Source organism: Tachyglossus aculeatus, chromosome 6 (assembly GCF_015852505.1).
Source record: "Tachyglossus aculeatus isolate mTacAcu1 chromosome 6, mTacAcu1.pri, whole genome shotgun sequence".
Lineage (NCBI taxonomy): Eukaryota > Metazoa > Chordata > Mammalia > Monotremata > Tachyglossidae > Tachyglossus > Tachyglossus aculeatus.
In genome coordinates this window covers 41,074,269-41,650,984 of record NC_052071.1, presented here as the reverse complement: position 1 = coordinate 41,650,984, position 576,716 = coordinate 41,074,269, and the positions used below count along the sequence as shown (strand labels likewise).

General features: G+C 45.3%; 4 protein-coding genes and 2 non-coding genes across 7 annotated transcripts; 3 read left to right on the top strand and 3 right to left on the bottom strand.

The window, feature by feature from the left end:
- The first annotated feature begins 133,381 nt into the window (after positions 1-133,381).
- Positions 133,382-143,837, top strand: LOC119929882 (serine/threonine-protein kinase Nek6-like). Of its 2 annotated transcripts, none has more exons than XM_038748224.1 (4): positions 133,382-133,583; positions 137,340-138,507; positions 139,557-139,751; positions 142,989-143,837. In XM_038748224.1, exons 2-4 carry the CDS (start codon positions 137,361-137,363, stop codon positions 143,099-143,101), a joined length of 1,455 nt encoding a protein of 484 aa, XP_038604152.1. In that variant the 5' UTR covers positions 133,382-133,583; positions 137,340-137,360; the 3' UTR covers positions 143,102-143,837. The 2 variants fall into 2 exon arrangements, with proteins under 2 accessions (XP_038604152.1, XP_038604151.1); XM_038748223.1 differs by having other exon boundaries at positions 139,554-139,751.
- A 13,218-nt stretch (positions 143,838-157,055) lies between these two features.
- On the bottom strand, positions 157,056-405,245 carry MID2 (midline 2). The gene is made up of 10 exons (XM_038748157.1): positions 405,205-405,245; positions 312,871-313,586; positions 228,302-228,397; positions 212,152-212,259; positions 189,969-190,117; positions 176,904-177,031; positions 176,058-176,201; positions 169,050-169,211; positions 164,983-165,190; positions 157,056-160,203 (listed from the first exon to the last, which is right to left on the bottom strand). The coding sequence occupies exons 2-10, from the start codon at positions 313,528-313,530 to the stop codon at positions 159,801-159,803; spliced, it is 2,058 nt and encodes a 685-aa protein (XP_038604085.1). The 5' UTR covers positions 313,531-313,586; positions 405,205-405,245; the 3' UTR covers positions 157,056-159,800.
- On the top strand, positions 395,468-395,604 carry LOC119930289. The gene has a single exon (XR_005451770.1). It is a non-coding gene; the product is annotated as a small nucleolar RNA SNORA7 (small nucleolar RNA).
- Positions 405,246-412,826: 7,581 nt separating the features above from the next.
- On the bottom strand, positions 412,827-412,964 carry LOC119930335. Its single transcript, XR_005451812.1, has one exon. It is a non-coding gene; the product is annotated as a small nucleolar RNA SNORA7 (small nucleolar RNA).
- A 42,551-nt stretch (positions 412,965-455,515) lies between these two features.
- On the bottom strand, positions 455,516-456,818 carry LOC119929595 (proline-rich protein HaeIII subfamily 1-like). Its single transcript, XM_038747767.1, has 2 exons — positions 456,486-456,818; positions 455,516-456,235 (listed from the first exon to the last, which is right to left on the bottom strand). Exons 1-2 carry the CDS (start codon positions 456,816-456,818, stop codon positions 455,516-455,518), a joined length of 1,053 nt encoding a protein of 350 aa, XP_038603695.1.
- On the top strand, positions 456,773-508,124 carry OCRL (OCRL inositol polyphosphate-5-phosphatase). The gene is made up of 24 exons (XM_038747601.1): positions 456,773-456,849; positions 457,027-457,106; positions 462,026-462,105; positions 464,904-464,942; positions 465,827-465,937; positions 467,403-467,501; positions 468,014-468,134; positions 468,221-468,382; positions 470,684-470,785; positions 472,336-472,450; positions 474,226-474,342; positions 474,439-474,626; positions 475,705-475,816; positions 478,987-479,096; positions 479,333-479,468; positions 481,113-481,223; positions 487,081-487,246; positions 487,579-487,814; positions 500,703-500,726; positions 504,166-504,285; positions 504,660-504,744; positions 505,312-505,439; positions 506,289-506,400; positions 506,576-508,124. The coding sequence occupies exons 1-24, from the start codon at positions 456,817-456,819 to the stop codon at positions 506,698-506,700; spliced, it is 2,712 nt and encodes a 903-aa protein (XP_038603529.1). The 5' UTR covers positions 456,773-456,816; the 3' UTR covers positions 506,701-508,124.
- The last annotated feature ends 68,592 nt before the right edge of the window (positions 508,125-576,716 follow it).

The following is a 576,716-nucleotide window of genomic DNA, read 5'->3' as shown; positions in this document are numbered from 1 at the left end:
TCTCTCTAATTGAAATGTTAGGGAAGATGCAGCCAGATGCAGCCTCAGGGGAAATGGCCTTCTGGTGAGGCAGAGTGAGTTGTCTCCTCTAATTCTTTGTAGTGAAAAGGAGCGGTAGCAGCTGAATTTCTCCAGCTGTCAACAGACATCTGTGGGGCTGTTTCATTAAGGGAATTTCACTGGAGCTGAATTTCGCTCATCAGGGAAAATATGACTAGTCCAACCTTCCCCAAGCATTTTTTTAGACACCAGACCTATTGAAGGGGAAGTATGGATCTACGGCTGCGTCCGATGGATGAACGCTAAATTCTACCCACACTGCCTCTCCTCTAGTCTCTGTTGCCTTTCCTTGCTGTGTTGTAAAGGTATGGCAGTGTGAAAATTGGACTTACTCCCTAAAGACCATACCTGCTTCTGCTGTTTATTTTCTACTTTCTACTCACCGAAGAATGCCCACAGAAATAAAAACCCAAGGCTTGAATTTTTCAATCCCTCCCTCTTGGGTAATAATAATAATTATGATTATCATGGTAATAATAATAATTCTTATTATGGTATTTGTTAAGTACTTACTATGTGCCAGGCACTGTACTAGGCACTGGGGTGGATACAAGCAAATTGGGTTGGACACAGTCCCTGTCCCACAAGGGGCTCACAGTCTCCATCTCCATTTTACAGATGAGGTAACTGAGGCCCAGAGAAGTGAAGTGACTTCCCAAGGTCACAAAGCAGACAAGTGGGGGAGCCGGGATTATAATCCATGACCTTCTGACTCCCAGGCCCATGCTCTGGATCTCAGTCACCTCTTTGTTACCGGTCTCCCAAACTCCAGATTCTCTTTGCAACACTCCAAGAATTGCCGCTAAAATCACCTTCCACAATCACCCCTTCGGAGTCTCTCTCCAGGTCAAATATTATTACTATTACTTATCAATTACTGTGGTGATTAAACATAGCCCAGTCCACATATAATTCTTTCCCAATAAAGGGCTCATAATGCAGAGGGGAGGGGAGGTCAACAGAACAATAGGAATTTAGCTGAACAGGTAATGATAAAAATGCCACACGCTTCTTGGCATCTTTTTTTTGTGCGTGTGTGCGGGTATTTGTTAAGCACTTACTATGTGCCAGGCACTGTTCTAAACTTGGGGGGAGATACAAGGTAATCATATTGGACACAATCCATGTCTCATATGGGGCTCACAGTCTTAATCCTCATTTTACAGATGAGGTAACTGAGCACAGAGAAGTGAATCACCCAGGGTCACACAGCAGAAAAGTGGCGGAGCAGGATTAGAACCCACATCCTTCCAACTCTCAGGCCCATGCTATACCTACTAGGCCTCACTGTTTCTCCGATTTCAGGGCTCAAACTCTCCACAGGGAAAAGCTACCTCAACCATCCCAACATTCAAAATGGGCTTTTGTCAATCAATCAATCACATTTATTGATTACTTTGTGATAAACAATGTATTAAGCACTTGGAAGAGTACAATACAACAGAATTAGCAGACATGTCCCCTGCCCATAAGGAACTTAGAGCCTAGAGGGGGAGACACACTGTAATATGATTAAATCATTTATACTATATAATTTAAAGATATATACCTATGTGCTGTGGGGTTGGGAAAAATATCAAGTGTCCAAAGGTCACAGATGTCCTCCGTCCACTCGGGCTGGGCAAATGTAGCTCTGGCAGACCTTTGGTACTGAAGGTAAATTGGCTTGTGACCACCACTAATCACCACTCCTCCCACCTGCCTCCTCTCATTTGTTTTTTTAATGATATCTGTTAAATGTCAGACAGTTGATTCACCTGTGCTGGGCAGCAGCACTTGGGAAAAAGTCAAAGGATCAAGTGATCGAAATGCTGATCAAAGACAATGGCAGAGATTTAAGTTTTTATTGCGTGGAAGAAGACAGTGGTAAACTACTTCCATAATTATTTGACCAAGAAAACTCTTTGGATAAATCCATAAAGTCATTATGAATTGGAAATGACTCAATGATATTTGATGATGATGATTTGTTAAACACCTCCTAGATAATAATATGATGGTATTTGTTAAGTGCTTACTATGTGCAAAGCACTGTTCTAAACACTGGGGGGATACTAGGTGATCAGGTTGTCTCACATGGGGCTCACAGTCTTAATCCCCATTTTACAGATGAGGGAACTGAGGCCCAGAGAAGTGAAGTGACTTGCCCGGAGTCACATAACTGACAAGTGACGGAGCTGGAATTAGAACCCACGACCTCTGACTCCCAAGCCTGGGCTCTTTCCACTGAGCCACGTAGATGCCGGACACTGTAGGAAGCAAGGGGGGACATACAAGATAATCAGGTTGGACACAGCCCCTTGTCCCATATAGGGCTCAAGTCTTAATCCCCATTTTACAGATGAGGTCACTGAGGCCCAGAGAAGTGAAGTGACTTGCCCAAGGTCATACAGCAGACAAGTGGCAGAGCCGGGAGTAAAACACAGGTTCTTCTGACTCTCAGGCCCATGCTGTTTCTCATCTCTGGCAACACCCTAGTTTGCACTCTTTTTCCAGTCAGGTTTGCCTTCTTACAGATCCTCTAACCTATCCTCCCTCCCTCTTCTTAATTCAATCAATCAATCGATTAATAGCATTAAATGAGCGCTTGGGAGAACACAATACAACAAAGTTGGTAGACATGTTCCCTGCCCACATGAAGCTTATAGTCTAGAAGGGGAGATTGAACCAAAAATAAATTACCGATATGGGATTTCTTAGTATATTACAAAGTTTCCCCCAACTAGATTGTAAATTCCTCGAGGGTAGGGATCATGTTAATCAGTGGTATTTATTGAGTGCTTACTGGGGACAGAACACTATACCAAGCGCTCGGGGAGACTACAATGGAATACTCAATAGAGAAAAAGCACGGCCAACTGCATAGAGCACAGGCCTGGGAGTCTGAGGATGTGGGTTCTAAACCCAGCTCCATCACTTGTCTGCTGTGTGACCTCGGGCAAGTTACTTAACTTTTCTGTGCCCCAGTTACCTCATTTGTAAAATAGGGATTAAGACTGTGAGCCCTATGTGGGACATGTACTGTGTCTGACCTTATTAGCTTGTGTTCCTACTCCAAAGCTTAAAACAGTGCTTGGCATGTAGTAAGCACTTGAATACCACAAATATTATTATTGTTAATTCTCTAGTCTGTAAGTTCACTGTAGGCAGGGAAAGTGACTACCAACTCTGTTACACTGTACTCTTCCAAATGTTTAGTCCAGTGCTCTGTACACAGTAAGGGTTCAATAAATCCGACTGGCTGATTGACAATCCAGGCTCCATTATTAAATTCATTTTTGCTGTGATTGCATGTTGTGTAAGCAAGACACTGGAATTTATCACATGATGAGTCAGTCTAACGGCACACCCAGCCCAGTGCTCTTCTCTGACAGTGATCCTGGAGAAAATTTGCAGGAATAATGGGATGCATCTTTAGGGCAGGGGGAACACATTTTCTAATATTTCCTTTTAACAGTCTATCATGCACCTATCAACCACAAATCTATTCTAGCCCTTAGACAAATTTTGAACTCTTTTCCTCCATTAACTACCACCAGTACTAGTAATATTAATAATAAGTATGGTATTCATTAATCATCAACTACATGCCAATCAGGGTACTAAACTCTGGGGTAGAAACAAGATAATCAAGTCAAACAGAGCCCCCGACCTACTTGGAGCTCCCCAACTAAGCAGGAGGTTGAAGAGAAAAATCCTCATTTTACAAACGAGGGAACTGAGGTGCAGAGAAACGAAGTGACTTTCCTAAGATCACCTAGCAGGCAGGTGGCAGAGCGAGAATTAGAATACAGTCCCTCTGAGAAGCAGCGTGGCTCAGTGGAAAGAGCACGGACTTGGGAGTCAGAGGTCATGGGTTCTAATCCCAGCTCCTCCATTTGTCAGCTGTGTAACTTTGGGCAAATCACTTCACTTCTCTGGGCCTCAGTTACCTCATCTGTAAAATGGGGATTAAAACTGTGAGCCCCATGTGGGACAACCTGATAACCTTGTATCCCCTCAGCACTTAGAACAGTGCTTGGCACATGGTAAGTGCTTAACAAATGTCATTATTATTATTATTACCACTAGGCAATTCTACTTCTCTTTGTTAATAAATTGGTATTTGTTAAGTGTGCACTATGTGCCAAGTACTTTACTATGCTCTGGGGGTAGAAACATGCTAATCAGGTTGGACATAGTCCATGTCCCCCGTAGGTCTCAAAATCCAAACCCCCACTTTACAGATGAGATAACTGAGACCCAAAGAAGTTAAGTGACTTGCCCAACGTCACACAGCTGACAAGTAGTCAAGCCAGGATTTAGAACCCAGATCCTTCAGACTCCCAGGCTGGTGCTCTATCCACATTGCTTCTCATTATGGACTTGTGTCCTGAACTCCAATTCTTCTGCAGATAGGTCATCCTTACTTTGCACTAGACATTAGGAGTCTCAAGGGGGAATCACTCAGAAGAATTACATGAAAGAAGCAGAATTTCCTAGTGGTTAGAGCCCAGGCTTGGGAGTCAGAAGGACCTGGGTTCTATTCCCCGTTTCACCACTTATCTGCTGTGTAACCATGGGCAAATCACTTAATTTCTCTGGGTCTCAGTTACCTGATCTGTAAAATGGGGATTAAGACTGTGAGCCCCACGTGGGACCACCTGATTACCTTGTATCTACTCCAGCACTTAGAACAGTGCTTGGCATATAGTAAGTGTTTAACAAATACCATCATCATCATTATTATTATTATTAAACATGGGCAAGCCACTTAATTTCTCTGGGATTTGGTTACCTCATCTGGTAAATGGAGATTAAAACTGGGAGCTCCCAATGGGACATAGACTGTGTCCAACCTAACTTGTATCAATCCTGATGCTTAGTACAGTGCCTATTGTAAGTGCTTAACAAATACCATTTAAAAAAAGGTGGGGGGGCAAGTTCTATGTGGACATGCCTAAGTCGCACCTTCTTCAAGCATGTCTTCTCTGGCCCCAATTCCCAGGCTGGGGTCTTCCACATTCTGGTTCTAGGCAGCTCTTTGCCTGCAGGGTTACTTGGCCTGTGAGAGGGTGGAGTTAGCCCAGGGAGTAGACACAGAATGTTGATTCCCCCTGCTAAAGCAACAAGACATTATCTACTACAAACAGCTCAAAAAACGGGCAATACTGTATCAGGTCCAAGAGTTTAGTACAGTAGGTACTCAATAAAGGCTTGTCGAATGACTGATAAGCAAAGCAGTGTGTGAATAAGCATAAGCTAAAAAATCCCCACTTCCATTGACTTCCACCTAAATATCGTACACTCCCAGCAGCCCTCCAGGCATCAAAGAACCTCAGGCAGGGATGGGGTGTAAGCCCGTTGTTGAGTAGGGATTGTCTCTATTTGTTGCTAAATTGTACTTTCCAAGTGCTTAGTACAGTGCTCTGTACACAGTAAACGCTCAATAAATACAATTGAATGAAAGGAGGGAGAAGAACATCCAGGGTCACGAGCTGCTCTGAGCGGTGAAGAGCACATGAGAGGCCCAGGAGTCAGTTGGTGGCAGAAGAAATATCTCCCAGAGCTGGTAAAGAGTTGAACTCAGGAGGTCCACAGTATTCAAAAAGACCCTTGGGAGGGTTCTCCACCATCCTCTTCAGATGGATCATTTTTTTAAAATGGTATTTGTTAAGTGATTACTATGTACCAGGCACTGTACTAAACACTGGGATAGATACAAGTTAATCAGGTTGGACACAGTCCATGCCCCACATGGGGCTCACAGTCTCAATCCCCAATTTACAAATGAGGACACTGAGGAATAGAGAAGTGAAGTGACTTGCCAGAGGTCACACAGCAGGCATGTGGCAGAGCAGGGATTAGAACCCAGGTCCTTCTGACTCCAGGCCTGGCCCCTATCCATTAGTCCACAAGCCTTCCCGGGCTTCACTAAGGAGGGGAATTGTTTAGTTCCCTGATCCATACTGTAATCTGCCTGGGTCTGTTATCACCTCTATACTGATGTTTGTACTCTCCCAAGCACTTAGTATAGTGCCCTGCACACAATAAGTGCTCAATAAATACGACTGATTGATTGTCTGTGCCAAAAGCAGTTTCTATTCATTGAAAATGGAAGTCACCATGTTTCAATTCCCTCATCTTCCCCATGCCGAGGGTGGTTAATGGAAGAGAACCGAGCTGCTCTGTTGATAATGATGATGACAACAATACTATTTATAACAATCTCTTTTTCTTCAATTGTATTTGTGAATCACTTACTATGTGTCAGGCACTGCTCTAAGCACTGGGGTAGATCCAAGCTAATCAGGTTGGACACGGTCCCTGTCCCACATGGGGCTCACGGTCTTAATCCCGGTTTTACAGATGAGGTAACCGAGGCTCAGAGAAGTTAAGTGACGTGCCCAAGGTCACATAGCATACAAGTGGCAGAGCTGGGAATAGAATTTACTAAGAGTTAAGCACTGTGCTAAGCACTGGGGTAGATAGAAGTTACTCAGTTTGGACACAGTCCCTGTCCCATAGGGAGTTCACAGCAGGTGCCAGCCCATCTCAAATTCCTGTTCCTTTTGTCAGCTTCCTTGAAATTCCCCTTCCCAGAGCAGATGGTGGGCAGGGCACCCTCCTGACTCCCACAAGAAGCGGGAAGGGTCGGCTGAGATAGGACCTCTAGCAAAGAGGATGCCAATCAACCACCTCAAAGTTGGCACAAAGGAAGCCTAAGACGGCCAACTTTTCCACAAGGTCTCCCTCAAGAAGATCAGATTGGCAAGGGAGGAACACTATTCAGTTCAAAGAGTGTAACTGTAACATTATAGTAACACTAATAATAATAATAATAAATTATTATTATTAGAATCAGCATGGCTCAGTGGAAAGAGTCCAGGCTTTGGAGTCAGCGGTCATGGGTTCAAATCCCAGATCCACCATTTGTCAGCTGTGTGACTTTGGGCAAGTCACATCACTTCTCTGGGCCTCAGTTCCCTCAGCTGTAAAATGGGGATGAAGACTGTGAGCCCCCCGTGGGACACCCTGATAACCTTGTAATAATAATAATAATAATGGCATTTATTAAGCACTTACTATGTACAAAGAACTGTTCTGTATCCTCCCCAGCACTTAGAACAGTGCTTTGCACATGGTAAGTGCTTAATAAATGCCATTATTATTATTATTATTATTAATAATAATTGTGGTATTTGTTAAGCGCTTACCATGTGCCAGCCACTGTACTAAGTGCTGGGGTAGATACAAGGCAATTGGTTGGACTCAGTCCCTGTCCCACCTAAGTCTCTCAGTCTTCATTCCCATTTAAAAGGTGAGGTCACTGAGGCCCAGAGAAGTGAAGTGAGTTGCCCAAGGTCACACTGGAGACTAGTGGCAGAGCTGGAATTAGAACCCAGGTCTTTCTGACTCCCGGGCCTGAGCTCTATCTACTAGGCCATGCTGCTTCTTTTAATGATTATGCTGGAACTTACATAGTGTTTACCATGTGTCAAGCACTAGGCTAAGCACTGGGGTAGATACAAGATAACCAGATGACAGTCTTTCGACTGTGAGCCTCGTGTGGGGCAGGGACAGTATCTGACTTGTTTTAATTTTATCTAGGCTAATGTTTAGCATAGTGCTTGGCACATTGTAAGCACTGAACAAATATCACAATTATTAATTTTAGATCCCGGGACAAATTTTGGGGAGCTTTGGGCTCACTTCTTTGGCTCTGAAGAACATCCAATCAATGAATGAATGGTATTGATTGAGTACTTACTACGTGCAGAGCACTCTATTAGCGCTCGGGAGAGCACAGTACAATAGAATTAGCAGACACTAGTTCCGTGACCAAAAACGAGTACGCTCAACACCAATGTTTCAGCCGAATCACTGTAAGAACTGACAGGTCTTGACTCCCCTTTCAGGTGGAAGACAGGAGTCGGGAGGGGGAGATCAACCCTCTAACTCACCCGCTATTTGACTTGTTTGAGTTGAAGACAGCAACAGTGGCCTTGTTTGGGAACTGGTTGAATTACTGTCCACAGCCTCCTTGCTGGTTGAGAAGCAGCAGGGCTCAGTGGATAGAGCATGGGCCTGGGACTCAGAAGGTCATGGGTTCTAATCCCAGCTCTACCACTTGTCTGCTGTGTGACCTTGAGCCAGTCACTTCACTTCTCTGTGCCTCAGTTCCCTCATCTGTAAAATGGGAATTGAGAACGTGAGCCCTGAGTGGGACAGGGACTGTATCCAACCCTATTTGCTTGTTTCCACCCCAGTGTTTAGTACAGTGCCTGGCAACATAATATGTGCTTAACAAATACCATCGTTATTATTGTTATTACTTCAAATGTCTCCTCTCTCCTCTTAATTTTCCATTTAACTGCTTGTATCTTCCTAAAACACCATTTGGAACACATCACTTCTTTCTCTTTCTGCCTGCTAATTCTTTTCTATTGTACTCTCCCAAGCACTTAGTACAGTGCTCTGAACATAGTAATTGCTCAATAAATATAATTGATTGATTAATTCTCATAAACCTTCAGTAAATATCATTATTGTCAATGATAATTATTGAGCGCTTACTGTATGCAGGGCACTGCACTGTATAATACCACAGAGTTGATAAACATATTCCCTGTCCACAAATGAGCTTACAGTTTAGGGGGGGAGACAGACATTCATATAAATAATTTATAACACATAGTTTACAGATATGTGCATTCATTTCTTCTTATACCCAGCATTTAGACACCCAAACATTTAATTGTTCAGAGTTTTTTCCATTTTTGTTGCTTGGTTTTGTTTCGTTGTGTTGCCATGGACTGTGGAGATTTCAGCACAGGCGGGTGAATGAGAGCTTAGTAAAAAATCCCTGCTCCCTCTGATCCTGTCCACTATCAGATCTCCTGCTTCTTCAGGGACTTTCCGAGCAAACATCAGGGAATCTAAGGCCGAAAGATTGCCAGACGTCACCTGGATGGTATCTCTGCACTGGGCTAGGGGAATGACTAAACATCCTAGGTCACTAGACTGCTCCACTCATAATAATAATAATAGTAATAATAATAATAATATTTGTGGAATTTGTTAAGCACTTACTATGTGCCAAGCATTGTACTTAGCACTGAGATAATACTGACAATGATGATAATAATGATACTTGATCAGTGCTTACTATGTGCCAAGCACTGTACTGAACAAGGTGGTAGAGACAAGATAATCATGTCCTACATGGGGCATAGAGTCCAAGTAGGATCCTTAATCAATCAATGTTATTTATTGAGCATTTACTAAGAGCAGAACAGTGTACTAAGCACTTGGGAGAGTAAAATACAACAGAATTAGCAAACACATTCCCTGCCCAATATGAGCTTACCCCAAGATAAAATATGATACAATCAGATAGATACAATACCATCATAGTGGACACGGCCCCTGTCCCACATGGGGCTCACGGTCTAAGTAAGATAGAGAGGAGAAACTGAGGCTCAAAGAAGTTAAGTGACTTGCCCAAGGTCACCCAGTAGGACAGGGGCAGAGCTGGTATTAGAACCCAGGTGTCCTGGCTCCCGGGCCTTGGAGCTTTCCACTAGGCAACACTGCTCTCATTCTTCTTTTAAAGATGCCCAAGAATAGGGCTCCGTGAGACAAACCCATGACAGGTTACATGGAAATGTTTTAGACTGGAAGGAGCAAAACAAGATCAGGTGAAAAGGATGGCCTGAGTTGAGTCATGCGGCATTTCTGATTCATGATGTCCAGACAGGGTTGGATTCAGAATCGCCGATGATCTAGGCAGCCACATTCCTTCAATGAGAGGAGCATCATGGTCTAGTGGGTAGAGAATGGGCCTGGGAGTCAGAAGGTCATGTCTCTAATCCTGGCTCTACCACTTGTCCGCTGTGTGACCGTGGACAAGTCACTTCACTTCTCTGGACCTCAGTTTCCTCATCCGTAAAATGGGGATTGAGACTGTGACCCCAGTATGGGACAGACCTGTGTCCAACCTGATTTTCTTGTATCCACACCAGCACTTTGAACAGTGCCTGGCACATAGTAAGCACTAAAATATTATTATTATTCAATACAGAAGGCTCAGCCTGTCCCATCACCCCCTCCTTGCCTTGGGTAACTCCTTGACTAATACTGACCATGAAACGCCAGGCTCCACAGTTCTTTGGTTCAGTAGGGCATGTGGATAAATGGGATTACAGAATTTCCTAGGGGCAGAAAGTTCTCCACACCTGGGTGGCAAATAAAGAAGGCTTTTATAGCTGATTTGAGTGTTCAAGATGGGGTGCTGGGGTTGCTAATTCATGACATGGAAGTCAGTCAGTCGATCAATTGTATTTATTGAGCACTTACCAAGTGCAGAGCACTGTACTAAGCATGTGGGAAAGTACAATATAACAATAAACAGACATATTCCCTGCCCACAGCAAGTTTACAGTCTAGAAGGCCATCCCCACGGGCTCTATCTGTGAAGCCCAGCTTTGGCTCACATCTTCAGAAGAGACTGAAGACTGCAATAATAATAATAATAGTATTTGTTAAGCACATACTATGTGTCAAACACTGTTCCAAGCACTGGGGTGGATTCAAGCTAATCATGTTGGACACAATCCCTGTCCCAAATGGGGCTCACAGTCTTAATCCCCATTTTACAGATGAGGGAACTGAGGCACAGAGAAGTGAAAGGACTTGCCCAAGGTTACACAGCAGGCAAGTGGTGGAGTCAGGATTAGAAGCCAGGCCCTTCTGACTTCCAGGCCGGTGATCTAACCATTAGGCCACACTGCTTCTCTAGACCTCTGTAGACTCTAGACTGTAAGCTTGTTGTGGGCAGGGAATGTGTCTGCTAATTCTGTTATACTGTGCTCACGTTTGTACTCGTGTTTAGTACAGTGCTCTGAAAATAGTAAGAGCTCAATATTGATTGATTGATTTTCTGTGACTTTTTTTAAATGGTATTTGTTAAGTGCTTACTATGTGCCAGGCACTGTATGAAACACTGGTGTGGATACAAGCAAATCAGGTTGGACACAGTCCATGTCCCACATGGGGCTCACAGCCTTAATCACCGTTTTACAGATGAGGTAACTGAAGCACAGAGAAGTTAAGTGACTTTCCCTAAGTCACACAGCAGACATGGGGTAGAACCAGGATTAGAACCCAGGTCTCCTGACTCCTAGGCCCGTGTTCTTTCCAGTAAGCCATGCTGTTTCTCTTCCATCTTGAGCCTCAGTCATAAACTGGAAATTGAAAAAAAAAAAAACCAACTAGCCATCACTGCAGCTGGAGATTACTTGTAAACAGGTTTCTTCTTCTCAGCTGGCCCACGGCACAACAGAATAAATCAGTGGCATTTACTGAGCACTTCTTCTGTGCAGAGCACGGTGCTAAGCACTTGAGAGAGTCCAGTAGAGTAGGTAGTTGCAATCTCTGCCCACAAGGGAATGATGATGGTGATGATGATGATGGTATTTGTTAAGTGCTTAATAATTATGGTATTTGTTAAGCACTTACTGTGTGCTGAGCACTGTTCTAAGTGCTGGGGTAGATACAAGGTAATCAGATTGTCCCACATGGGGCTCACAGTCTTAATCCCCAGTTTACAGATGAGGTAACTGAGGCACAGAGAAGTTAAGTGACTTGCCCAAACTCAGACAGCTGATAAGTGGTGGAGCCAGGATTAGAACTCATGACCTCTGACTCCTAAACCCGGGGCTTTTCCCCAGTAAGCTACACTGCTTCTCCCAGGGACCTATCTGGTATTCTGCAACACATTCCTGTGTGAGAACTTTAAAAAGAGCAAACCAGTCTATTAGCCCTTTGATGTCAGCGCTGGTCGTTAGTTCCCCGAGGGCAGGGACCATGTTTACCAACTACAATTTAACTCTCTCAAGCGCTTAGTACAGTCCTCTGTCCACAGTGAGTGCTAATAAAGTGCCACCAATCGATTGAGTGCTTTTGTTTTAGAATAATGTGTTCCAGTCCTGTCTCTTCGTACACTATGGGAGATTTCTTCCTGTCCCTAGTTATTAATCATCTTGTGCTTTAAAGCCACACTCTCTTTGCTAATGAGCAAAGGCAGCGCTTATCGAGAGAAATAGAAAATTTCTTTCTAGGAGATGATCCAAAAGGAAACAGGTCGAAGGGTGAAAATGCCCAGAGGTTTTTGGATGAGCAAATCATTCTTCCAGAATGTGAACCAGTGAGGCAGAAACACATTTCTCCGGCTTGTTCCTCCAAGGAACCTGGCTCAGGCCCAAAGTGAGGGTCTGGTTGAAGTTTGAAGAGTGATGTTGAGCCAACCTAAATCACACAAGAGCTGGGTAACGTGACTCAATGTGGACGCAGGGTGGCAAGCCAAAAAAAAAAAAATACAGCAATTATTTACCCGCTGCCGTTTCCTCCTACAGGCAAAACAGAATGTTCGGCATTTCTAGGGAGGAGTCCGCTAAAGTTCTAAGGGCAGAACTGCCCCGTTTACACCGAGGGGACTTTATGAGAGGATCTCTGGAAGGTCAGGTGCTACAACTCCTCAGAAGCCCAGGAGAAAGCAAACCAGGAGTCCCCAGGAGAGTCATTTTCTAAGAAAATCCACTTCTGCATGTCTAAGAGGAACGGTGGCTGAATTCCTCAAATGCTGGATTTTTTTTATGGTGTTTGTTAAGCACTTACTCTGTGCCAGGCACTGTTCTAAACCCTGGGGTAGATACAATCCATGTCCCACATGAGGCTCACAGTTCTCATTCCCATCTTACACACATTCTCTGCCCGCAATGAGCTTACAATCTAGAGGGAGTTTACAAGTGTCTGAAAGACCAACAGTATTCCATCCATCTCCCTTCCTCCCTGAGTATAGCACTTTTGGGGGAAGACTTTCTTCCTGATCACTTGCCCCATAAAGTTGCGGCCTTGCAGTTGAGTATCTAAGCTCTGTGTGGCCAGGGAATGAGTTAATTGTTTCTCATGACATCTTATGCTTCTGTTGTACTCCCCAAGCACTTATTACACTGTATTGCCTTCAGCAGGTGCTCCATAAATATCACTCTTACCACTATCGCTGCTGCTGCAGATCACTATCACTGCAGTGATTCCACAATCAGGAGTTCCCAACTGCTAGCTCCACCCAAGGTTGATGAGCTTGATTTTTCCACTTAGGGGAGGAGGCTGAGGGAGATTAAAGGACTCCCTCCCTCCTCATATCTGACAGGCAGTGGCTCTCCCCCTCTTCAGAGGGGAAGAGTCATCCTCATGCTGAGAAGCAGCATGGCGTAGTGGCAAAAACCCAGTCTTGGGAGTCAGAGGACATGGGTTCCTAATTCAGGCTCTGCCACTTGTCTGCCATGTGACTTTGGGCAAATCATTTAACTTCTCTGGGCCTCAGTTACCTCATCTGTAAAATGGGGATTAAGACTGTGAGCCCCACATAGGACAACCTGATTACCTTATATCTATTCCAGTGCTTAGAATAGTGCTTGACACATAGTAAGCACTTAACAAATACAATAACAATAATTCAAAGACTTATTGAAGATACATCACCTCCAAGAGGCTTTCCCTAAGCCCTCCTTTCCTCTTCTCCCACTCCCTTCTGTGTTGTCCTGACTTGCTCCCTTTACACAGCAGACAAGTGGCAGAGGTGGGATTAGACCCCAGGTTTCCTGACTCTCAGGACCACGTTCTTTCCACTTAGGATACGCTGCTTCTTCCAGACCTCCATTTTGGGCCCAACTGAACCCAGGGCAGCGGGTTTCTCACTGCCTGCAATGAGAAGAGAGTGGCTTCAGGAGTACCCAAACAATCTTAATATGGTTTCCAGGAGAACTTCACATTTGACAGAAGGCCAGAGAAGACTCTGATAATCCCCTCTGGAAGTGCCTCCTGCTGTCATCTAATTTGGAAAATCTGGGACTGTGGTGGTGGGACAATGGACTCAAGGTCATATTCTGGACTTCCCTGAGGTTCCCCTTTGGCCCCCGACTAGACATCTAGTGGAAATATGACAGTCTTCCCTCACCGGCAATTCTGGACAGGTAGGTAGCCACCCTGAATGAGGAGCAGAGAAGCCTAATGGATAGAGTCCGGGCCTGGGAATCAGAAGGACCTGAGTTCTAATCCCAGCTCCACTACTTGTCTGCTAGGTGACCTTCGGCAAGTCACTTAATGTTTCTGTGCCTCAATTACCTCATCTGTAGAATGGGGATTAAGACTTTGAGTTCCATGTGGGAAAGGGACAGTGTCCAACAGCACTTAGTAGAGTGCCTGACAATCGTACTCTCCCAACAGTTTGAATGAATGCCACAATAAATACAACTGAATGAATGAAATAGTACAATTATTAAAATTATTATTAGAAGGGCCTGGGCAATGTCAGTGTCCGGGTAACAAGTTCCGCCCCCTCTAGACTGGAAGCTCGTTGTGGGCAGAGAATGTGTCCATTTATTTTTATTGTGTACTCTCCAGAGCGTTTAGTATAGTAGTCTGCATACAGTAAGCACTCAAAAAATACGATTGAATAATCTGCAGATAACTGCTCCTTGGAAGCCAAATGCAAGGTTGTTAAGGACTTTTGGCAACTCCTCCTCTTGGCAATAATTAACCAGCCCCATCTCTGGGGAAAAGATGCAATCAGTTTATTACATTCCTAAATTAAAATGGAAGGAAATAGAGGGGTTGGATTTTTCCATCATAATTCATGAGTATCTCAGGGTGTCCAGGATATTTTAGCTTCTGCTGTTTCTGCTGCAGGCCACTTCCTGTTCTCATTTCTTATCGCACTTCTCTGAGGATTTAAAAGTTCCACCTTGTTTAGTGATCATCCTTGCAGGATGGTCATGTACCCTTTGAAATCTGGGTGAGCAGCATGGCCTAGGAGAAAGAGCACAGAACTGGGAGTCAGGGGATCTAGATTCGAATCCTAACAGCCTGTTGTGTGATCTGAGTCACTTAACTTCCCTGGGCCTCAGTTTCCTTACTTGAAAAATAGGCATTCAATGCCTCATTCATTCAATCATATTTATTGAGTGCTTACTGTATGCAGAGCACTGTAGAAAGCACTTGGGAGGGTACAATACAAAAATTGAACAGACACATTCCCTGCCAACAATGACTTTACATCTATCTTCCTCCCCTTTAGGCTATGAGCCCCATGTGGGACAGGAGGGACAGGAGGGAGAGAGGGGGAGAAGGGAGAGAAGGGGAAAAGGATCTGATCATATTGCATCTACCCTAGCATTTGGCCCATTGTAAACACTTACATACCACAATGATTATTATTAAAGCAGGTTTAGAAAATGCTGTCAATGCAAGGATTATGTGTCTGCAGCTCAAGAATTTTCAAGAGGGGATTTCTGAGTGTGTGAGCGGGGTTGATTGGATTTGTTTGTCTGGTAGTGACAGGCCCCGGGGTAAACTCAGCCCGGGGCACACAACTGCAGGCACGTGATTCAGCTCAGCCCACAAACATTCTCGTGTCTGCGGTCGGTCAGTCCTGTCCATCAATGAGAGTGGAGCCACCAGGAACCCCCAAGAGGCTCTTGGGACTGACGCCTGGGCTCAGGGCATTGCCTCGGCCTTGTGGGTGGGCTGGGGCTCTACTATGACCCATCCAAGGGATGAGGCGGAGGGACTTTCTGAAGTTCCAAATGTCTCCTGTGCTTCCAAGGAAGGGCTGCTTGGTGGGTGGGATAACACAATTGTTCAAGCCAACTTCCTGCAGCTCTGGCACTCACATGAGGAATCGGGCTCCGGATCATTCACAGGTTGGAGGATGAAGTATCCTGGGATTCGATGAATCAGGAACTGAAAAAACACACCCAATGCTAAAAGGGGGCACTTGAGCCTTTTAGGCTCAGAAAAGTAGCATGGTCTAATGAAAAGAGCATGGGCGCCTGGGAATCAGAGGACCTGATTTCTAATCCTGGTTCTGCCACCTGCCTGTTGTATGACCTTGGGCAAGTCACTTCACTGGGCCTTAGTTACCTCATCTGTAAAATGGGGATTCAATACCTGTTCACCTTCCTACTTAGATTGTGAGCCCTGTGTGGGAAAGGGACTGTGTCTGGCCTGATTATGTTCTATCTTCCGCACATGAGAAGCAGCTTTGCTCAGTGGAAAGAGCAGGGGCTTTGGAGTCAGAGGTCATGGGTTCAAATCCCGACTTTGCCAGTTGTCAGCTTTGTGACTCTGAGGCACAGAGAAATTAAGTAACTTGCCCAGTTACCTCAGCTGTAAAATGGGGATTAAGACTTGTCCTGTGGGACAATCTGATCACCTTGTAACCTCCCCAGTGCTTAGAACAGTGCTTTGCACATAGTAGGTGCTTAATAAATGTCATCATTATTATTATCAGTGCTTTGAACAGTGCTTTCCATATAGTAAGTGCTCAACAAATGCCATTATTATTATTAAGAACAGCTCTTGACACATAGTAAGCGCTTAACAAATACCATTATTATTATGACTATTATTAAGGCTGCTTGTGCTGACAATTAAGGCTGAAATGGCTTTGAAACCAAGATGAGATTCTGGCCCCTTTGTACCAATAGCAAGTGAGCCAATTAGGTTCCAAGCAATTGCACCAACTCTTGGAGGCAGAAGGCACTCCTCTCCTTCTTTCCCCACTTACCCTCCCTTTTTCTCTCTCTGCCCCTCATTTTCCCTACAGGGCTTCTGTAACTTGCAGCTTGGTACCTCCCCTAGAGGGATTTCCAAAAGCCAAGGAGGGAACCAGAAACCATCTCCCCATTCTGTGGTACCCCATGAAAGTAGAAGTGCCAGAGAGGAGAGGAGTGCAAACAGCATAAGTCTGGGAATCAGAGGCCTTCTAATCTCAGCTCTGTCACTTGATGCCATGTGACATTGAATGAGTTACTTCAATTCCCTGGGCCTCGATTTCCTAATCTGTAAAATCAGGATTCAATGTGGAACAGGATCTGTGTCCAACCTGAGTTTAGTACGTAGTAAGCTTTGAACAAATGCCACAGTGATAATTACTTTTAATAGAGGTGGGGTGGTCTCCAGATCCTGCAGATGATCAGAGACCACCTCCCCATTTTGTGGTACCCTGAGAAAGGGGAATGCAGCTAGGGGAAGGGAGGGATCGTAGTCCAAAACCAGAAGAGCCCAGTGGGTGGGGGTGGAGGAAAATTCTCTTCCTCCTTTTTCTGCTGCTCTACTTCGTCTCCTTCTACCTGCCACCCACTCTTGTACATAACAGCTGGAAACAGGTTCAGGGGAGGGCGAAACCTGGGGAACAGTCTTAGAAACCACATCTGTGGGATCACAGGGTACCTGGAAGTGACCTCCATATAATAATAATTATGGTATTTGTTTAAGCGCTTACTATGTGCCAGGCACTGTTCTAAGCACTGGGGTACATACAAGATAATTGGGCTGGACACTGTCCCACATAGGACTCACAGTATTAGTTCCCATTTCGCAGGTGAGGAAACTGAGGCACAGAGAAGTGAAGAGACTTTCCCAAGGTCAGAGCAGACAAGCGGTGGAGCCGCGATTAGAACGCAGATCCTTCTGACTCCAGGCCCGTGCTCTATCCCATAGACAGACTGTCTTGGAATTGACTATACTGGATCTACTCCACTGCTTGGCACATAGAAAGCGCTTAATAAATATCAGAATGATCATTACCATCATCACTATTAATACTAATGATAATTATGACATGAGTGATTAAGGAGTAGATTATCCACCAAATAGTTCCCTCCACTGGCAGTGGTAATTGAGTTTTTGGGGTTTTTTATGGTATTTGTTAAGCGCTTACTAAGTCCAGGCACTGTACTAAGTGCTGGGGTAGATACAAACTAATCAGGTTGGACACAGACTGTGTGCCACGTGGGGTTCACGGTCTTGATCCCCACTTTACAGATGAAGTAACGGAGGTACAGAGAAGTGAATTGCCCAAGGTCACACAGCAGACAAGTGACCGAGCTAGGATTAGAACATGGGTCTTCTGACTCCCAGGCCTGTGCTGAGGGTTTACAGCGTGACCAGTTTTCTGCAGTGTTTAAGCTACTTTTCAAGTTACAATACAGTGTGCATGACTAGAATCATTCATCCAATCAAAATAGGTAGAAAGTCTAATAACAAATATAATAATAGTTTTTTAGAGAAGCGACATGGTGTAGTGGATAGAGCATGGGCCTGTGAGCCCCTGAGAAAAGCCAATCAGGATTATGCAGAAAAACAGCATTTTCGTGGACTTGATATTTGCAAGGTAAATCTAACAAGACAAGGGAAATGGAAAACGTTTGTTTCATGGAGTTTCCTTTTCAGAGATAAGGAATGTGTACTTGGGAGTACTTACAATGTTGAGCACTGACAATGTTCATTCAATCGTATTATCAATATAATAGAGTTGTTGGACTTGTTTCCTATTCACAAGGAGCCCAAAGTCACAGAGCAGACAATTGGCGGAGCTGGGATTCAAACGCAGGTCCTTCTGATTCCCAGTCCCTTGCTCTATCCATTCATTCAATCATATTTATCAAGTGCTTATTGCACGACTCAGTGGAAAGAACACAGGCTTGGGAGCCAGAGGTCATGGGTTCTAATCCCAGCTCTGCCACATGTCTGCTATGTGACCTTGGGCAAGTCATTTACATCTATAAAATGGGGATTAAGACTGTGAGCCCCACATGGGACAACCTGATCACCTTGTAAACTCCCCAGCGCTTAGAACAGTGCTTTGCACATAGTAAGCGCTTAATAAATGCCATTATTATTATTATTACTACTTAACTTCTCTGAGCCTCAGTTACCTCATCTGTAAAATGGGGATTAAGACTGAGTCCCACGTGGGACAATCTGATCACCTTCTATCCCCCCCAGCGCTTAGAACAGTGCACTGCATATAGTAAGCACTTAACAAATGCCATTATTATTATTATTATTATTCTGCAGGTGTTGAGGCCACGGTGCTTCTCTTTCATGCCAAATGTCTGAGGTTCATCACCCTCTAATCCATGAAGAGTTAAACTACCTAAATTTCTGGCATGGAAAGGGGTTAATTTTATTCTTGTTGCTCATGGATCCTTTGAAGACAGAAAAAACCAAGAATGCATTGTTTAACAAGCCCTAATTAACCAGCATACCCAACATTTCATTCCCCTCTGGGGTTAATTTCCCTCCTTGGTTTCTTTTTAAGGAGGAGGTTCTGAGACTCAGGCAAGGACCATTTAAGAAGATACAAAAAAAACAAAGAAGAAAAAGCAGAAGGCTCTGATTGGTTTTCTTGTGAGTGGTGTGTCTTTAGGCAGCTAATGGTATTGGAGTGGGAAATCCCAGGCCCCGCCCTCCCGCTGCACATGTCCTCACATGAGGTTACAGCCTGCTCGGTCTCTTGAGCTTAGTAAGCACTGGGCGTTGTGCCCAGCTCTGCAAATTCACCATTGCTCTGAGGGCAAGAAGGCAAGTGGCAAAGTATTTAGCTCCTATCTAGCTCAAAAGGGTCATGTTATCTAACTAAAAGGTCAGGAGCTGGCTTCTCTGTAATGTTCAGTTGCGTATTCTCTCTGTGAAAGTTAATTATTATGAATAATATCTTATTATTCATAATAATAGTATTTGTTAAGCGCTTACTATGTGCCAAGCAGTGTTCTAAGCCCTGGGCTAGATTCAAGATAAATCAGGAGGGACACAGTCCCTCTCCCACAAGGGGCTCACAGTCTAAAGGGGAGAGAGAACAGGAATTGAATCACCATTTTATGGAGGACAAAACTGAGGCACAGAGAAATTAAGTGACTTAATAATAGTAATAATCATAATTGTGGTATTTGTTGAGTACTTACTATATGCCAGGCACTGTTCTAAGTACTGGAGTATACAAGTAAATTGGGTTGGACAAAGTCCCTGTCCCACATGGGGCTCACAGTTTTAATCTCCATTTTACACATAAGGGAACTAAGGCCCAGAGAAATGAAGTGACTTGCCCAAAGTCACAGAGCAGACAATTGACGGAGCTGGGATTCAAACACAGGTCCTTCTGACTCCCAGGCCTGTGCTCTATCCACTAGGCCACGCAGCTTCTCGCTGCTAGGTCACTTGGCTTGCCCACGGTCAAACAGCAGCAGGAAAGCAACAGAGCAGAGAGTTAAGATTGACCTATTCTGACGATTTTGACACCTGTCTACACATTTTGTTTTGTTGTCTGTCTCCCCCTTCTAGACTGTGAGTCCATTGTTGAGTCTCTATATGTTGCCGACTTGTACTTCCCAAGCGGTTAGTACAGTGCTCTGCACACAGTAAGCGCTCAACAAATATGATTGAATAAATGATCGATCTGATGAGGGATGAGAATTTCCCCGAAAGCTTCTGCCAGAGGGTGGGGATGAGGAAGGAAGGAGGAAATACGTCTCCCCTGCCAATTTTATACTTTACCTTCTTCCCTTCCTTCCAACCACAGCCTGACTCAGAAACATATGGCTACTTCGGTGGAGGGAGGTTTTGAGCATTTAATATTAACAATAATGGATATAAAAGCATTTGGTGACATATGTCCACCACACAGACACCAGGCTCATTGGACATACAGACTGCTTGATAACAGAATGGACCACTGACCAGCCATCCTAGTCACTAGAGAAGCCAGATGGTTTAGCGGGAAGAGTTCAGGTCTGGGAGTCTATTTTGAGATCTTGGGCAAGTCACTTCTCTTCTGTTCTCACTCCCTTTTTAAAAAAAATGATATTTGTTAAGAGTTTATATGCCTGGCATTGTTATAAGCACTGGGATTGAAACAAGGTAATCAGGCTGGACACAGTCCATGTCCCACCTAGGGCTCACAGTCTCAATCCCCATTTTCCACATGAGGGAACTAGGGCACAGAGAATTGAAGCAACTTGCCCAAGGTCACACGGCAGACAAGTGGAAGAGCCAGGATTAATAACAATAATTGAGGTATTTGTTAAACACTTACTATAATCCAGGCACTGTACTAAGCGCTGGGGTAGATAGAAGATAATTGGGTTGGATGCAATCCCTGTCCCAAAAAGCTCTCACAGGCTCAGTGAAAAGAGCATGGGCTTGGGAGTCAGAGGTCATGGGTTCTAATCCTGCCTCCACCACTTGTCAGCTGTGTTTGGGCAAGTCACAACATCTCTGGGCCTCAGTTACCTTATCTTTAAAATGGGGATTAAGACTGTGAGCCCCACATGGGGCAACCTGATTACCTTATATCCCCCCAGTGCTTAGAACAGTGCTTGGCACTTAGTAAGCACTTAACAAATACCATTATTAATACCCATTTTATAGACGAGGGAACTGAGTCCCAGAGAAGTAAAATGACTTGCCCAAGATCACACAGAAGGCAAGTGACGGAGGTAGGATCAGAAGCCAGGTCCTCCGACTCCTGAGCTTATGCTCTTTCCACTAGGCCACGCTGTTTTCTCTCATCTGAGTAGTGGGAATTAAATCCCCATTCTCTCTCCCTCTGTGAGCCCCAGGGGAACAGGGACTGTGTCTGATCTTATTGCAGCGTACATACCCAGGCATTTGGTCCAGTTTTTGGCATATAGTAAACTCCTAATTATTATTAGGACAAAGGAAATCTTCATAGTCCATTTAGCAGGGAGGCTGGATATGGCATATAGCTGCAAACTTCCTCTGAGTCACCGGCCATTGAAAACTCTTATTGCCTCTGCACGTCTCTTTAGCCTAGACAGTTATTTAAGCACCTGTATTTCCAAGCTGTCTGTCCCCATGGCATCTTGGCTCTTAGCCAGTGCTGCACACCAATTCATCTTTGACTGAATTCACACCTTCATGAGAAGCAGCGTGGCTCAGTGGAAAGAGCCTGGGCTTGGGAGTCAGAGGACGTGGGTTCTAATCCCTGTTCCGCCACTCATCAGTTGTGTGACCTTGGTCAAGCCACTTAATATCTCTGTGCCTCAGTTACCTCATCTGTAAAATGGGGATATTACTGTGAGCCCCACGTGGGACAACCTGGTTACCTTGTATCTACCCCAGCTCTTAGAACAGTTTTTGGCACATAGTAAGCACTTAACAAATATTATTATATTATTATTATTATTAATAACTGAATCCCACATGAAAAATCAATGGGAAAATGCTGGGTGGATAAATGGAACACAGGCTTGGGAGTCAGAGGACATGGATTCTAATCCCAGTTCTGCCAATTGTCAGCTATGTGACCTTGGGCAAGTCACTTAATTTCTCTATGCCTCAGCTACCTCATCTGTAAAATGGTGATTAAGACTGTGAGCCCCACTTGGGACAACCTGATTACCTTGTAACTACCCCAGCGCTTAGAACAGTGTTTGGCACATAGTAAGCACTGAACAAGTACCCTAATTATTATTATCATTACCATCCCTGAGCCCAGTTCTCTTAAATTCAGGAGGACAGGAGTCAGGCACTCTTCCACAGAGGGGGTGGACCAAAGCCAGAGTGTCAATCACCGGGATTTATTGAGCACTTACTGTGTGCAGAGCACTCCGTGTACAGAGTTTCAAACAGAAACTCCTCACTGTTGGCTTCACTATTGGGAAAGCACAATATTACAGACTGAAGGAGAGAATGGAGCAGAGGACTGCAGAGGCTCTTTTTCCTGCTTCCCAGAGAAATAGCATTGCTTGCCCTACAGGGAGAATCAAGATCATTACAGTGCATTGCTATGGAGTCACTGAAATAGAGGTCCCATCTCACTCCTGGAGTGACTGCCTGAAGTATTCCTTGGATACAGCCAAACACTCCTTTGGGATAAAAGGGAGAACCAACATACTGTTGCTGTTTTTATTTTTTCCACTATATAGTTTCATGCAACTGTATGTAGCCCTCAGCAAAGTCTACGTGTCAGTTAATCACATTACATATATGGCTATTATCTGGGTGGGTCTCTGCAACTGACCTCGACAGAGATATTTGGAATTCCCTTCCAGAGTCTGCAGTGAGGCCAGGGAGTTTGGGGATTTTCTCCGGGTCCTGATCAACCTCTCCCAGGACTCCAGGATAGGTAGCTGGGACCTAGGTTCTAATCCCAGCTCCACCACTTGTCTGTTGTGTGACCTTGGGCAAGTCAATTCATCTTCTCTGTGTGGAAAGAGCACTGGCTTGGGAGTCAGAGGTCATGGGTTTTAATCCTAGCTCTGCCACTTATCAGCTATGTGACTTTGGGCAAGTCACACCTTCTCTGTGCCTCAGTTACCTCATCTGTAAAATGGGGATTAAAATTGTGAGCCCCGCATGGGACAACCTGATTACCCTGTATCTACCCCAGTGCCTGTTACCTCATCTGTAAAATGGGGATTAAAATTGTGAGCCCCACGTGGGACAACCTGATTACCCTGTCTCTACCCCAGCACTTAGAGCAGTGTTTGGTACATAGTAAGTGCTTTACAAATACCATTATTATTATTATTACCACATCTGTAAAATGGGGATTAAGTCTGTAAGCCCATGTGGGGCAGGGACTGTGTCCAACCTGATTTGCTTAGCATGCATTGCTTAGTATAGCACATGGTAAGCACTTAAATACCACAATTATTATTAGCTGCATCTGTCCCCCCTCTAGTTGGTAAACTCACTGTGGGAAGGCAATGGATCTACCAACTCTGTTATACTGTTCTAGCATACTCTCCCAAGTGCTTAGTACAATGCTCTGCCCACAGTAAGCACTCAATTACAATTGATTGACTATCCAGTTTTGAATGCACCTGATAATCTCTCAGACTGTGAACTGATGAGTTGCCCCCCACTTCTGCTATACAGTAAGTCCTTAAAGACCAAAATCCTCACATAGTAAGCACTTAAATGCCATAATTATTATTATTACAGACCAGAAATAATAATAATAATAATAATAATAACAATAATAATAATAGTATTTGTTAAGTGCTTACTATATGCCAAGTACTGTTCTAAGCTCTGGGGCAGATACAAGGTTATCAGGTTGTCCCACATGGGGCTCACAGTGTTAATCCCCATTTTACAGATGATATAACCGAGGCACAGAGAAGTTGAGTGCAATATGTGACATTGTAGTCCAGAGATACCTCATAGCCTTGCTGCTATGCCCCAACATAGTTAAGAATAAACTGATTGTGGTACTATGATAAGGGCTAGGTTAGATAGTGATGATCAGCTCAGACAGTCTCTGTCCCACTTTGGAATCACAGTCTAAAGGAGAATAATAATAATAATAATGGTGGTATTTGTTAAGCGCTTATTATGTGTCAGGCACTGTTCTAAGCGCTGGAGTTGATACAAGGTTATCAGGTTGTCCCACACGGAGTTTACAGTCTTAATCCCCATTTTACAGATAAGGTAACTGAGGTGCAGAGAAGTTAAGTGACTTGCCCAAAGCCACCCAGCTGATAAGTGGCAGAGCAGAGAAGGGGGACAGCAATTGAATCCCCATTTGACAGATGTAGAAACTGAGGAAAAGAAAAGTTAAATGACTTGCCCAAGGTCACACAGCAGTTCCACAGTGGTGGAACTGGGATTAGAAACCAGGTCCTCTGATTTCCAGAACCGTGTTCGTTCCACTAGATCACACTGCCTACTAACAAGGATGCTTTTTAACAAATTTCTGCAGCAGCACTCAATGGCAGAAGTGGGACTAGAATCCAATGTTCTTAACTCCCAACATTGTGTTACTGCTACTTGGATAACTTCAGTTAATTATAAAGCTTGGGCCTAGGCTGCTTTCCTCCTCTGAAAAGCAAACACTAACTGGACTCAGACCCAGTCCTCTGTAGAGCAGCAGTGAGATGATAAACCATCTGTGGGCAGGGGTCATGTCTACTCACTCTCCCAAGTCCTTAGGACAGTGCTCTGCACAGAGTAAGCACTCAATAAACACTATTGATTGACAGCAATAAGGCTCAGCTGGGAAGACCAGTGTATATGAACATAGGTGTTGTGGGGTGGGGGGAGAAGGGAAATGAATGCATTATATGAGTGGGGTTCCACATAAGTACTGTAAAATCCTCTTCAAGGACAAGGACCCTGCCTTTAATAGTAATAATAACAATGGGGTTTGTTAAGTGCTTACTTTGTGCCAAACATTATACTAAGTACTGGGGTGGATACAAGCAAATCGGGTTGGACAGTCCCTGTCCCACATGGCGCTCAACATTCTCAATCCCCATTTTAGAGAGGAGGGAACTGAAGCCCAGAGAAGTGAAGTGATTTGCCCAAGGTCACACAGCAGACAAGTATTTTACCCCAAGCACTGAGTGCAGTGTTCTGCACCCAATCTATGTTCAATAAGTACTCATACTAATGAACTAATAATGGAAGCCAGCATCCACATGTATGAGGGAAACTTGAAATATGGGGGGAAAAAAGGAGATGGAATAATACATACCTTCTCTTTGAGACACGCTGCATCACCCTTCTGCTAAGGCTCCTTCTGACTTTTTGCTGGATCTACAGTGAAATCCTTCTGGCTCCTGGAGACATTCGTTTGGCTCTGAGGTCTACTTCTTTACAGAAAGGTTTAAATGTGCTCTAAGCACACCACCAAATTGGGATAAGACAATTAGGGTTACTGTAGGGCTTGAAAATCACACTATCCAGATGACTTTGATGAGCACCTGTGCTATTTCCCAGCTTTTCCCAAATCTGAAGGCAATGAGGAAGCATTAACCCTTCACATTTCAGAGAAGCACTTTGGTCTTGTGGAAAGAGCATGGGCCTTGGAGTTAGAGGACCCTTGTTTTTAATAATAATAATAATGATGGTATTTGTTAAGCACTTACTATGTGTCAAGCACTGTTCTAAGTGCTGAACAATAATTAATAATTAAGGTATTTGTTAAGTGTTTACGGTGTATCAGGCACTGTACTAAGCGCTGGGGTGGATACAAGCAAATCAGGTTGGACATGGTCCCTGTCCCACGTGGGGCTCACAGTCTCAATCCCCAATTTACAGATGAGGTAACTGAGGCCCAGAGAAGTGAAGTGCCTTGCCCAAGGTCACACAGCAGACAAGTGGCAGAGCTGGGATTAGAACCCAGGATCTTCTGACTCCCAGGCCCAGGCTGTATCCACTATGCCATGCTGCTTCCAATCCCAGCTCTGATGCTTGTCTTTTGTGACAGACTGTAAGCTTGTTGTGGGCAGGGAATGTGTCTGTTTATTCTTATGTTGTAATAATAATAATAATGATAATGGTATTTATTAAGCGCTTACTATGCAGAGCACTGTTCTAAGCGCTGGAGAGGTTACAAGGTGATCAGATTGTCCCACGGGGGCCTCACAGTTTTAATCCCCATTTTACAGATGAGGTAACTGAGGCATAGAGAAGTTAAGTGACCTGCCCAAAGTCACAGAGCTGACAATTGGCAGAGCTGGGACCCATGACCCATGACCTCTGACTCCAAAGCCCATGCTTTTCCACTGAGCCACGCCCCAGTGCTTAGTACAGTGCTCTGCACACAGTAAGTGCTTGATAAATATGATTGACTGACTGCCATGTGTGCCTTTAGGCAAGCGACTTTAATTTCTCCATGCTTCAGTTCCCTGCTCTCTAAAATGAGGATTCAATATCTGTTCTCCTTCCTACTTGGACTGCGAACCCCATTTGATATGCAATTTTCTTGCTTCTACCCCATTCATTTATTCATTCAATCGTATTTATTGAGCGCTTACTGTGTGCAGAGCACTGTACTAAGCACTTGGAAAGTACCCCAGCGCTTAGTACAGTGTTTGGCATATAGTAAGTGCTTAACAATTATTATTATTAAAATTATCATTGCGACAAGAATTCCCTGAGAAAAGAGAAGAAATCTGGGTCCGCTATGTCATTAAAGGGAAAATAGCTCAGCCAGATCAGTAGATGCTTGAAACATCTGTTATTTAGTATCAAGGTCCTTAAAGCAGGCTGATGTAGCTTTTTTTTAATTTCTCCACTGGCCTTGCTGCCTCCACCCCCGCCCTGTCAGAAGAACACAATGTTCCGTCTTTTGCGGTTATATTATTATTTTATTTTTATTTTTTTGGCTTCGCTTGGAACAGAGCTTTGGCGTCTGGATCTTAACCAAACCCTGCTTTTCTGAGATGCTGTCACGCAAAGAGGAGCTCTCCAGGAAACCTCGCTGGGCTCCTTCTTCCCCGCCCCTGATTACATTGGGAGCCGCTCTGATTGGCTCTCAGGAGGCGCTAATTAGTATCACGGTCATCTGACCGTCCAGACCCCACCCCCTTTTCACCCCCGCACGTGTCTTAGCACGCTGCCGCGGCTTGGGGGAACGGACCGAGATTCGCGCTGTAACCAAACGGCCGTGCGCAGACGGAGAGATGTCTCTCCCTTGCTCTCTTCCCGGTGGGGGACAGATGGTTAGGGGAGCAGACGAAGCTGATGAGTCATTCCTGGTGGGAGGTGGGATCGTAGGAAGGGAGAAGACAAGTTATTTATGGAAACAGCTTTCCTCTCCGGCTTTTTGCACCCAGGGGATGCGGTGGGTCACAACCCTTGCTTGGTGAAGTTGCTCTCTGACGTGGGCTGCTATCTTCTGCAAGGGCTATGGTCAGGGAGAGCACCCCCCCACCCCCGGTCCCTGCCCCAAATCTGGTATAAAGAGGAAAGGGGAGGACTCCAGAATGTGCTCTTTTTCCCCCTTTTTTTTTATTGGTATTTGTTGAGAGTTTGCTGTGAGGAAAGGGAAGGACTCCAGAATGTGTTCTTTTTTCCCCTTTTTTTATTGGTATTTGTTGAATGCTTGCTGTTTGGAAGAGAACCTACCAATTTGCAGCTGGCAGGGCCCTGGAGGGAGCTGAGATGGCAGTCTGATCCTCAGAAGCCACACAATCACAAGCAGAAGCAGCTTCAAGCCTCTGTACTAAACACTGGAGTAGTTACAAGCTTATCAGGTTGGACACAGTTCCTGTCCCACATGGGGCTGACAATTTTAGTCCCCATTCTCCAGATGAGGTGACTGAGGCACAGAGAAGTGAAGTGACTTGCCTAAGGTCACACAACAGACAAGTGGCGGAGACAGAATTAGAATTCAGGTCCTTCTGACTCGTAGGTCTGTGCTCTATCCACTAGGCCATACTGCTTGTCAGAGAATAAAGGCCCCTGGGGTCATGCGTAAGCACTCTCTGTGGATGCCTTTTTAGGTGTAAAGTGACTCAGGACACTGGGAACAGGTATTTAATCCCCATTTGACAGATGAGGAGACTGAGGTGCCGAGAATAATAATAATAATTAATAATAAATTGTGGCATTTGTTAAGCACTTACTATATGCCAGGCACTCTACTAAGCACTGGGGTGGATACAAGCTAATTGGGTTGGACACAGTCCCTGTCCCACGTGGGGCTCACAGTCTCCATCCCCATTTTACAGATGAGGTTACTTGAGGCCCAGAGAAGTGAAGTGACTTGCCCAAGGTCATACAGCAGACAAGTGGCAGAGCCGGGATTAGGAAAGTGCCCAAGGTCATAGAGCAGCCCAATGGTGGAGCTGTGATTAGGATTCAGATCTCCTGATTCCCAGTTCTGTGCTCTTTCCCCTGAGCCACGCTGCTTTTCAACTTCTATGGGATATGTTTGGCTATTTGAACAAAAACACCCAAATCAGAAACTAATTTTTTGGAATCTGATGGCTGATGTCATTTTCCCTGGTTATGTAATGTGTGTAGCAGATTCCAGCAGTCCTGAATGCCTCAACCCTAACAGAGTGTGTTTACCACTTTGGCCTAGTAGATAGAGCAAGGCCCTGGGAGTCAGAAGGTCAGGGGTTCTAATCCCAGCTCTGCTACTCATCTGTTCTGGGACCTTGTCCAAGTCACTTTGCTTCTCTGGGCTTCAGTTCTCTCATCTGGAAAATGGAGATTAAGAGTGTGAGCCCCAAGCGGGACAGGGATTGGGTCCAACCTGATTTGCTTTTATCTAACCCAGTGCTTAGAACAGTGCTTGGCACATAGTAAGTGCTTAACAAGTACCATTATTATTATTATTACCTCGGTCACACAACTTGCAGGCTGAAGCATTCCACACCATAAGCCTAAGTAATAGTTTCATGAAGTCAGAAAAAAGTTTCAACTCCAGGCTCCTTTTGTCCATTACTCTGCTGAGCGTCTGCAGCAGTGAAAACCTGACCTAATAGGAGTTTACCCAAGACCTGCTTCTTGCCCAAGTTGTTTCAGCTAAGGATGGATGGATGCTTTGAGACTGTGAAGGACTTGACTTCACTGCCAGCTTCTGGACTAGAATACTTTCACTATTCATTCATTCAATCATATTTATTGAGTGCTTACTGTGTGCAGAGCACTACTAAGCGCTTGTTGTGTGGCCTAGTGGAAAGATCACAGGCCTGGGAGAAAGAAGTCCTAGGTTGTAATCCCAGTTCTGCCACATGCCTGCTGTGTGACCTTGGACAAGTCACTTATGTTCCCCAAGCCTCAGCTTCATCATCTGTAAAATGGGGAGTCAATATCTGTTCTCTCTCCTACTCATTCATCCATTCATTCTATCGTATTCATTCAATCGTATGAGGCTCAGATGATAAGCCTCATGTGGGACAGGGACTGTGCTTGACCTAATTAACCGGTATCTACTCCATTGCTTAGAACGGTGCTTGATGCATTGAAAGTGCTTAATAATTGTTACTATTATCATTATGAAGGTATTATTGCTATGCCAGACCACCATTCTCTTCTGCTTCAAAGCATTATTAAGGTCACATCTCCTCCAAGAGGCCTTCCCCAAGCTCTTTTTCCCAGCTTTCTCTCCCTTCTGTGTCATCTGTGTACTCAGATCTGTAACCTTTGGACATATGATATTTGCCCCTAACCCCACATAACTTCCATACATATCTTTAAATTATATATTATAAACTACTTATTCATATTAATGTCTGCTTCCCCCTCTAGAGTGTAACCTGCTGGGGGCAGAAAATGTTTCTGTTATATTCTATTTTACTCTCCCAAGCACTTAGTACGGTGCTTTGCACACAGTTAAGCGCTCCAAATATGATTGACTCACTGACTGTGCCCAGGGCTTAGTGGGAAAAGGCAAGATACCGGATTCCCCTCTTCCAGGCTGAGGAGGCTTCAAATCCCTACCTTCCTCTCCTGGCTCTTATTTCACAGGGGCTCTTGATCAAACTGAAAAAAGAGAAGCACATCTGAAATCTTGTAATCCTGTGAGCCTCTGGCCAACTGAAGGCTTAGGTTTGCAGAACAAAGCGGGGATGGGTCTTGTGGATAGCCGGGAGGATTTCCTGGGAGGTGACAACAATAAAAACGGTCTAGAGAGGGAGACGGACATTAACATAAATAAATGTTACAGATATGTAGCTAAGTGCTATGGGGTTGAGGTTGGGGGAGAATAAAGACGACAAATCCAAATGAAAGGGCAACACAGAGGGAATGGGAGAAGAGGAGAAATGAGGGCTTAGTCAAGGAAGGCTTCTTGGAGGGGATGTAATAATAACAATAATAATAATAACTGTGGTATTTGTTAAACACTTTGTGCTGGGCACTGTACTAAGCACTGGAGTGGATACAAACAGATTGGGTTGGATACAGTCCCTGTTCCACATGGGGCTCACAGCTTTAATCCCCATTTTACAGATGAGGTAACAAGCACAGAGAAGTTATGTGACTTGCCCAAGGTCACACAGCAGACAGGTGGCGGAGCCAGGATTAGAACCCCCGACCTTCTGACTCCCAGGCCCGTGCTCTATCTGCTACACCATGCTTCTCTTATTAAAAGATGTGCTTTTAATAAGGCTTTGAAGGTGGGGAGGGTGATGCATGCCAGAGGGCAGACATGCCGGGATGCCCCAGTGGCCCCTGGATATGTCGTTGGCATTGGCATGGCCCCCTTGGCTCCACCTCCTGGGGCTTCCTCTTTCTGGCTCCACCCTGCCAGTTCGGGTCAGCCCCACTTGCTGCCCCTTTTCACCAGTTTCCCACGGCCCACTGAATCTACCTCTTTTGCAGCTGGCAGGGCCCCAGAGGGAGCTGAGACGGCAGTCTCAACCTCAGAAGCCGCACGATCCAGAAGCAGTATCAAGCCTCCGGCTCTCCCCCGGCCAGAACCCAGCACGTACCACCTTCCTCCCACTACAGACACCTGTGCCTGGCTTGGCCTCGTAGCAAAAAATCGCCCAATAGTGGATCTGAAGCTTCAAACCTGAACCCCTATTTAATCAATTGATTGTATTTATCACACGCTTACTATGCGCAGAGCACTCTACTAAGTGCTTGGGAGAGTACGGTACAACTGATTTAGCAGACACATTCCCTGCCCATAACGAGCTCACAATTTAGAAGGGGAGACAGGCGTTGATATGGATAACTAATTTATATGTGATTGAAAGATATGTATATAAGTGCTGTGGGGGTGGGGTGACTATCAACTGTCCAAGGGTCACAAATCCAAGTACATAGAAGCAGAAGGGAGAGCAAGCTGGGGAAAAGCCGGCTTAATCGGGAAGTAGAGTGGGTGGGTGGGTTCTGGTGGGTTGGAGTTGATGATAGAAAGGGATATTATCGTTTCTCCTGCTAGACTGCTCTCTCGGGGTCGCACCTGGAGAGTTTCCAGTACTCTACCAGTCTTGACTACAGGAAGGAGAGTCAAGTAGAGGCCTACCCATTCCATACCTAGCTTGGCCAGTGGCTAGCGAGTAGAAGGCAATCTGCTACCAGTCAAAACTCACCTGTGCCGAGCAGCAGTGGCACAGGAGAGAGTCGAGGATGGAGATTCAAGTTTACTGCGCAGAAGGAGGCCATGGTAAACCACCTCCTTATTTTTACCAAGAAAACTCAATGGATCTGAATGATTGCAGATGGAGGTGGGGCATTCTGGGAGAGATGCATCCATGACGTTGCTATGGGTCGGAGACAACTCGAGCGTAAAACAAGACAAGACCCATTAGACTATCTACTCCTTGAGGGTAGGAGGGAGCCTGCCTACCTACTCTACTCAACCAAGTGCTCAGTACAGTGTTCTGCACACAGTTAGCACTCAATAAATACCATTTATTGCCTGGCCTAGGGAAGCAGCATGACCTGGTAAATAGAGCACGGGCCTGGGAGTCCGAAGATCATGGGTTCTAATCACAGGTCTGCCACTGGTCTGCTGTGGGACCTTGGGCAAATCACTTCACTTCTCTGTGCCTCAGAGATGGGGATTAAAACTGTAAAGCAACATGTGGGACAGGAACTGTGTTCAACCTGATAAGCTTGTATCTACCCCAGTGCTTACAATAGTGCCTGGCATGTAGTAAGTGCTTAACAAATACCATAATTATGAATTACTGTTATTATTGGTTGATTGATTGGAGAGCGAGGTTAACTCCAAGCTGCTCTGGCAAAGGTAATGTAAAACTGGGCGGCGGGGGGTGGGGGGGGTGGGGGGCACCACCCTTGCCCCAGCTCTTTTCTAAAATGCTCTTTTCTAAAACTCTAAATGCACATCACCACAGCAAGGTTGTGGTGGGATGGGTCAAGAATATATACAAATTTTATCCTCTAGACTGCAAGCTCATTTTTGTTTGTTTGTATTTATGGTATTTATTCAGGGCTTACTATTCATTCATTCAATTGTATTTATTGAGCGCTTTCTGTGTGCAGAGCACTGTACTAAGCGCTTGGGAAGTACAAGTTGTCAACATATAGAGACGATCCCTACTCAACAACAGGCTCACAGTCTAGAAGTAGGGGAATGTGCCAAGCACTGTTCGAAACCCTGGGATAGATACAAGTTATTCAGTTTGGACACAGTCTCTGTCCCATGTGGGTCTCACAGTCTTAATCCCCATTTTCCAGACATGGTAACTGAAGCACAGAGAAGTTAAGGGACTTGCCCGAGGTCACACAGCAAATGGTGGAGCTGGGTTTAGAACGTAGGTCCTTGTGACTCCCAGGCCCATGCTCTATCTACTAGGCCACACTACTTATTGCAGGCAGGGAAAGTGTCTACCAACTCTGTTGTATTGTACTCTCCTAAGGGCTTAGTACAGTGCTCCGTAAGCACTCGCTCAATACCACTGACTGATTGATTGTTACTACCTGGGCCCGCTCTGCCAGGTAACCATTTTCATCTTAGAAATTTAACCCATAATTCCTGGACACGGCAGAGGGGCTGGTGTAATGGAAAAAGAAGGACCTAGGTTCCTATTTGTTGTCCAGTCAGAAGCCCCAACCATTGCTCGCCCTCTAAGCGGAGTTAAGTGTACCCACTCCATGCCCAAGTGATTAATCCCCCCATCATTTCCTGTGCTTCCTGTGGGATTGGCTTTTGGAGGGCGGCCAGCTCTGAATTCATCTCTTTCCCTTCTCAAGCCGGGCCGGGCTTTATTATTGTCGACGAATTTATTTTTAACGGCGCTATTTCCCAGGCTCCCGAGTGACGTGGTCCCCTCGGCCTGGTTGCTAGGAGCGACTCAGAAACAATGTATAGTGGAAAAGCAGGGGGGCCTCCCCTACAAAGCTGGGGTGAGGGCCCCTTCACCCGGGTACATTGTGTGCCCTCGCTCCCCCCAGATCGCGGTTTGTGGTCGGTCCCCGGTGGTGTGAAGCAGGCTTTGCCACCCCTCCTCCCCCATCACAGTCACAAGCACCCGAGCCCGGAGGAATTGAAACACTCTGGGTTACTGGTTCGGTGGCCCGCCGGGTGCATTTGGAGAGATTTGTTCTCTGATTGGGGACAAACAAGGAAAACAACAGCAAGGCTTTTGTTGTGTGGTTGCTGTTTATTCACCAGTCACTTCTTTTTTAAAAAAAAGGTATTTGTTAAGCGTTTCCTACGTGCCAGGCACTGTACTGAGGGCTGGGGTGGCTATGACTTAGGTTGGACACGGTCCCGGTCCTACATGGGGCACACAGTCTTAATCCCCATTTTACGGATCAGGGAACTGAAGCCCAGAGAAGTGACGTGACTTGGTCAAGGTCACCCAGCAGACAAGTGGTGCAGCTGGGAATGGAAACCAGGTCCTTCTGACTCTCAGGCCCACGTTCTATCCTTTAGGCCACGTAGCTTCTCTTTCTCCCTACTCAAACAATGATATTCATTAAGAGCTTATTACGTCCAGAGCATTGTTCTAAGCGCTTGGGAGAGTACAGTACAAGAGAATAAGTAGACTTGTTCCCTAACAATGTTCTCTTTACTTTGACTCTTTCTCCCTACACACCTTCACCATAGTTAGCAAGCATTTCTTTTTTGTGGTGGTGTCATTTATTCACAAGACACCTTAACCCTCTCTCCCTACACATGTTCACTGTAATCCGATTATGTTTATCTACATATCTTTAAAATCTGATGCCTCCCTTTACCTGCAATTTATTTTTGTATCTGCCTCCCCCTAGAGATTGCATGCTCCCTGAGGATAGGGACTGTGTAGCACTTAGAACAGTGCTCTGCACAGAGCATGTTCTCCAAAAGCACAAATAATTCCATCCTTCATTCATAAGATCAAGAGGCTGCATATTATTTTAAAGTAGTTTTTCCTCTTTATTAGCTGTAGAGCATTAGAGATGACTTGACAGAGGCTGCACCAGCCAACTGTTAGTGATGGAAAATTTTTTTATTTTGTTTATTTCTTCACTTCCTGTTCCCTCCTAGAGAGAGCCAAAGGGCTCCCCTTTCCACCCTTTACCCCCCCCCCCCACAATCACTTCCACCCTCACAACGCTCTTGTACATGTCTTTATATGTATTTTGATTTACAGACATTTATTTACATTAATGTCTGTCTCCGCCTCTAGACTGTGAGCTTGTTATGGGAAGGGAATGTGTCAGTTTATTGTTATATCGTACTCTCCCAAGTGCTTAATACCATGTTGTGCACACAGTAAGTGTTCAGTAAAATCGATCGATTGCCTGATTGACTTCATACTTAGTGGCTTCCCTTACTTGTCATTTATTTTAATGTTCACCTTCCCAACTCAATTGTAAGCTCCTTCAGGACAGTGATTGTGCCTACTGGCCAGTGAATAGAGCACGGGCCATAAGCCTGAGGAACTGGGTTCTAATCCTACTAGTTGTCTGACCTTAGGCAAGTCACTTCACTTCTCTGTGCCCCTGTTCCTTCATCTGCAAAATATGGATTCAGTACTTGTTTTCCCTCCTAGTTAAATTTGAGAGCTCCATGTGGGCCTTTATCATCTTGTATGTATCCCAGTGTTTAGTACAGTACCTAGCACATAGTAAGCACTTAACAAATGCCACAGTTATTATTACTATTATTTTCCCCTCTCTTGTACTCTTGCAAGTGGCTAGTACAGTGTTCTGCACAGAGTAAGATCTCAATAAATACTGCTGATATATTGAGTAGCCATTAAATTTCCCAGTTGCTTTCAGTAAAGGATCTAATCTGCGCTACTTCTGAGCCTACCTTAGAGGTGGTATTGTCTTTTCCTCTTCCCCTGCTTGCCCCCAAGGGGACTTGCTCTCTTAATCTAAAATATCTTCATCTTCCTTTTCCCTGCTTCACCAACCTTATTTACTCCAGAGCTGGAATCACTAATAATAACTGTGGTATTTGTTAAGCGCTTACTATGAGGGCTTAAACAGGGAAAGCCCTCTTGGAGGAGATGTACCTTCAATAAGGCTTTGAAGGTGGGTAGAGTAATTGTTGGATACAGAAAGGGAGGGATTTCCAGGCCACAATTCCTCACTTGTATTTTACAAATACCTGTTAAATGTACATTCTCCCCCCTTAGACTTTGAGCCCCATGTGAAACAGGGGCTTTTTCTTACCTGATAGTATTGCATCTACCCCATTGCTTAGCACAGTGTTTGGCACGTAGTAAATGCTTACAAAATACCCCAAATATGATTACGATGATTAGGACTGGGGAAAGCACTAGGTAGGGTTGGCTCCCATTCCAAACAGCCTCACCCTGCTCTGCCTTAGAGGAGGGATTCCCCAGCCCTCCCCTGTGACTCAGCAAAATGGCCTCAGGGCCCACCCTGAATGACTTCTGTTACATTTTTTACGTCAAGATTTTTTTTGGCTTGGGATCCAGGCTGCCTTGGGGCCTTCTCAGATCCCAGAGCCCTCCAGCACCCTCTTCAGACAACTTGAATTCACCACGATATGATTTATGTACCTTTATTAATAATAATAATAATGATAACAGTGGTATTTTTAAGCACTTACCATGTACTCAGCACTGTACTAAGAGCTGGGGTGGATGTACACATATCAGGTTGGACACAGTATCTTTGTCTTTCGTATTAAGAGACCTATTTCTAAGGTCTGTGAGCCCCACGCGGAACTGGGATTTTGTCCAACCTGACTTGTACCAACCCCAGCTCTTAGAATGGTGTTTGACACATAGTAAGCACCTTAACAAGTACCCCAAAATAAAATGACATTCTGAATTTGCAGGGACCCCCTGAAATTCCAGTCCTTTGTCCCACCCACTGAAAAGATCTGCGTTTTAGTCGGCTAAACTACTAAGCCTCGGACTTATCTCATCTATTCTCGCCCCAGATTCCTTTCTCACATTCTCTCTTTAGCCTGGAAATCCCTCCCCGCTCCATATACGCCAGACCACCACTCTTCCCATCTTATTCATTCGTATTCATGTCTGACACCCCTTCTCATTGTGTTTCTCGTTGTAAGCTCACTGTGGGCAGGGAATGTGTCCTCTAAAATTCTGTTGAATTGTGCTCTCCCAACTGCTTGGTACAGGGCTCTGCACACAATAAGTGCTCAATAAATACAATCGATTGATTGACTGATTGATAATTAAGATCACATCTCCTCCAAGAGGCCTTTCCCGGTGAAGGCTCCTTCTCCCTTCTGCATCTATGAAGTTGGTTCCGTGAGTTTGGGACATTTGATACTTGCTTCACCCTCAGCCCCACAGCAATTTTTGTAGGTATCAATAAGTTATATATTATAAATTACTTATTTACATTAATGTCTGTCTCCCCCTCTCGTTGTGGGCAGGGAAGGTGTCTACAGACTCTGTGGTATTGTACTCTCCCAGTGCTCTGCATACAATAAATGCTTAATAAATATGATCAATTGATTGATTGATCGATTGACTTATTGGATTCGGGACTCTTGCTTGCACCCCCAACGGAAGGTTGAGACTGTTCCAAACCCACCAAGGGAATCCCTTGGCTTCCCCATGTTCTCCTCGTGATGTCTGAGCACCAACCCAGCAAGAGAGTCCCACTTTGAGGCTTCGGTGGGGCCTGTGATTGGGGGTGGCATTTTTCAGTTCTATTCCCGGCTCTGCTGCTGTGTGATCTTGGGTAAGTCACTTGAGTATTCTGGGCTTCAGCCCTCATCTGGAAAATGGGGATTGAGACTGTGAGCCCCATGTAGGGCAGGGACTGTATCCAACCCTATTTGCTTGTATCCACCCCAGCACTTAGTACAGTGCCTGGCACGTAGTAAGCGCTTGACAAATGCCATTATCATTATTATTATTACCTCCGCTCAGTCTCTCTTCTCCCCCCACCGACCCCAGTGAATTGGTGTTCAGCAGCTGAGCCATTTTGGCTGAACTAAATGGCCTGATGAAGGGGTTTGGCCCAGGGACTGTAATTCACACATCCCTACATTCCCACATTGCCACTAGGGGAGGATGATACCAGCTCTCTAATATGGGATTAGCAGTGTGGCCAAATGGATAAAGCATGGGCCTGGGAGTCCGAAGGAACTGGATTCTAATCCCGGGTCCACCGCTTGTCTGCTGTGTAACCTTGGACAAGTCACTTCACTTCTCTAAGCCTCAGTTCCCTCATCTGTAAAATGGGAATTAAGATTGTGAGCCCCATGTGGAACAGGGACTGTGTCCAACCTGTTTAGCATGCATCGACCCCAGAACTTGGAACAGCGCCGGCACATAGTAAACGCGCAACAAATGCCACTATTATTATTGTTATTATATGCTCAGCTCTGGGTGCCGAGAGGGCTACAGGTCTGAACCTTGCTAGGGGATAATGACCAAGGCGGCTTTGATTCCATAGCTGTAATTCAGATGGGAGCTCTTGAGCTCTGAAGCCTTCATAGAAAACCACAAGGACAAACAAGGCACCAGAGGGAGGAGGGAGAGAGGGGAGTGTGGGGAAGCTAATGTGGAAAGCTGAATGCGATAAGGAATCCCCCTAAATTACCTCCTCCCCCACAATTGGATTTTCCTGCCATTAGTAGCCATTCTAGTAGTTTGAGGTTTAAATGAGAGGGTAGAAGAAAAGCCCAATAACACCACTGGAAGGAATGAGAAGCAGTGTGCCTTAGTGGGAAGAGCATGGGCCTAGGAGTCAGAGGACCTGCGTTCTAATCCCAGCTCTGCCACTTGCCTGCTATGTGACCTCGGGAATGTCATTCCACTTCTCTGTGCCCCTGTTTCCTCAACTGCAAAATGGGGATTCAATACCTGTTCTCCCTCCTAATAATAATCATAATGATGGCATTTGTTAAGTGCTTACTATGTGCGAAGCACTGTTCTAAGCCTGTGGTCCCCATGTGGGGTGAGGACTGTATTTAGCTTGGTTAACTTGTAGCTACTCCAGGGCTTAGAACAGTGCTTGACACATAGTAAGCACTAAGCAAATACTATAAAAAAGGTGGGCCTAGAGGAAAATGGGAGAAATTCCCCACTAGAATTCCATGCCTGATCCAAGGCCCAAATCCTCTAGCCAAAAATTGAGCAGTGATGGTGGCACTGGACAGCTATTCATAATAATAATAATAATAATAATAACAATAACAATAATAATAATAGCATTTGTTAAGCACTTACTATGTTCCAAGCAGAGTTCTAAGTGCTGGGGGGGATACAAGGTGATCAGGTGGTCCCAAGTGGGGCTCACAGTCTTAATCCCCACTTTACAGATGAGGTAACTGAGGCACAGAGAAGTGAAGTGACCTGCCCAAAGTCACATAGCTGACAAGTGGTGGAGCCGGGATTAGAACCCATGACCTCTGACTCCCAAACCCAGGCTCTTTCCACTGAGCCATGCTGCTTCTCTAATAATAATTATTTATTATTTGTTATAAATTCTTATTCATTATAAATATTATTTATTTATTATTTATATTATTATTGTCTAATTATAATAATAATGGCATTTATTAAGCGCTTACTATGTGCAAAGCACTGTTCTAAGTGCTGGGGGGGTTACAAGTTGATCAGGTTGTCCCATGTGGGGCTCACAGTTCTAACCCCCATTTTACAGATGAGGGAACTGAGGCCCAGAGAAGTGAAGTGACTTGCCCAAAGTCACACAGCTGACAATTGGTGGAGCTGGGATTTGAACCCATGAACTCTGACTCCAAAGCCCGGGCTCTTTCCACTGAGCCACGCTGCTTCTCATAGTAATAGTAGTATTTGTCAAGTGCTGGGGTAGATACAAGGTGATCAGATTGGACTCAATCCTTGTCCCACAAGGGGCTCACAGTCTTAATTCCCATTTTACAGATGAGGTAACTGAGCCCCAAGATGTTAAGTGATTTGCCCAGAGTCACACAGCAGACAAGTGAAAGAACCGGGATTAGAAACCAGGTTCTTCTGACTCCCAGGCTCATGTTCTATCCACTAGGCCATGCTGCTCCCTTGGAGCTAGGAGAGCCTTGGTGGGTCAAGGGGAGGGAGTAGAGAGGCACTGGAACAAGAAGAGGCTTCTGGTACATCAGCTGCAGATAGAGTTTGGTGGATAGCAAAGCCTGGGGTCGTCTTTCCCCATTGGTTTTTTGCAACAGTGTCAGAAGGAAGTAGGGTGGGGGACTCCATATGCGATTTTGGCCTCAACCACCGCAGCCATTTCTTAGGGGCCCAGCTCAAGGTTTGTCCCATGCGGAACTGTGGCCAGAATAATTTATCTACCAAAAAATCAATTAAGCAAAATTCCATTGTCCCAAAGCAGACCCCCTTGCTATGAGGAAGCAGCATGGTGTTTTGGATAGAGCACAGGCCTGGGAGTCTCAAGGTTGTGGGTTCTGATTCCATCTCTGCTACTTGTCTGCTGTGTGACCTTGGGCAAATCACTTAACTTCTCTATGCCAGTTACCTCATCTGTAAAATGGGGATTGAGACTGTAAGCTTCACGTGGGACAGGGTCTGTATCCAATCCAATTTGGTTGTATTCACCCCAGTGCTTAGCACGATGCCTGGTACAAAAGTAAGTGCTTAACGAATACCACAATTATTATTATTATTATTTTCAGGCTGGTGGGTGGAGCTGAGAGGCTTCAGGGTTACATATCTATGCACTGTTCCTAGAACCACCACTGATCATGAAAACAAAACAAAAACTTGATGTGGTTGATCTGTGAAGAATCAGAAAAAAATATCCATAATGCACTATAGGCCGTATAGTGAATATTGGCATTAAATGGTATAGCTAGAAGCAGCAAGGCCTAGTGGATAGAGCACATGCCTGGGAACCAGAAGATTATGAATTCTAATCCCGGCTCCACCACTTACCTGCTGTGTGACCTTGGGCAAGTCACTTTACTTCTCTGTGCCTCAGTTATCTCATCAGTAAAATGGGGATTAAGACTGTGAGCCCCACATGGGACAGGGACTGCATCCAACCCGATTTGCTTGTATCCACTCCAGTGCCTGGCACATAGTAAGCACTTAACAAATACCACAATTATTATAAAAAATTGCTGAGCAATTATTTCAAACTCAGAGTCTTATGATTGCCTTGGTGAATCTCCAACACGGCAGTCACCCATCTGCCTCAGAGTACATCCAAGTATCTTCAAAATCACCTACCTTCTCTTCTCATGATGCTGATTAGTTTTACTCTGGAAAATGGACTGCCTGCTTTAACCTACCAATTGCTCATTCCCAGAAAGATGGAACTCAAATAGTTGTTCCTGGATTCCCCTACAGAGATGAACACAAAAGTAACATAGCATACCCCCAGCTCAAAATCCTTAATAAAGAGCTATCAGTCCGCCCAAGATTTTCCTAGCCTATTACATGAAATTAACTTGTTTTGACACAGGTGCGTGGCAACCTCTTTCTCTGCTCATGATTAGATTTTGATCCCAGGGCACATTAACATTATTGATACACTCAGTCCCTGACCTGCTTGCATATGACTTTTGTCTGGTATATGACAGAGGAAAAGGGTCCACAAGGAATAAGAAGTCCTGAAAGAGAGATGGTGTACAGTAAAATCAAGAATATGGATCAGCTTGGCCTATTGGATAGGAGCAACGGCCTGGGAGTCAGAAAGAGCTGGGTTCTAATCCCAGCTCCACCACTCGACTGCTGGGTGACCTTGGGCAAGTCACTTCAGCCACGTGGCTTAGCGGAAAGAGCATGGGCTTGGGATCCAGAGGTCGTGGGTTCTAATCCTGGCTCCGCCATTTGTCAGCTTTGTGACTTTGGGCAAGTCTCTTCACTTCTTTGTGCCTCAGTGACCTCATCTATAAAATGGGGATTAAAACTGTGAGCCCCACATGGGACAACCTGATTACCTTGTCTCCCCACCCCACCCCCAGCACTTATAACAGTGCTTGGCACGTAATAAGTACTTAACAGATATTATTATTATTATTATTATTATTATTATTATTATTATTATTATTATTATTATCTCTTCCTCGGTTACCTCATCTGTAAAGTGGAGATTAAAACTGAGCACCCCATGTGGGACATGGACTATGTCCAACCTGATTAGCTGATATCTACCCCAGCGCTTAGTAGAGTTCCTGGAACATAGTAAGTGCTTAACATATGCCATAAAACATGGAGATCCATTCTCAGACACCTACAACTGCAACTCTTTCACCACAGGGAAAACCAGAACCAGAGCAACTAATGAGCGGCTCAGTGGAAAGAGCACGGGCTTAGGAGTCCAAGGTCAGGGGTTCAAATCCTGGCTCTACCATTTGCCAGCTATGTGACTTTGGGCAAGTCACTTCACTTCTCTGGGCCTCAGTTCCCTCATCTGTAAAATGGGGATGAAGACTGTGAGCCCCCCGTGGGACAACCTGATCACCTTGTAACCTCCCCAGTGCTTAGAACAGTGCTTTGCACACAGTAAGTGCTTAATAAATGTTATTATTATTATTATTATTATTAATGCTTTGATTGCCTTGAAAGGTGGAGTGGTTTGGTTCAAGAGTAGAAGGTAGGTCTCACCTAAACCAGTAAGGAATCAGTTGTTTTGTTTGTCTTTTTATGGTATTTGTTAAGTGCTTACTAGGTTACAGGCACTTGGGATAGATACAAGCTAATCAGTTGGATACAATCCCCGTCCCACATAGGGCTCACAGTCTTAACTCCTATTTTTCAGATGAGGGAACCGAGGAGGAAAGAAGCAAAGTGACTCGTCCAAAGTCACACAGCAGACAAGTAGAAGAGCCAGGATTCGAACCCAGGTCCTCTGACTCCCAGGCCCGTGCTCTTTCCACTAGGCCACACGGCTTCCCATGAAGCATTTACACATGGAACAGCCCACCCTTAAATACTGCTTTGACCCATAGTTAGAACAGGTGCCTGGCAAATCGGAATTATCCTACAGCTCTAAATAGAATCTTGCTCATGTTTTAGGTGATCCAAGTGTGTTCCTTGAAGCTGGCTGAACAAATAAACAGACCTTTTCCTTCTTTGGTGAGCACAGCTATTTCCTGCTGGGTTACTAAACTGTCTGAGATCTTGCTTCCTATAATCAGTAGTTGTGGGGGTAGGTATCATCTTGCTCAAGACAACTAGCCGCTGGCTCAGCCAAGGGGAGCAAAAACAGCCGGTTGATTTCAGGGTATGCTCAGATGAAAGAATCTCTCTCCACAGGCTGGCATGCACCCCCTGCCCCGGATAGGGTGGCAGTGACGCCATTAGCGGGTAATGAACACTCATTCAGCCTTGACATTAGATTCATTACCTGGCACATAGTGTAATGGAATGATACATTAACACAACACTTTGGGGGGAAGTCTGCCTGAACGTAGAATGTTTCTCGGGAGGCCTCCAGTTCCCCTCCTTGCCCCAGAGCCATTGATCCCCCCCACACACGCACACCCACCCAAAGTCCCTGGGAACATTGGCTGTTTCTGGGCTGTGGTGCTTGAGACAAGAGCTGAGATGGGGGAGCTGGAGGAGCCGCTTAAAACAAAAACAACAGGCATAGAAGCGTCCAACGCTGAATCCGTTGCAAATCAGGAACAGACCAGCTGAAAACGTGGACAACGAAAGTCCCTGCAGAGCTTGAGATGAATCAGGAGCTGCTGGGATTCTGATTCCAATTATAATAATAATAATAATTGTGGTACTTGTTAAGCACTTACTGCATGCCAGACACTGTACTAAACGTTGAGGTGGATGCAAGCTAATCAGGTTTGGACGTAGTCTCTGTCCCACGTGGAGCTCACTGTCTCGATCCTCATTTTAGAGATTAGGGAGCTGAGGCACAGAGAAGTGAAGTGACTTGCCCAAAGTCACACAATAGACAAGAGGCAGAGCAGGAATTAGAACCCAGGTCTTCTGACTCCCAGGTCCGTATTCTATCCATTAGGCCATGCTGTTTCTCTGATGATGTTCCAACTCTCTCCTGCTGCTTATATGCCAGAGCACCACTCTCTCCATATTCAAAGCATTAAGGTCCCATCTCCTCCAAGAGGCCTTCCCCCATTAAGCCCTCTTTTCACCTGCATCTTCAATGCATCTCAATCTGTGACCTCAGGAGATTTGATATTCACTCCAACCTCATAACACTTACTAACATATCTTTAAATTATGTATTATAAATTCTATTAATGTCTTTCTCCCTGTCTAGACTGTAAACTCAGTAGGTCCATCTGTATTTATTGAGCCACTTACTGTGTGCAGAGCACTGTATTAAGCACTTTGGGAGAGTACAATATAATAATAAACAGACACGTTCCCTGCCTACAATGAGCTTACAATCATTAGCCATCAATCAGTGGTACTTTTTGAGCACTTACCGTGTAACCCCTCTGTACTAAACACTTGGGAGAATACCATGCAACAGAGTTGGTAGAAATATTCCCGTCCACAAAGAGTTTACAGTCTAGAGGGGTTACAGTCTGGAGGGGGTTACACTACCCCTGCCAGCCCTGGGGAGAAAGTCTATTGGGAGAGAGGATGTTATGAATGGCTGCTTACTATTAGCCATAATCTCTCCCTTTGTTTGCAAATATTCTTCCCACAGTCAGAGACAAGCAATACGGGCTGACTCAGGGGAGACTATCTCCCAGGTGAATGGCTGACAGTGACCCAATTTCAGAAGCCTCAACATGTCCCGAACTGGGAGGGAATCCCTGTTTGCACCCAGCCTTGGATTCATTTGCTGACTCTCTGTGTCTCTGTCTCTAGCAGAGTGGGCCTGAAGGGCAGAGGAAGGGAGAAAGATTACAGGGCGTAGGGACAGGCAGTTCCTTACTCATCCGTGACGTCCATTTGCTACCCTACAGCTACAAACATGCTCACAGACACACACAAATCTAAGCTGTGGGGTTATGCAAGTCAAACCAGTATACACCCTAGTAGCTAGGTCTCTTTGTCTCTCATCTCAAATGATTGTTTACCCACTTAGGGCAAACACGCATTGAGTGAGCCAGGGTGGATACATACACCCTGGCAGAAAAACTCACGAAATGTTGTGTTTACCAGGCTTTTATTTTTCTATGGCAGTTTCCACACGTTCCAAAGCTTTGCCTTGAGGAAGGAACGTTTGGCTCTCCCAACCCCGAAGCCCATGAGAGGAACAATCAGTTCATCAGTGATATTATTGCATGCTTACGATGTGCAGAACACTGTACTAAGCATTTGGGAAAGCCCAAAACAACAGATTCGGTAGACATGTACCCTGCCCTCAAGGAGCAGTCCAATCACATGGTTGCTATGTATTTAGGTCCTCTGGCTCTGGGGGTGGGATGGAGATGAGGTCGTCTGGATGGAGAAGCAGTGGAGCCTAAAGGAATTAGAACAGGAACGAGAACCAGAGGACCTGGGTTCGCTTAGTACAGTGCTTTGCACACAGGAAGTGTTCAGTAAATACGATTGAAGGAAGGAAGAAGGAAGGAAGCACCTGCCTGCTATATGACTTCTCTGGCCTCGGTTCCCTCAGCTGTAAAATGGGAATTCAGTATCTGTTCTTCTGACTGAGGGTGTGAGCCCCATGTGGGACAAGGGACTGTGTCAGACCTGATTATCTTATATCTACCTCAGTACAGTGCTTGGCGCATCATAAGCACTTAACAAATACCACAACTATTATTGTTATTATAATTATTGTAATTGCTATAATAATAATAATAATAATAATGGTATTTGTTAAGCACTTACTATGTGCAAAACACTGTTCTAAGTGCTGGGGAGGTTACAAGGTGATCAAGTTGTCCCGTGGGTGTGCTCACAGTTTTTAATCCCCATTTTACAGATGAGGCAACCGAGGCACAGAGAAGTTAAGTGACTTGCCCAAAGTCACACAGCTGACAGTTGGCAGAGCCGGGATTTGAACCCATGACCTCTGACTCCAAAGCCCATGCTCTTTCCACTGAGCCATGCTGCTTTTCATTGTTATTATTGTTGCTGCTATTGTTATTATTCCACTGCACATTTTACAAATGAGGTAACTGAGGCATAGAGAAGTGACTTTCCCATGGTCATACAGCAGGTGAGAAAGTGGAGTTGAGATTAGTATCCACATATCCTGAATCCCAATTTCCAATAGGCCACACTTTCAAAACAGGGGAGTCACGTTCAGGCCAGGCCTTTGGTCCCTGGCTCCTGGCTTCTATGAGTTACATGGAAGGTGTTCTCTCTGGCCACTCTCTTTTCAAAGATTTTCACCCAGTGGGGCTAGTCACCCCTGCTCCCAGCAATCCCTCTACCTCTGGCCCTTCTCCTCCCAAACCACTGCTCTTGGAAGCTTCCTCGCTTGGCTCCCAGTGACCTTATCCGTTCGTTCATTCATTCATTCAATCGTATTTATTGAGCACTTACTGTGTGCAGAGCACTGTACTAAGCGCTTGGGAAGTACAAGTTGGCAACATATAGAGACGGTCCCTACCCAACAATGGGCTCACAGTCTAGAATTGTACCCCTGTGATTGGGTGTCCAGACTGAAGTGCCCAGGAGCTGTGAAGCCCCTACCTGGGGTAGAAACCCCGGATCCTCATCCGGATGGTTTAGGGATGAATGACGTGCAAGATTGTCCTTGGTGTCTAAACTCCAGGGTTCCTGGGGGCCCCTTGGTAAGTATCAGAGGTTGTGGGAATTCCACACTGTGATGAGGCCCAGCCTGTTGGCAGGTGTGTCCCTTTATGCTGCAGGTCTGGACCTGATAATCCTAGCAACCCTTGGTCATTCCCAGAAACAGAGAACAGAGTCCAGGTGGTCGAGGTAAGCAGGCCAACACCTCAACTTGCATCTGCCCCTCCAGATTAATGCCCCAGTGGCCTCTGCCTGCGTTGTGTCTGCAATCCCCGGGGCCTAGTCCGACATTCTCAGACTTACCCGCAGCCCTTGCTGGGGGCTGAGCCAGTGTTAGCTGGTAGGGTAACGTGGCGTAATGGATAGAGCACCATTAGGACCTGGACACATGTCTGCTGTGTGACCTTGGGCAAGTCACTTCACTTCTCTGGTCTCAACTACCTCATCTGCAAAATGGGGATTCAGAGTGTGAGCTCCACGTGGGACAGGGACTGTGTCCAGCCTGATTAACTTGTATCTACTCCAGCTTTTAGAACAGTGCTTGGCACATAGTAAGGGTGTACCAAGTACCACAATTATTATTATTATTATAGGAGGATGGGTGGGTGGCATCAACTAAGTTGTAGCATTTTGTGGAGAAGCAGAGGTAGAATTCCTTGGTTTTGTAAAACGATCCACTTCCTACTCATTCATTCCACTTATTCAGTCATATTTACTGCATGCTTACTGTATGCAAAACACTGTACTAAGCCCTTGGGAGAGTACAGTCTAACAATAAACAGACACATTTCCTGACCACAGTGACCTTACAGTCTAGAGGGGGAGACAGACCATTAACTTAAATGAATAAATTATTCTTTCATTCAATCATATTAGTGAGCACATACTGTGGGCAGAGCACCGTACAAAGTGCTTGGGGGAGAACAATATGACAATAAACAGACACATTCCCTGCCCACAACTTGCAGATATGTACATAAGTGCTGTGGGGTTGGGAGGGGGTTTGAATGAAGGAAGCCAGTTGGGGTGATGCGGAAGGGAGTGGGCGAAAAGGAAAGGAGGGCTTAGGGAGGAGATGGACCTTCAATAAGGTTTTGAAGGAAGGGAAGAGAGTAATTGTCTGACAGAGTTTGATTTCTGGAGGAAAACCCACTCCCTCCTCAGAAAAAGTGGCAAAGATGTTTAGGAGGAAAAAGATAAACTCAATCCCTAAGTCTTGAGCTCTGCTAGGCATAATAAAATAATTATGGTGTTTGTTAATTTGGTATTGTTTCTTCTCTTCTCTCTTAGAGAAGCAGTGTGGCTCAGTGGAAAGAGCAAGGGCTTGGAATTCAGAGGTCATGTGTTCTAAAAATGGCTCCACCACCTGCCAGCTGTGTGACTTTGGGCAAGTCATTTCACTTCTCTGTGCCTCAGTGACCTCATCTGTAAAATGGGGATTAAGACTGTGAGCCGCACGGGGGACAACCTGATTACCTTGTATCCCCCCCTGCTCCCCAGCACTTAGAACAGTGCTTTGCACATAGTAAGCACTTAACAAATACCATCATTATTATTATTGTTAGGGAAAAGACAATCATTCCAGCAGCTTGTCTCTGGCCACCTGGGTAGGGTCAGCAAGGGCTTGTTTATGAGGAAGCGGCATTCCCTTCTTGTAGGGCCAGGAATTGGCACGGGACAATTTTCTTCCCCTGGAATAGGAAGCACACAGTGTTCCCTGCTTGGAAACAGGAAACTCGGTTTGGAGCGGATCAGCTTCTTCTTACGCCACTGGGAACCGGTGATGGAAGTTCTGGCCGAGATATCCAGAGAGGTAGTACCAGAAACCGGTGGTGGCAGTGGGAGGGATTGCTGAGAGGGGGCAGGGTAGCCAACAGAGGTTGATATCTCTGAGCTGGGACCATGGGATTTCCTGGGCCTTTAAGCATCCTGCAGAGGAAGCCAACACTGCTGCTCCAGTTGCTGGACTCCATGACTCTGTGATTGCTGGCAGAAAACAACGGACACACCAGCCTCCAGGAATGGGGTGGTCCTTTTAATGTAAAGGCTTCTGGGAATCAGGGCAGCAGGGGCATAATCAAAAATAGTGTCAGTATCTGCAAATAGAAATGCAACGGCACATCTGAGATCCCTCTTTACTTGTGTAACTGGTGGAAGGGACTGTTTGGATATTGGTGGGGTTTTTTGCCCTACCCACTGAAATTTCACCATCAATAACATTATCTTTAAACACGGAAGTCAGTGCTCACTCACTGTCTCTTTCTTTCTGTCTGACTCTCGCTTTCCTCCCCACTCTCTCCTCACTCTCTTTCTCTTTCCCTAAAAAGTCGGATAGAGATGGAGCTTCCTTGATGTGAAGGAAGCTCTTTAGCCCAAGTCACTAGGACGCCGGGTTGCCTCCCCTGTTTTTATTTGGATTAGAAAGATCCTTGAAGCCAAGGAGCCACTATCTTGGAGTATTGGTATGGAAATTAACAGTATTGATTGAGTGGCTACTGTGTGCTGAGCACCATATTTAAAGGACTTGGGAAACACACAGAAGATCATGATCCCACTCCTGCCCTTGGGGAATTTACAGCCTCATGGGGGAGATCCTAGGCAGATAATAATAATAATTGTGGTTTTTATTAAGCGCTTACTATGTGCCAGGCACTGTACTAAGCGCTGAGAGTGGATACAAGTAAATAGTGTTGGACACAGTCCCTGTCCCACGTGAGGCTCAAAGTCTCAATTCCTATTGTACAGATGAGGGAACTGAGGCACAGAGAAGTGATTTCCCTAGGCATTCTTCAATAACCCTCCCAAAGAGGGAAGGAAGGGAGAAGGTGACTTTTTCCCACTGTCCTGAACTTTGACTTCTCTGATTTGAAACTCCAACCTAAGCCAGTGGAACTGTGCCTTTGGACTGCTCCATTAGACCGAATCGTGCAGTTCATTCCAGATAGGTCACCTGGGTCCAACATTTGAGCTCAGCAGCCTCGGAGATTTCAAGGTCAGAGTGCACTACTTGTCCAGAGGCCGAAGGTGAGAGTGAACAACTGACCTAGGGACCCTACCCATTCTCAAGGCCTATTACCTGCCCTCTCTGCTTCCCAGAATCTGAGTGTATCATCTTGCAGAAGGAGCTTGGTGTCTTTCATTGTCTTCTGTCATCAGGGCCTGTGGCAGAATAGAGGAGGACTTTGGCTGGTGTGGCAGAACCTGCTGAAATCTCTCTGGGGAAGATGCTGGGAACAGAGACCCCTCTTGGCCCTTGGACAGACCTCATATGTGGAATTTTTAAAATTAGGATTTTGTGTGGAATAATGCTCAAGAGGGTCAGCAGGTTTGACCCTAGAGCACAGGGCTGGGAATCAGAAGGTCATGGGTTCTAACCCCAGATCGGCCATATGTCTGTGTGACTTTGGGCAAGTGAGTTCACTTCTCTGTGCCTCAGTTCCCTCATCTATAAAATGGGGATTGAGACTGTGAGCCCCATAAGGGACAGGGACTGTGTCCAACCTGATTTGCTTGTATCAACCCCAGCTCTAAGTACAGTGGCTAGCAGATAGTAAGTGCTTACCAAATACCACAATTATTATTATTATTATTCTTATGCTGCTGCCCAGGTTACACAATTTCAACAAATACTGAGGTCTCCTTCTCCTAGGTTTCAGCAATCCGGGGGCAGTGTTTTCCACCCTGGCATACCAGGCATTCGGTATTCACCTCATCCTCAGCCTCTCAGCACTTACATTCACAGTTGCCACTTGCATTCTCATAGTACTTATATTCTCACAATTTATTTTAAAGTCTGTCTCCCCCCCAGCCTGTAAGTTCCTTGAGGGCCTGGAACATGTTTACTGACTCTGCAGCACTGTACTTTCCCAAGTATTTAGTACAGTGCTGTCACATATGAAGCACTCAATAAATACCATTGATTGACTAAGGCACGGATAGACTCTAAACAGAGAAGCAGTGTGGTCAAGTGGGTAGAACACAGGCAAGGGAGTCAGAAGGACCTGGGTTCTGATCCCAGCTCCAACACCTGTCTGCTATATCACTTTGGGCAAGTCACTTCAATTCTGGGCCTCAGTTACCTCATCTGTAAAATGGGAATTAAGACTGTGAACCTTATGTGGGACAGGGACTGTGTCCAACTCAATTACCTTGTATCTACTATCTACCCAGTGCTAAGTACAGTGCTTGGCACATAGTAAGTGCTCAACAAATACTATCATCATCATCATCATTATTCTATGGTAATTCTTAATGCCTTGAAGAAGATCTCCTGCCTATCTTATGATTGTTTCTCTGACTCAAGGGAGAGGGAAAACTATTGGAAGCAAGTAGAGGATCATGAGGACTTTGATCCCATGCTCCATAATGATGACAGTTATGGTATTTGTTAAGTGCTTACTATGTGCCAGGCACTAAACACAGGGGTGGATACAAGCAAACTGAGTTGGCACAGCCCCTGTCCAGCATGGGCTCACAGTATTAATCCCTATTTTACAGATGGGATAACTGAGGCCCAGAGAAGTGAAGTGACTTTCCCAAGGCCACACAACAGAAATGTGGCAAATCCGGGATTAGAACCCATGACTTTCTGACTCCCAGGTCCTTGCTCTATCCATTATGCTATCAGGTTTGATTAAGCTCCTCTCATGCAATGGTCATTACAGGTCAGGAGCCTTCAGCAGAGAGGGGCAGAAATTGTGAATGACAGGAAGCTGCCGCTCCTGAGATAAATCCTATTTGTTCTCATTCAGATACAAGCAGCCACAGGTTAGGCTGCTTATGTAACAGAGTATGAAAGTCTCTCTTTTCCTTATGTAACAAGAGTGTGAGAGTCTCTCTCTCCGGTCCAGACTGCCCTGTTTTCAGCCTTCCCAGTTGTCGTTTTTCAAACCGGGGCCCCGAGAAGCCAATTATTCCCCTGACTCATTCATTCATTCAATCGTATTTATTGAATGCTTACTATATACCTGTATATATGTATATACCGTATATAAGTATATATGTTTTTACGTATTTATTACTCTTTTTATTTTATTTGTACATATTTATTCTATTTATTTTATTTTGTTAATATGTTTTGTTTTGTTCTCTGTCTCCCCCTTCTAGACTGTGAGCCCACTGTTGGGTAGGGACCGTCTCTATGTGTTGCCAACTTGTACTTCCCAAGCACTTAGTACAGTGCTCTGCACAGAGTAAGCGCTCAATAAATATGATTGAATGAATGAATGAATGAGTGTGCAGAGCACTGTACTAAGCGCTTGGGAAGTACAAGTCGGCAGCATATAGAGACAGTCCCTACCCAACAATGGGCTCACAGTCTAGAAGGGGGAGACAGACAACAAAACAAAACATGTAGACAGGTGTCAAAACCGTCAGAATAAATAGAATTATAGCTATATGCACATCGTTAACAAAATAAATAGAATAGTAAATATGTACAGGTAAAATAAATAGAGTAATAAATCTGTACAAATATATACAAGTGCTCTGGGGAGGGGAAGGCTGTAGGGTGTGGGGGTGTGTGTGTGGGGAGGAGACTCCCAGAGAGTCTTCCCCAGCTGCTGAAGGCTATGCTCAGAAGACCCATGCTCACTCCCTACCCACTCCCCAAACAAGTGCCAGGGTCAAGATGTCTCCTCCCAACACCCCGATCCCTTGGCAAGTAACATCTTAACCATCTGCTACAGGTTGCGTCTTTGGTCTTTCTATGTAGATTCCATTGCCTAGGATAGTCTACAGTCCAGCCACATCATATTGAAGTCATAACAATAATAATAATAATAATAATGATGATGGTATTTGTTAAGTGCTTACTATGTGCCAGGCCCTGTATTAAGCACTGGGGTGGATACAAGCAAATAAAGGTGGACATAGTCCCTGTCCCCACATGAGGCTCACAGTCTCAATCCCCATTTTACAGATGAGGTAACCGAGGCCCAGAGAAGTGTGGTGACTTGCCCAAGGTCATACAGAAGACAAATGGCAGAGCCAGGATTAGAACCTTTGACCTTCTGACTCCAGGCCACTGCTCTATCCACTAAGCCATGTTTTGTTCCTCTTGCATGGGGGAAAGACCAGGGGGTTGGTGAGAGAGGCTATCCTCCCTCCGTGTCTACACCTTCCCACCACCCTTCTGCAAGTTCTAAGGGTAGAAATGAGCTGAGTGTGCTCAATTTATTTAATAGTACTTGTTAATGGTAATTATAGCTATAATTTATGTATATAGCTGTAATTTGTTTATTTATATTAATGTCTGCCTCCTCCTCTAGACTGTAAGCTCCTTGTGGACTGGGAACATGTCTACAACTGTGTTATACTGTCCTCTCCCAAGCACTTAGTATAGTGCTCTGCACACAGTAAATGCTCAATAAATATGAATGATTAATTGATTGATTTGTTAAGTGCCTGCTATCTGCCAGGCACTATACTAAGCGCCGTAGTAGACACAAAATCACTGAGTTGGATGCATGCCCCAAATAAGGCTGCCTCTAGATTCTAAGCTCATTGCGGGCAGGGAACATGCCTGCTAATTCTGCTTTATAGTACTCTCCCAAGTGTTTAGTACAGCACTCTGTACATAATAATCCCTCAATAAACACCACTGAATGATTGATAGGGCTCACAATCTTAATCCCCATTTTCAAATGAGGTAACTGAGGTGCAGAGAAGTGTAGTGACTGCCCGAGGTCCCACAGCAAAAAAGTGGCAAAGCCGGGATTAAAACTCAGGTCCTCTGGCTCTCAGGCCCATGTTCTTGCCACTAGACCATCCTGCTCAGATCCTGTCCCAAATCTCCCAGGTTTCTCCCCCGATGGCCAGGCCTAGCTTTGTTGTGAAGTCCTGGGTTCAATCCACTAACCATGCCGATTTCCACTTTCCTCATCCAGGATACGGGAAGACTGATCCACAATAGGACTTATTAGTAAAAGCAAATTAGCGAAACGCTTTGCACAAATCTGAGACCATTGTGGACCAGTGGATAGCACATGGGCCTGAGAGTCAGAAGGACTTGAATTCTAATCCCCGTTTCGCCACTTGTCTGCTGTGTGACCTTGGACAATTCAATTTCTCTGTGCCTCAGTCACCTCATCTGTAAGATGGGGGAAAAGATTGTAAACCCTACATGGGACAGGGATCGTGTCCAACCTGATTACCTTGTACCTACCCCAGTGCTTAGAACAGAGCCTGGCACATAGTGAGTGCTTAACAAATACCATTTTTTAAAAAAAGAAAAATCCTTCCCAAGCACTTAGTACAGTGCTCTGCACACAGTAAGCGCTCAATAAATATGATTGAATGAATGAATGAAAAGAAAAAATAAATTTCATTACTGTTGCTAATGCAGAAGTTCAGGTCAGAGACCTTTCTTGCCTTTCTCTCCAATTCACCCAGAACTCAGGTGTGAGTTCTGTGAGGAACAGGGAACTGTATCAAACCTGATTAGCTTCCATCTACCCCAACACTTAGTAATAATAACAATAATAATTATGGTATTTGTTATGCATTTACTATGTGCCGGGCACTGCACTAAGCATTGGGGTGGATACAAGCAACTTGTGTTGGACATAGTCCCTGTCCCATACGGGGCTCAGAGTCTCAATACCCATTTTACAGATGAGGTAACTGAGGCACAGAGAAATGAAGTGATTTGTCCAAGATCACACAGCAGACCAGTGGCAGAGCTGGGATTAGAACCCATGACCTTCTGAATTCCAAGCGCATGCTCTATCCACTACACCATGCCTCTTCTCGCACCATGTTGCTCCTTAGCATGTGCACATAGTAAGCGTTTAGCAAATACCATTAAAAAAGAAATTTCTGGTTGCTCTCCTTCCATAATTTCACAGCATCCTTCGACTATGGGCACCAAGCTGCCCCTACCCATCCCCAAACAGGGCATCCATCCATTCTCTCTGTCCTGGAATCTCCCACACTCACCCCTGCACAGTCCAGGTCCTGAGCTATTTAACCCAGTAAGGCTTGAACTGTTTTTCAAGGGTGTGGTTTTGATGTCAGAAAAAAAAGATAAGGTTGGGAGTTTTGGATAATGCTGACAGGCTTGCTGAGATTTAAGAACACAATATGTGATTAGTTGGCATACTAGCACTGCCTTGGGCCCAGAGCAAGTATACATAAGGAATGCACGTGATAATGAAATCAACTGATGTTTTCATTCATTCATTCAATCGAATTTACGGAGCACTTACTGTGTACACAGCACTGTACTAAGTGCTTGGGAAGTACAAGCTGGCAACATATAAAGACAGTCCCTACCCAACAATGGGCTCACAGTCTAGAAGGGGGAGACAGACAATAAAACAAAACATGTAGACAGGTGTCATCAGAATAAATAAAAATAAAGCTAGATGCACATTTTACTTGCACGTATTTACTATTCTATTAATTTTGTTAGTGATGAGCATCTAGCTTTACTTCTACACTGGGGAGGTTACAAGGTGATCAGGTTGTCCCCCATGGGGCTCACAGTCTTAATCCCCATTTTACAGATGAGGTAACTGAGGCCCAGAGAAGTTAAGTGACTCACCCAAAGTCACACAGCTGACAACTGGCGGAGCCGGGGTTTGCACCTATGACCTCTGACTCCAAAGCCCGGGCTCTTTCCATTGAGCCACACTGCTTCTCTGATCTCTTATTCATCCCCACTCCCAACCCCACAGCCCCCATGTACAGATCTGTCATTTATTCATTTCTATTAATGTCTGTCTCCTCCTCTAGATCATAAGCTTGATGCGGGCAGGGAATGTGTCTGTTTATCATTATATAGTAATCTCCCAAGTGTTTAGTACAGTTCTCTGCAGATAGTAAGCATTCAATCAATCTGACTGACTGACTGACTGGCAGAGTTGGTAGACATGTTCCTAGACTCTTACTGGGAATGGACAATGGATGCTTACTATATACCAACCATTGTTGGTAAGTGCAAGGGTAAATTCAATACAGTCAGACCAGACATAGATCCATTCCAACGTGAGGCTCAAAGTCCCAGAAAGAGGGTGAACAAGTATTTAATCCTTATTTTGCAGAGAAGGAAACTGAGGATCAGAGAAGTTAAGTGACTTGTCCAAGGTCACGCAGCAGGAGACTGGTGAATCGTGGATTAGAACTCAAGTCTCCTGTCCCCCAGACTCATGCTCTTTGGTTTTCTTCCTCCCCTGGCCTGTTTTTGCCATTTCTCTTGTTATTAGCACTTTCACTGGAGATTGGGCCAGGAATGGGAGAGGAGTAAAAATAATTTCTGTCAAATATTGTAAATTGTTCTCGCCTCCGGGAAATACTTGCTGGAGGAGGAAGTTGAAGCCATTGGTTAAGATGAGGAGTGTGGTTTGGGGATGTTTATTTTCTGTCTCGAGGTCTGGTTCTTGTAAGATTTTCCATGGTGGAGGACTGCTCAAGGTTTTCATTTTCCCCACTTCTTGGGCTGTCATGGCCAATCAGTCAATCAATGGTATTTTCATTCAATCATTCAGTGGTATTTATTGAGCACTTACTGTATTAAGCTCTTGGGAAAGTACAGTAGAGTGGGTGGATACTAGCCCTGCCCAGAAGGAGATTCCGATCTACAGGGGCAGACAGACATTAAAATACACTGCAGATAGGGGAAACTGTAGAATATAAGAATATTTGCGTAAGTATTGTGGGACTGGGTTGAGTATCATAGGACTTCATCATCATTACAGAGAAGTTGCATGGCCTAGTGGATACAGCAAGGGCCTGGGAGTCAGAAGGACCTGGGCTCTAATCGAGGCTCTGCTAGTTGTCTGCTGTGTGACCTTGGACAAGTCACTTAACTTCTCTACGCCTCAGTTATCTCAGTTGTAAAATGGGGATTAAGACTGTGAACCCCATGTCGGGGGCAGGGACTGTGTCCACCCCAATTTGCTTGTATCCACCTCAGCACTAAGTACAGTGTCTGGCACATAGTAAGCATTTAACAAATGCCACAGTTATTATTATTATTATTATTATTATTATTATCACCACCATTATAATAACAATGGTATTTGTTAAATGCATACTAGGCACTAAGCCCTGGGTTAATAATAATAATAATAATAATAATAATAATAATGGTTTTTGTTCATCATCATCATCATCAATCATATTTATTGAGCGCTTACTATGTGCAGAGCACTGTACTAAGTGCTTGGGAAGTACAAATTGGCAACAAATAGAGACAGTCCCTACTCGACAGTGGGCTCACAGTCTAAAAGGGGGAGACAGAGAACAAAACCAAACATACTAACAAAATAAAATAAATAGAATAGATATGTACAAATAAAATAAATAAATAAATAGAGTAAAAAATATGTACAAACATATATACATATATACAGGTGCTATGGGGAAGGGAAGGAGGTAAGATGGGGGGGATGGAGAGGGGGATGAGGGGGAGAGGAAGGAAGGGGCTCAGTCTGGGAAGGCCTCCTGGAGGAGGTGAGCTCTCAGTAGGGCCTTGAAGGGAGGAAGAGAGCTAGTTTGGCGGATGGGCAGAGGGAGGGCATTCCAGGCCCAGGGGATGACGTGGGCCGGGAGTCGATGGCGGGACAGGCGAGAACGAGGTACGGTGAGGAGATTAGCGGCAGAGGAGCGGAGGGTGTGGGGTGGGCTGGAGAAGGAGAGAAGAGAGGTGAGGTAGGAGGGGGCTAGGTGATGGAGAGCCTTGAAGCCCAGGGTGAGGAGTTTCTGCCTGATGCGCAGATTGATTGATTGATTGACAAGTAGTGGAGCGGGGATTTGAACCCACGACCTCTGACTCCAAAGCCTGGGCTCTTTCTACTGAGCCATGCTGTTTCTTTATTAGTTTCCATACCATGGTCTAGTGGGTAGAGCATGGGCCTGGGAATCAGAAGGCCCTGGGTTCTAATTCCTGCTCTGCCACTTGTCTGCAGTGTGACTTGGACAAGTCACTTCACTGTGCCTCACTTCCCTCATCTGTAAAATGGGGTTTAAGACCGTGGGCCCCATGTGAGACATGGACTTTGTCCACCCTGATTAGCTTGTATCTATTCCAGTGCCTGGCAATGTCTGGCACACAGTATAGGCGCTTAAGTGCTATTAAAAAAAATTCTTATTTGAGACACCGCCATTCATTCATTCAGTGGTATTTACTGAGCGCTTACAGCCTGCAAAACTCTGTACTAAGCACTTGGGAGAGTACGAAACAACTACAAACAGACACATTCCCAGCTGAACTGGGATCCAAGTGTCACTTCTGGCTGTAAAGCAAAATATCCCTGTGTGTCCTTTAAAGCAGCAAACACGAATGTGCCCTCAATGTGATTTATACACTGCAGTTGAATGAGATACTCATGGAAGTTCACACTATCAAGCCCTGACTTCTTTCTAGAAAGTCAGGTGATCGGCACTCGCAAATGTTCACAATACCCAAGTGTTGCCGTCTTTCTGGGAAGTCAGGCGGTTGGAACTCAGAAGGAAGTGACCACTGTAGGCCGTGAAAGAGTGCAGAAGAAGAAGATAAATCCTAGCTCAAAGTCAAAACAAACCTTGTTCCTTTTGAATCCAAAACTTTCCTCCCTTCAGCTCCGTCCCTCTGTCAACCCCACAGTCTCTTCTCTGGTGTGAACACAACCACAAACCTGCATTTCTCATTTCCTTCACCAGCACGATAGAGGCAAGGGAAAAGAGGTATCTAAATCATAATAATAATTGTGTATTTAAGTGCTTATGATGTGCCAGGCACTGTACTAAGCGCTGGGGTAGATACAAGATAACTGGGTTGGACCCTGTCCCTGTCCTTTGGGGCGTTCACAGTCTCAATCCCCCTTTTACAAATGAGGGAACTGAGGCTTAGGGAAGTGAAGTGACTTGCCCAAAGTCACACAGCAGACAGGTGGTAGAGATAGGATTAGAACCCATGACCTTCTGACTCCCAGGCCCGTGCTCTATCCACTAGGCCATGTTACTTCTCCTGGCTCTAAACCTTGAGCTGGACTCTGTTCCAGGCAGTAGAGGGGCAGAAAGGTAAATTATCTCTCTCTTTTTGGTCAGTAATTCTTCAACTGCCACCTTTTTCTTATATGTTTTTAATTGGGTGTACGAGGTCTGTACTCAACTCTGGGGTAGAAACAAGCTAATCAGTTTGGACACAGTCCATGTCACTCATGGGGCTCACAGTCTTAATCCCCATTTTACAGATGAGGCACAGAAAGGTGACAGGTCCTCTTTCCATGAACCTGGTCCAAAAAATGAGCCCTTCTGAGGAAAAAGAGACATTAATCGATAGGTCCAAGAGTGCATGGAGCAAAGGATTCATAAACCTATCAAACTGCTTTTATGCACCAGTTTATAACAGGTCTGCCCCACCCACTCTTACTCAGAGTTCTACATGTTCCTTTCCCACTCTTTGAGTCTAATAGCCTAAAAGTATTCAGCAGCGTATCAAGCTGAACCTTGGCCATTAAATTGTTTTTGATACTGCTGACGTTTGGGGTGTGGCATTGGCCTGATCGGTTGGTCTCAGCCTTTATTTTTTCTAGGCAGATGACTGATGTGTATTAGAGGTGAGAAGTTTTGCCTAATTTTGATGTTTGCTTGTCAATGTACGTTCTTGGGTTAACAATTTGGCAACAGACTTTGGAAGCATTTGAAAATGTAAATAAATATGTTGACGAAGGCATACAAGTTGGTGAGCCAGCTCTCTCTGAAGTTTGCATTAACGGTCGGTCTCTCTTTACTGAATTTCACACTGTCACCCCTAAAGTAGATTATTGGAGTCAGTCACTAGGAGCCCCATTTCCTCCAGGGGACTGGATTGATTATTCAAGTGAGATGGAAGATGTATCAGTCTCAGTCCAGAGACTAAGGGTCACCCTCATATTTGGCTGCTTACTCACCCGAGCTTAGTCAATTGACAGTATTTAATCAGTCAATCGATGGCATTTATGGAGTGCTTACTGTGTGCAGAGCACTGTACTAAGTGCATGGGAGAGCACAATCTGAAAGAGTTGTCAGACACATTCTCTGCTCACAATGAGCTTACAGTCTATACAGATGTCCAAGAATTTCTGCACTGCCTCTCTGCCCCAGAGAGAAAGAGGGACCTCTCTCATAACACTGGAATGGATAATTATTGGAAAAAAATGACATTAAGGGCCCACATTGGGAGAAATAAAGTCAAGAACATACTAATATTAAAGTAATAGAAGGAAAAAGAGAAGGAGGAGGATGAGGAGGGAAAGGATTTATTGATTACCCACTTTTTATGGCATTTGTTAAGGCAGTGTCAAACACCATTCTAAGAGCTGGGGCAGGTACAAGTTAATTAGATCAGACACAGCCCCTGTTCTGCACTGGGCTCACCAAGTAGGAGGGAGAACAGATATTTAATCCTCATTTTACAGTTTAGGAAACTGAGGCACAGAGAAGTGAAGTGACTTGCACAAGGTGAAACAAACAGCAATTGGCAGAGCTAGGATTAGAACTCGGGTCCTCTGACTCCCAGACCTGTGCTCTTTCCACTAGGCCATGCTACTTTCTGCGGTGCACTGTAATAGGCACTTGGGAAGCAGCATGGTCTAGTGGATAAAGCCTGGGAGTCAGAAGGACGAGAGTTCTAATCCTGGCTCTGCCACCTGCCTGCTTGTGACCCTGGGCAAATCACTTCACTTCTCTGTGCCTCGGTGACCTCATCTGTAAAATGGGGATTAAGACTGTGGGCCCCATGTGGGACAAGGACTGTGCCCAACCAGATTATCATATATCTGCCTCAGCACTTAGTACAGTACCAGATACATTGGAGAAGCAGCGTGGCTCAGTGGAAAGAGCCCGGGCTTTGGAGTCAGAGCTCATGGGTTCAAATCCCGGCTCCACCACTTGTCAGCTGTGTGACTTTGGGCAAGTCACGTCACTTCTCTGGGCCTCAGTTACCTCATCTGTAAAATGGGGATGAAGACTGAGCCCCCCCATGGGACAACCTGATCAATTTATAACCTCCCTAGCGCTTAGAACAGTGCTTTGCACATAGTACGTGCTTAATAAATGCTATCATTATTATTACTATTATTATTATAGCAAGCAGTTAAAAAAAACATAAAATGAACAAACAAGCACAAAATAACCAAGTGACACCTTTCCTGCCCACAAGGAGCATGAGTCTAATAGGGGAGGTGAACATAAAAATCTTTACAACCAATGCGATCAAAATAAATCAGGTGAATGGGCATGTATTCTGGAGTGCCACGGAGGGTATAAATCCGCTCAGGAGGGCTTATTCAATCACTCAATCAATGCTCTTCATGGAATTCAAATTGCAGTGGTCAAAGAAAGCTGAATGAAACGAGCACTCTGCAAAATAAGGAACAAGACAGGACTTGGGAAGAATCCAGGAAAGAAAATAATGGGATATCAGTTTGGGAGTCAGATGAAAAATGGAAAGAAAGAAAACTAGCCCCATTGAATTGTGCAACCATACTTTGGGGGCTTGTTCAAACTGGCCTTCAAATGATGTCTATTTTTTTCCTCAAAGTGCTCTTTTCTGTTAGATTTTTTATGTTGACTCTTCCTTTGCCAAGGACGGCTTTATGAAGACCCGTTATATCAATCGGTGAATATTTGAGGGGAGAGGCAAAGCATGGTTCCCCTGGGCTGGGGGGAATATCTTATCAGTTTGCTCTGACCTCTCCTGCATTGGCAGCACAAGACAATCGTCTGTCCCTATTTGTTTTCCCAACCTAATCGATACATCTATCAAGATAGAAATGGTGACAATTCCCTTGGAGCACGTAGACCTGATTTTATTTATTTTTCTTTAACTTCCCCTTGGCAATGGTTCACATTCATCTGGGCAGCAAACGTGCTTAATTATGCATATCAAAGTCTGTTCTGAGTATTTAGCCCAGCTCAGTCCAGACACCAGCCAAATAAGGAATGGAAAACTGATCGGGTGAGATGGGGCAGAGCCCAGAGGAGAGTCTGCCTGTCTCAGGAAAACACAAGTGACCTTTCCCCTCTCGCCGAATGCCCAGCCCAGTTCCAGAGAAATGAGACATTTGGAACGAGACTCTGAAAGAAAGATGAATGACCTCTATCCTGGAGTCTGAATGTAGGATGTGACAGTCTTCCATTAATGAAAATACTGAATTGACCCCTGTCAAATCATTTGCATATTGTCTGATGATTTGCATAGTGGGTGGGCAGGCGGTTCCTTAGCCAGTCAGTCAATCCTATTTATTGAGCACTTACTGGGTGCAGAGGTCTGAACTAGGCATTTGGGAGAGTGTGATACAACAATAAACAGAAACCTTCCCTGCCCACAGTGAGTTTGCAGTCTAGAGTCTTTCCATGAGGACCAACTGCCCACCCCCTACACCATTTGCAGGATCAGAGAGACCCAGAAGGTACAGAGTAGCAGTAGCGCTAAGCCTCCCGACCCTTCAATCCACAGAGCACCACCATTGGGCACCGCCACCCACTTCCCACCATGCTTTGCTCCCGACCTGCCCCACACCAGGAACCTGGGAAAAACTCCAGTAGAGAATTCTGGGGACTTGGGAGTCAGAAGGACCTGGGTTCTAGTCCCAGCTTTGCCACTTGTCTGTTGGGTGACCTTGAGCAAGTCACTTCACTTGTCTGGGCTTTAGTTACCTGATCTCTAAAATGGGGATTAAGACTGTGAGCCCCACGTGGGACGGGGACTGCATCCGACTTTATTACCTTATATCTAGCCCAGCACTTAGTGCCTGGCACATAGTCAAAGCTTAACAAATACCATTTTTTAAAAAATGGTGTTTCATTGCTGTGACCGCAGTTGTGACAGCTCAACTCTGAACCTGGAGGAGTGAGAAACGTTTCTCCTCTCGCCACGATTCCCTGCTGCTCTTTTTGCCCCTATCAGTGTCCTTGTTTTTTCTATTGGCTTTCATGTTTTCACCATTTAATCTTTCCTTATATGTCCATGCCAGCACCCTACCTCCTCCATTTTCTTAGATCGTGAAGTCCCGGGGGGAGGAAGGGACAATGTCTAATTTTCACCTGGGTGTTCTTGCCTAGTGCTTAGTACAGTGCTTTGCATGTAGTAAATTCTTATTAAATACTGCTCTTAAAATATTGGTACTGGTGTTAATAATAATAATGGTATTTGTTAAGCACTTACTATGTGTCAAACACTGTTGTAAGCACAGGGATAAATAAATATAAGGTTATCAGGTTAGATGCAATCCCTGTCCCCATGGGGCTCATAATCTTAATCCCCACATGACTGATGAGGTAACTGAGGTCCAGAGAAGTTGAGTGACTTGCCCAAGTTCACACAGCACGCAAGTGACAGAGCTGGGATTTAGAACCCAGGTCCTGCCAGGCCCGTGCTCTTTCCACCAGGCCATGTTGCTTCCCAACATTAAAATAAATGATTTGCTAGATAAACTAGGAGGCAGATTCCCTGGTTAGCACACTTTGGACCATCCACGGTGGAACAGAGTTTTTCAGAGCAGGTTAGTTCACTTCCTTTCAAGGAGAGAGTTCCTATTAGACTGTTAAACTGTGGAGCTGACATTCTCCTGGTCTGTTTTTAGACCAGGAGAAGCAGCATGGTCCGAAGGATAGAACACAAGCCGGGGAGTCGGAAGGTCATGGGTTCTAATCCAAACTCCTCCACTTGTCTGATGTGTGACCTTGGGCAAGTGACTTCACTTCTCTGGGCCTCAGTTACTTAATCTGGAAAATAAGTTAAGACCATGAGCCCCATGTGGGACAGGGACTGTGTCAAACCATATTTGCCTGTATCTACCCCAGCACTTAGACAATGTCTGGCACATAGTAATAATGATAATAATAATAATTGTGGTAAATGTTAAGTGCTTACTATGCACCAAGCACTGTACTAAATGTTGGGGTGGATGCAAGCAAATCAGGATGGACATGGTCCCTGTCCCAATGGGGCTCAGAGTCTCAATCCCCATTTTACAAATGAGGTAACTGGGGCCCAGAGAAGTGAAGTCACTTGCCCAAGGTCAGTTAGCTGAGGCATAGTCAGCACTGAAGAAATACCATAATTACTATTATTATTATTACTTTTAGAACAACAATGGGAAGGACCCTTCTAGAAGCTCTGCTGGCTTCAGGGGAAAATCCAATAGAAGGCAAAGCGGGTGTTTCTCCTCTCAAGCCCAGAAAACACCCATTTCCTGCAGTGAGTGGAACACAGAGGCAACATACCTTCCCTTCATTTTCAAAAAAGATGTAACCGATGGTGTAATTCATCTATGGAGGTATGAACTGAAAAGGTCAAAATGTGACCGTGGTCCCAACCACACTTGGTTCACACCAAGATTGTCCCTTGTTGTGCTGATAACTTTGTTGACACCTCGTCCTGTTTTTTTTTTCTTTTGCCTCGTCTCACGATCCTCGGGACATTTCTCCCCGGAAGAGATTCTCCTTTCTTAGTTGTAGTGCACCACGCTGGTCCATCTGTGACTCTTGGCTCCTAGTTTTCAGCTGAGATGCAGCACTGTTGGACATTGTATTTTATCGTATCATTAGAATGCGTCCTCTGTATAATAGTGATGGTATTTTTAAGCACTTACTATATGCCAAACACTGTTCCTAGCACTGTTGTAGATACAAGGTAATCAGGTTGTCCCACGTGGAGCTCACAATCTTAATCCCCATTTTACAGATGAGGTAACAGGCACAGAGAAGTTAAGTGACTTGCCCAAAGTCACACAGCTGACAAGTGGCAGATCTGGGACTGAACCCACAACCTCTGACTCCTACACCCCAGCTCTTTCCACTAAGCACTCTGGATGCTCTCCTTCTCTTTCTCTCTCCTTCACCCACCTTTTTTTAAAAAAATTTGAAATGGTATATGTTAAGCACTTACTATACTAAGGCCAGGGTAGATACAACCTAATCAGGATGGACACAGTCCATTTCAATCAATCAATCAATGGTACTTATTGAGCATTTACTATGTGCAGAGCATTGCACTAAGTGCTTGGGAAAGTACAGTACAACAGAGTTGGCAGATATGTTCTCTGCCTACTTCGAGCTTACAGTTTAGAGGGAGAGACAGACACTAATATAATTAATAATACATCATTGATAGATACATAAGTGGTGTGGTGCTGAGGGTGGAGCAAATAGCAAATGCTAGAGGTCTCAAATCCGATGTGGGGCTCACAGTCTTAATCCCATTTTACTGATGAGGTAAGTGTGGCACAGAGAAGTGAAATGATTTGCCCAAGGTCACACAACAGCCATGTGGCAGAGTTGGGATTAGAACCCAGGCCCTCTGACTCCCAGACTAAGGCACACTGCTTCTCTCCTCAGTCTAATCCTTCACCTCACCCTCCAGGTTGGTTTGTTAACGAACCCCCTTTGGGCAGGAGAGTATTATTCAGGGTTATTCTCACCCATTTCCCCTTGGGCAGGTATGGACTGTCCATGTTCTCTCACACACAAAAGCTGCTTCCCCTCTCCCTGACAAGATACTCCATAAAGAACTCCCTCTCTGGAGGGCAGAGCATCCTACCAGGGGCAGATAATTCAGTAATAATAATAATAATTGTGGTATTTGTTAAGTACTTATTATGTGCCAAGCACTGTAATAATAATAATGATCCATTTGTTAAGCGCTTACTATGTGCAAAGCACTGTTCTAAGCACTGGGGAGGTTACAAGGTGATCAGGTTGTCCCACGAGTGCTCACAGTCTTATAATAATGGCATTTGTTAAGCACTTACTATGTGCTGAGCACTGTTCTAAGCACTGGGGTAGATATAAGGGAATAAGGTTGTCCCACATGGGGCTCAGTCTTTATCCCCATTTTACAGATGAGGGAACTGAGGCCCAGAGAAGTTAAGTGACTTGCCCAAGGTCACACAGCAAACAAGTGGCAGAGCAGAGATTAGAACCATGACCTCTGACTCCCGAGCCCAGGCTCTTTCCACTGAGCCACGCTGCTTCACTGTATTAAGAGCTGGGGTAGATAGAAGATATTCAGGTCCCACATGGGGTTCAGAGTCTAAATAGGAGGGGGAGCAGTTATTGAATCCCCATTTTGCAGATGAGGGAAAGTTCAGTGACTTGTCCAAGGTCACACAGCAGACGAGTGGCAGAATTGGGATTAGAACCCAGGTCCTCTGATTCTCTAAATTGGCACCTCCCTTGGATCTACTAAACGACAAGGCAAGGGAGAGAATGTAGACTCAGGAAAGGGAGATCTGTGAACTTTTTTTAAGCTGTTGCCGGCTAAAAGCTAGGAGTGAGTTCAGAATCCACCAATTTTGTGAACAGACACACCCAAGGGCATAAATCATGCCCCAGCCAGGGGTTGTAGAGCTGCCCAGGGAAAATCACCTACCTTTTCTACCTTGTCAATAGCAATTCTAAGAACAGAAAGTCACCATCTTTGTTCTAAAAGCACCATTTCTCCACTCACAAATAGACCCTTCCCAAGAAGGGCCAGTTCCCTGACAGGACTAACTTGGAAGCACACACTTTTACACCACTCCCCAATCCCTGGACCAGGGAGTTCCCGTTCCCTAGCTTCTCCCTCCAGACTTTCCCCATTATTAGTAGCTCCACAGGCTGTCAGTCGAGTAAGGGTGGCTAGTTGGAGATTGAACTAGACGTGATGGAGACAACCAGACTCCACTGCCTAATGGATAGAGCACGGGCCTGGAAGTCAAAAGCACCTGGCTTCCAAGTCACTTAACTTCTATGTGCCTCAGTTATGACATTTGTAAAATGGGGTAAGAGTTATCCCCATGTGGGACAGGGACTGTGTCTAATCTGATTCATTTGTATTTACCCCAGCACTTAGAACAGTGCTTAGCACATAGTAATCACTTAAGACTATTATTATTATTATTTTCATTATTGTTGCTTTTAAACGCATGGACCCTACCATGGGCAATTTAAGACAATTAATCTGTAAATCTATATTTCCTGACTGAATGGAGAAAAATAGGTTACCTCAAATTGTCCGGTGGTATGGTGTCATTTGGTAAGTGCTTACTATGTGCCAGGCACTGTACTAAGTGCTGAGGTGGATGCAAGCAAATCAGGTTGGACACAGTCCCTGTCCCACATGGGGCCCACAGCCTCAATCCCCATTTTCCAGAAGAGGTAACAGGCACAGAAAAGTGAAGTGATTTGCCCAAGGTCACACAGCAGACAAGTGGCAGAACCATAATTGGAACCCAGGCCCTTCTGATTCCCAGGCCCCTGTACCACCTGTTAGGTTACACTGGTCCCTATAGCCTGCTCAATTGGGTAGCGTAAAGTAAATTCACAACACCAGAACTTTCCAGAGAGCTAAGCAAGACTGATCACACCCACAGTACATTGACTAGAGAGAGATTCTGAAAGGAAACCAGGTGAAGAAGTACTTGCGGACATGATAATTAGACTGGGTTCTAAGCCCAACTCTGCCACTTACTGCTGAGTGACCTTGTGAAAGTTTCTTCATTTCTCTGTGCCTCAGTTCTCTCATCTGCAAAATGAGGATTCAATACCTAGTCTCCCCTCTAGATTGTGAACCTTTGTGGGACCTGACTACCTAGTATCCACCCCAGCACTTAGTACACAATAAGTGCTTAATGAATACCACTATCACAATTGAAGCAGCGTGACTTGGTAGCAAAAGCATGGACTTGGGATTCAGAGGTAGTGGGTTCTAATCCTGGCACCAATGCTTCTCAACTGTGTGACTTTGGGCAAGTCACTTAACTTCTCTGGGCCTCAGTTACCTCATCTGTAAAATGGGGATTAAGACTGTGAGCGCCACGTGGGGCAACCTGATTACCTTATATCTACCCCAGGGCTTAGAACAGTGCATGGCATGTAATGAGCACTTAAAAAAATACCATTATTATTTTAACTGTGAGCCTGTTGTTGGGTAGGGATTGCCTCTGTTGCTGAATTATTCTTTCCAAGCGCTTAGTACAGTGTTCTGCACACAGTAAGCATTCAGTAAATATGATTGAATGAGTGAATAAAATAAACTGGCTGGGGTTACCAGGTCAGTATCTGACAGGAGCTCCTGGGATTTAAAACTTGACTATAATTTTCCACAGTGCATCTTTTGCTGCATGATGCCAAGTCAGTAGATCTTTAATGTGAAATGAAATGAAATAGTGAAATGGCCTTACAGTGTTATTCTTACTCCTTGTGGGCAGGGAATGTGTCTTTTCATTTTTATAGTGTACTCTCCCAAGCACTTAGTGCAGTGTTTTACACACAGTAAGGACTCAATAAATACGATTGAATGAATCCCAGGAACTTTATTCAGTCACCTCTCAGGGGTTGTTTCATCAGAGCTATTCGGTCAGTCAGTCAATTGCATTTATTGGGTGCTTACTGTGCGCAGAGCACTGTACTGAGTGCTTGGGAGAGCACAATATAACAATAAACAGAGACATTCCCTGCTTAGTACAGTGCTCTGCAGACAGTAAGTGCTCAAGAAATACAACCATTCGGTATTTTTAAGCACTAATTACATACTAAGTAATGTATTAACTGCTGAGGTAGGTAGAGTAATGCTAGATGCAGTGGATAGGAAACTGCAAGCTCATTGTGGGCAGGGAATGTGTCTGTTCATTGTTGTAGTGTACTCTCCCAAGCACTTAGTTCAGTGCTCTGCACATGGAAAGGGCTCAATAAATACGATTGAATTAATACAGTAGAAACTGGTTGGACACATTCCCTCCATCCATGTGGGGCTCCTATATGGACTAGGATGTGGGGGTCCATAGACCTGGGAACCCCGGTTCCATCAAAAAGATTTTTCCCCCCCTTTGCTCTTGACTGGATGCAAAATTTTATAGGAAATCATGTGGAATTTTTTATTTTTAATGGCATTAGTTAAGTATTTACTATGTGCCGGACACTGTACTAAGCATAGGGGTAGACACAAGCTAATCAGGTTGGACACAGTCCATGTCCCTCATGGGGCTCACAGTCTTAATCCCCATTTTCCAGATGAGAAATAGAGAAGCTAAGTGACTCACCCAAAGTCACACAACCGACAAGTGGCGGAGTCAGAATTAGAACCCGGGTCCTTCAGACTCCTAGGCCTATACTCTACCCACTGGGCCACGCTCTTCCCCAGATTCTCGCAAGGGGCAAGAACTGTAGTTTTTTGCTCACTACGTGCCGCTAAACCAACAAAGGAAAACATTCCTCACCCACCCTTGTTTTTCCAAATAAGAGTCATTCACATTGGGTGAACTTTCCCAACTAAACACCGGAACTGCCTAAAGCCAGCGTGCAGGTTTGGCTGCTGAATTTGGCAAGATGCGGCCGATCCAGCAGGAACACAGAGTTCTGCCGTAACATGTGTCTCCACTCTGTGCTTGGCTAGATTGTGGTTAGGGAATTAGGGAGTGTGCTCCGCCAGTGACTTGTGAGTTTGGAAGCAGCCCTACGTGGGGTCAGAAGACAAGTCTGGGTGAACGAGCTTGGGTTCAGACATCGGTTGGGTACTGCGGCACATGTTTTCCTCAATGCAGGATTTTGCAGGAAATGCAACCCTGGCTGTGGTACACAGTCTGTCAGCCGCGAGAGATTTGGGGTATAACTCCCAGCACCTGTGGGTCAGTCCTTCCTGAGTGACGCTTTTCACCACTTCTGTTTTGGGTGTTGGTCATTGCACATCACTGCCTGTCTGGGAACCCGAAGTTCAAGTTCCACCATGGGGATGATTGTCTTCTCCAGTGGCGCCTGCTGGGAGACTCCCCTAGAGGAGGGGAATCACCTCCTGCCAGGGAGGGCAAGGTGAGGGAGAAAGTGCCTCTTGGAAGTTCGCTTTCCCAAGGGAGGGTTTTAGTCACCGTGAGGCAGAGCTGGGTCAGTGGTGATTTCCTTAGACCTCACCTTACCAATATTTTGGACCAGGAATCATCATGGTTTCCCCTAGCCACAGCATGCACAACAGCAGGACTCACATCTACAATGCCCACAACTACCCAGACCTGACATTTATACAAAACAACAATCACCAAAATCACTCCAAGATGTCTTCCCTGGCTAAATTTTCATTTCCCCAACCCTCCCTCCCACCTCACATCTGTTCCTGGGTGTCTACCCCTTAAACACTTTGTTACTCATCCCTCCCCCAGCCCTACAACACCTATGTACATATTCTTATATTCTTCCACTTCCCCAATCTGTAATTTAACAACTATCTCCCTCCCTAGATGTAAGTTCCTTGAGGGCAGGAATCATGTCTACCAACTCTACTGTACTGTATTTTCCCAAGCACTTAGCACAGTACTCCACACAGTAAAGCATTTAACTTCTCTGTGCCTCAGTTACCTCATCTATAAAAATGGGGATTAAGACTGGAGCCCTATGTGGGACATGGACTGTGTCAACCTGATTAGGTTGTATTTACCCCAGTACTTAGTACAACACCTGGCAAGTAGTAAGTGCTTAACATAAATACCATCGATTGAAGTAACATAACTGTGTACCCTATTTGATTTATTTGTACTGATGTCTGTCTCCTCCCCTCTAGACTGTGAGCTCGTTGTGGGCAAGGAATGCTACTATTTATTGTTGTATTGCACTTTCTCTAGCACTTAGTACAGTGCTCTGCACATGGCAAGTACTTAATAAATACAATTAAATAAATGAAGCTATTTGTCTGAACATCTGAGCTAATTGCAGTAAACTCACTCACATGCGTAAGCTGCTTATCCTTAGGGAATTTTTTTTCCTTAATGGAATTTGTCAAGCACTTACTATGTGCTAGGCACTGTACTAAGCACTGGGGTAAACACAACCTAATCAGGTTGGATACAATCCATGTCCCACATGGGGCTTCAGTCATAATCCTCATTTTAACAGAGCAGGAACTGAGGTACAGAGAGGTTAAGTGACTTGATCAAGGTCACACAGCAGACAAGCACCTGGTCCTCTGACTCTCAGGCTTGTGCTTTTCCCACTAGGCCATGCTGCTTCAAAACATTACTGAAGATTACAAAGCATTACTAAGGTCACATCTCCTCCAAGAGGCCTTTCCTGATTAAGCCTTTTCCCCAGCTCGCTCTCCCTTCTGCGTCTTCTATGCACCTCAATCTGTGACCTTTGGACATTTGATAATCTCCCCACTCCCAGCCCCACAACACTTATGTACTTATCTTTAAATTATATGTTATAAATTACTTATTTATTCATATTAATGTCTGTCTCCCCCTCTAGACTGCAAGCTTGTTATGGGCAGGGAGCGTGTCTGTTAATTCCATTGTATTGTACTCAAGTGCTTAGTACAGTGCTCTGCACATAGTAAGCACTCAAATATGATTGATTGCTTCCCAATTTCACTAAATTTCCCTAGGGGAGTCACAGACAAGGAAAGAGTGTCATGCTCAATAATCGGTCTTTTAAAGAGATTTTCACCCAAAAGAGCTTGATTATTTTTTCCAAATCTTGCAGCGCTGTTAAACAAGGGTGTAGATATTCTACCTATCCCCTCTCCATTGAAGGCAGCAGGGGACGATCTCCTCCATGTGCACAAGGTAGCATCATCTTTTAAAAAGGGAAGTGAAAAATCATATCTTTAATTGAAACTGTTGGGGGAATGTTACAAATTTGGGGAAGCAGAATGCCATTTGGAGAGCTGGAATTCAACTAGAAGAAAAACTCTAGGCTTGCAAAATGGGTCATGGGATGCTTCATGCCTTTCCGTCATCCAGCGCTTGATTTAGCTGGGGTTGCTTTTTGCCTGTCTGCAGATTGTCGCCTAACTCATGAGCATGGGGTCTTAAGCAATGAGTGTGGGATTCAGTTCTGCCCTGATCCATGGGAAAGCCCCACCTAAACCAGCGGTATAACTGTGAGCTCACTGTGGGCAGGGAATGTGTCTGTTTGTTATATTGTACATGCTTACTACAGCGCTCTGCACACAGTAAGTGCTCAATAGAGACCGCTGACAATGACGGATATGAATCCTGCTTCCATTTTCAGAAATGTCCAAATGCTCCAGGCTGCAGGGAATGGGAGTTTTGCACCCAAGTTGCTTTGACTCAGGGCTAACCTAAGACAGTAGATGGAATCTACATGCATCCCTACTGAGAGCTCACCTCCTCCAAGAAGCCTTCCCAGACTGAGCCCCTTTTTTCCTCTCCTCCTCCCCATCACCCCCCCACCCTACCTCCTTCCCCTCCCCAGAGCACCTGTATATGTTTGTACAGATTTATCACTCTATTTTACTTGTACATATTTACTATTCTATTTATTTTGTTAATGATATGCATCTAGCTCTAATTCTATTTGTTCTGATGACTTGACACCTGTCCACATGTTTTGTTTTGTTGTCTGTCTCCCCCTTATAGATTGTGAGCCCGTTGTTGGGTAGGGACCGTCTCTATATGTTGCCAACTTGTACTTCCCAAGCACTTAGTACAGTGCTCTGCACACAGTATGCGCTCAATAAATATGGTTGAATGAATGAATGAATCTCCATGATCAGCCAGCACATTTCCCAGCCACAGTTCAACCCAGTTTAAACACTTGAGAGTGTTCGCTGGAATGAGGGCAGAATGGGGGTTTGAGGCAGAGATGAAATCTTTGTTCGTGCCTCCTTATTGGCCTGATTGAGAGCTGCTGTTTGGAGACTGGTGCCATGCCCACCTCACTGCCAGCCTGTGTGGGCCCTGGAGGTTGCCCCGAGTTGGGGAGATTCAGGGCCTGGGAGTTGGAAAAGATGAAATGCAATAATAACATCAGATTCCTGGCTGGAATTAATGGAATCCTGAGCCTATCTGTAAGATCTGAAGAGAAGCAGTATGATCTAGTGGATAAAGCATGGGCCTGGGAGTTACAGGGACTTGGGTTCTAAACCCGGCCCCTCCACTTATCTCCCGTATGACCATAGGCAAGTCACTTCACTTCTCTGGGCCTCAGTTCCCTCACCTGTAAAATGGGGATTAAGACTGTGAGCCCCATGTGGGACTTGGACTGCATTCAACCCAGTTGGCTTGTATCTACCCCTGCAGTTAGTACAGTGCCTAGCACATAGTAAGTGCTTAACTAATACCATTTAAAAAAAGACCTAATCATAAAAATTATAGCATCTGTGAAGCACTGACTACCAGTCAAGCACTGTAGTAGATACAAGATAATCAGGTCAGACCCAGGTCTTGTCTCATGTGCGGCCCACAGTCAAAGTAGGAGGGAGGACAGGTATGAAATCTCCATTCTACAGATGAGGAAACAAGGAAGTTAAATGACTTGCCTTAGGTCATACATCAGGTTAGTGGTAGAGCCGGGAGTAGAACCCAGCCCTCTCTGAGTCCTGGGCCCATGCTCTTTCCAGGGAGGAGAACACAGTCTCCACATTCCCTGAGAATTCTCTTTCAGGATTTGCTGGTTACTTGTGAGAATCAGCACACGAGGCACTGTGTTGGCTACTTCAGAGTGGCCCTACTCAGGGAAAGCCCTCTTCTGGACCTTACATTAGTCTTCTTCCTTCCTGGAATGGGGTTGTCAAAGGCTGGGAGAGAAAGAGGCCTAAGCATGAGGACAGTTGGGGCAGCCTGAGAAACAGATCTCAAGGTGCTTGAGAGAGACCCATTTAGAATAGCTGAGCATGAGCTACCCTGTGAAAAGGACTTTGGGATAAATACACAATAAGTTCTCAGTAAATACTATTGAATGAATGAACGAATAAATAACATCCCTCTTGGAGCAAGTACTTGATAGACAACGGATTTTCGATTGACCCTGTTAAGCAATTACAGAGAAAATATTCAAAATTAACTTGCCAGGTCAAATAGTGACCCAAGGCCCAGTTTGACGTACATTCTGTCCACGTTTGCAAAGATCTGGCAGCGGGAAAGTTCTCTTTGTGCTCCTTGACAGCTTTAAGAGGGAGGGGGTGTGAGGTACGGCACCTATAAACCAATAAAGTAAGGAGTTGCTGGGCAACTCTCCAAATTTATAGTTCATTACCTTGGTGTCTGAGTCCCATTAGACACTGAGACACAAATACCAATGAACTTTTAGTTTAGGGAGAGAGAAATACCAGAGTCTTATGGCTCTGACAGAAGAAGCAGTGTGGCTTAGTGGATAGAACACAGGCCTGGGAGTCAGAAGGATCTGGATTCTAATTCCAGTTCTGCTACTTGTGTGACCTTCTCTCTGCCTCATTTCCCTCATCTGCAAAATGGGGATTAAGACTGTGAGAGCTCCATATGGTACATGGATATGTGTCCAACCTGATTACTTTGTATCTATTCCAGTGCTTAGAACAGTGCCTGGCACGTAGTAAGGACTTACCAAATACTTAACAAATACATAAAATAAAAAGAGAGCAGAGGAGAAAGAGAGAAGCACACAGACTTCTTTGAAGGGAAAAAAGACTTGAAAATCATAGACTATATGATTAGAGGGGATGGAAAAATCCATCTCCCAATTTGTCCTGGTAACTGCTTGGGAGAAGAGGAGAGTTGCATAGATGTCTGGATCTGGCTAGAGATTCCACCCCGCAGAGTTTTAGTAATGAGTAGGGATACACAACTCATAGTGGGTAGGAAATTTCTATTTATTGTTGTACTGTACTCTCCTAAAAGAGCTTAGTACAGTGTTCTGCACACAGTAAGCACTCAATAAATACAATTGAATGAATACAATGGACAGAAGGCAGCAGGGTGGAAGGGGAAGGAGTATATGGTGGGGGGTGGGGGGGCCCGGCCATTTTTCCATTAAAACAGAGTAAAATACGACTACAACGTGGGTTCAGTATATTCTGTACAGACATGCAGAAGAATGTAACAAGTAATGTGGAAGTGAATATCAGAGTATACCCTAAATAATGATATTTCAATTAATCATACTTATAGAGTGCTTACTGTGTGCAGAGCACTATACTAAGCGCTTGGGAGAGGACCATAGGACAATAAACAGACAAGTTCCCTGTCCACAACAAGATTATATTCTAGAGGGTACAGTGAGATTAAGATGCAGGAAGAACGGAGAGATTGGAGGCTGAGAAGCCTGGGATGGATTGAGACCCTCATCTGGAGACAAGGCTCAGGGAGCAGGGGGACGAGAGCTGGGAAAGGGGGAAGCAGAAGAGAGGGAGAGGGCAGAATGGGAGGGAAAGCATCCTCTCCCAGGAGGTCACAGGTGAAGCCGCAGAATGCACTGTGGCTCAAGGGACCGGACAGGCTTGGACTCCCCCCCAATTTCCGGGGCCATTTCAGATGTGAGGAGGGGACTACATGGCAAATCCCTGAAAGGGAAGGTCTCGGGTCCATCCCCCTGCCCTGGGCCTGGGAGGACAAAATGCCAAACCACTGAGATGTACTGGGCTAAATGCAAGATAATCCGACTCATCACCGACCCTGTCCCACACAAGGCTCTACTTCTAGAACTCAGCCTGAGCAAGTGACCAATGAATGGTTCAGATTTTTGGTGATGTTTGGCAGGTGAGATCAGAGGAAGCAGGGCCTGGTTGTAACAGCAAGGCCTAGTGAAAACTACTTAGGCCTGGGTGTCAGGAGATGGTCACTGGTCTTCTGTGCGACCTGGGGGAAGTCACTTAATCCCTCTGGGCCTCATTTTCCACATCTGTCAAACAGGGATTAGTTCCCTGTCTTTCCTACCTCTTAGACTGTGGGATGCAGGTAGGATAGGAGCTTTAAGGGATCTGATTACCTGTGTCTACCCCAGTGCTTGGCACTTAATAAATACCATCATCATTATAATGGTTAAGTGCTGGCTAATATTAAGCAGCTGCTGAATGGTAATCTGAACTGGGCAATACAAAAGAAACATAATTGATATAATAGAATTCCCCAACTCTCTGGTGTTATACCATTAGGAGACAATTGCTACAGCTACCTTAGATTAGCCCCTGTCAGGGTCACACCTGGAGAATTTCCAGTACTCCACCAGTCTCAGTTATGGGAGGGAGTGTCAAGCAGAGGCCTACCCATTCCATTCTTAGCTTGGGCAGTGGCTAGCGAGTGAAGGCAGTCTGCTACAAGTCAAAACTCACATATGCTGGCAGCAGTGGCATAGGAGAGAGTCGAGGGTGGAGACTCGAGTTTACTGTGCAGAAGGTGCCAATGGTAAACCACTTCTGCATTTTTACCAGAAAAACTCTATGGATACACTACCAGAACAATTGCAGATGGAGAATGGGGCGTTCTGGGACAGATGTGTCTGTGGTCTCGCTATGGGTCAGAAATGACAATGGCATGAGAAGAGTTTAGACTAGCATATTTCAATAAAGACAGAGACCAGGCCTCAGGCAACTTAAAGAAGGCATTTCTGACTTCCAAATCTGTGGGTTGAAACTGCACTTTTTTCCCCCCCTTACCCTCCAACTGCTGCCCCCTGCACCCACCCACCAAAGACTTATCTCAAGCTTCTATTTCATTTTTCATTCCATCAAACAATAGAATTTACTGAGCACCTATTAAGGTTGGGGTTCTGTAATCGGGCTTGGGAGAGCACAACATTTTTGAGATCTCAGACAAGCCGGTTTAGTAGCCCTAAATTCATCTTTGCGGGGAGGAGGTAAAAAGGTCACAATGGTGCTTCTGTATCCAGCTAAATAAATTAATCAAGCATATTATGAGTTCTTTGTAGTCAGCAGGCCTGTATGTCCCTGGGGAATCCCATAATGGAATAATCTTCTATTGCAGCCTGGTGGGCCCTTCCTGCAGGGGAATGCAATCTATTCTTTGTGTACCATCCTAGGCCCCAGGAGTCTTGGCTCTTCGATAGATGTTGCCAAGGTGTTTTAGACATGGCTCATGGGCAAGGGATCACTGAAAGCCTCCCTGCTCAGAGACACACAATCACCAGAAATGTTCTTGCTGTTTCAGCTCACCAGGTGGTCATGTCCGGAAGCTGCAAACATCCCAGGGACTGGGATAGGTTTGGCAGCTTCACGGGGTTGATGGTTCTCTTGAAGGTGCTGTAACTTGGCCTAATGGAAAGAGGAAAAGGCCTAGTGGGAAGAGGAATCAGAGGGCCTGGGTTCTAATCCCAGCTCCACCACTGTTTATTGACTTGTCAGAACGTATACTGTCAGTGGGGTGGAGTGGGCCTGTCTGGCCATTTCCTCTTCAACATCAGAATAAAATAAGGCTACCAAGTAGGTCCATCATACCCTATATAGCATGGTTTAGGCTTAGCACAGGCCTAGGAGTCAGAAGGTGGGGGATTCTAATCCCAGCTCTGCCACTTGTCTGCTGTGTGGCCTTGGGCAAGTCACTTCACTGGGCCTCAGTTACCTCATTTGTAAAATAGGGATTGAAACTGAGAGCCCAAAGTGGGACAGGGACTATGTCCAACCTGATTTTCTTGTATCCAACCCAGCACTTAGTACAGTGCCTGGCATACAGTAAGAGCTTAACAAATGCCAATTATTATTCCCCTCCTACATTCATTCAATGTCAGCCACTGCACCCATGCCATGGACCTCAGTGGCAGAAATCACTGCAGTTGGATTGAATCAAAGAGTGATATTTATTGAATGCTTACTGAGTGCAGAGCACTTCAATAGAGAAGCAGGGCAGCCTAGTGGATTGAGCATGGGCCTGGAATTCAGAAGGGCCTGGGTTCTAATCCTGCCTCCTCCACTTATTTGCTGTGTGACCTTGGGCAAGTCACAACCTCTGTGCCTCAGTTGTCTCATCTGTAAAATGGGGATTAAGACTGTAAGCCCCATGTGGGAAAATGGACTATGCTCTAACGGATTGGTTTGTTTCTACCCAGGGCTTAGTACAATGCCTGGCACATTGTAAGTGCTTAAAAATTACCATAAAAAACTGCACTGATCACTTAGGAGAGTACAATATAACAGAGTTGGTAGATTGAGGTTTTAGTGGTGGCTCTAGGGGTTTCTTCAAACCATATTCACAGCTTCTCATCAGATGCAAGGGAGGAAGACATTCACGTTCATCCTGTCGTTTCCGACTACGTCACCATTTAGGTGACATTTTCTCAAACTTGTTTATCCTAGAGCATACTGGGTTTCATTTTCAGTGTCACTTCCCCCTTCCTCTTTGAGGCCACCACCGGTCCACCCTCTTATGATTTCTTCATCGTGGCAGTTGGGGTTTCTGTGTGGATGTCAGTCAGCCTAGAACTAAAACTCGTTTCTTCAGAAATTACACTCAAAAAGCATCCTTAGTTGACTGATTTTTCTTCCTCTCCAGCCATTGGTGATCTATATTTGTCACCCCCCTCCAGCTTCCTGTCTGTTCCACTCACTCCTTCCAGACAATTTCCACTTGTGGATGACTTCAATATTTCCATTCTAAGCCCAGACGCCTCATCATATCTGTCGTCATTACCCTCCTTAGGAAGTCTGCTACAGTCTTGAGAAACAGCATGGTGCTGTGGATAGAGAATGGGCTTGGCAGTCATGGGTTCTAATCCCTCTCTGACACTCATCTGCTATGTGACCTTGGGCAAGTCATTTCACTTCTCTGGGCTTCAGTTACCTCATCCGTAAAAAGTGGGTTGAGACTGTGAACCCCATGTCCAACTCAATTTGCTTGTATCCACCCCAACGCTTAGTACAGTGCCTGACACATAGTAAGTGCTAAACAAATACCATTATTATTATTCAGCATTTATGATGTTAGCAACTGGCAGGAGTAATTATCCTTTGGTTAAAAATGCTCCTGCCAAGGATGAGATTCCATCTATAAGTGTGGGGGCCTTTCACTTTATCCTGAAAATAACACTCCTCCTCTGTCGCCATGCCATTCAGGTGAGCAAGCGTTATGATAATATGATGACTATAAGCTTGTTGTGGGTAGGAAATGCTTTACCTACTCTACTGTCATGTACTCTTCCTAGTGCTTAAATACAGGGCTCTGCACAAATTGCTCAATAAATACCATCATTTGGTGATAATAATAAAGTCATTTCAGTTCTTAACTCTAAGATAATCAGATCAGACCATCTCCATGTCTAAGTTTCCTTACCTTTACAATGGGTATTTAATACCTGTTGTCTCTCCCTTTTAGTCTGTGAGCCTCTTGTGGGACAGGGATTGTTTCCGAACTGCAAGAGGCCTTCCCTGACTATGCCCTCATCTCCTCTTCATCATCATAATCAATGGTTTTTATTGAACACTTACTGGGTTCAGAACACTGTACTAAGCATTTGGGAGGGTATACTATAACAGAGTTAGTAGATATGCTCCCTGTTCACAACGAGCTTACAGACTAGTGGCGGAGACATACATTGATATAGATAAATAATTTATATTATATAATGTATAGATATGTACGTAAGTGCTGTGGGGCTGAGGGTGGGGTGAATATCAAATGCCCTAAGGTCACAGATCTGAGTGCATAGACGACAAGGAAGGGAGAGGGAGCCAGGGAAAAGAGGGCCAAAGATAACTCTGTGATAGTATACTCTCCCAAGTGCTTAGTACAGTGCTCAGCATAAAGTAAGTGCTCAATAAATATGATTGATCTTGTGCTAGGCACATCATAAGCATTTAAACAATCAATCGTTATTTGAGTGCTTAACATATGCAGAGTGTCCTAATCAGGACAGTACATAAAAATGAAGTTGGTAGACATGATTCCTGCCCTTAAGGAGCTTACAGTCTAATCATACCAACTCTGTGAATAAACAGGACACCTGTAACTCTCCGTTAAGACCCTCCAATCCCTCTCTACTTTACAAAGGACAAAATAAAAGCGGGTATACATCCTCCTTCCTTTCTAGACCAGTGAGATCTCCTACTGTTGCCTATTTTATTTTTAATTCTCTGAATAAAGATTTTGGTGCCACAAAAATCACTCTGTTCTCCTCCCCCACAATTTTTCAGTCTGTTCCAACCAGCAGCTGCAAAGAGAACTCCTGAATGAAGTAATTATGTCAATCACAGAGGAATGCTGGGAATTCCAATGGGGTATAACTCACACTTGCCTTTATTATGTAAACATGCATCTGAAATGTTGCAAAGGCCATATTATGGTGTTCAAACTGAAGTTCCTGCAGCTGTTTCTTTTTCATAAATTGCTCTTGTCTTTTGGAGACGAAGAAGTCACCGTCACTTTGGACTCTATCTTTCAGTTTCAGAGCTGAGATAAATCTCCCTTATCCCCAACTACAGTGAGCCAGAGTACTCATTCCGAACAAGAGATGCCAATGTTACAGACCATTCCAAATTTGAAGAATTCTGGAATAATTTGTTTCCCATCATGATTATTCCAGTGATGCAAATATCCTCCCTTCATCAGCCTTACTTCATTGCTGGATTTTAAAAAATGACAGTTGTTAGTTAAACTGTGTGATGTTTAGAATACAGGTAGATGTGGAACTATGCAAACCAGAATGAATCCTATTACCCTTTCAGCTGTTCAGCGAAAATGGCATTTCAGTCCAATCAATAAATTGCATTTATTGAGCGCTTACTGTATTCAGAGCACTGTACTAAGCACTTGGGAGAGAAAAAGCAACACTATAAAAGACATATTCCCGGCCCACAACAAGCTTACAGTTTAGGGAGGAGCCAAATGCTAAGATCCTTTTGGGCGGGGATCATGTCCAAATTCTATTGTATTCTCCCAAGTGTTCTGCGCAGTTATCGTTCAATAAGTTCCATTGATTAACTGATTTTAACGCCTTCCCAGAAGACTTGCTCACAGCTGATTCTTCAGGGAGGAGTAGAGATTCAGATACTGAATTAGATCCATCCTGATCCAGGACTGGAAATCATTTTGTGAGGTTATAATGGCAGGGCTACTGGGCAATTTAATTCAATAATTTTTAGCCCATGAGCACACACACACAAAATCACAAAATCCTGCTTTGTAAGTGATTATTAATAATCATCTACATGCTTGTATTTACCATTTGTTCTGAAATACTTTGAATCCGAACAGAAGAGACCTCCGCCCAACATCTGATGTTTCAGAATGTAAAAATGATTCTGGCCATTTTTCCTCTTTCCCTGCACCTCTAAAGCATCTTTACTTTCCTCCTGTCTTTCTAAATTCTCCATTATTTGCCCACTTGTTACATTTCCCCACTTTTCTTCTGCTTGCCACCTGCTTACAAGAGTCAGGGAAAGAGACCAATGAAGATCTGTCTCTATCCCAGAAGCTCAGCTCCTCAGAGAAAACAGGATAAAGAAAGAACAGAAGACAGAGATAAAAGAAAGGCCAAAAGAGACCTAGAACTCTGTTTGGCTCTTTCCCCCTCATTTTTTCTGCCCTGGTCCCAAACAACTCTTTAACTACTTTTGAAGAGGGAAGAGAAGAAGGAGAAAGAAAGAGGAGGAAAGAGGAAAAAGAGCTCAGTTACCAGAATTTTGGAATGCAACTGCCTTGATGGCAATTTTAGCCAGAACCCTTATTGTTCTCCACTAAAAATAGCCCAATCTTATTGTTGTTTCTGAAGCAATATGGTATGAAATTAATGATTCTTCTAGCTGAAAGCCCTTATACTCATGCTTTCTTCCAAGAAGTTCTAAGGGGAAAGTTTTGGACCCAACTATCCAAGCTCTTGTTCTCCATTTCTCCACATCGAGGCCAGGTGATAGCATTTGGATAACAGAGAGAATGGTAGCCTCTCCTGTGGGAGTGCATGTTTTTAAATGGTATTTGTTAAGCACTTAGTATGTGTCAGGTACTGTACTAAGAGCTGGGGTAGGGGACTCACAGTCTTAATCCTCATTTTACAGATGAGGCATATGAGACCCAGAGAGTGTAGCAACTTGCCTAAGGTCACACCGCAGAAATTTGATAGAGTTGGAATTAGAACCCAGGTCCTTCTGATTCCCAGGCCCATACTCTATCCACTAAGACACACTGGTCTACCCAAGCCCAGCCCCATTCCCCTGGGAGAAGCCCAATCCCCAGCCCACCCCCTCCACCAGGACATGACTTCCAGAAACAGACCACCAGGGGACTTCAGACCTCAGCTGGCCTCGCCAGGGTCTGTCTAATAATAATAATAATAATAATAATAATAATAATAATGGTATTTGTTACTAAGCACTGGGGTAGATACAAGCAAATCGAGTTGGACACAGTCCCTGTCCCGTGTGGGGCTCACAGTCTCAATCCCCATTTTACAGATGAGATAACTGAGGCCCAGAAAAGTGAAGTGACTTGCCAAAGGCCACACAGCAGACAAGGGCAGGGCCGGGATTAGAACCCATTACCTTCTGACTCCCAAGTCCATCCTCTTGCCACTAGGCCACGCTGTCTCTAACAAATATGGCACTGCCTCCCCGACTCAATTTGCCACACCAGGTGCCCCTAAAAGGATTTCCAAATTCAGCAATGGGCCTGCTGATTCTCTTGTCGAGCCCCTAGCAGGGGCCTTCTGACCCAGATGGTCCAGGGCCCAACCTCCCCAGAAAACCATTCAGCCTCTGGAGCATTCAATCATTCATTTATTCATTCATTCAATTGCATTTATTGAACATTTACTGTATGCAGAGCACTGTATTAAGCACTTGGAAAGTACAAGTTGGCAACATATAGAGACGGTCCCTACCCAACAGCAGACTCACAGTCTACAACTCCACTCCTGGCTGGAGTGACAGCTAGAAAAGTCTCCAAGTCTGCTCAGACGCACCATATAGAGATGCCAGTTTAGGAGTACCCAGAAAGCCTTACAGAATAATTACCAGATCCAAACCCCCTGTCCCCCGAGTCCACCCTTCTTTGCCACCTTGGGGCTGCCTGGCTCAAATTACTTGGCAGAGAAGCCCAGCAGAAAAAAACATTGCGCTCTTCAAATCGTTCCTTTGTCGTACCGTGCTGTTTGTAGGAGAATGGGGACTCAGTTTCAGTTTACTGACAGGTATCCACTATGCTACCTAGAGCATGGTCCTGGGAGTCAGAAGGACCTGGGTTCTAATCACAGATCCTCCACTTGTCTGCTGTTTGACCTTGGGCAAGTTGCCTCACTTCCCTGGGCCTCAGTTACCTCATCTGTAAAATGGTGATTAAGATTGTGAGTTCCACTTGGGACTGTGTCCAACCTGATTAGATTGTATCTACCCCAGATCTTACAGCAGTGCTTGACATATAAGAATTGCTTAACAAAAACCATCATTATCATTATTCCAAGTCACTGAACACAATCCTAGGAAATCCAATGAATATCCTTCTTCCCCTAACAAGGACCCTGCTGAAGTGCAAAATTTAGGATTTAGACCTCCTGTACAAATAAATGTCTTCCTCCGCAAACTCACCAATATGATCACTTCCTTCCACTGCAGAAATCCTTCTGTTTTCCTAAGAGCCATAATAAACATGTAACACTCACTCAGATCCCTCTAGACTGTAAGCCTGTTGTGGGCAAGGATTGTCTCTATTGCTGTATTGTACTTTCCAAGGGCGTAGTACAGTGCTCTGCACACAGTAAGCGCTCAATAAATACGATTGAATGAATGCCCTGTTCATTTAGGATCAAGGTCGTCATTATCATAACCAGCCAAGATTTACTGTTTCACAATCAAATCGATGACATTTATTGAGCGCCGATTGCATGCAGAGCAATGTTCTTGGGAGAATACACCTGAAACAAAAAAAAAAAAGACAGCCCCTGCTCTCATGGGGCTTACCCTGGAATCAAACCAAAGGTATTTATTGAGCACTTACTGTGTGCAAGAGCACTGTAGTAACGACTTGGAAGAGCACAATATAACAGAGTTGGCAGACATTTTCCTGCCTACAATGAGCTTACAATCATGAGGGGGAGACAGACATTATTATAACATATGGATAAGGACATAAGTGCTATGGGGCTGAGGATGGGGTCAATACCAAGTGCCCAAAGGGTACAGATCCAGTAGAGTCCATTTTCCCTCTGATGACTCATGTAGCCACAATGTTCTAAACTTAATAATAATTAATAATAACTGTGATATTGTCAAGTGTTTGCAATGTGCCAGACCTTGTATTAAGCACTGGAAGGACACTATTAAGCAAATAGGGTTAGACACTGTCCCTGTCCCACATGAAGCTCTCAGTCTCAATCCCCATTTTACAGGTGAGGTAACGGAAGCCCAGAGAACTAAAGTGACTTGCTCAAGGTCATATAGCAGACAACTGGTGGAGACAGGATTAGAACCCATGACATTCTGTCTCCCAGGCCCGTGCCATGCTTTGTCCCCCAACCACCCACCTATTTAATTAGTGGTGCTCCTCCTGCATGAAGTAAATTATTCCCTATTTTAGGCTTATATTGCTGCTCAACAATGTTGAAACTCCAAAGGGTCATCCGAGTTGGCTATGCAGAAACCTGACTCCAGACAGATTTTGAACTCACGTCCCTTCTGAGAGACAGAAGGGACTTAGAGAAGCAGCATGGCTCAGTAGAAAGAGCCCGGGCTTTGGAGTCAGAGGTCATGGGTTCGAATCCCAGCTTTGCCAATTGTCAGCTGTGTGACTTTGGGCAAGTCACTTAACTTCTCTGTGCCTCAGCTACCTCATCTGTAAAATGAGGATTAAGACTGTGAGCCCCCTGTGGGATAACCTGATCACCTTGTAACCTCCCCAGTGCTTAGAACAGTGCTTTGCACATAGTAAGCACTTAATAAATGCCATTATTATTATTATTCTGAGGTTAACTGTCAATATCATTTGATGACCCTGTGGACTGCAAAGGATCATGCCTACGTACTCATTCCTTCAATCAATCATACTTATTGAGCACTTACTGTGTGCACTGTACTAGGTGCTTGGAAGAGTACAATACAATGATATACAGACACATTGCCCACCTACAATGAGCTTATTGTCTACAGTCTAAACTCTATTGCATTGTAATAATAATGATGATGATGATTATATTTTTTAAGCACTTACTATGTGCCAGACACTGTTTTAAGCACTGGAGTGGGTACAAGCAAATCAGGTTGGACACAGTCCTTTGTCCCACATGGGGCTTGCCCAAGGTCACACAGCAGACAAGTGACAGAGCCAGCATTTAGAACACATGACCTTCTGATTTCTAGGCCCAGGCTCTAGCCAGAATGTCATTGTCCCAAGCACTATTGACACTTGTCTACTTGTTTTGTTGTCTGTCTCCCCCTTCTAGACTGTGACCCCATTGTTGGGTAGGGACTGTCTCTATCTGTTACCAGATTGTACTTTCCAAGCGCTTAGTACAGTGCTCTACACACAGTAAGCACTCAATAAATATGATTGAATGAATGAATGTGTTCAGTGCTCTGAACACAGTAAGTGCTCAATAAATACCATCAATTGACCAGTAAGCTCTCTGATCTCCCTACATTGCATTTATCCAGCCTGCACAAAACCTAGGATCACTGCACCCAACCCCTCTGGGGTTGCGGGGGGGCAGGGTTGTAGATCAGGAACCCCAACTGATTCTTCTAAGTCAAACACCAGAAAAGGCCTATGAAGTATAGCTGCATATTCCAAAGTGTTTTGAAATAATTCAGGTCTCCCTCGCTAGACTGTAAGCTTCTCATGAGCAGGAACACATCTGTAAACTCTGTTGCATCATACTCTCCCAAGCGCTCTGTACAGTGTTTTGCACACAGTGAGCGCTCAATCAATAGCACCAAGTGATTGATGTGCTTTGGGGAAATTCCCTGACATACTAAAAGCAAACGGATGGGCAGATGGAATAAAAAGTTTTCTGTTGATGTCTGGGTCCTCAAGCCCTCCAGCTCCAACTAGCCAGACATAGGGAGGAATCCCATCTACGAGCTCGATAGCACTGTAATAATAATAATAATGGCATTTATTAAGTGCCTACTATGTTAAAAGCACTGTTCTAAGCTCTGGGGAGGTTACAGGGTGATCAGGTTGTCCCATGGGGGCTCACAGTCTTAATACCCACTTTAGAGATGAGGTAACTGAGGCACAGAGAAGTTAAGTGACTTGCCCACAGTCACACAGCTGACAGAGATGGGATTTGAACCCATGACCTCTGACTCCAAAGTCTGTTCTCTTTCCACTGAGGCACGCTGCGTACTCTCCCAAGCGCTTAGTACAGTGCTCTAAACGTAGTGCTCAATAAATACCTTCGATGGGGCAGATGAATTCTGAGACAGCCCCACCTTTGCAACCCAAGGGTTCTGAGCAAAGCTAGGATCCATCCCTACTTGGCATTTGTTCAATTCCAGTTAAATCCCTCTTGCATTGTTTTATCTTCCCAAAGGGACAAGGGTTGTTGGAGATAAGATGGGTGGAAATCTGACCAAATCTGACTCACCTGGCAGTCAGTCTGAAGACTGTAAGTAAAGCTCCTGGTAAAGCCCCACCCGTGGGCACAAGTTACAGTTTTATCCCCCTCTCCTAAACTTTATTTGATGTAGTTTAGACACAGTGCAAGTAGGGAGAGCAGGTTCTGCTCATTTCTTTGCTGCCAAAGGAGGCACAGGGGAAAAGAATGGAGCAGAAGAAGTAAGGTCAGCAAAAGCAGCTGTGATGTTTTGCACTGTTTCTGTTGCTAATAATAATCATGGTATTTGTTAAGATTTTACTATGTACCAAGCACTGTTCTAAGTGCTGGGGTACAGACAAGGTAATCAGATTGGACACAGTACCTGTCCCATCTAGGGCTCACAGTCTCAATCCCCATTTTACAGATAAGAGAGGTACAGAGAAGTGAAGTGACTTGCCCAAGGTGACTTTTCCGTAGACAAGTGGCGGAGCCAGGATTATAATCCACGACCTCTGACTCCCCAATCCAGGCTGCTTTGCCTATGACAGGGCTGGGTCCTGCCACCTTTGCCACTTGATCAGAGCCAGTTGATAAGGGTGAGGACCAAGAGGCAGGCCAGGACAGGAGCCCCAAGGGAACTCAAGAATTGGGGTGAGGATAATTACTCTCTCCCCCTTCAAAGCCTTATTGAAAGTACATAATAATAAATATAATTTAATGAATGAATAGTAATAATTATGGTACTTGTTAAGCTCTTACTATGTGCCAAGCACTGTTCTAAGCACTGGGGTAGGTACAATTCATTCAAGTTGGACACAGTTCCTGTCCCACATGGGGCTCACGGTCAATCTCCATTTTACAGATGAGGTAACTGAGGCCCAGAGAAGTGAAGTGATTTGCCCAAGATCACACAACAGACATGGGGTGGAGCCGGGATTAGAACCCAGGTCCGTCTTAATCCCAGGCCCTTGCTCTATCCACTAAGCCACGCTGCCTCCAAGAGGCCTTCCTTAAGTCCTACTTTGCTTTTCTCCCACACCCTTCTGCGTCGCTCTGACTTCTTCCCTACATTCATCCATCCCACCCAGAGCCACAGCACTTATGGCTGTAATTTATTTATTTACATTCATGTCTGTCTCCCCGTCTAGACTGTAAGCTCGCTGTGGGCAGGAAATGTGTCTGTTTATTGCTATATGGTACTCTCCCAAGCTCTTAGTACAGTGCTCTGTAAGCTCTCAATAAATACGACAATGAATGAGTGAATGAATGACAGTAGTAGAAGCTGTGGAAGTTGGAGGCCAGGCCACGACAGCTGAGCTGGGCTCAGAGCCTGGAGTAATGATGGCATTTGTTAAGCGCTTACTATGTGCAAAGCACTGTTCTAAGCGCTGGAGTGCCAAGCAGACTGGGATAGAAAGTGAATAATAATAATAGTATTTGTTAAGCACTATTCTAAGCGCTGGGGTAGAAACAAGCTAATCAGATTGTACACAGCCCCTGACCCACGTGGGGTTCACACTCTGAATCCCCATTTTACAAATGAAGTAACTGAGAAGTGAAGTGACTTTCCCAAGGTCACACAGCAGACAAGTGGCAGAGCCGGGATTAGAACCCAGGTTCTTCTGACTCTCAGGCCTGGGCTTTATCTACTAGACCATGTTGCTTGGCAACAGACCCACAATGAGATGGCATGGCTAAGGCAAAGGCAGGTAAGAGCCCACTCCAAGATATGCCCCATCTTACTACAGATATTCCTCTCCTCCTCCCCATCCCCCCCGCCCTACCTCCTTCCCCTCCCCACAGCACTTGCATATGTTTGTACAGATTTATTACTCTATTTTACTTGTACACATTTACTATTCTATTTATTTTGTTAATGATGTGCATATATCTATAATTCTATTTGTTCTGATGATTTTGACACCTGTCTACATGTTTTGTTTTGTTGTCCACCTCCCCCTTCTAGACTGTGAGCCCATTGTTGGGTAGGGACCGTCTCTATATGTTGCCGACTTGTACTTCCCAAGCACTTAGTACAGTGCTCTGCACACAGTAAGTGCTCAATAACTTGTACTTCCCAAGCACTTAGTACAGTGCTCTGCACACAGTAAGCACTCAATAAATATGATTGAATGAATAAATATGATTGATTGAATGAATGAATGAATTCACCAGCAAAGCATTGCCCCTTTATTCTTCCCTTGGAGCCTGCAGGGCACAAGCCAGCCCACCTCCCCCTCCACCCCCCGAATCCCAAGATCTCACAGCAGGCAGATGGCTAAAACTGGAATAAGAACCCAGTTCCTCTGATGCCCAGTTCTGTCCTCCTTACTAGGCCACTCTCTCTCATGGCGGGAATTCCAAGAACATACTCTCCTGTATAAAAAAAAAATAGCAAAGGGATTATTAACCCAGACCCTGAATTGTCCCTCTTGCCTCTCTTCTGGTTCCTACTTCTCCTCATAAAAAATGCAAAGGCTTTCATTCGATCAGGCTCTCCCACTAATACCTGTTAAAGATGATACAGTACAAGGCACAACTGCATCTTTGAGCACTGAAGCTACAGCTCAGCCTTTGAGTCAGGCAACAGCCAGCCGGCACCAAACTAGGAGCCTGAACAATGGGCATTTCCCACAGGCCTTGGCAGGAAACACTGGGACACACACTCCCCAACTGACCCCAGTTAGCAGTGACTGCATGATGGAAAGACTGGTGAAAAGACAGGCAAGAAAGGAAAGGATTTAGCACATTGAATTAATGGGCATGGATTAGCGCAAAGCAGTTTCCTAAGCTCAGCATGTACCATCAGCTCTCATTTTACGGCTGCATTAGTTCACTTATAATCATACATTTTTGAAAGGTGTGGGCAGCAGGGGGACAATGGGAGTGATACATAATCCTGCTGTAATTCAAGGGGAGCTCAGCATTCCCAGAGGTGAAAGCATTAGAACTGAGATTTTACCTAAAGGAAGGGCAAAACATGGAACAGCAAAGGTTGGGTATTTTTTTTCCCCCCAAAGCTGAACTATGGGTTTTTTTGGCAGAAAACAGAAAGTATTGAAGTGTTTGTTTATTGTTATATTGTACTCTCCCAAGTGCTTAGTACAGTGCTCTGCACACAGTAAAAGGTCAATAAATACAATTGAATTGAAAGTCAGGGGAAAGAGCAAGAAATTAATTCCTTTCTATTATGTTATTTAACAAGCAAGAGGACTGGGTGAAAGTTTCTAGGAAGTGTGTTTAGAGAAGTGGTTGAACCATTAGATACTGGGAAGCAGTGTGGCCTAGTGGAAAGAGCCCGGGCTTGGGAGTCAGAGGATCTGGGTTCTCGTCCCAACTCCACCACTTGTCTGCTGAGTGACTTTGGGCAAGTCACTTAACTTCTCTGTGCCTTAGTTCTCTCATCTGCAAAATGAGGACTCAAATACCTGAGTTCTCCCTCCTATTTAGACTGTGAGAACCACATGGGACCTGATTATCTTGTATCTAGCTCTGTGCTTAGTACAGAGCTTGGCATATAGTAAGCACTTACATACCATAATTATTAAAGTCACTCTCCTTTAACTTCCTCATTTGTAAATTGGGGATCTTCCCTTTTTATTTCAGGTGATGTGAGAATAAATGATTTATAAATTCATATAAGCCTGCTTTATTCACTTTTATTTATTCATTTATTCATTCCACATGTTACTTTACTGTGAGAAGACCATGATAATGGTGAAACGAGGTTATTGTTTGTCTCCCTCTTGAGACTGTAAACTCCTTGTGGGCAGGGAACATATCTACCAACTCTGTTATGCTTACTCTACCAAGCCCTTGGTATAGTGCTCTGAACACAGCACTCAAAAAATACCATTCATGGGTTGATTTTGCCTGGCAACTTGTGACACTCTCAAAACTTCTAGTCCCCTCCACCCCCAAAAGGAATTGCTTTGTGTGCTGTTGTATGAAAAGTGTACTCTTTCTCATTTTGAGAAGAGCTGTAAGAATCATTTTGTCCTGGACCAGAGAATATAATAGGATCTTAAACTCTTCTCCTATTTAAAACTCTTATCTTATAACTAATGGTCTCTCCTGCTCTGAGTAAGGTATATTTTTGGACAGAATTTTCCTGTGGAAAATTTTTTTTGAGCCTGACTTTACACATTAACAAGAATAGCCCTGGTGCTGACAAAACTCAGGTTCATGGAGACACACAGCAAATACTTCCTCCACTCCAGTACCCCAACTTCTATATGAGGGACGAAGGACATCTTGGCCTTTATCTGTTCACCCCTGACCTGAACCCCACTGACTCTCTCTGGAGGAGCTCCAGGTATCCCCATAGTCCAGGTAGACTGACCTCAGAGTGAAGAAGTTATGTGAGGTTGCAGGCGTATGTATATAAAGACTCCACTTTTTCCACCTGGACCACATGAAGTACCTTCTTCCCGAGTTGCTTCAGTCGATATTTAGTCTCAGTTTCTCTCGGCAACTTAAAGTTGACGCTCTGGGCAGTGCCGAAATTGACCAATGAAATGCCAAGCAGTTCAGGGAGGGTTATCTTGACCGAGCACATCCCTAAAACATGAAGTCTCTACATCTACTACTGACCACAAAAACCCAAAAACCATTTTAAACAGCATAAATGTGTGGGAGTGTCTCACTGACTTCCCTGCACCCAACCTGTCCCCTCTTCAGTCTAAACTGTCTTTTCTAAAACATAGTTTGACATCTCAACAGCTTCCAGTGGGTACCCATTTCAAATCAATTTGAGCACTTACTGTACACAGAGCAGTGTACCAAGGCCTTGGGAAAGTCTAATACTGTAGACTTGGTAGACACTATTTCTCTCCTCACCAAGCTGAAAATTCAGACCATTGTGCAGAGCTTGGCATATAGTAAGCACTTACATATAATTATTAAAGTCACTGTCCTTTAGCTTCCTCATTTGTAAATTTGGGATGTTCCCTATTTATCTCAGGTGCTGTGAGAATAAATGATTTATAATTCATATAAGCCTGATTTATTCACTTTTATTTATTCATTCTACATGTTACTTTACTGTGAGAAGACCATCACTGCCACCACCACAACCCAGATAATTCATGCTCTTTGCTTTAAGATAACCTTCTTACTGTGCCCCATGCTCAGCTCTCCCACTTCTGATCCTTTGCTAATGCCCTTCACATTGGTTGGAAGTTCTTCCCCCTTCAAAAAGCCTCTCCTGAAATCCCCTCTCTTTCACAAGATTCAGATTAACTTCTACTTCATGGGCTGGGAACAGGTCTACCTACTGATACACTGTATTCTCCCAGGCAATTGCACAGTGCTCTGCACACAGTAAGCACTCCATGGATATGACTGATTTGACAGGTTAAGATTTATTATGATTTTTATTAGGATTTATATGTATATTGACGACTTGCTTTTCCGCATATATATCTATTCCTCTCTTCATACTTTCATCATCACTGGCAGCTTTGTGTAAGTATCTATGTGCTTAGGTGATGCTGAGGTGGAAATTTGATGGGGATGTTGAGTGGGGAGATGAGAAGTTAATCAGAGTGGGCTTCCTGGGGGAAATGTGATTTTAGTAGGGCTTGGAAGAAGGGGAGCACAGTAGTCTGCCAAGGTGAAGGGGGATGGACTCCCAAGCAGGAGAGAGTGGGTGAACAAGAGCGCAGTGTTGGAATAGCAGAGAAGCAGCATTACTCACTCAATAGAGCCTGGGAGTCAGAAGGACATCGGTCTCCTGCCTCCTCCACTTTTCTGCTGTGTGACCTAGGGAAAGTCGTGTCACTTCTCTCAGTTACCTCATCTGTAAAATGGGCATTGAGACTGTGAGCCCCACATGGGACAAGGACTGCATCCAACTTGATTTGCTTGTATCCATCCTGGGGCTTAGTACAGTGCCTGACACATAGGAAGTGCTTAATACCATCATTATTATTCTAATCCCAGCTCTGCCACTTGTCTGCTGTGTGACTCTGGGCAAATCATTTAATTTCTCTGTGTCAGTTCCCTTATCTGTAAAATGGGGATTAAGACTGTGAGCCCTATGTGAGACATGGACTGTGTCCTGCCTGATTAGCTCAAACCTATGTCAGTACTTATAACAGTGCCTGGCACAGAGTAAGCACTTAAATACTATTTTTAAAAAAAGGGAGAGAATGAAGCAGAGTGAGTGGTATGGAGTGACAGGAACCAAGAGTGCAATCAGGGGTGTAGTTGGAGGGGAATGAGCAGAATAAATGCTTTAAAGCCACTGGTCAGAAGTTTCTGCTTAATGAGGAGAGGGATGAGCAGCCATTGGGGGATTTTGAGGGGTGAGAAAATGTGCTTCCACAAACCACCACAACTTCTATCTGGCCCTGTGCAGCCTCTGGATGTTAGCCACCTCCTCAGTTCTACAACACAATCTGTTTATCAAAGACTTTGTTGTTGAACCCCAAAAGGATTTCATTTGTTTCAACAGAAAATAAGTCTTGAGAGTGAAACAATAGCCGGGGAAAACAGTCTGGCAGGATTTGAAGACTCGGAGAGGTTCCTCCAGGGGTGACGGGGTTGGGGGAGGAGTAGGAAAACAGCTCCGCTTTAGAAGAACTTTTAGCTTGATTTACAGTTTGCTTTTCTTACTGGAAAATTCTTGCCCTACTTTTCACTAACATCCTGTGGGAAAAAATGTTCAGAGAGAACTGAGAATGGCAGAATTCTTACCCTCCACAAATATCCTAGGCTCCACCTGCAGGTCTTCCTTCTCCTGGTAAGTCCACCAGTCTCCCTTCCCTTTCCTCCTGTGCTCAGCCTCACTGAAATTGGGATGAGAAAAAACCCCTTCCTTGCATTTCCTCAGAACCCTGTTATAGGTTAAAACTTGAAAAGTTCAAGAAAACACAGCTCCCTCACTATCTTGCCATTAAAACCCCTTTTTCTTTCCTCACAGCTCACAAAACAAATCTGGGCCCACTGGATTGGAACCCTGGATCAGAGATCCTATGAAACTTTGCTTGGTTTCAGCCCTGTTACCTCAGTCAGAAGGTAACAATAATGATAATAATAGCATTTCTTAAGCACTTACTATATGCCAAGTACTGTAAGTTCTGGGGTATGTACAAGATAATCAGGTCCCACAGGGAGCTCATACTCTAAGTAGAAGGCAGGTCAGATTTTGAATCGCCATTTTGCAGGTGAAGGAAATGAGGCACATGAGAACTTAAATGACTTGCTCAGGGTCACACAACAGGTAAGGCGGAGTCAGGGTTAGAACCTCTGACTTCTAAGCCTTCACTGTTTCCAGTTAACCAGCACTGAAACAATCAGGAGTCAGTGCAATACAAAAAGCCCCCTACTTTACCTCAAAGGGAAATTTTACCTCAAAAAAGGCCTTTTAGGTGTCAGGCATGTCACAGATTTTTATAGCTTAAAGAACAGGCACCAGGACTGCAAGAGATGGTATTTATTAAGCACTTATGCACCAAGAATTGCTCTGAGCACAGGGTAAATAACACAATAATTAAATTGGACAGAGTCCCTGTCCCAAATGGAGTTCACAGACTAAGAACATGTATTTTATGTCCATCTTACAGATAAAGTAGCTAAGGCCCAGAGAAATTGTGACTTGCCCAAGGTCAGAATTTGAACTCAAGTCTCCTAACTTCCAGTTTGCACTCTTCCTATGAGACTAGGGAACTTCTCAGGAGGCTGTTTCATTTGACTATTTTAAAAGTTGGGTTCAGACTGCCAAGGAATTATGGTATTTACCAGTTGGCCTGTGCTCTGCACACAGTAAGCGCTCGATAAATACATTTGATGATGGGACAGTTCCTCAGTGGTAACCCCAATTGTCTTGCAGTCAGGGTTCAAGCCAGCAGATAATCCTCTTTGACAAAGACCAAATGTTAAGTGTATTGACCAGACCTTAGCAATGCCCTAGTATCCATTGCCCCTTAATTGGTGGCTTAAGTAGTTAGAGGATCTGGACTGAGCAATTTTAAATTTTTCACTGCTCTAAACAAGAAGGGTGTCCTTCAAAAGTCTAAATGGACAAATGTTTTGCTCCCTGAATTCAGCCTAGAGTTGACCCTAACTCCTCTGGCTCATAAAGAACCAGGATTCAAAGCCAAGTGGCTCTGAACCACTGAATCATACTGTTGGGGTGAGGTGGGTGTCAGGACTCTGGCTCTGTTTGGGGTGGACTCTCTCCCTCCCCCTCCTTGCACAAAGTAGAAATCACAAGCTGGGAATGCTGGAAAATTATTTCACTGAGCTCAGACTTACCCTCTATTAAAGGAGCTCCCATTCCAGTGACTTTCCCTGCCTATTCAGGCCAGGCTGGCTTTTACTGTGGCCAAACAAGAGGCTGGAGGTGTCTGATGATCAAACACACTCATGTCACACCTGACAACCTCTAATAAGTGTTTCATCAGGAACACCTGAGAAAGGTTTGAATGGCTAATTTATTTAGTGGGACTTGCAGGATGAAGCCTAATTTCATGAACAACAGCTCACCATCTGCTGCTCTATAAAATAAAGAAGGAGACAAAGTTAGCTGCTGACTAATTGACAAAGTAATGTCATTCTCTGGGAGTCCATGATGATGATGGTATCTGTTAAGCACTTACTATGTGCCAGACACTGTACTAAGCACTGATAGGGCATTGGGCATCGTGAAGCAGCGCGGCTTAGTGGAAAGAGCACAGGCTTGGGAGTCAGAGGTCGTGGGTTCTAATCCTGACTCTGCCACTTAGCTGTGTGACTTTGGGCAAGTCACTTAACTTCTCTGTGCCTCAGTTACCTCATCTGTAAAATGGGGATTAAGACTGTGAGCCCCACATGGGACAACTTGAGTACTTTGTATCAATCCCAGAGTTTTGAACAGTCCTTGGCACATAGTAAGTGCTTAACAAAAACCATCATTATTATTACTGGGAGGGAAAAATTGGAAATATTGTGAGAGCTATCCCTAGCCATGAGGATGAATTGTAACAATTGTCCAAGACTGAACTCCTTATCTTCCCTCCCAAACCCTGCCCCCTCCCTGACTTTCCCATCACTGTTGACTGCACTACCACCCTACCCATCTCACAAGCCCACAACCTTGGTGTCATCCTCGACTCCGCTCTCTAGTTCAACCCCTCACATCCAATCCATCACCAAAAACTGCCGGTCTCACCTCCGCAACATCGCCAAGATCCACCCTTTCGTCTCCATCCAAACCGCTACCCTGCTGGTTCAATCTCTCATCCTATCCCAACTGGATTATTGCATCCCCACCTCCTCTCCGATCTCCCATCCTCCTGTCTCTCCCCACTTCAATCTATACTTCATGCTGCTGCCCAGATCGTCATTGTGCAGAAACGCTCTGGGCATGTTACTCCCCTCCTCAAAAATCTCCAGTGGCTACAAGTCAACCTACGCATCAAGCAAAAACTCCTCACTCTCGGCTTCAAGGCTTTCCATCACCTCACCACCTCCTACCTCACCTCCCTTCTTTCCTTCTACAGCCCAGCCCGCACCCTCCGCTCCTCTGTGCTAACCTCCTCACTGTGCCTCGTTCTTGCCTGTCCCGCCATCGACCCCCAGCCCACGTCCTCCCCCTGGCCTGGAATGCCCTCCCTCCACACATCCGCCAAACTAGCTCTCTTCCTCCCTTCAAAGCCCTACTGAGAGCTCACCTCCTGCAGTAGGCCTTCCAAGGCTGAGCCCCCTCCTTCCTCCCCCACTCCCCATCCCCCCGCCCTACCTCCTTCCCCTCCCCACAGCACCTGTATATATGTTTGTACAGATTTATTACTCTATTTATTTTACTTGTACATATTTCCATATTCTATTTATTTTATTTTGCATATATTTTTTGTTTTGTTATCTGTCTCCCCCTTCTAGACTGTGAGGTGTGAGCCCAATGTTGGGTAGGGACTATCTCTATATGTTGCCAACTTGTACTTCCCAAGCACTTAGTACAGTGCTCCGCACACAGTAAGCGCTCAATAAATGCAATTGAATGAATGAATGAATGAACAATTATGGTATTTCTTAAGCACTTTCATTACACTGACACTTAAGTAGATATAATACAATCAGATCTGACCCAGTCCCTGTCCCACATGAGGCTCCCAATCTAAGGAGGATAGATTATCTAATCCTCATTTTGTAGATGAGGAAACTCGTGCCCTGATACGTTAAGTGACCTGCTGAAAATCACCCAGCAGGCAAGTGGCAGAGCTGGGATAAGAACCCAGATCCCAGTTCCATGCCCTTTCCAATAGATCACACTGCTTCTCTATTGCTGTTGCCCTGTTTCTCCAAACATCCTTTGGTGTCACTGCTGAGAACAGAACACTGGGCCAGATGGATTAATCTTTGACACAGGATATTATTTTTTACATTCTTAATTTAGAGGCTGTATAAAGAGCAGTGGTTTAGCTACCTGGAAAATTTAAACACAATTGCTCCCTTGGCTTCTAAGCCCCTTACACTAAGGACAATACCCAGGTGAAAAATACTTTAATACCATGGCCTTAAGAATTCAAAGACATAGGCTAATAGCATCTATTTGCTTTTGGTGCTTTCACAAGTTGCCTAGAGTGCTTCAGAGATTTAAAACTCTACTGCTTTGTTCTCCCCACCACCAATTGTATCTTTTTTTCCACTCTGGTTTTCATTCCAGGTCTACTATCCATCTAGAGAAGGTTCATGGCCTAGCTGATAGAGCACGGGCCTGGGAGTCAGAAGGAACTGTGTTCTAATCCTGACTTTGCTACTTGTCTGCTGTGTGACCTTGGGCAAGTCACTTAACTTCTCTGTGCCTCAGTTGCCTTGTCTGTAAAATGAGGATTTAGACTGTGAACCCCATGTGGTTCAGGGGGCTGTGTCCAACCTGATGATTTTGCATTTACCCCAGTGCTTAAAACAATGTTTGACACACAGTAAGCATTTAACAAATGCCATCATTATAATTAATAAATACCATCATTATCATGATCATCATCATGATGTATGCCTGCCTTCTAAACAATCAATCATATTTCCCACTAATTGTAAACTCTTCAAGAGAAGAGAAGCAGCGTGGCTCAGTGGAAAGAGCACAGGCTTTGGAGTCAGTAGTCGTGGGTTCAAATCCCGGCTCCACCAATTGTCAGCTATGTGACCTTGGGCAAGTCACTTAATTTATCTGGGCCTCAGTTACCTCATCTGTAAAATAGGGGTTGACTGTGAGCCCCCTGTGGGACAACCTGATCACCTTGTATCCCCCCAGCGCTTAGAACAGTGCTTTGCACATAGTAAGTGCTTAATAAATGCCATTATTATTATTATTATTATTATTATTCAAGGGCAGAAACCCTCCCTACTACTTTTATTATACACTCTCTCAAGTCCCTAGACTAGTGCTGTGTTCCCAGAAGGTGCTCAAGAAATCTTGATGTTGATGAGGATGACTGAGCCAAGCCCTTATCATTTCTCATCTTAACTGGATCAATTTCCTCACTGTCTCTCCAATCCATACTTTACTCTTCTGCCCAGAACATTTTTCTGAAAAACCATTCAGTCTATACCTCCCCACTTCTCAAAAACCTCCAGTAGTTGCCCATCCACCTCCACATCAAACAGAAACTCCTTTCCATTGACTTTAAGCCACTCAAATGACTCTCTTCCTCCTATCTTACTTTGCTGATCTCCTGCAACAAGGCAGCACAAACACATCACTCGTCCAGTGCCAACCTCCCCTCTGTACCTCGATCTTGCCTACCTCACCACTGACACCTTGCCCAAGTCTTCTCTTGAGCCTAAAACTCCACCTTTGTATCCAACAGCCCACCACTCTCCCCAACTTCAAAATCTTCTTAAAATCAATCTCCTCCCTAAAGCTTAATTTCCCCTACTCACTCTCCCCACCTTCAAAACCTTCTTAAAATCAATCTCCTCCCTAAAACTTAATTTCCCCTACTCACTCTTCCCACCTTCGAAACCTTCTTAAAATCAATCTCCTCCCTAAAACTTAATTTCCCCTACTCGCTCTTCCCACCTTCAAAACCTTCTTAAAATCAATCTACTCCCTTAAACTTAATTTCCCCTAATTGCTCTCCCCTCTGCATCTCCTATACACCTGCCTGTATACCCCTCAAGCACTTTGATCTCACCCCAGCCCCACAGCCTTTATGTACATATCTTTATTCTTCACTTCTCCTTCTTTCTATTCTTTTTCTTTTAATTGCAAGCCTCCTCACTAAAGTGAAAGCATATTGTGAGCAGGAATCAAACCTACTGACTCTTTTGCGAGAAGCAGCATGGCTCAGCGGAAAGAGCATGGGATTTGGAGTCAGAGGTCATGGGTTTGAATCCTGGCTCTGCCAATTGTCAGCTGTGTGACTTTGGGTGAGTCACTTCACTTCTCTGTGCCTCAGTTCCCTCATCTGTAAAATGGGGATTAAGACTGTGAGCCCCCCATGGGACAACCTGATCACCTTATAACCTCCCCAGCGCTTAGAACAGTGCTTTGCACATAGTAAGCACTTAATAAATGCCATTATTACTATTATTGTGGTGTACTTTCCCAAGTGTTTAGTACAGTACTACTCACACAGTAAGCACTCAATAAATACCTTTGATTGATGATGGTGATAATGATGATAATAATAATAGTACTTGTTAAGCACTTACTATACGCCAAGCATTGTACAAGTGCTGGGGTAATAATGATAATTGTGGTTTTTATTAAGTGCTTTACTATGTGCCAAGCACCATACTAAGCACTGGGGTAGATAGGTCAGACAAAGTCCCTTGTCCCACATGGAAAAGCAGCATGGCTCAGTGGAAAGAGCCCAGGCTTGGGAGTCAGAGGTCACGGGTTCTACTCCACCACTTGGCAGCTGTGTGACTCTGGACAAGTCACTTCACTTCTCTGTGCCTCAGTTACCCTACCTGTAAAATGGGGATTAAGACCGTGAGCCTCATGTGAGACAACCTGATTACCTCGTATATCCCCACCCCAGTGTTTAGAACAGTGCATGGCACATAGTAAGTGCTTAACAAATAGCATCATCATTATTATTATTATTATGGAGCTCACAGTCTAAGGATGACAGAATTAGAGAGGAAACGGGACTGAAGCTTGCACAACATGAAAATTGTGGGCAGAGCACACACAAAATTTTCTACCAAACCCATAACATCAGGACAAGGGTGCGCTACCAGAAGCTTGAAAGTGATAGGTCAAAAAAAAAACAGAAGTCAACCCTTCTTCTCTCAAAAGCATATAAGCATATGGACTTTGTTCCCCTAAGAGCTGGGCTGGCTGAAAACATTAAAAGGTTCAGCAGGAGATTGGCCAAATTATGGATTCATTCAATCATATTTACTGAGTGCATACTGTTTACAGAGCATTATACTAAGAACTTGGGAGAGTACAAAAAAGAACATAACAGAAACATTTCCTGCCCACAACAAGCTCACAGTCTAGAAGGGGAGACAGACATTAATATAAATAAATGCATTACAGATATGTATATAAGTACTTTGGGGCTCGGGGGGGTGGGGGGGAATGAATAAAGGGAGCAAGTCAGGGCAACGTAGAAGGGTGTGGGAGAAAAGGAAAGGGGGGACTTAGTCTGGGAAGACCTCTTGGAGGAGATGTGCCTCCAGTAAGGCTTTGAAAGCGGAGAGTAATTGTCTGTTGGATTTGAGGAGGGAGGACATACCAGGCCAGAGGCAGGGTGTGGTAGAGGGTTTGGTGGTGTGGTACATGAGATTGAGGTACAGTGAAAAGGTTAGCATGAGAGGAGCAACGTCTGTGGTCTGGGTTTTAGTAGGAGAGTAGTGAGGTGGGTTCGAAGGGAGCAAGATGATTGAATGGTTTAAAGCTATTGGTGAGGAGTTTTTTCAGATAGGGAGGTGAATGGGCAACCATTGGAGTCTCTCAATAAAGTAGGTAGACAGGTCACTGGGAGCAAGGGATAGGGGATGTGGGGGGACAGGGGGTTTGAGGAGAGAGTTAAGTGTCCGGAACAACTGGTGAGGGTGGTGGGCATGAGTGTCAATAAGGGTGGAGAAATAATTTTGCCAAACAGAGGAGAGGGCAGTGTTTAAGCACACAAGGATTAACCTGAAGTGGACAAAGTCTGCCTGATATCTAGATTTCCACCAGCTGCGAACTGTGGCTTATGCTCCAGAGCAAAGGAGGCAGACTGTGGAGGTGATCCAGGGCTGTGGGTTAGTGATACTACCACTCAGTAACGGATTTCCAGGTGAAAAGTTACGAACGATCATATCAAGACTACCAGAAAGGGATGGGCTGAAACTTTAAAGAATAGTGAAGAGGACAATCTTATGGAATTTAGGGAATCCCTTGCCTTGCTTAATCAGAAACCCAACATATCTTCGACCAGTGACACATCCTCACTATAAATGATTCTGTGGAAGTCCAAATAAAATTTACATAGCCTCTTCAGAAAGCAAACCTTTTAAAGTCCCTCTTCTGGCATCTGCCTCAACATCGTTCCCTCAACTTGCTTAGTGAAGCTGCGTGGCTCAGTGGAAAGAGCACGGGCTTTGGAGTCAGTGGTCATGGGTTCAAATCCTGGCTCCGCCAATTGTCAGCTGTGTGACTTTGGGCAAGTTACTTAACTTCTCTGTGCCTCATTTACCTCATCTGTAAAATGAGGATTGACTGTGAGCACCCCCATGGGACAACCTGATCACCTTGTAACCTCCCCAGCACTTAGAACAGAGCTTTGCACATAGTAAGCACTTAATAAATGCCATCATCATCATTATTATTATTTAATTTTATACATCAGGCTCAGCCTTTTCCAGTCCCACCACTAGAGTCTCTCCCATCCTTCATAGCCTTCATGTGTTCTCCTGATCATTGTCTTCATTTTTCCCATTTACTCAGAAGCTCCGCCCCGTGACCCGGCATCAGAAAAATGCACTCAGTTCCTCCAAGAGGAATATTTGATCCTGACACTTGGACTACATGCAGGCAGTCGTATGTAATGGTGAATAACTTTGTGTTCTTGGGGAGGGATGGGGTTGGGCAGCTGGTATGCAATCCCTGGGAGATTCTGCTGCCTGTTCATGGAAAGGCCCACTGGGGGGAGAGAACATTCCAGTCCCTAAAACCATCCAAGTGAGTTCCCTCCCCGCCGGGCTCCCCCTTTGGGCCACATGCCTGTGGGGTATTTTAGCCTGAAAGAGGTGAATCGGCATTACTTCAATGAGCACCTTTAGTAGGAGTATGTTGGGCTTGATTGTGATAACAGTTATCCCCGTGTCTTTTACTTCAAGCGATTTTATTCTGTAAGGCTTTTCTGAGGGAAGAGGACTGGAATGTTTCTGCTAATTCTGCCATATCGTACTCTCCCAAGTGTCTCGTGTAGGGCTATGAACACCGTAAGTGCTCAACAGATACCACTGATTGATTGATTGATAGAGAGTCAACACCATGTGTACAACCTGCTCAAGGTGCTTTACTGTAGTTTCACCTCTATGTCCCGAAGACCACGGCAAAAGGGTTTACCTACAATGTGCACAAGGACACTACAGAAAGACAGGTATCTCCTGGGGTGGGTTCTAATCCCGGCTTCACCGCTTATCAGCTGTGTGATTTTGGGCAATTCACTTAACTTTTCTGTGCCTCAGTGACCTCATCTGTAAAATGGGGTTGAAAACTGTGAGCCCCACATGGGACAACCTGATCACCTGGTATCCTCTCCAGTGCTTAGAACAGTGCTTTGCAGATAGTAAGCGCTTAACAAATGCCATCATCATCATTATTATTATTATTATAGAGATGTAAATAAATAAGAGATTTGATGCTAGGAAAGCTTCAAACAATTGCAGAGCAGTGAAGGTTGGTGTGGGGAGGAGTGGTTGACTAGAGGTATGTGTAGTTCTGAGACCTCTAAGCCCCATCTTTGAGAAAAAAACATTTTGTGGTGAGCAAATGAACAAAGAGAAATTCATTCTTGTTCCCAGAGTAAGTGCTTTCCATTATTACCCACACAAGGCAAGAGAGAAAAAGGGAATTTGGGTTTCTAAGGAAGGAAGCTGTAGGGGATACTGAGAAAGGCCTCTCTAGTGAAATTGTCTTCATCTACAGGTGCCTTGCTAGTATAATGGGGCCTGGAGTCTCCTCAGCAACACAGTTAGATTTGGTCCAGTTTTCCAGGAACCTGTTCCCTCTGGCTGCCTTTCTAGTCTGAAGGATAGTATTGCCAAAAGTTGACGTTACTTGGTTGTCCAACCTCGAGTGGAAGATGAATAGGTTCACACTGGCAAGCAGCACAGCATAGCCAGGGTCTGGAAATCAGAGGATCTAGGTTCTAATCCTGGTTCCACCACTTGCCTGGAGCTTGGCCTTGAGTAAGTCACTTAACTACTCTGTGACTCATATGTAAAATGGGGATTCATTTCCTTTTCTTCTTCCTTCTTAGACTGTGAGCACCATGTGGGACAGGGACTGTGTCCAACCAGACTCTTTTGTATCTACCCCAGTGCTTAAGGTGTGATTGACATGTAGTAAGCACTTAACAAATAATAATAATGATGATGATGATAAGTCCCTGGCAAAGAACATTTTCACTACAACAGAAGAACTGTGGGAGAATTTCCTCAGGTCCCACTCTGGGTCTGACTTGGATAAGAGCAATTTCCCCATCATTCTTATTAGTGTTAATAGGTCTTCTTTGCTGCATCCATTCTGCTTCTGTTCCTTCCAACCTTTCCCCAAGTAACTGGTTGTTGTTGCATAAAATCTGGGCAGCTGGTCCCCATTGTGGGTGTGAGGGAATGTGTTGTATTCCTCTGCCTTGCTCGCTTAGGTCAAAGAGTGCAAAATGAATCTCACTCCAGCTTTTAAAGTCCTTTTTTTTAAAAAAAATGGTATTTGTTGAGTACTTACTATGTGCTGGGCACTTTACCAACCACTGGGGTAGATACAAGCTAATCAAGTTGGACACAGTTCATGTCCCACATGGGGCTTGCAGTTTTATTCCCTGTTTTACAGATGAGGTAACTGAGGGAATGAGAAGTTAAGTGACTTGCCCATGATCACACAGCAAAGTGGCAGAGCTGGGACTAGAACCGAGGTCCTTCTGACTCCCAGGCCTGTGCTGCATTCATTCATACTTATTGAGTGCTTACTCAATAAGCGTTTGTGCTCTATCCACTAGGCCACTTTGACATCTGTCCTGGCAAAAGGTGGGTCATGGAAAAGGGTAATAATAATAATAATAATAATAATAATAATAATAATAATAATGGTGTTTGTTAAGCACCTACTATGTGCAAAGCATATTCTAAGTGCTGGGGGTGGGGGAAGAAGATGATCAGGTCGTCCCACGTGGGGCTCACAGTCTTAATCCCCATTTTACAGATGAGGTAACTGAGGCACAGAAATGTGAAGTGACGTACCCAAAGTCACACAGCCGACAAGTGGCAGAGCCGGGATTAGAACCCATGACCTCTGACTCTCAAGCCCATGCTCTATGATCTTCAATCATATCTGATGAGGTAATAGTAATAATACTAATGGTGCTTGTTAAATGCTTACTGTATGACAAGAACTGTACTAAGCCCTGAAGTAGATACAAGGAAATCAAATGGGACACAGAACCCTATCCCTCTTTGGACTCAATCTAAATGGGAGGGAGAACAGATATCGAATCCTCAGTTTGCAGTTGAGGAAACTGTAGTACAGAGAATTGACGTTACTTGCCCAAAGTCACATAGGAAGCAAGTGGTAGAGCTGAGATTAGAACCCAGGTCTTTTGAGTCCCAAGCCCACGCTCTTTCCACTGGACCACACTGTTTCTTCCAGAATCCAAAGGAAGTTTCCCATTCCCTGAGAATCCACCCTGCAGAACTGCTCTTCACATTTACACCTCAATCTGGAGACGATGTAAGTCCCAGTCAAGCTTCTACCTACAGATTATTTGTCCAAAAGAAACAATTTAACATCTGGCCCTGATGCAATTTTTCCATGACAAAAACTGCAGCAACAGCAAGATCTAAAAAGGGAAAGAAAGCAGATCACTAGGGGAATTTTGAGCCCACCATAGGTGGTGATTTTCCCACCCTTAAGGACCCTTTTCCATTAGTATTGTTTTTCTGAGTCCCTGCTTGTCCTTGCAGAACACACTCTTCTCTCTTCCTCCCCAAATGCTTCCCTAATTCTGACACATATAGGCACCAGGCTGACCAGAAAAGCAACATATGGAGGTAATCAAGGCTACTAACCACTAGGGAAGGGAGAGAACACTTATTTATAGATCAAAGTTTCAGAGATAAACATTGCAAAAAAACAAGAGGCAGAAAAAAAAGAACAAAGTTGTAGATTATTTTTTCCTTAACTTGTTTTCAATCATCTACAGTCTTTGAGTTGTTCTGTGTTCTTCCCATTTTCCATTGGATGGGCTCCCAGATCCACATGTCATGGAGAGTTGCACATTCTTAGTTTGTTGGCTGAGGGTTCCACAAAACATATCTGATGGCAGAGAGGTTTGTGTTAGGTCTAGTTTTGACTAGCAACAGACCTGTAGGCTAACAAAGCCAGGATGGCATAGGTGAAGCAGTGGGGGAATTGGCCAAGAAGAGAGATGAGTTTGGAAAACAAAGAGACCAATTTCCCCATTCAAGATTATGGGGAAGAAAACGGAGGAAAATCTATAGGACAGTATGATCTAGTGGAAAGAGCATGGGCCTGGGAGCCTGGAGACCTGGGTTCTAATCCCAGCTCTGCCACTTACCTGCTGTGGACCTTGTGCAAGTCACCATGAGGGACAGGGACTGTTTCTGACCTGATTATTTTGGCTCTATCCCAGCACTTAGTACCCTTCACGGTACATGGAAACCACTTAAGAAATATTACAATCCTGGTAAACAAGATCTTAAGAATGCAAATATTTGACGATGTTCAGTTCCTAGAGAAATGGGATTCTGGTACGGGATTCAGACCCTCTTTCGAGTCCTCAATCCCCTTCCTGCTGGCCCCTAATGGGCAATCAATAATGCTTTTATGACACTAAACTTCCCCAGGGGTTCATTTGAGAAGAGTCCAGAAGGCAAGGCAGTGGCAGAGGGAGACAGAGGGAGCCCAAGGTGACCCCGAAAGAGGAACATTCTGAGCCTTCTGAGCTCTATCAGACTCCCCCCTTCAAAGCCTTATTGAAGGCATACCTCCTCCAAGAGGCCTTCCCTGACTAAGCATACCCTTTCTGCAATCCCACTCCTTTCTGCATTGCCCTGACTTGCTCTCTTTCCTCATTCCCCCTCCCAGCACTTATCAATCAATCAATCAATCATATTTATTGAGCACTTACTGTGTGCAGAGCACTGTACTAAGCACTTGGGAAGTACAAGTTGGCAACATATAGAGACAGTCCCTACCCAACAGTGGGCTCACAGTCTAGAAGGGGGAGACAGAGAACAAAACCAAACATATTAACAAAATAAAATAAATAGAATAGATATGTGCAAGTAAAATAAATAAATAGAGTAGTAAATATGTACAAACATATATACATATATACAGGTGCTGTGGGGGAAGGGAAGGAGGTAAGACGGGGGATGGGGGGCGAGGGGGATGGAGGGGGGGCGAGGGGGAGGGGGAGTGAGAGGGATGGAGGGGGGGGCGACACATCTGTAATTTATTTATTTGTATTAATGTCTGTCTCCTCTCCTCTAGACTGTAAACTTGTTGTGGGCAGGGAATGTGTCTGTTCATTGTTGTACTGTACTCTCCCAAGTGCTTAGTAGAGTGCTCTGCATACAATAAGTGCTCAATAAATACAATTGGATGAATTAATGAATGAATGAATCTGGTCTGCCCCCTGAATCTCCTGCCCAGGCCCAGCCCGAGCTTAACTATTGCTGAAATTATTCTTGCCGAAATTTCAGGACGCAGCCTAGGTGAACCTTGATATTTGGAGAGTTGGCCTGTGTAAGAGCCAAGCTGCAGAAGCCTGGTGGAGTCCGGAGAAGCAGCATGGTGTAGTGGATAGAGCATGGGCCTGGGAATCAGAAGATCATGGGTTCTAATCCCAGTTCTGCCACATGTCTGCTGTGTGACCTTGAGCAAGTCATTTCACTTTTCTATGCCTCAGTTACTTCATCTGTAAAATGGAGATTGAGACTGTGAGCCCCACGTGGGACAGGTAAGGTGCCTAACCCGACTTCCTGGTATTCACCCCAGTGCCTAGTACAGTGCTTGGCACATAGTAAGTGCTTAGCAAATACCACAATTATTATTATTAAATCCTGCTCTAGGGCAGTCCACAGGGTCAACACCTACCTCTGCAGCAGAAGGTAAATCATCTAACTTTCTTCTTCATCCTGGCTTAATCAGGTGAAAAGCAAACAGAGATGGAAAGTAAAGTGTATGGGTTAGGCTTTCTACTTTCTCCAACCTGCTTGTCAAATAACGGGCTGACAACTGAAATGTGCTGGAACCTTGTCTAATTCTCACCTCTGTTTTCTTTCCCAGCCTTTAGCACAGTGCTTAATAAATACTATTACCACTGTTACTGCTCCTGGGTGGCCACCTGCTTCACTTCCTGTTTCTCTCAGGCCTCACCCAGGAACAGCGGCTATGAAAGAGTTTTTGACCTTTGTCTTACATTAATGACAATTCTCATGAACCATTATGCCTCTTTTATGGTATTTGTTAAACGAATACTATGAGCCAGGCACTGTACTAACCACCCGGGGAAGATAAAAGCTATTCAAGTTGGGCACATTCCATGTCTCACATGGGGCTCAAAGTCTTCATTCCCATTTTCAGATCATAATAATAATAATAATAATGACATTTATTAAGCACTTACTATGTGCAAAGCACTGTTCTAAGTGCTGGGGAGGATACAAGGTGATCAGGTTGTCCCACAGGGGGCTCACAGTCTTAATTCCCATTTTACAGATGAGATAACTGAAGCACAGAGAAGTTAAGTGACTTGCCCAAAGTCACACAGCTGACAATTGGCAGAGCCAGTATTTGAACCCATGACCTCTGACACCAAAGCCTGTGCTCTTTCCACTGAGCCACGCTGCTTCTCAGATGAGGTGCAGAGAAGTGAAGTGACTTGCCCAAGGTCACACAGCAGACATATAGTGGAGAAGGGATTAGAACCCAGGTCCTTCTGACACCCAGGCCCATGCTCTATCCTCCAGGCCACACTGCTTCTCGCCCCCTTTCCAGAGTCCTAGGAAACATTGGTGTTATGATTATGATTAGATTGTAAAGTGTTAGATTGTAAAGTGTGCCCAAGGTCAGCCGGAAGACAGGTGGCAGAGCCAGGAACATGTGACTGGATTCTCCTGCACTCTGCCAAGCTCCTAGAATAGTGCTTTGCCCTCAGAAAGCACTCAGTAAATCATTCAATAAATACCACTGATTTATTGGTTTGAATAAACCAAGTGCTGAAATGCACGCATGAAGTAAGAGGTGAATGCCTAAAGGCGTGCAGAATGAACACTCCATGGGTCTGCAGACCAACCTTTACCAATGCAGACAAGTTGACAGTAACTTTGTGTTTGTTTTTCTCTCCGGAATGGAAGTAGCATGTCTGGGAAAAAGCTGAGGCCAGCAAAAAGGCAAGAAATGGATTCCAGTACATTCCAGGACAAATATACTGTCTTCCTGTGGGCCTCCACCCTTCCCTTCTGCTCAGGTTCTAACACTTTTCCTTTTTGTCCACGTTGCTTTCTCTTAAAATTCACTTTCGAAGTAACAACCCCAAAAGCATCAGAGGACTTCCTCTTCCCAGAATTGATTGCCATTGGCAAAAGATTTTGGCTTGTCTGCGTCAGCTGGTGCCGGAGACCATCCTTGTCATTCAAGGGAAGCTCTCCGTGGGAAATTAATTAATCAATCAATCATATTTAGTGAGCATTTAGAATATACAGAGCACTGCAGTAAGCCCTTGGGAAAGTACATACAATAGAATTAGTAGACATGCTCCCTGCCCATAATGAGGCTACAGTCTAGGGGGGAGACACACATTAATACAAATAAATAATTTATAATATAAAATTTAAAGATATGTACATAAGTGTTGTGGAGTTGGGGGTGGGGCTAATAGGAAGCAGCATGGTCTGGTGGATAGAGCGCAAGCCTGGGAGTCAGCAGGACCTGGGTTCGAATACCGCCTCCGCCATCTATCTGCTGTGTGACCTTGGGCAAGCCACTCCACTTCTATGGGCCTCAGTTACTTCATCTTTAAAATGGGAATTAGGACTATGAGACCTGTATAGGACATGGACTGTGTTACTTTGTATCTACCCCAGTGCTTAGAACAATGCCCAGCACCTAGTAAGCACTTAACAAATAGCATTAAAAAAAATGTCCAAAAGTCAGAGATCCAAATGTGTGGATGACACAGAAGGGAAAGCAAGCGAAATGACTGTCCTCACAAAGCTGAAATTTTCCTACTGTCAGGGCAAGTGAGGAGCCCTGCTTTTTGGAAGAGACATTTTCATTCATTCATTCAATCGTATTTATTGAGCGCTTACTGTGTGCAGAGCACCGTATTAAGCGCTTGGGAAGTACAAGTTGGCAACATATAGAGACGGTCCCTACCCACCAGTGGGCTCACAGTCTAGAAGGGGGAGACAGAGAACAAAGCAAAACATAATAACAAAATAAAATAAATAGAATAAATATGTACAAATAAAATAAATAAATAAATAGAGTAATAAATACATACAAACATATGTACATATATACAGGTGCTGTGGGGAGGAGACATCAGGGAAACCTTTGTCCTGAAGAAGAAGCTTTGCCATTTTAGTCCTCCAAATAAATAATCTGCATCCAGATTCCCCTGTTGACCCCCAGTGAATCAATTATACTTACTGAGTGCTTACTGTGTGCAGAGCACATATTAAGAGGTTGGGAGAGTACGACACAATATGAGAGGCATATTCCCTGTTCCCTGCCCACAACAAGATTATAGTCCAGAGGGGGAGAGAGGCATTAATATAAGTAAATAAATTACAGCTATGTCAATAAGAGCTGTGGGGCTGGGGACCACAAGAGTCTTTTGTAGAAGTAAAAATAGGTTTTATTAAGCACTTACTGAGTGCAAAACACTATACTAAGCACTGGAGGAGAACACACAAGTGGGAATTATACATGGTCCCTGGGGGGGGCTCACAATCTAAGAGTTTAAGGCAGATGGGAGTCAGAAGGACCTGGATTCTAAACCCAGCCCTGCCAATTGTCGGCTGTGACTTTGGACAAGTCACTTCACTTCTCTGTACCTCAGTAACCTCATCTGTAAAATGGGGATTGAGATGGTGAGCCCCATGTGGGGCATGGACTGTGTACAACCTTATTAGCTGATTAGATACAAGCTAAGTGCTTGTAAGAGTACAATACAACAATAAACAAACACATTCCCTGCTCACAATCAGTTTACAGTCTAGAGGTGGAGGAGACAGACATCAGTACAAATAATAAATTACAGATATGTACATAGTGCTGTGGGGCTGGGAAGGGAAAAGAACAAAGGGACACAGAAGGGATTGGGAGAAGAGGAAAGAAGAGCTTTGTCTGGGAAGGCCTCCTGGAGGAGATGTCCCTTCAATAAGGCTTTGAAGGGAGGGACAGTAATTGTCTGTTGTATTTGAGGAGGGAGGGCATTCTAGGCCAGAGACAGGATGTGGGCTAGGGGTCAGCCTGCGTTCAGTGCAGTGCATGGCACAATAGTAAGCACTTAGCAAATACCATAAAAAATATATGGGGAGAAGAAATAGACACATATGGAATATGATGAAACATTAGAACCCAACAAATACACAAAATAAAATCAAAATGAGTAGGGTGCTGTGGCTTGAAGAACAGAATTTCAGGTTCCTCAGGGTTCGAAGTTCAGGGCACACCCATAGCCACAGTCACAGTAGGAGGGAGAATAGTAGGGGAAGATAAGATATTAATCAGGGAAGGTCACCTGGAGGAGATGTAATTTTACAGGGCTTTGAAGAGCATGGTTTGGCCAGATGTGAAGAGGAGGGAGTACCAAGCAGAAGGGAAGGAAAAAGAGGCCTTGAAAAGCAGTGTGGCTCAATAGAAAGAGCACAGGCTTTGGAGTCAGAGGTCATGGGTTCAAATCCCTGCTCCGTCAATTGTCAGCTGTGTGACCTTGGGCAAGTCAATTAGCTTCTCTGTGCCTCACTTACCTCATCTGTAAAATGGGGATTAAGACTGTGAGCCCCACGTGGGACAAATCTGATCACCTTGTATCCTCCCCAGCACTTAGAACAGTGCATTGCACATAGTAAGCGCCTAACAAACAGTGCTTTGCACATAGTAAGTGCTTAATAAATACCATTAAAAATGCCATTATTACTATTATCATTATTATTATTAAGAGGCCGGCAGACATAATATCATAGGGCTTATTTCCCAGGGTATGTGGTCTGGGTTCCAGGTACTAGGTAGAAGCGAGGGCCTGGGAATCAGAAGGTCATGGATTCTAATCCTGCCTCCACCACTTGTCTGCTGTGTGACCTTGGGCAAGTCTCTTCACTTCTCTGGGCCTCAGTTACCTCATCTGCAAAATGGAGATTGAGAAACTAAGCCCCGTGTAGGATAGGGACTATGTCCAACCTGATTTGCTTGTATGCACCTCAGCACTTAATAAAGTGCCTGGCACATAGTAAGTGCTTAAAAAATACCATTATTATTAGGTACTTGGCAGCTCTGCCATTTCAGCAAATAGGAGCGGAACAACATTTAAAACTCAGAATAATTCAAGATCCTCCAGTGAGCCAAGATTTGGCTGTGAAATGGCATGGCACAAAATACTTGTTTCTCAATGTAGTAGTAGTAGTAGTAGTAGTAGTAGTAGTAGTAGTAGTAGTAGTACAAGTAGTAGAAGTAGTTGTAGTACTAGTTTTTTTTATGATATTTGTTAAGCACTTACTCATTGCCAGACACCATTCTAATCGCTGGGGTAGATACAAGGTAATCAGCTTGAACACAATCCATGTCCTACATGGGGCTTCCAGTCTTAAGCCCCATTTTACAGATGAGGTAATTGAGGCACATAGAAGTTAAATTACTTGCCGGAGGTCACACAACAGACAAGTAGTGGAGCTGGAATTAGAAGCCAGGTCCTTCTGACTCCAAAGCCTGTGCTCTTTACACTGAGTTATCTGCCAGACCATAACTCTTCCCCTTCTTACCACCATCCTAAAATCCCACCTCCTCCAGGAAGACTATTAAACAAAACCCAATACCCCGGTCACATTAACCCAGTATCCTCTCTGCATTTTCTTCCTATCTTCCAGCACTCACAGATGTACCTATATTTGATTTTTATATGTATGCATTTCAATCAATCTATCAATCAATGATACTTATTGAGCATTTACTATATGCAGAGCACTGTACTAAGTGCTTGAAAAAGTACAATACAAGAGAGACAATCTCTGCCCACAAGGAGCTTTCAGACTACAAGGAGAGGCAGACATTAAAGTAGATTAGAGATAGGGGAAATACTCGAGTTTAAGAATATTTGTACTTTGTTTATAGGAATGTCTGTCTCCCCCACTTCACTGTAAACTCATTGTGGGAAGGAAACCTGACTACCAACTCTTTTATATTATCTTCTTCCAAGCGCTTAGTACAGTGCTCTGCACAAAGTAAGCACTCAATAAATACCACTGATGGTAATGTGTTCACTTATCTCATCCTGATATATTTGTCTTGCCTCCTTCGATATCCATATTCCTTCTTCTGCTTCACTCTTTTAAATTATTTGTGTCTCTCTCCCCCATTAATTTGTAATTTCCTGCAAAATATATCCCCTTAAGCCCTTACTATGGTGCTTGGTGCTTAGTAGTCCTTCAATAATTGATTAATGTTTTGATTAATTATTGGGAAGGAGAGAATGCTATGTTTAAAAGTGCATCCTATCCCCTAACAGGCATTTAACCCTGCTCATCTCCAGAGTGGATTTGAAAGATGTGTGAAATCTGGGCTTAATTTACAGCTGGAATAGCTATACATAGAAATCTAAGCTACAAAGAACAGAGCTTAGAAAAGCAGAGACTTGTCTCACTATTTCAGTTCCTTTTGGACAACATTTTTAGTCATTGTTAGTTTCTATGCTGCCTTCTCTTATCTAACTATTTTTCTCCTGCCTCAGGTCAGGACTTAAAGACCAACTCATTCAATCAATCATACTGTGTACAGAGCACTGCACTAAGTGCTTTGGAGAGTACTATATAGCAATAAGCAGACACACGGAAAGAGCACGGGGCTGGGAGTCAAGACACGCAGGTTCTAATTCTGGCTGTGTGACTTTGAGCAAGTCATTTAACACCTCTTTGACTCTGTTTCCTCATCTGTAAAATGGGAACTTAATCCATGTTCTTCCCTTCCCTTTAGGATGTCAGTTCCATGTGGGACAGAGATTGTGTTGGATCTGATTATCAATCAATCAATTAATGGAATTTATTGAGCAATTTGTGAAGAGCACTGCACTTACACTTGGGAGAGTACAATATCTTTTCTCTACCTCAGTGCTTGGCACCTAATAAACTGGGAAGCAGTGTGGCCTTGGATAGAGATTGGCCTGGAAGTTAGAGGATCTCATTCCTAATCCTAGCTCTATCACTTGTCTGCTGCGTGACCTCGGACAAGTATTCTTTGTGCCTCAGTTCCCTCATCTGTAAAATGGAGATGAAGACAGGGAGCTTCATGTGGGACAGGGATTGTGTCCAATTTGATTTCCTTGTATCTACTCCAGCAATTAGTACAGTACCTGGCACATAGTAAGAGCTTAATAATAATAATAATAATGGTATTTATTAAGCGCTTACTATGTGCAAAGCACTGTTCTAAGTGCTGGGGAGGTTATAAGGTGATCAGGTTGTCCCACAGGGGGCTCACAGTCTTAATCCCCATTTTACAGATGAGGTAACTGAGGCACAGAGAAGTTAAGTGACTTGCCCAAAGTCACCCAGCTGACAATTGGCAGAGCTGGAATTTGAACCCATGACCTTTGACTCCAAAGCCCGTGCTCTTTCCACTGAGCCACGCTGTTTCTCTACCCCAACTTGCATTCTTTGTGACTCAAACTCACGTACTCACTGGACTTCTTTATTGTCTCTCCCTTTGCTGACCTCTTGTTCACAGTCTCCATCCTGCTTGTAATTCCCGTCCTCTCCAAATTCACAGGATGACAACTCTCCCCATCTTCAAAGTCCTTTTGAAATTACATTTCCTCCAGGAGGCCTTCCCTGATTATTTTTTCTTTCCCTTGGGTTATTTCCCCTCAACTCCCACCTCAGCACTTTGGTGCCAAACAATGCATTTATGCATTCTGACCCACCTGTTACCCTTCGGTATCTATTGATTTATCCTGCCAAGGAAGCACTTAGTCATCTCCATATCCTTTTCTCCTCTCCCTTCTTCTATCTGTGAATTATTTTGCATCCTGTCTCTTCCACTAAAACGTAAGCTTCTTGAGGGCAGGGATCGTGTCTTCTAGTTGTTTTGTAATGTTCCAAGCACAGGACCTGGGTTCTAATCCCAGCTCTGCCTCGTGTCCGCTGTGTGACCTTGGGCAAGTCACTTAACTTCTCTGGGCCTCAGTTACCTCATCTGTAAAATGGGTATTAATGACAATGATGATGATGATGGTATTTGTTAAGTGCTTATTATGTACCAAGCACTGTTTTTTTTTAAGTGCTTAACAAAAATCACAATTATTAATTCCTTTCACCCTGAGAATATGTTCATTTCTGGAGATAAGCTAGTTTTCCTTATCAGAGGATCTTCTTACAGTTTACAGGCAAAATTAGAAAAGCAGGAGAATGGTTTTAGAGCCCTGAGTGGAAAACACCAGTGTGTTTCTGGTTATTTTGCACTATATATATATATGGTTCCACTGAATTTTCACCACTTTTGCTCAGAGATGAGAGACCAGTTTGCCAAGATGGGACAATAACAATAATAATAATGGCATTTATTAAGCACTTATTATGTGCAAAGCACTGTTCTAAGCACTGGGGAGGTTACAAGGTGATCAGGGTGTCCTATCGGGGGCTCACAGTCTGAATCCCCATTTTACAGATGAGGTAACTGAGGCAAAGAGAAGTTAAGTGACTTGCCCAAAGTCACATAACTGACAATTGGTGGAGCCAGGATTTGAACCCATGACCTCTGACTCCATAGACCGGGCTCTTTCCACTGAGCCATGCTGCTTCTCATCAACATAGGGACAATCAGCCCTTAAAGACTAAATGAAGAAGGCAGCCCACAGACTGCTGCTGCTGCTGAGACCTGTGACAAGCTTAAACCACAGTAACAGTGTGACATAGTGGATAGTGCATGGGCCTAGCAGTCAGAAGGTAGTGGGTTCTAATCCTGGCTCCTCCACTTTTCTGCTATGTGACCTTTGTCAAGTCACTTCACTTCTCTGTACCTCAGTTACCTCATCTGTAAATTGGGGATTAAGATTGTGAGCCCCTTGCAGGACAGGGATTGTATCCAACCTGACAAACTTGTATCTACCCCAGTGCTTAGTACAGTTCCTGGCACATAGTAAGCATGCAACAAAAACAACAATTTTTATTGTTAATATTAATCCAGCCAGCAGAAAGAGAAGCCTTCCTCAAACCCTCCGGCTTTACCAGCTCTACAAGTTGGCACAGGCCTCTCTGAAACATGTGTCTTCTTCTTGGTAAAGCTTATCTCCCTCTCTGCCCTCCTGCCCCTGGAAAGTGGCTCTGTGGAAAGGGGATGGAGCTGGGAGTCGAGTAACCCCAGTTCTAATCCTGCCTCCCGTTGTTGGGTAGGGACCGTCTCTATATGTTGCCAACTTGTACTTCCCAAGTGCTTAGTATAGTGCTCTGCACACAGTAAGCACTCAATAAATATGATTGGATGAATTAATGAATGAATATGCTTGCTGTGAGACCTCAGATAAGTCACTTCACTTAATAATAATAATGGTATTTGTTAAACGCTTACTATGTACCAAACGCTGCACTAAGTGCTCGAGTAGATACAAGATAAGTAGGTCCCACTTGAGACTCTCAATCTAAGTAGGAGGGAGAACAGGTATTGAATCCCTGTTTTGCAGATGAGGGAACTGAGGCACAGAGAAGTTAGTGACTTGACCATGCTCGTGCCTCTGGTAAGTGGTGGAGCCAGGATTAGAACCCAGGTCCTCTGGTTCCCAAGCCTGTGTTCTTTCCATTACACCACACTGCTTCTCTATTTCTCAGGACCTCAGTTTCCTCAACTGTAAAATGGAGATTAAATAACTACTCTTCCCCACCAAAGTTAGATCATGTTAGATCATGATGCCCATGTGGAGCAGGGACTGTGTCCGATCTGATTGTTCTGAATCAACCCCATTGCTTAGTACATAATAAGCATTTACAAACACTACAATAATAATAATTATTATTATTATGACCCAGGCAACTGGGCTCATACCTTATGAATCCTCCTCCAGACCCCAGGGGGCAATCAGCCCTTGCCTCTTCATCTCCTCTGGTACAAATGCTAGTGACCGCAAAATATGAAGCAAGATTGCTTGAGGGTACTTCTCATGAAAGTCGCTAAGAACTAATTGCCTCGAGATCAGAACAATCAGCATCCTCTCCCTCCCACCTACTCAAAGACACTATTTTTCCTGGCCTTAGACCCATGCTCCTGGAGGGAAAAAGTGGTCCTGACTTTGCACTCTCCCATCAGCACCTTGGATTGCCCCAACATCAGGATTCCCTCATAAGACAACCTAAGGCACCATCTTAGCCAATGCCCTTCTGTCATAATAATAATAATGATGGCATTTGTTGAGCGCTTACTATGTGCAAAGCACTGTTCTATGCTGATCAGGTGATCAGGTTGTCCCACGGGGGCCTCACAGTCAATCCCCATTTTACAGAGGAAGTAACTGAGGCACAGAGAAGTTAAGTGATGCCCAAAATCACACAGCTGACAAGTGGCAGAGCCAGGATTTGAACCCATGACCACTGACTCCAAAGCCCAGGCTCTTTCCACTGAGCCACACTGCTTCTATAAGCAAGTTGAGGGAACGATGTTGAGGCAGATGCCAGAAGACACAGTTCCTGTTCCACATGGGGCTCACAGTCTTCATCCCCATTTTACAGATGAGGTAACTGAGGCCCAGAGAAGTTAAGTGACTTGCCTAAAGTCACGCAGTTGACAATTGGTGGAGCCTAGATAATAATAATAATAATAATGGCATTTGTTAAGCACTTACTATGGGCAAAGCACTGTTCTAAGCACTGGGGAGGATACAAGGTGATCAGGTTGTCCCGCAGGGGGCTCACAGTCTTAATCCCCATTTTACAAATGAAGGAACTGAGGCACAGAGAAGTGAAGTGACTTGCCCAAGGTCACACAGCTGACAATTGGCGGAGCCGGGATTTGAACCCATGACCTCTGACTCCAAAGCCTGTGCTCTTTCTACTGAGCCATGCTGCTCTCATGCCCTTCTCTATGCCTTCCTTGGCTCCTGTTGACTTCCAGTGGCTATTAGTCAAATCATCAAGGTGGAGTCTCAGCTCTGGGGATGGCCCATTCGAGACTCTGAGGAGAGAGGGACACATCCTTTGTTCCTCTCTCAGTGCCTCAGCCTGGAACCCACCATGTTCCACTGGGAATGGAGCTGAGGAAAAATCCTCCCCGACCTTGAGAAAGTTGGGGGTAGAAGACATTACCAAGTTTGATCGGTTCATGGAGAAGCTCAGTGATTTCAAAGAAGCGGTACTGCCTACTGCCCTTGATAATTATAGCTCTTCTGCTTATATACTCTCCTCCTGGCCTAGAACAGGAAGGAAACCCACAGGAACTGCGTTGCACCAATCTCCCCACCCCTTCTTCCGGCTGTCCGCTCCACCCCCGAGCTTCAGCCCGTCAGAGTGGCCTGTGAAAAAGGACCTAAATTGGTTTCTCACAGTTTTCCCTTTCAGAATCACTCTTACCCAAGGGTCTCATGGGTAGGGGAGGGTTGAACCACATCTAGAGGGTGGAAGCCCTGGGTTCTCCGCCTTCAGCAGCTGAGTACACCCAATGCGTGGCTTTATTATGATTCATGAGGGGACCAAGGACTTTTCCACTCAGCCCCCATGCTGGGGCTGACAAATTTATTTTTTTTAAAGTTGTTTGTTAAGTGCTTACTATGTGCCAGGCACCATTCTGAGAATCAGGGTAGAAACAAGCTGGTTAATTTGGACATAGTCCACGTCCCACATGGGGTTCATAGTCTTAAATCAGGTAACTGAGGCACAGAGAAATTAGGTGACTTGCCTGAGACCATGCAGCAGACAAGTGTCACAGCCAGAATTAGAACTCAGGTCCCTCTGACCCCCTCGTTCTCTATCATGTTGCTTCTCAAGGATTTCTAGGGGCCACTGAGCTCCTAAGTTATTTGTCAACCTGTGTAGCTTTATTTATTCCTATTTTTATTTACATTAATATCTGTCTCCCCCCTAGACTGTAAGCTCCTTGTGGGCAGGGAGTGTGTCTACCAACTTTTTTTAATGGAATTTTTTTAATGTTCCAGGCACTGCACTAAGATATAAGATAACCAGGTTGGACACAATCCCTGTCCCACTTAGGGCTCACAGTCTTTATCCTCATTTTACTGATGAGGTAAATTGAGGTACAGAGAAGTGAAGTGATTTGCCCAAGGTGGCACAGTAGATAATTGGTGAAGCCAAGATTAGAACCCAGGTCCTTCTGAGTCTCAAGCCTGTGCTTTATCTGCTAGGTCACAACTCTTCTCTGTTGTATTATATTCTCCCAAGTGCTCTGTACACAGAAAGTGCTCAATAAATACCACTGATTAATGGATTGATTGATTGTGAAGGGATTGCTTCGGAAGTCCTCTGTGGATTTAAGTGGGGGCTAGGCAGCCAGGCTGTCTGGAGCTGCTGGGAGGTTCTGACCAATTTTTTGCCAATTTAATCTGTCTATACTTCTCCACCCCTTTCTTAAACTGCCTTTAAAACCTACTCTAAAAATTCACCTGCTTCAAGGAGTCTTCTCTAGTTCCATCATGCCTTAAAAACTGCTTCTCTAGAAATTCACCTGTTGCAAGAAGTCTTCTCTAGTTCCAGTATCCTCCAGTCACTTAATCAATCAATGGTATTTATTGAGCACCTACTCTGTGCAGAGCACCATACTCAGCACTTGGGAGCAACAGTAGAGTTAGTAGACACCATCCCTGCCCTCCAGGAATTTACAGTCCAGTAACCCTACTTGGGATTTATGCAGTTCTTTATCATTTCTTCCTTTGGGCCCTTCTGTACTTTTGCCCTTTTACTTCTTCAACAAATTGCTGACAATCGAATGAGGTTAAAGATGGGTACATTTAGTCATCAATAGCCCAAAACCAATAAAGCCGGTCATTAGCAGGAGGAAATCGGTGGCAATCTGAGGGTGAGGACAGCCTCTAAAGCCTGGGAATTTCAGAGGCTGGAACTTCCTGTGAATGCCTTAATAATGTATTAAGTAGCAATAGCATTTATTAGCACTTACTAGGTGCAGAGCACTATACTAAGTGCTGAGAAAGAATCACTGGTGGGAATTGGACGTGGTCTCTGTCCCTCAAGGGGCTGGCTCCTCCACATGTCTGCTGTGTGACCTTGGGCAAGTCTTCTCCCTTTTCTGTACCTCAGTTACATCATCTGTAAATTGGGGATTGAGACTGAGCCCCACATGGGACAGGGACTGGGTTCAACCAGATTACCTTGTACAGTGCTTGGCACATAATGCTTAATACATACCACAACTATTATTATTAAAAATACAAGTGGAAGAGTGTCTAGCAACAGACAGACACTGACCACCTGAGGGTTCCAGAGCTTGCAGTACTAGAAATCAGGAGACCTGGGTTCTAATCCCATCTCCCCCACTTGTCTGCTGTGGGACCTTGGGCTTGATTTCTCTATGCCTCAGTTTTCTCTCCTGTAAAAAGGGGGTTAAATACCTGTTTCCCCTCCTCATTAAACTGTGAGCCCCAAATGGAAGACAGACTACATCTGATCAAGTTGTATTGCATCTTTCCCAACACTTAGCACAGCGCTTAGCATATAGCATATAGAGAAGCAGCATGGCTCAGTGGGAAGACATGGGTTTGGGAGTCATAGATCATGGGTTCTAATTCTGATTTAGCTACTTGTCAGCTGTGTGGCTTTGGGCAAGTCACTGAACTTCTCTGTGCCTCAGTTCCCTCATCTGTAAAATGGGGATTAAGATGGTGAGCCCCCCATGGGACAACCTGATCACCTTGTAAGCCCCCAGTGCTTGACACATAGTAAGTGCTTGAAAAATACCAACATTATAAAATAGTTAAGTCCTTCACAAAAACCACAATTATTATTATAACTTCCACAGCATTGATCTCCAAGATTAATCTGACCAACGTTCCCTTCTCTCTTGTATCATGGGTGTCAGGCTTGGTCTGTAACAATATTTTGAATGATTTTAGTGAAAAATTGCATGTAGGTGTTATGCTTCAGAGCTTCGAAACAACCAATCACTTATGGGTCTGGGAGATTTGTTTGACTTTACTGCCTACTGCTGGCACCAACCCTTGGAATATCAATAAAGCTTAATCTGCTACCTGGGGGAATCAACCTTTACAAGAGAACTACCCAGCTATCAGGAGTGTAAGAGTACCCCAATGCCATGTAGAGCTGTTGGCTATCCATCTGGGAATGTCCAGAGGAAGCCAGATGTACCTCTCTGATGCCAAGCGGAAGAGATGCCAGGCTAACTCAGGATGGGTGGGTTATCCCAGGCTCTGAGCTACTTTCAGCTGCATTCTTTTCTTCTTCTTCTTCTTTTCCTTTTTTTAGTTTAGGGTATTTGTTAAACAATTACTGTGTGCTAGACACTGTACTAAGCACTGGGGTAGATGCAAGCTAATTAGGTTGTCCCACATGAGGCTCACAGTCTTAATCCTCATTTTAGAGATGAGGTGACTGAGGCACAGAGAAATGAACTGAATTGCCCAACTTCTCCCACCAGACTTTTCTGCGCCTTAGTTTTACCAACTCTAAAATGTGGATAACTGTTCTCTCCCCTATTTAGACTATGAGCCCCATGCGGGACAGGGACTACTTCCGTTCTAATTAACTTGTGTCTGCCCCAGTGCTTAGAACAACGTTTGACACATAGTAAGTGCTTAACAATTGCCATCATTATTATTATTATTAGGGCCACTGAATTAATCAATGATATTTTTTGAGTGCTCATTGTGTGTAGAGCAGTCATTCATTCAATTGTATTTACTGAGCACTTACTATGTGCAGAGCACTGCACTAAGCACTTGAGAAAGTACAATGCAAGGGAGTTGGTAGACATGATCCCTGCCCACAGGAAGCTGACAATCCAATTTTTACACTCTCTCTGGGAAGCACTGGGGTAGATACAAGTTAAGCAGGTAGGACACAGTCCCTGTCCCACAAGGGACACCAGTCTAAGTAGGAGGGAGGACAGGCATTGAATTCCCAGTTTACAGATAAGGAAACTGAGGCCCAGAGAAGTGAAGTGACTTTCCCAAACAGGTGGCAATTGGCAGAGCCAGGATTAGAACCCAGGTCCTCTGACTCCCGGGCCTGTACTCTATCCATTAGGCCACACTACTTCTCTACCCAACGAGAGAGGGGGCAGACTTCTTCCCCAAACCTTATTGTCTCTTTTCCAGCTGCCTCCTGACACTTGACCTCCCTTTACTGCTCAACATGCCCAAGGAGCAAGGACTGCTGGGAAGCAGGATAATGAACCTGGGCTCTAGAGCAGCCAAAGCCCCTCTGAAGGCTGCCTCAGTTGAGGATAGAGAAACAGCATGGCACAGTGGAAAGAGCCCAGGCTTTGGAGTCAGAGGTCATGGGTTCAAAGCCTAGCTCTGCCAATTGCCAGCTGTGTGACTTTGGGCAAGTCACTTCACTTCTCTGTGCTTCAGTTCCTTCATCCGTAAAATAGGGATTAAGACTGTGAGCCCCCTGTGGGACAACCTGATCACCTTGAAACCTCCCCAGTGCTTAGAACAGTGCTTTGCACATAGTAAGTGCTTAACAAATGCTATTATTATTATTATTATTATTATTCAGGCTGGTAAACTAGCCAAAAGATCAAGCAGAAGTGAGATGGGGTTCCAAAGGAGAGAAGGAGAAATCAAAATGATCCTGTTTGAGAGGCCTTGCTCTAGAGGGTTAGGAGATTGATAATGGGAGGGATAGGAGATTAAGATCATTGGTGGGGAGGAACATTTTATGGCGGGTTTCTAGCACCCAATATTTTTGTTTTTGATCTAGATATTTGTCTCTGAGGGATCCTGCAAGATTCTGTCAGCCTCTCCTGGATTGCTGCTTGGTGTTTGCTGTGGGTACAGCTGGGCACTTGTTGCTGAGGAAGAGGAGTGTGGTTGATGACTTTGTTTTGCTCCGTTACTAGATAATTCTGAAAGCAGAAGCTGGAGGCGCTGGAACCATCTGAACAGTTTGTTCTCTCTAACTTCCGGGTTTCAAGTTGTGTTCAACCACAAAACTTGCTCTTGGTGCTGGGCATGGTCTGTTCATTTTTTCCCACCAGAAGAGATAACATGCCTACCATGCCTCGAGTCCACAGCTCTTCCTCTTTTCCTCCTCAAAATCTGACGCTAGACAAAACAGCCTGACACATAGTAAGTGCGTAACAAATACCCTTTAAAAACAAACAAACAAAAAAGAAACAGAACCCCACAGCAGTGTGGCTGAGATAGCCTTTAGTGTTGCAACAATTTGCAGGCTTGATAATAAATGTACAGTTCCCAATGCTTTTACTCACAATTCTTTCCAGTGGAAAATGCATTCCAGTTCCATGCTGAAAAAAGTCTCCAGATCTTTATTTTTTAAAACTAGCAGATCAGATCATGGCCCAGTGGAAAGACCAAAGGCCTGGGAGTGAGGGGACCTAGTTTCTAATCCCAGTTCTGCCACTGACCTGCTGTGTGAGCTTGGGCCAGTCACTTCATTTCTCTGGGTCCCAGTTCACACATCTGGAAAATGGAGATTAAATACACATTCAGCCTCCTGATTAGATTATGAGCATCATGTTGGATAGGGACTTTGTATGATCTGATTGCATCTACCCCATTGCCTAGTACAGTGCCTGGCACATAGTGTGGCTCAGTGGAAAGAGCATAGGCTTGGGAGTCAGGGGTCATGGGTTCAAATCCCGGCTCCACCAGTTGTCAACTGTGTGACTCTGGGCAAGTCAGTTAACTTCTCTGTGCCTCAGTTACCTCATCTGTAAAATGGAGATTCATTCATTCATTCATTCATCCAATCATATTTATTGAGCGCTTACTGTGTGCAGAGCACTGTACTAAGCGCTTGGGAAGTACAAGTTGGCAACATATACAGACGGTCCCTACCCAACAGCGGGCTCACAGTCTAGAAGGGGGAGACAGACAACAAAACAAAACATAACAAAACATAACAAAACATAGCAGATGTCCTAAATCCCTTGATGGGGTCCAACCTTCCTTGGATTAAGACTGTGAGCCCCCCATGGGACAACCTGATCACTTTGTATCCTCCCAGTGCTTAGAACAGTACTTTGCACATAGGAAGCATTTAACAAATGCCATCATTATTACAGTAAGCATTAAACAAATACCACTGTTACTAGGGAAGCAGCATGACCTAGTGGAAAGAGCCCGGGCCTGGAAGTCAGAGGACCTGCATTCTAATATCAGCTCCACCAACCTACCTGCTATGTGACTTTAAGCAAGTCACTTTACTTCTCTGTGCCTCAGTTCCCTCATCTGCAAAATGGGGATTCAATACCCGATCTCCCTCCTGCTTAGACTGTGAGCCCCATGTGGGACCTGATTGTCCTGTATCTACCCCAGCGCTTCTTACAATGATTGGCACATAATCAGCACTTAACAAATACCACTATTATTATTATCATTGCTATTCTATGTGGTATATCACCCGATTGAAAATTTCATTTCCCAACTTGACCAACAAGTATTTCTTAAAGCCTTCTCTTTTTCCATCTCCCTCCTGCCCAGAAGCAGAGTTAGAAAAGAGGAACACTGGAGAGAGAGCTGATTCTCACCTGCTTGATTTCTGAAAGCACTCGAGCCTAATTGATGGTCTCCCACCTGGGCAAACTGGTCATAGTGGTGTCAGTGGTGAGGAAACACTGCCACCTAATGACCAGAGGGATGGAGCATGCTCCTGGCATTGAGTGGTACTAAACGTTTATTCCCCAGGCAGGTATCTGCATACGGTGCCCATCTCTACTCTCCCTCCCCCAAGAAAGAGGATTGGGCTGGGCAGAAAGGGGATATAGCATCATGATTCTCCCACTCTTGTTGCTGCCATTCTAACATGATAAAGAAAAACTTTCCAACCTAAGGATCCACTGACTGCGGGGAAGAGACTCCTCAATCAGGCGATCAATCAGCCCTATTTACTTCTTGGACCCTCACTGTGTGTGGAGCACTGAACTAGTGCTCTGCACGAGTTGAGAAGTTGAGAAGTAGCCTTGCATAGTGGATAGAGCATTGGCCTGAGAGTCAGAAGGTCATGGGTTCTCAACCCAGCTTTGCCACTTGTCTACTGTGTGACCTTGGGCAAGTCATTTTACTTCTCTGTGCCTTAGTTACCTCACCTGTAAAATGGGAATTGAGACTGTGAGCCCCTTGTGGGACAGGGACTGTGTCCAACCTGATTTGCTTGTATCCACCCCAGCACTTAATACAGTGCCTGGCATATAGTAAGCACTTAACAAATACCACATTTATAATTATTATTATTATTATTATTATTAAGTGCTTGGTAGAGTGCAATATAACACTGTAACAGACACATTCCCTGCCCACAACAAGCTTACATTGTAGAGGGATTTATTAAGTGCTTACTGTGTGCAGAGCACTGTACTAAGCGTTAGGGAGAACACAATATAACAATATAACAGACACATTCCCTGACCGCAATGAGATCACAATATGTCCTAAGTGCTTGGGAGAGTACAACAGAGTTAGTAAACTTGATCCCTGCTCTCTCAGGGCTACTGAAGCCTTCCTTTTGGTCCAGTGGCAAGTGCACTGCTCTGGGAATCAGGAGACCTGGGTTCTACTTTTGGTTATCATGGGTGAAGGCTGTCCATGCACTTTGTAATATGCTGCACCCCTGCCCACTCCAAGCTTGTTGCACTCCAGTTCCCAACGGGAACGTGCCTGGCAGGGAGGAGAAAATGCTGGATATGGGGAGATCACTGTGTAAGCCATTGGTCCTATAATCAGACCCTTCACACACGTTCCTGGTCATGAAGTCTCAGGATGAGATCTGTCCAGTGTTCTTGGCTGGAGAGTCCACTGGCTCCACAGAGCCTCTGAGGAACTAATTTAGGAGAACAGACAGCCACAGCAGAGCATGATGGAAAAGACACGCTTGCCTTCCCAGAGTGAGTTGGCAGTGTACACAAAACTTAATTCCCTTCATTAGAACCATTAGATCTCCTGAGCCCCTAGTACTTTGTTTGAGCACATCTGAGTGTTCTGATATTTACATGTCAGTTGCCACAGGTCTTCCCTGTTAGGGATTTAGGGAGTATTTTTCAACTGAGAAACAGCTTGGCCTAGTGGATACAGCATGGGCCTGGAAGTCAGAAAGACTTGGATTCTAATTCCGGCTCCAACTCTGGCCTGCTGGGTGACCTTGGGCAAGTCACATCACTTCTTTGTGCCTCATCTGCCTCATCTGTAAAGTGAGGATTAAGATTGTGATCCCCCCATGTGGGACTAACATGATTAGTTTGAATTTACCTTAATGCTTAGAACACTGCCTGGAAGGGCTTAACAAATACCATTAAAAAAACCCTGACATGACAGGATGGCACCTCCCCTGCCCTCCTCTTTCCCTCCTTTTCTCCTCTCCTCCAAGGAGGGACACTACAGACTCCAAAGGAAGAGGGGAGATAGGGTTTGCCCAACATCATCCCAGCTAGCCCAGTTTCCCCAATCTCAGGGCAGTCATGCAGTAACCAGGATGCCCAAGACTGACAGGCCATTCTTCCCTCCTTCATTCATTCATTCTTTCATTCATTCAATTGTATTTATTGAGTGCTTACTGTATGGTGAGCACTGTCCTAAGCACTTGGGAGAGTACAATACAACAATAAACTGACTAATTTCCTGCCCTTAATGAGCTTACTGTGTGGAAGGCCATAGTTCCTTCCACTCCCTCTCCTAACCCTGGAGGACCCTAAACTAATAATAATAATAATAATGGCATTTGTTAGGTGTTTCTATGTGCCAGGCACTGTACTAAATGCTGAGGTGGATACAAGCAAACTGAGTTATCCCAACATGGGGCTCACGGTCTCATTCCCCATTTTACAGATGAGGGAACTGAGGCACCAAGTGAAGTGACTTGCTTAAGGTCACACAGCAAAGTGGCAGAGCCAGGATTAGAACCCATATCCTTCTTACTCCCAGGCCCGTGCTCTATCCACTAGGCCATGCTGCTTCTCAGTGTTGGATTGTCACCTGTTTGGTGTAGAGAATTGTGTAGAGAACTTAAGTGGAATGCCCCAAGAGGAAAATTTGGCTCCCGTCCTCAAGGAGTTTACATTTTAATAGGGGAATCAAGACAAGCATAGATACCTAGACCTAAAGAAAGGTGCATAAATATTTATCTGTCCCTGGCCAAGAAATCCTCATATTACTTTCCTAATTTTTGAGGCTCTCTTTCCCCACCCACTTGGACTTTGTTTATTGTTCCAGCTCTACTCTTTGCTATCCACTCTGTACTCCTTCTGTCTGCTTGCTTTTTTTTCTTCTCCACTGTTGTTTCCCTCTACCTTTGTCTCTGTTTTTACCTCTCTGTCCCTGTCAAGCCCCTCTTCCTTGTTCTCCCCCATTCCACCCTCCAATGATGCTCCTAGCCTTCCCAATCCTTGTCCTTTGGACCACCCCCAACTCCCAACCTTGGATCTCTTACCTCTCCTGCCAGCCGGGAGCTTCAGTGACGCATGGCCTGAAGGGGAACTGACCCCTGTTTCTTTGGATCTTGGCAGGTCCTGCCAGCCCCAGGCCAAATCAGCTGCCCCACCCCCACCCCACCCCACCCCACCCCCACACACACTTCTGGCAGGTCACTTTGCCATTTGTAGACCATTCCCAGGCCTCAGTTTCCACGTGGGCCCAGCATCTTGCTTCATTTTAGGGAGAAGCAGCATGGTTTAGTGGAAAGAGCATGGGCTTGGGAGTCAGAGGTCATGGGTTCTAATCCTGCCTCTGCCACTTGTCTGCTGTGTGACCTTGGGCAAGTCACTTAATTTCTCTGTGCCTCAGTTACCTCATCTGTACAATGGGGACTAAAAATGTGAGCCCCACAAGGGACAACCTGATTACCCTGTATGTACCCAATGCTTAGAACAGTGCATGGCACATAGTAAGCACCTAACAAATACCACAATTATTATTATTATTCTTTTGCCACCTCAAGCAGCCAATCCCCAGGCTGGAATGTTTGGCTAGTCAGTCGATCATATTTACTGAGCGCTCACTGTGTTCAGAGCACTGTACTAAGTACTTGGGAGAGAATGATACAGCAATATAATAAGCACATTCTCTGCCCACAGTGAGCTTACATTCTAGAGAGGGAGACAGACATGTAAATAAATAAATAAATTCCAGATAAAATACAGAAGTGCTGTGGGGCTCCTCAGCTGAAGAGTTGCTTAGTTATCCTCTTTCCAGCTTCCTGATGAATTCCAGAGGACACAATTTAAGGGCTGGCCAGTTAACCACACTCCAAGATTTGTCTGTGTTCTAGAGTTCATGCTACTCTTAGATTAAGGTTCTGGTGGTCCTGATTAAGGGACACTGACCCCCATTTCACACTTGCCCCCGATACAGGGTCTCCTTGGGTGCACACTCACCTCCATTCTGTCCTCCCTTCCTACACTGAAGCTGTTTTTAGCCCCTCAAGATCATTGAGGGAGGCAACGGGGAGAAGAAGCGTGCTCTCCCTTCAATGTGATGGATGCTTCAAACTGCAGAGGTAGGTAATCTCCTGAGCCTAACAGGAACCTGGTTTGGAATGTCTCCAACATCATCTACCTCCCAGATGGACCGCCCGGCCTGTGCCAGCTACTGTGAAAGGTGGCAGGGTTGGAGCGATGGTCTGCCCGCTCCGCTCACTGGCAGCTGTTCCATCCAGACTCCCTCGGGGGCCCCAGTTTTCTGGCCCGAAACCAGGTCACTCAGACTTCAGAGGTGAGCTCACAGGGTCTTCCCAAACCTCTTGCCAAATGGCTTTCTAATTTCAGAGATGGCAGACTTTCCTTCAAAAGTGCAGAGCTGTCCAAAACGTTGGTATGCTTCAAAACACGTTCAAACATTTTGCTTAATCCAGCACTTTGGATGGACAGACTGTTCTTTGGTTCTAAAAAAAAAACAAAAAACCAACAAAAAACCCCAGTGTAAACATCTGTGAACTCTGCCTTTGCTGGACTCAGGGTTTCTCCTATTCTGCAAGAAAAGCCTGACCCCTGGTGGAAGATTGACTACAATACTAGGTGCTCATTTTTTAAAAATATTGTTATTATCGTTATTACAATAATGATAATAATAAGTGGTTACTACATGTCACTATTGTTCTAAGCCCTGGGGTAGATACAAGTTAATCAGGTTGGACTCAATCCCTGCCCCACTTGGGGCACACAGTCTAAGTAGGAAGGAGTAGAATTTAACCTCCATTTTACAGATAAGGAAACTGAGGCACAGAGAAGTTAAATGACTTGCCCCACGTCACCCAGCAAGCAATTGGCAGAGCTGGGATTAGAAACCAGGTCCTCTGACCCCCAGGCCCAAGCTCTTTCCACTAGCCACACTGCTTCTTCAGAAAACAAGACTAGCACAGATTGAAAGCTCAAAAGCCAAAGCTCTTTCCTGTGCTCTTTAATGCCCAGTCAGGCTGGGAACTAACCATTCAGTCAAGAATATTTATTGAGTTGTTGCTGTGTGCAGAACACTGTATAAAGTGCTTGGGACTGTAAGTGTGTTGTAGGAACGGAACATGTCTGCTAATTCTGTTGTACTCTCCCAAGCACTTAGTAAAGTGCTCTGCAAATAGTAAATCCTCAATAAATACCACTGATTGACTGATTGATTAATTGATTGAAAATTACACTACAACCAAAATTAGGCAACAAGTTATTCTGGTGGGAGACAGTCCCTGTCCACGTAGGGCTCATAGTCTAAGTAGAAAGGAGAACAGATATTGAATCCCCATTTTGCAGTTGAGGAAATTGAGGCACAGAGAAGTAAAGTGACTTGTCCAAGGTCACAGGGCATTAAAAAGCTTTGGCCCTGACCAAAGAACCCTGGAAACTCCCTGTCTGGAAGTAATTCTAAGAGTGGGAGAGGCTACTCTCTTTCTGAAAAGGTCTGAGGGAGTGTTGGGAGGTGCAGGGGGGTGTCCTTCTATGATGTCCCACATTTCATTCTGGTGCAAATCAAAGGACAGTAATTCAGTTCCCCTCTGCAAAAACTAAGCAGAACTCATCTAGTCCCACCCAGCCCAGAAGGGCCTCTTCCATCTGCTGGTCTTTAGTAAACTGACATTCTGCAGCCAGGATGAAAGGGAGGTGTTTACCAAGAGCTAAATTCTGCTTATTCAGCTGTTCCATTCTTTAAATCATTCCCTGCCTGGATTCAGCCCAAGAGGTGTTGGTTGATTTTGAGTCCCTTACTGCCCTTAGGGAGGGAGGGTCCATTCTTTAAACCATTCCTTGCCTGGATTCAGCCCAAGAGGTGTTGGTTGATTTTAAGTCCCTTACTGCCCTGAGGGAGGAAGGGAGGGAGGACCAGAGTGGTTTAGGGAACAGAACTCTTGCCAGGGGCATCGAGTTCTGCTTTTTCAACCTCTTTTTAAATCCAGGGCTTGAAAAAGAAAAGGCTGGCATGCCGTGAGTAGCCAGAAACCAGGACTAAGGCTGCAGGAAAGGGGAGGCCCCTTCAACCATGGCCTGGAGTACTATCCAGCTTGTCTTGCAGTAAAACCGGCTCTACCCCCACTGTCAGCTTCCCCCAGTCATTTCAAGAGTTGCAAGGAAGCTCTATTGCCTGAGGTGAGAGAAGACCCAGAATAATAATAATAATTGTGATATTCATTCATTCATTCATTCATTCAACTGTATTTATTCATTCAGTCAGTCAATCAGTTGTATTTATTGAGCACTTACTGTGTGCAGAACACTGTCTAAGTGCTTGGAAAGTACAATTCAGCAGCAAATACAGACAATCCCTGCCTACAATGGGCTCACAGTCTAGAAGGTGGGGGGAGACAGACATCAAAACAAGTAAACAGGCATCAGTAGCATCATTATAAATAAATAGAATTATATATATATAAATATCATTAATAGAAGTAAATAGAATTATAATTGTAAATGTGTACATGTATATACAAGTGCGGTGTGGTGGGGAGAGCAAAGGGAGCAAGTCGAGGTGATGGGGAAGGGAGAGGGAGGAGAGGAGTGTGCAGAGCACTCTACTAAGTGCTTGGGAAAGTACCATACAACAATAAACAGTGAATTCCCTGCCCACAGTGAGCTTACAGTCTAGATCTGGGGAGACTTGGCATTAGTTCAGTACTTTCTATTTGCGAACCACTGTACTAAGTGTTGGGGTTGATACATTCAGTCATTTGTATTGATCGAGTGCTTTCTATTTGCAGAGCCCTGTACTAACTGCTTAGGAGAGCAGGATAAAATAGAATTAGCAGACATGTTCCCTGCCATAGAGTTTACAGTTTAGAGGGAGAGACAGATAACAATATGTATAAATAAGCAATTTACAATACAATAGAATTAGCAGACACGTTTCCTGCCAATAATGATTTAAGCAGATTGGACTCAATCCCTTTTCCACATGGAATTCCCAGTCTATGATGGAGGGACGATGGTTATTTTACAGATGAGAAAACTGTGGATGTGTCTGTTTATTGTTGTACTGTACTCTCCCAAGCACTTAGTACAGGGCTCTGCACAGAGTAAGGTCTCAATAAATATAATTGAAGGAATGAAGCATGGATAAGTCAAACTCCTCCTCTAGGCTGTAAGCTTGTTGTGGTCAGGGACCGTGTCTGTTAACTCTGTTATATTGTACGTTCCCAAGTGCATAGTACAGTGCTCTGCACACAGTAAGCTCTCGTTAAATACCATTGAATGATTGATTTGTCCAGCATCCCACAGCAGACAAGTAGCAAAGCCAGGATTAGAACCCAGGATCTCTAGCTCCCAGGCCCCTGCCCAATCCATTAGGCCAGGCTGCTTCTCCAGAAGAAAAATATCTTTTCCACTTGGTAAGGGGATAATTGAACCGCATATTTTTGGATGCAAAAAAGGAGTCCTGAAGGCAAGGGTCAGAAGTGGGGCGAGGAGGAGAAGCCCAGGAAAGTGGGTCAACTCTCTGCCACAGCCCCAGAAGCAGCGAGGTGCAGTCAGTTTTCTGAGGTGGAAAGGGAGGGGCAGGATGGAGCTTTGGCAGAGATGGGCGGTGGCTTTCACCTCGCCCCTCTGGCAGCCATCCCATCCCCGTGGAGGAGGCAGCATGACCTGCTGGAAAGAGCTCAGGCCTGGGAGTCAGAAGGACCTAGGTTATAATCTGACCTTCACCACCAGCTTGTTGTGTGACCTCGGGCAAGTCACTGAACTTCTCAGTGCCTCAGTTACCTCATATGCAAAATGGGGATTAAGACTGGGAGCCCCATGTGGGGATATGGACTGCGTCCATCCTGATTACTCTTATCTACCCCATCACTTCATACTGTGCCAGGCACATAGTAAGTGCTTAATAATAACAATAATGATGGTATTTGTTAAGCACTTACTATGTGCAAAGCACTGTTCTAAGCACTGGGAGGATACAAGGTGATCAGGTTGTCCCACGTGGGGCTCACAGTCTTAATCCCTATTTTACAGATGAGGGAATTGAGGCACAGAGAGGTTAAATGACTTACCCAAAGTCACACAGTTGACAATTGGTGGAGCTGGGATTTGAACCCATTACCTCTGACTCCAAAGCCCGGGCTCTTTCCACTGAGCCACGCACGCTGCTTAACAAATACCAATTAAAGAGCACTGGTGTGACGTATAGCACTTCAGCTGGATCACACTCAACTCAGATACTGTGTAGAAAAGCATTGTGGCCTAGTAGGTTAGCGCACAGGCCTGGAAGTCAGAATGACTTGGGTTCTAATTCCGACTCCACCTCTTGTCTGCTTGGTGCCTCAGTTATCTCATCTGTAAAATGGGGATTAAGATTGTGAGTTCCATGTGGGTCATGGACTGTGTCCATCCTGATTAGCATGTATTTACCCCAACACTTAGTATATTGTCTGGCACATAGTAATTGCTTAACAAATACCATAAAAAAAATTTATGTGATGTTTAGTACCTTAGTCAGCTCAGTTATTCCTTGACTAGAGCCAGAACAGACTCCTGCAAAGGTGCATGATATGTCATTCATTCATTCATTCAATCGTATTTATTGAGCATTTACTGTTTGCAGAGCACTATACTTATCGCTTGGGGTAGTACAATACAATGATAAACAGACATATTTCCTGCTCACAGAGAGCTTAAAGTGTAGAAGCAGGGGGACAGACATTTATACAAATAAATAAATTACAGATATGTACGTAAGTGCTGTGGGGTTGGGAGGGGGAAAGAACAAAGGGAGCAAATCAGGGTGATGAAGAAGGAAGTGGGAGTAGAGGAAAGGGGGGTCTTAGGGAAGAGGCCTTCTTGGAGGAGATGTGCCTTCAATAAGGCTTTGAAGAGGGGTAATAATAATGGCATTAATGAAGCGCTTACTATGTGCAAAGCACTGTTCTAAGCACTGGGGAGGAGACAAGGTTATCAGGTTGTCTCATGGGGGCTCACAGTCTTAACCCCCATTTTACAGATGAGGTAACTGAGGCCCAGAGAAGTGAAGTGACTTGCCCAAAGTCACACAGCTGACAATTGGCAGAGCTGGGATTTGAACCCGTGACCTCTGACTCCAAAGCCCGGGCTCTTTCCATTAAGCCACACTGCTTCTAAAGTAAAGTAAAGTAATTGTCTGTCAAATTTGAGGAGGGAGGGTGTTCCAAGCCAGAGGTAGGACATGGGCAGGGGGTTGGAGGTGAGATAGGTGACATCGAGGCACAGTGAGAAGGTTAGCATTAAAGAAGAGAAGTGCACGGGCCAGGTTTTAGTAGGAGAGTAGTGAGGTGACGTAGGAGAGGACAAGGTGATTGAGAGCTTTAAAGCCCATGGTGAAGAATTATTGTTCGATATGGAGGCAGATGGGTAAGCACTGGAGTTTTTTGAGGAATGGGGTGACATGTCCTGGTCGTTTTTATAAAAAAATGATCCAGGCAGCAGAATGAAGTATGGACTGGAGTGGGGAGAGAAAGGAGGCTGGGAGATCAGCAACAAGGCTGATGCTGTAATTCAGGCGGGATAGGATGAGTTACTGTATTAACGTGGTAGCGGTTTGGATGGAGAGGAAAGGGTGGATTTTAGCCATGTTGTGAAGGTGGGACTGACAGGATTTAGTGATGGATTGAATATGCGGGTTTAATGAGAGAGAGGAGGCAAGGATAATGTCACATGTCCACATGCTAGGTAAAGGGTTGCCATGTCCCCATCCACAAGTATACTACTGCTGGGCCTGGGGCTTTCCCTATGGAGGTGGGGGCAGAGCCAATGGCAGGAGGGAACAGCAGTCCCTGTGGTATGGCCTTTCCTCTGCTAATAGCCTGCATTGAGCCTCATCCTAGTTGGGTTGGAAGACTAGGTGGGTATTGGAGAAGCAGCATTACTTAGTGGATAGAGCACAGAGCTGGGAGTTAGATGACCATGAATTCTAATCCTGGCTCCACCACATGTCTGCTCTGTGACCTTCACTTCTCTAGGCCTGTTACCTTATCTGCAAAAAATGAAGATTAAGAGTATGAGCTCCATGTGGGACAGGAATTGTGTCCAACCTGATTAGCTTGTATCCACCTCAGTGATTAAAACAGTGCTCAGCACATAGTAAGCACTTAAGTACCATAGTAATTATTATTGTTACTGGGGGAGGAGACTAAGTGGGTATTGGAGAAGCAGCATGGCTTAGTGGATAGAGCATGGAGCTGGGAGTTAGAGGGCCATGAGTTCTAATCCTGCCTCCCCACATGTCTGTTTTGTGACCTTGGGTAAGTCACTTTACTTCTCTGGGCCTGTTACATCATCTGTAAAAAAAATGGGGATTAAGAGTGTGAGCCCCATGTGGGACAGGGACTTTGTCCAACCTGATTAGTTTACATCCTCCCCATTCTAGACTGTGAGCCCGCTGTTGGGTAGGGACTGTCTCTATATGTTGCCAACTTGTACTTCCCAAGCGCTTAGTACAGTGCTTTGCACACAGTAAGCGTTCAATAAATACGATTGAATGAATGAATGAATGAATGAGCAAGTGCCATAATTTTTACAATTATATGGCTAGGGCTGTCTCTTGCCCCGTTTTCAGCTGGCCTGACCTCTGTCTGGTTTTGAAGCAGCACTGATTGCCTCTAAATCTGATATTTTTATTTTACTCTCTCTAGATTATAAACTCCTTGTGGGCAGGCCTAGTGGATACAGCATAGTCCTGGGGATAAGAAGGACCTGGGTTCTAGTCCTGGACCCACCACTTGTCTGCTGTGTGACCTTGGGCAAGTCACTTCACTTCTCGGTGCCTCAGTTACCTCATTTGTAAAATGGGGATTGAGACTGTGAGCCCCACGTGGGACAGGGACTGTGTCCAAACCGATTAGCTCGTATCCACCCCAAGGCTTAGTACAGTGCCTGGCACATAGTAAGTGCTTAGCACATACCATTGGAAAAAAATAATCCTGAGCGAGGCTGGAATCCAATGGATCATAAAGTTTTCTTCCCTTCTGAGCAGAAGGCTGTTGGGAAGCCAGCCCCCTGGCTCCAGGAGTAGGTTAGTGAGCCCGTGGGGGAAAGCCCGGTTACCATGGAGACTAGTCAAGCAACTGCCGAACTGCTGTTGTGCAGCGCTAGGCGGCTTTGCTCCTGGGAAAGAGGAACAACAAATTCCAGCCGACCAGCTCTCCTGCCCCCCAAAGCCAGAGGTACAGGGGTCAGGACTGGACTCCTGAGAGTTTCCGATCTCTCTATTCTTCTTCGCCCAAGCAGGGTGCAGTCAGAAACCTCTAGCCGAATCTGGGCATGAGGAAACAGAGGAGAAGGGCCTCTGTGGGTTTGCTCTGCCAATTTCCTGGACTCCTGACCTGAATCCAGGGGCGGTTGAGGTAAGTGCCACTTGGAGAGGTTTGACCTGATCCTCTTGTGTCGACTCCAGCATTAGCACAGTGCTGTGCCCATAGTATGTGCTGAATTAATACCCTCTTCACTATTTGAAAATCTACATTGGGACAAGGGGAGGAGGAAGAGAAATCTCAGGCTCTTCCCTTCCTTCTGTGGGTATTTCTAGGTCTCTGTTAGCAGTGAAAGAACCCCCCTCAATGAGCCCAGCTAAGAAAAGTGGAGCTTGAAAACTCAAAAGTGAGGGTTTGAGGAGAAAATAACACGCTTCCAGGAGCACTAGGATCTGGAGCATTGCCCAGCTACTTACAGATTTTAGAGGCCAGCAAGAATCTTAGCAGAGGCTAAACTGATATTTTACTCACCATTTTCTAAAGATACTCCATTATCCACAAAGTTGGAGGGGACTTAGGGAAAATCATTATTGTTAGTCGCTAACTACCAGGCGGGAAAGCAATTTATAGGCATGGTAGGGGAAAGGCCTAATAATTTCTAGGTACTTTACGTCTGTAACATTAGAAACTCAGAGACCTTGAACCAAAATAATCCCTTGCCTGGGAGGAAAAGGTTTGATGCAAACCCTGCTGGGCTGGGGTCCAAGGACTAATAACAGTGAATATCTTGTGAGTATAATGTACCCTGTTCCCCCTCCCCCGCACTGGGATCTGGCCATCTCTTGCTGGCTCTGTGGCTGCTTGAAGTGGCAAGGGTGACTCCTTGCTATAGGACCCAAATTTTGCCACTATGCTGCTTCCTAATTTGGAGATGCCACCCAGCCTGGACACTTCGCTTCTCTAATGCCTGGCACGGTGTACCTCGATCTTGTCTACCTCCCTGCCAACCTCTTGCCCATGCCCAGCCTCTGGGCTGTAACACCCACTCTCCTCATATCCAACAGACAATTACTCTCCCCACTTTCAAAGGCTTATTGAAGGCACAGTTCCTCCAAGAGGCCTTCCCTGACTAAGCCCTCCTTTCCTTTCCTTCAACTCTCTTCTGTGTTGCCCTGACTTGCTCCCTTTTTTCATCCCCCTCCCCGGCCCCACAGCACTTATGTACCTATCTGTTATTTATTTTTATCAATGTCTGTCTCCCCCTCTAGACTGTAAGCTCGTTGTGAGCAGAGAATATGTCTGTTTATTTTTATATTGTATTCTCCAAGAGCTCAGCACACAATAAGCACTCAATAAATACGATTGGCTGACTGACTCCTCCCCAAGCATGGAGCTTTGGTGGGCTCGCCAATTCCCCAAAGTCCTTCTCTTCCCACATCCAATCAGTTTTCCTCAACTTCCTTGCTCAACCCTCTCCTTTTTATAACTTTATCATAACTGTTGACACTCCCGCCACCACAATCACCTCCCTCCTCCATCTCTCCCAGGCTCTCAACTTTGGTGTCATCTTTGACTCCTCTCTTTGACTTCCCACATTCAATCTGTCTCCCATTGCTCATGCTCCCAGTTCCTGGAATATTATCATCCATCGGCTTGGCCACATTACAACTCTCCCCCCGTCTCAAAGCACTACTAAATGGTAACCCCCTCTCTTAACCTTCCCTGATGGAGCCCCCAGTCAAAATGAGGATTTAGACTGTGAGCCCCCTGTGGGACAGGGACCGTGTCCAACCTGATTATCTTGTATCTACTTCAGAGCTTAGTATAATGCCTGGCCCATAGGAAGCATTTAAAAAATACCATAAAAGAAATGCAAACCCTCATGTATCTATTCATTTTTATATGCATAGGTGCATCTTTATGCATTTATTTATATCTATTGTTGAATTCTTATAAACTATATTTTCATCAATTCATGTCTACTGTATCCCAATCAATCAATCATATTTATTGACACCATGTGCAGAGTACTATATTAAGCACTTGGGGGAGTACACTATGACAAAGTTGGTTTTATTATTATTATTATTATTATTACAGTATTTGTTAAGCGCTTACTGTGGACTAGACACTGTACTATGTGCTGGAAGACATGATCCCTGCCCACAAAAAGGTTATAAGCCTCTTGAGGGTAGTGTTCAGGCCTTCGATTTTATATGTACTTTCCCCACATATGGGGTCCTCAATAAATACTGTTGGTACTAACATTGGTCCTGGACTTTTGTCTCCACCTCCTGCAAATCTCATTTCCTGTTCATCCTCTATTCACATCTCTTGTGAATTTCTGTCTTGTCTTCACAGGTTTCCCCACTTCCAGCTAGAATTAAATGCTGCTGCTAAGAATGACAGTCTCATGTAACACGCTAACTCTCGTGTAATCGTTGGCAAACCTTGCAACAGTTCCCCAGAATTTCTCTGAACGTCTAAGCTTCTTTTGTTTGGGTTTCATTTCCTCCTCCATATCTGCTCCAGCTACATCCCATCCCTCAGTTTCTCCTAGTTCCTGGCTCCAGCAAAGAACTCAGGGATAGAAAAATCCTTAGACGTGGGATTGCCTCGACACCACTACATTATTGACCTTGGGCAAGTCCTTTAACTTCTCTGTGTCTCAGTTTCTTCATCTATAAAACAGGGATTTAGTACTGTTCTCCCTTCTACTTAGATATTTAGTACATAGTGAGCACTTACCAAATGCCACAGTATGCTTATTACTGTTATTATTTCCTGTCTCAGCGTCCTGCTCTCCCTCCAATTTGTGGGTGTTGACCTGGTGATTCTACCCAGTTGCCCGGTTAGATTAGCGTCCCCTGCACTGGTCAGTGGAAGCAACTCTGCAAGGAGAAGCAGATGCAGGATGATGACGAGGCAGTTTTCAGCCATGGTATGATTCCAGACCTAATCCCTTGACCCACTGTATCTTTCCACCCCTGTGCTCAGACATTTGCCCTCCCCACCTCCCATCTCCCGAGTACGTACATCCTGGGAGTTACAGGGAATTCCACCCTAGTCCACTTTTTCCCTCTACTCATCTACAGGCATCAAACTTGACCCTTTTTGGAAGGCGATTCCTTTTCTCCATCCAGTCAAGTGAACATTCTCTCCACTCACTGTTCCCGGCTACTGACCTGGCTTCCATGTCATTCCTCCTCCTCAGAATGACTTTCACATCTGCCGAGACACCTCTCTTCCGGCTACTGGATCTATTGATGGCTTCCATCGTGGTCTTCCACAATGGAATGCTTTCCATTCTGATCCTTAATGCTGGGGGAGTCAACCAGGAGTCCAAGGTGCAATCGTTTCCTGGTGACACAAAATCCACTGCAACCAAGTCATCTGAGACCTTTGACAACCAGCTAGGCATCTGCCAGTTAGTTTGTTTCCCCCATTTATTTCTGCCCTAATCCAAAACACTTATCAGGAAGTCACGCATCTCTCTGCCCACACCATGATCCTTCACCATCGTGCTAATGTCACCACCCAATAATTCTCTTCTATCAGCGTAGAGCCCGCCTCTCTCAGAAATGAAGCAGAGTTGGTTGACAATGATAATAATGATAATTACAATTGTAGTATTTGTTAAGCACTTATCACGTGCTAAGCATTCTACTAAGTGCTGGGGTAGGTACAAGATAATCTGGTCGGGAACAGGTATTGAATCCCTATTTTGCAGTTGAGGGAACCGAGGAACAGAGAAGCTAGGTGACTTGCCCAAGGTCAAAGAGCAGGTAAGTGACAGAGCCAGGATTAGAAACCAGGTCCTCTGACTCTCAGGTCTGTGTTCTTCCCACTAGGCTTGCTACTTCTTGGTAGTCCTAGCATGGGAAATCTAGATTCTTTTTTGCCTTCCAGCTTGAAGTTGGATGGAAAGTCATGGAGAAATATGAGAAAATCCTGACCATTGGCCGAGGGTCAAGCGCGGAAGTCTTCCTCATGAAGCATGTAGGAACGAAGAAGATGTTTGCTGTGAAAAAAGTGAGGGTGGATTCATCCAAGGGAAACAGGAACAGAGAGGCTGCCCTGCAGGAGGTGGCTATCCTGAGACAACTCAGGCACCCCCATATCGTCACTTGCCATGACCACTTCCTGGATCCCCAGGAGGAGAATGTCTTCATTGTCCAGGACTACTGTGAGGGTGGCACCTTGGATGACCGCATCAAGCAGAGGCAGGAAGCAGACTACTTTCATGAAGCTATGGTCATGGAGTGGTTCGTGCAGCTGGTCTTAGCGGTTCAACACATCCACTCCTCAAAAATCCTGCACAGAGATATCAAGGCCTCCAATGTGTTCCTCACCCGGCTGGGACAGGTGAGGCTGGGGGATTTTGGCATCTCGAAGGTCATGAGCGGCACTCTGGATATGGCGAGCACCTTCGTCGGGACTCCCATGTATCTGAGCCCGGAGCTGTGCCAAGATGTGCCCTACAGCACTAAGTCAGACATATGGGCCCTGGGTTGTCTTCTCTTTGAGATGTGTGCCTTAAAACCAGCCTTCAGTGCCACAAATCTGGTCAGCCTGTTTTACAAAATCGTGAGAGGTCAGCAGGAAGCTGTCCCTGGGTGTTACTCGGCAACTCTGAGCTCTTTGCTTAGCTCCATCCTCCATAAGAGCCCAGAAGGAAGACCGAGTGCCAGCCAGCTCCTCAATGACTGTTTTGTCCAGCATCATCTCCGGCTCTTTCTCTGCCAACAAGAGGCCCAGCCTTACAGATGGCAGCAGCTGGACCAGAGCCTCTGCCAAATAGACCTTGATAGTTGTTCCAAGGCAGCGCGCCTTCCAAGCGAAACTCTGCCAGATTTGGGAGACCCCGAGAATGAGGAATTCGGGCCAGGGTTAGGCTCACCCAGATCCAGGCCTGAACCCAAGGTGGCAGGAGATTCCGAAGACCCCTCTAGCTCTGAGGACAGCTGCACAGACTACTCTGAAGATTTTGAAAGCCATTCTACTTCTTCAGGAGAGGAGAGTCCAGAATGGGAAGCCTCTGATCCCACTCCTATCGAAGAAATCTCTGAGGCGTTTGGTAAGTGGGGGGCATCTGCTGTGTCCCAAGATAAGATGCCTTAACCATACAACTCACACAATCTAACAAAGTTGGCATCTTATAGCCAGATTTTAGATGATCACAGAAAATCACCAAGGGCAGTAGAAAAATGATGGTATTTGTTAAGCGCTTACTATGTGTCAAGCACTGTTCCGAGCTCTGGGGTAGGTACAAGCTAATCGGGTTGGACACAGTCCCTGTCCCACATGAGACTCACAGTCTTCATCCCCGTTTTACAGGTGAGGTAACTGAGGCCCAGAGAAGTCAAATGACTTGCCCAAAGTCACACAGCAGACAAGTGGAGGAGCAGGGATTAGAACCTTTGTCCTTCTGACTCCCAAGCCTGTGCTCTAGAAAAGAGATGAACCAGATTACTGCTATTCCCTGAGGCCTGAGGAGAAAGAAGAGATCTCTCTGGAGATTAGAAGAAGGCAGTCTTATTCCTTTGTCTTCCCCAAAGGCTAATGTCACAGTTCTTGCCTCCTTCCCGATCATAACAGTTTAGGATTGATAGGAAGAGGTGGGACAAAGGTGGGGTCAGAAAAGGGGGTGAAGCTGTGGAGGGACATAATGAGAAAAGGGGCTGAAGGGATGATAATGATAATAATAATGATTGTGGTATTTAAATGCTTACTATGCACCCAGCATTGTACTAAATGCTGGGGTAGATACAAGATAATCAGTCCACACGTGGGAATCACCATTAGGAAACTGTGTATCCTTGTGAAAAAAGCATGGGCCTGGGTGTCAGAGGACCTAGGTTCCAATCCTGGCTCCACCACATGTTTCCTGGGTGAGCCTGGGCAAATCACTTTTCTGCTCTGTGCTACAGTTACCTCACCTGTAAAATGGGGGTTAAGATTCTGAGCTCCATGTAGGATATGGACTGTGCCCAAGCTGATTGGCTTGTATCTATCCCAGGGCTTAGTACAGTACCAGGCACATAGGAAGTGTTTCACGAGTATCATAAAAAAGGGGAAAATTCCCTTTTTTATGGCATTCCCTTCTCTCTCCTTCTTGCCCAGAAGCCTTCGCTGAGGCAGATGAGAGTGAATATCCTGATGACTTTGAGGAATATGAAGAGAGTCAGCTGGAGACAAGCAGCTTTCACAGTACAAAGAAGCTACAGCCTGAAGACGGGAGCTTCCAGGAGGAATTTGAAGACTGCCAGGTCCCGCCTGATTTCTCTGTCGCCCCAAAATCCTTTCAGGAGAAGTGTATTGGTAAGGAAGCCCCAGATGGGTAGGAAGTGCTTCCATCCGTTCTGCTGGCAAGACTTCCAAGAGTGCAGAAACCAAACCTGGTCTCCTGCTGGACCTCGTAGCAGGCTCGTGAGATCTTCCCCCTCCCCCTGCCCCACCCCCGGTGACAGCAAACACAGCTTGGAGCTTTGGACTGATTGAAGGGGTCCCTAGGACTCCAGTGATAGTGTTCAGGTCCAGCCTAAGGCAGCGGCTGATGCCACTGCAGGAAGAAGGTCTCTCTTCAGACAAGGCCTTAAGGAATCCCCTCTGAGGTGGGATGGAAGAGGCCTCTACTGGTTGGGTTAGCTCATGAGTCCCTGGGCTACAAGCCTGCAGGACTGGGTGAGTCAAATTAGCACCAAGTGGTTGTTCAGGTTGGACTCAAGCAGTCCTCTCCAAACTTTCAATTTCACTGTTGGTATTTCTCCTTGTCAGATTTGATCATTTTCAAAATGGTGGCTTCCACTGCATCCCGGGGGGCTTGAAGCAATAAGGAGGGGAGTTTATTATCATCATCATGATTATTATCAATATTATTATTATTGATTGGATCTAAAAATTGCCTGCTGTTTGACCTTGGGCAAGTCACTTCACTTCTTCATGCCTCAGTTCTCTCATCTGTAAAATGGGGATTCAATATCTGTTCTCTCACTTACCTTTTTTTTTAATTGGTATTTGTTAAGCACTTACTATGTGCCAGGCACTATACTAAGCCCTAGGAGAATACAAGATAATCATCATCATTATTATAACAATGATTGTAATAATAACAATGATGATAATAATAATGATTATAACAGTATTTGCTGTTATACTGTGCTTACTATGGGTGAAGCACTGGGATACAGATACAATCCTGTTCCACATGTCTAAGACAACAGGTATCAGTTCCTCATTTTACAGATGGGGAAGTTGAAGCTCAGAGAAGTGAAGTGATTTGCCCAAGGTCACTCAGCAGACATGTGGCAGAGCTGGGTCCTCTGATTCCCAGGCCTGTACTCTCTCCAGGAGGCCATGCTGCTTTTGTCATTTTCTCCCTGGGGCAGTGTGTTCAAAGGGACAGGCTTGTGCATACCCCCAGGGGCAGAGAAGCTCAGCAAACAATTAAGGAGACTAGGGTCCCTTTTAGAAATTTGCCAGGCTTTACCAATAGGTCTTTCTAAAACTCAAGAGTTTGAATGAGCCAGAAATTGTATTTTATCAAGATGGCCACACTCATGTGGGGCGAGGACCAGATGGGACCCTGAAATCCTGCTCCCCTCAGAGCTCTCCATGGAGGCCCCAGGAATCTCTGCAGACTGCAGTGGGCTTGCTATGGTGCCCCATCAGATGTTTTCAAACTGCCAGGCCCATCTAACATGGGGTACACAGAAGGCACAAGCTTTCTGTAGTCACCACTACACCTTCAAGTTTCTGTGCTGTAACAACCTTTGCGACTATTCTGGTGCCCTTGGCACAGAACAAAGATGACTAGTGGGAGGGCCCAGGTCAGTGATATGGAACCCATAAACAACAGTGCGTTGTGAGCAGCATGGCTCACTGGAAAGAGCACTGGCTTGGGAGTCAGAGGTCATGGGTTCAAATCCCGGGTCTGCCAATTGTCAGCCGTGTGACTTTGGGCAAGTCACTCAACTTCTCTGTGCCTCAGTTTCCTCATCTGTAAAATGGGGATTAAGTCTGTGAGCCCCACGTGGGACAACCTGATCACCTTGTATCCTTCCCAGCACTTAGAACAGTGCTTTGCACATAATAAGTGCTTAACAAATGCCATCATCATCATCATCATCATCAGTGCCTAGGTGGAAGAGTCTGAATCATAATGATAATGGCGCTATTTGTTAAGCACCTACTATGGGCTAAATACTGCAAAGGGGGTAGATGCAAGGTAGTCAGGTGGGACACAGGTCCTCTCCCACAGGGGCTCACCCTCTAAGTAGGTGAGGGACAGGCATTTAATCCCCATTTTACAGATGAGGAAACTGAGGCACAGAGTAGTCAATCAACTTGCCCAAAGTCACACAGTTGGCAAGTGCCAGAGATTGGCATGTGCCCAGTGCAGGATGCCCAGGTGAGCCAGAGGTTGGCACTCACATCCAGAGTTGTCTACATGTCTACAGTGCTCTCCACACAGTAAGCGCTCAATAAATACGATTGAATGAATGAATGTCTCCAGTCCCTCTAGACTATAAGCTCATTATGGGCAGGGAATGTGTCTACCCACTCTGTTGTATTGTAACCTCATTCATTCATTCATTTGGATTTATTGAGCACTTTCTGTGTGCAGAGCACTGTACTAAGTGCTTGGGAGAGTACAATACAACAATAAACGGACACATTCTCTGCCACATGAAGTTACAGCCTACAAATGAGCTTACAGTCTAAAAACAAGCTTACAGTCTAAGCTTACCCTCCCAAGTGCTTAGTATAGTGCTCTGCACATAGTAAGCTCTCAATAAATGCCATAGATGATGAAGATAGTGATGATGATGTGACCTACCCCTAGATCACGTTTTTCCAATTTGCATTGGCCCATCCAGGGGCAAGTGACGTCAAACGTAAAGCTAGGATAGGTTTCATCTATGGCTACCTGTCAATCTTTTGTGGTAGGAGGAAACTCTGTAGCATGCTAAGAACTCTCCCCTAAACACGGGCTCTCTAACTACAAGAGGTCAGTCAATCGTATTTATTTAGCACTTACTGTGTGCAGAGCACTGTACTAAGCACTTAGAATACAATACAACAACAAATCGACCCATTCCATGCTCAGAGCAAGGTTACAGTCTAGAGGTCATAATTCTTAGGATGGTGCTGATGGTGGAAAGTGATGGAGTTGTTTTCTTGCCTACAAGTTGAGGTTGGTCAAGCCATCTAGATTGAAATCACAAGCCACTTCCTGCAGGGCTCCACTCTCGCCGACCTGCGGCTGCTGTTTGAACCCCGAGTCGGTCCAGGCCACCTGGAAACCTGCTATCAGCTTCTGAGCCTGAGTCTAGAAGTGCCTTAGCCAGGACTTCTTGCCAACAACTTTTGGAAGGAAAGAAATCATCTGGCTGAAGAATGGATCACTGGACTATTTTCTGTTTCCTGGATTAAGCCCAAGAAGAAAAGCAATGCAAGTCAAAGCAATGGGATCCTGAGGCTCTGCCACAAAGAGAATCTACTCAGTGGCTGATCATTAGTTCCTTTCTTCAGGCTCTCATTTTTCTGTGTCCACAGGTGGAGTCTTCCACTCAGACTGCAGGGAAAGAAGCTCCAAGACCAGTCAAGGAGCTCAATTTGTCTGCACTGGGCCCTGGGCCTCATCTTTTCTCCCATTGAGCATCAAGTGACTTCTCTCCCTGCCTGACTCTGGGGGCTGTCAGGGGCTCTCTGTGCACCCTGGGGAGTTAGGGTTAGGGGTAGGGTTAGTCAAGGAGCTTAACTTGTCCCCACTGGACCCTGAGCTTCATCTTTTCTCCCATTGGGTGACCTGAGCCCTTAAAATGACTTCTCTCCCTGCCACACTCTGGGTCTCTCTGTGCCCCTCTTCTCTGCTGACCTCCCATCCTTTGGGAACTAGGGCTGGGACTTCTTCCTCGTAAGCCACATCCACTCAAAGCCTCTGCCAGACAACCCAAGGTCCCCCCCATGCTCAAAGACGATGTAGGTTCCTGTGGCGGTCGAGCCCTCTGGCTTTTTAGCCAATCAACCCCGCCAGCAAGCCCCAGGCTACTATTGATTGATGGATCGACTGGATGGAACAGGCTATGGAAAGACAGGAGGGATACATGAGGGCCCTGATGCCTCCAGCAGAGCCGATTAATTGTGGCATTGTGTGGATGGAGCATCTCAGAATATGAATGTTGCATGAGGATTATCTAGTACTGAAAATTTGGAAAAGCAATGACCTAATATTAAAAAGCTGGGGGAGGGGACGATCACCAAGAGTGGCCCTTTCACTTATGAATTTTAACCTACTTGAACAAGAATCCTAATTTGTAAATGTTTGCTTTTTCATGTCACTTATCTATCATTTTGTAACTTCCTTATGAGGATCTACCTTCATTTGGATTTGTGTTGTTTGAGTTCATACTGTTTCTCTCAATAAATTGTAACCTTGAGGGAAGAGCCAAAGCCTTGGTGTTCCTCTGTAATTGGCAGAGGCACAGGAAGCACATTCTTTGCTTAGGGAGGGTGCAACAAACATCAGTAGATTGGAGCAGGAAAAAGTTCTTGGACTTCATTATTCCAGACATCCTGGAGAAGCCCCAAATTCTGGGTCAGGGTGCATGCGGAATCCCCTATGACCCAGCCTAGGCTCTGTTATTCATTCATTCATTCATTCACTCTGTCATATTTATTGAACGCTTACTGTGTGCACAACACTGTACTAAGCACTTGGGAAGTACAAGTTGGCAACATATAGACGGTCTCTACCCAACAATGGGCTTACAGTCTAGAAGGGGGAGACAGACAACAAAACAAAACATGTGGACAGGTGTCAAGATGTCAGAACAAATAGAATTAAAGCTAAATGCACATCATTGACAAAATATATAGAATAGTAAATATTTACAAGTAAAATAGAATAATAAATCTGTACAAACATACATACAGGTGCTGTGGGGAGGGGAAGGAGGTAGGGCTGGGGGATTGGGAGGAGGAGAGGAAAAAAGGGGCTCAGTCTGGGAAGGCCTCCTAAAGCCTACACCAATCCAGGATGCCTAGGTAATTCCCCCAGGTCCCCACTTCAGAAGCATAGCTTAGTGGAAAGAGCATGGGCTTATGTTCTTCTCCCAGATCTGCCACTTGTCTGCCGTGTGACCTTGGGCAAGTCACTTCACTTCTCTATGCCACAGTTTCCTCATCTGCAAAATGGGGATTAAGACTGTTAGCCCCATGTATGGGAGAGGGACTGTGTCCAACCTGATTAGCTTGTACCTAGCCCAGAGCTTAGTACAATGCCCAGCACATAATAAGCACTTAACAGTTAGCATAAAAAAAGACTCCATGATTTGGCTCCCACTTTCCATCATGAGGGCTGTGGTGTGACCACCTGGCCCCTTGTGTAGGAGTCCAGAGTGCTGCTGCAGGGACCAGAAGATCCCCCTGCCATCTCATCGGACCCCTTAGCTCTCCTCCATTCTCATGTTGCCCTGCAGGACCACTTGCAAAGCCCCTCACGAATTGCCCCCAACCCCCGCTCCTTTGATGAACAACAAGATTAAAAGGCCATTTATCAGCCTTAGAAGCAGCCCTCCCCACCGGAAAGAAAGACTTCTTTGATGCTTCATTTTAAACGTCAACTGTTCTTTGGAGAAGACTGAAGTGTAGCTCTCGATTCATGTAGAGCTTACCAGGATCTCCAAAATTGCTTGGTAATAGCTCTTTGATTTCCACCCCAGGATGTCTCTCCCATTCTAATCCATTGTATTTATGGGTCGTTTGCAATAGATGGAACAGATGTCTCCCAAGGAGACTCCCACACATTAGCTTGTTCCCTGCTTAGGTCACAAGTACTGTAAATAACTCCAACATCCTTCTTATTCATCCCCTTTGTAGAGGAAATGAAATACCCATCCAGCTAATAATCCTCTATTAAAATAAATATTTGTGGAGCTGAAGGGCTTGACTTGGTTGCAAATTGCAGAGGGGCTGGCCCTAGTCACCGGGGTATTTGCTGAGCCATGGTTTGTGTATTTCCCACAGTTCATGGATAGACTAAGGGAGGCTTAGTCTAAACCCATTTAATGTGAGAACTCCCACCGTGCTCCCAGGCATCCCCTAAACCAAATGGAGGCAAAACCCTGAATCGCTTGCCTCCCTCATCGTCTGCATGGGAAGTGGGTTTCGACAGGTTTTTTTCAGACTGGAAAGGAAAACCACAAGATGCTGGAGCTGGGGGTTGGAAACAACTGAGGCTTGAGCAGGTGTCTGGAATCTCTCTCTCTCAGGTTGCTTCTGAAGAATGCTGGCCTCCCTCTATTTTCTCATTTCCTGAGGCCACCACTGGCTTCCTTCAAGATTGGCTGATGGCCACCTTTCCATACATCACTACGGCGACTACAGGGAAATCGGTACTAAGAGGGGTACTCATCAAGAAGCTAAGAAGGCATGGTACTTTTAAATGAATCCACAACCAGCTTATACTTAGATTTGCACCCTTTTTCTACCTCTCCCTCAGCCCCACAGCACTTATGTACATAACCACAATTTATTTATTTGTATTGAATGTCTGTATTTCCCTCTGTACTGTCAGCTCGCTGTGGGCAGGGAACATGCCTACCAGCTCTGTTCTATTTGTACCCTCCCAAGCACTTAGGACAGTTCTTTGCACACAGTAGGCGTGCAATAAATGCAATTGATATGATTGATTGATCAGCTGGAAAACTAGCCTCAGTGGCCCCCATCTGCCCAGGCCTAAGTATTAATCTTGAAGAGAATTTTCCTGAAGAAAATTCTGTTAGGGCCTAGATTTAAAAGGGGTCAAACTCGAGTATCCTTCACTTAGGTAGGCCTAAGAGGAAGTGCCAACCTAATATTATGAGGGGTTGCCCGGGGCAAATAGGATCAGTGGGTTTGAAATCTCTAGCCCCACCCCACCTTCGCCCTGGGAAGTCTGGCTGCTTGACTGTCCAACTCCACTCCAGTTTTTCCACTTCCCAGCCTTGCTCTGCCACTCCACTGAGGCCCTGAGGAGATTCCCATAGTCCAGACAGGCTCCTGATGGAGGGAAGAGAGATGCATGGAGAAGGAGAGTGGCCTAGTGGGTAGAACTAGTGAGTCTCACGAGGAACAACCTAATTACCTTGTATTCATTCATTCATTCATGCATTCATTCAATCATATTTATTGAGCACTTACTGTGTGCAGAGCACTGTACTAAGTGCTTGGGAAGTACAAGTTGGCAACTTATAGGGATGGTCCCTACCCAACAGGCCCACAGTCTAGAAGGGGGAGACAGGCAACAAAACAAAACATGTATGCTTAGAACAGTGCTCAGCACATACTAAGCACTTTAAAAATGACATTATTATTGTTATTATTAGAACATGGGCCTGAGGAGGCCTGAGACGGGGACCATGTCCAACCTGATTAGGTTGTATCTGCCTCAGTGTTTAGTACAGTTCCTGGCACATAGTAGGCGCTTAACAAATACCATTTACAAAGAAAAAGAGAGGCCCCGAGCACTCCCGTGTCACATCTATCTAATCAGTTAGAGTCTTATAATTATAAAAAGTGAGGTATTTGTTAACTACTTTTTCATGGTATTTGTTCAGTGTTTATCATGTGTCAAACTCTGTCCTAAGCGCTGAGGTAGGTACAAGTTAATTAGGTTGGACATAGTTCCTGTCCCCCGTGGGGTTCATGGTCCAAGTAGGAAGGAGAACAGCTATTTAATCCCCATTTTATGTTGCCAACTTGTACTTCCGAAGCGCTTAGTACAGTGCTCTGCACACAGTAAGCACTCAATAAATACAATTGAATGAATGAATTTTACAGTTGAGGGAACTGAGGCACAGAGAAGTGAAGTGACTTCCCTAAGGTTACACAGCAAACAATTGGCAAATCCAGGTTTAGAGCCCAGTTACTCCAACTCCCAGGCCTCGGCTCTTTCTGCTAGGCCAAACTGCTTCCCCTTGGCACTTGCTGCATGCCAAGCACTATGCTAAGTGCTGTGGTCAATGCAGTGTAATCAGATCAAACACAGTCCCTCTCCAACAGGCAGCTCACAAAAGCGAAGGGAGAACAAGTATTGAATTCTCATTTTACAGATGAGGAAACAGGTACGGAGAAGTTATAACTTGCACAATGTCACACAGTTGGCAAGTGGCAGGGCCGGAATTAGAACCCAGGTCTCCTGACTTCCAGGCCTGTGTTTAATTCCCATAATCTCATTTAAGAAAAAAACTGCCTGCATCTGATCAAACTACTTTTTTTTTAATTCTTTCCATGCTGGATTCCCCAAAAGTGTACTAATATTAAATTCCCTGATGTCAGCTAACCAATCAGCTATTGTTAGCTCAGTTGGAAAGGCACATCGATTCTAATAATTTTTTTCCACCTTCTATTAGGTTTGCCCCACAGAGACCCAAACAAAGTGTAGTTTTTAATGATTCCATGTTATTGGAAGAAGGGAGGAGAAAGACTAGGAAATAGAATCCTGGTTCCAGTCAGTATTTTACACACCTCACCCTAAGCCCTTTCTATGACTGGAAGAGAGTTTAAAATAACCAGGGCAAATTGGAGATACGGAAGAAAGAAACCCAAGGAGTAACTCCGCTCTCTCGTTCACCCCACACATCCAATCTGTCACCAAAACCTGCCAGTCTCACCTCCACAATGTCACCAAGATCCGCCCTTTCCTCTTCATCCAAACCGCTACCTTGCTGGTTCAATCTCTCATCCTATCCCGACTGGATTACTGCATCAGCCTCCTCTCTGATCTACCAACCTCCTGTCTCTCCCTGCTTCAGTCATACTTCACTCTGCTGCCCGGATTATCTCTGTACACACCCCAGCCCACATCCTTCCCCTGGCCTGGAATGCCCTCCCTCCACACATCCGCCAAGCTAGCTCTCTTCCTCCCTTCAAAGCCCTGCTGAGAGCTCACCTCCTCCAGGAGGCCTTCCCAGACTGAGCCCCCTTTTTCCTCTCCTCCTCCCCATCCCCTCCGCCCTACCTCCTTCCCCTTCCCACAGCACTTGTATATATTTGTACAGATTTATTACTCTATTTTACTTGTACATATTTACTATCCTATTTATTTTGTTAATGATGTGCATATAGCTATAATTCTATTTGTTCTGATGATTTTGACACCTGTCTACATGTTTTGTTTTGTTGTTTGTCTCCCCCTTCTAGACTGAGAGCCCGTTGTTGGGTAGGGACCATCTCTATATGTTGCCGACTTGTACTTCCCTACTCTGCACACAGTAAGCGCTCAATAAATATGATTGAATGAATGAAATACCATGATAAAAAAAAGTGGTGGAGCCAGCATTAAGATCTATGTCCTTCTGATTCCCAGGTCCATGGTGTATCCACTAGGCCATGCTTCTTCTCTTCAGGTTGTTCCTTGATATTACAAGACAAGGGCTCTGAAACATGGGGGTGACAAGGAGTCTCTCCTTGGTCAAAGCATGCTCAAATGTGACCCCATCTACACCACTCCAGATCCAAGCAATATTAGGGAAACAGCAGCAGCAGAAACAAGTATTCCAATTTCAGCAAAAATGCAAAATCTCCAAATTAGGAAGGATTAAGTACAAAAAAAAACCCTCTAAAGATGCCTTTAAATGGACTACCCCTCTAGACTGTCAGCTCTTTATGGGTAGGGAAGGTGTCTACCAACTCTGTTACACTGTACTCTCCCAACCGCTTAGTATAGTGCTTTACACATAGTAAGTGCTCAATAAATATGATTGATTAACTAAACATTATTGAATTGTCTTAATAGGGTAGCAAAAGAATCAAGTTCACAAGATTCTTGGGCTGAATGTAATATGACACTAAGGCATATTGAGATATATATATATATTATATTTGTATGTATATATGTACATTAGTGAAGAAATTGAAAAAATACATATAATTATGTCACAAATGAGAAGAAAATATAACAGGTTTCACTGTAATTAAAATTTTACATCCAAGACCATAACACAATGAAATCACTATGATTTAAAAAAAAATATATGCAGGCCATTATTTCCTGAAAGAAGCAAAAATTCACATGGCACCAGAATTTCCTTTGAAAGCTACCTTCAACAGGACAATAAAAAAAGGTAGAAAGTAGAAATGAGCTTAAACTGCAGCAAGAGGGACATGAGCTAGACATAAACATAAACAATTGGCTGCTGAGAGTTCCTCATCTCTGGAATGAGTTTCCAAGGGAGGTTTAGAGTCACTTCCCAGGACACCCATCTGTCCTAGGAGATCTAAGGCAGGGGGATAGACCAGATGATCTCGAAAAATGCCTTCCATCTGTACGATCCCATAATTGAATGTGCAAACCACTTCCTGGTTACAGATTAGGCATCTTCAGAAGCTGCTTGGTACAGTGCTCAGCACACAGTTAGTGTTCAATAAGTACCATTGATTGATAGATTGACTGGGTCCCCAAAAGCCTACCTTGCCATTCTGGAGCAGCTCCTGCCCTTGGGGAGTCTCAGTCAGGGTCAGGAAGCTGCCACTGGACAGTTACTGTTTCGGGCCAGTATCCTGGATTTGAGAGTTAGGAGAGCATGGCGTAGTGGCTAGAGCAGGGTCCTTGGAATCAGAGGTCATGGGTTCTAATCCCAGTTCCCCCACTTGCCAGCCGTATGATCTCGGGCAAAGTCACTGCACTTCTTTGTGCCTCAGTTACCTCATCTGCAAAACAGGGATCGAGACTGTGAGCCTCATGGGGAACAGGGACTGTGTCCATCCCAATTTGCTTGTGTCCACCCCACAACTTAGAACAGTCCTGGTACGTAGTAAGCACTGAACAAATACCATTATTATTATTATTAGATCCTTGTGGAAGCTAGATGCAAGGGGTGGAAAGCAGGGAATTTTACTCTAGATAATAACACATCTACGTTTTATGCCTGCAGCAGGAAGAGGGCTGCCCGAGGGAAGGACTTCTTAATTTCCCCCTAACTATAATAGATCCTTTTTCTTTTCCTCAGAGGCAAACCCAAGGCAACGATGAAAAATCGTTGCCAATTCAGCAACTGTCAGAGCTGCGGGGGCTGGATCACCAAGGGTTTATTTGGTCCCGGTTTTCTTGATTTTTATGAAAAAGTCAAAGCTCGAGATGAAGTTATAGGTGGACAGTGGAGTGGCCCCCAATCACGCCAGCAGCGAATTCTCCATGGGAATTGGAAAGCCTGCATCCTGGGGGTGATGGACAGGAAAGCTCTGGAACCCTGGGCAGCAGTGATGGCTGTGGAATAACGACTTTAGGGTGACAAGGGAGGCCAAGGCATGCTAAAATGTCTCTCAGAAAGCCACTGCAGGGAGGGGCCCAGGATACCCAATGACCTCGGAATGACTCTAATGTGAGTGAGGACTGTTCACCCTCCTGTCATATTGTAATAATAATGATGATGGTATTTGTTAAGCACTTACTACGCATCAAGCACTGTTCTAAACACTGGGGTAGATACAACCTAATCAGGTTGGACACAGTCCCTGTCCCACAAGGGGCTCACAATCTTAATCCCTATTTTACAGATGAGATAACTGAGGCCCAAAGAAGTGAAGTGACTTGCCCGAGGTCACACAGCAGACAGGTGGCAGAGCGGGATTAGAACCCATGACTTTCTGACTCCCAGGCCTGTGCTCTACCCACTATGCTGTGCTGCTTAGCACAGTGCTCTGCACACTAATAAATAAATACGATTGAATGAATGAATGAACCCTTCTCCAAATGGTTTTCTCTGGCCCTAAAGGGAACGCCGTGTAGGCTGCAGAGAGTTGGCACTCAAATCTTATTTTTTAAACAGGTTGAAAGTGGCAAGTCGTTTGCTTTGAAAAAGTGCCATGCTGTACTTGTTTTGAAACGTTCCCCGGAACCACCTGTTGCAGGAAGCTCATCGTGGGCAGGGAACATTGTCTACCAACTCTACCAACTTGTCTACTAACTTGTACTCTCCCAAGCACTTAGTATATTTTTCTGCCCTCAGTAATGACTCAGTAAATATGATCAATAGACTATGGCTCAAACCTGATTCATCACTGACTCTCCCTCCCTCCCTCCCAAACTTTTGGAAAGAACAAGTTGGGGGAGAGGCAGACATTCACGGTGGTGGGGAGGGGTCAGACTTGAATCTGGGGATTCAAGCTGGAGCTGTGCTCAGAAGCTCAAGGGCTGTTCCAGTAATAATAAGAAGAAGAACTGTGGTACTTATTAAGTGCTTACCGTGTGCCAGGCACTGTATTAAGCACTGGGATGGATACATGCAAATCAGGGTGGACACAGTCTCTGTCCTACATGGGGCTCACTATCTTTAATCCCCATTTTACAGATGAGGCAACTGAGGCACAGAGCAGTGAAGCGACTTGCCCAACATTACCCAGCAGACAAGTGGCAGAGGCAGGATTAGAACCCAGGTCCTTCTGACTTCCAGGCCTGGGCTCTATCCACTAGACCCAGTGCTGGATGTAGAATGTAAGCTCTCTGTAGATGGTGAACTGCTTGTGGACAGCAAAAGTGTCTACCAACTCTGCTGCACTGTACTCCTCCAAGCGTTTTTGTACAGTGCTCTATGCATTGTAAGCACTCAATAAATACCATTAATTGACTGTTCTGCTGATTGGATTGCTAAAACAGGACCTACTTGGGAAGGGGAAAGGGAGCAGGAGGGAGATGGCTGGTGGTCATCTATAGATGGCAATTCCCCTTTGTGGGGCACACCTTCCCTTCCCGCCTGCCGCCCACTTTATAGCTTTGGTGGGGACCCAAGGAAATTCCTGAGAGTGGATCGATAGGTTTGATTCGCAGGAGCCCCATGCCTAGCAAATCCAATCTGGGGTCAAATCCAGCGTGGGGAGGGAACCAGGGAAAAGTCCACCTGTGAATGGCTGCATGGGATCCTTCTAACACCCTCCAAAGCAGCAAGGCAGCAACTTGACTGCATGAAACCTACCCTTCTACACCATAGGAAATGTCTAATGTCATATAATAGGGAAGGCAGTGATCTCAGCAGGAACTTAATAATAATAATAATGGTATTTGTTAAGTGCTTACTATGTGCCAGGCACTGTTCTAAGCACTGGAGTAGATACAAGGTCATCAGGTTGTCCCACGTGGGGCTCACAGTTTTAATCCCTATTTTCTAGATGAGGAAACTGAGGCACAGAGAAGTGAAGTGACTGGCCCAAGTCACACAGCAGACAAGTGGCAGAGACGGGATTAGAACCCATGTCTTCTGACTCCCAAGCCCACGCTCTTGCCACTGGGCATGCTGTCATCGACCTTGACAGAGAGGCACAATTGCTTGCAAAACTGTCCCTGAGTGAGGAAGGGTTTGTATCGCCGGCCACAGATCCGAGCAAGGTATGCCCGAAAGAAATAAATGAGTGGATGAGGAGCCAGAGGGGCGGAAACATGGAAGGGCACAAATGGTAGAATGGAGATCAAAAAATTCCACATGTATCCACGGTTGACCTCCCTCTGACGAGAGTGACCTAAAGCATTCTTCACGGGGCTTGGGTTTTGATTAGGGCAGCAGTGCCCGTCCAGTGGCTATTTCCCAGTGGAAATCCCTTTGGAATTCAGTGTAAATCTAACCTTTCCAAGTTCGGGGAAATCCAGTGGAAGCAGCAGGGATCTTACATCCTAATCAGTTGCAGTAAATTATCCTCTACTCTGTGGAAGAAATCTTTCAGGGGCCCAAATGCCTCTTCCTCTGTTAAGTAAAACCCTGCCCCCACTCCCAGCAGATTTATTTTCCCATTCCCCACCACCACCTCAGCCTTGGTGAATGAGGTAGTCAACTTAGTAGCAAGACCAAAGCAACTGTTTCTCTTTCATTCCTTAAGAACTGGACTCTGTCAAAAATAGCATACTACTTTGGAGACTTTGCTGGGCAAAATAACCAGGCGCTGCTACCACCCAAGAACAATAACCACATATTACAATGAAAGCCAAAAATACCTTCATAAGGCCTTTTCTTTTTCCCACACAATCACTTATCAAGAGCCCAACTTGGTTCAGCTAATCTGAGATAAACATTCTGAGGACACTGTGTCCTCAAAGATGATGGGTCTGAGGGCAAGTAGAAAGGGAGCCTTTTCCTCATGTTTATTCAACTGAAAACATGCCTTGGGTTGCCAAAATGGCAAGTTGTGACTAGATCCAGCTGCACAAGATCAGATATATATTAACTCTTGTTCCCTTTCCTCTTTACCCAAGGAAGATTTCCTTCACCACTCGCGCGTCTCACGTAGTTTTGCTCTGGCTTTGTGGGCAGCCATCTTCCTCTATCCATATTCCCTTATCGGACCAGTCTTGGCCCTACACATCTTCCTCTCCATTCCTCTTCCTCTAAGGCACTCAGGAGATATTGCCAAAATGATCTTGGAGGAGGGACCAGGCAGGTGAAGATGCTGAGAGGTTGGAAGGAATGAAATCCAATATGGGAAACAAGTGCTAGATAGCAGGGAGAATAGCTTAGGGAAGGATGTCAGAAGGTTTTGTTGGCTAAGGACCCAGTGGGAAGCCGCACTCTCGTAGATACAGCTCGGGCCTTGGAGCCAGAGAACTGGGATTCTAATCCCAGCTCTACCATTGAATAAGTCAGTTGGGTAAGTCAATTATTTCTCTGAGCCTCAGTTACCTCATCTGTAAAATCGGGATTCAATACCTGTTCATTCATTCAATTGTATTTATTGATTATTGATTTACATTTATTGATTTACCTGTTCTCCTTCCTGCTTAGACTGTGAGCCCCAAATGGGACAGGAACTGTATCCAGCCTGATAAACTTGTATCTACCCCAGTGCTTAGAACAGTGCATACCACATAGTAAGCACTTAACAAATTCCCATGAAAAAAAAGTGGAGCAGGTTATGGACCCCTAGGACAGATTGCAATGTATAACATTCATATTTCTCAACACTCAGACTGATTCTCAGTTTCAGTGAAGGGAGAAGAGCACAGGGAAGCAGCCCGGCTTAATGGAAAGATCACAGGCCTGGGAATCAGAGGTTCTAATCCTGGCTCTGCCATTTGTCTGCTGTGTGACCTTGGTTCAGTCACTGACTTCACTTCTCTGGGCCTAACTTTCCTTATCTGAAAAATGGGGATAAAATATCTGTTCTCCCTCATAGACCGTGAGCCCTATTGGGGGCAGGACTGCGTCCAACTTGACTATTTTGTATCTAACTCAGCGCTTAATACAGTGACGGGTATATTGTAAATGTTCAACAAATCCCACGATTCATTCAATTCATTCATTCAATTGTATTTATTGAGCGATTATCGTGTACAGAGCACTGTACTAAGCACTTGGGAGAGTACAACAATAAACAGACATACTCCCTGCAATTATTATTAGAGGGTGATCAACCGATCCTTGTCATTTATTAAGCACTTCCTGGGTGATGAGAACTGTAGGCTGAGGGATGGGAGAGGGTGTTTTCTGCCCTTCTGGCCCTACCATGCTTGGGTACGTCCAAAATGGGCAGTTTCCCAAAAGACCGGGCTTCCGGTTGGTCGGGGTGGTTATTATTTTGGGATTCTAGCAATCCCAGTTGGCAAGACCCTCAGGGACTGACCAAGGGGAGAGGGTCAGGGGGAGCAGACAAAGATCCAAGATGACCCCCCCCACACACACACCAATCCCTGCAATATTTTCCCCATTTTAGAGTCAAAATCCAGGCAGGTTCAAAAAGCCAGGAAAAGCTGGAGATTGCCAAGCTAAGCAAGAGCTTCTTTCAGACAGCACTATTTTTACGGGAAAGAAGCAGAAGTAAATCAACAACTTTCCAGTGAACCACACCAAACCCACGACAGGCCCTGAGGATATTAGAAGACACGCTACAATCTTCTCAGTGTGTTAAAAGTGATCTTCAGAAGCAAGCGCTTAAAAACTTGACATGCAAGAGAAAGAGAGGAGTTCAGAGAAAGTTGAAAGCCCAGGAAATGAACACCAGGTCACCTTCCTTAGCTGCTGTAATGTATTTGTGTCCTGCGGTCTGTCCCTCAGCTAGATCTCTTCCTTTCAGGGTTCTGATGTTACCAAAGAGTTGCCTGGGAGGTTAGCAGACTGAACAAGGACGTTGAAACTCAGGGGCCTGGGGTGTTAATTCCGGGTTTACCGGGAGCCATTGGCGATGTTGAGGCAATTACTTAATCGATCTTTTCCCTCAAAGGTCTAATCTGTGAAGAGGGAAATGGAAACACTAATCTTGTCCAAAATGGCCATGAAGCACTTTGGAGGAAAAATAGAGCCCTGAAAAAGAGAAATATAATCACAAAGTGGGCGGTTTGAGTTGCCATGTCATGGTTCTAACACCTGATCTGATGTGACTGTGGATAAATGATACAGAAGGAAAGCACTTTGAACATTCCTAGCGAGGATGTGAACAGCTTTCTTTTCCCCAGCAGCGAGATTCCTAGTGTCATAGGAGCCTTACTCCAAACCATGGCTTCAAGAAAAAAAGAACAAAATGAAAGGGAGAGAGAAGGGCTAAAGAAAGTGGCAGCTTCATAAGCTTCCTCTTGTTGTTGTGGACAGATGCTGAAATCATTTTCCTGGGCTGTTTTCTTTAAAAACCCTGGGACTTCTTAGCTGAGCTGGGCTAAGTAGAGGAGAGGAAGGGTATATTTGGGGGAAGTGTCAATCAATCAATCAGAGAAGAATTCATTCAGTCATATTTATTGAGTGCTTACTGTGTTCAAACCACTGTATTCAGCTCTTGGGAGAGTGCAACATAACAATAAACAGACACATTCCCTGCCAACAACAAGCTCACAGTCTAGAGGAAGCATGGCCTAGTGGAAAAGACTTGTGTACCAATCCTGATTCCGCCACTTGCCTGCTGCCTGACTTGGGGCAAGTCACTTCTCTGGGCCTCAGTGATCTCATCTGCAAAATGGGGATTAAGACAGCGAGCCCCATGTGGGATATGTACTGCGTCCAACCTGATTAGCTTGTATCTACCCCAGCACTTATTACAGATCCTGGCACACAGTAAGCACTTAAATACCATACAAAAAAAATCAATCAATCAGTCATTTGTGCTTTCAAGCCTGCTTATATTAGGTGGATTGTAGTGAGGAGTGGGGGAGATAAGCATTCTCTTCCCATCGCCAAAGCCTTCCTGCTAGGGTACAAGGCTGCTTTGCAGGGGACCTGACTCCAGAAATAGATCCTACTGTGCAGTCCCGTTCTGGGGTGAGCCAGCAATGGAACAAGAAGACAGTGTTCTGGTCTTGTAGCTGACAATGCCATTCCCCACCCTCAACCCACAAGCTCTCAAGAAGCCATTCACTAAGCCAGACCTGGTTGGCTGATGAAGGCTTAAAGATTCAGGAAGGGGATCCTTTATCCAGGCTGGGGGATGTCAGCAGAATCTGGGAGATGCTGCATTGTAGGAAGGTTTTCTTCCCCTGGGGGAAAAATAATAATAATTATAACAATCAACATCATAATAATAGTATTTGTAAAGCACTCACTATGTGCCAAACACTATTCTAATTGCTGAGAAGATACAAGTTCCTCTGTGCCACATGGGACTCCCAGTCGAAGAAGGAGGGAGAACAGGTATTGAATCCCCATTTTGCAGATGAGGGAACTGAGGCCAAGAAAAGTGACTTGCCCGAGGTCACACAGCAGACAAGTGGTGGAGCCAGAATTAGAACTCAGGTGCTCTGATTCCCAACCCTGTGCTCTTTCGACTAGGCCATACTGCTTCTATTTGACTCATACCTAGCCGGGAGGGAGGTGAGCTCAGCAGCGCTCCATGCACGTACTGAACGGGGGCTTTCCTTCTGCTGAGCAGGGGCTCCCTCCTCCCACCCCCCATGCCAGGAAGAGCTGGGTATAGCCCCCTTAATGAAGGGATCAAGGAAATTCAATAATTCAGTCATATTTATTGAGCACTTACTATGTGCAGAGCATTGGACTAAGTGCTTGGCAGAGCAAACTCTAACAGAGTTGGTAAACATGTTCCCTTCCCTCAAGGAGCTTACAGTCTAGAGAAAACTGATCGATTAATTGATGTCCACAATTACGGCAGGGCTAGCACACTTTGGAAGACAGAAATCTAACTCAAAGGGACTTGCGAAATTAGAATGGCCCACTAAAAACAGGATGGAATCACAATAACAGATCAAATCAACAGACTGGAAACAAAGTAGCAAGGTGGTACTTGGATGTATTAAATATACGGTCCAGGAACTCATCTTCCACTTGGCCTGAGGCTGGCCTGGAACAGTGAATCTTACACAGTTAGGGTCTCAGTGATTTTAAACAGATCCTGGTGAGCCACACAACCAATTACAGAGCAGCAAAGGTAGAAGGAACTGGGGTCGCTTCTTCTGGAGAAGTAAAGGCTAAGAAGGGGTAACTATCTTGCAAATTAGCGGAAGAGTTTCATGAGGTGACCCTGTTTCTTGTTTTCCCTGACTGTGAAAGACCTAGCAAGAGAAAATGAGGCAAAACTACATCAGGAGAAAGAATGGCTGGAGAGAAGGAAAATAATCGTGGCTGGTACAGAGACAAAATTAGGGAATAGGAGGACGGCTTACAAGTTGAACTGCCTGGAGCTAGGGGCCGGACCAGGTGACATCATGAAGTATTTCCTCACTCTGATTCTGTACAACTTGCAAAACCAATCTCATGCATTTCCCTAACCCAATATACCCTCAGAAAGCATACCACAAACGTGTCTCTGAGCAGTGTGAATAAGGGTGGCCCTTAGTCGCTCACCAGGTTCCGATTCTGATTCCATAAGGCTACTCTCAGAGCCATTGGTGCTTTCCTGCTTTGGGCCTAAGACCCTCCAGCCTCTCGGATTTCTCCGTTCAATGACAGCAGAAGTCACTGTGCTGCCCTGTCTCCATTCCCCTCTACTCTAGACATTTAAAAAATGGCTAAACCACCAAATGGTCCAAGGCCACGGGAAGATGACCTCAGGTGAGTCACTCCTGGGAATCACATCAGCTCAGATGGTTTCTCCAACCACTTTTTTATGCCTCGTTAGAAAGGGACATTTTAGCCCTTCAAATGTAGCCCTTGGAGAAACAAACCTTGGCTTCTCTTCCCTGTCTGAACCAAAGTAGGGAAAATATCACTGTAAACAACAGAAAGGAGAGACTATTCCTATTCCTACTGCATCACAGTAATGCCTTTCTCTGGAAGCAAAGTGGTTTCACATCTGTTATGGCAGTGTGCTTATGACATCCCTCCTACCAACCCTGTGAGTCCCGTGCGGGACAGGGACTATGGCCAACCTGATAACCTTGTATCTACCCCAGTGCTTAGCACACAGTAAGTGCTCAACAAATACCATTAAAAAAAATCTCTGGGAGATTGGAACAAGTAGATTTTGCTGTCTTCATTTTAACTTATGAAGACTTTGAGAACCAGACAGGTTAAAGATCGCATCTAATGCCCCATAGCAGAACTGGGATTAGAACCCAGCTCCCATCACTCCCAGCTCACTGATTTTTTTTCCTCATTAAACCATATTGTGAATTTGTTCATTAGATTTTATGGGATTTCTCTAGGGGAAAAGAAGCCTTTTTATTTCTTTTCCAAAATGCGAAACCATGAACATAATTACAAAAACTCAAATATTACGCAAACTGGAAGAAATCTTTCCAGAATCCATTTGATCTCAATAGGTTTCCTTTTCAAATGAGACAATATAAAATTCATTCCATTTCCCCCCCTTATAAATAATCTATACTGTGCTTTGTAAAGACTCACTGCGTCTGATACTGCGTTTTGTTTAAGGGATATTATTTATAACTCCATTGAGTCAAGGATTCAAATCCTTCCAAGACTGGGGACAGGAAAGAGCCCTTTTCACACTCCTGACTCACCAGCCCTGTGTGGAATCTCTTTCCACAATCTCTTCCTAGGGTTTCCACTGCCCTCCTCCCTTTTCCCATCAGTCTTATACCTCAGCTATTGGAGAACCAGTTGATACTCCATTCCACACTTTGAACCAATAAAAGTAGACCTGAACTCAAACTCTCTTCCCCTCTGGCTTGAGAGAAAATCCACGTAACCCAGATTACAACTTGTTCAGAGAAACTCAAGCTCCTAACCAAGCATGTTTTGCACCCAAATTCAACCTATGATGTAGTTATTTGTGTTGCTTTCAAAGGATTTTATTTAGTGCATTCTCTTTCTTAAAAATTAGCTGAAGTTTGTTTATGAAGGGAGCAGTTTAGAGGTTCGGAGGAAAGAAATCACACAGCAGGATACGTTCGGCTACAGGAATCGCTTCCCGGTTTAGCCATGCAGAAGTCCCAGAAAGATCGCAGCCAACGCCCGACTTCTCTCGACTCTGTCCCCGGAGTGTCACCAATGAGATGTGCTCTCCTTAGTGGCAGGCTTTCATCCCTGATACATATGGGGACTCCTGCGGCCTGCAGTTACACTCCTGCTGCTCTGGATAGTCTATGAAATCTGGAGCAGGCAAGCCTGACAGGATCATCAAGGATTTGTTCCAGATCGTAAACGTGGGACACACCGGGAGGATGAAGGAAATGTCGAAAGTGTGCAGGTGGAGAGAATTTGCTGGGTCATAAAATGACAACGTGTTGTTGTCATAATCCAGGAGGACCCCGAGACGCTTCATCTGAGGGTGAACGTCTACTAACATCTCTTTGTTGTTGTGTCTCACCACAAAGTTATTATTGCAACGGGAGAAGACCCATGATGAGGCATTCTTGCCGATCCATTCGTTCTTTGGGGCGGACTTGTAGGCAACACCGACTGCATACCTGAGGGACAGAGCAAGGAGAGGGGTGTGAGTGCAAGCACCATCATCATCACCACCCTGGTCATGGCTCCAGTAGGGAAAAGGGGAAAGAATGGAAAATGGCGATGAAGGAACAACAGTAAGATCACATCAGAGTGGCCAGGGATGGCACTTCATGAACTGGGTCCCTCGTGATGACACACGGCCACCATTTTGTGGAAATCTGCTCAATTTGGCCGAGATTAGAGAGTTTTTCTGGGAAACCCTGAACCTCCCAATTGCTCCAGGCCTTTGGTGTCCCCTTCCTCTGGTAAAAGGAGCTGCAATACATGAAGGCTCAACACTAGAAATAAAAAAAAAATGATATTAAGGTATCTGGTGCCAAATCAGAACTGGATTGGGAATGGGACAACTGAAAAATGGATTGTCTGGTATAAAACCAGATGATGGGCCACCTCCCCTTGCATTGGGCTCTAGGGCCAGTTGGAGACCACCCCTGGAAGGCACACCCCCAGTGGAAGCCCATTAGAGTTCAACCCCATCAAAGTTTGCTCCCAAGTTTTCCCCGGCTTTCAAAATGAAAAGTTGGCAGTGCTGCAAACTAGTTCATAGAATTGGAGAGCTGGGAAGAGGGCTGCAGTGTGACCCAGGATGGGGAGACATCTGAAACATCCAGATAATGAGGAACGCAGTCTATTAAGGCTTAATTATCCAGATACTTTACTATGGTAGATGAAGCTCAGTTTCCATAAGCAAAATGGAGAACAACATAGAGGAGCAGCGTGGCACAGTGGAAAGAGCCCGGGCTTTGGAGTCAGAGGTCATGGGTTCGTATCCCGACTCCACCACATGTCTGCTGTGTGACCTTGGGTAAGTCACTTAACTTCTCTGAGCCTCAGTTACCTCATCTGTAAAATGGGGATTAAGACTGTGAGTCCCACGTGGGACAACTCGATCACCTTGTAACCCCCCCCCAGCGCTTAGAACAGTGCTCTGCACATAGTAAGCGCTTAACAAATGCCGTTATTATTATTATTATGACAATTTTTAAGAAGGTTTGTTAATATCAATAATAACAATCACAATAATGGTATTTGTCAAGAAATGTTCTAAGAACTGTAACAGATACAAGTTCATCAGGTCGAACACAGTTCCTGTCCCACGTAGGGCTCACAGTCTAGGTAGGAAGGAGTAGAATTTAATCCACATTTTTACAAATGAGGAAACTGAGGCACAGAAAAGTTAAGTGAGTTGCTCAAGGTCACACACCAGGCAAGTGGTGGAGCTAGGATTAGAACCCAGGTCCTCTGACTCCCAGGTCCCGATCTTTCCATGCTGCTTCTCTAGTTTTGTCCACAAAACTAAGATTTAGCAGAAAAATAAAGAACTCTTTGCTTCACTTTGCCTAATATAGGCTCAGAATCCCTTAGCAAACTGTCCCACAGAAGAGATTTTTCACATAAAGGACCATGTGGACAGACTCCATGCTTGAGGCAATGTGGTCTTTATTAGACTTCATGCCCAGACAGGTACTGAAAGTGGAAATGGGGAGATGATAAAGTAATTCCCAGTTTTACTAAAAAGCTCTGCTGATAGCCTAGAATAAAAAAAAATTGAATTTGGAAGCAGAGTATTAAGGTTCTCACTCATGTTATTTCAGATGTAAATGCACAGGCCTGGTGCATTTTATCTCTTCCCCAGGCATAAGGTTGGGGGAAATAACCACTTTTGAATTCTAATCAATTTCCTTTAGGGCTTTCAGCTTGTTACACTATAAAAGGCTTTCTTTTATTCAGTCCCTGAGGCTCTGTACTGGAGAGATTAAAAAAAAAACCAAGAGTGCTATAGTATCTGGAGATGAAAACTCCTGTTCACTGAACTGTCAGCCTTTTGCCAATTACAGAATAGCACAGCCTTTAAAACAACACCCTCACCAATCTGGCATAAGAAAATTTTAGAGAGAATTATATTTGGACTTCCCTCCCCTCCAGATTGGCAATATTTTAATGATCAAAAACTGGCAGAAATCATCATCATTATTAATAATAATAATAAAGGTATTGGTTAAGTGCTTACTATGCGTGCTCTTGCCACTAGGTCATGGCGTTTCACTAAAAATAATAACTGTGGTATTTGTTAAGAGTTTACTGTGTGCCAGGCACTGTACTAAGCGCTGGGGTGGATACAAGCAATTTGGGTTTGACACAGTCCCTGTCCCACATGGGGGCTCACTGTCTCAATGCCCATTTTACAAATGGGGTAACTGAGGCCCAGTGAAGTGACTTGCCCAATGTCACACAACAGACAAGGGGAGGAGCCTGGATTAAAACCCACGACCTTCTGACTCCCAGGCCCATGCTCTATCCACTGTGCCATGCTGCTTCTATTAATAATAACAATAATAGTAAAAGTAATCATACTTATTGACCACTTAGTATGTTCCAAGTACTTTTCTAGGAACTGCAGTAGATACAAGATCATTGGTTCTTTGGTTCTGTGATCATTGGATCACAGTCTCTGTGCCGCATAAGGCTTATGGTCTAAGTAGGAAGGAGAACAGGTCCTGAAAACTCATTTACAGATGAGGAAACTGAAGGACAGAGAACTGAAGTGACTTGCCCAAGGTCATATCCCAGGCAAGTGGCAGAGCCAGGTTTAGAAACCAGGTCCTCTGACTCTCAGACTCTGGCTGGCTCTTCTCTAGCAAATTTTCTAAATGTTTCAGGTCTCCAAAGTGGGTGGTCTGTATGAGCCAAATATTTGTTACCTGCACTGTATTACTGCATTTAAAGACTTAATCCTACCTCTAATAATACTAATAACAGTGGTATTTGCTAAGCACTTACCATGTGCCTGGCACTGTACTAAGAGCTGGGGTGGATACAAGCAAATCAGGTTGGACACAGTCCCTGTCCCACAAGGGGCTCACAGTCTCAATTCCCGAATTTACATATCAATCAATCAATCAATCGTATTTATTGAGCGCTTACTATGTGCAGAGCACTGTACTAAGCGCTTGGGAAGTACAAATTGGCAACACATAGAGACAGTCCCTACCCAACAGTGGGCTCACAGTCCAAAAGAGTGGGCTCACAGTCCAAAAGGAAACATATGAGGTAACTAAGGCACAGAGAACGGAAGTGACACAGCAGACAAGTAGAGGAGCTGGGATTAGAACCCATAACCCTAGAACTCTGGCTCTATCCACTTTGCCATGCTGCTTCTCCCCAAGTAAGCTCTCCCCAAGTAAGTAATTGAATGAATGAATGAATCAAGATATAGAAAGACCCCAGGAGACCCCAGGAGCTGTGTGACCTTGGACAGGTCAGCTCACTTGTCTAGGCTTCCTTGTCCTCATCTATTAAATGAGGATTAGAGAGCCATTCTCCTGAGCTTAAGAGTCCCGTGATTGTAATTCATTCATTCATTCATTCAATTGTATTTATTGAGCACTTACTGTTTACAAAGCACTGTACTAAGTGCTTGGGTAGTACAAGTTGGCAACATATACGGACGGTCCCTACCCAACAGCGGGTTCACAGTCTAGAAGGGGGAGACAGACAACAAAACAAAACAAATTAACAAAATAAAATAAATAGAATAGTAAATATGTACAAGTAAAATAGAGTAATAAATCTGTACAAACATATATACAGGTGCTGTGGGGAGCAGAAGGAGGCAGGGCGGGGGGGATGGGAAGGGGGAGAGGAATGGGGGGCTCAGTCTGTGTAATGTCTCTACCCAGCATGAAGCACAGTGCTTGACACACAGTAAATGCTGAACACATACCACGCTTATTATCTGCACAACTAAAACGAGAGGAGGCAGGCACTAGAGAAAAATCTGGTACTCACAGGGTGTCAGAGATTCCCTGAGAGATAAATGGAGTTAACACCAGGCTGGGCTTCTAATTGGACAAACCCCTAGTCATATTAGAATCAATCAATTGTATTTAATGAGCGTTTACTAAGTGCTAAGCACTGTACAAAGCACTTGGGAGAGTGCAATAGAAGAATATAATAGAGTTGGTAGATATGTTCCTTCCCCACAGAGAGCTTACAGTCTAGAGGGGGAGACAATCATATAAATTATGGATATGCACCTAAGTGCTGTAGGGCTGACAACAGCTGTTGGCTAATAACCCCCCCCAATCCTAAAATAATAATAACAATAATGATAATGGTATTTGTTAAACGGTTACTAAGGGTCAAGCACTGGTTCTAAGCACGTGAGTAAATACGATGTACTACAGTTTGGTCCCAGTCCCTGTCCCACAAAGGGCTCACAGTCTTATTCCCTATTTTATTAATTCATTCAATCGTATTTATTGAGCACTTACTGTGTGCACAGCACTGTACTAAGTGCTTGAGGAGTACAAGTTGGTCCCTACCCAACAATGGGCTCACAGTCTAGAATTGGGTAGAAAACAAAACAAACCTTGTGGATTAATGATAATAATAATAATGATATTTGTTAAGTGCTTACTACGTGTCAAGCACTGTTCTAAGCACTGGGGAAGATACACGGTAATCCAGTGGGATCCAGTCCCTGTCCCACATGGGGCTCACAGTTTTAATCCCCATTTTGCAGATGAGGAAACTGAGGCACAGAGAAGCAAAGTGCCTTGCCCAAGGCCACACGACAAGCAGATGAGATCATTGAGGCAGAGAGAAGTCAAGCACCTTGCTGTGCAGGACACTCTTCTAAGGCAGGCCTGGGTCCCCGGGGCCAAGACAGTAGGAGGCCAGCCCCTCCCTCGGCCCCCTGGGAGGAGATTGACACTGTCGATCCCTCCACTCACCATGTGGAAGAGCCCACGACGACCTCCCAGTAGTGGCATCCGCTGTCAATGAAGACATTCCCTGCTGCCCCGTAGCACGCAGTGCCGCTGAACCTCTCCGGCGTGTGACTCTTCTTCAGGGAACTCTCGTCCTTCTCCATCTGCAACCCGTCATTGGAGATCTTCAGCTTCTTGTGAGTCAACTTGGGGTCGAGCTTAAAGGGCTGGCCTGCCAAAAACACGGAACAAAATCCCCCCCCCTCAAGTTCAGACATCCCAACGTCTGCTGTTGCTAGGCGATAGGGATTAGGTGCTTGGGTTTATTCATTTATTCATTCAATCATATTTATTGAGCGCTTACTGTGTGCAGAGCACTGTACTAAGCGCTTGGAAAGTCCAAGTCGGCAACATATAGAGATGGTCCTTACCCAACAATGGGCTCACAGTCTAGAAGGGGGAGACAGACAACAAAACCAAACATGTAGACAGGTGACAAAATCGTCAGAACAAATAGAATTATAGCTATATTTCAGCCATCCACAGTGAGGCACCAAGCCGGGGTGTGGGTTGCTCAAACAAGGGAGTGGGACAGAAGTTATACTTTGTAAATAATTCTGGAAACAAATTCTGGTGACGCAGTGTGGCCTAATGGTTAGAGCACGGGCCTGGGAGTCCAAAGAACCTGATTTTAATGCTAGCTCTGCCACTTGTCTGTTGTGTGACCTTGAGCAAGTCACTTCACTTCTCGGGGCCTCAGTTACCTCATCTGTAAAACAGGGGCTAAGACTGTGAGCCCTATGTGGGACATGGACTGTGTTCAAACTGATTAGCTTGTATCTACCCCAGTACTTAGAACAGTGCCTGGCACATAGTCAGTGCTTAAAAAATACCATTAAAAAAACCATAATTCCCCTTGTTGGAAAGAAACAAAGAGAATGAACTGATGAAAAGATGTCTTGATAATAATTTGGGAATTTGTTCAGCGCTTATTATGTGCCAAGCACTGTACTATGCGGTGGGGTAGAAGCGATGCCATCAGATTGGACTCAATCCTGGCCCCACATGAGGCTCTCAGTCTAGATGGGAGAGAACAGGTATTTAATCCTCATTTTACAGATGAGGTAACTGACATGCTGAGGAGTTGTGACTTGCCCAAGGTCACACAGTCTTCAAAGGCTATCAGTTCAGCTGAAGGTCCAAGGGGAATTTGCTGGTTTGGCTGAAACCAGACTACTTTGGCCAAGTCTTAGAGGCAAGAAAGAGAAGTGTTTGGGGATGTTTGAAAATATCCCAGGGAGAGAACCTCTTTACCAGACCAAAGTCCATGGGGAAGCAAATCCGCTAAAATACCTCCAACAGACTGTGAGACATTACTGGGAGAAAATGTGGCTGACCCAACCATCCCCAGATAGAATTTAATTCACAAAATAAGTTGTCTCTAAATGGTGGTCTGAAAATTCCACAAACAGCATAGGGAACCCAGAGTGTTCTACAAAACACAGTGAGACCAGGCACCAGTAAACACTGATCCACTAGACTGCAAACTCCTTGTGGGAAGGGATGGTGTCTACCAACTCTTTTGCACTGTACTCTCCCAAGTGCTCTGAGCACATTGAGTGCTCAATATATACCTCCGAGCACTGTGTCAGAACACTGTGCTAAATGCTCGGGACAGTACAACAGAGCAGGTAGATATACTCTCTGCTCTCAAGGAGCTCATCTAAATGCTCGCTGACCATCCCTCGGGATGTGGACACATTTTTACAACTATTTTTTATGGCATTTGTTAAGCGCTTACTACATGCCAGGCACTGTACTAAGTGCATGCCCCTGTTTGCTTTGCTAACGCTCTGTTTCTCTGGACTGGAAATACAAGCCTAGAAAAGGTTCTTTGTTCCTAAAATCACATCTCCTCCAAGAGGCCTTCCCAGATTAAGCCCTTTATTTTGCCTACCTGCCTTCCCCACTGTGTCAATTATGTCCTTGGCTAGGTACCCCTAAAGCACTTTGATACTTACCTCAGTCCTACAGTAGTTATGTAAAGATTCTTCCACTCTGTTTCCCCTACCTGTAATTTATTTTAATGTCTGTCTCCCCCTGTACTGTAAACTCTTTTTGGGAAGGGATTGGGCCCACCAACTCTGTTGAATTGTACTTTCCCAAGCAATTATTATTATTAATTATTAATAATTAAGTATTACTAATATCACATATTAGTAATAATAATAATAATTGTATACTTACTGTGTGCCAGGCACTGAACTAAGCACTGTGGGGGGAATACAAGCAAGTTGGGTTGGACAAGTCCCTGCCCCACATGGGGCTCACAGTCTTAATCCCCATTTTACACATGCAGTAACTGAGGCACAGAGAAGCAAACTGACTTGCCCAAGGTCCCACAGCAGACAAGTGACAGAGCCAGGATTACTATGTGCATAGTAAGTGCTCAATTAATACCACTCATTGATTTACTGATAGAATGATTTTATGGTTTCAACTCCTCCAAGAAGCCTTCCCTAATTAAGCCCTCTTTCCCCCAGCTCCTCTCACTTCTGGATCATCTATGCTCTTGAATCTGTGACCTTTGGGCATTTGGTATTAACCCCACAGTGCTTATGTACATATATATAAATTGCATATTGTCAATTATTCAATCAATGAATTGTATTTATTGAGCACTTACTGTGTGCAGAGCATTGCACTAAGCACTTGGGAGAGTACAACACAACAATATATACATTCCTTGCTCTAGAGGGAACTTACAGTCTATTTATATTAATGTCTTTCTCCCCCTTTAGACTGTAACCTCATTATGGGCAGGGAACATGTCTACCAACTCTGTTGCACCACACTCTTCCAAACGCTTTGAGAAGCAACATGGCATTGTAGATAGAGCACTGGCTTGGGAGTCAGAAGATCATGGGTTCTAATCTCTTCTCCACCACTTGTCTTTTGTGTGACCTTAGGCAAGTAACTTCACTTCTCTGTGCCTCAGTTACCTCATCCGCAAAATGGGGATTGACACTAATGAGCCCCAAGTGGGACAGGGATCTTGTCCAACCCAATTTGCTTGCATCCACCCCAGTGCTTAGTATAGTGCCTGCCACATAGTTAAGCACTCAACAAACACCACCACTAATACACACAGAAAGTGCTCAATAAATACCACCGACTGATTGTTTGACCTTCTGGGTCACAAGCACTACTAGAAGGCCTGAACTACTTTAGGCTTCCAAGAATTTGATCCAGTGGTCAGCCATTCCCTTTTATGTGTGCTTCTCCTGTGAAGAGTGTAAGCTCCTTGTGGGCAGGGAACATGTCACTGTTATTCTGCAATTCCCAAGTGCCTTGCTTTGCACCAAGTGGGTGGGCAACAAATGCTCCTTCTGACAAAGAAAATCCAGGTGCCACCAGGAGGGTAGGGGGAGGGAGAGGATGGGTTTTATCCTTCCCACCTCTGGGTTGTGCACCTTTCCTAGCTCAAAACGGAGAGGGGTTCAGTGATGCACTGGAGAGGGGCCCTGTCCATTGCTACTGATCCGGCCCGTCCAGGTTTGAGAAGGATTTTCTCATTGCCACTGAGGATTTGGTGACCTTACTGAAGGCACATCTCCTCCAAGAGGCCTTCCCATACTAAGCCCTCCTTTCCTCTTCTCCCATTCCCTCCTGCATCGCCCTGACTTGCTCCCTTTATTCATCCCCCCTCCCAGCCCCATAGCACTTATGTCCATATCTGTCATTTACTTATTTCTACTGATGCCTGTCTTCCCTTCTAGACTGTACACTCATTATGGGCAGGGAATGTGTCTATCATTATATTGCGCTTTCCCAAGAGCTTAGTACAGTGCTCTGAACTGAAACGGAAAATGAAACATGCTCCAAATACAAAAACAGAGAAGCAGACTGCTGAAGAATTGTGTTCATTTTTCCTTCCTTCCCAATCAGGTTTCAATCCACAGAATGGCCAAGAAATTGTAAGTGCCCAATAAATGCAACTGATTGAATGAATGAATGTCCAGTCACCCACCCACCACTTCCACCTCTTCCCCCCGAACACGGTCGCCTCCCTCCAGCTTCTTAGGACATACTGTTGGTTTTCAGGCGGGCAGGCTCACTGTTCCTGCTCCCTGCTTGGTTTATGGCCTTGACTAGGAAGATGTAGCGAGTCCCGCTCTGCAGTCCGTGCACCGTGTAATGGTTCTGCTTGATGTTGGGGACGATCATCCAACTGTCCATAGAGCTGTACAGGCCTGCAGCGTGGAGAGACACAGCGCATCAGAGAGGAACGGGATAACTAAGAGGTGACAGTGGGGCGAGGAGAGACATGAGCGTGTCACCGGCTGGGGAGGCGGATTAGTCAGGGGAGTGTTTCTTAAGTGCCCGCTATGTGCCAAGCACTGGGAAAGAAAGCCCATCCACCCCCACTTCAAAGCACTCCTCACCTCACTACTCTTCTACTACAACCCAGCCCACACTGCTCCTGTAATGCTAACCTTCTCACTGTGTCTCGATCTCCTCTATCTTACCGCCAAGACCTCGCCCACGTACTGCCTCTGGCCTGGAATGCCCTCCCTCTTCAAATCCGACAAACAATTTATCTCCGTCGCTTCAAAGCTTTGTTGAAGGCACATCTCCTCCAAGAGGTCTTGACTAAGCCCTCTTTTCCTTTTCTTCCTCTCCCTTCTGTGTCATCCTGACTTGCTCCCATTATTCAGCCCCCCTTGCAGCCCCATGGCACTTATGCACTGTAATCTGTAATGTATTTATTTATATTAATATCTGTCTCCCCCTCTAAGCCGTCAGATCGCTGTGGGCAGGGAATGTGTCTGTTTATTGTTATATTGAACTCTCCCAAATGCTTAGTACAGTGCTCTGCACACAGTAAGTGCTCAATAAATATTATTGAATAAATGCTTGAATGAAATCCATGGATGAGACACGGACATGGCCCCCGGTCTCCAAGGGACCAATCTAAGGACCACGGGAAGGGTGGGGGTGAGAGATCCGTAAAGGAAGGTGGACAAAAATACCAAAGTCGACGCTAAACACGAAAGGAGCAGCAGGATTTTGAGCTCCGAAAATCTCAGACAGACATCACAGGTAACGTGTTTCTCACCCTGAGCGAACTTGATTCTAGCCTTGGGCTTGGAAGGGAGAGATATGTTGTTGGGGGCACAGGGGAGAGAAGAGTTTCTCCTCGCTCTTTTAGGTCCAGGCTGCAGGACTGATTTCCCCCTCTTCCCCCTCAAGCCCCCATAATCCAAAGGAGGAAGAGGCGGTCACTTCCTCCTTCCCTGCCCCCATTTCCTCCCCACTGACTCCTGAGGAAATGCTGGCACTTTTTTCCTGAGTTTCATGGAAAATGAAATATGCTTCAAATAGAAAAACAGAGAAGCAGACTGATGAAGAATTGTGTTCATTGTCCCTTCCTTCCCAATCAGGTTTCAATCCACAGAATGCCCAAGAAAAGGAAGGAAGAAACAGAAAATGAGACAGAGGCAGAGGATGAAGAGAGAGGGAGAGAGAGAGTCAGTCAATGTATTTATTGAGCACTTACTTTGTGCAGAGCACTGTACTAAGTGCTAGGGACAGTAATATACAACAGACACGTTCCCTGCCCACAACAAGCTAAAAGTCCAGAAGGGGAGACACACATATATATAAAAATTATGGATACGTACAAAAGTGCTGTGGAGCTGGGATGGGGCATGAATAAAGGGAGCAAAAGGGAATGGAAGAAAAGGAAAAGAGGGCTTAATCATGGAAGGCCTCTCAGAGGAAGTGAGTCTTCATAAAGGTCTTGGATGGGGCCTTATTAAAGAGAGAGCACGCCAGAGATGGGGAGAGGGAGGCGGGGAAGAGAAAGAAAGAAATGCAGAGATGGGTGAGAGAGAATGAAACTCATGAATAAAATTCTTCCACTTCTGGGATTTCAGAAAGATTAAAAAACAAAACAAAACAAAAAGAAACCCAGGCTGTAATGTGAAATACAAGCTAAACAAAGCAAATGGTATTGCAGGCTGCCTTGACTGGAACGTTGATTTGCACTGGTTGCTGACCCTGCCATCATTAGAGCTGCTTCAGAGGGCTGTTAATGAGTTCCAGGTGTGAGAGCTGTGCCAGAGAGAGAGAGAGAGAGAGGGAGGTGCGGTGGGGAGGGGGGAGCCTCATGCACCTGCCACCTTGGCACCCGTGTGCCTGGCTCGCTGGTTTGGGCACATTGGCAGTATTGATCCCATTTCAGTATTTTCTAATGGTATTTGTTAAGCACTCACTCTGTGCCAAGCACTGCAGTCAGTCAGTCAATCATATTTATTAAGCACTTACTGTGTGCACAGCACTGTACTAAGCGCTAAAGAGAACGCAACACAATAAACAGAAACATTCCCTGCCCACAACGAGCTTACAATCTAGAGACAAGCTTATAAGCACTGGGGTAGATACAAGCTAAGCAGTTTGGACACCAATCCCTGTCCCACATAGGGCTCACACTCTTAATCCCCATTTTACAGGTGAGGGAACTGAGGTACACAGAAGGGAAAAGATTTGTCCAAGGTCTCACGGCAGAGCTGGAATTAGGACCCAGGTCCTTCTGACTCCTAGGTCGGGTCTATCCACGCTGCTTCAATTGGGAGAAGGGTTTAGGGTAGGAAAACTGGACTACATCCCGTGGGTCTGGATTCCAGCAACTTTTCCCTGGGATCTGGGTCTCCTCCAATCAGCTGTCTCTGCTGTGGCAATAACTAGTCCAACACCAGCAAAGAGACATCAGCAACACCCTGTCAATCAATCGTACTTATTGAGTGTTTACTGTACCAAAGCACTGTACCAAGAGCTTGGGGAAGTACAATCAAATAATATAACAAGAGTGTCAGGCCAGGCAATTCTGCCAGCTTCTGGCCTGAGTTCCGCAATTCCCCAGGGCTTCTTTCTCCCCCGCTGACCCTTATCTAACCATGTCTTTGCTTGAGCAGAAGGGCTACAGTCCATCAATCAATCAGTGGTATTTATTGAGTGCTTACTCTGGGCAGAGCACTGTATCAAACGCTCTGGAGAATATAACACGGGTAGTAGGCATGATCTGTGACCTCCAGGGCCCGAAAACCTACCTGAGGGATGAGCACTTACTGTGCGCAGAGCGATGTACTTAGTGCTTGGAAGTACAACGCAGTGCAACACAGTTGGTAGACATGTTCCTTGCCCACAAAGACCTGACAGTCTACAGGGAGGCTCCACGACCTAAGAGTGGCAGTTTGGGCAGTGGAAGAACCGTGCAGGCAAAACTTTAATTTGGGCCTAACTAGCATCATCATCAAGATTTATTGAGCATCTACTGCATGCAGAACCCTGAACTAGGTGGAAGGTGGAAGACACTATCCCTGCCCTTGAGGATCTTACAAATTATTCTGTCCAAAAGCTGCCCTTGGGAACGTAGCCCAAGCCCAGGTCCTGGTCTCTTCCCACAGGGAACCCAAGTCTGCCTTTTCATCTTTCTTAAAATGGTTTCATACCAAACTAAGAAGCATGAAATGGAACTTGCTCATTTTAGACATCACCAAAACAGGTACAGATATACCCACTGGATGTAAAGAAAGACAGAGTTCCACCAAATCTTGGGGAGGTTTATTTTGCTATCAATGTCATTTATTGAGCGCTTACTGGGTGCAGAACACTGTATTAACCTCTTGGGAGAGTACATAACAACGGAGTTGGTAGACTGGGGGCTCGATGTGCATCTGTTTGTTGTTGTACTCACCCAAGCGCTTAGCATAGTGCTTTGCACTCAGTAAGCACTCAATAAGTACAACTGAATGAATGGATACATAACCTGCCCACAAGGAACTTAGAGTCTTGAGCCTGCATTAGTAATGCTATTAGTTATGCGTATTTTATTTCAGGTCAAAGCAGGAGGAGACTGACCAAGAAAAACATAGGGATGGATATTTTCATGTTTAACAGAATTTCATTAAAGGAAGTGTGGAAGATACACGATGATGCTTAACTCTTTAGCCATGTCATTCCCACATGTTCATAGCTCTCTCTCTCTCTCTCTCAGAATAACAGCTGCCTGCCTCACACTTTCTTTAACATTCTTTGCATGTTCACTCTGCAGGATAATGGTTCTTCTGGGCCTGGCTAAGAAATCCCACCATCCCCATACAAAGCATGTGTACTGCGGGGTTTTTTGATATTTCCATCTTCTATCTATAGTTCCTTTCTTCTGGATTTCTGTTTAAATTGCAAATAGTTACGCTATTGTGCATCAAATTAAACCAAAATGAGTTATGCTTCCATTGTGCCTTTTCCACTTTCCTGCCTTTTACTGCTGGGCGGTGTCTAAACACGTCCAACACATCCTCAAAATGGCTACTCCTCTTCCTGGCTTCCCTACCTCTCCTGGATATCCTACCTCTTCACTTCTCTCTTTTTTTATGGTATCTGTTAAGCACTTACTACGTGCCAGGCACTATACTAAGCACTGGGGTAAATATAAGTTAATCAGGTTAAGTCCCACATGGAGTTCACAGTCTTAAACCCCATTTTACAGATGAGGTAACTGAGGCCCAGAGAAGTGAAGTGACTTGCCCAAGGTCACACAGCAGACAAGTGGTGGAGCCAGGAATAGAACCCAGGCCCTTCAGATTCCCAGGCCCATGCTCTATCCATTAGGCATGCTGCCTCTCATCTTCCATATCACTGCCCTCCTCTTATTCAGACCCCTAAGTCATTTTATCACCCAGTGTAAACTCCCGTGCATCCCACCCAAAATGAGAAAGGATTGGCAACACAAAACTCACCTTAACAAAGGGAGTTCTGGCAAATTGTGCAACCGTAGTCTGAAATGCTTAGAGCTTGTATATTATGCTGCTTCTGATGATGATGACAATGATGGCAGAATTCATTACGCACTTAGTATTAATAATCATTAGCTTAGTACTATTAATCACCAGTAGTGGCGAACACCATGCTAAACATTGGGGCAGACACAAGATAAACAGAATGGACACACCCTCTGCCCCACCTGGGGCTCACCGTCTAGTACATAGGGGAAGCAGGTAGCTCTATCTCCACTTAACTTGTATAGAAAACTGAGGCACAGAAGCTGACTTGCCTAAGGTCATAAAAGAGGCAAGTGGTTGAGGGGGAATTGGAAGACAGGACCTCTGATTCTTAGGTCCCTGCTCCTTCCACTAGGCCACACTGCTTCTCTGCACAAAACTGCACAAGTACGGAAGTCAGAGGGAGTAGGTAGCAACCGAAATGGAGGGCAGGAGGAAACCAATGCTTTCTTCCATCTAATCATTGGAGATGGGGACATGGAAAGACAGAGCGGGTTTGGTGGCTATAGGGAGGAGGGCTTTCTCTTATGTAGACCTAATGATTTCAGAAATTCTTTTGCAAAGCTGACGATGTTTCTTTAATTCCAGGACCGTCAAGGAATCCAACTGTAGCACAACAGGATAATAACCTAAAACCGATTCCCTAGATATTTGACTAGATATTGCTGAGTTAAATAAATCGAATTTCACTTGTGACATGAAGTTACAACAACAAGCTTCCTCCGGTTTGTACAACTGCAGGGAAATGTCTGAACTGGTTGTTGTACCCGAGCAATTTAAGAACTCCCTGAATTACCAACTCTGAAGACAGACTGGATGTTTTATTACTTCAAATGCTTCACTGAACTGATGATTAACCGACACAAAATAATTCAGTTATGGACCTAAAAGGATGGAGTCAAAAAAGCTCTCCATCAAAGATTTTCTGACTCCTCCTCAATCAACACTGAGAAGCAGTGTGGCTCAGTGGAAAGAGCATGGACTCTGGAGTCAGAGGTCATGGGCTCAAATCCCGGCTCCGCCAATTGTCAGCTATGTGACTTTGGGCAAGTCATTTAACTTCTCTGTGCCTCAATTACCTCATCTGTCAAATGGGGATTAAGACTGTGAGCCCCCCGTGGGACAACCTGATCACCTTGTAACCTCCCTAGAGCTTACAACAGTGCTTTGCACATAGTAAGCACTTAATAAATGCCATCATTATTATTATTATCATCTAGATTACTAGCCCCAGATATGAGCCTTTTCTTCATTCACTCCTCAGATCTTGTCTGAGAGGGTGAGTGGGTTTTTTTTGAAGATCACTTTTTTTTTTGGTAGAAGATCCGGTTTAGGTATGAATGTGCATGAGGCAAACATGTTGCTAATTGACCAGGTGACCAGAGGCAGCGTCCAGCAATCAGCCAATGGTATTTATTGAGTGCTTAATGGGTAAAGGGCACTATACCAAGTGCTTGGGAGAGTACGATACAACAGAGTTGGGAGACACAATCCCTGCCCTCGAGGAGGGCAGAGAAGCAGCATGGATAGAGCACAGGACTGAGAGTCAGAAGGACCTGGATTCTAATACCAGCTCTGCCACTTGTCTGTTGTGTGACCTTGGACAAGTCACTTCACTTCTCTGTGCCTCAGTTACCTCATAGGTAAAATGGGAATGAAGATTGCCAGCCCCATGTCCAGACTGATTAAGCTTGTATCTACCCCAGCACTCAGTACAGTGCCTGGCCCATAGTAAGCGCTTAACAAATACCATGGTGAAAAAAAGGAGCTTCCATCCTTTTGGAATCAGGAACCACAGATCCAACCTCTGAGCCTGTTATGGGAACCCTGGAGACACCATGGCCACTGGACTGGAGGATGATATTTCAAGCATTTCAGCCACACCACCGAGGGGAGGGGAAGGATGGGAAAGTGGCTGATGCCGAAGACATGATACCAGTGGAAAAAAAGTGATCGCTGAGCCTTGCCCACAGACCGTTCGAGTAACAAACCGGTGGCAAATCTCCCCTGTCGTTCTCTGGCAAGAATGTCAGTCCCATTAATGGACCTAATGGTCCTGGCAAAAACTCATCACGTTTTTTCACTGTGTTTCACACCAAGGCGGATGCTTTCTGTGCCCAGGAAATTGGAACTCGGCTCAGTCATGCTGAGCACCAAGCAATGGGGGATGTGAGAGCGAGTGACTTGCCTAGATGCAGCTGAGCCCAGGCTCTGTGGTTGCCCAGGAGTGCAGCTAGGGGTCAGGGCTTCACTTACTGATGAAGTTAGCCTGGCCGGTGAAGATGGTGTACTGAAGCTCGTAGGAGCTGACACTGAACTCATCCTCGGAGATCCAGTGGACGGTGATGGTGTCGTGAGAAGCCGTACACAGCTCCTCGCGGACGGAGGGTGGGTTGGGGGCTGCGGAGGAAGACCGGAAAATAGAAAAACACACGGACAGGTAATCAGCCCTTTGGAATTTGACATCAGTTGAACCTGTCACCACCCCGACCTGAGCTAGACCTGGCAGACCTTGGGGAATAAAGCCACCTCTGATTTCTCATATTCCTTCTCCCTTACGCTGACCACCTCTTGGTCACGATGTAGTTTGGACGAGGGTTCTCTCTGAGGTACTCTAAGGACGAGGCCTCTGAACTGGCACAGTCTCAGAAAAACTCACTTCCACTTGGGTGAACTAAAGCAAAGTCATCTTAACAGCAGGGTCACCTCACCTGTTTCATTTACTGAATGAGGGGTTTTTTTGTCAGGGGAAGATCGCGTCACTCAGTGGAAAGAGCCTGGGCTTTGGAGTCAGAGGTCATGGGTTCAAATCCTGGCTCTGCCACTGGTCAGCTGTGTGACTTTGGGCAAGTCACAACTTCTCTGTGCCACAGTTCCCTCATCTGTAAAATGGGGATTAAGACTGTGAGCCCCCCATGGGACAACCTGATTGTCTTGTATCTCCCCCCAGCGCTTAGAACAGTGCTTTGCACACAGTAAGCACTTAATAAATGCCATTATTATTATTATTATTATAAAGTATGCTCACTTATTCTGGTCATTTATAATGAAGACAATTCGAAAAGCAGAGTTTTGAAGAAAAAAAATCAACATTTCCCATACCTGTTAGGTAATCCAACCCCTCCAGCAGTTTCTTTTCCCTGGAAAAATCTAAAGCAAAGTTTTCAAAGGCATCATTAAAATTGATATCTGGTATCAGAACTTGAGAGGATGCAGTTGCCATGGCGACCCTGAAAGAGAGAAGAGTGCATCAATATACATCAAAGCACACTGGCAACTTTCATCCAGCAACGGTTTGATTTCTGATTCAAAAGGGATGCATGGCCTTGCAGGACAACCCTGCTCAGCCACAGAGAGAAGCAAGTGGTTGCTTAATTTGGACATCTCCCATAAAATTGGAGCAGCATTTCCCTGGTGGAAATCACAATTATTTTAATTGGCAGGAGCTTCCTCTCTTGGATTCATCTCAGAAACGGCAAGCTGCTGGACTGGCACACTACACATCAGAGCATTGCTTTTTTTTTTTTCCTCCCAAGAAGAGGCAGCTGCTGTAGCGTGGTACCATAAATACGATTTGCTGAGTCCAGAGGCAGTCCAACGGGAAATCCCGACCACGAGAATTTGTGCCGTGACTAATTCCGTTCTCAGAGTTCAAATATCTCAGAAACAAGCCCATTTATTCTCCAGGTTAGCTATTGTTCTCGGATATGCTGTGTTGGGGGGATGGGAGAGGGTTGTTGAATCTATACATTGGAATGCCGAGAGACTCTCTGATGCTCCAAGACTAGGATGGGTGGGGATCAAGCTCAAATTGGGAAGGAGACCCCTCCAGAGGTTCATAATAATAATAATGGCATTTGTTAAGTGCTTACTACTACTAATAATAATAATTTTGGTATTTGTTAAGCGCTTACTATGTGCAAAGCAGTGTTCTAAGTGCTGGGGAGGGTACAAGGTGACCAGGTTGTCCCATGTGGGGCTCACAATCTTAATCCCCATTTTACAGATGAGGTAACTGAGGCCCAGAGAAGTGACTTGCCCAAAGTCACACAGCTGACAATTGGCGGAGCCGGGATTTGAACCCATGACCTCTGACTCCAAAGCCCGGGCTCTTTCCACTGAGCCACGCTGCTTCTCTAATAATAATGGCATTTTTTAAGTGCTTACTATGTGCCAGGCACTCTTCTAAGTGCTGGGGTAGATACAAGCTCATCAGGTTGGACACAGTCCCTGTCCCACATGGGGCTCAGTCTTAATCCCCATTTTACAGATGAGAGAACTGAGGCCCAGAGAAGTGAAGTGACTTGCCCAAGGGCACACAGAAAACATTTAGTACAGTGCTCTGCACACAGTAAGTGCTCAATAAATACGATTGAATGAAAGTAGCAGAGTCGGCATTAGTCCTCTGACTCCCAAGCCGTGCTCCTTCCAACTAGGCCACGCTGCATCTCTATTTATTTTGACTGCCCTAGTTGAAAATATTCCCATCTCCCCCATTCGAGTGGAAGCTCTATGTGGGAAGGGAATGTGTACTTGGCAAGTGCCTGGTACAGTGCACCGCATCAAGTGTGTGCTTCATAAACACTATGACCGGACCACCATATAAGCGGCCTCACTGATCTCCCAGCCTCCAGCATCTTCTCTCTCCGGTCCATACTTCACTAGTAATAATAATAATAATGGCATTTATTAAGCGCTTACTATGTGCAAAGCACTGTTCTAAGCACTGGGGAGGTTACAAGGTGATCAGGTTGTCCCATGTCAGGCTCACAGTCTTAATCCCCATTTTCCAGATGAGGTCACTGAGGCCCAGAGAGGTGAAGTGACTTGCCCAAAGTCACACAGCTGACAAGTGGTGGAGCCGGGATTTGAACCCATGACTTCTGACTCCAAAGCCCGTGCTCTTTCCACTGTCCCACGCTGCTCTTAGTAATAATATGTGCAAAGCACCGTTCTAAGCACTGGGGGGGGATACAACATGATCAGGTTGTCCCACATGGGGCTCACAGTCTTAATCCCCATTTTACAGATGAGGTAACTGAGGATCAGAGAAGTTAGTGACTTGCCCAAGGTCACACAGCAGACATGTGGCAGAGCTGGGATTCAAACCCATGACCTCTGACTCCAAAGCCCATGCTCTTTCCACTGAGCCACGCTGCTTCTCACAGTTGCTGGCTGATGGCAGAGCTGTTTGGGAGGAGGAGGGGAGGGTCAACAGGACCCTCAGAGTGTCCCAATGAGAGTGCGGTGTCCGCTGGATGCTCTGGGCTATCTATATTATCCAGGGTGGGACGTCAACTGCCACCACAGCAGACAAAAGGCTTTCCCAAAAGCCTCTGAGATGTGTAGGAAAAAACCTCGGTTGTGGAAAACAGCTGGCGCCTGGGCTGAGGGTCAGGGTTGGGGGAAGCCAGGGCTGGGGAGGGAGGATGCTCTCCCCTCTACAGTTATGGAGAGAACCAAGGGGAGGCAGGAGTACCTATCAGACAAAAACCTTCTCTACCACCTCCCCTCTTCCCGCCAAGACAGAGGGCTCAGACCCACAGTGATCATCATCCTTCTTGCCCCAGACGACAAGTGCTTGTTTGTGGCACTGAGGTCCCTTGAGACAAGTGACTAGATAACATATATCGATCTAAGGAAACCCGGAATGTAAAGCCTGCTCTCAATTATCTGTTCTAATGGATATCCATCCTCGCCCATCCCCTGCGCTTCCCAATCGGGCCTGGGAGTCAGAAGGTCATGGGTTCTAATCCCAGATCCGCCATTTGTCTGCTGTGTGACTTTGGACAAGTCACTTTACTTCTCTAGGCCTCAGTTCCCTCATCTACAAAATGGGGATTGAGACTGTGTGCCCCATGTGGGACAGGGACTGAGTCCAACCCGATTTGCTTATATCTACTTCAGTGCTTAGTACAGTGGCTTAACAAATGCCATAAAAATTATTAGTAGTAGTATTCTGGTCTGGATGCTGCTGCTGCTACCCCAACAACCAAGCCCAAGCCCACTCCCGGCCCACCTTGCTCCAAACCGGCTTTGCTGGACTGACCTCAGAGCTGGGGCTACCACGTCTCTGTCATTCATTCGCTTAGCTCCTGGGCTGGATGCTGCAGCCGAGCCCCAGAACTACTTCATTACTCCATGGCAGCTGCTGGTCTGGGAGTGGGGCGTTAGGAGGGAGCGAAACAGCCTGGAATGACTGTGTGGAATTCCACAGCAAATGGCTCAGGAACAGGTGAGTGAGAGGGGAGAGTGGACTCAATCAATGGTATTTATTGAGCACTTACTATGAGTAGAGCACTGTACTGAGCACTTAGGAGAAGTAGCAGGCACGTTCCTTGCCCATAATGAACTTTAAGCAGTGTGGCTCAGTGGAAAGAGAACTGGCTTTGGACTCAGAGGTCATGGGTTCGAATCCCAACTCCGCCCCTTGTCAGCTGTGTGACTTTGGGCAAGTCACTTAACTTCTCTGTGCCTCAGTTACCTCATCTGTAAAATGGGGATTAAGACAGTGAGCCCCCTGTAGGACAACCTGATCACCTTGTAACCTCCCCACTGCTTTGCACGTAGTAAGTGCTTAATAAATGCCATTATTATTATTATTATCATTATTATTATTTTGAAGTGAGGAATGGCATGAATAATTCTGATTCGGATTTTCTGATACCTGGAAATTCACAGACCATCCCACCCAGCTGCTCATAGCCGAGATATCAACCATAATAATAATAATTGTGGCATTCGTTAAACACTTACTATGTGCTGACCAATGTACTAAGCCCTGGGGTAGACACAAGATAATCCAGTCCCACATGGGGCTCACAGTTTAAGTAGCAGGGAGAACCAGCACTGGATCCTCATTTTGCAGATGAGGGAACTGAGGCACGGAGACATTAAATGACTTGCTCAAGGTCATACAGTAGTTCAGAGGCAGAGTCGGGATCGGAACCCAGGTCTTTCTGACTCTCAGGCCCGTGTTCTTTCCATTATTCCACGCTGCTTCACTAATGTTATATTCTCTTGGGATCTCTATAGAGTGAGATTGACACTGCAGCAAAGGAGGAGGTTCATGATCGGTCACGATGTGCCAAGGACTTTTGCAATGCCGACCTCGTGCACCTGATTTACTGCTGGCCAAAGTGGCCATCAGGGAACGGAGACTATGGAAAATGGTTTCTCATTTACCAGGCATGTCTGCATAGTCCAGGTCATTTCACTGGAATGATACTATATTCCGTGAGACTTAAGGTCAGACATCAATCCCACTACGCACTTAGAACAGTGCTTTGCACATAGTAAGTGCTTAACAAATACCATCATTATTATTATTATTCTCCCCACACCTATTCCATGATACCTAGTGCTTCAATAAATGGAGAAAAGCAGGTATCATTCTTCTTTGCCCAGAGTGCACACCCACACAACCCCAAAACTCTTCAGAAATCTTAAGGTGATGATTAAAAACGGACCTTCCGGCTCTTCACCAATAGGTGCAGCTGAAATTAAAATACAATAATAATAATAATGCAGATAGCAATCTGAGCTTTAGGCTGCTTGAAATGGATGTGGAATAGGTAAAGTACAAGAAAATGCTCTAAACCAATCGTCCCTCAAAAGACCAAGCTGATTATTTTAAAGTCTCTTATCCTGTTCCGGCCAAGCCCATTCCCAAGGGAACAGCGACGGCTGTGGGAAGGAGGGAGGACTCTGTGAACTTGTGAAGATTTCTGATGAGATTGCCCTTTTCCATTTATTTACTGGCATCGGAGCCTTAGATACCTTGGTGTCACACTGTGGAGTCGAGGGTAGGAAGAGAATTACAGTGAAAGAGAGACCCTTCGCTAGCCTTCATTTTTCCTGTATTTCACAGGACTCCTGCTGCACTGAAAAAACAAAGGAAAGTGCCCAAAGAACCAGTCTGTGGCTCCCGCAACACTATTTTTTGGGTAGTTGCTAAGCTCCTGCAGTGTGTCAAGCACTGTTCTTCACACTGGGGTAGATTCAAATCAATTAGGTTGGATATAGTCCCTGTTCAACATGGAACTCACAGTCTAAGTACGAGGGAGAACAGGTACTGAATCCCCATTTTACAGCTGAGGAAACAGAGGCACAGAGAAGAGAAGTAACAAGGTCATACAACAGGCAAGTGGCAGAGCCGGGATTAGAACCTGGGTCCTCTGACTCTGATTCCCAGGCCCATGTTCTTTCTACTTGGCAATGCTGCTTCACTTTCCCTCTTGAACTGTGTGTTTCCAAGAAGACTGTATTTCTGGACCCAGGCTTGTTTGCTTTCTATTGATTCCTGACAGGGAGTATCTCTAGACTGTATGCTTGTCCTGGGCAGAAAACATGTCTATTAATTCTGCTGTACTCTTCCAAGTGCTTAGCATAGCATTCTGCACATCGTAAGCACTCAAAAAATACCACTGATTGGTTGATCTTAAGGAAAACCATTCTCAATATAACCATTCTCAATATAATAGAGTTCTTCCAATATGGGGTCATAATAAATGTGGTACTTGTTAAACACTTACTATGTGTTAAGCACTGTACTAAGCACTGGGGTTGATACAAGATCATAAGGTCCCACATGGGACTTACAGTCTAAGGAGGAGAGAGAACAGGTATTAAAACCCTATTTTGCAGATGAGTGAATTGAGACCCAGAGAAGTGAAGTGACTTGCCCAAAGTCACAGAGCAAATAAGTGGCAGAGCCAGCATTAGAACCCAGAGAAGCATCGCAGCTTAGTGGATAGAGCACAGGCCTGGGGGTTAGAAGGAGCTGGGTTCTAATCCCGGCTCTGTCACATGCCTGTGGTTTGACGCTGGGTATGTCACTTCACTTCTCTGGACCTCAGTTACCTCATCTGTAAAATGGGGATTTACTCTTCCTCCCTATTCCTTAGACTGTGAGCTGTGTGTGGGACAGTGACTGTTCCCAGCCTGATTATCTTGTGTCTACCCCAGTGCTTAGAACAGTGCTTGACAAATAGTAAGCACTTAAAAATACCATAAAGAACAGAAAAATAAATAATAAATACCATAAAAAATAAATAAATAAAAACCATCAACTGATTGACTGGTTGATTGAGAGCACACCACTAGAAAGACACACATTTCCAGAGCTCAAGGAGTTTATCATTTGAGACCAACTCAAAGGTTTCTTCAAAAGTAAAGAGAATGCTGAATTATGACCCCAATTTAAGGAATTTAGTAAATGCTGACTTTGTCCCAAACACCTTGCTAAGCGCTGGGAAATACAGAAGATAATCACATCAGGTACAATCTGAACTGCTGCTTTGCATAACAGCTCTCTGGAGGCAGAGGGTTACATCAGATGGTTGCAAACTTACCTTTCGATCAATGATTCTGTGATTTGGGGGAAGAGTGAACTTGTGTATGGAAGCATGAAAGCTAGTTTTTTAACTTGGGAATTGGTTCAAATTCCTCTCTATAACTGGTGAATCTCCTGGCAATCGGGGGAAAAGAAAGCAAAAAAAAAAAAAAAAACCAAAAACAAAAACTGGCTGCTGTGCTCAAATGAATGGGGTGTCTCCTGGGGGTCCACGATCAGGGGGGGCTTTCAGAATTCCAGGGGCCAAATTACAGGAGTGTTGGCAATCCTTTCTCTCTCCCCCCACAACCTCCATCAAGCCTGCTTGACCCTGAGGACTATCTGAATTTCCCCAGGGAAGTATGAGTTGAGGAAGGATGGAATTAGAAATATGAAAAAGTCCAAAATGCTCTTTGCCAGTCATGGAAAAGTGATGGAGTCAGGGTGCCAAGAAAACTGAAGCAGTGTGGCTTAATGGAAAGAGCAGTTACAGAACGTGGGTTCTAAACCTGCCTCCGCCACTTGTCTGTTGGGTGATTTTGGGAAAGCCGCTTGACTTTTCTGTCTTAGTTACTTCATCTGTAAAATGGGGAGTAAGTCCTACTACCTCCTTCTTAGACTGCAAATCCTATGTGGGACAGGGGCTGTCCAACCAGACTATCTACCCCAGAGATTATCACAAAAGAAGTGCTTAACAAGTACCTTAAATAAGATCAACTGAAGCTACAAAATCCCACCCCTCCAGCATCACGTAGGTGCTGAAATTCGAGCTTGACAATACAGAATTGGGGGTGTGATGGAATTTTCTCCTGAAAGTGTCAGCTGGGAATAATACCCATTTCCAGTAGGGCAACACCACAGTGCTAGACCGTGCTGAGGAGGACTCAAGATGGCAAATCTTCATGACTGAGGCCTGGTGGAGCCAGTGGATCTGTCATCTACTCGCCAGGTACCTGCTGGCCTGCCTGGGCTCGAGGGAATGGGCCTGAGGTCGGGACTGGGGTCCACAAAGAGACAAAGCCGGAAACATCTGCTGCCTCTCAGATGAATTGGGTGCAACAGGTGATGCAAAGTTTTGTGGGTAAGGGAGTTAGGAAACAGTTAGGAGTTAGGACCAATGGTAGGGAACGTGTCTACCATCATACTATGCTCTCCCAAGTGCTTAATACAGTGCCCTGTACATAGTTAGCACTCAAGAAATACGATTGATAGATTGATTGATTGCCACTGATTGCCAGGAGCTGTTCTGTGATCTTTTTATGGCATTTCTTAAAAGCTTACTATGTAGAGAATCAGCGTGGCTCAGTGGAAAGAGCACGGGCTTTGGAGTCAGAGGTCATGGGTTCAAATCCCAGCTCTGCCAATTGTCAGCTGTGTGACTTTGGGCAAGTCACTTAACTTCTCTGTGTCTCAGTTAACTCATCTGTAAAATGGGGATTAAGACTGTGAGCCCCCTGTGGGACAACCTGATGGCCTTGTAACCTCCCCAGCGCTTAGAACAGTGCTTTGCACATAGTAAGTGCTTAATAAATGCCATCATTATTATTATTATTATTATTACCAGGCACTGTACTAAGTGCTGGAGGTAATACATGGTTGACGCAGTCTTTGTCCCAAATGGGCTCACAGTCTTAATCCCCATTTTTCAGATGAGGGAACTGAGGCACAGAGAAGTAAAATGACCTGCCCAAGTTCATTCAACAGACAAGTGATGGAAGTGGGATTAGAACCCAAGTCCTCTGACTCTGAGGCTTGTGCTCTTTCCACTGGGCTGCGCTGCTTCCTTGAAGAGCTAGATCTGTGTCCATAAAGTCATTATAGAAGTTTGCTGGGCTCTAAGCAAGATGCCAAGCACATGGCTGAACCTCTGTAGTATGGTGATAAAAGTAGTGTTTTGATTTTTTTAAATGGTATTTGATAAAGCTCTTACTATGTGCCAAGCACTCTGCTTTGCACATAGTAAGCACTTAATAAATGCCATTATTATTATTATTATTATTATTATTACTAAGTACTGAGGTGGATACAAGCAAATCGAGTTGGATACAGTCCCTGTCCCACATGGGTCTCACAGTCTCAATCCCCACTTCACAGATGAGGGAACTGAGGCCCAAAGAAGTTATGTGACTTGCCCACGGTCACACCGCAGTTACATGGTAGAGCAGGGATTAGAACCCATGACCTTTTGACTCCCAGGCCCGTGCTCTATCCACTATGCCATGCGGCTTCTCGTTATTTTCTCAAAGCTTCATTTAAGAACCACACCCTGCACTAGCGTCAACTCAATATAGAACATGAATATCCGGAGAGGTACTTTTCATGACAACTAAATCATAAATGCAACTTAGCCCAAGCCCAAAGACGCAGAAGCCTAAAGAACCTGGGCTGGACTTTAAAAAAAAACCCAAAACAACAGGTTGTGGGAAAGTTAAGAATTTAGTTAAGAACTGAAAACCTCAGATGCTTTCTACCACCAGACCCGTCGCCCTTCTGATGCAGTTACTGTGGGAAGGGCTGAGTATTTTGGCAAGATACACTAAACATTTCTAAAGACAGGAACAGACTTTTGTAATGCAAATAAGGCTATTTTTACTGTCGATGCTAAGATTTTGGTCAAATACCACAACCAGTTGAGTTTCTCAAAGCAAGGACATGTCATTAGAAGCCATTAGTCTGGATTCAAAAATACACTAATTACTAATGAACGATCCATGCTATCCTTCATAGATTTAGGCAAAACACATTACCAGATTTTTGTTTAAAGGCATTCCTTAATAGGGAGTGAGATGTCACAGGCTGACAAGAGAGCAATGAAACACAGAAAATCTGAATTATGGGAGAGCGGAGATTTTTTTTCCTGCCTGATTTCATAAATATCACATAATATATAAATCTGGCAGTTCCATAAAATGAATCACAGCCACGTTTATACTAGCCAACAAAAAGCAATAATGTGTCAGGAAGTAAAGTGAAACAAAACAGCGGTGCCTACATTGCTTTGGCTTCTTGCTTCTGGGTGAAGAAAATAAGTTTTATTTTAAACTGCAAGGATCAACAGCTTGCTGCATAGAGGGAAAGGAACAGGAGCTGTGTCACTTAATAGTATACACCTAAAGCCTAACTGTCAACATTTCCAAAGATCAAAAGCAACCTATTCACAGCCTCAGTTGCTAAACTTGGTTAGCGTACACTAAGGGGTTGGATTAGGGTATAAATCAGACTGATACTGTAGCTCATTCTACAGGGAATGTGTCTGTTTCCTGTGTAGACAGAACAGAGAATACGAATAAGAGAATGGAATAGGAGAATAATAATAAGAGAATAATAAAATAATAGTAATAAGAGAAAAAGAGAATAAAGAATAAGAATAGAGAATAGAAATAAATTGAATAGAGTTCTATTGCACTCTCCCAAGCGCTTAGTACAGTGTTTTGCACCTGTAAGCACTCAATAAATACAACTGACTGACTGAGTTAGGATTCGAGTTTCCAGAATTAGAACTAAAATTAGGATTCGGGCTCAATGACTGGACTGACAGCTACTGAATGTTTTGGATTGCCTGCCAAAGATTGACCTTAAGTGTCTGACTTTCAGTGACCTACTCTACGACTAATAATAATAATTGTGGCATGGGTTAGGTTTTGACTATGTATCAGGCACTGTATTAAATGCTGGGGTGGATACAAGCTGATCAGCTTGGACACAGTCCTTGTCCCATGTGGGGCTCAAGGACTCAATCCCCATTTTACAGATGAGGGAACTGAGGCCCAGAGAAGTTACGTGACTTCCCCAAGGTCACTCAGCAGAGCCACTATTGCAATGGCTTTTGGCAGAGACTGAAAATGAAAACCCTGCAATATAGCTTCTCTTTCCAGAGTGAAAGAGCTATGTACAAGGAGCCCAAGAGGTTGGGGAAGTAGGGATTTTGATTTATCACTTGATTTCTTAGCATTTTTGCATGAATTAACTGCATTGATAAAGAGCTTTATCATTGTTGTTGGGTAGGGACCGTCTCTATATGTTGCCGACTTGTACTTCCCAAGCGCTTAGTACAGTGCTCTGCACACAGTAAGCACTCAATAAATACGACTGAATGAATGAATGAATGAATCTCACTTTTACCATCCCGGCATGCTCCTCCTTGAGCTTTATCACTGTCTGGAAGTTCCGGTGGAATCCTAAGTGGGCTCGGCCTTGTCCTTGAACAGGCCAGAGTTTGGAAATGTAGTCCAGGCAGCTTCCTTGGCCTCAGTCTGTCCCCCTGAGTCTCTATTCCACCAGCACAATCTGTGATCTGCTCTTCACCCTCACCTCCTCCTTAGGTTCCTCTATGTAATTACCATATTCAGTGGTATTTACTAAGCACTTACTGTGGGCAGAACACTGAACAAAACGCTTGGGAGGGAAGTCATTCATTCATTCATTCAATCATATTCATTGAGCGCTTACTGTGTGCAGAACACTGTACTAAGCACTTGGGAAAGTACAATTCTATAATATACAATGACATTCCCTTTCCACAGTGAGCTTTCAGTTTAGAGGTACAGTCTAGGGTAATAATAATAATAATAATGATAGCATTTGTTAAGCACTTACTATGTGCAAAGTACTGTTTTAAGCGCTGGACAGAGTTGGTAGAGTTGCTATGATGAAGACTGTGACTGTCCATGGGACTGGCCTAGCTCGCCAACAAAAAAAAAGCTCCTGAAGGCAATCACGGGGGGTTCAATATGGACCCCAAGCATCAAAAGAGGGCTCTGCAGATGGTCAGTAAATCTATCCCTTTCAGGAGATGTTTGGAGACTAATCTCGCCTCTCCCCTATCCTATTTTCCCTCCCTACCCTGACACAGAGTTTGTACTCACTAAACACTTAGTTACCCATTCCACCCTCTACCTTCCCAGACTTTGATACTTATCCTTATATGTGATTGCTTCCCCTACCTGAAATTGATTTTTATAACCATCTCCCTCGATCAATTGTAAGTTCCTCAAGAGGAGGGACTGTGTCTACCTACTCTATTGTACTCTCCCAGGAGTTTAGAACAGTGCTCTTATGAAATGCTCGATAAATACCATTGATTGATGGACTGAAGACTGATTCAATAAAACCACTTGGCCAAATTCTTTCCACGTAACGAAGAACACAAAATTAGCTCCCTCTAGATGTCTCTCAGGGGGCCGGTGGTTTTGGTTCCTTTCATGGGGATGCTGGGAGGCTGGAGGGGTGCATAAGTGCTTACTGTGTATCAAGCACTATTCTTAGAACTGGGGTAGATACAAGTTAATTAAGTCAGTCCCTATCCCATATAGAGAAGCAGTGTGGCTAAGTGGATAGGGTACAGGCCCGGGAGTCTGAAGGACCTGGGTTCTAATTCCGGCTCCGCCACATGTCCACTGTGTGACCTTGAGCAAGTTAGTTCACTTCTCTGGGCCTCAGTTACCTCATCTGCAAAATGGGGATTAAGAGTGTGAGTCTCATGTGGGACACAGACTGTGTTCAACCTAACTTGTATCTACCCCAGCACTTAGAACAGTGTTTGGCACCTAGTAAGTGTTTACCAATTACCATAATCATTATTATTGTTATTATTTAGGGTCACAGTCTAAGTGGGAAGGAGAACAGGTATTGCATCCCAATTTTACGGATGAGGAAACAGAGTCACAGAGAAGTGACTTGTCTAAGGTCAATCTGTAAGGGATGAAGCAAGAATTAGAACCAAGTACTCTCTAGAATTGTTCTCTTCTCTAGGCCCTGCTGCCCCTCTGCCCACTCTTGGCTTCCCTGGAGATGATTCCAAAGCAGAAGGGCCCCCCACCCAACAACTTTGAGGATTGAGCTGGAGTCTGGAAGGGGAAGTGCTAGAATTTGTTTAAGGTTTCTCTCCCTGACCCATATAGTTCAACCTTCCCTTGGAAGTAGGAGGTGGAACAGAGACAAAGAATAGGCCAGCAACTGGCAGTTTTGGTGGTGGTGGGCAGAAGCAACTCAGGGCCTCATAGGCAAGTCCTCCAGACTGTAAACTCACTGTGGGCAGGGAATGTGTCTATTATATTGCTGTTTTGTACTCTTTCAAGCACTTAGTGGAGTGCTCTGCACACAGTAAGTGCTCAATAAATATGACTGACTGACTTGACTGGTAAGGATTGGGATCCACTCATTCAATTGAATTTATTGAGCAATTACTGTGTGCAAAGCATTGTACTAAGCACTTGAGAGAGTACGACAGTAAACGGACACATTCCCTGTCCACAATGAGCTCACAGTCTAGAGGGAGAGATGGACATTAATATAAATAAATTGAATATTAATTAAATAATTAATTCCCAGGCACCCTGGGAATCACTGCCTAGATGGTTTACACACCCAGACCTGGATGCCACGGCTATGCTGAATAAATAATTCTATTTATATATATATTTATATATAAAGAATATAAATAATTATATTTATTCTGATGGTTTTGACACCTGTTTACTTGTTTTGTTATCTGTCTCCCCCTTCTAGACTGTTAGCTCGTTGTTGGGTAGGGACCATCTCTATATGTTTCTGACTTGTACTTCCCAAGCACTTAGTACAGTGCTCTACACACAGTAAGCACTCAATAAATACGATTGAATGAATGAATGACTTGCAAAACTTTCCAGCCGGCCTCCTCCAGCCAGGGCAAACATCTGCTTCAGAGTCACGTGGGACAGGGACCTGATGATCCTGGACCTACCCCTCAGCTCTTAGTCTAATGCTAGGCACATAGTATGCATTTAAACAATCCCTCAGTTATTGTTGCTATTATTAATATTATTATTATCATAATAGGAATATAGAAACCCCACCTCTCAGCCACGTTCTTTGCTGTCTGCAGAAAGCGAGCATGATCGTTCTCTTTCAAAATATGCTCGGCCTGGTTGATGAGCACGGTGGAACGTTCCAGACATTGGCGGCAGTTAGCCACTTGCTGAGCCAACTTCCTCAGCTTCATAACCTTTAAGGAATGAGGACAGGGAGAGTAAAATAAAGTCAGACATACAGTTCGTAAGAAAAAAAATACCAACTGCAAGTCCCAGAATTCCTTCTCATCCGGTCAGATGGCTTTCCCAGGACAACCAAGCCACAGAATGCTGGCCAGGGTGACTGGATCCCTGAGATTCTCAGCTCTTAATACATCAAAGGTGGCTTTTAGGAGAGAGGAAGGAGAAACAGTCATTCAGAGAGTTTTTCGACGGGAAGTTTTAATGAGAAAAACTGCTCATCTTGCAAGCTCTTAAAATGAAGTAGGAGATTGAATTTAAAGGAATATTCCATGCTTAGCCACCAGAATTAACTTCAGAGAAAAATGCTCCAAAAACACCGCTGTATGCTGTTGACTTTGCTGTTTCCTTCGAAAGCTTGTGACTTGACTGTAAGCTGATTGAGGGATAGGGATCGCATCTACCACCGCCATGGTACTCTCCCAAGCCCTGAGAACAGTGCTCTGCACCCAGTAAGTGCTCAATAAATCCCAATTACTGAGTGCAGCGTTCTGCACCAAGTGCTCAAAAAATACCATTGATTGATCTAAGGCAAAGTAAAGTATCGACAAAACACTTAAAGTAAGAACTTTTTGAAAGCCCTGTCATTTAAGTACTAATACGATCTTGGATTTCTGGAGTCAGTTTTCCAACAATGGCAGCACAATAAATATAAAGTTCAAATTTGCACTTGAGGAAATAATGGAAACATATATTTCAGCAAAAACGATAGTTTTCTGTTTACAAAAGTGGAGCTAATGTGTGGAAATAACACAAACGATGACATTTTGCATCTTCTGCCAACTCAACCATCTGGAAAATGAAAATTTAATCATAAACTAGAATGAGCCAAGCATCTAAAGCGTGAGAGCTAGACATCTCCAAAGCATGAAACGGCTGTATGAAGTTGCATTCCACTTTGTTCGGGGGGACAAATTGAAATGAGCCTGACTCCATTTTCAGCCTCTCGATGCTCTGACGGCCAAGTCACTCTACTTTCCAATAGAGTGTTTGAATCAATGGTCAAAATTATCTCCAAGTTTATCATCTCAGTAATGAAATTGTAAAGCAACACTCAAATGAGTTCACTTATCCTCTGTGGTTGGGGAAAAGCAAAGCAGGACAGGCTCGGGGAGGGTGTGGGAAGGAGGAAGGAGGAGAGTGTCCAGTCTGGAAGATCGCTGGAAGATCAGGTTCCAGGTTGGCTCTGGTCCACAACTGCACCCCAGATTTAGATGATCTCTGGGGCAGACCCTAGGAAGTGTCAGGGCTCAGGGAATGGGAGAACAGCAGTGTGGCCTAGTGGAAAGAGTTTGGGCTTGGGAGTCAGAGGATCTGGGTTCTAATCCCAGTTCTGCCATGTGTCTATGGTGTGACCTTGGGTAAGTCACTTAACTCCTCTGGGCCACAATTACCTCATCATTGAAATGGGGATTATGTGAGCCCCATATAGGATATGTATTGTATCTGACCTGATTAGTTTTTAAAAAAAAAAAAATGGTATTAAGCATTTACTATGTGCGCCAGGCACTGTACTAAGCATCGGGGATAAAGAGTGTTAATCAAGTCGGACACAGTCCCTGTCCCATATAGGGCTTGCACTATTAACCCCATTTTCCAGCTGAGGTAACAAGCACAGAGAAGTGAAGTGACTTGCCCAAGGTCACACAGAAGACAAGTGGCAAAGCTGGGATTAAAACCAAGGTCCTTTTGACTCCCAGACCTTTGCGCTATCCACCAGGAAATGCCACTTCTCTGGGTTAGCTTGTATCTACCCAAGAGTTTAGCACAGTACCTGACCCATAAAAAAGTGTTTAACAAATACCATTAAAAAACCCAACAAACCACAATCCCAGGCTGGACCTCGAACTGGGTCCCCTCCCAGGTCTGCCCAGACTAGAGTAAGCCTGGGAGCAGACTGAACTCAGCCTGGATCAGGACACCCTTCAGCTTCACTGGAATCCACCCAACCTCTACGGCTCCCCAATCTCTGGCCCTTCCTACCTCAGTACATGAGTCAATCGTATTTATTGAGTTTTTACTGTGTGCAGAGCACCGTACTGAGCACTTGCAAGACAATATAATAGACACCTTCCCTGCCCAGGAGTTTACAGCCTAGAGAGGGCGAATCTGTCTGCACTGTTTCCTCTTGGACCAAAGGCCTGGTGATCCCACTCAGAGGCCTAGTTCTTGAAACAAATCCTCTAGATGGTAAACTCATTCTAGGCACAGTCCAACTCTGTTGTATCGTGCTCTCCCAAGCGCCTCGTTCAGTGCTCTCAGTACACAGTAAGCATTCAATCAATCAATCAATCAATGAATGGTTTTTATTGAGGGCTTACTAAATGCTTGGGAGAATGCAAAACAACAAAATGAGCAGACACGTTCCCTACCCACAACGAGCTTACCATTTAGAGAGGGAGGCCATCAATAATGATGAATCACATCACAAACCACCAGCTGCTCATCATTCGTGCGCTCCTACTTCTGGTCCAGCTACTATTGAGTGCTTACTGTGTGCAAAGCATTGTTTTAAGCACTTGGGAAGGTACAATACAAACAACAGACATATTTCCCTGTCCACAACGAGCAGCTACGGAACTCTCCAAGTCTGACACGGTCATGTCCCATTTCCGGATTCCCTGGTTCTGTGTTTGAGCTTGGCCATTCCACACCAAATCTTTGCTTCTCCCTGCGGGCCGGGGCGTGGGTGAATCAGTGCCACTGAGTGCCTACTGGGGCGAAGCAGCGGGCTAAGCTTCACTACTTCCAAATGAGTTAAAGAGAGCATGACCGCAATGCAAATCAGGTTAACTAGCATGTAATTCATTTGTTGTACGAATACAGAGTGGATGAAGCCTACCTAAATGAGTCAGAGTGAGTTCGTCTTTCAGTTCAACTACAGGCATGGTGGAAATTTCAGAAGCTGGAAAGGAAGGGCATTTTTCCCCAGATGACGAGAGCCTGAAGTCGCAGTATCGATTTGATGTTTCCCAGTTCACTGACTGGGTTTTTTTTTATGGCATTTGTTAAGCACTTCCTATGTGCCAGGCACTGTACTTAAGCACTGGGGTAGATACAAGCTAATCAGGTTGGATATAGTTCATGCCCCACGCCGGGCTCACAGTCTTAATCCCCATTTTACAGATGAGGTAGCTGAGGCACAGAGAAGTGAAGTGACTTGCCCAAGATCACCCAGCAGACAAGTGGTGGAGTCAGGATTAGAACCCAGCTCCTTCCGACTCCCAGGCGATTCATCTAATCTCTCAGTGCGGAGCCGGTACCTGCATGTATCGGTGTGACAAAGTAGAAGGGGGGAGAGGGAGTTTTGTGAAAATCAGGGTGCAAAATCCTTCCCTATACTAATAATGACATTTATCAAGTGCTTTCTCTGTGACAAGCACTGTTCTAAGTGCTGGGGTAGACACAAGTTAATCAGGTTGGACACAGTTCCTGTCCCACATGGGGCTCATAGTCTCATTGGGAGAGAGAGCAGGTATTTTATCCCCATTTTGCAGTTGAGGAAACTGAGGCCCAGAGAAGTTAAGTGATTTGCCCAAGGTCCCATAACAAGCAATTGCAGAGCCAAGAACATAATCCAAGTCCTCTGACTCCCAGGCTCATGGTCTTTCCACTAGGCCATGCTGCTTCTCCCTATGTTTGAAGAATCGGAATCCCATTTTTAACACCCCAGGACTGTGTTCAGTGGAGTAAAATATCTAACAGCTATTGGATCTTTCTCAGTTTATTGATGAATATGTCATGTGGGAGTGCATTAAAAGCTTTGCTAAAGTCAAGACATACCAGATCTATTGCTCTATTTCACTGTAGCAGGCTCATCTCTCTCTTCAAGAGCAGGATGATCAGACAAGCCTTTGCCAATTGATTGGTGAATGTTTTTCTCAGACTTTTCTGAGGGTTAGAATTTGGCTCATTGGTTGTTTTTGTTTGTTGTTTTTGTATTTGTTAAGCACTTACTATGTGCCTGGCATTGTACTATGCATTGGGGTAGATACAAGCTAATGGGGTTGCACACAGTCCATGTCCCACACGGGGCTCACAGTTTTCATCCCCATTTTACAGATCAGGTACCTGAGGCACAGAGAAGTGAAGCGGACTTGCCTGAGATCACACAGAAGACAAGTGGCGGAGCCAGGATTAGAACCCAGGTCCTTCTGACTCCCAGGCCCGTGCTCTATTCACTAGGCTTCACCTCTGCGTTATTTGAAGCAGACACCTCACTGATCCTGTTCTAAGCTTTGGTCCCCTCTAAATTCTTAACGCTTGTACCAGTGACTTTCTGTCATCCTTATGTTCACAGAACACAAATCATCAAGGTCTGGAATCTGAAATCTATTTTGCACATTTAAATCATTTTTCATCACGTCTCGGCTACCTTAGTCCAGTTTCTAGTACTCACGCACTTGTTTTTGGAGACTGGGGCAAAAACAAAAACAAATTAAAGGCCATGGCCTAAAGATCCAAATTAAACACACACAAAAAAACCTGTCTGGGGGTGGGGTGAGGGGAGTAATCTCAGGGGCTCGGCTCTCTACCCTCCTCGCAGAGAGTTCAGTCACTTTTGCTGATCCTGCTAACCAATCTCCAGCAAGCACAGCATGGCAAGGCAAACATTTAGTGGGGATATATTCTGAACAAATGGGGTGGGGCTGGAAGTTTTAAAAACCAGTTTTTCCATTTCGTTATTTTTGTTTGCTTTAGCCAGAATCACAGGAAAACTCTGGGGAAAGAGGAGAGAGGCCCTGAGGAGAAGCCAGAAAAGCCAGAGCAAGATAATCTTTTTTTTTTCCAAAGGTAGGTACAAGCTAATCAGGTCAGATACCTCACATCATGTTTCAACTTGATTAACTTGTACCCACCCCTTTGCTTAGTACAGTGCCTAGCAAATAGTAAGTGTTTAACAAATACCATAAAAAAGTCCATATCCGTGAAGGGGCTCACAGTCCCAATCCCCATTTTACAGAGGAGGTAACATAGGCCCAGACAAGTTAAGTGGTTTGCCCTAAGTCACACAGCAGACAAGTGGCAGAGCCACAGTTAGAATCCAGGTCCTTTGACTCCCAAATCCCTGTTCTTTCCACTAGGTCACACTGCTTCTAAAGCCCAGAATGATCATGATCTGGCTGCATAGGAGAAGCAGAGTTAACAACCTTGTCCCATGGCCACTTGAGCTTGCTCTCTGTGGAGTCGACGGTGGCAAGGAGGTAGAAGAGGCAGGCTCATTAACTAAATAATGAGAAGAAGCAGCGTTGCTCAGTGGAAAGAGCATGGGCTTTGGAGTCAGAGGTCATGGGTTAAAATCCCACTCTGCCAATTGTTAGCTGTGTGACTTTGGGCAAGTCACTTAACTTCTCTGTGCCTTAGTTACCTCATCTGTAAAATGGGGATTAAGACTGTGAGCCCCATGTGGGACAACCTGATCACCTTGCAACCTCCCCAGTGCTTAGAACAGTGCTTTGCATATAGTAAGCGCTTAATAAATGCCATCATTATTATTATTATAATGACTGAAAAAGTGACCTCTGGAAATTTCCAATGCCACTGATTGGACATGGCTGATGTGATTTAATTTCCTTGGGCAGAGCTGTGATTCATCTTCATTTATATATAAAGGAGTCTTGAAATGGTTACCCAGGCTATGTGACATTGGGAAGGGGGAGTCAATGGGTCCCAGGTGGGACAGGGAGAACACAGGCCTGGAGGTCAGGAGGACCTGGGTTCTAATTCCAGCTCTACCATATGTCTGCTGGGTGACTTTTGGGCAAGTCACTTCACTTTTCTGGGCCTCAGTTACTTCATCTGGAAAATGGGGTTTAAAAATGTGAGCCCCATATGAGACAGGGACTCTGTCCAACTGATTAACTTGTATCTACCCCAGTACTTAGAACAGTGCTTGGCCCATAATAAGTGCTTAACAAGTACCATAATAATAATAATAATTATCATTATTATTATTATTATTACAGGGATTGTGTTACTATTATGGCATTTGTTCAGTGCTTACTATGGGTCAAACACTGCTCTAAGCACTGGGGTAGATGCAAGTTAATCAAGTTGTACATGATCACCGTACCACAGGGGTTTCACAATCTACATATCTTATTGCATTGTGTCTACCTCAGCATGCAGTACAGTGCTTGGCCCTTAGTAAATGCTTAACAAATACCATAAATATTATCATCAACCTTGGGGGAATGGAAATGACAATACTACTAAAGTTGGTCTCAGAATGTGGACGTGGAAAGCTTAATTTTTTAAAACTGTATTTGTTAAGTGCTTACTATGTATCAGGCCCTGTACTAAGCGCTGGGGTAAATACAAGCTTATCAGATTAGGTAGAGTCTCTGTCCCACACGGGGCTCACTGTCTAAAACTCCATTCTATGGATGAGGCAACTGAGGCACAGAAGAGTGGAGTGATTGGCCCAAGGTAACATAGCAGACAAGGGGTGAAACCAAGATTAGAACACAGGTCCTTCTTATTCCCAGGCCCGGGCTCTATGCACTAGACCACGCTGCTTCTCAATGGTGGTGGATAGGGCAGGAGGCTCTTTTAAAAACCCTCTTCCTCCTCCCATTTATCAGTGTTGTTTTCCTGTCCCCATTCCTTTCCCCGTGGAGGAGGGGGGACAATCCCATGTATCCTTCCCAAAAACAAGCTCTGGCTGGAGATTTTCCCTTGATCCAGAGCTAACTCTGAAGTCTGTGACACAAGGCTATGCAGGATGGAAAAAAAAGTGGGTAAATGGGTGGTATTTGCTACTGATGACAGCAGAGGGAGAATAGTGAAAAGGGAGTTTGTAGATTCTGCCCAAACTGCACTGTCGATTAAAAAAACAGGGGGAGGGAAGAAAGCAAGTATTCCTGAGAAATGAGGTCTTCCATGGGTGCAATAATTTTTCCAGGGTGGTGGAGAAGTAAATCACGGCCTCTGTGCCCAGAGCATGTGGCACTGTCTGAATAAGGGCCACCTTGAGGGTGGAATATGTGGGGGGCTTGTCCTGTTAAAGAGCCACCCCAAAGCAGGGCTAATCGAGAAGCAGCATGGCCTAGTGAATAGAACATGAGCCTAGGAGTCAGAAGGACTTGGATTCTCATCCTAGTTCTGCCACTTCTCTTCTGTGTGACCTTGGGCAAGTCACTTAGCTTAATAACTGTGGTATTTGTTAAGTGTTTACTATGTGCCAGGCACTGGTTCTAAGCAGTGGGGTAGATACAAGCTAATCAGGTTGGACACAATCCTTGTCCCATGTGGGGCTCACGGCCTCAATCCCCATTTTACAGATGAGGGAACTGAGGCCCAGAGAAGTGAAGTGACTTGCCTAAGGTCAGAGAGCAGACAAGTGGCAGAACCGGAATTAGAACACATGACCTCCTGAATACCTAGCCCATGCTCTACACACTGCACCATACTGCTTCTCTTGTACTCTCCCAAGCACTTGGTACAGTGCTCTGCACACAGTAAATGCTCAATAAATGACTGACTGACAGAAAGTGCTCAATAAATACCACTGATGGGTTGATTGAATGACTATGGGCTTCGGAGGCTGTGACTCCAGGATGGTGAGAGAAGCCGCCAAATGAGGAGAGAAGAGTGAACCGGCGTCCATGGCTATGTAGCCTAGTCCCCACGATGCTGGCTGCAGGTTTTCTACACAGCACGCAGCAACATCTAGCTATTCAGGCTGCATCAAAGCACATCCAGTTATGGGCGGAGAGGAAAATCAAGGATATTATGCGATCATTATCTCTAGACCGAAAAGATTGCCAAGAGATTGAAAACAGCAAGAAGGCTATTAACCATGATAATAAAAATTATTCTGAGGCCAAGTCTAAAAATTCAGCCCATCTTCATAAGCACTGGAGATAATTCAGTCGGACACAGCCCCTGTCCCACTTGGGGCTCACCCTCTGGTAGAGAGGGAGAACAGATATTTAACCCCCATTTTATGGACAAGGAAACTGAGGCACAGAGAAGTTTAAGTGACTAGCCCAAAGTCATCCAGCCGGTAAATGTCAGAGCCGTGATTGCTCTGTGTGTCAGGAAGTCAATTTTCGAAGAAAATTTTATATTTGCTGTCCTTACCAATTTAAAATAATATTTAAGAAAGTCTAATTGTGAATAAAGACAGGGTGGGGGAGGATATGTTTTCTTTAATTTTTTAAACAGCTAAATAACATCTCTCGCAGCCTCCCCTCTCCCGCCTATTAAAGCAACTCCCATTGCTTTTGTCAGCTATGAGTCAGCCGGCCTGCTCCAGGCCAGATCCTCCTTTTCAGTTTAAGCCCCTGTTCTCGGGCCTGAAGGCCTGACAAGATCTGATGCCTTTGAACTGTACAGAGAATATCTTTTTAAGTTGTTCACACTGCCAGTGGGCTTATAATTAATTTACTATTAATCCTATTTTTTGGCTGACAACATGTAAGACCCCGGGGCCTGGACTTAGTCCTGATTCTAACCATTTGCTTGCTGTGTGACCTTGGGCAAGTCACTTCATTTCTCTGAGCCTCACTCTCCTCATCTGTAAGATGAGGACTTAGTTCCTGTTCTCCTTTTCCCCTTAAACTGGGGTCCCATGTGGGACGGGGACTGTGTCCAACCTGATTATCTCGTACCTACTCCAGCGCTTGGCAAAGAGCTTGACAACTAGCAAGCGCTTATAACAGATACCACAATTACTATTAATGTGGCTCTGCCTTCTATCCTATAGCCCTGTCTGACTGACTCGACCACACAAGCTTTCTGTGAAAAGATCCTGGTATGGACCCCATGGAGATGAATGAGCTGATTGCCTCTGTGTGTGTTTGACACCAAGAGGGAAAAGCCTTACTACTGTAAGCTTGTTGTGGGTGGAGAATGTGTCTGCTTTTTGTTATATTGTACTCTCCCAAGTGCATGGTGCAGTATTTGGACACAGTAGGCGCTCAATAAATACAATTGAATGAATTGCTGCCATAGCTTTTGCCATAGCTTGTGAGAAGCAGTGTGGCTCAGTGGAAAGAGCGTGGGCATTGGAGTCAGTGGTCATGGGTTCAAATCCTGGCTCCGTCAATTGTCAGCTGTGTGACTTTGGGCAAGTCACTTAACTTCTCTGTGCCTCAGTTACCTCATCTGTAAAATGGGGATGGACTGTGAGCCCCCTGTGGGACAACCTGATCACCTTGTAATCTCCCCAGTGCTTAGAACAGTGCTTTGCACATAGTAAGCGCTTTATAAATGCCATTATTATTATTATTATAGCTTTGGTGCAGTGCTGGCTGGCTGACATACCCACCACAAACCCCACCCATTAGAGTTGGAGAGGAACAGGAAGTAGGACCAAGAAGGCAACCCCATCCTGCCCCCCTGCTGACAGGAGGTGGAAGATGGGCCTCTTGGGATAATGGGGGTGGGAAGGGAGCTTGGGTTGGGGCAGACAGATTCTCTCATGCCCATCCCCGTGCCTCATGGGGAGAAGTTCTCCCCTCACCTCCAACCTTTACCAGCAGGAGGAGGAAGACTGGTCTCTTGGGATTCTGGGGGTGGGAAGGGAGCCTGGGTTAGGACAGGCAGATTCTCTCATGCCCACCCCCGTGCCATCCCAGTGGGGCTGGGGGGTAGAGGGTGACTGGCTGGACATTTCCTCCTGTTTATGTTATTTGTTAAGCACTTACTATTTGTCGGGCACTGTACTAAGCGCTAGCATAGCGCTAGGTTGGACACAGTCCATGTCCCACATGGTGCTCACAATCTTAATCCCCATTTTATAGATGATGTAAATGAGGCACAGAAAAGTGAAGCGACTTGCCCAATGCCCCCACAGCAGACAAGTGGTGCAGATGGGATTAGAATCCAGGTTCTTCTGACTGCCAGGCCAATGCTCTATTCCCTAGGCCATACTGCTTCCCAGAGAACTGAGGCATGTAGAAGTGAAGTGACTTGCTCAAGATCACACAGCAGACAAGTGGAGGAGTCGGGATTAGAATCCATGACCTTCTGACTCCCAGGCCACTCCCAGGCCCATGCTCTATCCACTATGCCAAGCTACTTCTTAGAGCTCATCCCCAGATCCAAAATGAAAAGCTGCTACCTTGCCTGAGGGTTTGCATGTGTGAAATTGTACGTGTGTCTGTGTGTGTAGCTCCTGGGTCACCTCTACCACGGCTACCAAAATGACCCCCTGCTTCAGCATTACATTAGCATTACATTAACTATTTTACATTGCACTCTCCCAAACACTTAGTATAGGGCTCTGTAAACAGTAAGCGCTTAATAAATATGATTGACTGACGTACTATTCTTAACCTATTTTCTCACAAAAAGAGCAAAACGGGAAAAAAAAATGCAGGTGACATACCCTGTCACCCATCCCCTCTACCCTCCCTTATTGTAGTCTGTGAGCCTCCTGAGGGCCAGGGGTTGGGTTTGCCTCCCCTTCAAAGCCTTATTGAAGGCACATCTCCTCCAAGAGGCCTTCCCTTACTAAGCCTTCCTTTCCTCTTCACCCACTCCCGTCTGCATCACCCTGACTTGTTCCCTTTATTCAATCCCCCTTCCAGCCTCACAGCACTTATGTACATATCTGTAATTTTTTGATTTATATTAATATCTGTCTCCCCCTTTAGACGATAAGCTCAATGCAGGCAGGGAATATAATAATAATAATGGCATTTATTAAGCGCTTACTATGTGCAAAGCACTGTTCGAAGTGTTGGGAATATGTCTGTTATACTGTTATACTGTACTCTCCCAAGTGCTTGGTACTGTGTTCTGCACACATTGAGCACTCAATAAATACAACTGAATGAATGAATACCTCTCACCTGGGTATTTTTTCCTGGCATTTAGTACAGTGCTCTGCACAAGGTAAAAGCACCACCAAGCCAGCTGCAGTCCCGCTGAAATACGATGCTCTGTGATGGCACAGGTGGCAGATAGCTCAACTCTGGTGGCAATGGGAGCAATAATAATAATAGTAATAATTATGGTATTTGTTACACGCTTACTATGTGCCAAGCACTGTTCTACGTGCTGGGATAGAAACAAGTTCATCAGGTTGGACACAGTTCCCGTCCCACATGGGGCTCACGGTCTTAAGCATCTTCTCTTACCAGAGAAGGTAAGTGACTTGCCCAAGGTCACTCAGCAGACAAGTGGTGGAATCCATGTCCTCTGATTTCCAAGTCCGTGCTCTTGACACTGGGCCATGCCGGTTCTTTCACTAGCAGGAGCCTTTGCTGACGGGGACTCTGGGAGCGGAAGACGGGGCTGCATTACTACAGTAAACGCTTTGCCCGAGATAAAAAACCTCAGGTTATCACTCTAGACCCCCGAGAGTAGGGAACCCCGTCCGGACCTCAGGCGATGGGATTCATTCATTCATTCAATTGTATTTATTGAGTGCTTACTATGTGCAGAGCACTGTACTAAGCACTTGGGAAGTACAAGTCGGCAACATTCTGGATAATAATAATAATAATGGCATTTATTAAGTGCTTACTATGTGCAAAGCGCTGGAGAGGATACAAGGTGATCAGGTTGTTCCACATGGGGCTCACAGTCTTCATCCCCATTTTACAGATGAGGTCACTGAGGCCCAGAGAAATGAAGTGACTTGCCCAAAGTCACACAGCTGACAGTTGGCGGTGCCGGCATTGGAACCCATGACCTCTAACTCCAAAGCCCGGGCTCTTTCCACTGAGCCACGCTGCTTCTCCAGAGATCTGGGTGAGTCATTTAATCATTTTTATTGAGCACTTACTGTGTGCAGAACACTGTACTAAGCACTTGGGAGTGTATAATACAAAAATAAAAAGACACATTCCCTGTCCACAACAAGCTTACAGTCCAGACGGAGGAGACAGACATCAATAAAAATAAATAAATGTCAAATATATACATAAGTGCTGTGGGGTTGGGTGTGGGGGAAGAGCAAAATAAGGCTTTGAAGGTGAAGAGAGTAATGGTCTGTTAGATTTGAGGAGGAAGGGCATTCCAGGCCAGAGGCAGGATGGGGACTAGGAGTCGGCAGTGAGATAGGAGAGACAGAGGCACAGTAAGAGGGTAAGCACTAGAGAAGCAAAGTGTGGGTTGTAGAAGGAGAGTAGCGAGGATGATCTGTCTGCCTGCCTTGACCTGGTTCAGGGCTGCTGTGAACCGTCAGCTGGTTAAGAGTTCCAATAAACCCCTCCTGGGGGAAAGTCAAGGTTTAACGATGGCTCGAAGGGCCCAACAGGACCTCAGGTGAAAGTCTTCCAGTGACTAGAATATTCACACTCATCTGGACCTTCGGCACCAAGGACCGGAGGAAGTTACAAAGAGACAGTTTTAGATTTTGTTTATACCAAATGCATTTTGAATGCAGCGCTGACCCTCCCTGCCAGGTTTTAAAAGCCTCTGGCTAATCTTCTGCCTTCTAGACCTGGTGATTATATGCTTGATAGCTTCTAGGCTTTTTTCCTCTCCCCATCCACCCACTCCGCAATATCCTTTCAAACAGGCAGATCATCCTACTTATCCTACTTCCATTCCTCCCCCAACCCATACGATCATCTGGTCCATCTCTCCTCCACTTCTACGCTGGAAAATGATGAGTTTTCCGAAGTCCCTAGTCCTACTTTATTACAGAAGTTTGAAGAAATGAATAGTGCATGCCAGTATGGACTAATTCATCTCATTTCTCCTGCCAAGAGCCCTGTCTCTGCTCCTGCCAATCTTTAGCACACACCTTCATTCATCATTACAGAACACACAACTGTCAAAGCCTTTGCCAGGAAAGAAATGTAGATTCTTTCTCGTTTAACAGCAGTGTGGACCTAAACTTCAAATGGCTATTTACATAAGCAAATGTCTCTCCTGCTGGGGCTTAATGGGCAGATGGATGGTTCTTTTCATGTTCAGATTCATTAGGAAAATTATCAAAAGGAGAAAAAAAACTATTTATAACAGCATCTACTACTAGCCAAGAAAACCAGGGCTGGCATTCCAGAAAGTTTGGGAGACAAGCTTGGCTTGTTTCAAGATTATTAAAACTCAAACTGCTTGTGGCTGGGTTGGGAAGTCAGGATTACTTTAAGCTCTTTAATAGAAAACCAATGGTTTCCGTGATAAGGCTGTTTTTTAAAAAATCTCCTTTTCATAACCTTTCAACTAAGCTCAGCAAGTAGAATATGACAAAAGTCAAAAACCTCCAGTGGTTGCCTATCAACTTTTGCATGAAGCAAAAACTCCTCACCATTGGCTTCAAAGCTCTCCATCCCCTTGCCCCCTCCTACCTCACCTCCCTTCTCTCCTTCTACAGCCCAGCTCACACACACCGCTCCTCTGCCCCCGCTAACCTCCTCACTGTGCCTCGTTCTCGCCTGTCCCGCCGTCGAGCCCTTGCCCACGTCCTACCCCTGGCCTGGAATGCCCTCCCTCCTCACATCTGCCAAACTAGCTCTCTCCCTCTCTTCAAAGCAGTACTGAGAGCTCACTTCCTCCAGGAGGCCTTCCCAGGCTGCTCCCTTTTCCTCTGCTCCTCCTCCCCTCCCCATCACCCCTACTCCCTCCCTCTGCTCTACCCACTTCCCTGCACCACAGCACTTGTGTATATTTGTTCATATTTATTACTCTATTTTATTAGTGATGTGTATATACCTATAATTCTATTTATCTATTTTGATGCTATTGATACCTGTCTACTTGTTTTGTTGTCTGTCTTCCCCTTCTAGACTGTGAGCCCATTGTTGGGTAGGGATTGTCTCTGTTGCTGAATTGTACTTTTCAAGTGCTTAGTCCAGTGCTGTGCACACAGTAAGTGCTCAATAAATATGACAATGAATGAATTGAATGAATGAGAGGAATAAAAATAATATTTATTGTACTCGGCCACACCAATGCCCTGAGTCGAGTCACAAATGGCCTTAGGCTAGTCACTCTACAGAACTAAACCAACAAAACACAGCTCTTCCCTTCAAGACACTTAGACTCCAAAGAACCAGCTGCGGGAATGAGCTCACAATCCCTTCTGACTAAACCCAAGTTCAAGCTCAGAGCATTCCTATGTTTTTTATTATGAAGCATAAAGAAATAGTACAACTTGATGATACACTCCATGTCCTCTTACTGAATTCACTAGTACTACTTTTCTATTGGTACTTCTCTACTGAGGATTGGCGTGGGAGAAGCAGCGCAGCTCAGTGGAAAAGAGCCTGGGCTTTGGAGTCAGAGGTCATAGGTTCAAACCCCGGCTCCACCAATTGTCAGCTGTGTGACTTTGGGCAAGTCACTTGACTTCTCTGTGCCTCAGTTACCTCATCTGTAAAATGGGGATTAAGACTGTGAGCCCCAGGTGGGACACCTCATCACCTTGTAACCTCCCCAGCGCTTAGAACAGTGCTTTGCACATAGTAAGCACTTAATAAATGCCATCAAATAAAAAAAAAAGAACAGGGGCCTGGGAATCAGAGGACCTTGGTTCTAATTCCGGCTCCACCACTTGCCTCCTGTGTGTCCTTGGGCAAGTCGCTCAGCTTCTCTGTGCCTCAGTTTCCTCATCCATAAAATGGGAATTCAATCCCTGTTCTCCCTCCTACTTAGAGCCCCATGAGGGGCAGGGACTGAGTCCAACGTGATTACCTTGGATCTCGCCCCAGTGCTTAGAACAGCATTAGGCACAAAGCAAGGGCTTAACAAATACTGCAATTATTATTCCTATTACTTTTGGTAGTGTTACTACTACCGGCTATCATAACCCTGGTTAAGTAGGGAAAAAGCAGTTCAGGTCTTCAATATACCTCAGAATGAAAATGTCAAGAGCTAGTACTGTACATGTTCAAGCATGACCAGAAGCACTCTCACCTAGAAGCCCTGTAATTGACAGCATCCAGGATCGCCTGGGTTCAAGTGATTCAGTCACACAGGCCAATTCATGAGGCGAGCATCTTGGGGTCTTTCACATTAAACTCACAAATATGAGTTTTCTTGGATTTTCTTTGTGGGCCATACGTATCCATAATCTGCTCATTTATATTATTCATTCATTCATTCAATCGTATTTATTGAGCACTTACTGTGTGCAGAGAACTGTACTAAGCGCTTGGGAAGTACAAGTCGGGAACATATAGAGACGGCCCCTACCCAACAGTGGGCTCACAGTCTAGAAGGGGGAGACAGACAACAAAACAAAACATATTAACAAAATAAAATAAATAGAATAAATATGTACAAATAAAATAGAGTAATAAATATGTATAGACATATATACAGGTGCTGTGGGGAGGGGAAGGAGTTAAGCCTGGGGGGGTGGGGAGGGGGAGGAGGGGGAGAGGAAGAAAGGCTCAGTCTGGGAAGGCCTCCTGGAGGAGGTGAGCTCTCAGTAGGGCTTTGAAGGGAGGAAGAGAGCTAGCTTGGCGGATGTGCAGAGGGAGGGCATTCCAGGCCAGGGAGATGACGTGGGCCGGGGGTCGATGGCGGGACAGGCGAGAATGGGGCATGGTGCGGAGATTAGAGGCAGAGGAGCAGAGGGTGCGGGCTGGGCTGTAGAAGGACAGAAGGGAGGTGAGGTAGGAGGGGGCGAGGTGATGGAGAGCCTTGAAGCCGAGGGTGAGGAGTTTTTGCCTGATGCGTAGGTTGATTGGTAGCCACAGGACATTTTTGAGGAGGGGAGTAACATGCCCAGAGCGTTTCTGGACAAAGACAATTCGGGCAGCGGCTTGAAGTATGGATTGAAGTGGGAAGAGACAGGACGATGGGAAATTGGAGAGGAGGCTGATACAGTAATCCAGACAGGATAGGATGAGAGCTTGAACGAGCCGGGTAGCAGTTTGGATGGAGAGGAAAGGGCGGATCTTGGTGATGTTGCGGAGGTGAGACTGGCATGTTTTGGTGACAGATTGGATGTGAGGGGTGAACAAGAGAGCAGAGTCGAGGATCACACCAAGGTTGCAGGCTTGTGAGATGGGAAGGATGGTTGTGCCATCAACAGTGATGGGAAAGTCAGGGAGAGGGCAGGGTTTGGAAGGGAAGACCAGGAGTTCAGTCTTGGACATGTTGAGTTTTAGGTGGCAGGCAGACATCCAGGTGGAGATGTCCTGAAGGCAGAGGAGATTCGAGCTTGGAGGGAGGGTGGGCATGGAACACGCCTACCAATGCTGTTGTATTGTACTCTCCCAAGCGCTTAGCACAGTGCTCTGCACATAGTAAGGGCTCAATAAATACCACTGATTGGCTAGGCCTTTGCACCACACCTGATCACCTCAGTGATAACAAGACTGCAAAGACCACTAGCACCATATCAACTCATCTAGGCACATTCTCTTTCCTGCGGAATCAAGATGGAGGCTCAGCCTGTCTTTGTGGAGAGAGCATGGAGTTTGGAGTCAGAAGGACCTGGGTTCTAATCCCAGCTCCGCCACCGGTCTGCTGTGTGACCTTCGTCAAGTCACTTCCCTTCACTGGGCCTCAGTTATCTCATCTGTAAAATGGGGATTAAGGACTGTGCCGGATCTGATTAACTTGACTCTTCCCCAGTGCTTAGAACAATGCTTGGAACATAGTAAGTGCTTAACAAGTATCATAATTATTATCTACAGTTCCAGATGGAAGATAGCTCCTCCTCTAGATTGTAAGCTCCTTGTGGTCAGGGAGCTTGTCTACCTACTTGGTTGTATTGCACTCTCCCAAGCACTTAGTACAGTGCCCTCTGCACATGGTAAGCGCTCAATAAATACGATTGGTTGAAAGAGTCCATCCTCATCATTCCTGTCTTCAAGGCATAGAACTGCAATGATGCCTTCGCCATCCTTGACACTCTAAGTGTTGGAGGAGACAAGAGGATGAAATCTAAGGAGTTATGAACCTTGCTTTCAGGTTTGCTGCTTCAACAGATGACTTTGGGCACCGGCAAAATGTGACCATTAGGATTGATCCACTTCCCAAAAGGGAAACAGAGGTAAGTGTTTGACAGCCGATAATGGTCTCAAAATATTTCTCGGCTTACTGGACTAAACTTTAAGGTCACTTCTCTTTTGGGAGGTTATGATGAGCAGTGTGGCCAAATGGAAAGAGCCCAGGCCTGGGAGTCAGAGGATCTGGGTTCTAAATCCGGCTTTGCCATTTGCCTGCTGAGTGACCTTCGGCAAGTCACTTCACTTCACCTCAGTTTCCACATCTATAAACAGAGATCCAATACCTGTTGGGTTTTTTTTTTGGGGGGGGGGGGGGCAGTGGGGAGTGGTTTGGCTTTTTTATGGCATTTGTTAAACATTGTTCTCCCTTCCACTTTGACTGTGACCCCATGTGGGACAGGGACTGATTAATTTGTACTGACCCCAGTCCTTGGAACAGTGCTTGTCACACAGTAAGCACTTTACAAATACATTATAATTATGATGCTCATCAATCAAATTTTCCTAACCGGAAACCTTATAGCTTTTTATATAGATTTATTTGCAGCTATCAATCAGTCATATTTACTGTGTTTACTGTGTGCAGAGCACTTGTACTAAGCACTTGGGAGAGTACAATATAACAGGGATGGTAGGCACCTTCCCTGCCTGAAAGGAGTTATTGATCAATCAATGGTATTTATTAAGCACTTATTGTGTGCAGAGTGCTGTACCACTTGGGAGAGTATACTATAACAATAAAAAGATACATTCCCAGACCACAAAGAGTCTTGAGGACTGTAAGACAGTTTAGAGCTTATCAAACCAAGTAAACAAAGAAAAAGCAAGTTCTATGATCCAACCGTCTAGCAAATTTAATGCCCGGCATCTCACCTGACCTCTATGAGAGATTCCCCCAGGTGCTGGGGTACATGTTGGAGAATCCAGAAATACAAGCACGCTCCTGAACACGTGCTCTCCAGAGGAGCTTCAGGGAAATTCCAGATTACTCACCCGAGGCAGAGCGGCGGGTGTCCCTGTGCCACCCTTACACTCAGGAGCGCCAACCAGCTTGGAGTGTGGGAGGGGTGAGGAACCACTCAGTCAGTCTCTTCCGCCCAGGATAGGGCTGCTTTGAGTCAGAGCTTCAGAGTGAGGCCAGGAGTGGGGATTTTGCCATAGATGGGACCAGCAGAGGGACTTGTGACAGTCAATTTATGGGGAGCTTAGCTGGGTGACCTCTGGTCACCAGAGTTGGGGACAGCCTGTTATGGTTATCACTAGTCATTGTGATGCCCTCAGGGTACTGAGTTCAGTGGTCTTTGTACACTTTACTGCCACTGCTGGGCAACAAAAGACGCTCTCTCGCACATGAGACCGCATACTTCTAATAGTGATAATAATTATCATGGTGTCAGTTAAGCACTTCCTATGGGCCAAACACTGTACTAAGCACCAGGGCAGACAAGAAGTTAATCAAGTTGGACATGGTCCCTGTCCCACATGGGGCTCAGAATCCTAGTAGAGAGTAGAATATTTCTCTAAATAGAGAAGCAGCGTGGCTCAGTAGAAAGAGAATGGGCTTGGCAGTCAGGGGTCATGGGTTCTAATCCCGGCTCTGCCACATGTCTGCTGTGTGACCTTGGGCAAGTCACTTAACTTCTCATAGCCTCTATTACCTTATCTGTAAAATGGGGATGAAGACTGTGAGCCCCACGTGGCACAACATGATCACCTTGTATCCCCCCCAGCGCTTAGAACAGTGCTTTGCACATAGTAAGCGCTTAACAAATGCCATTATTAATTAATTAAGTAGCGGGGAGAAGGAGAACAGGTATTTAATTTTCATTTTACAGAAGATGGAACTGAAGCACAGAGAAGTGAAGCGATCCTCATTTTGCAGATGAGGGAATTGAAGCCCAGAGAAGTGAAACACCGTTCCCAAGGTCACACAGCAGACAAGTAGTGGGGCGGGGATTAGAAGTCGGGTCCTTCTTACTCCAGGCCCGTGCTGCACCCACTTAGCTGTGCTGATTCTTGTGGTGCAAGCCATGCTGCTTGGAGAAAGGAGCACTGTCCAGAAAGCCAGGGGGCTGGGGGGGGGGGGGGGGGGGTGTCTTATCCCTGGCTCCTCTTCCAATTGACCAAAACTCAAGGTTGCACTGGGGCATGGGGTGTGGCAACAAGAACACAGAACTAAGAGACCGACAGCCTCAGTTCTTGCCCCAACTGAGATCAGCTGGGTGGCCACCTGAGGGAAGCCCTTTAACCTCTCCTGCCTCTGTTTCCCCATCTATAAGATGGGAAGACACTCCTGTCTCCTCCTTCAAGAATATGTGGTGAGATATGGATTGGCCCTTTTCAGAAAAATGAGGGGATGTAAATCCAAATGATTAATGGAGTCAATTCTTCTCCTTTGCAGTGAGGACCTAGCAATGGACTCTCCCAGGTAGAACAAGCTCCCCTTAGTCCTGCTCCCTAAATATGTCAGGTTCACACTTGTGGCAAATTAGCATGGCTCAGGGGAAAGAGCATGGGTCTGGGAGTCAGAAGACCTGGGTTCGAATCCTAGCTCTGCCACTTGCCTGCTGTGTGACCTTGGGAATTCACTCAACCCCCTGGACTGTAAACTCTCTCTAGACTGTAAACTCTCTCTAGACTGTAAGCTCGTTATGGGCAGGGAATGTATCCACTAATTCCATTGTATTGTACTCTCCCAAGCTCTTAGTACAGTGCTCTACAATCAATCAATCATATTTATGGAATGCTTACTGTGTGCAGAGCACTGTACTAAGCATTTGGAAGACTACAATATGACACATTCCCTACCCACAACCAGCTTAAAGTCTAGAGTGTCAGACAGACATTAAGATAAATAAATAAATGGGAAATGCTCAAATATCACTGATTGACTGATGGAGTCTCTGCACCTCAATTTCCTCAACTGTAAAATGCAACTTTAATACCTCTTCTCCCCACTATTTAGACTTGTGAGCCTTATGTGGGACAGGGACTGTGTCTTATCTGTGAGCCTGTTGTTGGGTAGGGACCGTCACTATACGCTGCTGACTTGTACTTCCCAAGTGCTTAGTACAGTGCTGTGCACACAGTAAGCACTCAATAAATGACTGACTGACTGAATGAATCTAATTGTCTTGTATCTACCCCAGCGATTAGAACCATGCACGACACACAGTAAACACTTAACAAATGCCATAATCAACTGCAGACTGTTCAAGAGTAAATTCAGAGTCCAGAGAGTCTGGAGGAATCAGGAGAGACTCCTGACACTGTTGGTTGCCCCTCTCTTGACCCCTGACCCTCTTGCTTCAAGCCTTGACTTGGGACGGGGGTGGGAATTATTTTGGAGATGAACGAAGGGACGACGCGGGAAAGAAAACCTTGTACCCCACAGATGGAAATCCACAGATTCGACCCAGGAGGCTTCCAAGAGGGGAAATACTCATTTCTCTTCTATAACTGAAAGTTTAACAGTAAAGCCAAATCACACAAAAAGAATCCTGAACACCTCTAGACTGTAAGCTCATTGTAAGTAGGGAAGGTGTCTGTTTTATTGCTATATTGTACTCTCCCAAGAGTGCTTAATACAGTGCTCTGCACACAGTAAGAACTCAATAAATACAATCGATTGATTGGGGCTTCAATCAGAAAACACAGGTGAAACACTTTTGTTCAGTTGGATAATGAGTATTTCTGTCAGTTCACAAGACTGCAAGCTTCTTGAAGACAGGAATTATGTTTACCACAGCTATTGTATCGTAATCAAACAATGACAGTTATTGAGTGCTTACTGTGTGCAGAGCACCATACTAAGCTCTCACAAGCAGCCTGCAGTCTAGAGGGGACTGTATTCTACCAAGAGCCTAGTACAGTGCTCTGTATCCAGTAAATGTTCAATAAATACCATTGACTAATTGGCTGATGCTTGAGCACTCCCAGGGACTTCACAATGGTCTAGGCCCTTGACCTCAATGGTCAGCACACTGGTTCAGACTACGTCTGTTGGAGTGACAGTCTCTGGGAGCCCATCAAAGGAGATGGTTCTCAGGGGCCTTCTAATGCTGAGACAACTCAAGGGCCCAGGACTCAGTCTCCCCCTTCCTTTAATCTCTGTCGCATGCTTACTGGGAACTTCACTGACACAGCCCTCCAATCTCTCCTGCCAATTCATCCCCTGTTCCGCTTGACTGATACTGTTTGAGCCTCATTAATCTGGTGGCGTGGTTTGCAGAGGCTGAATCCACCCCAGAGAAACATGACTCTGCATTTAAATGAAGCAGCGTGGCCGAGTCGAGGCAGCGCAGTCCAGTGGAAAGGGCCCAGGCCTGGAATTCAGAGGACCTAGGTCCTAACCCCGGCTCTGCCACTTGTCTGCTGCGTGACCTTGGACCAGTCATTTCCCTTCTCTGTGCTTCAGTTCCCTCCGCTGCAAAATGGGGATTAAGACTGTGAGCATTGTGTAGGACAGGGACTGTGTCTAATGCAATTATCTTCTCTCCACCCCAGCCCTTAATACAATGTCTTGTGCATAGTAAGTGCTTAATAAACACCATAAAAAAGTTGAGTACTTACTGTGTGCAGGGCCCTGTACTAAACATTGGAGAATAATAATACTAATAATATTGATGGTATTTGTTAAGTGCTTACTATGTGCCAGACCCTGTACTAAGCGCTGGGGTAGATACAAGTAAATCAAGCTGGACACAGTCCCTATCCCACGTCAGGCTCACAGTTTCAATCCCCCTTTCACAGATGAGGTAACTGAGGCCCAGAGAAGTGAAGTGACTTGCCCAAGGTCACACGCAGACACGTGGCAGAGCCGGAATTAGAACCCATGACCTTCTGACTTCCAGATCCGTGCTCTATCCACTAGGCTGTGCTGACTCTCTAATGCAATAAAACAGAGGTAGTAGACATGTTCCCTGCCATCAGTTAGCCTCCAAAATAGCCCCGAACACCGAACTGTGCGCTGCACCCATCTTCTCCCTGCAATCCCAACTCCTGCAAGTTTTCCCTTCCGGATACCCCTGATAACATCACACCCAAACCATCAGATTTTGGGGGGCTCGGCTCCCCACGCCCCCTCCCCCCCAGCATCGCTGGTCACCAGCGGCTCTGACCTTTGTCTCTTTTATTTTGACGGCGATCACCTGCTTCCGCTGCCGGATGATCTCCATCAGCTCATCACACTCTTCCATCAGCTTGGCCTCGTGCATGGTAGTGTTCACCTGACAAGAAAAGACAGTCGGGATGATGTAGCCATCAGCCTTTTAATAATGATAATAATAATAATAATGGCATTTATTAAGTGCTTACTATGTGCAAAGCACTGTTCTAAGCGCTTTTAGCTCCCCTAGGGCCTGGGGCCCAGCGCTCAGCCTATGCAACTTTGCCCTGTGTGTTTCCCCTGCCCATCCTGAGCAGAGGGGTCAGGGTGGGAACTCGAATCACTTGGAATTAGCATGCTTTGCCTCCCTACTGTTAGCTGGAGGGTGGGCCAATGAGAAGATGAGATAGGAGAATTAATATTACTACTACTACTACTAATAATAATAATAATGGTATCTGTTAAATGCTTACCACAGTCCTGGCACTGTTCTAAGCACTGGGATAGATACCAGTTAATTGGGTTGGACATAGTTCCCATCCCACAGAGGGCTCACAATCTTAATCAATTGTAAATTCATTGGGGGCAGGGAATATGTCTACCAACTCCAGAGTATTGTACTCTCCCAGGTGCTTTGTACAGTGCTCTGCACACAGAAGTGCTAAATAAATCTAATGACTGACTGGGATAGAGGTCACTCATAATAATGATAATAACAATAACAACAATAATAACAGTATTTGTTAAGCGCTTACTATATGCCAAGTACTGTACTAATTGCTGGGGTAGATACAAGATAATCAGGTCCCAAATGAGAAGCAGCATGGTCTAGTGGAAAGGGCAGAGGCCTGACAGTCAGAGGACCTGGGTTCTAATTCCGGCTCCGCCCCCGTCTGCTGGGTGACTTTGGAGATTCAATACCTGTTCTCCCTCCTATTCAGACTTTGAGCCCCATGTGGGATCTGATTATTTTGTGTCTACCAGCACTTAGTACACTGCTCAACACATAGTAAGGGCTAACATATATCACAATTATTATTATCATTACATGAGGCTCACAGTCTAAGTAGGAGGGAGAATAGGTATTGAATACCCAGTTTGTTGATGAGGGAACTGAGGCACAGAGAAGTGAAGTGACTGGCTCAAGGTCACACAGCAGGGAAGTGGTGGAGTCAGATTAAACCTCAGGTCTTCTGACTCCCAGGCCCATGCTCTTTCCACAAGGCCATGCCGCTTCCTTGGTTAATGTACTGCCTTCTATCACTCTAGGACCTCCAACCTCTTTGCCCTTTCTTTATTCAAGTGTGGAGAACAAGGCAATTTCTGTTATTCTAATGGGGCAAATGGACCCCAACAATCTGAATGTAAGCTCCATGTGGGCAAAAATCACATCTACCAAAACTATTTCATTTTACTCTCCCACGACTTAGTACAGTGCTCTGAACACAGTAAGTGCTCAATAAACACCACTGATTACCACTTAGACTGTAAGCCCCATTTGGAACATGGACTGTGTCCAACCTGATTATCTTGAATCTATCCCAGCGCTTGGTATGTAAGTGTTAAACAAATACCAAAAAAAAAAAAAATTGATTGCTTGATTGGTGAAGGTCTCAAGTTGAACGTTGTGAGCAGGGAACATGTCTACCAACTATGTTATACTGCACTCTACCAAGCACTGAGTACAGTACTCAGCACACAGTAAGTGCTCAATAAATACTATCACTTGGGACATCCCCCTATTGTCACGATGGTTGCTATTACCCCTTCCCCCAAGTCCAATATCTTTTCCCTGTCTCCATCTGGTCCCCCTTTCCTGTTCTCCCTGGGAAATAATAATGATGGCATTTGTTAAGCATTTACTATGTGCCAAGCACTGTTCTAAGCACTGGTGGAGATACAAGGTTATCAGGTTGTCCCAGGCGGGGCTCACAGTCTTAATCCCCATTTTACAGATGAAGTAACTGAGGCCCAGAGAAGTTAAGTGACTTGCCCAAAGTCACACAGCTGACAATAATAATAATAATGACATTTATTAAGCGCTTACTATGTGCAAAGCACCATTCATTCATTCATTCAATCGTATTTATTGAGCGCTGAGCACTGTTCTAAGCACTGGAGAGGATACAAAGTGATCAGGTTGTCCCACGGGGGGCTCACAGTCTTCATCCCCATTTTACAGATGAGGGAACTGAGGCACAGAGAAGTGAAGTGACTCGTCCAAAGTCACACAGCTGACAGGTGGCAGGGCCAGATTTGAACCCATGACCTCTGACTCCAAAGCCCGGGCTCTTTCCACTGAGTCACGCTGGCAGAATTAGAACCCACTACCTCTGACTCCCAAGCCCGTGCTCTTTCCACTAAGCCATGGAAAGCATTTAGAGATCAGCTGAAGAAAAGAAAAGATAAACCAAGATCTCTTCCCAGGTTAGAAAAAGCATTGTGCAGATGAGATATTACATATGACAAACAGATTATTGAATCCAATCCTCCTCCTCGGGGAGGGAAGAACCAATTAACAAAACTCTGAGCAGGCACACCAATAGCGTGGTGGGGGAAATTGGGGAGAGGGATTTATCTCCTCTCCTTCAACTTGCCCAAGGTCTCCTCTTGACACATAAGCCCTCCCTGGCTAAGCACAGCACTGTGGCTGAAATGCTCAGGGCTGACTGTGAGCCCACTGTTAGGTAGGGACTGTCTCTATATGTTGCCAACTTGTACTTCCCAAGTGCTTAGTACAGTGCTCTGCACACAGTAAGCGCTCAATAAATACGATTGATTGATTGATTGGTAGAGGCTGGAGCATGAAGGTGTGAAGAGATCCAGGAGGAATGAGAAGCAGTATGGCCTAGTGGAAAGAGCCCAGGGCTGGGAGTAATATGGACCTGGGTTTTAATTCTGGCTCCACCATTTCATTCATTCAATCATATTTGTTGAGCGCTTACTTTCATTCATTCAATCGTCTTTATTGAACACTTACTGTGTGCAGAGCACTGTACTAAGCACTTGGGAAGTACAAATTGGCAACATATAGTCCCTACCCAACAATGGGCTCACAGTCTAGAAGGGGCAGACAGACAACAAAACAAGTAGATAGGTTTCAATACCATCAGAATAAATAGAATTATACTTGTATGCACATCATTAATAAAATAGAGTAATAAATATGTACAAATAAAATAGAGTAAAAAATATGTACAAATACATACAAGTGCTGTGGGGGGGGCAATGGGGAGGGGAGGAGGAGAGGAAAAAGGGGGGCTCAGTCTGAGAAGGCCTCCTAGAAGAGGTGAGCTCTCAGTAGGTCTTTGAAGAGACCTGCTAGCTTGGCAGATGTGTGGAGGGAGGGCATTCCAGGCCAGAGGGAGGATGTGGGCCAGGGGTCGACGGCAGCACATGCGAGAACAAGGCAAAGTGAGGAGGTTAGCAGCAGAGGAGAGGAGTGTGCGGGCTGGACTGCAGAAGGAGAGAAGGGAGGTGAGGTAGGAGGGGGCGAGGGGATGGAGAGCCTTGAAGCCAAGAGTGAGGAGTTTTTGCCTGATCTGAAGGTTGATAGGCAACCACTGGAGATTTTTGAGGAGGGGAGTGACATGCCCACAGTGTTTCTGTACATATGCTTACTGTGTGTAGAGCACCTGGGAAAGTACAATACAATGATAAACAGTCACATTTCCTGCCCACAACGAGCTTACAGTCCAGAGGCTGGGAGAGAGACATCAATACAAATAAATAAAATGACAGATATGTATGTAAGTGCTGTGCACTTGTCTGCTGTGTGACCTTGGGCAAGTCACTTCGCTTCTCTGGGCCTCAGTTACCTCATCTGTAAAATGGAGATTAAAACTGAGCCCCATGATGGGCAGGGATTGTGTCCAACCCAATTATCTTGTATCTACCCCAGCACTTAGAACAGTGACTGGTACAAAGTAAGTGTTTAACAAACACCACAATTATTATCATTACTGTATCTAACCCAGCATTTGACACTTGATAAGCACTTAACAAATACTGTTAAAAAAAAACTAGTACCACCTTCTCCCCACCAATAATAATAATAATTATAGTATTTGTTAAGTGCTTACAGTCCCAGGCATTGTACTAAGCACTGGGGTGAATACAATCGGGTTGGAAACAATCCCTGTCCTGTATGGGGCTCACAGTCTTAATCCCCATTTTCCAGATGAGGTAACTGAGGCCCAGAGAAGCGAAGTGACTTGCCCAAGGCCATATGGCTGACAATTGGCAGAGTCGGCAATAGAACCCATGACCTTCTGACTCCTAGGCCCATGCTCTATCCAGTACGCCTTGCTGCTTTCTACTACACGCATACAAATACACACGTGCCCACACCACTTATTAAACAGTAAAGATGTTTTTTCACTTAGGTAGGAGAGCAAGAGAGGCGAGCTGAGGAAATCAGGAGCAGGAAAGGGCATGTCTCTGCCCGCTGTAACTAGCAGGGTCAGGACAATGAAGACACAAAACCCTGACTGGAGGAGAAACCAGGCCTTCCCGGAGTAAGATTCTGTGCCTCCACAACTGGAGCCGGTTGGACTAGAAAATCTGCCCGAGTCAGGACACGGCCCAAAGGCAGCCCTCTAGACCATCAGCTAATGCGAGAAGTAGCATGACCAAGTGAGAAGGAGCATGGCGTAGTAGATAGAGCTGGGCCCGGAAGGCAGAAGGTCATGGGTTCTAATCAATTGATCAACCGTATTTATTGAGCGCCTACTATGTGCAGAGCACCATACTAAGCGCTTGGGAGAGTACAATACAACAGAATCCTAGCTCCGCCACTTGTCTGCTGTGTGACCTCAGGCAAGTCAAGGAAGGCAAGGAAGGAGCATGGCATAGTAGGATGGAGCACTGGCCCGGGAGTTTGAAGGCCATGGGTTCTGATCCCAGCTCCGCCACTTCATTCATTCAATCATATTTACTGAGTGCTTACTGTGTGCAAAGCACTGTACTAAGCGCTTGAGCACTATCTGCCATGTGACCTTGGGGAAGTTACTTCACTTCTCTATGCCTCAGTTACCTCATCTGTAAAATGGGGCTCGAGACTGTGAGCCCCATGTGGGACAAGGACTGTGTCTAAACCAATTTGCTTGTATCCACCCCAGCACCTAGTACAGTGCCTGGAACCTAGTAAGTGCTTAAACACCACAATTATTATTATTATTACTAAGTCACTTCTCTGGGCCTCATTTCCCTCATCTGTAAAATGGGGATTGAAACTGTGAGCCCCACGTGTGTCAGGGACTGTGTTCAACCCAATTTGCAGGTATCCACCCCAGAGTTTAGTATAGTGCTTGGCATGTAGTAAGCGCTTAACAAATGCCACAATTATTATTATTAATTATTATCAGCTCCTTGTGAGTAGGTAACACATTCACCAACACCTTTGGACTGTAGTCTCCCAAGTGCTTAGTATGGAGCTCAGCACCCAGGAAGTACTCAATAAAACACCACTGAAAACCAGGGATCCTCCCGTTTCAACAGGAAATGTGAAATTCTCAGAGGGAAGCTCTCCCTCGATACATTACCAGGATGGGGAGGATCTTGAAAAATGCAGCTCTGAGCTCTGCTTAAACTGTTACGTTCTAAGTAGGAAGCAAGAGTGAAGCGGGAGAAGTCAATTAGACAGCTAATGGAATATCAAGCAGCAGTTAAAAAGGAGCCATGCCGCTTCAGACAAAGCGGAGACTTGGCCGCTTTGCTGAAGGTAAGATGCTCCCCTCAAAATCAAGCAGCGTTGATGGAGCAGAAACAGACTGGACTTTGGGTTTTGACCCCTCTTAGAATGCCACCCTTTCTCCCCCAGGGGCAGCCTACGGCAGGAAGGACACAATTAGAAAAGGTGCTAGCTTACCCTACTTAGTCATGCTTTAGGCAAAACATCCTTTATTTCCTAGGAAGATGAACTCAATGGGAAACCGGGAGGAGGAGGGAAAAATGGAAAGTGCAGGTAGAACTGACACGCAGGTTTTCATTAAATAAAAACATATGTCGCTTGGAAAATTCCTATAACATTTCAGAGACAGGTATGAAAAGATGAACTTGTTTGGCATTGCTGCAAGACATTTTCTTATTAAGAGAAGAATGACATTCTCCCTTTTTCTGTTTTCTGAAGGGTCTTGCCATGGTTCTCTTTTCTCTGTTCTGGTGTTGTGAAATGAGGATTTACATTTTTAAGGAGTTCAGATTTGTGAGAGGGTGCTGAACCGCCAGTCTTGAGCTAAATCCTCTTCATTATTTGGGGGTGTTTGGAAAAGGTTCGAGGGGGTAAAGAGTGGCCTTTCTTCCCTGCCACTTGGAAAATACTGTAACTGCTCCAGGGTGTCTGGCAGGGTCCTCAGCTTGGACTAGTACCAGTAAGCTGGAAACATTAAGGTGGAGAAGCAGCGGGGCCTAGCAGAAAGAGCTTGGGCCTTGGAGTCAGAGAACCTAGGTTCAAATCCCATCTCTGTCACATGTTTGCTGTCACTTCTCTGTGCCTCATTTTCCTCAAATGTAAAAATTCAACACCTGATCTCTATCCATCAACCAGTCATATTACTGAGTGTTGGGCACTGCACTACGTGCTTGGAACAATAATAATAATAACAATAATGACATTTGTTAAGCACTTACTATGTGCCAAACACTGTTCTAAGTGCTGGGGGAGATACAAGGTAATCAAGTAGTCGCACACGGGGCTCACAGTCTTAATCCCCATTTTACAGGTGAGGGAACTGGGGCCCAGAGAAGTTAAGTGACTTGCCCAAAGTCACACAGCCAAGTGGCGGAGCAGAATTTGAACCCATGACCTCTGACTCCCAAGCCCGTACTCTTTCCACTGAGCCACACTGCTTCTCTAAGAGTACAGTATAACAGAGTTGGCAGACAGGTCCCCCGTGTGGGACAGGGATTGTTTCCAATCTGACTGATTTGTATATACCCCTTAGAACAGTGCTTGACACATTGCGTTTAACAAATACCTTTTAAAAAAAGGAGGCCAACTATGGGAGCCCCCTTTATTTTGGGTTTCGATCCTGCACTGCAGAGAAGGGTGCAGTGACGGCAGCTGGCCACAAGAGAGGACACTATCCCTTTCACTCTAAAGCAGCCCCTCCGACGGAAGAGGCTAACTAACCTCCTTCATGTAGGCTTGGTTTGGAGACCACTAAAACAGGCCTTACTCCCTTGTTTCACCCCCTCGCTAGCCTATTCTAGGAAGCTAAGTGAAGGGGGACCAATTCTGGAAGTCTGGAGTAAAAAAAAAAAAAAAAATAAAAATAAAAAATAATAATAATAATAATAATAATAATAATAATGATGGTATTTGTTAAGAGCTTACTATGTGCAAAGCACTGTTCTAAGCGCTGGCGAGGTTATAAGGTGATCAGATTGTCCCACGAGGGGCTCACAATCTTAATCCTCATTTTACAGATGAGGTAACTGAGGCACAGAGAAGTTAAGTGAGTTGCCCAAAGTCACACAGCTATCGACTGGCGGAGTTGGGATTTGAACCCATGACCTCTGACTCCAAAGCCTGGGCTCTTTCCACTGAGCTTCTCAATAACAACCGTGGTTTGAGGGAAGCGCTTACTATTTGAAAATAATAATAATACTTATTATTATTATGGTATTTGCTAAGTGTTTACTATATGCCAAGCACTGTTCTAAGCGCTGGGATAGATACAAGTTAACTAGGTTGGATGCAGCCCCTGTCCCGCATGGGGCTCACAGTCTTCATCCCCATTTTACAGATGAGATAACTGAGATCCAGAGAAGTGAAATGACTTGCCCAAGGTCACACAGCAGACTCGTGGCAGAGCTGGGATTGAAACACAGATCCTTCTGTCTCCCAGGTCCATGCTCTATCCACTAGGCCAAGATGTTCAGGTCTTTCAGGCAGCTCATAGTCTATGTAGGAGAGAGTACCCTGCTGTCAATCTGTTCTCCAGCCAGGGTACTGTAGGTCACTGAATAATGTCCCATGAAGGCCACTTGCATGGAGTAGTCAACAGAGATAGACTACCAGCTGATCTGGCACAGGGCTCACAGTCAAAGGAAAGGGGTAGCAGGTATTAAAACCCCATTTTACGGATGAGGAAACTGAGGCCTAGAGAATTTAAGTGACTTGTACAAAGACACACAACAGGCAATTGGTGGAGCCAGGATTAGAATGCAGCTCCCCCATCTCCCAGGCCTATCTCTTTCCACTAGGCCATGCTACTTCCCAAGGTAGGTTCGTTCATTCATACATTCAATTGTATTTATTGAGCACCTACTGTGTGCACAGCACCATAATAAGTACCAGGCTTTCTCTCTCTCTCCTCTGCACCTTCGAGGATGCTTTTGGCCCACCCAGGACAGCCCAGTATTCTCAAAGAGTTTCTACTTTGGTGGCTTCCAGGTGACGGCAAAGTGGATAGACAGAGCAAGGGCCTGGAAGTCATAAGGATCTGGGTTCTAATACTAGCTCGCCACTTGTCTGCTATATGACCTCCCTCTGTACATCCGCCAAGCTAGCTCTCTTCCTCCCTTCAAAGCCCTACTGAGAGCTCATCTCCTCCAGGAGGCCGTCCCAGACTGAGCCCCCACCTTCCTCTCCCCCTCCTCCCTCTCCCCATCCCCCCTACCTTACCTCCTTCCCCTCCCCACAGCACCTGTATATATGTATGTTTGTACATATTTATTATTCTATTTATTTATTTTACTTGTACATATTTATTCTATTTATTTTACTTTGTTAATATGCTTTGTTTTGTTGTCTGTCTCCCCCTTCTAGACTGTGAGCCCGCTGTTGGGTAGGGACTGTCTCTATATGTTGCCAACTTGCACTTCCCAAGTGCTTAGTACAGTGCTCTGCACACAGTAAGCGCTCAATAAATACGATTGAATGAATGAATGAATGACCTTGGGCAGGTCACTTCAGTTCTCTGGTCCTCAGTTACCTTATCTGTAAAATGGGATTGAGACTAATAATAATAATAAACCATTTCCCAAGGGATTTTTTGGCTGGTAGAAGAGCAGTCATCATTTGCAAAATAATTTCTCTTTCAATATCTGAAAGCGGCTTTAAAATAAGCCCATCCCTGAAACACTTCATTTTACTCAGTTGCCTTAGGAATGATAATTAAGGCAAGTTTTCTTAACTATTGATTTCAATACTTAAGAAAACCTAAGCATTCTAATGCGGGCAAAGGGGACATCTGGTAACTGCAGCCTCAGCTCTCTGTGAGCTCTTGGGCCCCCTTCGCCATGGCCAAGTGAACTGTCTTCCCGTCCAGGAATGCTTCTGAATAAGTCACGTGGTCTCTCCAGGAACCATCCCCAGCTCCCCTCTGCCCCTTCGAGGAGAGCTCATCTCTTCCCGCCTCCATCTTGGGGCAAAAGACAATAGCGCCCGCAGGACGAGGCTTCCATAAAACCTTAGCAAAGTGTTGGGGGCAGTAACCACTGTTGTCGCTACAGGTATGTCATGGATTCTGAATCACGTGGAGTCTGAAATTCTGCTCCTCTAGACACAGCACCCTAGAGAGAAGCAGCGTGGCTCAGTGGAAAGAGTACGGGCTTGGGAGTCAGAGGTCATGGGTTCTAATCCCAGCACCACCACTTCTCTGCTGTGTGACTTTGGGCAAGTCACTTAACTTCTCTGGGCTTCAGTTACCTCATCTGTAAAATGGGGATGAAGACTGTGAACCCCATGTGGGACAACCTAATCACCTTGTATCGCCCCCAGCGCTTAGAACAGTGCTTTGCACATAGTAAGCACTTAACAAACACCATCATTATTATTATTGACTTTTGATCATATTTTATATATCTGTCTTGGTCTTTCGTGTGTGTTTTATTGTCTCCAGTCCTCACTCATATTCATTGATACTGAACCCCTCAAACACAATCCATGTCTAATTTCCACCTGTGGACTCTTTCCCAGTGCTCAGAACAGTGCTCTGTACAAAGTAAAAATAAATATGATTGCTACTATTATTAAAACAATCTAAGATTCAAAAAAAATTCTGGAAGCCCACTCCTTCAAGGACCAGCTGCTTAAATTAGAGACAATCAATAGCCTATTAAGAGGAGGTGCCCTTCACCTCTGCAAAATAAAGTTGCATACTAATTTATTATTCATTGTTCTGTACTCTGAAAGAATAATAATAGTATAGCAACCATGGTATTTTGCATGAGGGTTCATTATTTATAAATAAATATAAGCCAAGAGGAAGCATTAATCTGTGGGTATACATTCTTCCATAGCTCATGCAACATCCAGAGATTTCCTCTGGACATGTAAATACAGGATGCCCTGAAGAGTCAGGACAAAGAACTACATATGTATATATATATATGTTGTTTTTTTCAAGTGGTTAGAATAGCAAGGTAAGCAAATGCCTCTGCACTGTGATGAAAGGGAATCTTGTGTCTTCCTCTGGCCCACTTCTCAAGATACCCAGAAGAAAACATTTTCCAATTGCCAGAGTATGGTTTATAGATGCCGTGCTCCTATCCGCTCCCATGTCACCTCACAGTAGAATTCTGTTCCACAAGTTAGTGTCAATTCTAATCCATTTCTGTAATAACAGGAAGAATGCCTGCTTGCTTTCACAGGAGGGAGGGAAGAGAGAGAGACACAGGACAGGAAAGAGGTGATATTTATGGCCCTCTCCTAGGGCTGACAAGGAAGGGTGCAGGGGCCAGAGAAAGGAGACTAGTTGGCTGGGATAATCACAGCTCCCTCTTTCTTAAAGGGTACGGGGGATGATATCAGCCTTCTCGGGCTGAAGAGGGTGAGTGTGTTGGCAGATTTGGTGCACACTTGATCGCACACTGAATCCCACACGTTCAGTCCTGTGAAGGCTGCCTGGGGCTTGGGCGCTGCCTCCATTTCATTTCCTCACGAGTCCTCTTTCCTCAGAGCTGTCCTCTCTGTCCCTTATTTCTGCGCCTCCTGCTGATCGAGACCCCAGCAATGCAGATGGGCCTTATACTAAGGAACATTCCTTTTCTCTGCAACCACGAAGCTGTGCAGCCTAGTGGAAAGAGCGTGGGCCTGGGAGTCAAACGACCCAAGTTCTAATCCTGCCTCTGTTAGACGCTTGATGTGTGACCTTGGGCAAGTCACTTATCTAGAGAAGTAGCACGACGTAGTGGATAGAGAACAGGCCTGGAAGTCAAAAGCTCATGGGTTCTAATCCTGGCTCCGCCACTTAAGTTTATTGTGTGATCTTGAGCAAGTCACTTCACTTCTCTGGACCTCAGTTACCTCATTGGTAAAATGGGGATTGAGAGTGTAAGCCCACATGGGACAGGGTCTGTGTCCAACCCAATTTGCTTTAATCCACCCCAGCGCTTAGTACAGTGACAGGCATATAGCAAGCGCTTAAATACCATCATCATTATTATTTATCTTCATGCCTCAGTTCTCCTGTTCTCCCTCCTACTTGGCCTGGGAGCCCCATGCAGGACAGGGACTGTGACCAAACTAATTCATTTTTATCTACCCCAGTGCTTGGAACAATGTTTGATGCAGTAAATGCTTAACAAATATCATTTTTTAAAAAATATGGCTGATGTAGGGGTCAAAATGAAATGTACTACATATAATGGTACTTGTACAGTGCCTGTGAGGTGCCAGGCACTTTACTAAGCACTTGAGTAGGTGTACAAGATAATCAGGTTGGACATAGTCCCTACCCCACACGGGACTCACAGTCTGTTGGAGGGAAGAGGACTTAATTCCCATTTTACAGATGAAGAAACTGAGGCATAGAGAACTGAAGTGACTTGTTCAAGGTCACACAGTAGAAAAGTGGCAGAGGCAGGATTAGAACCCAGGACCTCCGACACCCAGTCCTGTGATCTTTCCCACTTGGCCACACTGCTTCCTTCATCCAGGATGCCTTGTCTGGGGTAAAAATTGCTCTTACCTCTTGGCCTCCCTCTTTCCAGCTTTAGCTCCAGCCAAGGTCATAATTCACCAGAGCAAGGGAATGGGAGGCAGCTCCAATCAATCATTCAATCCATCAATGGTATTTATTAAGCACTCAGTATGTGCAGAGCAATGTACTAAGCACTTGGGAGAGTACAATACAATAGGGTTGGTAAACACACTACCTGCCCACTATAAGCTTACAGTATAGGGTGAAGAGACAGACAATAACATAATTTTTTAATGGTACTTGTTAAGCGCTTACTACATGCCAGGCACTGTACTAAGCTCTGGGGTGGATACAAGCAAATCAGGTTGGATACAGTCCCTGTCCCATGTGGGGCTCAGAGTCTCAATCCCGATTTTACAGATGAGGTAACTGTGGCACAGAGAATTGAAGCAACTAACCCAAGGTCACCCAGCAGAAAAGTGGTGGAGCCAGGATTAGAACTCAGATCCATATGATTCCCAGGCGGGTGCTCTATCCACTGGACCATGCTGCCTCTTAAATAAATTATGCTGTTCTCTGACAGTGGACAGACAACCCTGCCGCACATTCTGTGATGTGGGAGTGGGAGCACTGGTTTTTCATGGTGTGATTACTGATGAGAGAACCCCTACGCCCCAACTAGAGCAGCCAACGGGCCTGATTCAGTACCAAGGGTGCAAGGGCTCCCACAGCCTTAGCAGTGGCCAGAAGGCCAATGCCTCATCCTTGGGCTGAGGGACCAGACCACTTACTGGCTGTGTGACCTTGAGCAAGTCACTTTACTTCTCTGGGCCTCAGTTCTCTCATCTGGAAAATGAGGATTCAATAACTGCTCTCCCTCCTGTGAGTCCCATGTGGGACCTGATGATCTTGTATCGACCCCGGCGCTTAGTACAGTGCTTGGCACATAGTAAGCGCTTAACATATAACTCGATTACCCTTAGTAGCCCGCAGTCTCAGCAGTGTCTGAACCAAGAGAGCTGGGAGAAGTAGTGGAAAAACCCTAGCGCTGAGAGTCGGGAGACCAAGATTCTAATCCCAACTCCTATCGCTTAGCCTGCTGTGTGACCTTGGGAAAAGTACCTTAACTTTTCTGTGTCTCAATTTCCTCATCTGTAAAACTGGGGATTCAATATCTGTTCTCCCTCCCCTTTAGACTGTGCGTCCTGTGGGCGATAGCGACTGGTTCTGAACCAACTGTGTCTATCCCAGGGCTGAGCACAATGCTTGGCACTTAGTAAGAGTTTAACAAATACCACATTTACTCTTACTAGCATTATTAATCAATCAATCGTATTTACTGAGCACTTATTGTGTGCAGAGCACTGTACTAAGTGCTTGGGAAGTACAAGTTGGCAACATATAGAGACAGTCCCTACCCAACAGTGGGCTAATCAATCAATAGTATTTATTGAGCACTTACTGTGTGCAGAGCACTGTTCTAAGTGCTTGGGAGAGCACACCACAAACGAGGCTGGTACACATGTACCCTGGCCCCAACAAGCTTACTGTTATCATTACTGAGGAGTTCTCCCAATTAGCCCGAATCCACTCTCTGAGCAATGTCAGTACCAGTTCCTTGAATTAATATTCTGTGCAGAAGTGCTGATGGCAACCCCGGATGTGCTGACACTCCAGCACTGAGGAGGGTGTGCAGAGGTTCACTAATAAAGCTCTGATTCTCAACCTCTCTCTCAGTCCACCACTCTCTGACATGGGTGGAGAGCTGCATAGGATTCTGGGAAATGTCTCTTCCCCCAAGCTTGTGGAGAGCTGCTAAGCAGTGGCTGTGAACCCAAGCTCACCCCCGGTCATAGACTCCAGATGATACAAATTTGGGAGGGCATAGGAAGGCAGGAGCTAGTGAGCATGCTCACCTGACAGTCTCATGGAGTACCCATAAGCCTCCTAGCTCCTGTGAGCAAGCTCTTCTTAATAATAATTAAAAAAAGAAAAATAATTGTGGTACTTAATTGCTTCCTATGTGCCAAGTACCGTACTAAGCCCTGGAGTAAATTCGATACAAACATTTTGGACCCAGGCGCTGTCCCACATGGGGCTCAATGTCCAAGGGGGAGGGAGACCATGTATCATCCCCATTTTTCAGACGACTAAACAGAGGTACCAAGAAGCAACTTGTCCGAGGTCACATAGCGGGTAAGTGGAGCAGCTGGGTTTGGAACCCAAGCTTCCTGACTCCCAAGCTTTGATCTTTGCTCCCAGAAGGTGGAGGGCTGGTAAATGACGATTAGCTATCTGGTAACATGTGGGGAAGGACATCAACAAAGCCAAATTCCTGGGAAGGAAGCTGGGAAAAATGCTTCCCCTGAAGTGTCAGGGGTGGAGGGAAATGGTAATCTTCATATTTGCCTTTAAAAAAACATTCACGGAAAGAGGAAGGAGAAAGTCTATCTCTCCGCCCAACCTCTGGATTCTGCTTATTCCCTGGGTCCAAATAAAGTCACCAAGAGAAGAACAAGAGGGCTACATGGCCTAATGGGTAGAGCCTGGGCCTGGGAGTCAGAGAACCTGGGGTCTAATTCCGGCTCCACCACTTGGAACAGTCATTTAACTTCTCCGTGCCTCAGATTCATCAGCTGCAAGAGGGGATTTAATGTCTGTTCTTCCTCCTACTTTGACTGTGAGCCCCATGCGGGGCAGGGACTATCCGGATTGATTAACTTGTATCTACCCCAGTGCTTAGAACAATGTTTGGCACACAGTAATTAACTACAACCATTAAAAAACACCTGGGAAGCAGGGATGTGCTTAGAATCCATCTGTATTAAATTAGATGAAATGTAGTATGGGGAAGAATTTCAATTTGTGGAATTTAACACCCCGAAGACTTGGTAAAAGGGATAGCTTAATCTCCTCTGCTATGATACATAGACATGGCCCAGAAATCCCTCTTTGCTACACAAACCACACAGGAGGTATAGGGGAGAATCAGTCAGATTCCTCTTCTGTTCTGCTCCACTCCCGCTATAAGTAGGGGGAAGTGGGGCTTGATGAGCCTACTTATAATAATTGAGTTTTTGTTAGGTGCTTACCATATATCAAGCACTGTACTAAGTGGTGGGGCAGATACAAAATAATCAGGTCCTACATTGGGCTCTCTGTCTAGGTAGGAGAGAGAACGGGCACTGAATCCCCATTCTGTAGATGAGGAAAATGAGGCCCAGAGAAGTTAAGTGACTTGCCCAAGATCACGCAGCAGACATATGGCAGAGCTGAGATTAGAACTCAGGTCCTCTGACCCCCAGGCCCGTGCTGTTTCCGCCAGGCACTGTCCGGAGTGCTGGGGGAGATACAAGATAATTAGGTTGGACACAATCCCTGTCTCACATGGAGCTCACGGTCCTAATCCCCATTTTACATATGGGCAGGGAACATGTCTGCTAATTCTGTTGTAGTATACTCTCCCAGCTGCCTAGCACAGTGTTCTGCACATAGTAAGCGCTCAATAAATACCATTCATTCATTCAATCGTATTTATTGAGTGATACTGTGTGCAGAGCACTGTATTAAGTGCTTGGGAAGTACAAGTCAGCAACATATAGAGACAGTCCCTACCCTACAACGGGCTCACAGTCTAGAAGGGGGGAGACAGACAACGAAACACCGATTGACTGATTGATGAGGTAAATGAGGCACTGAGCTCTGCCAATTGCATGCTGTGTGACCTTGGGCAAGTCATTTAACTTCTCTGTGTCTCAGTTCTCCTGTTCTCCCCCTACTTAGGCTGTGAGCTCCAGGTGGGACAGGGACTGTGCCCAACTTAATTCACTTATAATCCCCCCCAACGCTTAGAACAGTGTTTGACATATAGTAAGCGCTTAACAAATACCATTTTTTTAAAAAAAGAGAAAAGTAAAATGACTTGCTCATGACTTGCAAAGCCGAAATTAGAACCCAGGTCTTCTGACTCCCAGGCCCGTGTTCTTTCCACCAGGTCATACTGATTTTCTTTTTAAAGCGGTAGGAGGGAGAACAACCCTTTCTTAATGGTCACTCTGTAACCCTTCTTCGCTTCCGAACAGCCGAGCTGATCCGCTCTTTCTTCCCCGGCCCCTTCCTGCCAATGGAAATCTAGCATGGGCAGAGAATGCCAGAAGCAGAGAACTGGGCCTGGCAGAACTGCCAAATTGAGAGCGTAAAGCTACATTAGTGAGAGAGGGTGTGTCCTCTGGAAGGAATCCCAAATTCAGGTGGCTCGACAGAAGAATCGTAAGAAATATCGCTGTCACTTACCTCAACCTGCTGACAGATCTGTATCAGTTTGGCCATCTGGTTTTCTAGTTCACTATTGCGCTTAACCAGGTTGCTCAGGTTCATCTCCAGTGTTTGCTGCCATCAAAGAGAGGGGAGTTGTGGAGTGGGGGAGGAAGGAAAACAAGAAAAAAGAAAAAAAAAAAACAAAGAATAAATGTCAACAAACTTGAGAACCATCATTGGGGGTTAATAACTCTAAGCATTCATTTTTGACTCTTACAGGAATTATGTGCCTGTCTCTCCCTTTATATCGTAAGTACCCTGTGGGCAGGGATTAAGTTCACTTCATCTACTGTACTGTCCCAAGTGCTTATACAGGACGATGAATCCAAGAGGTCCTCAAGAAATGCTACTGATTGACAATGCAGATAAACGTTTCATTTCCTCGGCCTCTTTAACTGAGAATATCGATGGGCCTTGGAGCCTTTGGAATCTGGGAGGGAGCCACGCAAGGGAAGCTCAGGGTGGAGATGGTGGAAGGTTTGGAAATCAGCATCCTCAGGCCCTCACCACACCTGACTGTGGGAGCTAAGACAGACAATGCACAGCAGTCACAGAGCAGCATGGCCCAGCAGAAAAAACCACAGGTCTGGGAGTCAGAGGGCCTGGATTCTAATCCTGGCTGTGCCACATGCCTGCTGGGTGACCTTCGGCCAGCCACTTAACTGCTCTGAGCCTCCGTTTCCTCACCTGTTAAGTGAGGATGTAATACCTGCTTTCCCTCCTCCGTAGGCTGGGAGTTCCATGTTAAGGACTGTGTCTGACCTGATTGTCTTGTATCTACCCCAGTACTTAGTACAATAGCTGGCACTTGGTAAGTCCTTAACAAAAACTACAATTATTACTAATAGCATTATTATTGTTGTTATAAAAAGGCCTGAAATGATGGCCACAGGCTTGGGGAGGAGGGGCAGGCTGAAACCCTGGAGCCGCAGTGGGTGGATGTAGTTGTCTCAACATTCTTTCACTCATTCATTTAATCGTATTCATTGGGCGTTTACTATGTACAGAGCACTGGACTAAGCCCTTGGGAGGGTACACTATAACAATAAACAGCCACATTCCCTGGCCACAATGAGCTTACAGTCTATAGGAGGAGATAGACTTTAATAGAAATAAATAAATGACAGATATAATAATAATAATGATGGTATTTGTTAAGTGTTTAACTATGTGCCAGGCACAGTACTAAGCGCTGGGGTTGATACAAGCAAATCGGGTTGGACACAGTCCCTGTCCCATGTGGGGCTCACAGTCTCAAACCTCATTTTACAGACGAGGTAACTGAGGCCCAGAGAAGTGAAGTGACTTGCCCAAGGTCACACAGCAGACAAGTGGCCAAGCCGGGATTATAACCCATGACCTTCTGACTCCCAGGCCCGTGCTCTATCCACTACTCCATGCTGCTTCTCATATGTACATAAGTGCTGTGGGCCTGGGAGGGGGAGATGAATGAAGGGAGTAAGTCAGGGCAACGCAGAAGGGAGAGGTAGAAGAGGAAAGGGGGGCTTAGTCAGGGAAGGCCATTTGGGGGAGATGGGCCTTCAATTGGGTTTTGAAGGGCTGAGCAGAATGGGTCTGGCCCATTACATGTCTCAGTGCCATTTACACTGAGGCAGAAATCAACTGATTCCGTCAGGGCCGGGGGGACTTGTGGGTGGCACTTTTGCAGATAACAGTGGATTTGTTTTCCTGAAGACAATGAAAATCTTTACATGAACAGAAGTGCCCAGTCTTTTTGGCAATCCAGCCCCACCTGAGGTTACTAGATGTGTCTGTCGATTCCGACCACCAATTTCACTTCTTTGCAGGGACCAGAGTACGGGGGAGGCATGGGGGTGCTCAGGACAGAGACTGAGTCTGGAAAGAGCCAGATTAAAGAGAAGGGCAGAGAGGGAGGTAGGGGCAGTATAATAATAATAATTAATAATTATGGTATTTGTTAAGCATTTACTATGTGCCAGACACTGTTTAAAGCACTGGGGTGGAAACAAGCAAATCGGGTTGGACACAGTCCCTGTTCCCCCATGGGGCTCAGAGTCTCAATCCCCATTGTACAGATGAAGTAACTGAGGCCCAGAGAAGTGAAGTGATTTGCCCAAGGTCACACAGCAGACAAGTGGCAGAGCCAGGATTAGAACCCAGGATTTTCTGACTCCTAGGTCTGGGCTCTGTTCATTACACCATGCTGCTTCCACAGTATGTCAGGTCATCCATACGAATCCTTCGGGGTCTCCAGCTCTTTTCCAGTTCAATCTCTGGGCTGAATCAGAACCTCTATCCCTTTACTTTCCAGTTTTCCCTCTTCTCCTTATTTCTGCCACTCCCATTCCCCAAATCTCTAGGTTTATAAAAGCACTGAAACTGGGGAAATTTCTGCTAAAGAGCCTAGTCTGAACTGACTTAGGCAGTAAAGCAAATAAAAGCACATAAGGTTATTTTAATGGTATTTGTTAAGTGCTTATTATGTGCCAGGCACTGCTCTAAACAGTGAGGTAGAAGGTAATCAGGTTGGACACAGTCTATGTCCCACACAGGGCTCACAGTCTTAATCCCCAGTTTCTGGATGAAGGAACTGAGGCCCAGAGAACTGAAGTGACTTGGCCAAGGTCACACAGCAGATGAGTGGCAGAAACAAGATTAGAACCCAGGTCCTTCTGATTCCCAGGTCCAGGCTCTATCTACTAGGCCACGCTGCTTCTCTGTAAGTGTACTTATTCTCTCACTAAAGTTCATCCTAGAAAATGTGGAAAATTCATACAGATCTTGGGGCAAGCCACCCATAATTCCCCCCTCCAGAAGTGTCATATGGTTATTATATAAAGCAGACTTTGTGTCTCTGTGGTGACTTCCTTCCTACCACACAAACCAATCTGCAGACATTAAGCTTCGGCCATCTTTTCCCCATTGCTGATGATGCAAGAACAACACTCTCCCTTCGCCCCCTCAGACCTGGGCCTCACCAAATGGCTGCCCAAGAATTAGAGCCTGCTGAGAGAGTCTGTAGGGGTCTTAAAAAGTCACTGGGGCTACACAGTCACTTTGCCCCTACGCAGTCTGTGGATCTGAGTCCAGATGCTCTAAAACATCCCTGTGGACCAGAAACACACTCCCCTTCTTCCTCATCCATCACCTCCCACTATATGCTCCTCCAACCCACTCCATAAAATCTACAAAGGGAAATGAACTCATTCTTCTGTGGGTACATTAGCGATCTCCCCCTCCACAGGAGGAATAATTGAGCCCAATATTTCACTGAGCATTTGGTCAATAGGCAGTAATTGGCCTATTTCTCCTGTATTCAACTGACTAAAAAGCAACGAGGAATGAAGTGACACATAAAGATATGGCCCCCAGTTCGTGGTGGAGCCGGGAAAAGTGCCCAATGTCACTCCTGAGTTCTACGCCCATGTTCAGGCCAGAATTCCATTGCTCTTCTTAAAAATCTACCCATCTCTGCCTCTGGCACGGAAAATGGTTGTCCTTGGGCAGAACCGTAAATGGTGGGGGGCCACTGTCGGCACTCAAAATTATGGGGCGTTGAAACTGTGTCCAACCTGATCATCCTGCATCCTCAGCGCTTAGTACAGTGCCTGGCACAGAGCAAACCCTTTACAAATACCACAGAAAAACACCGAAACCCCAAAATCACAGAGGCCATCAGTACTGAATCTGTACCGGTCAGAGGACAGACCAGCTGAAAGCCAGACAGCTGGGAAGATACTAAAAAAAAACCTTCTGCAATCCCTCAAAAAAGTCCTTAGAGTCTAGAATCAACATGGCTTTGGAAAAAATGAGTCATGCTAGCCCAACATAATGACTCCTCTAGCAGAAAGACACATGCCATGTGGACAATCTGGCAATGTCAGGAGCACGTGGAATTCAGTCTAAAATGCTCAGATTTGGGGGAGTTCAAATGGGGCAGGATTTCAGAGGGCTGGGAGCCAATGATCCAAGTATTCTGGGATTGAAGTAATAATGATAATAATAATGGCATTTGTTAAGCATTTACTATATGCCAAGCACTGTTCTAAGTGCTGGGGTGGGTACAAACAAATCGGATTGAACACAGTCCCTTTCCCACATGGGGTTCACAGTCTCAATCCCCATTTTACAGATGAGGTAACTGAGGCCCAGAGAGGTGAAGTGACTTGCCCAAGGTCACACAGAAGACAAATGGCAGAGTTGGGATTAGAACCCATGACCTTCTGACTCCCAGGCCCATGCTCTATCCACTACACCCGCTGCTTCTAGAGGGGGACAAAGAGAGCCATACAGAGATACACCTCCCCCCAACACCCTAGCCACCACCACCACAAATACACACACATTCATTCACTCAATTGTATTTATTCATTCATTCATTCAATTGTATTTATTGAGCGCTTACTGTGTGCAGACCACTGTACTAAGTGCTTGGGAAGAACAAATCAGCAACCTATAGAGACAGTCCCTACCCAACAACGGGTTCACAGTCTAGAATAATAATAATAATGATGATGATGGTATTTGTTAAGCGCTTACTATGTGCAAAGCACTGTTCTAAGCACTGGGGAGGTTACAAGTGATCAGGTTGTCCCACGAGGGGCTCACAGTTTTAATCCCCATTTTGCAGATGAGGTAACTGAGGCACAGAGAAGTTAAGTGACTTTCCCAAAGTCACACAGCTGACAGTTGGCAGAGCCAGGATTTGAACCCATGACTTCTGACTCCAAAGCCCGTGGTCTTTCCACTGAGCCATGCAGACGTGCACACACACACACACACACACACACACTGCCTGGTACATAGTAAGTGTTTAACAAATACCATAAAAATAAACTCTCTCTCTCTCTCCCCCCCCTTCCCCCCCTTCCCTCCCCCGGGTCTGGTAGAAAGATCACAGGCCCGGGAGGCAGAGGACCCGGGTTTTAATCCCGGCTCTTCCAGCTGTCTGCTGTGTGACCCTGGGCAAGTCACTTGACTTCTCTATGCTTCAGTTACCTCATTTGTAAAATAGTGATATAAATCCCTCTCCCTCCTCCTCAGATGTGGGTCCCATGTGGGACGGGAACTGTGTCCAACCTGATTATCCTGTATCTACCCCAGCGTTTTATACACTTACTAACACATACTAAGTGCTTAACAAGTACCATTAAAAAAAAGAAAAAGAAAAATCAACCGCTTGATATCAGCCCAGGAGAGGGATCAGATCATTTCCCACAGGAATCATTCCTGGAACAGGTACTGTGTGCCCTTACCATTGACCTGGATGAAGACATTGAAAGTATGCTCATTAAATCTGCACCAAACTCTAAATGGGGCCAGGTTGAGAAAACCTTAATAGGCATGGATAAAATTCAAAGAGACTTTGATAAATGAGAGAAGTGGTCCTTACCCAAAAGATTGAAATTCAATCAGGAGAAGTGCAAGGTAGGACTCTTAAGTATTGCAACAACAAAAAACTTCAAATCGGGATGAAGAAAGGCTGCCTTACTTTGACTACAAGAGAAAGCAACCTGAGGGTCAGAGTGGACTAATAATAATAATTATGGTATTTGACTACAAGCCTAGTCAGCAATGCAAAGCCCTTAACTAAAAAAATTCACCGTGCTAGAGGGATAACTTCCTCTGTTTCTCTTCTCCATCAATCGCATTTATTGAGCACTTCCTGTACACAGGGCACTGTACTAAATGCTTGAGAGAGTACAACATACCAATATAACAGACTCATTCCCTGCCCACAGCAAGCTTACAGTCAGCTTACCATCAGATTCTTTTTGAGAGTGTTTTGTTCCTGTTTGATCAGTGCACTTTAAAGCTACATGGCAAAACTGGAGAAAGTCCAGCCAAGAGCAATAAAAACAATTAAAGAAAAGGAAAATTCATCTTATGAAGAAAGCCTGAAGAAAATGGGGCTGCTTAGTCTGGCAAAGAGAAGACTAAAAGATGACTCAATAACACCCTTTACATATATAAAGAGTTTTTAATGAGGAAGCACTGGCCAATTGATATTCTAGGTCCCTGGAATGGGACAAGAGGAAGTGGGTTTAAATCGTTGGGCAGGGAGACTCAGGGTGGATGGACGAAAGAACTGCAGTACAGTCCTGGGTTACCTGACATCGGAAGGAATTGGTAGCCTCTTTATCCCTGGTGTTTTTTTTTAATGGCATTTGTTAAGCACTTACTCTATGCCAGGCGCTGTACTGTGCTGCGGTAGATACAAGATTGTTATGCCCCACATGGGGCTCACACTTTTAATCCCCATTTTACAGCTGGGATAACCAAGGCACAGAGAAGGAAGTGACTAGGCCAAGGTCATGCAACAGGTAAGTGGAGGAGCCGGGATTAAAACCCAGGTCCTCTGACTCCCAGGCCCGTGCTCTTTCCACTGGGACACACTGGTGGCCTCTAGACTGTGAGCTTGTTGTGGGCAGGAATGTGTCTGTTTGTTGTTATGCTGTACTCTCTCATATGCTTAGTACAGTACTTTGCACACAGTAAGTGCTCAATAAATACGACTGAATTGAATGAATGAATGGTGACTGCCAAGAACAGGATGGGCGACCATCAGGCCTGGACAGTTTAGTCAGTCTGCCTGGAGTTAGTCTGAAGGTCATCATCAATGGTATTTATTGAGCACTTACTGTGTGCAGAGCAGGGTACGAAGTGCTTTGGGGAGTACAATAGAAGCAGAGTAGCAATTTAATCCGAACTCATTAGCTACAAGTAAATATTAAATCTTCTTCAGGTACCTTCCACCTCTGCGAAACTCCCACACACCTCAAAGACACACCTGGTGTAGCATCCTACCCAAAAGGAGCCTCAATAAATGTTAGTCAGTGATGACTGAATCAGTCAGTACAGGTGGATAACTACAGCCCATTGAATAATAAAAATACTAATTGTGGTTTCTGCTAAGTGCTTAGTATGTGCCAAGAGCCGGGGTAGATACAATACACAGATCAGACACACACAGAGTTCACGGTCTAAGGTCAGGGGAGAACAGGTATTTAATCCCCTGTCTACAGATGAGGAAACTCTGGCCCCAGAAATGAAGTGACTTGTCCAAGGTCATGCTGCAGGCAAATGGCAGAACCAGGATTAGAACCCAGATCTCATGACTCCCAATCCAAAGAGAGTTATGGGCAGGAAACGCACCTACTAATTCTGCTGTATTGTACTCTCCCAAGTGCTTACTATAGTGCTCTACCCATAGTAAGTGCTCAATAAATACCATTAATTGATCAATTGATCCCGTGCTCTTTCCACGCTGCTTGTCCTGTTTAAAAGAAGTCAGGCTCTTGAACATTTTATCTGAAATCAACTGGTGCTTATAACTCTGAGTTTTGGAGCAACTTGACATAAATGTCATGGGTAGATTGTAAACTCCTGGTGGGCAAGGAACATAAGTACCAACTCTGTTGTATTGTACTCTCCCAAGCACTTAATATAGCTCTTGATAAGCACTCAATAAATACCTCTCACCATGGGATAGCTGTCCCAACTCCTCCTGCTACTTTTGCACACATCCTCTACTGGCAAGAGCCCCAGTCAAACCCAGAAGTGAGTACAGATGGCAGGCTGACAGCTTTTTCCCGTGGGTGGGTGCCAGGGTTGGCATGGGGGCTAGCTGTGGTTCAGAAGACAAGAGTGGGTTGTGGGAGTGAAGTGGTGGCCAAGGGCAAGCTGCTTCAGCAGTGAGTCTAATAATAATAACTGTATTATTTGTTAAGGGCTTACTGTGTGCCAGACACTGTACTAAGCACTGGGGTGGATAAAAAAAGTCAGGTTGAACAAGTCCCTGTCCCACATGGGACTCACAGTCTTAATCGCCATTTTCCAGATGAGGTAACTGAGGCCCATGGAAGTGAAGTGACTTCCCCAGGGTCACACAACAGACAAGTGGCAGTGCCAGGATAAGAACCCTTGTCCTTCTGAGTTCCAGGCCCGTGCTCTATCCACTAGGCCAAGATGCTCTTGGGCATCAGTTAGGCCACTCAAATCTCGGCCCGGAAACCTGGGCTCAAGTTCAGGCTGGTGCCCCTCCTCCCTGTCCCTAGAAGACCCCAGAGGTCACCTGGTGCCCACGAGAACCCCAAAAGTGCTTCCAGGCCAAATCACTGACCTGATCACTGGCATGAAGAGAGGGGGGAAGAGATGGGTAAGAAAGGGGTGGCGGGGTAATTAAGATGATCGAAGGATGGACTGGCATCTGTTTGAAGAAGGATGGAAAAGAATGGGGCTGGTTTCGCTCTGGAAAAATGCAGAAAAATGCAAAGGTGATTGAAGTTTATATCATCATGGAGAGTGTGGCTGATGCTAGACCTAAAACTGCTGTTTTTCAAATCCCACAGTGCTCACAACAATGCAGAGGTCCTTGCTAAACCGTAAAAGTGGTGGGGTTCAACGGGTTCAACACAACAAAGAAAAAACTTCTCTCAGAATTTACTGACTAACTTCTGGGTGAAGAGCATTTTCCTAAGCACCTGGGAGAGGGTAATGGAATTTGACATACTCTCTGCCCTCATGGAGTGTGCAACCTAGCAGTTTTTCGCACTGCTAATACAGAGCATTCATTAACACACAAAGATGTGCAAGCTGAATAAAATTAGTAGCATCATGGGGGATTTGGAGAAATTCTTGGATAAGCAGTGCACCATGGGTTGATATCAATCATATTTATTGAGTGCTTACTGTGTGCAGACCACTGTACTAAACACTTGAGAGAGTAGAATATAACCCACAACGAGCTTACAGTCCATAGGGGGAGACATATATTAATATACATAAATAGATGAAATTATGAATATGTACATAAGTGCTATGAGGTTGAAGAAGGGTGAAAAAAGGGTGTTAATCTTAGTGCAAAGGCAAACTGGAAGGGAGTGGAAAGGTGAAAATGAGGGTTTTTTCAGGGAAGGCCTCTTTGAGGAGATATGTTTTTAATGAGGCTTTAAAGGTGGGGAAAGCTGAACATCTGTCAGTTATTAAGCGAAAGGGATTTCCAGGCCAAAGTTAGGATGTGGACGAGCGGTCAACAACGAGATAGACAAGATCGAGATATGGTGAGTAGGTTGGCATTAGAGTGAAATGTGTGGGCTGGGTTGTAGTGGAAAATCAGGGAGGTAATGTAGGAAGGAGCAAGGTGATTGAGTGCTTTAAAGCCTATGACAAGGAATTTCTGTTTCATGTGGAGGTGGATGGGCAACCATTGGAGGTTCTTGAAGAGTGGGGAAATAGGGACTGAATGTTTTTGTAGAAAAATGATCTGGGCAGCAGAGTGAACTATGGACTGGAGTGGGAAAAGACAGGAGGCAGGGAGGTCAGCAAAGAGCTGGAAGCAGTAATTAAGGTGGTATAGGATAAGTACTTGGATTAACGAGGTAGCAGTTCAGATGGAGAGGAAAGGGTGGATTTTAGAAGGAGGAACGTTAAAGCTGTAAAACAGGGTTTAGGGATGCTAGGTGAGCCAACCCTAAACATTTGGATGGAAGTCAAAGAGAAGAAATTCTACCTTCACATATCCCACTGCTGCCATCAGAGATAAGAAGAGCATAGTTCTGGGAACCAGGAGACCTGCGTTCTAATCCTGACTCTACGACATGCCTGCTGTGTGACTGCGCAAATCATTTAACTTCCTAGTACCTCAGTTTCATCATCTGTAAAATGGGGATTAAATATCTGTTCTTCTTCCTCTTTACACTGTGAGCCCTATGGGGAACAGGGACTGGATCTAATATGATTATAACTGCATCTACCTCAATGATTAGCGTTTAGTAAGTGCTTAACAAATAACATGATTATTATCATCATTATTCAATCATACTTACTGAGCACTTACTGTGTGCAGAGCACTGTACTAAGTGCTTGGGAGAGTACAATACTACAATAAACAGTCAAATTCCCTGCCTGCAACGAGCTTATAGTCTAGAGTCAGGGAGACATCAATACAAATGAAAAAAATTACAGATATTTACATAAGTGTTGTGGGGCTGGGAGGGGAGAAGAGCACAAGGAGCAAGTCAGGGCGAAGAAAAAGGGAGTGGGAGATGAGGAAAAGTGGGGCTTAGCCCGGGAAGGCTGCTTGGAGGAGATTTTGAAGAGGTGGGAGAGTAACTGTCCATCGGATTTGAGGAGGGAGGGTGTTCCTGGCCAGAGACAGGACATGGGTGAGGGGTCGGCGGTGAGAAAAGCAAAATCGAGGCACAGTGAGAAGGTTAGCACTAGAGGAGCAAAGAGTGCGGGCTGGGTTGTAGAAAAAGAGAATGAGGTGAGGTAGGAGGGGGCAAGATGGTGGAGTGTTTTAAAGGCAATGGTGAGGAGTTCTGCTTGATGCAGAGGTGGATGGGCAACCACTGGAGTTTTTTGAGGAGCAGGGTGAAATGTCCTGAATGTTTCTGTAAAAAATGATCCGGGCAGCAGAGTGAAGTATAAACTGGAGTGGGGAGAGACAGGAGGCTGGGAGGTCAGCAAGGAGGCTGATGCAGGAATCCAGGCAGGATAGGATGAGGGATTGCAATAACGTGGTAGCAGTTTGGATGGAGAGGAAAGGGTGGATTTCAGCAATTTTGCAGAGGTGGGACCAACAGGATTTAGTGATGGACTGAATATGTGGGTTGAATGACAGAGAGGAGTCAACGCCAAGGTTACGGACTTGTGAGACAGGAAGGATGGTGGTGCCGTCTACAGTGATGGAAAAGTCGGGGGGGAGAACAAGGTTTGGGTGGGAAGATAATGATCATTATTATTATTATTAGTAGTAGTAGTAGTAGTAACATTATCATTATTATTATTATTATTATTATAACAGCATGCTGGGCAGATGGACCTTTGCCCTAACAAATAATTACATTTCTTATGTTTTCATGCAAGGGTAGGGAGAGAAGAGATAGCATTTTTAAAACAGATTTCGCATTTTAACCTTCCTGGTTTTATATCACTTTTATTAAACCCAATTCTCTATTTTGATTCTAGTTTCAAGAATACTTTGAAATAGGGATTTGGTATGAAGAACTTTCAAAATAATGAACAGAGGTAGGGGAATCCCCTGAGGTTTGTTTTAACAAGCATTCCCTGCAGTGAAACCTGAATTGATATGGACTGTTAGGTATCAATAATTCAAATGATAATTCATTCCATTAAAATATGGGATTCCTTGGAGAAAAAATGTCTCTAATGAACTGCACACAACCTGTTGCAACACTTGCCACGAAAATGATACCGAATCAATAATTAATGCTTCAAAACGGAAAGAGGCTCCTTCAAGTGTTTTATTCATACTTGACCCAGAATGAAGCCCCAAAACTTCCCATAAAATGTTGCAAACATCATTGTGACTGTATGTACGATGGGGATGAAGGACTGCATAAACATGTTTCAGCAGTCTCAAAATGCTGGCAAATTGTCTTCCCCTAAAGGCAAGAGAGTTCACACTTCTGTAAAATGTTGGGGCAACGATTCAAACCAACACAGAGCTAGGACTGAGAAGAGGAGGGAGAAAAACAAGGATCCCAATCCTGTTTTACAGATGGGAAAACAGAGGCCCAGATAAATTAAATGACTTGCCCAAGGTCATGCAGCAGGTAAGTGGTGGAGCCAGAATCAGAACCCAGGTCCTCTGACTTCCAGGCCCATGCTCTTCCCACCAATAATAATCATTATTATTACTATTATGGTACTTGATATGCACTTACACCATGCCAAGCACCGTTCTAAACACTAGAATAGAAACGAATTAGGTGGGGCACAGTCCTTGTCCCACAGGGGGCTCACACTCAATCTCCATTTTTCAGATGAGGTAACAAACACATTGAAGTGAAGTGACTTGCCCAAGGTCACACAGCAGACTCATGGTGGAGCTGGAATCAGAACCCAGGTCCTTCTGACTCCCAGGCCTCTGCTCTATCCAATCACACATTCATTCAATCGTATTTATTGAGCGCTTACTGTGTGCACAGCACTGTACTAAGCACTTGGGAAGTACAAATCGCAACATATAGAGACAGTCCCTACCTAACAACAGGCTCACAGTCTACTAAGCCATGCAGCTTCTCAAAGAACACTGTTAAGCAGATAGGCTCCAATTCACACTCAACCTAGACCTTTCCATTCCTTTCCTCACAACCCTCAAGATTTTCTAAAATGCTTCTTCGAGGACACCTGGAAACCATTCTTATTTTGGCTACCGATAAATAGGAATGACCCTCTTCCACGGGACACTGCTTCATTCCCCCTTGGTTTTCTAAAATGTGCCTGGTAAGAAGATGTCTACCTTCCACCCCTGAAAGAAAAGGGGTTGGCTGCAGACCTCCAAAGAAATGCAAACGTGTTTGGCTGGGTCACAAGTGGAAATCCCCTCAATCCCTCAGAGGAAAACAAAGAAGTCAGCATAGATTTTGTAAATGCTTATCTATTGTAAGAACCATCCCCTCGTAATTTGCAACCCCCTCCTTTCCTAGATCGAACAGACCAAAGCTCCGTCCACATTCAAAGTCCTACTAAAATTTCAAGTTCTCCAACAAGCCTTTTTTCACTAATTTCCCAGCAACCTCTACCAGAGAAACCTAAACGCCAACTCTAGCACTTACAAACCCACTCTTGGCAATCTTGTATGTGTGTCAAATCAATTGATGATTTATTTTGACTCTCCAGTAAATAATTCATGTTTATCTCCCTCCATAGAGGGCAATTTCCCTGTGGACAGGAAACTTTAATTCTTTATTCTGTTCTTCCCACACACTTAGAATAATACATTGTACCACACGAGGACTCAAATACCACTACTACAGCAACTTCTCTTTTTTTTATATATTTTTCATGAATGTCTTACACTTCTTCCGAATCAAGAAAAGAAATCAGCAAACATAACAGCTAATTTTTCTCCCCTTTCAGACAGTGTCTTGGGTCACGGTACTAATGTGCAAATTATTTTGCATAAATTGGCACACTAGTCACACAATTCAGCAAAACTTTAGTTGGGACTTGAGACATCCAAATAATTGAGGCCAAAAAGTGTTGCAGCCTTGGTCTGACCTAGCCAGATAATTTGCTGATCAGGCGACGCCTGAAGCCAATGCCGGTGTCCAGGAAAATGTAGGTCTGGTCCTGAAATATTTTCTTCGAAGCCAGCAATCGTGATTTTATGGCACAGGAGAAGAGTACTGAACTCTGTTTTCCTGTAAATCCACCAGGCCAAAATGACACATTCAGGGAGGAAAAAATATGCACACTCAGTGGGTGGGTGGTCTTCATAACTACACGTAGTTCACTTCTATGAGCTAAATGGAGTTTACCCCCTTTGACTTGTCCTGCTACTTGCTCTCCACTTCTTTGCTCTCCACTGATGGACCAATCCAACCCTTCCCTGGATCCTCCATCCTGTTGGTAGACTGTACGCTTGTTGTGGACTGGGAATGTATCCACCAACTCTGTTTTACTGTTCTCTCCCAAACACTTAGTCCAGTGCTCTGCACACAAGTGCTCAATAAATATGATTGATTGGTTGAGGGTAACACAGAAATCCTTCTCCCCTGGCCTCCTGATTACCTCTGCTGCCAGTCCTGGACCCCAGCTGGTATCATCTCTCCAGGTTTCAAATCCCCTCACACAGGGTGAGGGTAAGGGGAGCAGAACTGTATGTGAAGCAGCAGCGAAAGAGGCCTGGGGAGCAAGGCGAGGAATTGGACTAGTGTCCAAGAGCACCTCTCTCCATTGGTAAATTAATCCATCATATTTATCAAGTGCTTACTGAGTACCGTGTGGAGAGCTTGGGAGAGAACGATACAATAGTTTGCAGACACGTTCCTTGCCTGCAATGAAGAAGCGTGGCTTAGTAGAAAGAGCACAGGCTTCGGAGTCAGGGTCATGGGTTCTAACCCCAGCTCTGCCACTTATCAGCTGTGTGACTTGGGGCAAGTCACTTAACTTCTCTGTGCCTCAGTTACCTCATCTGTAAAATGGGGATTAAGACTGTGACCCCCCACTTGGGACAACCTGATGACCTTGTATCTACCCCAGCCCTTAGAACAGTGCTTAGCACATAGTAAGCACTTAACAAATACCATTATTATTACTATTATTATTATTATTAAGGGGTAGTAAAGATTCCAGCTTTTGACCAGACCAACAGCTGCACAGGCGCCTAGGAGGTCCATACCATAAGTGACTAGCATGATGAGCAACCACTGGGCCTGCCAGATGCTCTCGATATGACAAGAGCAGAATGGGCAACATGATGGACGCTACAGAAGCACAAGAAGCCATGTGGCCGAGTGGAAAGACCAGAGACTTGGGAGCCAGAAGACCCGCGTTCTAATCTTGGCTCTGCCATTGTCCTCCTGGGTGACCTTGGTCAAGTCACTTAACTTCTCTGGGCCTCAATTTCCTCATCTGTAAAATGGGGATTTGATGCCTGTTCTCCCTCCCCCTTGAATCTGCCCTAGCACTTAGTACAGTGGTTGGCACATAGTAAGTGCTTAACAAATATCATTATCATTATCACAAGGATTCAAAACCTGTTCTCCCTTTTACTTAGACTATGAGCTCCATGCGAGACAGGGATAGTGCCTGATCCATAATAATAATCTTGAATTTACCATAGTGCACATAGTAAGTGCTTCACAAATACCACTATTATCATTAAGTTGTTTAGAGCAGAAGTGGGCAGGGAGAGGCATCATGGACAGTGTTACAAGTCTCTTGCCAGGCTAACATGGTGTGAGCTCCCCTTGTGGAGGAGGGGAAAGGGAGGGGTGGGATACAATAGGAAAATGAGAGTGTGCTTGTTTATTCCTTTCAGGAAATTCCTCTATTCCCACTGCTTCTCATGCGCTATGTTTTTGGCAGGCTGGGAGAATGGAAACTGTAAAGACATCACTCTTGAAAAGAATTACAGTAATCACGTTTGATTTGTACAGATGTGGATCATGACCACTGAGGTAGTTGGAAAATCCTACAATCAAACTGAATAGGCACTTAAAATTAAGGCATGTCATACTGCTGCTCACTCTAGTTTAGAATGCTGTCGGGAACTCCTGGGAAGATTCATTCACACTTTTGAAGGATTCAAAGTGGCAAGACAGATTTCCACCTCCCAGGGTGAGAGCTAAAGGGAGCGTTCACCGTGGAACACCTCCTCTGAACGCTTCCTCCAAATGTGCCCTGAAATCGTGTCTCTTCCAAAGTTTAAATGAATGGCCAATGAGTTTTACTGAGTTCCTGGAAGCAAAATGGACTTTCCGAAACATTTCACCTTTTCAAAAATTCCAGGTTGGTGGGGGGTGCGGGGGGGGTGGGTGTTTACATAAGGAGCCAGATGCTGGGTTTAGAACTTGCTGGGCCTCTTTTTCCAGTCACCCTCAAGACAACCCTAGCTTGAGACAGAGAGGGGAAGAAGAGCCTTACAGTCATTCCCTGCTCATAAGGGCAGTCTCCTCTCCTGCCACACCTGTGACTGAGCCTGTCAGGAGAAGTATCAAGTGATGGCCTCGAAGGCTTTACAATCCCTAGATTGTCAGCTCCTTTCTAGACTGTAAGCTCCTTGTGGGCAGGGAGCTTGTCTACCAATTAGCGTGGCTCAGTGGAAGAGCACGGGCTTGGGAGTCAGAGGTCATGGGTTCAAATCCCAGCTCCGCCACTTATCAGCTGTGTGACTTTGGGCAAGTCACCTAACTTCTCTGTGCCTCAGTTACCTCATCTGTAAAATGGGGATTAAGACTGTGAGCCCCCGTGGGACAACCTGATCACCTTGTAACCTTCCTACTACTCAGAACAATGATTTACACACCGTAAGCGCTTAATAAATGCCATTATTATTATTATTACAAATTCTATTGTACTGAACTTTTCCAAGAGCTTAGACCAATGTTGTGTTCACGGTAAGGGCTCAATAAATACCACTGAATAACCAAGAAATTGACTGAAAAACTGGGCTACAATCCTCCCCTTCCTTGGTTTGCTCAGAGGAGGAAGAAGAGACTCTGTTGGCTCATTGCTGATGAAGCACTCAGCCACCAAGAGGTCTACAAGAATTTATGGGAGTCTCCCACATCAGAGGCCAAAGCTCCCTCCCCTGCCCCGGTTTTTTTAATGGCATTTGTTCAGTGCTTACTACGTGCCAGGCACTGTATTAAGCACTGGGGTAGATAGATACAAGCTAATCAGGTTGGACATAGTCCATGTCCCACATGGAGCTCACAGTTTTCATCCGTTTTACAAATGAGGTAACAGAGTCAGAGAAGTGAAGTGACTTGCCCAAGGTCACAGCAGACAAGTGGCAAAACTGGGATTACAATCCAGGTCCTTCTGATTCCCAGGCCCGTGCTCTACCCACTAGGCCATGCTCCTTCTCCAAGCTGGAGGGGTTAAGGGAAAATCCTTAGGAAACCTGACTCTCCAGGGGTAGCTACAGAAATCTCGAGTCTCCTACCCTTTCTACCCTGACATGCTGGGCAAGGGGTCTCAGTGCAGCTTCTGTGCCTGGGGAAGTGTGAAATGAAACCCCATAGAGCAACATCCTGCCCTTCCTGACAGATCCCAGGAGCCTGTCACCCTTCAAACACTCTGGCCAGTTGGCCAAATTTACCACCATCTTCCCACAAACTCATCAACACCCCCATATCTGCAAACCTCTCAACATGCCCATATCTGCAGATCTTAACACACCCTACTTAGATTGTGAGCCATGAATGGGACAGGATCTGGGTCTGACTTACCCTGTTTCTACCCCAGTACTTGGCACCTAGTAAACACTTCATAAATACCACAGTTATTATTATTAACACCCCTACACCTCTTCCAGACACCGCACCCTGCTTAGGCACTTCAACCTCCAGCCAGTTCTCTGCTATTGAATTCATTCATTTATTCAATCGTATTTATTGAGTGCTTAATGTGTGCAGAGCACTGTACTAAGCGCTTGGGAAGTACAAGTCGGCAACATATAAAGATGGTCCCTACCCAACAATGGGCTCACAGTCTAGAAGGAGGAGAATGACAACACAACAAAAGGGTAAGACCCGTATTAATGTAGACAGGTGTCAAAACCGTCAGAATAGAATTTGAGCTATATGCACATCATTAATAAAATAGAGTAGTAAATATGCACAAGTAAAATAAATAGAGTAATAAATATGTACAAGTATATACAAGTGCAGTGGGAAGGGATAGGAGGTAGGGTGGGGGTTAACGTCATTATCAACCTCTGACTCCCAAGACCAGGCTCTTTCCACTATCCACACGGCTTCTAAGGTCTTACTAAAGTGCTCTGCACATAATAATAATAATAATAATAATAATAATAATAATAATAATAGCATTTGTTAAGCACGTACTATGTGCAAAGCACTGTTCTAAGCACCGGAGGGGGGATACAAGGTGACCAGTTTGTCCTACATGGGGCTCACAGTCTTAATCCCCGTTTTACAGTTGAGGTAACTGAGGCTCAGAGAAGTTATGTGATTTGCCCAAGGTCACACAGCAGACATTTGGCGGAGATGGGATTAGAACCCATGACCTCTGACTCCCAAGCCCTTGCTCCTTCCACTGAACCGCACTGCTTCCCATGGTAAGTGCTCAATACATATCACTGATTGTTAGATTGGAGGAGCTCACAATAGCTGAAACCTCTGTATGGAACATCTACTCCTTCTACCCTCAGCCACAAGCACAACTGTCTCCCCACACAAGACCAAGATGTTCCAGAAAGCAAAATGAATCATGCGGTTGTAAATGATTCATGTGTTTCCACTCCCATCAAGTAGAGAAACGAGTAGAGACAGTTTTCCATTTACTTCATAATCAGAATTGTCTGTGTATCCCCACCCCTCCTCCCCCAAATATCAAGGAAATATTTGAAAACTGTCCTTTTTTCACAAATAACTGCATTTGTTTTAGACTTCAAGAAAGCATCTTCTGGTCAGATGCAGTCTGGTTGCATTCCCCCTCACCCCAGGAGACTAATTCTATCCAGCCGTTGCATTATCTCAGAAGTCCATATGGATGCAGAGCTTCTGCTTTGAATATTTCACTAGGCCAATGTTCTATTATTGGTCCAACACCTGCAAACATTTGGCACAGGCTATCCTATTGTCCCTATTTCCCACCCACCCACATGTGGGTAACGAGTACTTGGAAGCACCCATAATCAGAGGGATGAGCAGAAATCAGAACAAGAGGCCTTTTAAACTGCTTTCTTGGGGAAGTGAAGGCCAAAAATAATGATAATAATAATAATAATTGTGATATTTGCTAAGTGCTTACTGTGTGTCAGGCACTGTACTTAGCCCTGAAGTAGATACAAGACAACCAGGTTGGATCCAGTCCCTGTCCCACTTGGGGCTCACAGTCCGAATCCCCATTTTACAGATGAGGTAACAGACTCAGAGAAGTGAAGTGATTTGCTCAAGGTAACGCAGCAAAGTGGTGGAGCTGGGATTAGAACCCAGGTCCTCTGACTCCCTGGCTTGTGCTCTTTCCATTAGGCCATGCTGCTTCTCAAACACAGCGTTGTTCTCCAAAGTGTCAATTAGCAGGAGCACTTAGTATAGTGCCTGGTACGTAGTAAGCATTTAACAAATACCACAGTTATTATTATTGTTTTATTTTAAAGGGTTCACAGGGCATTATGTGTTTCCTGCTGTCACTCTAATTAATTCCGTGTGCGTCATGGAATCTCCATTTAACAGATGAGGAAACTGATGCCCAGAGAAGTGAAGTGACTTGCCAAAGGTCACTCAGCAGGCAAGTGGAAGAGCCAGGTCATCTGACCCCCAGGCCCGTGTGCTTTCCACCAGGCCATACCACTTTCCAGTCTACCTTGGAGCATTTCATCTCATCTAAGATGATATTCTAGGATAAGTCCAGTCAGCCTTTGAGAAGGTCTGAGTGGTGGCTGATTCAATTAATCAATCAATTAATCATATTTATTAAGGGCTTACTCTGTGCAGAGCACTGTACTAGATACTTGGGAAATACAACATAGTTGGTGCACATGTTCCTTGCCCACAACAAGCTTACAGTCTAGAGTGGGAGACAGGCATTAATATAAATACATTCTGGATATGTACATTAGTGCTATGGGGCTGAGGGAGGGGTGAATAATGGATGTAAATCCAAGTGCAAGGGACACGCAGAAAGGAATGGGAGAAGAGGAAATAAAGGCTTAGTAGGGAGAGGCCTCTTGGAGATGTGTCTTGGAGAAGCAGCATGGCTCAGTGGAAAGAGCACGGGCTTTGGAGTCAGAGGTCATGGGTTCAAGTACCGGCTCCGCCATATGTCTGCTGTGTGACCTTGGGCAAGTCACTTAACTTCTCGTAGCCTCAGTTACCTCATCTGTAAAATGAGGATGATGACTGTAAGCCCCACGTGGGACAACCTGATGACCTTGTATCCCTCCCAGCGCTTAGAACAGTGCTTTGCACATAGTAAGTGCTTAACAAATGCCATTATTATTATTATTATTATTCTTATTTAATAAGGCTTTGAAACAATCAATCGTATTTATTGAGCGCTTACTGTGTGCAGAGCACTGTACTAAGTGCTTGGGAAGTACAAGCTGGCAACATATAGAGACAGTCCCTACCCAACAGTGGGCTCACAGTCTAGAAGTGGAAAGTGGAGAGAGGGATCATCTCTCAGATATGAAGGGGGAATGAGTTCCAGGCCCTAGGTGGGACGTGGACAAGATACATGAGATCGAAGTGAGTAGGCTGGCATTAGTGACAGGGCTCGAGAGACTACAGGGAAACCCCACTGAAATGCCCATCCATTCAGTCACAAGGTATATCGAGGGTGCCTATTCTCCTATAAATTGTGTACACTACAATGTTTCAGTTACCTGGTCTAAAGACTGTAAGCTCATTGTGGGCAGGGAATGTGTCTGTTATTTTGTTGCACTGTACTCTCCCAAGTGCTTAGTGCAAAAGCACTCAATAAATATGATTGGCTGACTGACTAAGGAACTGCTCTTTGCTCTTCACAAGATGAAGGATCAAGAGGCTGCAGTGCCGTGCCGCTGAATGCTGGCCAGGGGGCCAGAGGGATCCTGAAAGGAAATGAGTGAGGCAGGGTTAGGGATAATGATAGGGTTGGGGCCAAGCCCATTTGCTCCTTCAATAACAGAGATAAATAAACCCTGGGATCTGTCAACCCGCCTGGAGGGGAGGAGGAAGTGGGGGTGGGCAAGAGGTGGGGCGCTCTATCGACCCCTCAACTGTGTGAAAATTGGCCCTTCAGAGGGTGGGTGAGTGCCAATCCTGAGAGCCTCACAAACCGACTACCAACCGATAAGTCTGTCTGCTCTCTCACTCCACATCCCTTGCTCTTTCCCCAATGGCACAGTAACAACTCACTGTGGTATTTGTTAAGTGCTTACTATCAGCCAGACACATACTAAGCGCTGGGATGGATACAAGCAAATTGGGTTGGACAGTCCCTGTCCCATATGGGGCTCACAGTCTCAACCCTCATTTTACAGATGAGGTAACTGAGTCCCAGAGAAGTGAAGTGACTTCACCAAGATCACAGAGCAGACAAGTAGCAGAACCGGGATCAGAACCCATGACCTTGTGACTACCACGCCCGTAGTCTATCTACTACACCACAACATCAGACCCAGGCTGGCTCTCTTCTCTCATGACTACCCAGACCAGCTCACTGTGGGCAAGGAATGTTTCTGTTTATTGTTATATTGTAAATTCCCAAAATCTGAGTCCAAAGCTCTGCACACAGTATGAGCTCAATCAACATGATTGACTGACTGTCTCCAGATCAGAGATATGATCCCCGATACACTTGGGGTGTTACATGGAAAATCTACAAGAAAACTTCTCTGAATTACTAGTTTAATCTAGAAAATCTGTGAGCTTTGTGGGAAATGTCACAAAAATACTGTAGCCAGCCCAGAATTTGGTTTAATAATCATAATAATTGCATTTCTTAAGGTCTGTGTGTCAAGGACTGTGATAAGCACTGGGACAGATACAGATATCTGCAGATTGGTCCCAGTCCCTGTCCCCAGGGGAGTGAGAACAGATATCTTAGACCCATTTTAAAGAGAAGGAAACTGAGGACCAGAGAATTTAAGGGACTTGTCCAAGATCACACACAGTAGGTAGGCGGCAGGTCAAAATTAGACCTCAGGTCTCCTGATTACCACTCCTGTGCTCTTTCCACTAGGCTTACCTGTACATATTTACTATTCTATTTATTTTGTTAATGATGTGCATTTAGCTTTAATTCTATTTATTCTGACGACTTGACACCTGTCTACATGTTTTGTTTTGTTGTCCGTCTCCCCCCTCTAGACTGTGAACCCATTGTTGGGTAGTGACCATCTCTATATGTTGCCAACTTGTACTTCCCAAGAGCTTAGTACAGTGCTCTGCACACAGTAAGCACTCAAAAAATGCGACTGAATGAATGAATGAATGCTGCGTCTCCGTTTCTGATGATGGCACCAAGAGATGCCTGAATTAACATTGTGATAGTTGCTCTCCTTGACATCCGTTCTGATGATTATGGATCTTCAAATTTTCCCCTAATAACTCTTCAGAGGATTCATGAAAGCAGCATGGCCTAGTGAAAAGAGTACAGGCCTGGGAATCATGGGATCTGGGTTCTAATCCTGACTCTGTCACCTGCCTGCTATGTGACCTTGGGAAAGTCACTTAACTTCTTAGTGCCTCAGTTTCCTCCTCTGTAAAATGGGGATTAAATCATACTCCTTCCTAGACTGTGGGCCCCATGTGGGACAGGGACTGTGTCCAACCTGATTATTATTCATCTGCCTCAGGGCACTGTACTTTCCCAAGCATTTACTACAGTTCCAGTAAGCACTCAATAAATGCAACTGAATGACTGATACAGTGCTTAGCACAGAGTAAACACTTAAGTATCATAATTATCATTATTATGGATATCCTAACTCTTCTGAAACTTTTCCTCAGACATTCCTAACTACCCTAATAACTTGTAAAGGCCTCTTCACCCAAGACTTTATCCAAATCATTTTTGAACTTCCCAATATTTTCTTCCAAAACTAATTTCACATCTGTGCATGTCAAAGTGGAAAGAGCATGGGCCTGGGAGTCAGGAGGTCATGGGTTCTAATCCCAGCTCCACAGCTTGTCTGCTGGGCAAACAGACAAATCACTTTGGGCAAAATGGGCAAATCACTTCACTTCTCTGTGCCTCAGTTACCTCATCTGTAAAATGGGAATTGAGACTGTGAGCCCCACATGGGACAGGAACTTTGTCCAACCCTATTTGCTTGTATCCACTCCAGTGCTTAGTACAGTGCCTGGCACATAGGAAGCACTTAACAAATACCATCATTATTAATTATTGTTATTATTGTTATTATTATTATCATGTGAGACCCTGCTTTGGAGTGGAGAGAAGAGTTTCACCTAAAAACCATTACACTCTCCAGCCTTCTGGCATCAAACTGGCAGGCTTCACTGAGGCCCTGCCATCCAGGATCCTGCCTCCAGCAAAACCTTCAACCAGAAAACTAGGAGCCTCTGAACAAATGCAGAACCCAGGCTGAAGCCTCGCTAGAAAAATTATAATGATGATGGTATCTGTCAAGTGCTTACTATGTGTCAAGCACTGCTTTAAACGCTGGGGTAGAAACAAGCTAATCAGGTTGGACACAGTCCCTGTCCCACATCGGGCTCACACTCTTAATCCCCATTTTTTACAGAGCATGTAACAGGCCCAGAGAAGTAAGTGACTTGCCCAAGGTCCCACACAGACAAGTGACAGAGCCAGAATTAGAACCCAGGTCTTTCTAACTCTCAGGCCCATGCTCTATCCACTAGACTAAATTTGTCACACATTCATCTAGCGATTCAGATGGAGATTATTGGTTGCATAATTGGCACTGCAGTGATTAGAGGCCTCAAATTAACTCCCCTTACACGCAACAAATAGCCCTAATGATAGAGATAATGTCTAGAAGAATTGGACTGGGTTTTAAAAAGCATTGATAGCCCATGCTAAACAGACATATAATTAGTGCTGCTGTTCCTTGATAATATTAATAACATTAATACCAATATAAATAGGCAAAATTAATAGTGAGAAAACATCAGTATTAGCTCTTCTGCTGCACCCTTAGAATGCCTCCATGGTTTGTCAGCACTCTAGAGAAACTCCCTTGGTGACCTCATTCGCTCCCACGGCTTCAACTATCATCTCTACGCTGATGACACCCAGATCTACATCTCTGCCCCTGCTCTCTCCCTCTCTCTCCAGGCTCGCATCACCTCCTGCCTTCAGGACATCTCCATTTGGATGTCTGCCCGCCACCTAAAGCTCAACATGTCGAAGACTGAACTCCTTGTCTTCCCTCCCAAACCTTGCCCTCTCCCTGACTTTCCCATCTCTGTTGACGGCACTACCATCCTTCCCGTCTCACAAGCCCGAAATCTTGGTGTCATCCTCGACTCCGCTCTCTCATTCACCCCTCACATCCAAGCCGTCACCAAAACCTGCCGGTCTCAGCTCCGCAACATTGCCAAGATCCGCCCTTTCCTCTCCATCCCAACCGCTACCCTGCTCATTCAAGCTCTCATCCTATCCCGTCTGGACTACTGCATCAGCCTTCTCTCTGATCTCCCATCCTCATGTCTCTCTCCACTTCAATCCATACTTCATGCTGCTGCCCAGATTATCTTTGTCCGGAAACGCTCTGGGCATATTACTCCCCTCCTCAAAAATCTCCAGTGGCTACCAATCAATCTGCGCATCAGGCAGAAACTCCTCACCCTGGGCTTCAAGGCTCTCCATCACCTCGCCCCCTCCTACCTCACCTCCCTTCTCTCCTTCTACAGCCCAGCCCGCACCCTCCGCTCCTCCGCCGCTAATCTCCTCACCGTACCTCGCTCTCGCCTGTCCCGCCATCGACCCCCGGCCCATGTCATCCCCCAGGCCTGGAATGCCCTCCCTCTGCCCATCCGCCATGCTAGCTCTCTTCCTCCCTTCAAGGCCCTGCTGAGAGCTCACGTCCTCCAGGAGGCCTTCCCAGACTGAGCCCCTTCCTTCCTCTCCCCCTCGTCCCCCTCTCCATCCCCCACTTCTTACCTCCTTCCCTTCCCCACAGCACCTGTATATATGTATATATGTTTGTACATATTTATTACTCTATTTATTTATTTTATTTGTACATATCTATTCTATTTATTTTATTTTGTTAGTATGTTTGGTTTTGTTCTCTGTCTCCCTCTTTTAGACTGTGAGCCCACTGTTGGGTAGGGACTGTCTCTATATGTTGCCAATTTGTACTTCCCAAGCTCTTAGTACAGTGCTCTGCACATAGTAAGCGCTCAATAAATACGATTGATGATGATGATGATAGAGAAGCTAAAGCTACAAGAAAACATCAGATTGAACTTCAACTCTGCCTCTTGAATTATGCACACTCTAACATTAAAACCCCCCTCTACCAAACTCCACTCTGAATGTTACTGTGTTTCTAATGGAGAATATGGTATTTATATAGGGGACAGCATGGCCTGGTGGAAAAAGCACAGGTTTGGGAGTCAGAGGATGTGAGTTCTAATCCCAGCTCTACTACTTGCCTGTTGTGTGAAGTTGGGCAAGTCACTTCACTGTGCCTCAGTTACCTCATCTGTAAAAAGGAGATTTAATAACCGTTCTCCCTCCTACTTAGATCTTAGCCCCATGTGGGATAGGGACTGTGTCTAACTTGATTAACTAATATCTATTCCAGTGCTTGTCGCAGAGTAAATGTTAAACAAAGACCGTTATTATGACTATTAGTATTGCTATACCACCCTAGCAAGAGTTGGGTTTTGGAACTTTCTTTAAGGTGTATTAAGTCTCTGACATGTTTGTGAAGGTGCATCTTGGTACCTGTCATGAGCTGGATCTGTTTTGAAATGAACACATAGTTAATCGGATCTCTGTGAGTGGTGACAGTTAATGCTCAAAAAGCCAAAAGATTTGCTGCCTATACTTGAAGATTTGATTTTATTTGTTTGAGGTGGAGGTTGAGATTTTTCCTCTCTCTCCCTCACTCCTCTTTCTCTTAGACTTTGCCTGAGACCAGGATGAGGAGCTGATTTCTCTCCTCTCCACTACCGAACTTGAACTTGACTCAGCTGGGCCCGAAAGGTTCCTGCCTCCAATCTCTCCTGTGACCAAACTTCCCAGTCAGCACAACCTAGAGGAAAGAACCTTGACCTGAGAGCCAGAAGGACCCAAGTTCTAATCCTGGCTCTGCCACTTAATAATATTTGTTAACTGCTTACTATGTGCAAGGCCCTATACTAGGCGCTGGGGTGGATACAAGTAAATCGGGTTAGACACAGTCTCTGTCCCATATGGGGCTCACAGTCTCAATCCCCATTTTACAGATGAGGTAACTGAGGCACAGAGAAGTGAAGTGACTTGCCCAAGGTCACACAGCAGCTAAGTGGCAAAGTCGGGATTAGATCCCCTGACTTTCTGACTCTCAGGCCCATGCTCTATCCACTATGCCACGCTGCTTCACACACTGTACTGCTGTGTGACCTTGGGCAAGCCACTTCACTTCTCTGGACCTCAGTTACCTGTAAAATGGGGATTAAGACTGGGAGCCCTAAGAGGGATACAATCCAATTTGCTTGTAACCACTCCAGCGCATAGCAAAGTGGCCGGCACATAGTAAGTGCTTAACAAATATCATTATTATTATTATTATTATTACCATTATTATTATTTTTAAATGGCCCAGAAATCTGGAGGCGGTTGTGGGCTGCTGTTCACCTGTAATAATAATTGTGGTATTAGTTAACTAGATGGTAGGCCAAGGGCCCAGGCACTGCAGCGGGGGAAGCCAGGGTAACTGGAAGGATGCCCCTTGCCCTCCTCCTATGCAAGCTCAGGCAGGGCACTTCTTTCTACCCCTCTCTCAGTACCTGGGTCTGGGCTACGCGAGTGAGGTCGTGAGGTCACAGAGCTGAACGTCACCCTGTTCTGCTCTTCTCAACCCATTTCCTCCCTCTTTCTCTGTCACTCTCTTCCACGGCCCATCCACATCATAGCCCTTATCTCCCTGCTGGTTCTTTTGATCTGTTACTTGCTTGTCATCTTTTCTTCCCTTGCTTTCCTACCTCCCTTCTTCCTTTCTTCCCCGCCATGCTTAGAACAGTCCCTGGTACCTAGTAAGTGCTTAACAAAGACCTTAGGAAAAATATCAGGACTAAATCCATACCATAATAATAATAATAATAATGATTACGGTATTTGTTAAGCACTTAATATGTGGCGAGCATTGTTCTAAGCACTGGAGTAGATATAAGGTTATCTGGTCATCCCACTCGGGGCTCACATTCTTAATACCCATTTTACAGCGGCGTAAGCATTGAGAAGCAATGTGGCTCAGTGGAAAGAGCACGGGCTTTGGAGTCAGAGGTCATGGGTTCAAATCCCGGCTCCGTCAACTGTCAGCTGTGTGATTTTGGGCAAGTCACTTAACTTCTCTGTGCCTCAGTTACCTCATCTGTAAAATGGGGATTAAAACTGTGAGCCCCCCATGGGACAACCTGATTATCCTGTAACCTCCCCAGCGCTTAGAACAGTGCTTTGCACATCGTAAGTGCTTAACAAATACCATCATTATTATTACAGATGAGGGAACTGAAGCACAGACAAGTGAAGAGACTTGCCCCAGGTCACTCAGCAGACAAGTGGCAGAGCCGGGATTAGAACCCACAACCTCTGACTCCCAAGCCCGTGTTCTTTCCACTAAATCATCTGGCTGAAAGACCAGACCAGCAGAATTTAGAACTTGAAGGTGGGGAAAGGGCAGGACGCCGAGAAGGGAGACATTCACTGCTTCATGACAGAGATGACAATGATGATGGAGTAGAGAGGGAACTTTGGTGGGGGGAAAGAGAGGGGGAAGAAGGAATTAGGGTCGGGAAGGGCATGTTCAGAGAAGGATGGGAAGGCAAGGTAAAAGAGGTGTCTTGCAATGGGAGTTGGGAGTCTTTATGGCTGGGGACCGGAAGGGGAGGAATTTCAGCACGAGAAACAGGGAGGGGCAAGGGGAGTCAAGTGTCCCAGATCACAAAAGGAGAGTGAGATCTACCAATCTGATCCTTGCCATGGAAGCATTGGCCAGACAAGTGACCATGGGGACCGGTAACCAGCCTTCATAAGGCCTTGGACCACCAAGCTCCATTCCTTACTCATTCAATCATATTTATTGAGCACTTACTGTATGCAGAACACTGTACGGTACTTGGGAGAGTATGATATAACACTAAACAGACATTTCCTGCCCACAAAAAGCTTACAGTCTATAGGGGGAGAAAGACATTAATATAAATCAATAAATGACTGATATGCACAAAAGTGCTATGGGGCTGGGAGGGAGGATGAATAAAGGGAGCAAGTCAGGGTGACACAGAAGGGAGTGGGAGAAGAGGGAGAGGAGAGCTTAGTCAGGGAAGGCCTCTTGGAGATGTGCCTTCAATAAGGCTTTGAAAGGGGAGGGAGGGGAAATTGTCCGTCGGACTTGAGGAAGGAGGATGTTCCAGGCCAGAGGCAGGATGTGGGCAAGGGGTCAGCAGCGAGACAGATTCATTTATTCAATCGTACTTATTGAGCATTTACTGTGTGCAGAGCACTGTACTAAGCGCTTATATATCAAGGTATCAAGGTGTAGTGGGAAGGTAAGATAGCCACTCATCCAGGTTTGCAGCAGGTCTGTCCCTGATTGGTACGCCCAGGATACTTATGTGAGCCACCCAGCATCCCTGTACCTTGAACCAGAAGCAGCCTCATGGCTCAGATGTAATGCCAGAGGGACCCAGGTGGAGAACATCAAAGACTCTTAGGAGCAATTTAAGGCAGGGAGTGATTTCCCTGGGAAGAAACATCCCAGCTACGGGTGAATAGGCATGAATGGCACCATCACATTATGCTGTGTGCCTGCCTCAGTGTATGTGTCATCGTGACCGTCCTTCTCCAAGCCTAGTATCTCCAAGAGCCATTAGCGATCTCTCTATTCTGGGGCTGCTTATCGGGGCTCTTCCTGGGGCTCTCTCAGGCCTCTATTCCTCTGTGTACCCCAAGAAATCACCTTAGTCAACGCCTGCTGCCAGGGGCAGTCCAAAGGGCAAGGGAGGAGTGGCCAATTCCTAGAAAGCATCGGAGTTGCCTGCTCTGGAAGCTAAAAGCAACCCAGAGAACTGGGGGGATGGGGGGGGGGGGGGAAGAGAGAGAGAGAGAGAGAGAGAGAGAGAGAGAGAGAGAGAGAGAGAGAGAGAGAGAGAGAAAACAAGAGATAGAGAGAGAGAGTGCACAAGGATTGTGGTAAGGAAATGTGTCTGTTTATTGCAATAGTGTACTCACCCAAGTGGTTATATTGTACTCTCCCAAGCACTTAGTACAGTGCTCTGCCCAGAGTAAGCACTCAAATACAATTGAATGAATGAATGAGAAAGACGGGGGGGGGGGGGGGTGTGGGGGGGGGTGTGGGTGGTGTTTTGGGAGGGGCAGTCTGCCAGCTTGAATATTCATCATACAAAAATGAATATTTAATTTGCTTCAGTTTTCAATTTCTCATTAAACCAGCATTAAACCTGGCTGGCAACTCATCACTGCTCCTTCAGGCAGGCTCAGCCCAGCACGCTTTTCATCCGTTTTGTCAAGATGAGAGCCCCCAGAACCAGGCTTAAAAAAGCCATTTTTTATCACAGATTTAAAGAAGAAGAAGAAAAGGATGCCCAACTCAAGCCTCTCTTCATAAGGTAACTGACTCTTGCTGGCATCTGGTTGGAGTCAACTGAATGTGTTCCCCGTTAAGGCTGGCAGACTAATTTTGCATTCAGAAAAGACAGAGAATCAGATTGAAATTCATGTTCATCAGCTGGGGCATTGGGTTTTTTTCCTGATAGGCTGGCAGTCCACAGGGAGATGGGGCTCCTTGGGTGCTTTATACTTTGCATTGATGTGAACCAGAAGCAGCATGTAGCAGTGTGGTCTAGTGGCTAGAGCGTGTGGGGGTGTGGGAATCAGAAGGACTTGGGTTCTAATCCCAGCTCCGTCACTTGCCTGCTGTGTGACCCTGGGCAAGTCACTCTGGGCCTCAGTTACCTCATCTGTAAAATGGAGATTAAGACTGTGAACTCCATGTGGGACAGAGCCTGTTTCCAAACTGATTAGCTTAGCATTTAGTATACATTTAACAAATACCATTAAAACAAACAAACAAAAAGAAGAAGACAAAGTAGTACTAGGACATGAGAGGGGGAAAGTTCTCAAAATTAGCAACACTGCTACAAGTAGCATGGAGCTTCATGGAAAGAGAAGCCTAGAAGTCAGGAGATCTGGGTTCTAATCCCAGCTCTGCTGCTTGCCTGCTGCAGGACCGAGGGTGAGTCACTTCACTGCTCTGTGTCTCAGTTTGCACATCTGTAAAATGGGGATTAAATGCCTGCTCTCCCTCCTGCTTAGATTGGGAGCCCCACTGGGGCTGGTGGCCATTTCCAATTTGAGTATCTTGTATCTAACTCCAGCTCCTAGGACAGTATTTGGCACAATCAATCAATCAATCGTATTTATTGAGCGCTTACTGTGTGAAGCGCACTATACTAAGCGCTTGGGAAATACAAGTTGGCAACACACTTTCTTGGCACAGAGCAAGCGCTTAACAAATACTACCATCATTAATCAGTTGTATTTATTAAGAGCTCTCTGTGTTCAGGGCACTGTACTAAAAGCTTAGAAAAGAACAGTATAGCAGAATCAGTAGATATGTTCCCTGCCCTTAGCGAGTTTACAGTCTAGATCATTATTAGATTTTCACCATCAGCCAGGCCTTTCGTTCTCCAGTCCTCGCTCTCTGACCTCACCCACTCCCAACCCTGTCCTTCCTAACTGCCCCCTGGGCATTTCAGCCCTGGGATCCATACCCACCATACTGGGTTGGGGAAATAAAAGCTAGTCTACGCTGTTCTTTCCTAGCAGATCTGCTAAAAAAGATCTGATGGAGGAAGTGGGGGCTTGTACTGAGGAGATTCTGGCATAACTGTGACTCTCAGACCAGCCCAAAAAATGGTGGTTTAGGCCTTGCTTTCCAGATGGCTAAGGAAAAAGAGAATGACTAAAAAACAAGAATATGTCTTTCAGAAAGCAAATCTCTAATGTGGGCTTTAGGGTGTGGTGCAATGGATTTGTTTCCCAATGCTTAATCTGGAGGAAGTTTAGGAGCCACTAATTGTGGTAAGAGCCTGCACATGCAGATGAAGTCACCAGAGAACTTGCTGAGCTTCTGAAACAGGACACCAAAATGAGGGTCAAGATGATACTCTGCAAAGCTGAGGTGAGCCTTGGAACCCAGCTCTGCTAACCCAGTCTGCTCAACATCATCTAAAACTGGAGAGGACTCTGACCTCCATGCTGAGTTCTGGAAAGGCCACCAAGAAAGTCATGCCCCTGGCTCCCTCAAGGCTGGCATTTCAAAGGCCACGGGCCAGAAGGGCCACTTAAAGGAATATTCCCTCCTACTGAGAAGCAGAGTGGCCAAGGGAGAAAACCATGGGCCTGAGAGGCAGAAGACCTGAGTTCTGATCTCTTCTGCTTGCCTGCTGTGTGACTTTGGCCAAGTAACTTAACTTTTCTGTGCCTCAGTTTCCTCCACTGAAAAACAGAAATCAAATACTCCTCCCTTCCCCTAAGACTGGGAGTCCCATGTGTGACAGGGACTGTGCCCAATCTACATACATTGTATCTACTATTATTATCTAATAATAATAATAATAATGGTATTTGTTAAGCACTTACTATATGCCAAGAATTATTCTAAGCTCTGGGGTAGATACAAGGTAATCAGGTTGTCCTATGTGGGCTCAGTCTAAATCCCCATTTTATGGATGAGGTAACTGAGGCACAGAGAAGTTAAGGTCACACAGCAAACAAGCAAACAAGTGGCAGAACCGGGATTAGAACCCACGTCCTCTGACTCTTAAACCCACGCTCTTTCCACTGTGCCACACTACTTCTCACCTACCTCAGAGCTTTGAAATAATAACAACTGTGGTATTTGTTAAGCCCTTACTATGTGCCAGGCACAGTTCACTCATTCATTCATTCATATTTATTGAGCGCTTACTGAGTTCAAATCACTGTACTAAGCACTTGGGAGAGTACAATATAGCAATAAACAGACACATTCCCCTAACCACAACAAGCTTACTGTTCTAAACACTGGGGTAGAGACAAACTAATCAGGATGGACCCAATCCCTGCCCCACTTGGGGCTCACAGTCTTAACCCCCATTTTACAGATGAGGTAACTGAGGCACAGAGAATCAATCAATCAATCGTATTTATTGAGCGCTTACTGTGTGCAGAGCACTGTACTAAGCACAGAGAAGTGAAGTGACTTGCCAAGGCCACACAGCAGACACGTGGTGGAGCCGGGACTCGAACCCAGGTCCGTCTGACTCCCAGGCCCATGTTCTACCTACAAGACCATAAGGCTTCTCTGACAGTGTTGGACCCTAGTAAGTGCTGTACAAATACCATTATTAAATGACTTTCATCTGGCAGTTTGGCTTAGCAATCCCCGACGGAAACAAAATCCTGAGAGCAGTGGCTGCTCTTGAATTACTCTTCTCACTATGTGAAGCCAAAACACCAGTTGCAGCACAGTACTTGGAATGCCCACTGCTAGACCATAGCTCCTCAAAGCCAGGGACAATCATCATTTACTTCTCTTTCAATATCACTTAAGTCCTTCATCTGCCAGGTTGTCCAGAGAAGGTCCTAAATGAATATCCTGCACACACTAAAGCCCTCTGTAAATACCACTACCTGATTGATACTATTTCTTGAATGTAAAGAACAATTACTTCATTTCCAAAGTGCTTTCACACCTGTTATCCCATTTGTTTCCGCTACATCCTCCAGACTGTAAGCTCATTACAGGCAGGGAACGTATCTGTTAATTCTGTTGGACTGTATTCTCTCAAGCGCTTAGTATAGTGTTCCACACATAGTAAGTGCTTAATAAATACTACTGATTGATCTTTTTGGGTTAGGGAGAGATGGATTTTTTTCCCCATTTTTCAGATGACGAAACTGAAAAACAGAAGCTAAGTCTCTTGAATTGTTCTAACTAGATTGTTGCCTTGGCTACAAAAGTGACTTGGCCTAGCGGAAGGAGCATGGACCTGGGAGTGAAAAGGCTCTTCCCCTGGCCTGTGTGTCTTTTGGCAACTCATTTAATCCCTTTGGGCGCTACTTTCCCCATCTGTAAAATGGTTATAAGATACCTGCACTCCCTACCCCTTAAATTGTGAGAGACATGGACTGCGTCTCCTCAGATTACCCTTTCCTCGTAGTGTTTATTGTACTGCTTGGCACCTAACAAGTGCTTAATTCAATAATAATACCAGACTACTCCAGCATGAAACCATGTTGGTGGCTAGGCTGAGTGGAGAGAGCATGGGCTTGAGAGTCAGAAGGTCAAGGTTCTAATTCCAGCTCCTCCACATGTCTGCTGTTTGACCTTGGGCAAGTTACTTCTCTTCTCTGGACCTCGGTTACCTCATCTGTAAAATGGAGATTAAGACTGTGAGCCCCATGTAGGGCAGGGACTGTGTCCAACCTAACTTTAACTTGTATCTACCCCAGAGCTTAGAAGAGTACTTGGCACATAGTAAGCGCTTAACAAGTACCAAAATTATTACTATTACTATTATTCTAATCCCTGATAGCCCCTGATGCCAAACTTTCCAATACAAACATCTGAACCCAGTAGAATATGGCCACTAGATCAGGTCTGTGAACAAATCAGGTGCATCTACAATTCAAGAATAACAGTTACCAGACACAGAGGATTTAATGCCACCTTTACCACTCTGTCCTCAACTGTAATTAACCCTTGGAACCACAGTGAGTACAGCAAAGAGTGTAGGGAGGGTAGTCGTCTAGATTGTAAGATCATTTTGGGCAGGGAATGTGTCTACCAAATCTGGTGTACTGTAAAAACAATTATTATGGTATTTGTTAAGCGTTTACTATGTGCCAGGCACTGTTCTAAGCACTGGGGTAGATGCAAGATAATTGGGTTGGACACAGTCCCTGTCCCACACAGGGCTCACAGTCTTAATCTCCATTTTACAGATGAGTTGACTGTGAGCTTGTTGTGGGCAGGGATTGTCTATTTGCTGTATTGTACTTTCCAAGCACTTAGTACAGTGCTCTGTACACGGTAAGCACTCAATAAATATGCTTGAATGAATTAATCCCCATTTTACAGATGAGGGATCTGAGGCACAGAGAAGTCAAGTGACTTGCCAAGGTCACACAGCAGACAAGTGGTGGAGCCGGGATTAAAACTTCAGTCTGCTCTATCCACTAGGCTGCTTTCTCAAGCACTTAGTCTAGTGATCTGTGAACAATAAGCGCTCCATAAATAACATTGATGATGACGATGATGAGCCATCCGTCTTGAAGGCCCCCTTCAACAGCGGGTGGCGGCAGCAGAGAAGGTCTCCATTCCCTCCCCGCATTCACTATGGAGTCAGGAGTGGGGGGCGAGGGGGTGTTTCACAAGCCGCAAGTCTCAATTTACTCAGTCTCCTCCACCCACCTCAGCATGTACTGTGTGCAAATGTTGGCTGTGAAAATGAATTCAGTTTGTCCCCAGTTCTTTTCCAAGGGTGGGGTGGCGTGGAAAGCAGCAGCTAGGGAATGTAGCGATGGGATGATACACATCTCCTTCCCCCTTTGGACCACAAAATGCTACACTGCTGAAAGCCCAGGGTGAGCTCAAGGAGAAGATCCCTTTGGGAGCAGCGTGGAGTGAGTGGAATAAGCACATGCCTGGGACTCAGAAGACCTGGGTCTTCCCTCTAGACTGTAAGCTCATCATGGGCGAGGAGAGTATCCATTAATTGTGGTATTTGTTGAACGCTTACTATTTGCCAAGAACTATACTAAGTGCTGGGGTAAATACAAGGTAATCAGGTCAGACAGTTCCTGTCCCATGTGGGGCTCACAGTCTTAATCCCCGTTTTACAGATGAGGGAGATGACGACTAGAGAATTGAAGTGACTTGTCCAAGGTCATTCAGCACACATGTGGCAGCCAGAATTAGAACCCATGTCCTCTGACTTCCAGGCCCATGTTCCTTCTGCTAGTACATGCTACTTCGCTAATTCTGTTGTACTGTGTCTTCCAAGCACTTAATACAGTGCTCTGTCATAGCAAGCACTCTGTAAATGCCAGTGATTGATGGATTGATCAACTGATAATCCCACCTCTGCAAATTGTTTGCTGTGTGACCTTGGGCAAATCACTTGACTTCTCTGTGCCTCCATTTTTTCAACTGTAAAATGGGGATTAAATATTTGCTCTCCTTCCCACTCAGACTGTGAGCCCCAAGTGCGACAGGGACTGTGTCCAACCTAATCGACCTATACTTACACCGGAATTTGACACACAGTAAGCACTTAACAAATGTCATTAAAAAAAACCCAAAAACCTTTGCTATTTAGAATCTCTTGAATCTCATATGAAATACACACCAGATTACAGATTGTAATGTCCATAGATCAACCAGATGGGAGATCTACTAACCTTACACTCTACATTCCTTAGCGATTTTGCATCTAGGCTAACTAAGGGTGTATGGGAGGGGGGAAGGGGTACAAGAAGCTGATAATGTTGTGCGGTATGAAGTCATCATAAACGTTTGTTTAAAAACCTTAAACCTTAAACTGACACAACTCTCTCCCTCCCCAACAACCTAATCCACGAAGATACCTGCATTTCAGACACTCAATATTCTCCGATGAAATCTTTGGAAACTAAACAATTCTGGTAACCTTTTGGAAAATGCGGGAAGAGCAGCTTTTAAGGAGACTGGGAAATTAATGCTTTCAGTATTCAAGTCAGCAGGCGCAAGGACTCAGGATCATTATAGATTTTGCTCACTAAAGCCTGTGGTGTGGAAATTTACTATTAAGACAAATAACTTATGCCAAAGGCTAGAAGTTGCTCAAGCACAGAAAAAAAATACAAAAAAGCTGGCTCCCTGTTAAAAGGGCTTCAGCCAGAGTTTTTAGTCCAGTAGCCAGAAAAGGTCTATAGGCGCCTCAGTGGACTTCCTTTCATTCTCAGCATCAGCCCCACTAGGGAGTATAATGGGAGCAGAGAATGCAGGGAAATAGTCATCCACCAGTATGACTCTGGCATCTCTCACATCTCTGCTGGACACAGCAAGTGGAATCCCAGAACTCCAGTTCTAATGATGAGATTGAAATATATATATATATATATATATATTATGACATCTGTTAAGTGCATACTATGTGCCAAGCACCACACTAAGCACTGGGGTAGATACAAACTAATCAGGTTGGACACAGTCCATGTCCCACATGGGGTTCACAGTCTTAATCCCCATTTTACAGGTGAGGTAACTGAGGCAGAGAAGTGAAGTGACTTTCCCAAGGTCACACTGCAGACAAGTGGCAGAGCCAGGATTATTATTATTTTTAAATTATGTATTAATAATAATAACAATAATAGTAATAGTAGTAATAGTGGCATTTGTTAAGCGCTTACTATGTGTCAGACACTGTAGTAGGCACTGGGGTGGATACAAGCAAATTGGGTTGGACACAGTCCCTGTCCCACTTGGGAGTCTCAGTCTCAATCCCCATTTTACAGATGAGGAAACTGAGGCACAGAGAAGTGAAGTGACTTGCCCAGGGTCACACAGCAGACTAGTGGCAGAGCCAGAATTAGAACCTAGATCCTTCTGACTCTCAGGCCCGTACTCTATCCATCCGGCCTTGCTGCTTCTATCCTCTCATATCCCTCTCTCTTAGAAATCTGAAAACATCAGATGAGCAATGAGCCAAAAAAATTCCCCTCAGGTGACCCTATTTGGCCTGAGATTGAAGCCACAGAGACACAAAGTGGTTTTTTTCTCTTTTGTTTTTTAATGGTATTTAAGTGCTTACTATGTACCAGGCACTGTACTGAGTGCTGGGGTAGATATAACATAATCAAGGTGCACAGAGTTCCTGTCCCACATAGCGTTCACAGTCTTAATCCCCATAATCCCCATTTCATAGATGAGGTAACTGGCACAGAGAAGCCAAATGAAGTCACACGGTAGACAACTGGGGGAGCCGGGATTAGAGCCCAGATCTCCTGATTCCCAGGCCTATGCTCTTTCCATTAGGCCACACAGCTTCTCTAACGGTTCCATGTCTGGAGTTTCCAACTCCACTGCAGAGCAGTATCACCGGGGCAACCCTCCCCAAACTTGTGTGGACACTAGGGAAGACCAAACCATTTATAAACACTCAATTAATACGACTGAATATAGGACACCCCTGCTCGGCAAGCAGCCTAAGAAGTTTAGCGGCCTTCTCCTGATAGTAAAATGCAAACAAATTCTGAGCTAATACTCCCCTTGGTACAATGGCCATTCTAAATCCAGTTACCTGTGAACCCTTCCCAACTGAAATTATAGTGGGGGCAAGAGAATGTATACAATCTCCAACCAATATTAGTTCCAGCTAAAACTCATTCCAAGTTCATCTCAATTGACCTTTCTTCGCCACCCATGGTCACTAGGCCACCTTCCTGTGGGTCTCCATGATGGCAGGAAACCCAGCCTTGGGAAAATCAGGTTTTCGCTCCACTCCACCTCTCTCTCCCTGGTCCTTGACAAAGTAGGAATCATTCAATTTATCATTACTGGAACACTAGTAGCCTACTGAAAATCCCACAGGCTGCTAAAGGGGATTTTAGCAAATCCTAATCAAACTCTAAAGGCAAAAATTTCAATTGAAAAAGCTAGTATGTACTTATTTATATGCAGAAATAGAATGGAAAACAAGGGAAAAAGACATATCAGGGACCGCAAATATTAATGACAACAATTAATCAATCACCACAACGAGGGACCGCTATTTTGTGTGCATGATGTGACTGGGATTGTGGATCCATATTGGTTATTTCAACCACACAAGTGACCCTAGGCGAACTTCACTGGCAGTTATGTCTTATTTAAATATGAAGGACAAATATGTTCACCAAGAGTATAACTACAAACACACATAAACACACATACACACACTTCCCCTCTAAACTGTAACCTCGTTATGGACAGGGAATGTGTCTGTTTATTGTTATACTGTACTCTCTCAAGCACTTAGTACAGTGCTCTGCACACAGTAAGCACTCAATAAGTATGACTGAAGGAACACCCACGATTATACATGTATATATACATATATATATATATACACATTTCCAAAATGTGCTTGAAAACCACACCTCAATTTATGTATATAGATGTAAATATATACATAAGCACCTTCATTTGCATATAATTGCTGCTGAGAATCCATCCATCAATCAGTGGTGTTTATTGACAGCACTGTGTGAAGCAACTTCGAAGAGTACAATACAAGAGTTGGTAGACAATCCCTTCCCTCATGAGAAAAGACAACATTCATGCCAATGCATTAGCTTGAACTTTGGGGAAAAGTGCATTAACTCTGGCTTAATTCTCCCTTTTTCATCCATTCTCCCCATAATCCTATATATTCTCTTCAAACCACCCTACACAGATTGAGGGCGGGGAGGAGAAAGAGAGAGATATGGGGAGAAAGATGGAGAAAGAGATATGGAGAGAGATGGAGAGAAGGAGGAGAGTTGGTTAAAAAGTCTTATAAATAACAATGAAATGGTTCTCCTTTTCCTGAGCTCTTCTCCTTTCTGTAAAATCACTTGACTCCCAGCCGTGACTAAGTAGGCTGTTTTTCGGAACGGTGCAGACTACTGAAAAAGCTGCATTTCATCTCTCCTGAAGAAATGATATTCACCCTCAGCTATGTTGGCTGGACATTTAGTTTTATTGCCTTCCTCAAAAGCACTGGTCTGTCTAGATGTAAAAGATTTCCAGCTCTGTCTCGGTTTGAATCACTTTGAACAAAAAGCAGACCTAGGTAGAAATGAGCACATAAAGAAATAAAACATTTTCTCCCTTTAGTTGTTTCATGGTTTTTTTTTTTTTAAGGTAGCATTTCATTACATTTGGGGCTACTTAATTACTGTAAAGGGGACTGAAAGACGAACATACCTTATTCTCAATTATTCAGAATCACAATGGGAGGTAGCTTGGTCATGGATGGATACAAAACCATAGATAATTGGAAGAGTAATTCATTCATTCAATCGTATTTATTGAGCACTTACTGTGTGCAGAACACTGTAATAATTGCTTGGGAGAGTACAATACAACAATGTAACACACACATCCCCTACCCACATCGAGCTTACAGTGCTTACTATAGTCAGAACATTGGACTAAGCATTGGGAAAGAGTATTTAAGTGGGATTTAGACAAGGACCCTGTCTCTAGAGGGATTTTCATTACAGGGGTGTTAGGCATTGTTCTTCTGAAGGGAAGAAAGGAAGCTAGAGAGGAGGGAAAGGAAGACAAGTAACATATTTATATTAATGTCTGCTTCCCATCTAGACTGTAAGCTCCTTGTTGGCAGGGAATGTCTACTGACTCTATTCTGTTGAACATTCCCAAGCACTTAGGACAGTGCTCTGCACACAGTAAGTGCTTGATAAATACCACTGATAAAAGCATGGCAGGATGTGAGCCCCTCAACTTCTCTGTGTCAGCTTCCTCATTGGTCAAAATGGGGATAAAATACTAATTTTTCCCTTTCCCTTGGACTGAGCCCCACGTGGGACAGGGATGGTGCATGATCTGATTATAACATATCTCCTCCAGACTTATCACATAGTAAGCACTTAATACCACAATTATTAGAGGGGAGAAGAATGGGGTGAAGAGAAGATAAGGGGTCCCAGAGATAAAAAGCTTTGGGGAGGGGGTGCTGAGATGTCAGAGGGGGACAACAGGTATAAGAGACCAGGAAAGAAAAAATGGGAATAGGCAGGGAAGGGGTGAAAGAGGGGGAAGGGTAGGGGTAGTATTCATTCATTCATTCAATCGTATTTATTGAGCGTTTACTGTGTGCAGAGCACTGTACTAAGCGAAGCAGTTGGGGAAAGAATATGGGAGACTGGTCATGCGACAAACTTGTCAGGAAAACATTCTAGAACACTTATTAATGTGTGCCATTCACACTCTGGAGCGCAAATCAATTAGAAATGTTTATCTCATTAAACTTTACAACACCTCTTTGCTGTGATGAAATGGTGATTAATGTCTTGGAGTCATGGGGGAAGGAAAGTTGGCAGCAGGGGGTGGGGACTCTGCAGTCCTAGGAGGTTTGGGAAATTAGCTCCAGTAATAATTGTGGTATTTGTTAAACGCTTACTTTGTGCCATGCCCTAAGAAAGATACAAGATAATCAGGTCGGACAGGGTCTCTGTACCACATGGAGCTCAGAGGCTAAGAAGGAAGAAGAACAGGTAGTGAATCCCCATGTTACAGTTGAGAAAAACTGAGGCCCAGAGAAGTTCAGTGACTTGCCCAAGGTCCCACAGCAAGCAAGTGGCAGAGCAGGAATTGGAACCTAGCTCCTCTGACTCTCGGGCCCATGTGCTTTCTTTTAGGCCCTGTTGCTTCCCTAAGGTCATGGAACAGGCAGTGAAGAAGGCAGAATTAGCAATCAGAGCACCCCCATCCCAAATCAGATCTTCCTCCATCCACTCCAAATCACCGCATTTTGAGATGTCCAACTGGATCATGATTTCAGCACAGGAAGTGGGTACATTTTCAGCAAAGGCAATTAAACTTCAAATTCCCATTAAAGATAAAAGGAAACAAGTTGCACTTCTAGTTTTCCCCTGCAACTGTACTCTGTGTCAGTGCTAAGGACCACCCAATTCCAAAAAAGATTTTATTTTTCAACAACAAAATAAAAAAGGGAGAGGGGGCCGGGGGAGGGGGTGGAATGAACTGCACCAGGAAGGGAGGAAAAAAAAGGTCAGGGAACTGGGATCTGGCAAAGTCTAAAATTACTGCTCCTGTCTAACGTTCCCAAACTGAACTGCTCTTTCATTCTCCAATTCTGGGTGGAGATTTATTTCTTTATTTGTTAAATTATTTCTTTTAATAACTATTGTATTTGTTAAGTCCTTACTATGCGTCAATCACTGGGGTAGATTACAAGCTAATTTGGTCAGACACAGTCTCTACTCAACTTGGGGCTCACAGTTTAAGTAGGAGGAAGAACGGGTATTGAACCTCCATTTTACAGATGACGTAACTGAGGCACAGAGGAGTGAAGTGACTTGCCCAATTTCACACAGCAGAGAAGTGGCAGAACCAGGATTAGAATTCAGGTCCTCTGACTCTCAGGCCTGAATTCTTTCCATTAGGCCACACTGCTTCCCAACAAAAGTCATAGAGGATAATTCAAAAGAAAACATTGTTTTCCATTCCTCATCCAAACCCAAAATGGCATTTTTATCTGACTGCACGGAACTCAAACTGGGCTACAGGTTGTTGATTTCAGTAAAATCATTCATGGGCAATTCAAGAAAAGGGGAGTGGGTTTTCTTTTGTGGGTGACCAGTGGCAGCTGGGGTGGGCAGAAAATCAGGTGATTTTCCAGATAATGGTCTTCCGCTCCTTCCAGTACTACTGTGTGAAGTTAAATTTCCTCAAGACACATAATTTAAAGACCATAAAAGAACGGTTGAGAGGAACAGAGAGAAGGAAAGATCTCATCTTCTCTGACCCCTTCTTCTCCCAACAATCTCAGAATCCTCATTAATCCGAGAAAAAGTAGCAGGAGCACAAAGGGAGATAATTTTATGAATTACTTAAATCACTGTGCCTAGAAAAACCTACCCATCCAGACCAGACTGGAATCTAATCCAGTAAACTCATTTTGGGCAGGGAATGAGTCTGCTAATTCTGTTCTATTTTACTCTTCCAACCACTTAGCACAGTGCTCTACACATAGTAAGTGTTAAATAAATACCACTGACTAATTTATCGGTTAAAGAATCTGGTTTGTTGGTTTTTTTCATTTTTCTGTTTTTGTTTTTTTTAGTGGCATTTTTTAAGCACTTACTATGTGCCAGGCACTGCTCTAAGTGCTGGGGTAGATACAAATTAGTCAGGTCCGACATAGTCCATGTTCCACATGGGGAGGTCCGACATAGTCCATGTTCCACATGGGGCTCACAGTCTTAATCCCCATTTTACATTTGAGCTAAGGCAAAGAGAAATTAAGTGACTTGCCCGAGTTCACACAGCCAACAAATGGCAGAGCCAGAATTAGAACCCAGGTCCTTCTGACTGCCAATATCCAATAGGCCACACTGCTTTTCACTATGGGCACATGTCCAACAACTCCATTGTACTGTACTCTCCCAAGGGTTTAGTAAAATGCTCTGCACACAGGAAGTGCTCAATAAATGATTGATTGATTGATTGTAACTGTCATCTCCCCAACTTTCCAGTTAAGATGATTTCCCTCCTTGACAAAGCTTCCTCTGAGGAAGTCGCCCTACTTGGTGAGTTCAGTTTTCTTCCCTCCACCCTCAAGTTGACCCAGGAGAGAGTGGCGTCCCTGAGCAGGTGGGCTCTCCAGCCCCCGCTGCTCCAAAAGCAGCTCAGAAGAATGACCCAAAGGGTCAGAGATAGCCACGGGGCCCCTAGGAGGAACCCAGCCAAATGCCCCAGTCCAGTCCCCCAGCAGGGCTCACACAGGGTCACTGGAGTCTTCACTCATTCAATCATATTTATTGAATGCTTACTGTGTGCAGAGCACTGTACCAAGCACTTGGAAAGTACAATTCAGCAATAGAGACAATCCCTGTCCACAGCAGGCTTACAGCCTAGAAGGGGGAAATTTCTTCAGGAATTGAGCCACATGGTCTAGGGGATAGAGCACAGGACTGGGAATCAGAAAGACTTGGGTTCTAATCCCAGCTCCACCACTTGTCGGCTGTGTGACTTTGGGCAAGCAACTTAACTTCTCTGGGCCTCAGTTACCTTGTCTGGAAAATGGGAATTAAGACTGTGAGTCCCATGTGGGACAGAGACTGTTTCCAACCTGCTTGGCTTCTATCTACTACAGTGCTTAGAACAGTATCTGGCACAGTCCCCCAGACTGTATACTCATTGTGGGCAGGGAATGAGCCTGCTTATTTTTGCATTGTACTCTCCCAGGCACTTAGTAAGGTTCTCTGCATGTAGTAAGACCTCAATAAATATGATTCAATGAATGAATGGACAGTAGGCACTTAAACACCATATAAGGGGCTCCTTTCTTAGATCAGTAAAATTAAAATAATCAAATAAAAGGCTTTCCTCATGTAGAAAAAAAACACACAACCCCAAAATTCACTAATGATTTAACCCAAGGCTCTTGCTACCCACTGGATCTGCACCTTAAGTTTTGCCCCCAAATCAGCTCCAGTCCCCAATGTTATTGCTCCTGGTAAACCCTAAGATGATCGATTATTCCCCGACGTTGACCATTCCCCTCACTGGGTTCAGGCATCCACTTGAACGCCCAGCTGAACCACTACCGAATTTGTCCCTCTGGAGAAACAGTTTGCTATAGTAGATAATGCACAGGCCTGGGAGTTAGAAGGACTAACATCTAAATCTACATCTCTGCCCCTGCTCTCTCTCCCTCCCTCCAGGCTCGTATCTCCTCCTTCTTCAGGACATCTCCATCAGGATGTCTGCCCACCATCTAAAACTCAACATGTCCAAGACTGAACTCCTTATCTTCCCTCCCAAACCCTGCCCTCTCCCTGACTTTCCCATCACTGTTGACGGCATTATCAACCTTCCCGTCTCACAAGCCCGCAACCTTGGTGTCATCCTCGACTCTGCTCTCTCGTTCACCCCTCACATCTAATCTGTCACCAAAACCTGCCAGTCTCACCTCCGCAACATCACCAAGATCTGCCCTTTCCTCTCCATCCAAACTGCTACCCTGCTCGTTCAATCTCTCATCCTATCCCGACTGGATTACTGCATCAGCCTCCTCTCTGATCTCCCATCCTCCTGCCTCTTCCCACTTCAATCTATACTTCACGCTGCTGCCCGGATCATCTCTGTGCAGAAACGCTCTGAGTATGTTACTCCCCTCCTCAAAAATCACCAGTGGCTACCAATCAACCTATGCATCAGGCAAAAACACCTCACCCTGGGCTTCAAGGCTCTCCATCACCTCACCCCCTTCTACCTCACCTCCCTTCTCTCCTACAGCCCAGCCCACACCCTCTGCTCCTCTGCCGCTACCCTCCTCACTCTGCCTCATTCTCGCCTGTCCTACCATCGATCCCTGGCCCACGTCCTCCCCATGGCCTGGAATGCCCTCCCTCCGCGCATCCGCCAAGTTAGCTCTCTTCCTCCCTTCAAAGCCCTACTGAGAGCTCAACTCCTCCAGGAGGCCTTCCCAGATGGAGCCCCTTCCTTCCTCTCCCCCTCCTCCCCACCTTACCTCCTTCCCCTCCCCACAGCACCTGTACATATGTATATGTTTGTACATATTTATTACTCTATTTATTTACTTGTACATATTTATTCTATTTATTTTATTTTGTTAATATGTATTGTTTTATTGTCTGTCTCCCCCTTCTAGACTGTGAGCCTGCTGTTGGGTTGGGATCGTCTCTACAAGTTGGCAACATATACTGCCCAAGCGCTTAGTACAGTGCTCTGCACACAGTAAGCGCTCAATAAATGATTGAATGAATGAATGAATGGGCCTGGGTTCTAATCCTGACTCCACCACATGTCTGCTGTGTGACCCTGAGCAAGTCACTTCACTTCTCTGGGCCTCATTTACCCTCATTTGTAAAATGTGGATTAAGAGTGTGAGCCCCAAGTGAAACAGGGACTGTGTCCAACCTGATTAGCTTGTAGCTACCCCAGTGCTTAGAACGGTGCTTGGCACATAGTAAGTGTTTAACAAGTACCAAAATGATGATTAATTATTATTATCATGATACCAGCCAATCGTGGACTCCCCCAGGATTCCCTGGGTAACTTCCGGACAGCTTCCCACCCCACACCAGGGAACCTGGAGTTCAGCATTTCCCTGTGGTGCACCCTGCACAGAAGGGGCTTAATCATTTCTCTGAAGCAATTCAGGGACACAATGAGGAAAGAGCACTGTCCAGGCTTCGAAAGGAACAATGGCCAGTATCCGACCTCCTACAGGGCCTGCTGGTCACTTCTCAAAGAGGAGAACAAAGGCGGCCTAGAATGCACCTCCTCCAATACCAGCAACGATTTCAACCACTATTCTTTGATCCACCTAAATTCTCTAAGTCTGGTTCATGTTGCGGTGCCCAAATCGAGGCACAGTGGCTAAGGGCCTGAGCAGTCTGGAGCATGATGGGAGATTACCTTTCTATTCCTAAATAGCATCGCCCTGCCTAACCATCCTAACGAGGCAGGTGAAAGCAAAACATCCAACAGTAGTTGCTGCGGCCCAAGCTCATTACTTTCCTTTACTGGCCTCCTTGCCGTAGTCTACACTGAACTCTGCTGCGTGGGTCATCTTTCTAAAATGCTACTCGGCACATAATAATAAACGTGGTGATTCATTCATTCAATCAGTCATATTTATTGAGCGCTTACTGTGTGCAGAGCACTGTACTAAGTGCTTGGAAAGTACAATTGAGCAATAGAGACAATCCCTGCCCACGGCAGGTTTACAGTCTAAAAGGGGGGACACAGACATCTAAACAAGTAAGCAAGCATCAATAGCATCAATATAAATAAATAGAATTGTAGATATATGCACACATCAAAACAAGTAAACAGGCATTAATATAAATAAATTTGTCAGGAATTTCTATGAGAATAAATGGGTCATTTGGTAAGAGCTTATCAATTATCAAGCACTTTACTAGGCGCTGGGGTAGATACAAGATAATCAGGCTGGACACGGGGCCCCATACCATATGGGGCTCGCAGTCTAAATAGTGCTAAGACTATGCGCTTTCACCCCACCCACAGCACTTATGACATATCTGTAATTTCTTTATATATATATATATTAATGTCTGTCTCCATCTCTAGACTGTAAGCTCGTAGTAAGCAGGGAATGTGTCTACTGACTCTGTTGTACTGAACTCTCCCCAAGCTTAGTACAGTGCTCTGCACATAGTAAGAACTCAAAAAACACCATTCATTGCTTGATACTTTAAAAGCCTTCCACGGACCATGGTTAACCTTTTCTCTTTGCATCAAGTAAAGATTCCCGACCCCAGCTTTGAAGCTCTCCATTTCGACTCCCCTTTCATATCAGCTCTCTTCATCCGATCCTCCCCAATTTGCTCTCCTCTCCTCCAAAGTCCACCTCCTGACCTTACCTTATTCTCAAATCTCCTGCCTCTTGACTCCCTGCTCATGCCCTTCTCCATACCACCTGAAAATCTGCCACAACACAGCTCTTCCTACCCACTTGAAATCTTAGTTCTCCAGGAAACATCCCCAATTAGGCTCTCCTTTCCTCTTCTCCCACTCCCTTCTGTGTCACCTTTGCATTTGGATTTGTACACTTATTCACCTTACTCTTTGCCCTACAATACTTATGTATATATCCATAATTTATTTTTGTATATTACTATCTGACTCCTCCTCTAGACTGTAAGCACTTTGTAGGCAGGGAACATGACTACCAACTCTGTCATATGTCTCCCAAGTGCTTAGAACAATGCTCTGTACACAGTAAATGCTCTAAAAATACAACTGACTGATTCCACCACCTCAAATTCTGTCAATCCAAAAGCCACTAGCAGTCTATCAATTGTATTTATTGAGCGCTTCCTGTGTGTGCTTACTAACCACTTGAGCGCTTACCACTTGTATATTTCAATCCACGAATGCTACTTATTTATCTAATACATCTTTCCAAACTCCTGCAGTTACCAGTTATCTCTTTTTTCCTCCTCCTGCTCCCACTGTTAAAAAATAATTTGTGCCTGCTTTTCTCTTCCACTAGCCTGTGAGCTCCTTGAGGGCCCGGACCACGTCTTTAATTTCTCTTGTACTCTTCCAAGTGCTCAGTAGGGTTCGACACACAGTTGATGCTTACAAACGCTACTGATCAAATGTGCCTTGATATCATTGAAGTTCTCATGTTTTATAGAGATTACATCCCGCTGCTCATTTTTAATAACAGGATTACCTTTCAACCTTCTATTAAGTTTCTTATCGCCTGGGTCCCTGCTTGCCATATTGTACTTAACTTGTCTTCTCTTATGCTGTTGAGTCATCTCTGACCCATAGTAACTCCATGGATATATCTTTCCCAGAATGCCCCACCTCCTTCTGCAATCATTCTGGTAGTGGATCCACAGAGTTTTCTTGGTAAAAATCCGGAAGTAGTTTACCATTGCCTCCTTCCAAACAGTAAACTTGAGTTTCCACCCTCAACTCTCTCCCATGTCACTGCTGCCCAGCAAGGGTGAGTTTTGACTTGTAGGAGATTGCCTTCCATTCCCTAGCCACTGCCCAAGCTAGGAATGGAATGGGTAGGCCTCAGCTTAGTCATTCCTTATCACTTAAATGTAGCTTATTTTCTTAGTCAAACCACTTTACGCTTTTCTGCTAATATCACTTTGTTGATTTGTACCTTCACAAGCTTGGCCACATCTCTCTCGACTTCCTAGTCCAATCTGAGCCCGGCCCGTCATTTCTCCTGTCCCCCTCCCCATGTCAACTCTGAACTTGGCCGTGTTCCCCCTGGGTACTTTAATGCTCACCCCAGACTCCCAGCACTTGGGTAGATGTTCTTGTACTCATTTGTAGCTTCCTCTATCTGTAATCCAATCTGATGTCTTCTCCTCCTGTGGACTGCGAGCACCTTGTGGGCAGGGATCAGGTCTATCAACTCCATTGTTATGTATTCTCCCGAGAGCTTTGTAAAGTGTCTGGAACACAATAAGTGCTCAATACCTCTGATTGATTGAGTCACTGATGAGAACCCAAAGAGGGGCCTGTCTGGGAGTAGCTTGGTTTAGTGAATACAGTACAGGCCTAGGAGTGAGAAGGACTGGGGGTCTAATCCTGGCTCTGCCACTTGTCTGCTGTGTAACCTTGGGCCAGTCACTTCACCTCTCTGTGCCTCAGTTACCTAACTTGTAAAATGGGGATTAAGACTGTGATCCAGGGACAGTATCCAACCCAATTTGCCTGCATTCACCCCAGCGCTTGGTACCATGCCTGGAACATAATAAGCACTTATCAAATCCCACAATGATTATTATTCCAAAATCTTGCAATTCTCAGCTGGACATTTTCCCTTGGATCTAACCAAATCCCTGTTTGCTCAGGTTTGGGTGCATCTCTCCTGTTCTGAAGTTAGCCGAGGTGGGAATAGCCACTGGCTACTAGCGCTAAAATAACCTTTCTGTACTTTAAATCATTTTGGGGGCCTCTCCTCTCCAACCTAAAGAATCTCAGTGACTTCAGACTTTCTCTAGGGCAGACTTTTCACCCTGATGATCACCTTCATTGCTGTATTCTGATCTCTCTTGGCAGGATTCCTTCCTCTCTGATAAACACCTAGAGCCCTAGTAGGCACAGCCTTCTATAAAGTGCTATAACCAACTCTTTTGTCCAGGATGTTGGCTGAGGATGTTGAGGAGGAAGAAGAGGAGAATGACTAGTGGGGAGAAAAATGAAAAAAATATCTTTTAATTTCTATTTAGAGGTCCTAATATTAGGGTGACTTTCCCACCTCTTTACACATCAGTTTGTGGTCAGTTATAACCCCTAGATCCTTTGTTGCCCCATTCATGGCTACTGTAACACTTTTAGTGGTGATGTAGGTAAAAATCAATTTCATTCTAATGTTCAGCAAATTCAGAAGAGTGTTGGTCTTCCCCAATAACCAGTAACCTGCCTTAGAGACTGTATTCATTCACTCTTCATATGGAGTGCTTACTGTGTGCAAAGCACTGTACTACACAGTTGGGAGAGAACAATATAATAATAGACACATTCCCTGCCCACAATGAGCTTACAGTCTAGTTTTTAGACTGTAAACGTGTCCTCAAGACTGCAAGCTCGTTGTGGGCAGGGAATGTGTATGTTATAGTATACATTCCTAAGTGCTTAGTACAGTGTTCTGCCCACAGTAAATGCTCAATAAATACGACTGACTAATACAATTGACTAGAAAGACCTGAAAGGTTGAAGGAGAAGTCCAGAGAGAGGAGATGAGAGAAAAATAAATACATGTAAAGAAAGGAGTGAAAAGTTAAGACATACTTTAAAGAAATCAAAATGATCTTATATTGAAATGATTTTATATGATTGCCAATTTAATCAGGCCACCAAATAGGCTCAGGATTATGTATTGATTATTTTGCTGCTCTCCCGTTTCAGACTCTCCTCTGCCACAAAGCCCCAGGCCTCTCTCAATGGACGCATACATCTTGTTTTGTAGACTAGACTACTAGTTTTGTAGACTATTGACTAGTTGAGCACTCTAGTTCCTTCTCCAAAAGTCCTCTTATGGCTTTCATTCATAATGCCACAAGGTAAGCCCTACTGTAGTTACCATTTAAAAGGTCTGGAGACCAATAGTTTAAAAATTGCCCAAATTAAATAATTCCTAGCTTGCTGGTGAGTGTTTTGAGAGATGGCCTGAGCACAGCTCTATTTTAGAAAGGCTTTTAATTCTGTTTCCCTCTGTCACTTCTGCCATAAAAGGAAATTAGATTGGTCTAGCAAGATGAATCCGTGCCCATAATTTTCAGAAATCCTGGTCTTTTTCTAGATGTCCCCAAATTGATTGCTTGATGCTTAATGCCAGGAATGGAAGTAAAGTTGACTATTCTAAAACTTTTGGAATCACTGTTTTGCATTTCCTTAAGAAGTAGGCATTACACTGGTTCTTTCCTAGTCTTCAAATCTCAGCAATCACCCTTGCATTCTGAGAAATAAGAGGAAGTTGCTTTGTAATGACATCAGCTAATTCATTAAATAACTCGGCATGTGAGTCATTAGGGAATGCTGATTTGAATACATCCAGCTAATTTGAGAAATCTTTAACTAGAGTCTTATTTCTTGGGAATGAGAAAGGTTTGGGAGGGTTTTTTGGGTTGTTGTTTTTTTTTTCAAAAAAAAAATGTTTAAAAATTCAGACTTTCATATTCTCAGGGCTGGTGTACCACACTACCAGAGAATGTGCAATTAAATACAGTAACTCAAAAATGAAAACAAATTTATATATTGAAAATTCATAATATAATTTTATATTATATTATATGTTTCAATATCATCATAACAGCTGGAAAAAAATGTTTGAGTTACTCAGAGAAAATGATGGTAACATAATGCATGCACACAATGACTTTTGCTTAAGTGACAAAAATGGAGAATACATTTTATGAAATTTGCATTGTTCAGGACATACTTATTGCCAAAGTCATATCCTCCAAAAGCGTTCCAAGTTTTTTTAATGACATTTGTTAAGCGCTTAGTATGTGTCAAGCACTGTTCTAAGCACAGGGGTAAAAGCAAGTTAATCAGGTTGGACACAGTCCCTGTCCCAATCAAGGATGGTGAACAGGTATTGAACAGACTATCCCCCATGCCATTCTCTTTCTCAAGAGAAGCAGGAAGCAGTGTGGCTTACTTGAAAGAGCACGGGCCTGGGAGTCAAAAGGACCTGGGTTCTAAACTAGTCTCTGCCACTTACCTGCTGTGTGACCTTCTCAGTGCCTTAGTTACCTCATCTAAAAAAATGGAGATTAAGACTGTAAACCCTGTGTGGGACAGCGTTGGACACAGTCCAACCCAATTATCTTCTATCTACCCCAGAGCTTAGTATGGCACCTAGCATATAGCAAGCGCTTAATAAAAACCAGGCCCCCAAAAAAGCAATAAACACAGAGAACAACAATTCACCGATCTGAGCCAACCCTCCCTTGAACCTTGGTAGTGTGACTGGAATAATGGTTCAAGAAGCTTCCATCAGCAGCATTGTCTGGGATTTCAGGCCAATAAAGAAGATGGAAAAAGACTCAGACCTAAGCCACTAACAGTTACAGCAGGCCCACTGCAAGGCTAATTACATTACTCTGGAAGAGCAAACATGCAAAATGTCCCAATGCATCACTGCCTTTGGGTGGAAGGATTATGGAAATGGGTCAGAGCTCCTCAGTGCACTATTTTGGGATGCAGAGAAGCAGAGAGCTCACTTCGCCCTTATTGGCTGACACCATGAATCTCCTGAGGCTAGGGGGCAGACAGCTCGATAGGGTGGGAGGACAAGGATGGAGAAAAAAAGTTCTAGGAAACAGGTGGATTCAAACAGGTAGGATGAGGGCATGGGAAGCTGTGTTGCCTGGTGGAAAGAGCCCAGGCCTGTGACTCAGTGGACCTGGGTTCTAATCTGGACCTGGGTTGAAGCAGTGTAGCTTAGTGGAAAGAGCACAGACTTGGGAGTCAGAAGAATGGGTTCTAATCCCAGTTCCGCCACTTATCCGCTATGTGACCTTGAGCAGGCCACTTAACTTCTCTGTGCCTCAGTTACCTAAGCTGTAAAATAGGGATTAAGATTGTGACCCCCATGTGGGACAACCTGATTACCTTGTATCTACCCCAGTGCTTAGAATAGTGCTTGGCACATAAGTGCTTAACAAATACCATAATCCCAGCTCTACCACTTGCCTGCAGTGTGACCTTGGTCAAATCATTTCACTGTTCTGTGCCTCAGTTACCTCACCTGCAAAAACTGGGTTCCAGACTGTGAGCACTATGTGGGACAGATGCTGTGTTCAACCTGATTAGCCTGTATCTACCCCAGTGCTTAGTACGGTGACTACCACGTAGTAACCACTTAATAAATACCATTAAAGAAAAAAAGACCAGGACGTGTTGGTTCTAGAAGGAAGAGAGGAAAATGTATTGGGCAAGTTAGGGTCTGGTACAGTGCAGGTCACCTAGAAGCTCAGAAAGGTGTAGAAATAAAGTGCAAGAAGGGAGGGGAAAGATGGAAGTTTTCCCTTATGGGGCAGGGAGTGGGCTGGCAGGAAAAAGAGAAGTAGCATGACCTAGTGGAGAGAGCCCGTGCCTGGGAGTCAATGGACCTGGCTTCTAATCCCAGCTCTACCACTTGTCTGCTGTGTGACTTCAGACAAATTAAGTCACTTTATGTCTCAGTTACCTCAACTGTAAAATGGGGATTAAGACTGGGAGCCCCATGTGGGACAGGGACTGTGTTCAATCTGATTGGCTTGTATCTACCCCAGAGCTTAGTACAGTGCCTGGCACAAAGTAAGCACTTGACAAATACCATTAAAAAAAACGTGGCGATTAACACTGCTCTGGCTACTGGGGAGGCCAGAATTTCCATCTTCAGCCTTGGAAAAGGAGAGGAAGGGACAGGGAAAACTTCTAGCTGACTGAAGCCGGGCTGGGGTTGAGGTGGGGAGAGGAGTAGGTGAGGAGGCCTCAGTGGGAAAGCGTTGTGTCGATCTGGATTAGGCTTTAGCCTGTGTTCCCTCAGCACTCACTCGGCCGGCAAAGGCAGAGCTCTGTTTTTGAATGGAGAGGGTGGGCACGGGAGCTTGACTCCGCCTTGTGTGTGTGTTTTCAATTCTGCCGCATCCTTTCTGTGGCGAGACTGCTAAAAATAAAACCAAGTTTCAAGGCTCTCAAGTTGACATAATTCGAGGGAGCTAAACTGGGTTTCCAGCTCTCTAATTGCATATCTGTCCACCACTGTTCTCTAGAGCAATCCCGGCCAGCCGAGATGGGCAACTTTTCACTCCAGGGACACTCAACCAGTTCCATTTTCAGAATGTTTCCATAAATCAATCCATCAGTCGTATTTATGAGCACTCATTGTGAGCAAAGCACTGTAAGAACCACTTGGTAGAGTACAATATAAGAGTTGGTAACCATGCTCCCTGCATACAAGTTTACAGTCTACTGCATGTGCTTTGGCAAGTAACTTCACACCTCTGTGCCGAGGTAGATCCAAGCTAATCAGGTTGGACATAGTCCATGTCCCACATGGGGCTCACAGTCTTAATTTCCATTTTACAGATGACATAACTGGGGCATAGAGAAGTGAAGTGATCTGCCCAAGGTCACAGAGTAGACAAGTGGCAAGGCCGGGATTTGAACCCATGTCCTTCTGACTCCAGGTCTGTGCTCTATCCACTAGGCCACGCTACTTCTCATATTTACTTTCCCTTCCTCCTATTAGATCCTAAACTCACCAGAAACTCAAAATCAAGCTTCAAAATGTATCCAGGTGCCCATCTCAAATTTCCCACTTCCCAGCCCACCTTTATGGACTCCAGTTGGTGAGAGCATCCTTTGAAGGAGAAGAGACAGCTTTGAAGTGCCTCCAGTGCAAGGAAACAGTAGGACCAACATGTTAGAAGTGTTTTTAAGGTAGGCCGGGCTAGTTAACCAGTCCACTGAGCTTTTTGCCTGTGCTCTGGTTATCTAGCACAGTCTGTCATAAAGTCTTCAGAGCCCTCTGCGGCCTTTCCTCGCCAATAATTGAAAGATGACTATAATAATAATGTAATAAAACACCTCTCTATACACCTCTAAAATTAGCCCCCAAAGCCTTAAAACTGTGCACTTGCTGCCTACATTTTGCTGCTACCGTTTTTCTATTCCACAGTGCTTCTGCTCCTTGGGAAACAGAGATCTTCTTGCCCCATTCGGAATGGTGTGGAGACAGTCCTGCTTAAAGGGTGCATCCACGACCCCTCCACCCATGGTGCCACACACACATACAAGCCACATCCTCTTGGGAAACCCACTGCTCACCTAGGAAGAATCAATCGTAATTATTGAGTGCCTACTGTGAGCAGAGCACTGCTCTCATTCATTCATTCAATTGTATTTATTAAGCGCTTACTGTGTGCAGAGCACTGTACTAAGCTCTTGGGAAGTACAAGTTGGCAACATATAGAGACGGTCCCTACCCAACAACGTGCTCATAGTCTAGAATTGGGGGACAGACAACAAAACAAAACATATGGACAGGTGTCAAGTCATCAGAATAAATAGAAGTAAAGCTAGATGCACATCATTAACAAAATAAGTAGAATAGTAAATATGTACAAGTAAAATCAATCAATCAATCGTATTTATTAAGCGCTTACTGTGTGCAGAGCACTGTACTAAGCGCTTGGGAAGTACAAGTTGGCAACATATAGAGACGGTCCTACCCAACAGTGGGCTCACAGTCTAGAAGAGGGAGACAGAGAACAAAACAAAACATATTAACAAAATAAAATAGAATAGATATGTACAAGTAAAATAGAGTAATAAATCTGTACAAACATATATACAGGTGCTGTGGGGAAGGGAAGGAGGTAGCGCGGGGGGGATGGGGAGGAGGAGAGGAAAAAGGGGGCTCAGTCTGGGAAGGCCTCCTGGAGGAGGTGAGTTCTCATTAGGGCTTTGAAGGGAGGAAGACAGCTAGCTTGGCAGACGGGCAGAGGGAGGGCATTCCAGGTTGGGGGAGGACGTTGGCCGGGGTTAGCAGAGTACAATAAAACAGAGTTGGGAGACACATTCCCTGCCCACAACAAGCGTAAAGCCTACAGGGAAGAAAACAAGGAGTTTTATCCAAACTACATGAAGAACTTTAGCATGGATAGCTGAAGGCAGGATAAACGGGGAACGGATTAAACTACAGCCGGGGGATTTGGGTTAGACATTAGGAAGAACTTCCTCACAGTTTTGAAAGACTGCCAATGGGAGGCTCTGGCCTTCTTATGTGGGTCCCAGGATGCGCCAGGAGATGCTGTCTTTCACCCTTCATCACAGAAGGGAAGCCCAGCCCCATGGGTCGGGGCAAGGCCTAACACCAACAGCATTACTGCCCAACTTTGACAACTCTTTTTTTTATGGCATTTGTTAAGTCTGGCACTGTACTAAGCACTGGGGTAGATCCAAACTAATCAGGTTGGACACAGTCCCTGTCCCACATGGGACTCACTGTCTCAATCCCCATTTTCCAGATGAGGTAACTGAGGCACAGAGAAGTGAAGTGACTTGCCCAAGGTCACACAGCAGACAAGTGGCAGAGTCGGGATTAGAACACAAGACCTTCTGACTCCCAGGCCTGTGCTCTACCCACTACACCACGCTGCTTCCCAATACATGATGATAAGCACAATGAGGAGGTCTTCCCCACCCCAACCTGTGGCCGATACAACAAGGCTTTCTTCAAAGTGAGGGGCAGGTAACAGAGTGATAACCTGTGGCCTGCCCCAGGGACGATCACAGCAGGGGCAATGTGGGGCAGAAGGCTCATTTCTCTCGTGAAGAAAGATTTTAGAAAAGCCATCGGGATTCAGCATAACTGGTTCAAACCCCGCTCCTCTTGACATAACAAGAGAAGAAGAGGAAAAGAATTCTGTCATGGCCACCGCCATGAGTTTGAGACCTCCAGCTGGGAATTCAGTGGCAGAAGGCCAGAAATTTTAATGCTTTGGGATACCAAGCTTCTGATTGCCTTATATAATGTTGGAGGAAAAAAAAAGTTCAAATGAGAAAATTGTAGCCCTCCTTTGAAAACCCAATCATTTATTCCATTTACATCTCCTTTCTCCCCCTTTTCTGTGAATTCTATATTTGCTATTCAAGCATTCTTTCACAGGACCACTTCCTCAAAAATAAAGCCATACAAAACATACCCTAACGTGACATTCAAAACGAGCATTGCCTGTCAAAGTAACATCACTTAACAAAACCCATAATGCTATTGAACGTGGTTAATGGTATACTAATGCTCAGCTTCACAGTGGGATATATTCACTATGATGTAAGTTTATCGTTTTCTAAGTACGTCAATAGTAAACATCCAAAGATAAATTCCCTGAGCAGGCATATTATATACAGGGCTTTCTGAATAAAGTCACAGAGAATTGGCAAACCCACATTCTCTGCATATTTAACATAATCAACTGAAAGGTGCCTACCATGCTTGCCATCTGAATACAGTAACACCACTCAAATATTAACAAATCTTAGAAATGGAACACAACCTTTGCTCCTTACTACTTACTATTTAGATTGCAAGCTCCTCTAGGGCAGAGAACTTTTTTTAATAGTATTTGTTAAGCGCTTACTGTGTACTAGGTACTGTTCTAAGCACTGGGATAGATACAAAGTAATCAGGTTGGACGCAGTCCATGTACCACCTGGGCCTCACAGTCTTAATCCCCATTTTACAGATGAGGCAACTGAGGCACCAAGAAGTCAAGTGACTTGCCCAAGGTCACACAACGGACAAGCAGAGGAGCCAGTATTAGAACCCGGGTCTTTCAGACTCCCAGGTCCGTGCTTTATCCATTAGGCCACACTACTTCTCTTGCTTCTGTTCCATGCCTGTGGGGTTGTGAGAGGCCTCCACACATTTTAGGATGTTGGGAGGGCTTTGGTCTTGGCTGGATTCTGGGGGACCCAGAGGGCAGCTCCATTAAGCAGCCCCCAACTGACCCCCTTCACCAACAGACCTGTGGACTCTGAGCTTTGTCTTTTCAGGTTATTTATGTTTTTGTATCTCTAGTTTTTTCATCCTTCCTTATGTGTCTGATTCAAACCCCTACAGACTTATTTTTACATTGTGAGCTCCCAAAAGACCGGGAACCGCATCTAATTCTTTCCTGTGTACTTTTACCCAGTGCTTAGTACAGTGCTTGGCACGGAGCAGGTGCTTAATATAATTAGCATTACTACTGCTGTACTCTATTTAGAGAAGCCACAGGGCCAACTGGTAAGAGCACAGGCCTGGGAATCAGGGGAGCTGGGATTAGATCCTCGTCTCTGGGCCTCAATTTCCTCATCTGTAAAATGGGAAGAAAAAAAATCCTATTCTCACTTCTCCTTAGATTGTGAGACAAGGACTGTGTCCGAGCTGATCATCTTGTGTCTACCAGAGTACCTAGATGGCACTTGGTATATAATAAGCGCTTAATAAATGCTTAGTACGGTGCTTAGACACCCAAGAATACCATTGATTGAGAGAACTTCCATCCATGATGGCGCATCTCTCCAAATACTTAGCTTGGAGATTTTCAGCTTTCAAGTACAGCACTTTTTCAGTTTGAGATGCTGTTTTCTGTTTGAGAAGCAGCTCGGCCTAGTGGATAGAGCATGGGTGTGGGAGTCAGAAGGTCATGAGTTCTAATCCCAACTCAACCACTTGTCTTCTGTGTGACCTTGGGCAAGTCACTTCACTTCTCTATGCCTCAGTTATCTCACCTGTAAAATGGGGTTGAGACTGTGAACCCCACATGGGTCAGGGCTGTGTCCAACTCGATTTGCTTGTATTTGCCCCAGTGCTTAATAGAGTGCCTGGCACATAGTAAGCGCTTAACAAATACTATTATTATTTTCATTTCTTCTTGGCCACAGTGGGTTGGGGAATTTGTACAGGCCCATTTATCTCTTTAGGAACAGAATGCTATTAGAGCCAAACATTGCTTCTTGCTCTAATGCTATCAACTCAAGGGGGAAAAGACAAAGTTAATCCTCTCTAACCTCATCTCTGTAGCTGGATAGATGAAGAAAGGCAAGGGTTGCTACCGGCAACACAAGAGAATATCAGATATCGCTTTGCCGACCGGGAAGCAATAGATGTTGTGGGTTACCCTCCCCATATTCAAAGCCCTCCTAAAAGCCTCCCAACATGCCTTCTTAGATTAATTCCCAGCATCCAGCATCACACAAACCCATCAGCGATCTCTGGCACTTGAGTACCTCAATCAATCGATGACATTTATTGAGGACTTATTGTGTGCACACCACCGTACTAAGCACTTGGGAGAGTAGAGTATTACAGAGTTGGTAGATATGCTCCCTGCCCATAGTGAGGTTAGAGTCTAGAGGGGGAGACAGACATTCCTATCAATAATTGATAATACATATATAATTTCCAGATATGTACATATGTGCTGAAGGTGAGGTGAATGCCAAATGCCCAAAGATCAGAGACACAAGTGCATAAATGATGGAGACAAGAGGAGGGTGTCAGGGAAAAGAGGACTTAATCAGGGAATTATGTACTTAGTTATCTCTACCCTTGGCATTTAGGCATATGCATATGCTAAATTGGACAGGAGACCAGCCAAATGAAAAACAGAATGCCCAACATAAAACTGGATAAAAGCCACTCAAAATGAGGGGGAAGAGGCGGGCCTCAGTCATCTGAAAAATAAAGGTGTGAATAAAATGGGCTAATGTTATTGGGATCGACTGGTCTCTTTGGGGTAGGTTTAGCAAAAACGGAGTAGGAAATATAGTACTTCTAGTCAGTCAATTGTATTTATTGACTGCTTTCTGTGTGCAGAGCACTGTACTATGCACTTGGGAGAGTACAATATAACAATACAACAGATTCAATCCCTGCCCACAGAGAGCTTAAAGACTAGAGAAGGAGACAGACATTAATATAAATAAATTATTCATTCATTCAATCATATTTATTGAGTGCTTACTGTGTGCAGAGCACTGTACTAAGCACTTGGAAAGTACAATTCAGCAATGAATAGAGACAATCCCTACCCAAAAATGGGCTCACAGTCTAGAATGGGGAGACAGACAACTAAACAGAATAATAATAAAAAAAAAAAGACGACAAGTATCAATAGCATCAGATATGTACTTAAGTGCTGAGGGGCTGGGAGTGGGGGATGAATAACGGGAGCAAGTCAGGGCGAGGCAGCAGGGAGTTGATGTTGGGGAAGGCTTCTGGGAGGAGATGTGCCTTCTTGAAGGTGAAGAATTTGTCTTTCAGATATGAGGGAGGGAGGGCATTCCAGGCCACAGGCAGGACATGGGCGAGGGGTGGATGGTGAGATAGATGAGATGAAGGTACAACGAGAAGGTTAGCATTAGAGGAGCAAAGTGTGTGGGCTGGGCTGTAGTAGGAGTGTAGCAAGGTGAGATGGGAGGGGCACAGAACAGATAAGTGGAGGAAAAAAAGAAAGAGAAAAGGAGTTGCATTTCTCTGTCCATTGTTTTCCCCGTACATAGAACTGTGCAAAGCACTTCAAGATTCTTCAGACATTATAAAATGATAATGCTAAGCTACTAAACTGCTTTGAGAACTCCAGTTTGAGGAGCAATACCTTACAACACACCTAAAAGGGAGTATCCGCTGCCGTCTTCATGTTACCCCATTTTTCTAAATGCTCAAAGGTCCTGCTTGAGAGCACGCAAGTGACCCCAGTCATCTCTACTACTTATGTGCCAAGGCTAAACTCAAAATTATCCATGAGGTAAAGAAAAATGCTTTAAATGAAATAAAAACGATCCTTCCCAGTTTCACTTACATTGAAATGGGCTTCCTGTTCTGTCAATGGAAAGATAAATCTTACAAAGGCAGACAAAGAATGCTTTCTCCTTCTATAGACTCCATTTTCTCCCAGGACTCTTTTGAAGAGCAAATTGGTTACTCAGAAGTGGAGCTGGGGCTTTAGCAGGTCTGAGCCCCTCTATGCTTAACTCCCCCTTCTATGTCAAGCTCATTACCTCCCCCCTCCAACTGCCACCTCTGAAAAGCAGAGCTAGAGGGCCGACCACTCACACACTCAGCATACACTCACAATTTTAATTTTGTGCCTTAGAAAAATGTCCAACTGCTGAGTATGAATGCATTTTTCCCCCCTCCGCCAATAGGATTTTGTGTGTGAGTGAATGCCTTTCATTTAAATACACCCGCCACCCCCACAAGACCATAAAGAACAATTAAATTTCCATTTGGAGCCGTGCTTAGAGATTCCAGGATGATATTTCAGAGAACAGTGCTTGCGAACAAGGTGAGGTGAGACCGAGTGATTAACAAACCTTTCCCCATCACGTGAGTGTTAAAGCTGTCCCTCGCTGCACCGCTGCAATTGCCGTGTGCAGCATCTAACAGCGTTTTTGATTCTGCCTCTTCGTCTTCGTGAGCTTCTCGAGGCCCCCGCTCTGACAGTGATCTCATTTCTGATTGCTCTATTACAGGCTGGCCTGTCTTCTGTTGTGCCCATTGTCACAACTCTACCTCAGCAAATGTGGACCTAGGTATATTTTCATTTAGAGAAGCAGCATGGCTCCGTGGAAAGAGCACAGGCTTTGGAGTCAGAGGTCATGGGTTCAAATCCCAGCTCTGCCAATTGTCAGCTATGTGACTTTGGGCAAGTCACTTAACTTCTCTGGGCCTCAGTTCCCTCATCTGTAAAATGGGGATGAACACTGTGGGCCCCCCATGGGACAACCTGATCACCTTGTAATCTCCCCAGCACTTAGAACAGTGTTTTGCACATAGCAAGCACTTAATAAATGTCATTATAATAATAATTATTATTATTTGTATAGTAAATTATTTATGTAGCTATTTCCTTCTGATTCATCTGTATACTTCCTGCTGTATCCTCCATTTTCCTCCCGCTGTATTTGTAAGCAATTTAGGTCTAGCTGATCTGGAGAGCCCCTCTCAGGGTCACAACTGGAGAGGTCCCAGGAATCTACCAGGCTCGACTACAGGAGGGAGAGTCAGGCAGAGGCCTACCCGTTCCATTCCTAACTTGGTCATTGGCTAGCGAGTGGAAGGCAATCGGCCACAAGCCAAAACTCACCTGTGCTGGGCAGCAGTGAGGGGGAGAGAATCAACGGTGAAGACTCAAGTTTACTGAGTGGAAGAAGGCAATGGTAAATCACTTCTAAATTTCTACCAAGAAAACTCTATGGATCCCACTACCAGAATGACTCCAGATGGAGGTGGGGCATTCTGGGAGAGACGTGTCCATGTAATCGCTACGGGTCGAAGACGACTCGACGGCATAAGACAAGATCTGGAGGGTAACGAACATGTGCCTTGCATTCGGACAGAGAACATGTCTACCAATTCTGCTGTACTGTACTCTCCCAAGTGCTTAGTACAGTGTTCTGCACACAGTAGGTGCTCAAAAAATACCACTGATTGTGCTGTAGTCTCCCAAGCATTTCAAACAGTGCTTCGTACTCACTTGGAGCCCCTAAATGACCTTGACCAGTCGATCAATAGTATTTATTGAGCTTTTATTTTATGCAGAGCACAGATCACACCATGTGAGTCACCGCTTCACTGGATCTTTAAATTGTCTTTTCCACCTTCTTTGTTTTGCAGGCACCGGACTCTACCTCACAGTACCTGTTTGGGCATTCTGCTGTTGTTTTTCCTCCTCCCATGGTTTGCATAGCCAAGATGCAACTCTATGAGGAGCTGGGAAATTGGTTCTGCTCGACAACCTCATTTTTGTGATTCCTTCTTGCCAACTGATGGCAGGGTGACTTTGACAGATCCACTCAAAGTCAAATGTGAAGCCAAAGGAAGTCTCTCAATCATCTATACTATAGATCCTGTACAATATAGTAAACTACAATCGCTCTACAGACCTTTGTTTTAGTCTGAAGTTAGATGCCATTTTGGCAATCACACCCCCTTATCAATCTTGTTCTAGTTTTCAAATTCTGACATCACTGGACAAACCCTTGTCTAGGTAGCAGAATTAATTCAGTGATGGCATTAGACTGTATTGCTGATGGAGAGCCCCATTTTGCTTTGTATTTATTATACTGGCTAGATGCAAATACTGGCTAGTTTCCCAGAACTCTGGGATTATTCCCAAAGGGTCAGAGAAGCATTTAGATTTGGGGTCACAGCTTTATTGCTGTTGGGGCATGAGGCCCCCACTGCTTTGTTTTTTATGTTATTTGTTAAGCACTTACTATGGGCCGCGCACTGTATTAAGCGTTGGGGTAGGTACAAGATAATCAGGTGTGGCGCAGTCCATGTCCCACATGGGGGCCACAATTTTCATCCCCATTTTACAGATGAGGGAACTGAGGCACAGTAAAGTTAAGTGACTTGCCCAAGTCACACAGCTGATATGTGTCAGAGCTGGGATCAGAAGCCAGGTCTTCTGACTCCCAGGCTTGTGCTCTAGTCACTAGGCCACATTGCTTCTCTAGGCCACACTGCTTCACTGTTCTTTAAAGGATTTCAATGAGGAATAAACATTTCTGTTTCTGGATGGGCACTCCTTTTTAAAATCTGTGAACTGATGATGACTCAAGATAGGGCAGCAGTGAAGTCACCTAGCCTGCAGCTTAAAATCAAAATGCTGCTCCAGCGCTGCTGAGGATTAAAGAAAACTGGAAGAGAACCTTGAAGGGTCCCTCTTCCTGGCTTAGAAGGAGAATTCCACCTGGCCACATTTTGGGGTCACAAGGAACTCCCCTTCTAAGTTCCCGAACATGTATGAACTTTCTGGGAACCAGAAAATGGCCAACATAATCCAGAATGCAGCTTGTATTGGGAATCAAAGCACACCATTGAAATACAAGTTTTAAAATCCACCTGGCCCATCTGAATGAAGATCATTTTTATGAAAACAAATTTGCTAAATCCTATAAACCTAAGACCTGGAGAAACTTGTACAGCTATGCTTGCCAGCACAAGAAAACATCTCTCTAATGCAACAAAGAAAATAACACACACATAAAAAACCCCAGAGCATAAAGGTATAGAGGCACTTATGCAAATAAGCCCAAGAGACCTGTCCTGACCCTTCCTCTGGGAAGATACACATCTAAACTATTTATTTTAGTTAAGATTTAAATGAATGCAAATTCCCATGCCCCTTGGAGCCATTTATGCTTTTATAGCTTCTCACCATAAGCTAGCAGGAAACAGAAGATGCCTCTTCTTGAGTTTCCAAAAGATACACTATGAGAACCTTCTAGAATCCAGATTGGCTGAAATTCAGGGGTCTGACTAGGTCAAAAACTTTTTCCTCACAGAATGCTACAATCCCTGAAATGATCCAAGCCTTTGTAGAGGTCTGGGACTGTCTCAAAGGAAGGATTCTAGAATGTACAGTCCACCAAGGGGAAAGGAAGATGGGTTTGAGCTTAGAGGGATGGAGAAAGCGGCCCATTACCTGCTTCCTTGTGAGAAGCAGTGTGGCATACTTCATGCTGCTGCCCGGATTATCTTTGTCCAGAAACGCTCTGGACATATTACTCCCCTCCTCAAAAACCTCCAATGGCTACCGATCAATCTGCGCATCAAGCAGAAACTCCTCACCCTGGGCTTCAAGGCTCTCCATCACCTCGCCCCCTCCTACCTCACCTCCCTTCTCTCCTTCTACTGCCCAGCCCGCACCCTCCGCTCCTCCACCACTAATCTCCTCACTGTACCTCGCTCTCGCCTGTCCCGCCATCGACCCCCGGCCCACGTCATCCCCCGGGCCTGGAATGCCCTCCCTCTGCCCATCCGCCAAGCTAGCTCTCTTCCTCCCTTCAAGGCCCTGCTGAGAGCTCACCTCCTCCAGGAGGCCTTCCCAGACTGAGCCCCTTCTTTCCTCTCCCCCTCGTCCCCCTCTCCATCCCCCCGTCTTACCTCCTTCCCTTCCCCACAGCACCTGTATATATGTATATATGGTTGTACATATTTATTACTCTATTTATTTATTTATTTATTTTACTTGTACATTTCTATCCTACTTATTTTATTTTGTTGGTATGTTTGGTTCTGTTCTCTGTCTCCCCCTTTTAGACTGTGAGCCCACTGTTGGGTAGGGACTGTCTCTATGTGATGCCAATTTGTACTTCCCAAGCGCTTAGTACAGTGCTCTGCACATAGTAAGCGCTCAATAAATACGATTGATTGATTGATTGATTAGTGGAAAGAGCCCGGGCTTGGGAGCCACAGGTCGTGGGTTCTAATACTGGCTCCACCACTTGTCAGCTGTTTGACTTTGGGAAGCCACTTAACTTCTCTGTGCCTCAGTTCCCTTATCTGGAAAATGGGGATGAAGGCTGTGAGCCCCACGTGGGACAACCTGATTACCGTGTATCTTCCCCACCGCTTAAAACAGTGCTTGGCACATAGTAAGTGTTTAAAAAATACCATCATCATTATTATTATAATATTATTATTATTGTCCCTTTTTGGTTTGGGGCCACTCCTAAACATGAACATTCAGAACTGGATATTGGCATGGGCGTGGAAAACATTTCCTCTCTTTGGGTATGGAATGGGCAGCCTGGCTCCAGGGGATGCTGCTTCCCTTCTTACACTTTCTAAGAAACTGGGTGGCTGCTAGGAGGGAATTGGATGGGATTGTCTAAGAAGCTGCAAAAGGGGAAAAGAAGAGGGGCAGAGGTGCTCTTGACCCAGGCCCTGGAGATTCTCTGCAGGTCTACCCAAATATACCCAGAGGCAAACACATTCCACACACATTATGTTGCCAATTTGTACTTCCCAAGCGCTTAGTACAGTGCTCTGCACATAGTAAGCGCTCAATAAATATGATTGATGATGATGATTCCCTCCCGTCCCTTGCTCCTTCCCATTATTTTTTATCAGTATTTTTTAAGCATTTACTATACCCCAGGCACTGTACTGAGCACTGGGGTAGATACAAGCTAGTCGGGTTAGACACAGACCCTGTCCTACATGAGGCTCACAGTCTTAATCCCCATTTTCCAGATGAGGGAACTGAGGCACAGAGAAGTGAAGTGACTCACTTAAAGATCTCTTGTTCTGTTCCCATCCTCTTTATTTGACCAAACTCTTCATACCATTGAAGGTTGCCTTATTTCCCAGCAAAGTAAATCCAGTTGCTTGAACGTTCCCACACAGCTCCTCTTATGCAATCTCTCCATCATCCATAGGCAAACAGTTCATCAAACGAAACCTCTGATGAGCTTTCTTCAGCACCGACACTTGGAAGCATCTAAAAATCCCTGCAATGCAACGGACCAGGCATTGCGTGGCACGGAACGTCTCCCCGCTCACGCCTCCAAATCCGAGGGCTGTTTACATTTGAAAAGCCTGACCTTACATTTCAGCTCCGTGCACAGCCCAGACTACTTGGGATTCATTTGTTTTAATGCTTTGGGGAGGAGGAAAACCAGGCTGAGCAGACTTCATCTGAGAAGCCAACACAAACTCGGCAATAACAATCCACACAGATTTTTTGGCCGGCACCATGATAGGGCTCACTCACCCCCTTGCAAAAACAAACTCCAGGCCGAGTTTCTCAACGCCCTTAGCTTCATTCTCGGCTCTGTTTCCCTTTGATCCAAGAGAGCCTATGGGATCCAGAGAGGAGATGAACCACCCTGCTTCCCGCAAGGGAAGCCGTGTTGCCTAGTAGATTCATTCTTTCATTCATTCAATCATATTTATTGAGTGCTTACTGTGTGCAGAGCACTGTACTAAGCGCTTGGGAAGTACAAATCGGCAACAGAGACGGTCCCTACCCAACAACGGGCTCGCTGTCTAGAAGGGTGAGATAGACAACAAAACAAGTAGACAGGTGTCAATACCATCAAAATAGAATTATAGCTATATACACATCATTAATTAAGTAAATAGAATAATACATATGTACACAAGTGCTATGGGGAGGGAAAGGGGTAGGGCAGGGTGGCGATGGGGAGGGGAGGAGAACGAGGAGAGGAAAAGTGGGGGGCTCAGTCTGGGAAGGTCTCTGGGAGGAGGTAAGCTCTCAGTAGGGCTCAGTAGGGAGGAAGAGAGCTAGTTTTGCAGATGTGTGGATAGAGGGCATTCCACGCCAGAGATAGGACATGGGCCAGGGGTCGATGGCGGGACAGGTGAGAACTAGGCCCAGTGAGGAGGTTAGCGGCAGAGGAGCGGATGGTGCAGGCCGGGCTGGAGAAGGAGAGAAGGGAGGTGAGTCAGGAGGGAGCAAGGTGATGGAGAGCTTTGAAGCCGAGAGTGAGGAGTTTTTGCTTCATTCGAAGGTTGATAGGCAACCACTGGAGATTTCTGAGGAGGGGAGTGACATGCCCAGAGAGTTTCTGTAGAAAGATGATTCGGGCAGCAGAGTGAAGTATAGACTGAGTATAGTATAATGGATAAAGCCAGGGTCTGGGAAGTCAGAAAGACTTGGGTTCTAATCCCGGCTTCACCCCTTGTCTGCTGTGTGACCTTGGGAAAGTCACTTCACTTCTCTGGGCCTCAGTTCCCTCATCTATATAATGGAGATTAAGACTGTGAGTCCTATGTAGGACGAGGGATGTGTCCAACCTGATTGGCTTCTACCTATTCCAGAACTTAGTACAGTGCCTGGCACATAGTAAGCACTTAAATACCATAATTATTATTATTATCCATGCATGTACCTGGCTGGGGTCCTACGGTAATAATGATGATAATAATACTAATGGTATTTTAAGTGCTTACTATTTGCCAGGGAAGGCCTGTACTAAGCTCTTGGGTGGATACAAGCAAATTGGGTTGGACACAATCCCTGTCCCACATGGGGCACCCAGTCTTAATTCCCATTTTACAGATGAGGTAACTGAGGCCCAGAGAGGTGAAGTGCCACAGTAGACAAGTGGCAGACCCGGGATTAGAACCCAAGTCCTTCTGACTCCCAGGACCATGCTACGCTGCTTCCCACCCCACATGTTGTCTAGGAATGGCTGTCCCATCCTGGTGGTCACCGTGGGCCTTGTCCTGCAGTGGCACGTGGAAGCCTGACGCTCATTGGCTGAGTCTGAGGGGGGTCTGCTTTTCCCCCAGTCCTTGCCCTGGCTAAGCCCCATGTCATCTTTCTGCACAGGCTCACCATCTGGATACCAGAACAGTACTGGAAGTATTGGAAAATACCCTTTTGCCTGAATATTTTTTTTTAATTGCATTTGTTAAGCAATTACTATGTGCCAGGAACTGTTCTAAGCACTAGGATAGAGACAGGCTAATCAGAATGGACACAGTCCCTGTCCCACATGGCACTCACAAGTCTCATCCCTATTTTACAAATGAGGGAACTGAAACACAGAGAAGTGGAGTGCCTTGCCCAAGGTCACACAACAGACAAGTAGCAGAGCTGGGATTAGAACCCAGGTCCTTCGGACTTCCAGGCCCATGCTCTATCCACTAGGCCAAACTGTTTCTCAAACTTCAGAAAGCAGTTTGGAAAGCTACTGCCAAGTTTCCTCTGTTCCCACTGATGCATCTGAAACCCAAGAATCAACCACTAATATTTATTTTGTGCTTACTGTGTGCAAAGCACTGTTGAAAGGGTCCAGGGCCAGCAGGTCATGCAAAATGAGTCAGAAAGAGTTCAGATACAGCCCCTCTCCTATATGGGCTCACACCCTAAGGGGGAGGGAAAACAGGTATCTTAACCCTCATTTTACAGAGGAGGAAACTGAACAATAGAGAGGTTAAGTAGTTTGCCCAAGGTCACACAACAGGCAAGTGGCAGATCTAGGATTAGAATACAGGTTCTTTATCCACTAAGCCATGCTGCTTCTAACTTCAGCTCCAAGACTGTCCTGGCTCTCTCAAATATGCTCAAGTTCACTCCAGGACTATATTGCCTGGACTAAAAGAAGAAATGCACATACCAGTGGCAAGGTGGACACTCCATTTTCTGAGTCTCCGGCTCATTATTTCCCAGCAGAAACCATCTTGCCACCCAGCTGTAGCTCATCAAGACTGCCCCTCCACGAGAACACAAAGGACATTGAGACTACGGTTTGGCAGCTCTACATTAGCGGTCCAAAAGGGTCTCATCTTTTCCGGGTCACCCCGTTGGTGCCCTCGCTGAGGAAAGTGGCCCATGAGAGGGTCACTGCCCTGCGCTTCGCAGAAATCACTGGTAAAGGGTTCCCATTGAAGTTCAGAGGCAATCAAAGTCCCTTTGATGGGGAGGGCACAATATAGGGCTAGGCTGTGTGAGAGGTGACTCACTTGCTATTAAAACTGGCAAGAGATCAGCATTCTTTATCTGTTCAAAGGTTGTTAGATGTTCTTTTGTACGTGTACACCACGAATTAAATGCTTGATGGTTTACAAGACCTTTTACTTGTTGTTGGAAACAAAATGAGGGAAAAGCATATTGCATTCTACTGAGGAACAATTTCATCTGAAAGGGACTTACAAAAGCCAAGAGATTTCTGGCCTCCAAACCTGCCATTCAACCAGTCACATGGGACTGAGGTGGATAAATAAGCAAAGTCACATTGTTTATTTTCACTTAATTTATGAAAATGGAAAAGACCCATGCCGGGTGAAACCACGGTGGGGAATCCTGAATCTGACAGCGGGGCGGGGGGTGGGGGGGGGGGGGGGGGTGTTGCATAAGTTGACAGGGAGGGGTAAGGAGTAGAGCTGCTGAAGCACAGAATCTTGGAACTTCTAATACTCCTGCTTTCCCCTGCTCCTGCCTGGGGCAAGAGAAGCTGGCTAGCTCAGGGCCACAGATGACCCAGGCCCTGGGGGACCACTGATGGCCCTGTCGAATACCAGGCAAGGAGGTGCACTTGACATGTTACGTTGGGTGGGCCGCATAATGTAAAGACATCGTGGCCGTCATTTTGCATAACTCCTTCGGTTTTGCAAGGACCTAGAATGTTCCTCCTGGGGCCTGGGGCAGGGGACCCATATGCTTCAGAACTTTTGCATTCCCCACCCTGGTCCAATACAGTACCCGAGCGGCCGATTTCAATGGCAGGAACCATGACAAACTGTAAGCTTGTTGTGGGCATGTATTGTACTCTCCCAAGTGCTTTGTACAGTGCTCTAGACAAAATAAGCACTCAATAAATATGATTGAATGAGTCGTAGGCTGGAACTGAAAATAAAAAAAACAAGCCAAACGGCACCCAGCGCCTTAATGGAACCAGGTTAAGACCAGCCCAGCTGCAAAATAGGCTGTCTTTTTAAAATGGGATGATTTGCACCCTACTTGAGCCATTGAAGAAAGGGGAGAGAGGTGGAGAAGACGCAATCAATCAATCGTATTTATTGAGCGCTTACTGTGTGCAGAGCACTGTACTAAGCCCTTGGGAAGTACAAGTTGGCAACATATAGAGACAGTCCCTACCCAAAAGTGGGCTCACAGTCTAAAAGGGGGAGACAGAGAACAAAACCAAACATACTAACAAAATAAAATAAATAGAATAGATATGTACAAGTAAAATAAATAGAGTAATAAATATGTACAAACATATATACATATATATAGGTGCTGTGGGGAAGGGAAGGAGGTAAGATGGGGGGGATGGAGAGGGGGACGAGGGGGAGAGGAAGGAAGGGGCTCAGTCTGGGAAGGCCTCCTGGAGGAGGTGAGCTCTCAGTAGGGCCTTCAAGGGAGGAAGAGAGCTAGCTTGGCGGATGGGCAGAGGAAGGGCATTCCAGGACGGGGGGATGACGTGGGCCGGAGGTTGATGGTGGGACAGGCGAGAACGAGGCACGGTGAGGAGATTAGCGGCAGAGGAGCGGAGGGTGCAGGGTGGGCTGTAGAAGGAGAGAAGGGAGGTGAGGTAGGAGGGGGCGAGGTGATGGACAGCCTTCAAGCCCAGGATGAGGAGTTTCTGCCTGATGTGCAAATTGATTGGTAGCCATTGGAGATTTTTGAGGAGGGGAGTAACATGCCCAGAGCGTTTCTGGACAAAGACAATCCGGGCAGCAGCGTGAAGTATGGATTGAAGTGGGGAGAGACACGAGGATGGTAGATCAGAGAGAAGGCTGATGCAATAGTCCAGACGGGATAGGATGAGAGCTTGAATGAGCAGGGTAGCGGTATGGATGGAGAGGAAAGGGCTGATCTTGGCAATGTTGCGGAGCTGAGACCGGCAGGTTTTGGTGACAGCTTGGATGTGAGGGGTGAATGAGAGAACGGAGTCGAGGATGACACCAAGGTTGCGGGCCTGTGAAACAGGAAGGATGGTAGTGCCGTCAACAGAGATGGGAGAGTCAGGGAGAGGGCAGGGTTTGGGAGGGAAGACAAGGAGTTCAGTCTTCGACATGTTGAGTTTTAGGTGGCAGGCAAACATCCAGATGGAGATGTCCTGAAGGCAGGAGGAGATGCGAGCCTGGAGAGAGGGGGAGAGAGCAGGGGCAGAGATGTAGATCTGGGTGTCATCGGCATAGAGATGATAGTTGAAGCCATGGGAGTGAATGAGGTCACCAAGGGAGTGAGTGCAGATCGAGGACAGAAGGGGACCAAGCACTGAACCTTGAGGAACCCCCACAGTACCCTTACATCTTACCTCCTTCCCTTCCCCACAGCACCTATATATATGTATATATGTTTGTACATATTTATTACTCTATTTTACTTGTACATATCTATTCTATTTATTTTATTTTGTTAGTATGTTTGGTTTTGTTCTCTGTCTCCCCCTTTTAGACTGTGAGCCCACTTTTGGGTAGGGACTGTCTCTATATGTTGCCAACTTGTACTTCCCAAGCGCTTAGTACAGTGCTCTGCACACAGTAAGCGCTCAATACGATTGATTGATTGATGGGAGGGGGAGGAGGAGCCTGCGAAAGAGACTGAGAATGAACGACTGGAGAGATAAGAGGAGAACCAGGAGAGGACGGAGTCTGTGAAGCCAAGGTCAGATAGTGTGTTGAGAAGGGGGTGGTCCACAGTGTCGAAGGCAGCTGAGAGGTCGAGGAGGATTAGGATGGAGTATGAGCCGTTGGATTTGGCAAGCAGGAGGTCATTGGTGACCTTTGAGAGGGCAGTTTCCGTGGACTGTAGGGGACGGAAGCCAGACTGGAGGGGGTCGAGGAGAGAGTAGGTGTTCAGGAATTCGAGGCAACGCGTGTAGACAACTCGTTCAAGGAGTTTGGAAAGGAATGGTAGGAGGAATACAGGGTGATAACTAGAAGGTGAGGTGGGGTCAAGAGAGGGTTTTTTTAGGATGGGAGAGACATGGGCATGTTTGAAGGCAGAGGGGAAGGAACCAGTGGAGAGTGAGCGGTTGAAGATGAAAGTTAAGGAGGGGAGAAGGGATGGAGCGAGAGATTTCATGAGATGAGAGGGAACGGGGTCAGAAGCACAGGTGGCCGGAGTAGCGCTTGAGAGGAGGGAGGAGAGCTCCTCTGAGGATACTGCTGGGAAGGATGGGAGAGTAGCAGAGAGTGTTGAGAGACGGGGGGTTGGAGAATGGGGGGAAGAGACTTTGGGGAGGTCGGACCTGATGGATTGAATTTTGTTAATGAAGTAGGAGGCCAGATCGTTGGGGGTGAGGGAAGGAGGAGGGGGAGGAACCGGGGGTCTGAGAAGGGAGTTGAATGTACGGAAGAGCTGGCGGGGGTGATGGTCATGGGTGTCAATGAGGGAGGAGAAATAGTTTTGTCTGGCAGAGGAGAGGGCTGAGTTAAGGCAGGAAAGGATAAACTTGAAGTGAACGAGGTTGGCATGGTGTTTAGACTTTTGCCAGCAGCATTCGGCAGCTTGAGCATAAGAGCGAAGGAGGCGGACAGTGGCAGTGATCCAGGGCTGTGGGTTAGTGGTACGAGAGCGGCAAAGGGAAAGGGGAGCGAGTGAGTCTAGCTGAGTAGAAAGGGTAGAGTTGAGAGCAGTAATCTGATCATCAAGACTGGGTAGAGAGGAGAGGGAGGCGAGGTGGGGTGTGAAGCTCTCAGAAAGATGGATGGGGTCAAGAGAGCAGAGATCTCTGTGAGGGAGTAATATGTATTTACAGGGGAAAGGAGTGTGAGTGAGGAGGCAGGTGAGAAGATTATGATCAGAGAGAGGGATTTCAGAGTTGGTGAGGGTGGACACAGTGCAGCGATAGGAGATGATGAGGTCGAGGGTATGACCAAGTTGGTGAGTGGGTGAGGTGGAGCAAGAGGTTGGCAGCGTCGAGGAGAGATAGAAGGCGGGCAGCGGAGGAGTCATCAGGGATATCCATGTGGATGTTGAAGTCTCCAAGGATCAGAGTGGGCATGGAGAAGGAGAGAAGGAAGGTGAGGAAGGGGTCAAAGTCGTTAAAGAAGTTGGGGGTGGGGCCGGGAGGGCGGTAGATGACGGCTACAAGAATCTGGAGGGGATGGTAGAGGCGAATAATGTGGGCTTCAAAGGAAGGGAAGGAAAGGGAAGGGGGAGGAGGGATAGTGCAAAAGCGACATTGGGGGGCGAGAAGGAAACCGACACCTCCTTCTTTTCCGGTGAGTCTGGGGGAGTGGGAGAAGAAGAGGCCTCCACTGGAAAGAGCAGCAGAACAGACCATGTCGTCCGGAGACAGCCATGTTTCAGTCAGGGCGAGGAGGAGTAGAGAGCTGGAAAGGAATAGGTCCAGGATGAAAGGGATCTTACTTAAAACGGAGCGGGGGTTCCAGAGGCCACACTTGACAGCATCTGTCGAGGGAGGGAGGGGGAAGGGTGCGAGAGGTGGGGAGGGTTTGGACTGGCATCAGTTGGCGGGGGCCTGGGCGGGGAGAGTGGGAAGAGGGGTGGCGATGGGAAAGGAGACTCATGGTCTCTGCCCTCAGGGTCTTCCCCCTGTGCAGGGACGGAATAGTCTGGGAATGCCAGTCTCTGCAAGATGGCAGCCCTGGGAGAGGGCACATGTCAGGTACCCTCAGAGAACTGCGGCCTTGAGGCCACTCGCACTTCTAAATTCTGATGATAGTAACAGTCCTCGATGGCCTCTGCCCCTCTCCTTTGAGACCTTCTTGGCCAGTGGGGTGCCATGAGCCAGACTGAGACCTGGGAATGAGGCCCCAGATCCAGAACTAAAGCCAGTGTATTGAAGCAGTTTTGTCTACTGGATAGAGCACTCTGTTCTGGGAGTCAGAAGAACCTGGGTTCTAAACTCAACTCTGCCACTTGTCTGCTGTGTGAATTTGGACAAGTCACTTCACTTCTCTGGGCTTCAGGTCCTTCAGCTGTAAAATGGGGATTAGACTGTGAGCTCCATGTGGGACAGGGACCATGTCCAAACTAATACCTTTATCTACCCCAGTGCTTAGTACAGTGCCTGGCACATAGTACGCACTTAACAAATACCATAAAAAACGTTGATAAAGAAACAGCACAGTCCCTTGCAAGGCCATCGGGGGCCCAGCTTTGTCCAGAGGCTGGCCAGTCACCCCCTGGTGCCAATTCTGAGGGTTGGTGATGCCAGGACTGATGGGACAAACAAAACCAAGTCCTCACACAGGAGTGCTAATGAGTCGATCAATCATTCAATCAATCAGGGAAGCATTTATCATAAGCAGAGCACTGGACTAAGCACTTAGTGCAGGGCTTACGAGGCAGAAGTGGGAAACACGCTGGAATGATTTTCCTCTCAAATAAACCATTCCAATAGAGAGCTTCAGCTTTGGTTTAAACCTCTCCTGATTTTGTTAGCACTGCATAATTGTGCAATCAGGGCTGATTCTCTTTCACAGCAAGGCTGCTAGTGTGCATGTGCTTTTCATTCAAACACAAAACCATCACTTCACTGGAAAAAAAAAATCATTATTGTAGTAACAATTATCAAACTTGAAGTCAAACACACTCCCTCTTCCTACCCATAGTCACCCACAACCTTATTAGGACTTCTGAAAACAAGTCACAGGTCTTTAGGGACAATCAGCCCAATACTGCCAGGAACTGGATGAAACAGAGAATTTGAGGTGGCAAGTAAGCAAGAGTTTAGCTTCCTTCCACTTCCTTCTGGCATCCAGGACCTAGTCATGGCCATGAATAATAATAATAATAATAATTTTGGTATTTGTTAAGCACTTACTATGTGACAAGGACTGTTCTAAGCACTGGAGGAGAAAAATGTTACCAGGTTGTCCCACATGGGACTCACAGTCTTAATCCCCGTTTTACAGATGAGGTAACTGAGGCATAGAGAAGTTAAGTGGCTTGCCCAAAGTCACACAGCTGACAAGTGGCAGAGCCAGGATTAGAACCCATAACCTCTGACTCCCAAGCCCGGGCTCTGTCCACTGAGCCACGCTGCTTCTCTAAGCAGCCACTCCCTCCACAGAGCCCTGGACCAGGAGACCACTAGAAACAGAAGATGACCACTAGACAAAGTCCCATCCTGTCCTAAGGTCCCAGGACCCTTTTTTTATGGCATTTGTTAAGCACTTACTATGTGCAAGGAACTGTTCTACGCACTGGGGTAGATACAAGATAATAGGTTGGATACAGTCCATGTACCACATGGGGTTCACAGTCAATCCACATTTTACAGATGAGGGAACTGAGGCACAGAGAAGTGAGGTGACTTGGCCAAGATCACCCAGCAGACAAGTGGCGGAGCCAGGATCATCATCTCCTACCGCTGCACTGTGTCCACCCTCACCAACTCTGTGATCCCTCTCTCTGATCATAATCTTCTCACCTGCCTCCTCACTCACACTCCTTTCCCCTGTAAATCCGTATTACTCCCTCACAGAGATCTCCGCTCTCTGGACCCCACCCATCTTTCGGAGCGCCTCACACCCCACCTCGCCGCCCTCTCCTCTCTACCCAGTCTTGATGATCAGATTACTGCTCTCAACTCTACCCTTTCTACTCAGCTAGACTCGCTCGCTCCCCTTTCCCTTCGCCGCTCTCGCACCACTAACCCACAGCCCTGGATCACTGCCACTGTCCGCCTCCTTCGCTCTTATGCTCGAGCTGCCGAACGCTGCTGGCGAAAGTCTAAACACCATGCCAACCTCGTTCACTTCAAGTTTATCCTTTCCTGCCTTAACTCAGCCCTCTCTTCTGCCAGACAAAACTATTTCTCCTCCCTTATTGACACCCATGCCCATCACCCCCGCCAGCTCTTCCGTACATTCAACTCCCTTCTCAGGCCCCCGGTTCCTCCCCCTCCTCCTTCCCTCACCCCCAACGATCTGGCCTCCTACTTCATTAACAAAATTCAATCCATCAGGTCCGACCTCCCCAAAGTCTCTTCCCCCCTTTCTCCAACCCCCCGGCTCTCAACACTCTCTGCTACTCTCCCATCCTTCCCAGCGGTATCCTCAGAGGAACTCTCCTCCCTCCTCTCAAGTGCTACTCCGGCCACCTGTGCTTCTGACCCCATTCCCTCTCATCTTATGAAATCTCTCGCTCCATCCCTTCTCCCCTCCTTAACTTCCATCTTCAACCGCTCACTCTCCACTGGTTCCTTCCCCTCTGCCTTCAAACATGCCCATGTCTCTCCCATCCTAAAAAAACCCTCTCTTGACCCCACCTCACCTTCTAGTTATCGTCCCATATCCCTCCTACCATTCCTTTCCAAACTCCTTGAACGAGTTGTCTACACGCGCTGCCTAGAATTCCTCAACAACAACTCTCTCCTCGACCCCCTCCAGTCTGGCTTCCGTCCCCTTCATTCCACGGAAACTGCGCTCTCAAAGGTCACCAATGACCTCCTGCTTGCCAAATCCAACGGCTCATACTCTGTCCTAATCCTCCTCGACCTCTCAGCTGCCTTTGACACTGTGGACCACCCCCTTCTCCTCCACACGTTATCTGACCTTGGCTTCACAGACTCCGTCCTCTCCTGGTTCTCCTCTTATCTCTCCGGTCGTTCTTTCTCAGTCTCTTTTGCAGACTCCTCCTCCCCCTCCCATCCTCTTACTGTGGGGGTTCCCCAAGGTTCAGTGCTTGGTCCCCTTCTGTTCTCAATATACACTCACTCCCTTGGTGACCTCATTCGCTCCCACGGCTTCAACTATCATCTCTACGCTGATGACACCCAGATCTACATCTCTGCCCCTGCTCTCTCCCCCTCCCTCCAGGCTCGCATCTCCTCCTGCCTTCAGGACATCTCCATCTGGATGTCCGCCCGCCACCTAAAGCTCAACATGTCGAAGACTGAGCTCCTTGTCTTCCCTCCCAAACCTTGTCCTCTCCCTGACTTTCCCATCTCTGTTGACGGCACTACCATCCTTCCCGTCTCACAAGCCCGCAACCTTGGTGTCATCCTCGACTCCGCTCTCTCATTCACCCCTCACATCCAAGCCGTCACCAAAACCTGCCGGTCTCAGCTCCGCAAAATTGCCAAGATCCGCCCTTTCCTCTCCATCCAAACTGCTACCCTGCTAATTCAAGCTCTCATCCTATCCCGTCTGGACTACTGCACTAGCCTTCTCTCTGATCTCCCATCCTCGTGTCTCTCTCCACTTCAATCCATACTTCATGCTGCTGCCCGGATTATCTTTGTCCAGAAACGCTCTGGACATATTACTCCCCTCCTCAAAAACCTCCAATGGCTACCGATCAATCTGCGCATCAGGCAGAAACTCCTCACCCTGGGCTTCAAGGCTCTCCATCACCTCGCCCCCTCCTACCTCACCTCCCTTCTCTCCTTCTACTGCCCAGCCCGCACCCTCCGCTCCTCCACCACTAATCTCCTCACTGTACCTCGCTCTCGCCTGTCCCGCCATCGACCCCCGGCCCACGTCATCCCCCGGGCCTGGAATGCCCTCCCTCTGCCCATCCGCCAAGCTAGCTCTCTTCCTCCCTTCAAGGCCCTGCTGAGAGCTCACCTCCTCCAGGAGGCCTTCCCAGACTGAGCCCCTTCTTTCCTCTCCCCCTCGTCCCCCTCTCCATCCTCCCGTCTTACCTCCTTCCCTTCCCCACAGCACCTGTATATATGTATATATGGTTGTACATATTTATTACTCTATTTATTTATTTATTTATTTATTTATTTTACTTGTACATTTCTATCCTACTTATTTTATTTTGTTGGTATGTTTGGTTCTTTTCTCTGTCTCCCCCTTTTAGACTGTGAGCCCACTGTTGGGTAGGGATTGTCTCTATGTGATGCCAATATGTACTTCCCAAGCGCTTAGTACAGTGCTCTGCACATAGTAAGCGCTCAATAAATACGATTGATTGATTGATTGATTGATTACAACTCAAGTGCTTTTGACTCACAGGCTCTATCCACTAGGCCACGCCACTTCTCACGCTGCTTTTGTAGGGCATTGACAAAGCAAGTGTAAACTGACCTGCTTCTATGGTTATCCCAAACTAGTACAATGCCCTCCTACAAGAATCAATATGCAACATTCCCTCAGACTGAGAGGCAGACAGAAAGACAGGGTCCAACCTGATTAGCATCCAAACTGATTAGCTTGTATCTACCCCAGAACTTAGTACAGTGCCCAGCACATAGTAACTCTTAATAAGTACCATAAGAATAAGCAAAGAAACCCACCAACTTACTCGTTTTTATGGAGGTTTTCTGAACACAAGAGTTTAAGCAGCAGAAAAGAAAAGACAGGTGGGGAGAGGAAGAAGAGACAGTCCAGCTGCCTACAATGAAAGAGCGCCAGACTTTGTATTCTTCATGTAGGTCAAGCATCAGCTATTCAGGTTCACAAAGAGTTACAGCAGAGCCACTTCTGCTTGTGAAAATGACGATTCAGAGAACTCTGATGGGAATCTCTGCAAAGTGGCAGCTTCTCCACACACACTCAAACCTGGGGGTGAGGAGAGGAACAGCGCTGGAAATTGCAGGTGCTGCATTAAAGGAAGAAAAACACATCACCAATTCGGCCTCCTCCAAGAGGTCTTCCCCAGTAGGAACCCTCATTTCCCTAAGTAAGCCCTTCCTTCTGCACTGTCTATGCATTTGGGTCTCTTATTTTTTTGAGGCATTTGTTAAGCACTTACTATGTGCCAGACACTGTGCTAAGCACTGAGGTAGAAACAAACTAATCAGGTTGGACACAGTGAGCCCTTATGGGTCTCACGGTATTAATCCTCATTTTATGGATGCGGCACAGAGAAGTGAAATGACTTGCCCAAGGTCACACAGCAAGCAACTGGGAGAGCTGGGATTAGAAGCCAGATCCTCTGATTCCCAGGCTCATGCCCCTTGTACTAGACCATGCTGCTTATTTATTGAGCACCCATTCATTGGTTGCAACGCTTCCTACTTAATCAATCATATTTATTGAGTGCTCATTGTGGGCAGAGCACTACTAGGGACTCGGGAGAGTACAATATAATAGAGTTGGTAGACTCATTCCCTGCCCACAACAACCTTAAAGTCTAGATCTGTGAATACAGGGAATCCTCAGGAATGGAAGTCAATTCCCAGCCTTCCTTTCACCTGCTGGGGTCTAATCAATCAATCCATCAATGGTATTTATTGGGCACCTACTGTGATAATAATAATGATAATTGTGGCATTTTTTAAATGCTTACTATATGCCAAAGCACTGCAGTGGATACAAGCAAATTGGGTTGGACACAGTCCCCGTTCCACATGGGGCTCACAGTCTCAATACCCATTTTATAGATGAGGTAACTGAGGCCCAGAGAAGTGAAATGACTTGCCCAAGGTCACAGAGCAGACAAGTGGCAGAGCCAGAATTAGAACCCATGACCTTCTGACTCTTAGGCCTGTGCTCTATCCACTATGCCATGATGCTTCTCTCTTCAGTGCAGAGCCCTGTACTAAGCACTTCACTTGGCTGCGGGTGAACAGGCTGTAAGGTCCTCCAGGCTCCCTAGGAACTTTCCCAAGAGGCTCAGGACCACCAGAGGGTTCCAGGAGCAGTTTCAGGAGAAGGTTGGCCTGAGTTGGCCAGAACCAAGGCCAACTGTCTTATTCAGGGAGTCCCTCCTGCAAATCGGGATGTGACTGTCACCTTCATCGGTCCCGGCTGCTCCTGCTCTGAACAACAACCCCATCGCCTCTCGCTTGACTTGGTGCCCGTACGCTTTTTCATCAGTCATCTGGATAACAGTCTCAAGGACTTCTGACCATGTTTGACAACCTGCTCAGTTGACATGGATTCCCAGAGGATCAGAAGTCAGCCCCATCCAGCTTCTGGCTCCGCATCTCATCCCCGCTCAAGCAGAACTGCAGAAAAATCGACTGAATAGCTAGGCCCATTGATGGTATCCAGCAGGTCGGTGAGTCTGCCTTCAGAAATGCAGTCCCACGCAGAGCGCAAGGCATTGTGTTCCTTTCGGAGCCAGCTACAGGGTGAGAGAATTTAAAACGGGCCACTGGAAATAACCGGTTCTAAAATAAGGCCCTGGGCTCTAATCCTGGCCCCGCCACTTGTCTGCTGTGTGACCCTGGGCAAGTCACTTCACTTCCTCTGAGCCTCAGTTGCTTCATCAGGAAAGTGGGGATTAAGACTGTGAGTCCCATGTAAGACATGGACTGGGTCCAACATGATTAGCTTGTGTCTATCCCAGCTATTAGTATAGTGCCTGACACATAAGTTCTCAACAAATACCATTAAAACAACAACAGCCTAACAAGGTATTCAGGCAAAATGGGAGTCAAAACAGAGATGAAAAACCCTCACAGTAATCCGAGGCAAGAACAATGAGCCAAAAATAATGGTTGTTTTAAACCATGTATTCATCTAATAAAAACATTAATTTTAGTATTTGTTATGCACTCAACTATGTGTTAAGCACCGTTCTGAGCACTGAGGTAGATACATCTTAATCAGGCTAGAAAGAGTCCCACATGAGGTGCACAGTCTAAGTAGGAGGGAGAACAGGTATTGAATCCCCATTTTACAGATGAGGAAACTGAGGCAAAGAAGTTGCCCAAGCTCACCCAGCAGACAAGTCGCAGAGACGGAATTAGAACCCAGGTCCTCTGACTCACAGGCCCTTGCTCTCTCCACTAGCCATGCTGTTTCAAGTAACTCACTTTAATTTACAGCTGGCTGCATGCTTTAATTAGCACGAGCTTAATTTGTGCCTATGGGTTGTTTTTGTTGTTGTATATTTATGACCTCTCAGCTGCTTCTTGGTGCAAGGGGGTTTTCCTTAGTTGACAGCTGCAGGATAAGTCCTGTGCTTCAGTAATTCATTTTATGGCTCTCAGTTCTTCAGTTTCCCAGTGTACAGTATATTTAGGAGTTTGTGAAACTATGAACATTGGAAACGTTCCCAAAGGAATCCAAAGAACTACAGTCATTCCCAAAGTTATGGCCATTCCCAATTTGTGCAACCTGACATCAATCATACTTACCGAGTGCTTACTGTGGGCAGAGGACTGAACTAAGCGTTTAGGAGAGTACAGTATAACAGTCGGCAGACACGTTCCCTGCCCTCAACGAGCTCCACTATTTGGTGATTTATACCACTGCCCACCCCCATATGGAAACCCTGCCCTGACATTAAATCCAATCACTGCAGGTAGGCCAATTAATGATGTTAATAATAATCGTGGTATTTGTTAAGCACCTGCTATGTGGCAGACACTGTACTGAGTGCTGGGGTGGATACAAGCAAATCAGGTTGGACACGGTCCCTGTCCCGCAGAGGCTCACAGTCTCAATCCCCATTTTACAGATGAGGTGACTGAGGCACAGAGAAGTGACATGACTTGCCCAAGGTCTTGCAGCAGACAAGTGGCGGAGCTAGGATTAGAATCTATGACTTCTGACTCCCAGGCCCGTGCTCTATCCACTAGGCCATGCTGCCCCCTCCCCACCCCACCTAATAACAGCAACGGGGGTATTTGTTAAGTGTTGATTATGTGCCAAGCACTGCACTAAGCACTGGACACTACAAGATAAGCATACTGGACACAGTTCCCTTGTAACACTTCCTTCCCAATATCCCTTATCCTCAGCAATTTTCTGCCCGCTTCCCTACACCACCAACTCAGACCCCCTCCTCCCCTGACTTCTTTTTGAAACTACCACCTTTAATGAGCCAAGCACAAGACCGCCCCTCCCTTGGCAAAACTCGCCTGTGGTGGGGAGTCATTCATTCAATCGCATTTATTGAGTACTTACTCTGTGCAAAGCACTGTACTAAGCGCTTGGGAAGTACAAGTTGGCAACATATAGAGACGGTCCCTACCCAACAACGGGCTCACAGTCTAGAAGTGGGGCTCACAGTGGGGATGATGCCCCTTTTCTCCACCCTTCCTCAGCTAATCAACAGCTAGCTCTTCCGACAGGGTGGTGGAGTGACAGACAAGCCAAGAAGGGGAAAGGAAAGGAGAGGCCAAGCCATACCACTAGCTGATGCAAGGAGCAAAGTTCAAAGGGAAACCTTAGAGCTGGGGGCCGTGTGGGAGGAAATGGCGAGGATCAGCGGGGCAGGGTAGGGGCAGGAAAGCTCATGTGAGGGGCAGAGAGTGCAGTGGTTACCAAGGCAACTGCCTGCTCGGCTATGGCTCTCCGGCCCAGAGCTGAGGTCACTTCAGTCATCAAGGCAATCTGCAGGTCAAATCCTTCAGGTGCGCTGCACACTGTACCACCCCACCCTTGCCTGGCTACTCGTGCACTGCCCTCCATGGCCAAGAGAGGACCTCAAGTGGTCCTGCGCAAACCACCAGGCACTACTGGTGTAGTGGAAAGAGTACGGGCCTGGTGGTCAGAAGGTCATGGGTCCTAATACCAGCTCTGCCACTTGTCTGCTGTCTACATGTTTTGTTTTGTGTCTCCCCCTTCTAGACTGTGAGCCCATTGCTGGGCAGGGACCATCTCTATATGCTGCCGACTTGTACTTCCCAAGCGCTCAGTACAGTGCTCTGCACACAGTAAGCACTCAGTAAATACAACTGAATGAATGAATGAATGCTGTGTGACCTGGGGAAGCAGTGTGGCTGAGAGGAAAGAGAATGGGCTTGGGAGTTGGAGTTGGTGGGTTCTAATCCTGCCTCCAGCACTCATCAGCTGTGTGACTTTGAGCAAGTCACTTAACTTCTCTGTGCCTCAGTTACCTCATCTGGAAAATTGGGATGAAGACTGTGAGCCTCCCATGGGACAACCTGATAACCCTGTAACCTCCCCAGTGCTTAGAACAGTCCTTGGTACATAGCGCTTAACAAATACCATTATTATTAAGTCACATAATTTCTCTGTGTCTCAGTTACCTCATATGTAAAATGGGAATTGGGACAGTGAGCTCCACATGGGACAGGTACTGGGTCCAACCAATTTGCTTGTATCCACCCCAGTGCTTAGTACAGTGCTTGGCACATCATCATCATCAATCGTATTTATTGAGCGCTTACTATGTGCAGAGCACTGTACTAAGCGCTTGGGAAGTACAAATTAGCAACATAGTAAGGGCTTAACAAATACCACAATTACTATTATTACTACTATCAAATCCCTCACACAATTTTTGGGCCTGAAGTCTCAGGGCCCACTCAGGACTAAGGCTCACCTGTCAGTCTCGAGACTCGGCTAGCATTAATATTTTGAATGTTTTCTGGGCTATGCTAAATACATATCTGCAGCCTGGCAAAAAAAAGGAGCAATAACCATATTCTGAGATGTGTGCACAAACACAAATAAAAACAAACCCACAAATACATATATAAAAGGCCCTCTGTCAAACATTTCCTTTCATCTGGTGTTTTCACCCAAGAATATGCTGGCAATGAATACAACAATGGATGATGATCTTTGAAGGCCTTCTGCTGATGTGGCAATTGAGAATGAGGGCTCTAGAAATAAGCATCCAGACTTGTAGTAATCGCATGCCCATAGTATCTTCAGTGACAGATTTCACAGTATATTAAAGAAACCTTAGAAATTCCCACAGCTCCCATTAAGAACCAGACCTACATTCTCGCCTACACAACGTGATGATGAACACTTTTCTCAATGGAAGGCAAGCTAAAGATTTTGTTTACGGAATAAGGACTCCCTTCTTAATTTGTAGTACTCTAGTTTGGCAAAAACGAGAACAATAATGCCACTCTGAGATGCACAGAGAATGAAGAATCAATGGTTCTCCATTCCAATCCTATAGTTATGTTTCTATTTTGTTTAAACTAGGTTTGCAGTTAACAACATGGCTAAGTACTGTTAATAGCTTACAATAGGCCAGTGGAATATAAACTTCATCTATTTATCTCACTCACTACAGCGCACACATTGGAGGAGTGGAAAATAAATTGGCTCAAAAAAGAAAAGTATTTGTGCTCATCTAAAAGGCTGGTTTGAGTTAATGCTAATGAGCAGAAACTCAGGACACCTGGGTCTCTGCTGCCTTAGTCAAGGCGAAAAAGTTGCATAAGTGCTAAGAGACACACGAATGCCTTATAACCTGGACATCTGGAACTTTGAATTCTGGCTTTTTTTCGTAAGTACATATCCAGATAATTAACCCACTTTCCATGACAGCTGAAACTTGCAGAAACTCACACAATTAGTAAGTTCTCTGGCAAAATGCACAACTTTTCCACATAACAGGCAATTAAACAATTTGCCGTGTTGATGAACTCCCTTATTAGAACACACAGATTTACTCTGATAATCTGTCTACTCATGCCAGCTCGCCCGAGATCTTCTTAAAACTACTGTGGGAACAAATAGAGCGTCAAGTCCCAGGATTCCAAATGATAAACATATCAGAAATCTCTTTACAGCAAAACAGTCGCCCATGCCCCACGATCTGGGGTTTACTGAGGTTTACCGAGTACAACTTCCTCATTAGGCAACACGTATTTACTCATAAAATTTCCACCTCCCCTTCCAGTCCCTCAGTTCTTGATGAGGAAATAAAAGAGTATTTTTGTAAGTGTGCAAGTAGCACAGGCTGGGGCAGGAAGAGGGGAAGGGTCAGTAGACTGCCAATATAAGCCTCCACCAGAAGAGTGTCCTTTTTGAAATGTGCACTGAGGTAGGAAGAGGAGAAGGGGGGTGAGGAGGGAATTTCCAAAATTCACTGAGTAGTTATTTTACGAGGCACTTGGGAAAATGCAACAGGAGTAACAGACTGTCTAAAGTGTCCTTTTGTTTTTCTCTTCCTTCTCTTCATTTTTCTTCTCATTTTTCTCCTGCTCCCCTAATTGCTAGACTTAATTCTTCATGTAACTGCCCTTCCCCAATTTTGAGTGACAAAAATAATGCAAAAAAGTGGGGCAATTATGTGAATAAATATGGTATTTGTTTTTATGTTAGCTCAAGGAGCAAGATGAGGACAGATGGAGAAAGAGGGCATCTCTCGGTTGAGATTTACATATAAAATCCTCCTCGAAAGCCACTTCTTCTAGAAGCATTCCCTGATTAAACTCCCCACCTTCCTGTTTGTCATCCCATCAGCCATTCAGCCAGTCTATTTATCATTCACTTGTTTCTACTCATACCTACTTTTTCCCTCTGAATTATTGTCTACTCATCAACGATAACTGAGGGGAGGGATTGAATTTTTCACTAATTCTGTCTGTTCTCCAAGTACTTCATAAAATGCTCTGCACAAGGAAGACATTCGATAAATACTTTTGACTTAAATATACCCAACTCTGGATCTGTTTCCTGGATTTCACCTTCTCTGGACAAACTGTCAATCCCCAAACTGCTTGTTCTTGACCCGTTCTGCTAAAATGAGGTTTTACTCTATTGCTCCCAACTCAATAAACCACTGGTGCAACCAATAAAATGTGTAGTTAACATGCATCCAAATAAACCAAGAACAGAAACGCATGGGGAAGACAAATGACTGATCTGCTTGGGTGAGTGTGTGTTCTTGCCCTGAGATACGAGCAAGAAGAAAGTCCAGGTGGCCGGTCAAGGTTTTGTGAGCAATAATGTAGGCGCTTAGTACAGTGCTCTGCACACAGTAAGCGCTCAATAAATACAATTAAATGAATGAATGTCCTGATGACCTGCATCAATCAATGGTATTTATTTAGCACTTACTGTATGCACAACGCGGTACTAAGCGCTTAGAAGAGTACAACCTAACAGACTTGGTAGGGACATTCCCTGCCACAACAAGCTTCCAGGCTTGAGGATCAGGACTTTGTGCCCATCTTCCAAACAGTGTTCCCCGCCCCTGCCTTCTCCACAGAGAACTGTCCTAACACCTCCAAGCTTTTAGGCCCCAACCCTCCTGTCGCCCCCATTTCCTTCTTCACCCTGCTCCTCAGCACCGTTCCCTTGCCCAGACCTCCCTATCAACAGCCTCTCGCCATCACCCTCCCCTAAGGCAGAGGGCTCGGTAGTGACCCGGATGGAGCTGACCCTTACCCACAAATTGGAGACCCACCCCGCCTACTAAAGGAAGCTGGTAACTGAATGGGGAAGCGAGCCCAGGGCTCATCAAGGGTGGGGAGAGGCTGGGCAGCCCCATGGATTCATCTCTCTCTAGGGAAGGGCTCATAATAATAATAATAATGGTATTTGTTAGGCACTTACTATGTTCCAAGCACTGTACTAAGCGCTGGGGTAGATAGAAACAAATCAGGTTGGGCACAGTCCCTGTCCCATGTGAGGCTCACAGTCTCAGACTCCATTTTACAGATGAAGTAACTGAGGCCCAGACAAGTGAAGTGACTTCCCCAAAAATCACACAGCAGACATGTGGCGGAGCCAGGATTAGAACCCATGACCTTCAGACTCCCAGGCCCATGCTCTATGCACTACGCCACACTGCTTCACCAGACCGCTTCCCTCCACCCCGGCTGGGCTAGGTCTCCGCGGACCCTACCAGGTAAGAGTCCCCAGCCAGGAAGGCGAGGGAGGCTGCTCCCCGTGAGACCAGATATGGATCATGGAACCTCGAAGGCCCAGCTATAACCTTCCCATTACGGGCAAGGAACCCGTCTGCTATTTCTGTATTCTCACAAGCACTTAATCCAGTACCCTGCACCTAGCAAGCGCTTAGTCAAAACCATTGATTGATCCGTGTGACCTTGGGCAAGTCACATCTCTTCTCTGGGCCTCATTTCCCTCATCTTTAAAACGGGGATTAAGAATGTGAGCCCCGTGTAGGATACGGACTGTGTCCAACCAGATCTACTTATATCTACCCCAGCGCTTAGTACAGTGTCTGACATATAGTAGGCCCTTAACAAATTATTATCCATTGACTCCCAGCTTGCCAAAGGGTTGTGGGAGCGGGAAGGGCTTTACCTTGAGCTTCTCGAACCGGTCACTCAGGGAGGCCACCTGGTGGTCTCTGTGCCGCCCCACCAGTTTGCATAAGGCACAGATGAGCTGGTCGTCCGCCACGCAATACATGTTCACTTTCTCGTTCTCGTGCTCCAGGCAGGTGAGCCCACGCAGATGCGTGTCCGGGACGGGCTCCACCAGACGATGGCTGGTGAAGGGCTTCTTGTTGGGGTGGGTGGCCCGCAGGCAACGGTCGCAGTAGGACACCTCGCAGGTGATGCAGGTCTTGACCGCGTCACGCGGGGGGTCCTGCTCGCAGAACTGGCAGGCGACGCGCTCGCCGGACATGGCGGGGCCGGGCCGGAAGGTCCGCTCGCGGCGGCTCTCGCTGGGGGAGTTGGGTCCGCTCAGGGAGGCCTTCTGGAAGCGATCGATGATATTCTGCAGGGTCACATTCCTCTTGAGGCCCTCGAGGCCCCGGTGGTTCAGCGAGATGACATGGCGGCAGGTGGGGCACTGGAAGGCGGCAACGGGCTCGATGGACTCTCCGGAGCTGCAGCTGGACACCAGGATGCGGTGGGCGCAGCTGAAGCACAGGCTGTGGGCGCACGGGAGCAGGAGGGGGTCTTCGAACAACTCGAGGCAGATTGGGCAGGTCAATTCTGACTCCAGTGTTTCCATCTTTAGTGAAATGAGGCCCACTGGAGCGTCGAGAGCCAGGGAAGCCGCTCAGTCACCTGCAAACGACACATACTGTGTGAGGGTTACAGATGATGGAACCTGGTTGTAGCGAAAGTCGAAGAAGGGGAAGGAGGATCAATCTCGCCTACCTCGTCGCCGAACCCTCACCGAGGCATCCTGCCTCTGATCTGGAACACCCTCCCTCTTCATATCTTTCAGATAATTACTCTCCCCCTTCAAAGCCTTACTGAAGGCACATCTCCTCGAAGAGGCCTTCCTCGACTAAGCCTCCTTTCCCCTTCTCCCTTCTGCATCACCCTGACTTGCTCTCTTTATTCATCGTCCCCTTCCCAGCCCTACAGCACTCATGTACATATCTACAATTTAATTATTTATATTAATGTCTGTCTCTCCCTCTAGACTGTAAGCTCGTTGTGGGCAGGGAATGTGTCTGTTGTTATATTGTACTCTCCCAAGCATTTTTAGTACAGTGCTCTGTATACAGTAAGCACTCAATAAATATGATTGAATAAATGAATGACCAGTCAATGGTTCTTACTGAACGCCCCCTGAGTGCAGAGCGCTGCCCTAAGTGCTTGGAAGAGTGTAAAGCCAACTGAGTTAGGAGACATGATCTCTGCCCTTAAGGAGTTTCTAATCTGGAGGGGGAAAACAGACAACAAATTACAGGAAGGGGAAGCTCAAGAGTATAAAGAAGCAGCGTGGCTCAGTGGAAAGAGCATGGGCTTTGGAGTGAGAGGTAATGGGTTCAAACCCCAGCTCCGCCAATTGTCAGCTGTGTGACTTTGGGCAAGTCACTTAACTTCTCTGGGCCTCAGTTACCTCATCTGTAAAATGGTGATTAAGACTGTGAGCCCCCCATGGGACAACCTGATCACCTTGTAACCTCCCCAGTGCTTAGACCAGTGCTTTGCACACAGTAAGTGCTTAATAAATGTCATTATTATTAGTGCTGGGGGTGGTTGGGGTACTTAAGTGCTTAGGAGGTACATGGTACAGTACATAGGTGAGACAAAAGGGAAGGTGAATAGGGTGGGGAGAGTGGAAGGCTTCCTGGAGGAGATATGATATTAGGAGAGTTTTGAAGATGGGGACACAGTGGTAGTCTGCCAGATAAGAGGAGAGAGGGAGTTTCAAGCAGCAGAGAAAACGAAAACAAGGGACCAATGGCAAGAGGTACAAGAGCTAGACTGTAAGCTCACTGTGGGCAGGGAACGTGTCTGCCAACTCTGCTGTACTGCACACTCCCAAGTGCTTAATACAGTGCTTTGCACATAGGAAGTGTTCAATAAATACCATTGATGATGACAATGAGAGCAAGGTGCAGCAAGTTGGCTGGTGTTTGAAGAGCAAGTGTGTGGGTCGGGTTGTAGTGGGACAGGAGCAAGGCTACATAGGAGGGGGAGAGCTAGTTGAGTGCCTTAAAACCCAGGGTAAGGGGTTTCTGTTTGATGTGGAGATGGATGGGCAATCCCTGGATGTGCATGGAATTTTTTTTTTTTAGAAAAATCTGTTTTATTGTACTCTCCCAAGCACTTAGTACAGTGCTTTGCACACAGTAAGCACTAAATAAATGACTGCTTGATTGATTGATAAAAATAAAACAAAATGTTCCTTTAGCCCAGGGACTTACTGGCCCGGAGGACAGATCCCAGGTATTACAAGTAAATACTCCCCCTGGCCTGGAATGCCCTCCCTTCACACATCCATCAAGCTAGCTCTCTTCCTCCCTTCAAAGCCCTACTGAGAGCTCACCTCCTCCAAGAGGCCTTCCCAGACTGAACCCCCTTTTTCCTCTCCTCCTCCCCCTCCCTCTCACCCTACCTCCTTCCCCTCCCCACAGCACCTGTATATACGTTTGTACAGATTTATCACTCTATTTTACTTGTACATATTTACTATTCTATTTATTTTGTTAATGATGTGAATTTAGCTTTAATTCTTTTATTTCTGACGACTTGATACCTGTTTACATGTTTTGTTTTGTTGTCTGTCTCCCCCTTCTAGACTGTGAGCCCACTGTTGGGTAGGGACCGTCTCTATATGTTGCCAACTTGTACTTCACAAGTGCTTAGTACAGTGCTCTGCACACAGTAAGCACTCAATAAATACGACAATGAATTGGTCACCAATTGATTGAATCGACTGAGGATTTCCATTGGGGAGGTACCAGTAAAAACCTGCTGTAGTCCCTTCTTTCTAGAAGCTTCCTCTCTAACAGATGGTTATGGCAAACACAAATGCAGATCTCCAAGTAGCCTCAGCATCAGTAACAGAATAAAAAAAGAAACCTGAGTACAAATGATGCAATAATAATAACAATAATTAATAATAATAATAATAATAATAATAGTCAGGGTATTTGTTAAGCCCTCACTATGTGACAAGCACTGAACTAAGCACTGAGGTAGACACAAGATAATCAGGTCCCAAGGGGGGCTCACATTCTAAATAGGTAGGAGAACAGGCAGATGAGGGAACTGTCTCACAGAGAAGTTTTGTGACTTGCCTTAAGGTCACACAGCAGGTAAGTGGTGGAGCTAGGATTAGAACCCAGGTCCTCTGACTCCCAGACCCGTGCTCTTTCCACTATTCATTCATTCATTCATATTTATTAAGCACTTACTATGTGCAGAGCACTGTACTAAGCACTTGGGAAGTACAAGTTGGGAACATATTGGAACAAGTTGTGAACACTAGCCATGCTGCTTCCCTAACAACTCATATAGATCATCGACAGGGCTTTCAATAAATCCCAGAGGATAGTTGGTGTGATAGGAATCGGGGGAGGCGGACCGAGTGGATTTTAGAAGATGAAAAGGATGCATTCGTCAAAGAGGGTAGGAAGGCATAAAGGCATACATGAGGACTTGGAACAGACAGAGCGCTGTACAGAAGGCCTAAAGAGCCCATTTGGCTGGAATCAAGCGTCTAAGCAGGAGTGAAGCGGGAGGTGACATCACTTGGGCAAGGGGAAGCTAGCTGATGTAAGGTCTGGGAGCCTAAGATCAGGAGCTTAGATTTGATGGGAGTTCTGAGAAGAGGAGTGTCATGACAGATCAATGCTCAAGGGACATGATTTTTGGTTGCACTGTGTAGCTAGAGGCCAGGCGATCAGCAAGGAGGCCACTGTAATCTTTTTTTTATAGTATTTGTTAAGCTCTTACTATGTGCCAGGGATTGCATCACGCACTATCCAAACACTGGAGAAGATACCAGATACTCAGGTTGAACACAGTTCGTATCCCACATGGGGCTCACAGTCAATCTCCATTTTACAGATGAGGTAACTTGAGACACAGAGAAGTGAAATGACTTGCCCAAGGTCACACAGAAGAAAAGCGGCAGACTTGAGACTTGTTTGGAATGGTGACTGGGTGGGGGGGATGAAGAAGAAGGGTCCAATCTTGGAAAATACAATGTTGGGGGAGAATCGATGGGTCTTGATTACGAGTGGGTGAGTGAGGACTGAGAGAATTCAAAAATGACATTCGTGAAGGCATAGGAGGGAGGCTAGTGGTGCTTTGGCAGTGTTGGGGAATTGAGGCAATGGTCAGGAAAGGAAAATGGTGAAAGTCACCTTCCATCTTCTCCCCTCTGCTCAAGCAGCCATTTTTTTTTGTGGCCCAGCTGGAACTTTAGCCAATGGGTTTTTGTTCTCTGCCAGAGTTTTATAGTCTCCAGCACCTCATGCATCTGATCCTTCCCCACCCACACAGGCACATCTATTGGCAGTCACTGGCTGGAAATGGATGGCACATGGCCAGCCTTGCAGATAAAATGGCAATCTGTCTGTCATCTTTCTGCTCCCTAGCTTCAAAGCAAATACCAGATGACTTGACTGACACCCGGCCCCTGCTAGAAGTAGAGGAGGGGAGGTGGGAGTGGAAGACAGACAGCACTGGAAAATTTGGACCCCCAAAAGTGGAAGTTATTAATAATAATAATAATAATAATAATAATAATAGCACTTAAGAGCTTACTACATGCCAAGTACTGTTCTAAGCAGTAGTGTAGATACAAGTTAACCAAACTGGACAGAGTCCCTGTCCCATATGGGAATCACAGACACATGGGGCTCCCTGTCTCCATTTTACAGATGAGGCAACTGAGGCCCAGAGAAGTTAAGTGATTGCCCAAGATCACACTGCGGACAGGTGGCACAGCTGGGATTAGAGCTAAGGTCATTCTGACTACCAGGCCGTTGCTCTATTGACTAGGCCACGCTGTTTTACTAAATTATGGGCAAGGCCTAGATTGAAACTCTGACAGATGAAATCACATCTTCTCAAAGTAGAACAGGCCTGAGCAAATGACAAGCACATACGAAACAAAGTGACCCTTTCTTTCTTCCCAGCTTCTTTTTTGGAGAAGAATTCCAAGGAAGCTTATCCAGGCGCCAGAGAGGAATGGGCAGGCAGAAGACGTGCAAGACTGAAAATTCAAGGGCTTCAAGTTGGCAGGAGCCTAGAACACCATGTACCCATGCCTGCTATCCTCAAGCTCCTCCTTACCAACTGAGGAGGTCCAGGGTGGACTAGTAGACACAGCATGGACCTGGGAGTCAGAAAGATCTGGATTCTAATCCCACCTCCACCATTTGTCTGCTGTATGACTTTGGGTAAGTCGTTTCACTTCTCTGTGCCTCAGTTCCCTCATCTGTAAAATGTGGATTAAGACTGTGAGCCCCGAGTGGGACATGGGATGTATCCAACCTAATTAGATTTTATCTACCTCAGTGCTTAGTACAATGCCTGACAAATAGTAAGCACTTAAAAAATATCATAATCATTATTAAGGCAGCAGAGAGGGGGATATACTAGTTGCCCTGACTAGCTCCCTTTATTCATCTCCCTTTCCGGCTCCATAGCACTTATGTACATATCTGTAATTTACTTATTTATATTAATGTCTGTCTCCCCCGCTAGACTGTAAGCTCATTATGGGTGGGGAATGTATCTGTTATATTACTGTACTGTACTCTCCCAAGTGCTTAGAACAGTGCTCTGCACACAGTAAGCACTCAATAAATACGATGAAACCTGGTCCCTGGGTGAGTTGAGGGGCAGTTTTATGGAGGCCCTGGAAAACGACCAAGGGGAAGATTTACTACCCTGATTCTGGCCATGTCTGAACGCCCCCTCAGCAATGTCTGGGAATGGAGTGATGAAAATACTAAAGGAGAAATTACCATCTCCTTCTTTGAACGACAATCTCTCTATTGTCCTTCACTTCTCACTCTTCCAGATCCTAAATCAACTCCAAGTGAAACAAACTTGGGGCCAGTCCACTCTGGGGCTTGAAGTAGATTCCAATCCTCAAGTCTGTACACGGAGTAAGCTTTATTAGACATATTTATGTTAGATACAACAGAGAAGCAGCATAGCCTAATAAGTAGGGCACAGGCCTGGGAGTCAGGAGGACAGGCGTTTAATTCCGGCTCCGCTATTTCTCTGCTGTGTGACCTTGAGAAAATCACTTAACTTCTCTGTACCACAGTTACCTCATCTGTAAAATGGGGATAAGACTTGTGAGCCCCATGTGGGACATGGACTCTGTCCAACCTGATTAGCTTGTCTCTAACCCAGCGCTTAGTATAGTGCCTGGCACATAGTGAGCACTTAATGAATACCATAAAAAATATGTATATTTCTGAATGCAGGGCAATGTATTTTTCAGTTTCAGTGGAAATTTAAATCTACCATTCTGGGAGCACCAGCCCTTTTAATAATAAAAGGGGAATCAGTTATCCCATTAGCCTCATGAACATGAGGTTAGCTGTATGGAGGGCCTAATTTTGGACATAAAATTGTCCCCCTCCTCTAAAACTCCAGCTCCCTGTGCTCCTACAAGGAGGATCAACCAATGGTATTTATTAAGCACTTACTGTGAGCAAGAGCACTCTACTAAGCACTTGGAAGAGTACAATACAACAGAGTTGGTCCACACAATCCGTGCCCACAAGGAGCTTAGAGTCTACATGGGAAGGCAGACATTACAATAAATTACAGATATTAGAAATAGAAGAGTATAAGGATGGGTACATAAGTGCTGTGGGGCTGGGGTATTACTACCATCTCTATGTGGATGATTTCTCAATCTACCTCTCCAGCCCTGACCTCTCCCTTTCTCTGCTTTCAAGCTGCCTTCAGGACATCACCACATGCATGTCCCACTGTCAACTTAAACTTTACATGAGGATGCAGGGAGAACAGGATGCTCAAGTGGTCACAGAGAGAAGGCTTGGACACCACATCTGCGAGGAGAAGTCAGAAAGTGTCTTTCCAATCCCAGTGGTGACAGAAGTAGGCAGAGTTAGCCAAGCTGCCTCAGTTTGGGGAACAGGTGGGCAAGCAGTGAGGAGAATCCAAGAGGGGCAGGGTCCTCTTGGCCTTATATGGTGGTGGTGGTGGGGGGGGGGATATAGGGGTCCTGGGAACCTCCCTTTTCCCCATTGGTGGAGTCATAAAGCTGGGTAGAGCACAGGGAAACAACAAAGCAGGATTTCTGAGGAGGCTGATGATTTCATATCCAAAATTAGGCTCCCACACAGAGACGGGTAAACATGTACACCAATAGGGATTAAGACATGAGAAACAGGCAAAAATAGAAAAACTGTATGCAGAGGCAGATACAAACCCAAGCACCCAAGCAAACAGACAGACATCAACAGATAATGAAGGATGCCCTGGAAAGACAGAAAACCAATCAGATCAAGGAGTGTCGGAGCCACAGAACTGCTATTGCAGGGCATACATGGCCGGTCTAGAGCCTGAGGTGCCCGAAGGCTGGGGTCAGAAACGCACATCTGTGTGGGACTCTGGGGATGAAGTCAAATATAAGAGAAGAGAAAAGGGGGAAGAGGGAAAAAAAGGATGAGAGCTGAAGAGACAAGGCAAAGCGGAGATAAAGGAGAGAGTAGAAAGAAAAACAAGGAGGGAGAACAGAAGTGAGGACTAAGACAGGGAGAGGAAGGACAGGCAGAGAGGGAGATGAGGAAAAATGAGAGGAACTGAGGAGTGCGGTCCAAAGAATTCCCCAACGAAGAGACTTCAGCAGAGTGGCCTAACAGAAAGAGCAGGGTCTGCGAGTCAGAGGATCTGGGTCTTAATCCCAACTTTGCCACTATCTGCTGTGTGACCTAGGGCAAGTCACTTCACTTCTCTGTGCCTCAATTACCTCATTTGCAAAATAGGGATTCAATATTCATTCATTCAATTTATTTATTATAAATTATAAATTGTATTTATTGAGTGCTTACTGAGTGCAGAGCACTGTACTAAGCGCTTGGGAAGTACAAGTTGGCAACATATACAGACAGTCCCTACCCAACAGCAGGCTCACAGTCTAGAAGGGGGAGACAGACAACAAAACAAAACATATTAACAAAATAAAATAAATAGAATAGTAAATATGTACAAGTAAAATAGAGTAATAAATCTGTACACACATTTATACAGGTGCTGTGAGGAGGGGAAGGAGGTAGGGCGGGGGGGAGGGGGAGGAGGGGGAGAGGAAAGAGGGGGCTCAGTCTGGGAAGACCTCCTGAAGGAGGTGAGCTCTCAGTAGGGCTTTGAAGGGAGGAAGAGAGCTAACTTGGCGGATGCGCGGAGGGAGGGCATTCCAGGCCAGGGGGAGGACGTGGGCCAGGGGTCGACGCTGGGACAGGTGAGAATGAAGCACAGTGAGGAGGTTAGTGGCAGAGGAGCGGAGGGTGCGGGCTGGGCTGTAGAAGGAAAGAAGGGAGGTGAGGTAGGAGGGGGCGAGTGATGGAGAGCCTTGAAGCCGAGAGTGAGGAATTTTTGCCTGATGTGTAGGTTGACTGGTAGCCACTGGAGATTTCTGAGGAGGGGAGTAACATGCCCAGAGCGTTTCTGCACAAAGATGACCTGGGCAGCAGTGTGAAATATAGATTGAAGTGGGGAGAGACAGGAGGATGGGAGATCAGAGAGGAGGCTGATACAGTAATCCAGTCGGGATAGGATGAGAGATTGAACGAGCAGGGTAGCGGTTTGGATGGAGAGGAAAGGGCGGATCTTGGCGATGTTGTAGAGGTGAGACCGGCAGGTTTTGGTGATGGATTGGATGTGAGGGGTGAACAAGAGAGCGGAGTCGAGGATGACACCAAGGTTGCAGGCTTGTGAGATGGGAAGGATGGTAGTTCCGTCAACAGTAATGGGAAAGTCAGGGAGAGGGCAGGGTTTGGGAGGGAAGATAAGGAGTTCAGTCAATATCTGTTCTCTCTTCACTTAGACTGAGCGCCCAATGCGGAACTGATTATCTTGCATCGACCTCGACTCTTAGAACAGTGCTTGGCACCTAGTAAGCACTTAAATACCACAATTATCATCATCATCATTATTATTATTCTCTGGGCCTCAGTTACCTTATCTGTAAAATAGGGACTAAGAGTGTGAGTCCCATGTGGGACATGGACTGTGTCCAAGCTGATTAGCTTGTATCTACTCCTGTGCTTAGTATAGTGCCTGGAACGTAATAAGTGCTTCACAAATGTCATTTAAAAAAAAGTCACTGCAAGGAGAAGAGGGAAGGAGCTACAGTTCTAGCGAGCCAATAGTGGGTCAGACAAAGGCGCTTAAGTTTCCCCACAAACTAACAATGACAGTTTTAAAGGTTGCTAGGAAATGGTAGTACTCTTTCACAGCTTGTCATTTGAGGCCTAAACACAGAGAAAGCAAAAGAAGAGAGTCACACGGTTGACTAGATAGTAATAAATTAGTCGACTTCTCTGTGCTTCCTCGGGTAATTTTCATTCATTCACTCATTCATTCATTCAATCATATTTATTGAGCATTTACTGTGTGCAGAGCACTGGACTAAGCACTTGGGAAGTAGCAGTCGGCAACAGATAGAGATGGTCCCTACCCAACAATGGGTTCACAGTCTAGAAGGGGGTGACAGACAACAAAACATGTATACAGCTGTCAAAACCGTCAGAATAAATAGAATTATAGCTATATTGATATGTACCAAGCATTGTGCTAAGTGCTGGGGTAGTTACAAAATAATCAGGTTAGACACAATCCTGTCCCACACGGGGCTCACAGTCCAAGCAGGGGAGAGAACAGGAATTTTCTCCCCATTTCACAGATGAGGAAACTAGAACACAGAGACTTCAAATGGCTTGCTCAAGGTCACAGAAGGCAAGTGTTGCCATCAGGAAGAAATTCCAGGCCCAGTTCTCTTTCCAGTAGGCAACCTGCTTATCTTTAATATTGGGGAGGGAATTGGAGCTGGGAGGGGGAGAAGGAGTAGTCTACCTTCCTCCCCTCAAGTTTAGGGGGGCCCCAAGCCACGAGGGTCAGGCTTAAGCTCAACCTCCCCCACTGCAATGAGAAGAGTTTCTACATGGGGCTGGCAGCCGGCAGGAACAGGGGGGTCTTCCCTTCTTTGAGTGGCTCTTCAGGGTTGGGAGAGCTCTGGTCATGTCCTGTGCATACGTTCACAAACTGCTTCCTAACTCACTTTGCCAGGCCAGATATAATAATAATAAAATAATAATAATAATAATGTTGGCCCCTTGCCACCCTCTGCCTTTTAAACACCATCATCTAAACAGCACTATCCCTGATCTTAGGGAAATGTAGCCCACTTGTCTGTCCCACATTAGCTTTAGTGAAGGAAAGAAAACGTCATGAGAATATTCGCTACTGTGTGTCTTTCCTATCGATCCCGAAAGGGAAGGAGATGCCTGCCGCTTCTTAAACAGTTCCAGTTGAGTCTTCATTCTCCTAGTGCAGGAAGCCCTATGAACAGCTCAAACGTAATGCTTCTTTCCTCATTCACTGTTGTAGCACTTGGGAGGGGGTGTCCAAAAATCTTTCCTTTTCATTTGCCACTGCCAAGAGGGGATCAAGGGCTTACCTACAACCCACTGGCCTGTCAGTTCCTTGAGGGCACAAAGCATGTCTATCAACTCTACTGCATTGTCCTTTCCCAAGCCCTTAGTACAATGCTCTGCAAACGGTAAGCGCTCAATCAACCACCCTGATTGACTGACCACAGATGGCCTGCAAACCCTTTGGCCTGCTCACCACAGATCATTCATTCAATTGTATTTATTGAGCACTGTTTGCAAAACACTGTACTAAGCAATTGGGAGAGTGCAACAACGAAGAGACACATTCTCTGCCCACAACGAGCTCACAATCTAGAGGGGGAAACAGATATTAATATACAAAAAGTCCTTTGTTCCTCCTCCGTGTACTTTCTGCTCCCCTTCCCAAGAAGTTAGAAACCGTTCATGCCATTATTGTTTTCCAATCAGCAGATAGCTTTAAATGCCTCAGAAGTAAGCACTACAAAAATCAAGGTATTACTGGACTGAATATTTTCACTGCAAAAATCCATTGAGCCCAAAATCTGCCCGGGGCAAGCTTAAGAATAAGCAGGACTGAATGGTGCAAACGAGATTAACTTTTGTAGAGTCAAATTCAATTAATTCCGTTTTCAATTTGCCAGCCCGACCAGCTTTTGGGCTATTCAGTTTTCCAGCCTTGTCCTCCTCCTAACCCTATCCCTCATAACTTTGTTGATGCCCTAAAAGACTACGGAGGAGGTTGGGGGGAAAACACCCCAGAACTACCAGCAGGCAGCAATGTTCCGCTAAGGACACTCACAGTTGAATTAAGGGTCATAATCTCACAGCAAAAATACCATCTGAAATAAGCCCGCTAAAACTTTCCCTCCCTCAAATTCCCCTAAGTTTAGCCAGCTGCCGGAGTCAGCCACCGCGAGCGAGGCCAGCGGGATCGATGTTATCTGACAGGTTAGGCGGCACCATGCCCACCGGTTCCTCAAAGCAGAATTAATTGCTTTTCTGCTGAGTTTCTTCCAGAGTTGGAGGAGGGAAGGTGGCAAGGGTGTGGGGAAAAGTGGGGAGGAGCCTTGGGCTTCTCCTCACAGATATGGGAGCCTCAGCCCAGCCAAAGAGCGGGGTACAAAGTGCCAGGAGTGACCACCTAGGAAGGCTTCTATGTTCACCGCCCAGATACCACAGAAACCCCCTATCTACCAAGGCTGCTCTCCATTAGGACTGGCTCCCGCCCCAGGCCCTACTCCCACTGGAGTCTGCTCTGATTTCACCACTTCTAGGTTGTCCCCTCTCTACACTGTCTGATAGATAGGGACAGGGAAAATGTCTGCTAGTTCTGTTGTATTATACACTCCTGGGCACTTAGTAAGTGCTCAATAAATACCATTGATTGACTGATTGACCACCATATAACAGCTCCCTGAGTGCTTGCGGAAGAAAACTGTGCAGCTTTTGCAAACCGATCAATTTCTCAGCACCTTCAAAACTCATCAAGCTTGAAATCTTTCGAAAAACTTTTCCACACAAAACCCTCTAATCTTAACCAAAGTACTTAACAGGCAGCAATAAATAGGACAGAAAGAAAAAGAACTCAGATGGGGAACTGGTGATGTCCTTGCTTACATATACACACACACAAAACAAACAAGCATTTGAGTTTGTCTTGCCTCCCCAGTTCAATTTGGCTGTTCGTTATATGTCTGTCTTCTGCAACTGCCCCAGCCCTCAAGTGGATGCTTGGTTATTGTGGTCACTCAAAATACAACTGACCATAAGCGTTTTTTTCATATTATTTGTTAAGAACTTACTATGTGTCAGGCACCGTACTAAGCACTGGTGTGTCACACAAGCTAATCAGGTTGGACACAGTGCATTTCCCACATGGGGCTCACAGTCTTCACCCATTTTACAGATGAGGGAACTGAAACCCAGAGTAATGAAGTGACTTGCCCAAGGTCACATGGCAGACGTGGTGGAGCCAGGAATATATCCGAGGTCCTTCTGACTCCCAGGTTGTACTCTATCCACTAGACCACGCTGCTTCTCGAAGTAGGCAGGGAATGTCTCTAACTCTGTTGTACTGTATTCTTCCAATTGCTTAGTACAGTGCTTTGCATCTAGTAAATGCACAATATCATTGATGATGAAGTCACTGGTGTGGTAAGCCCAATGCCAATTCCTCTCAAGAAAGCTGTTTAGCTTAATATTTTGCACTTAATTTAAATTTAGGAACAAATTGCAGTCAAGATTTCAGAGGTCATGGGTCCTAATCCCGACTCTGCCACTTGTCAGCTGTGTGCCTTTAGGCAAGTCACTTCAGTTCTCTGTGCCTCAGTTACCTCATCTTTAAAATGGGGATTAAGACTGTGAGCCCCACGTGGGACAACCTGGTCACCTTGTATCCCCCCAGTGCTTAGAACAGTGCTTTGCACATAGTAAGTGCTTAACACCATCATTATTATTTTAATCTTAGCAGCTATTGTTCCCCACCAATCACCAAAATTAAAACAAATACTGAAATAATACTAATAAAATCCCTCTGTGTGCTGTAAAAGCAAAAGGGCTAATTGTTTCATCCAGATAGACAAACAGATGGGGACAAGGGTCTTGAGATGAACACTGATGTTAAGAGTTTTTTGCGGTATTTTACAGCACATAAAAAAGTCAATGGTATGGTTGACTTTTGGGAAGCAGCATGGTCTAGTGAAAAGAGCATGGGCCTGGAGTCAAAGGGCTTAGGTTCTAATCCTGGATCTGCTATACACCTGCTGTGTGATTTAGGCAAGTCACTTCACCTCTCTGGGCCTCAGTTACCTCATCTGTAAAGCAGGGATTAAGACTGAGCCCCAGATGGGGCAGGGACTGTGTCCAACCTGATTAGTATCTACCCCAGTGCTTAGTACAGATCCTGACACATGGTAAGTGCTTAAATACTAACTTAAAAAATAAATAAATAAATAAATATTGCAGGGGGGTGGGGGAATAATAATAATAATTAATAATAATTATGGTATTTTTTAAGCAGTTACTATGCACCAGGCACTGTACTAAGTGCTGGGGTGGATACAACCAAATCAGTTTGGACACAGTCCATGTCCCACATGGGGCTCCCAGTCTTAATCCCAATTTTACAGATGAAATAACTGAGGCACAGGGAAGTTAAGTGACTTGCCCAAGGCCACACACAAGGAAGTTAAGTGACTTGCCCAAGGCCACATAGCAGACAAGTGGAGGAGACAGGATTAGAACCCAAGAACTTCTGACTCCCAGGCCCATGCTCTAGGGTGAGAATCACACTTCCCACATCATTTTTGTTGTCTTCCCTCAATAAACTGTGAGCTGAGGGCAAAAATGAGTGTCATGCTTACACTACACTTTTCCAGCGTTGACTGTTGGGTGACCTTGGGCAAGTCACTTCACTTCACTGTGCCTCATTCCCTCATGTTTAGTACAGTGCTTGGCTTATAGTAAGAGTTTACAGATGCCATAATTAATAAAGGCACTTGGTACCTTGTTGGAACAATACTGAGGACAGGCTAGCTGAAAACTAGGCTGCCCAGTAGAAAGCCAGGACTGTCCACCCTTCTCAAGAGTCATTCAATCGTATTTATTCAATTGTATTTATTGAATGACTCAAATCCTAGAGAAACTGTCATTCAGATCCCATTCCCAACAGACTGGTTCAGTCTGAAACAATCTCCAAATCCCTGGGGCCATCAGGCCTGCACAATCTACCAATCAGTGGCATTTACTGAACGCTTTCTGTGTATAAAGCACCAAGCTGAACATTTAGAAGACTATCACATAGTTGGGAGACTGAGTTGGTAGATGTGTTCTCTGCCCACAAGAAACCTACAGTCCAATCAATCTTATTTATTGAGCAGAGCACTGTAATAATAATAATAATGATGATGGTGGTATTTGTTAAGCGCTTACTATGTGCAAAGCACTGTTCTAAGCGCTGGGGAGGTAACAAGGTGATCAGGTTGTCCCATGGGGAGCTCACAGTCTTCATCCCCATTTTACAGATGAGGTAACAAGCACAGAGAAGTTAAGTGACTTGCCCAAAGTCACACAGATGATAGTTGGTGGAACCGGGATTTGAACCCATGACCTCTGACTCCAAAACCCGCGCTCTTTCCACTGAGCCATGATGCTTCTCTGCACAGTACTAAACGCTTGGGGTAGTACAACAGTTGGTGGACACACTCCCTGCCCACAGTGAGCTAGAGGGGGATACCAATATTAAAATAAATTATGGATAGGTATATAAGTGATTTGGAATGGAGAGTAAGGTGAATATCAAATGTTTAAAGGGTACAGAATGTGATCTAAAGAGGCAGTGGTTCAAAAATCAACCCCGTCTCCCCGGGTAGCTGCATCTCCACCTGGTGGAGATTGCTACTACAACTCAGCCCACACACTTCACTCCTCTTAATGCCATCCAACTCACTGTACCTCAATCTCATCTATCTCACTGGAGACCGGTCGCCACACCCTGCCTCTGGCCTGGAACGCCCAACAGACAATCACCCTCCCCATTTTCAAAGTCTTATCTGAAGGTACATCTCCTCCAAGAGGCCTTCCCCAAGTAAGTCCTCTTCTCCTTTTCTTCAACTTTCTTGTGCGTCACCCTGACTTGCTCCCTTTATTCATCCCGCCCCACCAGCCCAACAGCACTTATGGTCCATATCTGTAATTTATTGATATATATTAACATCTGTCTCCTCCTCTAGACTGTAAACTCGTTGTGGGCAGGGAATATGCCTGTTCTCTTGTACTCTCCCAAGTGCTTAGTACAGCACTCTGCACACAGTAAGCGCTCAGTAAATACAATTGACTGTGACTGACAGTCAGAACCCAAAGACTCCAGGAAGGGGGAAACATGTTAAATGACTAGGGTGACAGAGGCAGTGTGCTTTAGTGGAAAGAGCAAAGGTATGGAAGTCAGGAAACCTGGGCTCTAATCCCACCTCTGCCATTTACCTGCTGCTTGACTTTGGACAAGTCACTTCACTACTCTATGCCTGAGTTTCCTCACCTGTAAAATAAGGGTTAAATACCCATCCTCCCTCCCCATTAGACTGTGAGCTCCGGGTGGGTCTGGGTCTTGGTCCAACCTGATTTTTTTTTTGTAGTTGTTGTTTGTTAAGCACTTACTATGTGCTAGTCACTGCACTAAGCACTGGGGTAGATACCGGCTGGTGAGGTTGGACACAGTCCATACCCACATAATAGCAATTATTATTATTATTATGGTATTTGTTAAGCACTTGCTATGTGCCAAGCACTGTTCTAAGCGCTGGGGTAAAGGTAATCAGGTTGTCCCATGTGGGGCTCACAGTCTTAATCCCCATTTTAAAGATGAGGTAACTGAGGTACAGAGAAGTTAAGTGGCTTGCCCAAGGTCACACAGCTGACAGGTGGCAGAGCCAGGATTAGAACCCAGGTCCTTCTGACTCCCAGGTCCTTGCTTTATTCAGTAAGCCACACTGATTCTTGCTTCTACCTCAGCACTTAGTACAGTACTTAGCACACAGTAAGTACTTTAGTACCACAAAAAGGAAAGGGCCAAGGCTAATCCATCCACTCTCATTTTCCCTACTCCCTCTCTTCTGCAACACCTACGCACTTAGATCTGTACCTTTTAAGCACTTGATATTCACCCCACACTCGGCCTCCCAGCACTAACGTACAGATGTGTAATTCATTTACTATAATGTCTGTCCTTCCCTCTCAACTATAAGCTCAGTGCAGAAAGGCAACGTGTAGCATCTCTGTTGTATTGTACTTTCCCAGGCGTTCAGTGCAGTCCTCTGCCTACAGTCAGCACTCAATAAATACATTAATTGATTGGAGATGGTCAGCAACATGGGTATTGATTCAGATAATTTCGGTTGCAGTCTGCGCCCTACTACGTTCAAGTATTTTGCAATATTTAATTTATAAAGTATTACATTTTTCCCCATTAAAATTTGCCAGTCTAAATTGAAGGATCTATTGGGAATTCCTTGAGGGTATCCTAGCTCCAGGTTTTGGAGGCAACTGATAGCATGAGGAGAGAAACAGCAAAACTATATAAAGTCTATTGACTGAATGATTGACAGACGAACACCCAGGGGCAGGAAGGGCAGTGATTGATACAAAACAATAATAATAACAATGGTACTTGTTAAGCATTTTCTATGTGCCAAGCACTGTCCTAAGAGCTGGGGTAGATACAAGTTAGTCAGTCAGGTTGGATATAGTCCCTGTCCCATACAGGGCTCACACTCTAAATCTCCACTTTACAGATGAGGTTACTGAGGCCCAGAGAAGTGAAGCAACTTGCCAAAGGTCACACAGCAGACATGTGGTGGAGCTGGGATTAGAACCCAGGACCTTTTGACCTCCAGGCCCATTAAGCAGCTTCGCATGAAGCAGCTTCACATGAAGTGACTTGCCCAAGGTCACACAGCAGACAAGTGGCAGAGCAAGTACTAGAACCCATGACCTTCTAACTCCCAGGCCTGGGTTCTAGTCACTACACTATTATGCTTCTCTGTGGTCAAATCCACTATCTCCCTCCGGGGGCCTGGGTTGCTTACCAATGGCCCTTCTCTTCTCTCACTCCTTCCCCCTCTCCCTCCAATCTCCTTTGTACTTCTCAGAAAAAATGCTTTGGGTGAATCCAGTGCTCTCTGGCATTTGCTTCTCTCCTCTCCTCTCTCTCTGCCCAAACCTGGAGAGCTGAATTCTCATGCAGAGGAGACAGCCTCAATAACCAGGGTAGATTTGGGATGCAATTAGAAGCTTTATGGAGATTGTCTTGGCCTTGCAAGTTGGAGCAAGCTGCACTGCACTCAGAGGAGGAATTTACTGAGCGGATTTCATGTACCAGTAAATCAATTTGCGCTGTTTGGATGACATGCTAATGAAGCCAGTGACTCACTCGGCAGTAAGGGGCCCAATTCTCTGCCCTCAGAAGGCTAGCCATCCCAGGTCTGAGGGGAGGAAATTTGGTGATTTGAAGGGAGGTAAAAATCTAAGTGGGATCATTTAGTTTCACCTATAGTGATAATGAGAATAACTGCAGACCTTCCCACCTCCAAAGACATGGCAGAGCTTTCCATTTCATCAGTCAGTCAATGGTATTTATTGAACATATCCAGGCAGAACATAGTGCTAAGCATTGGGGAGATGCAGTAGAAGAGATAACCCCCCATCCCTGCAGAACTGCTTCTGCCCCTTTGAGCACATAATAATAATAATAATAATAATAATAATAATAATAATAATAATAATTTTGGTGTTTGTTGAGTGCTTACTATGTGCCAAGCACTGTTCTAAGCCCTGGGTAAGTACAAGGCAATCACGTTGTCCCACATGGGGCTCAAAGTCCTAATCCCCATTTTCCAGATGAGGGAACTGAAGCACAGAGAACTCAAGTGACTTGCTCAAAGTCACACAGCTGATAAGAGGTGGAGCCAGGATTAGAACCCATGACCTCTGACTGTGCCAGGGTGAGGGCCTGACCAGCCCCTGAGAACTGCCCAGCTGCCAGGAACCTGCCCAATTAGCCACAGGGCAAAAGACGGCCCTTCCTTCCCCGTATAGAACTGTAAACTGAGAAGTGTGGCCTAGTGGAAAGAGCATGAGCCTGGGAGCCAAAGGACCTGGATTCTAATCCCAGCTCTGCCAACTGCCTGCTGTGCGACCTTGGGCAGGTCAATTCACTTCTGTGAGCCTCAGTTCCCTCATCTGAAAAATGGGGATTAAATAACTACTCTCCCTCCTACTTAGTCTTGAGCCCCAAGTGGGACCTGATTATCTTATCTACCCTAGTGCTTACTGTGCTTGGCACATAGTAAGTGCTTAACAAATACCTCCCCCTCTGTACACTTGTGTTTACAGAGCAGTGAGTACATTAATCCCTACACAATAAGCATGCCTGCTGTGTGACCTGCTGTGTGACCTTAGGCAAGTCACTTCACTTTTCTGGACCTCAGTTCTCTCATCTGCAAAAACAGAGATTCAATACCTGTTCTCCCTTCTACTTAGACTGTGAGCCCCAGGTGGGATCTGATTGTCCTCTACCTATCCCAGCACTCAGTACAGTGCTCGGCACAGAGTGAGGACTTAAATACCACAGCTATAAGCACTTAATACGTACCACTGACTGATGGGTCTTGACAGCACCGGACACTAGCAAAATCATCTTGTGGGAACCCAGGCGCAAGGACGAATGCTAAGCGATTCTCCCCTACTACGGGCAGACTGCTCTTACTCATTTCTCTCAGGACAGAGATCAGCCAGGTCAGTGGCCAGCGCAATCAATCAGTTGTATTTAATGAGTGTTTCCAGAGCACTATATAATACAGTAGAGTTCCCCTTCTAAACTGTAAGCTTGTTGTGGGCAGGAAATGTGTCTGTTATATTATTATACTGAACTCTCCCAATTCAATTCAATCATATTTATTAAGCACTTACTGTGTGCACAGCACTGTACTAAACACCTGAGAAAGTGCAATACAACAGTAAGCAGTAATATTCCTTGCCCACAAAGAGCTCACAGTCTAAAGAGAGGTGGGTGGGGAGGACAGACATCAATATAAACAAAATTACAAATATATATATAAGTGCTGTGGGGCTGGTGGCGGAGAAGGAAAGCAAAGGGAACAAGTCAGGGTGACGTGGAAGGGAATGGGAGATATGGAAAATGGGGGTTTAGTTTGGGAAGGTCTCTTGGAGGAGATGTGCCTTCAATAAAGCTTTGAAAAGGGGAAGAATAATTGTCTGTTGGATTTGAGGAAGGAGGATGTTCCTGGCCAGAGGCAGGATGTGGGCCAGGGGTCTCACCAGGAGAAGGTTAGCACTAGTATGCAAGCTGGTTGTAGAAGGAGAGAATGGAGGTGAGGTAGTACTTAGTACTGTGCTCTGCACACAGTAAGCACTCAATAAATATGAATAATTGATTGATTGATAGACATGATCCCTGCCTACAAGGCTCAGTAATTGGCCACTTCCATGTAAGCCAGAAGTGGACAATGTTTCTCTTGCCAAGGCATGGGCGACGGATGATAAGCATTTCAGAATGGTGACCTTCGAAATGCTTCAAAGTGTCTTCCATTGTAATCTGAACTGACCATCAGTGTCCTCTGCCTCATTAGTCTGATTCCCCAGTTTCCTGCAAGTTCTCAACAACTTCTGTCTTCAGGAAAATAAGAAAAAAAAAAAACAAGCTTGGAATGTAAGCAAGTTTAGCCATTTGGCAACCAAGAAAACACTAATAATATCGGAGACGTTTGGCCCATTTGCCAGTGTTCCTGTTTACTCTCTGGATATTATACAATCCTTTGCCCTATTAACAAAGCAGTGGAAGTACTTCCATTTGGAATTAAAATGGTCTGGAGTTAACAGCACTTTTCATCTTCAAAGCGTTTTACAAACAATGGGCTTGATTCTTTTTTTCCTGCTGGGGGAATGTACAGTCCCCGGGGAAGAGGGGGTCTTTGAGAGGTTCACCATGCCGGAGGCAAAGTTTATGCCCAGTACTGGGCAGAATCAACTCACAGCCCCCGGAAGAGGCTGAGTGGGCAGAAAACCTGCCGCTTAATCTGAACCACAGGCTCAGGGCATAGGCTCCTGGCTCCTGCCTGTCAAACTCTGAGCTGGGAAATCCTTGATTTTTTTTCATGGTATTTGTTAAGTGTTCACTATGTGCCGGACACTGTACTACGGGCTGGGTAGATGCAAGAAAATCTGGGTTGGTCACAGTCCCTGCCCCACATGGGGCTCACAGTCTTCATCCCCATTTTCCAGGTGCGTTAACTGCAGCAAAGAGAAATGAAGTAACTTGCTCATGGTCGCACAGCAGACAAGTGGCAGAGCCAGGATTAGAATGAATTCATTTGTTAATTTATTCAATAATATTTACCGAGTACTTACTGTGTGCAGAGCACTGTACTAAGCACTTGGGAAAGTACAATGTAATAACAGACACATTCCCTGCCCACAATGAACTTACAGCTTAGAGGGGTAGAGCCAAGTTTCTTCTGACTTCCATGCCTGTGCTCTATCAGGCCATGCTGTCTCTCAAATGCCCAACCTTTTCTATCCAACATGGATGATGGTGCCCCTCCTGGCCTGGCCTGAGGAATCTTGGAACGAGCGGACCCAGGATCTCTCCCCTCCTTCTCCACTTCTTCTCCATCATCTGCCGTGAGGGAGGTCTTACCCGCAAAGGAATGTCAGTCAATCAACTATATTTATTGAGCGCTTACCGTGTGCAGAGCACAGTACTAAGGGCTTGGGAGAGTACAACAAAACAATGTAACAATATAGAAGCAGCGTGACTCAGTGGAAAGAGCATGGGCTTTGGAGTCAGAGGTCATGGGTTCAAATCCCGGCTCTGCCAGTTGTCAGCTGTGTGACTTTGGGTAAGTCACTTAAATTCTCTGTGCCTCAGTTACCTCATCTGTAAAATGGGGATTAAGACTGTGAGCCCCCTTTGGGACAACCTGATCACCTTGTAACCTCCCCAGTGCTTAGAACAGTGATTTGCACATAGTAAGTGCTTAATAAATGCCATTCTTCTTTTTCTTCACTAACAGACACATTCCCTGCCCACAACGAGCTGAGAGTCTAGAGGGAGAAACAGACATTAATGTAAATCAAGAAATCACAGATATGTACATAAGTGCTGTGGGGCTGGATGGGTTGAATAAAGGGAGTAAGTCAGGATGATGCAGAAAGGACTGGAAGAAGAGGAAAGGAGAGCTTATTCAGGGAAGGCCTCTTGGAGGAGATGTGCCTTCAATATGGCTTGGAAGGAGGGGAAAGCAATTGTCTGTCAGAAATGAGGAGGGAGACCGTTCCAGGCCAGAGGTAAGACACAGGCGAAAGGTTGGTGAGGGAGACAAGATCGAGACACAGTGAGCAGGTTGGTATCAGAGGAACGAAGTATACTCTCCCATCCTTCCCAGCAGTATCCTCAGAGCAGCTCTCCTCCCTCCTCTCAAGTGCTACTCCGGCCACCTGTGCTTCTGACCCCATTCCCTCTCATCTCATGAAATCTCTCGCTCCATCCCTTCTCCCCTCCTTAACTTCCATCTTCAACCGCTCACTCTCCACTGGTTCCTTCCCCTCTGCCTTCAAACATGCCCATGTCTCTCCCATCCTAAAAAAACCCTCTCTTGACCCCACCTCACCTTCTAGTTATCGCCCCATACCCTTCCTACCATTCCTTTCCAAACTCCTTGAACGAGTTGTCTACACGCGCTGCCTAGAATTCCTCAACAACAATTCTCTCCTCGACCCCCTCCAGTCTGGCTTCCGTCCCCTACATTCCACGGAAACTGCCCTCTCAAAGGTCACCAATGACCTCCTGCTTGCCAAATCCAATGGCTCATACTCTGTCCTAATCCTCCTCGACCTCTCAGCTACCTTTGACACTGTGGACCACCCCCTTCTCCTCAACACGCTATCTGACCTTGGCTTCACAGACTCCGTCCTCTCCTGGTTCTCCTCTTATCTCTCTGGTCGTTCTTTCTCAGTCTCTTTTGCAGGCTCCTCCTCCCCCTCCCATCCTCTTACTGTGGGGGTTCCCCAAGGTTCAGTGCTTGGTCTCCTTCTGTTCTCAATCTACACGCACTCCCTTGGTGACCTCATTCGCTCCCACGGCTTCAACTATCATCTCTACGCTGATGACACCCAGATCTACATCTCTGCCCCTGCTCTCTCCCCATCTCTCCAGGCTCGCATCTCCTCCTGCCTTCAAGACATCTCCATCTGGATGTCTGCCCGCCACCTAAAGCTCAACATGTCGAAGACTGAACTCCTTGTCTTCCCTCCCAAACCTTGCCCTCTCCCTGACTTTCCCATCTCTGTTGACGGCACTACCATCCTTCCCGTCTCACAAGCCCGCAACCTTGGTGTCATCCTCGACTCCGCTCTCTCATTCACAGCTCACATCCAAGCCGTCACCAAAACCTGCCGGTCTCAGCTCCGCAACATTGCCAAGATCCACCCTTTCCTCTCCATCCATACCGCTACCCTGCTCATTCAAGCTCTCATCCTATCCCGTCTGGACTACCGCATCAGCCTTCTCTCTTATCTCCCATCCTCGTGTCTCTCTCCACTTCAATCCATACTTCATGCTGCTGCCCGGATTATCTTTGTCCGGAAACGCTCTGGGCATATTACTCCCCTCCTCAAAAATCTCCAGTGGCTACCAATCAATCTGCGCATCAGGCAGAAACTCCTCACCCTGGGCTTCAAGCCTGTTCATCACCTTGCCCCCTCCTACCTCACCTCCCTTCTCTCCTTCTACTGCCCAGCCCGCACCCTCCGCTCCTCCACCACTAATCTCCTCACTGTACCTCACTCTCGCCTGTCCCGCCATAGACCCCCGGCCCACGTCATCCCCCGGGCCTGGAATGCCCTTCCTCTGCCCATCCGCCAAGCTAGCTCTCTTCCTCCCTTCAAGGCCCTGCTGAGAGCTCACCTCCTCCAGGAGGCCTTCCCAGACTGAGCCCCTTCTTTCCTCTCCCCCTCGTCCCCCTCTCCATCCCCCCGTCTTACCTCCTTCCCTTCCCCACAGCACCTGTATATATGTATATATGGTTGTACATATTTATTACTCTATTTATTTATTTATTTATTTATTTATTTTACTTGTACATTTCTATCCTACTTATTTTATTTTGTTGGTATGTTTGGTTTTGTTCCCTGTCTCCCCCTTTTAGACTGTGAACCCAATGTTGGGTAGGGACTGTCTCTATATGTTGCCAATTTGTACTTCCCAAGCGCTTAGTACAGTGCTCTGCACATAGTAAGCGCTCAATAAATACGATTGATGATGATGATGATGATGATTGAAGTAGGAGAGTGGTGAGGTAGGAGGGGGCAAGGTTAGTGAGTGCTTTAAAGCCAATGGTAAGGCATTTCTGTTTGATGCAGAAGTGGATGGGCAACCAATGGAGGTTCTTGAGGAGTGGGGAAACATGCGAGTGGAGAGCATGGCCTGCTTAAAAACTAGAGAGAAAATCACCAGCAGAAGCCCCTCTGGAGCACCAAATGCAAGACACAGCAGCACTGACTCACTCGCGGACCCATTGTGGGCAATGAATGTGTTTACCAACTCTTTTGTACTGGACTTTCCCAATCACTTAATACAATGTTCTGCAAACAGCGCTCAATAAATGCTATGGATTGATTGGTTGAGATCCATAGGAGGCTCAGACTGAGGAAGACTCTCAGGTGTTTGTGGATAGGTTTGCCCCTTAGAGAAGTCACTCAATTATATTTATTGAGCACTTACTGTGTGCAGAGCACTATACTGTTTGGGAGAGTACAATACACAAACAGACATGTTCCCTGCCCACAATGAGCTCACAGCCTAGAGGAGGAGGAGATGAAGAAGGGTACTTTCTTATCCTGAAACCCTGTACAGAACACCCAGAAAAAGCCCCAGCTAATCCAGGGGTGGCTGGGAGGAGTCCAGAGAGGAACTGAACAGCAGCAGGGTCCAGGAAGAAACAAGGGACATCATGCGAGACGCCCAAATGAGAAGCAGCAAGGCCTAGTAGAGCACAGGCCTGGGAGTCGCAAGGACCTGGGTTCTAATCCAGACACTGCCACTTGTCCAAGGTCACACAGCAGGCAAGTCACTTCATCCCTCCAGGCCTCAGTTACCTCATCTGTAAAATGGGGATTAAGATCGTGAGCCCCATATGGGACAGGGACTGTGTCCAACCTGATTAGCTTCTATCTACCCCAGCACTTAGTACAGTGCCTGGCACATAGTAAGCGCTTAATACCATTGAAAAAGTAAAAAAATAAATTAATTAAATTAAAAAGTTCCTTCCCTTAGACTAAGGGCCAGCTACTTTGGGAGAAGAGACCACAAGCAAAAGCAGGCAGATGCAAAAGCCGGGGTGAGTAGCACCTTTTTCTGAGAGACTCAATTCACAACAATTCGATTCACAAGACAAACTTGTGATAGAGGCTAGGAGGCAACTGTTATCATTCACAATTTACCGATAAGGAGATGTCAGACCCTTAAAGGAGAAGCAATCTGCCTAAAACTACACTTAGGACCAATATTATAACTCATTCTTAGATTAGCCTAAAATAAATAGTTCTCAGCAGAAGGTAGGAGGAAACTATTATCATTCACAATTTACAGATAAGAAGCCAGATCCTTAAAGGAGAAACAATCTGATTAAGATTACACTTAGAACCAAAATTATTAACTCTAATTCTCAGATTAGCCTAATATAAACAGTTCTAAATAGAGCTACTGAACCCTAATTCTCCATCCTCAATCTCCTCCACTAGGCTGCTTAACCTAATAATTCTGGTATTTCTAAGGTGCTTTCTATGCTCCAAGCACAGTGGCAAGATAAACTACAATCAGATAAAATGCACAATCCACCCCACATGGGGTTCACAGTCTAAAGTTAAGAAGAACAGGTATTTAATCCCCATTTTTCAGTTAAGTTTAGGAACAGAGAAGTCAAGTAACTGGACTGAGGTCACACAGCAGGCAATTGGCAGAGCTGGGATTGGAACCCAGGTCTCCTAACTCCCACTCCCGTGTCTTTTCCATTAGGCCACACTGCTTTCTGCCTTCCAGATCCCAGATTTGCCCACACAAACCAGACTTCATGTCATAAACAGGAAATCATGTCTAAATATTTTTCTATCGTTTCCTCAGGCCTCCAATAACTTGCCTCACTCAGCCTAAACAGATCTGCACCACTGGCAAGGAATAAGCAAGCAGAGTGTTCACAAAAGCATTGCTTTTCCCTTAGAAAAACAAAGCCAAGAGAAAACGCCACACACCAAAAAACCCATACCACCTCCAGATCGCAGACAGAATGTACAAAGATTTCAATTTCATGCTTTTGGCTTTGGCCAAGTAGAAAATGGCAACGAAACAGAGAGTTGCCTGTTTCCCACCCCCTCACACTCACTCTCTTCACCTTGGTCCAAGAAACAGCAGAATTAACTATTTACCTGCAGGGCAGAAAAGGCCTTTGATGGTCAAATAAAGGCATTCTAGGTTCCCCTGGGTAGGGTTTCTTAGCTCTAAGGCAGGCAGCACATAAAGGCATTCATTCATGGAAAATATGCATTTGTGAAGTAATAAATCAGTCTAAATATTTTGTCCAAGTTATCACCTCAGGTCTAGAAATATTTGCTCCCCTATCTCGGATGGATAAACCAATTTTGTTCTAGCTTTTAAAAAGAGTTCAGGACCCTGATCTGTGATGTATTGTGCCCTTGAGGGATGTGATCAGAGTAGGGTCATCATTCATCAAGTTCTGTTTCCCATCTGGTTCCGATAAGGCATCGGATGCCTTTCTGTGTGCCATTTTTATTTCAAGCTGATAAACACCCTCCTCCTTGGCTGCTGTGCCCTTCAGAAGCAATCAATCACATTTATTGAGCGCTTCCCGTGTGCAGAGCACTGTATTAAGCACTTGGGAGAGTACACGATAAGAGTCTGTAGACATGTTCCCTACCCACATTGAGTTTACAGTCTAGAGAGGAAGCAGCAGCCTCGTTCTTGAGGGCCTGGGAAAGTAGCCCAATGGCTCTGGAGAAGAGTGGGGTGGGGCGGGAGTCAGGGGACTACCTCAAGGGACCAGCTCCAGATCATCATCAATAGTATTTACTGAGCACTTACTGGAGGCACAGCACTGTACTGAGCACTTGGGAGAGTATGCTATAAACAGAACTGATAGACATTTTCCCTGCCCGCAATGAGCTTACACTCTAGAGCCCACAAATTTTGGTAACGGGTTCCATATGACATCATCACATTATGGTGCATAACTTGCGTAAACGAGGAGGGAATGTGTCTACCCCATACTTTCCCATGTGCTTAGTACAGTGCTGTAGACACAGTAAGCACTCAATAGGTATCATCAATTGATTACTTCCAGGTCAGCAAAGGCTCATCCAGTATCCGCGACCACTCTACAGCGGAGTCATGTCCCATATGACCCTCCCAAGTTGAGCAATTTCTCTCTTCTGGGGAAAGAAGGGAGAGGGATCATCTGGCCAGAGGATTCCCCAATGCTTACACTGCTTAGACTCTGGAAAACTGGCCAGCACACAGGACAGGGTGAGTATGAAGTGAAGTGAGTCACTCTGAGCCTCAGTTACCTCATCTGTAAAATGGGAATTAAGACTGTGCGCTTCCTCACCATCCGACCTGGGTCATCCTATTTCACATGCAGCCTGCAGTTCGAGAAGAGATCATATAATGGTTCTGCATGCAAAGCAGCAGGCCTCAGGCTGAGCTTTTGCTGGTGGAAGTAAACAAACACATTCACAAAAACAGCTTTCCAAATTTTTCAGGTAAAAAGACTCAGTGTAGAACGCCTTAGTCTGATTAATACAGGACTCCATGTGTTGTTGGGTTTTTTATAGCATTTGTTAAGCACTTACTATGTGCCAGGCACTTTATTAAGTGAGGTAAATGCAAGCTAAACAGAGTGGATGCAATCCCTGTCACACAAGGGGCTCGCAATCTTAATCCTCATTTTACAGATGAGGTAACAGAGGCATAGAAAAGTTAAGTGCGTTGCCCAAGCCACCCTGCAGACAGGTGGCAGAGCCAGGATTAGAACCCAGGTCCTTCTGACTCCCAGACCCATGCTTTTTCCACTAGGCTATGCTGCTTCTCATCCTGGGGTAGTTTGGGAATTGGCAGCCAGAACTGACTTTATTTTTAATAAATCATGGAGCACAGGAGAAACCACAACAATTGGAATAGGGCAGCCGTGATGTTGATTTCAAAGAGGGGTAGAAAAAGAATGATCCTACTAATTAAAGTCCAGTTACCTTAACTGTCAGACCTGTGAAGGTGCTGGAGAGACTGTTTTGAAAAATTTGCAACCACCGAGATTCTCAGGAAGCAACCAACCTGGCTTTATACTGAGCGATGCATTCCAGAGCAGTGGACTATCCTTTATATGACAGATTGACAGGCCATGGAGAGGAGACTGATTCAACAGATGCAATCTACTTGAGCATCGGAGATGAAGGAATTGAGAGGGTGTTCATTAACTTTGCAGACAGCACTAAAGTAGACAGGACTGCTACCTCCTCAGAGGGGAGGAATAAAATTCAAAGTGATTCACGATAAAATAGAGAAATGGCCCCGCAAATCCTGGAGGAGATTCAGAAAGGACAAAAACCAGACACCAATGCTAGAGAATGAGTGACAGACTGCCTGCTCACGACATGGCAGAATCAGAGAAGCAGCGTGGCCAGAGAAGCCTAATGGATAAAGCACTGCCTAGGAGTCAGAAGGACCTGGGCTCTAATCCCGGTTCTGCTACTTTTGTCTGCTGGGTAATCTTGGGCAAGTCACTTCACTTCTCTGTGCCTCGATTCCTCATCTGCAAAATGGGGGTTAAAACTGTGTCCCACCTGATTACCTTGTATTTACCCCAGAGCTTGGAACACTGAATGGCATATAGTAAGTGCTTAACAAATACCATTTAATATAAAAAAAACCAATGGTATTTATTGAGCACTCACTGTGTGCAGAGAACTGGACTAATTGTTTGGGAAAGCAGAATGCAACAGAATTGGGAGACACAATGCTAGCCTACAAGGAGTTTACAGTCCAGAGGGGAGAAAAGCAGAGGTGAGCCACAGGAACAAGCTTGTCATAGGCAGGGAACACATTTACCAACTAGGTTGTATTATATTCTCCAAGCACCCTGCACCCAATAAACACTCAATAAATGTCACCAATTGATTGACTGATTGACAACACGCTTAATTATGTGAAAATTGCCAAGGCAGTGCTGTTCTTTAAAACTTAAGGCTGCCCTGGGCTCTATGAAGAGGAATAGAACAATCTTTTTGATGGGAGAGGAAGTCCCCTGGGCTCTATTTTTTCACCATATTTAAAAAATGTGAAACAATTGGAGAGGGTCCTAAGATAAGCAATGAAAATGACTAAGAATGGATGAAAACCATGTCCTGTGAGAAAAGGGGAAATATTTATGTGGTTTTGCTTGGAGACAAGAGGACTAGGGATACCCTAATTTCAGTCATCAAGGCCACCTAGTTTTCCTAGAACATCACCATTATCAAAGCCCTGCTAAAATCGCATCTCCTCCAAGAGGTCTTCCCTGACTAAAGCTCACTTCCACTATTTGCGCACTTTTCTGGTCACTTATGCACTTGGATCTGTAACCCTTAAGCCTTTTGATTTTCACCCTACACCCACAGCATTTACATGCATATCCACCTGTAATTTATTTTAATGTCTGTCTACTCTACACTTGGAGAGGAATCATGTCTACCTATTCCAATGTCCTGTACTCTCCCAAGCACTCCCCAACTCTGGGTGGGTGGGAAGGTAGAAGAGGAAAACTTGGGGTGGGTTTCTGGATTTTCAGGTTAGAAGTGGAAGGTTGAGTTTAGAGGCCTCCAGCTTTAATTAGTTCAGATGAGTACAGTGGAAAGAACACAGGTTTGGGACTTAGAAGACCTGGGTTCTAATCTCAGCTCCACTAATTGCCTGCCATGTGACTTTGGGCAAATCACTTCAGTTCTCTGTGCCTCAGTTTCCTCAACTGTAAAATGGGGATTCAATACCTGTTTTCCCACCTATTTAGACTGCGCTCCACATACAGTAAGCACAATTACTTCCCCCCACCCCCGCTTCAAAGCCTCATTGAAGGCACATCTCCTCCAAGAGGCCTTCCTTGTCTAAGCCCTCCTTTCCTCTTTTCCCACTCTGTTCTGCATAGCCCTGATTTGCTCCTTTTATTTATCCCCCCTCCCAGCCCCACGACACTTATGTACATATCCATAATTTATTTATATTAATGTCTGTCTCCTCATCTAGACTTTGTAAGTTCATTGTGGGCAGGGAATGTGTCCTTAATATTGTTATACTGTACTCCACCAGGTGCTTAGTACAGTGCTCTGCACACAGTAAGTGCTCAATAAATACAATTGACTGATAATATGACTGACTCAAAAAATATTACTGATTGATTAACGGCTGCATTCATGCTAAGCCACTCGTTAAGGAAAAGTCACACCAAGCTACTTATCTATCCTAGGGGAAGCACACAAACCATATTTTCCAACCCCAAGGCATGGGGCTGACACTGACAGAATTGCTTTGTAATGAAAATGCCTGCCATGGTGGATGGGCCTTTCGAAGAAGGAGAGATCATGCAGTGAAACTTTTAAAAATAAATAATAATAATAGCATTTGCTAAGCTCTAGTTGCGTGCCAAGCACTGTACTAAGCACTATCTTGTGTACATGGGGTGCACACAAGATAATTACATCAGATGGAGTGCCTGTCTCATACAGGGTTCTTCGACTAAATAGGTGGGAGAAAAGGACTTGAGGAAACTAAGACCCAGAGAAGTTAGGTGACTTGTCCAGGGTCATAAAGGAGACAAGTGGGAAAGCCATCATTATAACCCAGGTCCTCTGACTCCCAGGCCTGGGCCTTTCCACTAGTCCTTGCTGCTTCTTTTACTCCAGAAGATTCATTCATGCAATCATATTTGAGCACTTATGGTGTGCAGAGCACTGTGCTAAGCTCTTGGGAGAGAACAATACAATAGATGCATTCCCTGCCCACAACAAGCTTGACGGAACAAAGGAAAATGGACTTTGCTGCCAAAGGAGTAAGTTTGTTGTTTTTTTTTTTTATTGGAGAGGCCTTCCCAGACTGAGGCCCCTTTTTCCTCTCCTCCTCCCCATCCACCCCACCCTACCTCCTTCCCCTCCCCCCAGCACCTGTATATATGTATGTACAGATTTATTACTCTATTTATTTTACTTGTACATATTTACTATTCTATTTACTTTGTTAATGTTATGCATTTAGCTTTAATTCTATTTATTCTGACGACTTGACACCTGTCCACATGTTTTGTTTTGTTGTCTATCTCCCCCTTCTAGACTGTGAGCCCGTTGTTGGGTAGGGACCCTCTCTATATGTTGCCAACTTGTACTTCCCAAGCGCTTAGTCCAGTGCTCTGCACACAGTAAGTGCTCAATAAATACGATTGAATGAATGAATGAGTGAATGAATGATAGAACTCTGGAACTGGCTCTTCAGAGCAGGTGAATTCCCACTCCCGGAGATCTCTTAGAAGGAATTTAAACAACCATCTCCTAAATGCCTTAAGTCCCTTGACTTAGGGAATTTTAAAGTTCCTTCTAGCTACATGAGTCTTGCTTTGCAGTCACAGACAACCTCTTCATTTAGCCAGACAGGTGAGAGAAGACTATCTCAAAGTCCTTTAGCTGCTTGGGGACACTCCATTTCACCCCAATTTCTCAAAATGGAAAAAAAAAAGAAAAATCACAGACCTGGGATCACAGGTCCTTTAAAAAAAAAAAACTCCTTTGCCTGAAACATTTTGATCTGTTGAGGAAAAAAGGGCATTTGGGGACCTGAATGATCCTTTTATATGCTAAGCACAGACACAGCCAAAGCTTGATTTGAGTTGTTTTGGTGGAAGATCATCTCTTCCTAACTGATGTCACAGTCATCTCAACTGGCTTTGCTCAATGGTAATCATTAAAGGCTCAAGCAGTGTTTCTCTCCAAATCCTTTTATTCCTCATGACTCTTTCCCACCTGAAGCACACAATGCCCTCGGACTAGACTGTTTTAAACTTGATGGACACGCCCAAACCCCTTAGGGTCACTGACTCCTTTGAAGAGCCACGTTAAAAACATTAGCTGCAGAGATCTAATATCCTCCTTTTTTGGATTCACTACTAGAACGTACATCTTCTAAAAAGGGAAACAAATGTAACTAATTTTCCCAATAGCAAAAGTTGTCCCTGGAAGGCCACTACATAGGAACCAAGGTTTGATTGTACACTGCAAATTAGCCAGATAGGATATTTATTTGATTGATTACTTGAGCACCTAAGGGTCATTTCAGAAGGGCGGGGGGGGGGGGGGGGGGGGGTTAGACTCTGTCCCAGAGCCAATGGGAGCGTCCCCTTCAACTTCCTACCCAGTTTCAAAAAAACTGCTCCTGTCTCTATGTTGCCAACTTGTACTTCCCAAGCGCTTAGTACAGTGCTCTGCACACAGTAAGTGCTCAATAAATACGATTGATTGATTCATTCCTTCAGTCGTAATTATTGAGCACTTACTGTGTGCAGAGCACTGTATTAAGTGCTTAAGAGACAGAGTCCCTGCCTGAGAGTACATTGAGACAACCACAGATGGGATGAATCAACTTGGTTCCTAACCCTGGATGACAGGGAAGGGAAAGAGGAAAATTTAGGGTGGGTTACTGGATTTTCAGGATAGATGTGGAAAACTGAGTTAATGTATTAATGGATTAATAATAATAATAATGACAGCATTTGTTAAGTACTTACTATGTGCCAAGCACTGTTATAAGCACTGGGGTAGATACAAAGTAGCCAAGGTGCCTCACGTGGGGCTCACAATCTTAATCCCCATTTTCCAGATGAGGTAACTGAGGCACAGAGAAGTTAAGTGGCTTGCCCAAGGTCACACAGCAGACAAGTGGCAGAGCTGGGAATAGAAACCATGATCTCTGACTTCCAAGCCCATGCTGTTTCCACTAAGCCACGCTACTTATTTATATTGCTTATATAGTCATAGGCACTGTCTCCTTTCTTCAATATGAACTCCTTGAGGACAAGGACACAGGCCTAATGTACACTCATAGCACAGTGCTCTGCAGTCTGGAGCCAATCAACAAATACCTGTCATTCCAATTGTCATCATTATCATAGGGCTTTCTATGTGCCAAGCACTGTAATAATAATAATAATAATGATGGCATTTATTAAGCACTTACTATGTGCCAAGCACTGTTCCAAGCGCTGGACTGTACTAAGCATTGGGGTAGCCAGAAGATAACCATTCAGTCAAATGTATTTATTGAGCACTTACTGTGTGCAAAGCACTGTACTGTTTGGAAGAATACAACAGACACATCCCCTACCCACAACAAGCTTATTATAGTCATCTACTGGCCTCCAGAACCCACTCTAACACTAACCTTCTCCCTGTACCTCGATCTCAACTATCTCACTGCTGACCTCTCTCCCACATTCTACCTCTGGCCTGGAATGCCTCCCTCCTCATATCAGACAGATAATTGCTTTCCCCTACATCAAAACCTTACTGAAGGCACATCTCCTCCAAGAAGCCTTCCCTGACTAGGCTCTCCTCTCCTCTTCTCCCACTCCCTTCTACACTGTTCTTACTTGCTCCATGGTCTGATTTCGTTCCATGGCTGCTCAGTATGCAAAGGTGGAATTTTTTATAAGGCACCTTGAGCTCAGAGGAGGAAACCTAAAAGTACGATTCAGCTGATTCTTCCCCAAAAGCAAATCACCCTAGAGAGGAGTACAAGAATCAAAAGTGAAATAGGGGGAGCTTAATGGGCAAGTGTTTTCCTTGTGAGTAATGGCACAGCACCCTAGGATGGGCCCATATTAGGCCAATAATTAACTTCCAGGTCCCTGCTCTCCATCACCTCGCCCCCTCCTACCTCACCTCCCTTCTCTCCTTCTACTGCCCAGCCCGCACCCTCCGCTCCTCCACCACTAATCTCCTCACTGTACCTCGCTCTCGCCTGTCCCGCCATCGACCCCCGGCCCACGTCATCCCCCGGGCCTGGAATGCCCTCCCTCTGCCCATCCGCCAAGCTAGCTCTCTTCCTCCCTTCAAGGCCCTGCTGAGAGCTCACCTCCTCCAGGAGGCCTTCCCAGATTGAGCCCCTTCTTTCCTCTCCCCCTCGTCCCCCTCTCCATCCCCCCGCCTTACCGCCTTCCCCTCCCCACAGCACCTGTATATATGTATATATGGTTGTACATATTTATTACTCTGTTTATTTATTTATTTATTTATTTTACTTGTACATTTCTATCCTACTTATTTTATTTTGTTGGTATGTTTGGTTCTGTTCTCTGTCTCCCCCTTTTAGACTGTGAGCCCACTATCGGGTAGGGACTGTCTCTATGTGATGCCAATTTGTACTTCCCAAGCGCTTAGTACAGTGCTCTGCACATAGTAAGCGCTCAATAAATACGATTGATTGATTGATTGATTGCTGTCCAAATAGCCAGAGGGAATTCTTCACTAACCAAAGGGGAACTGCCCCACATCATATCACATGCTGTAACATCAAAGTAAACTGTTCATTAAACATTTGAGAAAAGTACCTGAATAATACAGGCCCAGAGCTTTAAAACTATTCAGAATGTTGGGAGGGCCTCCTAAGGTATTTGGACTCACCCCAATGCCGTCACAGCCTTAACAAACCTGGACGAGGGTCAAGGACCCGAGATGAGGAGGCGGTTGGCACGTGGGGCAAGAAGGAGGTCATTTTTTTATGGTATTCGTTAAATGCTATGTGCCAAGTACTGTACTAACCATTGGAGTAGATAGAAGCTAATCAGGTTAGACACGGTTCTTGTCCCACATAAGGTTTTCAGTCTTCATCCCCGTTTTCCAAGTGAGGTAACTGAGACCCAGAGAAATGAAGTGATTTGCCCAAGATCCCACAGAAGACAACTGGCAGAGCCAGGATTAGAATCCAGGTCCTCTGACTTCAAGCCCTTGCTCTCTCCACTATTTAGCTCTATTTGCTCCCTGCTTCATCCTCAGCCCCAGAGGCCAGGCCAGATATGGATCAATGTCAGGAGAAGTGGATCCAGTCTGAGGCTGCCCCAGATGGCCTGCTCTGGTGTGATGTGGCCTCTTGGGTCCATCCCAGCTCCACACCAAACCCTGGATCTTCAATATAGTAAGTACAAACCCTGGGAAAAGTCATCATCAACTGTATTTAATAAGCCCCTCCTTTCTCTCCCTTGCTTCAAAGCCTTATTGAAGGCACATCTCCTCCAAAGAGGCTTTCCCTGAATAATTACTCCTTTCCTCTTTTACCACTCCCTTCTATGTCACCCTGACTTGCTCCCTTTATTCATCCCCTCTCCCAACCCCAAGGGACTTATGTACATATCTGTAATTTATTTATTGATATTAATGCCTGTCTCCCCTTCTAAACTGTAAGCTCACTGTGGGTAGGGAGCATGTCTATCATTATATTGTACTGTCCCAAGCGCTTAGTACAGTGCTCTACACCCAGTAAGAACTCTGACTGACTGAATCCTGTTTCCGGAGCCTCCTGTTTAGTTGCTGGAAAACAAACAATCCAATCAGCTATCTGACCCTGAAACCCCAACACCTTTGATACTGCAGTGTTCATACCACCCTCAGACCACCAGATCCACCCCTTCTGGACATATTAGAGTACAACCTCCTCGAGAGCAGTGCTTTTATTTCTCTTGTATGTTTTCAAGCACCTAGTACAGTGCTCAGCACTACAGGAGCTCAGTAAATACTGCTGCTGCTGCCTCACCCCCAGAAGAACCCAGAATGGCATCAGCTAATGGGACAGGAAGTGGAGCTTGAGAGAGAACGATACTTGGTCTCACTGCTTTCTAGTCCATTTCTGGACTCCAAGTGCAAGGAATCTTAAGACATCTCTCTCCTGGCTTCAGTGAGTCCGGACATATCCAATTAATCGTATTTATTGAGTGCTTACTATGTGCAAAACACTGTACTACACTCGGGAGAGAACACTAAAACAGAGTTGGTAAACACATTCCCTGCCCATAACAAGCTTACAGTCTAGCAGAGGGTGGGGTGGGGGGTGCCAATATTAATATAAATGAATTAACAGATAGGTACATAAATGCTGGCCAAAATAAGGGTGCCAATCCTAGTCCATTGACTGTTATACTGTACTCTCCCAAGCGCTTAGTACAGTGCTCTGCACACAGTAAACATTCAATTTATGCAATTGAATGAACAATGCAGAAAGGCCAGAGTTTCTACTAGTATCAAAGACCTTCGTAAAGAGGATTCCACAAGCCTCCCTTGCCTCCTATTTCATTACTACAGAGCTGTCAAAAGAACAGTTGGAGCAATTTGATGAAATCAGTCAAGCTCAGGGCATAAAAATCCCATCCTCTGTCATGGTGGAGGTGAAAGAGAGCCATGGAATGGGACCCACTGAACCTAGAAATGGCCTAGAATGTGCTCTTGTTCCTATCTCTGGTCACGTATTGTGGCTTAATCGCACATCCTCTTCTGTTCTCTTTGGAGATGGGAAATAGCTGTTTTACACTAGTCTGTAAAATAGTGTCACTCAAGAAGGCAGGTCTGGCATTGCCCATCTTTCCCTTCCCCTGCCTCACTAACCTACAATCTTCTTACCATTTTTATCAAAAAGAAATAATGCCACTGCTGCATCAAATCAATGATCCATCCAGGTCAGTATTCGGTCCACACCACTGGCAATAAGAAGTTTAGAAGTACAGGGGAATGGAGGCCTTCCCTCATTTTTAGATGTGAGCCTACTGTGGGGTAGGGACTGTCTCTATATGTTGCCAAATTGTACTTCCCAAGCGCTTAGTACAGTGCTCTGCACACAGAAAGCGCTCAATAAATATGATTGATTGATTGATCATTCATCTAACAACCCGAACTTTTCCCACTTCATCTCTTGACTGTAAGGTCGTTGTGGGCAGGAAATGTGTCTGTTTATTGTTATATTGTACTCTCCTAAGCACTTGTGTGCTCTGCACACAGTAAGCACTCAAATACATCTGACTTATCTCTAACTTTTCCTTTAAAAATGCTTTATGAACTCCTCCGGCCTGAATTATCCTCTTGAATGTGCTGGTATTTTTGGTTCCCACAATTTCTTCTTGTGGTAGTGTTCATGATTAGACAGATTCTGTTCACCCCTTTATATGAAGGGTATGGACAGGGTAAACCCAGATGTGTTTGCCACCACGGGAGGAGAAAGTACCCACTCGAGCTGGAAGATAATAGGTTCAAGACAAACCACAAATCATGTTCTTACACTAAGCAGCCTTTGATGTCACTGTCTTAGACCAAAAGGGCTGAACGGGCCACTGGTATGCCTCAGTGTGGCACTTCTCATGTTATCATGACTGACATCCTGTTGGCCATTTGTGGCCAAAGCCATGGAAACAAATAAAGGTTTCTTAGCACTCACGGGTAAGGGATATGTCATTGACAGCATAATTCTGAAAGGGCTCAAAGTTTTCCCAAACCCCTATTCTGGAAGATTGGCTTTCACCTTCAGCACTGAGGGATTAGGAGGCTGACAAAAAAAAAAGCTACAATATAGATCTACTGGAGAGCCTGTTGGAGATGTGTAAAGCTCTTTGGAGGCATTAGCTCTACACTCCTTGAGCAAGTGTTTGACGGTTCTCATCTATCTCATCTACATCTTGTCCACGTCCTGCCTCTGGCCTGAAACACCCTCCCTCTTCATATCCCACAGACAATCACTCCTCTCACTTTCAAAGCTTTATTAAAGGCACACCGCCTCCAAGAGGCCTTCCCTAACTAATCCCTCTTTTCCTCTTCTCCTACTCCCTTCTGCATCACCCTTGCACTACGGATTTGCTCCCTTTATTCACCCCTCCCTCAGCCCCACAGCACTTATGTCCGTATCTGTAATTTATTTATTTATATTAATGTCTGTCTTCCCCTCTAGATGGTAAGTTTGTTGTGTTCACGGAACGTGTCACCAACTCTCTTATACTGTTATACTGAACTCTCCCAAGTGCTTAGTACAGTGCTCAGCACACAATAAGTGTTCAATGAATACAAGTGATTGATGGCTAAAAAAGCATGCCACACTAGAAAGGAGGATTCTTCCCTCAGACCACACAGTGGGGATCCAACAGACTGCCTCACATTGGGTACCCAGTTGGGTTTCCACAAAAACAGAAAACTAATTATAATTATGGCATTTATCAATTGTATAGATTAAGCGCTAACTTTATGCAGAGCACTGCACTAAGTGCTTGGAAGAGCACAATAGACAGAGTTGGAAGACATGTTCCCTGTCCACAAGGACCTTACAGTTTAGAATGTTTAGCATGTGCCAAGCACTGGGGGAGAGTCCTTGCCCCACACAGGGCTTACAGTTCAAGAGGGAGAACAGGCCCTTTATTCCCATTTTACAGATGAAGAAACTGAGGCACTCAGTGGTTAAGTGGCCTGCCCAAGATCCTGCCACCAGCAAGTGGTAGAACCTGAATTACGAACCCAGGTCTCCTGATTCACAGCCCCAGGGCCTTTCCACTAGGCCAGATTGCCCCAACCACGATGCTGCCCAGCGTCAGCACTCGGCCCTTGATGGAAGCATGGTCAGAGCACATTACAAAGGGCAATCTGGCGGCCAAATCCTCGCTGAGTTAGTCTTCTATTTGTGCTGCTGATCTGCTCCCTGAAGGCTTTCCTGGCTCTTAATGCTCAGAGAGAATACTGTTCTGTCATCTGTGTCTTATAAAAGGCCTCAAAAGCAGGCAGGTGAGGAGTGATTTTCCCCCTCAGACACTCAAGGGTGAACTCCTAGAGGGAGTGGTGAAGGGAGGTTCCTCTCCCTGCCTGGGGAATATATTTCCCTTGGTGCCAAGAGAACTGAGCTCATTACCTATGGAAGTTCCCTGTGGGCAGGGAACATGCCTCACAACTCTGTTGTATTGTAGCCTCCCGAGGACCTAGTAAAGTGCTCTGCACGTAGTAAGTGCTCAATCCATATCATTGATGATGGTGACACCCATTGTCACTTGGTGAGTCACTAGAACATAGCCTGTAGAACATAGCCTGGAATCCAGATTGGATCTTTCCTGAGACTACAAACTCTATGGTCTGCACCTCATGGGCTCTCACACAGTGGTGAGATCCTTAGAGTTTAGTGTGAAGACCACAAAATGCTAAGGAAATTGTATCTCCAACATTCCAATGAGCAGCTCACTCATATACTGTGTGGTTTCCAGTACCCACCCTTGCCCTTAGTCCCCAAAGAATCCCCAACTCCTCAAGTGAATCTCTCCGAAGATATCCGATATCCCATACTGTTCCCAGCTCTGCTTCTCTGCCCAGCCTCTAAGGAGGCTGCAGCTCCAACTGCATCTCTAGGAGCTTGAAGAATCAGTGACCACAAAGGAGTCTAATTCCCCCCTGCTTTCTGGTTAAGTTAGAGAAGATCCAGACAGGGGAGAGCAGATGCTGAAAGCAAATAAAGCTGAAGTCCTTTCTCTCCACTTGCCCTCCAGCCTAGAAAGGCCCATTTACTACAGAAAGCTATAGCAGAAAGTGAATGATGCTGGTTTGGATGGTGACAGCTTCCAGAGAAGCAGCATGGTGTAGCAGATAGACCATGGGCCTGGGAATCAGAAAGTCATGGGTTCTTACCTTGGCTCTGCCACTTGTCCTTTGTGTGACCTTGGGCAAGTCACTTTACTAATCTGTGCCTCAGATACTTCATCTATAAAATGGGTGTAGAGACTGAGCCCTCATGGGTCAGGGACTGTGTCCAACCTGATTTGCTTGCATCAACCCCAACACTTAGTACAGTGCATGGCACATAGTAAGTGCTTAACAAATAATCCAATTATTATCATTATTTTTAGCTCTGGGTAAGAATGCTAACAGAGAACCCACTTAATCACCAAACGGTCCTGGCTTCTGTTTGTTTGTTTACTCTTGAAAACTGAGTGTCTGTTGCTTCTGACTTAAAGACATGTTTGTTTTACCTGTTCATTCATTCATTCAATCGTATTTATTGAGCGCTCACTGTGTGCACAGCACTGTCCTAAGCACTTGGGAAGTACAAGTTGGCAACATATAGAGACGGCCCCTACCCAACAGCGGGCTCACAGTCTAGAAGGGGGAGACAGACAACAAAACAAAACATATTAACAAAATAAAATAAATAGAATAAATATGTACAAGTAAAATAGAGTAATATGTACAAACATATATACATATATACAGGTATTTATACCTGCATATATATATGCCTGTTTCTCATTTCATAGCTATGTAACTAACTACCCTAATTTACCTAGTATCATAGTTCTTCTGCAATTGTTTATCTTAGGTAGTTGGGTAACTCGGAATTCGCTAAGTATCATCAGAGAAAACTCTGGCACACAAGTAACCAATAGTCACCAGTGAACTCCAAGTCATCCAAACCCATATACCATACCTTCGTTTCAGTACCACTACCTATTACTCAATTTACTAAGGATTAAGTCAATGCTAATTAACCACACTTTCAGGCTTAATATTTTCAGTGCTAAGTGGACTGCTACTAGGTGGCTATTGCTTTAAATCCTTGGTGCAGAGGTGGGAGAGTTACCTCACTATTGCTAATACTGGCCAGGTTAATCTGGACCGGGTTTGATAATAATAATAATAATAATGGCATTTATTTAGTGCTTACTATGTACAAAGCACTGTTCTAGGCGCTGGGGAGGTTACAAGGTGATCAGGTTGTCCCACGGGGCACTCACAGTCTTAATCTCCATTTTACAGATAAGGTCACTGAGGCACAGAGAAGTGAAGTGACTTGCCCAAAGTCACACAGCTGACAAGCGGCAGAGCCGGGATTTGAACCCATGACCTCTGACTCCAAAGCCCGGGCTAAGCCTTCTCAGGGCATCCAGTTGGCTAATGCATTTTCTGGCACATCGGGGCCCTCTCCGGACATAAACAAGGCTTGCCCAAAGTCACTTCACTTCTCTGGGCTTCAGTTACCTCATCTGTAAAATGGGGATTAGGACTGTGAGCCCCCCATGGGGCAACCTGATGACTCTGTAACCTCCCCAGCGCTTAGAACAGTGCTTTGCACATAGTAAGCGCTCAATAAATGCCATAATCACCATCATCACTGTCCTAAGCGCTGGGGTGGATACAAGCTCATCAGGTTGGATAGAATCTCTGTCCCATATGAGGCTCACACTCAATCCCATTTTATAGATGAGGTAACTGAAGCCCAGAGAAGTTAAAGGACTTGCCGAAGGTCACACAGCAGACATGGAGCGGAGGCAGGATTAGAACCCAGATCCTTCTGGCTCCCAGGCCTGTGCTCTATCCATTAAGCGCTTCAAGCTTAATCAAGCGCTTAGTACAGTGCTCTGCACACAGTAAGCACTCAATAAATACGATTGAATTATGCCATTCTCCTCTCCTCCCCCACCACCACTCACCCTCTTCCCCTGACCCTGCACAGACGTGTGCGCACACGTGCGCGTACACACATGCGCACACACATACACACACACACGCACGCGCGCACGCATTTAGCCAGGACCCACCAAGACACAGACACAGTGACACCCTTTGGAATATTAGTGGCCCCCCAGGACAATTCCCACCAGGCTAACACCCAAGTTTAACGAGAACATCGTGAACACTAAGTGGAAGCAGTTCAGCACAGTCCATGTGTTCCCAAACCCTCTGAAAAAAATCCAGTTCTCTGAAAAATTGGCTTTATCTCATTTGTCCCTCATTTGATTTCTCCCTGCCTTTCATTTTCTCTCTCTAGACCCCCTTATATATCTAGTGTACATCTATCCACTTGTTTTGTGTTGTCTGACTCCCCCTTCTATACTGTGAGCCCACTGTTGGGTAGGGAACATCTCTATATGTTGCCGATTTGTACTTCCCAAGTGTTTGGCTCTGTGCCTCAGTTACCTCATCTATAAAATGGGGATTTAGACTGTGAGCCCCCTGTGGGACAACCGGATCACCTTGTAACCTCCCCAGCACTTAGAACAGTGCTTTGCACATAGTAAGCACTTTAAAAATGCCATCATTATTATTACTATTAGTAGTAGTAGTAGTACAGTGCTCTGCATACAGTAAGTACTCAATAAATACGATTGAATGAATGAATGAATAGTGTACCTGGGCTTTTAATCATGTGCTCTAACTTTACACTTCCCAACAGCCTGCCTTTAATTTCCCTCGGCCCTTACATTGGCAGAGGTGGAATAGGGGCATGCACGTTGGTAGGAGCTTAGAGGAATGTTACTGGAGGACCTCCTGGCCCTATCAGCCTGAAAATCATTTAACAATATACAAATGACTTGGCCATAATGCAGTCATAACTGCCAGACAAAATCAATTCCATCCCTACCACTGCTCAACGGAAAAATGATTACAGTGTCAGGCACTTATGTTCTTGCATATGATCATGATTATCACTATGCATTTATAGAGCGCTAGAGGTCTGTGGCCTCAAATGCAGTCTTTCCTCTCTCCCTCTTTCATGCTCTCTTCTCATCTTTCCTGCATCTCTCCAACCTCCTGCCACATCTCTCTTCCACCCATCCCCTCTCATCACTGACCACAATTCAGGAGACAAATGTGATGATTTTTTTTAACTCCATCTCTGAGGGGTTCCTTCTTCTCCTCCTCACCTGGCAATGGACCCTTCAACACTCCATGCCCTTTCTCCCATCCACCCTGTCCTCCCCCACCCCAAAACCCCTGCCTATCCTTTCATCTCTAACTTGTCTCATCTTTCTCTCTCCTCTCCCCACTTCATCACTGGCTTTGGCTTCCTCCTCTTCTCACTATTCCATCTTTTTTTATTCTCTTGGGGAATCTTTCCCCTTCTCTCACCACCTCGCCCTCCTTCTGTTTGGTTTCCATGTGTTGGAGTGAATGGATGTCTGTCTAGCTTTCCTCCCCAACACTCCTCTCATAGATTTTCTGAGGGCAATCACCATGGAGAACATGTGCTGTGGAGAAGCACTGTCAGGCTCTCAGCTGCTTGACCAAGGCGGGGAGGAAAAAAAGAACTCTAAAGGAGGATCCACTCAGCCAGGCACTCCCAGCTTTGCTCCTCCCTGGCCACATACTTGGATTTCAGGCCCTGGACACATACAAACTCACCCTCCTTCCCCCGATCCCCTCCTCTGCCATCGCCACCAAGGCAGTATCACAAGATGGGTGAGGGTGCTGACGTCCTCTGCAAACCCATGGAGATGATCTCTCCCTTCTGAAATGGCAGAGCTCACCAGAGGCCTCTTCACTTAAGGGTGGTTATTATTAATAATAATAATAATTATTATTATGATATTTGTTAAGCGCTTACTATATACCAAGCACTGGTCTAAGCACTGGGGTGGATACAAGGTCATCAGGTTGTCTCATGTGGGGTTCACAGTCTTAATCCCCATTTTCCAGATGAGGTAACTGAGGACCAGAGAAGTTAAGTGAACTGTTCAAGGGCACACATCGGATAAGTGGCAGAGCTGAGATTAGGACCCACGTTCTCTGACTTCCAAGCCAGTGCTCTTTCCACTACACAACAACCATGCTTTATTGGTTACTGCAACACGACTGGAGTCTTCCTCCAGGAATCGAGTTTGAATGAAACTTTCTTTCAGGCGAGGAAAGCATTTATTCTGTCACAGAGCCCATGTTTACACAAGGCAGTGCAGAACGTTCTTCATTTCAGTGTAAACAACTGAGACCCCTTCACTTTTGACCACATTTTATAAGACATTCCAACTTCAAAGTATTTTTTGTACAATTTAATTTCAAAATAAGAAGCATTTCCTAAGAACCCAATCCTTCCCTTTCTCGCCCATCAATCTTCTCCCCTTCCCTTCGCCAAAAAAACAAAAACCAAAAAACACTAGACTTCTGTTAACCAACTTTTGGTCTCCTCTGCTCCACCTCTCCTCAGCCCCACTGCCACTGGACCTTCCTCCTTCTCTGTTCTGCCCAGTTTAAAACTCATTTAATCAACCACACTTATTAAGCCCTTACTGTGTGCAAAGCACTGTACTTAGCACTTGAGAAAGCACAACCGATTTGGTAGATATGTTCCCTGCCCACAAGGATCTTACAGTCTCAATCCAAATATTGTGCATGAGGAACAGCTCATATTAATATAAATAAATGTCTGTCTCCCTCTCTCGAATGTAAACATGTCTACCAGCTGTTGAACTCTTCCAAACTCTTAGTACAGTGTCCTGCACAGAGTAAGTGCTCAATAAATACCAAAAATAGTGACTTGCCCAAGGTCACACAGCAGAGAAGTGGCAGAGCTGGGAGTAGAACCCATGACCTTCTGACTCGCAGGCCTGTGCTCTAGTCACTATGCCATGCTGCTTCTCACTACACCATGATGTTGTCTCGCTGTGTCAAAGAGCCAAGCAGAGAACAGAGAATCAACCATATTCATTGAGCGTTTACCGTATGCAGAGCACTGTAATAAGTGCTCGGGAGAGTACTATAACAGAGTTGGAGGACAAGTTTTCTGCCAGCAAGGAACTCACAGCCTACAAGAGGAACTCACAGGCTAGAGGAAGCATAGAAACAAACGAGTTCATTCAGTGGGTGGGTGGGTGTCTGAAAAATGCATGTCACAGGATGCTGTTTGGAGTCTTTTCAATTCTAAGAACTTTCAAAATAACACAGGGTCCTTTGGGTTTTGTGTCATGAAAGGTTACTGGATTCTGTTCATCAAACAGGTGTGCAAGACCTATCCTGGCCTAGCAAGTTGTTTCAGCAAAATGTACTAAGCAAACCGGTCTATCCAGTTGGAGTAGGGGGAAGGTTTCAGGCCAAAAGGAGTAACTGGAGAAGCCTGCTTCTTTCAACTGCACACCATGCGTGGCTACCAAGCATGCTCAAAATGGCCTGTTATGGTAGTGTCAATTCTTTACAGGGGCTGAGGGAAGGAGATGTGATTTTGAATAGCAACAGTCTGAAACAAGTCAGGGCAGAGAGGGGCAAGGAGAGAAGTAAGGACGCCCTTCCGGCTTTCATTAGGTATCTCAGAAATCCAGGCTCTCTTCCAGCCCCCTACCACCTTCCCCGTTCCCACATCCCCTCAATCATATTTACTGATCACTTACAGTGTGCAGAGCACTGCAGTAAGTGCTTGGGAGGGTATAATATAACAGAGTTTTTGATGGGTTTTTTTTAATGGTATCTGCTAAATGATATGTGCCAAGTACTGCTCTGAGCACAAGGGCAGATACAAGCTAAACGGGTTGGACACAGTCCCAATCCCACATGTAGCTCACAGTCTTAATCCCCATTTTCCAGGTGAGTTAACTGAGGTAAAGAGAAGTTAAATGATTTGCCCATGGTCAAATATGGTATAGTGGATAGAGCAGGGGCCTGGGAGTCAGAAGGTCATGGGTTCTAATCCGGACTCCATCTCTCGTCTTCTGTGTGACCGACAACTCACCTCACTTCTCTGGGCCTCAGTTACCTCATCAGTAAAATGGGGATTGAGACTGTGAGCCCCACGTGGGACAAGGAACTGTGTCCAACCCCATTTGCCTGTACCCATCCTGGTGCTTAGTGCAGTGCCTGGCACATAGTAACCACTTAAATACCATAATTATTATTATTATCATTACAGGTGATGGAGCAGGGATTAGAAGCCAGGTCCTTCTGACTCCCAGGCTTGTGCTTTATCCCCTCAGCCACATAATCTGTCCACAATGAGCTTACAGTCTAGAGGGGGAGACAGACATTAATATATATAAATTATGGACGTGAATGAAAGCGCTGTGGGGATGAGGGAGGGGTGAATTAAGGGCGCATATCTAAAAAGTCCTTCTGGTCATTGACCATGCAGACATTTAGACCTACTTGGCTAAACCTAAAGCTACTGACCTGGCCCAAACTGCTCTCTCCTCCAGACTGGGTCAACTATTGTACTCTCCCAAGCACTTCGTACAGGGCTCTGCAGAGAGGTGGTGCTCAAAAAATATACTTGATTGATGACTGCTTTACCTGTGGAGACAACTGTGTCTCAGGCAATGCTCTGCCTTTAACTTCCAACTTCTTTTGTCTTCAGGTGGAGCAGGAAAAAGACAACTTAAGGAAGGATACCTCATGCAGTTAAGGCTCGAAGAATACTCCTACATGAGCTCCAAGAGGCCTTCCCTAAGCCCTCATTTCCTTTTCTCCAACTCCCTTCTGCAACACCCAGATTTGCTCCCTTTATTCACTCCCCCTTCAGCCCCACAGCACTTATGTACATATCTGTAATTTATATTCATGTCTTTCTCCCTCTCTAGACTATAAGCACATTGTGGGCAGGGAATGTGTCTGTTACATTGTTATACTGTACTCTCCCAAGTGCTTAGTAGAGTGCTCGGCACACAGGAAGCACTCAAATACGATTGATTGATTGAAATCAGTCTTTTCCAATCATGTGACATTCCTTATGTCCTTCTCTGTTCCCAGCTGCTTGTAGTCAGAAAACTACCTCAGCCTGTACAAATTATGCTGTCACTTGCTATATTATTCCCGGTGACACAAAGAAGCTGTATAACGGAACTGGACCTTTCGTTCGTTTTCTTAATGTGAGAAGCATTACAGTTCTCCTTTAATCAACTAAACTGACCAGCTTGAACTACCTTTTAAGGACAGAGTGATCATATCGATACTGAGTTGTTGGACAGGGTAAGGATTAAATGTCATGAGTTGAGGAAGAAAAATGGGACTTATATGATGAAACATTTGCTTCAGAAAACAATGAAAATAACAGCTTTAAGAAGCCAAAAACCACAGTGGAACAGCCTGGTTATACATTAGAAGCAAGATCTGGGTGGGTGGAGGGGAGCACATTGTGGGCTGGGAAAGTGTCTGCCAACTCTGTTGTATTGGACTCTCCCAAGCACTTAGTACAGTGAGAAGCAGCATTGCCTAGTGGATAGAGCATGGGCTTGGGAGTCAGAAGGACCTGGGCTCTAATCCCAGCTCCATCACTCATCTTGTGTGTGATTTCAGGCAATTCACTTAACTTCTCTGGGCCTCAATTCCCTCATCTGTAAAATGGGGATTAAGATGGTGAACCCCATGGGGACTGTTGTCCAACACAATTTGCTTGTATTCCCCCCAGCACTTAGTGCAGTGCCTGGCACATAAGCAGCGCTTTAACAAATACCACTATCATGATTATTACATTGTAAGCTCCTATTAGGCTCCTTATATGTCTATTCCCAAACACCTAGTCCAATGCTAGGCACAAAGAAGATCCTCAATAAATTTCACTAAGGAATAAAAAAAAAAATACAGTTGTTTATGCCACACCCATAGTACCAACACTGAATGGGGCAATTTTTGAGAGGGACACAGGAAGAGGTGAATAGAGCCTGATTTCGGTTAAATAATAATGATGATATTTGGTGGCACAAATTCCAGTAAACCATCCAAGACAAAAAGCGGTAAGATTAAAAAAGGCCAGCATATCATTTCAGCAACAGAGGTCAACGATGACAGGGCATTGGGCTTCCTTCCAAATGGAAGGCCTATAAAGGTGGTAAGTAGCCTATCTTCTATATGGCTCTGAGACCTGGATAACCCACAAGCCATCACTTCCATAACCGCTGGGCATTTGGTATTCACCCCACCCTCAGCCCCACAGCATTTATGTATTTATATTAATGTCCATCTCCTCCTGTAGTCTGTAATCTTGTTGTGGGCAGTGAACATGTCTACCAACTGTGTTGAATTATTCCCTCAAAACACTTACTACAGTGCTCTCCCCACAGTAAGTACTTAATAAATACCACTGATTAAATGGCAGGGTAAAATTACCAACAATGAGTTCGATCTTGTCTATCTCACCTCGGACCTCTGGCCCACACCCTGCCTCTGGCCTGGAACGCCCTCCCTCCGCATATCCAACAGACAATTATTCTCACCCTCTTCCAAGCCTTATTGAAGGCACATCTCCTCCAAGAGGCCTTCCCTAAATTCTCTTTTCCTTTTCTTCAACTCTCTTCTGCATAAATCTGACTTGCTCCCTTTATTCAACCACCCCCACCCCACCCCCCAGGCCTACAACACTTATGTAAATATCTGTATTTTATTTATTTCTATTAATGTCTGTCTCCCCCTCTAGACTGTAATCTCATTGTGGGCAAGGAATGTGTTATATTGTACTCACCCAAGCGTTAGTACAGTGCTCTGCAAACAGTAAGTGATCAATAAATGTTTGGCTGATGGACTGTCACAATCATTCAAGCTAACGTAAGCCCCGTGTCTCAGTCTCATCTTTCAGGCAGCAAAATTCCCTGGGATTCCCTCCCTTTTCAAAGTGGACTGACCTCTGTCCTCCCCATCTTCAAAGCCCTTCTGAAATCACATCTCCTCCATGAGGCCTTCCATAATTGATTTCTCATCTCCCCACTAAGCACTTCAGTATTCACAATCCCCTTAGCACTTAAGAATATATATTTTATGCCCTATGACTTTCTTCTATCTTAGTGTCTGCTTCCCTTACCTCTAGATTGTCAATTACTTGAGGGCAGGGATCAGATCTGCTAATTCTCTTATAGCCTTCCAATTATTCATTCATTCAATCTTATTAAGCGCTTACTGTGTGCAGAGCACTGTACTAAGCGCTTGGGAAGTACAAGTTGGCCACATATAGAGATGGTCCCTACCCAACAACGGGCTCACAGTCTAGAAGGGGGAGACAGACAACAAAACAAAACATGTGGACAGGTGTCAAGTCATCAGAATAAATAGAAATAAAGCTAGATGCACATCATTAACAAAATAAATAGAATAGTAAATACATACAAGTAAAATAAAGAGTAATAAATCTGTACAAACATATATATAGGTGCTGTGGGGAGGGGAAGGAGGTAGGGTGGGAGGGAATGGGGAGGAGGAGAGGAAAAAGGGGGCTCAGTATGGGAAGGCCACCTGGAGGAGGTGAGCTCTCAGTAGGGCTTTGAAGGGAGGAAGAGACACAGTAGGTGCTTAATAAATATTACTGATGGATTGACTGCAGTAAGCACTATTAAGCCAACAGGTTGGCTGAGAGAGAAGTGTGAGAAGAATGGATGATGGCAGGTTATTGGTTGAATGACAAAAGGAACGGCAAAATCACCCTTTTTTAAGAAACACACTGAATCACGGCCTCAAATAATGTGATGGGAAACCCTTGCAGTAGACAGACCAGCCTGGCAGGAAGAAATCAGGAGAGGAATTGGTCTTGTTGAACTGAGGTTACACAAAGATCAGGATGCCAACAAGGAAGTCTCAGAGAGAGAGAGAGAAAATGAGCTTCTGCACACAGCCTACACTGCAATGTCTCTATGTGCATAAAATGTGGGTGCACTGTCAGTTGCAGCCACACCCTCACACATGAAAGGATTTCACCTTCACCAGCATCATCTTCAAAAATGAAGGACAGCTGGGTAGGTTTCAGTTTAGAGAGAGGGTATCATTATAGCTGCCATCTATGATGAAGCAGGCTGTAACTCCATAAAGCATTCTTATTTGGATAGAGACCTGTTGGGAAACACTTCTGGATTTACAAAAATGAGCCAGCTCTTTTTTTTTAATATGGTATTTCTTGAATGCTTACTATGTGCCAGGCACTGTACTAAGCACTGGGTTAGATACAAGCTAATCAGGTTAGACACAGTCCATGATGGGGCTCACAGTCTTAATCCCCATTTTACAGCTGAGGTGACACTGAGGCCCAAACACATGAAGTGACTTGCTCATGGTCACAAAGCAGACAAGTGGCGGAGCTGGAATTAGAACTCAGGTCCTTCTAATTTCTAGGCCCGCACTTCATCCATTAGACAATGCTGCTTCTCTCTCTTTCTCTCTCTCTCTCTCTCACTCACTATGTGGCTGGGGATGTTTTGTACTTTGGGAGTAACTACGAAGGTGATTTCCTTGTCCACCAAAAGAAGGCCAGTCTGCAAGAGTAACATGATTTCTGCAGCATCCTGAAGGCTTTAGCTGAATCCAGAAGACAGAAGACCACCCCCACCTCTAATTATCTAAGACTGGATTTGGAGACCAACTGATGACCTCAAAGGTTGAGGAGGAAAGGTTCTACCAACAGACTAGTCAGCAAGAGACAGAACTCTCTAGAAAAGCAAGAGATGATGTGGCTCCCACAATCAAGTCTGACTATCTTAAATCGATCCCAGTAAAGTACTTGGCACAGAATAAGGGCTCTAGACTGCAAGCTCCTTTTGGATAGAGCAATCGGCCACCTTTCAGTTTTGAGGGGGTGGGGGGAAAGGATTGTTACGTTTTTTGTTTTAAAATGGCATTTATTTATTAAGCACTTATGTGCCAGGAGTAGATGGAAGCTAATCCGGTTGGACACAGTCCATGCCCTACATGGGGTGCTCAATCTTAATCTCTATTTTACAGGTGAGGAAACTGAGGCATGGAGAAGTGCAGTGACTTGCCCAAGGTCACACAACAGAGAAGCAGTGGAGCCAGGATTAGAACCCAAGTCCTTCTGACTCCCAGGCCCATGTTCTATCCCCTAGGCCATGCTGCTTTAAGCACTCAATAAATACCACTGATTGATTGACACAGACCAGTTTCCCCAGAGATGAGATCCAAATGATAGAGTTGATGTTTAGAGCTGAATGCCGTGCTTTAAGAGTTACTTAACTCTGGAAAAGTTTGTTTAAACCACGCATGGATTTATCTAGCACCTTTCTTCTGAAAGGCTCCAAGTATCACAGCTGGCTTGGAGCAGCATGGCCTAGTGGAAAGAACACGAGCCTGGGAGTCAGAGGACCTGGGTTCTAATCCCAGCTCTGCCAACTGCTGTGTGACCTTGGGCAAATCACTTAACTTCTCTGTGCCTCAGTTCTCCTGTTCTCCCTCCTACATAGACTGTGAGCCCCATGAGGGACAGGGACTGTGTCCAACCTAATTACCCTGCATCTAACCCCAGCACTTAGAACAGTGTTTGATGCTTGGTAAGTGCTTAACAAATACCATAAAAAAAACAGCTGGGGAGACAGGAAGGAACAGGTGTTTTACCTGCATTTCCAAGGCCTCACAGCTAGTCAGTGGAGAAACTGGGATTAGGGATCCAAAAACCACCCAACCCTATTACTCTTACCACGAGACTATGGTTCCTCATTATGCCTGGATGAGCCAGACTGAAAAACGCGAAACCTGCTCTGGGCCCATGGCCAAATTGGCCCCACCTCGATACACCTTTCCCCACCTCCCCCAGCCTGGTCATCCCTGGAGCAGGCTTGCCTCCATCAGCCTAGGCCTCTTTGGGGGTGATGGAAGCACTATGTAGAAGACGATTTGGGGCTAAGCAATGGAAAAATGGTCTTGGGGCCTAAAACTGCTGACTCTGGCTTTATAGAAGCAGTGTGACCTAGTGGATAGACCACAGATCTGGGAGTCAGAAGTACCTGGATTCTAATCCTGGCTCTACCACTTGTCTGCCATGTGATGTTGGATAAGTCACTTCCCTTCCTCTGTGCCTCAGTTACCTCATCTGTACAATGGAGACTAAGACTGTGAGCCCCATGTGGGACAGGGGCTGTGTCCAACCCAATTTGCTTGAATCCACCCTAGTGGTTACTCTAGTGCCTGGCACTTAATAAGTGCTTAAATACCACTGTTATTATTTTTATAATTATTATTATTATTAGGGTAGTGTCCTGGGCAAGGAAGGCCCTCCAAGCTAGAGGATAGAGCATGGGTCTGGGAATCAAAGGTCATGGGTTCTAATCCCAGCTCCACCACTTGTCTGCTGTGTGGCCTTGGGCAAGTCATTTCAATTCCCTGTGCCTCAGTTACCTCATCTGTAAAATGAGGATTAAATTGTGAGCCCCATGTGGGACAGGGGCTGTATCCAACCCGATTTGGTTGAATCCACCCTAGCACTTAGTACAGTGCCTGGCACATAATAAGTGCTTAACAGATACCATAATTATTATTATTATTATTCTGGACTGCACAGGGCTCTTCCAGCATTACAATCACCCTTTCCCCAGCCCCCTAATCCTTCAAATGGCCTGAGACCCAGAGCTGGGATGGATCTGTTCCAGGGGTAGCTGTGGAAACCTGGGGACCCTCCAGCCCAGTAGGGGAGCACAGCCACGACCAACCCCAGCTGTGGTCTAAAGTCCTAAAGCCCATAGTTAGGGAAGGAGGTGGGCCAATAAGCCAAGAAACCTCAGGAGAGTCAGGGCTTCTAAGGACTGCCCCATCTCAATTAATCACATTTATTGAGCGCTTACTATGTGCAGAGCACTGTACTAAGCACTTGGGAGTGTACAATACAACAGAGTTCGTAAACACATTCCCACCTCACAACAAGCTCACAATCTACAGAGACAGACACTAAAATGACAAATAAATTATGGATATGGACATAAGGGCTGTGGAGCTGAGGGTGGAGTGAAGAAAAGGAGCAAATCAAGGCAACCTAGAAGGGAGTGGGGGAAAAGAGGAAAGGAGGGCTTAGTCAGGGAAGGCCTCTTAGAGGAGTATGCCTTCAACAAGGCTTCAAAGGTGGGTAGAGTGATTGTCTGTCGGATACAAAGAGGGAGGGTGTTCCAAACCAGAGGCAGGATGTGGGCGAGAGGTTGGCAGAGACAGACAAGATCAAGATACAGGGAGTAGGTTGGCATTACAGGAGAAAAGTGTGTGGGCTGGTTTGTAGGAGAGCAGTGAGCCCAGGCCAATCTCGTAGAAAGTGAGGTTCCCACCCACCTCTGCTTCCACAGGTTTAGTGGTGAGTGGGTCTTTCAATGCCAGGGATGGGGAGGCCCAGTGAATGCAGTGACCAAAAGGAGCCTTATAATAATTATGCTATTTGTTACGTTCATTCATTCATATTCATTGAGCACTTACTATGTGCCAAGCACCATATTAAGCGCTTGGGAGAGTACAGTACAACAATAAACAGACGCATTCCCTGCCTTCATTGAGCTTACAAACGTATGTACTGAGGGCTAGGGTAGATCCAGTACAATCAGATCAGACACTTTTCCTCTCACACACGGGGCTCATGGTCTTAAAGGGATGGAGGGAGAACAGGTATTTAATACCCATTTTACAGATGAAGAAACAGAGGCAGAGACAAGTGAAGTGACTTGCCCACGGTCACACGGCAGGCATGTGGCAGAGCCAGGATTAGAACCCAGATCCTGGTTCTTTCCAATAGGCTGCACTGCTATTAGATCAGGCTGGGGTTGAGGAGGTGAAGAGCAGAGATGGGGGTCAGTAATGGCATCAGCTGGGGGGAAGACAGCAGTAGGCAAGGACCTCACCCACTACATCTTCTTTACGACCTTGGGCCTATCCATATCGTCCAACACCCAACCCTAATACTCTTCCCCTCACCTCTCCGGAAATACCCAGTTCTACGGTAAGATTTTTGTTTTGCATGAAAACTGATCCCCCTTTAATTCTTCAACCACAATTGGCAAGACCAAGCCTGCCAGACAACTGAAACAGATAGAAATCATAATCTGCTTAATGTTAACACAGAAAGAAACTGAAACAATAACAATACCTTGCATTGTATATACGTGGCACCTTTTTCTGAGGTACTCACAAGCCTTACTAGACTCTGAACTCATCAATTCACCTCACAAACTCATGCTGTAGGTGGGAGGAGGTATTTATTCACAGGTTACAGACAAGGAGAAGCCAGACCCTCAAAGGTGAAGCGAACTGATTAAGACCACACTTAGGACCGGAGTAAGTAACCCTAATACTCAGTTTCACCTAAAATAAACAGTTACAAATGGAACTACTGAAACCTAATTCTCCACCCAGAATCTTCTCTGCTAGGCTGCTTAACCAAATAATAACTGTGGTATTTCTTAAGCATTTACTAAGTGCCAAGCACTGTGGCACAATCAGAGGATCTGGGTTCTAATCAGCGGAGTCAGAGGACCTGATTTTTAATCCCAGCTCTGACACCTGTCTTTTGTGTGACCTTGGGCAAGTCACATCACTTCTCTGGGCCTGCTACCCCATCTGTAAAATGGGGATTAAGACTGTGAGCCTCATGTGGGACATGGACTGTATCCAAACTGATTACCTTGTATTTACCCCAGTGATTAGGACAAATGTCTGGCACATAGTAAGGGCTTAAACAATATTAAAATAAATAAAACACAATCTCTGTTCCATGTAGCATTCAGTCTAAAGTGGAAGAGAATCGGTATTTAATCTTCATCTTAAAGATGAGGAATCAATCATCATTTATTTATTGCACGTTTATCATGTGCAGAGCACTGTACTTAGCGCTTGGGAGAGTACAACAGTGTTAGTAGACAAATTCCCTGCCCACAACAAGCTTACAGTCATGAGGCACAAAGAAGTTAAGTGGCAGAAACACAGCAGACATTTTGGGGAGCCAGGATTAGAATGCATATTGCCTGACTCCCAGGCCCATGCTCTTTCCACTAGGCCACGCTGCCTTCTCTCTACAACTGTAGGGGTGAGCTCTCCAGTCTAATTTTGGCACTCAGGAGACGAGGGGAGCATTTAAAATAGCCCTGCCCCTGATTCTCAGTGGCCCAACCCCCTACTCCACTCGAAAGCACTGCAGCTGTGGATGAAAATCCTGTGCTGACATTAGACCTTAACCATACAGTCATGAAAGCCCTAGACTGCAAGCTCATTATGGGCAGGGAACTTGTCCACTAATTCTATGGTGTTGTACTCTTGGGTGTACAGCGCTCTGCACTTAGCAAGTGCTCAATAAATACCACTGATCTATGAATTGATTGAAAAGAAGCATGCCAGGGCCTGCTGGGAGCACTGCCAGAAGCCATAGTTGAGCAGCAATTCTGCCCAACTCCCAGCACCATGTTGTGCCACTCAAAATAATAATAATTGCGGTATTTGTTAAGCCCTTACTATGTGCCAGGCACTTTACTAAGCGCTGGGGAATGGATACAAGCAATTCGGGTTGGACACAGTCCCTGTCCCACATGGGGCTCGCAGTCACAATTCCCATTTTACACATGAGGTAATTTAGGCCCAGAGAAGTGAAATGACTTGCACAAGGCCACACAGCAGACAAGTGGTGGAGCCGGGATCATAACCCATGACCTTCTGGCTCCCAGGCCCATGGTCTATCCACTATGCTGTGATGGTAATGATGCCATGGTTCCCAAAGGGATTCAGAGGTACAGTGAGTATTGAAGGGCTGCAACACAACACGACCCATAAACTAAGGACCCTGGTAAGAATGCCAGACTTGCCTGGGTGGCTTCACAGATACAATGGAGCTGTTTACTGAAATATTAATTTAAGAACAAGTGGCAACTATCTGGTTTTGATACAGGGCAAAACCATTCAAGACACTCAAGAAAACTAGAATCCAAAACGCATGTGACACCACAGGCGCTATGCTAGTATGATATGACAAAACCAGATGGACGCCATTTTGTAGAAACTGGTCCGAATTTACCGTGTTTCTCTAGGGTACACTGACCCAACCCAATTACTCCAGAGCCTTTATATCAGACAATCATATGTATTGAGCACTTACTGTGCACAGAGCACTGCACTGGGGAGAGTGCAATACAACAGACATATTCCCTGCCCACAACAAGCTTACAATCTACATGGAACTCAGAAGCAGGAGCTATGGTGAAGGGGATCTGGGCCCTCAAAATAAAAGTACCTCTGATATCATAGCCATACCCTACTACTACAACTAATAATAATACTGGCATTTATTAAGTGCTTACTATGTGCAAAGCACTGTTCTAAGTGCTGGGGTAGATACAAGGTAATCAAGTTGTCCCACGTGGGGCTCACAGACTTAATCCCCATTTTCCAGATGAGGTAACTGAGGCACAAAGAAGTTAAGTGACTTGCCCAAAGTCACACAACTGACAAGTGGCGGAGCTGGGATTTGAACCCATGACCTCTGACTCCAAAGCCAGGGCTCTTTCCACTGAGCCATGCTGCTTCTCTTGAGTGTCTTGAATGGCTGCCCTGTATCAAAACCAGAAAGTTGCCACTTGTTCTTAAATTAATTTTTCAGTAAATGTACTACGAGGCAACTGATACTATATCCGGAACAATGACAGACCAGCTAGAAACCGGACAACTGGGCAAACTTTACAGCAAAATCTTCCAAGGTTTCCCATCCAGGGTCGATGCACATGAATCAATCAATGGTATTCATTGGGCATTTACTGTGGGAAGAACACTGTACTAAGCACCTGAAAGAGTACCACAGAGTTGTTGACATGGCAAAAAGAACACCTGTCCTTGGAAATAATGTTGGCCTCGTTCGTGTCCACGGTGCGGATGGCTGAACTGGAACACTGCTGTCCTGGGTTGACTGCTACTCCAATTGTCCCAGTTTCACTAAGGAACCACAGGCAGAGGAAAACTCAGCAGGAATACATACTCTGCAAAAATGCTCTACAAGAGGCTCTCTCAAACTTAATGGAAGCCCAGAGAAGGAAAAAAATAATCCCAACAAAGGAGATTAGAAATGAAAAATATTCCCCCTCAGATGCCTGAATAAAATGTTTATAATGCAGCTTTAATTGATCATCGTGTAAGAACAGCTGCAAATACTGAGAAAATGATGAGGCCAAACTATGAAATTTTGAGTTTCTTCAGGTACCTTACGAAGTTGTACTACATCTTCGCACAATAATTTTTTTTAACTTTAGACTACATCTAAATGCCTACCATCTGTCAACCTGGAGGAACTGACAGATACACTGAAGACTTTCATCACTGCTCAAGGAAATCATCCAAGTGGGAGTCATGCCAGTTTTTGGAAGATTTAAAAAAAAAAACCCACACAGAACGAATCTTCGCTTTGGCCAGGTATTCACTGAAAATGTAAAGTGGAGTGCTGGCAAATATCCAGAAAAATTTAGTCTGGTAAACCTCCAAATAAGATCATTCAGGCTCTAAAGTGGATTTGGGGGCTTGAATTAGTGGGTTGGCTGCCTACCAGTTTCAACTCACTATATAATTGCTCTGAAGATCTGATCTTCTAGCATCATCAGCACAAATATTACTGAGTGCCTACCTACCACCACACTAGGTGATCTTACTTGGCCTGTGAGCCCCCTGTAGAACAGGGCCTGTGGCCCACCTGATTATCTTCTATCTAACCCAGTGCTTAGCACCGAAGAAGTGCTTAGAATATAACACTATTACTAAGGATTTACAAATAAAATTGAAACTGAAGGCAGTCTTGGCCCACAAGGAGGGCAAAGGAGAAAGAGGAGAGTGTCACTGGGTGAGACTGCTTAGAGCACCATTTTTCACTCCAGTTTTGGAGTTTACATTTTTGTTTTTTAATGGTATCTGTTAAGCAATTACTATGTGCCGAGCACTGTACTAAGCACTAGGGTAGATACAGGACAATCAGGTTGGACACAGTCCCTGACTTCCATGGGGCTCACAGTCTAAGTCAGAAGGAGGAATCAATCCCTGTTTTACAGATGAGGTAACTGAGGCACAGAGAAATGAAGTGACTTGTGCAAAGTCATCATCATCATCATCATCATCAATGTTGACCTTGGGAGGGTTCAACAGATTTGGAAGACACATTCCCTGTCCACAATGCTTTTACAGCAGACAACTGGCCATTTGAGATTAAAACCAAGGTCCTCTGATTCCCAGGCCCTGGTTCTTTACACTAGGCCATACTGTTTCAGTATCTAAACTCAGCCAAACCCAAACCTTTTGTGAGGCCTGCATTGGCTCTCTCCCCCAGTAGTCAATTACATTTATTAAGCATATTGTGGACAGAGCACTGTACTAAGTGCTTGGGAGGGTACAATGCAACAATAAACAGCTACATTCCCCACCCACAAGTCTACAGAAAGTCCAGTAGTCCTCCAACCCAAGGATGACCCAAATCAGGCAAGCTCCTCCTACCCTAATGTCATCCACAGAAGAACTCCTGGGCCCACATTCCCAATCTCACTCCCAAATGGAATCAAACTCCACCATTTGGGCAGGGGGAGGGGGCATAGCAAGAACCACTGGGCACCTCTCAGTCCACTACACCATCCCAGGATCTCGGATGACGCATCAACTGAAAGGAGTCATGCCAAACAGTCAAGTCCTTTATACGGAACTGACTACAATCCGTACCCAAATACAAACATTTAATCTTCAGGGAAGGTGCCCGGGGCTTTCAACAAGTGAGACTTTGAACTGAACTTAGAAGCGCACAGGGATAAAAATGTAAAAAGCCCAAACTAAAATGAGGGATAAACATAAAGCACTTTAGACTGCCTGCACAGTCCCCCAGCGAGCTCCCACTGTTTACATATACAATTTGGAAGACACACAAGTTTACAAAGGCCACTCAAAGGAACACCATTCTGGAAATTTTATGATGCCGCTTTCCACATGTCTACTCTAATCCACGTGCTTCTACCCGACGGCAGGCCGAAACAGTTCATCTCAGAAATTTGACATTTGTGGATTTTCCCTGCCACCAAGTCTTCAATATCCCCTTCTCATAATATGGTGTTAAGAGGGTAAAAGGCAATTTTTCACACCGCCGAGCCTGATTCCCCTCTTTGACTTTGGGAGGGGCCAAGCGATGAGCCCTCTTGGGTAGGGCTGAACCAGGACACTTTCGTACATGTGGTGCAATCTCTTCTCTTGGCACCCACTCCTCCCTACATAGTGTCCCCCATCTCCACCCCGTTTCTCTCCCTTACTCACCAAGTGGGCTGGGCTTCTGTCAATTCATTACCAACTGATCTTAACTCCCACTGAGCAGAAATATCCCTTTCTCCCTATTAACTTTCAGCCTGCCGAAGTCCGGGCTTTGAGGGAGTGATTCTAACACAATTTCAAAATTGTTCCACTGTGCTCCCCCTAACTCTATCCCTCCCTAGACCCTCCCCAGCCTACAAACTGGGCCTAGGAAACACCCAAACCAGCCCCCAAACTGCTATGTCCTGACAGAGAACCTCAACATTCTCCCTCCTCCCTGCTGACAACCACTGAGGGGAAATTCATATTCAGTAACTCAGTTTCCTCAACACTAATTTCTTTCATGGGGATGGAGGGGGAAGTGTGACAGAAGATTACTGTCCCAGTTCATTTTAAAGAACCATTTCTTCAAAATTTGTCTGCTGGAAAAAAAACCCACCATGAAATACCACCTTGTATTTCCTGGACACCATGGGCTGGTGCACATTTCACGGCTTTTCCAGACTGCTATGGGGTTATTGAGAAAATAAAAGTCCTTTGCAGATGTTAGAAATATTTTTTTCACAGATCAACAGCCTTTGCAGACACATCCGCAGGGGTGAAAGGAACCCAAAGCTCTGAGTAATTTTTAAAAATGTTTTTATTAGCACCTCAAGTGTGACTTAAGCCCTGAAAGTGAGAAGTAGCCTGGGCCTTTTTTTTTTTTTTTTTTTTTTTTTAAGGCTTAGCAAACATCCTGCCTGGTTGTCAGTGAGGGCAGAAGAGCAATCCCCCCAGCCCTTCTTGTTCCCAAGATGCCTCAGGTCCAGAGAGAACTAGACCTGGGTTCCACTATGGAAGTTATGGTGTATAAAATTCATTCACCCAGTGCTTAGAACAGTGCTTTGCACATATTAAGTGCATAAATACCATCATTATTATTATTCATTCAATCGTACTTATTGAGCACTTATTGTATGCAAAGCACTGTACTAAGTGCTTGGGAGAGATAATATAGCAAATTTACACTGGGCAGGCTCTGGTGCAAGAGCAGTACACAACAAGATGATGGATCTGGAGTCTAGGGAAACCAGTGCAAACACTGAACCCAAAGACACGTAACATCCCATGCGCAACCCTCGATGTGCAACAAAATGCGCCTGTCTGCAAAAGTATGCCCAAGATCACCCAGGATCTAGAGCTTCTCCCAAGCGACTCCTGCCCAACCCCCACCCCCACCCCACCAATGTGTTTCAGAGCCTTTGCATTCCCCTCCCAGGCCCCCACTTTCATTCATTCATACTGAGCCCTCTTTTTCCTCTCCTCCTCCCTATCCCCCGCCCTACCTCCTTCCCCTCCCCACAGCACATCTATATATGTTAGTACAGATTTATTACTCTATTTTACTTGTACATATTTACTATTCTATTTATTTTGTTAATGATATGCATCTAGCTTTACTTCTATTTATTCTGATGATGTGACACCTGTCCACATGTTTTGTTTTGCCTGTCTCCCCCTTCTAGACTGTGAGCCCGTTGCTGGGTAGGGACCGTCTCTATTGGTTGCCAACTTGTACTTCCCAAGCGCTTAGTACAGTGCTCTGCACACAGTAAGCGCTCAATAAATGATTGAAAGAATGAATGTTTATTGATCAGTTGTGTGCAGAGCACTGTACTAAGCGCTTGGGAGAGTACACTATAACCATAACCAGATACAATCCCTGCCCACATCGAGCTCACATTCTAGAGGAACAGTGAACACAGGCACTGCTTCTGACCCACAGAAATTGGCACCAGGTGAATAGGTGCTTAAAAATAAAAATCCCGGACGGGCGTCTGATACATAATCCTTCCTGACAGGGGGATATAACAGCTGAAAACTGCACTGCCAGGTTTAAAACCAGCCACCTTGATGAATCTTATATAGTTATCCAAAAAAGAAAAGTACATTTGGCGCTAATTTGGTGCAGCTTTAAAATGAATTCAGGGGAGGAACAGATAGCATTTTTGTGCTAATTCTGTGTAGCTTTTTAATGAATTCTGGGGAGGAACCGCCAGAAAAAAAGTCACCGTGTACATTCGATGTTGTGGGTTTACCCTTTAGAGAAATAAGCCCCATGAAATAACACTGTCGTTTCTAAAGGCCCTGTATTTGACTAGCCTATAAGGATAATCCAGACTGCATTTAAACAAGGAACCGCCTCAAACTAGTTTGCTTGGGATTTACTGTCCTAAAAGTTGAATGTTCCATTTGTTCAGGTTTATATTGACATACATGTCTCTCTCTCTGGGCCATGTGGGAGCTGAATTGGTTTCCATCTGTAATGTATAAGCAGAGATCACTTAGTGTTCCGTACACTGTAAATATTGCTGCTTTTGTGCTCCTCTTCCCTCTGTTCTAGGATCTGTGTACTCATTTGAAGCATCAGGCAGAATCATGACCGGCTCTGTGAGCTCCTTTTAAGTTTTAAAGTCGAACCTCCTTCTTCAAAGCACCTTATTGATCGTGTAGCCCTTATTGTGGCCGGAGGGCCTTTGTCCTTCAAATCTAACCAATCATAAGACCAATTCATGTCCCACTGACCAGATGGGCTTTAGAGAGGAATGGATTCCAGTCCCTAGTAAACAGCCTTGGCTCATAACCACTCAAACCAGGGTCCCAGAATAATGCTCCAGCACCTGCCATTTCCCCTATCTGTAATTTATATTAATGTCTGCCTCCCCCAGCTAGACTGTAAGCTCCAAATTTGGCAGAAATCACATTTGCCCACTTGACAGCAATGTACTTTCCCAAGCGTTTGGTACCATGCTCTAAACACGGTAAGCTCTCAATAAATACCACCGATTGATTAATCTACCGCCTCTGGCTAAAACCATTCGGTAAGTCTTCACCCATCATACCTTTAAAGATGCCAATTCTCCTCCATCCATACCCTTTACACCAGTACAACAAGTCTAATGGAATCAGGTGTGCCCTATGAGATGGCTTCTCTTCCAGCCAATTGTATTTATTGAGCACTTACTGCGTGTGTGCAGAGCTCTGTTCTAAGTGCTTGGGAGAGTACAATATAACAGACACATTCCCTGCCCACAACGAGCTTACAGTCTAGAGGAGGAGACAGGTATTAATATAAATAAAATTACAGAAATGTACACCACCCAAAATAGCTTCCAGGAGAATGCAGCGGGCATTCAAGCACACTTTTAGAGCTCTTACTGTGTGCAGAGCACTGTATTAAGCACTTTGGGAGAATACATTATAACAGATTTGGTAGACATATTCCCTGACCACAGTGAGCTTAGAGTCCACAAGAAGGGCTCTGACAGACAAAATGAGACCAGGCCCGACCACTGCAGGATGGCAATGGAAGAGTGGAGAATGAGGCCTTTATAGCCTCCACCCTTCCTCTTCTGCAGCAACCAGAGCCAGAATGGTGCTCTCTAGTTAATGCCAAATGAATCCTGGGGCAAGCACTCTGACGCAGAAACTTCCCTGTACTGGCCAAAACACTGAGTTGCCGGGCAGGCCCCAAGTCACCGTCAACTAGCCAAACATCAGCTGGCTTGGAGAAGCAAAATGGTCTAGTGGATAGAGTACAGACTTGGGAGTCAGATGACCTGGGTTCTAATCCCACCTCCACCGCATGTCTGTTGTGTGATCTTGGGCAAGGCACTTCATTTTTCTGTGCCTCAGTTCCCTCATCTGTAAAATGGGGATGAAGACTGTGAGCCCCATGTGGGACAGGGACTGTGTCCAACCTGATTATCTTGTATCTCCCCCCAGTGCTCAGAATAGTGCTTGTCACATAGTAAGTGCTTAAGGAATACCACTATTACTATTGTTATGGAACTTCAGGAGGACTCCAGAGACAGACCCCTGGGAGCTATTGCTGCTTCTCTGGATTGTAAGCTCATTGTGGGGGGAATGTGTCTGTTAGAGTGGACTTTCCCAAGTGCTTGGTATGGTGCTCTTCACATAAGTGCTCAATAAATGCCATTAACTAAAACAATCCCACCTCAAGGCCCTAGCACCTTTAAGGTAGCCATTCATCCAATTTTTAGCCAGACCGTCTGTTTTTCAGCTGATCTGTCCCCAGCACTTCTATATCCCCAGATGATGCTCTCATGTCTGGAATGTCTATTTTAAATGCCAAACCTCCACACTGCCTCACCTCCTGCACCCCAGAAAAGGGACCCCAGAGGAAAGATGGGAGTTGGGATATCCCAGCCTCCCACTCTTGGAGTTGCATATAGATGTTTCTGACTCATGCAGAGTATCTTGTCAGATGAATTGGTACTATAAGTTAAAACTGGGACAGTAAAGCCCCCATCTTTCTGTTCAAATTCAAGATTTTGTCCTAAATCTTAAAAGTGGCTTCTCTGGATTCTCAAATAATTTCCATACCCACTGATCCCCTGCTCTGTGGCTTCTTTCTAATGGCACTGTTCTTGCCACCAAAAGTCAAGTTTACCTGAAGAGGCAGCTGAGTTTGAAAAGACAAATGAGAAATTGATAGCTCTAGCCACATCATGCACATACACACTTCTAGACTGTGACCGTCTTTATATGTTGCCAACTTGTACTTCCCAAACGCTTAGTACAGTGCTCTGCACACAGTAAAGGTTCAATAAATACAATTGAATGAATGAATAAACAGAGACTGCCCCCGTTTTGTGCTAATTGTACTTATTGTGTTCAGAGCTTGGCACAGATTCCATTCCTGCCTTAGTTTCAAGATTCTTTGGAAGCTTCTGCTCGAAGAACTACTCTTATCCTGATGGCATTGCAATGGGTCTGACATGTCTGTGAAAGCCATCCCCCAACACTGAACAGCGATGTCACACTGTCTGAGGCAGAGTTTTGTTCACCATCTCTTCAAAGCATTTCCTCTGTCCCCGTTGCTTTCAGTTGCCCTATTTCAGCTCTCCATTCGTCTGCTTTCTTCTCCCAAGTTCCATCCAGCAAGACTGCATGAGATGAGCTGAAAATGAATGCTAGTAGACAGACTTCATTCCAGCTTTTTGGTGATCCTGCCTTGTCACTTGCCACGGGCACAGAAGTGCGGCTGACAGAGTGGCTCCAGGGCCTGGATGTGGCATTTGTATCAGGTCCCAGGCTCACCGCCAAATACAAAGTGAGCAGATCTGGAGATCCTAAATTTCATCTGAAGCCCGACACCATATTGATGACATGCTCTGATAGATTCTGAAGGGATAGAGAGCCTTCTTTTACGTTTCTCCTTTCTTGTCTAGCGTTGCATCTTTAGGCCAGTGTGCTGCCTAGGTAACAGAATTCCATGAAGGCATTCAGATTTGTGTGGCTGGAAAAGATTTTGGTTGTGTTTTGAAATAAGCAAAAGAAATCATCCTACTGATCGGGAAGTCTGGAGAATGAACAGCTGTGACTAAACCTCACAACTGTCTACTCTGAACTAAGATACAAGATTTTGTTTCCTCCAAACAGTTGTGGAACCAAACCTCTTTCAGCTGGCTGCGAGGGCGCTCCATCCCAGCAGTCACAATAGGAAAGCAGATTCCCAGGTCAGGATGAGAGAAGTGGATGGAAGAGGTGTGGATTTTTTTTTTTTAGTTTTAAACTAAGGGCCATTAAATCCTCCTGCCCCCAAGTCCCGAGACTATTTTTTTTTTAATAAGTACTCAGTTCATTTTATTCATGGGAGTATTTCAAAACGTCCCAGGTTTTGCCCCACTTCCTGTTGTGACTTCTTACAGCTTGAAGACACTAACTAGCTCTCAGGTCAGGACAGAATGGTATCTTAATGACCTCAAGGACTCTATCAGATTTCTGGGCTTCCAATTATGTGAGGTGGCCCCTTGCCTTCCGATTCCTTTGGTTGTTTAAATAGTCGAATCATGACTCTCACCCTTTTCAGTTCAGCTCCCAGTCCTTTTCCTGTGTTTTAAATGAGAGCTAAAATTAACATGGCTATTTTTGTTTAAACAGCTTCACTTACAAAGCACATTTTTCTAAAAAGCAGACCTCGGGCCGAGGCTGACGTGAGAGTTTTATTGTTGCTAAAGAGTAAGGACAGTAAACTCCCAATCTAATGAACCCCAAATGCATTCATTAGTCTGAAATTTCTTAGTACTGAATCCCCCACCAAAGAGGCTAAGATCATGCCAAAAGTAAAAGCTCGTCTCTAGACTATAAGCTCACTGTCAGCAGGGAATGTCTGTTTATTGCTGTAGTGTACTCTCCCAAGTGCTTAGTACAGTGCTCTGCACACAGTAAGCACTCAATGAATATGACAATGATTAAAGATGCTTCATGCCAGGTGAAACAGTGTCAAAATATGTAAAATGCTCTTTAAATTTCTTGGCACAAAAACAATCCATTGTTGCCACTCCCAACTTCTCATCCAAGACCCCCCACCCTGAGTATAAAAGCCATCCTGTTGTCTCATTAGCAAAAACAATGCCTAGGACCCAGGTGTTACATACAGCAGCTGGTCTTAGGATGGAAGAGAGGGGACCTGTAATATGGAATTAAATACAAAATGAACCAGAAGCTCAAAGTGTGCGAGCTGGATAGGATGTTTTAGGCACTGATTTTCCATCCATTCCATGCACTGTATACTAAGTCTTGGGGTAGATGCAAGATAATCAGGTGTGAAACAGTCCCTGTCCCTCATGGGGATCACAGTCTAAGAAGGAGGTATTGAATCCCCATTTTACAGATGAAGAAACTGAGGCAGAGAGGAGTTAAGTACCTTGCCTACGGTCACACAGCAAGCAAGCAACAGGGGCAAGATCACAACCAAGGTCCTCTGCTCCCCGGGCCCCTGCCCTTTCCACTAGGCCACGTTGCTGACAATAATAATAACAATAATAATAACAGTGGTATTTGTTAAGCACTTACTATGTGCCAAACTCTGTACTAAGCACTGGGGTAAATACAAGATAATCGGGTTGAACACAGTCCCCGGCCCACACAGGGCTCACAATCTTCATCCCATTTTCACAGACAAGGTAACTGAGGACCAGAGAATCAATCAATCAATCGTATTTATTGAGCGCTTACTATGTGCAGAGCACTGTACTAAGCGCTTGGGAAGTACAAATTGGCATCACATAGAGACAGTCCCTACCCAACAGTGGGCTCACAGTCTAAAAGAGGGAGACAGAGAACAGAACCAAACATACCAACAAAATAAAATAAGTAGGATAGAAATGTACAAGTAAAATAAATAAATAAATAAATAAATAGAGTAATAAATATGTACAACCATATATACATATATACAGGTGCTGTGGGGAAGGGAAGGAGGTAAGACGGGGGGATGGAGAGGGGGACGAGGGGGAGAGGAAAGAAGGGGCTCAGTCTGGGAAGGCCTCCTGGAGGAGGTGAGCTCTCAGCAGGGCCTTGAAGGGAGGAAGAGAGCTAGCTTGGCGGATGGGCAGAGGGATTGGGGGCATTCCAGGCCCGGGGGATGACGTGGGCCGGGGGTCGATGGCGGGACAGGCGAGAGCGAGGTACAGTGAGGAGATTAGTGGTGGAGGAGCGGAGGGTGCGGGCTGGGCAGTAGAAGGAGAGAAGGGAGGTGAGGTAGGAGGGGGCGAGGTGATGGACAGCCTTGAAGCCCAGGGTGAGGAGTTTCTGCCTGATGCGCAGATTGATCGGTAGCCATTGGAGGTTTTTGAGGAGGGGAGTAATATGTCCAGAGCGTTTCTGGACAAAGATAATCCGGGCAGCAGCATGAAGTATGAATTGAAGTGGAGAGAGACATGAGGATGGGAGATCAGAGAGAAGGCTGGTGCAGTAGTCCAGACGGGATAGGATGAGAGCTTGAAGGAGCAGGGTAGCGGTTTGGATGGAGAGGAAAGGGCGGATCTTGGCAATGTTGCGGAGCTGAGACCGGCAGGTTTTGGTGACGGCTTGGATGTGAGGGGTGAATGAGAGAGCGGAGTCGAGGATGACACCAAGGTTGCGGGCTTGTGAGACGGGAAGGATGGTAGTGCCGTCAACAGAGATGGGAAAGTCAGGGAGAGGACAAGGTTTGGGAGGGAAGACAAGGAGCTCAGTCTTCGACATGTTGAGCTTTAGGTGGCGGGCGGACATCCAGATGGAGATGTCCTGAAGGCAGGAGGAGATGCGAGCCTGGAGGGAGGGGGAGAGAGCAGGGGCAGAGATGTAGATCTGGGTGTCATCAGCGTAGAGATGATAGTTGAAGCCGTGGGAGCGAATGAGGTCACCATTCACCAAGAGAAGTTAAGTGACCTGCCCAAGGTCACACAGCAGGTAAATAGAAGAGCTGGGATTAGAATACAGGTCCTCTGAGTCCCAGGCCCATGCCCTTTCCACTAGGCCATGCTGTTTTTGAATACTTTTAATTAACTGGAACCCTGTAATTTGCTGTTCTAAAATAAAATAACATCAAGGTGCCAGGCTTTTGGGGGGCTGGGGTGGAAGACAGTAGAAATTTGGAAAGGGATCAATTGTTACTGTGGGTGTGTTTGAAGACAGCGACTACATGCCCTATTGTGGATGTTATTAATTCCCTCGACGACAGCATTTTACAGAAAGATAGTTAATTCTGGTTCTACCACTATGAGATATATAGCTAGAGCAGAGGGGGGGCTCACTAGTGACCCCCAAAGTGAAGAACCTGAATTTCCCCTGACCATTCCACCTTCACTGGTGTTAACAGAGGGATGGCCACAAGAATGCAGCTGGTATCCTCCAGACTGTAAGCTCGTTGTGGGCAGGGAACGTGCCTCGTACAGTGCTCTGCATACAGTAAGTGCTCAATAAGCCTCTTATAGCGCTCATCCTCAGAGCTCCACATGGCACCGTCAGCCAGAACGCGAACCAAAGATCCAAAAGCTCAGCCCTACCCCAGATATTTCTGGAGACACCCTGAGCGCGCCGAGGTGTGGGCCGAGAGGGGTTTTCCCAAGGGTGCATGAGTCTGCGGCACAGCTCCCATGGTGCCCATTTCCAGATCACTTCTTGTTGGGAACACTGCAGGGAGTCCTAAAAACAAAACACCCATGGCTGTGACCAGTAAATCACCTACTGCCCCTGGCTGGGCCTCTGCTGCCCAAGAAAGTAAGAGGGGAGGAGAGCTCGGAGTCCCGAGATCAACACCAAGAAGCCATCGGGTAGTCGGACTCAGGTTCTACCCAGCACCTCCCCAATACCTGGGCTACAAGGGGCATGGACTACTGGAAAGAGCATGGAAATGATGGTCAGGAAACCAGAAGTTTAATTCTTCCTTGCAACCTTGGGCAAGTTACTTAACCTCTCTATGCCTCATTTTCCACAACTACCAGTTGGAGATCTGCTCTCCTCACCTCGTACATACACTGTCAACTCCGAGAGGGACAGGGACTATGACTGATCTGAAAATCCTGTATCTACCTCAGTGCATGGCGAACAGTAAGTGTGTAACAGAGAACCAGCATGGCCTAGTGCATATAGCAGGGGCCTGGGAATCAGAAGGATCTGGGTTCTAATCCCAGCACGCCCACTTGCTTAAGATCACACAGCAGACAAGTCACTTCACTTCTCTGGGCCTCAGTTACCTCATCTATTAAATGGAGATTAAGACTGTGAGCCCGAGGTGGGACAGGGACTGTGCCCAACCTGATTATCTTGTATTCATTCATTCAATCATTTATTCTTTCATTCATTCAATCGTATTTATTGAGTGCTTACTGTATGCAGAGCACTGTACTAAGCGCTTGGGAAGTACAAGTCAGCAACGTATAGGGATGGTCCCTACCCAACAACGGGCTCACAGTCTAGAAAGGACTCAAAACAAAACATATAGACAGGTGTCGAAATTGTCAGAACGAGGAGTTTTTCCTTGATTCGGAGGTTGACAGGCAGCCACTGGAGATTTTTGAGGAGGGGAGTAACATGCCCAGACCATTTCTGAACAAAGATAATCTGGGCAGGAGAGTGAAGTATAGACTGAAGTGGGAGAGACAGGAGGATGATGCAGTAATCCAGTTGGGATAGGATGAGAGACTGAACCAGCAAGGTAGTGGTTTGGATGGAAAGGAAAGGGCAGATCCCGGCGATATTATGGAGGTGAGACCGGCAGGTTTCGGTGCCAGATTGGATGTGTGGGGTGAACGACAAAGCAGAGTCGAGGATGACACCAAGGTTGCGGGCTTGTGAGACGGGAAGGGTGGTAGTGCTGTCTACAGTGATGGGAAATTCAGGGAGAGGGCAGGGTTTGGGAGGGAAGATAAGGAGTTCAGTCTTGGACATATTGAGTTTTAGATGGTGGGCAGACATCCAGATGGAGATGTCATCAAAGCAGGAGGAGACACGAGCCTGGAGGGAGGGGGAGAAAGAGAGAGAGAGAGAGAGAGAGAGAGAGAGAGCGGGGGAAGAGATGTAGATTTGCATGTCATCAGCTTAGAGATGATAGTTGAAGCCATGGGAGCGAATGAGTTCACCGAGGGAGTAAGTGTAGATAGAGAACAGAAGGGGACCAAGAACTGACCCTTGAGGACCCCCTACAATAAGGGGATGGGAAGGGGAGGAGGAGCCCACAAAGGAGAATGAGAATGACCAGCCAGAGAAATAAGAGGAGAACCTGGAGAGGACAGAGTCTGTGAAGCCAAGGCTGGATACTGTGTTGAGGAGAAGGGGGGAATCCACAGTGTCGAAGGCAGCTTAGAGGTCGAAGAGGATTAGGATAGAGTAGGAGCCATTGGATTGTCTTTGTCCAGAAACGCTCTGGGCATGTTACTCCCCTCCTCAAAAATCTCCAGTGGCTACCAATCAATCTGCGCATCAGGCAGAAACTCCTCACCCTCGGCTTCAAGACTCTCCATCACCTCGCCCCCTCCGCTCCTCTGCCGCTAATCTCCTCACCGTGCCTCATTCTCGCCTGTCCCGCCATCGACCCCCGGCCCACGTCATCCCCCGGGCCTGGAATGCCCTCCCTCTGCCTATCCGCCAAGCTAGCTCTCTTCCTCTCTTCAAGGCCCTACTGAGAGCTCACCTCCTCCAGGAGGACTTCCCAGACTGAGCCCCTTCTTTCCTCTCCCCCTCGTCCCCCTCTCCATCCCCCCCATCTTCCCTCCTTCCCTTCCCCACAGCACCTGTATATATGTACATATGCCTGTACATATTTATTACTCTATTTATCTTACTTGTACATATCTATTCTATTTATTTTATTTTGTTAGTATGTTTGGTTTTGTTCTCTGTCTCCCCCTTCTAGACTGTGAGCCCGCTGTTGGGTAGGGACTGTCTCTATGTGTCACCGACTTGTACTTCCCAAGCGCTTAGTACAGTGCTCTGCACACAGTAAGCGCTCAATAAATACGATTGATTGATTGACTGGTGACCTTTGAGAGGGCAGTTTCGGTGGAATGTAGAGGGTGGAAGACAGATTGGAGGGGGTCAAGGAGAGAGTTGGCATTGAGGAATCAGGCAGCAGGTGTAGATGACTCATTCTAGGAGTATGGAAAGAAAGGGTAGGAGGGAGATAGGGTGATAACTAGAAGGGGAGGTGGGGTCAAGAGAGGGTTTTTTTAGGATGAGGGAGATGTGGGCATGTTTGAAGGCAGAGGGGAAGGAACCAGTGGAGAGTGTGGTTGAAGATGGAAGTTAAAGAGGGGAGGAGGGAAGGGGCAAGAGATTTCATAAGATGAGAGGGAATGGGGTCTGAAGCACAGGTGGATGGAGTAGCATGTGAGAGAAGGGAGGAGATCTCATCTAAAGATACTGCTGGGAAGGATGGTAGAGTAGCGGAGAGGGTTGAGAGCAGGGATAGGTCCCCGGGATCCCTATCCTGAGAGGCCCGCCCGCCATCACACAGCACGGCCCCTGCTGCTACTGTACTAAACACTTGGAAAGGACAATTCAGCAACAGAGACAATCCCTGCCTACAACAGGCTCACAGTCTTGTATCTATCCAAGAGCTTAGTATAGTGCCTGGCATATAGTAAATGCTTAACCAATACTGTAAAAAAAAAAAACACCCATAAATAGCCATCCCCCAAAGTACATCGAATAACTGGAGCGTACTGTAATGGAAAACCCGAAGGGATCCTGTCAGTCAACAGTATTTACTGAGTGCTTACTGTGCACAGAGCACTGTATTCTGCCAAATGTTTAGTACAACAACAGACACATTCCCTGCACACGACAAGCTTACAGTCTAGAGGGGGTCCTGGTATAATTCCCACCTATATACTCTTCAAATCAATCATTTTTATTAAAGCACATACTATTCACAGAGCACTGTACTAAGCACATGGGAGAATATAACAAAATTAGTATAACAAGTTTACAGTTTAGAGGACAGTCTAGCTGTCCCAGGGCTTAGTACAATGCTCAGCATTCCATCAATGGTACTTATTGATCACTTACTGTTTATAGAGCACTGTTCTCAGCACTTGGGAAAGTGCAATACAACAGAGTTGGTAGACACAATCCCTACCCAAATGGAGTTTACAATGTAAGTACTATTATTAAGTAGTATGACTTACTATCTTTTTTATGGTGTTTGTTAAGTGTTTACTATGTTCCTGTCACTGTATTAAGACCTGGAGTAGAAACAAGTTAATCAGGCCAGACATAGTCCATGTCCCAACAATGAGGGGCACAGTCTTTATTCCCATTTTACAGACGAAGTAGCTGAGGCACAGAAAAGTGATTTTCCCAAGGTCACACAGCAGACAGGTCGCAGAGCCGGGATTAGAACCCAGGTCCATCTGAATCCCAGGCCCGTGCTCCATCCACGAGGCCGTGCTGCTTCTCCAGTTTGTAAACTCCTTGTAGGCAGGAACATGTCTACCAACTCCGATACTGTACTGTCCTGAGCATTTAGTACAGTACTCTGCACACTTTAAGTGCTCAATAAATACGGCAAACTGATTGATTGGCACTACTACTTCAGGCCTATATCACTTCAATTACCCAGGTGGGGTAAAAATGCTATGACCAGAATCGCCTGGGTAACTTTACAGACAAACACATCATACCACATATACAGTCTCTGTTAGCCTGACCAATCAGAAATGTCACTTAATAATTTTTGTCTAGGCTAAATGTGATAAGATATTCTGTAGCCCACTTCCACCCAAGGGAAAAATAACAAAAATAATACAGCTTGTTTGAAGACTAAAACACATTAAATTCACATTAAGATTATTTCAATATTTCTCTTACAATGTCTGGATTATTTTCCTCCACACTTTTCTAGCCATTTAATGTCCATGGGAAATAACAGGTTAGGATCAGGGACCTCCCTTTGATCTCATTTTCAGTAGGAGGCTGACATCATGACCCCTTCAGCTGCGACCCTTTAGATATCTTTTTAAACAGTGTGTTGTAGCCACAATCTCTTGTACTGTATTAACACAGTGCTAAGCACAGAGTAAGCACTTGAATGTTACAATCATAGTTACTGTAAGCTCATTGTGGGCAGGGAACGTGTCTGCCAACTCTGATATATTGCACTCTCCCAAGCACTTCGTACAGTTCTCTGCCCATAGTATGGGCTCAATAAATACCATTGACTGATAAGAGGCCTATGTTCACAGGACCATTTTTCATACTTCCCACTGTCTTTCCTTTACTCTTTCACTTTTTCCAATATATGGGTATACATTCTCAAAAGAATCCTTCGTTAAGGGAGAAATTGTGTTTGTACTTACACCTTATCCAATTTTATCTATTTTGGGCATACTGTGTGCAGAGCACCTTACTAAGCGCTTAGGAAAGTACAACATAACATAGTCAATTGTACTAAATGAGCGCTTACTGCATGTAAATCTTTGTACAAAGCGCTTGGAAGAGTACAACACAACAATAAACAGGCAACTTCCCTGCCCACAACAAACTTACAGTCTAGAGGGGGAAACAGACATTAGTAAAAAATAAACAAATTACAGATATGGACCTAAGTGCTGTGGGGGCAGGGGGGGGGAAATAATAAAGGGACATGGGCGAGAGGTTGGCAGCAAGATAGACAAGCTCGAGGTACAGTGAGAAGGTTAATATTATAAGAACTGGCAGACACATTCCCTGAGCCACAATGACTTCAGAGTCTGGGGAAGGGGTCACAGATTAGTGGGGGATTACCCAGAGCGCAGGTGTCTACCAAATCCTCACCGGTCTCAATCAATCAATGCCATGTGAGTGCTTACTGTGTGCAGAGCACCGTACGAAGTATTTCAGAAAGTACAACAAAGTAGCCACATTCCCATCCCACTACAAGCTTACAGTCCAGAGATCGCCATCCAGGCAGACATGCCTTGCCAGAAGAATGATCCCTAATTTCTTAATAGTGTGCTGGCCAAAATACATAAAGAAAACATGCTTTATATTAGAACTGGCTATAGTCTCCTATGAGAAGCAGCATGGCCTAGTAGAAAGAGCACAGGCCTGGGAGTTAGAGGACCCGAGTCTAAACCCGGCTCCATCAAGTGTCCACAGTGCAATCTCGGGCAAGTCACTTAACTTCTCTGTGCCTCAGTTACCTCATCTGTAAAATGGGGTTTAAGACTGAGCCCCATGTGGGACATGGACTGTGTCCAGCCTGATTATCCTGTTTCTACCCAGTGCTTAGTGATTGGCATATGATAATGTTTAACAAATACCATTTTTTAAAAAGTCTCTCCTTCCTATTTCCTCATTTTTCCCCTCCACTTATATTCTCCTCCAAAGCCCTCCTAACTTTCTCTGTTATTCCTCTTGGACTTTCCTGTTGCATTTAATACCACCACACCACCTTCAAACTCTTAAACACCTCAGCTTGGAACTGGAAACCTCTTTGGTTCTTCTACCTCTGTGCCTACTCCTTTGCTGGTTTCTTCCCTTATCCCTCTTCCTCCAAGCCCGAGGCTCTTTGCTCATCTCCCTCATCTCCTTGGCTGAGGCAGGAGGGAGGGAGGGAGAGTGAGGGAAGACAGGTGGATCCTATCACATGGTTACAATTATCAGTGTATTTAGAGAGCCATCCCACATCTCCATCCCTTTATTTTTTCTTGTACCAAAGACACCTCCCCTTGGAAGTCCCATGGTTTTGAGGAAGATTCCCTTGTTGAAAAATCATCCTCAATCATCGTTGCTTTAGAGGAAGCCCTACTTCCAGCTGTGGCTCATTTAAGGATCTGAACAGAAGTCTGAAGTGGATCTGAAGTAGCAAGATAGAGTAGCAGATAGAGCACCAGGCCGGGAGTCAGAAGGAACTGGGTTCTCATTTCAACTCAGCCATCTGTCTGCTTGGGTGAGTCACTTCACTCCTCCGTGCTTCAGTTAACTCATCAAATGGGAATTGAGACTGTGAGCCCCATGTGGGACAGGGAGTGCATCCAACCTGATTTGCTTGATTTCCTCCCAGGGTTTAATACAGTGTCTGGTACATAGTAAGCGCTAAATACCCCAATTATTATTACCATTATAAAGTTCCAGACTGAAGCTGAATGATCTTATCTTGGGCCAGTCCTGGCTGTGGGGCTCCTGGGAAAAGAGCAGTAGAAGATTGGCAAGGAATGCCGTGGGGTGACCGTGGACTTAACTCCCCCCTCTACCGAAGGGAGCTGAAATGAGAGAGCCAGTGTCTGTTTAAAATTGGAGAAAACTGGACATTTTGCAGTTGCTGTTAGGAGTGAGCAAGATAGAGGCTGTGCCAAATTGGCCTGAGACCAAGAACCCAGAAGCAAGGACAGAAAGGGCCAACAGGCTGAGTAGAATCCTGGTGTTGCCAATTTAAAGGGTACGGATGAACTGCACACTAATCACATTTGAAAAGAACTTGGACCACCCAGAGAAGCAGATGCCAGCAGTAAGAAAGACAGCACAGATAAGTGCACCATGACCAGAGGGGCCAAGGAAAAGGAAATCTTTGAAAGAAGCAATGTGGTGTAGCAGAAAGAGCATGGGGATAGGAGTCAGGAGACCTGGGTTCTAATCCCAGTTCCGTCACTAGCCTGCTGTGGGACCTTGGGCAAATAACTTAACTTCTCTGGTCCTCATTTTCCTCATCCGGTGATTAAATACCTGTTACCCATGTGGGACAGGAACTATGTCTGATAATCTTGTATCTACCCTACTGCTTAAGCAGTTATATGCCACAGTTAACATTCATTCAAGCAACATATAGAAACGGTCCCTACCCAACAACGGGTTCACAGTCTAGAAGGGCTCACAGTCACAAGGTTCATAACCAAGACGATGATCTCAAGGGAATTACCACAAATCTTAAGGGATGGTGGGAAATAAACATGAAGAAGGAAGAAGAGTGTTTGTTTGTTTAACTTCCTGCAAAAAGACTCCAATGTTTCTTTTGGGGTTTTTTATGGTATTTGTTAAGCACTTACTCTGGGACAGACACTGTTCTAAGCACTGGGAGAGATACAAGCTAATCAGGTTGGACACAGTCCATGTCCCACAGGGGAATCGGTCTTAATCACCATTCTACAGATGAGGGAACTGAGGCACAGAGAAGTCACTTGCCCAAGGTCACACAACAAAGTAGCAGAGACAGGATTAGAACTCAGGTCCTCTGACTCTTAGGCCCATGCGCTATCCACTAGACCGATGTTAATGAAGATATCCTAGTAGACCAGGCCAGGACTCCCTTGGAAATTACAACTTCCCTGAAAACTGATTGGTCCGAAGAGAAAAAGGCCAGGGCCGTGGGGACACTGAAGAGGAAACTCTTAGAATAAACCAAACTGAACTATGGTCTGAGCAATCTATGATGTGCATTGATGGGGGGGAGGGGGGAATTCCAGCCCAAAAATTTGCCAGTGAGAAGTGGCAAAATAAGCAGGTAATAATAAAAAGAATATAAATGATAGTGGCATTTGTCAAGCACTTACTACTTTTTTACAGTACTTACGTGCTTCCTATGTGCCTATGTGTTTAGTACATAGGAAGCACAGTACTAAGCACTGGGGTAGATTCAAGATAGTCACGTTGGACACTCTCCCCGTCCCAACTCACAGCGTAAAGAGGACAGAGGGAAAGGGAGAGGAAGAGGGAAAGAGAATGAGAGAACAGGTAGCTTTTCCCCTCTACACTGTAAACTCGTGGTGGGTAGGGAACATGCCTACCAACTTGGTTGTATTAACTAATCAGACCCTAACACAAATATTAAGGGTTTGATTTTTTTTGATGGTTAAACTCTGAATTGTATTTTCAGATGCTTACCTGCGTGTTCCACAATATGTGTGTTCAACAGTTAGAGATGCAGCATGGCCTAGGGACAGAGCACAGGCCTGGAAGTCAAAGGACCTGGGTTCTAATCCTGACTCTGCCACCTTCCTGCTGTGTGACCTTAGGCAAGTCACTTCACTTCTCTGGGCCTCAGCTGCCTCATTTGAAAAGTGAAGATTAAGACTGAGAGCCCCAAGTGGGACATGGACTTTGTCCAACCTGTTTAGCTTGTATCTAGCCCAGCACTTAGTACAGTGCCTGGCAACTAGTAAACACTTAACCAGCCTGATGAAATAGCAGCATGCCAATGAGACCCTTCTTCACTAGCTGTGGTGAGGTTGCAGAAATGAATTATCCCTTCTGAACACCACCAAAGCTACCTCATTAAGTGTGAAAGTACAGCAAGACCCTAAGGGTAGAAAGATATTGCAAATGTATGTAACTTGTTTTGGTTTCATTTAGTGTATGTCCCGAGGGTGGAAAGGATGAACCCCACAAACAAAGAATTAAAATTTCTAGGGGAGAGGATGGAAAAGAAGAAGCAAAGTGTTATTTTAATCTTAGCTACCAAACCAATTACCTTCTGGGATATCTCACCAGTCCTACCAATTAACACTAAGGTATCAGAGACCGAAATCCCATCTCCAACCTAGACTATTCTGATTGAAAAACATCACACCACTGCTCTATTGCTATGACCAAACCATCAGCAAGATACAAGACTGCATCAGTTTCTCTCCACACTCATCTGTGGAAGCAGCATGGTCTACTGGAAAGAGCACAGGTGTAGGAGTCAGACGGTGTGGGTTCTAATCCCGGTTCTGCCACATGTCTGCTGTGTGACCTTGGGCAACTCATTTCATTTCTCTGAGCCACAGTTTACTCATCTGTGAAATGGGAATTAAGACTGTGAGCCCCACATGGGACAAGGACTACGTCTAACCCAATTACCTTGTATCTATCCCAGCTCTTAGAACAGTATTTAGCATATAGTAAGCACTTTAAAAACACCACAATTATTATTATGGAATAAACCATGGTAGAAGCATCAGTTCCAATGCTCTTCCCCCACAGAGTACAATATAAAAATAAACAGCTTCTAAAGCCCTTTCTCTTTTATTTTAATCTTGTTTGTTAAGTGCTTACTATGTACCAGGCACTGTACTAAGTGCTGGGGTGGATTCAAGATAATCAGGGTAGACATAGTCCATGGCCCATATGAGGCTCACAGTCTTAATCCCCATTTTACAGATGAGGTAACAGACACAGAGACTTTGTGATTTGCCCAAGGTCACACAGATAAGTGGCAGAGCCGGGGTTAGAACCCAAGTCCTCTGACTCCCAGGCCCGTGCTCTTTCTACTAGACCACACTGCTTCTTCTGTGTAAAATGCTGGTGTTTTACAACAAAGCGTGTCCTTAAAGTGTACAAATGCACTTTATTATTCGCCAAGGAAAAGGCCACCACCATACACCTATAGCAATGGGAGAGTGGAAGATATCACTTTTCTAAATATGGTTGGATGTCCCCCAAGGAAACTGCAAAACTATGATTCAACTTCAGACCTAAGAGAAGCTAAGAAACTATTCCTATCCTTTGACATTTTGACCACAATTCCTACTTCAAATAGGGGTGGTAGTGAATAATGAGAAAATAAAATCAATTTGCATTTAGGATCCTAAACCCTTCTTTACTTTAAAAAAATATAATAGTAGTAGTAATAATAATAGTGATAAGCATTCATTCATTCTATCATTTATTGAGAGCTCACCGTGTACAGAGCACCAAACTAGGTGCTTGGGAGAGTACAATATAACAGTAAATATACACATTCCCTGCCCACAATGAGCTTGTGTGCCAAGCACTGTTCTAAGCACTGGAGTAGATACAAGGTAATCATGTCAGACACAGTCCCTACCCGACATGGACTCACAATCTAAGCAGGAGGGAGTAGGATTTAATCCCCATTTTACAGAAGCACAGAGAAGTTAAGTGACTTCAGAGATCCACTGACTAAAGGAGAAGATTGTGGTTTGCTGAAGAAGCCTTCTAGATTGTGAGCTCTTTGATGGGTAAGGATTGTCTCTATTTGTTGCCGAACTGTACTTTCCGAGCACTTAGTACAGTGTTCTGCACACAGTAAGTGCTCAAATACGATTGAATGAATGAATGAATGAATGAAAGGCCCAGTGGTAGATTCTTTTGAGCAGCTTGGAGAGTACAATATTCCAGAGTTGGTAGACACGTTCCCCTCCCACATTGAGTTTACAGTATAGAACACCCCAAAGTCCTTTCCTTTTTTTTTTTTTATGGTGTTTGTTAAGCGCTTGCTATGTGCCACGCACTGTACTTCAATATAATCAGGTTGGACACACACCATATCCCACAAGAGGCTCACAGTTTCAATCCCCATTTTTACAGATGAGGTAACTGAGGCAGAGAGAAGTGAAGTCACCTGCCAAAGATCACACAGCAGACAAGTGGTGGAGCCGGTATTAGAACCCAGGTCCTTCTGACTTCCAGGCCTGTGCTCTATCCACTAGGCCACACTAATCTGTCCCCTGGAAGCTTATCCCTTGCCTCTCAACTCCTGAAAGTTTTGTCGCCTTATCCACAGAGCCATGATCCTGGCTCTCACAGACAATCTGAGAAGGAAGAGAGAAAATGTTTTCATGCTTCCATAGGAATCTTTGCATTTATGGGTCTATATACATATGTTGGAAGAATGAGTAACAACCACATCTTTAAGCTGAAATAATCACTGCAAAACTTCAAGGCAACTCTAATGGAAATTCTTGCTAGCCAGGGTAAAATGAGCATGATTATTGTTCTAGTACATTTCTTGAGAAGAGACCACCAATCTAACCTCACAAAGAACTGCTCTGCTGCTATCTTGGCTGTACAGCCAGACTCTCACTTGTAGCATTCCCCACAAAGCGGCTTGCTTTTTAGCAGAAATCTGATAATTATTTATCTCTTCATTTTCAGCATTCTAAACAGGGGTGAATCATGTTTATTTTTCTTTGGGAAATGTTTCCTGTTTCATTCCCTGAAGCCTGGCATGGGGGATTGGGGGTGGGGGATGGTGAGGGGAAGAAGGGGTGATCACAGACTCTTTGTGAGTCAGAAATGCAACCCTGTCATTAAAACACAAGGACGAATAAGTAAAGAACATGGCACAGTGGAACTGTGAGGTCATTTCCATTCTCTGAGTATTGGTTAGGTCATTATCTGAATTGGATTCCCCCATTTGGGGCTCTAAAATTGATATTTGATATGAAGAACTTGGTAAGCTTGTTGTGGGCAGGGAATAAGTCTACCAACTGTTATATTGTTCTCTCCCAAGTGGTCAGTACAGAGCTCTGCACACAGTAAGCGCTCAATAAATGCCATTGAGTGGATCTAAGAGACTACAAAAAATGATAGGTTTAGAAAACAAGGAATATGTCTACCAACTCTGTTATTTGTTCATCTGTGCTTTGGGGCTGAGGGTGGGGTGAATAAAGGGTTCAAATCTAAATGCAAGGACAACATAGAAGGGAATGGGAGAGAGGAAATGAGTGTCCAGTATGGGAAGGCCTCTTGGAGGAGATGTGCCTTTAATAAGTTTTTGAAAATGGGGAGAGTTGTCATCTGAGGGATATGAAGAACGAGGGGATTCCAGGGCAGAGGCAGGATGTGGACAAAAGGTCAGCGGCAAAATAAGTGAGCTCAAGGTACATTGAGTAGGTTGGCAATACAGAAGCGATGTGGGGGCTGGGACCTGGGATGGAATAGGAAATCAGGAAGGTAAGGTAAAAGGGGGCAAGGCGATTGAGTGCTTTAAAGCGGGTGGTTTGCATCAAACTGAAACTGCTGAGGTGGGTGGGAAACCACTGGAGGTTCTTGAGGAATGGCAAAATATGGACTAAACATTTTTACAGAAAAATTATCTAAGCAGCAGAGTGAAGTATGGACTGGAGGGGGAAGAGACAGGAAGAAGGGAGGTCAGCAAAGAAACTGATGCAGTTATCAAGGCAAGATAAGGTTAAGTGCTTGGATTAACATTGCAGCAGTTTGTATGGAGAGGAAAGGATGGATTTTAGCAGTGTTGTAAAGGTTGAACCCACAAGATTTGGTGACAGATTGAATATGAGGGTTGAATGAGAGAGATGAGTAAAGGATAATGCCAAGGTTAGGGGCTTTTCAGACAGGAAGGTGCTGTTTATATGAAAGTCAGGGGGAAGACAGGGTTTAGGTGGAAAGATAGAGCTCTGTTTTGGACATAAGTTTGAGCAACACGCCAACCACTGGGATAGTTACGAGGCAATCAGATCTGCCCCTGCCCCATATGGGCTCACCAGTCTCAGTGAGAGAAGGAATGGGAAGTGAATCCCCATTTTACAGATGAGGAAACTCAGGCCCAGAGAAGTTTAGCGACTTTCCCCAGGTCACCCAGCAGACAAGTGGCAGAGTTGGGATTAGAGCCCAGCTCTCCTGATTACTAGACCACACTATTTCAAAATAGCTTCATTAAGCTATTACTTCTTGCCTACGTAGGTCTCTGACAAGACCTACGATTTCCAGGCAGGGCTGAAAAGGCCCAAAATGGTGACTGTTCAAATCTGTTGGCTCACAGAAGCCTTACCCCTCCTCATCCTCCCCTCCACTAAAATCTCCACCCACTTTAGGTTCCCTTTGCCTCCTTGGGTTTGGAGACATTGACCAAGGGTCCTGGAGCTGGCACCAGAGACCCATTGGCACAAGCATCTTTGTGGCCAACTGGAAGCCATTTATTACTTCAACCCTAGAGAAGCAGCGAGGCCTTGGGGAAAGAGCATAAACTTCAAAGTCAGAGGACCTGGGTTCTAATCCTGACTGCCACTTGCTTGTTGTGTGATCTTGGACAAGTCACGTTACTTCCCCATGCCTCGGTTTTCTCATCTGTAAAATAGGGATTCAATGCCTGTTCTCCCTCCAACTTAGTCTGTGGACCCCCCCCACCCCACCCCCGTGGGACAGGGACTGAATCCAACCTAACTTGTATATACCTCAGCACTTAGATCAATGCTTGGTGCATAGTAAGCACTTCACAAGTACCATAAAAAAAAAACCCACTCAGACACACACCACCTCCTGGGTAAAAGCATGACCTGGCTGTGGTATATTAAAAAAACTCAGTTGTGGAGACATTTTCAGGGAATTGTGTTGCCTGGCATACTCAGAGTTTTACACTAATATTTAACTTTTTTGGTATTTGTTAAGCACGTACTATGTTCCAGGCACTGTACTAAGTGCTGGGATAGACAAAAGCTAATCAGGACACAGCCCCTGTCCATATGGGGCTCACAGTCTTAATCCCCATTTTACAGGTGAGGTAACTGAGGCACAGAGAAGTGAAGTGGCTTGCCCAACATCACACAGCAGACAACTGACGGAGCCCAAATTAGAACCCAGATCCTGCTGACTCCCAGGCACATGCTTCTCATGTATAGAACAAAAACTATGCAAAAAACAAACAAAAAAATAGGTAGTCAGTATGAGGGAAAAGAAAAGGAAGAGAGGTATAAGTGCAAAAACGTAACAAGTCATCCTATAATCAGGTGACTTTTTACATGTATAAACAGCACTGGAGCAACCAACGTGCATAAGCAAAGTTCAGACCCAGAAATTAGGAGATTTCAGAAAATGTCTTGCACTCTATCTGCTCCAGACTGAAGACTCACTCAAATCAGAATCCAGGCAGATAGGAATCCCGCGTGCAAGCACATTCCATTCAGCTGGAACCATGAGCACACCTCCCAGTCCCTCTCCAAAAAGCTGGAGAGAAAAAAAACAAGACAATCCACAGTTTTGGTTGCCAAAGCAGCAACCTGGACAGCGAGGCCTGACACCAGCCTGCTGCCTATCAACTCGGCACCTCTTATTCATTCATGGAGGCACCCAGGGTGCTCCCAAGGGAACACAGTCAACAGTATTTATTACGTGCTTACTGTGTTCAGAGCACTGTACTAAACACTAGGGAGAGTACAATATAATAATAAACAGACCCATTCCCTGCCCACAATGAGCTTAGACACAGGGTGCTCCCAAGGGAACTCCCTCCCTCCCAGTGAACAGTATCTCTAATCTACCTCCTATCACCTTACCAGGCCTAGATTTCTCTTGCCAGTTCCCATAAAACCCTCCCGCTACGTCTCTGCCACCAAAAGCCAGTCATATTTTAGGCCTGCTGCCCAATACTCATTAAGCCCCCCACCAGTTTCCTTTTAAGTCCGGGCCTGTGGCCACCCGCTTCTCTTCACTGCTGATCTAAGACCTGGTCTCCAAATCTTTCGGAAAATAGGAAACCAAGATCTCTGGCACTTTCCATTTTAAAGATGATCCAAAGTGCTTTGCAACCCAGCAAACTCCCCGGGGTCTCACTTAACAGCTTTTCCAGGATGGTGGCGGCTCAGTCATTGCTAAATTGTCCCTAGGGAAGAAAGAGGACTATCGGCAGCACTAGAATTTGGATCCTCCTAGTTGTCCACCCCAAAGTGCTGGGCCCCCACTATCCTTTGGGAGGTCCTAGAGGGCCCATCTAACGCTGCTGATATACGGACAAAACACAGCGATCTAGTAAATAACAAGGGAAACCTCAATAAGGTCAATCATTAGCTTCCTACTGTGTATTCTGCTCATTAATCAGTGCAACTAACAGAGTGGCTCATTTATAATAGATGACAGTACACCAGGAGTCTCATTAAACTGCACCATGTAAAATCATTCTCCCCCTAAAATATAAATAAAGAGCAGGTTTATGACCTAGCCAGGAGTACCATCTTCCACTTCATACAAACGGTTCGAGTAAATAGGCTTAATTCATTCATTCATCGTATTTACTGAGTGCTTACTGTATGCAAAGTACTGTGCTAAGTGCTTGGAAAACATAATACAGCAATAAACAAAGACAATGCATGTCCACACCGGGTAGTAGCTAGACTTCAGCAGTGATGAGAAGCAGTATGGCCTAGTGGACAGAGCAAAGGACTAGGAGTCGGAAGGATCTGGGTTCTAATCCTAGCTCCGCTACTTGCCTGCATTGTGCCTTAGTTACCTCATCTGTAAAATAGAGATTAAGACTGTGAACCTTACGTGGGACAAGGACTGTGTCCAACCTGATTAGCTTGTATCTACCCCCAGTGCTTAGTCCAGTGCCTGGCACATAATAAGCACTTAAATACCAAGAAAACATTTTTAAAAAGATTAAGATCTGGTACATCATCCAAATGAAATGAAGGACATTTCTCCCTGCTTAAAAGGACTTCTATGGCTGACAGTGCCTCCACACTCTTAGTTGGTAAGTCGATAGGCAGAGAGCTCTAAAGACGCTTGGTCAAATTGCTCCACTGGCAATAATTCTGTTCCTGTTATTTCCAAGGGACCTCAGAACTTAGAAGCAGACATCACAGCAGGTCTCTGTCTCTGTCAGCGAGTCAGACTGTCCTGGTCAAAAAAGCCAGTTGGGGAGCAAAGACTTGCTTCCTTTGCTGCATCTTTTCGGTCAAAACTGGATTATCATACCAAACTTCTCCACAAAATAGGGAGAGAGATCTCTTTAGACTACGTAAAGCCAACTGTCCCCTCTTAGGGTCTCACTTGGAGAGTTTCAGTACTCTACCAGTCCAAACCATGGGAGGGCCAGTCAAGCAGAGGTCTACCCATTCCATTCCTAGCTTGACCAGGGGCTAGTGAGTGGAAGGCAATCTGCTTCAAGGCTAAATTTACCAGTGTTGGGCAGCAGCAGCATGAGAGAGAGTCGAGGACGGAGACTCAAGTTGACTGTGAGGAAGGAGGCAATGGTAAACCACTTCCGTATTTTTAATCAAGAAAACTCTATGGATATACTACCAGAATGATTACAGATGGAGGTGGAGTGTTCTGGGAGAAACGTGTCCATGACATCGCTATGGGTCGGAGACGACAACAGCATAAGACAAGAAAATCAACTGTACATTCCATTATTTATTTGGATTCTACTGTTGTAAATTCTGGTTATGTCCATCTTCCCCAATGGGAGTGTACGTTCCTTTGGGGGAATGGATTGGCTCTCGTGCTTCTGTTGTTCTTTTCTAAGCACTTAATAAATAAGCAGCATGGCTAGTGGAAGCAGCCCAGGACCAGGAGTCAGAGGACCTGGGTTCTAATCCCAGCTCCACCACTTGCCAGCTGTGTGACCTCGGGCAAGTCACTTAATGTCCCTATGGCTCCATTTCTTCCATCTGCAACCTGTTCTCCCTCCTGCTTAAACTGTGAACCCAATGTGGAACCTGATTATCTTGTATCTACACCAAGACTTAGCATGGTGCTTGGGACATGGTAAGTGCTTAGCAAAAACCACAATTACTATTATTATTAATAAGGAAAATCAGGAAATACCTTACTGAGGAAATTCCATGGCCTTAGAATCATCGAAAAATCCCCTTAGGTAATGATCAGGATTTGGGCACAAAGTCCCAACTAACCACTCCTCAGTAATACATATTTTACAAGGCTTTTCCAGTTGGCTGGCAAAGGAAAAACCTACAAGTCTGCTCACAAAATACCACTGCTAACAAATGAGCCCAAGTCCAAGACACCTGTTCTGATTCAATCTAAGCCTCCACCTTTGACCTCTGTTACTATAATGGTCTAATCAGGTGAACTCTATTTTTAAACTAAAATTGGTCCTAAATGCAGGAGTAAAACAAAGAGGCATGAAAATGGTTCCTCCTGGTTTTCAGATTCACTTGGGGATCTCTATGTATCTAACAGTCTGGTAATGAGAGACTGTGCTTGTTGACAGCATCTTTGTCAATAATGTCATCCAGAACCTCAATCCCTAGTCCCCTTTATGAGTTGACATTCAAAATGCTAAATCCCCAATCTTCCTCCCGACCACACCCCTGACAGGTTGCTTCCCAGCTCTTTTTCCATGGACCCAAAAAAAGAGCCATTACACTGGAAAAATAGCATTAGATCAGACACTGTGAAAACCAAGCTGTTTTAAGTCTCATGAGTTTCCATCATTTCCTAACCATGAGTTGCTTACATTATTCAACAGCTATGCACGCACACACCTTCTGACCCACCATATCCCTCATATATATATACATACACACACACATATTATATACATCCCTAATTACAGAAGGCCAGGAGGGAGTTGCAGCTTTGCAAGAGGTCTGGTCAAGGCCTAGTGAGAGAAAAAGGCAAGAGGGAGTGGTCCTCATCACTGACATCCTTAAAGGGTTTGTTTTACTGCCTAATCTTCTTCATACCTGGCCTTAAAAATCTTCTGGCCTCAATTACCTGGACATTTCTAGCCAGAACGCACCCCCTATATTAGCCTGCTGTACCCGTGTAATCGAGGTCAAAGTGTATGTTAGGCCCGAATTGCCCAGATAATTGTAAATTACACGTAACACAAGCAAATCTTTACTGAGAGAAAATGCCACAGTCCCCTACCCGGCTTTCTCCTCTTATAAGTTCTCAAGAATACGAAAGCCTGATCTTCCAACATGGCCCAGCAATGATCTCAAAACCGATGCCATTAAAAATGGATCACTTCCTTTGTTTGGGTACAGAGTGAGGTAAGAGAAAGAGGATGGTGGTATTATGTAGCCCAAAGGATTCCCTTCAAGCCGTGTGCAGCATTTCTCAACATTCCTAAAAAAAAAAAAACTGGCACCCTGACACACACTCGCAGCCTGGCACCCGTCGATGACAGCACTGCTAATCTGTGTAATGTTGACAGCACAGCTTGGGTAATAGCAGTGTGTTTCATGCCTGCGAGGACCCCGGTGCATTGTATAGGCTGTCTGTTTTACTGTTCTACTCCACAGTAAATATTGGACATGGAATCACAGAATTATACAGCTGGAAGGGGCCCTGAGAGACCAGCTGGTCCAGCCCCGCCCCTGGCAACCAATCAATAGGTGGTATTTACTGAGTGCTTTACTGTGTGCCGACCAATGAACTAAGCACTTGGGAGAGTACTAAACAATAGAGTTGGTAAACATGTAAACATGCTCCCCCCCAACAGAGAACTTCCAATATTGGGGGGTGATGGGTCACATTCTCCAGGGCAGATGGCAGTGTCTTCCTTTTTTAAAAGTTCTCAGGGATGGAAATCACACAATCTCCCTCCAGCATCATTTAGGACGTACATTTTCCATTGGCCAATAAACCAGGAATGGACCCCAAGTCCTCTAGAGGTGGGAGGGAATGCTATCTATGCTCTTGGGTCTGTACCCCTCTAGCTTTTGGAAAATCATCTGACTCCCAGCCTCACCACATGTATGTACATATCCTTATGTTCTGCCACCTCTCCTGGTTTTATATATATATATATATATTAATACCTGTTTCCATCCTCTAAACTGTAAGCTCCTTGATGGCAGGTTCCGTGTCTAGCATGTAAGAGAAGCAGCATGGCATAGTGGCCTGGGAGTCAGAAGTTCATGGGTTCTAATCCCAGCTCTGCCACTTTGCTGTGTGACCTTAGGCAAGTCACTTCACTTCTCTGTGATTCAGTTACCTCATGAGTAACGTGTGGATTGAGACTTTGAGCTCCACATGGGGCAGGGACCATCCAACCTGATTTTCTTGTATTCGCCCCAGTGCTTAGTTCAGTGCCTGGCACCAAGTAAGCAAACATCATAATTATTAATTATTATTATTATTATTGCCAACTCTACTGTACTCTCCCAAGTGCATAGTTCAGGGCTCTGCATACAGTTAAGTGCTCAACAAATACCGCTGATTGACTGCTGAACCATTCATGTCACACCTAAGCAAAGAACACTGTCCATAAGAGCTTCCAGAACTCGATTTTAGGAGGGTCTGCCTGGTTAGTAGTTTTATCGCATAATCTATTTATTTAAAAAGGAACAGGGGTGATCCTTACCAAGAGAGAAAGGGCTAAAGTCCCCTACTTGGCTGCCTCATGACGCAAGTTCTTGAGAGGATGAAAGACTCATCTCCTTTGCACTTGGCCTAAAAAATACACAATATTCTCAATTACCTGGCTACTTTGTGGGAAGTAGCATGGTCTAAGGGAAAGATCGCAGGCCTGGGAGTCAGAGGACCTGGATTCTTACCCCAGCTCCACCTCTTGTCTGTGTGACCTTGGGCAAATCACTTTTCTGGACCTTAGTTTCCTCATCTGTAAAATGGGGATTCAACCCTTCTCCCTTTTATTTAAACTGTGAGCCCCAAGTGAGACAGAGACTGTGTCCAACCTGATTAACTTGAATCTACCTCAGTACTCAGAACAGTGCTCGACACATAGTGAGTGCTTGTTACAATAATAGTAATAATAATTTCAAGTGTGATAAACCCACATCATTGAGGCTAACCTTAATTTTAGGCCTAAATTATCCAGATACTTTGCTGGTGTAGGGAAAAAGGGGGAGGGGCAGAAAGAGGAAGGGGAGACACTATTTCCTTTCCAACCAAAAACCCCTCTAAATCAATGGTGTTTATCGAGCGCTTACTATGTGCAGCTCTCCTATGAATTGACACTTTGCCATGGCAGGAAAGTCTGCATCTGCTGATGAAGCTTAAAGCTATACCATATAGGGCTACCCATAATGGAAAGGTCTAAGCAGAAACATCAAAGTCGACTCGCCCATGCTGGACAGCAGCTGCATGGGAAAGAGTCAAAGGCGGATGTTTTGATCAAGTGATTGAAACACTGATCAAAGACAACAGCAGAGCCTCAAGTTTTTATTACGTGGAAGAAGGCAATGGTAAACCACTTCCTATCTTTACCGAAAAAATTCTATGGATCCACATACCAGAACGACTTTTATGACAGAAAATGGGATGTTCTGAAAAGGGTGCATCCATGGAGTCATTATGGGTCAGAAACAACTCGATGGCATTGAAGACTATGTGCAGAGCACTATACTAAGCACTTAGTGGAGTACAATATAACAAAATCCCATTTCCAGCCAGGGTGAAGCTGCAGCAGAGCAGCGGGCACATCTGTTTTCCAATAGCACCTTAGAATTTTTAATATTTTTAAACTGTCTAGTGGGCCTTGGGCTGAAATCTTGTAATTCCTGGAGGCTCTTTCATTGCCCAACCCAGGTGAATCTTGAAAACCTGAATTGCTGAATTTTTTTTCCTCTGTTTGTCCTTCAGGTTGTAAATTCCAGGGTCCATACCTTGTATTTTCCCCCTTACTACCACTCCTGGTGTTTGCCACCTAGTCAGAGGCAACTAATAAATGATATGAAATCACTCATACAAATGTTAGGTAAGTAACCTTCTACCTGCTTCTCCCTTCTTTCCTAAGGTGGAAGAAGTCCTTAGGTCTCCCTCTCTAGACTGTAAGCTCAATGTGGCCATGGAATGTGTCTACCAACTCTGTTATATTGTTCTCTTCCAAGTGTTTAGTACAGTGCTCTGCACAGGAAGCACTCAAATACAACTGACATTGTCAAAAGGTACAAAGAGGTGCCTGAGGTCTATCCACAGCCTTAATTAGGGGAAGGAAGACTGTCTCTCTCCTCCCTCCTTCTCTCTCACCTCCTGCCACATGGTTGCAGCAAAAATCCCGTATGTAACCCCAGCCTCAGAGCCCCAACGAGGGACATGGCTGGAAATGAGTCTTGGGAGGGGCCCCTAAGTACCTTCAAAAATAATCACTGTGGTACTTAGGTGCTTACTATGTGCCAAGCCACATGCCGAGCACTGGGATAGATCCAAGATAATCAGATTGGACACAGTTCTGTCCCACAAGGGGCTCGCAGTCTAAGTGTAATGGAGAACAGGCACTGAATCCCCATTTTACAGATGAAGAAACTGAGACCCAGATAAGTTAAATGACTTGTCCAAAGTCACACAGCAAGAAAGTGGTAGAGCCAGGATTAGAACCCAAATCCTCTTTCCATAAAGCCATGCTGTTTCTAAGATTGCCCAGCTCCCTCCTCTGGGATGCCCTTTCTGCCGTGCTTGCCCCTACATGTACAGCTTTTCCTGGACTAACTGTTCTCATACAAGGGTGTGTACACACACACACACACACACACACACACACACAGAGTAACCAGCTCACACTCCAGACACTATGGAGAATCCAAGACGGCAGCAAAAGTTGTGTGCCCCTCCTCACCTGGGGCGATGGCCCACTAGAAACCATTCCCCCTCCCCCTCCTCCCCCCGGCCCCCAAAGGAGGACGCAGGCAAAGGAGAGGGTTTGGAGAGCTAACCTTAATAGTTTCAGGAAATGTTAAGTACAAGAAACCAGGAAATTAAACAATACTCTGCTTTGACAGCAGCCGTTAAACATCGTGTTGTTAAAATAATTCCAGTTTGAAGACGAGACTGACTTTTTTTCCTACTATACGACTGACACGTTTTATTTTCAAAAATTAGAGGAATTCTCCATGAAAAAACATTAACCACTCTCCTGTTGGAACTAAATTCATTAGGATCAAAATGTCTACCTGTTCAAACACATACTAGCAAAAAATAGAATAAGCTGACCAATCCCCATCCATTTATTCTCAGATATCTAATGATCTCCAAGAAGTCTGAGGGGGAAAGAGTCTTCCTGGACTTTTCAGACTTCCCTCCTAAGATCTTGAATAGGAGACAATTAGTTCCTTGAAGCCATGGGCCTCTGCAGCTGCAGGTCACATAGGTTTTCTGCCCAGCCTAAGCCACCTGTGGAGGAAGGGGTGATATCCAGTGGCCCAGCTGGGTGACGAGTAGAAGTATCTCTTGGCAACATTCATTCATCCATTCAATCGTATTTATTGAGCGATTACTGTGTGCAGAGCACTGTACTAAGCGCTTGGGAAGTACAAGTTGGCAACATATAGAGACGGTCCCTACCCAACAGTGGGCTCACAGTCTAGAAGGGCTCCTAACACCCCTACCCCAGCCCAAACCCCTAAATGGTGCCACAAGTCAGGGTTTACACTTAGGTGAAGAGCCACTGTCAGAGACATTCTTCCCACTACCTACAATAACCAAAATAATGGCATTTACTCAGGTCTATGTGCCAAGCATTGTACTAAGTGACATAATCAAATCAGACACAATCTCTGATCCAAGGGGCTCACAGTCTATGGGGAATGAAGAGTTATTTAATCCCGATTTTACAGCTGAGGAAACAAGCCCAGAGAAGTTAAGTGACTTGCCCACGGTCACACAGCAGGCAAGTGGCAGAACCGGGATTTAACCCCAGGTCTGCTGTGACCCTAGACTGCCGCTCCAACCTATAGGGGCATCAGCCCTAATTCCCATTTGCACATACTCTTGCTCTTCCCCCATATGTGGCAAGGGATTAGGGACTGAATGGTTTTTCATAACTGACTTTTGCCTATTTTCACATGGGAAAAATGTATTTTTTTTTACCCTGACTCCCTTAAAATGCCCAGTGCCACTAACTAAAGAACTGAACTGGATTTTCCCCTTTCTTGAAGGATAAATTCAACTCAGTGGGAATACTTTCCAAGAGGATAGAAAGCTGAAAACACAAATCATCACCAAGTTCTGGTGTGTGACACCTTTGCCTCTGATAACCTCAATACATGAGGCTCTGTGCCCTTTCAGAAGAGGAGTGGTTAAAAAGAAAAAAAATGAAGCCCATTTTCGAATTTGGTTCACGACGGAATTTAAACATGTCACACTTTCTCCCGTGAAAGTTTGGATGACGGACTACCATACATTTGGTCTCAACTCATGAATACTTTTCTGAAGCAATAATTTCAAACCCACTGCAGCCCGAAAAAGGTCAGAAAATGGCAGTTAAATTATTTTGGAAAAAGTACCCTCAAGAGATGTGGTGAAAACAGGAGAAAATTATGGCTTATAAATTGGTCTTAAATATAAGACTACATGACACAGCATGAAGCAACATTTCAGCATCAGCTGTAAGAGCTGGGAATGAAACTGAGGAGTTTTTTTCCCCCCACATTCAATGGCAGCAGCCCTGGTAATAGAGAATAGAATCTGTAACCTTGGAACTCTAAAGGGAAAAAAAAAAAAGAGCTGTGAATCAACCCAAACCAAATGACCCTTTCTTCCTACCAAAAATGCATTCGTAAACACATTTCACAGCTAAGGTGACTCGGTTTTTTCTAAAATGAAAAAGGAAATGGGGGAAAATCCCAGCACCAGCCCTGCTACGAATCCTAGTTCGCCTCTCCTGACAGGAGGGAACCTGCTCTGTGCATAGGTAAGTTCCGTCGTCTCTCCTCTCTGACTAGCTGTGCTGGATTTCAGTGCTAGGCCAGAAATGCAGTACCCACACAGAGCCCAACGACAGGGTTGCTGCCCTGCCAGAAACGGGATCAAGTTTCGTCCAAGCTCCCAAACAGGCTGCTGTTTGTATTTCCAGCTTGCTGCAGTCACCAGGCCAAGCCCCGCACCCCCCTGAAAGGTTGGGGGGGAGGCTGGGACATTGGTGCAATAGGGATCCCGTGGGGATGTGGGCTACCTCTTTTGCAAAGACCCAGACCTTATTTTCTGCCCTCACGAGGGATGCCCTGGGCCCGGGCAACGAGAGACCGTAGGGCCCCGTCCCGCTCCGGGCAGACGCGAAGACGAACCGGGACGGTCCCCGGCGACTAGGGGACGGTCCGAGGCTACCAAGGCTGGTCGCCGGCTACCAGAGACCAGTCGCCGGTTAGCAGGAGCCGGTCCTTGACTACCAGGGCCAGTCCCCGGATACGAGGGGCCGGTCGCCGGTTAGCAGGGACCACGAGGGACCGGTCCGAGGCTAGCAGGGCTGGGTCCCGCGGCTCGGAGGGAGGTCGGGTCCGGGCTCCCCTCCGCCTCGCCCCCCGGGGGTCTGGGTCTGGCCGCAGGGCGGGCCCCGAACCGCTCGGCTCCAGTCTTCGCCCGCACCTGTGGGGGCCGAGTCCCGGACCCAGCACAAAGGGCGAGGGGTGGGGGGCAGCACAGTGTCCGGGGGGTGCCGGGGGAGGCAGGGGGCAACACAAGCCCGGGGCGGGGGGGCGGGGGTCAGCACAGGCCCGGGGGAGGGGGGGGGTCCAGCACAGGTTCGGGGGGGGCAGCAGAGGGTAGGGGCAGCACAGAACCCGGGGAGAGGGTGTCCAGCACAGGTTCGGGGGGGTCCAGCACAGGTTCGGGGGGGCAGGAGGGGGGTAGGAGCAGCACAGGACCCGAGGTGGGGGGTGTCCAGCACAGGCCCGGGGAGGAGGGGGGGAATCCAACACAGGTTCGGGGGGGGGGGGGCAGCAGGGAGTAGGAGCAGCACAGGAGCCGGCGGGGGGGGGGGGGGTCCAGCATAGGCCAGGGGGGCCACCAGGGGGTAGGGGCAACACAGGACCCGAGGTGGGGGGTGTCCAGCACAGGCCCGGGGAGGAGGGGGGGAATCCAACACAGGTTCGGGGGGGGGGGGGCAGCAGGGAGTAGGAGCAGCACAGGAGCCGGCGGGGGGCGTCCAGCATAGGCCAGGGGGGCCACCAGGGGGTAGGGGCAACACAGGACCCGAGGTGGGGGGTGTCCAGCGCAGGCCCGGGGAGGAGGGGGGATCCAACACATGTTCGGGGAGGAGGGGGAGGTCCAACACAGGTTCGGGGGGGGGGGCAGAAGGGGGTAGGGGCAACACAGGACCCGAGGTGGGGGGTGTCCAGCGCAGGCCCGGGGAGGAGGGGGGGATCCAACACATGTTCGGGGAGGAGGGGGAGGTCCAGCACAGGCCCGGGGAGGAGGGGGGGGGTGTCCAACACAGGTTCGGGGGGGAGGGCAGCAGGGGGTGGGGGTCCAGCACAGGTTCGGGGGGGTGTCCAACACAGGTTCGGGGAAAAGCCCAGGACCGGGGGGGGGGGGGGGCAGGGGACATAATAGAGCAGAGGGGGGTGGGGGGTAGCCAGGGTTGGGGGGGGAATCTTTTACCGGTAACTTTACCGGCTGCAGCCATCTCTCCCGGCGCAGGACCGGCCCCGGCAGCGGCGACCCCCGCGACCCCCGCGACTCCTGCTCCGCGGCCAAACTTACCCCCCTCCCGGCCCCCGCTCCGCCGCCGCCGCCGCCGCCGCCCCCGGCCCGGCCCGCCCCGCGCAGTCATGCCCGTCGCCACAAACCGAGGGGCGGCCGGGCAGGGGGGGGGGGGAAAGCAAACGAGCAAAATGCAATCCTTGGAGGAGGAGGAGGAGAAGCAGGGCAGGAGCGGCAGCCGAGCTCGATGCCCTGCGGGTGGTTTGCAGCGAGGAGGCTCCTGCCCGTGCCCCTGTCCCCGACCGTGCCCAGCAAACGCCCCCCGATTCTCCCTTCCCCCTCTCCCGGGCTCGGGGCGGGAAGAAACCCTGGGCCAGCCAAGGCACCGGGGGTGGGGTTTTAGGGTTACTACCTACCAGCTGATTCCAGCAGCCTTTCTTCCGCCGCCCTGGCATCTTGGAGCAGCCGACAGGGAGGGAAAAGTGCGAGGGTGCGGGTGTGTGGGTCTGTGCCCGAGAGGGAGAGGAGAAAAGATCCAACTCCTTCCTCTGTTCCCTCCCCACCCCCCTCCGCCCCCGCTGGGCAGGTAAGAAGGAGCCCCGTGCGAGGAACAGCCCAGGCCGGGGTCTGCCCAAGATCCAGAGGCCGCCCCACTCCGGCCCCGAGCCCAAAAGAGCGAAGGGGACAGAAAAAAAGCGGACAATCGCAGGAAATCCAACGCCCTCCTCTCCCTTTAGGCTGCGGGCCTATTGCCGGGCTTGGACAGAAGTTGTGGGGATGAATTAAAGCCGCAGCAGAAGGAAAACTGTGGACAGGGATTGTCTCCATTTGTTGCTGAATGGTACTTCCCAAGCGCTTACTACAGTGCGTTGCGCCCAGTAAGCTCTCATTAAATACGATTGAATAATAATGATGGCATTTGTTAAGCACTTAATATGTGCCAAACACTCTTCTAAGCGCTGGGGGGATACAAGGTAATCAGATTGTCCCACATGGGGCTCACAGTCTTCATCCCCATTTGACAGATGAGGTGACTGAGGCACAGAGAAGTGACTTGCCCAAAGTCACACCAGCTAAGTGGCAGAGGCGGGATTAGAACCCATGACTTCTGACTCCCAAGCCCGGGCTCTTTCCACTGAACTACGCTGTTTTAATGAATGAAAAAGAAAAGCATGATTCACACCCCCTTCTTTCCGAGTCAAAATTAAAGGGTTGGATACAAGGACGGTAGGATAGGAACACCTGGATCAGTCACTGGCTTTCATCTCTTGGAGGGGGAGATAATTGCACTGTTCTAAGCACTGGGGTAAATATAAGGCAATCAGGTTGTCCCACGTGGGGCTCACAGTCTTAATCCCCATTTTACAGATGAGGTCACTGAGGCACAGAAAAGTGAAGTGACTTACCCAAGATCACACAGCAGATACTTGATAGAGACCTTTCTCCTTCCCTTGTCATCACCTTCCCGAAATAAAAAGGGGAGGTTCAGAGCTAGTGCGAACGTTACAATCGTCTCCAGCTGTCTCCTGGCTTGCATAATTAAGATGTAATTTGCCAGATCCTCTCCCCGATCCTGCTCTACCTATTTTGCAGGACTGGTGGGAGGTTGGAAAAAAAGAAAAGGGTTTGGGTTTTTAAGGAAGAAAGAGCCTAGGTCGATCTAATGTATGTTTTTAAAAAATTCTTGTATTCTTCTGGTATTTGTGCTCTCTCTATGTGGCAATATGGAGAAGCAGCATGGCTCAGAGGAAAAAGCACCAGCTTGGGAGTCAGAGGTCATGGGTTCTAATCCAGACTGTGCCACTTGTCAGCTGTGTGACTTTGGGCAAGCACTTCACTTCTCTGTGTCTCGGTTATCTCATCTGTAAAATGGGGATTAAGACTGTGAGCCCCATGTGGGACAACCTGATAACCTTGTGTCCATCCCAGCGCTTAGAACAGTGCTTGGCTTAACAAGCACTGTTAAGTGCTTAACAAATACCACCATTGTTATTATTATTATTATTATTCTCTGTATCTCGGTTATCTCATCTGTAAAATGGGGATTAAGATGATGAGCCCCAGGTGTGACAACCTGAATACCTTGTACTCTCCCTCTCCCCCAAGCTCTTAGAACAGTCCGTGTCACATGGTGAGAGCTTAACAAATACTATTATGATTATTGAGGGGCAGCATGGCTTAGTGGCAAAAGCATAGGCTTGGGAGTCAGAGGTCATGACTTCCCCCACTTGTCTGCTGTGTGACCTTGGGCAAGTCACTTCACTTCTCTGTGCCTCAGTTACCTCATCTGTAAAATGGGGATTGAGACTGTGAGCCCCATGTAGGACAAACTGATTATATTGTATTTACCCCAGAGCTTAGAACAGTGCTTGACACATAGTAAGTGCTTAACAAATACCATAATTATTATTAGTATTATCATCCTCTACTGTTGAAGAACAACAAATAAAATCCATTGAGGATGGTGTATTCTGAACCCCCTGGTTCCTTAATAATGTTTGTGGAGTATGTGGTAGCATTCCAGTCTGAGACTGTGATTGCCTTTACTTCCTTAGAGGGTATGTTCTCTGTTCTCCACTATCAGATTACTTCACACAGATTATGGAGTGTCTCCATTCCACTCCCACTTCACTTGGTTCCAGGCAGCTCCAAGGTTTTTCCCAGTCTTTCCAGAATGCCTGCTGGGCATTTCCCCTACTCCTTCCCTCTTTAGCCTCAAAGCTGTGTGTTTCTCTGTCTGTCTCTGTCACCCAGTTCCCTCACCCACTGGAGGCCTTTATTGTGGGCCTTCTCCAAGCCCAGTAGAGAACTCCGTGGCCCCTGAATGACAGGGTGGTTCAGCTTCCATTTCTGCCTCCAATAACTCTTTCTTCACAAGCTCTGGCCATTCTACTCAGGTGCTACCTCACTTCTTTTGTTGCCTTCTCAGTCAATCAATGGTATGTATTGAGCACCTACTACATGAAGATCCCTGTACTAAGCACTTGGGAAAGTACAGTAGATTTGGTAACACAATCCCTCTTCACTCTGTTTCACTTGAGAAGTGTTCCCTCTTGCCTATCAACCTCCTGAGAAGCAGTGTGGTCTAGTGGCTAGAACACGGGCCCGGGAGTCAGAACCACCACCATGTATCTGCTACGTGACTTTTGGCAAGTCACTTCACTTTTCTGTGCCTCAGTTATTTCATCTATTAAATGGAGATGAAGACTCTGAGCCCATATGGGGACAGGGACTGTGTCCAACCTGATTAGCTTGTATTCATTCAATTTAACCATATTTACTGAGCTCTTACTGTGTGCAGAGCATTGAACTAAGTGCTTGGGAGAGTCCCAATGCTTAGTACAGGGCCTGGCACCTAGTAAGTGCTTAGCAAATACCATAAAAAAAACTTCTTCCCCAGAGTAGAGGGATTTACCTGCTGCTGCGGCCTCTGATTAAGCATATTCCTCCACCCTAGAGCTACTAACATAGTAGCAGCTTGGTGGAGGGGAAGGAGCATGGGCCTGAGAGTCAGAGGACCTGGATTCTAATCCCAGCTACACCACTTGTTTGCTGTCACCTTGGACAAGTCAGTTCTCTGTGCTTCAGTTCCCTCATCTGTAAATCGGGGATTCAATACCTCTTCTCCCTCCTACTTTGTGAGCCCCATGTGAGACCTGATTATCTTGGACCTACCCCAGTGCTTAGTACAGTGCTTAGCACATAGTGCTTAACAAATACTACACTTATTATTATTAGTCTGGGGGACTGCCTCCTGCCTGAAATGTTCTGCTGCAGGCTATTCTCCTACTCCCTCCCCAAAATACTCTGCTTCAGGTGCTCATTTCTTGAGTGGGAACTGCTTAATGGGAATTGGAGTCTGCTTAGAGGCAGGAGAATAAATGAGTCTGAGAGAGAGTGAGTGTGTTGTGTGTGCATGTGGTTATGGGAGTGTGATAGGCCTATCTGTGTGTTTGAATACATGCAATAGTCTGCAGCTGTTTCTATTATCCACACTAATGCTCCTCTCCATCAGTTCAGATAATTAACAGAACCTACTGTACTTCCATTTCCACATTTCTTTCATCTCGCTCATCTTACCCAAATACTTGTTTCAGTGATATGGGGCGATGTTTCTGCTTAGGGCAACAGCAATTATTATCGACATTTTTTGTAATTGCATTCTTATCAATATCTGGGAATATATGGTTTTGGCCCTTATTACTTACTGTCAGGTGAAAACACGATTAATTAGGGGGTCACACCCAGAGGTGAATATCCAATAGCTCACTGTCAACCTGAAGGGAAAGAGGGAGTCTTTCTGTACAAAGGAAGAAGCAATCCTCTCTCATCCATGTATAAACCTGCCCTGGTAATCCAACATGGCCTTGCTTCCAGTCTCTAGGGAGTTAAGGATGGAGAGAAGCCATGTGGCCTAATGGGTAGAACATGGGCTGGGTTTCTAATCCCAGCTCCATCACTTGTCTGCTGTCTGACCTTAGGCAAGTCACTTCCCTTCTCTGTGCTTCAGTTACCTTGCCTGCAAAATGGGGATTAAGACTGTGAGCCCCACAAGGGACATGGACTGTGTCCGACCTGATTAGCCTTTATCTACTCCAGCACTTAACACAGTGCCTGGCACATCATAAGCACTAAATGAATACCGTATTTTAAAAAATGAGCCTTTAGAAGTCTGTAATTCTGTGATAGGCTTTGGCAACTCTGCTCATGTACCTCAGAGGGTAGTTTGCCAACCTCTGGCTGCTCCACAAGTTCTGCTGCCCATTTTCAGGAAAGCAACAGCACATCTGAGCCCTGGGGTCACTTCTAGAATGCAAGCTGTTGTCACATAATTCCAAAAAAACTTCAAGTCAACAGGCATAAGCTATTCCAATGCTGGAGATGGAGAGAGAGCCTGCAGATCATCCATTCACATAAACAGACCTGCTCATTCTCTTTTCATGTGAATGTCATAGATACTACCTAGGCACCTCACTGGTATGTGAAGGAAGGCCTCTTGATTCTTTGTCTAAAAGTGCCCTAGCTTCTCAAAAATGAAACAAATTAAATAAAAAGGAAACTTTTCCCTCTCTAAACTACCCCTTATAGCAGGGGGCAGGAGCCCACCCAGCTCTACCTTGGGAGCTGGAATCCTCAACTCCTTATCAACCAATCCATCAATCAATCAGTAGTATTGATTGAGCACTTACTGTACACAGAGCACTGTACTAAGCACTTGAGAGAGTACCACACAGTAAAGTTTTTTGTTTTTTATGGTATTTATTAAACAATAGGTGCTGGGCACTGTTCTAAACACTGGGGGAGATACAAGCTAATCAGGTTGTACACAGTCCATGTTCCACATGGGGCTCACAGTCTTCATCCCCATTTTACAGATGAGGTAACTGAGGCACAGAGAAGTGAAGTGACTTGCCCGAGGTCCCACAGCAGACAAGCAGCAGAGCTAGGTTTAGACCCCAGGTCCTTCTGTCTTCCAGGCCCATGCTTTATCCACTAGGACATGCTACTTCCCATGGAGCTACAGAGTTGGTAGACACATTTCCTACCCACTGGGAGTTTGCAGTCTGGCGGGGGACTTTACTCCTCTCTCCTTTCTGATGGCCCAGCAGTTAAGTTCACTTTTGCTGGGCCACCCTCCTGGCTCTGCCCATGTTCTGTCATCCACTCAAACTGGACACCAGAAGTGTATATCCCACGAGAAGCAGCATGGCTCAGTGGAAAGAGCCCTGCCTTGGGAGTCAGAGGTCATGGGTTCTAGTCCTGACACCGCCACTTGTCTGCTGTGTGACTTTGGCATGTCACTTAACTTCTCTGTGCCTTAGTTCCCTCATCTGTAAAATGGGAATGAAGACTGTGAGCTCCACGTGGGACAACCTGACTACCTTGTACCTACTCCAGTGCTTAGAACAGTGCATAGAACATAGAACAGTGTTTAGCACATAGTAAGTGCTTAACAAATACCAACATTATTATTATTATATCCCCTGAGCCTCAGCTCCTGCTCTTTAAAGCCAATTTTAAAAAATGATTTCCTATTGATAGTCCTATAACTTTAGACTGTGAGCCTCACATGGGACAAGGATTGGTTGCCCCATCTGATTATTTGTATTGATCCCAGTGTTTAGCACAATGCTTTCCACTTAGGATGTTAAGAAATACAATAATTATTATTAGATGTGAGCTCCAATCAATATGGAAGTTATGAACATACAAAAGATGCCTGTTTTATTCTTTCCAAATTGAACCAAAAAATTACATCTATTCCACCATCTTTTCTTGGATGGTTTAATCATTTTGGTCAGCCTTAGAATTCCATAATTCTGTGATTCCTTCTTTTGGTTCTTTTCTTTCTTTACCACTGCTTATTTTATCCATTCTGATTTTTCTAATTCCTTCTCTAAGATCTCATTTCCAGAGTTGTTCTTTTGCATATGAAATTATCTAACATTAGCCAACCTTCAGTTTCATAGAGCACAAATGGACACTCTAATGGGGTGTGTATTGGGGGATTTTTGTTTTCTGATTATTTCTCTTTTACCTAATTGTTCTGTGAAATTGATAGTAAGTCTTAATGGCTTTCTGTATTCTAATTAGCACTTCTCTATCTAATTTTCCAACCCAACTAAAGACCATCCTCAGCTATTCACTAGTTTCTGCTTCTTCCACATTTTCGTCCCTGCTTATCATGAGATTTAGCTCCCTTTCTTCTTTCTTTCTTTTCAGTATCTGTATCACTCCGCTTCAACTGATGTTTAATACCCTCCAGTGATTTTTCAGGACCATGTAGGTGGTTGGGGTCAGGGGGAGAAGGGAGACTCTTCTTATCAGATTCCTCTTTCCATCTGGAAAGATCCAGATTCCTACAAAATTTACCTAGCCACTGGACATTATCATACACAACTTGTCACTGCTTTAGTCAGTTTCTTTGCTTCCTTACTATTTCCACCATTGTCCAAATTTCTGCTAATAATAATAATAATAGTAATAATGGTGCTTAGTATGTCCTAAACACTGCTCTAAACCCCGGGGTAGATACAGGGTAATCACATCAGTCAGTCAGAGCACAGGCCTGGGAGTCAGAGGACCTAGGTTCTAATCCCCATTCTGCCATGAACGTGCTGTGTGACCTTGGGCAAGTCACTTAACTTTTCTGGGCTTCAGTTTCCTCATCTGCAAAATTATCTCTCCTCTCTCCTCCTGTTCTCTCTCCTACTTAGACTGTGAACCCCATGTGGGGCCTGATTATCTTGTATCTACTCATTCATTCATTCAATCGTATTTATTGAGTGCTTATTCCAGAGCTTAGTCCGGTGCTTGGCACATAGTAAGTACTTAACCCACAATTATTATTAATAGTTGTAGTAGTACTACTACTAATAATAATAATATCACTTAAGTGCTTAGAAGAGTACAATATAATGGAATTGATCGATGTGATCCCTGCCCTCCAGTAGCTTACAGTCAAGAAGGGGAGTCGACAACCGAGGCCTCAGAACCAATTGGGTTATCCAGCAGTCATCTCGATCTAGCTCAAGCTGGGATTACAAGGCCCTCAGGGCCCCATTCTCTCCACTGACTGCAAGCCGTAGCCCAGTGGCTGAGGAAAGGGCAAATAACACAGCCTACAGTTCTCCACTCCCACTCCGCTCACTTTGGGCTGCTCAGCCTTTTCTCAGCTGTTCCCGTGTGACCCTGAAACAGCACAGACAGGGACCAGTCCTGGACCAAGCTGGCCAGGACCAAAGTCCAGGGTTTGGGTGGCCAGCCTTCTTCCAAATTTCCAGCCTAGGTGGAGCTCTAAATATCAATTCCATATGGACTATTCACTTTTTGCATACCAGTTTTGTCTTGTCTTGTGCTGTCCAGTCGGCTCCGACCCATAGTGACTCCAAGGACGCATCTCTCCCAGAACACCCCACCTCCATCTGCAATTGTACTGGTGGAGGTGGTTTACCATTGCCTTCTTCTGCACAGTAAACTTGAGTCTCCACCCTTGACTTTCTCCTATGATGCTGTTTCCCAGCACAGGTGAGTTTTGACTTGTAGCAGATTGCCTTCCACTCGCTAGCCACTGCCCAAGCTAGAAATGGAATGGGTAGGCCTCTGCTTGACTCTCCTTCCAGTAGCTGAGACTGGTAGAGTACTGGAAACTCTCCAGATGCAGACCTGAGAGGGATGCATACCGTTCTCCATTTCTAATGTGACCCTAGAGTCCCTAAAGTACTTTTTTTTATGATATTTGCTTAGCACTTACTATGTGGCAGGCGCTGTACTGAGCTCTGAGGTAGATAAAAGCTAATCAGGTTGGACACAATCCATGTCCCAGGTGGAGTTCACAGTCTTAAGCCCCATTTTCCAGATGAGGTAACTGAGACACAGAGAAGTGAAATGACTTGCCCAAGGTCACACAGTAGACCTGAGGTGAAGCTGGGATTAGAACCCAGCCCCTTGCTCTATCCACTACGCAATGCTCCTTCTCTACTTCTGCTTCTTTTATTATAGTTATAATCATTGATAATGATAAAAATAATAATAGTAGTAGTAGTGGAGTAGTACTAGTAATTAAGCACTTACTATATGCCAAGCACTGTACTAAGCACACTGGGGTAGGTCCAACACAATCAGGTCAGACACAGTCTCTGTACCACATGCGGTTTACAGTCTAAGATGGAGGGAGAAAAGGTATTGAATCCGCATTTTATAAATGAGGAAATTGGGGCACAGAGAAGTGAAGTGACTAGCCCAAGATCACACAACAGGCAAGTGGCAGAACCTGGAATCGAATCCAAGTCCTCAGACCCCCAGACCTGGGTTCTTTCTACTGAGATACACTGCTTCTTGTGCTGTTTTTATTGTTCTTGAAGACCAAATCATGAGCCATTGCTGATTGAGTCAATACACCTAAGGAATAGCTTGAGTTTGGGAGGGATCTAACTGACTATATAAAGGTACTGTAAAAAATTACCTTTATAGAGTACAGTCCCTCTAGACTGTAAGGTCATTGTGGACAGGGAATGTGTCTGTTATATTGTTGTGCTGCACTCTCCCAATGCTTTGCACACAGTGCTCAATAAATAAAATTGACTGACTGAGCTCTTAGAAGTCAAGGTTCTGGCTCTGTCATTCATTCAATCAAATTTATTGAGCGCTTACTGTGTGCAGAGTACTGTACTAAATGCTTGGGAGGGTAAAATACAATAAAAACACACATTCCCTGCTCACAATGAGCTTACAGTCTAGAGGGGGCGACAGACATGAATGTAAATCAACAAGTGACAGTTATTTACATAGGTGCTGTGGGATTGGGAGGAGGATGAACAAAAGGAGCAAGTCAGGGTGACCTCCTTCCCCTCCTCCTCCTCCTCCTTCTTGCCCCTTCCTCCTCTTTCTCCTCCTCCTCTCCAGAGAGTTGAGGAAGAAGAGCTGGGAAATCAAGTGGTTTAAGGCACAAAATGATGCCCTGGATACCCTTCATCAGCCTTATGCAAGGGAAAGGAGAAATGATATGACCTGAAAGGTCATATGCATTGTTTGGAGCCCAAATCGTCATGGGGCAAACCTACTACTAAATACCAAATTAAGGACATTGGGACTGTTGCTAAGCAGATGGGATCAATGTTTCTGGTGCCAGTTACCACCGGTAACTGTCTCTGAGTCTATCCCGGGAAACTTCAAGTGTGTAGGGCCAATCGATTGATCAAATTTCAGGTTTTTTTCTTCCCAACCCTGTCGACTCACCTTGCTGCTGGCCTCACTAGATCCAGGGGAGTCCCCAGTCCCCAGTCAGTCGGTCCATCATATTTACTGGGCGCTTACAGTGTGCAGTTCACTGTACTAAGCACTAGGGAGAGTATATAACAGTATAATACATGCCCTGCCCACACTGAGCTTAGAGTCTAGATGGAGAGACATAATAACAATAATAATAATAATTATGGCATTTGTTAAGCACTTACTGTGTGCCAGTCACTGTACTAAGTGCTAGGGTAGATACAAGCAAATCGGGTGGGACACAGTCCCTGTCCCATGTGGGACTCACAGTCTCAATCCCCCTATTAAAGATGAGATAACCGAGGCACAGAGAAGTAAAGTGACTTGCCCAGGGTCACACAGCAGACAAGTGACGGAGATGGGATTCAAACCCATGACCTTCTGACTCCCATGACCCATGCCCCCATGACCTTCTGACATACACACAAAGCTGGAGCTGCTAGTTATCCCCTGGGTGGATATCAAGAATAATAAAAGAATCAGTCACAGCCTGCCTTGGGTGTTTTTTTTATGGTATTTGTTAAGGGCTTATTATGTGCCAGTCACTATATTAAGCACTGGAGTAGATACAAGCTATTCAAGTTGGGCACAGTCCATGTCCCACAAGGGGCTGTAATCCCCATTTTACAGATGATGGAACTGAGGCCCAGAGAAGTGAAGTGCTTGACCAAGGTCCCACAGCAGACGAGTGGCCAAGCCAGAATTAGAACCCAGGTCCTTCTCACTCCCAGGTTCATGCTCTATCCATTAGACCATGCTTCTTCCCCAAGCCTTTCATTCCCTTCTCTCTGGTGCCTCCCAGAGGACACTAAAACCCTTAGTGGCCCTAGCAACCACAGTGGGTGAGTTTTAATATTTCTTTCTAGTCTAAATCCAATGTGGTCAACGTACTTTTGATGAAACTATTTCTGCCCCAAATGACTTCCCTTAAACATGACATCTTTGCAAATGAAAAAGGGATTTGGCTTGTGAAAATGCCACAACATGAGAAGCAACATGGCATGGTGGATAGAGCACAGACCTGGGAGTCAGAAGGTCATGAGTTCTAATAGTGGCTCCGCCACTTGTCTGCTGTGTGACCTTGGGCAAGTCACTTCACTTCTCTGGGCCTTAGTTACCTCATCTGTAAAATGAGGATTTGAGACTGAGCCCCTCGTAGGACAGGGACTGTGTCCAACCTGACTTGCTTGTATCCACCCCAGTGCTTAGTACAGTGTCTTGCACAAAGTAAGCACTTAACAAATACTATTATTATTATTATTAATACACCCCTTCTCTTACACAAGGAAACCTTTATGATGGCTGACCTAGCCCTGAACAGTGTCACCAAGGTTAGAGGCAGCAATGCTGGTAAATCAAACTAAAGAAAAAGAACAAGACAAAGATCATCCAAATATTTCGAGAAGATTCTGACAAATGGAGGAAACACAACTCAACCAGTTGTGAAAAATCAATGAGCAGAAAATGGTCTGCCTGAAGGAAAAATCAATGCGGTGGAAATAGATGGTTCTGGTGTTCACCTCAGATTACCAAACCATTTTCAAACTCTGTCGGCACACAAACTCCCAACACTGGCCTGGAAATCCAGCCATCATCCCAACCCGCTCTGTCTATTCCATCCTTTCCATATCCTCCCAGAATCGTCATTACCATCCTCCATCTTAAAACTACCCTTGGCTGCCTAACTGGATTCATTTTTGAACCGAAACATGCCCCTTGACTGATTGTTCTTCCCTCGCCCACCACCTGGATCTGGATGATCCTACCAGCCTGGGAAAACAGTGGGGATGGGACAGTGTTGGTTTCAAACTATTGGAGAATTGAGCTCAATGTTCTCTTAAGAGCTGTAGTGCTTACTGCTATAAACCCACTTTTTTTTAAACTTTGACTTTTTGCAGAGAAGTAAAGACAAATGCCACTAAGTCCTATCGCACTGTCCCAAACACTCAGCACGGTATTCCATGTACAGTAAGTGCTTAATAAATACCACTGATTGATCATTTTGTCCTATCCAACCTGTCCTCTGGTGGCAAGAGAGTTCCTCTGGGGTTCCTCTATAACTTTCTACAGGGGTGGATACAACGTACGAATCTCCAGACTCTCGAACACAAAGCTAGCAAGCAGTCAACCCAAAGCCATTTGCAGAGCCCCGAAAGAACTCAATATACATCAGACCACCACTGTTGCCTCCTTTAAAGCATTATTAAGGTCACATCTCCTCCAAAAGGCCTTGGGGAAGCTCTCCCTTCTCCCTTTGCTCTCCCTTCTGCATCGTTTATGCGTGGATCTGTGACCTTAGGATATTTGATAGTCACTCTACTCTCAAACCCACACCACTTATGAACATATCTTTAAGTTATAATTATGAATGATTTATTTAAATTATATATTATACATTATTGATTTATATTAACGTCCACCTCTCTAGACTGTAAGGTCGTTACGGTACTCTCCCAAGTGCCTAGTAAGTGCTCTGCACTTAGTAAGTGCCCTATAAATATCATTGACTGATAGTGGGTCAACGGCATGAATGAGTCAGCAAAGTGGTATCTTTTGCTTTTCTCCTTCTATTCTCCTGGGGGTGCTCACCAGCCTCTCTAAACTGCTCCCCAAGACTGTACTTTTGGACTGTTTTGTCAGTTAAAGCTGCTCAGAGACAAAACTGCCTTCAGACTGGTCAGCTGAATCTGAGCCAAAATTCAGCAGCAAAGGCCAGTGGGACTAGGAAAGGCCTTCTTTTTTTATTCATTCATTCAATCGTATTTATTGTGTGCTTACTGTGTGCAGAGCACTGTACCAAGCACTTGGGAGAGGATGATACAAAAATAAACAGATACATTCCCTGCCCACAGTGAGCTTACAGTCTAGAGGGGGGAGACAGACATCAGTACAAATAAAGTACAGATATATCCACAAGTGCTGTGGGGCTGGGTGTGGGGGAAAATCCAAGGGAGCAAGTCAGGGTGACGCAGAAGGGAGTGGGAGAGGAGGAAAGGAGGGGCTTAGTCTGGAAAGGCCACTTGCAGATGTGCCTTCAATAAGGCTTTGAAGGTAGAGAGAGTAGTTGTCAGATTTGAGGAGGGAGGATGTTCCAGGCCAGAAGGAGGACTTGGATGAGATAGGCGAGATCGAGGCACAGAGAGAAGATTAGCATTAGAGGAGCAAAGTGTGCAGGCTGGGTTGTAGAAGGAGGGTAGCAAGGTGAGGTAGGAGGCGGCAGGGTGGTAGACTGCTTTAAGGCCAATGGTGAGGAGTTTTCGTTTGATGCAGAGGTGGATGGGCATGCTTACTATGTGCCAAGCACTGTAGTAGATACAAGCTAACCAGGTTGAACACAACCCATGCCCCACAATCTTAATCCTCATTTTACCGAGGAGGTAACTGAAGCACAGAAAGTGAAGTGACCTGTCCACGGTCTTGCAGCAGATAAGTGGCAGAGTCAGGTGTATAGAACCCAGGTCCTTCTGACTCCCAGGTTCGTGCTCTATCTACTGGGCCATGCTGCTTCTCTGGCTTCAGGAGTTGCAAACCGGAGTCAAGTAGAATATCATTTATCATCATGTTTTCCCAACTTCTTATTATTAATTTTGATGCAAACAAACAGGAGTAAGAATTCCTTTTTCTTCAAATTAAAGAGCACTATTTTTTAATTCAAGCTCCTACTGCAGAGGCATCATTAACTGAAATCAGCACAATTCCAAGGAGAAAAACATATTTTGAATCTGCACCAGGCAGTAGTCGAAAAGGAAATTACTCTTTCAGGAAACCCTTTTGGTATTACTGTACTGTTAAATCATGTATGTGATCATTTACATAATCATTTGCATAGGCCCACATTCATTATGCAGCAGTCTATGCTTTTAATGTGCTTTTAGGGGTAACGGTAATATAATTTTGGTATCAGTAAGCTGTCATTTATTTATTTTTCTCTCTTTGCCTTTCCATCCCTCCTCTTGCATTCTCCCAACTCAGTCAATCAATTGTATTTATTGAGCATTTACCACGTGCTGAGCACTGTACTAAGTGCTTGGGAAAGTACATACAACAGAATTAGCAATCACATTCCATGACCATTATGAGCTTACAGTCTAAAGATGAGCTCCTAGCACAAACCCAAGGAGTAGGGGGATAAAGTGTATAGGAATGGGGTGAGAAGAGGTGGCACAATATTTATTTATGTATATGAATGTCTGTCTCCCCCTCTAGACTGTGAGCTCATTATGGACAGAAACGTGTCTGTTGTTATATTGTACTCTCTCAAGCGCTTAATACAGTGCTTTGCACACAGGAAACACTCACTAAATATGATTGAATGAATGACAAGGGTTGGTGTCAGAGAAATCCCAGTCTGGACTCACCCCTACTTTTACCTTCTTTAGGCACCCCCCATCTCTTCTCAAACCTCAGCCCCCTACCCTCCAGGCTGACCTGGGACTTGCTAGATTTGCTCCCTTGCTATTCTGAATCTTCTCTATTATCTTAACCATCTTTGATACCTCCAATACCTGCAGTGCATGGCTGGGTCCTAGCAAGGTGTGTTTCTTGAGTTTGTGGGAAGTGGTGGAAAGAGCACAAAACCTGGCAGTCAAAAGACTCCGATTTAAATCCCAGCTCTGCTTCTGGCCTATTGTGTGATCTTGAGTCAGTCACTTAACCTCTCTGGGCTCCAGTTTCCTCATCTGTGAAATGAGAATGAGATAGATTTTGGACCCTATGTGGAACATTCATTTATATTAATGACTGACTCCCCCTCTAGGCTGTAAGCTCGTCGAGGGTAGGGAACATGTTTACCAACTCTTTTGTATTGTACTCTACCAAGTGCTTAGTAATAATAATAATAATGGTATTTGTTAAGTGCTTACTATGTGCCAAGCACTGTTCTAAGGGCTGGGGTAGACACAAGGTGATCAGGTTGTCCCATGTAGGGCTGTTAGCCCTATTTTACAGAGGAGGAAACAGAGGCAGAGAGCAGTTAAGTGACTTGCCCAAAGTCACACAGCTGACAAGTATCAGAGCCAGGATTAGAACCTATGACCTCTGACTCCCAAGCCCGTGCTCTTTCCACTAAGCCATGCTGCTTCTCAGTACCCTGCACCCAGTAAATGCTCAATAAATACCACTGATGATGAACAAGGGCTTATAACCAATATGAAAGCATTGTATCTACTTGTAGTGCTAAATAAATATTATAATTATAGTTATCATTAAAGAAGAAAGTACAGCTCTTTATCAACTCATCTTGATTGGACTTAGTGGATAGAGCACAAGCCCAGGAGTCAGAATGACCCGGGTTTTAATCCCAGCTCTGCCACATGTCTGCTGTGTTACCTTGGGCAAATCACTTAACTTATCTGTGCCTCAGTTACCTCATCTGTAAAGTGGGGATTAAGAGTGTGAGCCCCATGTGGGACAGGGACAGTGTCCAACCTGATTTGTTTTTTCTACCCCAGCACTTTCATTCATTCATTCAATCGTATTTATTGAGCACTTACTGTGTGCAGAGCACTGTACTAAGTGCTTGGGAAGTACAAGTTGGCAACATATAGAGACGGTCCCTACCCAACAGTGGGCACAGTCTAGAAGGGGGAGACAGACAACAAAACAAAACATATTAACAAAATAAAATAGAATAAATATGTCCAAGTAAAATAAATAGAGTAATAAATATGTACAAACATATATACATATATACAGGTGCTGTGAGGAGGGGAAGGAGGTAAGGCGGGGGGATGGGGAGGGGGAGGAGGGGGAGAGGAAGGGGGGGCTCAGTCTGGGAAGGCCTCCTGGAGGAGGTGAGCTCTCAGTAGGGCTTTGAAGGTAGGAAGAGAGCTAGCTTAGTGGATGTGCAGAGGGAGGGCATTCCAGGCCAGGGGGAGGACGTGGGCCGGTGGTCAACGGCAGGACAGGAGAGAACGAGGCACAGTGAGGAGGTTGGGGCAGAGGAGGGGAGGGTGCGGGCTGCGCTGTAGAAGGAAAGAAGGGAGCTGAGGTAGGAGGGGGCGAGGTGATGGAAAGCCTTGAAGCCGAGAGTGAGGAGTTTTTGCCTGATGCATAGGTTGATTGGTAGCAACTGGAGATTTTTGAGGACTTAGAGCACTTAGAACAGTGCTTGGCACATAGTAAGTGCTTACCAAATAGTATTACTATTATTACTGTCTTTTCTGGCACAAAATACTATGAAGTTCATTATAGAGCTTTACAACCATTTTAGAGAACCTACAGCACAGAGAAATAAAAACCACATACTAGTAAATTCATCTCTAGACTGTAAGCTCATTATGGGCAAGGAATGTGTCTGCTTATTCTCTTGTATTATACTCTCCCAAGCGCTTAAAACAGAGCTCTGCAAATAGTAAGCACCACTGATTCATTGATTAGTATTTCTATACTAGCAAAATTGTGCAGATTTTTTTTATTTTCCCAAAATCTGACGTGCAAATTCAGCTGTAAATAATTATTTGGGACCAAGGTGCCATAAACTTTACTTTCAAGTTCATTTCACTATTGCTCCTCAGCATCCTGTTTATGGATTTAAAGTTCCCTTCCAGATATGGAGAATCAAGGTCATTATTTGGAAAAAAAAAGAAAATCCCTACAATGTAATGCTTTCTACACAGGTACAAATTAGAATATAATTGTCGCAAACACTTCACAAATGGACTGACATTTCTATGCCTGGGTAGAAAACACTATTTTTGGGAGCACTTGCACATAATAGATTTCACTTTGCCATTGTAAAGACAATCAGACTGTTCTTCCTCTAAAATGTAAGCTCATTGTGGGCAGAAAATATGTCTGCAAACAGTAAGCACTCAATAAATATAATTGACTAACTGCCTTCTCCTTCTGAGTCCTATAGGCTCTCCTCCTTCTGGGGATTGTTTGCAAACATGCATTTTGAGGTGTTCACAAGCCGTCCCCTCACTTTTTAAGGCCGTGAAAGCTTCCTTGAGTGGAACAGAACCAACACCTCCAATTTTGCCCCCAGGCTCTGCAGGTGGGCATCTTTACTAATTATTTAGTACTCCATCCATGGCCATCCTGCAGGCCCAGATTAGGCCCTAGGGAGCCCGAGGCCTGTAGTCAACTCATGCTTACAGCATCTGTTCAGATGTTTTCAGAAGGTTCTAGAAAATTTGTAGCCATTTCAGAGGGTCTAGTGGGGAAAGAAAAGAGGGTGGTTTTACTAGACTCCATGAATGTGCCCACATCTGCCTCAATCCCCTGAGAGTTCTAGGATGTTCCCATCCTCTCAGAGGTCTCTGGGCTGACAATTTATTGAGTACTTACTGTATGCAGAGCACTGGTATTCTGAGGGACATTAAGGTGGATTCTCTGTCCAATGAGGTGTTCAGTGTGTCTGGGTCGAATAATGAGTCTTTAGCACTTGGGAGAGTGCAATACAATAGGGTTGGCAAACATGGTCCCTGCCCTCAAGGAGCCAACAACTTTAATCAACCTTAAACAACAATGAAATAATAATAATAATAATGGTATTTATTAAGTGCTTACTATGTGTAAAGCACTGTTCTAAGCACTGACCACTGTACAGTGTAGTCTAATGGTAAGATCACTGGTCTGGGAGTCAGAGGACCAGGGTTTTAATCTAGACTCCACCACTTGTCTGCTGTGTGACCTTGGACTGTGAGCCCACTGTTGGGTAGGGACTGTCTCTATGTGTTGCCAATTTGTACTTCCCAAGCACTTAGCACAGTGCTCTGCACATAGTAAGCGCTCAATAAATATGATTGATGATGATGATGATGATGGACAGTCATTCACTTCTCTGTGCCTTAGTTTCTTCCACTAGTGTCTGACACACAGTAAGTGCTTTACAAATACCATTTAATAAGCCCACAAAACCCCTACCCTGCTGGAGTCTCGAGTCCAGGGTGAGTCCCCAGAAACTATTTTGCCCCTAAACTAAGCCCTCAGGGTATTTCTGGGGAACCCCTGAAGCCTCCCTCCATTCTAAGGATCCAAACCCCATGTTTCTCAATTGCCCCTACTGGGCAGATGACTGTGATATTTGTTAAGCACTTACTATGTGTCGAGCCCTGTTCTAAGCACTGGGGTAGATATAAGTTAATCAGGTCGGACACTGTCCCTGCCCCACATGGGGCTCAAAGTCTAAAAAGGAAGGAGAATGGGTATTGAATCCCCATTTTACAGTTGAGGAAACAAACACAGAGAAGTGAAGTGACTTGCCCAAGGCCATACAGAAGGCAGCTGGCAGCTCAGGATTAGAACCCAGGTCCTCTGACTCCTAGGTCCGTGCTCTTTCCATAAAGCCACACTGCGTCCTTGGCAAATAGTTTGGCTGTGGTTCCCAGGGAACAAGCTGACACCTATCCATCAACTGGACCTAACTCAACAAATATTAAGGGCATCTATTACACATTTACTATGCAAAAAGCACTGGGGTAAACGTCAGATAAACTCTGACCCACACAGAGTTATAGATGATGGCCATAATAGTAATTATTGCATCATTTGTTAAGCGCTTACTACATGACACGATTGTGGTGGTGGAAATGAAGGTGCTATCTTTCTTGCCCTTGACCTCTCAGCCGGATTGTCTGGCAAACAACAGCATGGCCTGTGGATAGAACACGGGCCTGGGAGTCAAAAGGACCTGGGTTCTAGACCTGGCTCCACCACTTGTCTGCTCTGTGACACTGGGCAAGTCACTTCACTTCTCTGGGCCTCAGTTACCTCATCTGTAAAGTGGGGATTGAGACTGTGAGCCCCATGTGGGACAGAGACTGTGCCTTGCTCGATTTGCCTGTATCCAACCCAGCGCTTAGTACAGTGCCTGGCACATAGTAATTGCTAAACAAATACCATCATTACTATGACATTTGTTAAGTACTATTATTAACTGTGATTACTTTGTATCTTCCCCAGCACTTAGAACAGTGCCTGGCTCATAGTAAGCACTTAATACCATAAAAAAAAAACTAACATGGAGGGGAGAAGATCATTCACCTCATTCCACCTCTTTGGTTCTGCATTATCCAGATTTATAGCTAACACATCCTAAATTCCCTCCATGTGGTTTTTACCCTAGCCAAAGAGTGATGGATTCTCAGTTGAATGAGGGATGAGCAATGGGTTCTTACATCAAAACATATGTGCAATAAAACCAATTTCCAGAGAGTCTCCAGCTGCGGATTTGCATGAGAAGAGGTTTCCAGTTTTCAAGGACCCTACTTTCCAGCAATGCCACTTCATCTTAACAGCACTGGTCCACTCTGGCTTGTTCTTCATCATGCTGCCCACACTCAAACTCTTCATCAGAGCTTCTGGTTAGGAGCGGTTGCTTCCCATCTAGGCAGATGTATGATGCTTGGGTACTAGATTTCACCGACCCCTCGTATCATCGGAATGGTCCTCCCCACTGTGGATTTATAATGTCCCTCGCAATGCTCCAATTTCTTGAGCTGCCCTGGAGACAAATGATCTGTGGGGAAATTAGGGAAAAGGAGGAAACTGGAGAAGGAAGTTGGACTAGTAATCATTCAGTCAATCAGTAGTATTTACTGAGTCCTTACTGTGTGGAGAGCATGACACTAAATGCTTGGAAGAGTACAATGTAACAGAGTTGGTAGAAACGTTCCCTGCCCACAACGAGCTTACAGTTTGGACTGTAATATAAATAAATTAAATTATGGATTTGTAGGTAAGTTAAGCAGATAAGTGTAGATAAGGGAAGCAGCATGACCCAGTGGACAGACCACAGGCCTAGGAGTCAGAAGGTTGTGGGTTCTAATCCTGGCTCCACCATTGTCTACTCTGTGACCTTGGGCAAGTAATTTCACTTTTCTGTGCCTCAGTTACCTCATCAGTAAAATGGGGATTGAAACTAGGAGCCCCATGTGGGTTAGGTACTGTGTCCAACCCAATTTGCTTGTATTCGCCCCAGTGCTTAGTACAGTGCCTGGTATGCAGTATAAGCACTTAAAAATACCACAATTACTATTATTATTAGAGTGCTGTGGGGCTGAGAAAGGGGTGAATAAAGGGTGCAAATTCAAGGGCAGGGTGGGTTCACTGTGCCTTTTTTGCTTCCTCTGCTTCTTCCAGGAATCTAGCATGCTGCCATCAGGCTTCCAATTACCCATCAAGCCCCAGAGCCTGCCAGATGTACACAGATGTACTGAGCCCCTGCAGTATTCTATCTGGGAAAGGTGCTGACAGGAAATCATTACACCAAGCAAGCAGCCCAGTTGAAAAATCAAAATGGTACTTTTGTTTCTCATTGACTTTCTTCCTGATTCATTTTGGAATTTCTAGAGTGGTGTGATACTGCCTGAGAGTCTTTTCATTTATCAGTCAATCGTATTTATTGAAAACTTACCATATGCAGAGCACTGCACTAAGTGCTTGAGAGAGTACAGGTCAACAACAGATACATTCCCTGCACACAACAAGCTTACAGTCTAGAGGGGGAGACAGATATTAATATAAAGTGCAGATATGTGCAATAATGTATTTGTCCATTTCTCCTCTGATTTCCCATTAAGCTCTTGTTTCAACTTGAAACATATTTGTCATGTATTGCCTTTCATGTGTAGGGAACTTTATTTTTAATGTGAGCTTGCCCATCTGACATTTTTCTGACCTCTTATAAGTCTTAATTAAGAGAGACATTTTTAGTCCAGAAGGCTTTTTCCAAAAAGGTTGTGACAGAAGGCAATGATTCGGGCCAAGAAATGTACCTGCTCATCCAGGATGTCTGAAAAATTCTTTAACTGTATTTTGTTTGAGGAAGCAAAATGGCAGGATTAGGAAGTGGAAATGTCAGGGCTACTTTTAGACTAATGCTTGTTGTTCTAAGTTAGCTTTGGTCTGGGGAACTTTCACATGCCAAAGAAGATGGGCTTGTGGATACGAGGCCAGAGTCAAAAATGAGATCTGGTCTCCTAAGCACAGTGGGACTGACCACAGATCAATTAATCAATCTATTAGTCGATGGTATTTATTCAGTGTTTACTGTGTGCAGAACACGGTACTAAAGATGTGGGAAAGTTCAATACATCAGAGTTGATAGATGCTTTCCCTGCCTACAAGGAGCTTATAGGCTAGAGGAGGATCTTATAGTCCAGAGGAGGAGTTTGTAAGCCTAGAGCAAGAGTTTATAATCTAGAGGAGAAGTTTACAGTCTAGAGGAGGAATTTACAGTCTAGAGGAAGAGCTTACAGTGTAGAGGAGGAGCTCATAATGTAGAGAAGGAGCTCATAGTCTAGAGGAGGAGGAATTTACAATCTAGAAGTGAACTCTTCTTGCCTCTTTCAAGACCGGGGAGTCTCCCCAAACTAACTTCAACCCCCAGCTTGTATTCTGAGGGAAATTAAGGTGGCTTCTCTGTCCAATGAGGTGTTCAGTGTGTCTGGGTCGAATAATGAGAGTCTTTAGCATTTCTCCGAATTCTTCCTTTTAGCCAGGAACATTTTATTTTCCAAAAAGTGGACACAGATCTATCATTAGTAATGGAAGTAATGCAATTTAGTGAGCGCTCATTGTTGCTGTGCACTGCACTAAGTATTGGAGAAGCAGCATAATGTAGCGAAAAGAACACGAGCCTGAGAGTCAGAGGACCTGGATTCTAATTCCACTCTGCCACTTTCCTACTATGTGGTCTTGGGCAAATTACTTCACTTCTCTGGGCTTCAGTTTCCTCATCTGTAAAATGGGGAATTCAATACCTGTTTCCTTCTTCCTCTTGGACTGTGAGCCCTGTGAGGGACAGAACCTGTGTCTGATGATCTCCTATCTACCTCAGCACTTAATACAGGGCTTGGTACATCGTATCCACTCAACAGATGCTATAATTTTTGTTATAACTTGTGAAAGTGCAACAAAAGCCTGGGTCACATTCCCTATCCACAGAGAGCTTTCTATCCATTTTTGAAACCATTTCCCCCATGGCACCAGGAATTCACGTTTCCTGGATGCTGCGAAGGGAAGAATCCCCTAGGAGAGTGTGGGGAGGGGGAAAAATTGGGATCAGCATTTCCATTATAGATAGAGCAGAGCCAGGACTTGGAGAGATTAAAGGATTTTCCCAGAGTCACCCAGGGACAGTGAGTCTTTCAGAGAATCTAAAGAGAGATTCCTATTATTCACTAATTTGGGAGCTCCTCAGGCTTTCAGAGAACTTTGAAGTCATTTATTCATTATTCCTTCTAGCAGCCTTACAAGAAAGCCTGGTATTTTTATGAGTAGACACCATTACATCCTTCAGAGACCCCCTCCCCATGTGTTACTAATTTGAACAGCGAAGAACTCTTGACTGGTCCCGTCCTCAATTGAGATTTATCCCCTGGCCCACAGAGCTACTGCCAACAAATTATCCCTTCAAAAGGAGGTACTTACCGTGCAGCAAGCCATTAAGACCAGCCCAAGCACAGTGTGGTTGAAGAAGAAGAGGCAAGCAGGTCCATTTCAGGAAGTGAGAACTGTCCAGCAGAGTGAAGCATTAGTATGGCTTGTATCCTCAGTAGTTTCCACGGGCTTGTACGGTGCAGTGTTTTGGACCCAGGTGGTCCTGCTACCCTGGCAAAACCTGCCTTTTTTGTGGCAGAATGATGAGCTGTTCTATGAGTTCCACTGCTAGGCCACCCTACCTGGGATTGAACCCACAAGGCATTGGTTATGGGGCCCATGATGCACTGGGCTTCGCTGGGGAGCCAGTGGCTTAAATAGATACTTCTCTAGTTCCTTCATCTGTAAAATGGGGATTAAGATTATGAGCCCTATGAGGGACAGGGACTGTGTCCAACCTAATAATAATAATAATAATAATTATGGTGCTTGTTAAGCAATTACTATGTGCCATGCACTATTCTAAGCACTTGGGGCTTAGAAACAACATGGCATGCTTAGAAGGAGCATGGAATTATGGATAGAGCATTGGTCTGGGAATCAGAAGGTCATAGGTTCTAATCCCGGCTCCACCGCTTGTCAGTTGTGTGACTTTGGTTAAGTCACTTCACTTCTCTGTGCCTCAGTTACCTCATTTGTAAAATGGGGATGAAGACTGTGAGCCCTATGGGGGACAACCTGATTACCTTGTATCTACCCCAGCGCTTAGAACAGTGCTTGGCACATAGTAAGCACTTAACAATTACCAACATTATTATTATTATTATTATTATCATCATTATTATTAACCCTGACTCTGCCACTTGTCTGCTGTATGACTTTGGGTATCTCACAATTTCTGTGTGCCTCAGTTACCTCATCTGTAAAATGGGGATTGAGCCTGTGAGCCCCATGTGGGACAAGGAACTGTGTCCAACCTGATTTGCTTGTATTCACCCCAGCACTTAGTACAGTGTCCGGCATATAGTAAGTGCGTAACAAATACCATAATTATCATGATTATTAAATACAAGTTAATCAGGTTGGACACAGTCTCTGTCTGACATGGGGCTCACACTCAATCCCCAATTTACAGATGAGGTAACTGAGGCCCAGAGAAATGAAGTGACTTTTGTTCTCTGTCTCCCCCTTCTAGACTGTGAGCCCACTGTTGGGTATGAACCGTCTCTATATGTTGCCAACCTGTACTTCCCAAGAGTTTAGGACAGTGCTCTGCACACAGTAAGCACTCAATAAATACGACTGAATGAATGAATGAATGAATGTCAGAGCCGGGATCAGAACCTAGGTCCTTCAAACTCTCAGGCCCAGACCCTATCCACTAAGCCATGCTGCTTCTCCACCTGATTTCTTGGAACTACCTCAGTGCTTTGTATGGTGTCTGGCACACAGTAAGTCCTAAACAAATGCCATAAAAAAAACCTGCTGGAGGATCAGAAAGTTCCATTCTTTAATCCGGTTTCCATCGCCCTGGGGCAGTGAAACACCAGTTTGATCAGGATTGCTATGTAGGTACCAAGTAGCTTGTAACATTCACTCACTCCATCAGTTTCAAGGCACCCCCCAACCCCCCATCATCACTCCCGCTCATATTGAGTGAATGTCAGCACAAATTTAGCTACCCCATAAATTTGACAGTCATGTGGGCAGGGAATGTGTCTACCAACTCCACTGTATTATACTCTCCCAAGTTCTCAGTACAGTGCTCTGCACACACAAAGTGTTCAATACAATTGATGCAATTGATCGATTGAAGGCTAAAAAGCTTACTTTTGAGGAGCTTTTGATGACTGTGAGCCCGTTGTTGGGTAGGAACCGTCTCTATATGTTGCAAACTTGTACTTCCCAAGCGCATAGTACAGTGCTGTGGACACAGTAAGCATTCAATAAATATGATTGAATGAATGAATGAATGAATGAATGAATGAATGAATGAGGAGCTTGCAATTTAGACTAGAGAAGCAGCATGGCACAGTGGATAGAACACAGGCCTGGGAGTCAGAAGGTTATGGGTTCTAATTTCGCCTCCACCACTTGTCTCCTGTGTGACCTTGGGCAAGGCACTTCACTTCTCTGTGCCTCAGTTACCTCATCTGTAAAATGGGAATCAAGAATGTGAGCCTCACATTGGGCAGGGACTGTGTCCAACCTATTTGCTTGTATCCAACCCAGTGCTCAGTGCAGTGCCTGGCACGTAGTAAGTGCTAAAATACTATTATTATTTTTAGCTGAGGAGACAGGACAAATACTCAAAAGAAACTGGGAACGAGTATGTTCTCATCATTAATCTACAGGTAAAGGGGTTTCCCATAGACTGTAAGAGTCTATAACAAATTGTTTAAAGGAAAATAAAGCACTTTTTGAACATCAACACATCCACTAAACTAGGGTAAAAGTGACTTCCATTGCTCCCGGCTCCAGGGAATGTGTTATTGGGCCCCCTACGGCCACCTAGTGGACACCCTGGTTCATGACAGCTAAATCCCTCTAAAATAGAACGGTAGAGACAAAATCTATGAGGGAAAAAGGATTTACCAGAGAAAGGGAACTCAGCTGAATTTAAAAATCACCTTTAGAGAATCTAGGAGGAACCTTTCTGTTTAACGATGCAGTCCGCCTCTGCTGGACTTATTTTCTCGGCCTGGGGCCCGAGGAACCTTTCAAGAAGAGGTGGACTCAGTTTCTCAGTCAGGATAGGGTTGGGTATCCTCTCCAGGAAAGAGGGAATTAATGAAAACGATCCCAGCCACTACCACAGTTTCTGAAGGAAGGGATTTTTTCAAGGAAAAGAGGGACGGTGGAAAACACATTTTATATTTATTCATTTTACTGCACAATTGGTTAATGATAATAATAAGGTTGGTATTTGCTAGAAGTTTACTAGACGTCAAGGGTTGTACGAAGAGCTGCGGTACATATGAGATAATTGGGTCAGATACAGGCCTTGGCCCACATGGGGATCACACTCTAAATAGGAGGGAGACTAGGTATTCGGTGTGTACTTTAAGGGTGAGGAAACTGTGGCACAGGGAGGTGAATAGTAATAATAATAATCATGGCATTTCTAAAGTACTTATAAGTGCCAGGTGCTGTACTAAGCACTGGTGTGGATACAAGCAAATCCGGTTGGGCACACATGGGGCTCACAATCTCAATCTCTGTTTTACAGATGAGGTAACTGAGGTGCAGTGAAGTGACTTACCCAAGGTCACATAGCAGGTGAGTGGCAGAACCGGGATTAGAACCCAGGACCTCTGACTCCCAGACCTGTGCTCTTTCCACCAGAGTGCATTGATTCCAATAATAATAATAACTGTGGTATCTGCTAAGCATTGTGCTTATTGGATGGTATCTGCTAATTGTGAAGCAGCGTGGCTCAGTGGAAAGAGTCAGAAGTCCTGAGTTCTAATCCCAGCTCCACCACCTGTCTGCTGTGTGACCTTGGGCAAGTCACTTAACTTCTCTGAGCCTCAGTTACCTCATCTGTAAAATGGGGATTAAGACTGTGAGCCCCAAGTGGGACAACCTGATCACCTTGTATCCCCCCAGTGCTTAGAACAGTGCTTTGCACTTAGTAAGTGCTGAACAAATGCCATTATTATTATTAAGCGCTTACTATGTGCCAAGCGCTGGGGTAGATACAAGATAATCAGGTCAGAAACAGTCCCTTTCCCACACTGGATTCATGGTCTAAGCAGGAGGGAGAACAGGTATTGAATCCCCATTTTACAGATGAGGAAACTGAGGCACCAAGCTGTTAAGGTCTCAAGGCCCAAGGTCACACAGCAGACAAGTGGCCAAGCCAGGATTAGAACCCAGGTCTCATGACTCACAGGCCCATGCTCTTTCCACTAGGCTATGCTAGCTGAGGTGAGGATGGAGAGAAGCAGTACTAAACTCACTTCATGACTTGAAAGTAGTTCCAAATAGTCCAGCCATGCTGAAATAATGGTAAATGTGATCCAGGGTGTGTGAGAAGCTCCTGTCAGCATTGCTTGTCAGCACTATGGCCATCTGGGAGCTTTAAAACAAACACTGGAGTGGTGGTTTACCTAAGGGGTCTTGGGGCGCAGAGCACTGGCTACAAAGATTTGCATTAGATCATCTATCTGACAGAGCTGAAACCTCATTTGTTTGCCACTACAATCTCCTCCTCAACACTCCTAACATATGGCAAGCACGTTGAAGAATTCCAACTCAGTTTATTTTTGAACTCATGTCTTTCAGGTATTTTTTAGGACTCATTACTTTCCCGAAGCCATCCGGTCTCCCTGCTAAGGCATTTTTATTGTTCTGCCATTCATTGGCTTTGGAAAAGAAAATTAAAAGACAAAATACTGACTTGTCCTCGCAGGGTGAAACTGTAGAATTCTATGTTATATTTTCAAGACTGTTTTCCAGTAAAAGTCAAGATGGACTAGTTGAACAACTAACTCCAACAGCCCACCGTCGCAAAGTGAAAATGCATCAGCCTTTTGAGGGAACTAGAGGCCAAGAATTCTGGTAGAGGCAAGAAGAGTGGTCTAGTGGAAAGAGCATGTGCCTGAGAGTCAGAGGACCTGGGTTCTAATCCCACTCCACCACTTACCTGCTTTATGACTTTGGGCACTTCACTTCACCATGCCTCAGTTCCCTCATCTTCAAAATGGGGTCTCAATACCTGTTCTATCTCCTACTTAGACTCGAGCCCCATGTGGGGCCTGATGACCTTTCATTCATTCATTCAATCATATTTATTGCGCACTCACTGTGTGCAGAGCACTGGACTAAGTGCTTGGGAAGTACAAGTTGGCAACATATAGAGACAGTCCCTACCCAACAACGGGCTTACAGTCTAGAAGGGGGAGACAGACAGCATCTACCCCCAGTGCTTAGTATAATGCTTGCCACACAGTAGGTACTTAACATATACCACAATTGTTATGATTACTCTTGTTTTGAGGGCCTCTATGCTGTTAATGGACAAACTATGTAGAAGTTTCTATTTTTCTCTCTCTGATTTTTGTGTTGGGATCCCATACCTGCTGTAGGAATGCAAATGGATTGGAGAAACATTAGGAATGAGGAGTTGAGATGAATTAATTCTGGTACTGTGCGGGAGGCGTTTAATTGATAATAGGCAGGAGGAGGAAGCCCTTAGGAGGACAGGTAGGACTGACTTCAGAAAATGGAATGCCTAGAAGCAGAAGCATCCCTGGCCCAGTCTGTACAAGGTCAGCAGTGTTGCCTAATGGGTAGAGCACAGGCCTGGGAAGCAAAGGGTCATGGGTTCTATTCATCCCTCCACCACTTGTCTGCTGTGTGACCTTGGGCAAGTCACTTCTCTTCTTTATTTATATTAATGTCTGTCTCCCTCTCTAGACTGAGCTCATTGTGGGCAGGAATGTGTGTGTCTGTTGTTACAGTGTACTCTCCCAAGTGGCTTAGTACAGTGCTTTGCACACAGTAAGAGCTCAATAAATACAATTGAATGAATGAAAGAAATAATCTTCTCTGGGCCTCAATCACCTCGTCTATAAAATGGGGATTGGGACTGTGAGCCCCACATTGGGACAGGGACTGTGTCCAACCTGATTTGCTTGTATCTACCCCAGCGTTTGGTACAGTGCCTGGCACATAGTAAGTGCTTAACAAATACGACAGTTATTATTATGACACCCAGTATGCATGTGCAGCATCTCTGGGTGATGATTTTATGTTATGTTGTATGCATGTGTAAAGTTCCTTATGACATTATTACATTCTGCTGCATGCACCTCTTCCATATGAAGAAAGTCAGTTCATTCATTCACTCATTCATTCAATCATATTTATTGAGCACTTACTGTGTGCAGAACACTGTAGTAAGAGCTTGGGAGAGTATGATATAACAAAAGACAGACACATTCCCTGCCCACAATGAGCTTACATTCTAAAAGGGGAGACAGACATTAAAGTAAATGAATATAGATATGTAAATAAGTGATGTGGAGCTGGGAGGGGGGAATGAATAAAGGGAGCAAATCAGGGTGATGCAGAAGGGAGTGACAGAAGAGAAAAGGAGGGCTTAGTTGGTTCCAACTCCCAAACTTCTAGACTGTGAGCCCACTGTTGGGTAGGGACCGTCTCTATATGTTGCCAACTTGTACTTCCCAAGCGCTTATTACAGTGCTCTGCACACAGTAAGCACTCAATAAATACGATTGAATGAATGAATGAAACCTCTGATAGACTGTAAAGTCCTTGAGGGCAGGGATTATATCAATCAATCAATCATATGTACTGAGTGCTTACTGTGTGCAGAGGACTGTACTAGGCGCTTGGGAGAGTACAATATAACAGGATTGGTAGACACATTCTCGACCCAAAAAGAGCTTACAGTCTACAGGGGGAGACAGATATTAATATAAATAAATTATGGATATATATATATACACATATATCCTGCTAAGAAGCAACATGGCTTAATGGGAAGAGCACGGGCTTTGGAGTCAGTGGTCATGGGTTCAAATCCCAGCTCCTCCAATTGTCAGCTGTGTGACTTTGGGCAAGTCACTTAACTTCTCTGTACCTCAGTTCCCTCATCTGTAAAATGGGCATTGACTGTGAGCCCCCCGTGGGACAACCTGATCACCTTGTATCCCCCCCCCAGCACTTACAACAGTGCTTTGCACATAGTAAGCACTTAAAAAATGGCATCGTTATTATTATTATTATTTTTGTATAAGTGCTGTGGGGCTGAAAGAGGGGTGGATAAAGGGACTAAAGCAAAGTGAAAGGGTGATGTAGAAGGGAGTGGGAGAAGAGGAAATGAGGGCCTAGTGAGGGAAGGCCTCTGGGAGAAGATGGGCCTCATTAAGGCTTTGAAGGTAGGGAGAGTGATTGCCTGTCAGATATGAAGAGAGGGGACATTCCAGGCTGCAGGTCGGCGGCGCGGTAGACGAGATGGAGGTACAGTGAGGCGGTTGGCATTAGAGGAGCGATGAGTGGAGGCTAGGTTGTAGTAGGAGAGCAGAGAGGTGTGGAGGGAGCGGGCAAGGGGATGGACTGCTTTAAAGTCAGCTTGTCTGCTTACTCTGTCGTTTCTCCCTAGTACTTAGTACAGTGTCCTGAAACCACATTGATCAATTAGAGTTGTTTTCCAGGGGGCTCTCTGAGCCTCCCCTGTTTGCTCCAGAGGCACTGCACTCCCCTACCAGGTCCTTATTCAAACAGGCATCTCCAAAAATGTTTAACTGCCCCACTCTCTCCCCGCAACAGGTACCCACCGGTGCCTCCGAAGGCAACTGTGAGCCCCGCTGTGGGACAACCTGACTGCCTTGTAACCTCCCCAGCGCTTAGAACAGTACTTTGCATGTAGTAAGTGCATAATAAATATCATTATCATTACTATTATTAACTGCCCCAGCCTTATTCGCTTAGCGGCTGAAACCATTAACGTCCGTGTTCCCTTCTAGACTTTGAACCCATTGTGGGCAGGGATTTTCTCTATTTGTTGCTGAATTGTACTTTCCAAGCACTTAGTACAGTGGTCTGCACACCATAGGCACTCAATAAATACGACTGACAGACTGACCATTCACAGGGGAGGGATTCCTGGCAGTGTGTCTCTAAGCCGTTCCATTCTCGACCACTTGACTGGAATTTTCCTGAGTCAGCAGCCTGGGTGGGAGGAGTGTCATGGTGTAGGAAAGGAGCAGAAAGAGTTGAAGCGGCAGTCGATGGATTGCAGTTGATATTTCCATGATGGCCCCTTGCCGCTACAATCATCATGACCCATCGGATCTATGTGTCAAGCGGCATGGCCTAATAGAAAGATCTTGGGCCTGGGAGTCAGAGGACCAGGGTTCTAATTCCAGCTCTGGCACTTTGTCGTCATCAGTGGCATTTATTGAGTGCTTACCTGGTGCAGAGCACTGTGCTAAGCCCTTGGGAGAGCACAATACATGTTCCCTGTCCATAACGAGTTTACACTTGTCTGCTTTGTGATCTTGGGCAAGTCACTCAACTTCTCTTGTCCTCAGTTACCTCATCTGTAAAATGGGCATAAAGACTTTTGAGCCCCACATGGGCTGTCACCGAAACCTGCTGGTCTCAGCTCCGCAACATTGCCAAGATCCGCCCTTTCCTCTCCATCCAAACCACTACCCTGCTCATTCAAGCTCTCATCCTATCCTGTCTGGATTACTGTATCAGCCTTCTCTCCGATCTCCCATCCTCCTGTCTCTCCCCACTTCAATCCATACTTCACACCGCTGCCCGGATTGTCTTTGTCCAGAAACGCTCTGGGCATGTTACTCCCCTCCTCAAAAATCTCCAGTGGCTACCAATGAACCTACGCATCAGGCAGAAACTCCTCACCCTTGGCTTCAAGGCTGTCCATCATCTCACCCCCGCCTACCTCACCTCCCTTCTCTCCTTATACAGCCCAGCCCACACCCTCCACTCCACTGCTACTAATCTCCTCTCCGTGCCTCTTTCTCACCTGTCCTGCCGTCGACCCCCGGCCCACGTCATCCCCCTGGCCTGGAATGCCCTCCTTCCCCACATCCACCAAGCAAGCTCTCTTTCTCCCTTCAAGGCCCTACTGAGAGCTCATCTCCTTCAGGAGGCCTTCCCAGACTGAGCCCCCTCCTTCCTCTCCCCCTCCTCGCCCTCTCCATCCCCCCCCACCTTACCTCCTTCCCTTCCCCACAGCACCTGTATATATGTATATATGTTTGTACGTATTTATTTATTTTACTTGTACATATTTATTCTATTTATTTTATTCTGTCAATATGTTTTGTTTTGTTCTCTGTCTCCCCCTTCTAGACTGTGAGCGCACTGCTGGGTAGGGACTGTCTCTATATGTTGCCAACTTGCACTTCCCAAGTGCTTAGTACAATGTTCTGCACACAGTAAGTGCTCAATACGATTGAATGAATGAATGAATGTGGACTGTGTCCAACCTGATTAGCCTGTTTCTAGCCCAGTGCTTAGTACAGTGCCTGGCACATAGTAAGCACTTAACAAATATCATTTAAAAAAAAAGGAGAACATCTAACCAGTGCAGGATCTTACGTTGGAGGTAATGTTTTCCTTTACTTTCTTGGCTTTTGGTCATCTCTCCCATCTCTTTTTCCCTTTGATATCTCCCATCATCCTAGTAAGTGTCTGAAGCAAAGTTATCCGAATTCATCAGTGGTTTTCTCTATAATGAAATGGGTTCTGCTTTGTTTTTCCACATCTATTTCATCCATTCTTTGTACATTGCATATTGCTTGTGTAGTAGAATAGCTTAAAAACACTTAGAAAAATCAACCTTCCTCTTCCTTTCCAGAAATATCAACAATCCTATTCCCTTCCCCTCCTCACCCCGTTTATTGCTGCCAGCCAGCTTTGAGGGGCTGGGGGAGGGGGATGTTGAAAAATCTTTTTTTATCTCCTCATTGGAATAGATGTTTAGAAATGCCTTCCACCCATCCAATACAAACAAATCCTCCTTGTCACCTCTGCTAGAAACCAACCTGTGGGAGACCTTTTTAAGCTAACACTACTTTTTGTTTTTTTTTTTCTCTGAAATCCCCAAAAGAAGGAAGACTTATTTTTCTCTCCTAAAACAACCTCCAACACCTTACCAGGCAGAAGCCCCATCTCTTGAAGGAGTTAGGTGGAAGATCTCAATGACAATCAATGCAAATGAAGATATGATCCTTTTTCTTCAAAGAGCCAATGCTACAAATTCAGCCTAGGATCTGAAAACTCAGTTGGGTTCTTTAAGGCCCTTACATCAGTCATTCAGTGCTAATGATAAAGATTCTCAGAATATAATGTAGCTGATTATTTGGTTGCTGATGAGGAAGAGTTTGCAATTTGGTTCCTTTTTATTAGTTCTACAAGGTTAAAGGAGCAAAAACGTGTCTGTCTACTGTGGAACTTTCGGGGAGCTGTATAATACCTAGGAAATGAATGGAATTTTTTTTCATTAAGGCTGAAAGACAGATTGTGGCATACAAATGAACAATACTCTGAACATGATAATTACATCACCTAGAAGAGCTTAAGACCATCAAGAAATACATCGCCCTGTTCGTCTCCTATGAGATAACTGAAGGGCAGTTGGCAACAGGAATGAAAAATAATCAGAACAAGAATGTAATCATCTTGAGAATGCAATGTCAAAAAAGGTGTTAGTGATGCCCAAATGTTGGAACCAAGAGTATGTTAGAAGGCCCCATAAAGTACCTCCTTGGCATGGACTGTGAGCTAATAATAAGGATGATGATAATGCAGCCTCATGGCTACTGGATAGAGCATGGCCCTGGGAGTCAAAGGACCTGGGTTCTAATCCCAGTTTCATCATTTCTTTGCTGTGTGACCTTGGCAAATCACTTCACATATCTGTGCCTCAGTTACTTCCTCTGGAAAATGGGGGTAAAGACTGGTAGCCCCATATGTGAGATGGACTGGGTCCAACCTGATTAGCTCTCCCTCCCATAGCTGAGACTGGAAGAGTACTGAAAACTCTCTGGGTGCGATCCTGAGAAGGGAAATTAAAACTAGAAACATTCAAAAAGAACAGAAATGCTGTACAAGCACTTAGTACAGTGCTCTGCACACAATAAGTGCTCAATAAATATGATTGAATGAATGAACAGAAAGAAAACAGTGTAATGAAGCCACAGCTTTCTTGGGAGAATCCTAATTTGGATTTCCTTACGATGGCCTTCAGTTTGGCTCTCCCTTTCCTCCCATTCCCCACATTTTTCCCTGAGTGGTAAAATACTGGCATTCTGAACTCTGTTAATTTAAAGTGAAGCACCCATTAGGGAGCTTCAGAATTCATTTTTGCAGCAATTGCTCATAACTTTCCCAACTGCTTTTTAGCTCAAGCACACTTTGACATGTGCTCCTGCTGCTGTTGATGGTGGGTGGAGAGAATTTACAATGCAAAGCAAATGAAAGCAAAGTGCTTAGTACAGTGCTGTCCAAACAGTAAGCACTCAATAAATACGGTTGATTAACTGATTGATTGAAAGAGGCTATTTATATTTGTATCTGAGACCACACACACACACACACACACCCGCACCCGGCTCTGCAGCAGATAGATCCTATCCTCAGCTTTAACTCTAGGAAAATAATAATACTTGTGGCATTTGTTAAGTGCTTACTACGTTCCAGGTCCTGTACTAAGGGCAGGGGGAAATACAAGCTAATCATACTAATAATAATAATGATTGTGGTATGTGCTAAGCGCTATGTGCCAAGCACTGTACTAAGTGCGGGGGTCGGTATAGCAAATCAGGTTGGACATAGTCTCTGTCCCTTGTGGGGCTCACAGTCTCAGTCCCCATTTTACAGATGAAGTAACTAAGGCGAAGAAGTGAAGTGACTTGCCCAAGGTCACACCACAGACAAGTGGCAGAGCCAGAATAAGAACCCGGGGCCTCTGTCTCCCAGGTCTGTGCTCTTTCCACTAGGCCTCTCTGCTTCTCAAAAAAAGACTGCCTATTAGTACTGCAAACACCTGCTTCTAGATCAGAGCCAAGAATTCAGTTCCACCAGCAGCTTCAAGATTAGGGTTGGGAAATAAAGGAAACTGGAGGATAAACCGACAGAGGAATTAAATACATAAAAGTGGGGATAAGACTTCTGCTAATCCATTGGAGCTTGTTGATGTGATTTACCGAAGTTAATGTTTCACAGAACCAAAATTCAGTTTATTTACAGCTACATTAGTCATTTTCAGAAATGGAAGCAGGTGGAATATTTTTATGGCATTTATAATTGCTTACCAGGCACTGTACTAAGCACTGGGGTACATACAACCTAATCAAGATGGACAAAGTCCCTGTCCCAAGCGGGGCTCACTGTCTTATTCCAGATGAGGCCCAGAGAAGTGAAGTGACCTGCCCAAGGTCACATAGCAAACAAGTGGCAGACCTGGGATTAGAACCCAGGTCCTCTGACTTGAATTCAGGGCCTTCTGCCATGGATGTGTTGTGTATGTCAAAGGGTCTACTCTTCCAGGGACTGAATAGGGGTTTGGGTCATTTATGTTTTTCTTCTGTCTTTCAGAGAGTTTGTGGCACCTATCATTGTTATCCTTACTGCAGAATTTCACATGTTAGTATTCTGATTCATTCTGTGCAAGACTTGGAGCTGAAAACCAATGGACTTGCCGATATCTCTGGAAATTTAAAGCTGATTTATGAATTTTATACCAATAAAAATGGCAATCAAAGGTATTGAGTGCTTACTGTGTGCAGAGAGCATTGTACTACGGAAAGTACAATATAATAGAGTAAGTAGATATGAGAAGCAGCGTGGCTCAGTGGAAAGAGCCCAGGCTTAGGAGTCAGAGGTCATGGGTTCTAATCCTGGCTCCACCACTTAGCTGTGTGGCTTTGGGCAAGTTACTTAACTTCTCTGAGCCTGTTACCTCAACTGTAAAATGGGGATTAAGACTGTGTGCCCGTTGTTGGGTAGGGACCATCTCTATATGTTGCCGACTTGTACTTCCCAAGTGCTTAGTACAGTGCTCTGCACACAGTAAGCACTAAATAAATACGATTGAATGAATTACTGAACTGCACCCTGATTTGAGAGCAGTGAAATCCCCGAAATGCTGTCTCTTGAGCTTGCCTGACATCCCTTTTGCAGCAAGGAGAGAGCTCATCAGTCTTTCCCCTCCCCACCCACGATCACCTGGATGCGCAGAACTGCATGTCGTGAAATGGGAAACTGTCATCTTCTATGACATTGTCATTCATGATCACAGCCCAAGAAAGACTTCCTCCCACTTGTCTCCTTTCCTATCCTAAAGCACCATTCCTATTGCATCCCTTTCCTCTCTGTAAGGGCTTCTCAAAAAAAAAAATAATAAATACCAGAGGAAAGGAAGGGATCTGGAAAAACAAAAGGCCACTCCAAATATCTACATCTAAAAATTTAAAACTCTAGACTGTAAGTTTGTTGTGGGCAAGCAATTGTATTTTATGAGTGCTTACTGTGTGCAGGGCATTGTACTAAGTGCTTGGGAGAGGGCAACACAAGCATATAACAGACACATGCCCTGCCCACAACGAGCGGCAAGGAATGTGTCTACCAACTGTGTTGTAGAGTACTCTCCTAAGCACTTAATACAGTATTCTGCACGCAGTGAGAACTCTATAAATACCACTGACTGATTGATTGGGGGCAAGAACAGGAGTGAAAAAATGCATTTACAAAATTAGCTGTTCACGACACCATACGAGTCCCAATAAAACACTGTCATATGACCCTTTGTATGGAAAGAGAGACAAGGAGGATAAAGAGGCAAAAGAAAACAGCTGCAGGTGTGGAAAACATTCAATACCACAATACAACAGGGACAACCTTTTTGTGTGTCCAGTGTGGCTAATGATTCCACATGGGCCTTTTCAGCCACACAAACACACTCTTAGGTGAGCTTTGCAGTCAACGCATATGAAGGACAATTATGTAAATACACACTATGTAAACACACTATGTATACCCTCACAAGCACGCACACACCCTCTCCTGGCAACAGAAATGAGAAGCATTTTTTCTGTTTTCAGAGCGGGCTGTGGCAATTACATTGTCACTTAAGACAACCATGGGGCACAGCTGGTTTAGGGGTAGGTGGAACAGATAATTGCCTGGGGCTCCAGGCTCTTAGGGTCTGGGGAAAGAAGGGGTTCTGTACTAGGTTCTGGGGGGGACCAGAACTGCTGCGGGATCTGGTGGGTCAACTCCTGCTGCCCCCGTCATACTCCTCCCACCCCCCTGTTTCTAATAGTATTTTTTAAGCACTTACTACATGCCAGGCACTGTACTAAGTGCTGGGGTAGATACAAGCTAACCAAGTTGGACACAGTCCTTGTCCCACATGGGGTTCACAGTCTTAATCCCCATTTTTCAGATGAAGTAACTGAGGCCCATAGAAGTGAAATGACTTGCTCAAGGTCACACAGCAGCAGACGAGTGGTGGAACTGTGATTAGAATCCAGGTTCTTTGACTCCCAGGCCCACGCTCTATCTACTAGGCCACGCTTCTTCTCAGCCTGCCGTTCTTGCTCTCCCACCATCCCTTTTGGAAAGGATGCTCCATCCCAACCTTGAAGCAGAGTTGAGGGGAAGAGAAATCCACTTGGAGTTGACCAGTGTCTAAGCCCGACCCTGCTGCCCTGCTTTCTCTAGGACTTTCCTGCTTCAGAACATCACATTCCCATCCTGAGAGACTTAGTCTGGGTTGCTAAATTCACTTCAGCACCTAATTACACATCCTAAAAATCTCTGGGATTTCTCCCACAGCTTCCCCCCCATGTAGGCTTGTCTCCTCCGGTGAAAGGGCCCCCCTTGGGAACCGAGTCGTCGCACATCTCGTGTTGGTATGTAGTTGTGTGACCCTCGAGCATCTCCCCTCCAGGAAGCTTTCCCTGACTAACACGCTGAGAAGCAGTGTGGCCCAGTGGAAAGAGCACGGGCTTTGGAGCCAGAAGTCATGGGTTCAAATCCCAGCTCTGCCAGTAGTCAGCTGTGTGACTTTTGGGCAAGTCACTTAAACTTCTCTGTGCCTCAGTTACCTCATCTGTAAAATGGGGATTAAGACTGTGAGCCCCCTGTGGGACAACCTGATCACCTTGTAATCTCCCCAGTGCTTAGAACAGTGCTTTGCACATAGTAAGTGCTTAATAAATGCCATCATTATTATTACTATTATTATTCTCATTCTCCCACCCTATTCTCCTTCCCTTCTGGGTCACCATGCACTTAAATCCATGCTCTTAATTAGAAGCAGCAGTGTGGCTTAGTGTATAGAACAAGGGCCTGGGAGTCAGCAGGCTGTGGGTTCTAATCCCAGCCCTGCCACTTGTCTGCTGCGTGACCTTGAGCAAGTCACTTAACTTCTCTGTGCCTCAGTTACCTCATCTGTAAAAGGGGAATTAAGACTGTCCAACCTGATTATCTTGCATCTACCCCAGTGCTTAGAACAGTGCCTGGCATTCATTCACTCATTCAACCGTATTTATTGAGTGCTTATTGTGTGCAGAGCACTGTACAGAGTGCTTGGGAAGTACAAGTTGGCAACATATAGAGACAGTCCCTACCCAACAACAGGCTCACAGTCTAGAAGGGGGAGACTGACAACAAAACATGTGGACAGTGTCAAGTCGTCAGAACAAATAGAATTAAAGCTAAATGCACATCATTAACAAAATAGAATAGTAAATATGTACAAGTAAAATAGAGTAATAAATCTGTGCAAACATATATACAGGTGCTGTGGGAAGGGGAAGGAGGTAGGGCAGGGGGGATGGGGAAGAGGAGAGGAAAAAGGGGGCTTAGTCTGGGAAGGCCTCCTGGAGGAGGTGAGCTCTCAGTAGGGCTTTGAAGGGAGGAAGAGAACTAGCTTGGCGGATGTGTGAAGGGAGGGCATTCCAGGTCAGGGGGAGGACGTGGGCCGGGGGTCGACGGCGGGACAGGTGAGAACGAGGTACAGTGAGGAGGTTAGCGGCAGAGGAGTGGAGGGTGTGGGCTGGGCTGTAGAAGGAGAGAAGGGAGGTGAGGTAGGAGGGGGCGAGATGACGGAGAGCCTTGAAGCTGAGAGTGAGGAGTTTTTGCTTGATTTGTAGGTTGACAGGTAGCCACTGGAGATTTTTGAGGACGGGAGTAACATGCCTAGGGTGTTTCTGCACAAAGATGATCCGGTCACATAGTAAGCACTTAACAAACATCATAAAAAAAATCCGTACTCCCAAGCACATGGGTATTTGCCCCACCCCTACAACACTTAGTGAGACAGACATCAATCAGTCAATGGTATTTAATGAGCACGTATTCTGTGCAGAGCACTGTACTAAAGAGAGAGTACAATAGAGTAAGTAGGCACAATCATTGCATTTAAGGAGCTTACAGTCTAGCACGGGACACAGGCAAAAAAGAATATGAGCAAGGGAAGCATCTGATTATAAGGATATGGACATAAGTGTTGTAATAATAATAATAATATTAATAATAATAATAATAATAATAATAATGGTATTTGTTAGGCACTTACTATGTGCCAGGAGCTGTACTAAGTGCTGAGATGGATACAAGCGAATGGAGTTGGACACAGTCCCTGTCCCACGTGGGGCTCACAGTCTCCATCTCCATTTTCCAGATGAAGTAACTGAAGCACAGGGAACTGAAGTGACTTGCCCAAGGTCACACAGCAGACAAGTGACAGAGCCAGGATTAGAACCCATGACCTTCTGACTCCCAGACCCGTGCTCTAGCCACTATACCAAGCTGCTTCCCTAGAGGTGGGGCAAATACCTAATTGCTTAGGGCGTATGGATTTTTATTATCTTTCTTTTTCTTCCCTCTCTCTTTCTATTCCAAAATGATTCCAGCAACAGAAAGGCAAAAGCCCTCTTCAGGATGATTCCTACGAAAAAGCCGCTTAAAAGATATTCACTCCATCAGTAAGTCTCTTTCTCATCATTTCTTAAGTGCCTAGCAAAGCCATCAGTAGTCTCAAAAAGGAAAGTAAGGGATGTGGGATGTTGAATTAGGATCGTAGCCAGAGAGGGCAACTATCCAACTTCCTCCTGTTGCCAGGGTTGGAGGGAGGATACTGGGCTTCGGACCAGAGGATTGAACCACTACTGCAGCCTGGACCACTGGTCAGACTTGGCCGTATGCCAATTAAGATAGTGTGCCCGGAAACCTCACTTTAAGTGGGACAGTCACAATTTCTTTCTTATGGAATTTGCTAAGCACTTACTCTGTGCTAGGCACTGTACTACACTCTGGGGTAGGTACAAGCTAATCAGGTCAGACACAGTCCACATCCCATGTGGGGCTCTCAGTCTTAATCCCCATTTTCCAGATGAGGTAACTGAGGCACAGAGAAGTGAAGTGACTCACCGAAAGTCACCCAGCAGACTAGTGGCAGAGCTAGGACTAGAACCCAGGTCCTTCTGACTCCCAGGCCTGTGCTCTATCCATGAATTCAATTCAATTCAATCATATTTATTGAACACTTACTGTGTGCAAAGCACTGTACTAAGCAATTGGGAGAGTACACTATAACAATAAACAGACACATTCCCTGCCCACAATGAGCTGATAGTCTAGAGGGGGAGAAAGACATTAATCTAAATAAATACATACAATGATTTATGCTAAATAAATATATACAATGATTTATGCCATGTTGCTTCTAAATTGGGGGCTTCTATTTTGCCTCCCTGAAAAGCTTCCAGAGTGACCCACCACGGACCTTTCCAGGCCTCTGATTTCAGCAGGGAGGTCTCAGCAGCCGTGGTGGCCACTGGCTAGCAGGGATAAGGAGGGACAGAAGGAGAGACCAGTCACTGTGGCTGGAATGGCCACTTTCTGAAGGTTTGTGGCACTGCCCCCATCATGAAGCAGCATGGCCTAACGGCAAGAACATGGGCTTGGGGGTCAGAGGTCGTGGGTTCTAATCCCAGCTCCGCTAATCGTCTGCTGTGTGACCTTTTGGCAAGTCACTTCACTGGGCCTCAGTTACCTCATCTATAAAATGGGGATTAAGAGTGTGCACCCTATGTGGGACAGGGACTGTGTCCAACCTGATTGTATCTACCCCAATGCTTACAGCAGTGCTTGGCACAGAGTAAGCACTTAACAAGTACCATAATTAAGTATTATTACTAATCACCACCCCTCCCTACCACCCAAGAGTGTTGTGAGGCCAAATGAGGTAGGGAAGCAGCCTGGACTAGTGGATAGAGCCCAAGCCTGGGAGTCAGAAGGACCTGCGTTCTAGTTCCAGCTCTGCCACTTGCCTGCTGTTTGACCTTGGACAAGTCATTTCACTTCTCTGTGCCTCAGTTACCTCATCTGTAAAATGTGAATTAAGACTGAGCCCCATGTGGGACAGGGACTGTGTCCAACCTGATATTCTTGTTTCTACCCCCAGCGCTTAGAACAGTGCTTGACACAGAGTAAGTGCTTAAATACCAACATAATCATCATCATCATCATCATCATGTGTTTACTGGGTGACCTTGGGCAAGTCACTTCATTTCTCTGGGCCTCAGTTACCTCATCTGTAAAATGGGGATTAAGTCTGTGAGCCCCAAGTGGGACATGGACCGTGTCCAACCTGATTAGCTTGTATCTACCCTAGCACTTAGTACAGTGCTTGGCACATAGTAAGTGCTTAACAAATACTAGGAAAACCCCTCAAAAACCTGTTGGGGGAAGGATTACTGGAAGGTGCCTCTCTCATCTGGACAGAGACTGGTTACGTCAGCTGGTTATTGCCGCCGTTGTACTTGTACGGGTATTATTATTCCAGTGTGCTTTTTATGGAAAAGAATTCAGTGCCCTTTATGCCTAATGCACAACCAATGATGTAGAACTGCAGCAGATATTCTGTAACCAGCTGCTACACATATCTAGCTTCAAAGTAGTGGGGCTCGGATTTTTTTCCTTCCTCTACTCCCTGCTACTTCACCCAGGCCCGTGCTCTACCCGCTAGGCCACGCTGCATCCCTATCTCATTTGCCCTCGCAGCACTCTTGGATGGTAGGGAGAGGTGTCGATGAGTACCCACCAGCCCATTTTATAGATGGGAAAATTGAGGCACAGACCAATGGAAAGATTTGCCCCGAGATCGCACAACAGGCCAGCGACAGAGTGAGGATCATAATCCACATTTCCTGACTCCCAGCCCAGTGCTTGTTCTGCTAGACCACACCGACTCCCACGGAGCAGCTATGGTGGATTGGAGGTGTGAATGTACATGCCAAGTTGAAAGCTGCCTGATCCTTGTCTGGTCTTGGCAGCCATTCAATTCTCAATTACAGCTTTTTTTCTGGTCAGGGGAGAGAAGGAGCCTAGCAAAGGAATGGGGGAGGCTCCTTCCTCACCAGCTAGGCGAGAATTAAACTAACAATGTAGTGAGAGGAGAGAAAGCTACCGGAGCCCAGTCCTATCAAATGCTAGATGTTGAGAAAGGGGGTAGAGGGAAGGTGGAAAAGGAGAAAAAGGAAGGGTGGAGGGAAGGTGGAAAAGGAGAAAAAGGAAGAGAGCTAGGACAAGAAGAGATTTCAATTTGGTGACTGCTGTGTGACCTTGGGCAAGTCACTTCACTTCTCTGGGACTCAGTTACCTCATCTGTAAAATGGGGATTAAGACTGTGAGCTTGATTAGCTTGTCTCTACTCAGTGCTTAGTACAGTTTGGTATGTACACTAAACGATTCTCAATATGGTTTTCTGAGAAGTGGGAGGAAGGGACTGTTGTTTTTGGTTTTTTTAATGGTATTAGTAAAGTGCTTACTATGTGCCAGGTACTGTTCTATGCGCTGAGGTAAACACAAACTAATAAGGTTGGTCACAGTCCCTGACCCACATAGGGCTCGATGTCTTAGTCCCCATTTTACAGATGAGGTAACTGACGCACAGAGAAGTTATGTGATCTGTCTAAGGTCACACAGCAGATAATGATGATGATGATGATGATGATGGCATTTATTAAGTGCTTACTATATGTAAGTGGCACAGCCAGGATTACAACCCAGCTCCTTCTTATTCCCAGGTCCGTGTTCTATCCACTACACCACTCTGCTTCATGCTGTGTCCTACATGACTAGCTTGTATCTACCCCAGTGCTTAGTACTGTCCCTGGTACATAACAAGTGCTTAACGAATACCATAAAAAAAATCTGGCTCAGATTTACTTCCTAGCTCCTGAAGGGAAAAGAGCCCAGGATCCGTGCCTGGGGAAACTAAGCAGAGCTGTACAGTAACACCTGGATCCTTCTGGCCCCAATCAATCAATCAATGCTATTTATTGACCACTTACTGTGTGGAAAGCGCTGTACTAAATATTAAGCACGGTGCTTAGAGGATGAGGGCTACCTTTTCAATAGAGCACCACCAGATAGGGTGCCAGCCCGGGAGTCAGAAGGTCATGGGTTCTAAATCCAGTTCGCCACATGTGTGCTGTGTGACCTAGGGCAAGTCACTTCACTTCTCTGGGCCTGTTAACTCATCTGTAAAATGGGGATTGAGACTGTGAGCCCCATGAGGGACAGGGAATGTGTCCAACCCGATTTGCTTGTATCCACCCCTGCGCTTAGTACAGTGTTTGGGACACAGTAAGAGAAACAGTGTGGCTTAGTGGAAAGAGCACAGGCTTGGGAGTCAGAAGTCATGGGTTCTAATCCCGGCTCTGACACTTGTCAGCTGTGTGACTTTGGGCATGGTCACATAACTTCTCTGTGCCTCAGTTACCTCATCTATAAAATGGGGATTAAGACTGTGAGCCCCATGTGGGACAACCTGATTACCTTGTAGCTCCCCCAGTGCTTAGAACAGTGCTTGGCACATACTAAGTGCTTAACAAATACCACTATTATTAGCATCCAAATTGTCAGCTCCTCAAGGGCAAGGATCGCACCTACCAACTCTATGGAATTCTCCCAAGTGCTTAGTACAAGTGCTCTGTACACGGTTATTGCTCAATAAATACCATTGATTGTCTGAGTGATTGAACTACACCATGACTCCTGCACCCGGCCTCACCTTTCCGGTTGTTATCCGTAGAAATGCTGCCATAATCTTCTGATGTATTTCTTACGTTTGCTGAAAGCAAAGTGGAGTATTCTTCTCCTCCAGCTCATTTTTTCTAAGCTTATTTTATCTCCTCCTTCCCAGCTCCCTAGAAGAGAAAGAATCCCTGAGGGCCTCTCCTTGAATCACGGACTGCAGAGAAGCACAGATGCTTGGTTTCCAGGCTTCCCATGCCATCTCCCATCTGGTTGCAGGTTATCCAAACACAACATAGCATGGAAAGCACTTGGGATTTGGCCCTTCAATTCAGAAAAGCACCAATGTGCTATGATTGACAGCACAAACGCACCATGTTATCGCCTATGAAAGTCCCAAGGAGAGAAATGAACAAAATATTTATCAAAGAGGCTGATTCTATATTTTTATTTCCTGTGGAAATACCCAGTTTTGCCCTAAATCTACATGGGACTAAACTATCAATCAACCATACTTATAGAGTGCTTTCTGTGTGCAGAACACTGTACTAAAAGCTTGGGAGAGCATAGTGGATACAGCATGGGCCTAGGAGTCAGAAGGTTGTGGGTTCTAATTCCGACTCTGCCACCTGTCTGCTGTGTGACCTTGGGCAAGTCACTTCACTTCTCTGGGTCTCAGTGACCTCATCTGTAAAATGAGGATTGAGACCATGAGTCCCACGTGGGACAAGGACTATAGCCCCATTACCTGTCCACACCCCCCAACCTCCTCAGTCCCCCAGAATCTGCCTTAGGGTCTTTCCAACATCATTGCCTAATTGGTAGACTTCATAGCAGGGTTTTTTCACTTACCTTTTCCTTCGCCTCCTGGCTGCTGCTGCTGCTGCTGCAAACATCCTGGGAATTTGAGGAAATGAAGCCCTCTGATGAGAACTTGTCTCCTGATGATTTAAGCCTCAACCGTGGTAGGCCTGCTTAAGCAAAAATGTCAACAGCTTCTCCTGGGGTGGGGATTAGTGTGAAGGCGGCTTCTGCTCCCAGCTTGGCTGTTAGCTGAATTAGCCCATCTGAGCAAGATAAGGAGAATTCCCACACTCCATCCAAAGTAAGGGGAGAAGATTAAAGGACCCAATCAGAATGCTGGGTAGCCGTGTCAATCACGGAGACTTTGTGACCAATCAAGAGCGGCCTTGAAAGGATGCCCTCTGTCAAATGAACAGCTTCCGGCTAATTTCATCAAAACCCACCATAGACCATCCTTAGTTACTGCGTTCAGGTCATCATTCCATTAAGAACAAAGCTGGGGTTGCTACTGCCACAAAAATTCAACAGGCTTCCCTCTCTCTGCTCTACCCCCTCCCCATAGCACTTGTGTATATATGTACATATTTATTATTCTATTTTATAAATGATGTATATATAGCTACAATTCAATTTATTTATATTGATGCTATTGATGCCTGTCAACTTGCTTTGTTTTGTTGTCTGTCTCCCCCCTTCTAATCATTCATTCACTCAATTCATTCATTCAATCATATTTATTGAGCGCTTACTGTGTGCAGAGCACTGTAGTAGGCGCTTGGGAAGTACAAGTTGGCAATATATAGAGACGGTCCCTACCCAACAGTGGGCTCACAGTCTAGAAGACTGTGACTAGACTGTGAGCCCGTTGTTGGGTAGGGATTATCTCTATCTGTTGCCAACTTGTTCTTTCCAAGCGCTTAGTATAGTGCTGTGCACACACTAAGCGTTCAAATACGATTGAATGAATGAATGAATGAACTTTGAAAAAATGGTCGTTTGGTTTGCCCGTTGCACACAGGCAGTAATAATAATTGTAGTATTTGTTAAGCACTTACTATGTGGTAAGCACTCTACTAAGTGCTGGGGTAGATACAAAATTATTAGGTCCCATGTGGGGCTCCCAGTCTAAGTAGGAGGGAGCACAGGGATTGAATCCCCATTTTGCAGATGGGGGAACTGAGGCACAGAGAAGCAAAGTGACTTGTCCAAGGTCACAGAGCAAGTTAGTGGTGGAGCGGGGATTAGAACCCAAGTCTTCTGACTCCCAGGCCTGGATTCTTTCTACTAGCCATGCTCCCAGGCTCTTTTTCAATCAGGAAGTCACTATACAACCTAGGAGGGAGAGGCACACGATTGACACGCACCCTATATTTTTTATGGTATTTGTTAAGGGCTTACCATGTGCCAGGCACTGTACTGAGTGGTGGGGTAGATACAAGCTAATCAGATTGGACTTCCTCCATGTCCCATTTGGGGCTCACAGTCTTCATCCCCATTTTAAGATGAGGGAACTGAGGCACAGAGAAGTGAAGTGATTTGCCCAAAGGCACCCTACAGACAAATGGCAAAACAGGGATTAGAACCCTAGTCCTTCTGACGCCTAGGCCTGTGCTCTATCCATTAGGCCACGTTGTGGGCAGGGATCATATCTCCCACCTCTATTGGATTGTACTCTCCCAAGCGCTTAGTACAGTGCTTTGCACCCACTAAGTGCTCAATAAAGTTCATCCATTGATTGGTTGATTGCTGGTTTTTGAAGTTTGTCCCTTCCCAGTCCCCGTTGTCCCTCAACTCCCTGCCCACTTTCCACCACCAGAAATAAAATGAAAAGTTGGCCCTTATATGTCTGCCTACTCACCCAAAGATCCAGTGGGGGTGGGGAATGCAGAGGGGGGCGGCCACCTCAATTCCTCCAGGCTGGGGAGGGAGCCCAAACAGGCTCTTTTCCTTTTCACTATCGGAATCACAATGATAACAATAATAATAATGATGGGATTTGTTAAGCACTTACTATTGACGTCTGTTGATTTGTATTGATGTCTGTCTTCCCCCCTCCGGACTATGAGCTCGTTGTGGGCAGGGATTGTCTCTATTGCTGTATCGTGCTTTCCCAGGCACTTAGTATAGTGCTCTGCACACAGTAAACACTCAATGAATACAATCAAATACGAATGTGTCTAACACTGTTCTAAGCACTGGCGTAGATCCAAGTGGATCAGGTTGGACGCAGTCCCTGTCCTGCATGGGGCTCACAGTCAGTCACCTAGCCCCCTCCCACCTCACTTCGCTTCTCTCCTACTACAACCCAACCCACACACACTTCGTTCCTCTAATAAAACCTCCTAACTTTATCTCCATCTCCTCTATCTCACGCTGACCTCTTGCCCACATCCTGCCTCTGGCCTGGAACGCCCTTCCTCCTTATATCCGACACATTCTCCCTCACTTCAAAGCCTTACTGAAACCACATCTCCTCAAAGAGGCCTTCCCTAAGCCCTCCTTTCCTCTTCTCCCTCTCCCTTCTGCATCGCCCTAATTTGCTCCCTTTATTCATTCCCCCTCCCAGCCTCACTGCACTTATGTCCATTTCTGTCATTTATTTATTTATATTAACATCTCCCTCTCTAGAGCAGGGAATGAATGTGTCGGTTTTATTGTTATATTGTACCCTCCCCATTCGTTCATCCAATTGTATTTATGGAGCACTTACTGTGTGCAAAGTACTGTACTAAGTGCTTGGGAGAGTACATTATAACAATAAACAAATTCCCTGTCCACAATGAGCTTACAGTCTACAGGGGGAGACAGACATTAATATGTTACAGGTATAATAAATTACCAATACAATAAATTACAGATATAATGAATTACAGCCCTTAATACAGTACTCTGCAAACAGTAAGTGCTCAGTAAATATGACTTCCTGACTGACTAATCAAAACAAGCTGAATCTACAGGATGGAACCATCTGGCTAATTTAATGGGTTTATGCTCCAAACTCCGCCTCCTCATATATTTTACTTCTGTTGGCACAACACGGGTTTCTGGCAGGGTGCCCTGAGAGAGGCAGAGGGCAGAAATCCTTTCACATGCGTGGGTACAAAGCTCACACTCATGTGACTCGAACAGAAACACAGACTCTGCAGAACCAAGCATGTAATTATGGTTATAAGGTAATTACATGCATTTGCACACCAATTTCACATTCACAGGACTGGATGCTAATGGAAGCGAGGAATGTTATCTGATTACCATTTCATCTCCACTTTTTGAAATTTCATAGTAACACCTATTGACAAAACTGCTCTACCCTGTGTGCTAATCCTGTAATTATGTGATAGTTACTGTTGATATTAAAACTTCCTTATTACTCTCCCTTTCCTTATTTCGTGATACCCCTTTCTTCTCTATGTTGGGGGTGAACCTAGGTTCAACATCAGGATCAGTAGTAGGCTGTAAATGCACTGTGGGCAAAGAACGTGTCTACTGACTCTCTTGTACTCTCCAAAACTCTTAGTACAGTGCTCTGCACACAGTAAGCATTCACTGATACCACTGATTGAATAGCAGAGGGGAATCATCCATGGTTTAATAATAGTAATAATAATAATAATTATGGTATTTTTTAAGCACTTACTATGTGCCAAGCACTGTTCTAAGCACTGAAGTAGATGCATGGTGTGATCAGGTTGTCCCACATGGGGCTCACAGTCTCAATCCCCATTTTACAGATGAGGTAACTGAGACACAGAGAAGTTAAGTGACTTGCCCGAGGTCACACAGCAGAAAAGTGGCCGAGGCAGGATTAGAACCCACAACCTCTTGCCACGAGGCCATGCTGCTTCAACTGTACTAAGCACTGAGGTGAATACAAGCAAATTGGGTTGGACACAGTCCCTGTCCTGCATAGGGCTCACAGTCTTATTCCCCATTTTACAGATGAGGGAACTGAGGCCCAGAGAAGTGAAGTGACTTGCCTAAAGTCACAGAGCAGACAAGTGGCAGAGCCTGGATTAGAACTCATGACCTTCTGACTTCCAGGCCCGTGCTCTATCCACCACACCATGCTGCTTTCCAATTTATGAGATTAAGTTCAGTCGGTCTATCAATCGCTTTACTAAGCGTTCTCGGTGCTCTGCATTGTCCTAAGCACTTCAGTAAGGGCTTAACAAATACCATCATTATTATCTTTACAATACATTAGAGTTGTTAGACAAACTCCCTGCCCTTAAGGAGTTTACAATCTAGTGGGGGAGACAGTCATTTCCCCTAGCAAATTACTAGGGGAAGGGGAAGGGGAGTGGCAGTATAAAGATATGTACATAAGTGCTGTGGGGGTGGGGTGAATATCAAACGGCTCAAAGGGTACAGACCTAAGTAGACAGGCGATGCAGAAGAGAGGGTGACTAGAGTGGGGAAATGAGTGGTTAGTCAGGGAAGGCTTCCTGGAGGAGGTGTGATTTTTAGTAGTGCTTTGTAGATGGGGAAAGTGGTCAGTGCACTAGGAAGGGGGAAGGAATTATAAGTAGGAGGGAAGATGTGAACGAGGTGTCTGCAGTGAGAGAGAGAGAGAGAATGAGGGCCCCGCAGGCAGAGAGCTCCATGGTAGCACAATAATAATAATAATAATAATAATGGTATTTGTTAAGCGCTTACTCTGTGCCAAGCACTGTTCTAAGCACTGGGGGGGCGGCGGGGGATACAAGGTGATCAGGTTGTCCCACAGTCTTCATCTCCATTTTAAACTGAGGCCCAGAGAAATGAAGTGACTTGCCCAAAGTCACACAGCTGACAAGCGGTAGAGCAGGGATTAGAACCCACGACCTCTGACTCCCAAGCCCGGGTTCTTGCCACTGAGCCATGCAGTAGAGCACAGTAGAGTAGAAGTAGAGTAGAGCAGAGAAAAGTAGAGTAGAAGTAGAGCAGAGAAGCAGGGTAGCCTAATGGATAAAACACAGGGCTGGAAGTCTGAAGGACCTGGGTTCTAATCCCTACTCTGCCACTTGTCAGCTGCGTGATCTTGGGCAAGTCACTTCACTTCTCTGGGTCACAGTTACCTCATCAGTAAAATGGACATTGAGACTGTGAGCCTCACATAGGATAGGGACTGTGTCCAACCCAATTTGCTTGTACCCACCCCAGCCTGGTGCTTAGTAAATACCATAATTATCACTATTATTTTCTCTAGCACCCTGTGTTTGATTTGCTGAGAGCTCACCTGTTCTCTCAAACCCATCTACTCTTTGCTCAGCCACCTGCTGACTCCACCTTTCCCAGTTTCTCCTAAATGCCCGTCACCCACTCAGTCTCTCTCCTTCTCAACAAGCCACACCCTCTCCTGCCTTTGTCTCTATACGTCTCTGCTTTCTGGCTCTGAGGAGAGAGTGAAGAGGTGAACACCAGGGATTAGCTGGGTCTCTTCCTAAGTGTTTAGGGGCTCAGGGAAGGACAGAGAGATGGAAGTTGAAGGGGTTGGATGGACAGACAGATGTAAGCCCCATTGGGTATTTCATTTTTCCTCTGCTCCGTACACTTTGCTCCTCTCGTGCTGATTTACTTACTGTGCCTTGCTCTTCTTTCTCTTGCCTATGTCCTTCTCCTTCACATCCAGCAGATTACTCTTCACCTCATCTTCAAAGTTCTACTAAATTTTCACTTCCTTCAGGAAGCCTTCCTCTGAATAATCTCGCATCTCACAATATTTCCCTCCAAGTCACCCTGCATTGAATCTGCTGTCTAAATATTAATGGTGGTATTTGTTAAGCGCTTACTATGTGTGAAGAAGCACTGCTGTAAGTGCTCGGGGGGATACAAGGTGATCAGGTTGTCCCACATGGGGCCCTAAATCCTTAGACACTTCCCTGCCTGCCCCGGAATTTATGTATAGTTCATCCTGGGTTGTGCTTCCTAACTAAAGTTTATTTTAATGTCTATCTCTCCTGCTACATTGTAAACTCCTGGAGGGCAGGGAGTCAAAAAGCGTGGGTTCTAATACTAGCTCTGCAACCTTGGGTAAATCCTTTCTCTGAGCTTCGGTTACCTCATCTGTAAAATGGGGGATTAAGACTGTGAGCCTCATGCAGGTCAACCTGATTACCTTGTAACTGGAACAGTGCTTGTCACATTGTAAGTACTTAACAGATACCATAATTATTATTACTGTGAGCCCGTGGTTGGGTAGGGATGTCTCTGGTGCCGAATTGTACCTTCCAAGGCTTAATACATACTGTGCACACAGTAAGTGCTCAATAAGTATGATGAATGAATTACTTTTTTTATATCAATCAATTGTATTTGTGTGCTTACTATGTGCAGAGCATTGTATTAGGTGATTGGGGGAGGACAGAATTAGCAGACGCTTTCCCTGCCCAGAAACACTTTGTTAAAGGCTTACTGTGTGTCGTGTATTGGTATTGAGTGCCGGGATAGGTAGAAGAGAAGCAGCTTGGCTGAGTGGAAAGAGCCTGGGCTTTGGAGTCAGAGGACATGGGTTCTAATCTGGATTCTGCCACGTGTCTGCTGTGTGACCTTGGGCAAGTCACTTCAGTTCTGAGCCTGTTACCTCATCTGCAAAATCAGGACTAAAACTGGGTCCCACGTGGGACAACCTGATTGCCTTGTACCTCCCTCAGCGCTTAGGACAGTGCTTGGCACATAGTAAGTGCTTAACAAATATCATTATTATAAGAGGTTGGACCCAATCCAAGTCCCACACGGCTCAGTCTTAATGCCCATTTTACAGATGAGGTAACAGGCTCAGAGAAGTTAAGTGACCTGCCCCAGGACCCACAGCAGACACCGTTGTTGGGTAGGGACCACCTCTATATGTTGCCAATTTGTACTTCCCAAGCGCTTAGTACAGTGCTCTGCACACAGTAAGTGCCCAATACGATTGAATAAATGAATGAAGTGGCAGAGGGGGGATGAGAACCCAGTTCCTTCTGGGCTCTGTATCCAGTAAGAAGCAGCATGGCTCAGTGGAAAGAGCCTGGGCTTGGGAGTCAGAGGTCATGGGTTCTAATCCCAGCTCTGCCACTTGTCAGCTGTGTGACTTTGGGCAAGTCACTTTAACTTTCCTGTGCCTCAGTGAACTCATCTGTAAAATGGGGATTAAGACTGTGAGCCCTATGTGGGACAACCTGATTACCTTGTACCTACCCCAGTGCTTGGAACAGAGTTAGCGCTTAACAAATACCATTCCAGCACTTAGAACAGTGCTTGGCACGTAGTAAGTACTTAAATGCTATTATCATTATTATTAAAAATAACTCAACTCCTGTTGGTTGAATGATTATGGTCATGAGCAGGACCTACAAGTGCTGTAATTCTAGATGACAAAAGTATTTGTCCAGTGAGTCCTTGCTGAGTCGAACAGTCGCCCTGCGGTCGACCTTCCATCCGGTTTCCCGCTGGCAGAACGGACGGGGCGACGGAGGGGAAAAAGGCAGGGCGCGCGTGTAGTTGCGAGTGTTGACCGCGAGGGGGCAGGGGGCTGCTGGAGACGCCGCGCCAGGTCTCGTCTACCCCTTGTAGTTCTGGGTTCCGGCCGTGAGGGGGCAGGCTAGCGGGCGGCTGGGTGCGGGGGCCCGCTGGAGGCGCCGCTCTGTCCGAGCCGCGCCGGGACCTGTCTCCCCACCCGCTTGTAGTTCTGGTTATGGGCCGCGAGAGGGCGGGCCCGCTGGAGGCGCCGCTCTGTCCGAGCCGCGCCGGGTCTCGTGTCCCCTTGTAGTCCTGGGTGTGGGCCGCCAGGGGGCGGCCCGCGAGCGGCTGGGGGCGGGGGCCCGCTGGAGTCACCGCTCTGTCCGAGCCACGGCGAATCTCGTCTCCCCTTGTAGTCCTGGGTGTGGGCCGCGAGGGGGCGGGCCCGCTGGAGGCATCGTTTTGCCCGAGCAGCGCTGGGTCTCGTCTCCCCCTTGTAGTTCTGGGTGTGGGCCGCCAAGGGGCGGGATCACGGGCGGCTGGGTGCGGGGGCCCGCTGGAGGCGTCGCTCTATCCGAGCCGCGCCGGGTCTCGTCTCCCCCTTGTAGTTCTGGGTGTGGGCCGCGATGGGGGGGATCACGGGCGGGGGCCCGGTGGAGTCGTCGCTCTATCCGAGCCGCGCCGGGTCTCGTCTCCCCATTGTAGTTCTGGGAGTGCGCCGCGAGGGGGCGGAGGCCCGCTGGAGGCGTCGCTCTATCCGAGCCGCGCCGGGTCTCGTCTCCCCCTTGTAGTTCTAGAAGTAGGCCGCGAGGGGGCGGGCCGGCGTCGCTCTATCCAAGCCGCGCCGGGTCTCGTCTCCCCCTTGTAGTTCTGGGAGTGGGCCGCGAGGGGGCGGGCCCGCGGGCGGCCGGGGGCGGTGGCCCGCTGGAGGCGTCGCTCTATCCGAGCGGCGCCGGGTCTCGTCTCGCCCTTGTAGTTCTGGGAGTGGGCCGCGAGGGGGCGGGCCCGCGGGCGGCTGGGGGCGGGGGCCCGCAGGAGGCGCCGCTCTGTCCCCGCGCGGTGCCGGGTCTCGGTTCCCGGGGGTTGGCAGCTGCGCCGCGGCCTGGGCCCGGTCCGGTCCGGTCCGGTTGGGCCCGATTCGGCCCGTCGCCATGGAGCCGCCGCCCGGAGCGCAGCGCCTTGCCGTATCCGCCAGACCAGCTAGGAGGGGCGGGGAGGGAGGAGGGAGGAGGGAGAGAGGGAGGGGGGGAGCCCCGGGAGGGGGCCCCGGGGGTGGGGGGGGGGGGGAAACACTGCGAACGTGGGAGGGGGAGGCCGGGGGTCCCGAAGCGGCCTGCCTGTGTCCTTGACGTTGTGGGCAGGCGGTGGAGGGTCTGGAGGTGAAGGGGCCCGTCCGGGAGCCCCGCGCCCTCCTCCTCGCCCGCAGGAGCGGACACCACCTGTGAGTAACGACAACCCAAACCCCTCACCCCCCCCCCCCCCACGCTCCACCCCCTACCGCATCCCCTCCACCCCCGGCCCGGAATGCCCCCAATCCCTCCCCACATCCACCAGGCCAGCTCTCTTCCTCCCTTCAAACCCCTGCTGAGAGCTCACCTCCTCCAGGAGGCCTTCCCACACTCGGCCCCCTTTTTTTCCTCTCCTCCTCCCCTCTCCCCAAAGCACTTGCATATCTTTGTACGGATTTATTACTCTATTTTACTAGTACGTATTTACTATTCTGTTTTGTTAATGATGTGCTTAGAGCTATAATTCTGTTTGTCCTGACGATCTTGACACCTGTCTGCATGTCCTGTGGTCTGTGTCCCCCTTCTAGACTGTGAGCCCGTTGTTGGGTAGGGACCGACTCTCTATGTTGCCGACTTGTACTTCCTAAGCGCCTAGTCCAGTGCTGTGCACACAGGAAGCCCTCAATAAATACGATTGAATGAACGAATGAATGCCCTGCCCTAGCTCCTCCGTCCCAGCCCCCTGTCCCAGCCCCTGTCCCTCCTCTCCAGCCACCTAGCCCCAGTCCCCTTAACCCTTGCCACAATCCCTCCACCTCTGCCCCAGGCCCTGCCCTGCCCCTGCCCTAGCTCTTCCATCCCTATCAATCAATCAATCAGTTGTATTTATTGAGCGCTTACTGTGTGCAGAGCACTGTATTAAGCGCTTGGGAAGTACAAGTTGGCAACATATAGAGACAGTCCCTACCCAGCCCTAGTCCCTAGCCCTGTCCCCACCCTAGTCCCCTTCTCCAGGCCCCACCTTGCCCCAACCTCCTGTTCCCAGCCCCCTGCCTGCCTGGCAGAGAGAGCAGCTCTGACCCACCAGATGGGCACCCCATCTCCCCTCCCAGGGCTATCGCCCCATGCCAGGGCCCAGCCCGCCAGCGTTGGACTCCAGGGTTCCCCCCTCTCCCCTTGGGCATGTGGCTCTGGCTTGTTCCCCCCTCTTCCCATGGGCATGTGGCTCTGGCTTCTCCCCCCAGCCTCCCTCAGCACGGAGAAGACACACAGTTGCCTCTGCGCCTCACCATCCCAAACCCCCGATTCTAAGAACGCTCAAAACTCGCCTTGTAGTTCCGTGCCCACGAGTTGGCAACAAAATTACTTTGCGTCACTAATTCATTCAAGACTGTGGATCTCCTAATGTACTATGATGCTTCGGAGACTACGGTGTTATTAGTAGAAATCGTTTTTTAAAAATCTGTATTTTTTAAGCGCTTATGTGCCAGACACTCTTCTAAATGCTGAGGTAGGTATAAGACAATCAGATTGGACCGAACCTGTGTCCCACGTGTTCTGTAGACTGTCATGTCCTGTCCTGTCGTCTAGACTTTAAGCTCATTGATGATGGCATTTGTTAAGTGCTTACTGTTTGCAAAGCACTGTTCTAAGAGCTGGGGAGGTTACAAGGTGATCAGGTTGTCCCACAGGGAGCTCACAGTCTTATTCCCCATTTTACAGTTGAGGTAACTGAGGCCCAGAGAAGTTAAGTGACTTACCCAAAGTCACACAGCTGACAATTGGCAGAGCTGGGATTTGAACCCCTGACCTCTGACTCCAAAGCCCGTGCTCTTTCCACTGAGCCACACTGCTTCTCATTGTGGGCAGGGACTGTTTATTGTGGTGTTATACTTTCCCAAGCGCTTAGTACAGTGCTCTACACAGTAAGCACTCAAATACGATTGACTGACTCACTGACATGGGGCTCACAGCCTTAATCCCCAATTTACAGGTGAGGTAACAGACACAGAGAAGTGAAGTGACTTGCCCAAGGTCACACAGCAGACAGGTGGCAGAGTTGGCATTAGAACCCAGATCCTAGACTGTGAGCCCACTGTTGGGTAGGGACCATCTCTATATGTTGCCAACTTGTACTTCCCCAGCGCTTAGTACAGTGCTCTGCACACTAAGCGCTCAATAAATATGAATGAATGAATTCTCTGATTCCCAGGCCTGTGCTCTTCGCAGTAGACCACACTGTTCATAACGATGATAATAGTGGTATTTAGGTGACTGTAAACTCGCTGTGGACAGGGAATGTATGTTTATTGTTTTATTGGACTTTCCCAAGCACTTAATACAGTGCTCTGCACAGAGCACTTAGTGAATATGATTGAATGAAGGAAGTGCTAAGCACTGGGGAAGAATCATTATTGACAAGTCAGTCAGAACCCATGTCCCATATGAGGTGCACAGTTTAAGGGAGAATGGAAAGAAGTATCTCCCTGTCCTCAAGCACTTCAGAGTCCAGAGGAGGGAGAAAGACACTAAAGTTAATTAGGAGGAAATAGAGTATAAAGGTGTAGTAATGAAGTCAGGTGGGGAGATAAGGCAGGCAGGGAAGGCCTCTTGGAGGACGGGAGGTTTCAGAGAGGTTTTATAGGTAGATGCATATAAATTCAAGGAGGGGGGGGGTGGGGGAAAGATTAACCAGAAACATTTGCAAGGTCAAAGCAAGTTCATCAACACTTGAGAGAGATAACCATATAAGTCCGCCAAAGAATATAAGATTGTAAATTTCTGGAAGGCAGAGATCGTGTCTTCTTATTCTGTTTTATTCTTCCAAGTGCTTAGTTGGGTGTGCTACACTGAGTAAGCACCATAGAGTGATTAAAAAGCTAGAATAAGGGAAGGAGTTTTCTCTCTGAAGCAGCTTAGACTGTGAGCTCCATGTCAGGCAGGGACTCTGCCCTCTACAGTGCTTGGCCTATAGCAAGCCCTAAACAAATACCATTATTAGTATGTTTATTGTTATTGTTAACTTGCCTTAACATTGGGATTGTTTTCCCTAGGATTGCCCTGGTTGTTTTCTCTGTAATAAACTAGGCTCCCATTCTCTCCCTCAGTGAGAGATTATTTTATACCAGGAACCTCTCCCCTCCTCGAAGCTAGGATTTTCCCTTTATCGGAATAGTGCAAGCTATTAATTTAGAGCCTTCAGATGTGGAATTTGACCCTTTGAAACCTCTCTCTGTCCCATCTACTGCTTCTAAAGTCTTTGATCTGAAGAAAAAGTGCGTGATGTACTCAGAAAAACATCGAGTTAACCGACGAGCTGTGTTGCCTGTATTTTCAACTTCCTGAGCAGAATTAGTATGGACACCGGGAAGCTGAAGCCTAAATTTATTCTTCACACCCATGGAGGCGCACGGTACTGGAGCGAAAAAATGTCCGAACTGCCATAATAAAAGTGCTCTTATAGTTCAGACTTTTCACTAGTTCAAGTCGGATGCCCCCTCTAAGCGAGTCGGAAGGAAGATAGCAGCGAAGACACCAGTTTTAAGTTGACCCTTCCCCTTCCTGTCGAAGTGATAGTTATACTGCAAAACTCCTTCCTCCCGGTCTAGAAATGTGGTTTGAGCTGTCTCCCCTGCCTCCTCCTTCATTCTCCCATCATCCCTTCAGGCTTAAAGTCACATCTGGAACCACCATTACATAGCACAAAGTAAACACCCAAATACAATTGAATGAATGAGTGAATGGAAGTGTAGTGGCTTCCTTGGGAGGAGTGCCACATCTCATGTAATTGCTGCTTCTAATAAAGGAAATACAAAACGAGGGGCTAGATTGGGAGCAATTTACTGTCTTCTCTCTCCCAATATCTCTTTCCTTCTCCTGTTTCCTGTACCCTCCACCCTCCATTCATTTTTCTTGCCTTCCTCTCTTAATCTTCTATCCACCTGTAATTTGAGGCTTGTACAGGCTGTTGCCCCTAAACTCTAGTGAGTTTAGCAGGTTTCTAGTTCTGGGGAGTTGGGATCAAGAGGAAATAATTCAAGGTCAGGGATTGAGCTCTCTTTAAGCCTTTAAAGACTGAGGCAACACTACTATTGGGACTTTAAAGAACCAGCTAAAAAGATGGCTGCCTTTCTAATTCTCGCTCCTGCCTTTTTCTCCCAATATTTTTCTTTTAAATTGGTATGTAAGTACTTACTATGTGCCAGACACTGTACTAAATACTAGGATAGGTCCAAGGTAATCAAGTTGAATATGGTCCGTGTCCAAGGGGCTCACAGCCTTAATCAGGGAAGCAGCATGGCATAATAATAATTTTGGTATTTGTTAAGCGCTTACTATGTGCAAAGAACTGTTCTAAGCACTGGGGAGGTTACAAGGTGATCAGGTTGTCCCATGTGGGGCTCACAGTTTTAATCCCCATTTTACAGATGAGGTAACGGAGGCTCAGAGAAGTTAAGTGACTTGCCCAAAGTCACACAGCTGACAATCGGTGGAACTGGGATTTGAATCCATGACCTCTGACCCCTAAGCCCAGGCTCTTTCCACTGAGCCACGCTGCTTCTCTAGTGGATAGAGCACGGGTCTGGGAATCAGCTCCACCACTTGTCTGCTGTGTGACCTTAGGCAAGTCACTTCACTTCTCTGGGCCTCAAGTCCCTCATCTGTACAGTGGGGCTTGAGATTGTGAGCCCATGTGGGACAGGGACTGTGTCCAACTCAATCTGCTTGTATCCACCTCAGGGCTTAGTACAGTGCTTGGCACATATTGACAAATGCTTGACAAATGCTGTTAAAAAAAAAAAGTCCCTATTTTATAGATAAGGGAAATGAGGCCCAGGAAAGTGAAATGACTTGCCCTCGGTCACACAGCGGACAAATGGTGGAGCTGAGATTTAGAACCCAAGTTCTCTGACTCCCAAGCCTCTGATCTTTTCACTATGCCACATTCCTTAATAGCCTGTCTCCTAGCTCTTCATAGTACAAGCTCCATATTTGGTCAACATTCTGTGTTCTGAAAAAGTATTACTTGAGGTTTTGCTGTACTTGTAAATAATAAGGGATATACAATTAGTAAGGGTTTTTTTGTTTGTTTCTATTCAGTTACCGCTTTGACCTTGCTTCTCTTTCCCAGGTTGATTATCCAGTCACGTGAGAAGGAAATGCCTGCTCAAGATATCATTCCTATCAACAGCCGTTTCAGATGTGTGCAAGGTATTACATTTGATTACTCACTCAGCCAGTTTCTGCCATTATCTCAAACCTCATTATTAGAACCATTTGGAGATAACTCATTTCATGCATCTCTAAACATTCCAGCCCAGGTCGCCAAAAAACTGAATAATTTTGACTTAGTGCCTAACCAAACAGGCACTTGTTAGTCCTAAGGAAGTAACTCTTGAGTCAAGGGCTTGGTTACCTGCTCGTTGAATTTCCAGAAACAGAAAACCTAGACATTACGTTATTTTTCTAGAAACTAGGACCGCGAATGGCTCCAAAGAATTTGAAGTAAATTGTCCAGAATGCCCAGTAGTTTGATCCATGATGGTCAATTGGCTAATTATCAGGACGATTCATTGAGTTCAAAAGGGTCCCCTAGAACTTTCAGCTAGGATAGGATGCTTCTGAACAGATTCCCTGGGTGTTTACGGAATTCTCTCTAGATGTACCAGTCAGGTCTCTGCTGAAGAGAAAAGATCTCTGTGCCCTGTGGAGCAGCCCTGTAGAAAGCAGGCACCCTTGAGCCCTGAAGGAAAGTCTGCTGTGGTCACCTGCCACTCAAGTTTAACGTCCCCTAATGTTCTGCCACTGTGCCTGCTCCTTTCTGGCCCCCCAGAGCAATCAATCAGGTATTTACTGAGTGCTTGTTATGTGCAGAGCACTGTACTGAGCACTTGGGAGAGTACAGTACAACAGAATTAGGAACACATTCCCTGCCCATAACAAGAAGAGTCAGGGCACTACTCCAACTTGGCAAGCTACCAACTTCTAGGCTCCCTATAGTGCCATTTCTCATCTTCCCAATGGCAGAAGTGATGGGTTCAAGTTGGCTGTCTTTCTCCCCATCCCTCTTTTCCCTCCTCCCTGTCTTCTCATCTCTTTGTGCAAGGCCACTTTTAGGTACAGGGCTATTTGGGGGATTCGGGAGTAGGATTGATTGTAGAAGCTGCTGTAATGCTTTTGAAAAAGAATAGCCTGTCTGGATAGCAAGAGAGACTTTTTTTCCCCTCCATACCTCTCTGAGGTCCATAGCTGCAGCGGTTTGTTTAGTTTTGTTGTCATTACTGGATAAGTAGGCCTTGAAACAGTTTGGGCTCTCACAGACCTGTGTGAGATCAACTGCTGTGAAAATATGCTCAAAGTTTTATTAATTCCGTATTTTGGGGGATGCTTTAGCTAAAACTGTTAGCTCAGTTCCCACCTTTTTATCCTGCAATCTAATCAACACATTTATGCTAGAAGAATACATGCCTCTTCTTTCTCAGAGCATTGGGCTAAGCGCTTGGGAGAGTACAGTACAAGAGTTGGGAGACATGACAAGTGTTGAATGAGAGAGAGCGAGCAATCCTTAGCCCTGATATATATACTTCAATGGTGTTTAAATACTTATTCTGTGCCAAGCACTGTACTATGCACTGAAATAGATAAAAGCTAATCGTGCTAAACACAGTCCATGTCCCATGTGGGGCTTACAGTCTTCATCCCCATTTTACAGATGAGGTAACTGAGGCACAGAGGAGCCGGTGGAGAATGACTTCACTAACACTGTCCCACGTACAAGGGGAATGCAAGAGAGGAATGGTTGTTTAGCAGTGCCATGGGTTAGAAAGAGGGCCAGGAAAACAAGGAACTTGTTGGCCAGTTGCTGTGCCGGGGGTGGCGCATGGACAAGGAGAAGCTTCGATGGCTTCTCGGTATTAATCCAAGTCATTTCTGGGATTTTTAAACTGCTTGGTGATTGGCCTACCTCCCCCATCCAACGAATGGAAAATGCTTAGTACAGTCCACTCTCCATTATCTGCGAGGCGATCACTCACTAGGTGGATTATGCTTGGCACAGTTGAAATTCTCCCCAACTGCCATCTCTTACTCTTCAGTCCCTGCAGTAATAATAATCATAATAACAGTGGTATTTGTTAAGCATTTACTATGTGCCAGGCACTGTATTAAGTGCTGGGGGTAGATAAAAGGTAATTGGGTTGGACGCAATCCCTGTCCCACAAGGGGCTGACTGTCTTAATCAGTCCACATTTACCTGATGAGGTAACTGAGGCCCAGAGAAATGAAGTGACTTGCCCAAGGTCGTACAGCAGATGTGGTAGAGCCAGGATTAGAATTTAGGTCCTGACTCCCAAGCCTGGGCTCTAACCACTATGCTATGCTGCTTCTAGGCAGTAGAGGCAGAAATGACCCACAGCTGCCTGCTCCATGGGGCTTTGGTTGGGGTTTAAAGCCTTCTCTTCTTCTCTCACCCCTCCCTATCTATTGTCTTGGCCAACTGTGTCTCTGTTCATCCACTTGTATCATGATAACAATGATGGTATTTGTTAAATACCTACCATGCACCAAACACTATACTAAGCACTGGGGAAGGTACATGGTAATCAGTTCCTACACAGCCCCTGTCCCATATGGAAGCTCCCAATCCAAGTATGGAGAGCTGAGAGTTCACTGCAAATCCCTCAGAATTCTTGAGGAAGGAACTTGTGGTGTTTCTTCTAAAGACTTATTCAAGAATTTAATGAATTGGCTTGCTTGGAGCATTACTCGTTTGGTTCTTCAATCAGTCAATATTTATCTTAGTTTTGTATATAAGCAATTACATTCTGTGGTGTCAGGTATAGCAAAAATCAATTGATAGTGTATTTTTTAACAGCGAAGAATTGAAAATGATTTCAATGCTTAGGATTGGCGAGCGAGGTTGGAAGCTGTTTTTTATGTGTTTAAACCTGGTAATTCTGAAGAGTGATTTGCTCTTGTCTGATCCTGCTCCTTTTTTTTTTTTGCCTTAGAAGCTGAAGAAACTCTGCTGATTGACATAGCCTCAAACAGTGAGTGTTTTTGAATGGAGTGCTTTGGGGGAAATATTTCATCCCTTTGGCTCTCTTTATTCTGCCCTCTCTGCTTTGTTCCCTGTCTCTTTGTTCCTTTTTTAAAACTTAGATCATATGTTCTCAAGCCAGTCATGCAAATGAGCCCAGAAATTAGGTCAAACCTAGGAAAAATCAGGTGGCCGGCAAATCTGAATTTCAATAAAAATAGAAAATAGGACCCATCACACTAGTACTGTATGAATGTATTTCAGGTAATCTGATAAACACCACGCTTAAGGCCTTTTTTTCTTTTATTCATTTTCCTACTCACCCCCAGTCACACACTCCCCTCCTCCCTTCATTTTTCCCAACCCTCTTTATTTTTATCTTGTTTTCACCCTTTTGTTCAATTCCACATCTAATAATAATAATAGTAATAATTGTGGTGTTTAAGCATTTACTATTTGCCAGACACTGTATTAAGTGCTGGGGTAGATACAAGGTAATTGGGTTGGACACAGTCCCTGTCCAACATGGGACTCAGTCTCAAACCCCATTTTACAGATGAGGTAACTGAGGCCCAGTGAAGTGACTTGCCCAGGGTCCCACAACAGACATCCAAGGTCCCACAACAGACATGTGACGGAGCTGGGATTAGAACCCATGACCTTCCGACTCCTAGGCCCGTGCTCTATCCATGATACCATGCTGATTCTCTCCCATAGGGCGTTCTGCCACAGAGTCATTCTCTTTTCCTCCCTTCCGGAAATTCTTCCAAGGTGATGGAACTGTGCCTTGGTGGAGGAGGTGGTGGGTTTTTAAATGAACAAGATTAAAATGTGGTCCTCAGTTTACGCATTTCTGTCTGTCTGTTTTGTGTCTGTGTGTGAAAATGATTAAAGCTGGCTGCAAGATCCGGGTTCAAGGGGACTTCACGGGAGAGCGCCTCTTTGAAATCCCTGATGAAGAGCGCTGCTTGCGGTTTCTCGCTGATGTCCTCGCTGCTCAGGAAGGTAACTAGAGCTTGGTAGCCGCCACACCCCTGAATGGGTGTAAATAGCTGTCCAGCATTCAGCTCACATCCAGTAGCATTTAATAATAATGATAGTATTTGTTAAACCTTACTATGTGCCAGGTGCTGTACTGAGTGCTGGGGTGGATACGAGCAAACTGGGTTGGACACAGTCCCTGTCCCTTGTGGGCCTCCCTGTCTCAGTCCCCATTTTACGGGATGAGTGAACTGAAGCATAGAGAAGTGAAGTGACTTGCCCAAGGCCACACAGCAGACAAGTGGTGGTGCCGGGTTTAGAATCATTGCCCTTCAGACCCCCAGGCCCGTGCTGTATCCACTACGTCGTGCTTATTGAGGCAACTGGCTTGTGACTCACCTTCCTCATCCTGCAGGCCATGTTGACCCTGCGCTGGTCCCCACAGGTCTCTCCTGGGATGACTCGGGGTGTCTGGTCAGAGCATTCTCAGGGAGGTCTCACCCACCCGGTGGACGTCAAGCATCTTGAGGCAGTTGTTTCTGGCTTTGTGCAGTGCAGGGAGCTAAGCAGCTGTGGTCTTGCTGTTTTTCCCTACCCTGTAATTCCAAGGTCAGATGAGTTCCAGCCAAACTCGCCAAGGTCGGTCTGGCCTGGAGCTTTCCCTCAGGGTGGGAACCAGCCCTGACAGGACTCTAGTCATGGGAGGCGATCAGCAGGCCCCTCCTAGCAATGCAAGTTACCTTTCCACAGATCTGTAAGTCATTTATTCTTTGTCATAGTTACTGAATGATAATTGGGTGTAGAGTACAATACAATTAAAAAAAAAAATTCCCTGTCACAAGAGCTGACTGGAGGAGCTTTCTCTGTCAATCTAGGGGCTGCAGAATAATTTAAATCCCCAGAGACTACCTGTCACCTGTCCAAATCCCTGGGGTTACTGCCAAGTGACACAGGCCTCCCCTCCCTGCACTGGGGAACTCTGGCTTGGGGCAGAATTAGGTTTTCTTTGGCACCTCAGAGAGGAAGATGTCTGCTGAGAGAAGTTTGAATCAGATTTCCTTGGATTGTAAGGGAAGCAGCCTAAATTCCAATATCCTTTAGATCAGCAGTAGCCTGGCTCTGAAGCAGCTTCCAGGGAGACAGAGCCATCATCAGTATTATTTATTAAGTGCTTACCCTGTGCAGAGTACTGTACTGAGCACTTGAGAAAGTCCAATACAAGAGTTGGCAGATGCATTCCGTATCCACAATGAGCTTAGATCTTAGAATAAGACAAACGAGGAGAAGAGATGGTAAGCTTGTTGTCAGTAGGGAATGTCTGTTTATTGTTTTTTGTACTCTTCCAAGTGCTCAATACAGTGCTTTATATGCAGTAAGTGCTCAATAAATAAGATTGAATGAGTGAAGAGGAGGATGCTGGGCAGATGCTTTTCAGTGACTCCTCTGTGCCATCAGACTACTGCTTCCTGACAGTATCTTTCTTTCATAGCTCAGCTAAAACCTACAATTCCTGAACCCAAGGACTCCTCCAGCTGGTACCAGAAATTACCCCCTGTGGACAAACCTCTGAATGAGTCGACTGCTCCAGGTACCAGAGGGAGGGAGGGATCTCTCTCTGTGATAGTTGAAAGCCAGGCTTTTCAGCTGGGCACCAAGTACAGCTGCAGCCAAGTATCCGGTTGTCACTGTTAGAGGCAGAATATCAGGCTGAATGAGCTGCTCTGACTCATTAATGGCATTCTATATGCAAGTGGGTGAACGGAGATCAGGATCTGGTCTCCCCATCTCTTGCCATATGGTTTCTGCTGGTCCAGTCACAGCATTTGTAAGCTGGTTAGCGTTTTTGTTGCTGTTTTTCCAGCTCCCAGCTGATAGTATTTATCTCCTTGTCGCTATGCCATTTTCTCCACCAGGGTAAAAATCTCCTTTCCTGAGACTTGTACACTCCTCATATCCACTTTGGCAGTCCTAGTTCTCGAGATGAAAGTAGTGAACTTCCCAGTCTTGACCTATGGTAACTGGAAACGGTGGCCTCCGTTGTTGATTTTAGAGGTGAATTGCTTTCCGGAAACTCGATTATTTTGGATTTTGTCACTGTAGGAATCCTTGGCTTTGAGGATAATTTTACGTCTCTGAGTTTGGAGAAGAAACGAAACCTACAGAATCAGCAGATGGGGACTCATCGGGAGCCCCCACCCCCTCCTCCTGCAGGAAACAGAGTGTGAGTCCCTTGTTAAAGGCACATCTCCGATGTGGCCATGTTGGATTTTTAGAGATGTGGGTTGTAATCCCTAATTTCCTTGTTAGGCTTCCACGGGAAAGAGAAGCCGCAAGCAAAGAGCAGCCTAAAGTGACCAACACCATGCGGAAGCTCTTTGTTCCAAATACCCACTCTGGACAGCGAGAGGGTCTCATCAAGCACATCCTGGCAAAGAGAGAGAAGGAATATGTCAACATTCAGAATTTCAGGTGAGCCTCTCTCCTCTGACAATCGAATTAATGACTGAATTTGAAGGATGATTTACCAGTGCCCACTCTTAGGAAGAAATCATTTTGTTTATTGAATCAATCAATGGTATTTATTGAGCACTTACTATTTACAGAGCACTATACTAAGCACTTGGGAGAATACAATACAGAAGATTAATAGATACGTTCCCTTCCTGTAATGAGCTTACACTCTTAATTGAAGAGATTTATGCTCCTTCCCTGTTGCCTTTGGCCATCCTCTGATTCTGCCCCTTATCCTGCCATCTCACTAGAACCCATTGTGGGGCTGCGTCTAGTGGCCTCAGCCTGACCAGGAAAGGCTGGCCAGGGCAAAGTTGATTGTGCCAGAGTCCAGCGAGAGGGGGAAAATCTGCCACCTGAACGTGAGCCGAGGTCCAGGAATGTGCCTTGCTTCTGGAGGTGTCAGGCTGCTGATCGTCTTCCCTATTTCTCATTCTCCTTGCAACTCTCTCTAAGCATTTCAGACCAATCGTGGATTTCTCCCTTTTCTCCCCTTTCCCATCTCAGCCCCAAGAACTGTACACATGGGGCCTGTGGGAAATACGTTGGTGAATTTGAGTCAAGCTCTAAAAAGGAGCTGTTCATGTGGCTTCACAGCAGTCATCCTTTTCCTTTTCCTGGCCTCGCAGGGTCCCCAGAGCCCCCCAGTAGATGGAAGGAAATCTTGTGGAGCAATTAATTTCTTTTTTAAAATTTCAAATAGGAATGGTCAGTCTGTTACCTTTCACAGCATTTACTTGAAAATGCAATTTAAATGACCAATAGAAGTCATTTAATGAGAATGCAAGCGAGTGCTTCTCTACCGTGAAATTAGTCTTTGACTATTTACTGCCTTGGGTAGATCTCGGTTTGTGACAGTCCAGTGCTTGTGGCATAAGGTACATTTGGCAGAGGGAATGTTTAAAAGCTCACATCCATTGAGTATGCCTCAGTGACAATGACAGTGGAACTTCAGTTTGATGGATTACATCATATTTACTGTTCTTAACTTCTTTTGGTCAGTAACCTGCCCCTGTCTTTAGATGTCATGTATTTCTGTACAGTCTACTTTGTTATTGGTGTTTTTTGGTGGGTATTTTTTTTTTTAATTGTGTTTTGGGGTTTTTTTTGCTGTTGTTATCTAATGGTCCTGGGTGGGGGAAAGGGGAACTGGGGGAGAGAAGTTTAAACATGGTGGGAAAGTATTAGCACAATTCACGCATCCCATTTACTGAGCACTGTGTGCCCAGCACTGTATTAAGTGCTGCGGAAGAAGGCAAAAACAAAGCTCACTGTGTAAAAGCAGGACTAGGAGATGGGCTATGTGAGCAAGGATGAAATACATAAAGATAGGAACAGATGATTACAAAGGATAAATGCAATAAGGGCATCAGCAATAGAATCAGAAAGGAAAACATTCAGTGGATAACCAATCTGTAAAATTAACTGGAAAGAATCCACACCCTAGGAACTGTCAATCAACCAGTGTCATTCATTGAGCACTAGCACTGAACTAAGTGCTTGGGAAACTACAGTCCAACAGAATTGGTAGGCATGTCCCTTGCCCGCAAGGTGGGAATGTGCTTATGTTTGACACAGAAGGGAGAGGCAAAGGTAATAGTAACATTATTTATTATGTGCTTAGTGTGCAGAGCACTGTACTAAGCACTGGGATAGAGTTTACAGGAGGGAATTAGAGTGGGGGAAATAGGGCTTTGGATTTCTCTGCTAAATCATTTGCCCTGCCTGTGATCAGAGGAATGGTGCTCGCTGGATATAGAATACAAAAAAATTATGTTCAGAAGAATAATAACATCTTTACGTTGTGCTTTGTTTTTTTTGGCTAAAGATGAGAAGTGAGATTAGAAAAGATCAAAGTGATCAATCTCCTGGTCAAAATCCACATAGGCCTGAGGCAAACACAGAGGTTGTAGCTCATGAGAATCGTGATTGATAGCTTTTGTCACTTCCCAGCCACTTTTTTGCTTCAAGTGAAAGTAGAGCAGAGTATATTTGCCCCTCCAAGATACAGCTGATCTGTTCTGGATGTTTATGGAAATCTACCTTTGGTTTTGTTCCAGGTGGGCAGGGCTTAAATTGGGTGGGTGAAGTTCAAGGAATTTTTCCTGTTTTGAAATTGTGTTTATGTCCCACCTTATTCTGGTGGTTAGGCACTTCACACTTGGGCAAGGGTGTAGTAATGCTTTAGCTTGAGAACAGGTAACTTGTTTTATTTGGACCTGTTTAACTGATGTTCTGTTTTGATACTTTGTACAACAGGTTCTTTATTGGAACATGGAATGTGAATGGACAGTCACCCGACAGTGGACTGGAACCATGGTTAAAGTGTGATCTAGACCCTCCTGATATCTACTGCATCGGGTGAGGAATAATTCTTTAATTTCCTTTTATCGTAGGTTTGCTGTTGGTGTATTTGCCCTCCTTTCCACCTCCCTTAGCTCTTCATGCACCACTGTCCTCTCTCGTCCTCTCTGCTCTTTCCTTTCTCCTTACATGCCACCTTTTTTTATAGTATTTAAGCACTTTTTTTCCTATTTTTTAAATGGTATTTAAGCACTTACTATGTGCCAGGCATTGTACTAAGTGCTGCTGAGGTAGATGCAGGCTAACCAATTTGGACACAGTTCATGTCCCACACGGCTCTCACCATCCTCATCCCCATTTTACAGATGAGGTAACTGAGGCCTAGAGAAGTGAAGTGACTTGCCTAAGATCACACAGCATACAAGTGGCGAAGCCAGGATTAGAACCCAGGTCCTCTGACTCCCAATCTTTTGTTTTTTCCATGAGGCCATGCTGTTTCCCTGAATCTCTTTAAATTTCCTAAACGACGCTGACCACACCAGACTGCTTTGCTGGTTCTCCTCAAGGGTAAAGTTAGTTCTCTGTCTTCCTGAGCATCCTATCTGGAGTCTTTGGGCTCCTCCTTATGTTCATTCATTCAACCGTATTTATTGAGTGCTTACTGTGTGCAGAGCACTGTACTGAGTGCTTGGGAAATACAAGTCAGCAACATATAGAGACGGTCCCTACCCAACAGCGGGCTCACAGTCTAGAAAGGGTAGATAGACAACAAAACAAAACATGCAGACAGGTGTCAAAACCATCAGAATAAATAGAATTGTAGCTATATGCACATCATTAATAAAATAGAGTAGTAAATATGTACAAGTAAAATAGAGTAATAAATTTGTACAAATATATACAAGTGCTGTGGGGAGGGGAAGGAGGTAGGGCGGGAGGGCAATGGGGAGGGGAAGGAGGTAGGGCGGGAGGGCAATGGGGAGGGGAGGAGGAGAGGAAAAAGGGAGCTCAGTCTGGGAAAAGGGGGCTCAGTTTGGGGCCTATATGACACAAACCTTTTGTATTTGTGGAATGATACATGGTTACTCTGTTCCAGCCATGTAGGGGCCGTGTATAATTTAACTTTAATCCTGCTAACGCAGTCCACCCCAAGTCGGTCACTACTAAGCCTAAGGCTTTTGTCCCATGAAAACATGGCCTGGGAGTCAGAGGACTTGGGTTCTAATCTCCCCTCTCCCACTCATCTTCTGTGTGACTTTGGGCAAGTCACCCAAATTCTCTGTACATCAGTTACCTCATCTGTAAAATGGGGATTAAACCCTCCTCCCTCTGACTTAGATTGCGAGCCCTATGAGGAACAGACAGTGTCCAACCTGATTATCTTGTATCTACCTCAGTGCTTAGAGTGCCTAACACACAGTAAGCACTTAATAATTTCCATAAAGAAAATGTCCTCCCCGGGGCTATTTTTGCATGGTCACTGAAGATAAGAAAGTTGGGTATCATTAGGCACTTAAGAGAATAGAACAATTTATTCAGTTGTCCTTTTCCCTGAAAATGTTGTTTTTACGCAGTAGATATAGCAGCTTATATGCTATGCTCTTTAGGTTTCAGGAGTTGGACCTAAGCACGGAAGCCTTTTTCTACTTCGAGTCAATGAAGGAGCAGGAGTGGCTGATGGCTGTGGAGAAGGGCTTACACCCCAGAGCTAAGTATAAGAAAGTAAGCAACATTTAATTTTTTCTTTGCTAGCTTAATACAGTGCTCTGCACACATCCATCCAAAACAACTGGGATGATGGGACCTCTGTAGGCTCACCCTGTTCTAACAGGACAGTTTTGAGTGGCTATTCTGGTTTATCGTGGACCAGGCTAATAATAATAATGACATTTAAGCACTTACTATGTGCCAAGCACTCTTCTAAGCACTGGGGTAGATACAAGTTAATCAGGCTGGACACAGTCCCTGTCCCAAATGTGGCTTTCACTCTTAATGTCTGTTTTACAGATGAGGTAACCGAGGCACAGAGAAATAAAATGACTTGCCCAAAGTCACCCAGCAGGCATGTGGCAGAACTGGGATTAGAACCCAGGTCCTTTTGACTCCAGGCCTGTGCTTTATCCACTAAGTCACACTGCTTCTCAGGTTGCTAGTACACCTATTTCTTCTGTCAGTGGGTAAGACTGGAGCTGTTCACAGACCTCTGCAGGCAGGCTCATCTGTGATATAGAAACTTGGATGAGTAGGAACTGTTTAAAGATCAGAGACATGGCTGTGGCATCACGGACTAGAAAGGGCAAAGACAAGTTCCTGACTGGGGCAAGTGTGAACCTGAAATATTGTGGGTGTCTTGTGTAAGCAATACTCAGCCCTACAGCACTTAAGGACATATCTGTAATTTATTTATTTATATTGGCTGTCTCCCCCTCTAGGCTGTAAGCGCCTTGTGGGGCAAGTATGAACTTGAAATATTGCAATACTCAGCCCTACAGCACTTAAGCACATATCTGTAATTTATTTATTTATATTGGCTGTCTCCCCCTCTAGGCTATAAGCTCCTTATGGGCCGGGAACTTGTCCACCAACTCTGTTATGTTGTACTCTTCCCAAGTGCTTAGCATGGTGGTCTGTGCTCAATAAATACAATTGACTGATTTTATTGATTGGTAGCCTCCCTGAAAGAGCAGCCAGGATGAAGAGTGAGTTTGCTTTTAAAAAATATGGGATTGATCATGCCTGCCAGGCTGCCATTTTGAATTAAAAGGGTTTAGTCCCATCTGAAGTGATTTAATCTTCCTCCTTTAGTACAGGCTCTAGTTGATGCTTGAATATGTCTGCTGACTTTACAGTTTTTTAATGTGCAGTTCTCTCATATCTCCCCATCCCTCCCCCACAAAGATCCCAGCATTTATTTCTGTTAGAGCACTTTTTATTCAAGTAGAGAAGACCAGTGAATTTTGCACATTCCCTTCTCTGGCAAAGACATGAAAATTTGAGGAGATAAGTGATGGGCTCAGATGGGATTTAGTTCCAGTTCTGTATTAAAAAAATTTAGATCACATGGTTATCTAATTTTCCCTCTAGAACTCCTGTCTTTTGTGGGTCAGGACAGGTTTAGTTTCCAAGGGAACATGGCTTCATTGTAAAGTTTATAGAACTTCTGCAAAGCCGTTCAGGGAACAGAGATGTTTTCCTTGTTTTTCTTTTGTTTGTTTTTTAGTGGTATTTAAGTGCTTACTCTGTGCCAGGCACTGGAGTAGATTCAGGCTAGTCAAGTTGGACAAAGTCCATATCCCACATGGGCCCAAAGCTTTAATCCCCATTTTTCAGGTGAGGTAACTGAGGCATAGAGAAGTGAAGGTCACTTGGGCAAGTGTGGTTATATTTAGGTTTGAAATATGGTAGAGATTGTGACGAAACCCTTTAAGGCAAGTGAGCTCTATCCTCTCGCTGTGGAATATCAGTACTAATACCACTTTTTGGAATTCATTTTTTAGGTCCATCTGGTCCGCCTGGTTGGAATGATGCTGTTAGTGTTTGCCAGGAAGGACCAACTGAGTTACATCCGGGATATTGCGGCCGAAACGGTTGGAACAGGAATCATGGGGAAGATGGTGAGGAACGTGAAGTTTTTTTCAGGAAGTCATATCTTGCCCACTTTCCCAGAAAGTCCAACTCTGGTAACCATGAGTAACTGCTCTCGCCACCAGGGCAACAAAGGGGGTGTTGCAGTAAGGTTCGTGTTCCACAACACCACGTTCTGCATCGTCAATTCCCACTTGGCTGCCCACGTGGAGGACTTCGAGCGACGGAATCAGGATTACAAGGACATCTGTGCACGCATGAGTTTCTTGGTTCCAGACCAGAGCCTGCCCCAGATAAACATCATGAAGCATGAGTGAGTTTCCAACTCCTATATTAGCCTTTGGTGGGTGTCTCAAAGCCAGAAGGATCAGAGGGTTGGAAATTCTGCAAGGGAGAGGAAGAGGCGACATCAATAAAGGGTAAGGGCTGGAATCAAAGGGGCTAGTGGTGGTATTCTGTAAATGAAAGTGGGACAGGAAAAGGGTGGGAATTTTTTCGTGGGGAGTGAGTGCCAGTTGGAGAGTAGGAATTGCTAACAAGGTGAGATGAGCAGAGGGATAATCAGAAGTGTGGATCGGATGGGAAGCTAAGTTGAAAAGTTAGGGGGAGGAGTGGATTTAGAGGGGAAGGTGAAGAGTTTTGTTTCAGACATATTTCAGGTACTGGTGCGACAGTCAAGTGGAGATGTCAGGGAGGCAAGAGAACATGCAGACTTGTAAATCAGATGAGCAGTTGGTGTTAGTCACATTTGAGTGTCACTCACATGGGACCTGACTTCTAATTCCGGCTCTACCACTTGTCTGTGACCTTGGGCAAGTCATTTAACTTCTCTGTGCCTATTACCTCATCTGTAAAATGGAAATTAAGACTGTGAGCCCTATATGAGGCGGGGACTGTGTCCAACCTGATTACCTTGTATCTACCCCAGCGCACAGAACAGTGTCTGGCACATAGTAAGTGCTTAATAAACAGTAATCGTATTTATTGAGCACTTCCTGTGTGCAGATGACTGTACTAAACACTTGGGAGAGCACAATACAATAGAATTAGCGGCTGTGAGCCCTGCCTATAGCAAGCTTGACATCTAGAGTTGGTGACAGATACTGGTATGAATAAATACCACTTAATTAAAAAAGCAGTAACTGAGCCATAGGAACTGATGATTTCCCTGAGCGAATGAAGTAGCTGATTCTTTCTACCTCCCCCTCCTGTGTGAGGATTGAGGGCAAGGACCTTGAGCCTCTCCCTGAAAATATGGAAACAAATGAGCTTGAAGCATCATTCCCTACTTGGCCTTTTTCAGCTTCTGCTGGTTGTTTTTCTGTACATCATTTCTGAAAAGAATTCTGTTGCCAATTGCTGTGCCCTTCTGTGTTTGTCCCACTTCTCAGCGTTGTGATTTGGTTGGGAGACTTAAACTACAGGCTCTGCATCCTCGATGCCAACGAGGTAAAAAGTCTGATTAGTAGGAACGACATTCAGAAACTGTTAACGCTTGATCAGGTAAGTGAACTGAACCACCGTGTTACTGGGGCTCTCCCGGGAGGTTGAAATCCAGCGGGTTGGGTTGTGGAGCTGAATATTGGAGGGGTAGCTAGATTTATCAGGTAAGGACTTGGAGGGGAGTCCCATTGTGCCCATGTAAAATGTTGCTTTAAACTAAGTGCCATTTTCACAAAGTGCCCAGTCAAAAATGTGTGCTCAGTCAGTCGTATTTATCAAGTGCTTACTGTGTGCAGAGCACTGTACTAAACCCTTGGGAGAGTAAAGTATGAAAATATAACAGACATTTTTCCCTGCCCACAGCGAGCTTACGGTTTAGATGGGCAGGCCTGGGCCAAAGCATTCATCTTCCTCACTGTCATCACTGTGTTGGTTGAGCACACTTAGGGCAGAGAATTCAATTGGTACTTGAGGGCATATTTTAGGGTAGAATTTCCCAATCTGTTTTGATGTAAGGTACCTGACCCCATGAAGAGGTTGATGTGCTCTCTCACCCATCCTGCCATTCTACAAGCCCCCAAAACCTGGAAGAAAATGGTCTCAGCTGGTTTCTGCATAAATGCCTGCAGTCTATATTTAGACAATCTGAGTCAGTCGTATTCACTGAGCATTTACTGTGTGCAGAGCACCATACTAAACACTTGGAAGAGTACAATATAACGGAATTGGTAGACATGTTCCCTGCCCGTAATGAGCATACAGTCTAGAGTGTCAGAATGAAGTTCAAGATTCCTAGGACTCACTGACTCAATCTGGTTTAAAGATTAAACATTCTAATAGGGCAAGGCTAGACAAATAAATATGCATTCACTGTATGCCCATATAGATTCAATAAAGGGAAGAGGTTTTGATGGGAAAGATATTTTTATGGTGGGTTGAATACGATTGGGTTGAAAAGCCGGGAAGATAATTGAAAGCTTCAGTCAATCAGTGGTGTTTATTGAGCGCTTTCTGTGTGTAGAGCACTGTGATAAATGCTTGGGAGAGTGCAGTATAACAAAGTTAGACATGTTCCCTGTCTGCAGTGAATTTATAGTCTAGAGGGGGAGACAGACATGTATATACATAAAACTATGAATATGTACATAAGTGCTGTGGGGCTGAGGGAGGGGTGAATAAAGGGTGCAAATTTAATTATAGGAACAATGCAGAGGGAAGTGGGAGAAGTGGAAGGAGGGCTTCATTAGGAAAGACTTCTTGGAGGAGATGTGCTTAATCAGGTGGGGAGAATGATCATCCGTTGGATATGAAGAGGGAGGGCATTCCAGGCCAGAGGCAGGATGTGGGCAAGAGATGGGCAATGAGATATAGACGAGATTGAGGTACAGTGAGTAGGATGGCATTAGAGGAGTGAAGTGTGTGGGCCGAGTTGTGTTAGGAAATCAGCAAGGTAAGGTGGGAAGCTTCCTGGAGGAAGTGCAACTTGAGCCCTGATTTAAAGGTACGGGGTGCAGTTTGGTGTGGGGGTCTTTGGGGGGCGGCTGTTGAATTAATTCAAAGCCGGCTGGATGCTAGCTCAGGTGGGTGCAAGGGCTACAGGGAAAAACAGTTTCTCCAGAATGGAGGTGCTGGCTGACCGGTAGTAGTGACTCCGTGTGGATGCGTAAGGCAGGGCTAGCTGATCCAAGAGTTTGGGAGCAAGGGAGGAGTTATGTACCAATTAAGAAAATCCTCTTTTTGTTGGGGATTCCTTTGAGAGATGAGAATAGGACTCAGAAGGTATCTGATTTGTGGGGAGCATCAATGTATCCTGGCCCTTAGAGGAGGGATATTGATTTCTTTCAACCTAGCCTTGGTTTTCTGTAGATACATCGAATCGAGGCTTTCCTTTTTACTTCTTTAATTGTTCCTTCTTGGCTCCGTTTCTCCCCCCCCTCCTCTGCCTCCCCCAGGATAACTACTGGGCCAGTCACTCTCCTCTCTGCACTCACTCTCAGGGAGCCCATCCAATTCTGGGAGCCTCTGTCATCTTTTTTTTGTTGACGCCTCCCATATCTGAATTTCCATCCATTTGCTATCTCTAAATGGACTTTTTGATGTAATCTACATCTCCAGCCCTGATCTCTCTCCCTCTGTGAGGTCTCACATTTCTTCCTGCCTTCGAGACAACTCTACTTGGACGTCCTCCCGTCACTTCAAGCTTATCATGTCTAAAACAGAACTTCTTATCTTCCCACCCAAACCTTGTCCTCCCCCTGACTTTCCCATCATTGTAGATGTACCACCATCCTTCCTGCCTCACAAGCCCCTAACTTAGGTATTATCCTTGACTCATCTCTCTCATTCCACCCACATATTCACTATGTCACCAAATCCTGTCAGTTCTGTCTTTACATTGCTAAAATCCACCGTTTCCTCTTCATCCAAACTGCTGCCATGTTGATCCAAGCACATATCCTTTTTGCCTCCTTTTTGATCTTCCTGACTCTTGTCTCTCCCCACTTCAGTCCATAGTTCACTCTGCTATCCAGATCATTTTTCTAAAAAAATGTCCAGGCCATGTCTCCCTCCTTCTCAATAACCACCAGGGGTTGCCCATTCACCTCCACCTCAACAGGAACTCCTTGTCGATTTTGAAGCAGTCAACATTTCGCCTCTTGACTTGCCTCGGTGGTTTCCTACTATATCCCAATCCACGCACTTTGCTGTTCTAACACCAACTTACTTACTGTACCTTGATCTCATCTGTCTCATCACTGACCCCTTGACTACGTCCTGCATCTGACCCTGAACTGCCTCCCCTCAATAAATGACAGACCACCACTCTCCCTTCAAAGCCTTATTAAAATCGAGAACTTCCCTGAATAAACCCTCTTTTTTCCCCTACTCCTCCTCCCTTCATATAGCCTTTACCCTTGGATATGTACTCTTTAAGCACTTGATACTCCCCCACCCCCTGCACCCTCAGCCCTTATGCATGTATTTGTAATTTATATATTGTCTGTATCCCCCTGTAGAGTATAAGCTACTTGTGGGCATGGAGCGTGTTTACCAACTCTTGTAGTACACCTTCCCAAGCACTTAGTACAGTGCTGTGTACATAGTTAGGGTTCAAATACCATTGATTAAGTAGTTGGTCCTTAGTGGCAAATGGGAAGAACATCATTAATGTATTCTTCAGGTACACTGAAACCACTGGCGTGCTAATGGATTATTTCCTTTCATCCCAGTTGAATATTCAGCGATCACACAAGAAAGCTTTTGCTGACTTCATTGAAGGTGATATTAAATTCATCCCTACTTACAAATTCGACTCTAAAACAGACAACTGGGATTCCAGGTAAAGCTATTACTGGGAAATAATTGTGTATGCCATCAAGTTTGAGCCTTGCCTTTTTCCAAAATTTACACCTAAGATCCAGAAAAATATTTCTGGGGGAAGTCTCTTAGGTTGAGTGCATTGGTTATGATTTAAATCTAGCAGGCAAGTCTGGATTTTTGAGATCGTGTTGCCTTCCTGTTCTGGAATGGGTATCACTGCCCTGGTAAGTTATAGCATTTTTTGTTTCTCTACAGTGGGAAATGCCGAGTTCCAGCCTGGTGTGACAGAATCCTTTGGCGCGGGACAAACATTCAGCAGCTCAATTACCGGAGCCACATGGAACTGAAAACCAGTGACCACAAGCCTGTCAGCTCACTGTTTCTTATTGGGGTAACTATTGCTTCCTGTCTTTTTTTGTTGGTTTTTTACATTTTTTTAATGATGGCTTAAAAAGAAGATTATTCCTAAGTGATTACTTGATTATGCAACTCTCCAACATGAGGGTTTTATAGTTTTAATCTCCAAGCTGATATCCAGTCATGGTAAACAACATTTAGTCACAGAAAGGTGTTAAATTATCTGCATTCTTGCTGTTTCTGGACTTCAATGGAGCCAGTCTTAATAACATTGATGATGGCATTTATCAGGCACTTACTGTTTGCCAAGCACTGTGCTAAACACTGGGATAGATGCAGAGTAATCAGATTGGACAGAATCCCTGTCTCCCCTGGGGCTCTTGGTCTGAGGTGGAGGGAGAATGAGTATTCAATCCCCATTTTTACAGATGAGGGAACTGAGGCACAGACTAGTGAAGTGACTTGTCCAAGGTCATAAAGCATGCAAGCGGGGAACTGAGATCTCCTGATTCCGTTTGGTTTTTTGTATAGGTTAGTGCAGAGAGATGGCACTCCCTCAGCCCTTGGAAAGCCTCATAAACTATGTATTTATAGTTTTTTCTACATTTTTCTTCAGAAACGCTCAGGACATATTTCTCCACTCTTCAAGAAAATCCAGTGGTTTCCCATCCACCTCAAATGAAAACACTTCACAATTGGCTTTAAAGCACTCGATCACCTTGCCCCCTCCTACCTCACCTCCTGCAACCCAGCCTGCACACTTCACTCCTGTAAGGCTCACCTACTCGATCTCGTATATCTCGCCACCAACCCCTCTCCCACATCCTGCCTCTGGCCAGGAAATGCCCTCCCTTCTAAAATCTGACAGTTACTTCCCCCACCCACCTCAAAGCCTTATTGAGGGTGCCCCTGCAAGAGGTCTTCCCTGACTAAGCCTCCCTTTCCTCTTCTCCCACTCCCTTCTGTCACCCTAATTTTCTTGCTTTGTTCATCCCCTTTCCCAGCCCCACAGCACTTGTGTACATATCTGTAATTTATTTATGTATATTGATGTGTGTCTATCCCCGCTCTAGTCTGTAAGCTTGTTGTGGGCAGTGAACGCGTTTGATGTTGTATTGTACTCTCCTAAGCTTTTAATACAGTGCTTTGCACACAGTAAGCACTTAATAAATACAATTGAATGAATGTAAAACGTCTCACAAATTTAATGTTCTTCACAATCACTTACATTGTTCCTCAGTACACTCCTGAGCAGTAAAGCAATATTGCATATTTAATAACGAGTAAATCGAAGCACAAAGAGCTAGGAGTAGAGTAAGGGTTAGAACTGAGGCGGTGAGTCTCCAGTCTGTACCTTTGCTCTGAGGGGCTTATTGGTGAATACTGGTCATCTGGTACACTGATGATTCCCCCATGTACTGTGATCCTATCAGTCCAGCTTCCACGGCTGAAGGACAGTTACATGCCCTTTCTTGGAACCTGTTGCCAGGACTGCTACTCTCAACAAAGTGTCCTTCAGTTCGTGATTGGCGTTATGTAATGTCCATGGAGTTTCCCAGGAGGCATTGAAATTCTGCATTTTTTATTTTTCTTCAGTCACCATTTCAGATTGGCTGAGAAACTCTGTGTTGTGAGTTTGGACCAAGTGAAATGAAAAAGGGGACATGTTTTCTTTCAGGTGAAGGTTGTGGATGACCGGAGGTACCGGAAGGTGTTTGAGGACATTGTTCGCATCATGGACCGAATGGAGAATGATTTCCTTCCTTCATTAGAGCTCAGTCGGCGGGAGGTGAGAGCTAGTTTCTTATCATTAATAATGATAATGATGATGGTAATGATAATTATGGTATTTAAGTGCTTACTTTGTACTAAGCACTGTATTAAGTGCTGGGGTAAATACAAGATCATCAGTTTGGACATCGTCTCTGTCCCTTGTAGGGTTTACAGTCCAAGGGGGAGGGAAGGCAGTTTTACAGGTGAGGAAACTGAGACCCAGAGAAGTGACTTGTCCTTGTTCACCAAGCAGCTAAGTGATTTAAGTGATGGAGCCACGTCCTCTTCAGCTGCCTGTGGTGACTAGCTCAGGGTAACGTGGCGACTTCCCTTTTTAAGAACTGTTTGTGCCTCTCTAGCGTGCTGGTTTAAGAGTAATGAAGAGTGGAAATGCAAAAAGCAAGATCAGACAGAGCTACCAGACACCTCTACATAAAACCAGGAGTCTTGGGTTGCAGGTTGGAGATGTGGAGAGGGGGCAGCGAGAGCTGAGCCTGCTGCAGCAATAGCATCGTTCGCCAGCCACTGTGGAGTCAGAGGACCCGGGTCTATTTCTGGCTCCACTTGTCTGCTGTGAGACTCCACTTCTCTAGGTCTCCATTTCCCATCTGTAAAACAGAGATTAAGACTGTGGGTCCTATGTGGGTTCTAGTCCCAGCTCTGCCACTTATCTGCTGTGACCTTGGGCAAAGCACTTCACTTCTCTGTGCCTCAGTTCCCTCATATGTAAAAAGTGGGGATTGAGTGTGAACCCCATATGGGACGTGGACTGGGTCCAACCTGATTACTGTGCATCTACCCAAGTGCTTAGAACAGTGCCTGGCACATAGTAAGTACGTAACAAATACTATTAAAAAAAATCTGGGACAGAGACTGTTTCTAACCTGATTATCTGACATGTCTCCCAGGGCTTAGTACAGTGCCTGGCACATAGTAAGTGCTTAACAAAGGCCATTAAAAAGAAAATGTGTTCTGCTGACCGAAGGACCTACCTGCTCGCTCACTCTCATTCCATTGAGTAGTGCCCTGCACACAGTTATGCACTTATTAAATAGCTCTGATTGATTACTGTAGTCAGGGCACAAATTAAACACAACTTGAATCATTGAATCAAGTAATGGTATTTGAGTGCTTGCACTATGTAAGGTTGAGAGACTTCAATACAACAGAGGTGGTAGATACTTTCAGTAGTATATATTGAGTGCTTACTGTGTGCTAAGCACATGGAAGGGTACAATATAACAAACAGACACATTCCCCACAAGGAGCTTACAGTCTAAAGATACCTTACAGTCTACAGACTTGAAGAGAGAGATTAGGGAAGTAGACCCAGAGTACTAGGAAAAAATGGTATTGGGTTTGGTGTTGGGATAGAGGATTCGTGAAGTTTTTCCCAGTCAAGTCAGTTATCAGTATTAGACGGTGTACTCACCTATAAATTGAAAATGCACACATTGTCTGGCATCATTTACTGTAATAGTTGTGGTATTTGATAAATGCTTACTGTGTGCCAAACCCTGTATTAAGGGCTGGAATAGATTCAGGATGATCAGATTGGATCCAGTCCCTGTCCCACATGGGGCTCATAGTCTAAGTAAGAGGGAGAATAGGAATTGAATCCCCATTTCGCAGATGAGAAAATGGAGTCATGGAGAAGTGAAGTGACTTGCCCGAGGTGTGTCAGCGGGCAAGTGGCAGAGCTGGGATTAGAACCCAGCTCCTCTGACTCCCAGGCCTGTACTCTTTCCACTAGGCCAGATTGGTGGTGATTGGCTCCATTTTGCCACCAACCCAATTCCCATGTCCTGCCTCGGACCTGGAACTCCTCTCACCTTCAAAGTCTTCATAAAATCCCATCTCTTCTAAGAGATTTCCCTCTGACTCATTCATTCAGTCATATTTGTTGAGTGCTTACTGTGTGCAAAGCACTGTACTAAGCAAAAGGGAGAGTACAGTACAACAATAGACACATTCCATGCCCACAACGAGCACACAGTCTAAGCCCTCATTTCTGCTACTTCCTCTCCTTTCTGATTCACCCTTGCACTTGGATTTGTACCAATTATTCTTCAGCCCCATGAGACTTAAATGTTCATATCCATAATTTATATTAATGTGTGTCTTCCCCTCTAGACTGTAAGTTCCTAGTGGGCAGGAAATGTGAGCACCAACTCTGTTGTACTCTCCCAAGCACTTACAGTGTTCTGTACACAGTGAGCACTCAGTAAATACCATCGATTGAGCACCTACACTTGGGAAAGGATAGCAAAAACCAGACCTCCATTCCCTGCCCTCTGTAAAACCACCATTCTAAGTCAGCCTTGAGTAGAAGAAAGCTACTTGCTGGAAGAGATTTTATTGAAGAGTTATTCTGAGTGATCAGCTTCATAAGATGCTCATCTTATTTGGCATTTGGATTTTTTCTTCCTATGATGTTATTCATCATTAAGCTTGCCTTCGGACATTTTTTGTTTTCAGAAGCAGCATGATCTAGTGGATAGACATGGGCCTGGGAATCAGAAACATCTGGCTTCTAATCCCACCTCCGCCACTTTTCTGCTGTGTGACCTCGGGCAGGTCACTTTTATGGGCCTCAGTTCCCTCATCTGTACAACGGGAATTAAGACTGTGAGCCCCATGTGGGATAGGGACTGTGTCCAGCCTAATTACCTTGTGCTTGACACATGGGAAGCGTTTAACAAATACAATCATTATTGCTATTTTTATTACATCAGGCAGGTTCTTCAAGCTTCTTGAGGGCAGGGATTTTGTCTGTTTCTTTTCTTGCCCTCTTCTAGAGTATTCCTGCAACTCGGTCCATCCCACTGATTGAAGGGAAAGAAAAAGAGACAGAAAAGAAGTCTGAGTTGATATACAGAGTGTACATTCAAATACCATTGATGTACAAAAAGGCAAAAGAATATAGGAATAATGAATTTTGCAGGAGCAGTCACTGAAAATGTGAAGGCAAAGCTCAAGGCCACCTTTGCTCTTGTAATCAGAGATTAGAAAAAATGATGGAAAGAATGCACATCAAGTTTGCAGATGACATTGAATTGAGCAGTTGAGCTAAAGCATTGGATGGCAGAAATAAAACTGAATAGAGTAAAGAAGTGAGCCTTCAAAGTAGGATGGAATTCAGTTGGACACAAAGAAACAGCACCACCACAGTGTCAGGGTAAGGAAACGCATTGGCTAAGCACAAGTAGAGCAGGAAAAAGTACATTTATAAAGTCTGGTGGACAGTAGTCAGTCCGTTAAGACTGTAATAATAATGATAGCATTTATTAAGCGCTTACTATGTGCAAAGCACTGTTCTAAGCACTGGGGAGGTTACAAGGTGATCAGGTTGTCCCACGGGGGGCTCACAGTCTTGCCATTTTACAGATGAGGTAACTGAGGCACAGAGAAGTTAAGTGACTTGGCCAAAGTCACACAGCTGACAGTTGGCGGAGATGGAATTTGAACCCATGACCTCTGACTCCGTCCTCCGTCCATCCGTGCTCTTTCCACTGAGCCACACTGTAAGCTCCTTCAGGACAAGGATCATGTCTACCAACTCACTGTATTGTTCTCTCCCAAGTGGTTAGTATAGTGCCCTGCAACCAGTAAGTACTCAGTAAAAGCCATTGACTGATGTTCAAGAACCAGTAATATTCATTCTACTGTACTCTGTATTGTTCTGATCCTAATTAGAATATTGTCTCCAGATTTGGTCCCAGTAGTCTTAAAAGGGGGGAAAAGAATCCAGAAAGGGTCCAGAAAAATATGTGAAGTGTAAACGAAGCAGCGTGGCTCAGTGGAAAGAGCACAGGCTTTGGAGTCAGAGGTCATGGGTTCGGATCCCAGCTCCATCACGTGTCTGCTGTGTGACCTTGGGGAAGTCACTTAACTTCTCTGAGCTTCAGTTGCCTCATCTGTAAAATGGGGATGAAGAGTGTGAGCCCCATGCGGGACAACCTGCTCACCATGTATTCCCCCCCCCCCACCCCGCCAGCGCTTAGAACAGTGATTTGCACATAGCGCTTAAAAAATGCCAACATTATTATTATTAATATGAAGAGGATACTGACCAGCTCTCCATTCCCAGAAAGGCTGAATAAGAGGAAAGGAGCTGAAATTGCTGCATAAAGCTTAGTTTAAAATAATGACATTCATGACTGAAAAGGAAGCTAAACATCCACCAGTCTCCTATAGGAGAATAGGGAATCCCTTCCCTACAGACATTTAAAATCCCCCCACAAATGGTTTAGACATTGATCTTCCAAGACAAGGGACTGGACTAGAGAAGACCTCTTAATGTCCCTTTCATCTCGATTTTGTGCCACAACAGGTGGTAATTCATCTGAAGTTACTGAAATGAAGCAACATTGGAAACCTTTAATATAGTATCAGTACCTTTTTTAGATAGGGTAAAGTGAAAGAAATGAAAACACCCGAAGAACATGCTTGCATGGGACTTTTTTCAGTGCTCTCAAATAAACTAGATGGATTTTTTTTTTCAAGTTCAAGCTTATTCAGTCTCTTGAAATGATGGGCTGTTTAACGGGCTTTTGAGAAGGTACAAGTAAGTGGTTTTGTTGGACACTAAAGAAGCCTTTGGCTTCAGGAGAAAGATTCTTCCCTCAATTCAGGTTGAGGGAAGAATCAGGGAGTGACGGAAGAATTTTCTCCCCCTCTGAACTCAGGTTCTTTGTTCCAAGGCCTGTAGGAGTGAATGAGTTAAAAAATATTAGAAACCAGGAATGTTCTAGGTGAAAGGAATACCAGACACTGCAAGCTACTACAGCTTACAGTTAAATATTACAGTTAAATACATTTAAGGATTGCCACCTACACTGCAGCAGCTTTGGGGGCCTGTAACACCAAGCCAAGGAGGAAGGAGTGTTTTCAATTTTTGTCCCTTTTGAGTGGCACCTCCTTCTCTAGCCACTAACTCTTTTTCCTCCTGAATGACAGTTTCCATTCCTCTTTCCTCCCCAAGTCCCCAAATTGGCCTAATATCACTGCATCTCACTAGAAAATTGGTCATAACTCCAGCACCTCTGCCCCCCAGTAAATTAATCAATGGTATTTAGTGAACTCTTAAATATGTGCAGCTTGGAAGAGTACAATATAATAGGGAAAGCAGCCTGACCTAGTGGATGGCCCAGCCCATCCACAGTCTGGGCTAGTGGATAAAGCCCAGGCCTGGGAGTCAGAGGACCCGGGTTCTAATCCTCACTCCACCACTTGTCTACTGTGGATCTTAGGCAAGTCACTTCTCTGTGCCTGTTACCTCAACTGTAAAATGGCAACTAAGACTGTCAGCCTTATGTGGGGCAGGGACTGTCTAACCTAATCATCTTGTATTTAGAACAGTGACTGGCACATGGTAAGTGCCTAACAAATACCTTTTTAAAAAAGAGTTAGCAGATACAGTCCCTGCCCACAAAGAGCCTGCCATCTAGAGGGAGAGGCAGCATCTCCAGAAGTAAAGAGGGGAGTGTTTTTGAGCCTTTTTCCAGAAAAGTATGAAAGTGTGTGTATGCACACCCTGCTCTAGTCTTAAAGCCCCATTTGTTGGGCTTATGCAGCTCTCGCTGAGGGGGAGGGAGTGCGAAGTCAGAAGTCGGGAGGGCAGAAACTAGGGGAATTGACACACAGTTCTTACATCTGCCATCCGTTCTGCCCACCTCTAACTGACTGAAATTTGCCTCCAGCCTGTTGCTTCCTCAAGTGGTCCCCCAGGTCATCTTCCGCTGTATGTTAACAAGTACCTCCCAGCTCAAGTGGGATCCTCTCCCACAGTTTTGGTCTTCCCCAACATAATTCCACCAATTCGGCTTCTTCCTCCCAGTACCTCAAGTTTCCTGTGTCTTCTTGTTCCACAGTTTGTTTTTGAAAAGGTGAAGTTTCGACAGCTGCAAAAAGAAAAGTTCCAGATCACAAACAACGGCCAGGTCCCTTGCCATTTCTCTTTCATCCCTAAGCTCAACGACAGCCAGTACTGCAAGCCGTGGCTTCGTGCTGAACCTTGTGAGGGCTACCTAGAGCCAAGTGAGTTCAACCCTTTGGAGCCTTTTCCTCACCTTCCCATAATCCCATTCCTCCTCCAATTGTCCCGACGTGACCCAAGCCATGTTCTGACTGTCCGTCACCTGTCATTTTAGCCCTGTCTAATGGTGCCTGCATTTGAATAATTGTAGTTGTTAAGTGCTTATGCATGCCGAGCACGGTACCAAGTGCCAGGCTAGATACAAGAGAATTGGGTCCCTTCCTTTCTCCCCGATTTTTTTTCCCAAGAAGAGTGATTCTGTTGATCCCTTTGTCTGGATTGTTTTTCCAGTAGAAGCTTCTGCCAATGCCAAGTGATATTGGTCTCATTTCAGATGAGACCATGGACATTTCCCTGGATGTGTATGTCAGCAAAGACTCTGTGACAATCCTGAACTCAGGGGAAGACAGCATTGAAGATATCCTTGTCCTTCACCTGGATAGAGGCAAAGATTATTTCTTGACCATCAGTGGGAATTACCTGCCCAGCTGTTTTGGTACCTCCCTGGAAGCCTTGTGTCGAATGAGAAGGCCGATCCGAGATATTCCCGTCACTAAACTCATAGACTTGGTAAGAGCCATTCCTCGAGCTGAATAACATAAACCAAGTGGACCTTAATTCCCTTATTCATTCATTCGTATTTATGGTGTGCTTACTATGTGCAGAGCACTGTACTAAGTGCTTGGGAAGTACAAGTCGGCAACATATAGAGACGGTCCCTACCCATTAACAGGCTCACATTCTAGAAGGGGGAGACAGACAACAAAACAAAACATGTAGACAGGTGTCAAAATCGTGAAAAAACAAGCCCCCTCAAAGAGAAAATGACTGGTTACAATTTTACAAATCTGCAGAATTGAGCCAGTAGCTTTAGAAAATCAAAGTTAGATGAGAGTTTTGCGTATATTTTTGTTTCTCAAGTAAATGCCAATTCGGAAAATCATCCCAGGCTGTGTAGTTGCAAAGTGATTTTATGTCGGCCCACTCTAGAAGCATCTAAAAAAACTATCCTTTCAACAGCATATCTCCATGTGGTTCGAGAGTCTTTAGGTTAAAAAAAATGTTTTGTAGGATTGTGAATAATATCTGGTGAAAGGTTAAATTTTTTTCTCTCTGAAAAAGTTAATTTTGAAATAAGAATATAATGAAGAATGTTATAGGTCGCTTTTTCCTCCCTTACATTGCAGGCTTAATATTGTATTATGTAGAAAGAATAATATAGAAATGTTTTGGAGATACCCTGAAGGCAAAGAGGAAACTTCCATGTTTGTGCCAGGTGTGTGACAGAAATAGTACAATTGTTGATCTTGAACCTTGTAAATTTGAGGGAAGGCTGATTTTCTTTTCAGCTCTTTTGCCAGTTTAATTATCCCTGCACGTGGCTCTTATTGAAAACAGGAGATACCAAATTTGCTGTTGCAAGAGGGTGATTGTCTTGAGACGATTTAAGTAATGTAGAAACCAAAGTCATCATATTTAGCAAGCTTCTGGTTCTAAGCTAATTAGTCCTCGGCTCTTCCGCCATCTCCAAGCTAGAAAGTAGATTTATGCCTTTAAGCTATGCCGTTTCCTCAGGAAAGCCTCGAGATTCAGTTCTTGGCCCTAAGCAATTTTCGCCTGTCTTCCTCTTCCTTCCTTTTAGTGTCTCTACTTCTAACCTAACTTCCTGTTTCTAGGGGGATAATTAGTCAATCATCTCTGCCACTCGTTTTCTTTATGAAGCAACATGCCTTTATTTCCTTAAACTTTAAGATGCTCCACCGAACAAATTCTACATCATACCACTTCCAAGTTAACTTTGTAGCTCGGAAAGGGAATGTCTTTCTCTCAATTTATTTCTTGCCTGTTTTCCTTGGTGTTTGTCTTCTAAATAAATTTTTAGGCTATTGTTATATGCCACAAACAAGACTCAGGTTTTGAGATGACTGCTACTTGTTGCCATGTCACCCTTTGTCTTGACCCTATTAATTGCAAGAATTGCTATCCGTAATCTTTTAAAAACATCATCCTTGCCTTGTGCAACAGCCTTGGATCATAGATTTTTCCCTTTCACTTTTCATTCCAGCTAGTGTTTGCTGCTCCATTCTCTCCATTTCAAAAGTTGCTGATAAATTTTTTGTTGTTGCTTTTCTTGCTCGGTTTATCTCTCCTTTGATATTATTCACTGTCTCCTATCATGAGGCATTTTAAACAAAATTTTTGTAGTCAAATGATGAGAACATGTCTGCAGCTGGAAGGTATCCTATTTATTTCTTTGCAAAGATAAATGTGCCATCGGGCAAGTTTTTTTAGTGTTTAGTAACTAAAGAGAGACAGTTACTAAGAAAAACAGCGTGGCCTAGTGGATAGAGCATGGGCCCGAGAGTCAGAAGGACCTGGGTTCTAATCCCAGCTCCACCACTTGTTTGCTTTGTGATCTTGGGCAAATCACTTCATCTATGTCTGTTACCTCATCTATAAAATGGGGATTAAGACTGTGAGCCCTGTGTGGACCAGGGACTGTGTCCAACCTTATTAACATGTATTACAGTGCCTGGCACATAGTAAGTGCTTAACAAAAACCATAAAAAAAAAAACCAGGTGGCTGGTTATGGATTTCAGGAATCTTATTGAGAAATTTTCTGGAGGTAAAATGCTTTTTAGAACTTTTTTTTTCATAGCTTTCAGTGTACGATCCCTATCATCATCATCATCAATCGTATTTATTGAGCGCTTACTGTGTTCAGAGCACTGTACTAAGCGCTTGGGAAGTACAAATTGGCAACATATAGAGACAGTCCCTACCCAACAGTGGGCTCACAGTCTAAAAGGCAAGTCTAAAAGGGGGGCTCACAGTAAAAGATCTAACTTGCAGAAGGGGTCAGAAGCTTTCACTACTATCAGTATTAAAAGTAGCAGCATGGTCTAGTGGAAAGAGCATGGGCCTAGGAGTCAGAGGATTGTGGGTTCTAATCCCAGCTCGGCCACATGTCTGCTGTGTCACATTGGGCAAGTCACTTCTGCGTTGTTCCTCAGTTACCTTTTCTGTATAATGAGGATTTAAGACTGTGAGCCCCATGTGGGGCAGGGATTGTCCAACCTGATATCTACTTCAGCTCTTAGAACAGTCATTGCAAGTAGTGCTTAACAAATATCCCAATTATTGTGATTATTATTATTAAATGTTATCCCTGGTAGATGCTCGGAAACTCACTCTCTCAATTTTGGGAGTATGTTGACTTGCTTGAAGACACCCACAATCCCCATGAAATTATGACCAGAGACATCTTAAATAGCCCGGAGTCCAACAGTGGATGCCTGGTTAGGCCTACATGCTATTGGGATTTGTAGTTCCGTGACTGCTCTGTTCTGCTCCCGGGTGGAAGGTGACTGGGGAAGCTGCTGCTCGGGGGGGGCTGGGGAGGGAATGTGTCTGTTATATTGTACTCTCCCAAGCGCTTAGTACAGTGCTCTGCACATAGTGAGTGCTCAATAAATACGACTGACTGCAGATGAACGTCTCTGCATGTGTCAGATTTAGCTACCACACTTCCTGCTGAGAGAATGGGGGCGGGGACAGGACATATGTCACGTTTATGTGTACACCGAATATAGGCTACCCTCATGAATATTTGGTCTTGTCTTAGAGAGGAAATGAGGCATAGTAACCACTTACGCATAATGGTAGCTCTGCTCCCTGACCCCCCCTTAACTGGCCCACCCTACTCCAGCTCTTAATAGTTTGTATCTGCTCTCTGTGGCATCATTGTCTGCCAATTCTATTATTGCCATAGCATATTGATTGCTCAACTACACCCTGTGATGCCATCGCCTACTTTTATCATTGCTACTGTTTTATTGCTTCTGCATCTCAATTGTTAACCCCCCGCGGTACTGTCACTCGCCCTGCTGACCTCACCATGAACTTTCAGTTCCCTTGCTCCCAACTGCCATTCCCATTCCTCACCTTCCCCTTCCCCTCTCCCACCCAGCTGTTTCCCTCCCTCTCACCCACCAAGACCGCTCCCCCTCAACCCCTACCAAGGATTCCTCTGTACCAGCGCAGGTCCTCCGCTTCTCCCTCCCGGCCCCCCCTCCTCCCCTTCTCCCCGCCCCCACCCCATCCCAGTTCTCCTTTCCCATCGCCACCCCCCTTCCCACTCTCCCCGCCCAGGCCCCCGCCAACTCATCCCAATCCAAACCCTCCCCACCCCTCGCACCCTTCCCCCTCCCTCCCCACCCTCGACAGCTGATGCCAAGTGTGGCCTCTGGAACCCCCGCTCCGTTTTAAGTAAGATCCCTTTCATCCTGGACCTTTTCCTTTCCAGTTCTCTACTCCTCCTCGCCCTAACTGAAACATGGCTGTCGCCGGACGACACGATCTCTTCTGCCGCTCTCTGCAGTGCAGGCCTCTTCTTCTCCCACTCCCCCAGACTCACCGGAAAAGGAGGAGGTGTCGGTTTCCTTCTCGCCCCCCAATGTCGCTTTCGCACTATCCCTCCTCCCCCTTCCCTTTCCTTCCCTTCCTTTGAAGCCCACATTATTCGCCTCTACCACCCCCTCCAGATTCCTGTAGCCGTCATCTACCGCCCTCCGGGCCCCACTTCCAACTTCTTTAACGACTTTGACCCCTTCCTCACATTCCTTCTCTCCTTCTCCATGCCCACTCTGATCCTCGGAGACTTCAATATCCACATGGATATCCCTAACGACTCCTCTGCCGCCCGCCTTCTATCTCTCCTTGACGCTGCTAACCTCTTCCTCCACCCCACCTCACCCACTCACCAACTTGGTCATACCCTCGACCTCATCATCTCCTACCGCTGCACTGTGTCCACCCTCACCAACTCTGTGATCCCTCTCTCTGATCATAATCTTCTCACCTGCCTCCTCACTCACACTCTTTTCCCCTGTAAATCTGTATTAGTCCCTCACAGAGATCTCCGCTCTCTGGACCCCACCCATCTTTCGGAGCGACTCACACCCCACCTCGCTGCCCTCTCCTCTCTACCCAGTCTTGATGATCAGATTACTGCTCTCAACTCTACCCTTTCTACTCAGCTAGACTCGCTCGCTCCCCTTTCCCTTCGCCGTTCTCGCACCACTAACCCACAGCCCTGGATCACTGCCACTGTCCGCCTCCTTCGCTCTTATGCTCGAGCTGCCGAACGCTGCTGGCGAAAGTCTAAACACCATGCCAACCTCGTTCACTTCAAGTTTATCCTTTCCTGCCTTAACTCAGCCCTCTCTTCTGCCAGACAAAACTATTTCTCCTCCCTTATTGACACCCATGCCCATCACCCCCGCCAGCTCTTCTGTACATTCAACTCCCTTCTCAGGCCCCCAGTTCCTCCCCCTCCTCCATCCCTCACCCCCAACGATCTGGCCTCCTACTTCATTAACAAAATTCAATCCATCAGGTCCGACCTCCCCAAAGTCTCTTCCCCCCTTTCTCCAACCCCCCGGCTCTCAACACTCTCTGCTACTCTCCCATCCTTCCCAGCGGTATCCTCAGAGGAACTCTCCTCCCTCCTCTCAAGTGCTACTCCGGCCACCTGTGCTTCTGACCCCATTCCCTCTCATCTTATGAAATCTCTCGCTCCATCCCTTCTCCCCTCCTTAACTTCCATCTTCAACCGCTCACTCTCCACTGGTTCCTTCCCCTCTGCCTTCAAACATGCCCATGTCTCTCCCATCCTAAAAAAACCCTCTCTTGACCCCACCTCACCTTCTAGTTATCGTCCCATATCCCTCCTACCATTCCTTTCCAAACTCCTTGAACGAGTTGTCTACACGCGCTGCCTAGAATTCCTCAACAACAACTCTCTCCTCGACCCCCTCCAGTCTGGCTTCCGTCCCCTTCATTCCACGGAAACTGCCCTCTCAAAGGTCACCAATGACCTCCTGCTTGCCAAATCCAACGGCTCATACTCTGTCCTAATCCTCCTCGACCTCTCAGCTGCCTTTGACACTGTGGACCACCCCCTTCTCCTCAACACGTTATCTGACCTTGGCTTCACAGACTCCGTCCTCTCCTGGTTCTCCTCTTATCTCTCCGGTCGTTCTTTCTCAGTCTCTTTTGCAGGCTCCTCCTCCCCTTCCCATCCTCTTACTGTGGGGGTTCCCCAAGGTTCAGTGCTTGGTCCCCTTCTGTTCTCAATATACACTCACTCCCTTGGTGACCTCATTCGCTCCCACGGCTTCAACTATCATCTCTACGCTGATGACACCCAGATCTACAGCTCTGCCCCTGCTCTCTCCCCCTCCCTCCAGGCTCGCATCTCCTCCTGCCTTCAGGACATCTCCATCTGGATGTCCGCCCGCCACCTAAAGCTCAACATGTCGAAGACTGAGCTCCTTGTCTTCCCTCCCAAACCTTGTCCTCTCCCTGACTTTCCCATCTCTGTTGACGGCACTACCATCCTTCCCGTCTCACAAGCCCGCAACCTTGGTGTCATCCTCGACTCCGCTCTCTCATTCACCCCTCACATCCAAGCCGTCACCAAAACCTGCCGGTCTCAGCTCCGCAACATTGCCAAGATCCGCCCTTTCCTCTCCATCCAAACCGCTACCCTGCTAATTCAAGCTCTCATCCTATCCCGTCTGGACTACTGCACTAGCCTTCTCTCTGATCTCCCATCCTCGTGTCTCTCTCCACTTCAATCCATACTTCATGCTGCTGCCCGGATTATCTTTGTCCAGAAACGCTCTGGACATATTACTCCCCTCCTCAAAAACCTCCAATGGCTACCGATCAATCTGCGCATCAGGCAGAAACTCCTCACCCTGGGCTTCAAGGCTGTCCATCACCTCGCCCCCTCCTACCTCACCTCCCTTCTCTCCTTCTACTGCCCAGCCCGCACCCTCCGCTCCTCCACCACTAATCTCCTCACTGTACCTCGCTCTCGCCTGTCCCGCCATCGACCCCCAGCCCACGTCATCCCCCGGGCCTGGAATGCCCTCCCTCTGCCCATCCGCCAAGCTAGCTCTCTTCCTCCCTTCAAGGCCCTGCTGAGAGCTCACCTCCTCCAGGAGGCCTTCCCAGACTGAGCCCCTTCTTTCCTGTCCCCCTCGTCCCCCTCTCCATCCCCCCATCTTACCTCCTTCCCTTCCCCACAGCACCTGTATATATGTATATATGGTTGTACATATTTATTACTCTATTTATTTATTTATTTATTTATTTTACTTGTACATTTCTAGCCTACTTATTTTATTTTGTTGGTATGTTTGGTTCTGTTCTCTGTCTCCCCCTTTTAGACTGTGAGCCCACTGTTAGGTAGGGACTGTCTCTATGTGATGCCAATTTGTACTTCCCAAGCGCTTAGTACAGTGCTCTGCACATAGTAAGCGCTCAATAAATACGATTGATTGATTGATTGATTGATTAAAGCCTTATTTAAAGTCCTTTTAGACTGTGAGCCCACTGTTGGGTAGGGACTGTCTCTATATGTTGCCAATTTGTACTTCCCAAGCGCTTAGTACAGTGCTCTGCACATAGTAAGCGCTCAATAAATACGATTGATGATGATGGTAGCATTTTCATCACAACGAAAGCAGATGAATGATTTATCTAGGATTGGGGGAGTGGCAAGAAGTTGGCTTTTATGACTCTGGTCCAGTCACAGGCCAGGGAACTCTTTCATTTGGGATTCAAGTAGGAAATGAAAATAGTTTGATCTGAGCTGCTACTTTCGTTCCTGGAGTCTACTTGAACTTGTGCTTCTTCTTCCCTGACCACTCCAGGAGAACTCTCCAAGTTGTCTGAGATTGTAAGCTCCTTGAGGGTAAAGATCATGTTTACCATATCGTACAAAATCATATTGTACTCTCCGAAGCGCTTAATGCAGCGCTTCTCACACAGTAAGCGCTTGATCAGTATCATTAATTGATTGGTCTGAGTGAACCTGCCAGACTCAAGCTGGCATTGGAAATGATTCCCATGGCGTAGTAGATAGAGCATGGGCCTGGAAGTCTGGAGGATCTGGGTTTTAGTCTAAACCCAGCTCTACCATGTGTCTGCTGTGTGACCTTGGGCAAGTCACTCAATTGCTCTGTGCCTTAGTTACCTCATCTGTAACATAGGGATTAAGATTGCGAACCCCATGTGGTACAAGGACTGTGTCCAACCTGATTTGCTTGTATCCACCCCAGCACTTAGAACAGTGCCTAGCACATAGTAAGTGCTTAAATAATACCGCAATTATTATTATTATTACTCAGGACTTGGGTTGGGTTGCAGTGAGGTGCCTGGAGAAATGCTTCTCCCATTTTGGGTTTCTGGACCAGGAAGGATGATTTCAATCCAGTCCTTCAACCTTTCTTCCCCTGCCCCTCTCAGCAAGTGTGGTAGCTAAGACTTTGTATATGCATAGATGGTCATTTGCCATCACACAACTACAAATCCCAGTAGCTTGTAGGCCTAATTAAACGTCCACTGTTGGGACCCCAAGCTCTTTGATGTTTCTGATCATAATTTCATGGGGCTTGTGTGTGCCTTCAAGGAAGTCAACATACTCCCTAAATTGAGAAGGCCACCTGGCCTAGTGGAAAGAGAGTGAGTTGGGAGATGGGAGGTCAGCGCTCTAAGCTCTGCTCTACCCCTGGCCTCATTTGTGACTTTTGACAAGTGACTTAACTTTCTTGTGGGACTAATAACACTCGCCTCAAGTTACCTCACCGGGCTGTTGTGAGAACAGCTAAGTTGGCTGAATGTGAAAGTGCTTTGGAAGAATAAAGGTGATAGGCAAATTCAAGGTATTTTGTAGGGAAAGTGGGGAGCTACATATGGTGGCCAGAACTGAACAGGGCATAATGGCACTTATGTACCTATCTGTAATTTATTTATATTAATGTCTCCTGTACTAGATTTGTGGTTTGTTGTTGTTTAATGCAGCTACACTAGCTTGTTGTGGGCAGGGAATGTCTGTTTGTTGTTATACTGTACCTTCCCAAGCGCTTAGTACAGTGTTTTGCACCCAGTAAGTGCTCAATAAATATGATGAAATGAATGATTGGATGGATGCTGCCAGATTTAGAAAACAAATGGAGGATCTCACTGCTTTTAAAGATCATGAATCAAGTGCAGAATGCAGCATTTTGGAGCCTGCCTATGAAATGATGTGATTTGCTTAGGAAAGAATGGGATTTTGCTTGCCTAAAATGAGCTTGTAATTGTGCAAGAATGTAGAAACAGTACATGTAATGGAAAATTCAGAGAGACATTACTTTAATAGTGTCCTCAGAACTATTCCTCAGCCAGAACATGCTGTTGGGTTTATGCGTACACCGAACATAGGCTACCCTAGTGCATATTTGTTCTTATCAGAGAGGAAACGAGGCAAAGTAATCATTTAGACATGATGGAAGCATTTTGTAGTGACGATAGCAGATGAATGATTTATCTAGGATCCAGGGACTGGCAACCAATTGACTTTTACAACTCCTGTCTGTTCACATACCAGGGAACTCTTTCATCTGGGATTCAAATAAGAAATGAAAATACTTTGGTCTGAGTTGCCACTTCGGATCCCGGAGTCTGCTCAGGCCCTGGAGGTGCTAATGTTGTTGGTGCTGAGTTTACTCTCCCATCCTGAGGAAAACCATTTCCTTCAGGAATTTTGTCCCTGACGTTTCTGGTTACTGTAAAACCCTGAGTTCTTTCTCCCTTAAGCTGAGATACTCTCAGAGAGGAGAGCTGCCCATCAACTGAACACTCTCAGGAGGATGACTCAGTAGAAAGAACTCTTCCATTTAAGTTTGTGCTCAGTCCAGGACTACAAAGTGTTTGGCTTTGGGGAAGAGGTAAATTCCAAATTCTGAGCCTCTTAGGTTCTTTTAAAAAACAAAAAAAATTTTGTTAAGCACTCACCCAGGCCCTGTCCCATATGGGCCTCTCAGTCTTAATCTCCATTTTACAGATGAGGTAACTGACACTCCCAAGGTCACACAGCAGACAAGTGGCAGAGTAGGGATTAGAACCTAGGTCCATCTGACACGCAGACCTGTGCTCTATCCACTAGGCCACACTGCTTCTTGGAATCCAGGACACTTTTCATTCCAGGACACTTTTCACAAAAATCAGGATGTGTAATAGTCTTGGTTGTGTTGTGTGGGGCAGTAACGGGTTACGCTTTCTTTACATGTGAATGATTTGGTTTTCCTCAAATTTTGTATTTCTCAGTCATTCATTTCCTTCGTTTCCCCCTACACTGGACTGTAATGTCATAATGAGAGAGTAATCTGTGTTAATGCTTAGTAATGAACAGGTCTAAAGTTACCTGCATCCTTCCCTAATTATCCCCCACCCTATTCATGATTTTCCAATGACTTGGGAAATGTTTTCTTTTAGGACTAATGTATTTTCAAAGTAGCTCCCACCCCAAAGTGATAGTACTATTAGAAAGCAGAATCAGTAGTGTAATATTTACTCTAGTCTCAGGGAAGGCAGAATGGAGTTCTTTCTCTTCCTAACCAAATTCTCCAAATCCTCTTCTACTCTCCTCCCCTCTTCTCCTCCTCCTCCTCCTCCTCACCCAGTGCCAAGAAAGGGAAGGGAGGGGAGTAGACCAAGTTATTCCTAGCAGCAATGATCCTTATGCACGTCTCTGCTTCCTGATTAATATAATGAGCACAAGTGGTTTAGACTGTGCTGCTTCACTTACCCCACCTCAAATCTACTGCCTTCTTGGGTGGAGGAAGAAAAGAAGTATAAGCCTATTATTGCATGCATTCTGCTCTTCCCTGGAGGCCGGGGTTTCAGGGGGGACTATCACGTCTAAGTGCAGCTGAGAGGAGGAGGATTTTCCTAGATAGCAGTAGCTCCTTGGACTGCTTCAACCTCAGGAAGCTGTGAGAGAGGATGAGAGAGAATGGATAGAGGGAAGGATTTGTGATTCTGGACCAAATTGAATTGTAGCTCAGCCAAGATCTCACTGCAGTTACTGCCTTGCCTGTTGTACAGAGTGACAATGAGCATTTTGAGGTAAAGGATTTTTTACAGGGACTTTAAAATCATTTGAGTTGAGTATTCAATTGAAGACGGCCAGGATCATCCAGTATTATGCTGAGCCACCCCAAAGATGAAATTTACCAGAGGAAAAATGTAGCCACTTGTTTTTGAGCGTATGGTATTTTCAAAGGAAATTCTTATCTCAGGTTACTTATTTTCATTTAGGCAGAGTCAGAAGTAGAAGCAGCTGTGGAGCAATGCGCTCCAAAAGTGATTGGACCCATTGAAATCAGAGGAAAAGAGGTTGGACCCTGTCTTTAGGGCAGGTCTACTCAGTCCCAGAAAGCTTATGAACATATCTGTAATTTAAGTAATGTATGTCTCCCCTTCTCCTTAATGTAGTTCTGTGCACATTAGCACTCAGTAAATACATCGGATTGCTGTACAGAAACCAACCTAGGCAGAGGAGACTATCTTGGTTTGTATGTCTTCCCATCTCACCCTCCTCAATTTCAGGCTAAAGAATCTGGATGATTTTAATATGTATATGCTTGCATTTGCATTAGTGGGGCAGCTTTTCAAAGAGAAAAATCTTCAGCCCTCCAAAATAATTACTGCTACTTGTACAAATGAATGTCATAATGGCGATGCATTTGTTGTCTCTGAGAGAAGAAAGCTGTAATGTTTGAAGTGATCTCTTCATATCCTTAGCACAGTTTCTTGCTGGTCCAGCCAAATATCTTTGGGCAGATCCTTGGCTTCTGCAAGGCTGGAAAAGTGACTTGGAAGCACGTGTAGTCAATCCCCATTGTGCCCCAGCACCTGATAAGAGAATGGAAGCAGAATGTTATAGTGGCTAGAGGCACAGGCTTGGAAGTCAGAAAGACCGGAGTTCTAGTCCTGGCTCCAACTTGTCTGCTGGGCGACCTTCTTTTCTCTGTGCTTTGGTTACCTCTTCTGTAAAATGGCGATTAAGACTGTGAGACTCATGGGACAGGGTCTGTGTCCAACCTGATTACCTAGCATCTACCCCAGCGCTTAGAATAGTACTTGGCACATAGTAAGCGCTTGACAAATACCCCCTGCAAAAAAGGTGATTTTAAACAGTCAGTTTTCTGTTGTGAGTTTAGCATTCCGCCCCAGGCATGGAGAGGGGTGAAATTAGCTCTCCACCATTGCAGATAAACTGGGGCACCTGGTAATAGCCACTTCAAAAGTTGCTGGTAAATTTTTTGTTGTTGCTTTTCTCACTCAGTTTTTTCTCCCCTTCGATATTATTCACTGTCTTCTATCATGAGGCATTTTAAACAAAATTTTTGTGGTCGAATAAGGGAACATGATTGCAGCTAGAACCTATCCTATTTCTTTGCATGTGTAAATGTGCCATCTGGCAAGTTTTCTTAGTGTTTATAACACTGAGAAGCAGCATGGCCTAGTGGATAGAGCACAGGCCCGGGAGTCAGAAGGACCTGAGTTTAATCCCAGATCCACCACTTGTCTGCCATGTGACCTTGGGCAAATTACTTCACTTTCTGTGTTTCAGTTACTGCAGCTATAAAATGGGGATTAAGACTGGGCCAGGAACTGTGTTCAACCTTATTATCTTGTATTCCAGTGCTTAGTATAGTGCCAGGCACTTAGTAATCATCTAATAAATACCATTTACCACTGGGGACTAAGTTGGGACTGGCAGAGTCTTCCTCCAAAAGCATTCCCCTCCTTATTCATTTGGATGTAGGGCTTAGTTTTGTCCTGGGCAGATATAGTCAGTGAGCCTGTCAGACCTCTTATCTGAATAGGATCAATCAATCAATGGTATTTATTGAGTGCTTGCTATGTGTAGAGCACTGTACTAAGTGCTTGGTAGAGTACAATGCAAAAGAATTAGCAGACACATTCCCTGCCCATAACAAGCTTGCAGTCTACAGGGAATAGGATGGAATGAGAAGCAGCATTGCCTAGTGCATAGAGCATGGGCCTGGGAGTCAAAAAGACCTTTGTTCTAATCCTGGCTCTGCCACTTAATAATGATGGTATTAGTTAAGTGCTTACTATGGGCCAAACACTGTACTAAGTGCTGGTTGACCTGCTGTATGATCTTGGGCAATGCACTTAACTCTCTGTATCTCAGTTATCTGTAAAATGGGGATTAAGACTGTGAGCCCCATGTGGAACATGGACTATGTCCAACCTGATTAGCTTCTATCTACCTCAGCACTTAGTAAAGTGCCTTGCATATAGTACAACATTTAACAAATACCATGAAAAAAGGATGAAGTCCACATGTTCAGTCTATGGGAATGCCTTTTCTTAGCCTGCATTAAATCTTTTCTCTTTGGTGAAGGGAAATGTACCAAATGTGACTGAGTACATTTTCTTCACTTCTGCATCCAAAGGGCCCCTAACTACCCAAAACTAATATTTCTATACAGGTGATGCATTCTAATAATTCTGATTGTATTTCTTCTTTAAATTCTAATAATTTTTGAACTGCGAATAACTAACTCTCTTTTCCCACTCTGTCTCAGGGAGAAGACAGCTTCCTAGAAAAGGTAATACTGTCCATTTGTGGTTTGAGAGTGGGCCTGAGCTGTGCTATTAATCAAACTACGAGGGTTTAAAGCTGGTCCCTAGTCATTCCCCTTCTCACCAATGAAAAGTCGTTTGGCCCTGTTTCTTAGGTAATCTGCCAGGATAATGTTATCTGCACTAGGGCATGTCTGAAGTAAAAGAAATTTGCCACAAATTTAGTGTGACAATGGCAAGGATAATACCATTTATATGTGCTGATCCTGAATGTATGTTTTTGGACTATTTGAAGAGAACTGTCACAGTTGCCCTTTTGGCTGGGTAAACCTCTCCATTTCTCCTCTCCCTCAACCTTGAATTATTTTGGCTGACTTGAAATGTGTGATTAAAGCCCATTTCAGTGTAACAGTAGGTAATGACAATGCCAAGTATGTTCATGCAAGGTGCCTTTTTACAGAATAGGATAATAATAATAATGATAATAATAATAATAATAATAATGAGATTAGTTTTGGACATTAAGCATTTACTTATGTATAAATAATCTGACAGCAGCACTGTATTTTTGATTCATGTCCAGCTTGGTATCTGTTATGAGTTCTCCCCATGCCCTCTCCCCGACCACTTTTCAAGTGGATTTTCACAAAGCGGATCATTCTCTTTGAATCTGTGCAGTGTGTTTTCCCTACTTCGCACCTGTCCCACTTCTCTAGTGTCTCAAGATGGTTTTAAATTTTAGCACAGTACTTTAAGGCTCTAGCAACCTTCCATCTCCTCCTTCCCTCCCCCTAATTGGAAGTTCATCTGCAAAGTTTTGTAACAGTGTTTTCTAGTGTCTTGTAGTTCATGATGTGCAGTTTCAGTATGGTAGAATATGGTATAAGTTTCATCGTGAGTTACAGACTGGGCAGTTGTCAGCAGTGAATATAGTGATCTGATCCTTACTTGCTCTGTCACCCTGTACCTTAAGTGGTCCTTGTGGAACTTGGGGAGAATTCAGGTGAAAATAACAAAGGTAACAGGTGAGATGGAGAACAATGAGTAGTTGGAAGGGTTAAGGGGATTGGTATTTATCTCAAACTAGACAACCGGTTGGCATATGAAGAGAAAGACCACGGGATACCATTATTATTAGTATAATAATAATATTTTATTATTATTTAGTATTTACTATGTGTAAAGCACTGTTAATCAGGTCAGGCACTGTCCCTGTGCCAGATGGGGCTCACAATCTAAGTAGAAGGGAGAACAGGTATCAAATCCTCATTTTACCAGTAAGGAAACTGAGACAGAGAAGTTAAGTGATGAGACACAGAGAAGTTAACTAACTTGCCCAAGATCGTATAGGCAAGTGTTGGAGCCAGGATTAGACTTCCAGGTCCTTTGACTCCCAGGCCTAAGCTCTTTCCATTATTCATTCATTCATTCAGTCGTATTTATTGAGCACTTAATGTGTGCAGAGCACTGTACTAAGCACTTGGGAAGTACAAGTTGGCAACGCTGCTCCCATTATCTTCCTAAAGTTATTGTTGCCTTCTGTTATGTGTGTGGAACACTTCTGGATATCAAGCTAAACAATAGTTTATTAATAATATTAGTAATGATAATAAGTATGGCCTTTGTTAAGCATTTACTGTGTGCCATTCAATGTACGAAGTGCTGGGATAAACGCAAGGTCGAGTTAGGCACTGTCCCTGTCACCCTTGGGGCCCACAGTCTTCATCCCCATTTTTACAGATGAGGTAACTGAGGCACAGAGAAGTGAAGTGACTTGCCCAAGGTCTCAGAACAATCAATCAATCAATAGTATTTATTGAGCGCTTACTGTGTGCAGAGCACTGTACTAAGCGCTTGGGAAGTACAAGTTGGCAACATATAGAGAGAGTCCCTACCCAACAGTGGGCTCACAGTTTAAAAGGGGAGACAGAGAACAAAACCAAACTTACTAACAAAATAAAATAGAATAGATATGTACAAGTAAAATAAATAAATAAATAGAATAATAAATATGTACTAACATATATACATATATACAGGTGCTGTGGGGAAGGGAAGGAGGTAAGATGGGATGGAGAGGGGGGATGAGGGGGAGAGGAAGGAAGGGGCTCAGTCTGGGAAGGCCTCCTGGAGGAGTTGAGCTCTCAGTAGGGCCTTGAAGGGAGGAAGAGAATTAGCTTGGCAGAAGGGCAGAGGGAGGGCATTCCAGGCCCGGGGGATGACGTGGGCCGGGGGTCGATGGTGGGACAGGCGAGAACGAGGTACGGTGAGGAGATTAGCAGCAGAGGAGCGGAGGGTGCGGGCTGGGCTGGAGAAGGAGAGAAGGGAGGTGAGGTAGGAGGGGGCGAGGTGATGGAGAGTCTTGAAGCCCAGGGTGAGGAGTTTCTGCCTGATGCGCAGATTGATTGGTAGCCACTGGAGATTTCTGAGGAGGGGAGTAACATGCCCAGAGCATTTCTGGACAAAGAAACACACAACAGGCAAGTGACAGAGCCGGGATTAGAACCCAGATTCTTCTAACTCCCAAGCCCATGCTTTTATGTCTAGGCCACGCTGCTTCTTTATAGGCAAGAGTTGTCCAGGCAATTAATGTAAGGGATGAGGTAATTTGAACAATAAAGCAAGGAGTAAAAACTATATTTAAAAAAAATAAAGATTAAGGATTTAAAGTCAGAAGGCTATTTCCTGCCAAGAAGCAAGGTGGCTTATTGGAAAGATCACAAGCCTGGGAATCAGAGGACCTGGGTTCTAATCCCTGAATTGTGTCCTTAAACAAGTAACTTAACCTCACTGTGCCCCAGTGATTAGCTTGTATCTATCCCAGTGCTTAGTACAGTGTCCGGCATATAATAAGTTCTTTACAAATACCATCTAAAAAAAAAGAGAGATTATGAGCCTGATGTAGGTGATTGAATAAACAAGAATATGTATCATGAAGAGAATAGGAAATTTGTCTGGGAGGGGAAGTGGGAGGTGTGTTAATGGATCAGCATATCAAGCTAGAGATGGGAAATGTCCTGGGAAGATGTCTTGATTTTGTTCTTTTCCACGAAGTAGGCTGTGAGGTTGTGGACTGTCAAGGAGGGTGAAGATGAGAGATATTTAAGACAGAAATGAAGGTTTGAAATGGCTTTTGGAAATTGGTGAGCAGTCCTTTCCCATCTTGAGATGACTCGGCTTTTATCAATATTTTTGTCTGACATCTTGGAATATGGAGGACAGCTTGGGCTCCCAATGTGTTTTAGGCTCAGAGGATTCACTTTTGTTGAGTCAGAGAGAGTTGATTGTGCACAGTGAATGTCAGTTCAGGCTTTGAAAAAGATAGGAGTGGGACTGAATAGATGAAGTGCAAGTGGAGAGTTGAACTTGATGAGACTGGGTGGTTGTGCAGACCAGGTAATCCCTTAAGCCTTTTTGCTGATGACCTGTTGACCCTTTACATTTCTTTATTTTTCTCCCCATTAGGAGAAATCTCTCCAGGAGATGTTCCCTTTAGAAAACGACGACATCAGTGAGCGACCCCTTCAAATTCCCAAGGAGATCTGGTTCTTAGTGGATCACTTATTTAAGAATGCCTGTCACCAGGTCAGTAAATGGGCGGGTCTCATGTTCATTCTGAGACATGTACATCATACATGAGATCTGTTAAGTCCATGCCTCAAAGAACCAGTTTTTGAGCCCCGTGATTTCCAAGGACTTCAAGTCACTGTATCTGAAGGATTTTAAATTAAACAGATTCAACGCCAAATTTCCCACCCAAGCAAAATTCTTTGGAGCAGAAACAAAAAATGTGTTTTGGAGATGTAAAATTTCCTTCATGTTGATCGGGGTGGCGGGGGGGAAGCAGTGAGCACCTTCCATCCCTGCCGTGGGCTAGTTGCCTCTGGGTGAGCTTCAGATATCTAGGAATGAGTGTGATATCCTGCCTTCCTTTGCCCTCACTGTGACTTCTTTGGCAGGAGGATCTATTCCAGACGCCTGGAATGCAGGAGGAGTTGCAGCAAATCATCGATTGCCTAGATACCAGTATTCCTGAAACAATTCGTATCCTCTGAAAACGGGATGACTGTTTACTTGGGGCTAGATAATTGCTTTTCCCACATCCTCAGTCCCTACCTCTCTCTCTTGTTCCTCATCCGTGTAGTGCAAGCAGAGCATGGTGAAAGGAAAGTCTACCTCCTCCACCTCCCAGGAAAGTTGGTGGTTGAGTAGGGGAAAGGGAACTGGCTGAGTACAACTCTCTCCCTCACCTCAAGTCCAGGGCACAAAATATAATATCTGCCTGGAGAAAAACTAGAGCTGCTTTTGCATACTGACCTCCACTGACCTTGTCTGGAGCTGCTTGAGGCCTGTAAATCCTCCGGGGTCTGGAGTAGCAGGAACAATCGACTTCCCCCTAGCTTTCAGAGGCCCTAAATTACTCTAGGTTTTCTTTGTAAATTTGAAGCTGACCACTGTCTTGGTGAAGGATTAAGGAAAATAGGATTGCTGGTTAGGAAATCCAGTCTGAGAGTTCTTAGCAAGCATATCTAAAGGGAAGGAGAAATTAGACGGAGCTGAAAAGAACGAGAGCCCCACGAGGCATCTTTTCCTTGACTCCTTTGAATTCAGCTGGCAGTAACCACTCAGTGGCCGAAGCACTTCTCATTTTCCTGGAAGCCCTGCCGGAGCCAGTCATCTGTTACGAGCTCTATCAGCGGTGTCTGGATTACGCTCATGACACTCGGGTCTGCCAACAAGTCAGTGTCATCATTTCCTGCTCAGAGGGGCTGGGTTCCCGCACCCCATGGGGAGAGTTCGTTCCACTTTTGAAAAGTTAATTTGTTGGTCTGCATTGGAAATGGCTGCAAATTGGCATTTCTCTAAATGTTGGGGATCATGATCTCTCAGAGGATCTCTGTGGATTCCCCGTGCTCCTTAAAAAATGGATTCCCCATGCTCCTTAAAAAAAAAAAGTTGGGGGGAGTAGGAAGACAGCTCTGAACTAGGGGTGGGTCAGGACTGGGGGTGCTGGGGAAAAGTGTCTACTCTCTCACGGCATGGTTTTCAAACTGAAAAGTTGAACTCTCGAAATTCAGAATGGTTCCCTATTTTTTGTATCCTCATCCCCTTGTGTCCTATGTGGTTTACCATAAGCCATATATTGGGATTGTCTTCCTGGTTAGGTGGGTAAAGATGGATCTTCCTAGATAGAGCCCCATAGATGGGTGACTAAAAGTTGAGGAGTAATGGCACTTGCGAGTGTCTCCTCATATTAGAACTGACTAATGATGAGGGGATTTAGAAAGAAGGAACCCCTCATGTAACTGAAATGGACAAAAGCACACCCAATACCTCAGTCTAGCGAACTGAAATGGGAAGGATTTATATTGGTGAGTGTGGTTGGGGGTGGGGGAGCGTGTGTGTGCGTGTGTACATTCCTACGAAAATAGCAAGGCCAGGTGTTTTTTGGTGGTCTTTCAAGTTAGGTCTGACTAAGATAAAGTTAGTCTTGGGTCTGTGGTGGAAAGTAAAGGGATTGGAAGAATGGAACATCAGTATTCTCATGACAACCTCCCTCCCCTCTTATCCTCTTTTTTTTTTTCCAGGTGATTTCTCAACTTCCTCGTTGCCACAGAAATGTTTTCCGATACTTGATGGCTTTTCTCCGAGAACTCTTAAAATATTCTGAAGACAACAACGTCAGCATAAATATGATTGGTAAGTTGACTTGCAGTCCTGTGGCTCCGGGCTCATTGTTAATATCAACTATTCATTCACTCAATTGTATTTATTGAGGGCTTACAATGTGTAAAACCCTGCACAAAGCACTTCGGAGAGTACAGTAACATTGTCCTCACTCCGATAATCTTCTTTTCTTTGTCTCCTTTTCCAGCCACTCTCTTCACCAGCCTTCTGCTACGGCCCCCACCCAACCTGGTCATGAGACAGACTCAAAGTGACCGCCAACGGGCTATCCAGTTTATTATGGGCTTCCTGCTCGGGGGCGATGAAGAGTAATGCTTTTCCTCTTGCAGCACTTGAAGATTTCGAAGTGGAAGATCTTAGATTGCAAGTATTCAGAACCATTAAGGGGCTCTGTCAGAGAACGGGTCTGGACGAGAGTTTCTTGGCCGAAGCCTCTTGCTACTGAGAATGTGCCATGTTTACAGAGCAAAAGGGAGGGAGGCCTGGACACCAAAACTCTCTTGTTTGCTGTCCATACGCTTCCTCCTCAAAGGGCAGTGAGAGCCATCCTCAAGCTGAGTTGTCTTAAGAACCTACTTGCTCTCATCCCATCCGAGTGCTGTAACTAGGTCTGGGGTCTAGGTTGAGGATGTCCACTTCTTAGCTAGCGAACACTACTTGCTTTAGATCAGACTTTACCCGTAGTCGTTCATCTGAAGCAACTTCCCCCACCTCACTCCACTTCCTTTGCACTCTAAGCCCACCAGTAGTATTACTCTGGGGACGCTGCTTGACCCTAGGGTTGGGTGACTTGGATTACGTCTTGGGTGACTCGGTTGTTCCACTGCCATCATGTGAGTATCGCGTGCATATTTGCACTTGTAATATATAACAGTGTTCGCGTAAACTTGCCGTCATTGTCTGTAGAACCATTCACATGCACATGCTGTGTAGAACCCCCTTCTGGCAACCTTTATGGTAGGGACTACTGGGTAATGGACTCAGTTTGGTGACCCACTGGTTTTTTCAAGAGTCCCAATCAGAATCAGGGGGTTGGGGGGTATTTTAAGAATTGTACGTTTAACAAGGATGGTAGCTCATCCCTTTTTATGTGTCATGTGCCATGAAGGCTAGTCCTGGCTTTCAAGCAGATCTAAACCCATAGATTTAGTCCTAGTCCTCCTCCTCCGCCTCCTCTTCCAAGATCAGGTGTGGTACCACTGCAGAAGCGACTATAAACCCAAGCTAGTGCCATGCACGTCGGCCACCCGACCATTATTGAGCCAGCGGAGATACCTCCCGAATCCACCACAGCCACCGTGGTCCCCTTCAGGCGAGAGGGGACTGTGCTAACCTAACTCCTGGGGCAGCAGCTATGTGCTCCGTTCAACTGCCGGCTCTAGCAGGGGTTGGGACTCCTCACCTCCCTTCGCAGCAGAGGAGTCCGTAGTTGCCTCCTGGAGTTGTGTGGAGTTGTGCCAGGATGCTAACTGGTCCATTGAGGTGACATCCTGTTGTCGTCATTTCCCCACATACTCCTAGAGCAGAGCCTTTTTGTCTTTAATGGCAACATGAGAATTTCACAGACTTGCCACAGAGGACAGTGTGATCAGGATAATACTTTCTCCTTCATATCTGAAAGCTCTCTGAAGTGTTGATTTTTAATGCTGCATCTCTGCCTCAGCAGGCCGTGTGTGTGTGTCTCCCTCTCTCCCCTCCTCTCCCCTCCTCTCCCCTCCTCTCCCCTCCTCTCCCCTCCTCTCCCCTCCTCTCCCCTCCTCTCCCCTCCTCTCCCCTCCTCTCCCCTCCTCTCCCCTCCTCTCCCCCTCTCTCCCCCTCTCTCCCCCTCTCCCCCTCTCTCCCCCTCTCTCCCCCTCTCCCCCTCTCTCCCCCTCTCTCCCCCTCTCTCCCCCTCTCTCCCCCTCTCTCCCCCTCTCTCCCCCTCTCTCCCCCTCTCTCCCCCCTCCTCTCCCCCTCCTCTCCCCCTCCTCTCCCCCTCCTCTCCCCCTCCTCTCCCCCTCCTCTCCCCCTCCTCTCCCCCTCCTCTCCCCCTCCTCTCCCCCTCCTCTCCCCCTCCTCTCCCCTCTCTCCCCCCCCCCCCCCCCAGACATATGAAGCTGTCTAATGCAGCTGTGGGCACCCTTTGTTTTTTAATCACAATCAGTTCCTGAAGCAGCTCATTCTTATCTTTTCATTGAAGTATGACATTGATTGTTGTACGAAAACACAGTGATGGGTGTCTATTCCACATGCTTTGAAATCTCCATTGTGTGTCTACCTCTCCTGTGTCATTCCAGTTGTGGAGAATGGAGACAGATCGAAGTGCCATTTGTCCAGCGGTATGCTGGGAAAGTATATATTTTCATTGAATTAGGAAAGACTGAAATCACGGTGGCCCTGCCATGTCAAAGGGGAAACACGGGAGAGGGAGGTGGTTCTTGGGATTGAGAGAGGCAGAGTCATTTCCAGGCATGCTTCTTGCTTTATTGGCAGTCCAGCTTTTATGTTTGATTATTAAGGATACAGTTAATTGACACTGTGTGCAACAAGCCCTAAGCTATCTAACTACAACTCCCATAAAATAGAAACAGTAAGTAGGGTGTTTTTTTTACCTTAGCTTGCCCTCTGGTCCTGGTTGTGGGATGCAGCCGGAGTTGAGACAATCAGTTGGGATTAAAAAAGGTAACTAGTGATGTTAAACTCCCATCCCTTCCCTCCTTCCAAGTACAAATGTCAAGTATTTCCTTGAAGCTCTGATGGAGAAGGATCTCAAACCTGGGATGGGGACAAGTTTTGACAGTTCCAGGTTTGAGGAAAGGTCCAAGCCCTTGCCTAATTTCCGTCAGCTTTCAGGTTGGTTTCCTTATGCTGTTTTCTGGCCATAATAGTTGTCATGCTTTCCGGGAGTCTTGGTCACTTAAGTGAACTGTTAGCAGATCCTGTATCTTGTGATTTGTTTTTTATTATCATTTATTGGAAGAATGTTTTCTAAATAAATGCATGTGGTGTGATTTAATTAATTGGTCAGGTGTGGGTGGAAGGGAAGACTCGCCCGTGGTCTCACAGTACTGTATCCAAGCGTTCTGTTCCCAACCAATAACATTTGCGGTTGATTGTTCACTACTGTCTGCTTCCAATGGCCACCTGGCCTTCTTTGCTCCCGAGGAAGAATTGCTGCTGTCTGAGGAGCTTTCCCAGCTCTTCTTGTCCCAGACCTGCATGTCCAACGCCAGAAATACCGTGCAAAAGGAGGGAAAATTATTTCGTACATTCATCTGCTCAGGGTATGGTGGTCTCCATTCTAATCGGCTGCTTCTCTTTACACTTACACCCATCCAGTTCTTCTCCCACCAGTTTCCTAGGCTGGGCCTCTCCGTGATGAGTACACTTACTCATTGTGGTCAAAACCCCAACCCTGAGAGAGAGAGAACTCTCGTTCCTTCCATTGTCAAGAATTGCTTCACCCAAGACAGAAATGAGTCGTCTTTTAAGGGGGAAAACTGTGAAAGAGGTTCCGAAAATGTAGACAAATAAGCCTGAAGTGTAGCTATTCACAGCAACTAGTTGTGAATTTCCCTCCCAGCTAAGCTTACCATAACATCCCTACCTTCCAGGCCCAAAACACACCCCACTGTTTCCCCAAGAATCCCCACAGCATCCCAAAAAGTATTTTGGGAGTATAGAAGCGGTGTGGCCTAGTGGGAAGGGCATGGGCCTGGGAGCCAGAGGACCTGAGATCTAATCCCATCTCTGCCACTTGCTTGCTGTATGACCTCTGGGCCTCAGTTCCCTCATCTTTAAAATGGGAATTCAATGCCAGTTCTCCTTCCTACTTGCAATGTAAGCCCCATGTGGGACCTGATAATTTTCAATCTACCCAGCATAATAAGTGCTTAGCAAGGTCTGAGAGTTTTAATTTGCAAATCCAGTCTCTAGTTTTATGTCTGCCATATGCTCATGGGTGACTCCAAATTCTCCCCAACCCCATTTTCCATTAAGTCCCACGTCTTTTTCCTCAAACCTTTAGTTCTCCTATTTCTCCCCTTTCCTTCCCCCATACCTCTATCCAAATGTTCCTCGTCACCGCCCAGCACTATTAGATTGCTTATCAAGTTGGAAACTATGTAAATCTTCACTGAATCTGTGCCCTTTACTGCTCCTTTTCAGGCAGTCATCAAATCCAGCAGCCCTTGAATCTGTCCCTTCCCCTATCACATCACTAAAATGCCACCTCCATTCCTTCTATGCCTAACCTATGGTAATATCCTTTCGGGAGCAAGTCTTTGCTCCCATCCTTTTCTCCTACAAATCATAACCCAAATCACAAGTTACTGCATTGACCCTACCCCCTTACCCAAAGCTCAAAGTAGGACTTTGGGTCTTGGTTCTTTGAGTTAAATGCAAAGCCTTATCATGGGATTTCAAGTTCCCGAAACTTATTAGCTAGCAAGCTCCATCCTTCCTTGTTGGACTCAACTCTCACTTCGGCCACATTGTGGGCAGGGAATGTGACTGTTTATTGTTGTAATGTACTCTCTCAGGCGCTTAGTACAGTGCTCTGTGCACAGTAAGTGCTCAATAAATACAATTGAATGACCCACATCCATACCTTTGTGTTTCCAGCAACCACATGAACTGCCTCTCTTGCTTCATCTGCCAAACCCCTTCCCTGCTATCCTATTAGTACATTAAACTCCTTCCCTTCTATCCTCTTTTAAACTTTAGACTCTCCTCCGAGAAGCATTCTCTGACTCACACTAAGCAAACCCAACCCAAAGTCAATCACATCGAGCTTGTTCTTTCCCTATGGTGCATTCGTGTTCATTTGTATTTATTTTAATGTTTTGTATGTACAGTAGAATGTTGTTGAGTTTTTTAACTGCCGAAGCTCATTCAGATAATCAGATATTGTATAAATTTTAAATGCAAAAATAAATTTCAAATGGTCAATTTTTAAAAAAACTTTATTCCATAAGTGTTACATGGGCACTCTTGAGGTAAAGAAAATTGCAGCATCATTCTCATCGAATCCATTTCAGAGAGCTTTCCAAACTAAATTCTGACTTGTTAGAATGATCCACTAATATTCATCATCATTATCATCTGTTTGATTATGATTTCCCTCTATCAGTGGCAGGATCTCTTTTTCAATTAGAATTTGATCTCTAGAGTCATCTGGGTTACAGATTGACCTATTGGTGACCTTTCCCCTCAGTGAGATCATCTAGGAATCTCTTGTTAGGGGTGCCATCACTTCTCAGTTTTCATCACTGCCTCTTCAGGTTTTTACAGAACTGCTGTCCAGTTCGTTTTCAAGAGAGCTGCTTTGGACATAACTAGAGTCAGCTACATGTGCCGGCAATCTTTTAAATCTAAGAAAACCCCGTATAGTGTATTTCAAATCTGATCATCATTTTTAATCCTGAAATGTTTTCTTAGCAATTGTTTTCCTATACAAATATTTTAGGGTCTTTATTAAGTCTTGTCCATGGACTGAATTATGTTACATTAGGTGGTAGGAAATGACTTTAAAATTGCTTGTAACTCATTTCCAAGACTGGCAGAAGGGTAGGTGGATGCTTTGATCTAATATCAGCATCACTTTACCTTTTCACTTTTTTCTGAAATACATTTTAAAAATGAATGAGATCATGTCAGTCAAGAAAGGCACCTATTATAATGCCCCCAGGTTCTCATTTGGTTACCCTAAATGGGCAGTTGATTACATTTTTACACATGTTAGGGTTTTTAGTGTTCCAATCTCAAGCAAAGGTAATCTGATTTCCACTTGAGTAAGCACAAACACTTTCTCATTGACAATAGCTGTATGATTTAAGGCTAGCGATTTGCTCAGCACTGACTTGGAATTGGTTGAGTTCATTAGGATTGTAAAATAACACTTTGTGATCCTTTTATGTTGGGTGAAACTTTCAAGTTTAATCACAAAATTTGGGTGCTGCCAAGTTCTTGAGGTGACATTTTTTTTTCCCTTCAATTTCAAGCTCATTGCAGTGGAATTCTAATCCTTCTAGGTACTTGGACTGGCTTTAGATTGTTTGTCCTTAATCTTTTTTTTTTCTTTTTAAAAACAACTTTTCCACAAAAGTGTACCAGATATGGTTGAAGATTTAGAAGAAATTATATGATACTTTGTAATTATTTTCAGAATTTTTATGGTATTTGTCAAGCACTGTTCTTAGGGTGAATACAGTCCCTGTTCCACATGGGGCTCAGGTATTGAACAGGTATTGAATCCCCATTTGGCAGTGGAGGAAACTGAGGCATAGAGAAATTAAGTGACTTGCCCAAAGTCACACCACAGACAAGTGGTGGAGCTGCGATTAGAACCAAGGTCCCCTGGCTTGCAGGCCCATGCTTGTTCCACAAGGTCACGCTGCTTTCCCATTTTTGGTAGTTTTCCCATTGGAACATTTCAAGAGAAGACACAAATTTTAAAATGACAATCCATTTTTCAAAACTTTGGATTGTGGATTTTTTTAACCCCAGTTTTGGTGGGGGAAGGTGGTTCAGCTCCACTGTTTTTGAGAATTAGCAATAGACAGTTTACCACTTCGTCAACAGTGTATCTACCTCTATTATGAGTTTTGAGGGGAGGAAGGACAAACACCGAATCTGTGAGATTGATAATGATGGCACTAAGCACTGACTATGTGCCCAGCACTGTGCTAAACCCTAAAATAGACACAGGATAATCAAATCAGCTATGATCCCTAGCCTATATTCATTCATTCAATCATATTTATTGAGCCCTTACAGTGTGCAGAGCACTGTACTAGGCTCTTGGAAAGTACAATTTGGCAACAGGTAGACAATCCCTATCCAACAGTGGGTTCACAGTCTAGAAGGGGGAGACAGACAATAAAGCAAGTAAACAGACATCAGTAGCATCAAAATAGATGAATAGAATTATAGATATAATGGGACTGGCCATCTAAAAAGGAGGGAGAGAGGGAGGATAGGTAGTTTATCCCTGTTTTAAAGATGAGGTAATCGAAATCACAAAGAAATTGAGTTCTTTGCCGAAGGTGCCTCTTCCTGCTCCTGCTTGCTATGTCACTCCCAGAATGGGGCCCACTGGACCAACTAGAGACAAGGATAATAATAGTAATTATGGTACTTGTTCAGTGCTTACTATGTGCCAAGCACTCTTCTAAGCACTGGGGTAGACTCAATTTATATTGGTCTCTCTGAGTTCACACTCTTAATCCCTATTTTACAGATGAGGTTACTGAGGCCCAGAGAAGTGAAATGACTTGCCCAAGGTCACACAGCAGACAAGTGGCAGAGCTGGGATTAGAACCCATGACCTGACTCCCAGGCCCAAGCTGTATCCACTACGCCATGCTGCTGCAAATCTGGCCTGGTGTAAAAATTAAAAAAAAAACACTGGGATTAGGCCATATAATTTCAGTTAAAGCAGCCTCTCTTTGTTTCTCCTCCTGGAGCTGAGACCTACCAGCACTGTAAACAGCCTCCCCTTCTCTGGGAGGCTCCCAGGAAACAAGCTTCGTGCCAGGGGTCTGGGACCAGACTGGCCCAGTTATAATCTCATCTGGAACAAGCTCACGGGAGGAGGTTACAGCAAACACACCCTGACACAAACTAGTGAACAAATCCACAGAGAGTTTACATCATATAAGGACTCAGCTCCAAGTTGGAAAGGGGGAAGGATTACATATAACTAAGAATATCCTCTGGTAGCAAAAGTAACTTTAGGTACATGGATCATGTGCAAGGTTAAGGGGGTTTACTAAATCTTGGTTGTGGATCACTTTGGGAAGCATGAAGCCCTTTGGCCCTCTTGGGTAGGATAGAGGTTGTGTCTCAAAAGCCAGCACTTAGTACAGTACCTAGCACATAGTAAGCTCTTAAATACCATTATTATCATCATAACATCTGGCTCCTGGAAATGAAAGGCAATAGAAGCCAAGTGAATTAGGCTGAGCCCGCCAAGGGACAAAGACTCTAATTCCCATCTAGGGTTTTGTTTTTGGGGTTTTCTGTGTTTTTTTTTTTAATGGTATTTAAGTGCTTACTACATGCTAGGCACTGTACTAAGCACTGAGGTAAATATAAAGTAATAGGTTGGACAGTCTCTGTCCCACATGGTGCTCAGTCTTAATCCCCCTTTTACCTATGAGGTAACTGAGACACAGAGATGTGAAGTGATTTGCCCAGGATTACAGCAGACAAGTGGTGGAGCCAAGATCAGAACCCAGCTACTTTCGACTCCCAGGCCCACGCTATATCCAGTAGGCCATACTTCTCGTTTCCTCTTGGTCCCTATGCAGTCTGTCATTCTAAACCTGACTGACTTGACAATCACACTCAAAGGTTAAAGAATTCTAAAAATCAAACTCTGCTTTGACTTTTCATTCTGACATGAGACCGATTTATAAACAGCTTTTCTTACTTTGATATTGCCTAGAAGGTACAAAAACTTATGTTTTCATGCCTGTTTTGGTTCTTTTAAGCCAGGTATTCTCTCCCAATGCAATACAGTGCTTGGCACACAATAAGAGCTCAAAAAATACTACTAGTAGTCCTGAGAGTAACAGTAGTAGATAAGGCCCTGCTTCTTCTCTTGTCACAACTAAGCCTGCCTTGTTTGAAAATGCTTCTTGGATATGCCTCATTTTTATTTATTTATTTATTTTTAACATTTTCTATATCCATTCTCACCTGGAACTAATTTTTTGAGAATGTTGCTGGTGGGTGATGTGATGGACTTGGAGAGGAAAAGAAACCAAATTTTCCTCCTATCAGAAATCTGCAACTATCTGTTTTTTTGTTTTTTCAAAGTCTGGGAGAGATGTTTGGAATGAGGATCAGAAAGGAAGTCTGTTGGTGGAAGTGACATACACTCTTGCCATCAAGTTTTAATAAAGTATTTTCCTCTCCCAAAGCATGTAGTACAGTCCTTTGCACATAGTAAGCGCTCAAATAGCACTGATGATAAAGAGCATTGTGTGTGAAAGTAACATTTGGAAGTTTGGCATTGAAGAAAATCTTAAGTTTGAACTCTGTGGGCAAAGAAATGCTCAAGACAGGACTGCCTGCAGCAAATTAATAGGAAGTATGAGGTGCTCAAAGAGAGGTCTACCAACAAAAATCTTCATCTTTTGGTGGTTTTCTTTTGTGGATGACCAAATTTGCCAGGCAATCCAATTCCAGTGTTTAGGTACAAATGAATGGTCGGTAGACTTGTTTCCTGCTCATGGCAAGCTTACATAGGCACACCTAAATCTTCCCCTTAGAGGAAGGAAATTTGATTAGTGACACATCAACTCATTAATCCAAGCCTGTTCCCTCCTGGGGCTGGACCTTCAGAGACCAGTAGCTGTCCAGCATCTGGGAACTGTACCTTCAGGGGGTTCATCTTTCTATTATCCTTTCTCCGCACCATATAATGTTGTCTCCTTCCCACCTCCCAAACCCCTTAATCATTTTTGCTGGCTCTGCTCTGGACCCGCTCAAGGTCCTCCATAGTACGTGTAATCTGGACTACTGAGCATTTGTTGAGTATCCACTTGGTGCAGTGCCCTGGGCTAGATACTTCTTGAAAAGACTTGAAAAGACTTGAAAAGCAGCATGGCCTAGTGGAAAGAGCACAGGCCTGAGAGTCAGAAGCCAGGGGTCCTAATCTATCAGTCTTATTTGAGTGCTTATGATGTGCAGAGCACTGTATTAAGTGCTTGGGAGAGTGCAAGGCATTGGAATTAGCGGCTCTGCTGCAAATCTGCTGTATGACCTTGGGCAGGTCACTTCTCTGAGCCTCCATTCCCTCATCTGCAAAATGGGGATTCAATAGCTCTTTTCCCTACTACATAGACTGTGAGGCCCATATAGGAGCTGATTATCTTGTATCTACCCCAGCAGTTAGTACAGTGCTTGGTACATAGTAAGTGTTAACAAATACTGCAATTAATAAAATCCCATCGCTTAGAAAAGTGCTTTGCACATAGTAAGCGCTTAATATCATCAAAAAAAAAAACACTTGAACAAACACAAAGCAGGTCCAACCCTCTTCCTTAAAGGGTTTATATTCTATAAGAATCCCGGCGTTCATTCTCAGGTGTGCAGAACAACCAGGGATCAGAGGAGAAGACTTGCTAGAGAAGCACTGGTTCAAGTCAGGGGGAAGCATCATGGCCTAGTGGATAGAGCCTTGGCCTGGAAGTCAGAAGGACCCAGATTCTAATCCCTGCTCTGCCACTTGTATGCTCTGTGAAATTGAGCAAATCACTTAACTTCTGTACCTCAATTTCCTCATCTTTAAAATGAGGATTATATCCTACTCTCTCTACTTGGACTGTGAGGCTGCTGCAGGACAAGGACGGTCCAACCTGAATCTCTTCTATTTACCCCAGGGCTTAGTACGGTGCTTGCCATCTAGTACGCACTTAACAAATACCGTAATCATTATTATCAATTATATTGTACTCTCTCAAGTGCTTAGTACATGACTGTGCATAGAGTAGAAGCTCAATAAATACCATTAATTGAGCCCAAATCTGTGACTAGGCCAAGGTATTAGTTCCAGAAGTCAGGCAGGTCAATAGCCACTCTCACCTCCTAGATTCCACTTGGGTAAAATATTTGTTCAAAGCTGGGACCAGCAGGGGGCACACCAGTATTACTTTTCTCTTTCGTATTTTAAGATTCGTATTTTTATTCTTTGTTTATGATAATTTTTGAATGGCATTTAAGTGCTTACTATGTGCCAGGCACTGTGCTAAATGCTGGGGTAGATGCAAGATAATCAGGTTGAACATAGGCCCTGTCTCATATGGGGCTCACTGTCTTAATCCAGTGAGGTAACTGAGTTACAGAGAAGTTAAGTGACTTGTCTAAGGTCACTATGTGAAGTGTTGTGGACACGTTTCCACCCAAAGACATTAACTTTAAAATTCTAAGTTTGGATAAGCCTTCTACCCTGGCTTTCATTCCAAGATTTGGAGTTGTTGACATCTCAGACAGTACAGCCTAGTGAAAAGTACATGGCGCTGGGATTTAGGAGATCTGAGTCCTACTCCCAGCTCTGTCACTTGGGCAAGTCACTTAGCTTCTCCATGCCTCAGTTTTCTCATCCATAGAATAGAGATAACATCCCTGTTCTTCCTCCTCCTTAAACTGGGAGCCCCATGTGGACTATTATTATTAGGCAGATCATTTAAAACCCATCTCCATATAAAAAAACAACTTTAATCATGTTTTTTCCATGTTTCGAGTCTTGAGGGCTGAAGGGTGGCATTGGAAAGTAACGTAGAACATGAACAACAGATGAAATGCCTAGCTATCTAAAATCATAGAAGATAGGGAGGAGGTGATGGTTGCAAAGCAGTTGAAAGGAGAACCGAATGGAGGAAAGTCCCACATTTGAGATGGAATGGGTGAGGGAAAATAGGAACAAAACAGATGAGGAGTCTTTCCAAAATTGAACAGAGCATAGGTGGTGAAAAGCAGGTACAAGTTGGAACTCTTAAGAAAAGGGCTCCTTTCCTCGGGCACTGAAGTGATCATTTTAATTAATACCAGTTGTATGAGGTTTAAGGAATTTGTGGGGTTTTGTTTTGTTTTGTTTTTACAAAAGTCGGTAGGGGAGGAAAAAGAGGACGTGTCATTCAAAATCAACACTACTGATGAACTGAATTATTTGAAGGTGGCTACAATTTTATATTTGACCACCAGGGGGCAGGTTAGCCGCAGTTTTTCTTTGCTTAATGAGTTCAGAGGAAAATTCACTTTTTTATGGTATTCATTCATTCATTCGATCGTATTTATTGAGCGCTTATTGTGTGCAAAGCACTGTACTAAGCGCTTGGGAAGTACAAGTCGGCAACACATAGAGACGGTCCCTACCCAACAGCGGGCTCACAGTCTAGAAGGGGGAGACAGACAACAAAACAAAACATTAACAAAATAAAATAAATAGAATAAATATGTACAAATAAAATAGAGTAATAAATACGTACAAACATATATACAGGTGCTGTGGAGAGGGGAAGGAGGTAAGGCGGGGGATGCAGAGGGGGAGGACAGGAAGGATGGGGCTCAGTCTGGGAAGGCCTCCTGGAGGAGGTGAGCTCTCAGTAGGGCTTTGAAGGGAGGAAGAGAGCTAGCTTGGCAGATGTGCGGAGGGAGGGCATTCCAGGCCAGGGGGATGATGTGGGCCAGGGGTTGACGGCAGGACAGGTGAGAATGAGGCATAGTGAGAACGAGCACTTACTGTGTGACAGGCACTGTACTAAGCTTTGGAGTAGGTACAAGTTAATCTGGTTGGACACAGTCCATGTCCAACATGAGGCTCACAGTCTTAATCGCCATTTTACAGCTGAGTTGAGGCGCAAAGAAGTGACTTGCTTAAGGTCATACTGCAGACAAGTGACAGAGCTGGGGTGGGAACCCAGGTCCTTCTGACATCCAGGCCTGTGCTCTATCCACATGACCATGCTGCTTCTCAAGGGAACGTCTTAATTGTATTTATTGAGCACTTACTGTGTACAGAGAGCACTTTCCTAAGTGCTTGGTGAGTACAATATAACAGAGTTGGTAGACACGCTTCCTGCCCACAATGAGTTTATTAGTCTAGAGGTACCTAATGATAAAATCTTTATTTGGCCTTCAGTCCTTGATCATTTGTTGCCTATGTCCAAATCTCTCTGGAGCAAATTCTGCTGTTAATCCCTGTGTCAATAAACTTCTGTCTATGTTTTCTGGTGATAAGAACATTCAGTCTTTAATCCTGCCCTGGCAATACTGTTATCTTCCAACTGAAGGATGACTCTAACACTTAATCATATTTTTTGAGTGTACTAAGCATTTGGGAGAGTACAGTACAACAGAGTTGGTAGGTATGTTCTCTGCCTTCAAAGACAGTTTAGCAGTTTTAGGAATGAGATTCTCACCATAACACTATGGGTGTTTGTTTAAACCTCAGTATGCATCCCCAGGAGTCCCAGTTCCAGTCTTAGTCATAGGAAGAGTGGCCAATTATGAGGAATCTCAGGTGCTGGGCCGGGGGCGGGGGGAGACTGGAGCAGATGCTCAAAAAAATTGTTGGCCACTTGAAAATAATGAAAAAGAATATTAAGGGGCTTTACCTGCTGGGTAAGAGCTATAGCATGCCGACAGGTGGTTTCTCAACTTCCTTTTTGTGACTGAAATGTTTTCTGATGTTTGATGGCTTTTCTCTGAGAATTCTTAAAATACTCCAAAGACAACCATGTCAGTTAAAATATGATTTGTAAGCTGAGTGAAATCCTGTAGCTTCTCTCTTTTACTCTTATTAATGTCTGTCTCCCACTCTAGACTGTAAGCTCATTATGGGCAGGGAACGTAACTGCTAACTCTGCTGCATTGTACTCTCCCAAGAGCTTAAGTGCTCAATAAATACCACTGAGTTACTGCTAGCGTTCTGCGCCTCATTTTCAATACAACAAAATGGTAATTGGTAACTGGCATCTCTGGTGGCAACTTAAGTAGGGCTAACGGAGGTGAACCAATAGGGCGATGGAAGTATGACCTTGCATGTTCCTCATGATTGAGCTTGATACTCTGTGCTTGATACTGAGAACTGATAGCTCTGACCCTCTAGACTGTAAGCTCATTGTGGGCAGGGAATGTGTCTGCTTATTGTTGTATTGCACTCTCCCAAATGCTTAATACAGTGCTCCACACACAATAAGTACTCAATAAATATGACTGAAGGAATGAATGGTACCTATGCCCCCCCTGCACCTTCTGTCCAGTCCGCCTGGATGCCGGAGACTGCCCTGATGTCACCCAGACCAATGAGGGGGTATGGTGGGGGCAGTCACTGGAGAGTGGCCAAATCTGGAATACTCCCTGTCAAGTTATTGGCTTCAAAGTCCCTGCAGCGAGCTCCACCGTGGATCTGAAATCATGCTTCTTCTAGGAAGGCTGCCTTTTCAATAACCTAGGGATTAAATCCCTTGGCTGAGAAGCAGCGTGGCTCAGTGGCAAGAGCCTGGGCTATGGAGTCAGAGGTCATGGGTTCAAATCCCAGCTCTGCCAACTGTCAGCTGTGTGACTTTGGGCAAGTCACTTAACTTCTCTGTGCCTCAGTTTCCTCATCTGTAAAATGGGGATGAAGACAGTGAGCCCCCTATGGGACAACCTGATCACCTTGTAACCTCCCCAGCACTTAGAACAGTGCTTTGCATATAGTAAGCACTTAACAAATGCCATCATTATTATTATTAATATTAGTATCCAACTCCCTCCTACTCACACTGTGATCTCCATGTGGTACAGGGACTGTATCCAACCTAATGATCTTGTATCTACCCCAGTGCTTAGTACGGTGCTGGCCACACAGTAAATGCTTAACAAGTACTTTTATTATCATCACCATCATAGCTCAACAGGTGCTTGCTTATAAAAGCACTCTCTATTTTGACCTGATATTAATGTCAAGGACAAGAGAGTGATGGTTAAGGAGAATTTAGAAGCCAAAGATACTTGAAGTTTCATGGAAGACTATCTGCCTTTTTGTTCCCTGTTAATGTGGTACCCACTTTGCCTTCATTTAGCATAAATTTGCATGTCAGATTCCAAGAAGCCTCCATTTAAAATCCAAATGATAAAGTTCAACAAATTCATGCATCCTTTTTTCGATTGTACTTAAATGTGTTATTCTGGCTTGGCACATGGGAAATTCAAAGTAGATTTTGAATCCTCTGAAAGGGTGAGGTAAAGAGGGAGGAGGAGTGGGTGGATGGAGTGGGGATTCTGGGATCAGCCCCCTTCTTTGCCTGAGTTCAGACAGTTACCTGTCCCCAGAGGGTGGAGTTGGAGTTAAGTTTAGTGAAGGAAGAACTACTCTGCTTCTCCTGCCTGCCAAGGTTAGCTGGCACAGTTGGTGGGAGAGAAATGGGAGGGGAAGTAGATAGTAATAATAACAATAATGGCATTTATTAAGCACTTACTATGTACAAAGCACTGGGGAGGTTACAAGGTGATCAGGTTGTCCCTTGTGGGGCTCACAGTCTTCACCCCCATTTTACAGATGAGGAAACTGATGCAAAGAAAAGTGAAGGGACTTGCCCAAAGTCACGCAGATGACAAGCGGTGGAGCTGGGATTTGAACCGATGACCTCTGACTCCAAAGCCCATGCTCTTTCCACTGAGCCACACTGATAGCAGATAGAACCTGGGAATGGGAGTCAGAAGGACCTGGGTTCTAACCCCAGCTCCATCACTTGTCTGCTGTATGATCTTGGGTGAGTCATTTAACTTCTGTGTGCCTCAGTTATCTCATCTGTAAAATGGTGATTAAGACCAAGCCCTATGTGGGACAGGGACTGTATCCAACTTACTTAACTTTTATCTATCGCAGCACTTACTATTTGGGATAATAGTGAGCGCTTAACAAATAACATTAAAAAAAGAGAGAAGAGAAGATGCTGTAGTCTGGGCTGAGGTTCAGGGAGCTAGACCTGCCCTCAGGGAGACAGAGAGGAAGTCACAGACTGACCTCTACGGGGGGATTGCTACAGATTGCTCATCTGATCCCTCCTAGTCGTATAAGCCAAAATGTGCATTTTTGCTTCCGAGTGGCCTCTTCCTGAGGAATGTGATGCTTGGGCAATCAGATCTGGCTCCCGAGGGCTCAGTTTACTATTATGATATTTATTAGGTGCTTGCTTACATGCCTCCACACTGTGCCAGGGTAGATACAAGATAATCAGATCCAGCACAGTCACTTGGTAGTATTTATTGAGCGTTAACGGTGTACAGAGCACTGTACTAAGGGCTTAGGAGAATACAACATAATAAACAGACACATTCTCCACAATGAGCTTACAGTTGAGAGTGAAGGACAGACATGAATATAAATAAATTACAGATATGTACATAAGTGCTGTGGGGCTGGGAGAGGGGGATGAGGAAAGGAGAAGGGTGACACAGAAGGGAGTGGGAGCAGAAGAAAGGAGGATTTAGTCCCATTTGGGGTTCACAATTTAAGGGGTAGGGACAGCAGGTGAGGAAACTGAGGCCCAGAGCACTTGAGAGACTTGTCTAAGGTTACTATAGTAGGCCAGGGGTCAAGTGAGGACTAGGATCCAGGCCTCCTGACTCTCGGGCCATACTCTTCCCACTAGGCCACGTGGTTTCTCTCACGTGCTAAGCAGCAGCCCAGAAAGCATGTCTGGTGGCCCCAGGGTCAGGGTGAGGGGAGGAAGCTTGGTTTGAGCTGAGCAGCTCTGAGTTACTCCTCGGGTCCCGGCAGCAACAGACACTGAATGACGATGTCTCAGAGAAGACACCAGGGTTGCTAGAGATACTGAGGAGTTGCTTCTTTTTTGAGACTCCAGGCCTCTGTCCCAGGCAGTTTGAAAAAAGTCAATAAATACATTGAACACTGCACTAAGAACTTGGGAGAGTGAAGTACGATTGATCATCTCTTGCTAAAAGAGGCTTATAGTTTGATATCTTGATTTGTGGCCTCATGTGAAAAATATAATTTTTTAATGGTATCTGTTAAGTACTTATTACATGCCAGGCACTGTACTAAGTACTGGGGTAGATATAAGCTAGTCAGTCCGTGTCCCTCACGGGGCTCCCGGTCTTCATCCCCATTTTACAGATAAGGTAACTGAGGCCCAGAGAAGTGAAGTGATTTTCCCAAGGAGACGCAGCAGACAAGTGGCAGAGCCGGTGTTAGAATCCAGATCCTTCTGATTCACGGGCCAGTGCCTCTACCCACTAGGCCACGCCACTTGTTTATATTGGTAACATAAAGCTTTTGCCCATATTTGCCTGAAGTGTGATTAGGTATTAACATTTTAAATGGGAATTTTGGCCAAGGCAGCCTGAGGAAAGGGACAGGCAGGTGAGAGGGATGGGGAGCAGAGTAGGGCCTGTTGTCCCACCCCAGACTTGACCTAGCTAGTGGTCTGATGTAACCCATCCTGCCAACCCTGACCCTGCAGGGTTGAGAAGCTTCTCAAGCAAGATTATGGGAGAATTATACAGGCCCCCCACCCCTTGGCCCCTGCCTTATCAGTTTCCTGACTTCAGTTTTTCATAGATCTATGGCCAGAGAAGCCATTGTATGCTTTTCTGGGCTTTGTATTTTCATTTACTAAATTGGACTTCACTGTGACCTCCCCACCCCACCCAACCCCTCCATCCGGGCCTCAGCTAGTTCTGAAGGCTGGTCTCCTGGGGCTCTGCAAATCTTGGGGTTCAAGTAATAATAATAATAATAATAACAATGGTATTTATTAAGCACTTACTATGTTCCAGGCACTGTACAAAGTGCTGGGGTGTTTACAAGCAAATAGGGTTGGACACAGTCCCTTGTCCCATGTGGAGCTCATAGTCTTAATCCCCATTTGACAGATGAGGTAACTGAGACATAGAGAAGTGAAGTGGCTTGTCCAAGGTCACACAGCAGACAAATGGCAGAGCCAGGACTAGAACCTATGCCCTTCTCACTTCCAGGCCCATGCTCCATCCACTCTGCCATGCTGCTTCAGGGTGGCTTACTTTTTCTACCCCTTGACCCTCTCTCCTGACATGTCACAAAATTTTGGTTCCGTTTCCCCCACATCATTGCATTATTTCTCATGTCCCAATCTGTGCTATCAATCAATTAAGAGAATCTATTAAGCTCTAGTATGTGTACAGAGCACTGAACTAAGCTCTTGGAAGAGTAGGATATAGAGTGGGTAGACACGTGCCCTGACCACAAGGAGCTTACAGTCTGGAGGGGAAGAGAGGCATTAACATAAATAAATTATGGTTATGTACAGGAAGTGTGGTGGGGTGAATATCAATGGCTTAAAGGGTACCCAATCCTGTCAGTTCTATCTTCCTGTTCTAGAATTTCTAGAATCTTCCTGTTCCTCTCCATTCAAATGTTACCATGCTAATGCAAGGATTTATCATTTCCCAACTTGACTACCACCTCCCTGCCTCTGCCTCCTACCTCCTACCTCCCCTCCCATCCCCTTCCTACCCAAATTACTTCATTCTGCTGCCTGGATAATTTTTCTAGAAATATGTTCGATCCACATCACCCCACTCCTTAAAAGCCTCCAACTGTTGCCTTACCACCGCCACATCAAACAGAAACTCCTCACTGTCTGTTTTCCCCCTACTGTCTTAATGGAACAGTGCTTTGCACATAGTAAGCACTTAATAAATGCTATTATTATTATTATCAGTTCTCCCTAGCCTACTTTACCTCACTAATGTCCTATTACAATCCAACTTGCAAACACTGCATCTCTCACACCAGCCTATTCACTGTGCCTTTATCCTTTATCTCACCGTCAACTTCTTACCCATGTCTTCCTTCTGGCCTGGAACTCTCTCACCCTTCATATTTGACAGACCAACCACCCATCTCTCCACCTCAAAGCCCTCCTATAAATGTATCTCCTCCACAGCATGGCTCAGTGGAAAGAGCACGGGCTTTGGAGTCAGAGATCATGGGTTCAAATCCCTGCTCCGCTAATTGTCAGCTGTGTGACTTTGGGCAAGTCACTTCACTTATCTATGCCTCAGTTACCTCATCTGTAAAATGGGGATTGACTGTGGGCCCCCCGTGGTACAACCTGATCATCTTGTAACCTCCCCAGCGCTTAGAACAGTGCTTTTGCATAGTAAGCATTTAATAAATGCCATCATTGTTATTATTATTGTTGAACTGAACCCTCATTTCTCCTAGTTGTCTTCTTTTCTGTTTAACCTATGCACTCAGATCTGTACCCCTTGCGCAGCTCGCTGTGGACAACGAATGTCTGCCAACACCATTGTATTGGACTCTCCCAAGCACTTAGTACAATGTTCTGCACATAGTAAGTGCTCAATAAATGCCATTGATTGATCAAACTCTCTTGTACTCTCCCAAACGTTCAATAAATTGATGCATTTGTTTTTATGGAGCTCCCTGGAGCTGGAAAGTCTTCCTGAAGGAACCCGGTCATCGGTTGACCGGGAAACTGCAGAGCTGGACAACAAATTTTGGCTCCTCTAAGGTCAGCTGAATTTCAGCAGGAGCAGATTGAAGAACCTGTGTTGTAAACACCACCTGAAAAAGATAATTAGAGAGCGGCTCTCCTTCTGCTGACTCCACAGTCCTTTTCCTCTACTTCCTCCTCCACTAGCCCCAAGGGATAGGTTACAAGTAGGACCCTAAGCAGCTGCCTCCATGAGGGAGTTTTCATCAGCACAGTCTCATTCCCTATAGGGCCAGGGAGCTGGGGAGGAACAGAGCAGGAACAGCAGTGTGGTCTAGTGGATAGAGCCTGGAAGTCAGAAGAACCTGAGTTCTAGTCCTGACTCCACTATGTGTCTGCTGTGTGACCTTGGGCAAGTTACCTAACTTCTCTGTGCCTCAGTTACCTAATCTGTAAAATGGAGCTTAAGAATGTAAGTCCCATGTGGGATGTGGACTTGTCCAACCTAATTAGCTTATAAGCAGAGTGCTGTAACAAACGCTTAGGAGAGTATACCACAACAGAGTTGATAGACACAAGGAGTTTTAGTTTAGAGGTGGAGACAGACAATATAAATAGAAAGATTATGGATAGGTACAGAAGTGCTATGGGGCTGAGGGTGGGGTAAATATGAAGTTCTCAAAGAAGACAAAGCCAAATGCATAGACAGCTCAGAAGGGTGAGGTAGACATCAGCTGCTATTTGTGCTAAGTCCGGCTCGGCAGCGCTAACAGGCCATTTATAGTAAATGGGTGAAACATCTCTTTATTAATCTGAACCGGGTCTCTCTTTCTAGTCAAGAATGACCCATGTAACATTAAGCAATCAACTCTGAAGTGGTGGCTTGTCAGAATTTATGTGTTTAAGAAATTAACTTCATTGCCTGAGCCTTTTTTTAAAGCATCTCTGCTGCTTCTAAATTCAAAGAACTTTATTTGCCGTGGTTATGAGCTGTAAGCTAAAACTATATTTAGGCAATTTATTTTATGGCTCTCAGTTTTCTGGGGGGAACTGTATAGGGGTTTACAAACTATCACTAGGAAACTAGTGAGAAGTAGCGTGGTGTAGTGGATAGAGCATATGCCTGGGAGTCAGAGGACATTAGTTATAATTCTGGCTCCACTAGTCTGCTGTGTGACCTTGGGCAAGTCACTTAACTTCTCTGGGCCTCAGTTCCCTCATCTGAAAAATGAGGGTTAAGACTAAGCCCCACATAGGACACAGACCTTGTCCAACCTGATTTGGTTGTATATACCCCGGTGCTTAGTACAGGGCCTGGCATATAGTAAGCACTTAACAAAACCATTTAAGGAAAAAAAAAAACTTGCTATGTGCCAAACACTGCAGTAAGCACTGGCAGAAATACACAATAACCAGGTTAGTTACAGTCCTTGTTCCACCTGGGGCTCATAATCTAAGCAGGGAGAAAGAATAGGTACTGAATAACCACTCTAAAGATGGGGAAACAATGAGGAAGGCCTGGAGTAGTTAGTCTTTTCCCTCTCATAAATGTGAGCACAGGAATATCCTGATAATTTCTGTCGATCTAGACAGTAAGCTCCTTGAGGACAGGGAACGTGTCAACCAACTCTATCGTAGTATATTTTTCCAAGCCCTTAGTTCTGTGCTCTGTACACAGTAAGCACACAGTAAATACCAATGATTAACATTCCTTCCCTTCTATTTCAGGCCTTAAGGAATTGGCAATTTGGATCAGCAATGGTATTGTCAGCACAGGAAGAGGCCAGAGGGTAAGGCATCCCACCCCACCACTCTTCCCCCATGCCCACCACCATCGAAACAGCAATGAACTGTGAAACTGTCTGTCCTTGGGGGGTTTGAGTTGTTGAATTTGACCTCTGCACCATGTTGCTTTGAATTTCAAATTGCATTCTAGCTATTGACTCGTCTTTATGTCTTTTTTTTTCCTTTTAGACTGTGAGTCCTTTGTGGTCTAGGTAGTTTAATCAATTTCCATTTAAGCTACCCAAGGATAGGACATTCCTCCACACAAGAGCACTTAATAAATGTTTGTGGTGGTGATGGATGATGATGATTAGGTTTTAAAATGCCAGACCTGATGGCAAAGGTAGGGAAGGACAGAAAACACATTCAATAATTAGTACCACGTTGTGAAAAATGGGTGTTTTGCAATTAGTCTGTAATCTCCTCCATTTATATCCACCACACTGCCTCCTTGATTCTTCTAGCCCATGTAAGCCCTTAAGCACCATCTAATCTTAACTACTTAGAAGTAGTGTGACCTGGGAGTCAGAACACCTGGGTTCTAATCCAGGTTCTGCCAATCGCCTGCTGTGTGATCTCAGGCAAATCACTAATCACAAATCACTACTCCCAGCTCTTCCACTTGTCTGTTTGTGTGACCTTGGGCAAGGCACTCACTTCTCTGGGCCTCAGTTACTTCACCTGTAAAATGGGGATTAAGACTGTGAGCCCCATGTTGGACAGGGACTGTGTCCAAACTGATGCTCATATCTACCCCAGCACTCAGTACAGTGCCTGGCACATCGTGTTTAAAAAATACCATTAAAAATCACTTTTTTTCTTTTCTAATGGTAGTTAGGTGTCTACATTCCAGGCTCTGTATTAAGTACTGGAGTTATTATTAAGTGCTGTCAAGCCATTTCTGATTCATGACGACTCCATGGATATACTTTCTCCAGAACATCCTGTTCTCTGCCATAATCCGCAACCTTTCTAATGGTTCTTCTGTTATCGTTGTTATGGTCTCTATCCATCTAGCTGCTGGTCTACCTCTTCCAAAGTTTTCCCTGGACTTCTCCTAGCATTACTGTCTTCTCCAGAGAATTAGTCCTGATTATATGTCCAAAATATGCTAACCTAAGTCGAGTCATTTGGCCTTCCAAAGACCACTTTGGTTTAATTTGCTCTAAAATCCATTTGTCTTTTGGGCAGTCCAAGGTATTCACAAAAGCCTCCTCCAACACCACATTTCACAAGAGTCGACATTCCTTGTATTCTGTTTTTTCACTGTCCAGCTTTCATACCTGTACATTGTCACTGGAAATACCATAAAGTTACTGGAGTAGATAATCAAGTTGGACACAGTTCATGTCCTGCATGGGGCTCACAGTCTTAATCCCCATTTTACAGATGAGGTAACAGAGATACAGGGAAGTTAAGTATTTTGCCCAAGGTCTCACAGCAGACAAATGGTGAAGTCGATGAAAACCCAGGTCCTCTGTCCCCTGACTTCCAGGGCCCGCCTCTTTCCACCAGGCCACATTGCTTCCCTTCATTTCTCTGTGCCTGTTTCCTCATCCATAAAATGGGGATTCAAGACTTGTCTACCCTCTTATATAGACTGTGAGCTCCATGTGGAACAAGGACTGTGATTAACTTGTATCTACCCCAGCACTTAGAACAGGGCTTGATGCATAGTAAAAGCTTAAATTTTTTAAAAAATTAGCCTACCCACTACCTCCCATAGCACTTATACACCTTACACATTCTCCACAAAATATCCCTGCCTTTCTTCATTCATTCATTCAGTCTCATTTATTGTGTGCTTACTGTGGCAGGGCACTGTACTACGTGCTTGGGAAAGTATAATACACCCATACACAGTGACATTCTCTGCCCACAATGAGCTCACAATGTACAGTGGGGCAGACAGACATTAAAACAAGTAAATACAATGACAGAGATGTACATAAGTGCTTTGGAGCTGGGAGGGGGGAAGAATAAAGGGAGCAAGTAAGGGCTTGGGAGATGTGGAAAAGTGGGGCTTAGTCTGGGAAGGTCTCTTGGACATATGCTTTCAATAGGGCACATGTCTGTAATTTATTTTAGTGTCGGTCTCTCCTATCCCTCAGCCCACCTCACCCTGCCCCTGGCCCCTCCACAGAAAGTAAACTACTTGAGGGCAGGAATCATGCTTTCTAAATTCTAATGTCCTATTTCCCAAACTAAGCCCCCTTTTCCTCTGCTCCCCCTCCTCGACTCGTTCCCTTTGCTCTTCCCTGCCTCCCCTCCCCACAGCACCTATGTCTATATGTATATATCTTTAATTCTATTTATTTTTATCGATTCCTGTTTACTTGTATTGACATTTGTCTCCCCACTTCTAGACTGTGAGCCCGTTGTGATCAGGGATTGTCTCTCTCTGTTGCTGTACTGTACTTTCCAAGTGCTTAGTTCAGTGCTCTGCACAAGTAAGCACTCAAATACGATTGAATGAAGTGCTCTTCTCAGTACAGTGCTCTACACCCAGTCTTTAGACTGAGCCCAGTGGGGGACCAAGGACTCCCTGATATGACTGTGTCTTCTTAGCACAGTGTTTGGCGTATAATAAATATTTAACAAATACCACAATCATTACTATCAGGTGCTTAACAAATGCCTTTGATTGATTTTAGAACCACCTGGGGATTTACATGGGAAGCTGACTCCCCATCTGGACCCATAAGCCAAGTTTGATGCCTGAAGTTCCCCATTCCAGATGAAATTTCTGCAACTCCTTAGTCTTTCCCGTTTCTCAGGGCTAAAACGTGTCTTCGTAGCTGGTGGAGGGCTTTTACACCTCAGATGGTTCTATTTCATCAAACCATCTAACAATGGTATTTACTGAGTACCTGCTCTGTGCAGAGAACAGTAGTAAGCGCTTGGGAGAGTACAGTACTGAGTCAGCAGATACATTCCCTGCCCATAGACTTTACAGTCTAGAGGAAAACCTCTGAGAGATAAGCAAGTTCAGAGACAATTTTGAGATTTTTGTATTACCCATTTTATTTGAGGACACTGAAACTTATTTTCTGCTTAATTTTTTTTGTTAGCAGAAACAAATTTCTTCATTTACTGATTGACAAAGCTGCACCTTTTTAATCATCTCTAAAACTTTTGATGACAAATTGATTTTTTCTGTTGCTTTCATTTTTTAAAGTAGCCTCCAAATTGTATTTATATCATTTTCATGGTTCATTTTAAATCCATTTTTTAGTTCACTGATCACTTTGGAGCCTTGGCTAATCACCTGTTTTGTTTTCCAACCCTTGTTTGGCTTGATCAACAGGACTAAGAATTTGGTCCCATACAAATAGAAACCATGAAAATGGGTAAATGATCTGCAAATGAAAAGTTTGCACTGTGTGTAATTAGAATTTAGATTAGATGAATGGTTTTCTTTTGTGCCAATCCAGGCTTCTCTGATTGCTGCTTCCTGAAAGGCAATGTTTTAATGCTTGCATTTGAAGTCCATGGGGTTCCTGGGTAAACTTTAAGGGCTGTATTTCCTTCTTTTTTTTTTTTAATGGCATTTGTTAAGCACGCACTATGCTCCAGGTACTGTACTAAGTGGTGGGGTAGATTCAAACTAATCATGTTGGATGTAGTCCATGTCCTAAATGAGGCTCACAGTCTTAATTCCCATTTTACAGATGAGGTAACTGAGGCACAGAAAAATGAAATAACTTGTCCAAGGTCACACAGCAGACCTGTGCTGTATTGTACTCTCCCAAACACTTAGTAAAGTGGTCTGCACATATAAAGAGTACTATAAATCAATCAATCAATCAATCATATTTATTGAGCGCTTAATGTGTGCAGAGCACTGTACTAAGCGCTTGGAAAGTACAAGTTGGCAACATATAGAGACAGTCCCTACCCAACAGTGGGCTCACAGTCTAAATTGATTGATTGATTCATGTGGTAGAGGCAGGATTAGAACCCAGGTCCTTCCGACTTCCAGGCCCAAGCTCTGTTCTTTAGGCCACGCTTGTCTACTTTCCCCTAGTTTTTGGTGCAGGGCTCTGCCACAGAAATAATAATTGTGGTATTTGTTGATTGGTTACTATATCCCAAGCACCATATTAAGTGCTAGAGCAGATACAAGATCATCAGGTCCCACATGGGGCTCACATTCTAAAGAGGAGAAAAGAACAGATATTGAATACCCATTTTGCAGATCAGAAAACTGAAGCACAGAGATGTTAAGTGATTTGCCCAAGATCACACAGCAGCTAAATGGCAGAGTTGGGGTAAGAACCTGGGTCCTCTGACTTCCAGGCCTGTGCTCTTTCCAGTAGGCCAAACTGAAGGTGTTCAATAAATGCTCTTGATTGATGGATTGTTAAACTGTATCTTCAGTGAGTTTCAAAACTATCAGATTTTGGATCTCCAAGAAGTGCATTAGAAACTCTCAGTCTGTGACAGTAGTAGTAGTAATTATAATAACAATAATAATAATATTAATGACATATGTTAAACACTTGACCTGGAAATCAGAGGACCTGTGTTCTAATCCCAGTTTTGCCACTTGTCTGCTCTGACCTTGGGAAAATCACCTAACTTCTCTGTGCCTCATTTCCCTCATCTGGAAAATGGGGATAAAGACCCCGAGCCCCTTGTCGACAGGGACTGTGTCCAACCTGATTAGCTTATATCTAAGCTGGCAATTAGTACAGTGCCTGAAATTGTGGAGATATATACACATATATATGTATATGTATAGGTATGTATATATATGTATATGTATATACATATATGTATATGTAAGCGCTTAACAAATTTCATTTAAAAAATGCTTACTATGTAATTGGGCCAGACAGTCCCTGTCCCTCATCAGGCTCACAATCTAAGTAGGAGGAAGAAACAGTATTGAATCCCCCTTTTGCAGATTGAGATGCAGAGAAGTGAAGAGATTTGCCCAAGGTCACACAGCAGGCAAGGGGCAGAGCTAAGATTAGAACCCAGGTCCTCTGAAACCACGCTCCTACCCAGATAGCTATCTACCCCACAGGCCAGGATAGAAATAGTTTTCAACATTTGCCATGCTTTTTCCAAACCGGTTTATTCTTTGTTGAACGGCACCAGTGTGTACCACTCCCTCCTCCCTTTTTCCATAGTCTTCCCCTCCAAACAGGGCTTATAGAAAGAACTCAGGTGATCATCCTTTGGAGTCACAAGATGCCCTGAAGGAGCTGATGTTCTTCCAGATAAAGGGTACAGAAAACAAACAATAATTTGCCTGCTTTACAGTAAATCATAGCTTTTTGATCCTCACACAAGGAAAAATTTTGAAACAAACTAGTCCCCAGAAAAGCATTCCCTTCTGCTAAAGTCAGCATCTTTACTTATGTGATATCAGGTCTGCATTGTTCCAGAGAACAACTTAGGTGATATCTGATGAAGAAGGGAGATGACTCACCACCTTCAAAGTCTTACTCAAGTCACCTCTCCTCCAAAAGGCCTTCCCTGATTAAGCCCTCATTTATCCTACTCCCTCTCCCTTCTGTCACCTGTGCACTTGTATATGAACCCTTCAAGCACTTGATATTCACCCCGCCCTCAGCCTCACAGTAATTATGTACATATCTGTAATAATAATAATGGCATTTGTTGTGTTTACTATGTGCCAAACACTGTACTAAGCACTGGGGTGGACACAATGATGGATGGATAATGAAAGGCCGTTCGGGTCCAGTTACCAGTCTGTGCCAGGTGAGAGGCTATGCCCTTGGGGCATGGGAGCTTCTTGGCCTCAAGCCCTGACTAAGCTCACACTCTTTGCTCCATGAACAGCTCGGGCCCGGGCCTCCCTTTTAGGAGCTGCTGCTTCCTTCCCCCCTTCCCGGGATCAGGTGCTCATCATACTCATTTAGCATCCTCCTGGCCCATCTCTGCACCTCAGATGGTCCCGCACATTGTTCCTCACACGGACCGGAAAGCCCCAACCGTTGTCCCTCTCGCGCCTCTGCCTCCTACTGTCTCCTACTGCTCTACCCATCGAGAAACTCGGGTTTCTCGAGTGTTCGCCATGCTAAGTACTTGGGACAATGCAGACTGTGAACCCACTGTTGGGTAGGGACCGTCTCTCTATGTTGCCAACTTGTACTTCCCAAGCACTTAATACAGTGCACTGCACACAGTAAGCGCTCAATAAATATGAATGAATGAATGAATGAACAAGCAAATTGGGTTGGGCACAGTCCCTGTCCCACATGGGGCTCACAGTCTCAATCCCCATTTTACAGATGAGGGAACTGAGGCCCAAGGAAGTTAATGTTTGTTTCCCCCTGTAGACAGTAAGCTTCTTATGGGCAGGAAACCCATCTACCAACTCAAATGTATTGTACTTTCGCAAGCATTTAGTACAGTATCCTGACCACAATAAGAGCTCAGTAAATATCACTGATTAATGACTGAGCACTTTCTCTGTATGGAGCACAGTACTAAATACTCGGGTGAATAAAATAGAGTAGATAGACATGATCCCTGCCTTCAAGGAGTTTACAGTCTACCAGATTATTTTAGAAGAAGCTGAAGTTTAAAAGTGTGTGTGAGTTCAAAGTGTGCATGAATTCATCTTTGAGAACCAGTATGGCCTAGTGGAAAGAGCAGCATCCTGGGAGTCAGAGGATCTGAGTTCTAATTGCTACTTGTCCAATTTTCTCCTGGGTAACATTAGAAAGTCACTGAACTTCTCTGTGCCCCATCTGCAAGATAGGAATTCAATACCTGTTCTCCCTCCTCCTTAGACTGTGAGCCCCCCTTGTACTTGATTATCCTGCATCTACCCCAGCTCTAAGTACAGTGCTTGGCACATAGTAAGTGCTTAGCAAATGCCATAATTACTATGACAAACCCAGAGGCAGAGGTTACTCCCTCACAGCCCTGTCAGCCTCAACTTTCCTGCCCTTAAAATGACAATGTTGTAATGACATTATTTTCTTCAGCTGAAGAATTTTCTAGCATTTGGCTTCAGAAATGCCCAGCCTGCTGTCCACAGCTGTTTTCTGGTGTCGTTCTAGGGCTGCTCTTCCCGCCTGAGTTCTGAAAATGCCGTTCACAGAACTCATGCTTCCTTCCACGGCCTCGCCTCCACATTTAGCTCTCCCGGTTATCCGTTTTCCCCTCAGCTGAGCCCCTTCTTCCTCTTCTCGCAACTTTCTCTGTTTTCGGAACTGTAGTCCAGACGGATATTTTGTTGCTATATCCTGACAGAACAAAAGCCCTGTACACAAACCTAATCTATCTGCCCAGCACCTAGCACATTGTTTCTGCTTAACTTAAAATACCCAAAGCCACCCTGACAACCGCACGATGCAAATTTGGCACCCCGTGGCCCCAGGGCTACAGAGAAGTGGCCTAGTGGATAGAGCATGGGTCTGGGAGTCAGAAGGACTTGGTTTCTAAACTTCAGTCTGCTGCTTCTCAACTTTCCTTCACTTAATTCCGTTAACTTTCCTTTTGTTCTCCCCAGATACTGTTCCCTCAAATTTCCCCAGTTCAGCACCTTTCCTTTGGGCCCCACCGTCCAGCACCCAACAGCCAATCCTCTCCTCCATTTGTTCAACTTATCCTGTTCCCCCACATCCCCCTGAGGGAAGAGGGAAGAGAAAGGATGGGGAACAAGCGGTGACGGGGTGGCAGTGGTGGGTGGCACTACTTTAAGCTGCGCCAGCTGCTCCAGTGATGGTGGAATTAGCATCAGTCATATTTGAGTGCTTACTGTGTACCGAACACTGTACTAAGCACCTGGAAGAGTACAAATATAACAATATGACAGACACATCCTCTGCTCACAGTGAGCTTACAGTCTAGGGTGTCAAGTGAAAGTAGTGGCTTTCGGAGTGGAAACTGGCTTTTGGAGTGGAAACTCTGGTAGCAGTGAGGCTGGAGGTTTTGACACTCTTCCCTATCTTATGTCACACTGATGGTCCATGTAGATGTGGTGGTCTATCACAGCCAACCACAGTAACAGTTCTCAGGGCCCAGTCATGGCAGCAATGGCCAAACAACACCCAGTTCTTGGCTAATAATAATAATGGTATTTGTTAAGTGCTTACTATATGCCAGGCACTGTACTAAGTGCCAAGGAGGAATACAAGCAAATCGGGTTGGACACGATCCCTGTCCCACATAGGACTCACAGTCTCAATCCCCATTTTACAGATGAGGTAAATGAGGCATAGAGATGTGAAGAGACTTGTCCAAGGTCACACAGCAGACACATGGTAGAGCCGGTATTAGAACCCGTGACCTTCTGACTCCCAGGTCTATACTTTATCCACTGGGCCATGCTGCTTCTTGAGACCTGGCAGTCACCCCATCTCCTGAACCTGTTCTAGAAATCTTCCCTATTTAAGCCAAAGCACTTTTCTGTGTGTGTGGTATTTATTAAGCACTTACTATGTGCCAGGCACTGTACTAAACACTGGAGTAAATTCAAATTAAACAGGTTGGACCCATTCCCTATCCCACATGGGGCTCACAATCCCCATTTACAGTTGAAGGAACTGAGGCACAGAGAACTGGAGTGACTTGAGCAAGGTCCCACAGCAGGTAAGTGGTGGATCCAAGATGAGAACCCAGGTCCTCCGACTCCCAGGCCATGCTGCTTCTTCCCCACCCACCCCAACATCCCTCCAGGCAAGAAGCCATTGTTCCCCAGAACTGTGGGAAATGGATGTCAGTCAGGGTCTCAGGGAGTCCACCTTTGCCACCTCAAGGGTCCCCTGGGATAATCAGATGCCTCCTCCCACCACCTGCCCCAGAGAATCACCTTGGACCTTGGCTAATGCTCACCCTGCTCCCCAGGCCCTTCCTGCTGTCGGGTCCTCTGGCCTCGCCAGATGGGGATCGGATTTTAATCACCTTGAGAAGTTTTGAGGGTGAAGGGGTCAGCTCTCATTTATTGCGCTGCAGGGTCCAGGGTAGCAAAGGGCAAAAAAAACAAAAATGCAAATAGCTTCATCCTCTTGTCTACCGTCCTGTGCTCACTTGATGAAAACAAACATTAAGCAAACTGAAAAGCTCCTCAGGACTGGTCTAAGGAGACATTTCAGAAGCTCAGCTTCTCCTTTCATTGGGATTTGCAATGAAACCTGTACCAGTGGATAACTCTGAGCATACTTATTGAAGGCAGTGGCTTGTGTGTGTTTAGCCGAGGGATGTGTGGAGAGCTGTAGATGTGGGTGGGAATTTCTCTGAAGTTTGGTAAGACTAGGCAGTGTTGTTTAGAGAGTAAACTTCACAAGAGCAGGGACATGATTCATTCATTCATTCACTCAATCGTATTTATTGAGTGCTTACTTTGTGGAGTAGATACAGACTAATCAGGCTGGCCCATTCCCTGTCCCACACGGGGCTTACAATCCCCATGCACAGTGCTTAACATGGGGTAAGCACTCAATGTAAAGACAATGGTAATGATGATCCTTGTGAGTCTGATGATTTAGGATAACATTTGCAAATCTCTGTTAGGTTATGCTAGGAAGCAACTTTAATAAGTAAATCTAGGCAATAACTCAAACTCTGGGTACCTGTTTTCACCACAGAATTTGCACTGACTCTTTGTCCCATCAACCGCTGTTAAATTTGGTTGAAGCGATGAACTGCTGAGATTATATGCTTCCCTTTCCTCAAGACCCCTACAGCAGGAGATTGTTCCCAATCAGTGATCAGCCCATTTTACAGCTGTGAGAACTGAATGAATGTTTTATCCGAAGGTATCATTGGGGAATTTTTGAGATCACAGGAGGAGGGCATTCTCCCTTGGGGCTATGGGGAGGGTGTAAAAGAGAGACACAGAGAGAGGCAGACTGAGAGATAGAGAATGAGAGAGATTTATACTCATAGGTTTCCACAAACAAAACAGATCCAATCCAATCTGGGGCTCCACAGGGTATTGGTGAGTCCTAGGCCACAAATCAATCAATCAGTCAATCAATGGTATTTATTGAGTACTTACTGTGTGCAGAGCATTGCACTAAGCACTTGGGAGAGTACAAGACAAACAGTTAGTAGAAGCAATCCTGCCCACAAAGAGTCTTCTAGACTGTGAGCCCATTGTGGGCAGGGATTGTCTCTATTTTTAGCTGAATTGTACTTCCCAAATGCTTAGTACAGTGCTCTACACACAGTAAGCCCTCAATAAATACGATTGAATGACCAGTGACTTAAGGAAGGGGTGAGAAAGCTGATTGTGTGCCTCTATTTGCAGCTATGTCAGGATGCAGAGGGAGTCACCATTTAAACTGAAGTTGAAGCCAGCCTTGCTGAAGGAAAGGGATCAGCAAGTTTAAATTTGTCTCCCTAGCTACAGTGTAGGCCCTCTGTGGGCAGGATTCACCTCTCCTACTTCCATTGAACTTTCCCAAGCATTTAGCACACAGTAGGTCATGACCTAGTGGATACAGCACAGGCCTGGGAGTCAGAAGGACCTGGATTCTAATCCTGACTCTGCCATTTGCCTGCTGTGTGATCTCAGACAAGTGACTTGAACACTTACACCTTGGGCAAGTCACTTCTTTTCTCTATGCCTCAGTTATCTCATCTGTAAAATGTGGATGAAGACTGTGAGCCCCATGTGGGATGGGGACTATGACTACCTTGTATCTACCCCAGTGCTTACCCTCTCAGGGTTGCACCTGGAGAATTTTCAGTATTCTACCAGTCCAGGTTATACAGGAGGGAAAGTCAAGCAGAGGCATACCCATTGCATTCCTAGCTTGGCCAGTGGCTAGCAAGTGGAAGGCAATCGGCTTCAAGTCTAAACTCACCTGTGCTGGGCAGCAGCGGCATGGGAGAGAGTCGAGGTGGAGACTCAAGTTCACTGTGCAGAAGGAGGCAATGGAAAACCACTTCCTTAGTATTACCAAGAAAACTCTATGGATGCACTACCAGAACAATTGCAGATGGAGGCAGGGCGTTCTGGGAGAGATATGTCCATGGTGTCGCTATGGGTCAGAGATGACTCGACAGCATAAGACAAAACCCAAGACCGCAGTGCTTAGAACAGTGTGTGGTACATACTAAGCGCTTAACAAATACCATAAAAAAGTAGGAGACAACCATATACTACTTACTGACTGACTGAGGTGAGCTTACAGACTCTAAACTTGTTATGGTCAGGGAACGTATGTACTAACTCTGTTATATTGTACTCCCCCAAGTGCTTAGTAGTGCACACAGCAAGTGCTCAATAAATGCAATTGATTGAACCCGTTGTTGGGTAGGGACTGTCTTTATAGGTTGCCAACTTGTACTTCCCAAGCGCTTAGTACAGTGCTCTGCACACAGTAAGCGCTCAATAAATACGATTGAATGAATGAATTGATTGATTGACTGATTGAGCATGGGAGGAGAAAGCTCCATATGGACCAGAGACCTCAGCCCTGAGGGCCCTTGAGGACAGGTCAAGAGAGATAGCTCAGAGGTTTCTTGGGCCTTGGGTCAGTGGGTGAGGGTCAATTTCAGAAGCACAAGTTTAGAAATTGTTTTTCCTTAGGGTCAGGCAAAGGGCTTCCCCGTGTTTTAAAATAACCGAGTTTGTTTTTAAAACTCTGATTTTAGAAAGGGACAGCTAGTTTGAGAAATCAATCAGGTAGAAGTGAGGAAATAGCCAAGCAAAGAACCCATCAGCCTCCCTGCCTTGACCATGCTGGTCGGATTTTGTTTTTGGTAGTTAACATTCCCTGACATAAACAGTGATGTGTAACGGAATAACATTCAATCAGAAAAACAGGAATCAGGGATGCTTCATAGAGGCGAAGGGGCGGGGCTAACTTCTTGATGCTTGTGAAGCCTTCACTCTGGAATTTCCTGATTCTGGCATGATGAATTTTCCATTCTTATCCAGGCATGTGATTGTTTGAGTTCAGTGGATAGCACGCACACACATGAAAGACCCCCAGGAAATTGCACAGCTCTTTAGACGTAGACTGGATGACATCTTCCACCAAGATGCTTTGCCAAATCAATTTTGACCTACTGATTTCTCCTGACAACTCTGTTTAAGATGTTATCCCTGGACTACCAAGGATCTGACGGTTGCATAGAGAGGACCTGGGTTCTAATCCCAGCTCTGCCACTTGCCCACTGTGTGATCTCAGAAAAGTCATTTGAACATGTGGGTGCCTCAGTTTCCTCATCTGTAAAATGAGAATTTAATACCCATTCTCCCTCCTACTTAGACTGTGAGCTGCATGTGGGACAGGAACTGGGTCCATCCTGATTATTTTGTATCTACACCAGCACTTGGCTCATAGTAAGTGCTTATCAAATACCGTAATTATTATAAAGTGGCCTGCCCAGGGTAATCCAGGAAGTCACAAGCAGAGGCAGAGCAGAAGCCTGGTAGTCAGAGGACCTGGTTTCTAATTCTGGCTTCACCATGTGCCTGCTATGCGACCTTGGACAAATCACTTCACTTCTCTGTGCTTCAGTTACCTCATCTGTAAAGTGAGCCCCCATGGTACATGGACTGTGTCCAACCTGATTACCTTCTATCTACCCCAGTGCTTATGGTGCCTGGCACATATACCATTAACAAATAACATTTAAAAAAATGACTGAACTTCTTCCAAACAACTAGGCCATTCCTATATTAAAATGCAAGTTAGAAGAAAAGCTAGAAATGAAAAGGGATCATGTAGAACCTGGTCTTTTAGAGAAGATTCTCTATTCAGTACAATAGCCCCCAACTTTGCTCTTCCAACAAACCAAAAGTGTCCCATTGGGACGTTCATGGCCAGGTGAGCAAGGCCAAAGTAGGACCGTGGAGGGAATATTTGTTCAAGATGATGGGTCAGAGGTTGAGGCATTGGGAAATTATGGCCTGACAACATCATCTTCCCTTGCAAAAGCTGTCAAGTCAGTATTGGGCATCAGTAATGGACAATCTGATATCTTAGTGACCAGAATACATTAAAACCTCCTTGAGTCTTGGTATTTGTCTCCCTGGCTAGATTGTAAACACACTGAGTGCAGGAATCATGTCTACTATTGTATTGTCTCAAATGCTTAGTGCAGGGCTCTGCCCACATTGTAACCTAGTGGATAACAGCACCGGACCTGGGAGTCAGAGGACCTGGGTTCTAATTCCGGCTCTTCCATCTTTCTGCTGTGTGATCTTGGACAAGTCACTTGACTTCTCCTAACCTCAGTTACCTCATCTGTAAAAAACGGGGATTAAAACTGTGGAGCCTCACATGGGACATGGACTGTGTCTAGCCTGATTAGGTTGTGTCTAGTCTAGAGCTTAGTACAGGGCCTGGCACATAATAAGTGCTTTAGTACCATTTGATTAAGCTCCCAATAAATACCAACTAATCAAAGAATGATATTTACTGAGTACTTGCTGTATGCAAAGCATTGTGTGCAGCAAACACTTGGGAGAGTACAATTCAAAAGAATTGGTAGACATGTTCCCTGCCCACAAAGAGCTTACAGTCTAGCATCTACAGTCTACCACTGATTGATTGATTCTCTAACTGAGAAATGATTTGCCCTTTAGGAGATTCAGTCATTAGGTTATAATCATCTTTTAATGTCAAATTAGGGAGCCTGGAATTTATAGGCTGAAATGGTTTCCACGCCTCAAGCTGATCCATGAAGTTGTGAACGTGACTTTTCTTAACAAGAACCCATGGCAAATGTAAATGGACAGGCACTGATTATGAAATTTTCATTTGACCCCAAAGGCAGGTATTATATTTTCTTCATGTTTGGCTCTGTTATCCATATCCAGCAGGAAGGAAACTTCCTAATTATACATTGACATCTTTGATTCTTGAGTTTTTGATTTGCCCAGCAGATTGCCCATGAGACTACACTCCACCAGGGGAATCCTTATTACTTTGAGTCTCTGACTGTAATGAATTGACTACTTTTTTAATGGTATTTGTTGAGCTCTTAATATGTGCCAGGCACTCTACTAAGCACTGGGATAGATACAAGCTAATCAAGAGCATTGGGATAGATACAAGCTAATCAAGTTGGACAGTGTCCATCTCCCAAGTGGGGCTCACAATCTTAATCCCCATTTTATAGAAGAGGTAACTGAGGCCCAGAGAAGTGAAGTGATTGCCCAAGGTTGCACAACAGAAAAGTGGTGGAATGGGAATTGGAACCCAAGTCCTCTGATTCCCAGGCCCGTGTTCTTTCCACTGGGCCACGCTGCTCCTCTAGTTCAGAAGACATTCTCAGGTGCTACAATAAATTCCTTTAATTTACGAGGCAATTCTTTGAAAGAGGTATAGTTGATCTAAAATTTTTTAGGCACAACTGAGAAGAAAGTGTGGTTTCAAATGTAAAGGGTCACAGTTTAGTCCCCTAACTAAATGGTTCCTAATTTAAAATCCTCTTTGGGAAGTAAATAATAGTTGACATTTTGGCTTCTGTTGCAAACAATGAACTATATGGCTCTTTAAAACCCAAAGCTAACTCTTTAGGTCTCCATCTTGTTTCTCTAAGGAGACTATGTGGCCGTAGCTACGAGATTCATATCAAATAGAGGAGAAGTGTGGCCTCCTGGAAAGAGCATAGGCCTGAGAGTCAGGGGACCTGGGTTCTAATCCTGACTCTGCCACCCCTGCTGTGTGACCTTGGGTAAGTCTCAGTGCCTCAGTTGCCTCCCCTATTAAATAGAGATGAAGATTGTGAGTCCCATGTGGGAGAGGGACTGTGTCCAACCTGATTAGCTTGTGTCTAACCTAGTGCTTAGTACAGTGCCTGGCACATAGTAAGTACTTAACAAATACCATTAAAAACAAACAAAATCCATTACTGTCTGGTACACGCTTAAAAATGTGGCCCAGATATTAGTAGGTCCAAATAATGAAATACCCACTCCATCTCCATATATCTATTTCAAGTCATGGGATCCAAGGTCCCAATTTTTACCTCCATCCAGCGTTCACTGGGGCCAACCTACTGGCCATGAAATCAGAGAGTAGGGAGGAAGAGGATTGCTGTCATCATCACCCATGGTATTTACTGAGCACTTACTATGTGCAGAGCACTGTAATAAATGCTTGGGAAAGTACAATACAATGGAATGGACAGATCCATTCCCTGCCCACAGTGAGTTTAGAGTCTAGAGGGTTCAAAAGGAAAATGAGTCTCTTCAGAGGGCAAACCAGTTGATAGCCATTGCCCCATCATTTTAACAGAGATATACCGGATCCAAGAACATCTGTCACAGCTTGGAATTTATTTGTCTCCGCATTTGACTCTGTTGATGTTAGTTACCAGACTCTTCTACAGACATCTCTGCCTTGGAACGTGTCCATCGGAGGGGAAAATGTACTAGCGTTCTCAGCATTACGGCTCAAAGGATTTTTCAGGAACTTGCAAAGTCTTTCAAGCACATCCTCCACAGCTTTTTAATTTGTTCTACCTGTACAGATTCCGGTTGCAGAAGGAAGGGGTTCAGACTTCCCTTTTTTGAGCGAAGATCTCAGAAACATTCCTTAGTTTCAGGTTTCATGGCTTGAACTTGCTACTAATGAATTTGGCCCTCATTAACCGAGTCCTTTCCTTACGGTCGTAACTCATTCTGGAACTTCTCTTCCTGTCCCGCCCTCACAAACCTGCAGTAATGTGAAGCAGGAGTTGATAACTTTGTCAGAATATTCATTTTATGGAAATGGGAATTGCATTCTTTATGGTCGAGCTACACCTGGACCTTTCCTGTCTAGCCTGTGTTAGAATAGCTGGAATCTGTGCTTTTAAATTAGGCTAAGAAACCCCCTGGAGGAACTGCTGGTGGAAAGTCCATATTACAGTATCGACTACATCTACTGGGTGCTTAGTAAGCTTCATTATTCTTCAGAGGTTTATTGTCAATTAAAATAGTCATCGGGCTTGATGGGAAAATTCCTAACCTTCCCAGTCTAATTTTCTTAATAGTACTTGCTAAGTGCTTATTGTGTGCTAAGCACTCTAATAAGAGCTGGGGTAGATACCAGATCATCATGTTGGACACAGTACCCCATTTGACAGATGAGATAAATGAAATACACAGAAATTAAGTTACTGGTCCAAGGTCACATAGCAAACAAGTGGCAGAGCAGGGGTTAGAACCCAGGTTTTCTGATTCCCAGTCCCGTGCTCTATCTGCTAGGCCACACTATTCCTCTCTATAAAGTCACTCGTTGCTGAGGAAAAAGAACAGTATGCACCCTTCAGTTAGTGTATTCTGACTGGCCAAAATGATCATTTTTCATTCTGCAACCCATTGAGCCCTACTGACTGTGAGCCCGTTGTTGGGTATGGACCATCTCTATATGTTGCCGACTTGTACTTCCCAAGCACTTAGTACAGTGCTCTGTTCACAATAAGCACTCAATAAATACAATTGAACACTGGAATAGTAGAGCATTGGTTATCATCTGTTCTTTGGAATTTATTTCCACTCTGCTGCCTCAATCATTTTTCAAAAAAAAACTGTTCAATCCACATCTCCACATTCTTCAAAAACCTCCAGTGATTGCCCATCCACCTCTGCATCAAACAGAAACAGTTTTAAAGCACTCAATCAGCTCACCCGCTCCTATCTTACCTTACTGATCTCCTGCTACAGCCCAGCCCACATACTTCTCTCCTCTGGCACCTGCTTGCTCACTGTGCCCCATCTCATCTATCTTGCCTCTGACCACCATTCCCCTCTCTCTCCCCCTCCATATATTCCAGACCACCATTCTCCCCACCTTCAAAGCGTTATTAAAATCACATTTTCTCCAAGAGGCTTTCCCCAGTTAAGCCCTCTATTTCCAGACTCCCTCTCTTCTACTTCACCTATGCATTTGAATCTGTACTTTAGGGGCACCTAGTATCCACCCCACCCTCAGCCCCACAGCCCTTATTTGTAATTTATTTGTATTATTGTCTGTCTCCCCCTTTAGACTGTAAGTGCCTTGTCGGCAAAGGAACATGTCAGCCAACTCTATTGCATTGCACTCTCCCAAGCACTTGGTTCAGTGCTAAGCACTCAGTAAGTGCTCAATAGATTCTATTGATTGATTGATTTCTCCTCACAAGCTTCCCTCTGAATTGAAAATGAAGAGACAGGTCCAGAGACCCCTTGACTAAGAATACCCAATAAATCAATCAGTGGTATTGATCAAGCATTTACTGTGTGCAGAGAACTGGACTAAGAGCTTGGGAGAGTGCAATATAACAGAGTTGGTAGACATATTCCCTGCCCACAAGGAGCTTACACTCTACCCAGAATGTGAGTGCCAGAATTGTACACTTTTTTCAGACCTGCCAAGACAGGTTGTCTCCACAATCTTCCATTGGCTGGAGGACTTCATTTTTTCATCAGTCTATTGGGAATCATACCCTGTCACTAGGTTAAATGACTGTAAGCTCATCCTCTAGACTGTAAGCTTGTTGTGGGCAGGGAACGTGTCTACCAACTCTGTTATATTGTACTCTCCCAAGCACTTAGTACAGTGCTCTGCACACAGTAAGTGCTTGAGGCCTTCCTTTCTGTGTCACCCTGACTTGCTGCCTTTATTCATCCCCCCTCCCAATCCCACAGCACTTAAGTACACATCTGTAATTTATTTATTTATATTAAGGTCTGTTTTCCCCTCTAGACTGTAAGCCCACTGTGGGCAGGGAATGTGTCTGTTTATTGTTATAGTGTACTTTCCCTAGGGCTTAGTAGAGTGTTCTGCACACTGTAAGTGCTCAATAAATACAATTGACTGACTGACCAAATATAATTGATTGATTGATTGATTGAAACAATCTGAAAGCCTCTAGGGTCAAGCCAGAGCTGGTTGATGATTACCCTTGGATTCCTGCAACTTAATCCTTTGTGTACATGACCTTTAGGTCTCTGACCTGCCAATCCTTAATTCCGTAACTACTTATTTGTCCAGTCAACTCTTCATTGGACAAACACCATAAGGCAGTAACAAGCTTATCATATTTAAGGACCTTTTTTAATGGTATTTATAGATGTGTGATTCCCAGCTAATTTGGAGATGTTTCAGAAAGCAAACTTTCAAATTATCAAATGCAATAATAATAATAATTGAGGTATCTGCCAAGCACTTACTATGTGCCCAGGACTGTGCTAAGGACTGGGGTAGGTAGAAGATGATCAGATGAAACCCAGCTTTGGACTTATATGGGGCTCACAGTCTAGAAGGGAGAATATGTACTTAAGCAGTGAGACCTAGTAGAAAGACCACGGGCCTGGGAGTCAGGGCTCTTGGGTTCCATCTCGGCTCCTCTGCTTATCAACTATGTGACTTTGGGCAAGTCACTTAACACCTCTGTGCCTCAGTTACCTCATCTGTAAAATGGATAATAATAATAATAATAGTATTTGTTAAGTGCTTACTATGTGTCAGGCATTGTTCTAAGCACTGGGGTGGATACAAGCAAATCAGGTTGGACACAGTCCTTGTCCCACATGGGACTCACAATCTTATTCCCCCTTTTACAGATGAGGTAACTGAGGTACAGAGAAGTTAAATAACTTTCCCAAGGTCGCACAGCAGACAGGTGGTGGAGCAGAGACTCCCAGGCCCACTGCACTCCAGTACAGGACTTGGCACACTTAACAAATGCTACAATTAGAAGTATTTAATCCTCATTTTATAGATGAGGAAACTAAGGTGCAGGGAAGTTAAGTGACCCGCCCCAGGTCACACATCAGGCAAGTGACGGAGCCAGAATTAAAACCCAGGTCCTCTGACTTCCATGCCCAAGCTCTTATGCTAGTTCATCAAAACTCAAGTATTCTGTATTATGACTGGCCTGTTCCATGATTGAAAGAGGAATGGGGATGGGTAGAAGCAGTGTGACCTAGTGGATAAAGCATGGGCCTGGGAGCCAGAGGACCTACATTCTAATCCCAACTCCATCACTTGCCTGCTGCGTGGCCTTGGGCAAGTCGCTTCACTTGTCTGGGCCTCAGTCTTCTCATCTGTAAAATGGAGATTCATTACCTAGTCTCCATCCTACTTTAACTGTGAGCCCCATACGGGGCAGGGACTGTATCCAGCCTAATTAACTTACATCTACCCCAGAGCTTCAAACAGCGCTTGTCATATAGTAGGTGCTTAAAAAATACCATTTAAAAAAAAGATGGAAAGTAGACATCCCCTTGACTCAGAAGAAAGGAGCGTATTGGGTGTCCTTGGCCCCCAGGATGGTGTGGCCACTCTGCCTCGATTGATATCTGTTCCATCAAGCCCCCACCTGGTGAAATGCCCCCATTCCAGACCTCCAGGGCAGGTTCATTAAAGCACAGGAAAGAGAGCCAGGCGGAGCAGCTGGAGCAGCAATGAAGAAAGCGGAGCATATCCTGTCGCAGGAAATACCTGAAAGTGTCATCTCCAGCTGCTTCCTGCTTCCTCCTTCCAGGATTCGGCTCAGATCCTCAATGTCATCATCACTGCCTCCCGAAGAAGCTCTGACTGGGCAGCTGTGTCCCTCAAGCAAATGTTCCAGAACTGCTGCAGTGTTGTCTCTCCATTGTTCTTCATCTCCTGCATTCCTTTGGCTGATGAGGGGAAATGCCAGAAGCCCCCGGGGCCCCAGATGCTGAGCTTAATCACCAGAGCTGTTGGGCCTGGGTGAGCAGGGTGGAAGGATCTGACAAGGTCACACTCCATCCTGAAGGAGAGGCAGCATCTGAGGAGGAGCCCCCAGCCTGTGCCTGGGGGGCGGGGGAGGGCTTCCCCCCAAGATAGAGCTTTCCAAGCCCCAAGTTAACATGTTCTACACCTTTTTGGTCAGGGCCCGTGACAACAGTGGAGCTTGCACCTGCTAGGGTTTCACCAAGGTTTCTGGGTAGTGGTCCGGGCCTGCTCCAGAGAGGCCATGTCTTGAGCTTGCTCAATCATCATTGAGTGGCCTGAAGACTTTAGCTCTGCAGGACCAGAGGGAGGGTACAGCTAGTAGCTGCCCTCAAAGACAGACAGTCAGTCAAGCCAATCATATTTATTGAGCACTTACTGTGTGCAGAGCACTTGACTAAATGCTTGGGACAGTACAATAAAACAATAGAACAGACATATTCCCGGTCCACAGTGAGTTTACAGTCTAGAGGGGGAGACAGACATTAATATAAATAAATAATTTATAGATATAATAATAATAATACTCATGGTATTTGTTAAGTGCTCACTATGTGCCAGACATTATACTAAAAGCAGTGTGGCTTAGTGGAAGGAGCCTGGGCTTGAGAGCCAGAGGTCATGTGTTCTAATCCCAGCTCCACCACTTATCAGCTGTGTGACTTTGGGCAAGTCACTTGACTTCTCTGTGCATCAGTGGCCTCATCTGTAAAATGTGGAATTAGACTGTGAGCTCCACATGGGACAACTTGATTACCTTGTATCTATGCCAGTGCTTAGAACAGTGTTTGGCACATAGTAAGCGCTTAACAAATACCATCATTATTATTATTACTAAACATTTGAGTGGATACAAGCAAATCAGGTTGGACACAGTCCCTGTCCCAAGTGGAGCTCACAGTCTCCCTCCCCATTTTACAGATGAGGTAACTGAGAACCAGAGAAGTTAAGTGACTTGTCCAAGGCCACATAGCATATGTCTATAACATATATAGCATATATATATATATAGCATATGTAGCATATATCATAGCATATGTCCTCTCTCCTACCTGGCATATGAGCCCATGTGGAACAGGGACTGCATCCAATCTGATGTATCTTCCCCAACCCTTAGCACAGTGTTTGGTACATAGGAAGTGCTTAGTATTACTATTATTATTATTAGCTTGAAGGCCTGGATTGTGTCTACACTAGTGTACTGTTCCAAGAACTTAGTATAATGCTCCATGCAGATCAAGCGCTTGGTAAACTAAAAGCCCTTTAACTCTAGCCCCAACTTGTCTGTAAAATGAGGGTTAAGGCTGTGAGACCCATGTAAAACGTGGGCTGTGTCCAACCTAATTGACTTGTATGTGCTCAAATACTTCTGCACAGTAAACTTGAGTCTCCACCCTTGACTCTCTTCCATGCCGCCACTGCCCAGCAAAGGTGAGTTTTAATAATAATAATAATGATGATGGCATTTATTAAAGGCTTACTGTGTGAAAAGCACTGTTCTAAGCGCTGGGGTGGTTACAAGGTGATCACTCACTCCCTTGGTGACCTCATTCACTCCCACGGCTTCAACTATCATCTCTACGCTGATGACACCCGGATCTACATCTCTGCCCCTGCTCTCTCCCCCTCTCTCCAGGCTCGCATCTCCTCCTGCCTTCAGGACATCTCCATCTGGATGTCTGCCCGCCACCTAAAACTCAACATGTCCAAGACTGAACTCCTTGTCTTCCCTCCCAAACCCTGCCCTCTCCCTGACTTTCCCATCTCTGTTGATGGCACTACCATCCTTCCCGTCTCACAAGCCCGCAACCTTGGTGTCATCCTCGACTCCGCTCTCTCATTCACCCCTCACATCCAAGCCGTCACCAAAACCTGCCGGTCTCAGCTCCGCAACATTGCCAAGATCCGCCCTTTCCTCTCCATCCAAACCGCTACCCTGCTCGTTCAAGCTCTCATCCTATCCCGTCTGGACTACTGCATCAACCTTCTCTCTGATCTCCCATCCTCGTGTCTCTCCCCACTTCAATCCATACTTCATGCTGCTGCCCGGATTGTCTTTGTCCAGAAACACTCTGGGCATGTTACTCCCCTCCTCAAAAATCTCCAGTGGCTACCAGTCAATCTGCGCATCAGGCAGAAACTCCTCACCCTGGGCTTCAAGGCTGTCCATCACCTCGCCCCCTCCTACCTCACCTCCCTTCTCTCCTTATACAGCCCACCCCGCACCCTCCACTCCTCCGCCGCTAATCTCCTCACCGTGCCTCGTTCTCACCTGTCCCGCCATCGACGCCCGGCCCACGTCATCCCCCAGGCCTGGAATGCCCTCCCTCTGCCCATCCGCCAAGCTAGCTCTCTTCCTCCCTTCAAGACCCTACTGAGTGCTCACCTCCTCCAGGAGGCCTTTCCAGACTGAGCCCCTTCCTTCCTTTCCCCCTCGTCCCCCACTCCATCTCCCCCATCTTTCCTCCTTCCCTTCCCCACAGCACCTGTACATATGTATATATGTTTGTACATATATATTACTCTATTTATTTATTTATCTTGTACATATCTATTCTATTTATTTTATTTTGTTAGTATGTTTGGTTTTGTTCTCTGTCTCCCCCTTCTAGACTGTGAGCCCGCTGTTGGGTAGGGACTGTCTTTATGTGTTGCTGACTTGTACTTCCCAAGCGCTTAGTACAGTTCTCTGCACACAGTAAGCGCTCAATAAATATGATTGATTGATCAGGTTGTCCCACGGGGGCTCACAGTCTTAATCCCCATTTTACAGATGAGGTAACTGAGGCACAGAGAAGTTTAGTGACTTGCCCAAAGTCACACAGCTGATAAGTGGTGGAGCACTTGTAGAAGATTGTCTTCCACTCACTAGCCACTGGCCAAGCTAGTAATGGTTGACTATGCCTCTGCTTAACTCTCACTCCCATAGCTGAGACTACAAGAGTACTGGAAATTCTCCAGGTACAATCCTGAAAGAGGCTAGGATGCTTACACTTTGGTTAAAATGTGTGTGGTGCTGAGGATGTCTCACAAAGACACTCAGTTCCATGCCCACAGAAACCATGCTACCCTGCCAGCCATCTCAGAATGGGTGCCATGGAGACTTGGGCACTGGGTCAGACCACGGAGGCCTAGGCCCAAGTTATCCCCACCAGTGGAACTAGAACTCTGCTCCTGCCTTGCTGGTAGGAAGAATTTCCCTTCTTCTTCCCTATGTGAGACTCTTTCTTTTTTGTTTTGTTTTATGGTCATGGTTAAGCTCTTACTATGTGTCAGGCACTTTACTAAGTGCTGGGGTAGATACGAAATCATAAGATCAGACCCAGTCCTTGTACTACTTGGGGATCCCAGTCTTAAATCCCCATTTAGAAAGGGTAACTGAGGCACAGAGAAGTGAAGTGACTTGCCCAACATCACACAGCAGACAAGTGGCGGAGCCTGGGTTAGAACCCACATCCTTCTGACTTCCAGGTTTAGGCTTTATTCTATAATAATAATGGCATTTATTGGGCACTTACTATGTGCAAAGCACTGTTCTAAGTGCTGGGGAAGTTACAAGGTGATCAGGTTGTCCCACGGGGGGCTCACAGTCTTAATCCCCATTTTACAGATGAGGTAACTGAGGCACAGAGAAGTTAAATGACTTACCCAAAGTCACACAGCTGGCAATTAGCAGAGTCAGGATTTGAACCCATAACCTCTGACTCCAAAGCCCGTGCTCCTTCCACTGAGCCACGCTGCTTATCCTCTGTGGTGATCTCTGATGCTGTGCTGAGGGTGACTTCAAATCCTATTTTACCAGCCAGGCCCTTACCCTGAAACATCATCATCCCCATCCTCAAAAGGCTTGATTTTGACTGCTGTAGCTGATAACAAAGTCTTTGCTCTATCCCGTAGAATGACGGCTCATCTCTGTTATGACATTCCTTTCGTAAAGGAGGAGGAGAAACTTGCTTCTGAGTTCATAGCTTCTCACAGGCGAAGATAAATATCATAACAATGATCAGCCCTCATGTATTCTCAATGTGCTGCTAGTTGCATTTCTCTCTCACTTGTTCTTCGAGGCTGAAGTGATTTAATGGCAGGTGCAGAGAAAGAAGAGTGCTGGGAATAAATGGGGAGAATGGAAAACTCAGCCTCTGAGAAAACTATTAATAACTTGCAAGTTCCTATATCCTCAGTGAAATTACCCAGGTGTGTGTGAAGCTAGGGGAAGAAAGGACATAACTTCCAGAAATGTGTTCACGTTGTATGGGTTATGATGAACACTTTTAATTCCAGAAAGGTGGGTCATTTTACTTTAGAGCTGCATTAAAAACAAATTATATTTCTGGGTTTTGAGTTTATTCCTTCTGAACGTGTTTGTGTCCCCACCTCTAGACTGGAAGCTTGTTGTGGGCAGGGAATATGTTTATTGTTGTATTGTATTCTCCCAATACAATACCGAAGCAGCGTGGCTTAGTGGAAAGAGCCCGGGCTTGGGAGTCAGAGGTCATGGGTTCTAATCCTCACTCCGCCACTTATCAGCTGTGTGACTTTGGGCAAGCCACTTAACTTCTCTGTGCCTCAATTCCTGCATCTGTAAAAGACTGTGAGCCCCACGTGGGACAACCCGATTACCTTGTATCTACCCCAGTGTTTAGAACAGTGCTGGGCACATAGCGCTTAACAGATGCCATCATTATTATCTCAAGTGCTTAGTACAGTGCTCTGCACACAGTAAGCGCTCAATGAATATGACTGAATAAATGGTTGGCTTGATTAGATCAGAAAGGATATGCAAAGCAAGACTCTCACCACTCTGACCACCAAAATCTCCCCAGTGCTGTACAATCAGGAAACACATTCTTTCTGTCATTATTGCTTCAGAGGCAAAGTGTGTTTTACATATGCAAATACCATTCAAAAGTTTAACAATAATTATCAGCTGGAGACTCAATGGAGCAGCTGAAATAAATCATCAGCAGGGAGCTTGCAAGTTATTAATCGTTTTGGGGCCTGGGGCAATTTTCTTCAGCAGCATGGTGTGGTGTAGAAGCAGTATGGAGTAGTGGGTAGAGGATGGGCTTGGGAGTCAGTGGTCATGGGTTCTAATCCCAGCTCCACTACTTGTCTGTTGTGTGACGTTGGGCAAGTCACTTAACTTCTCTGTACCTCAGTTACCCCATCTGTAAAAGCGGGATCGAGATTGTGAGCCCCACGTGGTACAGTGGCACAGCGTGGCTGAAGTGGCTCAGTGTGGCTTAGTGAAAAGAGCATGGGCTTGGGAGTCAGAGGTCATGGGTTCTAATCCTGCTCTACCACTTGTCAGCTGTGTGATTTGGGGCAAGTCACTTCACCTCTCTGTGCCTCAGTTACCTCATCTGCAAAATGCGGATTAAGACTGTGAACCCCATGTGGGACAACCTCATTACCTTGTATCTACCCCAGCACCTAGAACAGTGCTTGGCACATAGCACTTAACAAATTCATTCATTCAGTTGTATTTATTGAGCGCTTACTGTGTGCAGAGCACTATACTAAGCTCTTGGGAAGTACAAATACCATTGTTATTATTATTATTATTATTACAGGGACCGTGTCCAACGTGATTTGCTTGTATATACCCCAGTGCCTGGCACATAGTAAGTGCTTAACAAATAGGATGATTATTATTTATTTATTATTATTCAGCCAGTATCTCAGAGCCCCAAGGCCGGGGGGGGGGGGTCAATGCGCCATTTCATTATGCCCCTGTGAGGATGTTTTCCTGATAAGAATGGCACCCCTAGCATTCTCGTCGATTGCCAGCAACTCGTGGGCAGAGGATATAGTCTTTCCAGTTCTATTCGTGCTAAGGGAGCAGAATGGCCTAGTGGATAGAGCACAGGTCTCAGGGACAGAAGGATCTGGATTCCAATCCCAGCTCCGCTGCTTGTCTACTGTGTGATCTTGGGCAAGTCACTTCACTTCTCTGGGCCTCAGTTACCTTATTTGTTAAATGGGGATTGACTGTGAGTTCTGATATGGATTGCATTGAAATCAATTAGCTTGTATCTACTCCAGTGCTTAGTACATGGCCTGACACATAGTAAGCACTTAACAAATACCCTTAAAAAAAATGTTGCCAGCTGATTGAGTGCCCTGAAGCCAATTCTAAGGCAGAAAGATTAAGGAGAATCAGGACAGGGAAACTCCCATTCATTTTCACCAGAAATAGACCAATGGGTGCCTCAGTGACTGCAGAATGAGTAGAGTGAAGAGGGTGAAATCCAGGTTGTCAGGAGTCTAGAATAGCATTGGCAGAGAGGAAGTAGAGGCCAGTCCTTCCTCGTTGCATTTCTTCCTGCAAATGAAGTGAAAACCAAATGGTGAAGCATGAGGCCAACTCTCCCAAGAGCTTAGGACCCTGCTTTGCACACAGCAAACACTCAATAAATATGATTGAATGAATGAATGAACTCCTGAAGCTGATCTTCAGATTTCTCCTATTCACCTGATTCCTCAGCTGTGGTCTAGCAATGGGAAGCAACATGGCCTAGTGACAACAGCCTAGGCTTGGGAGTCAGAGGTTGTGGATTCTAATCCTGGCTCTGCCATTTGTCTGCTGTGTGACCTTGACTTAACTTCTCTGTGCCTTAGTTACCTCATCAGTCAAATGGGGATTGAGACTGTGAGCTCCTCGTGGGACAACCTGATTACCATGGGTCTCTCCTGAGCTTAGAACAGTGCTTGGCACATAGTAAGTGCTTAACAAATACCATTATTATTATTATTATTATTATTATTATTATCATTGACTTTACACTCACCCAGAATGGCCCAGGGCTGGGAAGAAGTGTTTTGGCTCACAATTTAGTAACAGATGGGCTAAGAAGTTTACAATGGTAGTTGAACTGGCCTGAATGACCTCACACCGTTCTCCATGATGGTGAATACTCTAAAGGTTATTGTCAGAAATGAGGTGGTGAGACCCTTGAAGAAGCCAGGTAACAGTAGATCCAAGTTTTTACAGCCACATAGAAAGCTGTAGACTTCCACTTGAGTATCCACAATTCATTTATATCAATGCGTGTCTCCCCCATAGACTGTAAGCTCACTGTGGGCAGGAAATGTGTCTACCAATTCTGTCATATTGTAATCTCCCAAGCAACTTAGTGTAATGCTCTGTACATTGTAAGCGCTCAATAAATACCACTGATGATTGATCGATTCAGTATGAAGCTCAATGCCCCATTGTCACCAGATTTGCTCTGTAGATCTCCCAATGGACATGTTAGCCTTCTTCATCAAGCTTTCTCTTTTTTTGTTTCAGAGGGCATAGGGCAGTTTTCTGCATAGGAAGCAGGATTTGGTTCTGTATTGATGAAAATCTCTGTTATTTGTAGGATTTCCTCAGTGCAGGCTGGTATAAAATTGAAGTTGTCTTCAGGCTTATGTTCAGTCCAAAGCACTGCAATCATAACATGACTTGTTTTCTGGGGGTATGTGCCTTTGGAGTCAAATCATCATCAACAAGTCATTCCCCGGGTGGGGATGTTTGCCCAGCCACCTGTAGCAATCAATTTATCAGTAAATCAAATTTGTTGAGCACTTGCTGTACATAGAGCACTGTACTAAGTGAATGGGAAGAATACAATATAACACAGTTGGTAGACGTAAGCTTCTGGTAAGCTTAGAGTCTAGAGGGTTGTAGCATTGGGATATATAATAATTATTATTATAGTATGTACTAGGCATTTACTCTGTGCTAAGTGCTAACCTGATGGGGGGTTTTGGTTTTTTGTAATGGTATTTGTTAAGTGATTACTATGTGCCAGGCATTGTACCAAGAGCTGGGATGGAAACAAAATCATCTGATTTTGTAGGACAGGGACTGTGTCCAACCTGATCACCTTGTACCTACCCCAGTGCTTAGAACAGGGCTTGGCACATAGTAAGCACTTAACAAATACCACAATTATTATTACTACTGAAATAATATCACTCTAAGTGTGTCTGAACACAGCCCCAGGCTCCCCACTTTCAACTCTTGGAACTCTGGGAGCCGGACCAGGCCTGACATGAATATAGCCATTGTGTCTTTTCCTAACCCTATGACATGAGTCTCTCCAGGCTGTTGTGAAATCGCTTCCACCCGAGGCTTGGCAGAACTGACAAGGATGTGGCCAGCTGCTGTCATCCTTCTCTAACACGAAACCCATCCTCTTCTCCCAGCTGCCACCGGGCCTGGAGCCCCGTCATGTATAAAACATGAAGAGCTGGGCACGGGGGAAGGGGAAACAGACTGACCAGCTTGCCAAGCTATTTCTCCTCCGAGGGCTCCTTCCTGATTGAGCCAGTTCCATTTCTTTCTTCTCTCACTGGATGGTTCCAGTAGATCATGGGGACACCTGGATTCGTTCATTCATTCAATCAAATTTATTGAGCACTTGCTGTGTGCAGAGCACTATACTTAGTGCTTGGGAGAGTACAATATAACATAAACAGACACATTCCATCAGCCTGTCGGCTTCTGACATAATGTCCCCACTGTTTGCTGGAGGCCTGGATATTCATTCACTCATTCATTCAATTGTATTTATTGAGTGCTTACTGTGTGCAGAGAACTATATTAAGCGCTTGGGAGAGTACAGTATAACAAAAAGTGGAAAGTTATCTGCTCACAACAAGCTTACAGTCTAGACATTAATAAAAATGTATAAATTACAGGTTTGTACAAAAGTGCTGTGGGGCTGGGAGCGGGGATAAATAAAGGGAGCAGGTCAGGGTGATGCAGAAGGGAGTGGGAGAAGAGGAAAGGAGGGCTTAGTCAGGGAAAGCCTCATTGATATTAACTCAAGAGACTTGTAGGCCCTGTGGACCTCCGTCTTTGATTCTGGAGTTTCTTAATTATTTCCCCCAAACTCCTCAGAGGGGCTGGTGCTGGACTCTGCACGCACTAGGGGCTCAATATGTACCACTGACTGGAAAATTCAGCCTGGGAAAAGATGGTTCTTTGGAGTCTTCTAATGTAGTTTTCTTACTTGCTGAAAGGCAGGTTGTTTCATGATTATTTTTACTTACATTTAGAGATCTTGCTCAGGCTGGTTAGAAGTAGCGTGGCCTGGTGTAAAGATCACAGGACTGGGAGTCAGGAGACCTGGGTTCTAATCCTGACTCTGTCATTTGCCGGCTCTGTGCTCTCGGTCAGGTCACAATTTCTCTGTGTCTTAGTTTCCTCAGCTGTGAAAAATGGGGGTAAGATGCCTCTTCTCCCTCCCCATTAGACTGTGAGCCCCGTGTGGAACAGGGGCTGTGTCCAATCTATTTACATTTTATATACCCCCGCAGTTAGTACAATGTACTGCATATAGCAAGCACTTACATATTATTTATTTACTTATCGTTTATTATATTATCTCATATAACTTATATAATCATAAATACATTATTTATGATTATTAATCAGGCTTCCACCTCCCCCCCCATAGGATCTAGGATCGGAGACCAACACCTCTGATCAGGGAATGAAAACCAGAGTGAAGTACCCATTCCAAAGGGAGATTACACCCCTAAGCCAAGAAGAGGTAGTAGGAGGGGAAATAATTTTTTTCAGGGGCCTCCTTTAACTGTGGTATTTGTTAAGCACTTACTATGTGTCAAGCACTGTACTAAGCACTGGGGTGGATCCAAGCAAATCAAGTTGGAGAGGAAGTAGGAGGGGAAATTTTTTTTTTAAGGGGCCTCCTTTAACTGTGGTATTTGTTAAGCACTTACTATGTGTCAAGCACTGTACTAAGCACTAAGCACTGGGGTGGATCCAAGCAAATCGCGTTGGACACAGTCTCACAGTCTTGGAGCTCACAGTTTCAATCCCCATTTTACAAATGAGGTGCCTGAGACACAGAGAAGTGAAGTGACTTGCCCAAGGTCACAAGGTCTGACAAGTAGAGGAGCCAGGATTAGAATCCATGACCTTTTGATTCCTAGGCCTGTGCTCTATCTACTACACCATGCTGCTTCCACTTAATAGCTGTGCCTAGCTCCCTCTTTGTGATCTCGAGATCCAGAACTATTGGGTAATCCTCCCCTTAGTTTCCCTTACAGGCTTGAATCTGCAACCAGGAAAATAAAAACACTCCTAACTCTTCCAGGGAGGCTCACAAACTTACTGCTGATTCACTCCCAGGGAGTGTGTTGGCAGAGGGATAATGAGAAAGTTCTGAGGTTATCATGGAGACCCCATTACTAGGAACTTTAGGACACATCTCTGGGCTTTGGGGACTGCTCGGGAACCAGTCAGAGGGAGACGTTCAGTGGAGCCCCATGACCATTTCTGGCTACTTTAAATGAGACCCTGGTTCAGAGCTGGAAGCGGGGCTGGGTCTACTCCTCCAGATATTGGTCAAAACAGCAACTTCCCTCCTGCTTCCGGGCAAGAGATGGAAAGGGGAACCCTCTCCTGAGTTCTGTTGTAATTAGAGTTCTTCCTTTGATCAAGTGATGGGCTGGAGAATTGGGTCAGACATTAGATAAACCATCCACCCTGCACTCGAGCTGTGATTCGTTGCCCTTGTCCCCTTGCCAGAGAATTTGTACCAAATTGTCTATCTTTAGTGGCCCAGCTAAGATCTTGAATATGCCTCCGTGTAAAGTTGTGGAATTGTAAGTGTTCTTACAACATTGTTTGGTGCATCGTAACTTATATCCAATATCTAGTGGTTTAATCTACTGAGACTATGAACTCCATGTGGGACCTGAATACCTTATAGCTACCTCATCGCTTAGTACAGCACTTGGCACATAGTAAGCATTTAAATGCCACAGTTGTTATGATTATTATTACTGATAATAACAATCATCAATCCCCCTCAGTGTATTAATCTAATCTTTCTCTGAGACTGTGAAAATGGTGATTCTTTCCTGAATTTCACTTCAGCCATATGAGTTGGAAGTGGTATAGACAATATTATCTTAACTGACTCTCAGAAGATGTGTGAAAGAGCACTGGACTGGGGGTCAGAAAACCAGATGGAATCCGGGCTCTGCCGTTTGCCTGCTGGATGACCGTGGGCAAGTCACTTATCTTCTCTCACTTTCCTCATCTGTGAAATGGGGAGACTATACCTGCTCTCTCTCTCCACCTCTTAGACTTATACCTGCAGGATGGGGATTGGGTCTGACCTGGTTATCTTGGCCTTATCTCATGCTTTGCACAGAGAAAGCACTCAACCAATGAAGTTGTTATTAACTGAGATGATTTGTACTATATAACTTCTTCCATAAACATTTGTATTCACTTGGAAAAGTGACTTCCCCTGATATCCTGGTGAACACCAAATAATAATAACAATAACAGTAATTACAATGGTATTTAAGCGCTCATTATGTGCCAAGCATTGTACTAAGTTGAGATAGATGCAAGATGATCAGGACCCACATGGGGCTCACAGTTTTAATAGCAGGGATACCAGGTATTGAATCCACATTTTGCAGTTAAGAGAACTGAGGCATAAAGAAGCTAAGTGATTTGCCCAAGGTCACAAGAGAAGCAGCATGGCATAGTGGATCGAGCATGGGACTGGGAGTCAGAAGGTCGTGGGTTCTAATCCCAGCTCCACCACTTGTCTGCTGTGTGACCTTGGGCAAGGCACTTCACTTCTCTGTGCCTCAGTTATCATCTGTTAAATGGGGATTGAGACTGTGAGCTCCACATGGGGCAGGGACTGTGTCCAACTCAATTTTCTTATACCCACCCCAGCATTTAGTACAGCTCCTGGCACATAGTTAGCCCCTAACAAATACCATTATTATTGTTATTATTCTTAGGTAAATAGTGGAGTCAGGATTAGAACCCAGGTCCTCTGACTTCATGGCCCATGCTCTTTTCACTAGGTCATAGTACAGTGCAGGTATCCTCACATCCTATGACCCCAGAATGAAGCTCCACAATACCCAGTACAAGCTCCATAAAAACTGTTTATAATTATGGCATTTACTAAGTGCTTACTGTGTGCCAAGCACACTGGGGTATATGCAAAACAACTAGGTTGGACATAGTCCTTGTCTTCTTGCTATGCCTCTACCATTACAACTGCTACTGGGAGAACATGGGTGCAGGAAGTTGAGGGAAAGCCTAAGACAAGTTCAGAAAAGTGTTTGTCCTAAATGGACTTTGGAAAGTACATTTCAGGCCACAGGGTCAGTGGGGCCACTGGCTTAGAGCTAGCAGGAGTGATTTTCAGAATCTCAGCAGTTACCACCTGCTGTTTCTAGACAAGTGTATACATGCACTAGAGAAGCAGCATGGTCTAGTGGAAAGAACACAGGCCTGTGAGTCAGAGGAACTGGGTTCTAATCCTGACTCTGCCAGGTGACCATTGTGTGACCTCATGAAAGTCACTTCACTTCTCTGTACCTCAGTTCCCTCATCTGTAAAAATGGGGATTAAGAGTATGAGCGCCATGTGGGACAGGGACTTTATCCAAACTGATTTGCTTGTGTCTACTCCAGTATTTAGTACAGTGTCTGGCACACAATACCATTAAATATGTGTGTGTGTGTGTGTGTGTGTGTGTGTGTAAAATGTCATATATTTAATATATTGTTTTATATTACTTTAAATTTATTTAATAATTTATTATATAATACTTTGATATATGTAGAATTTATAGTTATATATTATATATAATACAGTACCTGGTCCACAATAAGCACTTAACAAATACCATAAAAAATTACTCATTTAAAGGACAGTAACATTAATAGTTCAGCAAATCTTAAACCAGGAATTTAAGGCTTTCCTTACTTTGGAAGTTATTCCTCTCTGAATCCAGGAATCGCTTCCCCAGCAAAAGACACCATATTTCCCTGAAAGCAGCTATTAGTCGTATTTACTGAGCACTTACTGTGTACAGAGCACAGTACTAATAATGATGGCATTTATTAAGCGCTTATTATGTCCCAGGCAGTATACTAAGCACTGGGGTGGATACAAGCAAATCGAGTTGGACACAGTCCCTGTCCCATGTGGGACTCACAGTCTCAATCCCCATTTTACAGAAGAGGTAACTGAGGCCCAGAGAAGTGAAGTGACTTGCCCAAGGGCACAGCCAACAAGTGGCGGAGCCGGGATTAGAACCCACGACCTTCTGACTCCCAGGCCTGGGGCTCTATCCACTATGTCATGCTGCTACTAAGTGCTAGGGGGAGTACAATATGACAGTAAATAGACACATTCCCTGCCCACACCAAACTTACAGTCTAGAGAGTGAGATGTCCTAGGGTCATCACATTCACAGGGCATCCTTAATAGTAATAATAATAATAATGATGGCATTTAAGAGCTATGTGCCAGATACTGTTTTAAGTGCTGATTCTCAAGCCCAATCCTGGTAGACCCTGAAACAGAGCCCTCTGCTCCCAGCTGCATTCCCTCTGGCCTGAGGTGTACACCAAATCCTCCCCTGTAATTGGCTATAGTCCAGCTGATGTCACCAAAAAGATGCTTCCCATCCTATGCAAATAAGCTTTCCTTCTAGGAGGGGGTACTGAAGAATTAGTTATTTTCTGTTCTAGAAACTTCTAAACTTCCCTTCCCTCTCTAGCAGGCCTAGCTCAACTATCACACTGACCCATTCCAAATCACCCGTCACATGCCCACCCCTCCAGCTGCTCATTGTCAAGAGTGATTGGGATGCACTAAAGACTTCTGGGAAGGGGAGTCACTTGGCTAGTGCTGGGAAGAGGAGAAAAGCTGGAGGCAGGAATGGAAGGTCTGGAATTTTGCCTCTCTGTGGGCTCGTTGGCAATGTGCCAGTGTGAACTGAAATAGCCTGGCAGGACTCCCTTCCTGTGGGAGGCAGGGATTTCAGCCAGGAAGCTGGGTATGGCGAGGCTGAGGGGAAAAAGCTGAGCTCAGCACCTTCAAAGCAGGCTTAACACAATGAAGGGAAAACCAGGGCTTTGGAAGAGGGAAAAAAAAATGTGTTGATAAAAGGAATCCCCACCTGCTTATCTTTGGTGATGACAGGGAGAATCACATCCAGCAGGCTGCTGGCCAAGTCTGGGTAGACCAGGAAGCCTTCCACACTCTTGGCCACACCCTTCTTTAATTGACATGGATTTAGCTGACAGTATGCACCTGGTTTGTCTGTTTCCTCTCCAAATGTTCCCTCCCTGCCTTTTTTTCTTGGCTTTTCTCCCTCTCATCCCTTGACTTTGGGTGTCCCCCAAGACTCCATTCTGGACACTTTCTCTTCTCTTCCACTCTCACTTCAAGTGCACCCGTGACTTCAGCTCAATGTGACTGTTTCCCAGGTCTACTCTACAATCTCATATTTCCGTTCCCCTCCAGGGTACTCTCTTCCCCATATCTTTTCTTCCCTAAAACCTCTCAGCGGTAGTTAGCGCTTTCTGTGTGCAGAGTTTGTGTCTAAACGTTTGGTAGAATACAATATAGTAGGTAGACAAGATCTCTGCTCTTCAGGAGCTTATTTTATTCCCTCCAATGAAGAATGCCCAAGCTCAGGATGGCCCTTTTCTGCCCAGCCTGCCTACGGTGGGGAGGAGAGGGAGTCTGTTGCTGAGATGGGATCAGAATCCCCTCCTACCTCATGTCATGGGATCACTCTTTTGGGTGAAAGCGAGCTAAGACCCTGTACTAGAGGAGGAGGGGAATGGGACAAACACATAAGCAAGAGGGAGGAAAACTAATAGTACCTCAACTCTACCCTTCATGTTCGCCACTCTGCCCCAGCCAGGCTTTTTTCTGACCCATGACAGAGGAGGAGGCATAAGCTTCTTGAGGGTAGGGATCAGGTCTACACAGTGCTTTGTGTACAGTCAGCACTCAGTAAATGCCACTGATTAAACAGATGGATTGACTGAGGCCAGGAGCTCCAAACTACTTCCTCTGCATCTGAAGAGGACAGATTCTCTGCAGTATATACTTGCTAGGTACTTCTGAACCTATCCAGGTTGAAGCATGAGGAAGATTCTCTCTCACATTTCTACTCCTGAATCCAAAGTCTCCCCGAAGGCAACATCGTCTTTGAGCCAAAGGTAAATTCTGCAGCTATCCAATCTTGTTCACTGTGGGTGGGGAACATGGCTACCAACTCTGTTATATTGTACTTTCCCCAGCACTTAGTACAGTGCTTTGCACACAATAAGTGCTCAGTAAATATCATTGATTGATTTCCAGTCACTCTGTGTTTGACCAGTAGATCTGAACACATGTGCTGTTAATAATAATAATTGTGGTGTTAAGCATTTACTATGTGCCAAGCACTGTTCTGAGCACTGGAGTAGATACAGCGTATGCAGATTGGGCACAGTCCCTATCCCACATGGGGCTCACAGTCTTTGGAGGAGAACAGATATCAAACCCCTATTTTACAGATTCATTCATTCAATCATATTTATTGAGCACTTACTGTGTGCAGAGCACTGTACTAAGTGCTTGGGAAGTACAAGTTGGATGAGGAAACTGAGGCCCCGAGGAGTGAAGCGACTTGCCCAAGGTCGCCCACTTTAAAAGCTTCCATCCTCACCAACTAACTTCTCTGGGCATGAAGTCAATGCAGCAGCCATATGCTTGACGTCCCCTTGGCATTGCTCTAGGTTTGCAATCTTCCTCCTCCTCTACCTCCTCCCCAAAACGTTCTCCTTATCATCATCATCAAAGGCATCGCTAGACACCTATCTGTAGGTTCGAGTGTTTTAGATCTAGTGCAAAATGAGTTAGATATTGAGAACATTAGGACAAGGAGTAAGCAGATACGTTTGGATAAGTAAGTAGATAAAGCACATTGTGGATAGGGAATGGGTCTACCAACTCTGGATGGTTCTCTCCCAAGCACTTAGAACAGTGCTCTGCACATTAAGCATTTAATAAATATCACTGATGATGATGATAATGATAAAATAGCTATATTGCTGATAAACAAATGAGAACATGCATTTTTTTCAGGAGGTGAGATAGGAGGGAGGCATTGGCATTACATGCCAGGAGAAGGAACCACCTTGCTTCCATTAGCTTGAATAATAAAGGAAGCTAGCTTAGGGAGGGAGGGTTTGGCAAGAGAGAAAGCTCAGAGGTAGGTGGGCTGATCTTATGAAGGAAACGCAAAGGAGATTGGCTCAAGGGGAGTGGATGGAACAGCTCCTAACACCCCAGGTTGCTCTGAGCACACCCCCTTTCTGAGGTTTGGTCTCAGTGATTCTGTGCTCCTGAGGGATGCCTAATACCTACCAGAGACTTTTCAAGAGGCGGAAGCAAGGTAACAAAATCCAGGACATCACTTCTGCTACAGGAAAATGAAACCCTGTTCCCAAATGAGCCCCGCAGCCCTTTAGAGAGATGGAGGATTAATCCCTACCTGGCCAAATTCCAACCTAATAATGATTGAGTATGCAAGATGTACTCAACTCTATGCTGGGTTTCCACAGCAACCAGGAAGCACCAAGTAGAATGGCATATGATTTTCTTGTTGTTATAAGACGTGGTCTGCTGTAAACCGGCATTTGTGGCTAATCTGAAGGTGGGCTGTGTCCCTGAGGTGGCAGGGTTCCTCTTAGTAATCCTGGCTGTTAGAGTTGGGCTTTATATTTCCAGAGCCTTATTGGAATGACCTGGGAGACTTGTTGTCCTTCTCGTTTTGCAGGGACTGTGTCTGATCCAATTAATCTTATATTTACCTCAGCGGTTAGTACAGTGGTTGGTACATAGGAAGCATGCAGCAGATGCCACTATTATTATTTCTATTGATTTATAATTATTATTAATGATACTAGTAATAATAGGGTGAGGTTGGAAGACCCAGAGCAGCTATTTTTAAAAAAATGGTATCTGTTAAGTGCTTACTATGGGCCAGGCACCATACTAAGCACTCGGGTGTGTATATATAAGCTAATCAGGTTGGACACAATCCATGTCCCACATGGGGCTCACAGTCTTAATCCCCATTTTACAGATGTGAGGCCCAGAGAAGTGAAGTGTCTTGCCCAAGCTCACACAGCAGACAAGAGGTGGAGTCAAGATTAGAACCCAGGTCCTTCTGACTCCCAAGCCACTGCTCTATCCACTAGGCCATGCTGCTTCTCATGCTGCTCCTGAGATTCTTCTTGCCCTGCTCAACCCCCAGGTACCCTTGGTAAAACTGAATCCCCAACTTTGCATTTGAGTGCGTATGCCACATTTGAGTCTTGGAATATGTGGAGATTGTGCTGTGACAATAGGGGTGCTGCTTTGTGGTGTGCCCGCAAAGTTGGCATGTAGCTGCTCCATTTCTATTAATGTTCGCTCCTCCTCTAGGCTGTAAGCTCATCCTGGGCAGGGAATGTTTCTGCTTATTGTTGTTTTGTACTCTTCCAAGTGCATAGTATAGTGATCTGCACACAGTAGAAAAACAGTGTGGATACAGCATGGGCTTGAGAGAAGGATCTGGGTTCTAATCCTGCCTCTGCCGCTTGTCTGCTGGGTGACCTTGGGCAAGTCACTTTACTTCTCTGCACCTCATTTAGCTCATCTGTAAAATGGAGATGAAGATTGCGAGCCCTATGTGGGACAGGGACTATGTCCAGCCTGATTAGCTTGTATCTACCCCAGTGCTTAATACAGTGCCTGGCACATAGTAACCACTTAAATACCATTATTATTACTATCATTATAAACACAGTAAGCACTCAATAAATGCCTGCCTTTTTGGCCTGCATAAGCAATTAGTATGTGACCACTAGGGAAACTCTGGGCTAGTGCCAGGAATAAAAATTGTCGTATTTACTCAGTGTGTACTATGTATCAGGCACTGTCCTAAATGCTGGGGCAATCAATCAATCATATTTATTGAGCACTTACTGTGTGCAGAGCACTGTACTAAGCGCTTGGGAAGTTCAAGTTGGCAACAAGGGGCAGGTACAATACAATTCATTCATTCAATCATATTGAACACAAGGTGCAGAGCACTGTACTAAGTGCTTGGGAGAATGCAATACAACAATAAACAATGAGCTTACAGTCTAGAGGCATACAATCTACAATCAGATCAGACAGTCCCTGTCCTATGAGATTTCACAGTCTAAGTGGGAGAAAGGACAGATATTGAAACCTCATTTTTCAGGTGAGGAAACTGATGTACAGAGAAGTGAAGTGGCTTGTCCAAGGTCACACATAAGGCAAGTGATGGAGCTGGGACTAGAAACCAGATCCCTTAACTCCCAGGCCTGTGCTCTTCCCACTAGGCCATGTTGCTTTTCCGTTGCCCTGGAAACACAGAAAGGTGTTGTTATTACCAGGCAAACCCTTCAGTCTGTCATTGTCCCCATACAATCTTTGCAGAATAGCTCCCTCACCATGGTCACTCAATAACTTGAAAGTATTACTATGGAAATTTCTTTAGCCAGGAGCGATCAGCAAAGGAACTTCATATTGGCCCCACGGCAATACCTTATTGTTGGATGAGTTCCATGGAAACATTAGTAGTCTTGTTTCATTGGTATGGAAACTGTGTGTGGCTTAATATCGTCTCTGTTGCACAGAGTCAGTGCTCTGAGAAAGGACATCGTATGGCAAAGAGGCAGGGGGAGATATCTATTGTGGTGCTGCCATAGCAACCAGATTTTAGGATGGATCTCAAAGCACTTTGCCAACATTAACACCAGACTCCCTTTAGAAGGCAGATGGTAGTATTTCCCTCAGTATTTGGATGGAAAAATGCAGTCAAAGTGGCTTTCCCAAGGTCAGACAGGGAGTCAGTTGGCCATCTGCACTCTGATGCTAGGAGCTGGGACTCTCTGTTGCTGGGCATGTAATCTGCTGTTGACTTTGTGGACACTCATATTTATTGAGTGCTTACTATGTGCAGAGCACTGTATTAAGCGCTCAGAACAGTATAGTGTAACAATATAATAGGCACATTTCCTGCCCACATCAAGGTTATAGTCTTCATCATCCAGAATATACTGCCCCTGGGGCAGGGGGTCCAAAAGAGGATAGTGAAAGGGGGAAAGAGATGAGGGAGAAGTGAAGTGATTTGCCCGAAGTCACACAGCAGACAAGTGGCAGAGCCAGAATTAGAAGCCAGGTCTTTCAGACTCCCAATTCACTAGGCCATACTCTTTCTCGAAGGAGATAAAGTATCTCCTCTCCCTCCCTCTTAGACCATGAACTCCATGTAGGTCAAGGGCTGTGTCCAATTTGATTACCTCATCTCTTCCTCAGCACTTAGCACAGGTCTTGGCACATAGTAAGCGCTTAATAAATACCGACACGATTATATCACTTAGCACATCAGCGGAGACGAAGCCAATGTAATATACAGCTCCAATCCAAAACTGAAGATTCCTAGCACAGCAGTCTTGCCAATTATGCCTCCATTCCACACTGTACATACCATCTCTCCATTTATTGCCCTCTCTCCTCCTCTTCCCGGAGCTGGGCCCCTCCCCTCCTGCCCACCACCAGAAAGAGTCCATTTTCTCCATGAAGTTTTCCCAGATCAACTCCAGCTGGCTCTAGTCAGTCCAATCCCTCTGATATTCCCTCAGCACTTATGTCTAGCTCTGGAAATTCCATGTTTATATGTGTCTGTTGTATTATCCATCACCTTCTGCATGAGCAACAACTATTTATTGTGGCTTCACAAGATGCTCAACACTGTTGTTTGTGTTTCTATGCATCATTTAAAAGACGGATTCCAGGATTTTCATGCTTCTGTCACTTGGTTTACATTATTCACAGTTTTGTGTATTTGTGTCTGTTCTGTCTCTGTTAGACTGTTTGGTCCTTATAGAGTACTGTTTTTCCTGCAATAGTAGTACAGGACTCTGACCACTGTGTGCACGCAGGAGATAGATGACTGACAGACTATAAAATCCATCTGCCATTCAGCCCCACAATTTTCCTACTGACTCTCCCACTCTTCCAGGAGTCTGTGTTGTTCCATTGCAAAAATCAGGGCCTGCCCAACTAGGAGCCATAGGTCACACTCTGGGCTTGATGTTTATTAATCACCAAAACCTTCCCAGAGCTCAGAAGCCAAACTCATAGTAACCAGAAGTTTGTTTATGTAGCAATGACATCCCCTTCCTCCTTTATTCAGTCCTTAACCTTCCCACTTGGACCAGTCTGCAAAAACCTTCTTAGCCCCCTCCCCTCTCTCCTGAAAGTAGATCCTTATCTCTTTAGAAATGATTTGACATGACAAGGTTAGCAGGAGCATGAACTAGACAGTGATTTGGGGAGGGAGAGGGTTGCAGACTTTTTTTTCTTTTTGGTTCTGGCTTTTGGTTTTTTTATTGGCCTTCCATCTGTAGGCAATTATCAGAATTCCACCAGCTTGTTTTCTTGTTTTTACTACCCAGACTGCCGTCTGCTCTCTAGTGCACCTAAGCCCTCTTTCCAAGAAGGAAATCAGGAGATAGAGAAGGAATCTCGAGGGGATTTAAGTGTGCAATGCATTCAGCATAGTGAACCAATGTGGTAACACTTATGTGCCAGAAGAGTTGGTAAAATAAATACCACAGCCTGGGCACACACTAGGTAGGGCAGTGGAGCCAGAAAGTCCCAGTTCGGGCAGGTCTGTTGGGAAGCAGTGTGGCCTAATAGAGCACGGGCCTGGGAGTTAGGAGGAGCTAGATACTAATCTCTGCTCTGCCACTTATCTGTTGGGTGACCTTGGGCAAATCACTTCACTTATCTGTGCCTGTTACCTCATCTGTAAAATGGGTATTAAGATTGCAAGCCCTATGTAGGACAGGGACTGTGTCCAACCTGAGTAGCTTGCATCTACCCCAGCATTTAGAACTATGCCTGACACATAGCAAACAAGTAACAACTACCATTATAAAAAGGCCCAGAGGAGTTAAGTGACTCTCCTAAAATCATACAGGAGGCAAGCGGTGGAAACGGGGTTAGAGCCCAGATCAGCTGGCTCCTAGTCTTGTGATCTTTCCATTAGTCCATGCTATTTCTCAGGAGCAGTGTGATATCATGGATGCCTTGACCAATCCCGGGGAAGTCACATGGCATTTGCACAGAATGCCTGGACTTAAATAAGTAAAAGGAAAGAAAAAAAATGTACATAAATCATCCCTCCTCTGGAGAAATGAGGGGGGAAGGAAACCAAATGAGCACATGGCAATGGAATGCTTGGGAAGGCATTGGGCAAGGGGATCATGGGAGCCATTGCCCTCTGTCCTGAAAGTGGAATGGAGAGGGTCTTGGGCTATGCCTGCCCAAGACATATTAGAGAGAGCTGAGCCCCTTAATTGGAGCAAGAAAGCCAACCAAGCCAAATCGTTCAGAGTTTCTTTTCTCTGAGTAACCAGCTTGATTAAATTCTCCGAAGAGCAGCAGATCTCCTCTTTAGGGGGTGCTGTGGTACCAGACACAAAAGAACAATAAAGAAACATTCTAAATAAGATCTGAAAAAAAAAGAAGCCCCAATATAACGGGAAACTAGGGAAGGGTAATGACCCCCAGCCCCTCTATTTTGGCAAATTGATTCAAAGGAAAATAAAAAGGCAAGGCAGAGAGGGAAGGGGCATCCCGTTGAAAAACAGTGGAGAACACAATGCAGAAAATGAAGAAAAGAATCCATTTTACACTACTATTCACTAAAAATGTCTGAAAGCATGGCTGGCAAAATACAACTGAAACAGATCATTAAGTAGAATTAATTATCAAGGGATGTTTGGATATCTGTACTTATTTGTCAGCCTGAGGACAGTCTTAAAGCACTGAGAACAGTGCTTGACACATAGTAAGTGTTTAACAAATACAGTAATAATAATATAATAATTAAATACATATTTGTTGACTGACTATTTTGGGCAAACACTTCATAACCATGCTGTATTGCTTGCTCTCGAAATATTATTCCCTTGCCCACTTGACAACGAGTGAAATATCAATCAATGATATTTATTGAGTGTTTACTGTGTGCAGAGCATTGTACTAAGTACTTGGGAGAGCACAATAAAACAGAATTGATTGGCACATTTCCTGCCCACAACAAGCTTACAGTCTAGAGGGAAATAGAGAAGGAAGCATTTAGAGACCAATAGGACAGTTTTCCCAATGACTGAGATTGGGAACTCAAGAACTGTCGTTTCTTGCTCAGACCAATGGTCCATTCAGCCTAGGTTCTGCCTCTAACCCTGGGATCAGGAAGTCTGGAGGAAGCGAGTGGTGGCTGCCTCCTTTGTGTTCCTGAATGGATTGCAGGCAATTCAGGGACACTGGTCCTCACCCCAGAGGTGGGAAAATGGACAGAAAAGTAATGAGAATCTGGGTGGTTTGAGTTGGCAAATATGTACAAGTGCCTAGATTAGCTACAGAAGAAGAAAGCAGGTGAAAGAAACTCAACTATGCCTAGTAGACCAGCCAAACCAATCAATCAGTGGGATTTATTGTGAACTTCCTGGGTGCAGAACACTGTGCAAAGCATTCCCTGCCCACAATGAGCTAGCAGTCTAGAGGAAAAAGAGGCAACCATGAGGATCAATATTGAATCTCTCAGAAATCTGGCTCAGCAGCTAACTCTAGCTGTCTCCCATTGGGCATCCCCAGGCAATTCCTTGTGGGTTCCCTAAGGTGACTTCTCCTGACGTGGCTCCCAGAGCATTCTGGGCTCCAATGAATAGTCCCTGGAAGTCCGACAATGTCACTCCCAGGGTGGCCTAGAGAAGCAACATGGTCTAGTGGATAGAGCATGGGCCTGGGTGTCAGAAGGACCTGGGTGCTAATCGTGGCTCCGTCATTTGTCTGATGTTTGACCCTGGGAGAGTCATTTAACTTCTTTATGCTTGTTACCTCATCTGTAAAATGGGGATTAATACTGTGGGACAGGGACTCTGTCCAACCTGATTTGCTGGTATCCATCCCAGGACTTAGTACATGCCTCACACATAGTAAGCACTTACCAAATACCACAATTATTATTATTATTACTATTATTCACTTGGACTCCCTGGAAGGGGTCTGAGCCCAGGATTATGTGGGTCCCAGGGTGAAGAGCTCCCACCATGGAGGTCAACTCAAGAAAACCCTTTACATGGAGGGGGGATGTGCTGGGCAGCCTAAGTACTTAGAACAGTAATAATAATAATAGCAATAATTGTATAAGTGATTGATATATGCCAAGCACTGGGCTAAATGCTAAGGTAAACATAATCAAATCAGACACCGTCCCTGTTCCACACAGGGCTCACCGTCTAAGCCGGTGGGGAGGAAGGGGGCATTTTTACAGATTAGATAACTGAAGCCCAGAGAAGTGAAGTGACTTACTCAAGGACACAACATGCCAGTGGCAGAGCCAGGACTAATGTGAAAATGCTTTGGAAAATAAAAACCCTCTACAGAAAATACAGTGCTAATACGATCATCTCTCCTTGAAAATCTCTCCAGATGCAGTACATCACATGACTTCCCTCCCTTTCTGTCCTAAAACAGGCTTCTTTCTCCCTTGACCTCCAAGAGGCAAGACTGCGTTTGCCATCTGGCTCTCCTCATTGGTTGAGAGGTCACCCTGGGTGGCGAGGTCACAAGGGTCCCTTACAGTGCCTGACTGTGCCTGGGGCTTTGGCAGTGGGGCTGCTTGGCTTTCAGGACCTGTCAGGGTGACTACTCAGCTTGAGAGATCAGGGCGCCTCTCTCAAATGGCTCCTTGGTTTCTCTAACCCGGGGTCCCCAGGAATGCCAAGACTTCCAGGGCTGGGATCCAGTAGGGGAATTTGTGGAGTTGTGGGGGTATCCTTAGCAGAGGTCAGGAACTAGAGATTTTTCTGGCTGACTTCTGACTCTGCTACTCATTTGGCTGGTCCTTCAGGTTCTACTTGAGATATCACTCCTGGTTCTGAGAATTCAGCAGCTTCTTACTAACTGCGGAACCCATATTCAGTCAGTTAGGCTTGACTGACTCAGGGGCAGCCTCCCTGGGGTTCAGGGTCCAGCCCTGCACTAAACAAGGGTGATATTGGGGGGTGGGAGAGACAAAGGGGTACTAAATTCCTGACAAACGAAACTCGGCAATTTGAGCCTATTCCCTCCTGACCAGTTCTAGTGGAAATGAGAACCAGATGCTCATCACCTTCTGATGCATTTTCACTGCCCAAGCTGCCCCTGGCTCACAGGAATGCCTCAAATCGTGCAGATCTGATGGCTCTGAGACTCAGTTTGCCCACCTACAAGGCGGGGAGAATCATAAGCGCCCACTCCATGAGGTTGATGAGGGCGGTGGCCCCCACTGCTTTTAGAGTTTAACTCCTTACCCTGATCATCTCAGGTCTCTGACAAGGCCTGAGAGTTTCCAATCAAGGCTGAAAAGACCCAACATGGCATATTTCCAGCCTGTTTCCTTTCTGAAGCCCATCTTCTCCAAGCCCCTTTTTGGTCCCTGTGGGAAGGCTCCATGAAATGTTGGTCCCCAGAGGGAGAGTCAATCCTCCCCACCTCCTCTTCATCACTAGGGGTGCTTGTGGGGGAGTAATGAAGGCCTGACCTGGAGTGCTTTAAGGTCCTCAGGGGAAATCCAGGACTATGAACAAAAAAAATCCTGGTGGACAGCGGACACTCAAAGGGAACTAATGGGTGGAGAGCAAAAGCAGCAGAGCTGCGGATCAACCAACATGGAGAGAAGCAAAAGGTGAGTGAAGAGGAAGGAACTTTTGGGGTCAGGAGAACAGCTGGGAAGTTTATTGTTGGAGTCTGGCACACTCCGGGGCCTACTCCACCCAGGGTGGGCACAACTCCCATGGAGTCAGGGTTGGTGGAGTGAGAGCTCAAAGCCAAAAACTAGCCACTTGATTTCAGATTCCCTGCCCACTCAGCTTCGGATTTGCTCAATGGAAGGTAAAGTGCAGATTTCTCCCATAGCCCTGAAGTGGGTCTTCTGGCCAAAAGACTAAGTGTGTGATTAGCCAAAACTCATTCCCTCCCTGGGCCAATCAGCCTGGCTTTGAGGCATGGATTTGCCAGGCTGTTGGGAAATTGCAGAGGAGGAAGCCCTGAGAATCCCTCTCCAGCTTTATGTGGCCAGGAAAAAAGTATCCTCTATACACGGTGTAGTGGTACAGTTGTGTGGCTCTGTTGCAGCTGTTATGTGTGTCCCTGAACAAGCATTGCCCAAGTCAGATGGTGGAGAAAGAGCGAGCCAGCAATCAATCAATGGTATTTATTGAGTTTTTACTGTGTGCAAGCATTGTACTAAATGTTTGCTATAGTAGAGTTGGTAGACACAATCCCTGCCCACATGGAGTTTACAGTACAGAGGAGAAGACAGGCAATAAGCTAAATTACACATTGGAGAAATATCAGCCCGGTACATGGCCTAGGGGATAGAGCACAGGCCTGGGAGTCAGAAGGACATGGGTTCTAATCCTGGATCTGCCACTTGTCTGCTGTGTGACCTTGGGCAAGTCACTTCACTTCCCTGGGCCTCAGTAATCTCATCTGTAAAATGGTTATTAAGGTGGTGAGCCCCATGTGGAACATGAACTGCGCCCAACCTGATTAGCTTGTATCTACCCCAGCATTTAGCACAGTGCCTGGCACATAGTAAGCTCTTAACAAATACCACAAATATCATTATTATTATTTGGCTATTTTGTCAATTGCCCAGAAACAACAGGACTACTCCCCAAAGGTAGCATCCAGCATGGACCACTCCAGCTATGCTGGTGACAGAATTACCAGAATAATCAGTATAGCCAACAGTAAGAAGTAGCTGGCTATTGGACTAGCATAGGTCTGTAAATCAGGAGACCTGGGATCTAATCTCAGCTCTGTTGTGTGCTTTTGGGAAACAGTGTGTTCTAATGGGTAGAGCACAGGCCTGGGGGTCAGAGGACCTGGGTTCTAATCCCAGATCTGCCACATACCTGCTGTGTGATCTTGGGCAAGTTGCTTAACTTCTGTGTGTCTGTTCCCTCTTCTGGAAAATGAGGATTAAGACTGTGAACCCTATGTTCATTCATTCATTATTCAATCATATTTATTGAGAGCTTACAGTGTGCAAGTCACTGTACTAAGCACTTGGGAGAGTACAATATAACAATAATCAGATACATTCCCTGCCCTTAACAACGTGGGACAGGGAATGTTTCCAACATAATTAGCTTGTATTTCATAATTATCTTATTTACACCTGAACTTAGTACAGTGCCAGGCAGACATCATAAAAAGTCACTTTTCTGTGCTTCAATTTCCTAATCTGTAAAATGGAGATTAAACTCTTATTCTCTTTCCCATTTAGAGCTCAATGTGGGAAAAGAAATATGCCTGATGTGATTATTTTATATCTACTCCAGCACTTGGCACATAGTAAACACTTTGCAAGTACCATTATTATTACTATCAATGCTGCTTTCCCAGCCTGCATCCAGACAGCCTCCTGGACTCCCCAGCACAAAAATGTACAATTTAGTATCAAGTATTAATACTGTTATTACATAGTATTAAGCACTTATTACATGCCAGGCACTGTACTAAACTCTGGGGTAGATACAAGCTAATCAGGTTGGGCACCATTCATGTCCCTCATGGGGCTCACCATCTTAATCCCCTTTTACAGATAAGATTACTGAGGCCCAGAGAAGTGAAGTGACTTGCCCAAGGTCACACAGCAGACACATGGTAAAGCTGGTATTAGAACCCTGGTCCTTCTGACTCCCAGGCCTTACTCTACCCACTAGGCCACGCTACTTCTCTCTACTTACCATATACCAGATTGAATTTCTAAAGCCTGCTCCCTAAAAGAGTCTGGCTCCATGTTTAATGACATTTTTTATGAAGAGAGATGAGGTTGTCATACACAGGTGAAGAACATGACCATTAGCAGAAAATTAACTGCTGGAAAAACCTTCTCTGAACTGAGGAATTTGCATGCAATTGATGCAGTGGCCAAATTTGCAGCCAAAGCTCTCACAATGGTTATGAGATGTATCCTGAGCCCAGTTCATAGTCCCGAGAAGGCTGCCTGCACTAAAGTATCCCTCTGGTGGCGGGAGACTGATTTACCTTTGTCCAGTCAATCAGTAGTACTTACTGTGCACTGATTGTACAGTCAATCACATTGAGTGCTTACTGTGTGCACAGTACTGTATTAAGCACTTGGGAGAGTACAATTTAACAGTATAACAGACACATTCCTTGCCCACAATGAGTTTACAGTCTAGAGCACAGAGCACAGAGATGACATAATAATAAGAAGAATGATGGCATTTGTTAAGCGCTTACTGTGTGCAAAACACTGTTCTAAGCACTGGGGGGATACAAGGTGATCACATTGTCCCACATGGGGCTCACAGTCTTAATCCCCATTTTACAGGTGAGGTAACTGAAGCTCAGAGTAGTTGTGACTTGCAGGCATGTGGCGGAGCCAGGATTAGAACCCACAACCTCTGACTCCCAAGCCTGGGCTCTTTCCGCTGAGCCTTACGTCCCTCCAGAGTGAAGACTAGGGGTGCCTGAACTTCACACCTGTCCATAAGCACACCAGAACGCAGCAGGCACAATTACAGCTGCCTTTCATGGGAGAGGAATGTGTCTATTCTTATACTGTACTCTCCCAAGTGCTTAGTACAGTGCTTTGCACACCATAAGCACTCAATAAATGATTGAATGAATGAAGATGCTGCCACCCCACTGAAATACCACCTCTCTCATTACTTTTCTTATTTTTGTCCTCATAACATTCCTTTGAGATAAGGAGAGGTGGGTTATCTTACCCCCATTTTACAGATGAGGCAACTGAGGTTAAATGCCTTGCCCAAGATCAATCACTCAATCATCGATATTTATTGAGTGACTGTATGCACAGCATTGCACTAAATGCTCAGGAGAGTACAATATAAGAGATTTGATAGACATGTACCTTGCCCACGAGGAGCCTACCACCTCAAGGGAGTTTACAGTCTAGAGGGATCACCCCACAAGTAAGTGGCATAGCTGAAATTCGAACCCAGGTTTCCTGACTCCTGGACCCATGGTCTTTCCACTAAGTCACACTTTTTTTATGGTATTCTCAACAGCATAAGACAAGATTCATTAAGCGCTTACTATGTGTCAGTGTTCTAAGTGCTGGGGTAGATACAAGTTAATTAGGTTGGACGCAGTCCCTGTCCCATCTAGGGCTTACAGTCTAAGTAGAAGGGAGAACAGGAGAACTGAGGCACAGAGAAGTTAAGTGGCTTGCCCAGAGTCACATAGCAAGCAAAGGATAAAGCTGGGATTAGATCATATGGGCAAGGAATGTCACTGTTTGTTGTTGTATTGTACTTTCCCAAGGCTTAGTACAGTGCTCTGCTCACAGTAAATGCTCAATAAATAAGATTGAATGAATGAGTGAATTAGAACCCAGGTCCATTGACTCCCAGGCCCGTGCTCTTTCCAATAGGCCATGCTGCTTCTCTATTGGGCTCCCAACCACCACAGTCCCTCTCCCTATGCCAAATGCGATTAAATGAATGAATACTTCTGTGTATGGCTGAAAAAAAGGATGGCATTCACCCTTGCCCACAATTCTTCCAGGTCCCAGTAAAAGGTCCACCATGACTCCCTAGTCAGAAGTCATTCTCCACCTCAGCTTGAAGGCCAGGGGAATGACCAGTCTCTTCTCAAAGCTGAGGCTTGCATGGCCTCCCTTCACTTCTGAGGTTTGCCTAAGAGGTGAGGCCCATCAAGTCAGCTTTAGACCTGTGCTTTCTTCCTAAAAATAAGATAGGAGAAAAAGAAAATATATGGTAGACAGATGGAAAGTGTAACACATAACGAAGCTTTCTAAGTGAACTGTGACACTTCCCCGACCCAGGCAGACCACCAGACCACAGGAATGGAAACGTATTAAATTGATTTAGCACTCTATAATGATATTTGAATTAATTGTTCCTCAACGCCTTGAGGGTAACATTAATATTTCCCCTTCATATTTGACAGACCACCACTCTCCCCACCTACAAAGCCCTCCTAAAATCATATCTCCCCCAAGAGGCTTTCCCTGATTAAGTCCTCATTTCCCCTACCTGCTCTTCCTCCTGTGTCACCTATGCATTGAGCTCTATACCTCTTTAAGCACTTGATGATCACCTTGCCATCAGCATCACTGTATTTACGTCCATATCCTTGTACTCTGCCATTTCTCCTATCTGGAATTTATTCTGCTGCGTGTCCCCCACCTCTAGACTATAAATTCCCAATGGGGAGGGATTTTTTTATGGTACTTGTTAAGTGGTTACTTTGTGCTCGTCCTCTAGACAGTAAGCTTGTTCTCTAGACTGTAAGCTCACTGTGGGCAGGGAACATGTCTACCAACTCTATACACTCCCAAGCACTTAGTACAATGCTCAGCATACAGTAAGTGCTCAATAAATATGATTGACAAGACAATCCAGTTTGACAATCCCTGTCCCATATAGGATGCACAGTCTAAGAAGAAGGGAGTAGGATTTAATCCCCATTTTCCAATAGAGGAAACTGAGGCACAGAGATGTTAACTGAATTCCCCTAGGTCACAAAGCAAGCAATTTGGCAGAGCTGGGATTAGTACCCAGATCCTCTGGTTCCCAGGCCCGTGCACCTTCCACCAGATCTTGCAGTTCTCTGATCAAATTCAACAACTCCATTGACTGATTGAGTAGTAGTAATAGTAATAGTATTTACAAAGCTCTTACTGTGTGCAGAGCACTATACTAAGCTCTAGGAAAGAGTTCACAAGGGAGAATAAGATCAGACAACCTAATAATTTAAACTACAAACTGATGAATCAAAAGTTTATCATATCTTGAAGAATTTCTCCTGAATAACATTTCTTAGAGCAAAATTTACCAAGAAATAATGGAACCAAAAGAGTCATGTGTCCCAGACCCAACAGTAAATCTTCTGTCCCGCTTTCTGCGGAGCCGGCCTCAGACTCCCCAACACAATCTCCTAGGTCAAATCCATCCTGCCCAGGGTCTGCCTCCTCCAGATAGACCTCCTCCTCAACCCCCTTGATTCAGCAAGGGGTTAGGCAATGGATTTTCCCCTACT

Excerpts from the sequence above, each read along its gene's own strand:
- LOC119929882 (XM_038748223.1), top strand. The coding sequence starts at position 137,361 with ATGGAGAAATATGAGAAAATCCTGACCATTGGCCGAGGGTCAAGCGCG. Across the intron at positions 138,508-139,553 it reads AGAAATCTCTGAGGCGTTTG|AAGCCTTCGCTGAGGCAGAT; the intron begins GTAAGTGGGGGG and ends CTTCTTGCCCAG. Across the intron at positions 139,752-142,988 it reads CTTTCAGGAGAAGTGTATTG|GTGGAGTCTTCCACTCAGAC; the intron begins GTAAGGAAGCCC and ends CTGTGTCCACAG.
- MID2 (XM_038748157.1), bottom strand. The coding sequence starts at position 313,530 with ATGGAAACACTGGAGTCAGAATTGACCTGCCCAATCTGCCTCGAGTTG. Across the intron at positions 177,032-189,968 it reads GCAAAGAACGTGGCTGAGAG|GGTCGCCATGGCAACTGCAT; the intron begins GTGGGGTTTCTA and ends TCTCTCTTTCAG. Across the intron at positions 176,202-176,903 it reads GGGGTTGGATTACCTAACAG|CCCCCAACCCACCCTCCGTC; the intron begins GTATGGGAAATG and ends CTTCCTCCGCAG.
- OCRL (XM_038747601.1), top strand. The coding sequence starts at position 456,817 with ATGGAGCCGCCGCCCGGAGCGCAGCGCCTTGCC. Across the intron at positions 474,343-474,438 it reads CAGGAATCATGGGGAAGATG|GGCAACAAAGGGGGTGTTGC; the intron begins GTGAGGAACGTG and ends TCTCGCCACCAG. Across the intron at positions 475,817-478,986 it reads AACTGTTAACGCTTGATCAG|TTGAATATTCAGCGATCACA; the intron begins GTAAGTGAACTG and ends CTTTCATCCCAG.
- LOC119929595 (XM_038747767.1), bottom strand. The coding sequence starts at position 456,818 with ATGGCGACGGGCCGAATCGGGCCCAACCGGACCGGACCGGACCGGGCC. Across the intron at positions 456,236-456,485 it reads GCTTGGATAGAGCGACGCCG|AGCGACGCCTCCAGCGGGCC; the intron begins GCCCGCCCCCTC and ends CGGCTCGGATAG.